At 40.9% G+C, this 537,852-nt stretch overlaps 3 protein-coding genes and 1 pseudogene across 8 annotated transcripts; 3 read left to right on the top strand and 1 right to left on the bottom strand.

The window, feature by feature from the left end:
- The first annotated feature begins 8,597 nt into the window (after positions 1 to 8,597).
- TTPA (alpha tocopherol transfer protein) lies at positions 8,598 to 26,646 on the top strand. 3 transcript variants are annotated; one of them, XM_074354879.1, is made up of 5 exons: positions 8,598 to 8,651; positions 16,632 to 16,785; positions 20,162 to 20,355; positions 22,019 to 22,129; positions 24,590 to 26,646. In XM_074354879.1, exons 1-5 carry the CDS (start codon positions 8,613 to 8,615, stop codon positions 24,773 to 24,775), a joined length of 684 nt encoding a protein of 227 aa, XP_074210980.1. In that variant the 5' UTR covers positions 8,598 to 8,612; the 3' UTR covers positions 24,776 to 26,646. The 3 variants fall into 3 exon arrangements, with proteins under 3 accessions (XP_074210980.1, XP_074210981.1, XP_074210979.1); XM_074354878.1 differs by lacking the exon at positions 8,598 to 8,651 and adding an exon at positions 9,240 to 9,478; XM_074354880.1 differs by lacking the exons at positions 8,598 to 8,651; positions 20,162 to 20,355; positions 22,019 to 22,129 and adding an exon at positions 9,220 to 9,478.
- Positions 9,485 to 16,624, top strand: LOC123613034 (small ribosomal subunit protein uS5 pseudogene; annotated as a pseudogene).
- An 8,724-nt stretch (positions 26,647 to 35,370) lies between the features above and the next one.
- On the top strand, positions 35,371 to 53,103 carry GGH (gamma-glutamyl hydrolase). Its single transcript, XM_074355106.1, has 9 exons — positions 35,371 to 35,582; positions 38,397 to 38,511; positions 42,222 to 42,272; positions 44,612 to 44,696; positions 46,098 to 46,236; positions 48,338 to 48,444; positions 48,537 to 48,627; positions 51,103 to 51,240; positions 52,734 to 53,103. The coding sequence occupies exons 1-9, from the start codon at positions 35,474 to 35,476 to the stop codon at positions 52,853 to 52,855; spliced, it is 957 nt and encodes a 318-aa protein (XP_074211207.1). The 5' UTR covers positions 35,371 to 35,473; the 3' UTR covers positions 52,856 to 53,103.
- Positions 53,104 to 74,672: 21,569 nt separating this feature from the next.
- On the bottom strand, positions 74,673 to 483,823 carry NKAIN3 (sodium/potassium transporting ATPase interacting 3). Of its 4 annotated transcripts, XM_074355103.1 has the most exons (7): positions 483,267 to 483,810; positions 278,800 to 278,937; positions 268,355 to 268,435; positions 177,091 to 177,288; positions 101,536 to 101,596; positions 84,604 to 84,673; positions 74,673 to 75,645 (listed from the first exon to the last, which is right to left on the bottom strand). In XM_074355103.1, exons 1-7 carry the CDS (start codon positions 483,318 to 483,320, stop codon positions 75,636 to 75,638), a joined length of 612 nt encoding a protein of 203 aa, XP_074211204.1. In that variant the 5' UTR covers positions 483,321 to 483,810; the 3' UTR covers positions 74,673 to 75,635. The 4 variants fall into 4 exon arrangements, with proteins under 4 accessions (XP_074211204.1, XP_074211206.1, XP_074211205.1 ...); XM_074355105.1 differs by lacking the exon at positions 84,604 to 84,673 and having other exon boundaries at positions 483,267 to 483,807; XM_074355104.1 differs by lacking the exons at positions 74,673 to 75,645; positions 84,604 to 84,673 and adding an exon at positions 89,388 to 90,738 and having other exon boundaries at positions 483,267 to 483,813.
- Between the last annotated feature and the right edge of the window lie 54,029 nt (positions 483,824 to 537,852).

Below are 537,852 nucleotides of genomic sequence, written 5' to 3'. Positions count from 1 at the left end.
GGGTAGTGTACAAAAGGCCACCATTAAGTAAACAAACTGCGGGTGCCTGATTGCCTTGTTCCTTCTAAAAACTTCACATACAGTCATTTATTCCTATTCCCAGAAGGAGACAGTCTATGTAAATAATTTTCATAGGCTTATGAAGTAACATTTACCTATGAAACAAAACAAACTGGCATTTTTCCAATTCTTAATCTGATGTGAAATAATAACTGTAGCAAAGGAAATGTCATCCTTCATATGAAGCTCCTTTCTCAGCAGTCACTCTGCTGTGACGCTGCTTGTTGGGATGGGAGACCACTTGGGGAAGCAGCTTCTCGCCGTGTGAATTACACACCACGCGCTGTGTAGATACGGGTGCTTATGTTCATTTTACTTTTCTATTATATAGAAGCACTTTGTAACAAAGATTTTTACGTTTCCTAATGGAGATAAGGTTAGCCATACAGCTGCTGCTGTTTAAAATATTACAGGAGGGAAAGCCAATTTTAGGTGGATAAAGTTTATACCTAAGTTACTTTCTAGTCCAATCCTTTCATTTTTTTCAGATAAGGAAAATAGATTGAGTGGTTCTGTCACTTAAGTTTTGAAATAAGCTGCTTTACTTTAGTGATTCCAAAACAGAGTTTCGTGAGCTTGCACAGTGTCCAGCACACAGCAGGCACTTTACAATTATTTGTAAAATGAATTAGTGCTGCTGGAAGATGTTTAAATGGTTTCTCTCAAAAAGACTGCCAATATGAAGAGCTTGGTATGATCCCTGCACGGAGTTGGTGTGTACATACATACACAGAACTTCCATACAGAAGGTCCACTCCCAGGTATGCATCCAGAGGACCTGAAGGTAGGGACTCAAAAACAGATACCTGCACACCAATGCTCATGGCTGCATCAGTCACGGTAGCCAAAAGGTGGAAGCAACCCAAGTGTCCATCGAGAGAAGAAGGAAAAGAAAATGTAGTCTATACATACAATGAAATATTATTCAGCCATGAAAAGAAATGCAATTTTGATATTTGCTATAACATGAATGGATCTTGAAAACATGTTAAGTAAAATAAGTCAAACACAGAAGGATAAATACTGTATGATTTCATTTATATGAGATACTGTAATAGGCAAGTTAACAGAAGCAGAGAGTAGAAAAGAAGTTACATCACGCTGGGGCTGGGGGTAGAAGAGTTGTTTCATGGGTGCAGAGTTTTGGCTGAGGGTCATGAAGACGTTTTTGGACTAGGTAGTGGTGAATACCTTGTGAATGTACTTAATTCCGCCTAACTGTACACTGATGATTAAACTGATATTTTCTCATGTATATTTTTCAACACACAAAAAGTTTGCACTACTATTTTATCTCCAGATGGCTTCCACGTCACTCACACTCCCTCTGCACATCTTCATGCTGCCCTTTTATGTTCCCAAGCAACAGCTACTCTGTCATAGCAATAGCAATTGTAGGAAGCCACTCAGATACCTCCCAACTTCAGAGATGTAAAATGGGGAGAAATGTGTACCTTAGAAGAAATGAAGTGAGGGTCAAGGACGTGGGCTAGAATTAGGCGTCACTGTTTAAGGTCAGACAAGGACAGTAATCGGAAGAGACTATACGTGATCCTGAGATAAAGTCATCCTGGGATGTGGGTAGTGAATTAGCAGACACAAAACTAGCTGATTTAAACTGGTAAGTCTGCTAATTTAGAGCTCAATGCCAGAGTCATAAAACGAAGAATGTGTGTGAGAATTTTGGCAGGTTGTAGCAAAGATCAAAATAGTAATACATAAAAGTATACAAACATTAAATAGATAAATAAAATGAATCTATCCGACAATGAACAGATGTTCAACAAACATAAGGGTGCTTTATGTTTATTTGATACCCTGCGTTTGCATTTACTACAACACACGTTCACATGTATTACCTCATGTGAGAGTGACTTGTCCCTTGCGACATCCCTGTGAGGTAATCGAAGGAACCGCATTCAGAGAGGAGCTAGGCACTTCCTTAGAGTCACATCTGATGAGAAACAGAATCAGAGTCCAGCTCAGGCTTTCTGATTCCAAAGCCCAGGGCCTTTTCTCTTCACCACAGGAATGATGATTTCATCTGTTATCACTGAATATGAGCAGCACATAATTTGGTTCTGTGAGTCCAGATAAATCAAATATGTGCCCTTGAGTAAGTGAATGTGTTCCAGGGTTCATTCCTGGCTGCTGGATTTTAAATGTAATCAGGGTCAAACACCTTACCCCAGAAGGAGTAGGCGTAACCATCCCACCTTCCTGACATGTCAGCAGCCCAGGTAGGCAGATCGGTAATGCCCAGAACTGGGTTTAGTCATCTTGCCCAGCACTCAAGAGCTCTGTGGCACTAGATTTCACAGCAATGAACTCTTGAGACCCAATTTCCTCAATTCTAAATAGGGATGCTACCAACATATTGACTCTCTAGCAGAATCCCCATATAGGGCGTAACCCATGGAGTAAGGGCTATTTTAGTAGAAAGAGCCAAAAAGATGCTCTTGAAATGGACTGCCTGGCTCTCACTCCCCCTGCTCCCCCTCCTTGTAGATAATACACTACAAGATAGTAACCCAGAAGCAGTACCACATCCCCCAGTAACAGCAGAGGCTGGAGCTATTGAACTTGCTCCTTCAGTCAGCAAAAGCCAAACGGGTCCTAGAAGATGACCGTGGATTATTACAGACTTGACCAGGTGGTGATGCCAGCTGTAGCTAAGGTTCCAAGATATGGTTTCTTACTGGAGCAAATAAACATTGTGCTATTGACCTAAAACAAAACAAAACAACAGAAACCACTCTCCAGTTTCTATCAGTGAAGATAATCAGAAGCAGATTGCCTTTATGCCGCGGGGGCCCTGCTCTTACCTCAGGGTCGTGCAAACTCTCCTACTTTCTTACATAATGTCTTCCAGAGAACTTGATCATCTTAATATGCCACACAGATTGGTCAGACAGGGTTCAGGTTTCTGACCGGATGCAGATGGCCCCCTCAAATTAGATAATTTAGAACAGTTCAAGAAAGGGACAGCAAAGGTATGGGAAACATGAAGTCATTACATCCTCATATTTTGTACTGGGCTGGTGCCCACCCAAATTCATGTCCTTCCCAGAACCTCAGAATTTGACCTTATTTGGAAATATAGGAGAAGGGGGGCAAATAAACTTATGGATAAAATTGGTTGCATTAACCCCACAGAGAAAACATTTCTTCAAGTGAATTTAAAACACAAATATTTGACCATATGCCCCTCATAGGATAGACTTGGGTTTTTAATATTCATCATTATTCATTTTATCCTGAATGTGCACACACAGCTTTTTGGGTCAGAGACAGAGTTCTTACCGAAAGTTTACAGTAAATAGTAAGTGAGTTAGTTCCCCTGTCCTGGTCTTTAACCCCAGGGCAACTCGATTAAAAACTAAAGGATAGTTTGACTACATGAGTGGTCCAGTACCCCCACTGGAGAGAGTTAAGGGAGAATGACTTATTCTGGATAAAGAGGGGGAAAGGCAGCTGTTCTCTCTTCTATAAGGGTCTCCTCCTTACCTACTTCCAGATCTTTGGTATGTAAATAAAATCTCCCCAGGAGCCAAACAGATGTACTAGTCTCTCTTCAACTGTCAGCTCCTACTATTTAGGGATGTTGCCTAGTTCCCAGGGCAGCCCTTCCAGACCCTCCGGCACCATCAGGACTTAACCTAGGAACGGAGATGTGGTCATCTGGCTTTCTCCAGGAGATTAGAGAAGTTTTCCCATCCTTTCAGGTCAGAGCAATTTACTAGACCCACAGATACATACTTAATTCTCTTCGTATGTGAAGATGTTTCTGTGGATCTAAGGCTTTTTGTAGGAACATTAGGCAGAAAATTTTCATTTCCCCACAAACAGACCCTAAGGACAGAAAGTACCACAAGGAAATTTTTACCAGCATTCAGTAATCTTATTTTTAGTAGTATTGTTGATACTGCCAATTTTTAATTGTTTTAATTACATGGATATTTTATATGTATACTAGCAAATAAAGTAATATTTTAAAATAAAGGCATATTTGATATCACATATACATGAATTAAGCCATGATAAATTTGGGAAAATTCAATTTCAGTTTCTTTAAATTATTTGATGCCAGTTATTGTCACTCTTTGTCAAATTTATCTGGAGAAAATGCACTTGAGGCATAGAAATCTATGAGATTTCCATAGAAGGTAGTCTTGCCTAACTGGGAAAACATCAAGGTCAGAGCAGTTTAGGGAATGCGGAAACCCGTGTTACTGACAACCTGAACTCCAGAATGTCCCACAAAACAGCAGAACATACCTCTGTGAAGACAGAAGGCAATGATACTAGCCCTGTGAATTGTCTCTTCTCCTCGTGCAAATCCTAATAATCCTGCCAATTCAAAACCTTTACAATTTAAATTATATGATTAAAACATAAAACTAACTATGTACGTATCAATTAGTGGTAAGATTTCCAGTGGGAGAAAACAGGGACACAAACCTACAACCCAAGACAATCAGTAACAACACGGCAAGCTTCTGTTTGGTTGGGAAGAATTAGTATGATTTTGACGATGATGTCTTTTCTGCTTAAAACAATGCGTTTTCTAGTTCTCGCCACTAAGAGCGCCTAGAAACCAAGACAACCCAGTAGAAATGAGCAAAAATGGCATCTTTTCCCTCGTCCAGTCACCCCGCACAGAGCCCCCATGGGGACCCACTCTGCAGATTTTTAACACACACTGGTTCTGCCAGAATTTATGCTTGTGATCGAGGGAGCAGTCTAGCATGAACTCTTCCATGCCTGTCTTCTTTAACTCAACTCTGTGTTTGTGTGGTTTTAGTTTGTTCATTCTCATTACACACAGTGCTTGAGTGCCTGAATATACCACAATTTATTTATCCCCCCTACTGTTGATGGACAGTGTCATTGTTTCCAACTTGGGATACCACAAATAGAGCGCCTAAGAACATTTTTTTACTTGTCTTTTGTTGAACATATAGGTTTTTATTGAACATATGTGTTATATATATAGAGAGACACATATTTTGTTGTATGCATGTTTTACATATGAACATATGTGTATATACACGTAGGACTGAAATTGCTGGTCATTAGGCATAAATAATTTCAGCCTTAGGGAATACTGCCAACCAGTTAATGAGAACATCAAACATTGATCTTACCTTCCCCATAAAAACTGCATTTCAAGTTAACAAAATAATTGATAAGGGAACGTTCTTATTCATAGAAAAAGTCCTTCTAATAGATGAGAAGAGAATGATAAGTTGGAAAATGACCATTCTGCAATCCCTAATAAAGTAATGGGCCCAAGCAAAGAGTGTCGTCAGGAGATGCTAAAGCCACTAGGTGAAAGGGAAATGGAAAGCTTTCAAACAGATGGATCAGGGCGACAGCATCAAAACCAACAAATCAGTATTAGTAAACTAAAAAGAGGACAACACAGACATTATGCAAAGAAGATGCAAAGATCCAAAGGAGAGTCCCCTCATGAAATATTCTTGCCAAAGTAAGATTGGATCTAAATCTAATCAGACATCTAGATCTACTTATCATTTATAGAAACTACAGGGGAAAGGGGGACAATTCAATGAGGTCACAAAGGAGCAATCAGCCAAACCTAGCATGTGGTAGATCCTAAGGAAGACTGACCTGGCTACTCCAATAATTTAATGGTATTTAAATTTAAAAGAAAAAGGGAGAGCTATTTTTAACACTTAGGCTTACCAACCAAATGCAGTGTGTGGATTTACATGGGTCCTAATTTGGAAAACTTAAGTGAGATATTTTTGAGACAATAAGGGAAATTTGAATATAGACTGAGTATGAGAGGATATTGGGGAATTGTGAATTTTTTGTGAAAAAATGGTTTTTTGGCAATATATAGAAAAAGAAAAAAGGCACATATAAGTGTTTACCGGGAAAATGATTCTTTAAAATGTAGGCAATCTTTAAAATGCTACAGCTTCTTTAAAAAGCAGGAGAGGCAGATAGGCAAAATATCATTGGTTTTTGAAGCAGGTGGTTCATTAATATTCATTACTCTTCTCACTACATATGTTGACAATTTTCCACGGTAAATATTACTTTAAAAAATTGTAAATAAAGTTTCCCACATAATGTAGGGGGAAAATGTGCTTCGGGGGAAAATTCTGCATTGTATAGACTTAAGAGCTTACCCTCTGCACTATCTGATTCTGATTCGATCTAAGTTATTTCTCAACAAGGTAAACTGCGGTCACGGCAAATAATTTCCTTTTAAGAGCATGCAGATTCTGCCCTTACCTAGTAGAATTTCAATTGGCCTCTCTCCCTCACTGGGGAAGAAGTTAGTTTTGTATCCATTAGCACATTCATTTCAACACCCTTTCCTCCATATAAACATGTGTTGTTTTGATTTCTCCTCTGAGCCTCGTATAACATCTGCCTGGGTCCCAGATTACAAGTTAAATAAAATCTTTAACACATGTTCATTCTTCTGTCTATATGAGTCATAATTTCCCTCTTTGGGGGAAGTTATCTCTTAATAGTGATAATAATTAGTATTTATGTCTTTCTTGTGAAGCTGAAAGTAAAATAAACTAATTGGTATGCTTATGAATTAGTACATGTTAATGAGTAATCGTTAAATAATTTCAGAGTAAATCGTAAGATGGTTGTACAAATATTAACCAACTCTTCCATTGTTTCTTGTTTTGGTTTGTTCTTTAGCCTTTTTTTTTTTTTTTTTTTTTTTTTTTGGATGGAGGTACTGGGGATTGAATTCAGGATGTCATGCATGCTAAGCATGTGCTCTACCACTGAACTATACTCAACCCCTCCTCCATCGGGGTTTATATACGACTAGTTTCAGAAACCCCTTTGGAATCTTTGTACCAGAGATCTGGATGCACCTGCAGTAAGCAGGTGAGCTCACCAAGTTAACATAGGAATGACGAGAAATTGAAAACACTTCAAAACAAAAAGTAACATCTCTGGAAAACTTGTGCCAAGAAGTCTTAACATTTCTGTACAGATATAATATACGTTGTTGAAAAACCCAAACATGGTCTGCGTTAGTTAGCAAAAAGTTATCATGTTTTAGTTCAGGAGTCATGCCAACACTTCTCCATCTTTGTTTCTTTCTCTGCCTTTTTCTTCCGTGGCACTAACTGCAGACACTCGGATTGCTTCACATTTTGGCTACAAATATCCACTGCTACCACTGCTACCTCTGGGCTATTAGGAGCAGTCTCTCACGGCCATCTGGGCTCCACGTTTGTTCCATATTCACTAAGTTTAATGGCAATCGATCAAAATCAACCAGCAAACGTTCTTTTGTGTTTATCTTGTCAGAGTTTCACAAATGAAGACCTAACCAAATTGAACTCTATACCCACACTCCATACTCACTTCCAAAAAAGGATGCTATAGTGCTGATAGTCTAGCTACCTCCGTGATCTCTCACTGAACTTTCTGCCCAATTTCAAAAAAGCATTGCTAATTACTAAGAAGAATGTGCTGGAAAAAGTTGAAAAAGAAGAAAATATGCTATATACACTCTTTCTCATTAATTTACTTTTAAACATTTTAAACTGCTAAAGACTGCTTTTCCTTGTATTTTCAATTATTTGAGCTCGAAGTAAGGCTTTGCAGTCTACCCCTTTTGATTAGTACCTTCTTCCTAATGTGATTTTCAGCATTTACCTGTCACATAGTATTGTTGCAAAAAAATATGTTACAGCTCAGTGTTATAGCTCAGTATTACAGCTTGGTATTACAGCTCAGCTGTGACAGCAACCTGGATCTGGGCGAGAGACCAAGCAGCACTCCTAGAGTTGGAGAACTCAGGTTTACTAGGCCAGCGGGCCTAAAGAAGTTAACACTCCCAGCTCTGGACCCCATCTGTAGGTTTACACTGGCTTTTATAGGCTGCCAGTTTCCAGTTTGCAACATCATATGCAAATGAGGTATAATGAAAGTTGACTAATTAGGAACAAGCTTTGTAGAGATGGACCAATCAGGAGGGAGAGAAATAACCAATCAGGAGTGAGCTCAGGGAACCAATAGAATTTTAGGTGTAAGTAAGCTGTTTCAGAGGCAAAAAGTGAGATAGAGCTTCTGGGCCAGAGAACCGCATGGTGCTGGCAGGAGAGTAGTGGCCCTGCTTGGGGGTCCTGCCAGTCTTTTTATGGGGCTTCCCGCCTCAGTATATATTCAGTAAGAATTAGTCTGTCTCACAGAGTTCCCCTTGGGAAGACAGGTCAATTCTCAGGTAGTTATAATGGGCAGAGATCAAGAAAAGACCAGTTTAACAATATTTCTGGCTTCACATAATTTTCCTCTTTCATCTTCCTCATCTGGATCACTTAGATGATGTCATATGAGGACTCTGGACTATCTGCTGAGGGACTAGACATGGTGGCGGAGCGTAACAGAGGAAGTATAGAGTGTTCAAAACTTTTTTTGGTAATTGCTAGTCGTTTATTTGTACAGGTCACTGGTAGAGCAAAGTGCCAAGAAGTGAGAAGACTTTGCCTGGACTGGGAGGAAAGGGAAGACTCATGAGTCAGTGAAGGTAGCGTGTGGGGATGTGCATTTTGGAAGCCACTTTGATAACACAGTTTGAGGTGAGGAGTCAGTTTGAAGCCTTAATGGAAGGGGTCAGGAGAAGGGCTCAGGAGCGAGTCTGCAACGAGCCGTCCTTTAAATGGTTGTTCTAAGGTTCCTTCCAGCTCCAGGGGACAGAGAGAGAGAGGGAGAGAGAAGGAGAGGGAGAGAAAAACAGAGAGAGAGGAACAGAGGAACATAGGAAGGAAGGAAGGAAAAAGAAAAGAAAAGGAGGGACGGAGGAGAGACATGGAGGAAGGAAAGAAAGAAAAAGAGAAAGGAAGAAAGAAGGGAGGGAGAGAAGGAAAGAAAGAAAGACGGAAGAAAGGAAGGAAAAACAAAAGTTCAATAGATTATTGTCAAAACATCCCGATCGCAACCAGTGCAGGCAAAGTTTCTGACATCTTCCCCTCGGCGTTGAACACCAGTGACTCCCTTTACTGGGAAAGGCTGGGGTTACTACCCTGCGCTTCCAGGACGGTGAGCACGGTGGGGACACCACGTGGTCCCAGGGAAGCGGCGGCCCCCCGCAGGGGCGGAGCGGAGCGTGGGTGTCGGCGGCCCGGGCCAGCGGAGGCGGGCCGGGAGGGCGGCCCCGCGCCTTTTCCGGGCCCCGGGCAGCGGCGGGAGCGCGGCGGCGGGCATGGCGGAGGCGCGGCCGGGGCCCGCGGCGGGGGCGCAGCTCAGCGCGCTGCCCGACCACTCGCCGCTGCTGCAGCCCAGCCTGGCCGAGCTGCGGCGCCGGGTCCGCGCGGCCGGCGCGCTGCGGGCGCCGCGGCCGCTCAGCGACGCCTTCCTGCTGCGGTTCCTGCGCGCCCGGGACTTCGATCTGGACCTGGCCTGGCGGGTAAGGGGGCCTCCGTGCCGCGCCCGCCCCGGAGGACGGGGCCGGGAAGCCGCGGCCGAGCCCGGAACCTCGGAGACGCCCGCTCGCCGGCGGGACCTCGGCGGGGACGCGCCCCGAGCGCACCGGGCGGCGGGCGCGGGTGTTCTGAGGAATCCCGCGCTGGTCCTCCCAGTTTCTCCGGGTCGTGGAAACGGGAAACCTCGGGAAAAGCTGGAGCCCTCTGGGGTGAGGGCCCGTTTGACCTCAAACACGGAGACCTTGCCCTCGATGAGTCTCCTGAAGCTATAAAGTTTGGGGGAAACGTCTTACTTTGTGGCAGAGGCGGTGAGATGAAACAAAATTGAAGCTGAAAAGTAGGGAACCTAGACTGAGTCCATTTTAGCAGGTAACTCCACGTGCAGTTGGGAAAATGAAATTGCCTGTAAAACTGAAGGTCTAAAGCCGAATTTTAGCCCCCAAAAGTATTATTACTAGTAATACTTAAGTGTCAAGACAGTAAAGCGGTCCAGTACATCTTTTGAGTGGAAGGATGGGGTTGAGGACATTGCTATGTGTTTTCAGGTATCTTGCAGCTGGTTGAGAGCAGGGCGGTGGGAAGACAGGAATCAGGGAGAAGGATGCGACCTTGAATTCTGTCCCTTTGGGCTCAGCATCCTCACCTGTGAAATAACGGTAGGAACGCCTCCCTCAGTGACTGGTGCCCAGGACTGAACATTAACCAATTTAACAAAAAACGACGTACCCAGCACAGAGCCTGGCATGTAGTAAGCACTCAGCAGTCGAACCTGACCTAGCCCTTCCTCCAGGTGGCTCCCTCAGTGTCACACAGCCGGCAGCGAGGCAGAGGAAGTATTATAGTTCGAGTCCCGGCGTGTCTCAGTATGAGGATTCTTGTTGTTGATAAGTAATTCTTAACTGAAAAAGTAAAAAATATAGGTGGTAAAAAATAATCCATAAGTAGTAAGGAATGCAAAGTAAGTTCCTAAAAGTAACTTTATAAAGGAAAACATTTCCCACCCCAAACCTTAGTTGGCCAACTGCCTGCCCAGCAGTGGTTACTGTTACCTGACCCTTACCTTTCCAGCTATAAGCTCCGTTCACACAAGCTAATGTATATGTGAGCACATTTTGCCTTTTTTTTGCCCAATTTATCATAGAGATCAACCTATTTCAGCATGTGTATTATTGTTATTCTTTTGGGGTGTGTGCTATTCCACTGTATCAATTTCATATATTAAAATGTATTAACATATATTACAACATATTGTAACACTAATACATGTATTAAATGTATTAATCGCAATGGTGCCATGCGTGCTGTTCATTCCTTCATTCAATGACTATATTTTTAATTCCTACAGTTTGCTTGGCAGTTCACAAAATACAATAACCATGACAAATGGGAGCTCTTCCATCACCAGCTGGGTGTTTTAGTATGTCTCTGTACGTCTGTCATTGTGCAAAAATAGGAAAATCCTTACAGGAGAAGTTCGACTTGTGTAACTGCTGGATGAAGTGAGATGTGGGTCTTCAGTGTTGGTGAATATATCAACTGTCCTCCAGAGTATCTGCACTTATTTTATTGCTTCTATATTACTTAATGGTACCTTCTTCCCACATTATCACCCACACTGTTTCATCCCATGTTTGTGATCTGTGTGTCAACCTGCTAGATGAGGAACTGGTTCTCATTATTATTATCATATGCATTTATTTAATTTCAAGTGAGGTTAATCATCTTTCATATATTTAACATTTTAAAATTCCTTTCTAGTTAACTGCTTGTCTTGGCTATTTATTTATTTTCTTCTACTTTATTTACATAAAATATAAAAAAAATTTATTCATAAAACATCCTTAAATGTTAAAGAAAATAGGCTGTTGTCCTAGTTCATTGTTTGTCTCTTGACACGTTAATGCTATTTTCTTTCTGTGAAGCATTTTAATTGGGATCTTTGGTTTTCTGTTATTGAGCTGTATGAGCTGTTTGTATGTTCTGGGGGTTAATCCCTTGTCAGTCACATAATTTGCAAATATTTTCTCCCATTCTGTACGTTGTTATTCTGTTTTGCTTATAGTTTCCTTTGCTGAGAGAAAGCTTGTAAGTTTAATTAGGCCCCATTTGTTCATTTTTGCTCTGTACAGAATTTTAAAGTTTTTATGTAATTAAATGTATTGATTTGATTGTTCTCTGATTGCTTCTGGGTTTCATAAGCTCTCAGGTTTTGCAAAATTTTCTCTAGTAATATATGACTTCTCTTTTTCATGTTGGAGTTGTTGACCTACTGGACTTTATTTTGACTTTTAAGAATGAAATACGAACCTATTTATTTTTGTTCTGTCAGATGGCTACCCAGGGATCCTGATATCTACTCAGCAGCTACTAACTATGAAGACACAGTCTCAGGTCCTATGAAGAGTGCAGTTTAAATGTGGCGTTAAACATATATATGTGTAGGAGTAACTAACAATTAGAAGTGTTTAATTACAAGTTTCACTTAGTTGCTTTTTAAAAGTAATATCTAAGTCGAAAATGAAATAAAATTTACCTCCAGCCTCTCAGATATACATTTTTTCTGTGTTATTTATCTTCCTGAATTGCTTTCATTGCATCATGTCCTTGGAGAATTGGCTAGCAGGATGCTGTCTGAATACACTGGACAGGAATCAAGTTTCCGACTGTGAACTCTTTGCCCTATTTTTCTGCCAACTGGGAAGGAGAAAGAGGGTTAGAGGATGAAGCTATTTTTTCATTTTCCTCCACAAAGGCAGTTAATTCAACTCTAACTCCCTTGTTAAGCTTGTAAAAGACCTATGATCTTAGTGTATGAAGGAAACTTAGTAAGGCCCTCAGTTATAATGAAATTTCTCATTATTCTAGTTTTTGTATTTGAAGTTATAACAAATTAGCGACTTTTTAGAATTCTACTAGTTTCTGGGGTGCCAGGTCCTTTGGTAAGTCGTGTTCATGTGGATTATCTCAGTATTTTCTCACTTTAGAAGAAACTGAGATGTAAAGAGTAAGTAACTTGTTCGAAGTCACAGTTATTAAGTGGTAGAGCGAGGTTTTGAACTTGGGTTGAACTCAGGGGAGCCTGTGCTCTCAAGTACGCCTTCCCCTTCTGTTTAAAAACACTGAACATAAAACAACCAGCTGTTAACCCCTGTCTGTTCTATACATTCTTAAGAATTCCTATCTTGTACAAGTGAATATTCCAGTTCCTTATATTTTTGCTCCATGTAATACATTTTAAATTCATTAATTATTTTTATGGTTTTCCCAAAGACTTAAAAGTTTTCAAAATTCCATTGACTCTCCCTGCTCATTTCCCACTAAATGCAGCTTCTTTTGTAAAACTTACCATACCAGCTTGTCAGGTTCAGTCTCTGCTCTGCCCCTGATGGTAGTATCTTTGAGGTTTCGTTTTCTTACCAATAAAATGGGTAACCTCTCAGAATGGTTGTGAGGGGGAATTGAAATTATGCCTTTAAACCCTATAAAACTGGCACACTTCTTTTCCGAGAGAACGCCAAATGGCGGGTGACGCCGGTGCTGCGGGGGGCCCCGGGGGCCCCGGGGGCCCTGGGATGGGAGGCCGCAGTGGCTTCCACGGAGGCTTCGGCAGCGGCGTCCGGGGCCGGGGGCACAGTCGAGGCCAGGCTGAGGCCGTGACTGCGGAGCTCGCGGAGGCAAGGCAGAGGACAAGGAGTGGCTCCTGGTCACCAAGCTGGGCCGGTTGGTGAAGGACATGAAGATCAAGTCTCTGGAGGATATCTGTCTCTTCTCCCTACCCATCAAGGAATCTGAGATCACTGACTTTTTCTTGGGGGCATCCCTGAAGGACGAGGTTTTGAAGAGTATGCCTGTGCAAAAGCAGACCCGTGCTGGCCAGCGGACCAGGTTCAAGGCACCTGTCGCCACTGGGGATGACAATGGACTTGTTGGTTTGGGTGTTAAGTGCTCCAGGGAGGTGGCCACAGCCACCCGGCGGCCGTCATCCTGGCCAGGCTCTCCACTGTCCCTGTGTGGCGAGGCTATTGGGGGAACAAGGTGGGCGAGCCCCACACCGTTCCTTGCAAGGTGACTGGGCGCTGTGGTTCTGTGCTGACGCGCCTCATCCCTGCACCCAGAGGCACTGGCATTGTTTCAGCCCCGGTGCCCAAGAAGCTACTGATGATGGCTGGTATTGATGACTGTCACACTTCTGCCAGGGGCTGCGCTGCCACGCTGGGCCACTTCGCCAAGGCCACCTTCCATGCCATCTCTAAGACCTACCGCTATCTCACCCCTGATCTTTGGAAAGAGCCTGTGTTCACCAAGTCTCCCTGTCAGGAATTCACTGATCGTCTCGTAAAGACCCACACCAGAGTTTCTGTGCAGAGGACCCAGGCTCCAGCTGTGGCCACCACATAGTTTTATATGCAAAAAACAAAGTGAACAAAGCCTGGAAAAAAATAAACTGTCACAAAATGGTTGTAATTCTGTTTGAAAGTATATGAAAAGTGTAAGAAGAAACATACTCTATTGCAAAGCATAGTTAAAATAAGCCATAACTTTTTCTATTTATTTATTCCTAATTGTGGTACAAAACAGGTGCCTTTCAGTAATGAGTATTCATTTGCAGGCAGGTTTTTTGTTGTTGCTGCTATGAACTTGTAGGGTTTTGTTTGAGAATTACTAAGTAGCGGCTTTTACGTCATTTACGTCATGTATTCAAGTCACCTGGACTCATGTATCAGTGGAAGAGTAGTAATCAAAACATCCAAATTTAGAGCTTTCAGTCTGCAAAAGTTAAGTGTCCAAAGTATGAGGGTGATTTGTGCATCTTTACAAAAGTCATTTTTTCAACTGTGTGACTCTAGCTGGTTTAATGATATATTACTTTATTCTTTCCTGTAACACGTGTGCCTGCTTCCCGAGTGCCAGCACTCTGTAGAGATCAGTAAGCTGAGGAACCTGCCTCTAGTACCTGAAAGACCCCTTTTACTGAAGCTACAACTTTGATTATTCCATGGGGAAAGAAAACCACTGTTTCTGTATTGGAGCTCACACACTGCTTCTAGTGTTTTGCTTGAATCAGAATTAAAATGACTATTTTTACATGTGCTGGAACTATCAAAAAGGAATGAGCGTTAAAAATGCTGTTAACACTTATTCTGATGCCTCTTAAGACAGAGGGAGGAGGAGAAATTCACCTTATAGAATAGAATGAATGTATCACGATCTACAATGTGTCTTTTGTTCTTACCGCTTTTGGAAACTGAGATTTAGGTCACCAGTTATTTCTTGGTTGGCAACTTGACTTTTTTTCTTTCTTACCTCTCTGTTGCATTTAACTGTTAGTAACAGTCTCCTTTTTTTTTTTTTTTTTTTTTTAGAGTTAGGAAAAGTTTATTAAATGCAGAAGTGACAGAGAGGGAGAAAGAAAGAGAGAAAGAGAGGGAAACAACACCAGAGAGAGAGGAGAGAGGAACAGAGCAACCCAGATGCCTTTTCCCTCCCTCCTGTACACCATGGTGCCGCTTCTCTTATGAGCCAACCAGATTCTCTCTTCCTCAAGCCATTCCCAGCCATTGACATTTCCCAAGGCTTGGAATTCAGCCTTTACTTGGTTTTTAAATTTTGAATTTGCAGTTTCTCCCGCAGATCTTTACTACCTTGTGGTTACAGTCATCATGTTTATTCCAATAACTCTCAAATACAAAATTGGGGGGTGGGGAGGGTAGAGCTCAGCGGTGGAGTGTGTGTTTAGCAGGCACGAGGTCCTGGGTTCAATCACTGGTACCTCCATTAAAAATAAATAAAAATAAATAAACCTAGTTACCTCTTCTGCCCCCCAAAGAAACAAAAAACTAAATACAAAATGTGTCCTCTCCTTTCCTCTGAACTGCAGTTCCGTGTAGCTAATAGATCCCTTTAAACTCAAAACAAGTATATTGCCATTTTAGAAAAAAAAAAATTGAGAATGCCAAAAATCATGACAAGGAAAATGGAAATATAATAAAGTTTAAATGCGTAACTTGATGTCAGTATTCTCCACAATACACTGACAATGTCTATATTATTTGTAAATATAATGTAACCATTTTTGGTGGCTCATTTGCGAAAAAAAAGAAAACAGGTTTTTTTTTTCCTTCTCTTCTTTCCTTTTCTTCTTTTTTAATTATGCCCACGTATGCTTTACTCATAACCCTGCAAGGCAGACACTGAGGAACAGGACTCAGAGGAGTTAAATACGTGCCCAAGATCACACAGATAATAAGGGGTGGAGCCGAGGTTCTGAAGCAGCAGCCTGGGAATTTCATTACATCACACTTGTCTGTATGGCCCAGTTGGTCACCCACAGGTCAGATCCCAGGAGAGCAGGGACTTATTCTGTCCACGGCTGTAGCTCAAGTGCCTAACACAGTGTGTGGAACATTGTAGATGCTCAAAAACATTTGTAGAGTTAATTCAATTGATTTCTGTCTTCCTTGTTTCAAGAAAGACTAAAGGTGGATGCTTCAGTTATCAATGGCTGAGTAACAAAAGGCCCTCAAATCAAGGGACTTAAACCGCAGCTATTAATTTGTGACTCTTCACTTTGGGCAGTGCTCAGTGGGGATGGCTTATGTCTGGTCCACGTTGCATGAGATGGGAATGTGGCTGATGTCAGACTGGCTGAGATGGCCTCTCGTCATCCAGGGCCTCGCTCTGCATAGATTCATTGTTTAGTCATCATCTTGCATGATCTGGATCACAGAAAGCAAAAAGCGAAGACCCCAGGCTTCTTAACCTAGCACAGTGTCACTCCTGTCAAAGCAAGGCAGGAGGCCAGCTCAGCTGCGAGAGGAAGGAGTCAAACGGATTCTACCCCTTGGGGGAGGGAATGACATGTGTACACCAGGAGGGGAGGCACTGTTGACAGCTGTCTTTGGGAGTCTAGCTGCCACAGGAGACAAGTAAAAATTGCTCATCTTGGAATCTGTGGCTAACTCCTATCACCTGAGACCCTTGAAGAGGACACTTTTCGTTTTCACTAACGATAACCCCAGACTAAAACCGTGGCTGAAGAGACGGCAGAGGCCTTCTGTCATGCCAAGGCTTTCATTTTTACAAAATGCTTACCAGGTATGCTATCTGCAGACTTTTTATTTCTATTTTATTTTTCAGTTACTAAAAAACTACTGTAAGTGGAGAGCAGAGTGTCCGGAAATAAGCGCAGATCTCCATCCTAGAAGTGTCCTTGGCCTGCTGAAGGCCGGCTACCTCGGCGTCCTGAGAGCCAGGGACCCCGCCGGCAGCAAAGTCCTCATTTACAGAATCGGTACGTCGCACGCAGCGCCTCCACTTTTTTATTTTTCTTGACTGCCGTGTTGAAAGCCTCCATGAGTTCATGCATAAGAATTTCGCTTTTTAGGTTTTAACTTAGGTTCGTGCAGTTTTTTTTAATGTCCTCCAAATAGAACAAAACTGGCAGTTGTGAGAAAATTATCCCAAACCAATGAAAACCCTGCTTCCGTCCTCCCACACAGCCAACCACATCACCTGAGAGAAAAAGAAAATGGAAGGGAGAAATAGGGGGCGGAAGGTGACAAGATAAAAAATAAAGTAAATAAAACTCTTATCCGCCATCCAACATAAAACAAGTCCAAATACGATTTCTGAGCTGCCATAATACAAGCTCCATGAGAGTGTGGATTTCATCTGGCCACTGATGCTTCCCAAGCACCGAAACCAGGGCCTGGCACATGGTGGATATTTATGAGATACTTATGGAGCGAGTGAGTGAGCAGGGGTGGGGTACAGCCCCAGGCTGAGGAGCAGGAGTTCCTTTCCCAGGACGATGGAAGACTCAGTGGAGAGCGGCACCCGGGGAAATGCTGAGGAATCCGTGTTCCCTGTGCCCCTCTTTCTTTTCACTGCTTCCCCTTCTCGCCATTAGGTCTCCCTAGTGTTTCCTGGAGGTTGGGGGCCTCTGACTTCTGCCTCCCCCTTAGACCTGTGTGTCATTAAGGACGGCGGGTAACCAAGGGCCCACACGGCCCCAGCATCCTGTCATGGCCCAGTGGAAATGACAAGGATAGCCAACATTTCCTGAGCAGAATCTTACGAATTTATTATTAATCTCATGGAAGCTTTTACATCTGTAAATATTCTGGGGAACTTAAAGAGATTTATAGATTTGCTTCTTCTGCCTGCTCTTAGGTAAGATGCCTGCCTAGAACTCAGCAGTTTGCTAATCTTGCAAGAAGACACTGCATTTAATTCTTGAATGGGCAGCAGAAGACAGGAAAATGAGTCTTTCGTTTGTTTGTTTGTTTCTTTGCTTCAGCTTCTGGGTCATATACAACTGGGTTAATCCTGTCTATGAACCAGACATCACAATGTCCTTTCCATCCTTTCCTTGCCCCTCGTGTGTTATAGGAGGCTGAATGAAGTATATTTGAGCTGGGTTAACCATGGATTGATTATTCAGATTCTTACCAGGAATTAGAGGCTTTTAAAAACAAAGCGCTATTCTACTGTGGTGCTTTCGTAAGAACATTCCTGATTATTCCTTATCTTTCTCTATCTTCAAGTTTTTCCTTGCTGTTAGACACTACCATTAACATTTAAATCTCTTAAGGATCAGCCATCCAAAATGAAAAAAATCCTCCTCCTCAATCACATTAAGACCTTCCAGCCTCCATCCCAGCCATCTCCCCACACCCCTGTTTCTCAGCAAACCTTTTTAAATTAGTGATGGTCTCCGTCCACGCTCTCTCACAGTTCCTCTCAATGCCCCCTGATGTGGTTTCACTCCCACCTCTCTGCTGAAATGACCTGGGCGAATCATCAGTGACTTTCTTTTCACTGAATCCAAGGGATACGTTTAGTGCCATTTCACTTGACCGATCGATACAGCAAACCTCCTCCTCTTTTTTGGGATATCCTCTTCCCTTCTCTGATGCCACGTTCTCCTGCTGTTTCCCTCCAACTTAACTGTCTGTTTCGTCTTAGTCTCCTTTGCTGGCACTGCCTGTTCTGTCCTCCCTTTAAATTCTGAAATTCATTAAGACATTGGCCTTGGCCTCCTCCTCTTAACGCTACTTTCTCTTTGTACTATAACGGTGATAGACAAGAGTCTAAGACCGTTCTTGCCATAGACCTGTAAGCACAAATAACTCCCATATTTGTATCCCCACCGCAGCATCCCTTTGTCCCCAAAGCTCCATGCAACCAGTGCCCTATTCCAGTTGCCTCCATCTGGACATCCTGCAGTCACCATTTTCACATCTTCAAAACTGCTTTTGATCTTTCCTTCCCCAAACACTTCTCTTCCAGTCTTTCCAATCTCAGTAAATGGTACCACCATTCTACCCAGCTGTCCAAGTCAGAAACTTTGGGTAGTTTTAGAAGTTTACCATTCCTTAGTCATGAATCTTTTTTTTCGCCCGTTGATCTTGTTAAGCGCTTCACGAAACGTTCAGTCTGAAGATTTGCATCTTTTTCCAGCTTTGAAATATTTTTCTCCACTGCTACTATTCTTTCCTCCTCTGTTCCCTGTTCTCTGTCTTATTGTCCTCCAGAACTCTAATTAGCTGGCTTTGGAAACTTCCGGATCTAGCTGCATGTCTCTTAACTTTTTATTCATATGTATTGACTCTTGGCTCTTTTGTGCTGAGATTGAGAGAATTCCTCAGCTTGAGGAATTATTCACTCGTTGTATGTGTCTTTTCTGACGTCAGTCCCAACAACTGAGATTTGCTTAAATTGTCACCTTTCTGTTTCCAAGACCTCAATGGATTCTTTTTCATAATAGCCTATTCTTATGATAATAGCCTACAGTAGCTTTTGTTCCCCCAGTGAAACTAGTTTGCTTCTTTTAATGTTTGTCACTTTATTAGCTGTCTCCTTGAGTTTTAGTGCCTTTGTCTATGGAGTTTGGGTCCTCTCTTCGTTGTGTGGCTGTGTTTTTAAAAATATTTCAGTTCTCTGTGGATACATACCTTGTTTCAAGATGGCCTGCTTGCTTATCCATTGTCATTTTGGCATGCCATGGCCTGCCCCGGGGCTGGGAGGGGAGGGGAGGACAAGAATGTCAGTAACTCCTCGGCTGAGCAAGGTATTCCTTGTTTGTCCTGGGTGTGGGCAGTTCCCTGGGCGCATCCCTGTCTCAGCTTTCCAAAGCCCACACATACTGTTCTAGCTTGTGTGAACTTGACTCTGCCACACGCTGCTTGCTTGTCGCGGAAGGGTGTCAGAGAGATCAGCCTGCCTGTCTGCTCCCCACCCATTTCCCCTAGCAACCTCTGTGGTTACTCTAAGCCCTGCATCACTCTTCATAATCCCAAGCCTTGCTCTTTCCATTTTCAATACCTTTGAGCTCCGAGCCCCCGCCAGAGGCATTCCCACCTAGAGCTGCAGCCCCTCCTACGTATTTTGGGCTGTAGTTTTATCTGGCAATCAAATCCAGCCTGCATTCATTCTTTCATCTTCCCCACGCTCTTAAAAATCTGCTCTTTGCTAGGGCTCTGAGGAAGGAGGAAGAAGCAGGCACCTGTTCTTGGACCACCAGTTTGATCTATTATTCAATTCACGATTTTGTACATGATTTATTTCTCTGGATCCTTTAAATGGAATTTGTTTCCTTTTGTAAATCTTTCTGATTCTTTACACAGTGCTGAGATATGACTTAATTTATTTGTTTACTTTTTAAGCACAATGGGACCCAAAAGTTTTCACGGCTTATGATGTGTTTCGTGTGAGTCTAATCACATCTGAGCTTATTGTCCAGGAGGTGGACACACAACGGAATGGAATCAAGGCTGTCTTTGATTTGGAAGGCTGGCAGTTTTCTCACGCTTTCCAAATTACCCCATCCGTAGCCAAGAACATTGCTGCTGTTCTTACAGTAAGTGTGTGTTTTTTAACTGTTCGGGATAATACTTCCAAATAGTAGATATAAATTTAGTTATATGTTGGACAAAGAGAAGGGATAGTACATATATTAGAAAATCAAATAAAATTTTAGAAATGTTACATAGAATTCAGTAATTCTAAGAGGAAGAAGTAGAGTGTTATTAATTCAAAAAGAGAGAATGTTGCAACAAACTAAAAATAAGTTCAAAATTTGGAACCACAGAATTTATACATTTAAACAATAATGTGGTAACTTTATCTTTTTGTCATTTAAATTTTCTTCCTAAATTAAAAACTGACTCAAAAAATAGTATTTATGGCAATGATACAACAAAATGTCACATAGATTTTTTGTTAGTATAAATTGGTACAGTTGTTTCAGAAAAAAAAAGTGAAAAAAATGGCCATCATCTTTGACACAATAATCCTGCTTTGGGACACCTGGCTAAGGAATAATCTTAAATGTAGCAAAGACTTTGTATATAGTGACAGGAGCTTCCTGTGTGCCGGGACTTTGCTAAGTGTTTCAGACGCATTGCTGTTTAATGGCTACAAGCAGCCCATAGCATGCTACTACCATTTTTCCCACGTTACAGATTATTTCACTATGTCAGAGAGGTGACATAGTGATGCCCCCAGTCACACACATTGTCAGCAGTGAAGCAAGGATTCCAGTCCAGGGCATCTGAACATAAAGGCTGTACTTACAACCCCCATGGCCTTCTGTACAGAAGGATAGTTACTAGAGCATCAATTTTTGTAGAAGAAAATTAGAAAGAGCTTATTTGTCCAGAAATAGGAAAATGGTTACTTATATGATGGTACATCCATTGGATAGATTATTGCAACAATATTAAAACTCACAATGTTTACAAAAATTGTATTATATCAATGAAACAAAACAGGGTGCAAATTACTTAGAGAGCATACTAGCAATTCTGTTTAAAGTAAAATTACTCCTAGAAAGAACCTGAAAGGAAAAGCTCCAAATTGATAACATAGCTGTAAAAGCTATGTGTGGGGGGACAAAAAAGAGTTTTGCACGAAAGAAACTTGGCAGGAAATATCTCTATATTAATAACACATCTTTGGGTAGGGAAACTATTGATGAGGTTTTTCCTTCAATTCTTAACTTTTTAAACCTTCAAAAAAAAAAAAAAAAAAGCCTATATTACGTTGATGTGAAAGACCGATACCCGTGTCAAAAATTTAAAGGTGCGTGTTTATAGTACTATTCTTTCAACTTTTATGGAAGTTTGATTTTTTTTTTCCTCAAAATAAAACGGGGGTGGTGGGGGGAAGGTTAAATATGAATATCCAAATGACTCATTGGTTTAAAACAAAACTCACTGGTGTTTTAAAAAGCACCTTTATATGTGATTGGGGAAGACGTTTTTCTGTGTCTTATTTATGAAAGATGCAGGTATCAAAATTCTCTGCCTAAGGTACAAGGTGAGACCTTTTTAGAGACCTTTTCTTAATCTAGTGACAGTGAACTATAAAGCAGGTTACTGTATTGATAGAATAATTTTGAAAATAAAGTCACACTTTAGGGACTGCTGTAAGTTTAGCAAGTATCCAAAGAAAGTGCTTGTCTATAGAATTACATATTGATTTATGCTTTGTTGTTAATAAGACTTTTTTATTTTCCAAAGGATTCCTTCCCATTAAAAGTTCGTGGTATCCACTTGATAAATGAGCCAATCATTTTCCATGCTGTCTTTTCTATGATTAAGCCATTCCTGACTGAAAAAATTAAGGGACGGGTAAGTAAAACATAATTCAAGTCACTATTCATCTCTACCAAATGTTCCACTCCTTTTTTATTTAAAAATTGCTTTATAATCTCCAACTCCCAACACATACCCAGAATTAGTCCAATGTTTTGAATACGTATCTAAGAAGCCAACTACTTTTATACATTAAAATCTGAATTTTGAAAAATCAAGTTAGTGAGGCTGTGGAAAAACCGGACCTCTCATACATGGCTGGTGTGACTGCAAAATGGTATATTCCCTACAGGGGGCAGTGTGGTCATTGTTATCAAAACTACAGCCTCCACGTCTCTGGGATTTTATCCCACAGCTATACCTGCACACAGACAGAATTACATACACAAGAGGATTCACTGTAGCAAAAGACTGGAAACTACAAAGAATTCATCATCAGGGAACTTTTCAAATAAACTATGATACAGCTACACAATGGAACACAGTAAGATTTGCAGGATACACTGTAAAGTGAAGTAACATGCAGAATAGTGTTTATGATATACTACCTTTTGTATAAAAGCAGAAGAAATCAGAATCCATAGTTATATTTGCATAAAAGTTATCCTTAAAAGGCTATACAACCAAAGTGGTTACCCATGTTGAACAGAATAGAGATATGGATGGGATGGATGAGGATATGGTCGGGAGCAAGACATCTCACTGTGTATCTTTTATCTTGCTTGGACTTCTAGCCACGTGAATGTATTATCTATGTAAATAAAAAATAAATATACTTAAATCAGACATGTGTAACTGAAAACCACAGTACCCAAGGTATGTGACTTAATGTCATGTTAGTTAAAGCAAAGAGAGTTGATATTTTTTTACCTATCTTGTGGAGTCTTATCTCAGGTAAATATCTAATATCACTTGAGATTCTTCCAATGTTGAAAAGAGAATCTGAGGTCCCCAAAATGGCAACCACTCTTCTACATTAATCTGTAAAGGATAATTCTTAGAGCATTCATTTAGACAAATATTGACAACATCCAATGCTTGAACACAAAACAGGTTTTAAAGGCTTTGACAATATAAGTATCAAAATTATATAAATGTAGAGGTAATATGAGTTGTAATGTAGCATATTTGGAATTTTAGGAACTATATATTCCTTCGTATTACGAAAATGTAACATCTTGCATCTGGGCAGACAATTATGACCCTAGAGCTTCTTTTGAAATTTTCCAGCAGGCATTTCCATCTGTCTTCAAGAAGAACCACCCTTACGAGGATGAGTCCTTTCATTCTATTATTTTTATAAAAGTCAATTTTTTTGTTCATGTTTTTTTTCTCTTCAGTATAGCTTAATAATAGCTGGCCATCCTCTTTTGAACCCTGAGAGATGCAAAAATAAATATTTTTATTTGGGGTTATATTCTGGATCAAAAAACCCCAAATACAACAATAAGCCAAACCTCATAAAGAGGAGAAAATGAGCAAAAAAAGGAAGAAAAATTAAAAACTGAGAAGTTAAATGAAGCATTTCAATGAAAGTTAATTGACATGAAACAGACTTACCAAAATGGGGAGGGGAGGAGGACCAAATCCAGCCACTTCCCTCTTTAAACAATTTGGCAATACCCTGTGACTGTTCTTATTTTCCCCTTCCTGAGGAGATAGCTGGATTTCTTTTCAGTTCGCTGATAATATTTTGAATATTTCAGAAAAAAATCAAGGATTAGGCCTGTGAGGTTCCTGAGTACAAGACACTTGTTTCATTCATCTTTTAATCTTAATATCCTAGCACACAGTAGGTTCTTATTAAATGGTTGTTGAATGTATGGATGAATCCTAGCAGATGAACAAAGGTTATTTATGTATTTATTTTTAACAAGATGTGCTTTCAATCGAAGGTTCCAAGTCCTTATTTTAACTTTAGGACATTATATGGTCAATTTTTATAGCTGAAAAATTTGAAAATTTAAAGTTTTCAACCATCACAATTGTCTCTTACTGTGTTACTAGCCAAGAGTATCTATCAACTGTGCCACACAATTATTCCCACATACCTGGTGTGATCAGGTAAATGCTTTCATTTAACATAAATAAAAGGAAGTACATTTTTACCACCTAAAGAACAGTCTCAGGATATGAGATATTTTGCTAATAATCACCTATAAATTAGGGAATAGAATGTATAAAACGACTTTATTTAGAGTTTTAAAAATCTACTTTTGAAAAAAAAAGAGTATCTTTTTCACTAATCTTGAATAGTTGTAAGAGTGCAAATACAAGAAAACAGTAAGATGATCAGATTCACAAACAGCACAATCTAAGCATAAGCAAATTCATTAGCTTCCTAAGCGGAGGAAGAAAGGATGCAGTATCAGCACAGGCTCTCGCATCCTAGGAGGTACCAGAGTGTCTCCCTATTTTACGGTGTTGATTCTCCACTGACGTCTACTGCTCCGAGAGGCAGAGGGCATAGGTTCTAAAACATTTTGGCTGTTTCAGATTCACATGCACGGGACCAATTACAAACAAAGCTTACTGCAGCATTTCCCAAACATTCTTCCACTGGAATACGGTGGTGAAGAATTCTCCATGGAGGACATTTGTCAGGAGTGGACAAATTTTATCATGAAGTCTGAAAATTATCTCAGCAGCATTTCACAGACCATTAAAGGAGAAGTTATCTAACGTGAATGGCTTCCTAATTAAAAATACATGAGTGAGATCTGACCTGGTTATATGAGTGAAAGAAAAAGAATTTTTAAAACTAATTAATGCTTTTCTGATTGACTGTTTTAATGTAAAAAATCTAACTTGAGCAGCATGGGTATTTGGGAAACTTCTTTACTTGTTAAATGCATTTTCTTTACCTTTGAAGTAATTAAATGTTAGTATATCCTGAAAGCTTATAAAAGAGATTCCTGATTTTTGCACTTGCAAGAAAGTTCTCTCTCAAGTACCTACTCATGTGCACCTCCGTGTGTTTCTGAAGAGTTTTATTTTAAACAAGTTCTCTGGTTACACTGGCTTAGCTATAAATGTATGACTAGTCCACTGAACAGAAATATTAGCATAAATCAACTGATTCTAAAAAGTCTATTCACACTCATTTTGGGTGTGTCAGATTAGACTATAAATCAGATTAAAATCTGAATACAGTTCTACGTAGTTATTTCTGTGGGCCAGCAAGGTAGTTCATCTCAGGGAAATTCTATTTTAGCATATTTGCACAATAAACTTTTGATTGAAGAGTCTACACGCGATAAACTATCGTACGTAGCATCTGTAGGTCTCTGTGAAATGACTCATGTTGATACAATTGACCACATAGAGATTTAGAGATGGAATAATGCCTAGTTGTCGTGTGCATGAACTCTTATTTTTAATTGAACAATAACGCAGCTACCCAAGGGAAATGAAATGTTTACATTTTTTAAATCAGTGTTAATTACACCTGGACCTTTTCAGATTACTCATGAAATAATCTGAGTTTTACTATATTATCAGAATTTCTAGCCAAATTCAACAATTTATATTTACTTAACCTAACCAGTAGTTAAAATGTGCTGTTTGTACTATAGCTGTGTCAAAGCATATTTCATTTATTGAGAAAGATATGTCAATATTGCTTTCAGTTGATGACAATTTTAATGGTATTTTATAATTTTTCAGTTTTATTTTAAACATGAAAATGAAAGGACACAGCGTACAAAATTTGTTAAACATTTGTTAGCTTAGTTGGGTTTCAACATTAATCATACAATAGTATCTTTGTGAAAGAACATGTAAAGGGCGTTTTTCTTCATAAGAAAATCATTGTAATCAGGTGAGCCGGTAGTTAGGATTCTCTGTACATGTATCTGTGAAAAATTGAGAGTGACTGGGAATGTTCTTTAGAGAACGTGTTTGATTTAGCATCAGGAAGCAAAGTTTATGTTATAACTTTTATTTAAAAAATTAGATCGTGCCTGTTTTCTATAAAAACGTTAAAGTCTTCTTTACCAAATCACACAGTTTAAAATTGTGTAATTAAAAATAACGGCAGAATAAAACCATTTAAAAAGTATAAACGATAACCACAAAAAGCCCTGGTTTACCCCAATTTTATTCCTAGAAGAAGGTTTACATCACCAAGTTCCACTTAATTTACATTTGGGTGCTTAAAACACTTTTTTACGACACTGTGAAGGAATGATTACTTTAGCACAAGAATAAAAGGTACTATTTTTAAATGTCTTTTAAATATGATTCATTAGTGATGTTAACAGTAAAGAGAATTAAAATAAGCCAACCAATAGAAGTACATTTCATGATAGGACTTTGAATTTTTTATAAAATGCAAAAGTTCACTGAAGGACATCAAAAGAACAATGTGAAATAAGCAGATAATTGTATAAGGTGGCAAGATAAACAGCTGTTGAACTGTCTCTATTACTTTACTGTGATTGCACCATATGTGCCTTTTAAAAGATTAACACGTGCTCATTGTGTTACTGAACTGCATGATAATTTATTTGTTTTAATATTGTTCAAAAGAAAATAAAGATCTTTCACACAAACTGCAGCTGTTTGTTTTTCATTTTTCAATATGAGTATTAGGTATTCTTTTTCAAAAACTACTTTTCCTTACAGAAAAGTTTAAGAAAAAATTACTGCGTCTAGTTGTCCATTACACAAACGTTGCAGCTTGATTTTTCCCTGCTGCTCAGTTCAACACCATCTTCTCCCATCTTGCTGTGCTTAAAGGGACCATATGTTAATTTCATAAAACTAAGCTATGCATACTTCAGAAGCTAGAGTGTGTCACTTCATGAGATAATTTGATTTTAAAACTGCTATTAGCCAAAATCATGATTTCAATTGTCAAACTATTTTTCTTACAGAAATAACACTGAAGCCCTAGAGCAGGTAACATCTTTGCCACCTACCTGAATTAAGCCAGGAGCTCACAAAACAGGTCAAACATACAAACAAACCCCAAACTCAGCAAACTAGTAACATAGGGTTGTCTGAAACAATCCTTACTGGCCTTATATACTGAATTTCGCCCCACTTAAATGCCGTGGGGGAATTATGAGTTACAAAGATGGAACCAGACATGATGGCAGTAACATTAGGATTGGCAGCAGTACCTCCCCACTAATTCCCTGGTTAGCAAGGGCACACCCTCCTCCCTCCCCGAAGGCTAGCACTTGACTGACTGCTCTCCTCTTCTCTCTCCGAGTCCATCATCTGCATCTGGCTATTAAATATCTACTTCTAATAACACTGTAATTAATAATAATTCAATAACATTGAATTAAGTCCTATAGTGAATGGAAAAATTAACTCGATGCTACCTGGAAGAGAGGAAATATTTATCCAAAATAGCAAGATAAAGTACAGTACATGTTTCCCCTGGTATCTGAAAGTAGACCTTTCCTACTAAAACTTTCTTAAGCCAGGATGGAGTAAAGCTAATGGATATACAAAATTAATCAAGATAAAGCACAGATGCTCACAGACACGGTTCAGAGCTATGGCTGCTGAGATGCTGAGTGTGGTTCCCAGGGAAGGAGCATGGCCGGGCCCCTTCTTGCTGCACTGTCTCTATAATGGCTTGCCGCGAAACGAACACTGAGCACTATTAAGACTTCACTTTTTTTTTTTTGTAAAAGCAAAAACTCTCATTGGATTTCTTTTGGTTAGTGAAAATGGAAACAAATGTGGCTTGCAAAAGTGGCATAAAGCAAACTTTCCAAAAGCAGGGATACCTGTGTGGTGGAAGAGCCTTTAGAGTGGTTCCAATGAAGTGCTTTGGGGGTTTAACAGAAGGGTCATTCCCACCTGGGCTAACTCAGGATGTGTTCTTACAGAAGGCGCTATTTGAAGCTGAGCTTTTCAGGAGAACTGACTTCCCCATCACTGGCAGTCAGACTGGAAGAGGGAAGCTATTCAAGAAACAGCCGGAGCAAAGACTTAGAGATGAGAAAGAGTGGGTCACATCTGAGAAGGCATTCATTGGCCTGTATTTTTGGAGGGAGGGGAATGGCGCAGGAGGGTGGGCCTTCTGCCTAGAAAGATGCTTGGCAAACAAAATACAGGAGGCCTTGAATGCCAGCTGAAGGGCACTCGAATGTATGAATTGCTTATTTTGTGCCAGGCACTATATTCGAGTCACATACATGTGCTGTTCTATCTTTGCTGAAAAAAAAGAGGCGAGTGGCATTATGCCTATTTTTACAGAAGACAACTGAGCTCTGAAAGTGTCCATTCCTTGCTCAGAATCACAGGTTTAGTAAGTGCCAGAGTCAGACTGAACTCGTCTGGCCGGGCTGTAAATCCACGCTCTGCGCAGCAAAACCGCGCTCCTAACGGACCCAATTCCCCGGGCCGCACGGACCCGCGGCCACCAGGTTCTATCAGTCCCGCCTGGAACTGTCCGGCCCCGGCCCGGCTCTAAGGCTGATCACCGCTCACCGCGCTGCCTGGGGCCGCCGGTTGCTCGCTGCTCCTGCCTTTGGGTCCTCCTTCCACCGCTGCAGCGCTCCTTCTGCAAGATTGTGTCCCCTGACCTTCCGCCGGAGCAGCACCGCGTGAGTGGGGGGTGAGTTGCTCATTGGCCCCTGAGGCCCTTCACAACCAGGCTCGACCAGTTTTTCCATCCTCACCCTGCAGGACTCCGCACCCCTCCTATACTCTCGGCACATCAACCTTTTCCAAAAATACCACCCCCTCCACACAAGACATCTCAGGATGGGAGGGGTGATGGGGAAGGGAGGTGAAGTGTATTTTGTATTCTGACCCAAATTCCTCAGAAATTACTCTAATCGTTAAGACTGTCCTGAGGCGAACTATGTTTGTTGGACGAGACCAACACACACAGACCCTTGTCTTTCCGCCCAAACCTGCTGGCAAGGTCTCTAATTTCCCACTCTTTGCCTCCTTATTAATTAGCTGTGATTAGAACTATTTGTCATGATTGATTAGCTAAGGTTAAACATCTTCGTCCTCCTGACACTTGCTAACTGCAGAGAAAAACAGCTCCTGTTCAGATATCTGAGACTTCTCTTGCAGAACGACCTCTACTGCAAATTCTCCAGGAAGCCACGTGCCCACTCCTTCCCGTGAAGGTCTAAGGCAAAACCACCCTCCTGAGTGAGGCACCCTGATACACATCTGGGCCACTCTCCTTGTTGCTCTAGCCAAAGTTACATCCACCTCTTTGCTTGGCTAGTTTTTGTCACTGATAGAAGCCACCCAACATTCCCTGACAGTTAGGCAGGTGGTCCTGAAGTCCACAGGCGCTACCACTTCCCCTCAGCCTCACTCAGCCCCTTGCTACGTGAACGTCTGTACAGATGCCCACGTAACCGGGCCTCCTTCACCTGCCTCTGCCCTCACCCAGTCGCTGTGTTGAGACAAGCTTCACTCCTACGCAGACCCAATACCCAAACACACAATAAAACATCAGTAATGTAGACTTCTTGTAAAGCTTTCCTGTAGAAACGGAAAAGGGGGCTAAATTGTAGATCACGCAACAAAACCTCAGTGTACCTTTCAACAGTCTTTCTCTTTTGCCTAAGCTTGTTCCTCCCGTTTCTTTCTGTCTCCCTCCTCCTTTATTATGTCTCACCCCAGGGTTCCTCTACATCCATAACCCACCCTCCCTTAGCAAAACAAAAGCTCTCTTCCTGGACCCACCCTCCTTTAAAAGTAGGGGAGTGAGGTGCGATGGATTGATGATCATTCTTTACCTTATTTTTGGAGTTTTAATTCTAGTGTTATGCTTTTTTTTTTTTAATTGGGTTTTTCAAAGCTCATTTTAATCTTTATTGTCTTCTAATTTGAGCTAAACATTGTATCATTTCAAATTAAAGTTTTGTTTTGCTTTCTCAACCACTTTTAAAACTTGTGTTCCCTTATATATATTTCCACTGGATTCTAGGCAAGCAACGTTAATTTCTTTCCATCTAGGTGAGGCCATAAAGAGTGAAGGACTTGCCAAGAAGTGCCCCTTCGGGACTTTTTAGTGAGGAAACACTCGGTTTCAAACACTCCAGTACAAGTTCACAGGAAGGGACAGAGCAGAGATTTGCTCAGCCCAGCTTCCCTCTGCCCTCTGTGAACCAGGGGGAACTAGCTAGAGCGGGGTTTAGCTAAAGAAGCCTGCGGCTGTCATTCTGCATGGTCCCTTGGGTTCTGTTTTTAGCAAGTGTTCTGCCTGGAAAGATGCTAGAGAGGAAGATTTTTGGGGGGCATGTGATTTATGAGCCACTGTCCACCCCTGAAATGTCCTGCTTTATTAAACTTACTGGCTTCACCAAATGGGAATGGATGGCTAAATGTGACACGATGGAGCTTCTGGGTGTAAGTCACGTTAGGTAGGTTCCCTGACTTCATTCAGTTATCTCCGCCGCCCCCTCCCCGTCCTCCAGCGGCCTGCCGAGTTCCTTAGTGGGGCCTCACTGAATGCGTTGCCCTCTCCCTTTGAGGAGACAACTCTTTTGCGATCTCCTCAAACCCGCTTCAGGCTGGAGCAGTTGTGATGAGTGCTTTTTTGCCCAGAGACCAACGCTGGAGCATTCCTTCCCTCACCACCACGACGGTTCTGGATGTCAAGGCTTATGAAGAGCAAGGCAGAGGAGGGGAAGCAAATGTCTGAACAGGGTAGTTCAGAGGAAATTAGGCAAATTCTAGGTGGCCCCCCTGGCCACGCAGACAGCCATGCGGGAGCGGCGGGCGGCCATCCCCTGAGGCAAGGCAGTGTAGCCAAGCAGGCCAGGGACAATCCTGCCTCTCAGCGCAGCCACAAAGCAGGCCCCCCACCACATAAGGGCACATCCCTAGACATACAGCTCTGGTGACCAGAGGGGAGCTTGCTCCTGGGCCCCATAGAACATCTCCTATGTAAGACTGCTTCTCGGAGATCGAGAAACGTAACTGACCAACCGCACACGTAGAAATAAGCAGGGAGAATGCGACAAGAGGAGGAGACAGAGGAAAAGTTTCCAAACGAAAAACACACAACAAAACCTCAGAAAAAATTTCTCTCTTCCCCAGTAGTCTCTCTGTCTGGGCCAAGACACAGCTCTATATTTAGCTCTCTTGTATCTGTATATGTATAGATATTTGCACCTTTTATCAGGTCCTTTATTTTTCTTTGCTTAACTTTTTCTATCTGGTTGGTCAGTTTTTTCCTCCTGTTTTATTTAGCTATAATTGACAGCACTGTATAAATTAAAGGTGTACAGCATGATTTGACTTACATATATTGTGAAATGATTGCAAGTGTCAGGATATGGATGTACACAAAATAAAGAAAAAAAAGGGTGTTTTTCCCCTTGTGATGAGAACTCTTAGGATTAACTCTCTTAATAATATTCAAATATACCACACACCACATAGTGTCAACTATGATCATTATACGGTACATTACATACTTTGCACTCATATATCTTATAACTGGAAGTTTGTGCCTTTTGTGGTTGGTCAGTTTTCAGTGGCACCTCTGACTCCCACCTGTTACTGATACACAATTAACGATATTATTTTACTTTTCCCTGTCTCTTTCCCTTTTCCTCTCATTTTTTTAGCTGTACTCTTCCTACTTGGCAGAACATAATGTTTACATTCTATTCTTTGACCTATATCCCATCCTCATTTTAGTCTTACCTCATTAAATGCTCATTGACAGTTATTTTGCTAAAATTTTCTAGTCATCTTTTGTTCAGATGAAGTTCATCTCCTGGTTGGTTTTTCAGGAAGGGCATGTGAGAGCAGTGTTCCCTTGTTACAGCATGTTAAAGCTGTGTTTCTATAGCCCTCATACTTGAAAATAGTTCAGCTGCGTAGAGAACCTTTGACTAAGAATTTATTTGACTTTTTCTTGAAATGATGTATCACTGTTGCCTTGAGAAATGTGAGGTCACACTAATATTCTCACCTTCACAAGTAAATCGATTATTTTGCCTAGTGGACTTCATGATTTTTTTATTTTTCCTTAACACCCAATAATTTTACTAGAATTGGTTTCAGAGTTGACCATCCCAGGTCTATTTTTACCATTTTTCTCTTATTTACAGAAAGTTCTTTCGGATTATAGTTATAAATACTAATTCTCCTGAATTGCTTTGCTCTCTTCTTCAGGCAGGATTCCAATAATATGTACGTTGAATTGTCTTTTCTCATCTTCCATTTCAAGTACTTACTCTCTGACCTGTTTTACTTCATATAATTTTCATTCTCTTGGTTGTTTCCTTCATTTTTTTTCACTGATCTTTATTAAAATTCCACTTGAATCTTTTCTGCCTTAGATAGATGGTGGTAATTTATTCTTCATTTCTGAAATGGTTTTGTCTTTTCCGTCAAGTTTTGTCCTGATTTGATCAGCTCTTGTGGCATTCTTTCCTATTTTTGTCCATTTCTGTTCTTAGGTTGTAAACTTCAGATCTAGATTTGATATGTACCCACATTATTATCTAATGCTTGTTTAAAAATGTTTAATTTTAGTTTGGAGCTTGTTCTTACGGTTTTGTTTGTTCTGTTTGTTTTCTTGAGGGGTAATATTCATTAGGTGAAATGTTACCATTCAGCTTTTCTGTTTTCTTCTCAAAGTAGTTTTGTGTCGTGTTGGTTTGATTCTTTGAAAAGACACCTTCCCAGTTGAAAAGTGTTTCAATGTGCCAGTATAATGAAGTGCAAGTCCTTTAACAGATAGCGTTTTTCAGTGGTGGCAGTTGTGTGTATGCGGGGGTCAGGTCAGGTGACTCATTTCTCTTTTGTTTCTACAGGTGCCTTCATTTCCCCCGTCACTTCCTTCTTTCCCTTCACTGTCATGTCTTTAAGGGACACTGTCCTCTCATCAGCTTAGCTGCTTCCCTCTCAGAAACAATGCTTACCTGGAGCTGCCAGCCCTGGCTCCTTCCTGATAGCCAGTGCTGCAACCTTCCCAGACCCAGGCTATGTTCAGAATTTTGGCACTTTTTCTGTTAGGGTTTAATTTTGCCCATGCTTTGTCTAGATCATCCATGAGTCTTTCCTCTTTTTCAAAGATTCTCTGACGCCTTGCATCTTCAACAGTGGAGTCTGCTACCTATCAATTTTCTAGTAAATTGATGTTTGTGGTACGCTCTGTCTCCTAGTATGTCCATAAAGGCATGGATCGTGTGCAGTTTTATACACACTCCTTGTACATCTCATGGTTTTTTAAAGATGTGTGGACAGTCTGGTTCAGGCAGTTGACATAATCCTCTGGACTCCAGCATAAAACTTATCTGTTATCTCTTATTCATAGAGATTTATCTCTGTTTATAAGTAGCTCCAATTCATTAATTTTCATGCATCCTAATTATCTATTAATTATACAATGTATTGATTCATCCTTTTACCGATGATTTACATTGCATTACTATTTCACTATTAAAAATGCTATAAAGTACTTGTATACTGTTTTGTTTAGCATTTCCCTAGGGTACAGACCTATATGTCTAAAAAGTGCTGTAACATAATGTGTGCATCTTCACCTTGACCAGATATTGCCTAATTGCTCTCAAAAACAGTTGTAATAATTTACAAGTCTACCAGCAGTGTTAAGAGAATTCTAATTTTTCTATACCCATCTTACTCTTGAGGTTTACATTTTTGTCATTTTGATGGATGTGATGTGTTACTCCCTGATGATTAGTGAAGGTTTGAGCTGTCTTTTCATTTCCTTACCCATTTTTCTGTTAGGTTGTCTTCCTTGTTGATTTTAGTTCTTTGTACGTGCTAGAAATGAACACTTTTGAAATTCTGTATTTTGTAAATACACCTTCCAAGTTTGCACCTTTTTAACTTAGTTACACAGAAGTGTTAAAATTATAACATCATTAAACGATCGATTGTGTCCACTAACACGTCTGTTTAATGTTTTATGCAATCCTTCTGACTACCTAAGTCATGAGTGTACAACCTCATATTTTCACATAGAACTATATAATTCCTTGTCTTTCATGTTTACATCTTACCTGTTTATTTTTGTGTATAATGCCAGGTAATACTTTAATGTTTTCCTACGTGGACAGTCAACTGCTCCAGCACCAAGTTCATATTTACAACGGCTCCTCATCTCTTCAGTCACCTGAGTCCACAGGGCCTTTCACAATCTCTTTAACCACATCCTTTGAGCTTCTCTCTCACCACGCCCTTCTATCATGGCATTACTTTCCTGCCAAACCAGACTACATATTGCATTTACTCTCCTTAAAATCTGCCAAATCTATGCTATTGTCCTCTCCACAAGTCATGTTCTCTTTTCCTTACGAAATCGTAGACGTCTTATGAAAAAAAAATTGTCCAATTCATCTTGCATCCTCAATACTTAGCACTGATTGAGTAGATTTTCAAACGCTTTTCGATTTTATCCTGAATTTGACCCTTACAGGTGGGAACTCCCATCTAGCATGAGCCACACCTATGTATTTAGGTTTTCACACAGAAAGCAAAAGCTTCTTGTCTTTTACTTACTTTCCCACCAAAATGTGCCTCGTGTTTCTAAATCGCCTTACAATGTTTAAACAGAATCCTCCAACAGCTTCTAATGACTAGGAACCGAAGTCACCCTTTCTGCTCCGTCTGTAGGGCAGGCGGTCGGCCTGTGCTTGCAGTCAACCGTGAAGTTAGGAGGCATCGTCTGCGGGCGCGGCCTGGCCCTGCCCCTTGGCAGGCGATGCCAGGAGTCGGCCCCTCCTTGACCCAGTTCTAAGGGGAGGCGATGCGCCCGTGGACGAGTTCACATCCCTCGTCTTCCCTTCGTTTATGTCCAGATGCCCGGACCCTGCAAACACGCAGCAGGGCGCGGAAGTCACCGCCGAAGTCACCGTCCTGCCTTACACCGAACGGCGGGGGTCAACCCGCTGCCAGCATTCCTAAAGGCAGCTTTAGGCAGGAGCTACAGTTGGCTCAGAGTTCTCGGGCGGGTTCTAGAACCTGCCGCCAGCCTCCCTTGCTGCCTGGTTACCCACTGGGTCAGGCGGGGACCCAGCGGCTCCTCTCCGACGGCCTGGGAGCCCAGTCAGCTACGGGTGACTTAAGGTCACGTCGAGGGAACAGCTGAAAGGGCAGGCTCGAGGACGCGGAAGGCACCCCGTGCCCCTCAGCACTCGCCGGGGCGCTTGCAGGGCCCGCCCGCGGGCGCGGGGTCGCGGGGGTCGCAGCGATGCGGCGGGCGAGGCCGTGGAGCCCTCGCAGCCGCTCGGCCCCGCCCCCCGGCCGCCGCGCGCACGCGCCGGGCCGGCCCTTCCCATAGGTCCCCGCGGCGGAGCACCGCCCCCGCCCGACGCCCCGGAGCGGCCCCGAGGCCGCGGCTGCCGCACTCGGCGGCGCGCCCGCAGTGCCTTTGAAAGGAGGCGGGAGGCGGCGAGCGCGATGGCGAGCCTGGGCCACCTGCTGTGCGTGCTGGGCCTCGTGCTGTGCGGGGCGGCGAGCCTCGGGCTGTCCGCGCCTCACGGCCGCGCCTCTAAGAAGCCCATCATCGGTAAGGAGGCGGCGAGGGGCGGGGGGCGCCGGGGGCCGCGCCCGGCACTTCCAGCTGCTGCGCCCCGGCAGGTGCGCCCCGCCTGGGAAACACCCAAGTTCGGGGTTAGGCTTGGCGCGGGGGCCGGGGCAAAACATCATTTGGACCATGCTGAAATAGAGCTAATTAATGCCTCGGTGATCTCAAATCCGTGGCTCTAAAAATTGGGAGGAGGAAGCCCTGTCAAGAATCCTGCTGATGGTTTTTGTACCTAGCTAGGAATTTCCACTAATTAAACAGATTCTGTGCATGCATCATGTTTATTAAAATTCCACTGGCTGAGGGCGTATTTCAGGAAACAATGCATTATAATGTATAAACATCGAATTGACTAGATAATCAAGAAATTATGGTATGCCTTGGTCTTTGTCACCTTCAGCAGCGGAGGGCAGCAGTGGCTGGTGTGATCCTAATGTCAGTGCTATTCGGTGCTGCAGTGAAGCATGCCATTTTTCGTTTTCAACAAATGCATGTAGAGTGAAATTAGTTTGATCTATTTGCATTGCCAGAACAGACGTTTGAGACTGGGTAGGAGAAAGCAACCCAGGAGAAATCAGCCCAATTTTAAATTTGCCAAGTTAACCCATGTGTGGGAAGTTAAGATTCATTTCACTTTAGACGTAGTGTTACGCCATTCATACTATTTCCCCCCACGAAGATGGGCACTTTATTTCGTAACTAAATAGAAAGTAGGTGAGCATGTTTCATGTATATTGGTGGTGCCCAAATGTATTGTGTGTCAATGTTTGGAACTTGAAATGTCTTATTTTATAAGCTATTTCAAATAGTGGTTAGAGTCTTCAAGGGGAATTAAATCAAAATTCCAATGCAGTGTGCTGGAAAGTGTGGGTACAGGGGGGAGGAAAAGAAGAAAGAAGAGGGGTGATTTTTTCCCCCCTCTGCTAGAAATAGTGGATTCTAGGAAAAGTCTGGGTCAAATATAGAGAAGGTGAGTATGCTTTTGGTTACCCTGATCAACTGAGACAAAAGTAGTTGACTGAACGCCTGTGTACAAGGCGTTGAGTTAGGAGTGCAAAGGGTTCAAAGACAAGGAAGCCACAAAAGTCGTGAGATGGCCTTAAAGTTCGGGGGAATATGGTCACATTTTGAGGGGCGGGGAATACAGCCTGAGCTCTTGTCCCAGGAGGGAAAAGTGAGTACGAGTAGGGAAGGTTGGAGAGAAGTTGGTGGAACTTACCTCGTCTAAAGCTCTTTTCTTCTTTCTGGTACCTTGTGTCCTCATGTCCCAAGCCCTTCTTTGTGGCATTTCATCCTTGCCTGCCCTGTGACCTCTCCATTTCTTGTGACGCTCCCTAATTCGTCCTCTACCCAATTTCATTTTCCTCAATAAATACAATCTTACCTCTCCAAGAGGAGAAAAGCAGTCTTACTGAACAGAGTTTGGCATTTGGCTTATGTTAACTGAGTGCGTGATAAATGCCAGTTATTCTAAGAAGCTGGGAATACGGCTGATTGATGTACACAGACAGACAGCTGTCCCGGTCAGGCGGCTGCAGACGTTGAAAGTGTTCCAACGGTGAAGTAGTGAGTGATCCAGGCGCAGGTGTACCTTCCAGGCAGACATGTTTTCGTGTGTCCTGGATGCCAGCACTGTGCTGGGGCTGAGCTTTCAGCGGTAAGAGGCAGCCAGAGAGGTACGTGAGACAGAGCGCCTGGCTCTGCGGAGTCTGAAAGTTTGGAAGCCCGTTGAAGTGCTCAAGCAAGGAGGCGCCCCGCTGACTTGTTCTCCTCTCCTACTGCTCTAGTCAGACACTCCTGTGGTGTGACAGGCACAGACCTGAGTCAGGGCCTTTGCACTGGCTGTTCCTTCGCACTGGAACCTTCTTCCTGCAGATATCTGCAGGTGGCTTGACTCCCTCATCTCTCTGAAGTCCTGGCTCCACTGTCATGTTCTACCTTCTCAGGAGCACTTGGCTGGCCGCCTTCTTCCCCGCTGTAGATTGGACCCTCCTCCTTCCTTCCCCAGACACACACCTTCTTCCTTTGCTTTACTTTTTCTCCTTGGCACTTAAACCGCCAGTCATCACACTATTGTTTGACCTTTTGATCTTATTTATTGTGTGTCCTCTCTCTTCTCCTTTAAGCATACTAGAATTAAAGCCCACAGGGCAGGGTTTTTGTTTGTTGTGTTCACTCACATGTCCCCAGCACCTAGTTCATGGCTGGTATGTGGCATGATTCAGCAGTATATGCTGAGTGGATGAATGGTGGTATGATCCAGTTTTTTTCCTTGTGGAGAACTGGTTGGAGTTGGTGGCAGCTGTTTAAGAAACAGTGTAGAGAGACCTTTTATAATAGTCTGGGTTGGGGGAGGCAAGGTGTTAGTTGCTTGGATGAAGGTGGTGGTGATAACCTTGGAGAGATACGGTTAGAAGATGCTTTCACTCTTCTGCTTTGTTGTCAAGGAAGCAGTGTGCCTTTGACCGTGTGGGAAGGGAGAGGCGTCCTTCTAGGTTTAAGGACCTGTACTCTGAGGTTGAGTCCAGGTTGTGTGAAACAGCTGGTGCTATTGAAAACCTGCTTTGGGGGTTTATTTGGCCTCCCCGATGAGGCAAGAGAGCAGACTGCTTAAAACTCAGATCAGCCTCCACTACATCCATTCCCAAAGTCTGTAGATGTACTCTCAGGAGAAGCTTCAAGTTTAATTCTGCAAATTAAGCAAGCAGAGATATTTTTAAGATGATGTTTATTAGTTTCTGAGCAAGAAAAAAAGGAAATGTCTTGAAACTGAAACTTTTTTTTTTTGTCCTTTAGGAATATTAATGCAAAAGTGCCACAGTAAGGACATGAAAATCCTGGGGAAATACTATATTGCTGCATCCTATGTAAAGTATCTGGAGTCTGCAGGCGCAAGAGTTGTACCAATAAGGTATGATGCCACATTTTTTTTTTTACATTGAATAATAAAAACTGCAACTGCTATTTTGACTCTAAAATGATCTTTTATCTCTAAAACGGATGCTTTCTCTCCGGTGATTGCCTCCTTTAAATGTGGTAACGTTACACCTGGTTTTGGTCACCAATCTAATGCTTAGAGTCTCTCATCGGGTGGTTTAAAGTGTAAAGCTCTGTGTATCTGTGATACCATTAGAGGCGGTTACAGGTGGTGGATCTCTGTCTAATGTCTCTGTGAAGTGGTGCGTTCCTTTACACCCCGGAAAAGGTAACCCCCATCAGGCATCAGGAAAGTGGCGGAGTACATGCATCTGCGGCGTCACCAGCTTCACTCCGTAGTAGTACTAGTGTAAGGAGACAGTCAGAGAATCGAGGCGCTTTTTTCTGCAAGAGGACTTTCAAAAAAGCTTCGCAGGCTGGAAGCTTGGAAGTGGCTAACACAGCGGCGCCACCTCAGTATAAAGTGTACGTATTGCAGTTTTAAAGGAGCTGCGCTATGTCTGTGATGCAGTGACCTAGGAAGAATAAAATGATTGATGTCGTGTTCATGATGTGATATGACAGTAAGCGAGTCATGTCATTTTGATTTGGAAAGAGTTGAATTTTTCAACAAACAAAACCTTGTGGGTACTGATATTACCTTCTCATCTGAAACTGGTGTATTTTCGGATCTTCCAGCACCCTCGCCTATTCCATTATAAGGAATGTCACTCACAAAACACAACTGTTTGCTCTGGCAACCTGTTTGTGTAACTAATTTCACACCAAAAAGCTGTAACCATGGAAAGTATTGTTCAAATAGAACGTTAATACTCAAAGTGCAAGTATTACAATTTAAAGACTTGTACCACAAAATAGTTTCATGTTTAGATTCATAAGGATTGTCTTTTTGCTTAATCTTTTACAAATTGTCTCTGCTCCAGGGTGAACATTTGCTTTTGACATGAGTCTTTAATTTTATAGTAGCAGATCTAATTTTTCAAAAGAAATCTTATTTGGAACCCAGATAACAGCAGGGTTTTAGAGCTGAGGCAGAGGCTCTGGGCAGTCTTTAGGACCAAGTTTCAAAGTTTCGGTCCTAGAAGCTTCTTCTGCAAGCTTTCTTTTAGGACCTAGTGCTGATGACATGGCTGGAAGGTAGGAGAGACAAAGGCAGGTAGACCTGTTCAGAAACTGCTGCGAGGTGTGAGTGGGCTGGGTGTGAGGTGATGTGGGCTTGGCCTAGTGCAGTGTTTGTAGGACCCATAAGTAAATGTCCTTAAAAAAATTAACAAGACTTGATGACTAATAGAATGAAAGGGCACAGGGAGGAATAGACGAGAATGACAGAAGTTTTGAAACTGGGGAAGTTTTGAAACCAGGGAAATTTTGAAATGGGTGGCTCTTAGAATGCTGGGATTTATGGCTGAGACACTGAAAATGTGACTGTCAGCACCCAGGTTTATTTCCAGCTTGGGTTCCCAGATTTCAATTTAAGGTGTATTGCTCAGAATTAGAATCATATGATCCTATAAAAGCAATGTAAGACATAACAGCTAAATTCCCAGAAGAACCCACAAAGGGTTACCTAATGTGGAATGAGACAGGTGGCTGCCCCAATAACGTTGGGTTCATTTCTGAATTTGGATGCTGGGGGCCAACTTCTGCAGTTCGGAAGGGAAAAGGAGGCGGGTGGGAGACCGAGGCAAAGTTCTAGAACAGGTGAGGAGGCTTGTCTTTGGTCTCCTTCCACCTTTTCTCTGCCGCCTTCTCCCTCGGGTGCCTGGTGCACTCAACTTACTATAAACTCCGGCCATAGGACTAGTGGAACCCCCAGAGTGTCCTCCTCCTGAGACCTTTTAATATGTGTTTCATTCACACTGTGTTTTAAAACACTTCAGTATTTACAAATCAGAAGACTTCATGAAAGTCTGAATTTCTGGTTCTTTTTTTTTGAAGACAATTCAGACTGGAGCCAGTTTTTGGTGGAGCGAGTGCTTTCCATTGGCAACAGTGCCTGCCGCTCCTCTTGCTACTGAAGCTGTGTCACTTGCCATCAGTACCAGACCGAAGCCATTTTCTTCAGTTAAAGAGAACCTGTTGAGAGGGTCTTATGTTTCTAGAAAGTCTGACAACATGCAAATAACATCTCTGTTCAAAGAATGTGACCTGGCCTGTTTTCCCTGTCAGGCCTCTGAGGCTCTTGAGTTTGTGACACGAGGCTGCCTCACTCCCCCGACTCATCAAGCCCTTTAACATCGATAAGCAGGACCCCAAAATTCAGTCGTGGACAATACAGGAGCCATTTACTTTAGAATTAATGGAATGACTGGAACTGGCCTGCATGGCTAGCTGGTAGCAGGCCCTGGAGTGCAGCTGAGTGACCTAAGTCCGTTCTGGTTCCTCATGGTGGTGGTTGCCCCTCTGGGTTTAAATATCTATGGGGAAGATTCTGGGTCCCGACTGGTTTCCTCTTTGTGGTACAATCTGGGGAGACTGAACTGGCAGAATACTGGGGCCCACGTTTCATCTCCCTGTTGCTTCCTGAGTCGGGGCCACCTGCCCAATTTCCCATGAAAGATGGTGGTCAGACCATTGCAGTGTCACCCACTGCTTTGTGGCTCTCTCCCAGGAGGAGGATTATCGTGAACTTCTGAACAGCAAAGCTTGTGTGGACTTAGGGGAGAGCGCAGAGGGCTTTGCTGGCAAAGCACAGCTGCGTACTGAGCATCAGGCATCTACTTAGTAAGGGGAGAAGTGTCCTGACGTCCTCTAAAGCTTTCCTCGGGGGCAGGAATGGTGATATTTGATCTTCAACCTAACTTCTTTTATGGCAAGTTGAGAAGAATTGTGCCTTCTTACTCTCTTGCAGAACCAGAAGACTGCTAAGTGTAGAAAAGCTCTTGCAGGAGTTCATACACATGATGCTCTCTTCCCTTGCTTTTGTATTTTGCTGAACTTTTAGAAGAGTGAACCCATCTTACTGTGACATAAAGTTGTAGCCAGTTGTCGCAGATTAATCTCTTGGGTTTTCTCTGGCGAGGGGGGTAAAATCATCCATAACTTGGTGATTGTCAGGAAGCCCTTACGAGATGTTTGATGAAGGATGTTTCAGAATGATTACCTGGGCAAATTAGGCCCGTCTGCAGGGATCTGCATGTAGTCTGTACCTACATCTCAACTCTTCTGACTCTGGAATACACAGGGGTTCTGAGGCCTTTGCAGTTGGCGATAGGGGTGGGGTGAAGCAGAGACTTGGCGTTTGTATGTATCCGCCATAGCTACCTGTGGTTAAGACAGGCGGGTTAATGAATCTCTTCATTTAGTCCTTACATTAAACTGCTGAATATCCTTACCTTTTTGGGATGGTTCTTCGCTTGCAGGAAATCACTGGCACCCAAATCTCATGGTCTTTAATGTTTTGCATATTAACATGTCTCTCACAATATTAAATTATATTAGACCACAGAAAAACACATTTGCTTGTCTTATTAGCAAAACAAGGATATAATTATGTGGCTTTCTTGCAGTTTGGGAAAATGCCTCTAGGAATGCAGAGAGGTGATGTTGTCCAGTATTTAAGAATTATTTCCCATCTGGCTTTTAAAAATTAATTATGATGACTTTATCTAGAGGCTCATTTTTTATTTTAAGTTTTGGAAATGGATGTTTTGTAACTGTTTTTTTTTTTTTAATTGTTTTCAGGCTTGATCTTAAAGTTGAAGAATATCAAAAACTTTTCCAGTCTATTAATGGGTAAGTTGCCAGCGTTGGTTTAGTACAGTGTGTGAGGCCTAAGAGATCTGCTTTTGTGAAAATGTACACATAAATATTATACATGTTTCTGCATAACTACCTTACAGTGGTGTAACGTTAGTTTTCTGAGTTCTTTTATAGGAATTATTTTTTTTTTTTAGGGATGCAAAAGTCCTGCAGAGAGGAGAAGGCAGGTTAAGGAATAAATATTACACAGCAGACACGTATATTTCTTTAAACATGTGACATAATCTTTATGCTTTTAATGCTTGTCTTAAATGTTTCAGAGCAACTTTGGATAGCATGGCAGGCATACTGCTTGCTTAGGGGGTTTATAAGTCCTAAGACTGAGGATATTAATGGGTCATCTTGCAGAAGGTAATTTGAATAGCACTTGGGAAAAAGTAGCACAAACCCTGAGGGGAGATCTCTCTCTTTTTATATTATGCGCAGGTTAAAAACGAGGGTTTCTATAGATGCTTCTCTGAATCACTATTGTTACCTGAACAGTGTGATTTTGGGGGGGAGGGGAGGTAATTAGATTTATTATGTATTTTTAAATTATTATTATTATTATTATTTTTAGTGGAGGCGCTGGGGATTGAACCCAGGACCTTGTGCATGCTAAACACGCGCTCTACCACTGAGCTATGCCCTCCCCCAACAGTGTGATATTATCATATGAAACAAGCAAGGCATATAGTGGGGTGTGTAGTATACTCCCATTTGCTGGTTTTTAAAGTTGGGGTAAGAAGATATGCGTAACATATGTCTATCAGGTCAACACAACAGATTTTAATGGTGATTGTTTCTGATTGGGCGTAGGGTTGAAGAAGTCCATTTTACTGTAAAGCTTTTATTAAAGGAGCTTTTTTTTTCTTTTAAACAGTGTTCATTTATTACTTTTTTTTTTAAAAAAATCTATGTTCAGAATAGTCATTGCATTCAGTTCAGTTTGGATCAGTAAATATTTACTGTGAAACTAGTTCAATTTAGTAAAACATTTACAGTGCCTGTTCTGTGCAGTGTGCTTTGTCATGGACAAAGGTAAATGAGTCCAGAATAGAATATAAGGTAGAACCTCAGAAATACGCGAAAATATAACCAGACAGTGACCAGTGCTCTAGTGGTACCTCAGAAGCACCTGTCCTGAGCCCTGTCGTGCAGGAGCCCCCGTGCAGGGTTGTGGGGGTGCACAGATGAAGAGGTGCACAGGGAGGGCCTTGCTTCGAAGGCGTTTGTCCACCAGGAGGGACAGTCAAGTTTACTTTATGAAAGGATTTTGATCTCTTTAAATACTGAGTCAGTGAAAGGGAAAAACTGCTAATGAGTCTTCCTTAAGCCGCTTTGAGCTGTGGGGTTTTCTGCATGGTTTTGTGGCATGTGTTCTACTTTATAGTTTGTATGTTCTCTACTAGACCGTGATCTTACCAACAGCAAAACTCACACGCCTTTGCCCCTTCAGAATAATACCTATCGTTGAATGAACAACAGTCTCAAAAGTGATATTTTACATGTCTCAAATTTATATATAAATATCGTCACAATTTTGAATATACTTAATCAACCTCTGTAATCTCTTTTGAATATCTTTAGTTGCTTTAAGATCTGTTGCAATTTTTAAAATTTAAAGTTAATTTTTAAAAATGTTAATTTAAGACGTTGATATAGAAACAGAAATATTTTTCTATATCCCTCCTCTATGGGATAAAGTCAAATCAAATGTTTCCATCCCTACTCTTTTTTTTCCCTAGTTTTTTTTTTTTCTTTTTAGAATTATAATTGTGTTCTTTTTCAAAATTTTCTAATACCATGCTTATTTCTGAAGAGATCTCAGGATAATAATAACCCATTAAATTTTCATGGATATTTAATTATAGCCTACTATATTTTCGTGACTAGTTTGTTCTTTATGGTGAAGAAATTTTTTTGTGTGAGCCAAGACTGAGTCATGATTATGGACCTGCAGTTAATTTCAGCATCTCTGATCACCTTAATTTAAACATAGTTATACCTGGAATTTTATTTCTACTTGATTTCTAGCTCTGTGTAACATCCTCCCCTTTCCTTTATTTACCTTTAATTTATCCATCCTCTATTTCAAAAACAAACCTGTTTATCCAAGCAGTTTGAAAGAATATGCACAAATGCATTGTTAACTGCAGTAATTTTCAAACGGGTGGGATTATAAATATTGTATATGTTCTTTTTGCCTTTTCTCATTTTCTATAATGATCTTGCTGCTTATGTTATAAGGAAAAGTTGTTTTAAAATAAAGAGATGGTTTATTTCCTGCCGGGGGCAGGGGTTGAAATGCACCCTATTTGACGCTGTTTCAGGGTCCTTTTCCCAGGAGGAAGCGTTAACCTCAAGAAGTCAGGTTACGCCCAGGTGGCCAGAATATTTTACAAGTTGGCCATACAGGTAAATATCAGTTATTTCCTGTTATTCCAGGTGAGTTTTTGTAATTTTCTGTGAGGATAATCCTTCCCCTAAGCACACAGTAGTGCTTCCTTCACAGTTCCTGCAGCCCGTCACCCTATCACTTTCGGGGTGGCTCTCGCCCATCTTCTGTGTGGCTCTCTTACTCCTGGGCTTCCAGGACCTTCCAGGGCCCTGCTGCCTGGCCCTCTGTGCTCGTTACTGTGCACCAGGCCCTCCTGGTGGCTTAGTGAGCTGTTTTTATTATGTACTGGGCATTGTTCATGTGTTACTAACTCTCATCTCCCCTTGAAAGCTGCTCTTCGTTCCAGCTCACTCAGCCCTCTGACCTTTCTTAACAATTTCCTAAGACTGTCAGACTCCACGTGCGGTGGCTTGCAGGGCCTCTCAGCTCCCTGGGGGTCTCACACCAGGCCTGCCTTTGCACCACGGCTCAGACCCTGTCTCTCCCCTGAACTATCACCAGCAATTTTCCAGTAAATCTTGCTGGCTCTATTCCCCTCCCGCCTTTAAATAGTTCTCTGAGGAATTGCTCTTAGCATATGAGATGCCTGTTTGAAAACTTAATGGCTGACTAGATAACCTGTAGGTTTTTATACTCTTTGAGTCAAGACGTCCAGTATGTCCACAACCCACTTTTTCTAGACTTCCCTTTTGCGGGTAATTGAAGCCAGGCTGGTGTTGCCAGCACATACTCTGCCCTCCCGCTTTCCATCTGTTGCTTTCTGCCCCGTCCCTGACTTGTGCCTTAGCCACCTTTCAGGGCCAGGGGGCAGCTCCTCTTCTGTGGAGGTTTCCCTGCCGACCCCAGCTAGAGTGGCATCCTTCCCCCTCCTAACTTTTAGAGTATTTTGTTGTAGAATTGTTCAGACACTCCAGCTCTGTGACATGACAGGGTCTGTGACCTTAAGGGGCTTATATTCTCAGAGACAGATTATCTTGACATTAGCTGTTCGTGTCTCATCGGACGTTGTGGTCCTGACGCTTTTTGAGGTCTTCCTCATTTCCTAACGTTTGGAGCACCTGGTACATGCTCAGTGGATAATTCTGGAAAAACTAGTGAAGAAAATTGAAATTTGATAATGTGAGTGATTTAAAAGGCATTCAGGAAACATATACACGAACATTAATAAAGTCTCTTCCTTTTGCTTACAAAGACTTGTGTAACTGGCTTTTTCAGTTAAAAAACAAAAAAATAAGGAGCTACCTCACCCATAAGACTCAAAGATCTATGTTTAAAATGTGATTAGCTACTGGAAGATTTCAAAGCAAAGGAAAATGCTTAGCAACCTTGAACTTCCCTGTCTTGTAATCACAAACCAAGTGTATAATTTTTATTTTGAGAAGTTTGAATGAGCTTTTTTTTCTCGTTACTCTGCTAAGAGTTTTGATGATGGAGACTATTTTCCCGTGTGGGGCACGTGCCTTGGATTTGAAGAGCTCGCCTATCTGATCAGTGGAGAGTGCTTGTTAACACTCACGGATACTGTTGGAGTTAAAATGGCGCTGAACTTCACCGCAGGTAAGAATTCTCTTTTTGACCCTTTTCGAAATATTAACTGGGCAGGATTACTAAGTAGCAAATATTGAAGTAAAAAATGTCAATAACATTGATTAATTTAAAAATTGTTTATACAGGCTGAAGATGTGAATGATCACTTTTTGTACTGAGTAATGAGGATGTTTTAAGGAATTTTGATTGTTGATAACTCATTGCTTTAATCAATTTCAGGACCATATGTGATTAAAAACTCTAAAATTGGACCTGGTTTTGAGTCCTACCTTTTGTTACTTCTGCCTTGGGGAATCATTTAACCTCTGTCACCTTTAATTACCTGATTAGTAAAAGCGTTTACCTCTTAGAGTTTTTTATGAGGATTAAATAAGATATAATGTTTTCTAGGTACAGTGCTAAGCACTTTAACTATAACGCTCATAAATGTTAGCTATTTTATTGTTGTCAGCATTTTTCCCTTGGCTGTGTGCTGTGTTTCAACCCCAGCTGGTGTGGACTGCAGTTCCATTCTGGACTAACCACCTGGAGTTAGCACAGGCTCCAGTTAGAGGTCATCTTCCTGACTAGACTGCCCTTGGGTCAGATACCAGCCACAGGGCACGTCCCTGAGCCACCCACACTTCTGACCAACTCGCCACAAACTTGGGGATTCCCGTACTCCCTCTCAGGTTTAATAATTCATTGGAATGACTGACAAGACTCAGGAAAGTACTGTGTTTGCAATAACAGTTTTGCTGGGAAGACGCACATGGGATGGGGTCTGGGAGAGGATGCAGAACTTGCATGCCCTCTCCCTGTTGCGTCAGGGTGCCTCGCTGTCCTCACTGTCCTGGTACATCAGTGTGTACACCAGCCAGGAAGCCCCAGTGAGCCTTGGTGTTCAGAATTTTTACTGGGGCTTCATGATTAACTCTTTGACTGTGTTATTGAACTCAGTCTGCTGTCTCCCTCCCATCCCTGGAGGTCAGGCTGACTCGAAGTCAGACCTCCTCTAACCATGGTTAATCTTTCTAATGACCAGCCTCATCCTGAAGCTGTCCAGGGGCCACCCAGTGTCACCTCATTAGGTTACAGAGACACATCTGTCACTCTTGAACTTCCAAGGGTTTTGCAAGCTCCCTGTCGGGAACCCAAGACAAAGACCAGACAAATTCTTCATTATTCCACTCTGGGTAAATAATGATTCTTGTAAGTTGCTTGATCTCTGAATCCTCAGATTTGAATGCTACCAAACATTCCTGTTCTCATAAGGATTTCGGATGGAAAGTAGTGCTTGTCACACACAGAACATTTAAAATGCTCTGTACTTTTCAAAGCTCTTTCTCACAGTATCTCACTTAATTATTGCAAGAACTCTCTGGGAAGTATATGTATTAGGTTAATCTGTTTGGGCCATGTGTGGTGAAAACCCAGTTTATACAAAAAAGGAACAGAATTTGCTGAAGATGTCACTGGGTTTTCACTATCTGGGGCACTGGGATTCTCGTGGAAGCCGTAAGCATCATGAGTGAGGCTCCTTTAGGGACAGCTGGCACCAGGGCCTGCAACACCATTGGGATTTTTTAAATCCCTTTGCTGGTGTGTGAGTCTAGGTGTCAATCTCCAGAGCCTTCAGTGAGGTAAATTGCTTTTTTAAAAAAAAATCTATACCAAGTAGAAATTTCTTGGCTTCATTAATGTTTTCTCTACATTGTCGGTATTTTTAATCTTTTAAGTCCCAGATACCTTTGAAAATATGTTGAAAGTTCTGGATCCTTTCCTGGGAAGACAACTATATATACATGTGGAAAATTTTACCTATTTTTCAGCCCTGTCTAGAGATCTCAAATTTAAAATTCTCTGCTTACTCTGTGGCTAGCCTGCTAAATATCATGTCCAAAGAATTTTAGTTATTCATGTTCCAGTTCTAGAGGAAAAGTACTCAAGTGTGGAACATGTTTGGATTTATGTGTTAAACTTACTCTGTGCTTGGCTGGAGTATTTTTGTGGAAATGATGTGTTTCCTTGTCATTTAGTCATATTGATTATGTCTTAGTAATGGCCTCTCTCTGGCTGTAGATCAGTGACTTCAGTGGATTTTACTTTCTCTGTGTTTAAATTATTTCAGGTATATTGCACAGCAGAATGTTCCAGAATTTTCCTGCCAACTTGCTGCTGTCATTAGCAAAAGAACCTCTGACTGCAAACTTCCACAAGTGGAGCCTCTCCATGAAGGTATCCCATTAATCATACAATGAAATTAATGCATTTAGATTTAATAGAAGTAATCGTTTTGTTTTCATTTTTGTTTTATTTCTGTACTTTAGAATTTTACGATGAATGAAAAGTTAAAGAAGTTTTTCAACGTATTAACTACAAATACAGATGGCAAGATTGAGTTTGTTTCAACAATGGAAGGTATGTTCACTGCACATGTATGCTTTATTTCACTTATTATGTCTGTATTTATTAATTTTGACTTTATAATTCTCTTAAGAATAAAATCATTTTACTTTGGAGACTGAAGTTGGAAGTTAGGGCATTTGTGGAGACAGGAGACCTGCTTTGTCCCTGTTCCAAATCCTTCTTCCTCGCCCCAGTCTGGAAGATGAGCCAGGTCCGCCTCCTCCATCCCACTTCAGCATCAGCCATCTCCCACCTGGGCTGCAGCAGGAGCCTCCTAACCTGTCCACAAGCCTGCCTCCCAGCCGGCCGCCGCCTATACCCTGCATGGCCCTTCAGCATGTGGAGGGTGGAGCCTAGATTTACCGGATTGTGTTCTCTGCTGACTCTCCCGCCATCATCACTAGCCTGTGTTCCCATGCGTCCCCTGGCGCACACAGCCCTCCTCCGCAGAGCAGCCTTTTTCAGCCCTGTGCTTTTTCCTATGTTCTTTCTTCTCTGAAAAGCGTCCCTTCCCCCATCCCCTCTGCTGATGAGCTCTCAGCTGGCTCTGAGGACCCAGGCCGGTGGTCACCTCCCGGGGGGCTGTGCCTGCCCGTTATGCTCCCCCCCCCCCCCGCCACCGCGTCTGCAGTGCTCCTGAGCCACCTGGGATGGCTCTCTGCCTTATCTGCTCCTGCTCTGGCTGTCCCCTTAGGCCTAGAGCTCATTGGGAGCTGGAGCTGTGGTGTTGTCGTCTTTATGTTTCCAGGACTTATGTAAATCTCAATAGAGGTTGAATGGATGACTCATTATTTAAATGAAAGACTATTGGGTTGGAACTTAGGAAATCAGGTTCCATGTTTTTTCTCTTCCTGGCTATGTCATCATACTAGGCTCGTTTGGAAATTGTATCCTCTGAAAATGTTCTGACACCTGCTAGCTGGGAACACGTGCGATGCTCTTACTCGCTTATTTCCTTTCTTTTCTTGATACTTTTGTTCTGAATTAGTGAGGCAGGGCGTGCTTCCTACAGTTGTTGGGAGCCTGCGTTGATCTCTTAGTAAAGCAGTTTACAAAAGAAGAGTAAATCTCACTTGTTTCTGGTTGTCAGTGTGTTTCTGTGTATCCTTCCATCCATCTATCTGAAAAGTCTTTGTTACAATTTATCACTTAAGGCATTTCTTATCCTAAATAATACTTTTCTTATCTCAAAGAAGTACATTAGAAGATCTGCCTTTCAGTTGCCTCTGTGTAGCAGTTCATTTCCTAGTCATCCAGGCTGGGGGTCGCCTGCTGGTAGCTTCACGTGTGGTCCCAGATGAGAGAGAGGGAGAGAGAGAAGGAGGTCACGAGGAAGCAGGGAGAGGGGCTGTGGGGAGCGGCGGAGCCGTATGACCAGGGCTGCTTGCTGGTGGATTTTTTTCCTTGTGTGAACCCCAAGAAGCTGGGATAAAATATGTTTCCTTCTTGTGACGCGATCTCTAGCAGCAGGGTTTCATGGGCTGTGAGAGGACAGTGCCCTTTCCCCAGCTGCCGCTGCTTTCAGGACAGGTCCTTTCTCCAGGAGTTCCCCCACGGTCGACAAGGTTAGAATATACAAGCAAAAATAATAACAGGAAGGAGTTTTTTCCAATTAAAATGAGGCGAGGCATATGTGAAGAAGAAAAGAGATGAGTTTATAAATTTTTCAGAAGGTAAATATTACACTCATTCACATTTTTTAAAAATTGTGGAATTTTAAAAACAGACTTAGAAGTAGAGTAATCTAGTGACCCCCAGGACCTTTCTGTAAGCGTCAACAACTGTCACATTTGTTTGGCCGTTCTTGTTTCGTAGCTACTTTCGCCCCATGCCAGGTTATTTTTGAAGTAAATGCTAGGGATCATGTCATTTTAAGTATAAAGGTATTTAAGAAGTCTGAAAATAATTGAACTATGTTACCAAAAATCTTTCACACCAAATTTAAACTTTTAAAGACTATTTAAAAATTGTCACAGTGAGGTCACAAGCCATTCCGCAGACTGAGAGAGAGACATAGTTTGGTTGAGACAAACTGGCTTACATAAAAGGACACCAAAAATACTGGCATAGTTCATATTCATTTGCGTAAGTCGTTACAGGAGAGGATGAAAATGCGGTATGAAGTGGGGGAAGAGAGACCCTTGTGGAAGGTGTTTGTTTGCAATCAGACGTGCACTTGACTGTGGAGCTGGGAGCTACTCAATTATTTCACTCTGCTCTGATTACCTAGTAAAGCAAATCATGTTTCAAATTGTAAAAGGTTGAAAGTCAGTGAAGTATTGTATTATGAACTTTCGTATCGACTGAACTGAAATTATTTTGTCTGAGAAAACGTGCACATTGTACTTTCATACTGTGAGTTATAAAGTAATGTTTCACATCGGATGTAAAACATAATTTAATATAGGATGGAAAGCGTAATTTAATACGTAACATCCTAGACCATTCTTACTGCTTAATACTTAGCAGTTCGTGTTCTTCCTGCAGGATACCTGTATCCAGTATATGGCGTCCAGTGGCATCCAGAGAAATCTCCTTACGAGTGGGGAAAATTTAGAGGCATTTCTCATACATCTAATGCTGTGAAGGCTGCATTTTACTTAGCAGAGTTCTTCGTGGCTGAAGGTAATATGTGGGGGTATGATTTTATCACTCTGGTGTGGTTTTGAAGGAAATTGCCCTTGTCTGAACTTTTGCGTACTCTCTTGCTCTATAGCTGTTCCCTAGATTTAACTTTTAAAAACATTAATTCATGTGAAAACCCTGAGATTGAGATATTAGTCATTTAAATCAAATGGACAGTCATTTCAGTTAACAGTATTATACACTCTAGAGTGGGCTGAATTCTTGAACAACAGCATAAGGACTGGTTTTTTTTTCCTTTCTTTCTTGAATACTTTATTTTTTTTAGATTCTCCCCATTACTCTTTTCAGGAATAATGCTTGTATTTTAACATTCTCTGAGAATGGGATCTTATTTTTTAAGACAGTTACATAAATCGAATCTATACTCATCAGTCTGTGATTTTAAGGCTGCCTGTCTGTGAGCATTGGTACACTGGAGAAAGTTAATACACTTTGCCTGCTTTTTCATGATGGAAACACAGACGCATTCACACTTTGTTATCTTCATGGGTTAGCTGAGAATTTGGTCATAGGTGCTTAAGTTTTAGTTGAGCGGCACGGGTGTAGGAGCTGCAGACCCAGCCCGCAAGGAACAGGGCATCACTCAGGCGAGGGGCGGCTGAGAGGGAACTTCAACGAGCCTTGTTTGCATCCTTTCTCCAAGCTGGCCCCAAGTTTTTATCAACCCTCCTATCTACCCTCACAGGTAAAGTGCCTCCTTCTAAGGTCTCTGTGCTTTAAAATCATGCTCAGGTGATAATAGTCCCAGGAAACATTTTCATGTCCCGTGTGTAGGAGTAAATGAGGAGAACAGTGGGCAGAGAAAAGCTTTTTGCAGTATTATCACCGAGCAAGGCCATTTGTGGTTTGCATTTTCCAATATCCCTCTTTCTCAAGATGCCGTAAAAGCCTGTGTTTGCTTTATTTTGCCTTGAGGGTAAAGTCTGAGTGCTCACACCCTCACACCCAAAGTGTAGCCACGCCAGCTTCTCTGTGCCTCCTTGTTCTTCACATTTCTGCCTTCTCTTTGGGGAGTGCCTCACTTCTCCACCTGCCTCAGCTTTGCCAGTTTCTCCATCCTCTTTACTCTGAAGCATCTCCATGCAGTTAGTCTATAAAAACATTCCAGTATCCGATTCTGTGTGGTTGCTGGACCAGACTTCTTGAGTGTTAGGACCTCGCCCCGTGTGTGTTTCTGTCCACAGACCCTGCATCGGGCCTTGCACACAGTAGGCACCTTGTAGGCATCTGAATGAAAGAGGGGGCTGTGGGTACCACTTGGGGTCCGGTGCAGGGCTGGCGTGGCTGCTGTCAGTCGGTAACTACTCCAGGTCAGGTGCTGCTTTACTTGGGGGAAATTTGGGAAGACATGTCTCCTTTTTGCTGGTATTGTCCCACTCAATAATGCTGATTATAAGAAGAAATGTTATAAAGTAGCCTTTTGAAAATTCTATTCTGTCTTTGTAAAAATTAACGCTTTCTTTTTCTTGCAGCTCGGAAAAACAATCATCATTTTGAATCTGATGTTGAAGAAGGCAAAGCACTAATTTATCAGTTCAGTCCAGTTTATACTGGAAATATTTCTTCATTTCAGCAAACTTATATATTTGATTGAAAGCCTTTGATGTGTTAACAGAGGAATTTTGATTAATTCCATGATTAAATTGTTAAAATAATTTGCTATACATGGCAAAAATAGAAAGTCACAGAGATTCCTTTTCTGTGTGTTACTGGCTCTGATCCTTCATTCGGTTTATATGACTATTTATATCACATTTGATAGTCAGTGAGACAAATGATCATAGTGTATTTCACAGAAAAACTTTTATGTGAGGTTTTGACAAAATAAATATTGAAATTACAGATATTTTTTCTAACTGATTGATTCTGGAAATATAAAACCACTCCCTACCCGTCCACTTCATTCTTGCTGAAGATTGTTTTTTAATTTTTTATTGAGTTATAGTTAACATACAACATTATATGAGTGTCAGTTATGCAAGAGTGATTAGATATTTTTATACATTTCAAAATGATCGCCACAATACGTCCAGTTACTGTCACCACATGATGTTGTTACGATATTACTGTGTTGTCTATGTGTGTGTTATATCCCCATAATTCATTAATTTTATAACTGAAAGTTTATATCTTTTAATTCCCTTCACCTGCTTTGCCCAACCCCCTACCTCCCTCTCCTCTGGTGACCACCTATTTGTTCTCTGCATCTATGACTATTTCTGTTTAGATATGTTTGTTCATTTGTTTTGTTTTTTAGATCCCACATGTAACTGAAGTTATACAGTATTTGTCTTTCTCTGTCTGACTTATTTCATTTAGCATAAGACCCTCCAGATCCATCTATATTGTCATAAATGGCAAGATTTCATTCTTTTTTATGGCTGAATAATATTTCATTGTGTATATGTATATGCACAGTGGAATATATATGCGAATATATAGGTGTAGATGCATATATGTGTATATACATACACGTGTATGTGTGTATATACGTATCTGTACATATGTGTATGTATATGTGTGTGTATGTGTATTTATACCACATCTTCTATCCATGGACACCTAGGTTGCTTCTGTATCTTGGCTGTTGTAAGTAATGCTGCAGTGAACATGGGTGCACCTGTCTTTTTGAATTAGTGGCCTTTGCTTTCTTCAGATAAATACCCAGGAGTGGAATTGCTAGATCGTATGGTAGTTGCAAGTTCAGTTTTTTGAGGAAACTCTCCATCCTGTTTTCCATAGAGGCTGCACCGGTTTACATTCCTACCAGCAGTGCATGAGGGTTCTCTCTTCTCCGCATCCTCACCAACACTTGCTCTCGCTTGTCTTTTTGATGATAGCCGTTCTGACAGATGTGTGATGGTGTCTCATTGTGGGTCTGATTTGCATTTCCCTGACGATTGGCTGTGTGTCTGAAGACTCTTTTTAAACCTGCCTCTAGTTCACTGTGATGTCTCCCTCCTTTGAGTCTCTGGAGTATTTAGTGTGTTTGTGTGTGTGTGTGTGTGTGTGTGTGTGTGCGTGCGCGTGTGCACGCACCTCCTGAAAGCAGTTTGTGTTTTGAACTTTTTATCTCCCGCAACGTTTAACACAGTAGGGCCTCAGTAAACAGCTGTGACTATTTATAAATGAACTGTTTTCCATGGGAAAAATTACTTGAGTGCTGTCATAAATCTACTTGGGCATATTTTAATATATTTCTCAGTCTAGACTTCCCTCTTCCACCCTCCCCATCCCATGTACCCTCAAAAACACTGAATTGCAGGCAGTACAACCAAGCAGGTAAAAGAGAGGATATTTTGTGCTGTTTCTGACAGCATGTGTATGGCTGCGTGTCTGTCTTACCTATCAGAATAGCAAGAAAATCTATCACTTTCTCGTATGAGAATAATTAGGAGAAAAAGGCCTTTTGCTCATTAGAGACAGAAACTTTATTATTAAGCTTATAATTTTCTGGCATTTAAAATTTTTCTCTCTAAAAATGAATGAAGTTTGTAGTCCATAAAACACTTTCATTCTCATGGTTTAAAATTAATGGAAGGATTTTGCAGAGATGAGTCAGGAACACTAGGTGTCAGGAGAGAACCAGCTAACCTGATGTTTAACAGGTTGTGTTTCAACCTGTTGAACCAGTTGGAAGAGTAGATATTTTTTAAAAAACACCTTTATTGTGTTTGGTTCCTGTAAGAATACGCAATGGAGAAAAGACAGTTTCTTCAGTAAGTGGTGCTGGAAAAACTGGACAGCTGCCTGTCAAAGACTGAAATTGGAACATTCTCTAACACCGTATACAAAAATAAACTCAAAATGGATTAAAGACTTAAATGTAAGACCAGATACTATAAAACCCCTAGAGGAAAACCTAGGCAGAACACTCTTGGACATAAAGCACAGCAGTTAATTTTTTGAATCAGCTCCTGGAGTAATAGAAATAAAAGGAAAAATAAATCAGATCTAATTAAACTTAAAAGCTTTTGCACAGCTAGGGATGCCAACAACAAAATAAAAAGACAACCTACAGAATGGGAGAAAATATTTGCAAATGATGCCACCAACAAAGAACTAATTTCTAAAATACACAAACATACATCTCATACACCTTAATACCAAAAAAACAGGTAACCCAGTCAAAAAATAGGCAGAAGACCTAAACAGACATCTCTCCAAAGAAGACATCCCGACGGCCAACAAGCACATGAAAAGATGCTGAACATCACTAATTGTCAGAGAATTGCAAATCAAAACTACAGTGAAGTATCACCTCACACCAGTCAGAATGGCCATCATTCAAAAGTCTACAAACGATAAATGCTGAAGAGGGTGTGGAGAAAAAGGAACCCTCCTACACCGTTGGTGGGAAGGTAAATTGTTGTAGCCACTATGAAGGACAGTATGGAGATCCCTTAAAAAACTAAAAACAGACTTACCATATGATCCAGCAATCCCACTCCTGGGCATATATCTGGAGAAAACTGAAAAAAGACACATTGCACCCCAATGTTCATAAGCACACTATTTGCAATAGCCGAGACATGGAAACAACCCAAATGGCCATTAACAGAAGACTGGATAAAGAAGGTATGGTATATATATATGCAATGGAATACTACTCAGCCATAAAATAGAAGAGTAGATTTTATTTAGCTCATGATTCTGTGGGTCTGCTGGGCAGTCCTTTGGCCTGGGAGGGTAGTGAGTTAGCACGCACGTGCCCTGCCTGAGACCCAGGTCCTTCCCAAGTAGGCCTAGGAGGTGCTGAATGCATTGAGAGGGGGTTAATTCACTTCTTCAGCTGTGAACTGTGTCTTTTGTCCAAGCGCTGGGCCGGTTGTCCACTGTGGCCCTTTCAAAACATAGAAGTAGAACTGCTAAAATTTTCAGCCTCAAGGCCGACAACCTGCTACTGCCACTGAGCTATACCCAGCCCCCCTTGTAATATATTTCAATGTATGACTAATGCTTTCTTACTGGATTCTTTTTAAAGAATTTGTTTTGATATCATTTCCTTTTTATATGTTAAATGAGTGTGAGAATTATTTTGTTGAGTCCTCAAAACCCTCCCCCTCCTCAACATGGATTTTTATTGCCAGTACAATAAGCCCATATGTTTATTAAGAAAAACTCACACCTTCACAATGTTTAGGTTTTTTCACACAGAGGTATACAAAGCATCTTTTATTCCTCTTAATTTAGTTAGGTAGTTTCATATACATTTCTTACTAAAAATTTTCATAGGTGTTTTGTTGTCTATTATTATTTCTCAATGGGATTTATTAATTTCCTTTCTGAATGGAAAACTTTAAACATACATCCCTTGGACTCATCAGAATAAGATGTCCTTTAATATTTTTAACAGATTTTTGTGTGTGGGGGCTGTGGTGGGGTCTTGGTGTACTGACCTTCCACTGATACTTGTCTGTAAATCTTGTGCCTGTTCTTTGTTGAGCCATTTAGTAATTCTAGTAACGTTTAAGCTGATTCCTAAGGGCTTATGATATTTTACTTATTATATATAATATATGTGTCCATAAATGTCTATAACTGTATATTACACATAAATATATCAGGATTATTAATTGACATTTTCTTTTTATACGTGTATGCCTTTTCCACCTTCTACATGATGATTCTTTCCTGGAAATAAGAAATTGAACGTGCAAGTTAAATTAAGGAGGGCCGAATCACTTGGATATTTAAATGGTGCAATTAACATAGAATGGTTGAGGTGTACAGATGTGTACTTTACACGAGTAAAAGCATTCCAGGAGGCGAAGGAGTATTCACAGCATGTAATTGTCCGGATGGCATTAGCCCAAGCCAGCTGTTTACAGGCAGGATCGGGTGTGTGTGTGGATTGCTGCTGCTCTGGTACTTCCAATTAAGCTTTCACCTATTCTTTACTTTCAAACAGAAAGGTCTGACAAACTGTGCAGTGCCTCCAGGTCCTCCTGGAAGCCACACAAGTGATGCCCTCGTGTTGAACTGCAAAGAGCTGATGCTGTGCTAATGAATGTGTCAGGAGACTGCAGTTCCGGCCTCATCGCTTCTAATTAAGGCCTCAGGAACTCTGAGAACCTTGCCAGGTCTCTGCCTTGGGCCATTTTAATGTGTTACCATTCTAAAGTCTGGCTGATAATTTTGATTTTTTTCCCCTTCTGTAGGATTTTCTCAATTGTTGTGATAGAAAAGTCATTTACTTTCTCTTTCATAATAGAAACTTTCTTTTTTAGAAACTTTTAATTTTGAAATAATTTGTTCTTACAGAAAACTTGCAATCCCTATGCAAATAATTCCCATCTGTCTTTGACACAGATTACCCAGTTGTTAACATTTTATATGTTTGCACTATCGTGCTCTCTGTCTCTGCTTTGTGTATGTGTGTCTATGTGCACTATGTATGCATACGCACACACGCACACACACACACACTTTTTTTTTAACTACCTGAGATTAAATTGCTGGTGTGTTATTACCTCTTACCCCGAAATACTTCAATGTATATTTTCTAAGAACAGGAATATTTTCTTACATGATACTGTGTAATTATCAACAGCAACAAATTATTAAAACCTTGGCAGTTGTCCTGCTATTGGTCTTTAGAGCAAATGAAACAAAAAAGGGTTGGGGGAAGGGGTCAGGGATCTAATCCAGAACCACGTGCTGCATTTAGTTGTCATGTCTTCTCAGTCTCCCTTAATCTTTTCCTCAGTCTTTATCTTTCATAACCTTGAATTCCTAAAGACTATAGGAGAGTTATTTTGTGGAAGCTTTCTCTTAATCCTAAAAATCCTCAATCTTCAACTAATTCCAGAGGCATGACCTTTAACTTGCATTTGAGGCTTTCTTGCTTCCCACTCAAATCCCTTGTCAAACCAGCACACACAGAAAGGAACATAAATCTGACTCCAAAAAGCAATGAGGAGTGATAGGTCTTTAGTGGAAGTTTTCATTTTATTTTTTTATGAGGCTGTGGAGGAGGTGGGCGAGTGCATGGTCACAAGTACACTGGGATTTCTTGCCACACTCTGTGGACCTCGCGCAGTAAGTTCCGTGGTCCCTCCAACCTCCTGCCCTCTCTGCTCCTGCAGGCTCTCCCAGACCTTGCCCTCTTCCTGCTCCTCGGTCACCTGTCCCCAGTCTTCCTTCTTTCATGTATCTCCTGACGCTTGTAGGTCCGGGTAGCTTTCCTTGGGTTTTGTTTGGCCACAACCTGACTCCACACTTAGCACAACAGAGGGTGAGAGGTGAGAGCGAGGGTCTTCCTTCCCCCCCATCCCGGAGCACAGTGAACGCTCCGAGTTTCTTTGGCACTCTGGTCACTCAGAGTGTGAAAGTGAATGGGCGGGACGGCCGCTGGAGGGGGAGGCGTTTGGGGTGTGTTCCCTGATTCTCAGCCCAGCTGCACCCTCACGAGGGGAAGGGGAGACTTTCAGCCCCCTTACTTAGTCTGGATGGGAAGTGTCATGGCGTCGGTGCACGATGGGCACTTCTAATCGGCAAGGCTAATTTTACTGTAAGGAGGGCATGATGAGCAAAAGGTTACATTCGGACATTGGCGATTCCTGCTTTTTCCCATCATTTTTTGTTGTCCTCCAGTACACTTGTCACCCAAAATGTGTGATTTTTTTTTACCAGTCCAGAGGTTCCTGCTTTCCTCTTTCTGCCCAAAGACCCCCATTGTTCACAAGATGTATGATTTCCTGCCATTTGGCCCATGCTCCCCTTTCTCTGCTCATATCTAGCTATCTGCCTGCTCTAACAAAAGAATAAGAAAATGAATGAGAGAAGACTAATGTTCTAGGGGACTCACTCATACGTCAGAGCCTGTGTTACCTGCTCTCCGTGTATCTTCTCACTTAACGACCAGATGGGATCGGGGTCAGCCTCCTTTTGTGGGTAAGAAACCTCAGGCTCAAAGACGCGGAGTGAGGGAGTGATGGAACTGGAGTGGATGGAAACATCAGAAATGCAGAAAGATTAGAGATGGGAGGGAGGGAGGGAGGCCAGGGAAGACAGGAGAGGGGACGGGGCCAGTGCAGAGCGTGGGATGTGGTGGTACCCTAAGCAGCACTTCCTCTCTGACTGCCCGCTCCTCCGTCCTCCTAAAATGTTTGCTCTGTAACCGTGCCCGCAACTCAGGGAAACTGCTTCAGCTGGCTTTATTCCCCAGGACACATTATCCCTGAAGGAATTGTTCAATGAAGAGCTCTAAAAGGACAGCATTAACTGAAGTTAACTGAAGATATCTGGTCTTCTTTTATTCCTCGTCACCAAAACAACGAAGACAGAACAAGGCACCATTAGTGCTGATGCTCCAATCCATGCGGGTCTTCATCGGAGCCTGTTCACACAGCCGTTTAAGGAGGCATCAGCTTTTGGGGAAAATACTTTTTGAAAGCAAACCTAATGAAGTCATTTCTACACAGTCTGGAAGCAGCAATGTCTCTTATGATTGAATCTCCATGTCCAAAGTATTGACTAACGTCAGGGATCATTTATTGTGTGTCACGGCGATCTGAATAAGCATCTACTTTGCTCTGCGTGGGCATCAGTGTATTTTCAAAGGAGAAAATGAAATCAAATCTCTGTTGAAGTAAGAGGCATAGTGCAGCGCCCTTGTTCTTTGCCAACATTTTGGTTTTTAAAGAAGCATGCAGTTCCTAGTATTTGGGGGTATGTGGTACTCAGAGAGGTAGGTTTGGATGTGACTCGACTTCCGCGGTGCCAGTGGGGCCAAATACCCTCCAGTGGTTTCTCACGGAATGAAACCGCCACTTGCACTGACCTACAAGGCTGTGAGTCTGGCCGCTACCCTCTGCCCTCCACCTCCCAGTCTTTTCCCACATCTCTCCTCCACACTCACTGTACTCCAGCCACGAGGGCTCTGTCCAGTTCCTTGCTTGTGTCCTCTTCTTTCTGGACTCAGAGTGTTTGCACTTGCAGTGAAATAAGAGGTGTCACCTGACCACTGTGTCCAAGATAGGGCCCCATTCCACGTCCCTTCGCTCTCCATCACATCAGTCTGTTTCTGTTTTCACAGCATGATCTCCATCTGAATTTATTTTTCATTTGTTCATTGGTTTGCTCCAAGTTTACAAACCCTGGGATTATTGGATTTGTCTTTGCTCATCAAGATGTGAGCTTCTTGACGGCTGCTAGAGACCAAGTCCCTAGAAATTTTCTTTAGTCTTTAGGAGATTTTATAAATGCAAATGACTAACGGTCAGCATTTCTTCACTTTCTCTGATAGAAAGAATAACGTCCCACACAAACATTGGTAAATGTCAGTTGAAGTCCCACATAGTTGAAACAAAGATCTAGCTGGATTCCCAGACTGTAACCATTCAAGACACAGAGAATCACCATGTGAATCTCTTAACTGGAGAAATTGTATCTGTTTGGCTCATGGCTAACACCCGTGTCCAGCACAGAGTCTGGCACATTATAGACATTCAATGGCTACTTGCTGAAAAGTTAAATAAATAACACTGCAGGTAAGATCATTGCTCTCGGTGAACTGGGAGGCTCTCAGAGGATGAAAGAGATGCTAGAAGGCTGAAAATGGACAACCAACGCAAGAATGTTTAGAAAGTGGAAGAAAGCAGATTTTACAAATCATAAACTGATGAATTTAGTGAAAATCCTAAGTAAGACGCTAAGATATTATAAAATCTTGTAAAAACCAGTTGTGGTGGTTAAGAACTAATATGAATTCAGGTCAGATACATCATTTCTTCTTCATAAAGTTAAGATATTAGACTGCACTAGAGAGATTAGGAAAATGATGAATCTGGGGTTCAGGACAATGCTCTAAAGGAGAGCATTGCCTCAGATTCAAAGGAAGCATTCGAGGTCTGACAGATGGGACTATGTGGTAATTCAGCAGTAATCTCTGTCTAACTTACCCTATTCAACAATCTGTAGCCTCTGTATAAAAAAAAACATCTTTTTACATGTGTAAGTCACGTGAATTTGAGAAGAATAACCAATAGTTTGATCTAAAAAGTTGGAAGTTACAATAACATGATCCTATTGAAATGATTGGCTGAATCTAAGGAAATTAAGTTTGCTAGGAGACAATATGAGTACCTGAAATTGAGTCGAATAAACCTATCGGGCAGATACGCAGGGTGGGGAGTTTCTACTTGACAGTAGTAGCGTGTGGGAGGGAAAACCCCCAAGCTTTTGGCTCGAGGTGATGACAAAATTAATAAGTATGAGCAGAGTAATATGACTGCCAAAAAGCTAATGTGATTCACATTCGTAAAGCACTCAGGAGACTCAGAATGTAGTCAGTGCAGTTAGAGTTCAACATGGAACTATGGAAGCAGAACGGAAATTCTCGGAGTAGAAGGAGACCCATTCTGTCCACTAAATTCAGAATCTTCCACGAGTGAGAGCCCCATAATTACATGTGGGTTTTCAGTGGGATAACATTTGACTTGGGTCTTGAAGATTGAGTGAAACATATCTAGCCTTCGAGACAATATGAGCGTTCTACGTACAGAAAAGGGCTTCCATGTAACAGAAGCGTGAAAAAGCAGGAGAAATGTTTGGACACGAATGTGAAAGAGACACAGAGGATGTGACAAAGGGAGCAGTAAGAGGCAAGGCTGACACTGTACGTAGGGTCAGATGATAGGAGATCTTATATTTCAAGCAAAGGAGTTTGAATCTGATTCTTTATTCTGAGATTTTACACAGGGTGATAAAACAACGCTCAGACTTGCTGGTGTGCTGACCCCAGAGCTTTTAGGGAAAAGTGGAGGGTCTAAGCTCCATTAGCAGGATGTTAAATAAGAGATGCTGAGGGTTAGAATGAAGGTGGTGGTGTTAGGTAGTTTAGATAGAAATGAGCATTGGGCAGGGAGAGAGGAAGAGGAAGGAACAATCCAGAACACAAGGAACCTGAGCTGTCAATCAACAAATCAATCAAACATTCAATCAGTCAATCACGAAACCATGATATAAAAACAGGAAAAAGGAGGGAAGGGCGCCATTTCTCCTCTCTTGGATGGGCCCGCTCCCGATTCTCAGGAGTGCACTATCCTTCGCTATTTTTTTACTTCACTAAAAAAATCTTGCTTATATCATGCTTTTTGTCTCACGTCAGAAATGCTTTTTTTTCAGGGGACTAAGCACCGAGGTAATTCTTATTTCCCTTTTCCTGGTACCAGTGGCAGTGGGATTGGAGAGGACAGGCTAAGAGATGATATTTAAGTCATTGTCACACAAGTGAAAAATGGAGGAAAAATAAAATTCAACATAAGCTTAGTGTAGGGAAGGAATATATGCTAGTCCGTTGTTTAAATTCATAGCTGTGATTAGATTATAGGAGTGGCTGATATGATTTCTCTGTGTCCAGCTAGGCTTAGAAATTCAAACTCCCATTTGAGGGAAAAGGCAGTAAGAATAGCAATTTAAATGTTTCTTTATTTTGCTTGAAAGCACATGGGAACCTGGAGACTAGACTACGTTTCAATTTTTTTGATACATGGAAAAGGAAAATGTGTTGTCTTTTATGTTGTACTTGCATCTCTGAGGGCAGAATCTGGACTACACCACTGAAACACCCCCCGCCCCCATCTTGTAAATAAACTTAGTTTTAGAATTATAGAAAAATTGCAAAACTCGAGTTCCCATGCATCCCAATACCCCTCCCCCCTCTTTTCTGGGATGAGCCCACTGTGAGTTGCTAGTCAGTTGGTTCAAGACAAATTCATTCACTGTTCTTGGGGAAGCCCAATTTGGGGACAGAATCCTAGTGCACACACCTCAGGCCAGATGTTTAGTACTCTGGCAAATAATGTAAGTAACAGTACTCTCTTCAGTAATCTCTGGAGATAACGCTGATGTTAAGGAGATTTTACTCCCTTATTGGGGTGAGGTGAGGGTGTTTTGACAACCCAACCGGAAACAGTGCAGAAATCAACAGGTCTCCTGGGAGGAGGGACCAGGTGGGAGTTTAAGTGGTGAGGGGCTGCAGAGACGGCCCCAAAGGTGAATTCAGAATAACCCCAGGCCCACTGGTACCTGAGATGTACTTTTAAGCTTTTCTTTCTGGGATGTAAACCCCTTATTTCTTGTCAGACCTTAGTAAGATTTATCAATTACAAAGGCTGGTTTCAGCTTTGTTTGGGAAATAAAGCCCTGGAGTTCCTGCTTCGGGGATAAGTTGCCTGGGGTGAACCGTGAGGACAGGAGGACATTACGAGGAAGTCAGAGTCATTGGCAGAGCGGCCGTGAGTGGCTGTCTGCAGGGAGCCCATCCAAGCAGCACCTGGGTGGATTTATGGAGCACTTGAACTCTCCCCAGGGATGCCTGGAAATTCGTGGGGGAAGGGACTGGGCTTCCTAGAGCCTGAGATGTAACTTTCATTTGTTTATGAAATACAGGGCTAACTCCTTGAAATCTGAAGAATGGAAGAACATTCACGATGCATGCCTTTTCTAATTTCACTGTAATAAATACATACTAGAATGGGGAGAAAACTTATTAAAAACAATAGTCATCTTTTACTTCAATGTGCATTTTTATTCATCATTGAAAAGAATAATCTATTATACTGCTAATTTATTGTAAATGTACCCAGAAAGGGTCCATAGAGACATAAAAAAATGTATGCAGTTTCTATTAAATAACACTTTCTGGTCACTTTGGAATATGAGTATAATACACAAGTGTTATATGCACAAAAAATGTAAAAAGGAATTATGAAAACAAGTTTTACTACCAGTTTATAAAAGAAAAAAAGGCATTCATTTTCCACAGGCTACCAAAATCATATAGGAGGGTTCCTAACAGAATTCGACCTTTTCAGTTAATTCATCTGGTAGCTCAATTATCTGTAGAAAAGAAGTTAATATACAGTGAAGTCACTACACAGTGTTAAGGGGCAGTAGAAAGTCATATCGGTACAAAATATTATTGGAGATTTTTACATTAAGTTGCAATGTCAAGATGGGGACGCACCTTGGCTGGCAAGTAATCTAAGAATTGTTCAAGATTGAAAGTTTTTCCTTTTTTTAAATGACATCTGTTGGTAAAAATGGTAAAGGTTAAAAACTTGTAGAAACAGACAGCAGGTGCAATGTCCTTGTCTTCTTACCAGCAGATCCTTGCCTTTGAAACATGGTGCGAAGCCTTCTATGCTTCCCAAATTTTCCATAAGATGGCAGAGTTGATATTACAAACGGGAGCGCAAACTCATTCCTTTGATCACAGCAACAAAGAGACTTAGAGGCATACTAACTCTTTCAATACTGCCGTCCTCTTTCAGTAAAAAATAATAAAAGCAATAATACTGAGTTTGTTAGAAACAATATCAAAGAAGCAATCACATGTGTAACCTCGGCAACTGCGGCATTACGTGGGGACTGAAAGCAGTCTGAAAGTCTGAAAAGACTGCTTTTGCCCCTTGACTGAGTGCCCTTACCCATCTGCTCGGGGTTTTATTTAAACACTGACCCATCAAACTAGGCCCTGGGGAACCACCCGCGGACCACCGGATGGAACAAAAAAAAAATCTGTTGATATGACTGAGGGCGTGGTGGCCCTGACTGCCTTTGTTTGCGAGTCGCTGTAGACTTGGTATCTTTGCTGTGAAGGCAGAGATCCTTCACACCTGCTTAGGTCCCTCTGAAACATGTGACTGCAGTTCTGGAATTGTTATCCCGGTCCCGGGCAGTAGAGGGCTCACTTTGTCCATTTGCTCTACCATCCAGAGTCACAACAGAGCATCAGGCACAGGTCTGCCCAGGCGAACCTGGTAGCCTGTGGCTGAGTGAGACCTCAGTCTGATAGAGTGAACAGGTGTCACTTATGGGGGCCGAACCCAAAGGAAGCAGCTTATGACCACCTGAAAGCTACTAGGATTTCTTGTGTAAACGTCTCAAGGATGTGCGTTTGATTTGTTTTTGTCACTCCCGCAGCTTCCTGTGCAAGGTAGATGCTCACTGAGTGTTGGCTGAATCACAGGGAGAGATGGAGGGAGGCTGTGGAGGGGGTCTCCTTCCTGCTGGGGAGGCTGGGACCCAGCATCTGGAGGAAGGAGAGCCCCGGGCTTCCCCGCCAGGCCCGGCTTGTGCAGAGCAGAAGCTGGCATTGACCCGGGGCGTGGCATTAATACGCCTCTTCCCCCCCGGACTGGGAGCTGCTGGTGGGCAAACTCTTCTGGGGTTTGCCTGTGCATCTCTGGTGCCTGCACAGCCCCTCGCGGTCAGGAGGCGCGCAGCGGGGTGTTCTGAGAGGAAGAGGCAGCAGCCTTTGGTCGCCACCAGGGGATTCTGCCGCGTGGTGTAGCTTCCAAGAGGCCAATCTCCACCACGGAGACGGTGGACCAGAGGCTAGAAGGGTACCTATCTGCAGAGAAGCTTCGAGACCAGGAGTACCTTCTGCATATGGTCAGTTTGACACACCAAAGTGCAAATCAGACTCGTCTATGAATGAAGGCGTCCCAGTGTGTGAGAAGCTGCCATTATCAAGAGAGAAGAGATTTCCTTCCACAGACGGCTGACAGGCCAAGAACGCCCCCAGGAGGAGTGCTTTGGGGAATGGAGAAGGAGGGTAAACACTTCCCGTGGAGAAGGCAGGCGCCCCTCCAGCTTTTTGCAAAGGCTTTCCTTGTCCGTGAAACATCCCAGGACTTGAATATTTTTGCAACTGAAAAAAATCAGGGCAGTCTACTAGAAGAGGTACTTTTGCAACTACAAGAGTGAGAGAGAATTTACTGGAGGGGAAAGTTGCGGAGAGCTAATTCCAAGGCCCACAATCTTGAGAATCTGTTCATTTTTTTCTCTCCGGAGAGAGTGGCTCACAAGAGCACGGCTCCTATACAGAATATTTGGGGAATGTCTTTGGTACTACTGATACTTTAACCTTTTAAATACCTAAGCATCTTTATTTTAACCATTTTGAACAGTGAGTTTTCCAAAATCAAATGTATGCACCTATTTAGGAAGACTGTACCCGCAGCAGGGCCAACGTATAAAGCTGTGCGGTTATACAGGCCCTGTGACGCCACATTTAAAGGGTTTCCACTCAAATTACAGGCTTTGAAGATCTGTATGGTTATTTGAGAAATTTTCCAGTTGATGATGAAGTGTCTAATTTAAATAAAAATCAGTAATATATTTTAGGACAAATGAAAGTATCTTGATTAAGGGGTTCCTGTTCCCAATTTACAAAAAACCTTTTTACTGATAATCTGGATTGATCATTATAGGAATAAAATGCTATTGTTGGAAGCAGCACAATGTTGCCCACAGACTCTACCAAGTGTATTCATTCTCACCTTATATCTTTCCAGACAGCTGTGCTGTAGATTTTTGTTTTTTATTTTTTGAAGTTCACTTTTTTTTATTGAATTATAATCAGTTTACAATGTTGAGTCAATTTCCAGTGTAGAGCACAATTTTTCAGTTATACATGAACATACTTATATTCATTGTCGCATTATTTTTCGCTGTAGGTGTTTATATTAATTTTCTATCTCTGTTCGTTTAGTTAGGGAGAGTATGTTAAATTATTGTACGTATTTCTGCTTATTTTATACAATACCCATCTTTCTGATTTTCTGCTTGAAATCTGTCATGTGATAGAAAACAGCATCATTAAGATAATTAGAATTGTATGTAAATTAAGAGTAAACAGGATTTAAACAAAGGGTTGGGAAACTTTTCTATGGAAAAAACTCAGGAGTTCAGAGCTGGATTTGATAACATGCTTGGGATGGTCAGAGACCTTTCCTGTTTTTGCCTCGGTTCTCGGTTCTGCTGTGGGCAGAGGCTGCCCGGAAGCAAAGGTCTTGTCATATGTCAAGGAGTCTCAGAAAAACTTGAAAAGTAAGCACAACTGAGAAGATCACGTTTCCTCGTCTTTTCATCGACAACGGCAGAAATCCCTTCGTGTTTTCAGATCGGGAACGTCTCAGGGGAAGTTCTCACCTACGCACTTCTACCGCGGGATGAGAAATAACTTTTGTTATTCTGAAAAGAGACTAAAACAGGCATTTTGCTTTAGGAAATTACTACTCTTCGCTTCAGATTTTCCCCTAAAGACTTAGAAGTATTTTGAAATGTTAATAGCCCAATTCCCTTTGAGTTAGACTGGAGGAAACTGGGATATCCATGTCTTTGCAAGAAAACAAGACTTTTCGCAGTTACCACTGATGCTCGTGGTACCCTGGGCTGCGAGCATCTTAGGTTTGCAGGGAAAGTCTACTTTCTTAAGAGGTTTTAATTTTCATGCTTCCCCATATTTATAGATATGGAAATGTGAAGATCAGGCAGAATAAAATCAAGGAGGGTTGATGGCCAAGGGGCCCTGAAACAAAAGAGGAAAGAAGAAAACGGGATCAGAAGCCCTCCTTCCTGACCCTCCTCTATACTTCATTCTTGACAGAGATGAATCGGGCCGACATGACCCAAGCTCGGAGACTTTAGAACAAAGTGTTCACCGGCCCGGAGCACAACCAGAACTTTACAGAGGGCCAGGCGGTTTCGATTTCTGGGTGAACTTTGGATATTTGAGTTCCGTAATTGATGGCTTTTCTCTGTGCAGTTACAAAATCTAAAGATCAATCGATTTTTTTTTCTTAATTCACCACACTAAACAAATGGTTTGAAAATAACAAATAAGATGGAATTCATGAGCTTTGCTTGCCCTATAAAAACAACTTAAGCATGCTGCATGAATCGCCCCTATTTCCATCCTCTAAGATTATTTAACGTTGTGCTCTGTATACTCTATTTTGCTTTAAAATGTTTTGCACAGGAAACTAATTTTCTTATGTAGAGTGATGGCAAAAATAAGGAGCCATGGAAGGACCTAGATAGATATTTATAGGTATTGGTTGAATAAGTGGGTTAAGTGTGACAATTTATAATACTGAAACCCCTGGATGGTGCAAAGAGAGGCCTGCACAACACAGTGCAAGTTATGATGAAGGAGCGGGAAGGCCAATCGCCCTTCACGTGTAGAACGTTCTGTTTGTACCGTCATGATCTGAATGCAGCAGGAATGCATACCATGATGAGGCTCTTGGCTTCATACTACACAGGGGACCCGAGTAAACTATTCTATAAAACTGCATTCAGTGACCGCTATTTTAGGTTTAAAAAAGATTTAAGATGCCAAGAGTGGAAGAGAGTTAATTCCATTTAAAAATAAAGAGGTTTAAAGAAGTGAAACCATGGGAGGCAGTTAAAAAGTGACTCCAAGCAACTATTTACAAACTCACTTCTCAGGAACAAAAGTCTTTAGAAGAGATTGATATTTGGTAGTTAAAAGTCAACTACCTTCTGGCTGACAACAAAGCACGAGAAGGCTGGACCAGGGCAGGCAGAATTATGTTGAAACCATGAGTGAAAAAAGAAGGCAGGCAGGACTGAGCTGTTCTTGTCTTGAGGAAGCAAAGAGCAGTGGCTTGAGGCCTGGGATTTTTTGTTCGTCCTGAGAAGACAAAGTGCTAAGATGTGAGCCCACTGAATGGGGGGGCTCTCTGGTGCTGAGATCCAGGCAGAGGGGAAGTGAAGGGGGAGCAAGTGTCTTTCTTAGCTGCCCGAACAGTGACCACCAGGGCCTGGAGCACATGTGAAAAACATCATCAGACTGCAGTCAACAGCCAAGGCCCGGTTCCGTCTGCCCTTGTGACATCCAATGGCCACCAAATGTAGAGGAAAGAAGGCTAGACAAAGCTTGCCTAGCAGACCGGATGGGACCGGGGACAATCCCTGGCACATACCAGCCTCCATCTTCTCTCTGAATCAAACAAACCAATAGCTGAGGTCCTTTCAACACTACAGGCTGATCTTAGAAAGAACATGTGGTCCCAGGCATCTTACTTCTTTCAAACTCTCGCTCCCTATAATAATCCTACACATTTATCCTTCAGGGAACTGGGTCACATGGTGCATTCTAACAATGTGATTGTCAGAAAGGGATGTACTGAGTGAAGTTTGTGTGTGGATGTGTGTGTACTGCATGGATAAGGCAGCCAGTCTGATCTCAGTTATCAGTGTCAGCTGCCAGATTTGCAGGCACAAGGTGTGGGGACAGTAGAACCAGCTATTGTCACTGATGGAAATCACTTCATGGGAGATTGTTTAATGAGTAGTACCTGGAAGGTTTCTGCCTCTGTTTCTCTCTCTTTCACACACACACAAACACACACACTGAGCCTAGGAGAAATAGATGATGAAATCTAACTGCAAAACGTTTGATGATTTCCCTCAATTGTATTGTTTTCTTAGAGAAACAGATTATCAAGTAGTTTAAGATGCAGTCGGCCCCTCCGTATCCGTGGGCTGCCACATCCGTGGACACGGGGTGTGTTGGGTGGGAGGTGACTGTGTTCACATTTGTGCCGTTTTATTGAAGGGATCTGAGCATGGAGGATTTGGGGATCCGTGGGGGCTCCTGGATCCAACTTCCCATGGACACAGGGGGAGGACTGTACACACTCCGTTCTAGTCAATATGATGTTCTTAGAGAAAGACAGATGAAAGGAAACACAAGGCTAACTTGTGCTGAGAGAAGATAGCAGAAAAGGAAAAATTATATACTTTTCACTTGAACGTCCTTTCTCACCTGCTTAAGCATCGATGTCCATTACATATTTGCTGAATTGAATGAAAAGGAGATACTGACACTACTAATCAATTCAGAAGAAGAAGTGCTGCCAAAATAAGAGTCAAAGAGTTATGACCAGAGAAGAATTCCTGTATTTTTGAGGCAGAACAGTGAGAACCAAGGCAAGAATTAGATTGGTTCTTGAATTTTAAGTTCACTTTCCAGAGAAGGAAAGTGAAAATAAGCTCTGCAGAATTATGGGAAACACAGAAGGGTCTTGTGTCCTAGATTTATTTTTTCTTTCTGAGAAGAAAGGCAGGAAGATGAGGTAGAAATTCTCACTTCACAGAGCTGATGATTAATTCCTCACAGTATTGAAGAATTTATGTATTTTTTGTAATGTATTATAATTAAAGTAAATGAAAACATGATTCCAAAAAATCATGTCAACTAGTTTGAACTGTGTGGCAGAGACTGTCAAGCATCCTTTAATGTGCATTTCCTTTTCTTACTATGACATGAAGCCCTTAAACTCTAGATGGGTGCGAGGCCCCCAAGAACAAAGGCTACAATTGCCAACTCTTCTTGCAGCTGGATTTGATGTGCAACTTGTGAGACACACTTTGAAATGAAAGAAGCACCTTTCTCCCATTTTCCTCCTTTTTGGCTGGAATACAAATGCAATGGCTGGAACTTTGGCAGCCATTTTGAGCCTCCTTAGGACCTTGAGAATGGCAAGACACATAATGAAGCAGCAAGAGAGAAGGAGCCTGGGTCCCTGTCCCTAGGAAACCTACATCCAACTCTTTGCCATCTCCAGAATTTTGAAATATGAAGAGACACAGACCTGTATCTTGTTTAAGCCATGTTCATTTTTCTTTTCCTGTCACGTGTAGATAACCCTAGTCCTAACTAATGTAGATTGACAAGGTTGTCTGCCAAAGCAATTCCATGAGAATAACTAGAGAGATTATTGGTTTCTTCAATTGTTTTCAAAAGCTTAACTCTGGAGAGCAAAGAAAAACATGCCCTGGATGGAAAATGGTCCAGTGTTTGTTTTATCAAAGAAACAAGAACAGCAACCCTGAGTTAAAGATTGTTGTGTCCAAATCCAAAGTAGGTAGACTTTCAAATTTGAATTTTTCCTTCCTTCCTGCCCCTCTCCTCCCTTCCTCTTTCTTTTCTCCTTTCTTTCTTTCCTATCTTATTTCTTCTTCTTTTTACCTAATTTAGTTCTCAAGTTCAAGTGAGAGCATATTTTGGATTCTTTGAATATTTTATTTTAAAAAGTTTTGTCTTTAACCCAATTCTTGCCCTTTATATGCTAGCAAGTCTAAGGAAGATGATTCATTTTTAACCTGACACCAAATTTTTCTACAAATATCAATATTTAAGAAGTTTACCGACCTTCTAGAAACAGCATTTTTTTTGTAGCCCTCAATAAAGAAATTAAGCTTTTTCAGGATGAAAAGAGAGATGCTGCCTACAGATTGTGACTTTTTTGAGAATTCTCTTTTTTTGAAGAATTCTTTATTAATTCATTCTTATATAAAATACATCGGCTTCCTTTCTGCATTACACACTCTGTGGTTACGTGAGAAGTAATTCCCTCTATGAGTTCTACTTTTGGGCATAACATCCTTGAGCGGGGGGCCTATTTATCATGGATTTTTGAGCAGGGTTCATAAACCTTATCCAGCAAAGGTTACAGATGACTCTTATATGGGAAGAAAACGAAAACAGACATTTAAGATTTCTAAGTTTAAAAAGATCAATTATTGCTATTGTTTCCTACTTAACTGAGTTATCCACTGGAAACAGCCACCACCTTGGGCTGCAAGGTCGAGTTAGAACATCTGTGTTCTAGTTCACTGTCAAAGTTCTCCTGGTTACATACTAAAGTAACTCAGAAGTGACAAGCGAGTGTTTCCTTTGAGAAATAATTAGCCAGAATGTTTACTCCAGAGTGAATCCACATTTTGGGATACTATACATTTTTAAATTAGGTATGAAATGAAGATCTGTTTATTCTTGGCAAGATTCCTTTCTAATTTGCAAAGATTGAAAAGAGCAATTTTGGTTTTTACTTGCTTCTCAATTAGCAGAGTCATGATGGCTCTCCCCGGATTGGCAATGTATATTTTAGCTGATGGTGATGAAGACAGATTCCTCTCCATCACGAGTGTCCCATTCATTAAGTGAGACAGATGGCAGCCTTGCTTTGTTTTGTTAGATGCAGCCTCCTGAAGCTGGCTTGTCCCTTTTTTTAGGTCTAGAGGAGATAGCAGGGCTTATTTTTCTGAAGGAAAAAAGAAAGAAGTCAATATTTTGCTAGGCAAGATGTCAAGTTATCCTCAAAACAAGGATGCCAACAGCCTCGCAGAGGGGAGTGATGTGGACATAAGTTTTGTTTCAGGGACACGTACCCTCACGTTGTTTGGCAGATGGAAGGCTAAGATACTTGTGGACCTACTAGCTGGGAGCTTCTCCCACGGGGTGTTTGAGATTTCTCTGACGTAGGCTGCTCCACACCCCAAAAATGTATTCTGTCCCTTGGGACTTCTCTAAGTAACCCCCTCTGCCCCCCGCCACTCCCCTGCTTAATTTTTGCTGCTTTGAAACATGGCTGGAAGCTGAAATAAAAGGTAAATGGAAAGCATCCCAGTGGCCTATGACTCCACACATATAAGGGTAAGTCACTGACAGAAGATAGAAGGCACGGCCAGGGCAGGTTTGACCAAGGTTCCCAAGACACCATCCCAGGTTTGTTCAGAGAGGAAAATAAACCTTGATTTTAACTTTCCCCTTCTCCATTCCTGTCAGCACTGGGGATGATGGGTAATGGGTGTCCTATCTCCAGCTTTACCAGGACCACTTCTGAGGAGAGTGCTTGAACCTGGCGCTGGACCATCTCTTAGGATGCGGAGATCCTAGCAAATGAATACAGGCTGAATATACACCTTCATCTTCCCTCGCCCTGAGCAGACACACACTTGCATAGAGAAGTCAAGATTTGGCAAGATCGTAGATACAGTGAACACGTCCTTGTCGAAACCCTGCTTCCTGACGCAGGGTGCAGTGTGGGCGGGGAGGGGCAAAAGCTGCAGAACCCGGCCATGGTCGCGTGTAAGAGGCAGCCCGCTCGAGGGTACCGCGTCGGAATCACCCCGGTCACAGGGCGGCGGCCGAGTGTTACTGCACAACCTTACACTTCTTTTCATCCTTTGGTCTTAAGTAAGCAGAACCTCTAACGACTGACCAGGAAGAGGAGAGGCAGGGAGGGAGGAGGAGGGGTGGGAGATCCGACTTGTTTCTGATGATTGGCACATTTTCTGGAACTTTAGAATTATTCTGGATTGCTGTGATTGGGGGTTGAAAACAGTTACAACTTAATTACATAAATGAAGAAAGATTAAAAACTAAAAACACACATACCATATTAAGTAGTTACCTCTATTGAATAGCCATAGAAAAACCACCAGTGTAAGGCTTTCCTCCTCAGATCTGTCACCTGCAGGGAGACAAGCTCCAGGACCCTGCAGTGCACCAGAGACGTATGTACACTTACGTGGGGGTGAAACAGCAGCACAGGTTAGCGTGGTTCTAGTCTGTGAAGTGTTCACTGTGTTTTGTTTATGTGTGTGTGGGGGGTGATGAAATGATAGTTTACAATATTTAACTGTTAATTTTATTCTTCTGTCTTACTGATTTTGATAGTCTATTAGCTTTCTCCATAATAATAACTCATATTAGTCCTGACATTGGAATGCAAAAGTTATTTTTTAATTGAGAAATGCAATGTTTAGTGTATCTTATTTCTAATCTCTTAAATCTGGGCAACTTTTTCAAGCTACTTTTTACAAAACTTGGAAGAGTCTGGCGTTTGCATGGGCTTTGCACCTCACTTGAGTGGGTGGATCGCAAGAGCTCTAGACAGGATCCAACGTGCTGTCTGACATTACAGAAATAACTGCCCTTTTCAACTGTGGCGTGCTGCACAGTTTACGGAATGATTTTTCATTTGTATCTACTCCTCACCACACCCTTGGGAGGTGGAGATTAGAGTCCTGCTCTATGGATGAGGACATTTCCAGGGCTGAGGTGTCCAGCCCTGTCTGAGACCTCAGCGGTGGGCTGGGGCTTCAAGGGCCCCCTTTCGCCCTCCAGCTTCTCCTTCCTTCGGCTGTAACTTGTGTCCTCTGAACACAGCAGGACTCCAGGCCCCACACCAAATTTATGAGGCTTCAGGCTCCCTCAACTGTACAAAGGTAGCTTGGATCGGGCCTTCTCCCCAGTCCCTGCTAGCTCCTCTTCTTTCTGAATTTGGATTTATTCAGGGGAATGAAAAGTGCTGGGGTTCAGTGGGTGTCAGCTGACTGACCAGGCACAGTCCAGAGGCTCTGAGCAAAACAGGCCTCCAGGAAGCCCGCAGGGTTTGTCATGAACTGGGAGCAACCAGAGCAGGATTTATTGTATAAATTCTGACTCTTAAGCATCTCATAAAATATATGGGCTTCAAGGAAGAAGAAGAAGGAAAAAAAAAAACCCCTCTACACACATACAAAAATTTGCACACGATTTTGGATGGTTTTAGGCTGGCTTCTTAGAGCTGTATGGACCAAGTTAACAACTTCTGGATAATTAGTGCCCATGGATGCAATTTCATGGCCTATAGAAGGCCTCATCTTGGTTGTTACACAACATGAGCAAAGCTTATTTTGAGTTGGGAAATAGTCATGGAAAGACAGGAATGGAAAAAACTGTGATGTGTTTTCAGGACAATTTTTTTTCATGGAAAATTCTGTTTCCCATGTGACTTTCTTGGTTATTGGGAGGGGGAAGGAGAAAGAAAAGTTGATGTAGGACAAATATAAATATCTTCTTTAGAAGTGTTTATGGAGAATTCCACATCATTTGAATACTTTTTTGGAACATCTTAAGAGCAATATTCCTGGTGGCAGGTTTATGGTTGCGATTTCTGTCCCAAAGAGCCACAAGCTGTATATTTAGGTCCGATGCCAGTGTCAGGAGTGGCATAAAGAGTAGAAAATCTGAACCTCAGAGAGACCCAGAGACCCTTTGGAGGGAACGATACTCTACTAGTCCTTTCACTCTTTCGTACTCCCATGACATATATTTTTCAGAACATAGGAAGAACAAGATGTCATGTGTGAATCTGAACATTCAGATGCCATAAAATTATTCTGCATTTGGGAAAATCGAGAACAAATTAGGACTCCTCCTTTGGTCTTGCGATGCTGAAAAATGGTCCCTGCTGAGTCTGAAAGCCTGATCCACTATCTGTATCCATTTCTCAGCTGTCAACCACAGCATCTAACTCCCTGCTGAGGAGCCCCAGGTACTGTCCGCAAATGCAAACTCCGTCCAGCCTGGGATCACCCCAGCAGTCAGCGGTAGGGACTTCACAGCTCAACAACACAAACCAGCATTTCTCTTAGAATTGGCGGTAGAAGATTTTCAGAGAATGGTTTTCATTTTGCATGCCTCACATTAAATATTGTTAAAAAATTAAAAACCCATTTTTTTTTTACAATTTACAAGTATTCCTATAAGAAGGAAATGACTAAAAAAATACCCACCCAAGCACCCACCACTCATCTAGCGAATAATGCTAAGAATACATAGGCTGTGACCGAAGAAGGCTGTGACTCGTGGGGAAGCGGGGAGGTGCAGCCCATCCTCGGGAAGAAGGTGAGACATGTGGATGCAGAGAGGTGTGGTCCACGGCGCTTTGCTTCCTAAGTCAAATTCAGCAGCCACGTTTCAGAGCCAAGGCCATTACTTATTTCGACCTAAAACAGAAGATAGGAATTGCTTTAAAAGACTTCAAAATTGAAAGCTAAATTTCCTTTCTGTTCATCCAGGCTTTTCAAAGATGAACTGTAGCCAGAAGAAGGATAAACCCCTGGGCTCCCTGATTTTCAGGTCAGGGCAGGGCCAGCAGGTGTCAACACCAGAGTATCAGACTTGTGGTTTCCTGGGGAGGAAGTGCCAGCCACATGGCAGTCAGGAAGTGACGTCCAGGTGTGGCCTTTGGCTGCCTTGGGGTAAAGATGACAGGGCAGCATTATGTCCCCCAGTTGCCAGCTACACCCCTAGCCTAATCTCGCTACAGCTTTCTGTGGGTTGCCTGCTCAAGAACCACCCTCGCTTTCCTACAGCCTGACCATCCACCCACGTCCCTTACATACATCCCGCCCTGTGATGGTCAGTTTTATGTGTCAGTTTTGCTAGACCATAGCACTCGGATACTGGGTTGAACACCGGTCTCAATGTCATCGTGAAGGTATTTTTTAAAGACGAGATTAACATTTAAATCAATAGACTTTGAGTAAAGTAGATTTGCTCCGTGATGTGGGTGGGTCTTGTTCCATCAGTTGAAGGCATTAACAGCAAAGACTGAGGTCCCTGGAGGAAGAAGGAATTCTGTCTCTACACTGTTCTTAGATTCAAGCCTTCCCTGGGTCTCTAGTTGGCCAGCCTACCCTGCAGATCTTGGACTTGCCAGTCTCTGCAACCCCATGAGCCAATTTCTTAAAATTCTCTCTCTCTCTCTCCACACACATACACAGCCTAATGGTTCTGTTTCTCTGGAATTCACACTCATCTCCAGTCACTCTTGTTGCCATACATCTGACAAACACTCTGAGCGTCTTTCTGACTCTCCACTAGGCAGTGAGCCTTTGGAAGGTGAGGGTCCCGGCTCACACATCTTCCCACAGCATCAACCTCAGCACAGAGTCTGCCACGTAGTTGGCACCTAGTAAATATTTGTTGGGTACTTTTTGCTCTCATTGTTTCTCTCATGTGGAAAAAGTCTTAGCTGATCCAAATCTAGTCATCTTTGAGGTTCAACTGAAACTGGTTCTCCTCTGTGAAGACTCCACCGCGACCTCAGCCGCGTTGCTTTCTCAGCCTGCTAACGGCAGCTCCGTGCTATCCGCCAGGCCCCACGTGGAGCCCACGGTGCTCGGCGCCACGACTAACTGTGCTCTGATCGTCCCACTCAGCTACGGAAGTTCTCTCCCTCCAGCTAAATGACGAGCAGCTTGCCAGTGGAGACTGTGTTTCGCACTTATTTTTATGTCCCCATCAAGCAGTGCTCTCCCATTAACTCAGTTCAATGACTTTCTCTTTGACTTTTTAGTCATAATGTGAAATAGCTGAAAAAAATCCCCAGTTTCCCTGTTTCATGTTTTGGCAGCGGCTCTTCTCCCTGGAAGCTCGGTTCCCTCCCCACCGCTTGGGAGTGGGGGCTCTTCAGTTCTCTCCTCATCTTCCCACACGTTTTCTCTGCCCTGTATTCCTCTACATTCTGGAAAACATAGCCCAGATGCTTGCCCTTTTACCCCGCTGTTGTTTAACAAGGATTTAAACTGAAAGCTAAAGGCATGAGATTAAAATGCTGGGCTATTTACAGTTTTATACAACCTTCTGGAGTGTTAGCTTTGGGCATTGGGAATAACGTCTGCAAGGAGTTTTCAAGAAGAACATAAAGCAACTTTGAGAAGAGGCATTGAGAGGGAAGCCTAATGGCAACCCTGCCTTAGGTTTTATTAACAGGCTGATTTTGAAAAACCATACATAACCAGAAGTAGAGAGAATGGCATTATGAATACTTACAGTACCCACCGTCCTGCTTCAAGTAAAATAAAAATGATCTAATCAAGTCTCATGTATTCACTATGGCTTTTTTTTTTTTTTGTGGCTAGAGTATTTAATTAATTAATTAATTTATTTTCTCTTTGGTGCAGAGTTAGTTTATTGAAGTATCTTTCCCCCTCCTTTTTATTGAAATGTAGTTGATTTACAATGCATTCATTTCTGATGTACAGCATAGTGATTGAGTTATACATGTATACATACAAATATTCTTTTTCATATTCTTTTCCATTGCAGGTTACTGCAAGCCATTGACTACAGTTCCCTGTGCTCTACAGTAGGACCTTGTTGTCTGTCTATTCTGTACATAGTCTGTATCTGGGCTGGAATGTTTAAAAGCACATCCTAGACATGTCATGTCCTCGTCAGCACATCTTCATGATGCTCTGACTCAGAGATTCCTGGTCAGGGACGTGAACCAATTGGTTGCCATGGTTTGGCAAGGGGTGTGCGTGTCTGTGCTCTTGGCAGCTAGTGGGTGAAGGGCGAGAATGGTGCCAAATGTCCCCAGATGCACAGGGGAGCCCCCACTGCAAAGAATGATCTGGTCTAGAGTTAACAGAGGTTGAGAAACTCTGCTCAACTGATAAGAATTTATTTTTCTTCTTTTTTTTTTAACCTATTCATTAGCATATCCATCAAAATAAACAATAACTTCTTAATATTATTTACATCCAATCCATAGTCACATTTCCCCCATTGTCTAAAAGCATCTCGTTACCGTTGGTTTGTTGAAATCAGAATCCAAACAAGGTATACACATTGTATTTGACTAGCATGTCTCTTAAATCTCTTTTAATTAGTAAGAGTTTGCTCACCCCCTCCTCCCTTTCATTCATTTGTCTTATACTATTTCCCACATTCTAGACTGGCTGATCGTTTCCTTGTGGTGAGATTTAACTTACTCTGTTATTCTTGTATTTTCTACACTCAGGCCAAGATCAATCAGTCCAAGCTGTTCCCATAGAGGGTGCTGTCTCTTCTTAGCATCACCTCAGGAGACACATAACGTCTAGCTGTCACTCTTTTAATGACGGATCAATGAGTCTGGGCAGAGAGTTTGAGTTTTGGGAGCCCTAAGATCATTGCTTTTTGCAGATGTTTGTAGATATGGTAGCAGTTACCTAGGGGTACCTATCCTCAAGGCAGAATGAAATCAAATAATAAGATAATGATGTTATTTCAAAGTGCATCTCCTGAGAGCTTGTCATTGTCTCTTTTTCTCTTGCTCTTTTAAGTCTCTCTGTGTCACTTCTGGGTGTGCGTGCGTGTGTGTGTGTGTGTGCGTGTGTGTGCTTGTGTGTGCTTTACTCTGTGTTTTGTTATGTTCTTTCTTATGTCTTGTTTCTCCCCAGAATCTATCATAACATTGAGATTATGCATATTTTTAATGTGAATATAAAATGAAAAAAATATACTTAACATAAGATTTGGTTTATGTTCATACCTTTAATTTTAAAATCAGTGGCTACTTTCTGTTGGAAAACAGGGCCAAGTGAAGTTACTTTTACTTATGCTGGTTAAGCCATCAAAAAGAATGAAATAATGCCATTTGCAGCAACATGGATGGACCTAGAGATTATCATATTAAGTGAAGTAAGTCAGAGGCAAATATCTTATGATATCACTTACATATGGAATCTAAAAATGATACAAATTCTATTTACAAACCAAAAACAGACTCACAGACATAGAAAACAAATTATGTTTACCAAAGGGGAAAGGGCGGGGGAAGGATAAATTAGGAGTTAGGGATTAACAGATGTACATTATTATATATAACACAGATAAACAACAAAGACCCACTGTACAGCACAGGGAACTATACTCAATTTCTTGTAATAACATCTAATGGAAAAGAATCTGCAAAGAAAAATATACATGCATGTATATGCATAACTGAATTGCTTTGCCGTACACCTGAAACTAACATTGTAACTCAACTGTACTTCAATGAAAAATAAAATGTAAAAAATACTTATGCTGATTAATTTTGGGGGAGGGTGCTCCGTATCTCCACATCACTGCATAAATTTGTTTTCTTGCTATTCACATCAATGACAAATACTGAGAAGAATCCTGGGACTTCACACAAATTGACAGCTTCCTTGGAGGGCACCACGCCGATATGAGTTTCTCATTTTGGAAAAGGCTTCATGCGCTAAGGGCCACCTCCTTTGTGCTAAGGCAAGCAGGCAGGGAAGCCCGCCTCTCCTTTGGGACGGCCAAGAGTGCACCCAGGGCATCACCACTGGAGCACTCTGCACTCTTGAGGCAGCTCTCGGGAGAGTTCATGGCTCTGTAAGTGCCCACCATTGCCAGGGGCTGCTGGGAGCCCTCGGGCAACAGAACTCTATGCTGAGTAACGGGAAACATGAGCCAGCCATGGCTGTGAGCAGAGTACAGACACCTTGCTCTGTGTGTCCTGGGGGACCAACACGATGGACGAGCGTGAGCGTGTGAAAGCCAATCAAGGACAAATGAAAACAGTATCAAGCCAGAGGGCTGTCACTTCATGTCTTCAGATGCTTGGTCCAGAAATGAGGAGTGATGAGGTAGATGAAGGTTCCCCAAATGCAGCTCATTAATACATTGCTAGGGTTTTTCAATCAGGGTTTGAAAGCACATCATTGTCACCTCTCTAACCCCTACACACACACACACACACACACACACACACACACACACCCCCTAGGTGTTGTCCTCCTAAGTGTTTTTTTTTGGGGGGGAGGTAATTAGCTTTATTTATTTATTATTATTTTTAAAGGCAGGTACTGGGGATTGAACCCAGGACCTTGTGCATGCTAAGCACGTGCTCTACCACTGAGCTATCCCCTCCACCCCTCCTCGCTGGTATTTAATCTCATGTTGGAAATGCATAATGGCCTGGCAGCGACTTGCAAGGATACTGAAACAAAACAGCTGCTCCCAGGAAAGAGCAGATGGACATCGCCACCCCTGGCTCCATCCAGCAGTCTGATCGTTGGAGGTGAATATCCTCTGAGTCTGGACCGTCAGAGGCGGAGGACAGGCAGGAAGGGACGGGTGGGAGCTGACTGCCGGGCCAGAGCATTTGTCTTTCAGAACTTAGTTGCGGCAGCAGACACTTGATCAGCAGCGGTCACATAGCATGTAACAATCTTTGTGAAGAAAAATTAGCCTCCAGCAAAGGCAATCAGGCAAGCCAAGACACCAGAGAAAAAGTCAAGTTCTCATTTGGAAACCTTAGAAAAAGATCAGCTAAAAGCAGTGGGAAAAGCTTTTTTCATCAAGTCGTTCTTAACTGCAGTCACGGGGCGTCTTCCTCATGGAAATGTCTATCATCATCAGATCTCCCTCTGCTTCTGTTGCGAAACTCAGTTCTGAGATTCCACTGCTGTCTTTCTTGGATAAACTGCCTCAGCCTAATTATTTTTATGCAAAGAATTACCTCTACATGGAGCTTAATTTTCCCACTACCCAGTCACTAACAATTATGGTAATTTTGACAAACCTCAAAGTAATTCAGCTGCTCACAGTGACGTTCTCTGATATTCTGTATCTCTTTCATGGCTGCATGGGTCTATGCCAAGCCATTTTTCTTCCTGAGAGGTGAATCTGCTTCTGTGAGCCCTCTCCCCTTGGTGACTGCTGCTTCTACCATCAGCTGCCACGTTAGGTGTCCCTTCAAAGCCACCGCTGACCACATGAGTAACCCTTGCCCTTCCCCTGTCGTGAAAGGTGGTCTAGTAGCAGCAAGGAGAAGATCCAGGTTGTACTTGCGTTGAGAATTACAGCCCCGTCATGTGGGGCCATGAAAGATAATGGACCCAAGCACAGGCTACCCTTGACCTGGGTACCACATATCCCCAAGTCAGACCTAGATGACATCACTGGAAGCATCTCTTTAGCCTCCAGTATAAAGAGTCATGTCATTTAGATGGCGAAGCAATGGCGGCTGAGGGTCTCAGAGCATCCCCACTAGAAGCTGTCAAGATTCCTCTTCTGCGTAATCATCTGCTTCCTTATGGATTTGCTGACTTTATGGGAGAACTACGGCAAAGGCAGGCCAGACTCAATAGGCACAAATTTCAGCTTCATCCTCTGTAGGATGGCCAAGCAAATTAGCCTCTATGCAGGGGACCCCTGTTTTCTTCTGCTGCTTTTGATCAGCTCCTCATCATCCTTCCAAAGTCAGCCCAGGCATCATCTCCCAGAGGAGGCTTCCCCCTCCAAGTGAGAAGTAAACGTTCTCTCTTCTGCCAAAAATTGCCTCGGGGACATCGTTTCATATCTACTTATTTCTACGTAGGTCCCCTCTCCTAGATCATTAGCTGCCGGAGGTCAAAGCTTAGGTATTACTCATCCTTGTGTCTCCAGCATGGGGCCCGGTACACACATTGTAAGTGATCAGGAAGCAGTTGAAAATGCAAGTAAACCAATTCATTTGACCAGTGGGCCTTGATAGCTTGATGCCATCACTTTAAAGAGAGCCAAAGCATGAAAGACCAAATCTATACGTAAACTGCCTCATCCCATCCCATCACCCCAGTACATTCACAGGCATTTGGACTGTGGGCCCTAGAAAAATACATTAATGATTATGAGCAATGATATGATCAAATGCAAGAATGAAGGCTCCCTGTACAAGTCTGCAGCACCGCCACGAACGGAGTGTCTGCTTGTAACCACCCGTCTAGAATTGAAAGTTATCCGTCTACATCGGAGTGCCTGGGGATATGATAAGGATTTTCCCAATCCCCTTAACAAAGTGGTGTCTTAAAACCTGACTTTGGACGCCATGGAGATTAGAGCCTCCATGAAAGTTAAGAGCCACGGTTCACTCCCTCCTCTAACATCTTAGTCCAGAAATTTGGAGTTTTCTCCAAGTCTGTTGCTGGTACAATGGATAGGGCACCACTGAGCGGGTACAACGAAATCCAGTATAAAGGACTTACGGAAAGAAATCAAGCAGGCTGAGTGATGCTGACTGGATAAACTGCAATATTTGCACACCTGAAGGGGGCACACACACTGACCTCTTAAACCGTTTCACGCACAATGGTTTTAATTCAGGTTTAGTTTGATCTTGCCAATTCCCACTCCCTCCACGGTTGAAAGGCATTCTGTATTCATCTGACATAATAATACGCATAATCTATCAAAGCAGAAACTTGTTCTCTTGCTTTCTGCAGCCTGTGTTGATGCCACATTCAGCTGAAAAGGTGTGGCGTTCAGCACTGAACAGGGTAGTTGAGAAACCCCTTTGAGGAGGGAGTGGAGTTGATCAAAGCCGTTTAGGTAATCTTGCGAAGATGTCTCTTGTGTTCTTGATTCACAGAGATGGAAGGGACTTGAGGGAACAGAGATGGAAGTCCCTTGGCTCTGGGCTGTGCCACCGGACACCCTTTCCAGGTTCACGGGTACACGAGTGTCATTCAAGAAAGGAGATTGGATTACCAACGTTAATCAGTTGCTGTTTTTAATAACCTTCCCTCGTAGAAAGACCTTTCTCACATCTGACCAATATCTTGCCTAGTGCAGTTTCTCTGCCAAGTTATTTTTTTCACAGTGTAGACGAAAGAAATCATTCATCATCCTCTTCTCACATAACAAATACTTAGAAGACTTTCCAAGTCACCACCAGGCATTGTTTTAGCTCTTTTCTCACTTTCAATGGACCGATCATCCTTGTCATTGTCACAGTCCCTGCCAAGTTCCCCAGACCCACAAATATCAGCTTTTGGAGTAGATCCCTGACAGGCACTCAGCAGTGTGAGTAATGAGGTGGTGGCTGCTTGGTTCCAGAGTGTTACATAAGGTGAAAGTCTTTTCCAAGTTGGATTTGCTTTAAGAAAACAATATGTATTTAAACATCTCTCATGTGACAGGCACAGTGCTGATTTTTGTAGCTTCCGAGCTATGTTTCCTTTAGCTCATTCTGCCGGTATAAAACTAATTTCACCTGGGGAGATGCAGGTGCCTGGGCAGGCTTCTCAGGGTGTCAGTCCCCAAAGAAGCTGGGGGAGGGGCTGCAGACTTGGGCAGGAGCCACTGTGGCAAAGAGGCTGCCGATGAAGCCTTCTCAGACGTGTTTCTTACACCAGTGACTGTTTTTACAAATTTCCTCTGCCACCATGAAATTACAGGGCAATGGGCTGAAAGAATCAGAATCTGAGCAAGTCCACAATGTCATGGTGAGAGTTGACCATCCAGGACAGATCCCAGCTCCACCACTTGCTACTTGAGAGACTAGGAAAGTTGCTCCTCCTCTGAGAACTTCATGTCCCTTGTTTATAAAGTAGATTATTAACTAGTACATTACAGCGTCTTCATGGGGACTAAGTGAGATGAACTGTGCAGAGTGGTTAGCACATGAGCGCTATCATTTTATGCAGCCGTCTGTTTGCTACTTAGAGCTTTCGAAGAGTGGAGTCACTGTATCTATTGTCTTGTTTTCTAGTATTTTATCAATCAACTGACCATAATTCCTTCCTTATACGCAACTGAAATCTGTCCAGTTTGAGGTGTTTTTGTTGTAGCTGTTGACTTCCTTCCATGTTCTCTAGGGACGGTTGGTCAAATATTTGAGTACTGGACATATTCACGGACCGCTTTACAGATGCTCTACGTACCTTCTCCCATTTAATTCATCCTCCTCCTTCTCCGCCTATGAAGCCATATTACAGATGACAGAAGCAAGACTCAGAGACATCAAAGAAGGCCCTTGAAACCACACAGGCAGAGCCTGGATCCCAACTTGGGTTTTCTTCCCTTTTCCCTCTCCTAGGCTGCCCGCAAGACACATATTTAGTCTCTCTTCTGCAGACTGAATCATTTGTTTTTCCAACTCAGCAGTCAACAACTGATAAGAAAAATGAAATAAAACTATCATTTTAGAAACATACACCACGTCACCAACTTCAAATCCTTTTGGGGATGAGCAAGAACAATGATAAAGTTGGGTTACATGTGAAAGGTGTGTTTTAAATATGAGTGGAAAATTAAACCAGTAATTAGTAGCAGCAGGTCCAAATTATGTCAGGTTTGGTTAGTTGTGGCCAAGTTAGAAGGATTAATATTTTCCATCTCATCACACCTTTACTTACAGACGAACAGGCTTTAATTCAACATGATCCTGGTAGTAGGGGTGTGCAGTAAGTCCACCTATGAAATCAACTGAGAACACAACATAGCCCAGTATGAATACATGTGTAAATAAAAACGCACATAACAGCAGGTGCTTAAAAGAACACATACAAGTAATAGCGACAAAACATCTGCCTACCACAAAATGGAAAAATGTGTCTTTCATATAAAAGACTTAAAAATATTACCAATAGTCAAAAAAGGGAAAATTAAAAAAAAACACACACACATAGAACTTGGGATCTTAGGGACTGAAAAATCACAGTTGTTGTTGGCCTTAGTGAAAAATGAAGTAACATTAAATAACATTAGATTTTAAATAATGTGTTTGTCCTTAGGCAAACAGATATGCCCTTTCCCCCAATACATCAAAAGGTATACCATTTCTTCTTGTTGCCAGAATCCATTTTTTTTTCCTTAAGAATATTTATTGCATCATTAGAAAGACCTTTGAGAAGTCACAAGATCTATGTCCTTGCCTTCTGTCCTCAAGCCATCCCTGACAAATAAGCACCTGCCTTTTGAGAGAAGGTTTCATCTCCTCTCCGGTGGTATGGTGCTTGGTTCACAGGCTGTATGGATTCACTATTTTTGGTAATATTCTTCCTAATTTCTTCCTGTTTTGATCAAAGCCTCAACCTTTCTTTTTCAATCCTAATGTCTATGGATAATCTTAGTTCTCTTCTCCTGTTCTGTAATTTTTTTGTCACAGCCCATTAAAAATATTAATGAGTTTATACCAAGCTCTGGTTACATTTGAGGACTCAAACATTAACAGGTCCACGGGCACGGAGGGACACAGCTCTCAGTGCGCACGCACGTGTGTGTGTGTGTGTGTGTGTGTGTGTTTAGGTACACAGAATATGAATATTACATCACATCCTCAGTTCAGGACAGGCATGCTAGTGAACTGTGATTTAGGGAGAGGTGAACTAGCCTAGAAGGTGATCTGCTTTGACCTGCTCTCTTGTTTTGTCTCCATTGGAGGAGGTGAGGTAAGGCTTCACAGGTCACTGTGTAGACATGAGCTTTGGAATCCTGCGGGGTTCACAATGACCAGGGGACAAGGGACCCTCTCCAGGTAATCCCCCTGGACACCAGACAAGCATGAAGCCCATCCTTTTCCTATTAAGTCCTGTGAGTTACCTGGATACAACCTTAACAGAGAGAAATAGCGAGAGGGAAGTCAATCTGAGACACTAAAAAGATTTTCCCAGAGAGAACAAGCAGTGCCTTAGGGGCCATGTAGTCAGATTGGATTATGTTTTATAGATCAGATATTTAATCAAATATCCACTGTCTCACCTTGTTGACCAATGGGTGGGAATTTAGAAGGAAGATCATTTGATCGATTAAGATCATTGATTAAAAGTTGAATGACCATATAATTTACAGGACAATTTTAGACATTAAAAGGTGTATTAAAGTAAACAAATTATAAATATATACATTTGTGAGTCAAATAATTCAATGGAAAGATTATATTAACAATAAAATCTATTTATAAAAATAAAAAATCAAAAACGAATATCTGTATTCATTAAAGCAAAAAAAGAAAGAAAACTTCCTTATATTTATCATTTGAATATTAAAATATAACATTAACAGGGTGATTATTTTTGGTGTAAATTCATGTACTGCTGTGAATCCACTCCTTGGCCCACCTCTGTCTCTAATACACCACATCACTGGTATTCTGGGGAAAAACACACACATAATAAATAGTTTTTCAATATGGTCTTATTATTTTGTAAATTTACTTATAATCTTATTCAAAATTTCTTTTTATGATTAATAAATTTGAAAATTTTGATACCTTAATTGACTCTGTAAATCAAAGTATTTTTAACTATGAAAACATTTTCTGTACAAGTTCTGGTAAATCCCAAGCAAGTTAGCTAAAGGGAGGATCTGTGTGACATAGTTTAGCCCAAATGCTTTCCCAGGAACTGTTATTTTACTTCCACTTAGCACATCTGTCTTTGCCAAAAATTTTACAAGATACAAAACTTAAATTGTATCTATTTATGATTCTTTTTAGGTCTTCTTGTGAATTAACTTCAATTCATTTTGATGCAGAATATAAATTTGTAGAATCAAACACAGGGACTCTGTTAAAAGAGTCTTTTTTTCAAGTTGAGATATTTCAATAGGAAATTATAAAACTGAAAATTAAATCCTGTATAACATTTGAACTCTCATTATTTCATTCATCCAGTTCTCTTGCTTTTGTGAGCATATATTTCAGTGTTCTCCTTTTTTTATGCGCTTTCACTTATTGCCATTTACTAAAAGCTTCAAAAGATAATTTTGGGAATGCTTCATTTGTTGAATTCTATTTAAATTCTTCAACTGATCCTGAATGCAGTGTAACTAAAACGTTGAAGACATTTATACAAATACTCACAAGCATTATAGGAAACGTAGATTAATTTACAAAGTAGTTCTTCAAAGGCTGGAATAACCCTCTCTCTGATGGATGGAGAGAAGCAAAGAGAGATAATGTATTGTGTCATCCTGAAATGTTTTCATTTGTTTGTTTTCAACATCAACTTCTTTACAAAAATATTCTCAGGGAAATGCAAACCATGCTGAGACACTACTTTATATCCACTAAAATAGCTATAATAAATAAAATGAGATAATCACAAATGTTGGTAAAGATGTGGAGAACCTGGAACCCTCATGCACTGCTGGGAGGAATGTAAAATGGTGCAACCACTTTGGAGAACAGTTAGGCAGTTCTTAAAATGGTTAAATATAGAGTCACCATATGACCCAATAATTCTACTCCTAGGCATGTACCCAAGAGAAATGAAAACATATGTCTACACAAAAACATGCACACAAGTATTTATAATAAGCAAAAGGTGGAAAAAATATTGTAGTTCACTTACCCTACTGCGTGTGAGTGTGTATGTATACATACAAATTTTGAGAACTTGACAAGACTGTCAAAAAAGCAACTATTAAGGAGGAATCATTGAAAAGTAGGTGATTATAAAACTGAAAACATCAAGAATCCTTTATGGAGGAAGCACAACAACAGAAGCCAGATGTTTCCATATTAAAAAAATAATGTTTTATGCACACACCAACACTTCCTATTTGCCAGAGTAGAAAGAGAGTTTAAGTCAAGAGAAACACTGACGTGTAAATGGAGGGCAGGAATATACATCTTGAAAGCTTTTTAAAATAATGTTTTAAAAAATCAAGAATTTTATTTTTTTTTAAAGATGATTTGAAATACTTGAAAACAACTCAGCAGGAAAGATCTTTGGCTTTTGAGTGTGCAGAATGGTGATAACAGCACACTGTCAGGAACATAAAGCAACTGTGCATCCTAAAAGTCACTGTCATGAGAAAGATGTGAGAAGATGCTGAATTAAGCAGTTTCTCCAGTAGAAATAAGGAGATGAATTTCAATGAAACATGGGAAGCAACAGAAGAGTCATGGAAATGCTTTTGGAGGTATTAAAAAAGGAAATATCCAGAAATCTGCAGTCATTCCGGCGAGAACACCATCTAAGTGTCTCTGGCAGAAGAGTGCCCTTGGAAGAGACCGGGAAGACAGAAGGAAGGAGGCAGGGGGATGGGGCACAGCTTGCCGGGTGACCTGCAGGATACTTCTGTTGAATTCCATATACTCTGGTTATCAATGTCTTAAAACGTAAAACGAAGAATTAGCACAATTAAGACCTGGCATCCACAGTGCAGAACAACCAGTAACACAAAGCCCTGACCTCTTCCTCGTTCTCGGAAGCCGAGGTGTTACTATACCAGATCCCTCAGGGGGAGCCCATGGCAGCCAGGAACACCACGGGTTGTTGTCCTTTCCAATTTATTTCCTGTGCCAACTTCAAAAGCACAGCCAAGCGACTTCTTGGAAGAAATTAAGTTACTTGCAACGGAATATCTTTGTGGTGACTCACTGTAACCACTGCAAATCCCTGACAGGGATTCTCACTGACCTGGAGGAATTGCAAAGCTACTTTGGATTGAAAGCATCATCTTACTGTACGAATACTGACTGGTTTTCCACTTGTAATAGAGTCATAGCCAACTGCAGCTTTTCTGTTTGACTACAGGAAACATTCAGTCATAAATGAAGTTTCCAACAGATGGCTGAGGGCGACTGACTCAGTGCCTCCCTCAGACATCGCAAACCTGATGGACACCTAAAGCAACACAGACCATTTCCAGTGCGCACTCAAGCTATCATTCTGTCCCCAGTTTAATATACTCACCAAATAATTGACCAGAGTGGAGGTATTTTCTTTCTGATCCAGCTCTGTTGCACGCTGCCTGGTCCCTGAACTGGGAAACACCAAGACACCACTGTACCACTGCGTTTAGCTCAGAGAAATGAAAAGACTCGGCAGATGAGGACCGATTCACATATGCATTCTGAATGCTTCCTTGTCTATCACTGTTCCTGCTGTGTGGTTATGAGACTGTTCTAATAAGCATTTATTTTATAAGTTGCCGGCAATAATGTCTTTTTTAAAAAAAAATTCTTTTTTTATTGCCGTATAGGCAATTTACAATGTTAGTTTCAGATGTACAGCAAAGCGATTCAGTTATACATATACATATATATATATATATATATATATATATATTTGTTTCTTTTCCATTACAGCTCATTACGAGAAATTGAATATAGTTCCCTTTTATATATAGTAATGTGTATCTGTTAATCCCAGACTCCTAAGTTACCCCTCTCCTCCCCATTTCCCCTCTGGTAACCACAGTTTGTCTTCTATGTCCCTGAGTCTATTTCTGGTTTATAAATAAAATTTGTATCTTTTTTAAGATTCCACATATACGCGATAGCATATGAAGAATACTCTCATTTGACATCAGTAATGTCTTAAGGAAGCATTACTTCGGCCCTTTAAAGAATTCAAATATGGAGGTCGTCAGATGGTGATTGACTTGTTCCGTGATATGAATTCATAAGAGACAAGCCGGGGAAGAGGCTCGACATCAGCTGAGTTCATGCAGAGAGGCCCTTAAAGACCACTGGGAGGCCTCTGCAGCTTCCCACAGGTAATGAAAGCTTTTAGGAGAGACCAGCTATTTCAGAGGCAGTCAGCCACTGAACTCTGCCCGCGTTACTAGGGAACCAGCCAGTTCGCAGCATTACTGGTCTCCTGCCATCTCCCGCCTGAAGAATCAGAGCTTTCAGAGGGCACGGCCCGCTGTGCCAAACCGCAGGCCACGGTCGGGCTGCTCACAGCACATGAAGTGGCCGCAGGGGTGCCCGGATGGGCTGCTAAACCCAGCGCACTTCACAGTGTCCTGAAACGCTGCTGACGCCCAGCGCGGAGAAACTTCATGAACCTTGAGAGCTGTTCAAGCAGGCAGATGACACCCCGAGGGCAAGCTTTGTGGCTCTTCTTTACTGTGCTCTTTATGATGCAAGAAGTTTCAAATCTCTTCCGCCTTTCAGAAAGCATGTGAAGCGGAAGAAGGGGAGCAGTGGCACCAGTGAGATGCTCCAGGCGGAGTCGGCCCCACCTGGAAGAGCAGAGCCCACAGCCCCAGAGGCTGTGTCATCCAGATCAGAGTTTTCCAACACTTCTATCTCTTCCTGCCTGGTAACAGGCAAATGGACTCCTCTCACCTCAGTCTAGTTCCCCTCTGTCTTAGGCAGAGAACTGATACAGCTCAATTGACCTGGCTGGCAATTTGGCCTGGAAAACACTTGACAGTTGTCACCGGGGAAAGTCTGGAGGGTCTAGAAGCAACCCCAGGTCTGTCTGGGAGTCCCAGCCCCTCCTCATCCGAGAGAGCAGGAGCGGAGGCAATTCGAGGCCAGAAGTCTTCAACGGGGGGCTGCGTGCGCTGGGCAGAGGGGAGGACTGCCCACGTGGTGTGTGGGCAGGCACAGCTCAAGATGGTTAATTCCGAGAGCCTTATTCCAAAATGCATGTGTCCTGAGAAGGTACCTGTGACCATTCTGGTGGTTGACTCACTCCTCCTCTTCCACAGTTGTCTTCTTTTCGCTGTGCTGAAGGGCGTCTGCCCCCCGCCACCAGGACGGGCTCACATCTTAGCGCGCCGCCCAGGGCGCGACAGCCTCCAGGGCACTAAACAGAACGGCATCTTTAATTTCTTGTGATGGATGATCACAAAGTGACAGCTACTAACCACGAGGCAGGTGGTTTCCAATTTTTGCTTCCAAAATAATTGAAGGAGAACCTAACCGATTTGTCAGTTGTAACACTTAAAAAGTAATTTTTGATAATGGATCACTGTATACTTTCGGATATATATTTCAGCTACTTTATCTAGAATTCCATTCGTTCCCATTTGTCCTGTCCCCTTTCCCCCTTTATTGCTTCTCTTTTGTATTTATCACCATTTACCATGCTGTACTATACATCTTACTTTAAAAAAATCTTATGTGATGTCTCACCCCTTCACTACAATTTAAGCTTTATAAGATAAGAAGTTTTGTCTGATCTTGTCTGATTTTGTTCCTTGTTATATTTCCAGCACCTAGAACAGTGCTTGGGACAAGGTAAGCCCTCAAAAATATCTGGGGAAAGAAGGAGTTGAAACAAGCAAGGGACATTGTTGTAAACAGTTTCCTCTCATTCTCATATTTCTTTTTTTCTGTGAACAGAAAATATCTATAAAAAAATTAAACAGAAAATTTCTATAAATACAACACTAGCACCAAACATTGAAAGTCCCTGAGGGTAGTCTATTGGATTCTAGGAATAACTAATATTCATCCATGAATACATAAACTAATTGAAACAAAACCACTCTGTCCAATTTATTAAGAGTTACCCTTCCAATAACTATTTCATTTGATGTGTAAGACTTATTCATCCATATCTGTTAATATATTTATGTTTGCTCAGTCATGTTAGTAACCAATAATTGCAATTATAACCCCATCTAAAGAAGAATTTTAACACTAAAAGTCTGGTCACAGGAAAAAAATTAAATTCTTATTCATAGGAATAAATCTAAAAAATTGCATATCCTCACACTGAATACAACAAAATATATTAAGAGAAATTAAAGATGCCTTAAACAAATGGAAGAATCTAGAACAGTCACAGATTGTGAAATTCAATATTATAGCTGCCAGTTAATTTGTGGATCAGTTAATCTATGGATTCAAAGCAATCTCAGTAAAGATCTTCGGCAGTTTAATCAAGATGCTGATTCTAAAACGTATGTAAAAAGGCAGAAGAATAACTAAAGACTAGTTAAGACTAAGTCTCGAATAAACCATAAAACTTCCTAATTTAAGATTTAAGAATGATAACTGGATTATACAGATTAAGAACTTTTATACACTGAAAGATAACACGGAGAATGACATGTAATCTATAAGCAATTTTTCATTGCAGACGTGTGGAAGACTAAGAAAAAACTTTCAGGAATAAATATGTTACATTAAAACGGAATTTTACGACTGAAAAGGAACGGAGGTCTAAGTTCAAAAGAAAATGGAGCAATTTAAAATTTCCACTGTTAATTAAAGTTTGTTTAGGTACTTTTAAGTGGGTAATTATGAACATTAAATTGCTATGACACTGAGACCACATGGGATACATTGGAAAGAGTAATGCCTCAGATTTATTACTAAATACTGTAGTGATTTTGTAATGGGTCAACCTCTCTAAGCTGGAATTGTGTCTCCTGAACTCCCTGCGTCTATGGTTCTAAGTTAGTGTTGGCTACACGAGATGTTTGTGTGGGACGTGAAAGACAGACGTGAAGCTCAGGAAGCTGGTATAGGGTCCAGGTCCCACTGTAGCTTGTACTTGGAGGACTGACAGCCAAGATCAAGACGTGTTTGACAACGGAGACCACCCTGGACCCTTGCACAGCTCCGTAGATGCCAGCAGGAAAGATGGGAAAGGACGGGGCTGCACAGTCCTGCCCCGCACAGCTCGCACCGCATCAGCCCTGAGCTCAGAATCAGTCCTGGGAGGAGCCCAGCCCTCCCCACGCTGACACCTGATGTGGCCGAGAAATCCCTGAAATGGCTGAGTTCTCCTGGCAGTGATCACCAAGGGGAGGACATGCTGAATCTGGTTTCGTGAAAAGAAGGGAAGGTATGTTTTTGCTTTTTAAAGATCATACCCACAGCATTTATCATATCATATTCTGTTACATTTTACTGAGCCAGACTTGAATACTGACAGTCTTCTAATTTCATTGTATAGCCATACGGAATTTCACAGTGATTAAAAGTGAACAGTGTTTTGGGGGGAGAGGAGACGGAGAGTTCTGTTTTCACAATTTTGTAGTATTTGAATTGCATCCTAAAATTCTGTTATTCTAATGATAAGCCTCACATGGTGAATGTTCTTGCTAACAAGACAATTGATTTGGAGCAAGGTCACTGGGCGTGTTACATCACATATGCCTCTCCATGTCCAATTAAATTCTAGTGGGCTAGCTCGTTATTTTTCTCTACATTGTGCAAATAATTTACATTCTCACTCACTATTTAAATATGAATGTCCTAGTTTTAATCTAGTGAGTCACCAATATATCTTTCTTTATCTACGTATAAAGAATTTTGTTTTTATCCTTGTTGGAAAGAAAGGCACAACTGGATGTTTGAAAGCCTATGGACTTTAGTCCTGGAAGCTTCTGGATCAAATATTAGTTCCATTTCTTCGAGGCTGTGAGTTGGGAAAATTCTCAGTGTACTCGTCTGTAAAATGGGCATAATGACAGCCCCCTGGGATGTGGTGGCCCTAGATGAGATAGGGGCCATGGAGTGCTGGTGCACAGAAGGCACGCAGCTGACACTGACATAATTCACCATTTATCTTACTCTGCTGACACAGTCCTATTGATTGTTGATTTCCAAAATGTCAAAAGGTTCATTTAGCTTAGGATAACAATAGTTTGTGAGAATTCCAACATCCTGTTTCCTCTGTGCTCACAAAGAGCGTCTGTCCTTGGGGAATTTGTACTGAGCTTGTGTCTGGCTTGATGTTCTCATTTTAGAAAGAGTAGCCAGTCTGGAGGAAGGGAAACTGATTACTCTCCCTCGTTCTGAAGCCTGAGATTTCATCTCCTATGAGCGTTTTCTCTTCTGGAAAAGTAAGCCTCCTGGTATAAAGATGTAGCAAGACAGAAAGTAAAGCTCCCTGGAGGCAGAATTTTCAGAGTTGTGTCACGTGGGATCCCGGCTCTTCCTCTGTCCAGGGCTGGTGTTGAGTATTCCCTGAGCACGTGTCTGGCCCAGGAGACCCGCCCCGTGTACCCGGGACACTCCTAATGACCATATTTAAAGCTTTTGACTGGCTTTGCCTTTATTCTCTACTTCTTCCCCACAGCAGCACAAACCCTGAGGGGAGATCTCTCTCTCTCTTTTTTTATTGGTATTTCAAGTCACTCCGTGGGATTCTTTGTAGATAATATATCTTTTTTCTGTGCCAAGTGCACAGAGTGACTTTTTCCTAATGCTTTCAGCATTACACGTATTTTAGTTACTCTGTAAGGATCCCAGGAACTGCCTTTAGCATTTTGTCTGTGATTCCCGCGCAGGGGAACCTGTATAGTGGCCCTACAGGGTGCTTTGATAATAAGCCCCTGCTACCGTGGCTCCTCTCCTGGCTCTGGTTTACGGGAGCTGTGTCACCTTTATGCAGATGCTGTAACACACCAGCTCCCACCGACCTACTTCCTCCACGCACATATGCTTTTTACTTCTGATTTTTCTTGTGTTCGAAAGAAAGGCACTAGGTTCTTTTCTAGCCCCCTTTTCTTACTTCAGTTTTCATCTATAATCATATACTTTATTCCCTTTACAGTTACTCAGCTCTTTTAAAGCCACACGGACTGTGCTATACTTACCCCTTTGGTTAATCTGCATCAGTAGCTCAGTACTTGGGGGGACTGGCTACTTAACTCTTGTAACTATAGTTTGGCTTTACTGAAGACCCTTTCAAAGTTTCTCTAATTTTTCAATTACTATCTGCTCAAAATCACTGGTGGCTGAAGGCCTTTGTGTCACTACTGCTGAACTCATTCAGAAGAATACTGTATTCTAGAGAAAATAAGATTTTAAAAACATTCTGAGAAGACCTCCCTTTTCTATTCTTGGAGCTCCCTTTTCGTTTATATTCGGCTGCATTCCCAGCCTTTGTTTCTCTCGTGGGTCCAGATCTCTGGAATCAGATGTTCCCATAATCAGTGCTGACAATTTCTTCCCATTCAAAAATTTTCTAAGAGTAGACAATATTAAATAGTGGAATGATGATATTTAAATAATGGCATGGATTTTAAAAATCTCTTTGGGGTCAATAAAGCAGAAGAAATCTCTGAGAAGAAAAATATTGCTTAAAAAAGGTAGGGGCTAAAAGCAGTTCTAAGAATTTGTCGAAACAGTTATAACCTTTTCCTTATTTTTTTCTCAGTTATCCAATTTTTCTCCCAATGTAAATATTTTTATCATTCTCATTTAAATCTACACAATATTTTACTTTGCTCTATAAATCAAGTGACAAACACTTGTTGACTCTGAAGTCTCTTTATAATTAATTGCTCTGCCTGCTTCTATGGTTTTTAACATTTCCCCTTTCAATATTATTTTCTTTTTAAAAAATAGCCTCTATTTTTATTTTGGATTACTCTTGATATTTTTGATTCTGGGACAGTCTCCATCCCCAAAATGCCATTTCTTCAGAGATCATCTTTATAAATTCTTCTCTCTTTCTGTGAATGACTGTTCAAAGAAAATTGAATCTGATCATATTCTTCCCGAGATGAAGTCCATTCACTGACTCCACATTATCTACCAGAGCATCTCAGCTGGTGTGACCTGAGCAGGTACAGATGTCACCAGACAATTCCCTCATTCCCTGGTGTGTGTGTGTGTGTGTGTGTGTGTGTGCTGAGTACGGCTTGGGGTAGCTAGCCCTCTGGGTGGTCATTTCTTACCGAGTGCCTTATAAATATTAGCCTTCTCTGTAAGTGTCGAGATATAAAATAGGTGGGGAATCACTGGGGTAAGACAGAATCCAAGGTCCCTCAAAGACCAACCCTGCCACTCACTTAGTGGACTGAATATACCCAACTGCTCATCACTTCCTGTGTCATCCAGGCTTTCCCCAGGCCTTGCTGAGTATCTCATGGGTTTTTTTTGCTGAGTATCTCATGACATATTTTTGCCAGTATTTTAAATGTGTTTTCTTTGCTCCTTTCCTGGTGATGTAACATTCTTCATACAAGACCATGTTCTCATGCTCTGAGCAGCTGTGCTGGATGCTCTGACTCACAATTAGCCTCTGCTTAACTTTTCCGTGCATCTGATTCACTTTATACAGACCATTATCTGCACTTCACTCTTTCATCATTATTTACATGCCTGGCTCACTTATTAGAATGTAAAATCTCTTAGGAAAGGGACCAAGTCTCATTCATCTCTGTATCCTTATGGTTTAATACAGAGAAGTCTTTCAATAACTGTTTCTTGAAGAAATGAATCAATACATCAACAAAAGATTAGCTATTTAAGCTTGTTTAAAGCCCTAAAATTAAACAATAACATGCTGGATCTGGACGGGTTAATGGAACTCAGAACAAAAAGAGATACGAAAGAAATGCAGAATCCAGTCAAATATTTAAATCTTTCTGAGAATTGGCAACCTATGTGGACTATAGGAAGAATGCAGAATTCCATCACGAGATATGGTTGAAAGAAGTAAATGGAATGTCAACAAAGCATCTGAGTCACATGAGAGGACATTAAGATGTTTTGAAGAGTTAGCAAGTATAAAACCAACCAAAAAGAGACTCTTAAGAGGAGTAAAGTCTTCTCTCTACTCATCTAATCAGCTTAGTCCTGGTGTTGTGTTGCTGTTGAATTAATCACATTTGAAGGGTATGGAATGAGCTCTCCTCTTCTTCCACCAACTATTTAAAAAAGCTCTGAAAATCCATTAGTGGGAAGTTATAATCCTCTTGGAATTTACAGCCTGCTTCCCAGCTGAAAATCCCCTAACTTGCAACAAACTCCAGTTGTTTGAGATGCTTATTTATTGGAGAAAGCGTTTCCAACACGAGGGATTGACTATAGAGAGAACAAAGAAAGCCAATTCCACAATTTTAAAACACTAAAGTAAAAATTTAAGATTTTGTGGTCATTGGGATAATCTGTGTTTACTTTGTACGTAAAATCTTTGTGTTTCTTAACATAATCAGATCGATGACGTTAGACCTGGCAGGTTGATCATGCAAAATCAATTCAAAATTTGAATTTGGTAATTAATTTTATGCTTGTGATTTTTAGATTGAAAGACATAGGAACATTTTGCTAAATTTGTGTATATTTAAGAGAATTTAAGATTTAATATATGGATACATTTATTTTATTAGATTTATTGGATTTGCTGGAATAGTTTAAAAACTAGGGAGTGTTTTGTTTATTAGGAGGACTGTTTGAAGGGCTTCTACAGAATTCATGAGTGCAGGTTAAGTGTTTAAAGGACTTTAAATCGTAAATGGAATAGATTATTTAAAGGAATTTAGATTATTGAATTTAAGTATGTCAAATAATAATTAAAAGTTTAATGGAATATTATTCATTAGAAAACCTTAGAAAGGAGTGAAATTCTGACATGATACAATATGGATAAACCTTGAAAACATTATGGTAAGTAAAGTAAATCAGACACAAAAGAACAAATACTGTATAATTCCAATTATGTGAGGCACCTAGCACAGGTAAATACACAGAGATGGAGAATAGGACAGAGGTTCCCCTATGCACCCCCCTAAATATTCCCCTTATAACTGCTAACCCCCCCTCCCTTCCCTGCTCTCCCCACAATCCCACAGCAAATACCGCCTCAGTGCCCTCCCACCGCCTGCTGTTCTGATGCCCACAGGGGGGTGTTTGCTTTGGACGTGTAAGATCCCCCGTCCATTAAACTGTGGATGTGTCTGTTGCTGACTCTGGGCTCCTCCTTCCAACAGGGCTTGCAGGCTTATGGGGTGCAGATCAACAATCCTCAAACATCCATGTCTGCAAGACTCACAAAACAATGAGCGAGTTTCTATTTTGAGGATCATCCAGGCCTCTTCTGTTTTCTCTCCTTCCCCTGGTGCCCGACCTTTGGGTCATTCTACTTCTCTAGGGCTTCTCTAGACATTACAGTGAGGACGGGAGACTTAGAAATTAACACTCAGACTAGTCAATTTCTCTCCTTTTGTTTCTCTATTAAATTCTTAGGGGTTAGGGGTGATTCTTATTTCCAATTCACATCATTGCTATGGGGATACTACCTTATTCTATTAAAAGGAATTCCTGGGAAGACAGGCGAATACATGAATGCTAGCCTGCAGGAAGCCTCAAGGACAGCAGAGACATGGAATGTTCTTCCAAGAGTCAGGCATCCTTCCAATGAAAAGTTCCCCAAAAGTATATTACCAGGGGTCAGATGGTTGCATAAAGAGCTATCTTGAGATGTTCAGTGGAAAATATTGAACCTATATCTGGGGAGTTCATTTCCTTTACAAAAGCTATCACTTAGGGTTTTCAATGTACATTGCTCCTGCCATTCATATACAACTCAGAGTGGCCTTTGTGAGCTCAAACAGATGTCCCAGTTGCAATTTGCAACCTAATATCAGAAGTAATGCTAGCAACAGATCCTCTGAAAAAGCCTGGCAATGTTTATACAAGTTAATAAACAATGTTTATACATCTTTCGCCTCCTCTCCACACTTCCTTGAATTAAAACCATTCTTTTTAGTAAGTCTAACAAGGTAGTAACAAGCCCACAAGTACATTTTCACCAGTGGATGGTTCACAAACAAGATGTTGACATATTTTTATGACTACAGGTTCCAGATATCCTGGTGTCACCGAAATGTTCATAGAGATGGAGAGATATTAAAAAAAGAAATAAAAAAAATGAAACAGATATAAATAGGGTTATTCATTAGAATGAATGATGGAAAGTATTGATCCTGCCCAGCAGGACCCTTCCTTTTGTGAGCTTTTTATTTCATTGTCTTTGACCTGCAATCATAGTCTTTATAGGAAATAGTGAAAGAAGCTGAGAGGTAACTAAGAAGCTGAGTGGCTGGAAATAAATGTTTCCTCAAGCATTTATTACCCTTCAGAAATGTCCGTCAGCTGAAATGTTAGTCCCAGAGAACCACTTAAGCAGTGCAGAGGAGAAGCGGGTAGTTATTAATTTTTAAGGCTGGCTGACAGCTTTCAGTCCAAGAACAAGGCTTAACTTTGCATTTTGAATAATGCAGAGATTTTCATTAGTCAGAATAGAAATCGAAATGATGAATGACACATTGTCTGCCAGAATGCTGTGACATTACATTATCTGTTTGCAGTTACCTTTCAGAAGAAGCTTTCCAGAAGTATACTTAGGTAAATTGGAAGGCTACCGGTATTGTTTGCTTATTTTATGTTTAAAGTTTGTAAAAACAATACGAAGGATGCGTCTTCTGATTGTGGGTTGGTAATGCCATATCCGAAGGCCCGTCCGTTATTGCACCTGAAAGCTAAGTGCTGGCACAAATTGTACTGGTCCACGAGATCATTGCAATTGGTTTCAGGCATTTATTTTTGCTCACATCTGCCTTCTGAAGATTCTGGGACAATGTAATTACCAACTGCACTTTGAGTCTTACTTCTTTCAATAAAAAATGTAAAATTACCCTCCCTTGAGAACTATCAGACTAAAAGGTTTGTGATTGCTTTTCTCTGTCATCTCTCTTCCAGCAGATTATCATGTCAGGTTGGTCTAGGGCATAGTAACTTCTTTTGAGCACCCAAGACCCTTTGGCTCTAAGTATTATTTGAATTGATGGCAACACAGCTACTATATTCAGATGTCTCTTGGTAACTTAATGTATGGCCCTAATAACAAACACTAGAATTAAACCAGTAATAGAATAGGCTGCCAGCAGCCGCTTCAATGCCGGTTTGATGGGCATTGAAATAGCTGATTCAGAGATTTCTATGGAGAAACTTAAGCTACTTAAAGACTGTAAAGTCAATGAAACTGCAGTATCTGCCAGTAACAAGACAATCCACATACACTGACATTATTACTCTGAAGATAGGCTGATAGAAGGTCAAAAACCTTCTACCCAATTTAGATGAGCCTTTTATTCTGCATGTCATTTTGTATTTCCAAGTTTTGTTTAAAATCACAAACCTCAAGGAAAGTCCTTTATATATTTATTCTACTAGAGAAAAATAAGACTATTGATGAATCCGTCTGCCCTCTCACTATAAGGTAGGACGAAGCATTAGCATCGTTTGAGAGCCTCCAACCAGTTCAGTGAGGAGGAGGAGAAAGAGGACCCTTTAGGTACCTACTCGAAAGTGCCTGATAAGGTATTCAGTGGGGATTTATCCATCCGTGTGTCATTTTGGTGGAAGTATTTATTTAGCCCCAATTCTAGTCCTTTTCTTTAGGTCCCAATTCCAGTTGAAATTGCTCAGGCTCACCCTCAGCTGGTTGGTTTTTGGCTGCTCAGGCTGTCTTAGCCGTGCGTTGGAAGCACATTGCTGATTTTCTGTACATTAACTTTGTCAGATTGTGGAACTACGAATGGAATACCTGAAAACACACTTTCCGAAGTCAACTTCATAGTCACAAGGGTTGTCATTACAATCGCACTTTTGAAATGCCAGAAAATTTCCAGCTCATTTAGCATTAAAAAAAAATACCGCCAAGCAAACACAAAGGAGATGATGGGGTATGTTTGCCTGATGAGTTTCATCTAAAGGTTTACTATTTCTTTCAGTTGCTTAAATAAATCCTCATTGTCAGCTGGATTCCAGGTCATATACCAGACACTGTTCCTATTTGGTAGCAAGCACTCACCAGACCCTTTGGGAGTTGTGTTCTAGAAAGAAGTTGTGATGGCTGGCTAGACACTTACCTTCATTCTGTAAAAAAGAGTCAACTTTACAACCCAGACCGTAATCACAGCGATAGAACCAAACCCCTGGGATGGTTGGGTGTGCTTTGCTTATCTAATAATAACTTACTTTTAAAAAGCAAATTAAACATTTTCTGTAGTATCACACTAGCCCAGAATGGAGTTGTGCCAGGAAGTGCCTTATGCATTACCAGATGCACAGTAAACCCCAGCCGTTAACCTGTGCTGCTAAATCTCCACCATATCACTTCAGGTAATTTGTCTGTTTTTTTTTTTTTTTTGAGTGTTCTGCTAAAATGTGACTACTTAGCTTTTTATCATTCCATTAATTCTTTTTCAGCATCTCTTTTTTTGGGGGGTGGGAGTTAATTAGGTTTATTTATTTATTCTTTTTTAGAGGAGATCCTAGGATTGAATCCACGAGCTCATGCGTGCTGAGCACGTGCTCTGCCACTGAGCCATACCCTCCCCGACCAGCAACTGTTGTTTTTTTTGTTTATTTTTTTTTAACATCTTTCATTGAAGGCTGTCATTTTCATTTTCTCGGGGCATTTTATGTCATTTACAGACATGTAGCCATTGGCATAATATATTGTTGTACTGATGTTATCGTTATTAGTCAGATTTCAAAATTCTGCAGCCAGCATGCTTACAACTGGTGATGGATAAAACAACTCTCATTTTTCTACCTGGAAGAAAGTTTAGTCTCTGATGAAAAGTTACTGAGATGATACAACAGCAGGTTTTCAGCGTCTGTGTCTCTGGGCATCCTCCCACACCCCTTGGACTGAGAACTTTCATACTTAGTGCCACCTTACTTGTGAGCAGTGTACCTTACGAGTGTCTGGTTGTAACTTTACTACGCTGATTTCAATCATTTAAAATGCCAAAGAGAAACGATTTCATCGCCCTGTAACGGTTAGTTGTGGAAGCAGTATCTCATCTAAAATAACCCCACAGGTAGACACAGGAGTACTTACAGGTGTCCTCTTCTTCCATGAAAATACTGATCACATAACAGGCATACACAAAACCAACCAACTGCAAAGGAGAAAAAAAACACCTTAAAAATCTAGGACAGGTGTCCATGATTAGAGAGCCTATGTAACCAACAGATGAAGAACACACAGCAGTATCACCCATCAATTTGTAACAGAAAAAAAAAAACCTTTAAAATTTTTTATGCTACTTAAATGTTTTAAAAGAACAGCTGTGGTTTTAAAGAAACTTTTCATTTCTACTTGGCTTTAATAGCTTTCTAAAACAGTACAGAGAAATGGGAAAAACTGTAGATGTTTCACTTAGGTTTTGATTTGGGGTTTACAGTTTTTATATTTTAAAATCACCACAGATTATTCAGAACATATATTTTAAAGTTTTGACTATTTATAGAGCAATTTGTAGCAACCCTCATTATTATTACAACTGCTTTAATGTTTAATAACCACAAAGGGAGTCAAAATATGTTCATTGCAAATTAAATACCAATCATTTACTTAATTATTTAAAATGCTCTGAGAATATACACTCTTTTTAAATGCTAAATTGTTTTGTTAATTATATCATAAAGAAAGGCATTATCTTTCAGGTCATTCCTCATAACGTGAGAGAGAAGAGATAATTTACACTTCTGGTACTAAAGGTTAAAAGAATAAATTCAAGGGCTAGGCTGGAGACTTTCTGGTTTTTCCCACTGTTTTCTGCACTTATTCTGCTGAGAAGATGACTTTCATTCTATGGAGCCAGAGACACTGCAATTTCTGGAGGACAAACTTGTCCATGAATCTAGTCTAGTCTAAAATTACTCCAAGTACTTTGATGAAAAATAGATACTTCAAAATAAGGTATAAAGTCTGTCCTCTTGCCCTTCTTCCCTGCACATCTGCAAGTTGAAATCAGACCCAAGCTGAGGAGGAGAGTTTTTAAGTGGATGAGAGTTTGCACTGGCCTGGGCTGGACTTTTAAACATCTACGAGGGACCAAAAGACCTACAGGTTCTGCCTGAAATGTGACCCAAAGGGTGAGACAAACTATGACTATGGAACTGAAGGGCTGGTAGGAGAAGGAATAAAAATTGCCTTTTGATGATATTCTACTAAGTCCAGTTCATTCCATAAACCAGTTGCATAGAGAAGAAAGAGATGGCCCATGAGCCTATAACTAAGAACTTTCTAAGGGATTTTTTCCCCAGTCCTTTATATTATAGTTGGTGAATATCCCAGTTACGTTCTTATGACCCAAGTCAATACTTATCAGAAGCTTATTAATAGCTACCCAAATTTGCACAATTTAAAGTTACTATAATGCATTTAAGCAATCTCCTACTATTGAAAGTTGTTCTCCAAGTTTCTATATTATAAATACTATTATAATGAATAATAATGCCTTTCCTATAGTTTGGATTTTCTGATTTCCTGAGATGCCATCAATATTTTATGCCTTTTTTACACATTCTTAAATTGCTTTTCAAAAGGTTTGTTTTATCTTTTATCCTACGATAGCACAGAATGACAGTGCTTGCTTTGTCATGGCCTTAGTAGCATAAGATTTTTCATTTAAAAAGTATATGCCAGCATAATAGACAAAATGACAGCTCTTCATTTATTTCATTTGCAATAGTTATATTTCACATGGAATATTTTCATATTTTGTTACCCACTTATATTTTTTCTATTCTGAATTATCTGAAGAAGTCCCTTTTCTATTTATTAACTTCATGCTATTTTCGTTAATTTGTATGAATCCTTGTGGGGTTTGTATACTGAGCCTTTGTTATATTTGCTGTAATTTTTTTTTCCTCTTTATCTCAGCAAGTGATAGTAATGGCTTCATAACTGAGGGGTGTTTTCTTAGTAAACTGTATATTGGAAGGCATCTGCCAACAAATAACTTTCTGGTTTCTTAGCAGACTCTATCTTAGGGGGGTGTGTGTGTGTGTGTGTAACTCAAGAACTTTCTTGTATTAACTCTGATGCTGCTGTAATAAATGACCACAAATGCAGTAGACTAAAATAACCCAGATTTATTATCTATAGTTCTGGAGGTCAGAAGTCTGATAACGGTTCTCATTGGGCTACAACCCAGGTGTTAGCAGGACAGCACTCCTTCTGGAGTCTTTTTGTCTTTTTCAGCTTCTAGAGGACGCCTGTGCTCCTTGGCTTATGATCCCATTTTTCCATCTTCAAGGTCAGCAACCTTGAACTGAGTCCTTCTTATGCTGCCATGTCCCTGGTTCTCCCTCTTCTGCTCCTTGTTCCACTTTTAAAAACCCTTGCAATTACATTGGACCCACCTGGATAATCCAGGATAATTTCCTCATTTTTAAGGTCACCTGATTAGCAACCTTAATTCCCTCTGCAACCTTAATTCATTCCCTTTTGGAGCTTAAGACATGGACATCTTTGAGGGGCCATTACTCTGCCTACCACATCCGTGAACTTGTATTTTAGGTTCTCTGTAAACCTCTGCACAATTTAAAACACAGTGAAGAAGGAGAAGTGATACTGAAGAAATTATTTACGTTTTAATGTATGAAGTAAAATTATAGCATCCTGATTAAAAAAAAAAGAAAGAACTACAGAGACATGAATGTGGAACCAAGTATTATCAACACAGATCCTGTTTCAATCACAGTACAAATGCAATAAAAAGTTCTTGGAATTGAAAGAACATTTATAATAGCTAATATGCATATTTGCTTATCATGTGCTGAATAGTGTTCTAAGCTCTTCTCATAATAATCCACATAACCCTCAAAAGAAACCTAGCAAGTAGCTGCTGTGATGATCTCATTTTAGAGATGGGGGAACAAAGGCAGCAGAAGTTCAGTGACTTACCCAGTGATGGGCACCCAATTTAATTAGCTAGTGAGAGGCAGAACTGGGGCTCAAACCCAGCCTGTCATTGGTAGTGTTTGCCTGTGAAACTTTCCCTCTTAAAAAAATAAAATAAACAGTCCATCAAAACAAACAAAAAAAGTAATTTCAAAATAAAGTTTCAGGCTAACTTCTGAGTATGAGTAAGGTTGTGACAAGGCTTAGTGTTGTATTTGCCGTCCCCTCCCTCCCAGCGAGGGTCTGCAGACCCACAAGGTTGCTGAATCGTATACCATATCAGAAATGATTATCTGACATTAATTAATAAAGGGAAATGCAGGTCATAAAAAAACCAACTTGAAAGGAAACTTTGAGAAGTCACTTTGCACATTAATCCGTTCCTCTCAGGAAATGCCATCTTCTAATATTGGGGAGAAAACTACTCTCAGAAATCCGGTGTCTGCACCTCTAGTCTGTGTTTTCACACCTTTGCCATAAATGTGTATCGACAAGCAGAACATAATTATTTCAAGCAGTTCTGATCTCAAATACATAGTTTCCTGGACAATTTAAATTTTGAAGATATTGTCTCTTTAATTTCATTAGATCATCATCGTTTCCACTTTGTACTGTAGCCGACAGTTTTATACGAGGAGGAGGGTACATGTCAGCTCTGCCATTAAAAAAAATTTTTTTTCCATGCCTGTGTCCATAATTTGTTTTATTTTCCACCCATTGATTCTTGGAGGAAAAGTTCTAAGCTACACGATCATTTTCTGAGCATTAGTCTTCTGAAAACTAGGCTATATAATCTGTAAACCTACTTACCTAGCACATAAGTTAAATCTCGCAAATCATTATTTTTTCATCTAAGTAGGTGAAAGATAAGCCGAATGTTATTGATTGATTGATCGATTGATTGATTTATAATCATTGTACAATGTTGTGTCAAATTCCAGTGTAGAGCACAATTTTTCAGTTATGCATGAACATATATAAGCCGAATGTTTTGACTGAGTGCCGCAGGACTTTTTAGAAAAAAGCTAAGGCCTTCACGATAGCTCAGTACTACAATGAATATTATTTTTCTACTTTCCTAATAGACTACAAATCTTTAGAAAAACATATAGTACTTCTACCTACACCTTTATGTTGATCTGAAGTAAGATAAATCATTCTTTTGTCTTCATTGTTATCTTTTAAGGTGGCAATGGTGTCTAAAGTGTGGATTAGCATATTATTAGCCTCTTTGACAGGGAACGTACTTTGGTGTCTTCTAATATTAGCTCATTCCACTTGGCACGCTGGGTCCATCAGCATTTACTGGTTGGCTCATTGGCATTTACTGGAAGAAAGGCCAGAGGATTGATGAGAAGGACCCTTGAGAGCAAACTCAGTCAACTCAATGTTGAAGCACTGTTTTCAAACATCAATATGTAGAGTTAATTTGATAGGGTTGAAAAAATCCCATCCTGAGAGAGAAGTTTTCACTGAAAACTAAGTCTGCCTCACTCTCCTCTGGATAAGATGTCTGGAAAATAGTCATTGTTAATGGCTGTCCCGTAAATTGCTTTGTGACTTACTTATACATTTAAAGATACAAATCTAAGCAACCCATATAAGATAAAATTTTTGTGTGCGTGGCAAACTTTTTAATGATTCTAATACAAGTTTCCTTCTAGGTTAAACAGAAAGGGGTTGACCAGATGGCTAACACTAAAGAACAAATGCGAGTTAGGTAGCCCTGATCTCATCATTTGAGTAAGTGCAGTGGAAATTCAGGGAGAGGTTTGGGGTTAGGATGAGACACTGAGCAAGTTAGAACTGCGTAAGAAGATGATCACGGATGTACGTTTATAAAGGCAAAAGGGCCCAGCTCATTTGAATAATCTTTTTAAAGTATGTTTTTACTCAAGTTTCATTTATCTTGTATTTCTTCCCTGTGTCTTAGGACCATGGATTATTTTGAAATTATTGTTAACTCTGAAAAGATTAATTGTCTATGTACTGAAGATAGTTGGTCAATATGTTTATTTTTCTTTTTCCAAATGAGTCTTTTGACTAATGGAAAGTAAGATCAGCTTCTTAATTATAGTGACACCAGGTTTCCCTTCCCTGTTCAGTGAATTTTTTGTTGTTAATGAAATGTGGGACCAACCAGTTTTAAAATGACAGCGCAATGCACAGCAACAGAAAAGTTGTCAGGTCCAATTGTTTACTAATGGACTTTAATAATATCTTGATAGATGAAAAGAAAGGAATTTTGGCCAAGTAACTGAAATGTACAATGCCATTAGCTGGAAACAGTCAGATAAAGACATGCCATCCTAGAAATATTAGATCATTGTCCAGGCTTTCAAACAGAATTTGCCAGCCATAATCTCAATATTATAACAAATGAATTAATTAAAATATATCCTTTTACTTTTGCTTTATTGATTGGTATTCTAATAAAATATTTATGGCCAAAATTACTTTTGCTATCATGATTAAACAAACTGGCTGTTTAATTAATAATGTTATTCTCATGAGAACGTGTCTAGACATCATGTTAATCACTAATTTGTAGATGGCTGACTGTTGAGTAGTTCTTGGTTTCCCAGAATATGAGTTGAAATAGTCCCTGTGGCTTTCTGCTTATCTCCAAGAAATGGAATAAAATGCGTTCTTGCCAATAGCAAAGACACACAAAATAAATAACAGCAGGGTAATAGTCCTGATTACATCTGCTTTAAATAAGGGTTTGAAAGAGTCATTCATTTTAAAGACACCCTTTTTCTCTTCCATTAAAGCCGTCCATCTCTACAGTGATAATGTTTACACAATTTTCTCCTCCGTACTGTAAATTCTGAGGGCATAGATTCCATCTTTTTCAATATGTTAAATAGATGCAAATGGCAAAAATTAGATTCCAACACCCTTTTATGTGAAGGGATGGATTCGTTTTTATAAGTAGGATTCGTTTTTTTTTTAATTGAAGTATAGTCGGTTTACAACGTTGTGCTAATTTCTGGTATACTCCAGTGATTCAGTTTTATGTATATATGTATATATGTATAATATAAAGACCCACATATATATATATACATATATTTACATATTTTCATTATAGGCTATTACATGGTGTTGACTATAGCTCCCTGCGCTACATACAGTGGGACCTTGTTGTTTATCTATTTTATATATAATAGTGTGTATCTGCAGATCCCGAACTTAAGGCTGATTTGTCTTGGCCGCAGGCCTTGTGTAACGATTGATGGGAATCAGGTTTCACACATGCAGATGCTAGGATGACACACGCCTGTGTGTCCTGCTAATTGTGGGTCTTAGTAAGGATGAATCCAAAAAATGAGTCATCCCTAAGAGCATGAGTGTCTCAAGGGACCAGTTTGGGGTGACGTGCATGGGTAAGAAGAGCCCATTTAGGGATTTCAGAGAGAGGAGCTCATTCCGGCGTAAACTTAGGTGAGAGAGTTTGTAGGTCTGAGGGAAGCCAAAAGGATTCTTGAACAGAAAGAACTCTCCAACTGCTCTCGCAAACCTCCCGGCATTCACACCAACAGCGAAGCCCTAAAGCTGAAGAGAATCCGTAAGGAATGACAGAAGTTTCTCTAGTTGACCCACAGGTTCTAAACTGCTTTCTGTTGGTTAATTTTTTCTCAAGTCCAAAATGACTTTGTACAAGTCCCGGCCAAAGCTGTCTCCTGGAGGCAGGCAGAGGCTGACACGCCGGGCTCTGTGCAGGGTCAGGTCCCTAGGAAAGTCATTAAGCGGAACGTCTGTGAGTAGAAAGCTTCCGTATGTAATTTATTTGGGTTAAGGTGTTACGTTGCTTATAAAAAAGGAAGGGCTGCCTCACGTCCAGAGCTGTGCAGCATCTGGGATTTCACTCCGCTTGTAAGCTAACAGGTCAGCCTGCTGGCCTTTCATGGACGCTGGCCGGAGACAAGGATGTCACCACTCACAGCGCAGAAACCAGAACGAGCCTCACGCCTCTTTGCTGTGTCCCCGCGGCCCTTGGGCCACGATGGAGCCCTGCGCATGCGGTGGGCTGTGTTCTGCGAGAGAAACGTTGGGTCATTTTAGGCATTTCTCTAAGTCAAGAAAAAGTCAAACAATAGAGAAATGAGCAAGGAACACAAGTATCTAGCCACAGAGAGAGAAAGAAAACTGACAAACTGTGGAAGGTTGTCAGACATCAGTCATACATTAAATGCACACTAAGACTACAAGAAAGTCATTTTGTCACCCAATTTTGCATCTTTTTTTTATTTTTGTGGGTGTGTGTTAGAGTGTCAGATATTCTCATATACTACGTTTGGAAGAACAATTTGGCAAAAACCGTTATACTCTTTCGCCTTGTAATTTTACCTGTAAAAACCCGTTATGCTGAAATATTTTTTAAATCTCTATAATGATTTTTTTTTGAGCTACTTTTATAGCAAGAGGAAGCAAGCCTCCTGTTTGTCAGGGGTGGGGTGGGGGAGCAGTTACCTCATCCCTAAAGGTTGCTTGCTGAAAACACAACTCTGAGAAATTGCTCAGGTAAAGAGCAATGATAAATTTGGAGGTCATCCGTGTGTCTGTAGATGGCACTCACAGCCACGTGACTGGACTAGATCCCTAAGTCAGTGAGTGAAGGCAGAGAAGGGATCCAGGGATGAAGCTCTGGAACAAGATGACACTTGGGGGTTGGAGAGAAGCCCCGCCTCCTGCAAAAGAGACTGAAAAGGACTGACTCAAGACCTATACAAGAAAGAGATACAAGACAGGGAGAGCGATCAGCCTCCCTAAAGGACTGTGCAAGGCCGAGGGCAAGGAGCACCGTGTTACTGACCACTGGGTTGAGCAAAGCGGAGGAAATGGGTGACCCTGATGGGAGTTGTTTTGATGCAGGGTGGGGCAAAAATCTGATCGGAGTGGGTTCAAGAGAAAAATAGGAGGTGAATAACTGTTTCAGGGAAGGGCATAGCTCAGTGGCAGAGCACGTGCTCAGCCTGCACGAAGTCCTGGGTTCAATCCCCAGGGCCTCCATTTAAAAAAATAATTACATAAATAAACCTAATTACCTCCTCCGCATCCTCCTCCCCTAAAAAAAGACAAAACAAAAACCCCACAACTGTTTCCAGGAGTTTTGCCTAAACGGGGCATAGGGAAAGAAACAGAATCTGGAGAAAGATGAGGTTTTTTGTGTATTTGGTTTCTTTTTTAAAACTGGGCATGACTACAACACGTTTGTTTTCTGATGTGAATAAACTCTTTCTTAAAACATGATTTGCATTCACATTCTGGGGCAATGGAGAACAGACGTCATCCTCCCCTCCCCAGCACACAGACGCGTTTTGTCTGCTTCCAAGCCCTCAATTATCCTGCCTCAGCCTGGCTTTCAAGACTTTTCTCACTCCTGTCTGCTGTGAGCCTGTGTTCCAGCTCCCTGGGCACACCCCATTCTCTGCCTGCCCACGACCCCCTAACCTGTTCTCACATCTCTGTTTGCACAAACCCTCGCATCCTTTCAGCCCTGTTGTTGAGGTCACTTGCTCCGACCTCCCCCATGGCTGCGACTCTTGTCTGAACTGTCTCCACACCGTGTTGCTCTCTCTCTAATGGCAGTTCCCAGGACTGCCTGTATGTGCGCTGGTTATCTTTCCAGTAGATCCTGGAGAGCAGGACCCTCCTGAGAGAGCTGACGGAGTGGCCACATCCTCTGAGATCCTGCCCGGGTCCCTGCGCCTTCCCTGACTTTGGTCCAGCCTTGCATTCCACGAGGAAGACACGGCTCCCATGACTGCACACATCCCTCTGCCTGCCTGTCTCCACTGCCAGGCTCCTTCAAGGTGAGAACTCTTTCTCAGTGCCACTTTGCATTCCTGCCACAGCACCTGGTACAAAGAAGGTACTCATTAGATGCTTTTGGGTGAATAAATGATGAGAAGCAAGGTATTCCAAAGCAAAGCGAGGCAGGGAAACCAGTCTGGCTGAAACACAGTGGGTGAATATCAGAATTCCAACACGGTGGCAATGCAGAAACTCCCACACGGTCCCTGTGCCCCTCAGCCAGCTCTGCTCACGTGCTGCAGTAGCCCTTGACTCGGTAAGTTCCATAGATTTTTGCTGCTTTGCTTTGACACCTCCTGGATCACATAACAAACATGAGAACAAGACAATGACTGTCCCATCTTAGACGGATGGATGAAACAAACATGCAGAAAGAAAGGGATACTGGGACACGAGGCTCTTGTCACTTATGAGTTAACTGTTGGCTGATTCTGTATGAAATCAAACTTTTGAAGTACGTTAAAAATAGCTACAGGAGTTCCTGAATACTTGCTGCTGCCTTTTCTGAGGAGAGGAGAATCAATGTGATGGGATAATCATTTTCCAGCCACTTGATTGAAGAGATACAGTGGTTTTTTAAGGAACGGTAGTGCTCCAGCCCTCGCAGCAAGTCCAAATGCAGCCTGCCCTCTCAGACATCAGGATGACAGACAGCAGACTGTCCAGATGTGCGACACATGGTTGCTAATTTGGGAATCTTCTGGTTCCCTCTACTAGGAGGGGTGAGGGGTCAGCTCTGTGCAGTGGCTCACCCCCAGTTTTGGGCTGGGCGGCGGGCAGATCCTTCCTTTGCAGGGAGTCATTAAAACAACTCCGAGACTGAAGAACAGGCAGCAGGTGGACGGTCTCATCGCACAGTGCTGTGTGGACACATTGCTTTCTCTGTGGCTCCCAGGAGGGCCTTTTCATGCAACTGTCACCCACATCCATCTGTTTTCTCCTGTGTGCCTGGCAGAACAGAAGCCTAGGGTCTCAGGATCCTTGGGGGAGGAGGTCCGAGGAGACACTGGCTTCTCATGTATTTGGATCACTCTGGGGACAGTGTCCTCGTAACCCGAGTAATTCCTCACCTATTTGTTTTTTAATCAAGCTGCTCCTGCTTCTTCAGGAATCCAGAATTAGAGTTATGTCTGTTTATGGAAGGTGTCCTTCGCCAAGTGAAGCCTGAAATTATCTGAAGGCATTTGGTTCCCTGTTCTAAGAGTCCCACTGGCACCCTGGGCTCCAAATGAATCAATGAATATGGAAATAAGTTGCTTTCTCCGCGATGACCATAAAAATGCACAGCAGCAACAGCACCGCGTTTGTTTGGGCTTCGGGGATTTATTACCCTGATGTGTATGAGAAGCACTTGTGTGGATAGTCAAAATGGAAAACAAATGGCTTGCTGGCTTCTACCAAGGAAGATAAGCTTTTTAACGACAGGGTTTTGTGATGCAGACGCTGCACAAGCCAGCTCAGAGGACACAAACGTTACTCTGACTTGCAAAGAGCGGTGCTCTCCGCGCGTTTCCCGCATGGAGTCACGGAGGACTAAGAGCAAACCAACCAACCAGTCACCCGACCTCTTGAGGTTGATCATTTCATCTGCGACCTTTCCAAGTGTCCACTGCCAAGCTCAATAACTCTGCAATGCTACCGTGTAAAACCTGGTAGGGTCATAGTACCTGTGCTACAAGGTAATTTGAAGAAAGATGTTTCTATGAAGGAAAATGTCTTCTAGTTCTTACCCACGTTACAATCCTCACTGTAAAGCTGAAAATGAATAGTGTAACTGTGAGATGAACATAAGTGTAGTTTGAAGATACGGACTTCTTTTTGTGATGGTGCCGGAAGGTGGTGGGTAAGTTCGTGGGTGAGCATACCCGTCTTTGTGGAGATGGGGACTTATTCCAAGTTACCCCAAGCTCTGTCTCCTCCATCCCTGACCCTCTGAAGGAGTCAGGTCCAGGTAACTGTAGTAGAAGCTGGGCTTCGGCAGGAGCCCTCCGCCTGTGTCCACTCGGACTGGCCTCCGACTTGCTTGTTCCATCTCTGGCCCTGTTCCCATCTTGAGCTGTTTATTCCACTCTCTAGCAACTCAGACCTCTTGTTCTGATGACTCATTTTCAATCTGCTCCCTGGCTTACTAGAGAATATTGACTCTTTTTGTGCCTTCAGGGTCAAGGGTGAGCACCCTCTGGTCTCAGGAGAGACAGTCTTGCCAATATGCACTCAAAGCCACCTGGCCGCTGGACCACGCAGCCCAACAGTGGGATGTGTGTCTCCAAACATTATGTGTTGAGAACTGCAATCCCCAGAGCACCCACTGGGAGGCAGTAGACGGCAGAGCAGCCGTGCTCCGAGCCCCAGGCTGAGGCCGCCAGGCACTGCCCCGCATACAGATCTGCATGTCTCTCCACTGCCCCCTGCTCTCACCGAGGACCTGGCTCAGTCAGAAATGGGGTTATTCAGGGGCCATTAACAAACGGCAATGTCTGGAGCCCTGTCTGTTGTGGACACTGCTTCTGCCATCCAGACAGTCATGTAACCTCAGTAGATGTCTCAGCCCCTTGCAGCAGATGGAGTTGTACACGGACATACAGGGTTTATGGCTCTCAGGAGAACCCAAACGAAAGACAGGCGTTCTTTTGCTCGGGAGTATCTACTGAATTTGAGGGGAGACATCTTGCAATAGAAGTCTGCTTGTCTGTGATCAAATGGGGTTTCACAGTCTTCTTTTAATATCTTTAAAAAATACCTTAATGACTTAAAAAATTTTTTTAATGAATGTACCGGGGATTGAACCCAGGACCTCATGCATGCTAAGTGCTCTAACACTGAGCTATTACCCTCCCCCAATTTTCACAGGCTTCTTAATTTGTTTGAGGGATATTTTGAGAGTCCCACCTAGTGACATGTGGCAGATGCTATGATCCATTTGGCTGAATTAGCATATGGAGTCAATTCCACCTAATTTCACCTTCTTGAACAAGAGTCAGAAGGAGACTGATGATGCTGTGGTCTCATTCTGGGAAGGCCCCAGGGAGTTCTGTGTGAGAAACCAGCCATGGTGCCCAGATGCACCAGCCTTTGTAACTAATGAAGCTTTGAGTGAAGCAGATGTGCAGCCTGGGACCTACTTCACAGTCGTGCAGCAGGTCACCCACCCTCCCCTCAGGGTCCAGGGTGGGGAGGATCTCGTGTCATGGACCATCTGACCTCCCTGGATGGTCTCAGTGAAGTAAGTGCTGTCTACTCTACACATTGCTCACCGCATGCCCTGTGCTTTTCAAATGATGATTTAAACAGTCAAAAGCATTTTTTAAAAGCATAAGTACCAGGTTTGAGTCAAAAGCATAAAATAATTCTAAGATGCTTGTGTCTAATTATCTGGAGTTTTAAAACTGGATATTTTTCCAATCCAATGGACAACAGTCATCATTATTCCTTATAATATGCTGAAATCATGAGAAGGGAGACATTTTTCCACTAATGTTACCCACTTTCTTATCACCCTGAGAGTTCCTTTTCTAAGATGGCTTTGGAATGATCTCAGAACTATATGACTATGATGTTTCCCTTCAAATTCTGGTGCCTGTTAGGGTCAAGACAAATTCATTGTTACTGGAGTTTAATTGATTACTGAATGCTTTGTTGAAATTCAGGTGCACCTTGTATTTGGATCCAAGCACAGTCCAGTAATGACTGAAAATGCAACAAGGTTAATTCAGTATGACCTACTGTGAGAAAGTGTACGTTGACCTCTAGGGATCCTAACATCTTTGTTACTAAGAATCCTTAAATAGTGTGTTTAAGACTCTATTCCATTGCAGGATGGTAGAGGGATGGAGTTAAGTTTTCTGCTCTACAATTTGTGGAACTTCATCTTTCAGAAAAATCAAAGAGTTGCCAGGTCCACGAAGGAAAACTTAGAGAACCATTCTGGTAGCAATCTTGGTTTCCTGCCTTGATGAAAGCCAGTCGTGTGATTTATGGAAGTTGGGGATGGGCTCTGAGTTGTAAGAGCCACACCCAAACTGTTACAATCTAAATGTCTCACACAAAGCCGTGTTCTACTGGTGTGGGTCAGTGCGATCCTCATGGGAGCAGCTGCTCCCGGGGTGCCAGAGCTGGCTCTCAGTCACCCTGGCTGTCCCAGGTTGGCCCCTTCAAGGCAGACATCTCAGGTCCAATTGTCAACCTCCATCAAAGAGTAACCACATTCCAGAAAGGAATTCCAGAAGGTATTTGGCAGCTGGCGTGTTAATCAGAAAGGATATTTGGGCTGGGTAGGAGGGGTCAGATTGAAAGACAGTAGTTTAAAAACGATTTTTTCAACTAACTTCTTTTTGGATTAAAATATTATACTCCAGGAACTGGTGAAATTTCTAGATGCTTTAAAAACCTAAGTTATACTTTGCATGAGTCTTTGCAGACATAGTGTACCCACAAAAGTCATAAATAAGAAAATGACATTCTTTGCAGCTTTCTTTGTGAGTGAGAATAAATGGCACCTCTGCTTCTACTTCAGGTGTTTAAAAACGAGAAGAGCCAACAATAGCTCAGACTGTTGGTTTCCTGTTTCCGTTCTGCTTTTTCAGTTATCAGACTGAAACTGTTTCAGTCTATGGACATCCCAGGAGGAAGGTTTTAAGGGCTGGTTCAGTGGTCATTAAAGCTGGGTCTCCCTACTCTGCCCCGAAAGGTAGAAACTGGGTGGCAAGGAGCTTTGATGTCACATAATCTCAGCGGGAGAGAATGGTGTTCAGTGAGCTTTAAAAATACACTTCTTAAAATGGCGCTTGAGGTCCCTCAAGGCTTTCTTCCACAGAATCACTGATGGAAAGCATGTGTTCCCTACGTTTGATAGTTTTCTGCTTTTCTACATGATGGGCGCTGAGCTGAGAGAATGAGCTTATTCCTTACAGAGAATTCTCGAGAATATCTCAATGGGCATATGACATTTCATTAGAAAAAGAGACCAAGGTAACCATTTGTAGCAACATTTTGAGTAGTTAGTAGGTACTCAGTGCTAAGTTCTTCAGAATTTAACTTTCACAACATGTTTGTGAGGTGAATATTACCATCTCTCTTTTGTGGATGAAGAAATGAAGGATCAGAACATCTAGGATCAGGTTACACAGCTCGTGAAATCAAACACAAGGCAACAGTCTGCAAAGGTCGATGCCTTTGACCTAGTTCGCACTGTCTCTGCATTCACCGGGCAAGACCTGAGAAGATGAAGTTGGCTTCGTTAGAGCTTCTCCACTGATGGAGGCACCGTGGCAAGTGGCTTCCTGCTGCCCTCCCGACAGCCCTGGGCTCCCGTCCATTTCTGCTCATTGATGGACCAAACCAAGCCCAATCCTGAATCACTTCTGCTCTTCTATTTTTTGCCCCTGCTCTTGGGTCACACAGTAGAGCAGAACCACAGTGCTCAGGCCGTATAAATAAGAGAAAATGATTTCTAACGTCCTCAGCGTCAACTGTGGTCCTCACCTCCCTCCTCAGGTTCACCCCCAGCCTTGCCTTGACCTCAGCTTCACTTCCCGTGCTCGGCAATTTCTGGCTTCGCACCTTGCTCCTGACCTTCAGGGATTCTTCTACTGGGCATCAAATCCAGTGGCCACCAGATCCTGTTAAACCCATCTTGGCAAATCAGTTTATCTTTTCATTCACAGTTTCCCATCTCTTCAAGCGAGAATACATTAAGAGATTGCTTCCATTGACTTTTCCTGCACTAAACATTTTTGATCCTGCAGAACTCTGAAGTCTAACTCCACACTGTCTTTATCCCTACCTCTTACTTTGTTGAGTGTAAGACTGTTAAAGTGAACCAATTAATATATACACAGACACACCATATTGCATTTCTTTCTCCATGTATGCCTTCGTTCATTCGTAATGCGCCTCAGGATAAGGAATCTTTCCTCTTTAAAGATCACCCCCGTCCCTCTAATGTCTTTTCTTATCTTGATTTGCAAAGATCTTTCTTTTGCTCTTTTGAGTTTGTCTCCAGTATCTCCTTTTCACAGACTCTCTTCCTCCTGCCTTCCAAAATGTTTAGTTTTCCCTTATCTCACAAAAATGTCACTTGATTCTGCGATGTCTCACAGCTCCTTCCTTCCGCCCACAAATGTCTGAAATGAATGTTGTTATCAGCTGCCTCCTTTCCTCTGCTTTTCATTCCTTCCTTAATTCACTGTGATTTGGCTTCAGGCCCCATTTTTCTGCTGAGATTGCTCTTTTAAAGGTTAGCAGTCTACATTTTGTCAAATCTAATGGACTTTTTATCCATCCGACCTCGCAGAGAGTCGACATTATGCTCCAACTAGGCTGTGAGTGTTAAGCTCTGCGGGCTCCCCCATCTCCATCCATTCCTCCAGTGCCACTTAGCTGCCTCTGGACTTCAGCAGCCCCAGTGCCTAGAAGCAGCGCGTGCTATGGTGACAGCGGACCGAAAGGCTAGGTCAAGGGTGGGGCTCGGCCATGAGCGACCCTTTGACATTAGCAGCACGGTCTTGTGCAAGTGTTATGTCGACTTGCCCTTGGGTAAAAGACAATGAGCTAGGACAATCCAGGCTTGGCACAGACTGAGGGTGGGAAAGATCTGCCTGGGACCTGAGGGGGCAGGGCTGACTCCAAGACAAACTTCAGGAAAGAGTCAACATCAGCTCTGATCCTGCCTCCAGTCACTAGTCTAGGTTGTTCTGACTCAAGAGAGCAAAGGGGCCAGGATCTGGCTTCAGGGAGATGATACAGTCTCAGAAATGTACTGAGATTAGAGCAAAAGAACCAAGAACGCTGACTGACGGTACAAGAAGGAGTCAATGTGTCAGGACGGTAACCCCTCCGTGTCCGTGGTTTCTCTTTCTGCAGTTTCAGTTACCCTCGGTCAACTACAGCCCGAAAATATTAGATGGAAAATTCCAGAAATAAACAATCTGTAAGTTATAAGTTTTGAGTAGCGAGGTGAAATCTCGCGCCGCCCCACTTCGACTCGCCCAGGACGTGACTCCTCCCTTGTCCAGCGGGTGTCCTGCCCGTTAGTCGCTTAGAAGCCAACTCCTTGTCAGATCGACTGTCCCCTGACTGCAGTGTTTGTGTTCAAGTAACCCTTATTTTATTAGTAATGGCCCTAAAATGTAAGAGTCGTGACGTTGGCGATACGGACATGCCCAAGGGAAGCAGTGAAATGCTCCCTTTAAGTGAAAAGGTGAAATTTCTTGACTTAAGGGAAAAAAAAAAAAAGCCATGCTGAGGTTGCTGGGGTCCGGGGTGAGACACGTCTACACGTCTACCTGTGAGACTGTGAAGAAGGAGAAGGGAGTTCGTGCTGGTTTCACTGTTGCGCCTCAAACTGCAAAAGTTACAGCCACAGTGTGCGGTGAGGGTTTAGTTCAGGTGGAAAAGGCGTAATTTTATACAATAAGATATTTTGATAGAGAGAGACTACAGTCACATAACTTTTATTAAAATATATTGTTTTAATTGCTTTATTTTATTATTGTGGTTGTTAATCTGTTACTGTGCCTAATTTATAAAATGAACATTATCACAGGCACGTATGTACAGGAGAAAACACGGTACCACGTATACAGGGTTTTGTCTATCTGCAGTTTCAGGCATCCACCAGGGGTCCTGGAACTTATACCCCAGGATTAGGGGGAAGTACTACATGTGGAACTTTCTGGAAAGCTCTTTAAAGAGAGCTGACTGCTGGGAAGCACATCTTTTTGTTCTTCTTTCTTGGCTGGAATGCTGATGTGATAGATTTCACTCTAGCTACCATTTTGTGATCATGAGGTGACTTTCAGGATGAAAACTGCATCCCAAGAAGGATGAGGAAGAAATATTAAAAGAGATTCTCTAATGACCATGGAGCTACCATTATATGTCTGCTGTGCCTGCTTCCAGATCCTTCTTAGGTGACAGTAAAACAAATCTCTACCTTCTAGATAATTATTATTTGGGCTTTCTATTACTGGTAGCTAAATTCGATTATGAGCTGGTACTGTGTACACGCAATATCTCTGGATAATTATCCACAGAACTGATATTGGCTGTTGCCTCTTGGGAGGAGAACTGACACACCCAGATTTATCAGGGGCTAGGAGGAAAATTTAAATTTTATAGTATTCCCTTCTGTCCTTTTTAGAGTTCCCATTTCAAGAAGATAATAACAATAAAAAGTGCAAATAAATAATAACAAAAAACATAAACAAAACAAAAAAGTGAAACAGAAACAATAGAAATGTGAGAGACTTGACTTCTTGAGTGTTCAAGAAAAACATACTGCAAATTTTCCATCCCTGTTTTCACACCCTTTGAATGGTATTTTCTTTTCATTAAAGGTGAAGGTGGATCCAGCTGCATTTTATGAATTTAATCAGATTTTTGTACATGAGTGGAAATTAGCATGCATAACTGACACTCAGCTCTGATTTTCTATCTTGCCTTCTGTAGAATTTTGTGTCAGCATCACTACCCAAATAATTAAAAGCTCCAGCATTTTTGCCACTAAAATCATATCTCCAAGACTTTGAATTCATATTTATGACTGATAACAAGTGAGTAAAGGGCTAAGGAAGAAGTGATTCTTAATGTGTCTTTGTTTGTTGGATGTTGATACAATTTAATCTATCTAACGCAGTGCTGGATTATCCGTGGGAGCGTCATTTTATGGAAATATCCTAGAAGGCACAGATCTTTATGTACGATCAAAATGCAATTAATCAAGATCATTAAAAAATCTTCTGCTTACACAAACACCTCCACTTACTTTTCAGGGCTTTGTTTTTATGACAAAGTCAACCTTCTTTCTCCTCTAGTTAGAGAAAAGTTCTCTCTTTGTCCAGACATTCCTTATTTTCTCTTCCTTCCAACACTTTAATCACAGATCTTTCCAGTGTCTGGATGGCTGTCTCCATTTTTACTTTCCCCAGTTGTGTATATCTTTGTGTACACACATACACACTCACACACACACACACTCATTCAGGGAGTAACTCATACTGCACAGTAAATGTCACAGGCTCTCCCTGACTCCTCCCGGCTGCAATGAATCCCCAGAGGAAATCCCATGAACCAGTGTCCTTTATCTACATCCAGCCCACAGGTATGCTTCTTTAAGATGTTAAGATGGTTGCCAAAAAGATTATTTTGGAAGATGTCACAAAAAATTTAAAATTTTTAGTTTTTCCTTAAAACAATTGGTCCTGAAGTCCTGCGTGTCTACAATCAGCTCCACCTGAACAGCTGCTGCTCTTCCAAACAGAGCAGCCTCAGATATCTGGGGGTCCCCACACCCTGCTGCCTGGCCTCTGAGCTATGTGAGTGAGTCTTGCCCCTGATCCTCTGGGCATGCGGGAGCCTGAAAACGCGGCCCGAGAGCAGGAGTGGGGAGGGGGCGTGAGCGAGCTGACCTGAGCACAGAAGTCGGTGCAGACCTTTGCAAGTGTCTGCGTTTGTCTGGAGAGAGTCACGCCTCAGGCACACCTAGAACTATGTCCCGCCTGTACAAGAGCCCAGCGCGGATTGCCCGCTCCTGCCTGAAATAGTCACACAATTTATCTTCTTACTAAGCCAACTGTTTACACCAATGTACATTTTAAAGCTGGACTGGCATCTACTGGGTGTTAGAGGTTCCCCCCTATATTTTGTAAGTCGGGTAACTGGCCTGCAGAACTAGGTATCACTGCCCAATACACCTTATTACCATTTCTCTCCTGTTTTATGCCTGTGTGTCTCAGCTTCCCAAATTAACGACAGACTCCTGGAGGGAGCGGTACCATTTTTTATGTATTTCTGGAAGCTAATAGAAGACTCTCTATATATGAATATATACATATATTATATATATATGTATATGAATAAGTTGGTACCTAAATGTTCTTTTTACCAAATGAAACCAGGATTTTGCCATGAGAGCATCTTTCCCTCCTAATCTTTAAGATCTCCTTCCTTCATGTTTAAATTTATTTTCACTTGAATTAAGAGTGACAAACCTGGCTTTGTTTATTTTCTTTGACAGTGTATTTGTATCTATATTTTCAAGCATATAATCTGAACATCTCAACAAGGGGCAAATAACCACAGCCTGGAAAGTGAAAGATAAATCTTACTCACACTTCATTAGTTCAAGAAACAGCTTCTCCCATCAGTTAATATGATGATAGTTTTTAAAATGCCTGCCAGCCTCCCCCATGGTGCTGATGTGAAGGGAAGTTAATCTAGGGCCGGAAAGGAAGCGGATTTGGAAAGAGATTTTACAGATGTCGTCTGAAATGTTAACCTTTCTATGCAAGGCTCTGACCGTGAAATAATGTTATCTTGAGTACAGTGCTGCTTTTTCTCCCCCCCGTTTTTTAAAAAAAAATTCTGAAAAGTTTTACCTTACATGATACCTAGAGATGTCTCTTCTCAGAAAAGTAATTAAATGATTGTGTCACAAAGAACCACTAAAATATATTAAATCCTTGTTAAAATGGATAAAAGCCACTTATGGAATCTGCTGTAGCCTTTTCCCCACACGTGTTTGTCTGTCCTAGTCTTGTTATTTTTGCTTTCACTATAGTTTTAATCCTGCGAATAGAAGGATTTTAAGCCTTATTCCACTTACAGATAGATTCTCAAACTGTTTTCAGCCTGCACTTTGCTGACATCCTTTCTCTGCTAATTCATTCAGTTAAGAATATTTCTGTGTGAAGATGGAAGGAGGAAGGGAGAGGAAGGGAAGAGGAAGAGGGAGAAGAGGAGGAAGAAGGAGCAGAAAGATGAGATGGAGAGAAAGAGAAAGAGAAGGAGGAAGAGAGGGGGTGGTGTGCCTGAGGCTGAAACCATGGCTTTTATAGAAATTTTATTTGCATTTTAGAAAAAGCTAAGTCACCATGCAAACTGCCAAATAAGGAAGGAATTTTGTCTTTTTCAAAGACTTAACAGGGGTAGTATTTCAATAGTTAACAGTGAAGTCAAACTGGCTCAATTTGTCCCCCACCTCCCCTCTCTCCTCTGCTCGTTGGCCTCCGGAAGGGTCCAGTGTCACCGTGTTCTTCCACATTGCTCCCTTTCAGATAGTCTCAGATGCCTCATTGGCATTAAAAAGTAATATCACAGCCATCTGGTGGTCTTCAAAGGATAAACTATTGAAGGGATAAAGCCATCCAACGATCTTAAAGGGACAGAGGATGTAAGATGGCACGTTAACTAGCAGCAGAGAAGGGCTTCGTCTAGTGATGAGAGTGGCGACGTGATGGACAGACCACACAGCCCAGAACAGTGGCATGCACTTCCACTCTGGGTGAGCAGGTCAGCCCTGCCGGGAAGGGAACCTCAAATCCTGTCTCACTCCGTGGTGAGTGTGCAAACACGGATGTGCGGGAAGCAGGGACAGCTTCAGGGAGCTCCAGGCAGAGTGGAAGGAAACCCAACTGGAATGATAACTGCCTTGAATACATTTCAGACCTGCTTGTTTCTTCTACACTATCGTCCAAGAGGCACAGGCAGAAATGAAACACTTTACTTGTGGGCAGAGAAATTACCTTCCAATGAATCAGAAAACAGCTAGTGGAACACACATTGGCTGAAAGGAAGAAACGGTCTGAATGGCCAGTTTTCACCTGCATCCTGCGTGTAGGCGGAGGACTTGAGTGAGGAAACACCTGCAGGACCTCTCTCTTCATTGTTGTGCAAGTTAGATAACAAAGGGAAAATCAGAGACATACAACTATCGATGCTCATTGGCTAAAGATCTGTTCGGTGGTCAGTACACTTACTTGCTGTCAGAACTTAAACATGTTTCAATAATCCCCTTCGAAGGGCAGTGTTTTTACAACTTTAGTAACACTGGCCTGCTATCCCTCTGGGAGGGGTTATTAAAACACTTTAATGCTGCTTCAGATCAATGGATTCAAGAAGGATAATGTGGATTCCGACAGAACTGTCAGCTAAGCTGAAGATGTATTCAACTGAAGAACACGTTTGAAATAAATATTCTTACAGCCACCAAAACATATCATACTTAAATTGGGAAGGCGAATATACAGTGCATATTAATTTCAACCAAAATCTTACTGAAGGAAACAAAATTATTTTAGCTTTCATTATGCCACTCCATTGTGGTTTCTCAAGATGAAACTGGAAATATTAATAAGATGCATTTTCTCTCTTTTCAAGCCCAGGCCTGATTCAATGTCACCCCACACTCACACCAGTGTCCGACTTTGCTCCCCAAGTGCTCCTCTTTGACCCTTGGCCATGTCTCAGGGTCGATCCCAAGCTCTTTGCCATGAAAGCTTCCCGAGCACAACTTGGATGTCCCTGAAATTTCATGTCATGTCTATTCTGAGTCTCCAAGAATTCTGGTACCAATTCCATGACTGGGTTTTCCCCCACACCACTAAGCAATTCTCCAACATCAGCTGGGTGTCCTTCAAATGAACTCAGTTCTGATGTATCTACCTGGAGATAACATCAGAGCCCACAAGAACCCCCCTTCCCCCCGCCTTCAGATGCCAGTTGCAAGTCCAAGTCATTACTTGGGCTTCTGACCAACTAGCTCTACACTGGACGTTCCAATGACCCCTTCCTGGGGTTTGTTTATTTGGCTGGTGTGGCTCACAGAATTCAGAGAAATACTTTACTCACTAGATTATTGGTTTATTAGAAAAGGCTACAACTCCGATGTGGCCAGATGGAAGAGACGTAGGTGGTAAGGTATGGGGAAAGGGCATGGAACTTCCATGCTGCTTCCGGTATCCACTCTCCCTAAATCACAACGTGTAAAAAAACCTGGAAGCGTTCTGAATCCCACTTTTGGGGGGTTATGTGGAAGCCTCATCATATAGGCAAGATTGATGAAAACATTGCTATTGGTGATTTTTTTTCAAACTCCAACCTCCCCCAATCTTGGAGGTCTGGGGTTGGGACTGAAAGTTCCAGTTCTCAAATCACATGGCTGGCTCTCCTCGCAAGCAACCCTTCCTCAGGTGCAGTCTAAAAGTCGCCTCATAACATAATAAAAGACACTTTTATCACTCTCATCACTTAGGAAATTCTGAGAGTTTTAGGAGCTCTGTGCCCAAAATGGGGATGACCAAATACATATTTCTTATCAATCACAATATCAGAGTTTCTTAATGACATACCACGTTAGCTGTTTTGCTTAATTTCCAAGAACCGGAACAAATTCTCCCTCTTTACTTTTTAATCATTAAAAAAATATTTATACAAAAGTGCATATCAGAGCTCAATCATGGTTAGATTTTACCAGTAGGAAGTGATAGCTATCTCCTAGATAGAATCACAGGATTTACTCTCTGCAGCCCTAGTTCATCACCTTCATATACTGCATTATCTTGGTAGTCCTTTGAAGGACCTCTTCTAATGTTTAAGAGGATTTAAAATTTTTATCTCATAGTCACTTTATTTTATTTTTCTGTGCAGCTTTGTCCTAGTTCATTGCTAGCACACCACACTTGTCTGATAAATTCATGCTAAAATATTGAATATAGTTTGGATGAGTGCAAAAAAAGGTAAGAAGGATTCTTCAAAACTAGCTTGGCAAAATCCAGCAACACATAAAAAAGATTATACATCATGACCAAGTGGGGTTCATCCCAGGGACACAAGAGTGGTTCAACATATGCAAATCAGTCAATGTAATAACATCACATCAACAAGAGAAAGGACAAAAACCACATGATCATCTCAATAGATGCAGAAAAAGCATTTGATAAAAGTTTGTATTTATGATAAAAACTCTCACCAAAGTGGGTATAGAGGGAACATATCTCAACATCATAAAAGCTATATATGACAAACCTACAGCCAGCATAGTACTCAACGGTGAAAAACTCAAAAGCTTCCCACTAAAATCTGGGACAAGACAAGGCTGCCCACTATCACCACTCCTATTCAACATAGTCTTGGAAGTCCTAGCCACAGCAATCAGACAAGAGAGAGAAATAAAAGGGATCCAAATTGGAAAAGAAGAGGTAAAAGTGTCACTATATGCTGACGACATGTTACTATATATAGAAAACCCTAAAAGGCCCACACAAAAGCTACTAGAGCTGAACAAAGAATTCTGCAAGGTAGCAGGTTACAAGATTAACGTTCAAAAATCAGTTGCATTTATTTACACTAACGATGAATCAACAGAAAAAAAAAAGTAAAGAAACAATCCCCTTTAAAATAGCACCCAAAGTAATAAAATACCCAGGAATAAATCTAACCAAGGAGGTGAAAGAATTATACACAGAGAACAAAAAACCATTGATGAAGGAAATAAAGAAAACTTAAAAAAATAGAAAGATATCCCATGCTCTTGGATTGGAAGAGTCAATGTTGTTAAAATGGTCACACGGCCCAAGGCAATCTACAGATTTAATGCAATCCCTATCAAATTACCCAGGACATATTTCACAGAACTAGAACAAATCATAATAAAATTTATATGGAACCATCAAAGACCTAGAATTGCCAAAGCATTACCAAAGAGAAAGAAAGAGGCTGGAGGAATAACTCTCCCAGACTTCAGACAATACTATAGAGCTACAGTCATCAAGACAGCATGGTATTGGTACCAAAACAGACATATAGACCAATGCAGAATAGAGAGCCCAGAAACAAACCCACAAACTTTTGGGCAACTAATCTTCTACAAAGGAGGCAAGAATATACAATGGAATACAGTCTCTTCAGCAAATGGTGTTGGGAAAACTGGACGGCAGCATGTAAAGCAATGAAGCTAGAACACTCCCTTACACCATACACAAAAATAAACTCAAAATGGATCAAAGACTTAAACATAAGACAAGATACAATAAACCTCTTAGAAGGAAATATAGGCAAAACATTATCTGACATACATCTCAAAAATGTTCTCCTAGAACAGTCTACTCAAGCAATAGAAATAAAAGCAAGAATAAACAAATGGGACCTAATGAAACTTACAAGCTTCTGCACAGCAAAGGAAACCATAAGTAAAACAAAAAGACAACCTACAGAATGGGAGAAAATTTTTGCAAATGAAACTGACAGAGGCTTGATCTCCAGAATATATAAGCAGCTCATATGACTTAATAAGAAACAACCAAATAGCCCAATCCAAAAATGGGCAAAAGACCTAAACAAGCAATTCTCCAAGGAAGACATACAAATGATCAATGGGCACATGAAAAATGCTCAGTATCACTAATTATCAGAGAAATGCAAATCGAAACTATAATGAGGTATCACCTCACACCAGTCAGAATGGCCGTCATTCAAAAATCCACAAACAACAAATGCTGAAGAGGCTGTGGAGAAAGGGGAACCCTCCTACACTGCTGGTGGGAATGCAGTTTGGTGCAGCCACTGTGGAAAACAGTATGGAGATTCTTCAAAAGACTAGGAATAGACTTACCATATGACTCAAGAATCCCACTCCTGGGCATATATCCAGAAGGAACCCTACTTCAGGATGAAACCTGCACCCCATTGTTCATAGCAGCACTATTTACAATAGCCAAGACATGGAAACAGCCTAAATTTCCATCAACAGATGACTGGATAAAGAAGAGGTAGTATATTTATACAGTGGAATACTACTCAGCCATAAAACCCGACAATATAACGCCATTTGCAGCAACATGGATGCTCCTGAAGAATGTCATTCTCAGTGAAGCAAGCCAGAAAGAAAAAGAAAAATATCATATGAGATCGCTCACATGTGGAATCTAAAAAAAAAAACAAAACAAAAAAACCCCCACAAACAAAGCATAAATACAAAACAGAAACAGACTCACAGACATAGAATACAAACTTGTGGTTGCCAAGGGGGTGGAGGGTGGGAAGGGATAGACTGGGATTTCAAAACTGTAGAATAGATAAACAAGATTATACTGTATAGCACAGGGAAATATACACAAGATCTTATGGTAGCTCACAGAGAAAAAAATGTGACAGTGAATATATATATGTTCATGTATAACTGAAAAATTGTGCTCTACACTGGAATTTGATACAATATTGTGAAATGATTATAAATCAATAAAAAATGTTAAAAAATAAATAAATAAAACAGAAAGGAAAAAAAAAAAAAACCTAGCTTGGCAAAACAACAGACAAATAGATCCAATGGAACAGAATGGAGAGCCCAGAAATAGATTCACATAATACGGTCAACTGATCTTTGACAAAGGAGCAAAGGTAACACAATGGAGCAAAGACAGTGTTTTCAACAGTTGGTTTTGGAACAACTGGACATCCACATGTAAAAAAAATATATGTGTGTGTGTGTGTGTATATATATACTCTACACAAAAATTAACTCAAAATAGGTCATGGACTTAAGTGTAAAACACAAAACTATAAAACTCCTAGATGATACTATAGAAGAAAATCTAGGTGACCTCGGATATAGTAATGTCTTGGTAGATAGAATCTCCAAGGCACAGTCCATTAGAGAAATAATAAGATGAGTTTCATTAAGATTAAAATGTTCTCTTCTGTAAAAGACACTGTCAAGAGAATGAGTAGACAAATTATAGACTTGTAAAGAAAATATTTCTTCAGACCTGTTGATAAAAATTTGCCAAAGACAGATCTGATAAAGAACCATTATCCAATGTATACAAAGAACCCTTAAAACTCAGCGATATAAAAATGAGCAGTCTTATTGAAAAATGGGCCAAAGACCTGAACAGACATCTCACAAAAGAAGAAACATGATTGGCAAATAAGCACATAAAAAGATAGTCAGCAGTGTATGTCATCAGGGAATTTAAAATTAGAACTACAGTGAGCTCCCACCACACATCTCTCAAAACGGCCAAAATCCAGAACTCTGACAACCGAGTAATGAGAAGGACACGAAGCAACAGGAATTCTCCTTCATCGCTGGTGGGAATGCAAAGTGGAGCACTTTGGAAACAGTTTGGCAGTTTCCTACAAAATGAAACATATTCTTAACATTTGATCCAGCAATCACATTCCTACTTTGGGTACTTGCCAAAAGGAGCTGAAAACCTACATCCACACAAAAACCTGTGCATGGATTTTTGTATCAGTTATATTCGTAACTGCCCAAACTTGGAAGCAACCAAGATGTCCTTCGGAGGGGAACGTCTGTTTCCTCCTCTAAAAATGAGGGTGGTAATACTATATCTAGCCCATGAGTGGAACATCTGCTTGGATTAACTGAATTATTATAAAGAAAGTGATTAGGTTGTGTCTGGATGGGGTAAGCCTTACATATGCATCTTAGCAAGGACTGGAGATCCAGAATTGTGAGAAGGCTCTGGAGTTTAAGGAGCTTTTATGACCCTTGTGAATAGGATGACAGGTCCCTGGGGGACGGATTGGACCTGAAACCAAACTGCACTCTCAGGAGAGGCTGCTGACCTCCTGGCAACAGCCGTCTCTGTTCAGAGGTGGGCGGTGGGCAGCGTGGGCTCTTCGCAGGGACACGCCCGGCTCTGAGCCCCCTCATCTGGACCCTCGGTTGACAGCTCCTTCAGTCAGTGCCACCTACTGAATGACAGCAAAGCCGGAAGTGAAGCTCTCACAGGGCACAAGCACTAAGTGAAGGCTGGGCAGGTTGAGAGGTTTCAACGGTTAACGCATCCGCCACCAGCAAGACCCTCCTGTCGGACGAGGGAAATCGCACAGTTAGGTTTTGCTTTTTCCGAGAGGATGTATGAACTGATAAGAAAAGGATTATTTGATTAATCAAGGCATTGTCTCCGCTGGGATTTTATAGGTTGAATTCACTCACAGAAGGAAATGTAAACCAAACAAAGCAATATATTTCTTCCTTCAAACATTGAATCTATTTATTGCCTTGCTGAAAAAACCCTCCCAGCATTCTAAAACACCAGAAAAAACAAATCCGGAAGGCTGCTATGAAGCAGATTATTGCGCAGAGCTGATCCCCGGCGGAAACGCGAAGTGTCCTGTGAGACCTCTTTGTATCTTTCTATATGTTGACACCATTGTTTCACCGAAAAATGAGCCTCCTTCCATTTGTTCACGGGGAAAATGGATATTGTGTTGTGAATATAAAAGTATTCGTTTTTGATAGGACTAAATAATGGATCGTTTTTGGCATAAAAAAGGTTAAGCAGGGGTGAGGAGTCTGGCTCTAGGCCACAACCCTTTGTGCGCTCCTTCAGGCCCGACCACAAGCGACGGTAGAGCCCGTGCCGGGTGGGCCTCTCCCCGCACCAGCTCGGTGCCGGCCAGGGCACGCGGTCCACTCAAGGGCCCAGCCCTCCCCCTCCCCCAGCCCTGCTCGTCTAGGGGCCTCCATTTGGAGGCCTAATTATGAAGCAGCTCCCTGCAGAGGCCCTTCGCAGGTGCTTCTGCTGAGACCACCTTACGGGGAGAGGGGCTTGAAGACATGGTCTCCATCTGATTCAGATGCAACACTTTTCCCTCCTGGTCCTTCCCGCCTCACTCCCCTGGCCCCCAGGTCTACAGAACAGCAGGGGCCCTTGGTGTGGGGCTCCCTTCTAAGTGACATGACCCCCCACGCCCCATGCACACCAACACACCTGACCCCCACACTGACCCGGTTCCGTGGGGAAAACAGAACCTGGGGAGCCAGCACATCCTGTCTCCTGCTCACACGGTCACAGGGAGTGAATACGGGCTTGACTGGTTCCTTCGGTTTGGCTCCTTGTCTAACTGACCGCTTGGACCCATGGCCGCTGGGCCCTCTGTCCCCGCAGGGAGCACGGATGGACTCACGGCATTCACTCCTTCCCCTCTGAGAAATATGTCTTCCATCCACAGGGCCATTCGGCTGAGTCATCCCTTTCTTACGCATTCAAAAAGCAGAAGCACACAGTGTGGTACCTCAAGGCTCGAACACAGCCGGCAGCTCTACTGCCTGATGCTTGGGTGGGAGGGCACCTAATGTGAGTGTCAGCTTGGACATTTCTGGGTTTTCATCTTCAGCTGTGCTGCTGTGAGGGGGCCCCTCTGCTGGGCAGGAACCTGATGGACCCCAGATGTATACGCCTGGGGTCTCCTTGCCTCTTAGAGGTTTGAAATACGTAGCTCAGAACCGAGGCCAGCCCTAAGTCCTCTGGGGTCTCTCAGCAAGTTCCTTGTCCTCCCTCTCAGCCTCAGAGTTCTCTGTCCTGTGTCTGCAGGCACACACTTTGCTCTATCTCAAACCCCCAAAGGGTTCTGTTTCTGAAGTTAGATATTTCACTCTCCCTTGTAAATTACTTTTCCCCCTGCAGAGAGCTCGGCCGAGGTATCCCAGATGGGGCACAGATCTCTGTTTCCCCATCATTTTCCACAAGAGAACTGGTGAAAATGGTAATTCTATAGAAGGCATGAAGGGCTCCAGGGAGGGGGCCCCCTCCTGTGTCTCCTGCCGTCTCCACCATCCCAAGCCCTGCTCCCGTCCAAAAGCCCAGCTCCCTTCTGCAGCACGGCCCCTGGGGCTCTGTTCTGGGAAGGACCGCCCAGCCCGGGCTCCACCCGCTGGTGCGGGGCAGTGGCCTGAGCGCCGGGCTTCCCCTGATCTGTGAAGTCTGGGGAATAACACTGTCTTCATCTCATGAGGGATACTGGCTGACCTCTACTTGGCCACTGCCTGGAAGAAGGAAAGTAAATATTCTGTCATTAGGATCGAGTCTTCTGCTGCCTCTAGCACACAGAATCACTCCAAAGCAGAGCGCTATTCCAGACAACTTCCCTCCCAGGAAACGTGTTAAAAACAAAAGCCAGTCTTTGCCTGCAGGGTTCCCAGTCTGAGTTCTGTTGTGAAAGAACACAAACCCCCAAATAGACCTTTTTCTGCCACTTTTCTAAAGCTAAACAGTCACACCAGATGGCTTCTGTTCATGGTTTCCAGCCTTTCTAACCTCAAGTGAATATCTATTTCTTTTTAAAATCTGATTTAAATTCTGCATCGTTTTCTTACCTTGTTATCTTAAAATAAGTTTCTACTCTTCCTTTTATCCCTTTTAATTTCAAAGAATTCTGCTTGGTTTCAGTTCCCTAGATGAATCCTACTTAGTTTATTCCTCAGAAGTTGTCTTCCTTCTAAATTAATCTTCCCACTGGAAAACCACCACCAAAAAATCAATCATTTTATTTTCCTTTCTTAAAAATATTTTTCTAAAAAGTTAAAAACATCTTATCTTTAGACTAGACGTGCCTTTTCCACATTCTTTGCCAAGGACACCCAGACCAGGGCACACCATCCTCCTGCTCTGTCCTTTCCGCGGCCACGTTACACTTCGCTCGTCCTCACCCATGTTTTTCTCATGCTCCGTTCCCATCAATAGTCTGTTGTCAGAAAGCCACAGGGGCAAGGAGAAAAGGTCTTTTAGCTCGTTTTACGTTTTGCTTCAATCTTTTAATTTTCCCCCCTGCCTCCACTGTGGGCAGCAGGGGCAAAGGTCTGAATAATAATTCAGGAGATGTATTTGTGTAGCTTGTAGGTCCATCTATCGGCAGGTTATGGAAATGCTACACGTGTTGTTATAAAGCAGAGCATCTGAAGACAGCCCTCCCGGTCAACACTCACTCGGCTACTTAGAACCTGAGCCTCTCTGGGTTTATAGATGCAGTTTCCCCTTACTAAGTTTTTCAGAATATGAGACCTGAGTAATGATGCTCAGCAGGACACCCTCACAGAAATGATAACACTCCGTGTTCATAAGAGTCCCAGAGAGCAGGCAGGACTCAGTGCACAGGATGAATCAAAGTCACAGCATCGTGGTATCATCAGTACATGAATTTTATGTCTGAAGCCAAACCAGGTCTGGGGTTAATCCAAGCCCAAATCCTCTTTTGTCTCAAACATCTTGCTACTTCGATATAAATTGTTTCTACCTGAATTATTGAGATAAATACCTTCTCGGCCCATTTCCCTTTTGCTAGTAAAGTCCTAGCTTGTAATGGAAGCAAATACCAGGTCATGAGGAGCAAAAATGAAAACGAACCAAGACTGAATGAAAAAGAAACATGAAAAGGAAAAAAAAAAAAAAAAACTCTACCATCAGGATGATACAATGACTTTTGCTTTCATTAAAGTTTCAGGTCCGTATGCTACACCACGGCAGGTTATTTAAAATTGTCGTGAGCCTCCACTGTTCATAATGTGGCTTTTTATTCTAGTGAGAGCATCTGTTTCCTTTTCTAATCATCACATTTCTCTTCTTTTCCCTTTAAAGGTGCTTTTCAATCTCCAGACACCCTGGTCCTTTAATGCATTCTAGTCAGAGCCAGTATATTCTTTGCAGAACGACAAGAGGAGAGAGTACAAGGTTTCCTGTCAGTTGAGTGATGTGGTCGCTGATTTGCTGATATGTCTTAAAGCCGTTTTATTTTTTTCACAGCTGGATGTACTGCATTTCTCTGTGCATGTGTTTGTGAATTTACGTAGGTATTTTCAGTGTAAACACTCTTGTGCACGTACTGCCCGGTGATCGATTTCATTTGGGGAGATGGCCCAAGGAAAAGCTTTCTATTCTCTGCTTTTAGACCGCTAGCAAAGAGAGGTTATTAAAAGTACGTAATTTGCTGCTTTAAATATCTAAATTCAACACCAGGCTATTAGATTTGTCATCATCAACTAATATGCTTGCTCCTGGGCAGTGCACATTAGTATGAAATTTCTTACGGCAACTCATTATTCCTGGCCTCCAAGAGTTTCCTTCTTAAGTTGCCTGCGGGGTCACAGGCTACTCAGAAAACAGTGTCAGGGATGTGGGGTCTGTATGAGCAGAGGCTGCAGATTCCCATCTGAGTAACAGGGAGCCACCGGCCAGTCAGTTCTCAGTTCTCTCCTGCTATCTCTTATTTTCTTGCTGGACTTTCTCATGTGTCTCATTTTGGTTTAGTACTTAGTATGTTTATGAGTGAAAATAATGATTATAGTGATTTTCACATATTGATCATTGATGCTGGGCTCGATGTTGAGGGCTTTATATGTGATCTCACCCAATCTTTAAAATAATCTTATGAAGAAATTACTACCATTCTAATTTTGTAAATAAGAAACGGAACCGTGGGAAGACTAATTTCATTGCCCGTTGTGATGCAGTGCAGAGTGGCATGTCAGAATCTGAACCTAGTGTGTGTGGCTAAAGATCATGCTTTTAACCATGAGATACTCTGCCTCCCTTAGTGAATGAAAATAAGAACGAGGTCCTGTAATGACTGTTTCTTTGATTGGCCTCTTCCTCAATTTCAGAGATGTATGGTGGGAAGGATGAAAGTGCCTGGATCCTCTGATACAGCTATACACACACACGTGCACACACACGCACAGACATGTACTCACATGCACACATGTGGGTACACACACAGCTACACAAAACACGTGTACATGCATGCACACACATACAAATGCACAGACATAGACACTTACACCTGAAATTGTTCACTCCTGTACTGTCAGGTGGGAAAGTAAACCACTTGTAAACTCTTTTCAGAGTTTATGGGAAAAACAACTTGGGTCACCTTTCCCCCTGATCTGAGACCCCCAAACTTCACTTGTATAATCTAAAGTCTTCGTGGAATATTCTTATTCTTCTCAGCCTCTGTGTTATTTTTGTGTGTGTCTTTATTCTTTCCATTTTTTCAAGTCATTGACTTGTGTTCTACCTTGCCTAAAATCTAAACGTTAATATTATCTTCTCCAATTCCAAAATGATCTTCCATGACCTTTAAAAACTCTTGAGTGTATTTTATTTAGAGCTAAGACTTTTTCATGATTTTCAAAACCCTTTGGCATGCAGGAAGGGAAACTCAGATATTATCATACAAGCTAAATCTTTTTTTCCATGGAAATGTTTTAAATTCTTTTTCAATTGAACTCTTCTTTTCAGGTTTTTAATATCTGATTCTCTTTACCAGAAACCAGTTTTCTTCAATCTCTTTAACTTTCAACATAAAAATATTTTAATTTTTACTTTGTCTTAACTGCAAGGAATCACGATTTCCTATGTGACTTTGTTATGATCTCACTCATTGGTTCCATAGCAGATTTTTTTTTTTTTTTTTGGCAAATTACTCACTACCTTCTTTCTGGAACTGCTTTATACCAGCATCTACACAGAAAGGTTCTTCTTCCTTCTCTTTGACTATATTTTACGTGATGCATTGGATCGGTCCTATAAATAAGAAGTCAAATAATTTTGTTTTTGCCTTAACATACAGAGGGGCGGATGTCTAGCTTTATTAGTATTAATTTTATAATTGGATTCCTGGTAGTATAGTCACCTTTTTGCAAACAGTATCAATAGCCAGACTGAACTACAGATCAAACAGATTGCAGTCAATGCAACACGGTAAACGTAGAAGCGTGGTTAGGACAAGCAGAGCTTTATCATGCCAGGAAACAACTGGAGCCCTAAATGCACCATATGGGTAACAAGAGAGTTAATTTGTTTCACAAGTGACATCAAAGACTAAATGAAAAAAGGTATCATGTCAGCTGCTTCATAGCACATTGAGATAAATCTACCTACTTTATTCCTTCACTCATTTAAAGTTATTTTAGGATATGAAGTTAAGGCTTCTGCTTCAAACCTCTTCGTGGTCTAAACCTAAAATCATTCACAATATCAAATACTGATCAAATGCCAACTAATGAAAAGGTGCAAAATAGTTTCTCGGTAACAAATGCTAATATCCTAGTATAATCTGAAATTACAAAATAGCATTAAAGTTATACTATTTGGAAAGAATAAAGGTGCTGTTTCTTTTATGTCACTAAGTTGACTCCTTTCAAGTAACACAATGAATTCTCACAATATTTTTAAAGTGAACTGAAAACTTGTATGAGGTTGATCTCGTGCTGGTCTAAAGGACCCCATGAATCCCCGTGGGATGAATAACCAAGGGAAGTGTCCCTTTCTGCCATGTCTCTGTTGGCTCATCCGGGCAGATGAGGTGTGAGGAGAGTAGAAGGCCAAGGGATTTGAGGCCATAGCGAGGCACAGGGAACTGGATTCCCAGCACGTCGTTATATTTTTTTAAATATCTTATTTATTTAGTTTTTTGCAGAGGAAGGTAATTAGATTTATTTATTTACTTAATGGAGGTACTGGGGATTGAACCCAGGACCTCATGCATGCTAAGCATGCACTCTACCACTTAAGCTATACCCTTCCCCTCTGTGAAAGGGGCAATTTGACAGAGCCAATAAGATACGGTGGGGTGGGGGTGGGCGTATCATGGTTCCCGTGAGGCTGAGGAGAAAGGTACCATCTCCGCTGTCAGGGCCACAGCGGAGCCCTAAGCTTCAGCAAAGAAGAAGCCGGGATTATGCTGTATGCCAAAAATCGACACATTGTAATTGACTATAATTCAATTAAAAAAGAAGAAAAAAAAAGAAGCTGGGATATTGGCTTTGGCGCAGAGAAGGAGGGAGGATCAAGTCGTAAGAGGGCTGAGCCCTGAGAAGCACCCAGAGAGCTCTGAGGGAAAGAGAAGCTCCGAACAAGATCTGAAGCAGGTTTCTTCTCCCTGGACGCAGTGCAGAGATTGACCCAACCCACCCTGCCCTGGCATCTGACATCGTTGACCCGGTTCCTCACCACCAGGGACAAACTCTCATCTTCCCAGGAGGCCTCTGTGTCTGTCTCTGCTTTTGGGTCATGTCCTAACAAATCTGGGTCTCCCATGGTGTGTGTGTGGGGGGTGCATCACACTAGATAACACAACAATCTTTGCTGTGCTCCCAAATAACTGTATTTTTTGGTATTATTATGTGAATTAAAATGTTGAGTGGGAAGCTCTGCGTGCAGTTCAGCACCATGAAAGAAAAAAGTGGGGAGCCTGAGTTGACCCGTGATGTTACTTGGGACCTGGACTTTGTATTCCTGCAACAGATAATTTTGGAAAGCCCCCCAAAAGTTTGATGAAGTTGGTTTCCTACCAGCTTTGTAGTTGGCTAGTCCAATATAGGCATGAAATGGGCAGCTGAATCTCGTTTTCTATCTCAAGGACTTTCATGGAATTTACTGTTAGTCAATTCACATCACTGATGTGTCTACTCCCTGGCCTTGGAATGGTCTGGTGGCAGAGGGCAGCTGGTGCTTAAAAGTAACAAGGATGAAACTGGTGATTAATACGGCCAGGGATGTTCTGCAGGTAGAGGATGAGTGTGCTTGGAGAAGCTGGCATGGCCTTCTCTGACAGAGGGTATAAATTGAAGTCTAGGCAGTTCTGCTATAATGCTCGCTTTGGAGATGTGTGATTGATGTATTAGGGAACAAATTCAACGTAATGCAAGTTTTACATTTGCTCATGTGTGAGTCTGTCCATGAGAAAAATAAGCAAACACAGACAGCTTCACACAGCGGAACCAAATTGTGTAGAAAAACACAAAATGCAGGTGCGAACACACCTCATACACCCCCAGCTACCTTGGTTTACCACATGTGTTATGAGCTGAGTTACAACTTTCCATCAAATTTCAGGTATTTTTTTCTTCCACCGCCTCACAATGACTCACAAGCTGTAACCCTCTGTCATCCACTTTCACGAGTGAAAAAGTGCAGACCTTTCTCTTTCTAGGTAAAACACCATATTTATTATAATATTCACCCATTTCTTAATCATTTAATATATGCAGAACTATGCTACCATTTTTAATAGCTTCACATTTTTTTATATGCCACTGATTAAATTTTTGAGTGTTGTCCCCCTGGCCCCACTTCCCCCATAAGCCCTGTGGTTTTTATTGTGCAGTTTTTTTTAGGGACACATCTATTCTTTCAGAGCAGAACTGGTGTCATACTTGGTTTATCCACTAATATGATCAGGATGGATTAAAAAAGGTTTGGGAACGATATCTGTGATTGCATTCTGGGATTCTGGGGGAAGAGTCCTTCCAGTCCATCATTCTTGATGGTATGAATACGGCTTTCACAGAATAAGGGTGTTGTCCTAACACTGCCATGAAGAATTTAATAGAAACCAAAGTGCCTGAGAAGCAATGCGGACACAAGGTGGAGGAGATGGAAGGTGATGAGTGCTCTCCTGGGGCCAGCAGGTGCTTCTCCCTGCTTTTTGCTGCTCCAAGGTGACCAACAGTCAGTCTGGCCAGGGCTGCAAGGACAACTCTGCATGTATTGTAAACAATTGGGCAGCTGGGGACCTTCAGAAATTAAATTGTAGTGGGTTGAAAGTGGTCTTCCCGGCTCTGTGATTTGGGAAGGTGCTGGATCTGGCAGTGAGAGGAACGAAGAGGGCCAGCAAATAAACCAGACCTTGGCTGCTTGCGTGTGTCACTGAGATTCTGTTGGTCTGTGTTAATGGGTCATTTGGCTCCCATCAGAAAGTGCTGCCAGCATTTTGTGAATGGATGGTTAGGGTTTGGTGGGAAACAGCTCACCCTCCCACGTGAGCCAGCTGGGCGCCACAGAGCTGGTCTTCAGATGGAGACGGTTGCGTTACCAGCCCTCCTCCCTGTGGGCTTCGCAGCCTTCCCACGCTCCCTCCCGGGGCTGCTGTCCACAGTGACGTGTCACATGTCTGGGTTGTTTAATATTGACTTAATGTTAAATCAGTATATGCAGGTCCTAACTTTTTAATTTTCAATTTAAATGTTAATCTCCCCCTGAGCTTTATTGAGATCTAGTTGACATAGAACATTGTGTAAGTGTAGGGTGTACAATGTGACGACTGTGAGGCATAACTCTTGCTAGACCTCTGACAACTACTGAAACAGCTGGTGGCCTCATACCTGTTTTGTGGGAGCAGTGATCTTTCTTTTCTTTTCTTTTAATTTCTTTTTTTTTAGGGGGGGAAATAATTAAGTTTATTTATTTACTTATTTATTTATGTACTTATTTATTTATTAATGGAGGTACCAGGGATTGAATCCAGGACCTCCTGCATATACGCACACTAATGCTGAGCTATTCCCTCCCCCAGAGCAGTGATTTTTTAAAAGTGTTTTGTGCAGCTCAGGGTGCTTTGAAGGAATGTCAAGAGAGAGGAAGGGGGAAAAGAGAAAGGAAGGGAAAGGCATTGGGCAGAGAGGCCCCTCCCCCACTTCAATGTAAGCAGATCTACCTTTATGTTTTATAACTGGGATTTGTTATTGGCTGAAGTGTGTCCCTTCAAAAGATTTTGAAGTCCTAACCCCCAGTGCCTGTGAATGTAACCTTATTTGGAAATAGGGTCTTTGCAGATAATTAAGGTGAGGTCGTTAGAATGGGCCCTAATCCAACATGACTGGCATCCTTATAAAAAGGGGAAATTCAGACCCAGAGACAGGTGCACACAGGAAGAACGGCCTCTGGAGATGAAGGCAGAGCTGAAGTGATGCTTCTACAAGCCCAAAATGCCAGCGATACCAGAACCCAGGAGAGACGCATGGAACAGACTCTCCCTCACAGCCCTCAGAAGGAACCAACCCTGCCGACAGCTTGGTTTTGGACTTTCAGCCTCCGGAAACTTGAGATAGTAAATTTCTGTTGCTTAAGCCACTTACTTGGTGTGGTACTTTGTTATAGTAGCCCTAGGAAACTAGCACAGAGTTCTGGGTGGAATTCCATTTGACCAAAAAAAAAAAAAAAAAAAAAAAAAGCATAAAGCATTCTGAGGTTTAAATCATGTGAAAATTACTGGGTTAGAGAGAGGTGGGCCAGGTGGAGAACTGTGGATGCTTCCAGTACAGAACTGTGCCAGTCAAAGGACACAAGACCTCCTTGTGCCAAGAGTCTACGAAAGCAAAGTCAAATGCACGCTTCCTGACATGGGCATCCAGTGGGTGCTTTCACAGTGGGGCTGGTACTGTATAGTTTGAATGAGTCATAAGAAGAAAGACAGATGCTCCTCAGCAACTAGATTACTCAATAACCCAATGTAACCAGGAACAGAAAAGGCTGAGAGGCCTCCATGTACCCCCAGCCCTCCGTATCCATGGGTTCCCCATTTGCAGATTTGAAATATTTGAGGAAATGTCCAGAAAGTTTCAAAAAGCAAAACTTGAATTTGCTGCACACTGGCAACTATTTACATAGCATTTACATTGTATGAGGTACCATAAGTAATTTGAAGATGATTTAAAGTAACAGGAGGATGTGCACGGGTTAGATGCAAATCCTACTCCGTTTTATATCAGGGACTTGAGCATCCGTGGATTTTGGTATCCTTGGAGGGTCTGGGAACCAATACCGCACTGATACGGAGGGACAACTGCATATTCAAAGTGGCCTTGGTAAGTTCAAAATAGGGTCTTCATCTGTTTTTCATGACTATGACTACATGTTCTCAGGAATCCCTGTTCACTATGAACTGTGGGTCACCTGTGCTGGTACACAAGCCAGGAGTCAATGGGAAGGTACGGATTCTGGATTATGAATTTACTTAACAGCTGGTGCTCGTTGCACCAGATGTGCATCCCTGCTTCTTCTCTTGACGAGGAGGAGAGACAGTAGGTGGGCACATGGGTCCCTTCTGTAGATTTCTTTCATTAAATCCCCCACGGATGCCGTGTTTGACTGGTCATGAGCACAAGTGCCTGGCAGATCAATAGCTCAGGCAGAGGGGTGGGAGTCAGGCAGGGTTTGGCTTGAAAAGTCTAAATACATTTCAGAGACCTGGGGTTTCTGGGTTAGGGATGGTGCACTGTGTTTTCTTTGGTACTCCAGGATGTGCGCTGGCAGAGGGGGGATGCGGGGGGATGCTAGAAGTGACGGGGAAAGCACCAGAAGTTAGCCTTGGCTTTCAGAGATTTCAAATGGCACTGAACCAGCCCCTGCATCCTTGGAATTAAAAGGCTGTGAAGGACCAGGTGGTGTCCAGGAATATATATCCGTGGTGATACTCAAAATCACGAGTGGGTCCAGTAGGTCTTGTAGCACTGACCACAGACTGGAATTGTCTTTGGACATTGGGTTCGTGGTGTTGTCACCCAGTTGAAGGAGTTACTCCATCATCACACAGGGTCCTGTGTGTGTGTGGATGTGGCCATCTGTTGAATAGCAGTCTATGTCCCTGCTGGACTAAAGCAGCGCTTGAAGGATCCCCGGGGAATGAGGTTTCCAGCTCGGTCATGCAGCCCCAGCAGCCCTCCCCAGGCCCCCCAGCAGACGTCATCACTGATCAAGGCCTACGTTTATGTTTGTGCTGAACCCAGATGAGGCCTCAGAATTCTTAATCACACGGCTCTCTAGGGAGCTGCTCCCCACAGATGAGCTGTCCTGCAGGATGAACCCTGTCTGTCCTGCCTGCACTAGGCTTGGAGTAGGCATCTGGCATAATGCGAACTGCCTGTCCCGAAATGGGGCCAGCCTGGTGACCCAGTTCCCAGAAAGCTCCAGCATCTCCACTGGAGGAGCTCATCCGGCTGGAAGTATCCAGGTTCTCGTCTCAGATGTATGGGTTGAGGGTCGTCTGGCTGTTGGTGTGAGCCGTCTGCAAGAACACAGGTCACCTCGGCCAGCTGCTCCTAGTCACCACTTGCAACCCAAGGTCAAGTGGTCCGTCCGAGACCACTGGGCATCAGAGTTCACCTGACATTGTTACACTGTAGATGAGGAGACCCCCGACCTCAAAGCCACAAGCAAGCAAGCATGGGCAAGCACCAAGGACCATCCGCAGGGCCTGATCACACACCTCCAGGGTCTGACCCGGACCTTGTTCAGCAGGAAGATGCAGGAGTGAACCACCCCCACCCGCCGCCCAGTGACTGAGAGACTCCCTCTGCTGGGTCTCTTAGCTCTGCGGGGCTGGGCCAGGTTCTCACAAGGGGCCATGGGCCAAGTTCTCAGTCACCTGTGAGTATAAATTGTTTGCAATATTAATATAAAGCAGAAGCAAGGGAGGAAAAGGCAAACGGGCACTGACAGAACCTGGCACCGCGAACACCATCTTATTCATCTTCTAACAGCCCCACGAGGTGGGTGGTGTGGTTTCATTTCACAGATCGGAAGAGCGAAGCTCAGGGACTGTGTACCCTGCCTGCAGTCACAGGTAGGAAGGGGCAGAAGGGAGGGCAGATTTAGGCGTGCCCAGGGTGCCTCATTCCTCCGGCATCTGCTCCACCACACCACGTTCCCGTGCTGGGAAGGGAGCCGCATCTTTCCTATCACGTGTTTTGCTGCTTGAGAAATTCAAACAGCTCCGTATTGTTTCTGGTTTCTACCCCGTAGCCAGAGTCTAAACAGACCTATGAAATACTGTCATCTCCCTACCCAAACTTCTAGTCCGCCGTTCGTAATATTTCTGACATTTCTGAGGTCATCCCTCTTCCTGCCCTCGACACAGACGAATCCGGCTCCGTGATTCAAAATGAAAAAGCAAAATGGCAACAAATGTCAAGTGCAACAGTGATTCTTTCAGACAAAGCACCAAGAGAGCAAAGCTATTAAAAACTTCATTCTCCTCTGCCCTTCCATTTACTGGGCTGCATCCTCTGTGCTGCTGAAATCAGCACCATCCGAAGCGAAATCTCTACGAGTGCAACCCGGGACGCAGCACCTTCTCTGTAAGTGTGAATCTAACCAGAGCAAGACCACGAATAGCTTGCTTTGTTTTGGGGGTTGGTGGGAAAGAGCCAGTAAATTCCATATTTTTATTGATAAAGAAAGAGAGCAGGGATATGAACATAAAAGCTCATTATCTTTAAAACAACTTAGATTTACCTGTATATTTATTTGATTTTGGTTAAATATAACTAAACTCCTCCCAGTGAGCATTATTTTACTTGAAGTAAGGGAATAGACAAAGTTAATGGGAATAAGAAAACTTGCTCTTTACAAGGGAACTATACTTCCATTTAAGTTAGAAAACAAATAGCAAGAAAGTTATGCTTTGTTATGTACATTTGACACATCATCACTGGCATCATTTCATAAACTACGCACACTGACACACGATTAAATCATGCCATCAAGTCCTGAAAAAGTAGTGTAAGACTGATACTGTGTTTTTAACTTTGAATTTAAACATGTGATTCAAATCAACCCTTCATTTAGAAAAACAGAAAACGCTGAACCACTTGTCACATTTCTTACACTCTTGATAAATCTTGCCCTGGTTGTCTAGTCATTGATTTCTCAGAAAATTCATCTGTCAAAGCTCTTTTAGTTCATGCCTCTCTGATAGACATTCATCACTCACTGGACTGAAAACACACAGGCTTTCTCTCCTCACCCTTTACACATCACTTTAGTGGTTTTCATTGCTCTTCTTCTTTGATAGCATGGATTTTGTGTGATCATACACAGATTTAAAACAAAAAAAACTCAAGTACCGAGTGACGTTTTTCTGTCTTCTGGGTTTCAATTCAGTCTTGGAAATTTGACTTTCTGAATTCACTCTTTATCTTCTAAAAGGACTGGAGGCCTGGTTAGCTGTGTGTTGACAAGAATCACAAAGCAGGTCTATTTTTTCTTAAGTAAAATGAGAGAGCACAGAAAAACGGGGTGATGTTTAGGTCATGTTTAGTAAAATTAATGTGAATTTGGTAGCATGTTGGGTTTGTAGTGAACAAAACCTGTCTTTTCCCTGGGTGATTTTTTCTTTTCTTTTCTTTTTAACAGAAAAAATTCTCCCTGCCAGAATTCGATGCCTGATCAGCACACCTGTCTGTGAGGCTTATTATGTGAATGTCTGCTTAAAACTTCCTTTTCTCTCATTTCATTTCACATCTTCTGGGATAACTGTGATGAGCAAAGGTAATAAATACAAATGCTACATCATTTACTTAGGAAGTTTTCAATCTTGACCCGATGCTCTTTCGTCATTCATCTTGGGTCCTATATTCACTCTGTGTCCAGAACTTCTCCCCGGCAGGACTCAGCTTCAGGTCCCATGGGATGTGGACCTTCTTGTTTAGGGGAGGAGCGATGGGGAGTTAATAAGGGCAAGAAGGCAGCTCTGTTAGGTACAGGGTTGTTTTATCACTTCAGCAGCTGGTCAATGAATTTATATTACGAAGGGGAAGATTTATAAAACATGGAACGGGGTGGGAAAAAGAGAATTAAAACTATGTAAGCACTGAAGGCATCCCCTTTATAGCAACTAAAAAATCCAGCACATGGCAAAACATTCCTGTTTTGCTTCTAGTTACATCCAAGTATGTTCTAAGTCTGGAGAGCCGTTCTTCAATGATTTATGGTTGTGTACAATGTACGTGGTGGGTAGAACAGGCATTATTTCATCCAAGTCTCCTTTTGGATGTGGTACATGAAGATGGTGGTCCTGGTGGGCATTGAGCAGCGTAAGACCTTCTTAGATAGAGTTCCTTGTTGGGTGGTGGTAGTGTAATTCATGGAAATTCATCAATTATCCAGGCCCAGTGCCTCGGTCTCCTGGCAGACCAGGGAGTGACCAATAGCCATGGGAAAGTCAAATGGGGACAGTTGCCACAGAAAAACAAGGTCCTTTCACCAGTCAGTCTTTCTCATTCTTGTCTTTGTCTTGTCAGTCTTCCTCTTCCATAAACTTCAAGAAGACCCCATCAATTCTAATACATCAGCATCCAGATTGACAAAATTAATACAGAACAAGGAAAGAAAGTGTCCCTAGCCCTTATCTTTCCAGGCTGCCCAGCCTTTTAACTAACATCTTTGGGCTACAATATAAATTTAAGTGTTTGCAAAAAAAAGTTAAACCCTGGCTATGGACATCTGAAAATATTGAAATTAGAATCAAAACAGCATCCGGGGAGGGCAGTGGAATGAGGATCTTCTTACGATGCAAAAAGTTCCTTTTAATCCATCCTTCGATTAAAAACAAAAATTTTCTTGTGCCTTGATTTCCCACTTTGTTGCCAGTGAGAGCCTAAAACTTAAGTAAGTCTCTTAATCGTAAGTAGTTAATCTGTGGTTTTCTGAGAGGAATCTGAAATCCCTACTGTCCCCAGAAATAAATCCTCCTTCTTGGACGTGAGAACAGACCGTTTCTAAGGAGTTGTTTTATTCTGTGGATACAGTCACTTTCTATCCAGCCTTATGTTCAGTAACCCTGGAGAGCTCCCCCATTATGCCTTCTATAAATAATGGAATCATGTCTTTTCAAAGCTCAAGGCAGAAATGCAAATACGTTGAATCGCAAAAAACAAAAACAAAAAACAAACCAAAAAAACAACTTTCAGGCCAGGGATGTCCTGTCCTATCAGCTAGTGATCTGCGTGTTTGAGGCATTTAAGTTCATATTTCAGCTTTTGCCCCACTGGCAGTTCCTGTTACTACGCTATTAATTTGGCATATCAATAGCTTTTTATTGTGAAGTTGCAAAGTGCCTCAAATCACTTCTTAGTTATAGGTTTTAGGATGTTTCCCATAAAGTTTAGGGCCTTAAACGACTAATGAGACAGTCCTGAAGCTCACTTCTCACGTGGCATTTCACGGGGCAAAGAGGGAAGGTCACGCATAGCGTGAACACCAGCAAAGGGCGGGAGGGATGGGGCGGTGCCCCGGGCTCCCTCCTGTAGCAGCCGTTCATTTCAGAAAGAGATACAGGTCGGAAACAGGTCCTGAAACACACTCTACGAGTCTCCTAGCGCTGCTCGAGCCAATTACCAGAAACTTAGTCCCTTAAAGCAACATAAATTTATCATCTTACACGACAAAGTCAAAACTCCGAGATGAGTTGCCCCTGGCCAACACCCGGGAAGGGCTGCGGCGCCCCCCGGAGGCTCTAGAAGAGACTCCCTTCCTTGCCTTTTCCAGCTTCTAAGCTGCTAGACCCCTCCCGTCTTCCTCGGCTCAGGGCCCCCTTCCCTCTGCATCTTGAATGCGCACGTCTCATTTCTCTGACTCTCTCTTCCGTTCCCCTCTTCCACCTTTAAAGATTTTAGTGATTATATTGGGCTTATTTGCGTAATCTCCTTACCCTGAAGCCCTTACTCTTACGCACATTTGCAAAGTCCCATGTGCCACGGAACGCAACATTTTAATAGGTTCTGCGATCAGGACGCACACATTTTCAGGGGGGCATTATGCTGCCTACTGAACCCCCTGGACACAGCAGACGTGAGAACTCTCTACCTTGCCTACTCAGTTTGAAAGTCCCTGTGGGAAATGCAAGATGTAACCCACGAAAGTGGGCCCTGAGGGGCCAAGATGGTGAGATGCTGTGCTCAGCTGCTCAGGTGGTTCTTCTTTCTCAAACGTCCTCACTAGGTCACATACTCAGTACAGACTTGTTCTCGTTCCTTCTTTTGTCATCGTTGCATTTTTCCTTTCTGTGGGTTGAGTTACCAGCTTTTCAACAAAGTTAGTAGACACTGAGGACTGAGAAGGTATATAATACTGTTAAAATGACTGGAGAAATCACAGCGTAGCATTTGCCTTGCTGAGAATTATGACATTTGTTTGTGGAATGTCTCTGATCCCAGAAAGTCAATCAGCACTGGGACAGCAAAGCTTCTATCAGTCTGACACTCAGGCAGTCAGGCCCTCTGGAGCTCTCCTCCTAGAAACAAGTTCTTAAAAACTAAGGAATGTAGAAAGTAGGGAGAACAGACAGGAAGCAGAGGAAAGAAAATCACACATTCCTTTTCATTGCTTTTTTCTGATCCTCCAGATTTAAATAAAGCAAGCACTAGAGAAAAGAATCACGTTTTCATTGGAAAGTTACTTACTTAGAGAAAGCCTGGTCGTTGCCTGTGGTGGAACTGAGCAGATTACGTTCAACAATGGCATATGCGTTATAAACTCTGAGTTCATAACCAGGTCACTAAATAAGTCACCACCCCCTTGAGATCTTTCTTTTTCGTGTGGAACTAACAACTGAAGAATGATGTGGGTTAGGGAAGATGTATGCGGGAAATATTTTCCCCCTGGTGATAACAGAAAAGCTTGGCTCATGTTGACAAAAGCCACTCATTCATTCAAAAAGTACTTCTTAAATGTCTATTAGGACCGATGCTGTGGGGGAGTGTGTCGCTGCGAATGTGTAAATGTGAAAATAAAACCCATTTCTACCCTCTATCTAGTTTATAATCTAGAAGGAAAATCCTATAATTTATGTGTGATTTGGGGGTTCAGTGAAGACATTTTATAAATGTCTCTGATTTTCTGCAGTCTGAAAGCCACTTCTGATTTCATTTATCTGATCCATTCCAAGTCATCAAAAGAAGTTCTCTAGATCTAAAAAAGATTTATTTCCTTTTATTTATAATTTTAAAAGCCTGAAACACCACTACTTTGGATAGGAATATCTTTTGTTGTTTTGTTTGATTTTCTATTAGTTCGTAAGAGACCTTTTTGGAAGTCCAACTCCATTTGATGGAACCTCCCATCTTTCACTCTGTGGTGGGGGGAAAGTGTGTTTTTTCAGTATTGGCCAAAAAACTCCTAAAATCTTTAACTAGAAGAGTCTGTCAGGCTTGGCATATTTTAGGTTGGTTAAAAAAAGACACCTGAGAGTGTGTATACATAAGGGAGTTAAGGAGGGATGAAGAATTCTCGTCATTAAGGCTTTAGAAGGAGGAAAGAAGTACCGTCAGAAAGAGTGTGACACAGAACCAGCTGTCAGCTGCCGCCCGGGAGGGAGCTGGGAGCGGATATATTCCAGAAGAGCGGTGAGCTTATGCCAGAAACATCTACATGCCGCGGCGCTCAGGTGTGGAGCCGTGAACCCAGGAGCAAGGAGGAGCCCCCCAGGCATATAGGAACGTCCCACCTAGCATCTGAAGCTAAGAAGGTTAATGACCAGTCACTCATCTTCCTGCCTTGGAGGAGTACAAGTTATCCTCAGGAAGACCAGTATCATTGTCTGGCTCAGGCGGAAGGATTTCGATGTATATTCACCTTTTACTCGGATGATTGGAAATTGGTGTCTCGAATGCAAAGGAGTTTATTCCGTTGGATGTGATCATCGATTACTTTGTGCAAATTCAAGCAAATACATGATTTTTTTCTAGCTCTTCTCTCTAATAATTGTATCTTATAAATGCAAAGTCTTTCATATATTTAGTTAATCACTCCCCCACCAACCAATATTCCCATCTGCTTGATCTAAAGGATGGGTTCTCTCTGGCTAAAACTTATGTAGGCCACACCTGGGGGGGCAGGATAACATTTATACATCTAATAAGACAATTGTGGAATACCTTGAGTGTGACCCTAGCTACAGAATTTTACTTGTTTGCATCTTCCATTTCTTATCAGGTTTCCACCAAATCTACAGGTCTTTCTAAATGTCCCAGCTTTCTCCTCCGGTGTTCAGAGAAACACTCTGAATAGTGCCTTTACACACATTCTGATACCATCACCTACTTGTCAATCCTAGGATTTAACCACTTCCTCCATATAGTTTTATTTTCCTAACAAGTTTGCAAGACCCAAGAGGGCTTGTTTACTCTTATCTCTCATTAGCTTTTAGGCTGTAATTTACCAATAGTAGACGTTTAATAAACACTTGCCAACTATCCAGCCAAACCAATTTAAAAAATGTAAGTTCAAGGTCTCTCTCTTGATATCAACCCCCCCACCCTGAGCATTCTACAGCTCCCAAAACAATATCCCCTTTGTGGGGAGGGGTGCATATTGGATCGTGTTTATGGTAAATTGCTTTTGTGATTTCGAATCATTTTTGGCACAAGAGACCAAGTGAATTAGCTCAGTGTCTTGTTTGTCATTAACCACAAAGCATACTGAATTTAGAAAAATTGTGTGAATGTTATTTGATAGTACATTACATTTTGTCAAACCTAGCTGGGCCAAAAGTTATTCTGTCACAAATCAGTAAACAGATGGAAAATGCAACATTCTGAGCTACAGAGTTGGAACAGAAATTGCATGCTCTGGTCACCGAAATACCACCATGATTGAGTACGAAGATACAATGCCATACACGCTGTTTTCACATTCAGACAAAGATTTCCATTAAACAATAAAAAAATCACTTTACGATAACTCTAAAATCTTACTGGAGTTTTCAGGGTACCTTAAATTGCCTGATACTGATTGTGGGGGTCTTTCCTAAGCATCTAAATTACTGAATACCCACGGCTGATCATTATTAAACCATGAATCGCTGATTTAAATATATCATGAAGTAATGTCTTAACCTTAAATAGAGCCGGTGTTACCTTCCCTATCTCATGAAGATGCACAGAATCAATCAACTTCAAACATCTTAAACAGACTGCAAGTTTGTGAAGATGGAAAGAAGATAACATTCATTAAAAATAAATGCCAGCTCATTATACACAATGTCACTCACAAGGTCCTGCCACTGGGGAAGCAGGTTACTCCTTGCTCATGTTTTCTTAGAAAACAAGTAGTGAGGTCCTGCAGGAACGTCAGACGGAGGCAGCGCTGTGAATCTAGGCTTTTCTGTGAGTGAATCTGACAGAAATTGTGTTTACTCCCTTTAGTGATAAACGTACCTGTCACACATCAACGCTCCAGGCAAACCCACTTTTTGTTTATTAAAAGGTTTAGATTTCACTCTCTGCTTAGTTCTTCATTCAGATATTAGTGCCTTGAATGCCTTGAATTGACTAAACTATGCTTAAGTTCCTAGGCAGGGTCCCGAGTTCAGCTTCTTACTTATCTCTGGACAGTTGCTTCATGCCAGAGTCTTCTTTCTCTCTACCACTGACCTCACCACGGAGATCTGGAAGCCCTTAGAGCCAGAGCTTTGGAGGTAGCCCCGGGAGGGGCCCCGCCCAAATCCATCCATGAGCCGGGTCTGCGCACAGCTGACCCCTGGTCCATGCTGCTGACTTTGTTCTCTGCCCTCACTGCTGTCAGACGTGTCCGTGCAATCCTCGGTGGTTGAGAAGAGCAGCTGCTGCTTTGCCTTCTGATTTTTCTTTTTTTCTTTTTCTTTGTTGCATTTTCTTTATTGAGTTATAATAAAGACAGATTCTGACTAGAAGATTTAAAGAATTGGTCATGACTCTTGAAACATTCATTCTTGTTGGTACTAGATCCAACTCCTGAGCCGCAGCCAAATGTGATTGCCATCTGGAGTGGATGAACAGTGGTTTGAGCCTTCTGATTTTACTAAAAGGGAATCTACTTTTTTTCCCCAAAGAAATTTTTTTCCCAGTTTTTACTGAGAAATAATTCACATACATCACTGTATACGTTCAAGGTATACACAGTGTGATGGTTTGAGTTACATATATTGTGAAATGATTGCCACAGTAGATGCAGTTAACATCCTCCGTCTCCTATAGACACAATAAAAAGAAAAGAAAACAATTTCTCCTTGTGATGAGGCCTCTTGGGATCTTAATAGCTTTCCTACATATCGTGTTGTAGTATTAACTAGAGTCATCATGTTGGCCACGACATCTCCAGTACTTACTTATCTTAAACTGGGAGCTTATACCTTTCAGCCGCCTTCCTCCAATTCCCACTCCTCCCACCTAGAAGGGAATCTCGAAGTTGGTCAGAGAGGCCCGACTGACTTTGTGAAACTCAGAGTGCTCGAACTTGGGGGTGAAAGATAGGATTGTACTTAATAAATTTGCTAAACCTTTCTTATGTGTTACTGTTACAGATCTTCATGCATTATATTAGAATCCAAAACAAACGGGTGTGCTATATTAAAACATTTATTTTAGATATGGGAGTTGAGTGGGAATTTCATGTTTTATTTTCTCGCCCAGGATTTTCAGCAGTACAACTACTTCTATAGCCGGATATAGAGCTATTTTAATGGCAGACTTTGGCTAGGAGGGTGAACATACATTCAAAAAAATCAGAAAAAAAATCAATAACAGAGACTCTAAGGAGGAAAGGAATTAATTTACCTTTAGAAGAATTTATGGCAAATGATATCAATCAAGCCCTTGTTATGTGCAGGGATCTATACTGTGTTCACATTTATTATTTGATTTTTCATCCCCTTAGTCAATGTTATTTACTGTTTATACCCCCCCTTGAGTTTAATATTAAAACTCAGATTTAATTCTAGTACATACACTTCAGTTTATTGAAGACAGTAGGAGAAATGGATTTGTTTATTTCTTGGTGGGAAAAATTAGTAATAATCAAACATGACTCTGAGATTCCTGACAAGCTGTCACCAAAAAATCATTCGAAGCACGTTCAAAAATGCCGTGCTACATGATGTACGGCCATGGCCCATCATCCAGAAGTAAAAGCAAAAAACAAGAAAAATACTGGTTTGTGAAGTGTATCTAGAAATTTTCTATGTTCTTCCATGAATCTGGGATCTTTTCTGTTTCTGGCTTCTGGAGCCCACTCTGCGCACCCTGAAGTTCAAATATACATCCAATCACAGAATCCCGGCTCCCCCTTCGATAGATGCTCTTGCTTTTCGTGATTGAAACACAATGATGGTTTCTTCAGTTTGTTCATTTCCCACTTCACTTCAAAGCCAATTTGAAGCACATGCAGAAATTTAAAAATAAATCTCTCTCTCATTTCGTGATGGAAGCTGGGAAGCACATCTTCCGGGAGTCTACCTTAGGCACAAAGAGCTTTAAGGAACAAAAATTTTGTATTTATAAGAGAAAGATAGGTGGTTATGTTTTAAAGTGGTTTTTCTTTTAAATATATATGTACATGTGTATGGAATCACCAAACTATAGAAAAAGGAGCAAAAACAAATTAGCCTTGTGACTTTGCCTCCATATGGTCATTCTTCTTCTTATTTTTGTTATTACTCATTTGTCAAAAATTATAAAGTCACAGGACTTAAACACCCTGTCAATATGATGTGGCTATTTAATAAATGTCAGGGTTCCTCTGAAATACACCTGGTCTTACTATCTTTTATTTTCATGTCCATTCAGGATCAACATTGTTGTGCTTTCTTTCGTCTTTAGAACAAAGTTACTTCAGGAACCTCTCTCCCTGGTTTGCCTGTAGCAATTCTGTTCTCATTGAATTTCTTTATCTTTTTTGGCAATGACATGGGACATCACACTCCTGGTCCACCTAGTCCCAACTGATTTTCCGTGTGTCTGAACTGCTGGGGGATGAGACACTAGGATGCACAAGAGTCTCATGGGCTGCTTGTTAAAGATGTAGGTTTCTGCATCTCCAAGAGACTCTTTTTCAGTAGGTTTGGTGAGGGGTGGGGATTTGCTTTTCTCATAAAACTTCAGACCATTGTGGTGCAGGTTTTCGAGGCTGGCACACTAACAAACTCTGCCGTAAGTCAGTGACTCATGAGTCTGAGGCCCACTTTTTCCCGAGGAGCTCTCCTGGCGATCCATCATTGTATGACAAACCTCCCCGACACTTAGTAGCTTAAAGCAACCACAGTAATTTATTTTGCGCACAGATTTGCAATGTGGGCAGAGCGTGGTGGGAATGTCTTATCTCTGTCCCCGTGATGTCAGCTGAGGTGGTCAGCTCACAGCTGGAAGTCCACTTCCAGCACAGCTCACTCAGGGTTTGGCAACTTGGCGCTGGCCGCTGGCTGTCAGCCAGGAGCCTTGGTTTCTTTCTACATGGGATTATCCATGGAGCCACCTGGGCTTCCTCACAGCGTGGAGATTGGATTCCAAGAGTGAATGTTCCAGGAGAAGGGAAGTGGAAGCTCCCAGTCTGTTAAAACCTAGCCCAAGAAACGAAATGTTTTGGGGATACGAAATTATTTCCTCTGCATTCCATTTGCCAAAGCTGAAAGAGAGCTCTTGCAGGTTCAAGAGGAGGGGACAAAGACCCTACCTCTCAATGGGAAAGTGTCAAAGGATTTTTGACTATTTTCAATCTGTTACAGTAACTTGATTATTTCAGACTGTGATCACTAAAAGGGAATTTAGAGGGAATCTAGTCGATTGGCTTCCAAATTAAGGTGGATGATGAACGACTGGGGTGCAAATAGAAAATATTGAAATTTCTTTATTTTTTTCATCCTTTTGGGGGGTATATCATCATGCAATAAAGTAGATGATTTTGCTTTTGGTCTCCAGCTATATAAATTTTAATACATGAATAGATTTGCATAGCCACCGCTGTAATCAAGATACAGAACATAACTTTTAACATCTCAAGAAACTGTCTTATACTATCTTTATAGTTACACCTTTACCTCACCCCGGCAAACACTGATTAATTTTCTATGATGACAGTTTCCTCTTTTCAAGAACATCAGAATAGCAGAGTAATTTACCTTTAGAGACTGGCTTCTCACAAGGTATTTGAGAATCACCTATGTTGTTGTACAGGTCACTAGTTTGTTCCTTTATATTATTGATACATTGCATTGTACGAATATACCAGACAGCTTATCTGTTCACCTGCTACAGGACATCTGGGCTGTTTCCAGCTTTCAGCTTTCACAAATAAATCTGCTATGGACACTCGTATATAGAACTTCCTTATATTTTAACTCATCCATTAAGAATATTTACCTGTGAGGGAAGTTTAAAAATGCAAAATAATACATTGGTACAGTAATACATAGTTATAATTTACATATAAGTTGCGTGTAAGTTCTCATTAACTTACTGGCAAGGGTGTGTGATCAAAAAGTTTGAAGATTGTGTTGATCATGGTTGAAGCTGGGTGACAGATACATGGGGCTTCCTTATAATGTACTTTCTATTCTTTTATTTGTTTCAAAAATTTAAAAAGGTTTGCAGACCTCTCTCTGGTCCACTGTACTCGGGTGATGGGTGGACAGCTGAGCCTTGAGAGTATCACGGACTCAGGAGGAGACGGCAGAGACACACCCAGGTCTTCTGCCTCTTTCCAGAGTGTTATCCTGCTAACCAGCCGATTTCGGTGAAATAACAAATTGCATAAGGATTTTAAGTTAACTACATGTCACATTTTAGCATTTGGTAACCACCTATGTGGAAGAATTGATGGATACTTAAAAAAAAATCACACTGGAGAGCAAATTGCAGTCAGTGACACTGCTCTTTTCCATCCTTTTTTTTCTATTCCTCCCTTCCCCTGGGACACGAGACATATGCACTGTGGACAGAACAAATCAGCAGGCTTCTGAGAACTGAAAGTCCTCACTCTCTTTGCCTAGCGTGCGACGAGATCCTATTTTTTCTTGGCCTTTTACTAATGCCAGCAAACAGCATAAAAACGATGGATGAAGCCTTTAGCCTGGGTACGATTCTGCCACACTGAGGCCAAGGGGCTTCGCTGGTCAGAAGCCAGCACATGCCATGCTGCACTTCTTTATTGCTAGGGGTTTGGCTTGGGAAATGGTTTGTTTACTTTTAATTGCTATTTATTTATCTACTATTTCCTGCTCTAAAGGGAAAATTAAACCACCCAGATGTGCTTAGCTTGGCTAAAACCTACCAAAGACAGTTCTTCCCCTTCCACACTTAGACCTCGATGATCCATCAATGACAAAGGGGAAAGACTGAAACTAGGGGGTACAGAGTTGTCTCTGATCCACCAAGGAAACCAAGTTTGAAACACATGCCCATAGTTCCTTACAATTCAGCAAGTCTCAGCTTTTCAAGTTCTCGCTTACTTCCTCTGTTTTCCCAGCTACAGGACAAGGAGAGCATTGTATTTCCGATAAATAATGCATAATTAATTAGCATTTCCAAAAGCATAGTACCCTTCACATATAGTTGTGTTCTCTGTACCAAAACAGCAGGTACGAATGAGATCAGATTTTTGTCCTGCAGCAATCAGTTCCTGTTGATTGGCAATTCTGAAGTGCTTAGGGGTGGAACCCAATTTCTCTGGGTTCATCTGTTTAAAATCCACCTTGTTCCTATGGAACGGAGAGAATTCTTCTACGTGGGAAATCTTATTTAACAAAGTTAGAGAAAAAAAGGACACTTGCTCTAAGGAAATTTGAATACGTACTGCCTTAGAGAACTTCATAGTTCTGAATTAAATAGAATATGGAGGTCAGGAGGCAGGCTGCCCACATTTTTGAGTATGGCTACTCAAATATTGAGTAGCCTACTCAAGCAAGTTTAAATACATAGAAGTTTGTTCTTTTTATTCCTGAGACGAGATTTTTAAGTTTATACATGCACACATTTTAGAGATAAATAAACTCTTATTGTAATACCTATTTTATTTATGCCTTCTGGCCTCAAATAACTTCTAAGGACTTTTCAATGATCTGCTGTTCTCCTAACTTAAGAAACAAGGCTAATGTTGAACTTCGGTCACTGAAGTGCAGTATCCATTTATGTATGCAGTTTCACCCTGACGACTGGAGGTGCGAGAGGAAGGGGTCTGAGTTGATGGCGCGGTGGTGATGACTGGGGCTGGGAGGTCTGAACCAGGAGCACGTATTTTGATCTAGGGTGAAGCATTCGTTCTAACTCACCCTCAAGGTTGTTACTGATGTGCCTGTACAAGATCTGTTCTTTGTTGTTTCCCGAGGTGTGACTTCTTCCCTGTCCTTCGTTCCCTTGCTCCAGGCTCTCTGGGACTGACGGGGCTGCATGAAACCAACCAGCAGTCAGGGGCTGCGGGTCCGACGACTTGACCCTTGGGGGTAGTACCAGGGAGTGACTGAACTCTGTCATCTCACACGTCACAGCAACGCGATTTCCAAATCTGGCTGCACAGAAGGATTACCTGGGGAGCTTTGCACACCTCGGTCTCTGGACCTCGTTTCATACCCAGTCATGAAGATCTCCAGAGAGCAGGACTCAAGAAGCTTTTAAAACACCCCTGGGTAATTCTGCTGGTCAGCCCTCTGTTGACCATTGTTTCAACTGGTTTGCTTGACTGGTTCAAATAGAGGTATAAAGGTAACTCACACACCTACACACTCACCCACACGCTGTCATAACTAGTCAACCCAGCGGGACACTTCATCTGCTGGCTTCTATCGCATGATAGCACCTGGGCACTTGGGGAGGCAGCCTATGGAGATTAGAGAGACAAAAATACCCCCATTTTCTCCATAGTAACTCAGCTGTATATACACACTGCATGAGGGACTTGCCCCAGAATGCTGAACTGATAATAGAAGACACTTAATGATCTTTTTATATATATATATACTGAAAAATTTCACAGGAATTATAAGTAAGATCACCAAGTTTGATAAAGCTTGCCCACTATTTTTGGGGAAAAATCTACTTCCTAATGTGTACTTCAAAATGTCCTTAAATTTGCTCAGACTGTGACTCGTGAACTGTTTCATTCACTGCAGGAGACAGAGTGAGGAGTGGGTGGGAGGCCCGGGGCTTTGCTCTAATCTCTGAAATCTTTGTGACGCAATATGGCAAACTTGGAGAAAGTCACAATCTCCTTTCCGGCTTTTTTTTGAAGGGGAGGGGAGTGCCGTGTTCAGTCACCTCTCAGGTCTCTGCGCTCTGTATTCTCTGGCGGTCGTCATCTATTAAGCAGCTGTCAGAACTGTGCTGGCCACCGTCCCCCTGGTGTTCACCACTTAGGGAGGGTGACACAACACCTCCTTGAAGTGACAGTGACATGTAGCATCAGGAACAACTGCTTAGGGCAGAGCAGACCCTCCCCAGGGGCCGGGTCCTTCCTCCTCCAGCTCTGGAGTGTTGGTGGTTGATGGCTCTTTACCCAATCACTTTTGGAAAACTGCTCTCAGCTGCAGAAAGCTGTCCCATCCCAGGTCAGGGAGGGTCCCCATCCAATGGCTTGTACATGTAGGAATAAAAAACCGCAGTCTCCTTCCATCCGAGGGAAGAACCTGGAAGGGCTCTGGCAGCTCAGTGCTCCCTGGGGACTGGCTGATGTCCCTGCCGGGATTTCACTGCAGCTCAGCTCTCCCCTCTGTTCAGTTCACTGCTTCGCTTCACCCCGGGCTTCACCCTGAGGACACACTCCATTAAACTTCTGGTGGGCAAATTTCCATCTCAGAGCCTGTTTCTCAGGGAATCCAATCTAAGACAGCTGGTGTGGGAGTTTAATTTTGGTACTACAGAGTTTGAGATCGGAACAACCCTGCCTTGAGCCCAAATGACACTTTTATGGGAATTCGAAGGAGTTGTCATTACTCATCTATCAGAGAATTATTGCCCTGAATACACAAACATAACGATGAAGGCGGAAGGCGCTCCCGCAGGTGAGCTTCACGTCGGAAGGTGGACCCTTGAAGTGGAAAGGTAGACTTGTGCCAGATCGTGAAGGGCTTTACTAACCAGTTTGTGGATTTTTGTCTTCTCAATGCTACACTGTCATTTATCCTGAAGTTCAAGGGCGGTCATATGATGCTCACTTTTAAACCAAATTTAAGTAATGATTCTTTTCACAGATGCTGTATTTGAATTTGCTATATGGCTTCAATTCCATAACATTCCTGAAATATATCCTTGTGAGTTTTCTGTTCATGTGATATGCAGTTTATTTCTACTTAGCATTACAATGTCACGGGGGAAAGGATCTGCGATTTCTGGTGTATTTGTGTGTTTGTTCACTGAGGAACATCTTTAGGAGAAGGGCGAGTCTCTTAAATCTGGTCTCCGGGACTTCTCAGGCTACACATGACACCGTAAATAACTGGAACACTTAGCCCCATGATGGCAAACATAATGTGATGTAGCGCCCTCCCATGTCTGTACAGAACACGAGAGTTGAGAACCGTTTCCCAAATTTGGTTCCAACACAAGTCTTTCTTAGATTCCCCTAGATTAGTTAATTTTATTCTGTGATATTTTCTTATAATACTAAACCACACATAACTAGCCTGTGTATTACACACATGCAAGTCAGATTATGAAGGTCAAATGCTTTCAAGATTGATCAACCTATAATTTAACCCATATTAATGCTTTTACTGAAACAATCTTGTCATGCTAACAAGTCAATGGCTTTCTATTTCTGCATTTTTATCAATAGATTTTTTTTTGATGTCTTATACTCAAAATCCTTCAAATATTCTCTCCCATTCCAGAGAGAGGAAATAAATTATGCGCCACCATCAAGAAGATACAATCAGCAATAGAACCACCACTATAGATCAGTGGGTGCCTTTTTCTTTTGACAATATGCTTCATTTTGATAACAGAAGGATGTGGTCACCTTGCTCAACCCAATTTAAACTTCGCAGAGGGTCATAAACTAATCATGAGAAACTAGATTTTCACAGTTGCATCCTGGAGGGGATTTTTTTCCCCAGTCCTAAACTGTAGCTTTGGTCATCAGCCTCTGTGCACTGGCTTTTCAGTAGCAAGGCTTCGGACACGTTGCGCCCAAAAGTAGAGCTTCTGTGGCTTTCTTTTTCCAGTGTGCAGTGAATCCAGCTTTATTATTACCTCATTTCCCTCAATGACAGCGTGTTACTCAGTAAGACCCATTAATGGGCACATGAATGCCAGGACCTGGCACTTTGGGTTTCTCAGGAATCTCCCACCTACTCTGTCCTTCAAATGCGACGAATGTGGGAGCTCAGGAAGGGCATTTTTAGCAACCAAATATGTTACCTTTTATAATCTCAACTAACATTTAAGTTTATATGGATCAGGAAGATGCGGATCGGGCACACAGGCCTGTGTCCTTCACTTTGATGTATAATTTAGAACTTCATGGCCACTCCAAAAATAATGACATGCTTCAAAATGAGACAGGAGGCAGTATTATCTCTCTGATTCTGTTTCTTGCTCAAAAAGTCCTCCTCATTCCACAGGAGATTGCCGATGACACTGATGGAAGGTACCAGCCCGGAATCAACTGCTTTTTCTCCTTCTAAGGTGACAGTCTTTACAGACAGAAACTTTTTCTAGTGGCAAGAAAGACATTTAAGTGTTTGAGTATTAAAGCTGATGGTTGGTATGGAGACAAGGCTTCCACTTCAAAAGAGTGAAAGAGGAAATAAAAACATAAACAAAAGAGAAAATAAAATTTGCCACTGCCCTGTCTCCATGCTAATGGCTTGTGATGCATAAAACGTGGCCACAGATTATCACCTGCTTGGGAGGTAGATACTGGAGAGTTGACTTTGGCAGTTATAAAAGAAAACATTTACGATCAATAGAGATGGGGAAGACATTCTACGAGGCAACAATCGGTATCATTCTTACTTCAACTGTCACTTTATAGAAACCAAAAGCTCAAACTCTGTAGCTCATTATTACAAAACATAACTTAGGCTTGAATTTTGCAGGTGCATCAAGGTAAACTGCAATCAGCATTATTTAAAACACTCCTGCTTATAACTACGCCCATGCTAGGTTCAGGAGAATAAAAATAACCACAAAACACATATGGCAAAGATAATTAAACAAACAAAATAAAGCCTTTGTAGACTTAGATTGCTTCAAATTATTTAGCTAAATATGCACATTTGTGTTTATGTTTGTTTACTTAGAATTTCTTCTTGGTGAATTGTTACAGCTCCCTGATATAATATGCTTGCCTCATCAAACACTTCCTCAGCCCTCACCTACTCCATGGAGTTCCAAACCTGACATCAATTTCCCGTGGTTCTCTTCCTTACCTCCTCCCATCGCTCTTCCACCTGCACCTCCTGCAATCACGCCTTAGTTTGTGGGCTCACCAGAGTTCTGCCTTTGATCTTGCCTTCCTGCTCTACATGTCCCCCCCGGGTGTGGCATACCTTACACCCCAACAGAGGACAACTTACCTCCTATTCTCAGCGCTGCCTGGATGGCTGTAGACCTTCAAAGCGAGCGTGCCTAACACCTCCCTCCTAACGTCCTCCCTCCCCAGCCTGTTCTAAGTTCTGTGTTCTCCACTTAGCTTAATGTTGCTACTATCAACTGGTTATTCGGCTTCCTCCCTTTTCTTCTGCTGGGCCTCCAAATCTTAAATAAATCTGTCTCAGCCAAAGCATTTCCTTCCATTCCTGATGTCACAGTGTGGTTCAGCCTTTCATCGCCTCTTGTCTAGACCATTTCAAAATCTCCCTCTTTTTTATGTTGCCGTTACCAGATCGTTCCCCTTTTATCCCACACTGCGTCACGGTCTGATACCTACAGAACAAATACGACTCTGTTATTCCTCCATCTCAAACCTGCATGGCTCTCTTTTGCCTATAGGATTAAAAACAGATTTGTAAGTCTGGAAAAATTTGTTAGTTAGGAAGGGCTTAGCCATATAGTTGCTGTCTTTCAGGTTCATAATCTCACCAGCTGACATGGTTTCCCGTCTACGCTTGGCTCCAGCCAATCGTTTCCTAAGATAAACTTTTTTCTTTTAAATCAGTGCTGTTTTCCCTGCCTGGGATTACTTTCTTTCATCTAGCAGGTCCACCCTCAAACTTTAAATATTTTTCTTTATTTTTTAAAAAATAAAATTTATTTACTAAGGCTATTTGAAGTTTGTTTTCTAAATTTATTAAATTTTCTGTAAGCTTTTGGGTAAAAGTTTTCAAATCCTAACAGCTTATTCTCAGAGTCAAAAGTGTGGGTTTACAATTTCAGAACTGATAAAAATCATTCATAAATCCAATAGTGATGGAGATAAAGAGATCTTTTCCCCAGTAGTTCCTCTGAAAAAAAATTCCATCTTCATCCAGTCCACAGAGAAGGCAAAAATTGCTCCAATAAATTCTCCTTTCCCCCAATGGTACCTAATTGGAATACAGAAGATTTTGACCCTGAAGAAAATATTACTAGTGTGACTGAAAAATGAATCAATGCTGCCTGTGATTCAGAATAAATTAAAATGAAGATTAGGCGTGAAATGTTCTGTTATGTAAGAGGTGATGATTAAGGAACCTATTTTACTTACTATTATGGAAATTTCCAAACATAGAATTAGCTTCGGGAGAATAGTGTAAATGAATCCCCATTTACCCATCAACCAACTTCAACAGTTAGTAACTTTTTGTCAATTGTGAGTCATCTATAATCCACAATTATATTTTTTTGGAGTATTTTACGGCAAAGCCCAGTCATCATACTATTTTATTTGTAAATAATTTGGTTTGTAATTCAAACATAAAAGAGTTTTAAAAACAAAAACATTATATAACAAAATTGTTATTAACAATATTATACCCTATTCATATTATTACTATTTAATCATTATTAACAATAATTTCTTTTACTATTCCATCCAACCTGTTTTCAAATTTCTTCAGTTTTCCCATAAATATCTTTTTCACAGTTGTTTCATTCAAGCGAGGACTACATATTACATTTGGTTGATGTGTTTAAGTGTCTTTTTACCGAAAATCACCTTTTTCATTTATATCATTTATTTGTTGAAGAAATTAGACAATTTATCCCATAGAATTTTTCACATTCTGAAAAATGTCTACTTAACCCTTTATGACTAAACTCATATGTTCACTCTAGGATGCTGTCACTGATTCCCGGAGACAGGTTTTGCCATCTCTGTGATTCTGCAGCACTTGGCTCATGGAATCATCAGGTTATTTTGAGGCCGTTTACAATGTTTTACTTTCCCAGTAGATTAGGAGGATTTTGAAGACCAGAATCTTATCTTATTCAATTTTGTATCCCCAGGGCTTAATGTCATGCTTGATATGTGATTGGTGCGTCATAAATTTTTGCTAAGTGGCTGAGTAAATGAACAACTAAGATAGAAGACAGTCATACTGGGAAAGGGAAGCTGACATCGGGATTTCATCATTAGGAAAGGAGATAAAGAAAAATCTGATTGATGCTTTGCACGCATCATTCACAGGGCTGAATTCCTTTATAGGGGCTATAACTTGTTTCTCCCCCAAACTGCTTAATTCTTGCATGAAAATGATAAAAAAAAAAAAATCCTGCTATATGTATGACTTTATAACTCTATAAGGAATGGGAAACAAACACAAAAACGATGAATGAAGATGAAGCCTGAGACCTGCTAGTCGCTGGTCTGGGAGCAGGCCGTGGCTCCAGAGTTTTGATCTATTGACAGGAATGTGGTTGAGGGTTTTCCACAAAACACCAGCACAGGCTCACTGAAGCCTGGGGCTGAGGTGAACTCCTTTGACGTGTGAAAGGAGATTATGGCTGAGGACTTGCTGCCTGAAGCTGCGGCTCTGCAAGAAGCTCCCAGAGGCTCAAGGAGCTGTAAAAGCAAACACTCATCTAATCTCCACAAAAAGAACTGGACCAAGCTGCCTGTTGGCTCTGTGATGTTCTCAATATCAGAGGGAGAGCTCTGCAGAACCACTCTAAGACCTGGTCCTCAACTGAAAGCCTGGGGTCAGTGACAGGGGCAGGGAGGGGGGAGGTGACAAATAGACCTGGAGAGGGTGAATTTAGGAAAAGAAAGAGAGAAAAAAGCCCTTCTACTTAAAAAGAATTCATCAACTAAAATTCTAGAATACATGGAAATTTTCATCTAAGAAGCATAGTAAATAAAATCAACAATTGGAACATGAATTTATCTCAGATTTTTAAAAAACCTATGAGTATAACAAAAGCTTTAAGTCATGATTATTTAATATACTCAAAAAGACAATTTTAAAACATCCATCAAAAATGAAAAATAATTATGAAAAATAACCATGCAGTGATAAAACAAGAATAGCTAGATATAATATGAGAAAACCTTTAGAGATCTTTATAATTTAAATAGATACAAAAAACCTTTAGAGATTTTCATAATTAAAAAAAAAAACCCATAGCCATTGAAATAAACACTGATCTTTACATTGAGGAGAGAGTTAAGACACATATAAAACAAAATAAAAGGCTCCAAAATACAGCTGATAGTGGTTCTAGAAAACAGATTGGAATAAATGAGAAAAAAAAGGACTATTTAGAGAGATAGGAAATATTTACAGAATTGAAGAAAAATGATTAATCACATCAAGATTCTATTCCAAGCATTGAACGAAGTGTATAAAAATAAATCCAGATCTGAACACGTTGAAGATAAGGAGAGAATCTTAAAAGCTATCACCCACAGGTAATTAGACTGACAGCAGATGTATACTGCCCATCATTGATACCAGAGGCTGTGGAATAATAGCTTAACACTGCTGAGGAAAAATTTTCTAAACAGCATCGTTCAAACTTTATGATGAAATATTTCAAACCTATCCAAAACTAGAGTCAACCAGAGTGAGCACAAAGAAAAATGGTTTTGAACACAGGATTGAGGAAATCTGACACCCAAAGCATCACTTAATTAACAAAATAATTATTAAAGGCAGTATTTCAGCAAGAGGAAAAATGGACTTTGAGAGAATATGTAAGTCACAAGAAGAGGTGATGAACATAGAAACTAGTTAATGATTTTAATAAACTATTGATTATAAGAAAAATGTCAACCAAAACTTGTGTGTATGTTTAGAACAAGTAGAACAAAAACTCCAGGAAATAAAAACAAGATGGAGGGGTACTCATTGTACTGCTGAAGTGTGACATGGTCTTACCATTCAAGGAGGAGAATAGATATATTAACTAAATTTAGACTGTTAAAATGCATATATACATATATACACACACACATATATATAAATACTAAAGATTAAGAGTAATAAAAGGCATACAGATTGGAAAGGAAGAAATAAAACTGTCCCCATTGCAGATGACATAATTGTCCATATAGAAAAAAATCTTGAAGAATATACCAAACAAAAACCCACCCTAGAACTAATAAGAGTATTATGTAGAAAATCAATCATATTTCTATATGCCAATAATGAATATGTGGAAACCAAAATTTGAAAATACATTTACAATCACTCCAAAGAAAATGAAACACTTAGGCATACATTAACAAAATATGTACAGGGATCTGTATGCTGCAAATTACAAAATGCCAAGTAAAGAAATCAAAGAAGCTCTAAACAGTGAAGAGACACACCATATTCTTTCAGTCTCAATAAAGTCAAAGGTATCATTTTCCCCCAAATTGATCTATAGATTTAATGTGATTCCTAACAAGATCCTAGCAATGATTCTGTAGCCATAGACAAGCTTAATTTTTTTTTTGGGGGGGGTGTAATTAGGTTTATTTGTTTGTTTAATGGAGGTACTGTGTATTGAACCCAGGACCACATGCATGCTAAGCATGTGCTCTACCACTGAGCTATACCCTCCCTTCTATTATTTTAAAATTTATGCAGAATTACACAGGCCCTGGGATACGTGAAGCAATCCTGAAAAAGAATAAAGTGGGAAGAACCATTCTAATCACTATTTGGTCCTCCTGTGTATATAGATTCTAACCTCCTATTTAGTCCTCCATAAAATGGAGTCAGCCATAAAAAAGAAAAAAATAATGCCATTTACAGCAACGTGGATGGACCTGGAGATTGTCATACTAAGTGAAGTTAGCCAGAAAGAGAAATACCATATGGTATCACTTATAGGTGGAATCTAAAAAGATGACGCAAATGAACTTATTTACAGAACAGAAACAAACTCATATAGAAAACAAACTTACGGTTACTTGGGGGAAAGAGGAGTGGAAGGGATAAATTGGGAGTTCGGGATTTGCAGATACACACTACTATAGATAAACAACAAGGTCCTACTGTAGAGCACAGGGAACTGTATTTGATATTGTGTAATAACCTATAATGAAAAAGAATATGAAAAGGAATGTATAAATGTATAACTGAAACACTCTGCTGTATACCATAAATTAACACAACATTGTAAACCAACTATACTTAAATAAATTTAAAAAAAAACTATATATTATGCAACTACCACACAACCCAGCAACGGCATTCTTGAGCATTTATCCCAGAGAAATGAGAACTATGTTCACAGCAAAAGCTGTACACAAGTGTTTACAGCAGCTTTATGTGTAACAGACAAAAGCTGCAGACCATCTTGAACAGGCACGTGGTTAAACAAAGTATGATGTATCTTCATCAAGGAATACTACCAGGACAGCAATGGAAGGGGGTGATTGATACATGCAGCTACTTGGATACGTCTACAGGGAATTATGCTGAGTGAGAAAAAGCAGTCCCAAACCTTTACATCCTTTATAAACCCATTTATATAACATTTTTGAAATGACAACATTGTAGAAATAGAGGATGGATTAGTGATTGCCAGAGATCAGGTATTGAGGTGGGGAAGGTGGGTAGGGGCGTAGGAGAGAGGGAAGTGGGTGTAGGTTACAAAATAGCAATAGGAAGGGTGTTTGCCATGAGGAAAATGTTCTGTATCTTGACTGTAACAATGTCAATATCCTGTCTGTGATAATATTGTTTTGCAAGATACAGTTCTCATTGGGGGAAACGAGCTAAAAATGTACAGGCACACTGTTTATAATTTCTTACAACTACATGGAAATCTATACTTATCTTAAAATAAAAAAGTTCAATTAAAAATGTAAAGAAGAAACTAAATGTCATCTTTAATGGGAGAAAATATATACACAGTTTGCAAGTGAGGAGCAAATAAATACAGAGGTAACATATATAAGTAAGAGCAAGAGTAACTAAAACTATCAAGTTAGCAGAAGTCAGGAAAAGAGAGACAAGAAAGCAAAAGTAAATACTTACCTACCTACCTACCTACCTACCTACCTACATACATACGCTCACAGTACGGTAAATAAAAACATAATAAAAGATGGAAGTTTGTCCAACAAACAGAAATGTATTCAGCTCACATGTTAGAAGACAGCTGTCCCCTTAAGATTTTACATTTCCTAAATGAGAAAACCGAAGTCCATGGAACTTGAATGACTTGTGGGTATTCTCAAAGAAAACTGCATTCAGGGTCCAGACTGAAGCCCAGTCCCCCTAATTCCCATGCTCACAGGCCATAAATAAAAAACAAAAAACCAAAAATCTTTTACTCCAGGAATGACTTACTCCACCAAATATCTCCCGTCAGGCTTGCTGGCCTGCCTTGCGATGCCCTCAAGTAGTAAAAGAAGGGAAATGTGCCTGAAAACTGAATTATGTTTTTCTCCGGAGGAAAGGCTCTTCTGTATTTCAAAGGTCATTTATTTTTCAATTTTGCCATTTTTCAATTTCTCATCACGTGGCTGAGGGAACCTACCCTGAATCTAACACTTGTGAACACGATCACTCAAACCAGTGACTGAGTTCCTAACTTCCCACCTCCTGAAGTAAGTTGCTTCCCCGACCCTCAGGGGCAGGTGGAGGGTCTGATCCCTGCACTTAGGGGCTAACTCCCACCTTGGACTTCCTGAGGGAGATGCCATGAATGATGTGCTCGCTAAATGAGAGCAACCAAGGGCTCTGGATTTTGATTACTATTAGTCTATTTGCTTTCACTATCATGAAAATGAGTGAATGGAAAAAAATATGTACAAATTAACAAAAAGAAAATCTATCCTTCATTGTAAAAAAGTTTTGTAAACTAAGTGCTAGATTTATAAAAGAGTGAACGAGTAATGTGCGCTTTGGGGAACCCATTATGAGTTTGGATATCGTCATCGGTGCATCCCCTCTGATGCTACCCTTCAGAGGCTGGGCTTGGCCCCCATCTGATGTGTGCTTGGTTAACGTAGATGGCTGGAAATAAGCAAGATACTGTTCTGGTGATTTTTGAATGCTAGGACAGCTTTCCTAAAATTCTCCAGAGTTCACTGATGCTGGAGAAAATCCCAGGACGGCCCAGCTCCGCATGTCTTCTGATTTGTGTCACGATTTTCTGTTTATTGCAAATTGTTTTAGGCTTTATAATAGAATTCAATACTGAAATGGAATTCCGTTGCAATAGGTAAGTGGCAGCCTGGTAGGCCTGGTCTCTGTTGAGCAAAGTTTGCTCTCAGTCCATGGTCCTGGTGACTTTAACCACCAGACCGGGCTACTTCGTACCACAAACAGCGCCGAGCAGAGCGCCTCCCTCCCTAGACTCCCTCCTCTATGCAGATGTGTAACGGCCAGAATCAATCACTGGCATATACCGATGAATAACCTAGTTGTGTGTACCGGGGAGCAATTCAACATTAAGTAGGAAACGAGCTCCAGACAGACTGGCGCTCTTCAGGATCCGCCGGTTCTAGGTTTTGCATTCCCTCTCCTTACCACACCCCATCCCCGAGAGCCCCACATCCAGTTAAATTTGAGGAAAGCGACAGTGAACCAGCCCAAATTCTGACCTTGAAGCCGTCTGCCAGGCCCTCACGTGCTCCTGCATCCCTGGCTCCTCGGGCAGCCACCTTGGACTTCAGGAGAGCCCAGGTCTGCACCCCACTCAGTGGCGGGGCCACTCCCTCCAGCGGATATATTTTCTCCATGTCTCCTTTCTACATTTTTCGGGACTCTTCCTGCTTCTAAATTCTCAGTTGCTATGTGTATCAGCATCCTGGGGCTGCTTCACAAAGTACCACCAACCGAACGGTTGAAACAGCAGAAACTCACTGTCTCACAGTCCTGGAGGCTGGAAGTCTGAGATCGAGGTGTGCGCAGGGCCGTGCTCGCTCGGAAGGCACCAGAGAAGGATCCGTTCCAGGCCCTCTCCTACCTTCTGAGAGGTCCACGGCTGGTGGCCGCATATTATCCATTCTTCTCATACCTGTGTCTCCAAATTTCCCCCTTTGTGTAATGATACCAGTCATAGGGTATCAGGGTTCCTGCTACTCCAGCTTGACTTCACTTTAACTGTATCTGCAAGACCCCATTTATAAACACGGTCACATTCTGAAGCACCAGAGGTCAGGATTTCAATGCGTGAAGTCTTTGAGGACAATTTTCAACACATAACAACACCACAGTTTCTTTAACTTGTGGAAACACTGTTCCTCATTTAAAATTTTTTTCTTTATTCCTTTGTTCACTTATTCATTCAACCCATATTTACTGAAAGCTCATCACACGTCAGACACTCTGCCAGGCATTAGAAGAAACAAACAAGAGTGAAAGGACTTAAGGACACACAGGTGAGCAAAGACGGACATTCCTTTTAGACTCCTCAGTACAAATTTAAAGAGGATGACTCAGGTTTTTCCCAAGACTGCTTTAACTGGTCAAGATCTGCCCGATTTTGCGAGAATCATTCATCTAACTCACACATCTACAGATTTCCTAAAAGTGCCTGTTGCTAAATTTACCTATAATCGAGGAGTCTTTTGTACTGATTTCATCATTTGTTATTTGTAAACTGTATTTTCGTGAACTTTGAGTCGACCAGAGGACTCATTTATTTAAGTTTTAGAATCCATTTACCATGTTACTGCTTAGCTGTGAAACTGATTTTTGATAAAGAAAGGCACTGTAAGAAAAAGAGTTTTAAGCCCCCTGAGGAGGAATCCTTCTTGGAACTAAAACATTCCGCCTTTTCCAGAGAATGAAGAGTGAGCCAAATGAAAAATACAGAAGAAACAGCAGGAGGAAGATGTTTTCACCCAACTCCTGTTACAGCAGAGTGGAGCTTTCCGTCTCTGAATAAAGTGCACTGGAGAGGTCTCTGTTCTCTCTGTGAATGACCCCGAGTGACCTCATGAGATAGACTCTTTCTTTGCTGGGGGGAAGTCACATTGAAGGTTCTAATGGTTTGTTTTCAGAATGACAGCCTGTCCAGTGATGCCTTGAAATTCCCGTTAGGTTTAGTGTGTGTGTACACGTGTGTACGTGTGTGTGCACGTGCAAAGTAAGAGCTAATGTTCTCTCACCTTAAAAATTCTGCCTCCTTTCTACTGAACTAAACGACACAGCACTCAACGTCCTTGTCCTCTGCACAGCACAAGTCAGGCTAGGACTGGGGCTCCTGGCTCAACTCAGACTCTGAGGTTTAAGTGGTAAAAGAAAGTGTTCTCCGCAAACCCAGCTGTCTGCGTACATGCAGACTTCACAGGCCTCAGTGTGAGGAATTCAGACCGGCTGTCTCCTATCGGGTCGTGCTGTGCACCACGTGTGTACTTGTTCAGTATAGTCATCTGGTTGGATCCAGCAGCTCTGTCCCCTAGGCAGAGACTGGGGGCAGTGTCTGCCATCTGCCGATGACTTCAAAATCACCAGTGACATCTAACTTGGTGAGCCTCAAGCCAAAGATGGAGAACGGAAGGCAGTCATGTTGCACGCTGTTGCCCAAACCAACACACTTTTTGAAATGGTCTTTGAAAGAGCTGGAGTCTTGGTTGGGATCTGGAGATGTGGTGGATGTCTGAGGAGTCATAAATTTCAAGGTTAGGATCACTTACATACACACACACACACACACACGCACACGCACACATGCACACACAGATGTATACATATGTGTGTATTTAAACACGAAAAATAAATATTAATTTCAACCCCAAATAAGACTTGCTGATGTAGTTAAAGTGAGTTCATGTAATATTGATTTCAGGGGCCTAATGATATTTTAGGTGACTAATATTAGCATACTTTTGAACATTCACAACGCTCCAGGCTACCTTCTGTGTTATCTAATTAAATTAAAAAGCTGTGAAGCACTATTAAGTTTTCAATCGCCTTTTAATTGCATTCTAGAGCTGAGAAAACAAAGACTTGGAGAAATTCAGGCACTTCTAGCTGAAGGTTCTACAGCTAGTCATTCTGGAGCTGAGACTCAAACTTCAGACCACCTGATTCTGAAATGGGTGGGGCTTTCCCCACTACATAACTCGGCTTTAAAATCTCTTTTAAACATGAGGTCCACAGACATCCAAGGGGTTTGTGGATGGAGTTCAGGGGGTCCGTGAACATGGCGGGGAAAAGTGCATCTTTCTTTTCACCCACCTCCAACTGAATGCCAGCCCTTATTTCAGTTATAAATGTTCGCAACAAACCTTAGCAGTATTAGCTCTTGTTTTTGTTTGGATTTATGCTTATGTGGGACGGAAGAAGAGGGGTGAGATTTGAATAGTGGACAGAGAAAGCAGAAAGGTTACACAGAATCCAGGTGATGGGAATCCAGGTTATACATATTTGTAGCCTTTAAATAAGTGGTACTAACACATGTCAGAGAATCAGAATTACCTTTAGAATTTGTTAAATATACAAATTCCTGGACCTCACTGTCCTGAAATTTTGATGCAGAGGCAATTTCTGATCATCTGCACCATGATATGCACACAGAAGGTACACAATGGGGGTTGAAGGGGATGGATGGATGGATGGATGGATGGATAGAGGATGGATGAATACTTGAATGAATGAAGGAAAAAGACAGTAAAAAAAGAAGCAGGAGCCAAGAGCGAGTGAGGCTGCTGACTGCAGCTAAGGGCTGTGTTCTTGAGGCCACACTGCCTGTCACTGCCTCTCTCCCCACCGCCCCTGCATTCCCACAGAGTTAGACTCTGCTTAATGCTGGAAAGACAAATTATTACAGCGTCTCAGGAGTGCAGGCAACTGTCAGGAAGCCTCGCATTACTGGCAACTCTCCCCCAGACGAATAGAAACTGCAGAAGATGAAGAAGAAAGAAAACGAGGGTAAGGCGGGGGTTGAGACTGAACAGACCTCCAAGACTCCTGCTCACCACCTTTCCATTTCCTTTGCCAACTCCTCACTCACCTCCAGAAACACTTTAATGGGTTGAAGGACAGTGTTTTAAGTGTATTTGTTGGGGGAGGGAGCGATAGGTTTTCCCGAGAGTAGCTTCAGGCTTGAGCACTACTTTCTAAGCTCTGTTACTGAGTACCGTTTCTGCCCGATGACATTTTATTTATTAAGCACATTTGTTAGTGACAGTTGAATGGATTTTTCTTGTACTTACACACCACATCGGAAGTAAAAAAGGAATGTTCTCTGACATTCGTCTCATGCTCTATTTGATATTTATTGGAGCCAGACTAGAATCTACACATGTTAAAAATAATCACCTCATTATGAAGCCATTTATTGCCAGTCAAGCCACCTTACTTCCTGTAGAGAAATAACATGCCGTGTGTGCAAAGGCTACTAATAGTGGCCAAAAAAAGGAAATAAAACCCCAAAGAGATGATAAGAGAAAGCAAAGCCACCACCAGCCCTGAAGCTCACAGGTTCTCCTAGTGACTACTGGAGTTACAAGAGACGTTTTGTATTTTAAAAACCAAAAAGCAAATACTCATGTATGTCTAAAATGGTAGGTAAAAGGAATGACCCTCCACCATCACTTATATACTTAAAGGATTTAGTTAATAAAACAGGGCACCATGCTGTTGCTTCTTAATTAGTGATATTTTCCTTCCCTCTGGCTCAAACTCCAGCAAAGATAGGGATTATTTAATCCCAAAATGTCAGGTTTGATGTGGATTATGGATATTCTGGGTAATGATATTAAGGACACATTTCTTGGATATTCTTAGAGCTGAAAAAGAAATGTAATGGGGTCCGAGACACACGCCCAACTTTAGGGGGGAAAAGAGCAGTGCCTGCCTGTCACATGCGCTTCCTGGGGAAGCGGCCCCACCCGCACCTCCCGCCACTAACTGCCATGCTATTCCCAGAGTCACAGATAACTGACCTGCAGGTGGGGAGTGAATCCAAAGGCAGACAGACAGACAGCTTATAAACTGGCCTGTGACCTGTAGCCTAGCATCAAACAAGGGGCTGAGCCAATGAGAGTCATCCTCTCAGAATTCCAAAACGTGCACCGTCTCAGTCACCAGAGAGAGCTGAGCCCAAAGGGTTACGACTTGGAGAAGGACGGTGGGGGGGGGGTGTATCACGTGTATTGTAAACTGACAGCATGAAGGAGCGGAAACTGAGCAAGACAAGGGAGCCGATGGCTAGAGAAGAAAAAGTGGGATGAGCCATCAGGAAGAACAGCAAGCCACGGCAAGGGCAGTGGAGGCTCACTGTCATCCTAACACAGCAAGAGAAGCCAATGTATGTTGATGTGCAGTGTTGAGAAAGTACCAGAACTTTTAAAAATAAGCGGCTATTTCCTTATTGAGTTTTCCTCTTTGCTCTGGTTGCCAAGGACATTCATAATGATCATGTTTAGTCACTGCAGATTTTCTCAGGCAACAGATTTTGCTCTCTCTCTCTCTCTGACTTTTGATTATGACTTTGTTTTACTAATAGCTGTTTTTGGTCTTTTTATTTCTGGTGCCTTATTATTAGCAGCCTACATCTTTTTGAGGAGTAGACAGGATCTGAAAATATCTGCAAAATCAGAAGTGATAGATTTTGGGGTTTTGTTCGTTCAACATATATAGCACATAGACTTGGAAATGGGATGTATTTATTGCTTAAGCGATGCCATGCCTTTCAAAATAAAAAAAAAAGAATCTGTTTATTTCCTCCAAGCCACGTGGGAGGATTAACATTATGTAGTGTACAGAGATACAGAATCATTTTAAGGAAAGTGCTTTTTTCCCCCTTCTTCTTTCTCCTTTTGTTCTTATGTTCAGTCTGTTCACAAGGGATTGATCCTTATTCCCAGCCAACAAAGGTAAATCTGCTAGCCCGTGGACTCCACATTGTCCTGCTCCAGGTTGGGGTAGAGAGCAGCTGTGGGTCTGATCGCTCCCCAACGGCAGCATATGCTCACAATTGCCCTCCAGGAGTGCGCCTCCGACAGCTGCATTCAGAGTGTTCACAGGAGCCAAACGCGGTCCAGCCTTTAACATATTAAGAAGTAACCAAATCATCAGGGTTTCATACTTCCCTGGCACCGTGCAGGTTACAGACCTTTCTCAAAGGGTAAAAGCTTATGCTGCTTTCTTTAGTTCAGCAATAAATATTTATGGGATTACCAGCCCATTGTAAATGGGATAACCAAACGCATTCTAATGCAAAACTGCTGGCTGCTTATCTAGCCGTTTGACAGAATGCAATTACACGACCAATTCTCTTTTTTGTGCCCTTCTGTCACTGCTCCCTGAATCACTCATGATGGACCCCTGGTAGGTGTTTTTCCCCCAACTTTTCCCAGCATCCATTGTAAACAAGGTTAGACACATCCACTATCGTATGTTATCCCATAAGTTACTCTGTTAATGTCCTGATATGAAAATATTTTTTTTCTACTGCCACAGAGACAATTTCTATTGACTGTTTTCCCCCACCTACAATATAGGTCACACTTCCCTATATACTGTTTCTTTGTACACTTCATGTCTCTCTTTTTGTTTTGAAAACTGGACATTTTAGATAATATAGAAACTCTTGATTCTTCTTTTTTCCCCCAAAGGGTTGTTGTTTTCTTTTGCTTTACATTAACTTGCCTGAGCTTAATCTTGGTATGTAGCTTCTCAGGCCTCTGTTCAGTTTTTTTTTTAAACCTATTTTTATTTTAGGATCCTAGAGGTCACCACTATGTCTGCATAGCTTAGGAGTTGGTCAGTGATTGGTTAGACATTTGCCCAAACACCTAAAGCTACTAAATCTCCTACCATCTGCTGATGCGTCTATGTGTAGCTTGTGGGGTACATCCGACATTCAAGCAAGGTGACCCCCAATAATTCTCTCCTTCTAGTATTTTTGCCCTTATGTAATCTACTCCTCCTGAGAGTGGGCAGCACCTGAGACTTGCTCTGAACAATAGAATATGGCAAAGATGTATGAGGTGATGAGATGATGAGATGAGATGATGAGACGTCCTTCTCATGACACATTTCACTACATGGCAAAGTGATGAGATGTAACGCTCATGATTATTTTGTTACATAAAACTGGGAAGCTGCACATGTGCAGGAGAGGATCTAGGGGGTACAAGCTCTCCAAACACCCCTGGATGACTGGGTGACTGCACACATATGGAGGACATAGGAAAAAGAAAAATCCAGGAAAGATTTGAAAATTGGTTGAATCCTCTTCTCAGCACAAAGTCCATGTCCATTTCCATGACAGAACTCAGGGCAAGGGCAAGCATCCCATGACCGTAGCTACTTCTTCTTTCCAGATTACACCTCATGGGGGCAGAGAGTGTCCTAGGTCTCGGGCAGAACTCTAAACCTCACCTACAGCTTCACAAGGAGGAGACAGAGCCAGGCTTTTTGCCTTAGGGACAAAGGGATCACGGCTAATAAACCCGCAACTGCTGCCAATTCAAATACAGAATCTTGTCAGCAAAGCACTAATCAAAAATGTCGGTGATGTCCTATGAGACAAGACTGCAAGATGGGTTGGAAGGTAATCTTCCGGTGACAAGCCAGAAGAGTGGGATGTGAACGAAGACTAGATACTCTTTGATACTCAGGAGGCAGAACTATAGATGGAAGTTCCAACGTGATGGATTTTGGATCTACAGACAAAAAGTCATCCTGAAACCTTGGAGCAGTCCAATGAGTGGGACTGCCTGGAGGGGTAATGAGCTGCATGTTCAAGCAGAGGCCGCATCACCATTTGTCAGGGATGCCACAGATTCGCACTGGCCAATAGAAACATACGGTGACATGCATGTGACTTTAAATTGTCTAGTAGCCAACAGCCAACCAAGGTGGGGCTGGTTTGGGTACGGCTTGATCTGCCTGTCTCCCTCTGTCTCTGTATGTCCTTCTTCACAGCTGGTTTTGCCTCAGGTAGTCCCTCTCCACACGGTGGCTGCCTGTATCTGCAAACGCAAGCCCTCCTAATTCAGCACGCTTGCAGGAAAGAAGTGGTATTTCCTAAAAGTTGAGAATTGTTGAACTGAGTCCCAAGGACCAGCTTACCTCACATGACTCTCCCTGAACCAACCCCTGGGTCCAGAGGAAGCAACATGCTGATGACACTTTCTGGGCCTCGCGTCTAGCCCTGGAGCTGGAGGGTGGTGGGGGCAGCCCCGCCCGGCCGGAGCCCACCTTCACCGTGTAGAGGGCAGGAGTGGGCGTGTGGCTCTCTAACTGTGAGGCAGTGGATGTGCTGTTATCAGAGGCTGGGGGTGTGGAAGCTGGCCAGCAAAGACAATAGATGTCTGCTCTTTCCCGCTGTGTCCCGTACGTGCAGGACACAGAAGTCCCACAAGTTGAAGACGTTGACTTCTACGAAATCGTGAGATAGTTGAGCAAAATCTGCAGATTGACTCTTTAGAACCCTAATATCTTTCCAAAACATATACTAAGTGAAACATTTATATCTATTCTGCCTTTTGCTTTATGGATTAACAAAGTATCCTTAATAAGCACAGTCATTTTGGGATATATCTGAACCAAGTTTGATGCCCCCTCCCCAATGGCTGACCACAGGAAAATGGATAAGATGTTTATGTTGTGTCCCAATTTACTCCTACGTAAATTAGACAAAATAAGGTCTACTCTGCATTACTCTTGAAAAGATTATGCAAGGTGATATTTCAAAGGAAGAAGCCAAGCACATAGTATACACCCAGGAAATGATAGCTATGCTTTTGTTTGTTTGTTTGTTTGTTTTGTGGGGGAGACAATTAGGTTTGTTTATTTATTTTTATTTTTTTTTAAATGGAGGTCCTGGGGATTGAACCCAGGAGCTCATGCATACTAAGCATGAACTCTACCACTGAGATACATCCTACCCCCCTGATTTTTTTTTTTAATTATTATCATTGGTTTTAAAATCCTTTGCAGCCAAGCCTTACAACACGGTTTTCTATTTATTTAGATTAATTTAACTGCCTAATTAAAAGCTGTTGTGTATCCTGAAGATTTTAATTGTTCATGTTTCATTGTCTGCATGGCTTCCCGATTATCTTTGCTACTAAGTAATAATTATGCATTGCAAATATTTGCTTGAATTTTATATAAACCAGTTTTAAATGAAAGAGCTATTTACATAATCAATTTAAATAAAGAGCACCACTTCCTCGCAGCTTTCTTGCTACCAACTTTACTTTTAGTCAAATGTGAACGGCTAATACTGCACTAATTTCTTTAAACCATTATGAAATGACAATCAATTTAAGTGCCATTAGAATGGCAAGACTTTTCCATCTGGGAAGGCACACTTTCCACTTCCAGATGGTGCTCCTTTTAGGCTAACTATATCAGCCTTGTGATATTTCTGGAAGTATTTCTCTAATAATTAAAACTATTTAAAAAAATCTATGTTTCATTCCCATTATTTCTTATGTCAAGAAGAGATGGAAGCTGCCAGTGAAGCAAAGTTCCTGGACTCTCCCATTTTGGTAACTAGCAGCATCCCCTACCCCACTGCTCAAACCCAAGCCCGAAGCTTCGTCTTTCTTCCCTTTCCTCACGTGCCACGTCCTCTCTTCAGCAAGAACTGCTGTGTAGACATTTCTAGTTCTGTTGCTACCACCCGAGTCCAAGCCACCATCTCCTCTCATGTGGTCTATTGGAATAGCCTACAAATTAGTTTTTCTTATTCTGTTCTTATTCTCCTCAGATCCACTCTCCAAGCAGCTACAGACTTGCTTTCCTAAATACAGAGCACGCCCCTCTCCTGGCTGAAACACAGTAACAGTTCCCAGCGTTTTGTAATCCAACTCAAATTCTGTACCATGTCTTCTTTAACCTCTACCACTTCTCTGACTTCACCTTTCATCACTCTCTCCCGTATTTTCCAAGTTCCAGCCATGTGAATCTTTCTGTCTCCTCTGGAATATTCCTAGACCCACACTTGAAATGACTTCTTTTGTGTCTCAGCTCAAATGCTACTTCCCAGGATATGTCTTCTCCGGCTACTCTGATAAGTAGTGACTAAACCAATTTGATCATTTACAGTCTTTAAGTCCTTTTGTGTGTGTGGGGGGGATAGATATTTAGAGGAAGTCAAGGGCCAAAGTTTTTCTCTCTCTCAAACTGGCTACCAGCAAGCAAGCAAAAACCCGTCTAGACTCTGCCACATGTGCACCAATACTGCAGTCAGCACCCCTTTTCTCAGGATTAAGACTGACGTCTCAGCACATGCTAAGCAACTGATACTGGAAGCACTCTCATAGCACTGGATTTAAAAAAAAATCACAATTCTAATCATTGTAAACGTATCAAATGAGATAAGTGGAAAATACCAGAAAGCCATACGCCATCAACCACAACAATCATAACATAATTTGATGATTGTGAAGTGACTTCAGGGTAGATTTCATTTTAATATAAAAAGAAAATCTATTGGGAATCTTGTCTCGCTGGTGTGTTACACGAGGAAAGTCAGAAATCAGCAACTAGTATTTTTGCTGCTGGAAGGCTGAACAGTCTAATCAGGACAATGTGTGCAGGGGCTGAGCTTTGAATGTTCACTTAGCTGAGATGCCAAGGAGTTCATCTATAAGTGATAAGTATTTTAGGTGTGTATACTTTATTCACTACTTCCCTTTAGTGTAAGTTTTTACGTGTCAGTTCAGCTCCATATCCAATAAATACTTTCACGTTGCTATTCATTTGAATTGGAGTTACTATGGAGAAATGACTTTTTGATTCTGACAGCTTTCTGCTGCATTATAAGAGCCTGCACATCATACCATCATTCCACAAAAATGGCTTGGCAATTTTCTATGAATTTTTTTTTTTAAAGTAAAGGAATCTGTTCACAGAGGAAGGGTTCTAGAAAAAATGTTTCAATATTAAAAAAATTAATAAGAACCTTTAGGACCTAGGATATGACAATAGAGTACTGTTTCACATTAAAATAGACTGAACAATTTTAAAAGAAAATTTGCCACATTTTTAAAAAATTCAAAGATTTAAACATATATATTTTGCCACAGTTTCATATGTAACTGCCAGGAGAGTTAAAAACAAACAACAACAACAACAACAACAAAACCCCCAAACAAGACCAGAGAACAGGGAAAGGAAAATCTCTGAAGAAAAATTCCTCAGCATTGAGGTACAACCTCTTTGAATTCAGGGTAGAATTTTCCTTTCATTGAACTAGAGCACGGAAAGATCTTTGGAGTTTTTTATTCTAGTCTTTAGTCTTCCTTGAAAATTTTAATTCAAATACGTTCTAAAACCCTATTTTAAACCATGCATATTTATACGCAGGTTAAAGAACAATAATGAATGAACTACGTAAGTGAGGGTGAGACCACTGCATCGCTGCATCGCGCCTCCCACAGTGGCTCTGGGCTCGGCCACATGAGTTGCTGCCAGGGGGACGATCGCAGGAAGGACTCTCAAGTAGAGGCTTGGTGATGCTTGCACATTGGGCTCCTCTGCTTGGAACCCGGCTGCCTTGCTCTAAGAAAGCCTGTCAAGTTTTCTTCGAAGAGAGAAGCCATGTGGAGGAGAAAGTGGGGCAACAGCCGGCCGCAGACATCTGAGGGAGGGCTCCCTGGGTGTCCTAAGGCCATCAGAGCTCCTGGCTGAGAGGTTCGTGTGAGACACCCTGGCCAGTGTCACGTGGAGCAGAACTACCCAGCTGAGCCCTTCTCGAAGCCCTGACCCACCGAACTCTAAGCAACACATTGATGTTACGTAGTCACAGTTTGGGGTGGTTTGTTACAGAGCAGCAGGTAACGGATACAGTAAGTGACAGCAAGGACTCCTAAAGTCTCTCTGGAAATAATTGCAAGGTACATTCTCCACTGCCAAACGCCTCCTAGACATCTGTCATCTGTTTATTTATTATTAAGCCTGTATCTCTTATTCTGACTCTAACCAGTTGGCTAGAAGAACTGAGATGGCTGACGTATGTGAAAAGGATTGTGAGAACGGCTTTATTGCTCATTGACTCAAAAAAAATGCCACATCTTTGTTGGATTTCAAGGAAAGAGCATTATTGATGATGGATATATATTAAATGAATTGCACTCTGCAATGTGATCAAATTGTGGGTGGGACAACCAGGTACAGAGTAAATATCATTAAGGAACTCCCAGCACATGAGTCTTCTGTAGTTCAATCAAGCCACGTCCCCTCTGTTTCTCTATATGGAATTGTACCCTCACAACAAATTTTAGGCACTAAAACGTGTAAGACTCTCTGGAGGAATTTATTTTCTCAAGGAATCATAAATATGAGGTTTATTAGATTGAGAAAGCCAGCGGGTATGTTTGATCCTTCTTTCTCTAAGTGTTCATTCACATAAGGAGCTAACGCACCTTAGGAAAAGAATGCACTGGAACTAGAAGCAGTAGCAGAAGCGTGTTAGAAGGGAGGAGCCAATGGACAACGCTTCTGGGGAAAAGTGACACAATCCCACTGAATTTTGTGTGTTCTATCTCAAGTTAGAAGCCATAGCGACTAACTGGTTCTAAAAACAAAGTGTCTGGATGCCAAGAGGAAAAAGATGCAATCTGTCATTAAACATAACGAATGCTGGGATAATAGCGGTTACTATCATTGTTCCATGTTCTTACCTGTGGCGTTATCTACCAGGGGACTGTGGACGGAAGGGTTAGATGTAAAATGCCATTACAGAGAGTCCTGATCAGACAAAGACACGAAAGAGGTACTTACAGAGAGGAGAATCTGAACAGCACTGTGGATGACCTCCAGGTACTGGAAGTCGACGATGCAGCCCGTGACGGAGACGTACGTGTAATCGTCCATCATGCCGTGTGCTGACGGGGGCAGCACCCTTCGGACACAGCCGGGCCCGTGTTCCCGCCACCACGACCGGTGTACAGAGATGTTGAATGTCATTAGATCTGTATCCTAGTGGGTAGGAGACAAGAGAGAGAAAGGAGACCATCATATCACATCACATCTTTGCTCTTCACGTTAAGACGAATTCAGGAGAGATGAAATTGCTGAAATGGTTTAAATTTCAAGTAAAAAGTGACGAAAGACAAAGCGAGCAATGGCCACATGTATCGTATGGCTAAGTGGCTCATTTTTCACTGGGGTTATAATTATTCAACGTGGAGATAGAATTCTTCCAATAATAACATTTTAAGGTTAGCACACATCAAAAATCCAGAGATGATACGTTTATTTAAAAAATTCATATGCTTATTTTAAAATTATTTTGTCTATACTGAAATTTTCTTCTGTGTTTTCTTCTTGCTTCATTGTCATTAGAATTATCCTCATGGGCTAACATTTATTGCCCTTAGTGTTTGTGGAGGGTCAGCTATGAAGGACTAAGGTTATAATGCTTTTGTCCTAAACAATGGTTTGAAAAGAATACATGAGGAACCAAGACTCTTGACTCTCAGATAAATTAGAGATTATGGCCGCCCCTGTGGACACCTGAGGAGGTGTGGTGATGGAGAGAGAGCAAGGGTGCCCACAGACCACAGGCCAGGATGTGGATCTGCAGGGAGCCGTGGATATAGGAGCAGCTGGTCGATTTCCCAGCCTCCACTCCCATCAAGCTCACTGTCGCTAGTGCCAGGGGGACATGCGGAGTGGGCACCACTTTTGCTTAGCCGCCCAGGGGCTGCCTGCTGATTGTCCAGGACAAATGATGCTCATCTGTGCATTCCAGTGCCGCTCGGAGGACCATCCCCACCTCAGTGGCATGGAACACTCCTAAGTGTCAGAAATTGAATTTGGAACTCTGAAAACTTAGGGGAAGCTGGTGCAAAGTGGAAAGCCCTTGAACTTCTAGCTGACCAGTGTGAGACCTGCCTGGACAAGGTCAGTGGAAACCCCTCCCTTGTTATCCTCTGCTCTATGTGGTACCTGCATCTTCAGATGAGAAACATTTCCAGTTCACATTAGTAGGCAGCTTTTCCATGGTTTTAGATTTACCTCAACACAAATGATTCCAAGAATCATTATAAGAATGCCTTTGATTAGATCAATAATAAAACATTTTATATCTTTTTTTTTTGGGTTGTTGGTTTGCTACATATATTCTGTTACCATCACAGCTACAGCATTTTATGGATAATAAGACATTTTCCATCATCTTTTTTTTTCTTTTTTGGTTATTAGTTTGCTACATGTATCATTTATACTTACCCTCTGGAGAGAAAATATTACAGAAAAATAATTGCTCTTGTGAGTGAATTCAGTTTAACACAAGGCAATTTACCTGCAGGCAAACTGCACACTGCTCCCTTTCCTGGCCATTAGATTTAATCTCTGGAAGTTAGTCTTGGTCACTACAGAAGAACTATGATTTCCCATCTTAATAGAATTCATCAGGTTCAGGATGAACTAGCATGATCTCAAAATTCATAGCAATTTCTGTTCTGGAAGTGTCCTTACCCAGTGGCCTCTTCTATTGCAGGGCTGTAAGTTCCTTTCAATATGACTTTGACTAAAATTTATATTACCCAAATAAAACAAAAGTGAATTTAAGAACTAATGGTACATGTTTGTTACACTCATAAAAATCTCTCAGTGTGGTTCTCACTTAATTTGCTGGCACTATAACATATTTATAAACTGTATTATTTTTTGCAATGGCTGTATTAAAATTTGAATGAGAACATCAACAGCATCAAACTATATTTAAAATTCTAAACTCTTAATTAAATTTGGAATAAAGTTTTATCGTAAGTTTGTGTCTGATTTCTATCTCCTTCGACAGTTAGATATCAAACATTAAAAAAAAACTCAACACATAATCAACTCAGTTTTGCATGAGGCACATCAGAGGGAATGCAACTCAGAAAACCACAATTTTTTTTTAAATAAAAAGAACTAAATAAATGAATACAGAAGATCACTTATTTTCTTGACTCTTCCGGTTATCATAGCAAAGCCTATAGTTTTGAAATACATGGTTTAGTGTTAAACCATAGATCAACAAAGTGACCTTAAAAATAATTATGAGTAGCTCAAATGTCATTTCTTTTCCATTTCTTGGCATTAAATATTATCTGATAATTTAAGCACACTATGGTTAAAAAAATTGACAAGCAATGTCTTTGCCATCAGAATTTAAAAGATGTAAATAATGGTGTTTGTATTTATGCAAGTGTGTGTGATTACCAAAGGACAGTTGGTAAAACAAAGAAAGCAAGGAGAGAGAGGAGAAACATGGGAGGTGTGGGGACTGCCTGGGAAGAGACAGTGTCAAGGCCAACAGGAGGAAGAATTTCAGGGCAGTTGGTCACACCACGGTCAAAAAGCCTCCTAAAACAAAACATACACACAAACCAACAACAGTGAATTTGCAGATCCGTGGGGCAATACCAGGAGAGTGCTGGGAGTGAAAAAAACGGATTTCAAGGAATTGAGGGGATTGAGACAGATGATTTGATGTTTTTTCACGAAGTGTGGAAGTCAAGGTGGTAAGAACATGGGATGATGGCTTCAAGGGTGCACAGGAGAACACGAGTGAACATGTGGAGAATAAGATACTGGCTGTATCTCCTCACACTCCCAACCTTATGACTTAAAATTACTCCAGAATGTCTGCCCTTCTCTAAATAATCTACTCAGGTAAATATTAAATGTTTACAAGCCCCTTCGTCTCATTAGTGTGAATCCCAAACTTGTTCCCATTTTCTTCGAATACTTGAATTTTTTAAAAAAGAGACATTTCCAGAATGATTTGAAATGTTCATTAACTTGGGTATGCGGACATGCCTGCCCACATTATTTGCAGTAAGTGTAGCCACCGTATTGGAATTAGCTCACGTCCTGAAGAATTCAGTGTTCACTTTCTATTATAGTAGACCACTCTATAAATCTTCATTAATCAAGGAGTTACTCACTCTTATTCTTCTTTGTTCTTTTAATCGTCTGCTTTTTTGTATGTGTCTAATTTAACTTTAGCTAATCCTCTCTATTGCTAGAAATGGACTCCCAACCTCTGATAATATTCATTTTTCTCCCCTTTCTCCTTAGTTGTGGCTCAAAGGGTCACTGAATCCAATCTTACATGGCGATCCGCTTTTTGTCTTTTCACTTTCTTTGATCATAAGCCAGCCCAGCTGGAAGTGAAAATGTGACCCTGAGGAGAAGTCCACATGTATTTAAGGAAATAGATTTCAATTTTAGAGTCGGCTTTGAGTTTACATTTATATAATAGAATTCATGTCAATTGAAACTTCTTCTGAAGGACTGTTCATCTCAGAATAGGAACTGGGAAAGTTGAAACAACTTTCTTACATTTCCAATTATTTTCTTTTCACCCAAGCATCAAACATTTCAGAGCGTACTGTAGATCCATGTAACAAGGGACAAACACAGTGCTTGCTAGTGAGGCTTAAGTGTTTGGAGCCCATAATACAAAGACTTAGTGTCAGTTCAAATATCTCAACCAGTGTATATTATTTTCCTACATCAAAAGCAGCTCTTAGAGACAGGCTTAAAAGGCATCCAAGCTTCCATTGGAAAGTGATTGCCATCTGCCGTTGCTCTCTTACAGAATTCTTCCTGCAAGCCACCCGCACATCATGACGGTGTCGGCCTGTGCCGCTGGTGCCGAAACTGAGGAAGGTTTGCAGAGGGGGCAGTGGCCATTGATTTTGATTTTCTATTTCTTACCCTTACAACTAGGCATCGCTGGGGCTTTTCAATTGTCTACTATTGATCAGGGGCCAGAGGCAGAGCTAAAAGTAATCAAGCCTTCTGTCTTCATTCTTGGGCTTTAATTCCCTAGATTGAGCCATTTTGGGAAGCCCTGAAGTCTCATCCATCTATTCAGCAGGTACTTATGGAGTTTCTAAAACGAGTTATGCACTGGGATTTAAGAGTGAATGTAAGATCTTATTCTTGCCCTCACGGAACGTATATTCTAGTGGAGAACACAGGCAATAAAGTAGACAGAAATACTTATACGTCTTAAAAACTAACATAAAGGCAATAACGTGGTGGAGAGTGACTGGGATGAGGAGTGGAGTTATCTTATAAGAGATGGTCAGAGAAGGCGTCTCTCATGGTGGGTATTTGGGCCAAGACCTGTTGGATGAGAAAGAACCAGACACGTGAAGATGTGGGGAAAGTGTCGCGTGCAAACAGAACTAACAGGAGACGTAGGAAGCAAGCCCTGATGAGGAGTCGGGATTTTACATAAAGTCCAGCTGGGAAGTCAAATCCTCGTCTCACCTGCTTTGCATTTTTCAAAAGATCATTCTAAGAACTGTGTAGAGAATGGATTTGACTGGGGCAGAGGTGGAAGCCAGTTAGGGGGGTATTGTAGCAGGTAAGGAAAGGGGGCAGCCGTAGAAGGGGCAGGACAGGGGTGTGATGTATTTTGGAGGCAGAATAGCATGTGGAGATGAGAGGAGATAAATGAAGGCGACTCCAGCGTCTGATTGAGCAGGAGGGCGCCCATCTGCTGAAGGCAGTTCTCTGACAGAGGGGGCAGAGCCAGCCAGTTACTCAACAGCCAATAAGTCAACTGCTGGGGAGTGTGCACACCAGCCCCATAAAGGGGGAACACATGGGGCACGGAAGCAGTATTTATCTGTGTATTTATATGAATTTACCATTTTAAAACCATTTTCCTTATACGTGGGTTAAAACAAGGCATCACGCTAAAGAGTGTTAGAAAAGAGGATTTTCAGTGTAAGAGAAAAGAGTCAGTTATGAGATCAAAGAAAATAAATGTAAATACTGTGACCTGCAAAACAGTCTACTGTTCCTGTTGGTAACATAAATTTTAGTAATATATTTTAATCTGTTTTTTTACTTTAGAAACGAAAACGAAAATATTGCCTGTTATCAATTAGTCCTCAGAATGATGACATCAGTTCACTTAAACTTCCTCCGGATGTTATCTAAACAACTTTTAACATCATGCCCTGAGTTGTGGCTCTAGTGCATTCAGTCACGCTGTTAAGTATACAGTTTTTACTAAAATGTATCATGTTTGTGTTCATTTATTTTGTTCTGATCTTTTAATCCAATCAGTTGAATACCTTAGCCCCACAGTAAAAAGCACTAGAAAAAGTAACTATTGCTGAGTCATATATTTGTATTCATATCTGGGTTAGCTGAATTTTAGGATTAGTACAGTTTTAGTCTGGAAGTGTACATATTCATTGTTTCATTTACAGGATTAGTATACGCTCCTGCCTGTCAGTCTTCGAAGGTTTGGTACTGTGGGCACTTTCTACATGTAAGTACTGCTGGGAAAAAAAGTATGTGATGCTAACACTGAATGGAAAATATCAAAATGCACTCATGATTTAAAATTATTATATAAAATGTGTGTGAGTGTGTGTGTGTGTGTGTGAGAGTGGGTATGTGTATCTGTGCATGTGAGTGTGTGTGTGTGTGTGAGATCTCTGTCCACTGAAATGGCTTGGAAACAATGTCATCCCAGCAGCAGTGAGCGTCTCCGGTTCGTGCTCTCTGACACGCTCCCTCACTAAAAAGAACCAAGGTTATTCCCTGGAGAAATGCCAGATCCAGGTGTGGTGAAGGAAGCAACAAGGAAAGTGTGCAATATATCTTTGTGCTAGAAATTAAGAAAACTTTCACAAATTGATGAGTCATGTTAAAAGGACCTGGGGCCAGTGTGAAGGGTCTCCCACTGGTTAATGTTATGATCATCTGAGCATTAAAGAACAATGAGGCAGACCAAACGCATTGAATCAGTGAAGATCTGTGACTCCATAATGCTCAGAAAAGAAAGGCAGATATTAACATTTAAAGGAGTTTTTTAAACAATACCATCTCTGTGCTTTTCATTCAGTTTTGCTATGAACTGCTCTAAAAAAGGAAGTTTATTAATTATAAAAATCAACTTTACTTGAAAAATGAGTGATAAAAGGAAAGGAATTAGGCATTTATTGTGCCTTTCCAGCAGGAATTATATATCAAGATAACCCAATTGATGAGGTAAAGTCTACCTAACTGGTGAACGCCAGGCGATAAATGTAGAAGGAATGAAAGGATTTTTTTTTAATTACAAATTATAATGAAATTATTTGATTCTTATAAGGATTAGCAATTGGTTATTAAAAATTAAATAGTTAATTCAGGTAGTATCAAAGTACATAATACAGATTTCTTTTTTAGTGTCAAACAGCACTTACAGAATAATAATAATAAAAATAATAATAAATTTCAGAACTTGTGAAATATACATAAAATGATATTCAGGGAAAAATTTATGGCATTAAATATTCATAGCAGAAAAGAATAAAGGCTGAGAATTAATGAGCTAAGCAGGTAGTTCAAAGATTTAAGAATAACAAGTTAAGACTATATGAGAAGAAAAGATGTAGATACAGATTTGATTAACAAATGTATATTATGTGCCTACCCTGTGCTGGGATCAGGGATTAATCCATGAACAAATGAGACAAAATCCCTGCTTTAGTGAAGCTAACATTCTAGTATGAGAAGATAGACAACAAATAGAAGAAAACATGTAGTCTCTTTTGTGTTAGAAGATGAGTATTATTTCAAAGAATGTAAAGTAAGGGCATCAGAAACATATAAAAGCAGAAATGGAGGGAGAAGCAAGATGGTGGAGTAGAAGGATGCTCGTGGCTCACCCTCTCCCACAAGTACACCAAGACTCACATCTACGGACCCACTCAGCCAACCAGAGCACCTGCCGAACTCCGACAGAACATCGCCCTCTTTGAAAGACAAAGAACCATATAAAAGCAGAAATGAATTAAAGATACAGTAGAAAGGATCAACAAAGCACAAATTTGTGTCTTTTAAATGCTAATAGAACTGACAGCATCCTGGTACCAGTGATCAAAGTTGCTACGCTTGTCACTGTCCAGGTGGCGTGGTTTCCCCTCATCCACAGGACAATGATCAGCCTTAAACAGAATAAAGTGGTAACATCCAGAAGTTTAAAATGGGCACGCCGTATGACTCTGCAGTTTTACCCTTCTGAATTTACCGAGCTCACGTACACACCTGTTGTGTTTTACGTTGGTTTGTCTACTGAGGTGCGTCGGGTTCATAGGGAAGAACCAGGGATGTCCCTGCAGAAACAGCCTTCCAAAAGCTGAGCATTTGTGCATGGAATGTCACAACATTTTTCAATGCAATGAAAAAAACATTTCTTACCAGTGATGCCTCAAACATTATTTGTAAAAGTATAATGTACATTCACAGATATTGACATTCATGGTATGTAACTGCTGTGGCTGATGGCACTAAGATTTGCCTACAGGTGATTTTTTCACAATAAGTACACATTTTGTTTGCAATCTATGAATTTTAAACACCTGTAGTTTACTTAGTTAATTGCCAAGCCCATTCAAGACATCTGGCTTCTCTGTCTTTGTGTTAATCAATAATTATTTGATTACAGTGTTATGCCATTTATGCTAATTAGGATTTTGAGACCATAAAATTGTGCTACCTTTGTGCTTCGTGCAGGTACTAATGTGTTGTATTTATAGTTTGCTGTAGTCATAATTCATGCATGCATATGCATGTATGCTCACATTTTCATTTGCACAACAGAAATTTTTCTATTCAGTCTGGTTTTTTTGGGGTTTTTTTGCTAAGTTTACCATCTGAAAAGAATACCCTTACTCATTTTTCAATTTTGGGAGGAAAATTCCTTGTTTGAGAGAAAAAAAATAGATACTTGTTTTAACAGGATAGAATCCTTTTAAAAAAATAAAGAGGAAAAGTCATATGGTCCTTTTAGTTGCTCCCTTGTTGAAAGGAAGCTGATAAAGAGGGCAGAATTGGTATTTTGACCCATGGATGTGGCTCCTGGTGTGGTTTAAAACCCTTTGCAAAGGAAGATTGTTTTTCTTAATTGCTTCCTTTGCTAAAATAATTGTGAAGCCTGGAAAGAGGTCTGATTAATTGCCAACCTGGATGTGGTAAAACCTCTCTGGAAGGTTCGCATCTATCACCATCCATCTCAAGTTGCAGAGTAACCACCTTGGACGGCTTGCAGGAGGCAGCCTCTAGGGATCCGGAAGTCTCTGAGACAATGACTCAAATACAGCTCTGGCTGGAGTTCCACTGTGGCAGTGGGATGGGTGTCAGCCCGTTCTTAACTGCGTTGGGGTTTCTCGTGTTCCATACAAGTCTTGGTGTGTGTACATATGTTCAGGGGGAAGGGGCTAAACTGAGAATAAAAGCTTACATCTACCCACAGTACTCATTTTGAGAATCTTGTCTCTTTTCATGTCTTCATAGAGCTCTTGCTATGACTGTGAGTAATCACGCCACGTTTGACAATGCTTCATGCCAACATTAGCTCTCTGTCCTCCATCTAAACAAGATTAGGTGTCACTAGCCACATAGTCCACAAATATTTAAGGCCCAGGGCCTCAAAGGAGCTACCTAAATAGTGAACACTGCTTATTTTATCACTGTTTAATTCTTTGAATGGGGCGGGGGATGCTATTTAAGGCTATAGTTTAACCCCAAGCTGAGTCATGGAAGGATCTTTCCTAATGTCCTGAGGAGCTCAGGGTGCGTCCAAACTACTAATTAAATCATATTAGAAAGTGAATTCTTACTAGTAATGATTAATCCCAATAATTGTAATTCCCCCAAATGAAGTAAAGACCACATTTAGCTCTTCCTTAATTAAAGATGAATCTGAAGTTTTCCAAAGAATATTTGAATCTTTTTCAATTTTCACACCATGGGGAGGCATATCAATGTCTGACTGGCCTTACAGAGAGCAGCTACTTTTAAAACATCCAAACTCGTCCAAAAGCATGCTTAGCTACACTTTCCGTAAGTACCTGAACGAGTTCACACACAACTGAGAAAGCCTCTCCCCTTTGATGGTTCTGCTGCTAGCCGCCAAACAGCCCTCTCGCCACGAGCTGGGATTATTTCCAGGGGGAATCTTGCCAGATGGAATCTTCAAGAGATGTGGGTAGTTATAGTGGCTACATCTTCTGCAGTGTCTGGAGTGGCAGTGGTGCCTGGCTATGCTCTGCCCTATTTCCCCTTTGTCTGAACACAAGGAGACTTCAAACAGTGTAGGTTTCCTCCTTGTAAATATATACATCTAGGTCATTATACACTTAAAAATCTCATTAGGTCACAAGATCTTCTCTGAGAGTGAGTGCACACATTTTTTTTTCTTGCTCATCTCTTTAACAGAAATGCTATCTGTATAGTCTTTGTTCTCTATTCGTCATTGTACCAAGAAATATTTTCATATTTTCTTCATGAGCACTTTATAATCCAAAGATACATAATCGATATTAATTATAATATATTGGTGAGTGCAGAACAGAGGTATTTAGAACGACTTTAATTCAGAGCCATTGCTGTAGGAAGTGACTCACGCAGTCTGATAGAGTTTATCTTTAAGAACGATGCTTCGAGCAGTTTGCCCATCAGTGACAAGGCATGGTGGCTTCTTATTCGTTATCTGAGGATAAATATTGCACATCAGGAGCTCTGTGCAGACTGAAAGGCACGGTGTGGGGGCTGTGGTTTGGGGATGTGGAGGGTGGTCCAATCAGTAATCAGAAGATTCCCACATGGCCCCTGCGGCTGGAAGATCTGATCAACCAAGGGTCCAGCTCTTTTGTCTCTGAGTCTGGGAGTGAGATACACAGTTTTTGAGGAAGTCTAGCATTTCCAAAGTTAGTTTGGAGACTTTCCAGAAATAGATCAAACAGGAGAAGATTTTTTTTCTTTTTACTGTCAGAACTATTCTTTCTTTAAAGGTCTGTTTCCTCGGTGAAGGGCAGTGCTTCTAAGGGCCCCGTTTGGCTGGGGAAGAAGGCCCCGTAGCCCTCAAGGGCAGCAGCTGGCCCCCAGACGTGGCAAATGAGACTGAAAAGGCACTTTGCCTGCCTCCTCATCATAGCCTCACTGTCAAAAATAAAAAATCTCAATTTGGGTTGCAGGCTATTGGCTGACTTAAAAATTTTTTTTTAAACTTTTAATCAAAGGAGAATTAAAATAGAAGGACAGGCACTCGCACTCACTCTCCAGCCTTGGTCATGCCATTTTCCTTCACCGCTAACATTCTGTCCTTCCAGGCCACACGCCAAAGAGCAGTACTGTAATACTCCAGGCAAGTTCCATAAAATTGCAATTTAAAAGTCCAGGTAGCTCCCTTACATTTTAAAATTGAGGTGGTCTTCAGTAGAAGATTATGCTATTTGGCACATCTGCCTCTATTTGGGGAAAGTTATGTATTTAAAATTCAGCTTCTAGATGTGAGTCTGGTGAGGGCTATCGGACCCCAAGGCAGACTAGGTCATGAGAAAGGCACTGGAATTGGCGAACACGTGTGACATAAATTCTGTAAGGGCAGAAATTTCCCAATTATCCCCTCCCCACGATCTCACCCTTTATTAGAAACCAGCATGTTCTCTGTTATGTGGTCCTCAGTAGAGACTGGTGAGGAAGGAAGGGCAGGGGTACATGTGTACTGCGTACTGATGCATTCTGGGTAAGGATGGACTGACATCACATGTCTCAGAGTTACAGCTTGCTAACAAGATACAGCAGCTGCCTTTTCTAGTGGGCAGGCTAACGTGGGGAAGAACAATTTCCCTCCTCTTCTCACCCCTTTCCCCTTGTCCAGAATCTAAACAGTAGTTTCTCTCTGAGTCATCCAACAAATGCGAGAATTTTGCAGTAGAAAGCCAGGTAACTTGATGGCTTGGGCCATCATTGGCTTTGGGAAATAGTGCATGGAAAAGAGAGCTAGAAGGAAATAAAGGAGAGGAAATAAATGCTGCCATTGTCAAAGAAAGAGCAATTGTCTGGGCCAAGGAGCAAAGGGAATTTTATGGGGACAGTGAACTTGGAATCCATGGGTCAGAGAGCCACGCACTACATACAATTAATGAAAGACAGAATTTGAATTACAAGATAATAATTCCATTGAGAATTTCTGTAGCTATTTAATGATTCATAATATACTTTGGTCATTTATACTAACTCATGACCATGAATCCTGCTCTCAAATTCAAATAGCTTGTAATAGAATGCACTACACGATGCATATTTCTTTATTAACATTTAGAAATAAAGATGTTCCTATAATTTACTGTGAATGTTTAAACATGTTAGGGCCATCATCTCATCATAAAATACCAAGAATTGTTATTGAAAACATTTGGGGACCATCTATATAATTATTCTCAGTATTGAAAAAAAAAATCCCATTTTGGGGATGTATAAATTACAGCTTCTTAGTTCTATAAATATCCAATTTGGCCATAATTACACATAAAATGAGGGCTTTGGTTTATGTTTGTGTGTGAATTGTGGTAACTTTTTGCTAGGTCAATTCCTACATCTGATAGAAATGTATTCAGAAGATTTGAAAGCATGTCAATCAGCCCGTGGCATCAGTGTTGGTAATGGCTGAAACTCACCTGTCAGGCAAAGCATAAGACAAATGGATTATCTGTGGACATTTTGCTGAGACTCAATTGAGAACAAAGCCAGATGCTTAGAGTAAAAATAACAGACAAGATCTCAGCTGATTGTTGGACAGTGATTCATAGGACTAGCTCATCCCTGAACTTCTCATTGTGACCTAAAATGCCAAAGGCTAGTTCCCAAGAGAATGTAACCAGGTTCCCAGTCAATGCAGAGTTGCCAGTGAACAGAAGGAAGAACTTCAGTAACAAGAATATGGTCCATTTTCAGAAGGCTAGTTACTTCTGACGGCTCTTAGATTTTTCATGGAGTGATGGCAGGTCTTCCCCACCTTTCTGCCTCACCCCTGCACCCGCTGCCACACATGCCTCTTGTCCCACAACTGGGAAAAGCAGAATAATGTGGAGAAGACTCCAAGGAGCTCAACTTGCATAGGAAAGAAGAGGGAACGACAGATTCCAAACTAGCCTTCTCTGATCTAAGTTTCCACATCACACACAGGTTAAACATTGCATTGGAAGAATTCTGAGGACCACCCTGTGCCTAATATTTAATGGAAGGCAATCAATGTTCTGATCTTTCTGGACTCATGAGGTGGGAGTAGCAGCAGCAGTGCCTCCCCAGTGACATTTTTCTACTGTCTTTGTCCAGACTTGGACACAGCCAGTTCATATCCAAAAGGACACCTATTTTTTTTCCTACTGTGAGTCCAGCTTTGTAACGAAAGCACCCCATGAACTCAGCATTCTACTGGCAACAAGAAGCAAATCCCAGTCAATTGAGAAACTACCACTATTGGCAAATCTATGTGTCTTCCTGCCCTTTGACCCTTTTCACATTAGTGTAATTTATCTTTTTATGGCTTGTCTTACCCTCCAATTTTATGTTCCTCAGGAGTTGGCATGGATTCATTTTTGTGTCATTAGTGCCAAACATAGAGTGGATGTGTAATAAATGCTTATTGAAGGAATTAGTGATTCTCAAATAAAATAAATAATATACGCACTTTAAAATCAAAAGGTCAATTCCAAATGTATTGTAGAGTTAAACATAAAATGTAAACCATAAAAGAATTAGAAGAAAAGCATGAATATTTATCTTAGGGTGAGGAAGTACTACATAAACACAAATAGCAAAGGAAGAAAACAAGAACATGACAGAGAACAGACAGGATAAGTTTGCTTTAAAAAGTGGCTAATGAGAAGGAGAAGTGGCTGGAATCAAGAACTGACTGCCTGGTGCCTGTGTTACACTTGGCTGCTTTTAGAAGTGGTTTCACTATAACTGAGTATTTTCAACTACATGTTAAAAGGAACAATATTCATGTAAATAACACTGTGTTTACATAGATAAATTGGTTTAATACTTTAGGGGAAAATGCTACGTGAGTTAAACAAGATGCATTAAAATGTCTTTTAAAAACCTAACGAATAATTGTTTTGACTATATTTTTCAGAATTGAGTCAACTATCCTGATATCCCTTTGGTGTGATCTCAGAATTAAAGTACTAGGGAATTACTTATTTGTAAAATATGTACAGTTTGACAAATCCTCAAGGTTGTAACAAGAAAAAGTCCTTCTATCTATCACAGCCTTTTTTTTTTTTTTTTTTTTGCTGGACTTGTTTTACTGGTCGTATGCCACACTAAGCCAAAAAACCCCACCATCGCAGATTAAGGAGCCTAAGAGATAATCAAGAAAAAATCATGTTTTGGAAGATTCATAAATTTGATTCTTATACCAGTAATTTTTGCCATCTGATTCATTATCACAAAGATTTTGGAGAGTAAATTATTGTTTGTCTAGTAAATTTAAAAGGTTTGAAGTTCTGTTTACAAATCCTATTTTCTATACTCATGCAGAAACACATATTTATAAGGAAGAACCAAAACTAAATATTGCTTTAATAAGAATCTTAATCTGTGTACATAAATAATGACACTTCCAAAATTAACTTAATCAACGTAGAATCCAAAATTAGCGCTTGATCAAATTAGCTGGATAATGGTTATTCATTATTTGGTACTGAAAAAAACACAACTTTAATTACAATAAATTATGGAACACATAGCAAAACATACAGCTTTAGTTTTTCTTAAAAGACTCTTGTATCAAAATGTCAGTCTCATTAGGCAGAAATCACTAAACCGACGAAGCCAAGAGTAAAGGGCAGGCAGGACCTAAAAATCACCTTTCAAACTTGAGAAGCATAATGTGTTATAGAAAATACACTATTTCTAGGGAAATGACTCAGTGAAGACTTTCCAAAATATCATAAAATACTTTAGCTGGAAAACGAATATTCTTTCTCTAGATTAAGTGTGAGCATTTAACAATTCAAGCCACAGAGGCTGAGTTGCGCCCGCCTCCCATTTCACAGTCTGGGTGTGACAGTATTTTGACTACTGCAGTCCAACCCTCATTTGCAGGAAAACTCAGTGCTGTCTCCTGATTGAATGTTACTTTGCTGCAGCAATTTTAAAGGAGAACTGAAACTGTACAAAAGTGACTGTGGATATAGCCTCCTTGCTAATTTTGCATCTAAGACATGACTTCAGTAGCAGGTGTTAATTTCTAGGTAAATCCGGGCTGGTCTTCTTGAAAGATAATTCCTACCAGCTGCTGTTCTCTAGGTTTCTGAGAATCCCAGCTTCCAGGACAAAGGGAGCAACTCCCCACGTGTCTGCAGCGTTCTGATGCCCGCTCTTTAGAACGATATTAATCTCGATGCCACGGATTCATGTATTTTTTAATCTACTTCAAGAACAAAAAGGACATAATGGCCCATTAGGAAACATTAAATCCCGATCATTCCGTTAATGTTCGCGCTAATACGTGTTCTATAAAGTTGCTCACTTCTGTAACTAAGACTCTGGTGTCACGGGTTAATGAGCCACACGGTGCCTAATGTTGTACATCGGCTGTTAATCCATTATCAGGAAAGGACTGATCTATCGCCCTAGCAGACAGATCAGAAGTCCTGTAGGGGGAAATGAACCCCCACCCTTTATTGCTACGTCTTACAGATGTGCAGAGCATTTGCACAAGCTATCATATTTGATTCTAAAATCCATTCTCTAAACTCAGGAGGCTGTGTGTTACTATTTGTTGGGAGCGCCTGGCAGGGAAGCACAGCATCCTCGTGGGATGGGGTCTCTTCTTATTGGGAAGGTTACTGGCTGACTGTGCAGCTTCTGGAGGGAGGCACTGGGGACACAGATGTGCAGATACTCACTCAGAACAACCTGGGTGACCTAGTTCTGATTTTTGGGTGAGTAGGCACTGTTTCAACCAAGTTAGCAGTTACAGGGCAGAGGAGGGAGGCATATACAGCTGCTGACTCATTCCTCCTCTCTTCCATTATGCCTTATGTCAAGTTCTCTGGATGCACCAATGCCAGCAGCCTTTTCATCATATTCACAGTAGATGGGGAAAGGGTGCTGAATCTGTTCCTTTATGCTCCATCCCCGCATGTCCTGATCTCAGCAAAGTGACTACCCTCAGCTCTGGGATGTCCTGATAGTTGCCAAAGGTGAGTCTGTTATCCTATCAGGTAATTGTTCAAGGGAAAGGCTTGATACCCAACTCCTGTAAGGCAGATGTGTGAGAAAATCTGTTGCAAGGACTGGAAACTTTTTTTCATATCTGGAGAGCACCATAATTGCTTTTTCTGGACATTGTCACAACAGCACAACAAGAAAAGCAGCCACCATAATAGAGAACACCTATGTAGCACCTACAATGTGCCAGCCACCGTTTGTAGCACGACATGTGTTTTAACTGACTTAATCCTCACGACAGCACCTGGGGTAGGTGATGCCGTTCTGCTGACCTTGTCGATGAGGAAGGAACCAGCTACCAAGTTCTGAAGCCTAGAACGGTTGCCACCTCCCTGTTTCCTAATGCAACGTTGTCATTCTCAGTCAAAGTTGAGTATACTTGGGCTCATTCTCCGTACAAGTGATTTGCTTGAATTGATAGCCAACAAGGAGCAGATCTAATGTGGGAAGCCAGGCTGAGGTGGCAAAACAGATGTGGAAATAATCAGGACTCTTGATGACATCACCCCATCAATCAATCTTGAAACCTGCTCTACTTCCGGGGCTTTGGGATGTGAGATGCTAAATGCCCTTAATGTATACGGCACTTTGAATCAGAGTTTCTGTTACTTCCAGCATGAAGTTCCCAACTATCCAAGAGTCATCTTTTAGCACTAACTAAGGATGCAGCTACTTGTGTTTGGATTTGGCCTTGTGATTTTGGGTCAGTTATTTTTTTTTTTTTTCCTTCTGAGGGAATGTATCTTTTCCCTTTTTCATTTATAAAATGGGAATGATAATGGCTCCCACTAACATGTGTGATAAGGATCAGATGATACAACACAGTCAAAGCACTTAAAACAGTGCAGGTGGAGGTCCTATTTGTGAATATTTAGTGAATATTAGTGATTTCAAAATTTATTATATTTATTATCATTACTTTGTTATATTTTATTTTTAAGCCTTGGTATTTTTCTAACCTGTAAAATGTGAATACCAATAAATTTGGAGGGTTGTTATGAGGATTAAATGAAATAATCCATATAAAGTGTTTAGCAGAGTATTTGGCATATGCAAAACGTTCAATAGAGATTCATTTTTTCTTTCCAATTAATTTTTTATTTTAATCAAAACATAAGATGTAAAAGGTTAAAAAATGCTGAAGACTTATAAAGAAGAAAAGCAGTCCTTTCTATTTTATGAGTTAAAGCTATCCTAGCATGTTATTTTCCTTTAAAAAATTATATACACTAAAAAATAATACTGTCATCACTTAGGTAAAGATTTACTCCTCCAATAAACCAGTCTGAATATGAACTTCATTTTTTTTTTATAAATGAAAACCAATTACAGTGTGTGCAAACTGTTGTATAAGAAATGCCATACTACTATACAAGCAGTTGGTCTGTTTCTAAAATGAAGAATGGAGACATGTCTGGCAAATTCCACTGCTTGCTCATCCATAAACTTGTATAGATCAAATATCCAAGCACAACAATTAAATACCTGACACTACACCCCCTAAGGAAATATTATACTATCTGGATCAACTGAAACCGTGATCTATCAAGAGCTAGTGGTGTAAGTATAATTCTGGCTGAAATAAATGTTAATAATAACCACCTGATTTGAAAAAAATTCCAAATACATTCCAATTAGTTTTCTAGCTCACTCGGAAACTGATGACATTTTACACAGAAGCAATAAATTAAAATTCCATTTGCATTGTTGAATTTAGTCATAGAATGAGGGCTTCTGTATATCAAAGTCACATTTAATAACATATAAACCATAGAACTCTACTTCAATCTGTTCTTGATTTGGGAGCTAACAAGTTTTAACCTATAAAAATTCACTTAGCAGCAATTCCTAGTAATTGAATAATATCCACTTCATGATAGACATGCCGTGTAACCAAACGCAAACAGTAATCTCGGTAATTCTTAGTGACTGACATTGTGCTTTCTCAATAACTATTTGCTGGATAGACAGGAACACAGGAGTAGATAAAATACCCATTCAAAGTATTGTTAACTTTTTCCAGTGTAGATTCTTAACTTATGGAGCTACCAATATGTTGAGTTATTAGGGAAAAAAAGAGATATTTAATTTTATTAATTTCTCAAATGTATAAATCTCTACTATGTGAAAATGCTGTCATACTATGTTTTGGCTGTACTTAAGGTATTCATCTATTCAGTTCTACAAATACCAGCTCAGTGTCTATTAAGTGCAAAACACTGTCATACGCCACGAGGGAGTCAAAATGAAAACTTGGTCTCTTATTGAGCTGGGGTACTGAAAAACCCTTACAAAAACTATAGTAAATGGATACATTTTAAAGACATAATCTACAAGGGTGTGGGAAACATGAGAGGAGGTAAAGGGCACACAGTTTTGAAAGACAGAAGCAAATGGAGAGAAAGACAGGGAGAGACCCGAGTCACCCATGCAGAGCCATAAAAAGCCTCAGTTACTTCTGGGGTGGTGGTGAAGAGGGCGGCTCTGAAATCAGGCAGCCTGGGCAGAATCTAAGAACCAGTTAGACCTCTGATGTCTTCTGCTCCTTACTGCTGCGTGTGCCTCCTTCGCCTAGAGTCTGGAGATGTATTCACTAGCAAGGGAAAACCAGATATCTTTAGCTGGCCAATGCTACCCACAGTTGAGGGTGTATGTACCATGCTGACAATGTGGGATTAAGGATCAGATGCATGCCAAATGAGGGATACAAAGACCCCCAGCCTCTGTCCCTAATTGGTTCTCAGGATGTTGGCTCTCAGATCCCTCCCCACGAGATAGAAATTGGAAGGTTCTTTCTCGGGGAACTTGATCTGTTCCAAAGCAATAAAGACAAAGATACTAACACCTGGAATTCCTGAACAAATGGTCCACACAGGCCAATTCACAGTGTAACTCAGAACTGAGAAGCCCCATGATGTGCTCAGCAGGGCCAGTCAGGTTTTAAAATCCTCACTCATGATCATGCACCAAAAGCCAAGGATGAGGAGAATCCGAGGAAAGGCTCTCAAAGATAAAGACTCAAACAAACAGACAAACAAAAAAAGGAAAGCAACTTTGAGAAAACAGATTATGCAGGGAGGAAAAACATGAGAAACAAAACAATTCGGAACATGTACACACCAAAAATAGGATGCTATAAATGCAGAACATTCAAACTGAAAAAAAAAAAAAGGAACATCTGAATTAGAAACACAGTAACACACATGGAAATTCAGTAAGATTGGAAGGTAAAGTTTTAAGAAATCTTTCTGCAAATAGAATAAAAAGACAATGAATGGAAAATAGAGAAAAGGCGAGAAACTAGATGAGTGCAGACTACCCGATATTTGAGTGATAGAATTGCCCATTAGAAATGGAGGACGCAGAACACGGAGGGGAGAACATTAGCAACAAATGATTTAAGAACATTTCCCCAAAATACAGGTGCTAAGTTTCCAGAAAGAGAGGGTCCACTAAAACGTCCAGCATGAGACGCCTTATTAGTGAAGAGCCTCACATTTCCCAGAACTCACCCATTAGCAGGTCTGGTGATGCTCAAGGGCTCTCAGAATCCCTCAAGCCAGACCATGATTTAACTCTCTCAAGTGCCTTGAAATATGAAAGACTAAATCCTGGAACTCTGTCTGGGTGATAATTTAATTGAAAATAATAAAGCAGGATAAGGAAAATCCCTGGACAGTATCATATTATTTAATAAACATCTTAAAGATAAACACGAGGGAGGATTTTTCCATAATGTCATTATTTATGCAACTTTTAAGAACATTCATCATCCACATCAAAATGTGATGTACCTTTTGGCCTGTTAACTTCTACACAAATGGTGTGTCATGGTTCCAAATTGTGCCAGGTAGTGCCAGTGAAAAAAAATGAATGATTCTTTAGCAGCACTATGTACAATAGCCAAAACATGGAAACAACCTAAATGTCCATTGACAGATGACTGGATAAAGAAGTTGTGGTTTATTTATACAATGGAATACTACTCAGCCATAAAAAGAATAAAACAATTCCATTTGCTGCAACATGGATGGACCTGGAGAATGTCATTCTAAGTGAAGTAAGCCAGAAAGAGAAAGAAAAATACCATATGAGACCCCTTACATGTGGAATCTAAAAAAGGAGACAGAAATGAACTTATTTACAAAACAGAAACAGACTCACAGACATAGAAAGCAAATTTACAGTTACCGAGGAAAAGGGGAAAGGGAGTGGGAAGGGATAAATTGGGAGTTTGGGATTTGCAGATACTAACTACTAGATATAAAATAGATAAACAACAAGGTTCTGCTGTATAGCACAGGGAACTGTATTCAATATCTTGTAGTAACTATAATGAAAAAGAATATGAAAATGAATATATGTACGTATATGTATGACTGAAACATTACGCTGTACATCAGAAATCGACACAACATTGTAAACTGACTATACTTCAATTTAAAAAAAAGAATGATTCTTAAGCCTTTCATTCCATTTGACTGAATCATTGTTCTCAGCCACAAATGAGCCATTCAATGTCGGGCATGCAAGGATGAAACCAGGCTTTATCTTGTAGGAAGGAGGCTAGGAGACTCTCTTCTGGGATATCTGACAGCTGGAGAGCAAGGCCAAATTACCCCAATATGAAGGAGATGGCCAAGAAGACACAGCATTTGTCAAGCATTTTTGAGCAATCTTTCCCCTAAGATGGGGGACAGAGCCCACAGCAAATGGGGAAAAACAAATGAAGTACTGGGAAGAAACAGACACTCTAATGGCAAAGATAGCTCTCTTCAGAAAAAAGAGCACAGAAGGCAGAGAGAAATGTTCTAACTATGAAGATGAAGATTTTATTAAAAGGGAAAATTTAGGGGAAAAACAATCTTTAGGGTATTGAAAATATTATGGTGTAAATGAAAAGCTCACTTAGAAATGTTAGAAAATAAAGTTAAAGACATCTTTCAGAGAAGTTCCAAAGAAGCTTAAAAAGTCGTCAAGAAAGGAAAAGTATTTGTATTTTACCATATGTCTCATCTGCAAATACCATTTTTATAGTCATAGTCAAATAAATAATGAATAATAAAAATAATAAGATATAGCAAAACAAAATTCACCTTGCTAATTTGCAAGAGTAGATGTAACAGCCTATATTTAATGATTATCTTGCTGAAATGGTCTGCTGATCTTAAAAATCCCAATTAGAAAATGATGTTGTTAAAAAGAAAAAGAATTTGCTTCAGAGGATACCTAGTGAAAGATGACCAAAACGGTGGCTATTATGAGATTAAGCAAATTGTATGACTTAGTTAACTGTGGTTTTAGGTAATATATTTTTAATAAATTCAGGTAATGAATGCGTGTACTGCTTGCAAGGTAGAGGAAATTAAATTTAGTAGCTCTGTCATGGAACAATACCCCTGTCCCCCCAGTCCCAAGAATAATGAGCTCCTTTGGAATATATTATCCTAATGGAGCTCATTCCATGATGCTATGGAATGAAAGGATGAAATATTGGTGCAAATGGAGGCAATCATTAATGCTGACAATGTGATTCAGTGCAGCACAGCTCCCCATGGTTTTTATTTTTAATTCTTCTGTTATTACATGGCTTGAAGTTTACATTGATGTGTGGCGGGATATTAACAGTCCTTAAATTTGACTTAGGAATCAAAATAAAACAACCAGCCCAAATTTCCCAGAATGAAATTCTGGAGACACAACTTGACATGTTGCTAAGTGGGTTCTACAACAACAGAACTATTTCAGAGACAAAAGTTCAAGTCAAATCATCTAGAATTTTCAAAAATGGACCTATGACTAATGATACAACATTGGTGACAATTTATAAGAATCTTTAAAATAAAGTGCTGGCCCCTGACTCTAAATTGCAAAATGTAAACCATCTAGAAAAATCCCCAAACCGTGTCTGGCTCAGGCATCAGTGTTCATCCCTGGTAATACAAATAAAGTAATTATTAGTTTGATGGGGAAATGAACTGTCCACAGGCTCTTTGTCTTTTTATATACGTGATCTGCATAAGAATCTAACTTTCAAGATCAAAATAAACAAACATTTGCTTCTAAAATGTCCACAATTTCCATATTAAAATATTTTCCCAGTGCTTTTGACACCCCTTCTCCATTTTTCTCAAACACTGTAATTGTGTGCTCTTCTGTCTTAAACGGATGAGTTCTGAGTGGAACGATACCAACAATATTGGTTTAGAAGATGTATTTTTTTTGTCAAATATAATACACACATGATATATTCAAATTTTAAAGTGAGCCCAGGCGGCCATGGCAGAACTGAAAATTGCATCATTTGATTCGAGGTCCAACATTCATTCTACTTTTTCAGCATCCTTTGGTTGCAGGCCTTCAAGTGCAAAGACATCGTGGGGATGACCCAAAGGGGTGCGGTGCAGCCACTGACCTGACGATGCTTATCATCTAGATATGAAGACAAGCATGTAAAGAACTAGATCACCAAACACAGAAGCATGGAGCAAGGTCCATAACAGGCACAGAAGCACACATGGCAACCGTCCACCCATCAGATGCATGCGTGGAATTGGAAGCAAAAGATGCCACTCTCGTGCATTCTGTGCACCTGGGGGCAAGTGGACGCTGTTGCCTTCAGCCCTGCAAGTTAGAGCTTTGGAAACATTGGTTCCAAATGGGCACACACAGGGGGACTTCCAGGAGAAGGTGGCATTTGGACTTGGAAGAATGGGTAGCATCTCAATCAGTAGAGGTGATTGTACCCTTCACATTACTTTTTTTTTTCCACATAGGACCCTGCTGCATAGCACTCTGCAGGTTTTGTGTCCCATTTCTTTCCTCAGTACTGAAAATAGGGTTGTACTTTTATTTCCACACAGACAAGCACAGGAGTGGGAGCAAATTGCGGATCTGCCGGGAGCTGCGCTACCCGCACTGAACTGCCCGCCAAGGGTTTCAGCTGTCTGTCCATCTGAGGGACCCCCTGTGTTTCCACAACCCATAAAACATGCAAGGATTAAATCTGAGATTTTTCTAATTGAGAGTTAGAAAGCATGACGATAACATACGTGACCATGGTAAAGTGTTGGGTACAGGCTGGGCATGGGGACAAATGGCTGGTTACGTCGTGAAGAAATGAGCATCAGATGCAGCATCAAACGTAGACTCCACTGGCCTGATGCCATGTCTGAAAGCACCCAGATGGCCAAGTCCTCACATCTAGTGCATTCGAGCAGCGTTATGCATCAAAATGAGAGAAAAGGTTCTGGGGTCTGCACGTGGTTATAGTCTAGTGATAAAAAGCTTACAACCTAAGCCACACACGGGGATTAATACAAGGTAAATCTGGCTGGATTTAATGCTGACCTTCACGGAACAAGTTACTTTTCAGCAACTACAGATGGGTTTATAGGGGAAAAGGCTAGCTGTGTATAATTTTACAGCTAAGATAAAGGATTAAAATGCAAACATAATATTTAGAATTAATTTGTTTCTGGCCAAGAGTACCACGGAGCTATTAGGGTCCATAAAATAAATGGATGGAAGACAATGCTATAAAAATATAATATGTTCCGTTTGGAAAACACAGTCTGATGATGATGTGTTCTGTTTTGCCTGTGACAGAGGAAGTCCATTGGCTTCAAACTATGTTTGTGGACGACTCAGTCAACAATACACAGAACAACAACGAAACAGTTAATTGATTGTTTTAAAAATGTGGTGAAATAATTTTTTTAAATGCTGGGTAAACACATGTGCTTCAGACTATGTATTTGAGCTTTTTATACAGAACTTGTTATTTCTGCATCTCCATCTTCCTTGCCAGGGGTGAAGATTAATAGGTGATTCAAGGTTTAAATAATGCATGTCTACCAAATTGACCATTCTGATTGAATTAGGAGGTGAATGGGAAAAGAGATTATATTTCTGGGAGTCTGCACGGTATTTCATAGTTCATCAAACACTTCCACATTTGGGTGAAATTATCCTGGGGCAATTTTGGAAAAATATCATTTCTCCATTTTTTAGCTCAGGAAATGGCAAATGCAGGTTGCAACAATCTGACTCAAAGTGCCAGCATCAAAGCCACGGGCCTGTGCAGCTTCTCTGAATTATCAAGTAAGTTCACACTCCCAAAACTGCTTCAGACATTTCTTCTCCCCTCCTTTCACCCCCACACTTCCTCCAGTCGATGGTTTAGCACAGGAGAAAAGTGAGTGGCCTAAACTACCTGCTCATCCTGAATTTCAAAATCACCAGCAAGCAATTAAGTAACCAAGGAATTTTTACTAATCTGCTCTAAAAATGTCAACATACTAAGTAATAATTCATAGATCACTCATCTTTCCATTCTGCATAGTGGATAATTTTGAGTAGCATAAAATCTGTGAACTTACCTTTCTGTGGTATCAGACCGCGAGGACCACAGTTCCTGACTAACTGATCATAATTTCGGGAATGCTAATAAGAGCCAAGCAAATTTAAAGCTCTTCCTTTGACAACACCAAATGACAGGACAAGGATGAATAAACCATGGAAAAAGGAGGTTAGGCTTTTGAAGATCTTAAGTTCAACTAACAGACCCCCTCCTCCTCCACCCTCCCTGTCTCCCCTCCCCCAACAAAAGTAGGGAAGTGATGGAAGAGAAGCAGGGATTTAGAAGCACTGGATACGCAGGGCTTCCTGGTGAGTGACAGCAGCAACCACTTCATCAGAAGGTCTACAATATCGAAAGCAGTTTATTTCAGTAGCACTCATTCCACGCTGCAGGGCAATGCCAATTAAAGACATTTTTAATTGATCATCACTCATGGTTTAATATAGATTCTCAATGTAAGTGACTTAGAAATGAGCACAATTATGGAGAAATCTAGCAATGTGCTTCCTAGTAATGCAGTGTATCACACTCATTTCCTTGAACTTGTCTGACCTTTGTTCAACAGCTTTTGCGGGGCTACACCACATTCCGAATTTCCAAAAAGTAGGAAGCAATATTGTGAAAATGATTTTAGGATAAATTATTAAGGAATGGCGTGTAAATACCCTGAGGAAGGTCACAAGGAATCCGGCACGTGTCTCAAAACAAGAACATCAGTGTTTATTTCCGTGACTGGGTTGGCAAACGGAGAATGTAGAGAGCTAGTCATTCAGGACTAGGTCTTAAACTGGCAAAATCTGAGACAATACTCTTATTCTGAATGTAGCAAGAAATGCAAATGACATAAGTGGCTTAGAAATTATCTACATCATAGTCCTTCAATGGTGCTCATTAATAAGTTGATGTCAGAATATATATGTTTATATATATGTATAAATGAATCACTATGCTGTACACCAGAAATTAACACAACATTATAAATCAACTAAACTTCAATTTAAAAAAAGAGAAAAATAAAGCACAGGGCAAGTAAAAGATTAAATAAATAAATACAGTGATATCAGTCACAGGGGAAGTTTCAGGAGGAAAGCTGCAGGCTCCCATCTTTTCAACTGTCCTCTTCAGCATTTTTCCAGTTACTTGCATTTCTTACCTAAAGAGACAGAGGCATACTCCCCTCCCCTCAATCTGTAGTTGAAGTTAAATTCATGATTAGTAAATATGCTGAATCAAAACTGTCTTCACATGATGTAGCCATGGACTGAAGTCTAGGAAGTTCCTGTTTAATTGGAAAAAATAAGGTCCTACAGCTGGCTGTACACAGTGGGGAACAGCAGCCTAATAGTCTTAGGAATTCAATTCGATAGGAATTGCATACGAGTCAGTATAGCCCCCCCAAAAGCAAACATGATTGTAGGCTGAATTAATAACAGGAAAATATCTAGAAGTGACAGGGTGGTGATGCTCTGCCCTGTGCCGAAGGGTGCACTCAATTCTGGGTGTGGCTTTGCAGGAGATGGAAGGAGGGCTCAGATGACAGATGAACGTGACCTGAGGTCAGTCATGAAACGCGTCAGTGTTTTTACCTGGATCAGCACAGACTAAGTATTTGAGTGGAGTATGAGAATTCTCATCAAATATTTGAAGGTCTAATATTTAGAAGTGAGGTTTGAGAAGAGTACTTAACCTTTCCCCTTCTGATGGGCATAATCACATTAGTCTATTGACTCTGTGAAAAATGGGAACACATTTTCACTTTGTTCTATTTTCTTTCCACTTCCCAGTTTATACTGATTTAATGTGTTATTTTAGATCCAATATATGGTTATTACATTACTTGTAATAGATAAAGATGTAAAAGATAAAGCAGTGAACAAAATAGACAGAGATCCCCACTCTTAAGGACTTTGTGTTCTAGCATTTGGGAGGTGCCAGAGGTTGGGAGGAGGAGAGAGACAAACAACAAAAAATAAACATAATAAATAAGGGCATTATTAAGTATGTTAGAAAGTGAAGAATGCTATAAAAAAAAAAGAGGAAAAATAGAGTTTCTTGGGGGTGGAGGAAGTTGGCAATTTTAAAGAGGGAGTGATGAGGATATTCTCATCAAGAAAGTGATATCTGAGAGTCTTAAGGAAGAGGAGGCAGAGAGCCATGAGAATAATTCATGGAAGAAAATACCAGGTAGAGGAAACAGCATGTGCAAAGGCCCTGAGGCAGGCAGATTCCCAGCATAGGGAAACAAAGAGGTTAGTGTGGCTGGAGCAGAGTGAACAAGTAGCAGGAGAGAGGATGAGGATGGAGAGGTAATGGGGAGGTCAGGAGGGATGTTCCTATAGATCATGTCGGGCCCTGTAGGCTGCTGTAAGGACCTGGCTTTTGCTTCGAGTGCAGTAAGGAGCCATGCAGAGCACTGAGCAGAGGGCTGCCACGTTCTGACCTATGTTTTAAAAGAACTGCTCTGGCTACAGTCTTGAAAATAGGCTGCCGAGGAGCAGGTGTGAAGAGATGCAGACCAAATCTCTTCTGTTTATTCCCCAGTAAAGTACGAAGGAAGCATTTTAACAGTGCCATTTTCCATTTATTATATACTTTTAAAATTTTTTACTAGGAAAAAAATGTCACAGAGCATCTCACAGAGAAATCACTGAACTATATGACTGGAAGAAACCTTGAGAAACAATCTATTCTACCTTGCCTCAGTCAGATAGTGCCCCAGTAAATGATTTCAGATATATATGAATCTGTTTTTACCCTAGAATACTTCTCGTAAAAGAAATTTCACAGCTTCTTATAATCCATACTCCAAAGTTTCTAAGATGTCTCTTTTAGAAATGCCTTCTTATGTCAAATAAGAATTCTTCATTCTATAAATTACAATTTAAGTCACAGTTTATTCTCTCCTCTCTCTCTCTCTCTCTGAGAATGGGAACTTAAAGAGCGCTAAAATGTAGAATCAAAAACCCAGATTTCGAATACCACAGGATTCTAACCTCACTGGCATACTGTGTAACCTCTGTGATATCACTCTGTCTCCATGTATAAATTAAGTAGCAGATGTAGACCTTCCTTTAGCTCCTAGGGAGAAATGAGCTCTGTAAGTCTCAGATATAATTAGAATCATTGTTGGTATTCTCTTCTCATTAGAAATGGAGAATTAATCCAGTCCCTTACTAGGATTTTAACTCAGCAAGATGGTGTATGTTGCCTGCAGATATGAAATCTTCAGGGAGCATTAAGTCATTCATTCTGAGTCAGGGGGTAAAAAACACTCTGAATTCACCAAAAGCATTTAATCCAGATTTAGAGTCATTCTTACTCTATTACAATGAGTGACCTTTAAGGAAAAAATCCTGACAGTAATTTAAAAGAACTTTAACAGAACCTTCAATACAGCTAACATAGACTCTCTTAAAAATATACTTTAGGTATTACAGGGATGAAAATTGGGTAGATAACTGAGTGAAAACTTACTTGAAGGCCATTAAAATTTAAAACTCAACAGCTCAGTTTCCCAATTTAAAATATATACATATATATGATTTAATATATGTATATAATTATATATAATTATTTATATATTAATATTATATGATACATAATTATATGATGTATAATTTAATATATTATATATGTATATTAATATATTGATATATATACATATATATGATTTTAAAATATTCCCTTCATTTGTAACCATTTTTCTTAAGGTGCCAGCAATAACTAACCTTGTGCACAGCATAGCGTCTGTGTTGACCATATCTTAAATGGACCTCTTCAGCTTTCTTCCTGCTTTCCCAAGGCTTGTTATTAAAATTATTCATCCTTAGCTCCAGGCTCAGTTTTGGACTTACTGTCAATTATTCCATCTGCCCTTCTGAGCCCTCACAGAGCACTGTGGATTCCACTCTCAGAGACGCTCAATATTCTTTGCCCTACGTCCACGGACAATTTCCCACTCCACCTCATTATCCAGCAGCCTGGATTATCTCACTGCCTCCTCGCTGGTCCCTCGCATATGGCTTCCTCTCTAATTCACTCTCCAGGCTATTTCCGAACTTACTTTCTTAAAGCTTGGCTCTTGTTTTTCATTCAAGTATCACTGAACCATCACCAGATGGCATGTACTGTAGTAGGTGCTGGTGATGTGAAGGTGAATAAGACTTGGTCCTTCCACTTGTGGAAACTGCAACTAAGTTTGGCAGAGAGACATGTAATTAAGTCATTTTGATCCAGTACGATTAGTGAAACATGAGCACATACAAAGTGCTGTGGCAACAGGAGGAAGGGATCCAGGTTTCTAAGGGGCAAGGCATCAGGGAGGATGTCCAGTTTTGCTTTCGAGGGTTGGTTAGATGTAACCCCAGTCATTGTCTATTTCCATGTAAATGACATTTGCTCTTTTCCTAGAGCACACTGGCCTTTGTTTCCCCTAGGCCCATGCTTTTTAAATCGGATTCTTCAGGGCCTTAAGATTAGTTAGAGGTGCTTTGGGAGCCTTGCAAGAGGTGCTTAAGATGGGATGGGTGAGAAACCAAGGGGCAGTGTTCTTGTATCTCTACCCTATATTTGAAAAGAGTCAGCTCTGCTTTTATTTGTTTTATGTGTGAGGTTCCATGTAAGACTGTGTTTGAGAAAGCTATTTAAACAATTTTGCTCAAGATAGTGGGGAGGACTCATGCGGTTTTAGTATTCACTTAGTACTGGCATCAGACTTGGAGGAATAACCATTTTGTGCCACAATGTAGAGAAAGACTGGGCTGAGCCGTGGCTGTGACCCTGGACAAATGACTGTAAGTCTCATGACTATGAGATTCTGGGGCCAAGAGTATATAAAGGTAGCAAATCATATCAGAAAGCTTGTTCCTTCCAGTCTTTCCAGATGAGACATCTGCCTTTTGTCATGGGGTGCAAATTCTAATGTTGTAGGGAGCAGATTACAGAATGCTTCAAAGAGAGAGAAGGTGTTTTATACTTAAATATCATTTGATCAAGATACCATTATGACTTCAATATAATCATCTTCCAATTAAAACTAGGTGAGCTGAATTATCTCTGTCCTTCCTACATAACTTGGAGAACCCAAGGAACCACAGCCAGAGCTAACTGGAATGTTATAATACTGATAACATTTAGGAAATATAATTGATGGGACCTAAGACTAAATGTGAGACATGAGAGAGAGAAAGAATGGTCACGTCTTTACTGAGCTTCTGGCTTGTGCTTTGGAATGGATAATAGTGGTCCTTATCTAAAAGAATACACAAGAAAGTGAGAAGCATAGAAGGAAAGACACTAAGATTCACTTGGAGACAGGCTGAGGTGGGCATGCATGAGAAGCACCCAGAATGTAGTTTGATAAATGAGTCCAGAGCTCAAGACAGAGTCTGGGAGGGGTATAGATCTGGGAGTCATAGGTATGGCATTAGTGAAAATCAATGAAGTGGATGAAATTGCTGAGGGGCAATTTTTGAATGAGAAGAGAAGGCTGGGGATGAACTGTTGGGTGGCCCCAAATTAAGGGAGGACATGGAAGAAGAGAGCTTATAATGAAAACTGAGGAATAAATATTAGATAAATAAGAAATAAACCAGGAAAGAGTGGTTATCATTAAACCCACAGGAAAAGAGAATTTTAGGAACAAATAAATGGCAATCAGTGCTAATGTCTGCAAACAAGCACCCTCTGCTATAACTCATTGTGCCTTCAACTGATCATAGAACAAACCTCTACTTCTTAGTGTGGAATGGAAATCCCTCCCAAATCTCATTTCTGATCCTCTTTCCCACGAACCCCCAGCATCCGCCTGTGCTTCTGTTCTAACCGCAGGGCTCTTGGGCCTTTAAGGAATAGGTTTTCTGCTTTTCGCACATTGCTCTTCACACCTGGAAGCTTCTTACATGTTATCTTTGCCAGTTGGGCTCCTACTTATCCTTGAAGTTCGAGGTGATTTGACTGAAAAAATGGTCCCTGTACCTAAGCTTCCTGCAATATAACTTTGAGGAGCCTTCTATCAAGAGGTGGAGTCTATCTTTCCAGCTCTTGAATCTGCGCTGGCTTCTGGACCTGCTCCGGCCAATGGAATGAATCACGTGATGTATTCCAGTTCTGAGTGTAGGTTTCAAGTGGCCTTGAGAATTTTCATTTTCTCTCTTGGAACCCTGCCGTGACTCAAGAAAAAGCCTAGGATGATCTGCTGGAAGATATCAGACCATGCAAAGAAGAGTCAAGTCCATCCCAGGCCAGCGACCAACAGTGCAGTCCAGGAACATGTGAGAGAACTCAGCCAAGATGAGTGGAGCTGCCTGCCTGACCCGAGCTGATCACAGATGCATGAATATTTCCAACTGAGCCAGAGGCCCTCAGGCTGACCTTTAGACTCATGAGCAATAACAAATGTTTATTACTTTATGCCACTGTTTTACTGTGATTTGTTACACAGCAACAGCTAACTGATAGTGATCTAGCTCAGGTCTCATCAGTTCCATGAACCCTACCTTGATGAATCTTGCTAAGAAAACAAAATAAAAACCAAAAGCAAAGTATATTTGACCCTTGAGTAACACAAGTTTGAACTGTAGGGGTCCACTTACACATGATTTTTTTTTAAATAAATATACTAGGAAAGTTTTTGGAGATTTGTGACAATTTGAAAAATCTTGCAGATGAACTGTGTGGCTTAAAAATATGGAAAAATTAAGAAAGAGATATATCATAAATGCACAAAATACATGCAGATAGTAGTCTATCCTTACACAGGCACACTATGAGTGATATTTAACATAAAATTGATAATGTGTTAGTTTTCTTACTGCTTTTTAATTTTGCTTTCCGAGAATTACATTACTATACAGTGCGCCTCTCTCCCTCTTGTAACTGGAGAAACGGAGAATCAGCCTATCATCACAGGTAAATGGTTTTTTAAAAAAGTAATAATGTTTCCAATCCTGTGTCATGAAGATGACTGTGATACCGTGTGCTGTACAAATTTTATAACGATACACTCATTCGTGTACAGGCTGGGCTACCATGAAGCAATCATACTGCTGCTTCTTCATATCAATGCATGGATTGTTATAACCGTAAATACATGAATTTCTTTTTCACATTATCTTTTTATTTCTGATGCCTAGTGTTAGTAATATGTATAACATCTCCAGTGCTCTGTATCATATAAGACGATAGTATGTAGGCACTGAACTTATGTATAAATACAGTACAACGCTGTAAGTGTATTTTCTCCTCCTTACGATTTTCTTAGTAACCTTTCCTTTTCTCTAGCTTACTTTGTTACAAGGGTACAGCATGTAATACATATGTACATACAAAGCATGTATTAATAAGCCGCTCAGGTTATAGGTAAGGCTTCTGGTCAACAGCAGGCTAGTAGTAGTTAGCTTTGGGGGAGTTAAAAGTTACACAGGAGGGTTTTCATCTGCACTGGGGTCGGCAGTCTCAGCCCTCACCTAGTTCAAGAACCAGCTGCAGTCGCTCCCCTTTCATAGACGCGAGTGGCCTGAAAGGAGGAGATACAGGAAGATAGGACCCAGAACCCCCAGGGCCCGACGGGCTTGTTAAGAATGCCAGAACATTCTCAAAGACATCGAATGTTTTTTTGCTCCCTCCTTTGGCTAAAACACAAAAACCAACCAACAACAAAGTCTTAAAATTATGTTTAGAGTTAAAAAAGGTTTGGAATCTGGAGGCAATTGGAAGTCTATGTGAACGCATCCAAGAGCGCTCTGTTCCCCTTCCCTCCGTGGCCCCAGTGAGAGCCCCGCACTGTTGTACTCAGCCTCGGCTCCCCGCTCTGCTTGGTTTTGAAGCCGTGCATTTGGACCAGGCTTAGAGTCAGAGACAATGGAGTGAGCGCGTCTCACCCTCTTTCTGAGGCTGCATTCCGCAGCGGAGGCACTTAAACCCCTCCGAGGCTCACTCGAGTCGCCTCTACAGGGACACCTGCTTCGGTGCGCAAGGCCCTTCCGCGGAGCAGGAGATCTCGCGAAAAGCGAGGCAGAGAAGCTACTTGGCTTCAAGCACTTGGTATTTAAAAAAAAAAACAAAAACAAAAAACCAACAACACTGAACAATACACTTGAAACCGTGGAACGCTAAGATATGGGAATGTTTTTGAAGGCTTCTGGGAGTCGGACGACTTGATCCTGTGCTGTCGACGATAGAGATTGTGCGTGATGCCCTCCCGCATCGGAGCGGGAACAAACCGTTATCTTCATAATTTATTCCATGGTTTCCAGCGAGGCCCCCAAGTCTCAGGGAACCGGCTGAGGCATTGGGCAAGCGGAGAGTCGCCCTCCACCGGGGCCGCCCACGCCGCGCCCGGAGGCGCCCGCATCGCCTTGCACCTTTCCCGGGGTGCCGCTTACTCAGACGGTCTCAGGCAGCTGCTCCATCAGTGGGACGTTCTGCTTGCGTGAAGGGCGCGCAGCTGCCAGGGAGAGCCTTCTGCGCGCTGCAGTGGGAGAAGCTAACCGGCTGGGAGAGCCTCTGTCCCAGCGCCTGGGTCCCTCCGCACCCAGCTTCTGGACGCCTGTCTCCACGTCAGCGCTGCCAGCCCGGCCGGCGGAGACGGAAACTTTCGCAGAGGCGTCCATGCTGAATACCTCCTGCTTCGCAGTGATGGGTTTGGAAAACGTCCCAGCCGGTGCATCTGCCTTGGCATAATCGCTTGTACTTCAGAGAATGAGGCTTTTCAAGGGAGGCAGTGAGAACATCCACATCTCCTCACAGAGGGAGGCTGACATCGCTTCCCTCTTTCAGGGACAAGTGCGCCTGCCTTGTCGGGCTCTGCCCCCGGCGTTGTAGCTGCCGGAGAATGCGTGTAGCCAGGACGGGGCCACTTGGCGCAGGAGACCCGCTGGGGCGGGCCGGGTAGGGGGTGGGGAGAGGGGCTGTGATGGGTGGAGTGGATGGGAGGGGGGACCAGGGCCAAGGAGCCTTTATCTTCCTCGTCACCTTGTAGTATCCGTTTTCCCTTTTTTTGTTTTTTTGCTTGTTTGATTGTTTCTCAGTGTGGAGGCCAGGTGACCCGACACCAAGGAGCTTCCTTTGATACCACTGGAGGAACCTGAGATTTATGTTTCCTGTCTTCCACGAATGTACAGACCCAGCCAGTGCTTTGTAAATCTCTTTCCTGGCTTAGCCTTCCTGCTCTGTGATTAAATCTCACACTTATACTCAAATTCATATAATTTCAGGGTCAAAGAGACAAAGACACAGAAGAGGAAATTCTGTTATGGGTGTAGGAATTCTGGGCATCTGGGTGGAGTTAGCAGGAATATCTGAACATTCCTTAATATAATGTTCTTCTGATATAAATGTAGAGTGAGCGCCTCTGAGGTCCATTTTATGAAGAATGAGAAAGAACCTTTTAAGAACAAGCATATAATCTACTGAGGTTTTAAACCCAGGTTTATTAGTATGACATTGGTTGTTGAATGGACATTCATGGGGTAAATGGACTAAATTAATTGGGAACTTCTGATGAGGTCAAATCCATGTCTGCCTAAAACCCAAAATGTACAATGTCCTAGTGTAAACTCTTCTTAAAAGCAGAAGAAAATGAACAATGCGAGATGAAATCAGACTGATGGCTTAAATACTGGCATGTGTGGGAGGAGGGGCCTGCCCCTGGGTGCTGTGTTCCCTGATGAGGAACACACGGCCAGCTAGACAGAACACCTGCAAGACTAGAGGCATTTATTTCAAGCATCTACTCAGATGGGTGAGCACTTTGGTCCCTTCACAACGGCAGCAAGTCTAGTGATGAGGAGAGACTTAGAAATCTTAACTAGATATCTTAGAAATAACTGCCAAATAAGTTCTCACAAGGAAATAGATGATAGTTTGTGTTAAAATGTATTTCCCTCCTCCACAGAGAAGCAAACAGAATAGCAAATAAAAATTGGTGCAAACTATAAAAGGAATGCACGTTTGCCATTGTCATTTGGCACGTTTAAAGGGATTTAAAAACATGGAAAAGGATTTTAAATGATATACATTCTTTATTACCAGGCTTTAAGTTAACTCAAGGAAGGATCTTTCAATATTCCATATTTTAATAGGAAAAACTAAGCCATCTCATGCCCATTTTATCTAAAGAATGGATGACAGCATGGAAATGTTTGTTCTTGAGATAAGAAGACTTTGTAGGGGAAGATAAGACATTAGGCGTGTGTGTGTGTGTTTGTGTGAGTGTAACAGAAAGCAGGCTTGTTCTTCATGATTTCCTTTACATGTGCTGTCTCAGTGCCCTTGTGTTTTCTTTCACAGCACTTCTAACATTTGTAATTCTCTGTTTATTCTGGATACACTATGTCTCCTTAAGACAAGGTATACACTTATTTCATTCTCTGATGTATCGCAGGGTCTATTCCATGGTTTGTAATAAGGTAAATGCTGAATCAATGTTTCACAAGTGAATGAAGAATGAATTTTGACCATTAATGGATGGAAATAATATTCAGCAAACATCTACCATGACAAACACGATACCAGGCAATTAGGTATATTTACCTCATATAATCTTCCCTATGATTCTGGCAGACAGGTATTGTCAGCTCCATTTTACAGATGAATAAGTGGACACTTACAGAGGTTAGCTGAACATTTTTGTCCATTTATGTCCAAGGCCACTATTGCTTGGACAATGATGGCCATTGTCTGCTGCCCGTAATGAAAACAGATGCCAATTCAATGTAGGGATGGACTGTCGAAGAAATCTCACAATTCTGGAGTGCACGCTTTTATGAGGAACCGAATGATCTGTCACTGGAATTATGGAGTCCGCCTGACCATCTGTCAGGAACATATAATAGAGAAGACGGGAACGGAGGTTGAATGGGAAACCCTCTAATGTTCCTCTCAATGCTAAAACTTTAATTTACTGTCTGGCCATATGCTGAAGTGGCAGAATAATACGGTCCTTTCCCCCTTTTGGCATTTCCCTCTTTTTCTTTTCCTTTTAAAGCAGATGGTTGCTATTGTGCTTGTTGCCCCAGGAGAAGGATGTACAGACAACAGTCAAAGTCGGCTCTCTTTTGGCTTTTCCATTACAAAAGCCTGAGCCTTCAGGGGAAGTGGGAAGCTTCAGGGCACAGATGAAATATTTGAGAGAAAGACTGAAAAGAAAAATAAAATAAAAGAGCATGGCTCTCCCACCTTTTGAAAAAAGATAACCTGGATTGATGAGTTAGAATGAGATGAACAAAGTGCAGAGGAGTTAATGATCAGTGAGGTTCTTGATGCTTCAGAGACAGAGATTCCCTTGAGCTTCCTGCATGGGTAGAGACGTGTCGAAGCAGAACTGCCCCAGAAAGGCTTTGAGGTACTAGAGGATGCTAGAGACCACACCTGTTTCCAAAAACCCTGGGGAGATAGAAGAACCCAGAAAAACATTGCCTGGAAGGGGTACCCAGGCATCCTAGCTGGAGAGGCACCAGGTGACCCCAGGATGAAAGGGACACACCTTGATCCAGGGCTTGGCTTTTCAGGAGCTCCGCCTCCCACCCAGCTAAGCCCAGACGCAACGCTGGGGAAGGGAAGGAACCCTGCCGGGATCAGAAGAGTGGAACAGGGAGCTTGATGATTTGTTCTGAAACCTCAAGGCTCATCAAACCGAAGCTTGAATGTTTCTTCTTAACCCCTTACTTGTCATTCCTGCGGTTTTCTGGTGCTTTTAGCCAGATGAAACGAAAACACACCCGTTCCTCCAGTGAGAACAGTGTGTGTTCTGAGTCGTTCAAATGTGACCTTATGATGGAACTCACGTGTTAATGGGGTTAAATCATTTATTTTGAGAGACTATCTTCATCCATTCATTTCTGTTAGTTCTCCTAGTCTTTAAGCCTAGGTTTGGAGCCTCACATAAAATCACACCTGTCTCCCCGAGGTAATGGTTGGTGGAGCAGGAGAAGGGGTGGACAGCCTCTCTCTAGTCCTTTCTCTAATAACATGCTTTCTCTGTACGTTGTACAGTTTGCCATGTCAGGGTCTTTTGTGAAGCAAACCCCGAAAGCACAAGAGACTGAACGGGGGAAATGCCCGTGAGAGAGAAGGTGCAGAGGGAGCAGGACTGGCCGGGGGAGCTCGCAGTCCCCGGTGCGGGCCTGACACCTCTGAAAGGAGAAAGGGGAGGAGGAGGGTTGCGTAGAGAGGACTCGGGTTTGAGTGCCGCTCTGAACAAAGGCGCCTACGGTTGTAAAGACGGCGTGTTAAAGCAGGGCTTCATCTGGCAGGAATGGCCCAGCTCCTGTGCCTCCACTGTGCTTACAGATGAGCCGGGAACAGCCTGGGAGAGTGGCCGAAAGGCAGTGGGACTGTAATATGGCCAAGAAGTGCCTGGTTTAAATGACCAGGCAATCATCTGAGAACATCTCCTCCCTAACGACTTCACAGTCACACTGTTGCAATGAGTCATTTTCCCCTCACCTCACTAGACAGAGACCTTAACTGTTCATATACAGATGTTCCCTGCTTTGCAAAATTTCATCTTACGCCATTTCGCTTCTGTGGAAGACCTACTTTGGTACCTGTTTTCGCTAACCAGAAGATACTTGAAGAGGATTTTTACTTTTATTGGAAAAAAAGCAAAAATAGCATTCAGTGTTTGTGCTGCAGTGAGCCCAGCCGTTACAGAGGCAGCAGGCACCCTGAGCAGTGGAAGTGGCATCTCCAAGATCCCTACCTGGGACCCACACTCAGCATCCCAGCATCCAGCCACCAAGGCTTTGAACCATGTCTGTGAGCATCTGTATTTTATCTTGATTTATTCTGTGCATCTGTCCTAAGGTCATTGCTTCTTCACTTCACACCATTTCGGCTTAAAAAAGGCTTCGTAGGAAACCTCTACTTTCGGGTAGCGAGGAAACCTGTATACAGTTTTGCAGACATCCTTTATATAGATTCCATCAACAGCCCAATTAAACCTCTTGGGGCATGTGTTTGGGTGCCACCGTGACTGTAAATAGTGACGAAGCTTAGAAAAAATAGAATTCCCCACTTAACTAAAAGGATAAGCAAAGAGAAATTAATGTTGTTGAACTTGCTTTGTTAAAAGGAAAGAATGAGGGAAATCCTAGTGATTTATTAAAAGTGATTGTTATTGATCAATTTTCTAAAGTGAGTGAACCAAAGAAGTGCTTCAGAAGCAAAGAACGAAAGTTTATGAAATTCAGTTTCTTCAAGGTGTGAGTTAATGAAAATGAAAGTTAATGAATCTGAATAAAAAGGAAGGTACTTTGCGAGTCAGTGACTAAAAATGAGGGCTGAAGACTTTTTAATATGCTTTTTTTCCTAAACCAAATGGCATAATAATAGAGGCTGACTAGAAGATCTCACCTGAGTCCCAGTCTTCACGGGACCACTTTGCTGTCTTGAGCTACAGCGAGTTTAAGCTCTATATGCCCCAGATGGATGGGATATTAAGAACCCTTCCCACCTGTTGTCATAAACCTCACTAAGGACGGACCTCGGCTTGCTTGGAAGGAAAGCGTCACTGGAGGTAAGAGCCTTTACGGCAGCCTGACACGCTGGCGCCAGTCTTCCCAGCACACGGGGACGTGAGGCTGTTACGTGCAGAGCAGGATGCTGTCTTCCTGATCCACACCTGAGAACAAAGCTGTGTACAGGTAGTCCTCCATCCTTCTCTCACAGAACTGCCACCTGTGGGACCAGCTGTCCCCCACCTGGTTTTGCTGGGAGGTGCTGGATCCACAGAACTCACTTTGCATCTCTCCCATCATGAACTCCCGCCCCAACACACCCCAATAAACAAGATGACACAAAATGATCCCTTTTTCAGGACAGCAGAGTTTGGAAAGGATGGGGAAAGGTGTACTTTGCTTCCCTCAAACTGAAGAAGGAATGTTTCAAGGAACTAGCTCTTTAAAGAGGGCTGTGCCTATAAGAATTGAAGATTGACAGTTCTCTCCTTGTAGGGGGAGGAGAACATGGGGGAGAGAGAGCACAGGGGGTCCTGTCAGCAGGGATGAGCCCTAGACCACTGTCCTCCTCTTTCCCCTTGACCACCCTTGAGTTCCCAGTTCTTGAAAGGCCAGATGGATCCCGAACATGCCTGTGGGCCTCAGGTTGGTAACGAGTGATGGATGAGATTGGGATGACAGACCGCACATATTTCACAGGGATCAAGGGAAGACGCCAGCGGGGGCTGGTCAGGAGATGTGGCCACATCTGACCCATCCCATCCCTGGGGGAGCTGCTGAGGAGTGAGGCCCACTGGTGACACACCATCTATCCTTGTCAAAAGCTATGCACAAGCCACATCAGCAGTGTGAGCATCCAAAACAGAAACACAACGTCACCCCGGGCAGTCCACTAAGAGCCCTCTCGTCTCTGCCTCTTCTCCCTACCCCGACCTCTGTGTGATACAAGTCGGGGAGAGTCTTGTGAGAGCCGGGCAGGGCAGAAGGAAGAAAAGAGTTATAAAATGTTTATGAGACTCTGCATGTGACGAACTCTAAGTGGCTGATTTAAAAACCGAATAAAACTAAGTTAAGGATTGTAGCTCTGGTTTTATTATGGGCTCACTGAACAAGCAGAAAAGGCAGGAAGCAGCAGCAGATCTGGAACAGTTATGGACAAATAAGAGTTCTGTTTTCACACCCCCAACACATTATTTCTTAGTAAACCAGCTACTTGTTGCAGATAAAAGGTTAATAATACCCATTCTCATGCTGCGTGAGAGTCTGACCTTGGGCAACTCTCTCTGTGTCCTGGTGACTTGGGAAAGATCATATGTACCAACTACATAGGATACGTATGATAAAAAGTGACCCATGATTGGCAAATTACATCTGGACGGGGAATATCTACGAGAGATGCTGCAGAGAAGCCATAATTTGGGGCTTTCCTGAGTAAATGCCATGTCCCTACCTGGGAATCCATGGGGGTGCTTCAAAAGACACGGAATTCCCTGATGGAAGACGCTTTTAAGGAAATGCACCCCCTGGACCTGGCTGGTGTAAAATTCCTCTTAGACTTGACATGCTGGGAGGGCTGTTTCAAGAACGCTCAAGGAGGAGAGTGCCTCACCGCCCAGTCAGCAAGCTCTGGCTCCTGCCTCAGGCCTTCTCAGTGCTGGGGCCAAGTGTGGTCTGTGACGGTCCTGAGTCTCCACCCTGGCTGTCGAGGGCTCTGGGCTGTCATGAACCCATGGTCCTCCCATGTCTCTGTCCAGTTGTCTGCAGTCTTTCTCCGCCAGCCCGTTTGGAACTCTTGTTCTGCGTGGCCTTCCTACTCTGCTCACACTCTTCCCTATTGGGGGTGCCTTTCCTCACTGTTTCTTCTTACCCTTCCTGCATGTGGAACCTCGCCCATCCTTGAAGGCTCACCTTTTGAGCTCCTAGAAAGCTCCATATCAGACACACTGTAACCTTTTCTGCACTTTCCCTATGTCACATCTCATACTGTCCCACAGTACAGTTAAAGCTAGTCTCCAAGCTCCTTGGGGAAAGAGAATGTGATTTTTTTTTAAATTTTATGTTCTCATGATGGTTTATTAACAAATCATAAGTAATGCTTTACTGAATGGCTAGCTGTCATCTGGTCCCTTACCGTCTGATCATCTCTAGTTGGTTGGCTGGCTAATGGATCTCTAACACCAGACAGTAGGCTTTATCTGAGAGATCTCATTAAGTCTTTTTCAGCACTGAAACTTCATTGTCCTGGATAGTGTCCAGTATGTTCCAGGCACCTCACCCATCAAGTGTTGGATAAATGAATGAAGGCATAAAACTGAAAATTTAGGAAGTAATTTTGGTGTCTTCATACACAAAATAGAATTATTTAGTGATTCACAGTTACTTTTATACACCAGAAGGACACCCTCAAAGTATCTGTAGACTCAGTATTCTTGTATTTCCAGGCAATTTGTCATACTCACCATGGACAATTAACTATTATAAAACATGGACATTTTAAGAGTTTCTAGAGGATGCTGAAGTTTGAGAGATACGAGAGTTAATTACCTACTGTTTCCTACTGCCTGGAATATTCTAATAGGATAACTGCTAACATGCTCCTTTATTATTCTCAAGAATAAGACATTCCTCTGTGGTAGAGAGACCACTTGGAGATCTCCTATATGGTAGAGCCTGCATTTAGAATCTATACTGAGACTACAAAGTCTAAAATGATAAAAGTTATCTTCCACTGGCAGGTGGAAATGGAATTTCCTGGCTTTAATCTCAGACAGACTTGGACTTGAATCCCAGCCCAAACACAAGCTGTGTGCACTTGAACAATTTATTCCAACTCTTGTCTATAACCTGGGGGTGACAGTAATCCAGTTTCAGAGGGCTGTGATGAGGACAAAGTGAGGTACTGAACAGAGGTACTAGTGACAACTCCAGTTTCCTTTACGCCCTGCAGCCAGCTCAACATTTAATGTGAATTGTCTTCACAACAGCCCTTCAAAGTCAATACTATTATCCTTATTTTTCAGATAAAGAAACAAGCACAGTGAGTTGCCTGAGACCTAGTAAGTGCGTAATAAATATATGTTGCTAACATAACTACCTGTATTGATGGATATATACTGTTGCATATATTTTAATCAAGTTATATATTTTTGGTATATACAATTTGATGAAAATATATGCTAATAGTAATAGCTTAAGGAACATTACAATGCATCTGATGCTTTAACACTTCATGTGGGCATCTAATTTAATCATCATAGTATGCCTATGTGATGTGATTATTACTCCCATTTAGCAGATGAGGAAACTGAGGCTTAAATAGTCTAAGCCATGTGTCTGAAGTCACACAGCTAAAAAGCCAGTAGTTAAAGCCTGCCTGCCTAAGTCCAGAGCTGGCATGAGTAAGCCTACCTTGCACAGTGACTGAGTCTAAGCTTCTGTAAAGTGGGGGTCAAAGCTACTTAGCTACCTCACAAGACTGCTGTGAATGTGAGGTTACGTATCCTCTGGGCAAAGACCTGGCACTCTGCCTGGCATGGAAGAGGCCAGTTATGGAGGGGATCTCCTCTCCCAGTCCCCATAAGGGTTTCTGAGAACCTCCTCTCATGCTTGCAGTCTTCTTCAGAGAATTATTGCAACAGAATTACAGGAAATGGATTCTCTGTGGGTGGGTACTTTAAATAAATAAAGCTAAGGTACAAAGTAACAGGAAGACCAATGTCAAATAAATCCTCTCTTTTCTAATTTAAAACAATTTCAAAATCAGAGTCCATGTGTTATGACTAGAAGGCACGGTGGGCCTGACTGTGTCAACAGATTGAGGATGGAGACGGAGATGGCAGGTCCCCCTGCTTCCATGGGAACCTCCCACCAGGCCGGCGTCACCTCGTCACCTCCTGCCCCACCAGCAAGCCTGGTCCTGCCTCAGAAGCACGCCTTTGCCTGGTGGTCCTGATGTGCCTCTGGCTAGGGAGCTGGGGAACAACAGCTGCCGGCTCCCGTTCACTTCCTCTGTGGTCCACATTGACATATTAGCACCCCTGACCCTCAGGGTCCAGCCAGAACTTCCACAGGTGTCTGCACAGCACTGGTGATGGTGGTATCAACGTGACTGCTCTTCCAGGAAGGAAAGGGGACCCTGCTCTTGGTATTTCCCATTTCCTGCATAAATCAGGTCACCATGAGTTTTGGATGGACTTCCTGGCCCTCAGTCAGAAGCAAAATGCATATACTTGTCCAGGATAGAGCAGTTGTAAGAAAAAATATTCACTCTGATTTGTAATTAATACATAAATTATTTCTGTGAATATCTATTAAGGTGATTTGGAAACATAGGCATTTTGATCATGAAAAAGCTGAATTCAGTGATCTTTGATAATGCATGAGGCATCTGAAACTTTTAAAGGAATTGGCACAAGAAAAAAATCTTGCTAGAGACAGAGAAAAATTGCTTTTCATTTTTACATAACGCTATGAGGGTTACAGAGCTTATTTGCATATATTAATGTGCACAATAATCTTTTCAGATAGGTAGGTTATGTATTCTTAACCTCATTTCACAAATGTACAAATTGAAACTCAGAAACATTAGCATGAAAAATCAATTAACTTCTTCACTCTCAGATGAAAGCTGAACAAAGACCACACTGCCTCCTGAAATTTCCAGGAAGCTTGTGCAGAAACCGTGTGTGGAAGCCTGTGTGTCTACAGCTTAGTCTAAGATACAGGGAGGAGAGTGCGGTGGGGGGGGGGAGACCTGATGCTGGAACTGCTTTCCCCCTCTTTTAAATCCCCTTCTCTGGAGGTCTGGTAACTGGCCCTACTCTCACGAAAGACTCAGCAAGAACATTTGGTCTACTCTGTGACGTGAGCATCAGTGTTAAAGGATTCTAACAATCTTATTGCCTCTTCCCTTCACATGTTCTCCTCTTGGAGTATCACCCATAGCTAAATTCACTTCCCACCTACAGCTGCCTCGTTGGGCATCTCCACCTGGATGCCCGGCTGGTACTTAAAACTGATCATGTCCAAATGGAATTAGTCACCATCCCCATCAAAATCTATCCGTCTACATGTTAAGCAAATGAATAGCAACACACCAGTCTAATTGCCATTAAGTAGTTAATTATTTGCTTCCTGCCATCTTTTATCTTTTGTGCTTCTGATGACAGTGACACCACTGTAGTGCCCCAACTGCGAGCACAATACTTGGAGATATTTGCTTAATTAACACGAAGTGGGGCAGTGCTAGGCACAAGGAGCTTCATTAACAGAGAGAGGCAGACACAAGGACAAATAGGAACAGGAGGTAGACACCCACAGAAAGGGCACTGAAGCTATAACCAAGGCAGCAGTCGTGCCTGCTTCTGCCGAAGTAAGCGGTGACTTCCCAGAGGAGGGACACCTGGCTGGTTCTTGCATCTGCGTTCACCAGGCAGACGGTCACGGGAGGCAGTTTCAGGGGAAGCGTCGGCACGAGCCGAGGCACAGGCGTGAAAGAGCCTGGACGTCTGGGGAGCTCTGAGTTCTTCCAGACCGTCTAGATGAAGTCAGAGGGACAGGGAGGGATCACCAGATCATGGGAATCTGCACGTGTTTCCTAGGTAGGGAGGAAGTTTTCTGCAGCCCAGTGATCAGCCCTGGCTGCACGACACAGTGGAATCACATGGAACACTCTGTATGCACAACAAAGCCTCTCTGAAGCCTTGGAATCGTTTATGATGCCAGAGGTGATTTACAGCTGATTTCTAGGTTTTAAGCAAGAGAATCTTAATTATATTGATGCCATGATTCTGATTCTTATACATACATTTTTAAAAGCAGATAAGCAGAAGCCGAGCGAGGTACGTGTTTGTCCCCGTCCTCCAATGCTGAACACTTACAATTGTTTGTGTGGAGGAAGACGGATGTGATAGATGCTTTCAGGTAAAAAGGGAGCTATATCTAGTGGTTTTCAAGAAATTCATGTTGTTTTCTTCTAGGCTCTCATCTTTTGAAAAATGTTTTAGTATGCTGCCTCCATTCTCACACACTTAAAACTTTAAAGTTTACATGGGAGACAGGTCACCCAGGAGGAGACCAGGTAACAATGTGTCTTACTTCTCTTCATGAGCTGAGATCTTTGAGAGCCTGTCTGACATTTTTTCACTTAAAAAAAAAAAAAAATCTTCTCATGCCTAAGAACTTTCTGTTATATCTTTTCAGGTGCTCTTGAAAATAGTTTTAAGACTTAGATGCTTAAAACTGAAAATTTAGTGCCAAGATTTTAATGACTTTAGAATACAGATAAGTAAGCATCATTAAAAATCTCTTCCTGAAAACATCAGAGAGTTGCTTAAGTGGGGGTAGAATCATGTTGGAAGAATAAAAATATCATTTTTTCTGTGAAAGTTTAATACCAGGAAGCTATGTGGTTTATTATTGCATTCTTATCAGGGTTTTTATTTTAAAAATTAACAAAATAAAAATTATTAAGATTCTTTGATAGAAGCAAAAGAAAGCAAATCTAGCTACTTGAGTACGAAAATGTTTATTTGGGAAGATATCAGTGTGCGTATGTGCCGGAGCAGATGTGGGTCTCACAGAAATGGCAGGAGAATAGGGACCAGTCTTAGAAACAGGTGGAAACCAAGAAAACTACAGAGGGACAAAAATCAGGGAGCAGGAACCATGGTTTCCATATTTTAACTTGTCAGGACCCCACTACTGGGATTTAAAAATCTGCAGCCATTCTCTCCCAGCAGGACCACACGTAACAGCAGAAAGATCCATTTCCAAAAGAAAATCGGGGCCCTTTTAGGAAGGAGCCACCTCCTGGCTAGCCACAGCAGCACTCATTCTCACGACAGCACCTGTAGATCCAGGGATCCCGAGACCAGGTCCTCCCTCCTCGGAAAGCCACAGAATGGTGAAAGGGTTAGCAGCGCTGTGACCGACTGCGCTTCATGTCAAGAGGCCTAAAGCACTGGGTCCAGTGGTATACATCTCAAGGATAAAACGCCAAAGCTTCAAGATACTGAGACTGAGTCAAAGGGGTGCTTATGGTTATTCTTTATATTGTAGATGGAAGAAAATGCTGCGGGTGCCAGTCCTGTTGTTCTGTCATTCATAGAGATTGAGCCCCTTAAATCACACACACTTAATAAAGAACAGTTGTCCTAAAAGAGAAGGGACAAGAAACCCTTGAGCAAGAAACGAGGTCATCTTTATCCAAGTCTTCATTCTCTGTATCCCTTCTTAGCAAAGGTGAGCTTTGCTTTTAAATTTTAACTTCGATTTTTAGTATTGTTAGGTAGTTAGATAAGTGGGAGAACCGGGCAGACGGGGGGGGGGGAGGAGAGGGGGAGGGGGAGAAGAAGGAGGTATGGTCCAGAAGATGGCAGTGTGCCCGCCTTCAGCATAAAGGGGCTTTGCTTCCTCTAAATGAGTGCCGGCAAGAAACTGGTTAGAACCCAGAATTAGGTTCTTTACTTTTCTGAGAAAGGGGACTAAAACGAGGTCTAGTTTTTAAGTATATAATTTGCCTGGGGACACCTCCTCACTATCCACACACTTAATCGTACATTATAAAACCAGTGGTGTGTTCTGGGATGTTTCCTTCTGAATCTGCTCCAGATAGTCTCTGTTAATCTTCACTACGTCTCTGTGAGGTGTGGCCATAAGATCAACTATTTCCCTTTAAGAGAAAGAAGAGAAGGAAAGTGGTTTGCCCAAGATCACTCACCAAATTAGACCCGGCATAAAGCCCGGGTCCCACGTCTCCTGTTCCTGTGCTCAGTCAGGAACCCTTGCCGCCCCTAGCCGACGGCGTGGCTCCAGGCCAGCCAAGCAGGCAGACCTCCCCCTGGGATGCTCGGCCAGCCGGAGAGGATGCAGCCCACTGCACGGCCAGTCCAGTCTTACCCTCAGGCCAGAAAGCTGCACACACTAAATAGATCACAGCCTCCCATCTCATCCAGCACAGTGGATGGTACTGGAAAATCTCAGTCTCATAAACCCTTTGTTGTCACAACAAGAGCAAAAGCAGAGTACTTGTGAGTCACATTCATCTATTAAAAAACTGAAAGTTTAATACATGTACAACCCTGAGGTGTTTGCCAGCTATCACCCCACTTCACCCTTCCAGAGCACCGCGAGGTACGTGCAATGACCCTAACGCAGAGCTGGTGCGCCACAGCCAGGACCTGGGCTCAGATCTAACTTCGTCCTCCTTGTGAGAACTGGAGGCCCCTGAAGGCGAGTCCTTCCCGGCGGGTTACTGACCTCATGGGGACAGGAGAGACAAACCCAGGGAGTCATCTCAGAGGCTGGCTCGGCAGGGGCTGGGAGACGGAGTGGAATGTGTGTCCCCCTGTTACCTCTGGGCTGTGGTAGGAATTTAATGTCGTGACCTTGGCATAGTCAAGCCCAGGGTCAAAGTGATCCCATGGAGATAGGAATGGTTTCTGATTGAATGGAATCTTGGATGGAGAACAGGATGAATTCCACGTGGGGAGGGGTTCCCGGGATGTTCCTCTCAGGGGGCTGGACCGCCCACTGTTTACCACTCCTTTCTCCCCATCACTGCCCCATTTCAAGAGCCTCGAAGAACTCCTGAATTCCAGATATGCACTCCAGTGTAAATATGCAGAACATTCTGACACTTAAAAATATGTCCCTAGCAAAGTAGGACAGGTTAGAATTACAGTGTAGCCTGTAGGCAGAAGGGAGAGAAATGACTGGGTAATACTTCACTTCCTGAAGTTCCAAGGAGTAGATTACCAGCCAGTTGCTGCAGAGGGAGGCTAAAATTACTAACCAAATCAACAAACGCACAGGCTAGAAAACAAATAAATTACTTCAACACTATTTCAAAAATCCACGTTTCATCAATGATAAATCACTGAGAGGAAGGAAAGCTATGACTACTGTACTTATTTAAAGGGCTCAATATATGACTCAATATCTTCCTGGTGTGATACATTCATTTATTCAAAAGTGCACCATCAAATTATCTGAGTGGGTCAGCCTCGTTTCCATATAATATGCCGAGCAGTGATAAATTAGAACCCTGAGCTTCTGCTGCCTCAGTTCCCCAATGAGAAGCTCAATTTGTTTCTTTCCAGATAAAGCAAACAAATAAACTAAATGACTCTTTCCAAAGTTTACTGAAGAATCTTGCACTACATCCTCAAGACCAAATTAAATTTTGCCAAAGGATGGTGTGTCGTGTTTCTGAGGCTCACCGCACAACTGTCACAGGGCTGGTCATCTAAAAAGAATCCTTTAATGCAGGGGAAGGTTGAGAGACTGTCACGAGAACAGTGCCATAGGGTTGGAACTTTGCAGTGATCTCATGATTTTGTGAAAACACACTCTCAGAATGTTACGCAGAGCGCATTCAAATTTTAATTCCAAAGCCAAACACGAGTGCTTGGGATTATCCATGCCCTGGCTGCTCTTCATTAGTGCAAATAATTAAAAGCCGACGATAAACAGAAAGGCACATGGACTGCCGAAATAAACCGCGAGATCTACATTCTCTGTAGCCATTCTGTTTCCTGCTGTCTGCTGGGTTATTTGCACGTTCCCGGAGTTTTCCCTGTTTGTTCCACTTGATGACTGCTGAGGGACGGGATCAGCAGTTTTATCTTGATCCCTCAAATGAGGAACTTCAGACTGAGACGCAGTCTTGGCCAAGGTCACCCCAGAAGGGGCAGAACAGATAATAGACTGCAGCCTGTTTCCCTGGGCAGGGCTCTTCCTACTGTACCATTTCCACGGTCTGTTTTACAGAAAGCACCAACAGCTGGCACCCTGCACTCACTGAAGTGTATTTACTGATTGCCGATCGCATGCAGGGAACTATTTTATATTTCTGGTACTGTGGACAGAATGCTGAACAGCCTAAAGCTCCTGCCTCCGTGATACGAAGGGGTTGATAAGACAACATGTAAACCATGAAGGTCCCTTCTTTTACTTCCTTCAGCTTTTTGCTCACAGGAGAAATGAACAGTTGGGGGACGGGCTGTGAACACAAAAGATGCTAAGAGGATGAGCTGCTTATTTGTGGGAGCCCCAGTTTCCTTTTACCAAGAACTGGCTGTGGGCACACGGCAAGGTGCACTTTGCTTCTTACCCAGTGCATATGTAAAATGGATCCAAATGAATATAATGAAATGTAGAGTATTGACCAACCAGTCTATTAAAGTAAATATTATTGAATATATGCTACACTATATTATTTCAGTTTCTAAAATGGATTCTGACATCTTAAGAGGTTCCATTGTATACCTATGAAATATTTACAAAACTGTTCTGAGCCGCTGATAAATAATAGCAAATTTCAGACATGCTTAGATAGCTATTTTGAAAAATAGAATTCCATAGATAGGCAGACCTTTTAAACAATGAGAGAGTTGAAAGGTTTTAGATACTGTTTCTAGCCTGAACAAAAGAGCTGAAACAATGAAAGTTATAAACAGAATTAAACTGCAGTATAGCATCACATACTGGAACTTGACCTTTCTGATGCCTGAGTTTAGAAAACATAGAGAATACCGTTTAAAAAAAAAAAAGACTCATTTACACAAAAGGACTCTTAATAAAATCATCAGGTATTTGGTAATACACTAATTTTACTAGCCACGTCCATTGTCTTTCCTTACTTGTGGGTTTCTCTATCTGCCCTGAATGGTCTTAGCTGCAGGCAAACTCAGAAATACAGAACTCTATTTCAGGCTTGTCTTTATAAAATAAGAAAAAACTGACTAGGGCCATGGTTACAAAAGAGCTGACAGGAAAAATGAGAAGCATATTTAATTTGGGGAGTGGTTGGACTAGGTATTTAATTTTATTTTTGGGGGGAAGAAGGTAATTAGGTTTATTTATTTTTTAATTGACGTACTGGGGGTTGAACCCAGGACCTAAGCACGCACTCTGCCACTGAGCTGTACATATCCCCTTGGACATTTAGACTAACCATGAAAAACACTCTTATTCCAATTCACAAATTCAAAGCCCAAAATCACATTCTTTGGGGAAGTACAATTTCTGAGTGTAAGTGCAGTTTATAAAGTGACATTCTAATTTATGAGGCTGAGTCACAGAAGAACCTAAAACACAGGATTCCATCAGTCTCTGCTCCTTGCTTATTTGTTTCTTTCGTTTGCTATGTTTCTCAATGTATGAGATAACAGCTGCTGAAACTCTGCAAGCCTCTAAAATATTCTCACACTTAAAAATCTGTGTCCTGATTTTCAAGGCTGAGATCAGAACAAGTTCCTGAATAAGATTTTCTAAATTGGAAAACAGGGAGCGTCATGGAGAATTAACTGTAGCCTGCATTCAGAATGGCAGCAAATTCCGCTCCGGACAGGTCCCCGCTGCTCTGCACGGTGGCGAGGCCACTGCTCACAGAAGGCAGCCTCTGTCAGGTGGGTTCTCGGCTGCCAGCCTTTCCCTGAGGTCCTTCTGCCGGAGACATCCCTCTGGTCCCTCAGGGAGACAGGGCCATGAGGTCTGGCCTGAGCAGATGATTTTTGTTCAATTGTATTTGAAGATTCAAAGGAAAAGAGGCATATTTTATTTCCAGTACAATCTTCCCAAGATAGCAATTACTTCAGCGTCCACCATTTCCCATACCCGCTATTTGCTCATGATTCACCACAATTCCATGTCCCTCTTACTTTTTCTACTCCTCACGAGGGATCTCCTCATACCGTGTTGACAATCACCTGTTGTTTATCTATCTCCTGTTGCCAAAATATAACATCCTAGCTCCCTCCTGAACTCCAAACCCATTTATCCTGCTGCCTACTAGCCATCTCCAAGTGGATGCTTCATGCTCGAAATTGACCATCTTTGTCTTCCTCTACCAATCTGCTCCGTCTCTCCAATTTTTTTTTTTTTTTTTTTTTTTTTTTTGGATTTTGGCAGATAGATTACCATCCAAACAGTTGCCTAAACCAGAGATCTGGGACTCACCATCATTCTGCCTCACTTTGCCTTACCAAGTTCTATGTTGAGTCCACCCATTTTTTACATGGATATATCCTGTCCTTTCCTCTCTGTCCAACCTTATAGTCACTTGAAAAAAATATTCTGCAGTATCACTGCAGCCTCCTGAATGGTCTCCTTTCTTCTAGCCTTGCTTCCTTGTAATGTATTCTCTCTTCTGGAGCCAGAGTTAAGAGTTCTAAAATTCAAATCCTAAAATCTGTCAACAACCACCTGTGATACAGAGAAGTGACTTGGGACATTTTTCTGAGTGAAAGTTCACTCTTTTTTATTGAAAGTCTCTCCCGGAGGTGGAAGTACACTTGTTGGACTGAAGCAATGAAGGTGAAACCCAGACCCTTTTCAGCTCAGATTCACCTCCACCCCATCTCTGTCCCCCTGATAGTCTGAAAACAGGTGACTTGTAATCATCGCTTCATGACCCTCAGTTTACCTCCTCATACTGATTCTTACCATCTCTCTTACCACCCACACCTGCATCTCCAAGTCTTTTTGCGCCGTATCTGGACTTTGGAGGGAAGATTGACTGACCTGGGCTGTCGGTGGCCACAGGCTTTCTTCTGTGCCTCGGTCTGGACCACGCCTGTGAGCAGTGATGGTCTGGGATCTCCCTGCCTGACCAGGATGCCCATTACTCTCTCCTGTTTGAGATCTCTTGTTCCTTACTTCTTATGAGTTCTTCTCACTTGTGTGTTGTTTTCTGTTCATTCTCATGTTTGCCAGAACAAAGCCTCCATTGTTGCATGAGGAAAACTGAGTGTGTGTGTGTGAGTGTGAGTGAGAGTACACAGAAGTGAATGAATGAATGTGTATGTGTGTGTGTGAGTGGAAGTGAGTGAGTGTGTGTATGTGTGTGTATATGAGCTAAATTTTCAGAGATCCTGTTTGTCTGAAAATGTCCTTACTATGTCCTCACTTCATTAATAATTGGGCTTGGTCTATATTTATAACAGGAAATAATTTTTCCTCCAATTTTCAAGTTCAGGAGTTTTTCTCCATTGTCCTTTACCTTCCACTATGTCTAAAGAAATAAAAAGTCACTCTAGAGGGAGGGCATAGCTCAACTGGTTGAGCGCATGCTTAGCATGCACAGAGTCCTGGGTTCAATCCCCAGTACCTCCATTAAAGAAATAAATAAATAAACCTAATTTCCTTCCCCCTCAAAATAAAAAGTCATTCTAATTTGATCTTTCTGTATTTGACCTGTTTTTGTTTCTTTCCTCTAGACATTTGTAGCATCTTCTAATTGTCCCAATTGCTCTGAAATTTCACAGTGATGTGCCTGACTGTGGATTTATCTTGGCCATTGGAGCTTCTCAGTCTGACAACTCATGTCCTACTGTCCTAGGGAGTGTTCCTGAGTTGCTTCATTGATTCCACACCCCCACCACCTTTTTCCAGAACTCCTACTACATGGATGCTGGATTTAGACTTTCATACCTATTCTTCTAACTTTCTTTTATTTTTAATTTTGGCTTCCATTCTTTTTACAGGAAAGGAATTTTATCAGCTCTTACTGGGTTCTTTATTTCTGCTATCATGTTTTTAATTTCCAAGAGCTCAGTTTAGTTTTCAGTGTTCCTTAAAGCACCTTGTCTGGTATTGCAAAATCTTTTCTTATTTCATTTAGAATGTTACAATAGAGGGTTTTTTTTTCTCCACTGTGTTTACTTTTTTTTTTTTTTAGCACAGTCTATGTTTCTCAAAGTTTATTTTATTTCTGCCCTGCATTGCTTTATCCTTCACTTTAAAGGCTCTCTTTAGGTATGTCAGCCTTTGGGTGTCTGTTCATGATTAAGAGTGAGGGATTAAGACAATGATTAGAATCTTGGAATCCATAGGAAGGCTTGTCGATTTCGAGCTTCTTTGTGGTGATTTTGTGTGTGTTCTCAACCCGTAACATCATAATGTTTCTTTTCTCGTAAAAGAACTGAACTAAGTGTATGTCCTGATCATACAGGCAACAAATCAAACTCCATCCTACACCAGTGGAACAGTAGGGCCGCTGCAGCCCTGTGTATGACTAGCCAAACACTTACACAGATCACAGATTCAGTGCAAAGTCTCTTCCTCTGTTAAACCTGCTTTAGTTTCATCCTGCCCCCGGCCCCCCGACCCAGACAAAATTAACTGCATCCTCCTTTGTGCTGTCAGACACCTTGTATATTTCTTTATTTTAGGCCCTGCAATTTTCATAATAACTTGCTTATGTATCACCTTAAATTCATATTCCCTTGAAGGGAAAGCTAGGTCTTTTTCAGCTTTTCAGCTCCAATACATGGACTGGTACCTGCTATGGACTGAATTGTACCCTCTTCTAAAATTCATACATGGAATTAGTGCCCTTGTAAGAACAGACACCAGAGAGATTGCTATCTCCCTCTCTCTCTCTCTCTCTCTCTCTCTCTCTCTCTCTCTCTCTCTCTCTCTCTCTGTGATCTGAGGACATAGCATCGACGTGGCCTTCTACAAGCCGGGAAGAGGCACCCATCAGAACACAACCACGCTGACACCCTGGTCTTGAACCTCTAGCCTCCAGAATGTGCAAAAGTAAATTTCTACTGTTTAAGGCACCCAGTCTATGGTATTTTGTTAAGGCAGCCTAAGCTGACTGACACAGTGTCTGACCCGGAAAAAAAACCCTGTAACAATCCTGACTAAATCAAGGGGGGGTCTGTTGCTCTGGACACAAATTCTAAAGAGCTTGGACCAATGCACCAAAATGAAGAATATCACATTCCTGTTTTCCTGAGCTCTGGTCTCTCCGTCTCCTTTCATAAACGGACAGTTATTCGGAGCGTAGTTTCCATATCAGACCTGAGTGTGTCCCTGGCTCTGACACCTGACCAGCGGTAGGACCACAATTTATCTGCAGCTGTTTCCTTTTCTGTTAAAGGGAGCCATGTGTGCATCTACCTCAAAGGGGTGTTTGGAGAATTGAAGGTATAGTGCTTAGAAGAGCTTTTTATGCTAACATTCTAAGAATGAGACGTTTCTCTTATTCTTCTAAAACATGTTATCTTTCTTCTGAGAATGAGTTCAGCCCACCTGACTGGCAGGGCTTTAGTGCAGCTGCAGGGGGGCCGGCGTGAGCAAAGCCTTCGGCAGTGTGTTCACCAGCCAGTCTGAATTCTCACTTCTCTTAAGAGACTGGATGATTAGTTCGATTTGAAGGGCAGAAGTTCTAGATGGAGGTAATTCCATACAAAGTATTGAAAGACTCTGCTGAGCTGCCATGAAAATTGCCAAGTAATATTCCTCTCAAACCTTCCACAAGGGGGACCATCACCTGGCAAGGACACCTAATGAGGTGAATATTAGAGAGTTATGCAAATCGCTCCAATATGAGCCTTGAAAATTGTTAGTCCTCTTTCATTCCTTGGGTGTTTCTCTTTAGCAATTCAACGCATTAAAGGACTTTAAAAAAAAAAAGCTGTAACACCTTTTTTATCATGCAAATATGAATATAAAATGTGAATAAAAATTAAATTATAAATTATAAGTTGAGGAAAAGGGACATGAATCAGTGTCATTCTGAAAATAAATCTACTTTTCCCAGGGGGGATAATCTCGCAAATGCATGCTCTTTTCTTTCAAAAAAAGATGTTTTTCTTTTCGCAGGCACTGGTGGGAAATCAGAATTAATTCAAATGAAGGTTCATTAAAAAAATACACATCTTTTTGGCATTCTCTGGACTTTTAAAACAGTTTGAAAGGTTTAATTAAGATCCTGCAGGAGATAAAACAAAAGCACTCCTGTTACAAATACTGTTGGACTGGAAGTGGCAACGAACATCGTTCAGATGCAGAAAACACTGTTTCGGTTGGTATAAAGCCGCTAAGTATAATTGTTCTGTAGCATCTTTAGTGGTGCCCATACCAATCTTGCATTTTCTGTTTGTCTAAAAGTGTGTTTAAAATGTGGCGTCAGGACTGACTGAGTTCCATGAAATAATGAGAAGAACAAGCAGACCCATGGCAGGCATCTGACCATATACGGGCAATGTGCACCCCCCCCACCCCGTATTTTGGTCCTTAATTGGTGACAATTGAAATCATTGAACTCAGTACCCACACACTGTAAATGGGTGTGTAACCAGAGAAAATACTTGTTCATTGCATTTGTCTTACTCATGAGATGAGACCTGCTGAAAACCATCCCAACCTCAAAGAATTCATCATCAAGTCAGGGAGAATGAGAGGTAAAAAGGCAGAAACACAGACAACCAAAAGTGATAAATGCACATTACATGCTCTAAAAATAATTAAAATTCCCCATAGATATTTAAGAATGTGGTCTCTCACTGTGTAATGTAACTGACGCTGAGCTGTTTAACTCACTTTGGGATCATTTGCCTGGAGGTAGGTCATCTGATGATGGATTAGAACAAACAGTGGCTGGAGGCACAAAGATCACCTTGGGTGTTGTTATTTTAGTCTAAGCCAGAGGTAGTGAGCATGTGAATTTTGCACTATATTTTGAACAGGAAGGAAGAATGGATAAGAGAAGCACTGGGAAAAGAAGTTGAGACTACAGTGAGAGATTTGCTACAAATTCATGTAAAGATAAGAGTTGTGATGCAGTGAAGAATCATATACAATTGATACAACCACTTCTACCTCCATAGTAACTAGAAAGACCAGACATCAGAATCAAAATGTAATTTAACTCAGCCATCAGAAGGACAGGACACTGTGTTCTGTAAAACTCCAGACTGGGTGACTACTGTGGGCTTCTCCTTGCTCAGGTAGGTCAGGCATCTTAAAAGGATCTATATTTAATTAAAGTCCACTGTCTACCTGGCACAGGGTTAAGTAATTGGGGAGAATAGAAGATTAAGATCAAATTGACTTATTATCATGGAAACATTACAACTGTTTAAAGTGGATGGGGGTCTATCTGGGCTCTGGCAACTCTGAAGAGCCCCAGGTGATGCAGCACACCTGTCCCCTAGATGAGGTCCAGGGCAGCAGGGCTCCAAGACCCCAAGATTGTTTGCAGGGGTCATCTCTGCTTGATCCCGTGGGTTCTCTAAACATTTTGTTTGCCTTTCTCCATCCTTTCCCAAGTAGATGAAACTGTGTTTTAAGGGATGAGGAAAGAGGATGAAGAGGCAATAAGAATGTCCTGACTTCAGCTAGCACTGCTCCACTGAAACCATCCTCACTGAAGTTACCAACAATCTTTGTCATTAAAGCCATCAAATCTAATGGACCCTTTTCTGCTTCTGTAAGTAATCAGGTGTCTTTGGTTACAAATGACAGAAAACAACTCAAGCTGACTTCAGAAAAACAAAAGGGCATTTATCGCTCACAAAATGTAAAAGTCCCAGCCTTCTGACTCTTTACCCGTTGTTCTAGCGAAATTCCTGGCATGGAGTCCCACTGGTCTGGTCGGTTCACATGCCATCCGTGTGCTCACAGAGGTCACACACTGATTGTTTGCAACTGGACCACGTACTAACCCTGGAAACCACTGGATGGGGTTCACTCAACCCAAACCAAGGGAACCAGGAGTAAAGGAGGCATGGTTCCCACAGGAAAATGAACGCACACAACCAGAAGCACAGGGAACCCACACACGCGCACTGCTGTGTTCACTGTATTTGACTTGACAGGACATCTGACACTGATGACCCGTTCTAGTGACATGGCCTCTCTTGCTACCTTTGACATTATTCACTTTTCCCAGTTCTCCTGCTCCTCCTTCTCAGGCTCCTCCACGGGGCTTCCCTGCTCCCGTTTATGCACTGTCCCAAACTGCCCAGGACGCCAGCTGCTTGCTCTGACCCCTAGCTGAAGGGAATCCATGGAGACTCACCCTGTTTCATCATTTATGAAATTTCAGCTTCGGATGCCGTTACTTCACCTCCTGACACCTCCCGTGTCTCAGCCTTTCCCAGGGACACTGACTGAGCTGTGGCAAAGCCCCCATCACGTCCAGTGCTTGGAAAGCAGTGGGGACTGGAAGCTCCCTCATGGAGCCTTGACTGGACTCTTGGATGCTCTGGCTTCCCCAGGGCTGCCCGGGAGGACTGAGGGAATGAACACCGTAAGAGGCAAATTTTGATCAATGAGAGACAAGACAGGGAAGGAGGTGGGTGACCAATTGCCCTTTCTTACAGACTTTCAGACTCACAGCAAGTCCCACAGGGCCTCTCGGGAGATGTGTCCCCTGACTCAGCACCAGGCTGCGCTCCCTGCAACGCTAACTGGGTGATGCATCATTGTGCGTTTGCTTCCCTGATTTTCCTGCTTCACTCCTGCTTTCTCTCAGTCTTAGTCTTGCTGAGCTAAGCTTAGCATTAGCTTCACTTTGGGCTTTGCTTCATAGGAAAGCTGGGCTAGGACACTAGACTGTCTTTCTCTGATTAATGCACATTCATGGTGCTCCACAGGGTACCTCCCGGGCCACTTCTCATCTTACAACCCACATCCTTCTGGGGAGACATCACTCTCTCCCACGACTTCCATCACCAGCTGTAATCTGATGACTCCCAGGTCTCCGTTTCCACTCTGGCTCCTCTCTGGAGCTCCAGCTCCACCGACCAGCTGTTACTGGACATTACTCCTTGGAAAGCTTGCAGGGATTTCCAACTCAACATGCCCCAGATCCATCCACATGCCAAACCCAAACTGCTCTTCCCTTGGGATTTCCTTTCCTAGTGGATGGCACCGCCACACGTCCAGTTGCCTAAATCAGAAACCTGGAATCACCTTGATCCCTCACTGTCTCTTACTCCTCACTGCTCACATCCAACCTCCCACCAGGACTTGACATTTCTGTCTTCTAAATAAAACTGAGCCACAACAACGTCATTCCATCTCCACGGCATCTTCCTACCTTGCCTACGTGCGTGCCTCCAGCTCACTGTCTGTGGAGCAGTACACCTTTATTTATTTTTACTATTTTCCCCAACTTTAATGATGTACAGTTGACTTAGAGCATTGTGTAAGTTTCCTAGGTACAATGTGTCAATTTTATACACTTAAATATTCCAAAATGATTACCGGGTGGGTGCTGTGTGGTGGAGGAAGTGGGGGTTACAGGTCAAAGAGCACAGGCTTCCAGTTAGAAGGGTAAGAGCAGATTTAAGATCCTTTAAAACATCAATCTCAAAGGCTGTTATTTCAGATAAAACTTCCTTAAACACGCTTGATGCCCCCTGCCCTACCTTCATCTCCAGGTTCATTTCTTGCCTCTCGGAAATCTAGGAGATTTAGGCTTCACATCCACTGTTTTCACTGCTTCTTCATCTAACTAACTTCTGCTCATGCTTCAGATCTCAGCCCGAGCCTCACTTCCTCCTGGAAGCCCTCCTTTATCTCCACCCTCTCCCCAGTCCAGGTCAGCGGCTACCGCACCTGTGTATCCGCTCTCCCAGCACTTATGGTGCTGAATCTGACATCCGCTTTAATTCTTTTCTTTCTGGAGAGTGGTAGGTCCTCTGTCTGCCTTGTGCATGATTGCTTTCCCCAGAGCCTGACACAGGGACTGGTTTAAAGATACTCCTAGTGCATAAGCACCTTTACAAGTAATTTTCGCACCTGGCGTTTGGTGTCAAGTCCCAGAACATCCAGTGTTTTCTCCTCGGAATTTCAGACAACTGTTGTGTGCAGTCTCACCTATGCACCCTTCCAACACCTCTCCTTACAGATCACAAGTGATGGTATAAAAATGATTTTAAATACATGTGCTCCAAAGCAGAATATATATTGACTAGCTCTACAAAATAACATCACATAGAAATGCGTGCAGGCTTCATCAATTGTAATAAATGTACCCCACTGGTCGGGGAATGCTTATAATGGGGGAGATTATGCATGCGTGGAGGTGAGGAGTCGGTGAAAGATCTCTGTACCTTCTGCTCAGTTTTGTTGTGAACCTAAAGCTGCTCTAAAAATAAAGTCTATTAAAAAAAATTAAAGCAGTATGGGCATAGAACTTGACATGCTAAAAAATATCAAACAAACACAATACTCAAAACAGAGACATAAAACCCAGCTCATATAGAAGGACTTCAATTTGCTGTCTAATTATTTTGAAAATGCTTTAAATTAAGCTGCACAGGAATTAACAAAAGTAAAAATGGTTTCCTTGATCATTTCACCACTGTCAAAGGCACGGGCAACCGCTGTTTTCAACTTTGACCTAGTTACATCTGCCTAAAAAAGAAATGTGAATAAATCTCGATACCTAAAAAAGACATGCATGCAACTGTTATTATATATTGCGAAGCTTGCTTCCATTCTGTCTTCCAGAGTAAAAAACCCAGTGTTAAAGAACTGATTTCACAGCAAATGAGTTAATTAAGCACTTGGCATTGCTTGCCGGGGACTACGGACCAGGAGCTGGGGCTACAAGTCATCTTTTTATTCTTTTATGCCTCTTTGAGCTGATATTCATGGCTGTTTTTACCCCCATGGCTCTCAGTCCTAGAGCTTTGACTCTGTGGCTGATCTAACCTATTGTACCTTTAAAAATATTTTTTGATTATTATAATTTTTGCTTGTGTTTTTATTTTATTCCCTGCTACTTTATGTGATCACATGCATTACATTTTTGCTCTGTTTCTAGCTTATCATCTGTTGGATAGAAGTTGCTGATGGCAATTTTTAGGTTATAAAACATAATCTGGGCTCATATCATGAATGGGCATTTTTAAATGTAATAGATTTCCAAAGAAATCAACTTTATGTAAAAGCTAAGCCTGTTCAAAATGGATAAATACAATGGCTTATTATAAACATTAGGAACATTTAAATTAACCTCCACATTTTATGGTCAGAACAAGCAATTATAGGCTGGGCAAGGATATTTTTATGTCTAAGCATATTATCTTTGACATTAGTTTTCTTTAGTATGTTGCATGACTTTTTTGGAGTTGGGTGAATAAATGAGAAGACTCCACAGGCATGGATTCAAAACCAAGCACTGTGCGCTGTTCTGCAGTTTCATATATAAATAAAAATAAATATATTATTAGTAGGAGTGAATTAGGTCCCTAAAAAATCACTTTCTAAGCCTTATTTAAACCTTTTACTTGAGTTGAGTACGTGGGTTGAGAGGATAAAGTTGACCAGTAGACATGTGACCAGCAATCTCCAGTCAGTCAACATACCTGCACCCATAGTTCCTAAGCGGATGAGAAAAATACGTTTGGATTTTTAGATCATTGCAACCGATATCCCTATCTATCTATCTACAATCTCATATGCTTCATCCCAAAAGTATTTGGTATGCACTTCAAAGTAATCAATTTCAAGATGTAATTATAAAGCTGAAAATCGCTTTTGAGAACAGTTGTTACGGAAACGACAGGCCAGCCAAGAAACAAGCACCACTCGGAGGGTTGGAGTATTCAGATGTATTACGCTGGTGGGCTCAGAGGGGCTTCTGCTCCGAAGCGCTGAGCACCTCCAAGACGTGCGCATGAGGTTTTATAGGGTAAAGTACAAGCTTGGGGTATTCGGCCAATAGGCATGGAACAGCTTTAGCAGCATCATTATCACAAAAGTGGAGGCAGGGAGGCAGCAAACCAACATTCCAAAGCCAGATATATATCTTTGAAAATTCAGCTGGCTAGCAAAAAAACATGACCAGCAAACCAACACTAATTAACTTAGATTTACAAGTTAGTCCAGCAGAACTCAGATCAGTATTCCGATACTTAGATTTGTGAGTTATCTTGTTAGCCCAGCCCAGCCTCTCCTTCACATTCCTAGACTTGTGAGTTATCTTGTTAGAACAGCCTGGCTTTTCCTTCACATGGTTCTATTTTGGCAAGTAGAATATTAATTTCATGTAAATTAATTACACAAAATGGGTCCTCAGATTAACTAGGAAATAATTCTGGAAACTGTTTTCCAGGCTAAACAACTGAGAGAACTTGAGCCCCAGATGATCTGCATCATAAAGTTGCGCTAATGGCAAGAGCACTCGTCAAGAATGCAAACCGCAGAGTATCTTCAATTGTCTAAGGCAAATCTGGCGCTCAGCAGTAACCATGTCCTTTACTTAATAACCCAGCAAAATGCTCTTTAGAAATGTGGAGCCTCGAGCTTTCAGAGAACCCATCTCTTCATATAAATTTGGTGAATTCTTTTATCTTCAATCCAGTGTGATTTTCAATTTAAAAGGGCGGGGGGTTTTAAAAATTGTGTTTGTGTAGACGATCTCGTTACACCCTGATTATTTGAAAGACATTCATCTTCATTCATATTTAAATAAAACCTCAGAAAAACCAAAGGCTGTCCCTCCTGCTACTCTTTTCCAAACACAGCATGACTTCATCGTATTTATTCAGAGGATAAGCAGTGTCGTTCATGTATCACCTGGTAAGACTTTTCACTCCTTGAAAACTGAAAAGAGTAAATTTTTAAGGGAAAGGGAAGATTTTTGGTTAAACCTGTCCAAAGTATGAACACGCAATGTCTCCAAAGAATTGCAGATTCAGCTTCACCCCCGAAATGTCCTTATTTTTGTGCTATCCAACTCTGTGACCTGAAACCCCTAGGGGATCGCTCGCAGATCAGTCGTCATCCAAGCTCTGTTCTTTTTAAACCCCTTGGCTTCTGCTGCCCAGTGGTTCTTAATTAGTATTGGAATCAGACCATCAAGAGACTGCTCTGATTTGCCTTAGGCAAATAAGCTAATCAAGCAAAGTTAGAGCCATTTCCTGCAAGTAAAGTTTGCTGTGTAATCCCCTCTGGGTGTTCCTTCAACCTACCCAGTGAGAAAAGGCAACAAAACTCAGGTTTTCCAGACATAACACAGCTCTGGCTGGTCTGCCTGCCTACGAAGCTACAGAGCTGAGTGGAGATAACAGCATAAACAATTAATTATGCAAACAAATTAATCAGGAACCAGTTATTATTCATCTGTCTGGTGCTTGACACTGTGCTACGTGCTGCAGGTAATAAAGAATAAAAACCTTCCAAATGCATATTAATTTCTGAAGAACCATTACAAAAACCAAAAGGTAGTCAGAGGGAAAATGCTAAAATCAATACGTATAATCAATATGCAGCCATTACTGAGCTTTTTAGTCATAACCAAAAATAACTGATCTACAGTCATCCTCTCCAAAGACTTCATTATGTGAACATCTGATTCAGTTCATCTTAAAAAGATTCCTAAAAGTCACTATTCTGAATTTCTAGGAAATCTGGGATATGGTATATAGAAAGATAAAAGGCTAAATAAATTAAATAGGGATTTATTCTTCCAAAAACCTAAAAATGTCATTTTGAAAGATGTTTATTTCTCCTGGTTTTCTTTAAAAAATATTAGCTGTACTCCTTAATTAAAATGGTGCACCTGGTGTGCGTGAAGATTTCTTATTAAAGATAAGAATATAAAAGCTTCACATTTCAGCCATCAGGGTCCCAAAAGGAAGGGGTTGGTACAATCAATTCAGGATATTTTGAGGAGGTCTAGTTTGCAAAGGGAGTAGTTACGAAGACTGTGACAGGGTCTCGAAGAATGACAGAGGACAGTGCAGGAGAACTTAAAATGGAGTAAGCTGAATGAGACACTCCAGGAAATGTTTCCAGCACTTTCCCTTTGTCCTGTGCCTTGTCAACGTAAACGTTTAACACTGGTTGATGCCACATATCACATCCTGCCTCTAGCTTTGTCTGCATCTCCACGCCTCTCATTTCCAGGGACTGCTCCCTGCCACCGCCCCTGATTTGTAGTATGTAACTTCCTGATGTGGAAGACCTGGTCCGCGGCCAAGGAGTCAGAGGAGGAATGGGGAAAAGTGTTTTTTCAAAAATATGAAAAATGTGGGGAAAGTACTGGAGGTGGGTCTTTATTCAAAACGAATCTTTCTCCTACCATGACTGTTTTTTAAAAAAATGTTTCGGAGGAGATTCCATCGCTATAAGGATGGGTCAACCATGCACTTTCTGTAGGGGGTCACTCTATGAACTTTCATATTTTGATGAAGCCACATTTTCAGATTTTTACATATTTCCACAAAGGAGAACATGTTCTTAGAATACTGTCCCGTGAGCTGTCCTAGCTTTAGAAAATTAACTGAAGCCCCCAAAGTTAGCGAGTCTACCAGCTGTTCCTTTTGGGCTGGATAAGGAACTGCTGTAACCACATTTTTGTGCCTTTCCAGGATGCTGTTTGTCATGTGTGATGGGCAGAGGGGTCGACATAAAATAGGCTGTGTATTTCACCTCATGGAAACCCGACCCTCACAGTCTCCCATGTGCCCTTAACCTTGGTCTCTCCTGGTGCAGGACAGACAGACCTCGCCCCCAGACCCGGACACTGGTGGCCTCTTTCTGCAGTACTATTTGCACCACTGTTATGCATCCTGATTCTCTAGAATGAATGACAAAAGCCCAAGACTTAGAGTACTTCCCCTTTGCAGGACAAAGTCATCCATTTAGGCTCATTTATAAGTGGTTCCGAAGGGCTGAGGATTCCTCGTGATGGAACACTAACTGCAGATGAGAACGTCCTCTGGAGAAGCCTCCTAATGGCTTCGTTCCATTATTTTGTTCCTGTGCAGGAAACTCCAGGCTGAGAGAGCTTCTCATTTCTCAGCAGTCATCTGATTAGTGTCTTTGTCCTGGAGTTCTCCCAGAGGGGTGGGCAGAAAAAGAGCAGAAATCACCTGCTCCAGCAGGACTGGCAGATGGGGCAGCTCATCTCCATGCACATGCTCTCGCGCAGGTGCTGTGTTTCTTCCACACGTGGATTGGTCCATATAATAAAGGAATATTGCAGTGAACTCTCTGAGCAGCCTCAAGGGTGCTCTTCAAAGACTCCAGGTGATGAAACGGAAGAAAAGGTTAAACACTGAAAACTTTACTGATTAGAGGAAAACAGTTGCTTCATGCCTCGTTACGTCTGGTATTAGCTTTTGTTATTTAAAAATTTTTTTTGAAACCACGCTTTCCCAAAACACACTGAATTCATATTTTTTTAGAGGAAACTGATAGATACTATGTGTACAAAATGAAAAAGGGAGTTAATTCACTACAAAGGAGCAAAAAATTCAACTTTAAACCATTATAAGTAGGCGGGTGTAGTACAGACTTCATCACGATGGAATGAGCATTTCTAACTATTGTGTATTTTTCAAATATCAATTTATCATCACTAATTACTATCATTATAGAATATGAACATAAGATTAATGGGAATTTCTGAGTTCACTAATGAGGTCCTTTGTAGCAAAATTTTTACCAGGGACATGATTTCCTTTTGTTAGGGCAGCAGTATAATTAATTCAGCTCTCTAATTATGAGGAACATCTTAAACAGAGATAAAAGTTTCGTCAATGGAAGCATGCCCACTTAAAATGCTATCTTAGACGTAGCCGCAATTCACAAATGAATGATTAGTCTCCAAGTAGAGAACAAACACTATATGATACCACTTATATGTGGAATCTAAAAAATAATACAAATGCACTTATTTACAAAGCAGAAACAGTACGGTTACCAAAAGGGAAGGGGCGAGGGGAGGGATAAATTAGGAGTGCGGGGTTAACAGATACACACCACTATATATAAAATAGAACAACAACAAGGATTTACTGTATAACTCAGGACACTGTATTCAATTTCTTATAAGAACCTATAATGAAAAAGACTCTGAAAAGGATATGTATATATGAATATATATGTGTATGCATATATATAACGAAATCACTTTGCTGTACACCTGAAACTAACACAATATTGTAAATCAACTCTAGTTCAATAAAAAATCATGCTAGCATATTATATTTAAAATACATAAGTTTTGTGTTAAAATATATACATGTGAGAAACTGCTAAACCAATATAAATCATTGCTCTTCTTACGTGATCACCTACATGTAAGGAAAAAGGGTGTCATAGCTGAGGGAAGGGGGTAGCCATCGAAAAACCACCGTGAAGTCAAGCACCAGGGTTCCCTGGTGTCACACATCGGCAGCATCTCAGCATCTACAAATGGTGCTGCGCTTGTCTGTACAGTGTTCACCTGGCCATGGACACTGTATTACAGTTTCCATGTCTGACAGCATCCAATGCCTGATCTGTGCCGGATACGGAGACAGCCTCATGATTAAAACACCAATATGACCTTGTACCCACCATGATGTGACTTAAAACCTAGTCACAGAGACTTCCAAACCAACCATGAGCGTTTAAGGCACAGATGTTAAGACAGAAGAAAGGGAAAAGGGCCCTGGGAGCTCACAGGAGAGGAGAGAGCTTTGGCAGGAAGGTTTTCAGGGGAGGTGGTGCTGGAGCTGGATTTTGAGGGTAAGGGGTTAGCGATGCAACAGAGGGGGTTCTAGACACATGAGTGCAGAGAAGTCTCTGAGAACAAAAACAAGCTGGGAACAGATGGAATGAAAGCCACCTGTGGGGGACAGTGAAGAGAAGAAAGTGAAAAATCTGGCCAAGGCTAGTTCGTGAGGGACTCTGAGCATCTTGTTAAGTATTTTGGCCTTTCTTCTGAAAGCTGTGAGCAACTACTGAGGGGTCACAAATATTGGAGTGACATGACCAAGTTTTCATTTTTGGAATATTATTCTGGTATCAGGACGCTGTGGGCAGGAGAGAATGGGGAGGGTATAGAGCCGTTTTTCGTGTTTTGGGAGTAGGTTTGGGTGAAGGGTGGCCTCCCTCACCACGGCACAGGCTATGGGAGAAGGAGCAGGGTGGGGGAGGGGAACGCAAGGTCAGGACATCACAGAGCAGCGCAGAGGACGAAACGCCCAGACACATTCAGAGGCACCCGTGCGGAGGTCAGGAGTGACGTCCATCTAGGGACACGGATTTTAGAGGAAGTTGGAGAGAGTGGTCGAAAGCGTCCAGTGCTTCAGAAAATTCTAGCAAAAGGGGACCAACAGGAACTGACTTGAATTGGCAAGGAGTGGTCATTAATGACCACTGGGAGAGCGACGCCATTGGAAATGGGAGGGCCCCTCCTTCTGGGGAGAAAGTGGGAGGTTTGAAGTAGAGACTGAAAATGGATTTGTCCTTCTAGAAACTTGGCTGTGAAAAGAGAGATACAAGATTAGATGTAAAAGAAAGGTGCCTTTCTCTTAATGTGGGAGACAAGGCTTGAGGCTTGTTTATATGATAAAAAGAAAAATCCAGCAGTGCAGAGAGAATAACAACATTTGAAGGAAAGATGCAATTTCTAGAGGAAGCAGGTGCCAGGCGGAAGTGCGTCTCTTTGTCTCTTTCTCTGAGCCAGAGAGAAAAAGTGATTACAGAGAGAGAGAAGGTAAGCTGAGGCAAGTCACAACTGACTGTCTTTGTTTCCACTTTGAAATAAGAAGCATTGTCCCCTGCAGAGCTGGGTGGGGATGAGGGTCGGGCTTGTGACTTGAGTGACGTATCGGAGACGGAGGTGCTGCGACGGAGGAGGTCCCACGTTCTGCACACATCTCATCTCAGGGTTGGTGACTTGCTGAATATATTTGGAAAATCTAAGAAATACTTCTTTTCTAGGGGCAGATGGTCCATCAGCCTTCGAGAACTAAAGCTTCATTATTATCTGATTATGAAGTGCTACTTTTAATGAAGAGTCCCAGCTCTCCAACACTAATTAGGTGAAATCCCATTAGAATTGTCTGCTGAATGGCTTACCCCTCATTTTCCTGCAGAACATCATTTATATTCAGATGGAAGAAAGGTCATCCTACAGTATGTTTTTACAGTTCAGACTCTACCTCTTGCTTAAACAATTATCTAATGCAATTACATTAGAGTTACTAGTATGCACCTTTAAAGAATCCAAAATGAATCCAACTCTTGGGTACAGATCCAAACGTAAACCTCATAAACTCATATGTCTAATGAAAAGGAGTGAATTTGAAATACGTTAATTAGCATTTTCCCATCTAAAAGAACATGTTTCTCCCAAATTCCATCATAGTCCAATGCTTGGAATTTTTTTTCCTGAGTGATAATGAATTGATATTGAACCATTTGTTCTCCCTCAAGTCCCTCCTTCCTAATCAATGGAAAACATATATTAACTCCTTAATCTATGTATGTTGTTGCAAAATAAGGATGTCTAATATTTATTGAGTGCCTACTATGCATCAGGATTGTTCCAGATGATTTTACTGGTGTCATCTCTCTACTCCGAGCAATCTTAGGAGGTAGGTGCTATTATCGTGAGGACGAGGTTATTTTTCCATTCTGTTTGCTGCTATATCTCTACCACTTACAGCAGTGTCTGGCACACAGTAGGGCTGCAAAACATATTTACTCAATAAGTGAAATTCCATTTGACAGATGGAGAAACTGAGCCTCAGAGATGCTAACTAGCCACCTAAGGTTGGAGCAAATTAAGTGAGCAAATATAAGCAAAGGATAGCGGTGAGGATGGAATGCATTCATATGTATGAGTTAGGACAGGACCTAGCAAACCAGTCACACTGCCCAGGTGACTAGCCAACATTTCTAGGGTTGACGGTTTCCTCTGCATCTTGCCGTCAGGACCAGGCAAGCCTTCTTCTCTCTGTGCTTCCAGCCTCTGAGCCAGTGTCTTACATACATGAGGTTCTACCCAAACGTGCTGGGGGGAAAAAATGTTTTCAAATAGGCGTTTTTGAGAGATCAATGAATTTTTGTTTTAGTACAAGGAAAATGAATTTAAGGCATACATTCAATAATCATTTAACAAATAGTATCAAGGACTATTACATTCCAAGTCCTCTGCTGGGTGTTTGGAATAAAATGTTGAAGAAAAACCAAAACGGGAGGCCCTGACCTCATAGAAGTTGAGAGATAACATAGATATACCTTCCTTTTTTTTCAGTCTTGACTAGGAAGTCACCTAAAACCATGACTTACGCATGAGAAAACCATAAAAACTTCTTAATAACTGGAACACAAATTAAAGTGCTAACAGTGATTAAAAGCATGACCTCAGCAAAAGCATTAAGAACAGAGCACATGTAAAGATTAGAGGTAAACAACACAGACAGGAAAGGATGACTACTTATTAATATTTGGAAGAGGACGACAGAACAGCCTGGAAGAACGACTTTAAATGACTGAGCATTGCCTAATAAGAAGTAACATTCTACAATCCGAAAATGAAATATTTAGATTGGAAATGAAAACAAAAAAAGCTGGTCATGATGAAATTGTTTAGGTAATGGGATAATTTATCCAAAAGCATCCTATTTTCAAGTACTGGGGATGACAAAATATGCAAGATTTGCTATGCAAGCCACGCACAAGCCCAGTGGGGAAAACAGAAGCACATCAATGATGGGTTTTGTCGTGCAGCAACGTGGAAGGGCACCTCACTCTGCGCTGAGGTGAGACATGCCAGCCTCTCACTGACACCAGCTTGGATTTAGCCCCAGCCTCCTCTCCAGGCCCCGAGACTCATGAGCTGTTCCCCAGAGTTGAGATATGAGATCGCTTTCTAGTCTCCATTAAGTTCTTTGACCTTTGCGACCTTCAGCAACCCCACCTGCGAAGTAGAATGATGCTCTCACTCACAATGCAAGCACGGTAACCATATTTATTGGGAGCCCTTGGGGTTTCAGAGGGCAGGATGCCTTAACAGACGCGTGAAGTTGTGGTCACAACGGATCCTGCGTGTTGAGCGTGGAGGGACTTTGTTCTCAAGATCTTATTTCACCTTTTCACGGCCTGGGAAGTGGGCCCTCTTCTTCTCCAGGAGGAGGAACCCATGTCCCTTTGGGATTCAGGGGTTTGTCTGAGTGCATGTGGCTACTCAGGGTGGAAACTGGAATGACCTTTCTGGTTCCAAAGTCCACTTTCAGTCCTCTGGGCCCTGCCACTTCCCAGAAAATGGGTCTTTCCTTCAAATCTCCACAAAACTAGCATCCTAAAGATGACAAGAGACAAGAGAAACATCCTTCCCCATCCTCTATTTTTACCAGAGTGGTGACTTTTTCACAGGCCAAGGAGATTTTAAATGTGACAAGCGTTGTGAAAAGGCTAGTGGTTAAAATGGCTGCAGTCACTACCACGTCGTCATCTTGACCAGCTGTGGTACCCGGGCCGGCATCAGCTTCGCTTCAAAGCATGTAACACCAGCCGAACTCTACACTCTCTCTCTCTGGTCCTCTTCCCATCCCAGCTCCTGAGTTCTCCAGGCTTCAAGAAACACACTCCTCTCATCACCCTTCCCGCAGCGCAGCATAGCTTCTCATCATCCAGCATCCCCTGTCCCAGCCACGTCTAAGGGGAAGGCAGCCCGATCGCTCTCACAGTAACTCACAGTAACCTCCCCACAACTGCTGACCAACCCCAGCCTCCTAGGACACGGGCATTTTAATCACTGACGCACTGGAGTAACAATAGCTGGCACTTGCACGGCACCCTATTGCTCACAAATACACCTGAGGCAGATTTAATTCTCTGAGCTGCTGTATCCGTATTTCTCAAACACAGAAGCTAGATTTTAGAGAGAGTGATTGGCTCAGAGTCATACTGCTGCTAAGTGACAGAGCCACACCTTGAATGCAGACCCTCTCATTCGTGATTGTATATTCCGTCTAGTATCTCTCACAGCTGCCCTTGGGCACTGTTTTTTATTTTATTTTATTTTATTTTTTATTGACATGTAGTTGATTTATGATGTTAGTTTCAGGTGTACAGCAAAGCAATTCAGTTATACATATACACACATATATACATATTTTCAGATTCTTTTCCATTATATGTTATTACAAGAAATTGAATATAGTTCCCTGTGCTCTACAGTAAGTCCTTGTTGTTTATCTATTTTATATATAGTGTTTTATCTGCTAATCCCAAACTCCTAATTTATCCCTCCCCTCGCCCTTTCCCTTTTGGTAACCATAGTTCATTTTCTCTGTCCGTGAGTCTATTTTGGGTTTGTAAATAAGATTTGTATCCCTCCCCCCCTTTTTTTTTTAGATTCCTGGTTTTTGAGGAGGATAACCTTCTTCCTTGGCTCCTTCCTAGTTCTGGCCACCAGCACATCCTTCCTTTGAGCCATAGCATGGATAAAGCATTCAGTTGGCCATCCTTCAAAGCATTCAGTTGGCCATCCTTCAAAAACTTGCTAACTATTCCTCTGTAGTTCACTGACACATGGAACAGAGTTAATTGTTAATTTGGCAACACAGAGGCAAGGGCAGATGACTTACTGTCTGAAGTTAGTACTTACGGAAAAATGCTTTCAGCCAAAGTGCACCGTTTTTCTCACTGATTCACTGCATGTGTGGTGGATACTCCTTTCAGCACCTTCCATCTCATTTAACTCTTAGTTCACCCTGCGAGGAACCAGCTGTCATTACGTGCATTTTGTAGATGGGAACTCTGAGGTCCAGCGAGGTAACCTGCCAGAGAGCTGGCATGTGGAGGGGAGAGGCCAACCTCTGGAGTGCGTCCACAGAGCCCCAGCTTTAGACCTGATGCCCCAGTCACTGTGTCGCATGGACGTCCTGGGGACGCCTGCAGAGGCTGGTGGTAGATGAGAGTGCCATCAGCTACGTCCAGGCAGGACATACGACTTTCTACCATGACTTCGTGCTCCTGAGGCTTTCTCAGTGTTTGCGCCTCAGAGGCCACTTGATGTATTTGCTCTAAGAACAGCCCCTGAAATCTCCATTTGATCTGAACTCACCTTCCCCATTTGTGGGATTTATTGGGCCCAGCGTAAAATATGCATTTCTATCAGGAACAAAGAAATCCATTTCTACATTTCCGCCTAAATGTGGCTTTTCTCCAAGGAAATCAATGGAGGTTGAGTGGCTCTGGAGGGCTTGTCTGAGACGTACTAATAGAATCACTGCGTGTCCCTATCCCGTCTACTTGCTGTGTTGGGAGACAAGAAACTCCAGCTGGTGCCTACACCCCAACGGGGAGGGTGGGGGTGAGAGCTAATGAGCACAGAAATATCTCAAGGGCTAGTGAGCTAGAAATTGAGCCTTCCCCCAAAGTAAGCATCTCACAAGTACAGGATTCATGAGCTGTTGTCCTTGTGCAAATTATTTAAACTCTCAGTGCCTCGGTTTCCTCATCACAGGGTTGCTGTCTGGATTATGTCACATTAACACATGCAAAATGTTTGTAACAATGTCTGACATTTAGGTAATAAATGTTCAATACCTGTGATTTGTCTTTGCTGTGAGTAGATACATAATGCTGATAAAATAGTGGTCAGGGCTCAAAAGACCCATAAGAGAAGGGGGGGTGAACCAGGCAAATTCCAATTCTTTCTCACCCTTCAACTCTCCTGTCACATGTCACCTTTTCTTCTCCATTCCTTAGGCAAACCGAAGTGCTCCTTCTCCTTCATTTCTCATGCTTTATTACTCTGTCAGAGTAACTGCCAGGCTTATCACAACCTGTTAGGCAGGAACTATTCCACTATTCCTGTCCCCTTTTTTCAGATGAGGAAGTTGAGGTGTGATGTGAAGCCATCTGCCTGAGTCACAGAGTTGGTAAGTGGTGGAGGCAGGACTCAAATGGAGCAGAAATCTAGTGATCGGTGTCACATAACTCACTGTAGCACAGCACTTAATTAGCTCTGAGTCAGAAAAATCGGAAGGGGAGTCCAGATTCCACCATTATATCAGCCCTAGGACCTCAAGCAAACTCTAGTTTCTTGATCTGTTAAATGTGAATCATGGTATTTACCCCTTGGACTCTTGTGAGAATTAAATGAGATAGTACTTGCTGGGAACCAGTAGGAACTAATTAATCAAAGCTTTTATTAAAACCGTCTACCACTTCTAGACCTCCATCCCAGCTTCATGTCTCTAAGACAAGGTCCAGCATGTCATGGGTACTGATGAATGAATGGGTGGATGGATGGGTGGAAGAATGAGATGTGAAGGATTAAGTCAAGCTGAGAATATTATGCTCTGAAATATCACATCAAGGTTATGCTATAGATCAGTTGTTCAGACCATAATTAGCATTGTTATTTTAATATAAATATATGCTTTGCTGGACATTTTCTGCATACAGTATTGACGGTAGGAGAAATCATACAAATATAAAAGTTAGGCATAGCCATAAACTTTATAAATGGCTGTGTTGATTGGTTAACATTTCTAGGTACTTAAACAATGTCTATACAAATGTATGATTTTTTTTCTAATTGTAATATCCCTTGGCACTTACATGACAATATCTAGAAGCATCTATCAGTAACGTTACTGAAAAATTTACCATCCACTATTTGTACTCCAGAACACTTTTGTTATGACTATTATGACTAGTGTTCCTCAGACTAGTACCCTGTCCTTTGCACGTGTTGATCATCAACGTAAGTTTCTGGCATTTTTTCTGCCATCGCTGATCTCACAGGAGAACAAGCACGTCCTGAATCGTCTGCCAGGCCTGTGACAGAGGGGCCCCTTATGACCTCACTGTGGGTGGTTTTGAGAAACATCCCATTGCTATTATCCAGACAGAAACATGGAGATTTTCCTTTCCTAAAGCTAATGGTCTCAGATACTGGACGTTCTCTTAGTTTCCGTGTCTCTGTCTCCAGAGAGACACCTTTTTTCTTTTTATTTTCTTCTCTTCTGGAGCCTTTGGACGCTTTGCATGGCTTATGGTCAACCAAAGTTTCCTACATTTTCATCATTCTGTCATATATTTTCCACTTCAGAAAAGAAATATTGACTCTGAGGCATGTCCATTGGCCCCAGAGCACCTTGATTAATGACAATTACAAGGCTGATAAGGAAAGAGAGGAAAGAAGAAATGTGTTTACAAATCCTGAGACCCCAGATCCATGAATTTGCCCTGTTTCTCTCCTGCAGGATGTGCTCCATCTGACATCTTTCCATCTTCTCTTGAGCCGTTTGATCCTGGTTCAGAGCCTGCTCCCCTAAATCGCATTCTTAGAGATTATGATCAGCTTCCATATCCAAACAGCTACGTTAGAGCTGTCTGGGTTATAAGCAAATACACGGGTAGTGCTTTAGTTCAGACTTTTTTATATTTCCTTAGAGAAGGAAAGGCCAGAGTGGTTATATGCACTCATTTTATTTCCAGGGAACAGTTGCTTGATTTTAGCTTATTTGACAGTATTTGAATGCAGTGGTCAATATTAGCACTAAGTTGACATTCTTTTTTTCTTTCCTTTTTTTTCCCCAGCATTATGTTTGCATTTATTTTTTATTGAATGAAAGATGTTTTAAATTCTACAGTGTTTTGCAATTTTCATAAGTCTAGGCCGATATTCTTCATAAATAGAAAGAGAAATAACAAGAGGAATGAAAGAAGAGGAAGACAGGTGGATTTAGGAGATCAAAGACCTCAATAGTTCAGCAGTAGCAACAAAGGGAGAGGAGGAAAGTGATGTGTGTGCGTTCTGGACTAGACCTTTGGAGAACTGCTGAGAGCAGACTGCCGGGAAGAGGACGCAGCTGAGATCCCTCGTCTCAGCTGGTTGAAATGGACTGTAGTTTATCCTCAGTTAATATCCAATTATGTCTTTTTTCTCCCAGCCTCACTTCATCCATGGATTTCTAGATTTAACACACAAAAAAAGCTCTCTCATTCTGAACATGTTAATTCAGTCTTACACAAGGAATAAAATTACAGCTAAATTAATGAACTCAAAATGGGCCACCAGGTTAAATATAAAACATAAAACTGTGAAACTTATTCGAAAAATAAGAAAATCTTCAGGGTCTAGGGCTAGCAAAGAGTTCTTAGACTTGAAACCAAAAGTATTATCCATAAAGAAGGAAAGTTGATAAGCTGCATCGCATCAAATTTAAAAACATTTGCTCTAGTATAGAGCCTGTTAAGAGGATGACAAGACAGTCTACAGACTGGGAGAAAATATTTGTAAACCACATCTCTGACAAAGGACCAGTATCTAGAATATATAAAGAAATCTCAAAGCTTAACATTAAAAAACCCCCAACAAATCCAATTAGAAAATGGGGCAAAAGACATGGAGAGACATTTCACCAATGGCAAATAAACACATGAAAAGATATTCTACACCATCAGCCATTAAGGAAATACAAATTAAAACCACACTGAGATATCTCTATGCACCCATCAGATTGGCTACACTATGTAATAGTGACAACACCAAATGCTGACGAATATGCGGAGAAACTAGATATTCATACATTGATAGTGGGCAGGCAAATGGTCCAGTCACTCTAGAAGACAGTTCAGCAGTTTTCCATGAAACTAAGCATGCAACTACCAAACGATCCAGCAATTACACACCTAGGCAACTATCCCAGAAAAATGAAAACTTCACATTCACACAAAACCTGCACTCAAACGTTCACATAAGTTTCACTTGTGATAGCCAAGAGCTGGAAACCACCTGGACGTCCACCCAGATGTGCAGATGGTTAAATAAGCCAGCACATCCATATCACGGAATAAAAACTCGGCAATAAAAAGGAATCAACGATTGATGCATGTAACAACTTGGGTGAATCTCTAGAGAATTATGCTGAATAAAAAGGGGTTATCCCTAAAAGCTATATACTGTATGATTCCATTTATATAACATTCTGAAATAACAAAATTATAGAAACGGAGAACAGATGAGTGGTTTCCAGACTTTAACAATGGGAGGAAAGTATGTGTCTATAAAAGGGTAACATAAGGGAGCCTGTGGGGATGGAAATAGTCTATTTCTTGAGTGTACCCATGGGAACATCTTGGCTGTGACACTGAACAACAGTTTGGCAAGACGCTACCACTGGAGACAATTGCACAAAGGATACACAGGCTCTGTCTGCATCAATTCTTATAATTCTGTTGAATCTACAATTGTCTGACAATAAAAATTTAATTAAGTGCTGAGCTATGTATATACTAGGTACTCATGCATACGCATACACACAAAATGTATACATATGCCGAGCTTAACAAATGGGAATACTAAAATACAATGAGTGGTGGAATTGGGGAAAGATAGATTTTTTTTCTTCATTATAAGTCAATACATTTTTCAGTTTTTAAAAAATGTTTATATAATAACATTTATAATTGGCAACAACAAAACATAAGAGCTTGGGCCATGGTCACCCACTCAATTCATAGTTGAAGACTTCAGACTTTTTCTAGGAGAGTGTCATAAAAAATGGCAACTTATTGAAAACCTGGATCTGATATTAAATAAATTATCCTTTCCTTCTCTCCAAACTGATGACTTTTATAATTAATGGGCTAATTTCACTGCAAATCTTCAAGTCAGTAATATTAATTAAAGAGAAGACTTGTAAATGACCTTCTGGAAAGGACTTATCTCTTAATTTGCCCACAAATGAGCACTTGCCATTACTTCTTAATCAATACCAGGAAGCTGGCCAGAATTAATACCAAGCCTCTTGGTTTCAGCCACTTTTAAGAGCACTCAGGATCACCATATGCAGACTGTTCAGGGCCAGCCCTGCATTACCCTTCAATTTACCTGACCTTTCAGGCAGTGAGTGCATTTAAGGCATTTATAGGCTTGGCCTGAGTAACTGGCAACTTTCATTACTTTAATCATTGACCAAAAGCTTTTGGAAATGTCAGCCTTTTCTATGCCATTGTTTAATATGCTAATAAGATCATTAATACCTTCCTTGACTAAGAAAAGGGTCTGATACATAAAGAAAGTGGTAGGAGGCTGGAGGGGGAGGGGGAAGAATAAAACTTTATTTTTATTTCTAGGAAAAAAATTGGAGCAACTTCCCCACTTCCTTTCTTCTTGGATTCGTGGTAGCATAAATGGTGGCTAGCAGGTTTCCAAGAATTGATACTTAGAGGCAAAATGCACTTGCCTCTTACGGGAGATCTTGGTCTAAAGTCATCACAGAAGGTGAAAATCAAATATAACATATTCCAAATGCCCCCAGTATCCCTTAAACTGTCCAGAAAGACTTGCTAACACACCTCTGCATCTAGCACATTCCTGTAGCTCCTCCTGTCAGCACTAGCCCGTGGTTAGTTCATTTTCTTTCTCAAGGATGTTGATGACTGCGATTTTTTGGGAACATCTTGACAAGCATTTCACTAATGTGTCAACAGTTAGAAAGACCCTGAAAACCACTGGCACGTTCTTTCAGTACATTTTGCCCACGTGCATCGGCTGTTTCAGGCTTGAGTGTTTCCATCCCCTTGATAATATGAGTGACTCAGCATGGGAATGGCCAGCTTGAATTCAGTTAAGCTCACTTGCATCCCTCTGACTGCACTGTAACATCCACCCACTGCAGCAGCATCCTCACATGAGACCCCTGGTTACATTCTCCTGCTTAAATGAAATAGAGTTTCTCCAAGTTGGAGCCTGAGGTCTAACAACAAACATGCATTGAATCCAAATGCTTGTTCCACTGTAGCAAAAAGTGTAGAGTACCTATTTCAAATTGCTTCTCTCCTTTTTTTTTTCCCTAATGAAGGAAAAAGCCATGCCAAATAAACAAATGAAAAAAAAAATTTAAAAGGCAAGCCACACAAGTAATCGTCCACTGCAAGGGCAGCATTACAACCTGTTTTCACACAGCTGGATGGAACAGTATCTTTGGACCAGCTCCGCTTTAAGATTCACCCTTCTTGCCTTGTTCTCGGCTAGGTTGACTGCTAGGCAGTTACTGGATTCTAGTAAGTCACTGAGATGCTTTCATCCCCAAATCTGCATCCCATCCCCGACGACATCCATGGGTGTGGGTCTGATATTCGAAGTCTGACTCTCCCTTTAAGCACTTATTCAATGTGTGTTCACCAGAGATTTAACATCTCAGAAACATGATTTCCTCGTCTGCAGAGCAGGGTGAACGAAGGGCACAGTGCAGTACTAAATGGGGCGACGTGGCTGGAGCTGCTGTGAATTGCAAGTTTCCGCTGCTGCTCTAACCACGAGGATAACCAACGAAGCAGCAAGCGGGGGGTGGCCAGCCACTGTTTCAGATCCTAATTACAGAGCTGAGAGAAGATAATTTTTCAGATAATTTAGGGCCAAAGCCCTCCTGAAATCTGCAAACACAAATGTTGATTTGCAGCCTTTGATGACTGAATGCACGAGATTACTACGCTAAGTCTCCTTATCACTTTAGGTAGGGTAGCCTGGGTGTCAGCCACGCGGGCAGAGTTCCATTTATTCATAAATCTCCCATGTCTCAGGCTTTCTGGCTGCTTAGATAGGTCAGAAGGCTCTCAGTGGCTGGGGAGGAAGGTATGAATACAGTAATATGTTTGCCCTGGGTTTTTTCTTTTTTTTCCCTTCCATTTTGTGATTCTTTTATATACCAGAGGCAACTGTCAATAACGGATGCAATCTTAGTCTTGGAGACAGCAGCCCAGGATTAAAAACCACATTTGCCAGACATCAGTTGTCTGACCAGGAGTAAATTATTTACTTTTTCTGAACCTTCCATTTTCTTATCTGTGTCAGGGGCAAGGCCACCTTCTTTGGGAGTTTGATGTCAGAGTGAAATAAGTTCCCTGTGCGAACTTGCCAGCTACCCAGCTGGCCTTCAGGTCCTTGTGTCTCCTGGGTTTCTTTTCGCCTTTTCCAATCTCCGCACTCAGTGTCTTTCTCATTCTGGGTGAACCACAGCATCTCGTGTCTGGGTGTTTTGAAAGTTCTTTTCTCACTGGGATGGTCATTAAAGAGGCCATGACTAGGGTGACATAATAAAATATATAATGTCTTTTGTAATTATTCACAAGGAGCCCCTTTTGACCTTACCTGAGTTTATGCTGACAAGGTGAATCTGAGGGAATGAGAGCCTTAGACAGATCAGGGAGAGAGCTGGTTGCTAGCAGGAGCAACCACAGAATGAGAAGGTTGGAACTTTCAGCCCCACCCCTTCTGGGGAGGAGAGAGGGGCTTGTAATTGAGCTCGAACACCAATGGCCAATGGATTTTATCAATTATGCCTCCATAATGAAACTTCCTTGAAAAACTCTGGAACAACCTGGTTCCAGTAGCTTCTGGGTTGGTGAACAGAGCAACATGTCGAGATGCTGGGAGGGTGGCACACCTGCAGAGGGTGCAGAAGCCCCTCCCCGACTCCCTGCCCGCTCTTCCCTGCCCATTTGGCTGTTCCTGAGGTGTATCCTTTATAACGAACCAATGCTCGTAAGTAGAGTGCCTTCGTGAATCCAAGTAAGGGTTTGTAAGAACTCCTGAATTTGTAGTTGTCTGGGCAGAAGTTTGAGTAGCCCAGGGGTCCGATTCGCAGCTGGCACGTGACATGGGCCGGTCTTCGTGGGACTGAGCCCCTGAGCTGTGGAGTCTGAGCCCCTGAGCTGTGGAGTCTGAGCTACCTCTGGGCAGTTAGCGTCAGAACTGAATTGAATAGTTAGACACTCAGCTGGTGTTTGAGATCAGAGAATGGATCAGCGTCAGAATTGAATCACACAGTTAAGACTTTCTCAAAAAATAAAAATATGGATTTAAGCATAACTGGTTCTCTTTGAAATTAGAAGAATTTCACGGTAAACTTACACAAGTTGGTAGAAAAAAGGACTTTCTAACCAACTCTCAGTTTCAAAAGCCTTTTGTTCCTCTCTCTCTCTCTCAATGTTAAAGCCTGCCTTTGCTTGAAAATACCTCACATCTTGGTTTCCTTTTCCCATGGAAGTTTCCTATATATGTATGTGTGTGTATGTGTGTATATATATATATATATGATACGTATATGTACACATATATATATTTATGAAGTACATCAACTATTGAGGCAAAGATTTTGATTAGTCTAAAAATGCAGAGTGGATTTATCACAAAATGAAGAAAGTTAGGCTCAGGAAGAAAAGTGAGGCAGGTGAAGTTAAAGAGAGTAGGAAGGAAGGAAGGAAGAAAAGGGCTAGTCGGGAAGGTGGAAGGAGTGGACGCCTCAAAGCATGGAGAGGCTGCTCTGCGTCACAAGAGGCCTTGTCTTCTCACTGCACTCTGATGTCATTACTGTCAACCCTCTGTACTCACAGGTTCAGTATTTGCTGACTCAAACAACTGCAGGTAGAAAATCTTCGAAGAAGTATGATTCCAGAACGCTGCAAAATGCAAAACTCGAATTTGCCTTGAACTCGACAACTATTTACTCAGCATTTACATTCTATTTACAGCTATTTACATAGCATTTACATTGTATTAGGTATTATAAGTAATCTAGAGAAAATTTACAGTGTACAGGAGGACACGCCTACACTATACACAAATACTGTGCTGTGTTATAGAAGCGATTTGAGCATCTGAGGATTTGGGTCTTGGCAAGGGTCCCGGAACCACTTCCCTGTGGGTACCTGGGGATGACTGTACTGTTGCTCTCTTATAAGTGAGAAAACTACGGCACCAAGACCGTAGCACAATGGGCAGAGACAGAATTTAAAGCTCTCCCATACACCACCTCTGGTCCTTTAGCAACTTCTGTCCGTTCCGGTTTCCAACTGCAAGTCAGTTCAGATTCCTCTCCCCTCTGCCACTGCCACCACCCTGCCACCACCTTAGTCCAGGCCACCCTGACTTCTTCCCGGGACCACCACAGTCATCTCTCCGTGGGTCCTCTTGCTTCTACGCTTGTTTCCTATATGACAGTCACACGGATTTTTTATCTTGTCATTCCCCTATGCTCAACCTTCCATTGGGTTCTCATTAGATTTGGCCAAATCCAAATCCTCACCATGAACTACCAGGTTCCTACAGGACCTTGTCACTCCCCAGCTCTTCATCCTCATGGCTTGCCCTCCTCACCTGGTTCACGGCACGTTAGCCACACCACACAGCATCCCTGCTGTTAGCGCGCATAGCAGGCACCCTCCTACCTTGGGAACTGGCATCCCCTGTATCTGTGCGTGGCTTGCTTCTGTCTGTCCCTTGGGCCTCTTAACTCTGTCTTTCCATGAGGTCACCCTCCCTCCCCTATCCTGCCTTTTTTTCTCTTGATAGCACTAAACACAGGATATTATATCGTGTACTTATTTGCTGATGCATTATGTCTCTTCTACTTCAGTAAAATCTCTGTGAGAAGATTCTTTTCAACCCCCCAATATATTCTAGCATCTACAATAATACCGGCACAGACAAGATGCTCAGTGAATTTGTTGTCCTCCAGTGTCTGATTCCAAGGCCAAGGAAAGAAAATACTTAAGACAGTTGGAATTTATTTTAAAGAAAATTTCTGTCTTGAAAAATATGTAGAAAATGAACGTTTTCTGGTAAGCACTATGCCTCTGGCACATTTATAGCAGCATTTCTTCCTGCCTTACAGACCTGACAAAGTGTTTTGATGACTACTGTCAAGTTCGGTAAAGCCCCTTGAGCTACGTGAAGAAAAACACAATATAAATGCAAAGAAATAATAAACCACCCCTCTGTTTGGTGCTCATAACAGAATACATGAGGCTTCTGATGATTTAGTGAAGAATAAAGCAGGGAGTTTCTACAGGTCAAGAAATAGATCAAGTGAAAAATCATTATAGTCTGACCCAAGCAGCAAGGGCCTTTAGTGGGTAAACCTGTCACGATTGAGACCTTGGGCATTCATTTCCTGATGTTTTCAACAATGGGGAAAGCCTCTCCATTCAAGGCATTCTGTTAGCTGTCACCATTATTACACGAATCTTCAAACAGATAAACCTTGATTTTATTGCCTACAACATAGCTATTTTTAATTAAGCCAACATTTTTCCCGTCTGTAAATATATATATTTACATTAAAAATACATATGCAAAGAATGAACAATGAAACTGTATGATTTCATTGGATAGATCCATCCAAAGCCAAAATTGTAGAAGTAGTTTAAAACTTAACACGTGGTTGCTAAGAGAATTTTTCTACTGCCTTAAATGGCAAAACAGTAAGTCTGCTGAGCCACTGTAGAGCTGTGCCAGTCTTCAATGTAATGCTTTAAAAGTAGTCCATTCATGTGAGTTTTAATTTTATTGATTTTTTTACATTAAAAAAAAAAAACCTCTGGGTAAAGCCAGAGTTATGTCTAATACGAATTTCTAGCTATTAAAAATTGATTCTTGGCTTTTATGATAAATGTCTAGCATTTTATATTTTGCTTTTAATATCTGACATAGAGGATAAAAAATTAATTTATCAAAGGGTTATCTTGTTTTCTCCTTTTGGGAAAAGCATGTAGGAAAAAATGCTTAAACAAAACACAGGACATGCCATCCGTCTGTAACAGAGTTTATAGACCCAGCCAGATGGGCAAATAGACAAAGAGCAGAAAGCAGAAGAAAGAAGGCATTTGTCTTAGTTTCTGGATTGATTTTATTGCTAACAACTAGACACAAAGGAACTCTGGACTTATTTCTTGTCTGGAAAACTAAACTCATTAAAAAGTATTATTACTATTGTGATCTGTGATTTCAGAAAAGGAATTTCAGTTACAACTCTGATTTGCGATATGTAAGCTTGTTAGGAATCCTTGGAGGAGTTGATAATGTAAACATTGGGAATAAATTTTAAAATATACCAGAAGTCCAATTCTTAGTAGAGCTCCAAAAATAATCAGTCGTAGGTCATACTTAGTCATATTTAAATTATGAGATGCTGTATTGATGTATGTTCTTCCTATAGAAGTCCTCCTTCGAGATACCCCTTCAAGATACCTTAGAGTATCAGATTCCACCAGGGGCTAAGACCATCTTCATTTCACTTTTTACACATTCAAATACGATGAAATTATTGTTACTGACTTAATCCCAATAGGGAAAGACATGGAAAGAAATTACACTAATAAAAATGGGATTTTCCTTTGATCAGCTTCTTATGAAGAAGCACAAAGTAAACTTCTGGTTCAGGATTAAAGTGATCACACCCCCTAGACAGCACAGGACTCAGGAAATACGTGGACAGTGATTTCTTCTCCAAGAAACAAAGCCCATCACATGCTTTTCTCATGGGCAAGTGCAGTAGAGCACTGAGTGATGCAAAGGTGCTCAGCGGCCCAGGAGCAGGTGCATCGCCCTTCTCCGACAGTGCTCATTTGCATATGCACGTTTAATCCCAGCAGGAGGTGTGCGTTCAGGGGTCTCCCAGGGCAGAAATATAGACATTCTCAGGTAAAAGTAGTTCTTCATAAACTTTATAACCTCATTCCAAACTCCAGTTGTCAGTGAACAGCTTTCCAGATTGACATCTTAAATCAAGAAAATGTCACACGTGTACAGTAACTGGCCTAATCTTTTCTGTAAATTGCTGCCTGTGGTTTTCAAAAACGTAGTAAATTGCCGGCAATTGACAATGTGTCTCCCTGCACGGCTACCTTCACTGCTGCACAGTTAACAAATCAGTCTTAAATTATTCATCAGATCACCCAATGTCTAGGCTCTTCTGACTGTCATTGATTCAGGGACCAGTAGCCAGCCTGCCTATTATACTAAAGCGAAATTCATACCATGCTCTCGGCATGTAAGATTAATTGTATGTAGGAAATAATAACTACACACTTTGTCTCAGGATCTCAGTTAAGGGAAAGCACAACTCACTGCTTCTGCTCAATGCTTCTGCTGTTCTCTGCTGCCCTGAAGCAGGACAGAGTATCTTCTCACACTAACACTTAAAATAGTCTTACTGCCCCCTGATACTTCAAATACACAGAGGAAGTGCTTTTTTTGTTAATTCTATTCTTAAGGACAAGCACAAATGATGAATTTTATGTACAAGTTAAAACATCAGATGGCCCATGTAGAAATGATGCCATCAGACCATTGCATATTGTTCTGGAAATAGGGTCGATGACTCCAGACAGCTTAACCAAATTGAATTTTTGTGGTTAAAATAAGTGTGGGGATAGAGTGCTTGTTCTGAAAGGACTTCTTAAGTCAATGCCATTTTTCTTTCAGCAGCACACAGAGGGCTTTGCAGGAAGCATGTCTGCCTTTCCACTTTGCGAATCAGTTACTGGCTCTCAGCTAAATAGTGCAGTTGTGCAATGAAACAGTCTTACATTTGAGGAGCACATTTGTCTATTATGCTCAGGGAAATGAACATCAGATTATTTTGAGAGGACCACCAGCATTCTGGCATCTTCCTCCAACTGTGCCTAAACAGATATGTCCAGGCCACTGGCAGTCATGACCTGTATACCCAGAAAGCTCCCTTGTTTAGAGCATGTCCTTACATGTCCACCTCCCATGTGACCTTGGCTCTGATGCATGTAACCCCATAGAGTTCTCTCTCCAATATATTCTGGCCAGAAGAGAGTCTGGGAAGAGTGTGGGATGGAGGCGGGTGGACTGATGAAAATTCACTACCGGGAGTTAAAAAAAGTAGCATCTCAAAGCGCTTCTCTCGTGGGTGGCAGGCCAATAAGAGCGTTTGTGTTTGGAAGGTCAGCAGGTCAGCGTGGTGCTCATAATGCTGTTCTTTACTGAGTGTGTACAGTCCTCACTCACCCCATCTTCGTTCGGAAGCCTTCCCTGATCCTGGCGATACTATGGAATCAGAGTCCTTTTGAGACAAGAGGGAAGGGGGCAGAGCACAACCACTGAAGGACTGACACAGCAATTGAGGACAGGACAAAGTGGTCGCGACCAAGCTGGCAGAAGATTCGACTTCCAGTAGATCTTGAGCCTCATGGCGCACCCACAGACGCCACGACAGTTCCTACGCTGACCATGAGAGATCAAAAAATGGGCAGGGACCCAATTCCGGGAAATCCCTGCACCTTCCCCAGCATAGTTGGAATAACCCTCCTACTGGTTAGCATATAAAATTACCGAGCCCATGAAAACAAACAAGTCCGCACCTCGTGGTCACTCTCTCTCTTGTCTTCTGAGAAGGCCCGCACTCTGTCTACGGAGTGTGTATCTGCTTCTGCTTTAAACTAAACACCCCACACCTCTCAGTCTCTCTCCCCTCACCTGTCTGAGATGGCCTGCATTCTGCCTGTGGAGTGTGTGTCTCCTAAGCCATTTTCCCTCCTGAGTGAGACAGACCGCACTCTGTCTGTGGAGTGTGTATCTCTCTATGTAAACTTGCTTTCATTTTTACCAGGCCTTGCTCTTGAATTCTTTACTGTGTGAGGCAAGAACCTATCCTCTGGAAACATCTTTGACCAATTTTGACCTTCTTATGTTCAACCTAGGAACTGTCATGGCACCTGTGGGTGTGCCCTGAGGCTCAAGGACTATTGGAAGTCGAATTTATCCCTTCCCAACTACTTCCCTCACTGGCAACCAATAGTTTGTTCTCTATGTCTGTGAGTCTGTTTCTGTTTTGTAAATAAATTCATTTGTGTCTTTTTTAATAGATTCCACATGTGAGTGATAAATGGTATTTTTCTTCCTCTTTCTGGCTTACTTTGCTTAGACTGACGATCTCCAGGTCCATCCATGTTGCTGCAAATGGCATTATTTTATTCTTTCTTATGGCTGAGTAGTATAACTCTTAGTTGTGTAACTATACCACAACCTCTTCATCCAGTCTTCTGTCGACGGACATTTAGGTGTTACAAAGATTTTTGTGATGAGAACTTTTAAGATCTACTCTCCTAGCATATTCTAAGAATATAGTACAATATTGTTAACTATAGTCGCCAGGCTGTACATTACATCCCCAGGACTTATTCTTCTTATAACTGGAAGTTTGTACCTTTGGGCAACCTTCACCCATTTTTCAAACCCCTCACCCTCTGTCCCTGGAATTCACCAATCTATTCTCTGTATCTGTGAGGTGTTTTTTTTTAGGTTCTACATATTAGTGTATTGTACAGTATTAGTCTTTCTCTGTCTGACTTACTTCACCTTGTATAATGCCCTCAAGTTCCATCCATGTTCCTGCAAATGGCAGGATTTCCTTCTTCATCATGACTGAATAATATTCCTATAATATATCACATTTCTTTATCCATTCATCTGGTGATGGACACTTAGGTTGTTTCCATGTCTTGGCTGTTGTAAATAATACTGCAAAGAACATGGGAATACTTTGGGTGGAATTGTTGGATCATACGGTTGTTCTATTTTTAATTTTCAAGGACCTTCCATACAGTTTTCCATAGTGACTGTCTCACACCTTGGTTTTAGTCCATTGAGACTCATGTCTGATTTCTAAACCTATAGAAGAAGGGTGAGTAAGGTTTGTGTTCTTCTAAGTGTAAGATTTGTGTTCTGTAAGTCACTAAGCTTAAGCTTGCCTCTAAACTGAGTTAGCTCTTGAGTAGCTTCCTCAGAAGTCCTTCACAAGTCTTCTACTTACAGCTCAATGGCCAGAACTTGGATAATTCCACCTACTCATATAAAGGCACAGGAAATAGTTCTTTAGCATTTCCATCTAAAACAGGCCGATTTTCCCTGACTCTTGACCAGAAGGAGGGGCAAGAGATAATGCAAGATAACTAGAAACGTCTGCCCCATTTAAGGAGAGAGTGATTAGATGGAAGTAGCTGAATACCTAGAAAATGAGGAAAGCAATGTGATTTTTCACAGAAAGTTACATTTCCCTTTTGTAAATTAATTCAGCAAATAGTCTTCCTTTTTCTTTTCATTTAGCTAAAGTACATTCAGTTTTGTTCCTCTCCATCTAATTTTAATCTTAGACATATATATATATTTAAAGTTTCTATACTTTTGGGTGATTAAGAATTACTGATGTTCAGATTTCACAAATAAGTTCTCACAGACCTTGAACCATACCAGCTTCTACAAGAATAAAGCAGAATTACTTCTTTTGAATGACTTCATTTATTTTCACAGCTTCATTTGTTATCTGACTGTGAGATATTCCATCTGGTGCCTGAAGTAGGCTCAGAGTTCCCAGAAAAAAAGCCAACTTCTCAGGGAATCTGGACCACTGGATGCTTCGAGGTGCTGATTTTAACAGGCGAGCACAGTGACAATTCCTGCTTTTCTCCTGTTATTCCTAAGTCAGAAAACAGGCAAAGGGCGGTAAATGCTGTGGGCTTCCCAGGGGTGGAGTAGATACATGCTCATCCTGGGTCCTGGACACTCAGATTCTTCCTGTGTCCTTCTCCCCTTTAATTCTGTCACTCAGATTCTTCCCGTGTCCTTCTCCCCTTTAATTCTGTCACTCAGATTCTTCCTGTGTCCTTCTCCCCTTTAATTCTGTCACCCTGTGCCTCTGTTCAGTGGTCTGTGCTGGGAGCAGCCAGCTCTGCCTCATCTTCTGGGTGAGTCTTTGCTCCAGGCACTTTTTCTTTCTGTTTTCCTCTCTGTTGGCAGACAGGACAGGAGGAGCTGGAATGACTCACGTTTCCAGACGCTCGTCCCCGGAGCAGGTCCGTGCTGTGGCCACCGCCCTGGTCAGCCCTGCTGCTGGGCCGACATGATATGAACGGAGCTTCACAGCAAAGGACATCTCCTTACAAGGATTTCTGAATTGTCTTTCCCGTAGCACCTCCTTGTGTCAAAAGCGAGCAAAACGTATCTCCCTTCCCACTTCTTGTCTTTGGCACTAAACTTCTGGCCAATTATTTTTATTTTTCACATCTTTCCCTATAAGTCTGATTGATTTTCTCATCATTCAGCTCCCATTGTATTTTCAAGCTTATCTTTTCTGAGCCGGGCGGGGGGCGGGGGCAGGTGGGGGACACACAGCATTAGGGTTCCAGCTGCTGCCGTAAACAGCCAAACTGCAAATTGGATGCAGAGGTACATTTACTACCATCTATGTTCAAGACTTGAACTCAGATTAGTCTGAAACCTCACGCCATCACAGGACAACGGCTCAGAGAGAAACTTTCTCTGGGCAAAGAGAATGTTTTAGATATGATTACTGTTAGCTGTGATTTCCCTCCCACAGGCTACGTAGGAAAATCTGATTCAAAGCATTGAAATGACGTGTTTGTCTCTATCTGAGAGTAAAGTCAGGCTCCTCTTTTCCTGCAGGGCTTTTCAGCTTCATGTTCATCACTTATAATCTGACCGTGCGGTGCTATTTTATTTTATAAGGCTACTCGGTGGTATATGCTGCTGTTCTGGTTTAAAAAAGTAAATAAATGCAGCAAACTCAATGTTACCAGTCTCTCTTTTATAATCTTATGAACCGTTGCAAATGTCACCTGAAATTCTTCACCAGCAGGCTTGTACTCTTAACTGGCATTTCCACAACAAAGAGAGTGTATCTTCAGAACAAACTAATCAGCATCACAAGAAAATCCCAAATCTTAACGGCCTTTACTCATGTTTTATTTGTTCCACATACTGTTGTTCTGAAATGATCTTATGTTCAACTGACTGCATCAAAAAATTGGCAGTAGCCTCTTCACGTTGCCTTTAAAAACACAGCAAAGCATTTGAATGTAAGCTATAAAAGTGTGGTTTCTCTGCAGAATCCAGTTTTTTTTTTTTAAATAATCATGACATGGAAATTCAGCAGCCACATTCCACTCAGAATGGCTTAACATTATATAACCTGTGGCTCTTATCAAACTTACATCTATTGGAATAATTATGGACATGTTAAAATAAATACTGTTTTATCAAATTTAGTGGCAGAATTAGCCAATTTGCAGACTGTCACATGAGCAGCGGCCATTGGTAGCAGCTGGAAAAGCCTAAGGGGAGGACCCTTGCAGCCTGCGTCATCAGCGCAGGGCTAAAGCTGGACGAGCAGACTACTTCCTGTGTCCTCTCCCAGAGGAGTGGAGTCAAGGGAAGGGAGGAGAGAGACGTGTGTAAAGGCCTCAGGCATGGTCAGCCCAGGTGAGGGGAGAACGGGTCTGAATCAGACAGGAGACCAATTTCTAATGACCAAAGTCATCACAGAATCTGTTGCCCGGTGTAATGAGGAATGGGAATACGGTTTGAAACAAAATAGTTGGGAGACAGTTTATTCAGAGAAATAAAACCGTTTCATAATGATGATCCAATGAGCTGAGACAATAAACTAGTTATTCAGTTACCTTTGCCTGGGCCCTGTTCAACACGGTGACTCTAATTCTACAGCAACAAGCAGCACTCCTCTTGATAGAATAATAGATCCGTCTGCTTTTTTGAAAAAACTACATAAACCTCTACAGAAGGGCCTACGCTCATCACATGAACTTCTGGTTAAAAATCCCTAGCACCACCCAGGCTGCAGCAGCTACTTAGTTTATCGTGGTTTCTATATGTCGTCGGACTATCATGTGGAGGCAAACTGCATTTTCTGAGCAAAGGTTTTCAAAATACTTGTGTGAGATGAAATCTATGAAAAACATAACATCGAGTTTATACGTGCATTTTCTCTAAGGCGGAAAATAAACTATTATTTTACAAGGACCCTGAAGATGTTCTTTTCAGAAGCTATGTTCACCTAGACATAGGCCAAAGGAAAAAGGTAGAGTTTAAGTCCTTTGAAATATGAAATGTCTAACCATATTTTTGCTGCCATGTTATTATTATTTTTTTAAAGAACATAATTGCATCACTTTGGAAAAGGACTGTGCAGGAAACAAACATAAAAATAAACATTTGCAAGGTTTGGGGTCTCATTTTGATTTAATGCCTAAAAGCAGACTGTGATGGTCCTTCCTTTATAGGTCCTGAATGACTGGAAAGATATTCACCACCACCTCCAGGCCCCCTCAACTCCCCAGTCATTATTTCAGACAGAAACATTCTTTCGAGACAGCAGGATAAGTGTATGCTAATGTATTAGTTCAGAACCTGAAATATTTTGTTATTCTAGTGAACTGAAAGCTTATGCATTTTTCCAAAGGGTTTCATTGATACAGATATGTTATAAATAAACCTCATGGTACAGTAAATAGAGTATCATTTTTGTAGTTTCAAAAGTAGGCATAGTTTTGCCGGATTTCTTGGCTGCTATTCCTATATTGTTTGCTGATACATTATTTTCAAATGAAGATATTTCATATCCTAGCTTCAGCCCTGCATAAACAGCACATTTCAAGATTCCTTTTGAAAAATATCTGAGGAGGAAGAAATCAGCAGGAGGAAAGAATAAAGGCAAGTTTAATACTCCCTACTAAATTCAGTTAACTTGTATTCATTTAAATAAGGAAACACACTGTACATTACTGATTTAGTGTGAAACTGCCAACAGAGAAAGAATTCTTTGAGATGTAAAAATATTTAGAATGTTTATTAAAAATAATGGATGGACTGTAAGCAGCTCAAGGGAACTGAGAGTGCTATCTGCTATGCAATTGCTCCTACACAGAGCTCTGTTGATTGTCTACAAGTCTTCTACTTGAAAGTGCCCGCCCAAGGACAAGGGTAGTGGGAAAAGCCAACCTTGAAGGAAAATGAATCTTGATCCACAAGGAGAACTTTCCCAATGAGTACAGAGGGACAATTCAGGCTAGGTAATAAGAATGAGCCTTGAGAAAGAAGAATGATCTCACTGACCCTGCCAGGCTGCTCAGGAGGAAAATTCAACTGAAGAATCTCACGAGAGAAGAGGACCCTCATGAACGTGTGGTGACAATTTAAGTCAAAAGAGGACAAGAAAGTGCTATTATTGCCATTTGGGAAAACAGTTTAAATTCTTGCAAGAATCAAAATACCCACATATCAGGTCACTATAGAAAAAGTACAATCATTAAAACATGATATAGAGAAACAAATGAAGGTAGCTTTCCTTTTGTGTGAAGCCATGTGAAACACCTGTATTGAGGACCAGTCAGTGAGGGCCAGCCCATCTCCCTCCTCAGCTTCTTGCCTAAATTTTTAGAAGACAAATCTTTAGAGAATTTCTTTGCATTCATTTTCATGCCTAAATTATGCTCATGCAGTCATACAAAGTCTGAATTCTATGAAAATGTGTCACACTGAGAATTCTCTAGGATTACTGATGTGTAAGTTCCATGCTTTCAGGAAAAGTCAATTAGAAGAAATATTAGCCTAAAGTTCTACAGTTTGGAGTAATCAAAACAGATGTCATGAGACATCCGCTTAATTCATTCAGAATTAAAAGCAAGAAAGACTCGAGTTCTCAACATAACTTATCTTTCAGTATCCTCAAATGTAGCAAATGAGTTGGGTTTTCATAATTACATTCTGAATGTATTCCTAGGAAGAAGAAAATGATTTCAAGTCTTGCAACTTCCAAAGCAGCAGCAATAACTTATTAATTGTACCCTTGGTGATCGTAAAGTGAGGCAGGAAAAACAGCCTTAGAGACTCCAAAGATGCATAAAATTCTCCCAGGGGGAGCAGTAGGGACACCAGGAGAATCTTGCTGCAGAAGCATTTCAAAAAAGCTATTTACATGTTGAAGGAAAGGGTTTAATTAATAGTGTTACAGCCGTGAAGTTCATATGCAGATCCGAGGTCCTGTCACAAGGGACTGTTATATACTTTTTAAACAAGTCACTCAGTCCTGCATTTTGCCCCTTTTACAGCTCTTGCATAGTAATGAATGTATGTCCCCAAGGTTTTTCAGAATGAGGATCATGATGTCTGTTAATTTCTTAATAATAATAAAGATGATGATGCAGACGGCAATGAGGAGAATCACTTTTTACTGAAACCTCATGATACGCCAGGATCCTTCTAAGTCCTCTGTATGAATGAGCTTTTTTAATTCTTTCAACAAGCCAGTAAACTCAGTGCTGTGGTTTTCCTCATTTTGCAGAAAAGGAAACCGAGGCTCTAGTTAATTATATAAGCACAGATGCTGTTGGTTATCTACCCACAGTCATCCCCAACCTGCCCATAATGCACACATTCCTTAAAACTGCATATCCGTTTCCTTCAGGTTCTGGAAGGTCTGGGGAGAATCGGGACCCTCAAGACCACAGTAACAATGTATATGCAGAGCTATGGGCAGAATCTGAAGGTTATGATCAAGAATTCCCATAGCAGGCTAGACGTATGACTGCTCAGGGCCAGGAGAATGTGCACTATTAGTTAATCAGAATGGTTAAGTAATGCCCATCATTGGAGGAACACCCAAAGCCATAGAGATGTTATGGAAATTCATCTGGATCCAGTTTTTAGAGAAATATTCACTCTTTTAGAATGGATATTTTGGGTAAAACTCAAGATGGAGATAATCTTTTAATCTATCCAAGTGGGTAATTCCAAGAAATGCCTTCATGAACGAGCAGGGGATGGAGAGCTCTAGACAGTTAGTATATAAACTAGCACACGTGGACAAGAAATACTTTATGAAATGGAGGGCAACCTGGAAAAGTGGTAGAGGTGCTTGGGTTTATCAAGGGTCCTTAACTCTGCTCTAGTTTCCAGAATAGATTTCCTACAGATTGGAACTGAGGCTTAACTGGGGCTAGAGAGGGAGATGTTACCAGCAACTGAAACAGTAAATATAAGGAGAACAACAGAAAATCTTTAGGATGGATGTTCCTTCTGGAGTCATCTATCCTTTTAATGATCTAGAACACTTGGTTGACTGCTTAATGGCATTTGAATGGGTAATAAAATGAGTAACTGGGACTACTATACCATTTTTTTTTAACCCTGAGCCTAAAGCAATGAGGAAAAAAAAAAAAAACCTTGACATGTACATTGATACCAGAAAAACAGTTACAAGAAGCAGTACATAAAGGCCACCTTGGGCAGCGGAGGGAAATCAGCCTTGCGTGGAACAAATCACTGCTATTATTGTTTTATTTTTGAAGAATTAAAAAAAATTATCACAGAATTGTTTTGAAGCTTACCTGAGTTATCATATTTGATGTGCTTAAAAAAATGCTAAACACGAAACAAGCACTGGTTATTGTCACCATTGGAAAATGGTCCTGTTTTTATATTCACAGAGACTTTTGGGGTTCAATGATTTGCCTAAGGGCCCATAGTTTATAAGTGTTAAAGACAGTATTTGAATGAAAGGCTTTTGATTTGAAACTCAACCTTCTTTCAACACACTATGATGACAGTCCCATAGAACACATCTCCTCTGGTCTAATTTATTCCAAATCAATTAATAGGGAGGGAAATAAAAGATAATTTTCACCCAGTGAAATAAAAATATGATTGAAAATGACCATTCAAATCACAAGATACAAAATGCTATGGGTTGAAAAAATGCTATGCTTAACTTATTATTCACAATTATTTTATTCATAAAGTTTGCATTTTAAAATTACTTAATAATCTGCATGTTACAGACAACAACTGGGCATTGATTTAGGTTTTTTTTTTCTGTCTTAGAAATTAGTGGTGAAATGAGATTAATAGCACAAATATTAAAGGGAGGTACTGGTGCATTTGTATGGAACTCAGTATTAGAAATGTCATTTCTGGTTCCTGAATACATTTGCCAATGTGAGAAAATGATGACAAGTTCTAATTATTAAGTTATTATAGTGTAGAACAAGCAGTAACTACCTCCGGAGGCTCTGGAGAAAATCGTTCAGGGATTTTTACTGCTTGGCTGAATCAAAAATTCTTTGTTACAAGTGGAATTCAACAGAGCCTGACAATTCTAAAAGTCCCTATGCTGGCCAAGGCAACTTTTCTAAGACCTAAACCACAAATGCTAGCAGAAGACCATTATGTCACTTAAAGAAATTGGAGACCATCACACAACAATATAATAAGTTTGCACACATAGAATTGATAACAAGGAATCTGAACATTAGATTATAGCTTTCTTATACTTTTTGTAATTATACTGTTAAGTTCCTTCTCTACAATTTCAAGTGAGAACTATGCTGGTTTATGAGAAAAATATTTAAGAAACACAACTAGAAACTTAACCCAAGATGCTCTTCCGTTTGGGTGGTAATCAAAAGATGGTTCTGTGACAGTCGTAATAAAAATTATGTGCGTTGCCGACATGAGTGCTAGACAGACAGAAATAACATTTGTGTCATGCTGCATCAACACAACTGTTTTCTGATCAGAATTTCACAACAGGTATCACCACGCCGATGTACTTAGTTGTTACAAAGCGTATGTTCCACTTACACACAGTGAGGATTTCATTCTCTGTCAAACATTTTTCTTCAGCGTTACTATTCACACAAAGATAGCAACTCAGTATTCATAATTGCTACATTTACATCTTAGTCAATCCCTCTTCCCACTTTAAAAACAAGAATGTTCAAAACCATTTTTCACTTAATATCTGGGGCTGTGGTCACGGGGACATGAGGCCTTTTTAAACTGAACATGAGGACACACTGGAAGCTAAGTTCCACTACACGTTAACAATCATAAAGCCATGGTTTTGGAGTTCCACTGTATTAAATGCTCCCAAGATCATTCTTTCCTGAATGGTATCCAAATTCTTTTTTTTTAAATTAGTGTTCCATTTGTAATGTTACCTGCCTTATTTCTTGGTGTTCTCTTCTTAAAATGTACTTCAAAAGCATGATAATAACTTACCTTAGAGAGCCCACCTACTTCCAAATAGAAGCAGATAATGAACACATTCCAGGTGACCCAGAGGGCAGTCCATACTGTATACTGGAGAGAAAGGGTAGGGGGAGAAAGAGAATAAAAATGTGCAGATGAAAGACATGTAAGCTAAATAAATCAATAATAAAACTGCCAATAAGTCTGTCTTCTGGGAAGAAACAGGGTGCACTCAGAAAAGAGTGCTCCTTACGAGGTCCCCTAAGATCTCTAGAAATTAAATATCCAATAGTTTCTACTGCTTTCAGTAGATGCCAATAAAACTAGATTTATTTTTAAAGTGCTTTGCTGGCTTGCAGTTGCACGTTACATCCAAGTGCTGATTTGATTTTGCTTTTCTGAGTACTAGCTTTTCCGAGGAACACCATTATGCAAATTTCCTGTGGGCTATCTATCTATCTATCTATCCATCTTTTAGTTATAATATCAAACCATCAAGTTTTTAGGAATGTTAGTCAAAACTCTTCACTTCCATATCACTGAATGAGGATCATGTTTGAAAATGGATATGTGGAATAACATTAATAAACTTTCAACTGTTAAACTAATTTATTAAGAGTGAAGTGTGTGCCTCTAATATTATTACAGAATATAATATGAGCACGTAAAATATTTTTTCAAAAGCATAGAAATTAATAAAAAGGATTAAGAATGAGCATGTAAACAACAGATTTCCATAATGGGAAAATACTTTCCAATCACATCCAACACACTCTCCACAGGCTAGCCTTACTGATGAATTGGTTTTATTAATGTATTATGTATTAGCAAATGCCTTCCTCAAGAGTACTAGTCAGACTGAATTAAGATAGCCTTAGATCAAAACTCATCAATGGAGAGGGTCTCAGGGCTCAATTCATCCCGTCACTTTCTTCTGCAGACAAAGGCATGGAGGTCTGGAAACTGACATACAGAACAGCTTGGATGACTGGGGATGGAATTTTCCATGGCAACACAATGAACAGATCACATACAATGGTTTGCTCATCCACTTTCTTTTACTACAAAAATCTATGAATTCTTAACTTCTTAAATAGGCATACTAATTACATTATTGTTTTCTGTTGTTAACTAAGATAAATGTTGAAATAACATACTAGCTATTGCTAAATTAAGATAAATACTGAAATAATTTATTAGCTTATTCTATGCTGTGCCAAATAATAGACTTACGGATTTCAAACACTGTATAAAACAGCCATGTTCTTATTAGAAACCTTATCAGAAGCTCTTTAACTTTTTCTGAAATTCAATTTACATTTTGGATCTTTGTCATTTATGATTTTTAAAAAAGGAATAATACACTTGTAATAATGAGTTAAGGCTCTGAAATGACTGGAGATTTAGAGGAGTTGGAAAATACGTTGAAAAGTTAATGTAAGTTAAAATACATATTGAGGCTTTTGCTGTTTGGGGATATTGTTGACCTGCTGATACATCCTGTTAGCAAAGTCTTCTAGTGTGAATGGACCTGGATGTTTTCTTAACAATGGGCCAAATGCATTGAAATGTATTTTTCTGAACCACAAAATGTTCCCATGAACTTTGAAAATAGCTAACCTACATTCTCAACGTATACTTTTTGCAAACAGATAAAGTCACAATAACCACAACAAATTTTAAAGATGTTGCTAATAAGACGGCACCCAGTATCTGATATTTTTCATTCTAAATAAATCTAATTATGGGTATATGTGAATGAAGCAGCAGTGCAGACCGCTAAGTCATGAGAAAAAACCCAGTGGTAAAGGTTAAGGAAAGGACATCAAATAAAGCAAGACTCAAAGAAGGAAATGAACTGAATTAACTGCAAAACCACATGATTATTAATTATTAGGACCGCGAACCTAAACCTGTAAGTATTCTTTTAGAAATATAAATCAACCCATAGTCATAAAAATACGTAATAAAATGTATCCCTTCAAAATAAAAGCACAGACCTAGTGATTGGACTGTATTCTGATCCCTCCCATTGTACCTTTGGTGTTACTTCCAAACATTCAAAGATAAAATTGTCAGGCTGAGTAGACTCCAGCCATCAGCTCCTAGATTCCTAACAATAACACGAGTCACTACTCTGCGGCTTTCCACACTCCAGGTCCTGTGTTAAGCACTTTACAAGGATCACGTCCCTCAGTCATCACGCTAAAGCCGAGGTAGAGAGTTAGTCACTTGATCACCCAGTTAGTGTCAGAGTTGGGACAGGAACTCTGACAGTTTGACTCCAGAGCTGGGGTCCTTGGAGTCACATGATAGGCTTCACTTCCAAAGATCTTACGAAAAGGACTACAGATTAATTTGCAACTTGGCACTTCACCGAATTTTCCAACTTATCAAATGACCAATTCACCAAATTACCAGTTGACCCAAAATTTATGTCACTCATATGTATTCTATAACTGGCAGTGCTTTTGGAATGATGAAGTCTTTTGTATTTGCTATTAATGTGCCATGCATTCTATAAATGTCATGGTTTTAAAGCAATACTGTAAGTTTCTTTATCCTAACACATTGGTTCGTTGAGAACAAAGAATATAGCAAATAGCAAATATCACTGAAATTTGGATTGTTATGAGATGTAAACTATACACCTCAGTGTGTACCTGAGACTCAAGTCTCTGCATAGAGATAAAAGGAAAGGATTTCTAGCAACACAAATAACACATCCATAGGAATTTACCTAGACAGAAAGTATTAGAACAGCATATGTTATGAGATGGGCTCTCCTCCCTGCCTTCTTTCTGATGTGAGTTAATTTATAGTTCAATTGAAACTAGACTATAAAGAAAAGGAGATAACACTCCATTTTTAAGAAATACCTTTTGGTCATCATAGAGCACTCCCACCAGCTCAGATAACCACATAGACTTACTCGCAGTATAGAAGACTTACCCTCCCAATGCAAAATAAAAAAATCACTTTGTATAATTATCTATCCATCTATTTACCTCTCATCTATCCGTCTATAAGCTATCAATCTATTTATCTATCCTACTTTGCTTATGTTCAGTACACACATTTTAAATCCTAATTTACTGAGACAATGGGTCTAAAGATGAGCAAACATTTGTGTGTTCTATGTGGCTTCCTGAACAGTTCATAGCTTTGTGAGGCTATTTGAGCAGTTTTTAATTGAAATGAACTTTAGAACTCTTACAGTCTATTTCTTTCTCATTCAGCAATTAGTCCATGACATGAATTATTTTTACTTTCTGAGCTTGTCTGTTTTTCAATTGCCAGGAAGGCCATTCAATCATTCATTCATTCACATGTGAATCGATCAGATACAATATTATGCACAATATGTTAGACATAAAAAAGGGTAGACTCCTCGCTCACTCATGGTTCTAATATTTTCTGGAGTTTTGTATTCACATCCAGGGGGATTTAAATCTGGGACCACTGAATGGAAGCCTCACACTCTTAATAGCCACGTTGCGCATTGGCTCAGGGGGGAGACGTATGATGACACAGCGGAAAATGTTCCTGTGAAACAATTCAAACGAAAGCAAGTTGCTGCTCTTTGCATGTGAACATTCGTATGAAAGTCCGAATAACTAACCTGTGCACTTAGCATACTTACTTGGCTTTAAAAAAATTTTTAAAGGAGGTTTTGAGTTAATTTTTATTTCAAAGTTAATCTTTACTCCAAAAAATGTCAAGTTAGCTAATGCTTCTGCATTTAAATTAATGTAAAACTGCTTGATTAAATTAACTTACTACCCATGAAATAATAAATATTTAAATAATTCTAGGACAGAATCTTACTCTGGACTTCATAAGTAAGATTGTAAAATATTTGACATAGGAGTAAAATGTATGGGAGTAACCAGCTGATTCCAGAGCAGTACTTTATGACTGTTCAATATGATTTCCAGCCCACACTCTGCTTCATTTTGTCTACAGCCAAAGAAACACAAAAGGTGCATTCAAACGCTATGATTAAACTTGGTGTTCCCTAATGAATGTATCCCGCCTTGTATCTTAGTTAAAATAAATTTAAACAGTGAAAGAGTTCCATATAACAAGGTTGTTTTTGTGTTCTAAAAATAAATGTAGAAATAGCAAATCTGTACTTTATCAGCTGAGACAGTGTCCAAAGGGGAATTACTGCTCTTTCGTTTTGTGATTTGGGTGAATTTTTCTAACAGTCTTTGCAGTGGGTCCTCCTCAATTACAGAGGCAGGAGCTCATGACGTTATGTTAATTAGAAAAAAAAAATCAGTTGAGGAGTAAGTCAGCTAAGGGTAGGTGTAGGCAGAGCAGGCGTACTAAAATCCACGATGCATTTCATCCTGTAAATCCCAGAGTTCAGATGGAGATAAGCAAGGCTGGAAGGCCAGTTTACTTTGCTGAACTGTTGTTGACAAGTTCTGAGATAAGAAATCACTGTCCAGTCCATTCTGTAAGATCGTTTCATCTACGAACCTTCAATTCATTTATTATTTGTTCAATCAAGTATTACGCACCTTTAAAGGCCCGTGCATATCAGGATAACTTAGAATCCAGCCCTGGCTGTGCAGCATCTGCCTTCCAGGAGGACACTGTTGAGTGAAGCCAGGCGGACCTGGAGGCCACGATGGCAGCTGTGGGGAGAGGCAGGATGGAGTCTCCAAGAACCAAGGGAGCAGAGAGGAAGAGGCACTGCGCCCGGAGCGGGCTGGTCAGGGAAGGCTCTGAAAGGTGACCGACTCCGTTGAAGAATTATTAAGGGTTTTCCAAGCGGGTAAGGAGACTAGGGTGTTGCAGGTAGAAGGTGCAGTGTGTGCAAACCAAGGTGGCAAGAAGCAGCATGTGGTCTTCGGAAAACACAAATCACTCAGCACGGCTGGCTGGCGTGAGTCAGGAAGGTGGGGAGGGCGGGAGGTGCAGGAGAGGTAAGTACAGGAGCAGGTCTGTAAGCTTTGATTTCCACTCTGAGGAGATGGACGTTTGCCTGTGGACGTTGGAGAGCTTGTTCTGTGTGGTCCTCTACCTGAACCGTTCTCATAAGGGTGATTGGTTCTTCAAAGTCAGCTGTGATAAACCCTGTTTGTCCTAAGAATTGGCGGTAACTTACCATCTGTGTTTTGATGCTCCAAAATATCTGTTAGCTTGAAATGGATTACATTTAATTGGCATTATTGGTGACTTTCAGTCAATAATGGAAGCCAAGACTAAGAACACCAACCAGGCCAGTTGGGGACAAAAATCTGCAATCAAAAAGCCCTCTCCCTGCTCAGTGAAAAGTCAGTATGGATTTCTGACCCGGTCTTCTCTCACTGCCATAGAAAAGCTGCTGCCTTGGAGGTATCCCTTGATTAATGTCATCCACGCCATATTCATTTGCAGGCATTTTCATATCAGAATTAATTCCAGGCCATCAACTGTGGCTTTAAACCAAAACATTCATGAAAACAACTCAGGGATGGGCCATTTGTGGTGTGATAAAGATAATATCCAACAGCAATACCAAAAGTTCCGATATCATAATTTATACAGACAAAGGAACCACATCATCGGGAATCTGATGGTGGAAGCAAAGCCGAGCTGGTGGTAAAGCAACTCCACAAACCTAACAGTATCATCCACTTCTGCCACTTACTGTCTAGGTTCCCTGGGCAAGTCACTTAACCTCTCCTTAACTCTTACCTTGCCTATAAAATGAGAGACGCTAACACACATCCACAGGACATTTGTGAAGATTAAACCAAAGGATGTGTTTGGCATGGATAATTCATTGCTTCCCTTCTCTCCCTTTCCTCGGAGACGGTCTTGAATGAGATAGCAAATAAAATGATGGCGATTTGGTTGGTATACGCATCAAGAGACAGTCAAGATGAGCAAACACGTGGATTGTTTGTCTTGTAGACATCTTTCTTTGAAGATTCTGAAAGACCTAAATCTGCCTCCCTCGATACACAGGAGGGAGAGGGGAGAGGAGGATGTGAGGAAAAGATACCAGAGAAAGAATGACACTGGTCCTATCGTAAGCAGTCCAGGGACCGGCAGGGAACTAGACAAGAAAGACAATGAGTATTTATTGAGGACCTATTACATTCCATGTGCTCAAAGAACACTTTGTCTAGTAGAAGAGACATAAATGTGAACAAATTATAAAGCATGCCCAGGACACAGAGGCAAAGGAGCAGGCAGTGATTAACTGCTAAAGCACATGGGATGGGGTGAGTATGAGGGACTGAGGGCACGTAGCTAGAGGATGGGACAACGCCAGCTGAGGCTGCGAGAGCCACAGGCTGGAGAAGCAGGTGGAGGGGAGGGTCCTCGATGCTGAAGTGCACAAACCTTCTTCCCAAACCTCTTTCCCTGTCGTTTCATCACCTCCGGAGAGCCCAGCAACCTGCACCTCCTCACTCCTTACATGGTGAGTTCCCGGAAAGCAGGCAATATACCTTCTTTGCTGTTTATCCAGCCCTGGCACAGAAGAGCAGGTCCTCAGTGAGTGCTCAGCGAGGGAATGCCAACTACTACATCCCACTGGGGGCTCGCTGTGCTTCCTGCCCGGACCCCCCTTCGGTCCCCTGTACCCTGGGGGGCTCACACTCATGCTGCAGGTCTCAGCCCCCCAATCACTCCTGCAGGGTCAGATTACACATCTCGTGGCACAATGTGCTCTTTTTTGACACTTGCTACAGGTGCAGTGTAACGTCTGTGCGGATGATTATATGATAAAACATGCTTGTCCTCACCAGACTGTAAGGCAAGGACTGAGAAGGGCAGGAAATAACATGTCTGTATTTGCTCAGCAGTGTGCCCCACGTGGAACACGATGCCAGGTACAGAGTAGAAACCCAATAAATAAGGCTTGAATAAATAAGTTTAAAAAATGGAAGAAAGGAGGTGGAGAAAAAAAGAAATAAGGGAAGAAAGGAGAAAGGAAGAGAAGAAAGGAAGGAAGGAAAGCAGGAAGGAGGGACTGTGAGACTCAAGTTTGGTCAGGGGTTCAACCAAGAATATTCTTAGATTTTCATCCTGCTAAGAGTTAGTGAAGGTTTTAAGCCAGTGATTTAGAAAATGTACAAAGGACACGCTGGACGGGAGGAAGCTGAAATCAAGCCAGCAGTCCATGCACAGGAAGGAGACTGTGGAGGGCAGGAGATGAGTGAAGAGGGTCCAGAGCTAACATGCAGAGGGAAGAAACATCAGGACTGAATACGTCCCAACAGCATCATCCCATGGACGCCATCGGTGTCCTAGCCTTCTGGCATTTTGTGTTTCAGTACAACAGCAACATCATAAAATAAAAGGCTGCAGGAAGTAAAAGTGCTCTGTGTTCATAGCAACAAACGGGAACATAAAACCCGGTAATAGTTTGCTATTATGCACATTAAAGTCTCTTACGCTGCAAGCCCGCCGCTGTGAAACCCCCTTCTCCTGGACGCGCAGTGGCTCAGCAGGGGCTGCTTTCAGAGAAGGTGCAGCACGAGCTGTTCAGCCCTGCAACCAGCCGAGTGACACAAACGCCCTCCTGTGCCTAGGGCAGCAAGCCTGAGTTCAGTCATGTGCTGTGGGCCGGTTACCTCCACTTCCGTGTGATATATTGAAAGATACCAAAAAGCCAATTTTGAGATTCAAAAAGAGAATTGATGCATTTACAGAAAAATGTATAACCTTTTTCATTTTGATGGTGTGATTGGATTAAACCAAAATGGAAAGATGGCGTATGTTTTAAGTCTCCATTTTTCCTCCTAGTGAGGCAGTCATTGCTTTTTTTTTTTTTTAACATTTTTTATTTATAATTGATTTATAAACATTTTTATTGATTTAATTGATTTATATTGATTTTACAATGTTGTGTCAAATTCCAGTGTAGAGCACAATTTTTTGGTTATACATGAACATATATATATATTGTCACATTTTTTTCTCCGTGGGCTACCATAAGATCTCACGTATATTTCTCTGTGCTATACAGTATAATCTTGTTTAACAATTCTACAATTTTGAAATCCTGTCTATCCTTTCCCACCCCCTTGGCAACCACAAGTTTGTATTCTATGTCTGTGAGTCTGTTTCTGTTTTGTATTTATGCTTTTTTTTTTTTTTTAGATTCCACATATGAGTGATCTCATATGGTATTTTTCTTTCTCTTTCTGGCTTACTTCACTTAGAATGACATTCTCCAGGAGCATCCATGTTGCTGCAAATGGTGTTATGTTGTCAGTTTTTATGGCTGAGTAGTATTCCATTGTATAAATATACCACCTTTATCCAGTCATCCGTTGATGGACATTTAGGCTGTTTCCATGTCTTGGCTATTGTAAATAGTGCTGCTATGAACATTGGGGTGCAGGTTTCATCCTGAAGTAGGGTTCTTTCTGTGTATATGCCCAGGAGCGGGATTCCTGGGTCATATGGTAAGTCTATTCCTAGTCTTTTGAGGAATCTCCATACTGTTTTCCACAGTGGCTGCACCAAACTGCATTCCCACCAGCAGTGTAGGAGGGTTCCCCTTTCTCCACAGCCTCTCCAGCATTTGTCGTTTGTGGATTTTTGAATGATGGCCATTCTGACTGGTGTGAGGTGATACCTCATTGTAGTTTTGATTTGCATTTCTCTGATAATTAGTGATATTGAGCATTTTTTCATGTGCCTATTGATCATTTGTATTTCTTCCTTGGAGAATTACTTGTTTAGGTCTTTTGCCCATTTTTGGATTGGGATGTTTGGTTGTTTCTTATTAAGTCGTATGAGCTGCTTATATATTCTGGAGATCAAGCCTTTGTCAGTTTCATCTGCAAAAATTTTCTCCCATTCCGTAGGTTGTCTTTTTGTTTTACTTCTGGTTTCCTTTGCTGTGCAGAAGCTTGTAAGTTTCATTAGGTCCCATTTGTTTATTCTTGCTTTTATTTCTATTGCTTGAGTAGACTGTTCTAGGAGAACATTTTTGAGATGTATGTCAGATAATGTTTTGCCTATATTATCTTCTAGGAGGTTTATTGTATCTAGCCTTATGTTTAAGTCTTTGATCCATTTTGAATTTATTTTTGTGTATGGTGTAAGGGAGTGTTCTAGCTTCATTGCTTTACATGCTGCTGTCCAGTTTTCCCAACACCATTTGCTGAAGAGACTGTCTTTATTCCACTGTATATTCTTGCCTCCTTTGTTGAAGATTAGTTGCCCAAAAGTTTGTGGGTTCATTTCTGGGCTCTCTATTCTGCATTGGTCTATATGTCTGTTTTGGTACCAATACCATGCTGTCTTGATGACTGTAGCTCTATAGTATTGTCTGAAGTCTGGGAGAGTTATTCCTCCAGCCTCTTTCTTTCTCTTCAGTAATGCTTTGGCAATTCTAGGTCTTTGATGGTTCCATATAAATTTTATTATGATTTGTTCTAGTTCTGTGAAATATGTCCTGGGTAATTTGATAGGGATTGCATTAATCTGTAGATTGCCCTGGGCCATGTGACCATTTTAACAATATTGGTTCTTCCAATCCAAGAGCATGGGATATCTTTCCATTTTTTAAAGTCTTCTTTATTTCCTTAATCAATGGTTTATCGTTTTCTGTGTATAATTCTTTCACCTCCTTGGTAAGATTTATTCCTAGGTATTTTATTACTTTGGGTGCTGAGGCAGTCATTGCTTTGCAAGAAAATATTCACTAATTCTACTGAACATTTTATTTTTTTCAGGCTCAATAAGCATTTTAGAGTGTGTTACTCCTAATTACAATTACTTACGCATGCGTGGTATTTCTCACAATGTTTTTGTACATGTGGCCTAAAATAGCTCCCTCTTTTTATGGCAAACAAAACTAATAACTGGAAATAACTCTCAGTCAGTTGTGGAGCACAGCATATGCCTTATTCAATTTTCCCGCAACGGAGGCTGTGCTGACCATGTCTGTCACAGTTTAGAGTATGGGCTTAATGTTTTAAATTTATCTTAACAAAATGTTAAAATGTTTAGTGATATACAGTACATAATACATCAGTGGGGAGCACTAAATAACCTTCAGCACATGCATTTGTAATGTCCTAAATCAATTAAAATTAAATTATATTATTTCCATCAGTTATTAAGCAGTTATGGCTAGGTAGGGTTGCTTTTTAGGGTTAATGGAATACAACATTAAAATGACAGTTAATGCACATTTATATCTCATCTGACATCAAGACCACAACCAGTCCCCCTGCTCTATCCACATCCCATTTTAAATTTCCTCGTGAAACTTGATTTCAGGTACAGTGCGAGCTGCACTACGCGTCTCACGCTTAGAGTCAGGATGCTTTGCTTCCATTTTAAGCATCACTGAGTCTTTCCCACAGATAATCATCTCTCAACAGAGTTCAGTAATGAAGGCAGAGCAGCAACAGCACATGATACCAGAGGGAGCAGCTTAAATTATTTTATTCTTCTCACCACAGATTGGTAGTGTTTATATGAAAAGATACAGTAAAAGTAAGACTTACCACCACAATATATCGAGGTCTGTACTGAATGGTTCCAAACAAACCCAAAATGACGACTATTATATGTAGAAAATTTCCAAGAATGGGCGCCCACTGGAAGCCAAGGAAGTCAAAGATCTGCCTCTCTAAAGCTGAGAGCTACAACAAAGCAAAGAGAGTCCATGAGCATCTTACCTACGCACATCAGACCACTTTAATCTTGGTTTCACAGCTGGAGGAGGCTGGGTAGTCAATTTCAGCCCCACTTATGGACACCATTGTCGTTGAGACTGAGACACCCATTTCATGTACTCTTTTATGCAACTTCTCTGAGCAAATATACTAAGATAAATTTGAGCATCATGACTTCAAGTATATACAGATTTGAAGCCTATCAGGGGAGCTAGACATATAGTTCTGAAACCATTTTCTGTAGCAGCAAATCCAGGAGGTTGCCTTAGGGTATCACACTTTACAATATTAACTCATCATTCTTGGTACACTTTTTCAAAATGAAGCGTACTTATTTACTTACTTTGAGCTCACATCCCTGATCTAAAACTAAGTTAAACAGACCCTTTGAATCCTATTTTACTGAGATCGTATACCTACATGAAAATTCATGTTAGATCAGGTTCAGTCCTTTTTAAATACCCAAATAAAAATTATGTGGCAATAACAATTTTAGACATGTTTCAGTTTATTATATTTGCATTACATTTTTAAGTAATTCTAAAATATATTAAAATACACACTTAAACCATTTATGAGGAAACAGATGAATTTCACAAAGTCCAGTGACTGCCAACAGTGTCATTATCATGTACAAATGATATTTATTGCATTTTATATCTCAAAATTTTTATAATTCCACCTGCTGTATTTGGACACGAATCTTATATATTTCAAGCATTTTTCTAGCTTTACTCTGATAAAATAGTAATTCTAAGAAAATGATCCAACGATTAACTACACTGACGAAACTACAGATTTGAAATGAAAATGGTACCCTAGGTATTTTCCTAGTTACATGGCAGGTGTATGACTGAACAGCTTTAATTTCCTTGGACAGAAAGAAATGTCCTCTCTCCAGTGAGCTGAGTTGACCCTGGTGAAGATTCCCCTTCAACCAGCTGTGGAGGAGAAGGGAAATGAGCAATACCCGAAGACAACCACACCAGAACCACCTTCGTTTCGTGGTTATTTCCTGATCATCAAGTGATTTGCACCATTCCCGGCACTCACCCCTGGGAGGATGCACAGAAATGGCTTAAACACAAAATAATCAGAGCAAGGTGAGAAGCAGCACTGTGTTCTCAATCCCCTGTTTGTCTCTGCTTGGGACTCTGGTTAGTTCCCAGGAACCTTCCCCTAAAAATGCAGCATTTTATTTATTGGCCCATCAGTGATGTAAATATGCAGGTTTTCTTTAAGTGTCCAAACAGGATGGATGTGTTGAGGAAAAAAACCAAAAAATCCTGAAGAGCAGCTGCAGGCAATTCATTCTGAAAAGCAATCCTGTTTTGAAGCTGTGGCGCATCACAAAAACCTTTAAAGTGAACTTTTCAAACAGGGAAAAACCGTCTTCTTTTCTGTCAGAAGACGCACGGATAGCACTCTCTTTTATGGTATCAAAGAAAATGCAAGGAAAGAGAAGCCGAGGTAACACCACTTATTAGCAAATCTGCCTTTCTTATTGAGGGCGCCCTGTATCCCTACTTATTAATATTTATTCTCTGATAACTTAAAATGGATTTATAGTGGCTTGATAAGAGCACAAAGAAACAGTCATAAAAACAAACAAACTGAGGGGAGACGGTGTCAAGGATGAGGGCAGAGGCAGCTAAAGCAACTATATAAACCATGAAAACTACTTTTGAGTATTGGATTTTAAAAAGTCAGCTGACAACGACAAAAAGCCCTTCAAAAGTAAACAAAATACTGTTGCATTTTGTATTAATTATTTTATCTAGTTTCCACGTTAAGCTGCTAAGTCGTTTAGTTTAGAGGCAAAAATAGTCTCTCTAAATGTCATCATCTCTAGAGATACCACTTTCTGCCTTACAGCTTGACATTCATAAGAATAAAGACCTAGGGCCCCCAAATGAAATGAAATGATATCCAGGTTGCTTTGTTAACTCAAGAAAAGCATGAATATATATTATGAATATATTTTAGAAACGTCTCTGTCAAACTGGTCTCACAATGATGTGGTCCAGCCACTGGAGCAGACCAGGGAGGGCAGATCAGGTGCATCTCTTCCCAGCCCCACAGTCAGGAGTGACTTCAAGCTGGGAACTTGATATTGGCCATTGTATTTACCACATGGACATCGGGAAATGCTAAAAAAAAAAAAAAAAAAAAAAAAAAAAAAAAAAAATCCAAAGCCTTGTTTATTTGTTATGAGAGCCTACGGTTATATATTTACCTGTGATCCAAGTGAATATATGGCCCCTAGAGAACAGGGGCTCTGACTCAGGAAAGCAGTGAAGGGAAGTGATCACATGTTCAACGTAGCATCCAGAGGAAGGAAGCATCCAGCTCAGCTGAGAGCAGGGGATGGAGGGACAGCGGCCAAAGGAAATGAGAACGGGGACGGCATGAAGTATTCAGGAACTAGACTCTAAAGGCAAAGTGCATGTGAGCGGTGAAGGATGAATCAGGTCAGCCGAGCTTACATCTTCACTGTGACCAAGGAAAACTTGCTGGTTGGATGCTGTTACAAGTATTAAAAATGAGAAGGAAAATGACAATTTTGAAGTTAATGTGTTGGAATCCCTTATTGGAAGACCTCACTCGGCATCAAATTACATATTCCAGTTGTGGCTTTTCCTTCTCTCTCTTTTTTTTAAGGCAAATTAAAACCTGGTGTGAACGGTCCACCTGGATAATCCCTCAAAGGAAGGAGCTGTGACCTTTCCCCTTGAGCTCCATACAGGTGTGGAGGTGTGGAGGCCCTCCCCTCTCTATCCGTTGATATGTGCACAAAAAGTGAAGTGCTTTTCAGTTTAGGTTAAACCAAATATAATTAGGATAACTGAAACCATAGGTAAGGACTGGGCAAAACATTTCCTGGAAGGAAACTAAAAATAACTTTCGGGTTACTCACTGTTACGGATTATTTTAATAACTACGCTTCTCATATCAACCCAGTTGGCTTGACTAAATACACAAAGTTTCAAACTGTGCGGTTTAATTATGGGAAATGAGGATCTTATAATTGTGGGAATGCTTAAAATATTTCCTTCAGCATCATACATGTTTTGAAAAAATTCTTACACTTTACCAACAGGTTGTTGTCAAGAGAGGGGTCTTCAGACGTGTGTTCCAGCCCCGCAGACACCGAGGGAGACATGAGACAGACCAGGCCATAAAGAAATGAGGCAGGGAATGCTTTGCTTCCTCTTTTCCTACCAAGTCAGTAATGCGCTGAGTGAGAGCTCCACAAAAATTAGGTGGAAGGGAATAATCTGTTAGTGTTTGTTTGAGGATGTCCTTTGATCACTCAACAGGGTGGTTACGTCATTTGATTCAGTGTCTAAGCACCCTCCCCCGCCAGAAGTTACCCCACAGCCTCACTCCTCCCACTGTGCCAAGCAGACACCCACCTTAAAAAAGGCAGTTCCAGTCCATGAAGAGCTCAAGCCAGGAAGAAGGCAACTGTTGCAGCAAAAGCCCAAAGAGCCAATTTGTTACAGAACAGTGACTGAAGATAAAATTCCAGCCCTCCAGTGGAGCCGTAATAGATCCAGGAGCACTAATGCTGAACCCCGACAAACAGCTGGTGGGAGCACACCTGCTGTGGCCTTTCTGACGCCCACGGAGGTGTTACTTAAATGGCAGCTCAGCATGAGGAGATAGAAGAGAGGGTTGTGGGCCAAACGTTTCTCTGAGGGCCCTTTCGTGTTTTTATTTGTAGTAGAGGCCACCTGCAAAATTCCTTCTCTAAAGATTTGCCTTTAAGTGTGCATTTCAGCAAGAACTAGATCTTTCATTTGGGAATGAAATTAAATGTTTCTTCTTTAGAAAACAATATTGAAAAAAATCTTGTCAAAGTATTTATGCTATAGGAAACCATTCTCACTTGAAAATTAGAATGTACAGTAGATACTAAGTAATAGTTAATGGTGTTAAAGTAGGTTAACACCTCCCACTGTCATTATTATTATTATTATTAATTTGAGGGTTCACTTTGTCTTTCTCTTGCTACCCTAGTTTCACGACATAGCAGTGGCTTGAGTGTCCCATTGCTGTCATGTCCTGGGAAGGACGCTGCTGATGCAGCAAACCACTGAACATGGAGGATGTCTTCGACTGCAGAACTGCTGAAACCCTTAGACAATGATTGAGGTGTTTCGGGTATAAACTTGCATTTTACTTTCTTCCTCACAATTATCACTAACCAAGAGCTATGATCTAATGTGGGGACATGGTCTTCATTAACTTGATATGGTGTCTTTAATCTTCACTGTCAGGGTGAGGCAGGAAGGAAGAGGGCAGGGCACAGCCATTCAAGGAAAGACACAGCAATTAACACCAAGGTGGCAGAAAATTCAACCCCCAGTAGGCTTTGAGGCCCAAGATGGCAGGAGATCTGACTCCCAGTAGGCCTCGAGCTTCATTATACGCTCATTGTAATACATTAGCATGGTGAATGACACAGCCACAGGCACCATGACAGTTCCAAGGCTGATCATAAAAGGTCAAAAAGTGGGCGACCCCAATTCTGAGAGTCCCCACCCCGTCTCCAAAGTAGTTAGAAAGTCCTCCCACTTGTAAGCATATGGAATAACCCAGCTCATTAAACACTAACAACCCCACACCTTGTGGCCTTTCTCTTGCCTTCTTAAATGGCCTGTGCTCTGTCTATGGAGTATGTGTCCCTCTGAATAAATCCACTTTTACTCAACTGTGGTTTGCTCTTGAATTCTTACCTGTCTGAAGCCAAGGACCCACACTTGGCAGGGCCCGTCCCAGGAACACAACTGAGACCAGCACGGGGCCATCCTCTCACCCCACAAACTGAATTAACCACTTTTCAATCGTGCTCATGCTTTTTGGACATTAAAATGTTTCTCAGAAGACCAGAAAGCTGGATCAGCCTCTTGGTTTCCAGGCATTTTTATTTTGTAAGTGTACAAATTGACTCAATAGATTAGGACCTATCATGTGTTCTGTTTTCTGGTCCCTCTTCTAGTGGTAGGGGTTAAATAAGTCAGTTTACGCAGCTACACTGATCATACAGAAATATACTGACGACCTCCTAAGCTTTTATCTCAGACATGCTCACTTCCTCGCTTCTAGTGAATATGCATATTTGTAAATTTTGTTATAAGGATAATGCATTTGCTATAATTTTACGTGTAGTAAGTATAATTACTGTTCCGTACAACTACTTAAAGTGATAATAATAATATAGAAGAACACATTTATGGTGCTTTCATCTATTAAATAGGTTCTGGCACCAGTTCCAGTCTGTGTGGAGGTGCTTTGTCCACACCAATAAACAATTCTTGGGAGCCCAGCTATGTGTTCTAGAATTCAACTCAGTTCTGACATGACCTACCAGGAGACAGCATCAGACTCCACATGCTAAGGGTTCAGCCTAAGAAGACTGCTCTCTGCACCCCGCCAACTTCAGATGTTAGTCTTAAGTCCAGGGTGCTATCTGTCCTTCTGACCGACTGGTTAATAAATCAGAGGTTCCCAAGACCCCTTCCTCGGGTTTGATTAATTTGCTAGGGTCACTCCCAGAACTCAGAGAAACATTTTACTTAGTAGATTGCTGGTTTATTACAAAAGGATATAATTCAGGAACAGCCGAATGGATGAGAAGCACAGGGCAAGGTGTGGGGAAAGGGAAGGGGGCTTCCACACCCTCTCCCAGCATGCCACCCTCGGGCACTTCCACATGTCCCCGACTGGAAATCTCTCTGGACCCTCCTCTCCTTTTGGTTTTTCATGGTGGCTTCATTGCATAGGCATGATTGATTAAGTCCTTGACCACTGATGATTGAACTTGATCTCCAGCCTCTCTCCTCTCTTCTCCCAGAGGCTGGGACTGAAAGTTCCAGTCCTCTAATCAACTGGTTAGTTCTCCTGACAATCAACCTCCCTCCTTAGGAGCTTTCCAAAAGTCACCTTGTTAACATGACAGAAGAAACCTTTGTCTCTCTCGTCGCTTAGGAAATTCCAAGGGATTTTGGAGCTGTGAGCCAGAAAGGAGGTATGAAGACCAACTATATATTTCTTACTATAGATGACAATATCATCCCTATGTCTCAGAGTGCATATCTACTCTAAAGTAAAAGAAGAACGCATGTTTTTACAAATCTATTTTCATTTCTGAGAAAGTTGGGGGAAAAGAGCAAGCTAATATTTGCCCACCATCTACTTCATGGTAAGCATTACATATAATTTTTCTTTAACTGCTAATAAAAAAACTTCATGAAGTACATATTTTACCCTATTTTTACAGAGATTTAAGGGGTATCTACACACTCAAGAAACTCAACTAGTGGATATTAGAATCAGTATGAGAATCGACCTCAGTCAGGCTCCAGATTCCAAATTTTTTATACTACAGTATGACCTTTCCCTGAAGGTTTAGATTAATTCCTACATTGCTTAAATGCTTTATTAAAAATGTATGTACAGTTTAGAAAGTGCTTTCACAGACTTCTTCATTTGTACAAGGTTTCAATCAAAATCACTTGTCAAGCCAAGAACCAGGAAGATCTCAAACTGAATGAAAGTAAGACAAGCAACAGATGGCAACACCAAGAGGAGAGAGATATGAAAATTATCTAAGATGTTAAAGCAGCCATAATAAAAATTATTCAATAGGCAATTACAAGCATATTTGCAACAAAAAATTAGGAAGCCTCAAACAACAAAAAGTGAAATTCCCAGCAAAGAAAAAGGACATATAAAGAATTAAATGTTAATTTTAGGACTCAAAATACAGTAACTGAAATAAAAAGCTCAGTGGGCTTAACAACAGAAAGAAAAGGACAGAGGAAAGAATCAGTGAACTAGATAAAACAATAAAGATGAGATGTGTGTGGTTCCAGCTTTATGAGAAGGGTCCTACACTGCCGGCTTGGGTAGTCCTTTGGAATTTATTTCTTCTACCCCATTCTAGGGTTAGGGTAAGGATTACGGTCAGGTTTACAGCAAAATGATTCAGTTATATATATATATATACACACACACATACATACATACATTTTTTTCAATTTCTTTTCAATTACAGCTTATTACAAGAAATTGAATATAGTCCCCTGTGCTGTACAGTAGGTTCTCGCTGCTTATCCACCTCACATGTAGTAATGTATATCTGTCAATCCCAAATTCCCAAGCTATCTCTGCCCCCCCCATAACCATAGTTTGTTTTCTATAAAACATTTTTTAAATCAGACATTTACAGTTGTTTTTAACAGCAGTGATGTTCAGGGAAAACTATTCTACCATTCTGTCAGAAATACGTCTTCCAAAATGTTTCTGATCTCAAGTAGTATATTGCCTTTACTACATGTTCTCCTTAAGGAATTTAAAAATTCTGCTAATTTTTTTAATTAGGAAACTACTGACATAGTTCATGCCTGGATTTTGAGGCAAAGTGGGAGCTTGCGCTCATTCAGTTCCCCATCAAGCAATATCACTGTTTAATGTAAACACTGGAACAAATACAAGAAGAAATCCTCTTTGATAACAGTGATTAAAATTTGATTTTTCATAATTAGGTTATGCATTTTTAGAAACTCATGATTCAGCCTGTGTTCAGTGGAAAAAATACTGCATGCTCATTCTCATCATGTGAACATTAGAGGACCAGTCTGTGGCATAAGATACAAGGTTTTAATAATCCAGGGCCTGGGTCAGCTTATGTTTGTATCAGACATCAAACAGCCACACAAAGAGCATAGCAGTGTTTTGCATCCTGTATCTGTACAGTAAATATTCGTCAAGTAACATTCTCTTCTCTTCAGAGAAAGAAGACACTTTTTTTGAGAGAGAGAGAGAGAAATTGCAGTGAAAATATTTGGTGGGTAGTTTTGCTTTAATTCATGATGGATTGAGTAAATAAAATGGGCATCTCCATGAGTTGGGTGAAGTAAAGGAAATGGTTTGACAAGTGAAGAAGTAACTCCTGAATGGAGAAATAAGGAGATGAATAATGTGATGATTTATTTATGGTATGTTTCTACATTAAGCTGATAAAAATGGTCATACTAGCCTCATTACCCTTCCCTAAATTACTGAATCCTACATAACTTTTACATGGAAGGAGATTGGGAGCTTTTGTTTCTTTGTCTCCAGCACATCCAGCACCATCTGCTTTTCCTCTCCTAGCCTTCTCGCCATGGCAACACGTATTGATTCGCCAGCGAGATCGCGATTGTATGGTCAACTTTATGTAACACTCTATTGCCAACCATGAATCCAGCGATCTCCTTTTCCTAACTTTGTTTTCAGAGTCACCTTCCAGCGACTGCGTCGCTGCATTCTAGGGCACGCCACCCAGAGCGGAGAGGTGGTGTTTTTAGTAAAAGGTGCTTTTATCCCAGCAGCTGTCTCAGAGCCAGACCTTCTCCAGCAGTTCTTTTGTGAAAGTTAAGACCTGGCTGGCAACTAAAAGTGTGCACACTTGTCAACAGCATTAACTGAGATTTCAACATCTCAAACCAGACAAAAGAGAAGCAGGGGACCTGGCACCAGTTTCAGAAATAGCACGTTTCTTGCTCCTTTGTTCCACATAGCGCCATTCAGGGGACAGTTTAATAAGAACTGGACGCTTCTTTAGTCATTGAATGGAGACATCCATGACACCAGAAATGTGAGTGAATTGCTCATCAAGATTGGACTTTCTTTCATCTTTACGGTTTAACTAAGAAGAGCTTGCAGGCACGGCATTAGGACAGGTCACCAGTACAAAGAAATCATTAAACTCTCCATCAAGGGATTATCAGATTCACGTTGTGAACAGCTTGGCAAACTTATAGACTGGTAAGTTTCCAGTGAAACTCTGGAATCAGAATGCTATTTTTCATCTAATAACTACTAAATGAATCAGAATAAATCTTCAAATAAGTGAGAAAAGGAACACATATTTAGAAAGTAAAACACAGAGAACACTAGAACTGATTGTGATAGGTAAATGTTGCTCAAACAACGGTCAACAAGGTCCTCACTCTGTATTTCCTCAACAATTACATTTCTGTGGCTCTACAATATTTAGAATATGTTGAATTCAATAGTTGTATGTTGGGTAAATGATTGTATGTTGGGTAAATGACTGTATGTTGGGTAAATGAATTATGATCAAGGCATAGGGAACTTAACGGAAAGACACACGTCCACGACTACTTGGATATTTTGCAGCTAGTAAGACTGATTGAAAATATTTGCCAAGAAATATCATCAAAAAGACAGTTTTTCCATCCAGATATAGTAAAGGTACAGCAAGTCTTTCCAAGAGAGATGTTACTTAAGCCAAAGATGCAGGATCAAATAAAAGTACATGGCAAGCAATATCTCTGATATCAAAGTTTATCTACCAATATTTCAAGAGTAAGTATATTTCGCACATTTCCCACCTGACATCCGCACCTAAAAGTCTTCTTGCTGAAACTACTGGAAAAGTGATGGATTGGTTTTTACAATGATACACCTCTGGTGTCTCTGAATGCAACTCAAATTACCAACTTATTTCCAAAGGTCTCAAAACACCTGCTCAAAGGTAATAGCCTTCTGTCCTCTCTGACCTTTGTAGGTTGAGTTAAAAGTTGATAAGTCAGAAGCAAGCCCTATTCCAGCATCAAACATTCAAACAATGCAATACTAATTTCTCTCGGTTTTTAATACTCTTATTTTCTCTTTTATGGTAATTATGAAGGCACAGATAGGCATCCTTCCCCCCAGCTCCTTTGATTTTCCTCTTCATTATGGTTCAATTGCACTGATACTTCAAACCAAACTAGTCCATGGTTGAAACAACAACAAAACAACAGAACAAAAACTCTATGGATGTATATAACTCTCTGTTCGAATTACATTAGTCCAAACCAAACAGATACTGAACTTGAAGTGAAATTAGACACCTTAGAGAGTCAGACTTTGCCTTTCCTTCCTCCATCCTAGCCCATCTCCCCTTATCTACTAGGAAGGAGCAGCATTCAAAAAACGCTAAAGCTGATGATGGAGTTACATTCACACATTCCAGAATAGCCACCAACAGAAGTTTTCTCTTCTTCAAATCATCATTCACTATGGGACTTTGCATAAACAGCCCAATATAAGAATGTTTGTCCTCTACTCTCGAGGACTTAGTATGGGGTCAAGAGTCTACCCAAAACCCACAGTCAAGCTGAGGAGATGGGCAAATAAATCAGTCACACGAATACCATGGAGCAGTGATGGGGAGGAGGAAGAGAGCGGCAGAGATGACACTGGAAACCCCCAGCAGATCATCGGTAGCTTCAAGGGGCTTCTGGGACAACAGAGTCAGGGTTTGTAAATAAGATGACTCTCCATTGTTTCCCTTATTTCAGTCAAAGACACATTTCATGTGTTCTTGCTGTTCGTGCTCACTCCCTTCCCCAGCTTCTATACAAAGGAGATCCTATTCTAAGAATCTGTAAGAATTTCTTACACCGTACAGCCCATCTAATTTTATAGGAACACATTAAATGCACCAAAGTATTTTTATTTGTATAAAATGCAATGCTCATTTTCGCTTCAGAGAACTTTAATAAATACGAGTTTTTCCTTGTGAACCCTACTCTTTTAAAATCATTTCTACTCTCCATCTCTGGATAAACATTGCTTAAAGTAACTGTGTCTCATTGTTTGTACAGAATGTCTCAGACTGTAAGTTCAATTCAGCCAATGTCAGTGATGTTCTATCAATCTAGGCAATGCCAGAGATTTTAAAAAAAAGAAGAGAGATCACTGTTTTCTTAAAAGGGCTTTAGAACCTAGTAGGAATGATAAGTCAAGTTCTTAAATGATGAAGCAGAATGAGATAAATGATAGAAAAGAGGTAAAGACCAGGTACTGCCCTAGTTCAGGGAGGGGATGGAATTATAGCTTCTTGAGTGTTCATATTTTTCAAAGGAAAAGAGGGAGCTGGTAAGAAACAGAAGGATAAACTCCCTTTAAAGGCCATGGTATGATAGTGAAGCCAAGGAGAAAGAGAAATATTTACCAACAAAAGTGACGTGACTGGAGATTCTAGCAAAAGGGAAATCGATATGGACATGCAAACTACAATCCTAAGAGCTTACAGTAACTTGTTGGTCCTCCACACTGGTTCTTACATCACTAGCAACAGCATTTGCTCATGCTTTTAATTCACGTGCCCATTCTTTCAAGGAACATATACTGAGTGGTCTGCTAGGCTCTCCAGGTAGCAGGTGAGCAAAAGGAAACTTCTTTTCTCAGGAATGTTGCACCTCTAGACACACGAGGATGCCACGAGATGTATGTGCAGATGTGAGTGTATGTGTGCATTTGCACCTGTAAGTACAATCTCTCAAATATTCTTATAAATATTAATCCAAAGACATTTATCTAGAAGTACAGATCACTTAAGGGAGAAAAAGAGTCAGAGATAAAAAGAGAGAGGAAGAAGCAAGTTGGGGGGGAGACTGGTGGGGACAGACAAGAAAAGTGTCCATCTGGATAAGAGAAAAGAATCAATAGGTCAAAGTAAAAGAGACTTTGTTTGTCGTCAGTCAAACGATTTCAACATGGACTTACGTCGTCAAATTGCTAAACAGAATTTTTCCTTCTCTGGTGAAAATGCAAAAAGTTAAAGTGACAACATCAGTGGCTAGCTGGTTTTACCTAATAACATTATTTTCAAATGGAAAGGTTGTAGGCAGGAAGATGAAGGGCCATACTTGTTATGGAGGATAGATTTTACACAAGATGAAAACCAAGACATGATTTTAAATTAGGAAAAAAAGTAATGCAATAACACTGATGAACACAGAGGCTATTCCGCTAAGTGAAATAAGCCAGAACAAATATTGTATAATTCTGCTCATATGAGATATCTACAGTAGTCAAGCTCACAGAAGAACAGAGTACAGTAGTGGCTGCTGAGGGCTATGGAGAGAGAAATGGGGAACTGATATTCAGCAGATATAGAGTGTCAGTTAAGCTAGATGGAAAGATCTGGAGATCTGCTTTACAACGTGGTGCCTACAGTTCACAATACCAGATTTTGCACTTAAACATCTGTTAAGAGGGTAGATCTCATGTTAAGTGCTACTAATATAATAAAAATTTAAATTAAAAAATTAGAAAAAAATGTAACTTAGAACAAAAGAGGCCAAAAGAAAAGAGGTGTGGGGGAGAGGGGGGGACATGCTACCCAGTTGGATTTAAAGATGAGGGAGTTTTGCAGCACCTTGTTTGATACCGGGAATTCCTAACGGTCTATAATTCATTTTACTGAACGTCTGGATGAGGACAGTTAAAATGAAGAGGGCAAGAGCTCTTCCTTAATGGCCTTGTAAGTTTTGTCCAATTTTAGGGAATACTAAAGAATTTACAAGAAAAATGAGAACATTAACATAATCTATAAAAATTCATTCACTCTTACAGTTAATGAAATGTTTTCAAAATCTGCTTAGTTTCTCTAAAGGGAGTGTGGACTTCTGCAATGAAATATGTGGCGGGAAGCATGAATGATGTCTAATAATAGTAAAATATTACTACTGTAGTTTCTTTATTGCATAATTTACTGAAAACTGTTATTATAAAAAAGGAACAATTTTAAAAGGAATTAAATCATCCATAATCTATACATCTTAACTAGCTTACACTTCTCTTTTTCCCATCTTCCTGTTATTTATTACTTATGCATATTAAAAACTATGAACACACAAAAACGCACTGTTACAACCATTTTTTTTCCCTTAAGATAATATAAATTTTCATGTTGTTAGAGTTCTGGCAACTATTATTTCTTGAGGTACATTTTATTCTACCAGGTTGACATGTTATAATTTACTTTATATTTTTATTCCAATGGGGATTTTTTTCACTAACGTTCATTGAACATTCACAGGTGCCAGGTGCCCTGTGTGGCATGTGGACCCAGGGATGAATGAGTGGCAGAGCTAGCCGGTCCTGGAGCAGCACGAGCAACCCTCGCACCCCGACTCCCCAACCCCCACCCCCTCATCATCCTCCTGCCCAAGAAGGGAGCCATGGTGCTAGGATGGGGCTGGAGGGAAGGTGAAACTGAGTCCTGACAGGCAAGTAACTGATTTGAAACTGTCAAACCCTTTCTTCAGCATCACCGTTCTTTAACAAATGCTCCCAAGTTTAGTATTTACAGTTAGGCAAAATGTGAAATATGTTTCAAACAGTAAAATACTGAGCCTATTTTCAGTTCATTTATTAAAGGTCAACTTTAACTCTAGCAAGTTTACTCTGCAAATGCATAGGGGACAAAGGGATTATCAGAAAAAATATCAATCACCTTTTTGTCACTGCAGAAATTGAATTTCTGTTCTCTTCTGTCCAGGGAAGAGCATGGGAGTGGACAGGTCTTACAAGATGAACAAACTCGAGAGATCTTAAATCAACAGAGGTTGTGCTTTTATCTTCAGCTATAATTAAAAGATTTAGAACGTAAGACTTCGTAGTGTCAAAGCGTGGGTGTGGACAGAGGCATCAGAAACACCTGGGAGGTCGTCCGCAGAATCCTGGGCCCCACCAAGAACTACAGAATCTAAACCAACATTTGAGCATGATTTCCAGGGGACTGTCACGCACTTCCAAATCTGAGAAACTGCCTGAGAGAACACCTTCATCGTGACTGCACGCCACACCGTGTGCCAGTCCACGTGGCCAGGGAAGCCGTCAGCCCTGGACTCTCCCCGCAGCCTGAAGCCCAGTAACAGCTGACCCTTCAGGCCGTCTTTGCTTGCAGGTGATTGGAGAACCGATGCCATCATCCGTTTAGACCATCACTGAGCTGGTGGCCAGGGGCCATCTTAAGGAATGGCCTCGAAATTCTGTAAGCATTTGACAGGTGATTCAAACAATAGAAATGTAATCACTAAAGTCATGGAATACAGACTTCTGTTTCTCCTCACCGCCAGTCTGGTGGCCTCGGAGTTGACCTTTCCGATGAGAAATGAATACACAAGAAAAAGCCCCTGATAGTCAGCTGAAGCTGCCATAAGTCAGCACCTTATTTTTAGTAATTACGAATGCTATTCCTCTTCAAACAATGCTCTTTTAGTTACCTTTGCTTTTGGCAAACCCATATGAGAGAAAATTGAACCTCTGAGGGCTGGAGAGAAGGAGGTATGGTCCTGTGTTAATCGCCGGCCAGGAGCTTCGAGAGGAAGATGGACCAACCAAGACCTCTCTAAGGACAACAGTGAACGCATCATGTCCCAGTGCCAGAAAAGTCAGGCAGCTCCCATCGAGGGCAGATCACTAGGGACAATGGCAACTCATTCAAAGTGTATCTGGTTGTAGCAACTGCTGATGCCACCATGGGGCCCAACTGTGACTCATGAACAGCCTCAACCTTGTCTGACTTCAGATGAGTCCCTCAATCCGTCTTGAGACCTTAGACACCAATGATGTAGGCTCAGCTGTACCAGGTCTTCACAAATCCACTCTCCCCGCTGGCATCACACACCAGATAATAGAATATTCACTGTTCATTTAAAACCATATGCTGCATTGGCACAAACCCCATCCTTCAATATTTACAGCTGTGCTGGCTCCCCTGATGCCCTCCGTCAGAATAGTGGGGATGGCGTGCTGAGGGTAATGGCAAGACTTAAACGTCCACTATTGCATTTCCTTTTGTTATCTGTTCCAACATTTTATAAGCTTATGCTTAAATAGAATAAAATTATATGAATTATTTCAACCAGAGGCAATCCAGAGACTTCTGATTTGAAATAGTGTCTGGTTAATATTCACAACACAGCCTTTCCGAACTCACACAGTGATAATGATGGAGACACCAAAACTGGAAATTCAGAGACGTGCAACACAAACAAAGGGCCAGTTGCAGAACTGGGGAGAAATGATCACTGTTTTCAGTGTTGTTGAACTAGTTGGTTATTAAACTATATGAATGTATAGTTTGATAAAAATTTAAAATAATAAGTCACCAAGGGTGTTACAGTTCTTCTTGATTGAAAGCTGACACATTTATTAATGCAAAGAGGATGCAATGCTTAGACCATTTGTCGCGTTTTGTTTTGAATGTGACTGATTGACATAAACAACACACATTAGAATGTTTACTTCAGAAAGAAGTGGGAAAAAAATGCACCCAGGTTGTTTAATGTCTTCATGGGATCGATCAAAAGAAACCCTTTGAATCTTTTTCAAGGATCTGCACACAATATAGCTCTAATCTTGGTGATTTGTAGGAAGAGTCTATGACAATTGGCCAATTTCCTACTGCAGTAAAGCTGAAATCAGTGCTTATACTTGTTTTCTGGCAGTTTGACAACTGACTCTTCAGATGTTTCAGGTAAAGCCCTCAGTTTTCCTTCAGTTTGGGATGTTTATACTTCGCTGCTCCCATAACTTCATCTTTGATGATTCAGTTATTCTTATTGAGTCATCATGCAAGAAATTAATGCTTCAGGATGTCACATTTGTAAAGTTATGCTGCTAAGTTTGCACTCAAGTTCAAAAGGAACTGATGATCGGTTTGAATAGTCCTGGAGCCAATGTAAGAATGACATGCACGTTTCAGGGCAGAGACACAGGAATCAGCAGGTAGAATAAGGCGCCCCACCAGTCGTGTTTATTCATTTGTGGAACATCCACTGACTGCCTCTCGGGAGCCTCGCACTGTTCTAGGTGCTCGGAGGGTAGTGGGAGTAGATAAACAAGTTTTCTATATGCACGACAGTATAGCGGGCGATGACAGAGGGCCCGGGGATGGAGTGGGAAGGGAGATGCTGTGGTATATTTCACTATCTGCTTAAATAAATGTGTATCAGTTCATCTGCTCAAAATTAGTATAAGCAGAGATGCACTAAGAGTCAAGGTGGCAGGAAAAACTCCTTGTAGAAACTGTGCCGTGTACTGCAGAGGAACATACCGATGGCACAAGGACCCAGAAATAACACTAATTTTAACGGAGACCACAGAGGCTGAAGTTGCATTCAGTGCTGATGTAATACCTGAGATTTGTCACTAGTGGAAGAATCCTCCTATTACATGAAATCCCAACAGAATCAGGTTTGTGGCTGAAACTAAGCAATGTGAATTTTATGGCAACACACACGCTGAACCCACTTTCTTTTGGAACTCTGTTTAAGATTTATTTTGTAGGGAAAAAAAGACCACTCGCCATAAAGCGACTTTGTGACAAGAACTCTCTTTCCCAATGACATGTTTAGAGATCAAGCCAGACCTACGATTTCCCGAAGCTCCTCGAGGCTCTGTTTTCCTGCTCCTTCTCCCTGTGCTCTGACACCTGCTTTCTGTCAGGGGAAGTGGCTTCTAGCAGATGTTGGACTCGGGGACGCTGGGCCGTAATCACAGTTGCCATCACTACGAGGTGCGGTACAAAGACCACATAGCTCTGTCCTTGAACTCGGCTTCTCTGAGGTTGCGTCAAAAAGTGAACATCCTCCTGCTTCTGCAAATGCTGTGTTGAGCAGGAGTATCTTTCAAAAGCAACCTGATCAAAGTGCCCCCGAAAGCAGAAGTCAACTCTCAAAGTCACCAGCTCCACTTCGTAGTGACTAGGCGATTTATCTTCTAAGATTCCTAAAAATGTGGCAACTACAGTCTTCCCTCAGTATCCAAGGGAGACTGATTCCAGGACCCCCACCTGCAGGATCACATAGTACTGCAGTGTTTATTGAAAAAAAAAATCTACGAATAAGTGGACCCGCACAGTTCAAACCCACGTCGTTCAAGGGCCATCTGTAGTCTCTATGAAACTACACGCTACAGCTCAAAGGCATTGCTGATTGAGAGCTGTTGGATGAAAAATATAAAAGCGGGAAATTGACTAGAGCATCGCCAGATATAACAAGATGCAATTAGGGGAAAGTGGCCAGAGGTAATGAAGTCTAACTAAGAAAAGCAGAATCTTCCTGGGAAGTGAGGCTGGAGAAGAATGTGTTTCTTATCGAAGCCATTGTACCACTTATGCCACCTTAAAAGGATGTAGAGGTCTCTGCCAACAGGGGCAGCACCAAGGATGAGGTGCTGTAGAACCCCAAGGACATCTATGTAAGTGGGAAAAATCATATAAAAAATAAAGACATCTTTAAAAAAAAAAACATGGCCAGTACACCCTAAGAAAAACCAGTGCATTTACTCAACAAACACAACTTCAAAACAAATTCCTTATCTCTTCCTTCCAACTAGAGTGTTGCTCCTGTGCCCCATCTATACAAAAATTCTGGAGCTTGGTTAGACAACAACCAGTGACAGCATGACTGGGACATTATGCTGCACACTAGAAACTGACAGATTGTAACTGACTATCGTTCAAAAAAATAATAAAAATGTCAACCGCCACAAAAAAAACCCCCCAACCAATTACATAATGAGTTCCTTTGGTGTCTGGCTGTCAGGACATACTAGCTTTTTGTCTTCATTGGAAATGTGCCTTAACCAGAATTTACTCTACAGTAGAAGTGTAGGGTAACAATTCATGGCTTCGTTCTCTTTCCTAAACTGATGTAGTGCTTCCTGCCAAAGCCAGCCCTTGAGTACATGGTGCCATGTGTGCAGGTGCTTGCTCCCTGATGAGATGGGCCTCCCTTCTGAGGATCACTGCTGACTTTGGGATCTCCTCTCTCCTGGTGGGAAGGCAGAACTCAGCAATACTGGACTGAGTCGACAAATCATGATTCCTCCTCCATGTGCATTGGGAAGATGATTGGAATGTAGCTGAGAATGGTTTGGATTGTATATAAAATGCATTTCAGTTTGGGAGAAATGAATGGAGGTTTACTGCCAGCATTACAATATCACTTAAGAGAATCTGAGCACGTTGCCTCTCTAGACACTGTTTCACTTGTCAGAAGAATTTAATTCAGGAGGTAAGAAAAAGGAGCAGCTATTTCAAGAAGGCTTTATAGGTCCTTCCAGAGACAGTTTTGTGGCCACAGAATCCCTTCCTGTCTAGTTTCTCCAGATCTTCCTGGAGGTGTCCAGGGATCCACCACTTAGACCATCCAGGAAACGCCCACTGCTGTTCTACTGGCCCCTTATCCAATTTCTGTATAGAAGATGCTAAAAGCAAATGCAATTCAGTAAATCCAATTGCTTAGAGTCTATAAAAGGACATATATTAACATCATTGTTAAATTAACACTTGACATACATATAATAGGTGTTTAATAACTGCTCTGTAGGTTTATGCCTAAAATATATAAATATATATTTTCAGATCTAGTAGAGAAAGCAACCAGATCATGCCACCCTTCTCTTCTTCAGCTAGAGACTTGGCATCATGGGTGTTTGCAGTCTTGCTTTCTGAAGGCATTATGATGATAAATTTATGTTTAAGTGAATTTTATTCTTAAAAATGTTATAAACACTTTTTTTTTAAATCATGTTCCAAATGGCTCCACTTATAGTAATGCTTCAAAAATACTGAGGAACATTTTCTTGAAAATTTTAATGCATGGTCCAAGAGAACTTAAAGATAGATAGATAGATCTATGTCTATACATAGAGAGATACAGATTTACCAATTCACACATGTGTGCATCTATTTATACAATATATGTATATACACATATGATGTGCATCACCTGACACATCTATGACTGAGGCAGCACATACACTGTGACATATGCTACCAGTACTTCAATAAGATGAGCAGTATATGGATTCAACTCGGTGCTCATCTGCCAGGTCTATCACTTTTGGATGCAAAGAGGAATCACTTAGTGTTAACTGAATGGTGGTAATGACTCCATCAAGACAGTCCAATTCCAAGTTTTATAAATAATGCTACTCATAAACAAAACATGCACACAAATCAATTTGAATTTCAATATACATCTGCAATGAGCAGAATGTTATTTGTCGAGCTGTGTTTCACAAGAAGCTGCTTATGAATACTTCCTTTGGGACCATTCGGTGGTACTTTCAGAAAATCAGAAAACATACAAAGAGAGAAACAACAAATGGAAGGTTCTGCTGCAAAGAAAGAAGCATTTCCCTGACAGGGAGTGGTAGCCACATAGAAGGTACCTGTTAGACCAGTGGCTCTCAAAGTGTGGTCCAGGAGCCGCAGAGTCAACAGATGCAAATGTTTCTAATTCCTGCTAGAAATAGAAATGCCTGGGCCCCACCCCGGATTTACAGAACAGTCTGGGCAGATCCCAGCACTCTGGTTTAGCAGGCCCTCCAGGCCATTCTGACCCGTCCTGAAGTATGAAAACCATGCATTAGGCTATCAGATAGTGACAAGGAAGAGCTGGCTTTTCAGTTCACATGTGAGACTCACCTTATGTTGGTGTTGGGGGGGTGAAAAAATACACTTAATTATGGTCAAAGTGACGTAATTCCCAACCACCAAATGAAGTGTGGGCTGTGGTAATTTCATAATTCAGCAGTATCTACACTGCAAAAGAGAAGCTGCACTACAGAGTCAAGCCAGAGGGGGCGCTGTTCTATTTACTAGCATCTCTGTTGGCTGGTCTTTTCTTCAGACTCGCCAGGTGTTCCATCCTATCTAGCCTGGTTCTCACTACCTTTAAAGGGAGCAACTCTTGCCACTTACAGCTGCTGTTTAGCTGGGAGCCAGGCTTCCCGAGCACAGCCATTTGAACGCACATTGGATTCAGCCTACTAAGGGGAAGCGCTTCCATTTCATGACCATGGTGCTTCATAGAGTCCCAGATCCAAGGCAAGAAATTCATCAGAGAATAAAGCAAGCCCCAGGCAAAGCTCAATAGCTGGACAAAGCTCCGCCCACCTTTCCTCATTATCATGAATTTGCCGTGGTGATGACGATGACCTGAAGGCAGAGCATCGCTGCTGGGGGACGAGCTCCGCCCTCGGCGGACCCCTCACTCTCCAGTGTGCTCCAGTTCTCCATTTCAATCTGCCGCCTTTCCTTCATGTCTAAAACCTTGTAAATTTGGACGATTTTACAGAATAACTATTATCATAACTTTGTTTTCCATAATTCCATGGTGGAGGAGTTCTGTTTACTCAGAGTCTGGAGAGAAAAGACTTTAAAAATCCAGGCATAATTATCATTTCTGTGAATATAATATGAACTATCAATTTATACATGTGAGCTTATTCTCTCTGTGTAAGTAATGATCAAAGACTCAGAGAAAAGGGAGAACCATTTTAAAAGTTTAAGAAGCTCCAAAAACCCAGCTACACGGGGGTGGAGGGTATAGCTCAGTGGTAGCGCATATACTTAGCATATGCAAGGTCCTGGGTTCAATTCCCTGTACCTCTATTAAGAAAGCAAATAAAAAATCTCTTCAGCTTCAATACACACACACACACACACATGCACACACACACACAATCTACAAATTTAAGAAACAGTGTCAGGAAGGAGAAGAATTTACAAAATGAAGGTTTCACCTGAAGAAACTCTGCCTCCCAAATGCAATTATGTTCCTCAGAGGATGATTCTCCCCATCCAAGCATCCTGAAACCCTGGTTTGGGAGGTAGAATCTGAAGATGACCACATAAAGGTCCCCAGTCCTGGTCCTGAGGTGGCTAGAAGCCAAATGATAAAATAGAAGAATTTTTTGGTGTCACCATATGGAATCCCAATCTAATTTCTCTAGCTGTTCCACTGTAGTGGGGCTGTGCTGTAAGCTGCTCTCCCAAAGGGAACAGCTGTTAACAGTTTTAGTTATTACTTGTGAAAATTCCATCTTTTCACATTTTTTTTTCCCTTGGGATAATCACACTTCAAAAGTGTTTACTTAAAGTCACATTTTCAGTGGAGCCTCTCCTGATCAAAGTATACATTACAGCTCCTGGCCCAACTCCCTTTTTATTTCCTGTTTTCTTTTCCTCAGTGGAACATTTCATCATCTCCAAATTACATATTTTATGTATTTATTTGATTTATTTTCTGTCTCCCCCACTAGAATGTCAGAGAGTTTTGTTTGGCCAGTGGTTGTATACACAGTGCCCGGAAGAGCGAGTGACACTGGGTGGACACCAAAAGATTTATGGAAAGAATGAGTAAATGTATATTCTAGGGGACGATATTTCCTCCGTCCAAAATGCCGACTCACCTGTGCTGGAATGTAAAGCACCAAACCCAACAGTGATATGGGAAGTGGAGCAGAATTTTTCATGCACAGTCCCTCAAATCTCACTACCTCTCAGTGTGGACACTTGACCTAGAAGGAGTCGGAGATGCAGGTGCTGGGGAGGGCTGCCACAGTCTTAGGCTACTTCAATAAACTTTCTCACAGAGTGGAATTGAAAGGCGGAGCCGATCACCAAGTGATCACAACACACTGACTTCTAAGCGAACTTATACACCGAAATATTTCCAGTATGGTGTTCACCCAGAGACGCCGAAATGCTGACACGCACACACTACAAAGCTATGCATCATCCCCAAACCAATGCGAAACGCTGAGCCTGTCTGCCAAGGACACTAATTCTTAAAGAGATTAGCTTCCTAGCTCTATCAAAACACGGATAATTATAGCATCATGTTCATTACGCTGCAGCCAGCAAAGCACACATTCATCCTAATGCAGCTTCTCCCCCTTGGGGCTTCAGCACAAATATAGACGTTATCCTTTGGACCGGATCGTGAAGGCACAGAGCCTCAGTCTAGGGTATTAAACAGGGTATGCTTGGCAGAACCAGACTGCAGCCTTGGCACGGGTGAGTGGCTCTGTCTCTCTGCCAGGCCTTGACGTCACCTCCTGGTGCCACGAGGCTGACCTTCACCTTCAGCGAACAGTCCTGATCAGTGTGATGACAAGGTACATGCTAGGTGATCATCTCATTTCTCATGGATGTCACTGACAGAGGAGAGTTTAATAGAGCCCCTGGCCAAACTGAGCTGTGCTCATCAAAGAAAGCACCAGACCAGGAGCTCTAACCAAAGCACAGATGCCAAAGACAGTCAAAGAGCGTGTCCATGGGGGCTCCCAAGTAAAATTCTAAATGACAATATGTTTCCCCAGACGTGCTGTACTGTATTAAGTCCCTGCTTCATACTGTCATCTGAGGGAACAGGCAGTCGTGAGAACACCTGGCAGGAAGCGCAGTGCGGGGGACTGATCCAGATTTCCAGCGGGGAGCAGGATTCTGTGCAGCTGAGAGCCACGCTCACACCACGGGGGCAGGCAGTGCAGATGCCCAGCAGCTCGGTCTGGCTGCTTCCCTTCCATCTGTCTGTTCCTCCCCAGTCAGACCAGGCACCATCAGAGCAGGGCGTTGGGAGAAGAAAATCCACCAGCCAGTTCTTTACTTCAGACCATCTCTATGTCAATGCATCTTAAACTTAAACAATTATGTTCTCCGTGTCAAACGGGCCTAGTAAAACCTGCTCACTCACACCGTCTCCGGACTTTTCTCTTCTACACGGTCTATTTGAGGGTCTTCGTCATCACTACTATCGGCAGTTGACTCTTCATTTGATATACAGTCAGCTTCTTCCTCAAGTACCTGCAGGTCTCCTGCATCAATAATCCCTAGAGATCCATTCTCATCTACATCTCTTGTACTTCTTATTTCATCATCAGAAGCTTTATCTCCAGTTCCATCTATTTGAATTATCTCATTCACATCATCATCAGTTACCTGAATGCTTAAATCCATTTGAGAATTAGCATCTGTATAGCACAGGGAATCTTAAACTACATGGTGGGTCCTCGTATTTCTTCATTCCTTTACTCAGAAAAAAATTATAAGCCCTCTACTCTGCAGTGACAGTGGGCTGGGGACACGGGAGATCACGATCCCCGTCCTTGAAGAGCCCAGTATAGTTGGGAGAACTGACTCAAGATTAGAGCTGTACACAGAGACTGCTGCCACAGTGGTTAGAAATATATAAAAAATAATAGACCCAGTGGGCCAGGAATTCAAGGAGGGAGCAACTAAGATTGTCTAAATATGGAAGGAAATAACTTATGAAACAAACGAAATTCATATGCTGCTTTAAGGGGAGATAAGTCCTTGTAAGGCATGTTTGGCAGATTTAGTAGAGTACAGTGTGCTGAACACAGACAGAAAGAAGTGAAAAGACAAGAGGTGCCTAATGTTCACAGTCACCTACTGTTCCTGTCTTACTAAGAGGACACGAGGAACCGGCAGGTCTCTGGTGAGCTGTGGGTGTGGGCGGGGGTGTTTGTTACTGCATCTCACAGACAGACACATGTGTTCTAGGTTCAGGAACTGTCTATCTCTGGCCCCCCGAGTCTGGTCCTCATAACCACCATCAGTGAAGAAGGCTGATGTGAAAGAGAGAGACAGGAGATACGAATGGGATGGGACATAAACCAAGATTCTTGAAGTGTCGTTCCTTATTAAAGTGAAAAGCCCACTCTTAGATTGAATGTAAACAAAATTTAAAACCAGAAAACGTAGGGTTGAGAAAAAAGCAGAATGCAATACTGTTTGCATTTCCCTACATCTGAAGGGAGTTTATACGCAGAGGAAAACAATTTTCTAAGTTGTTTTAATAATTAGTGCTTTTAATCCAAAAGCCAACAGCAGGAGAATCAGTGAACAACATGATGTTCTGGTCTGAATTCACACAGGTCTCCAGCCAGCTGCCGAGGTATCAGTTCTCAGGGCCATAGGACAAAGACCTAGCTTTAAGAAGTTCCTTGGGTTTGGCTTGTAGTTGCGCTTAGGTTCTCCAGCCTATTTAATGGAAGCTGTGCGTGAAGTATGTTTACCACAGAGACTTGTTAAAGAGTTTGGGACTGTGGGATGGAAACAGAAAATGGTTCCAGGGTTTGTTTCATGTTTCAGAGGCACTTCCTGTCTGGCAGTAACCAATTCTCAAATGCCTAATCACTCCCCACCCCCATTTCACTGCTCAGTTCTTTTGACTATTGTTCCATTTGTTGACAATGACAAGTTCCATGACGTTATTGCAAGCCATCCCCAACCTCTTGGAATGTGGTGAGTAAATGCATTAAGTAAAAGCAAACTAGCCAATGCAAGGTCAACAGACCTGCTGCAGCCAGATCAGGTGGAATCCGGACTCGCCGACATGCGAGCTCATAGAGGAAGTGTCCAGCACCACGACTGAGATACTGTGGGCTTTACAACACAGAGACAGACCCACAGACATAGAAAACAAGCTTACGGTTACCAGGGGAGAAAGGGGGTAGGGAGGGATAAACTGGGAGTTCGGGATTTGTAGATACACACTACTATATATAAAATAGATAAACAACAAAGTCCTACTGTAGAGCATAGGGAACTGTACTCAATACTTGTAATGGCTTGTGATGAAAAAGAATATGAAAAGGAATACACATATTATATATATATATGAGTGAGTCCATATGCTGTGCACCAGAAATTAACACAACATTGCAAACCAACTATACTTCAATAAAAAAGAACGCAATCATGGTGAATGATAGTAAATACGAAAAAAAAAAACCCTATCAAACTGAAAAAAAACACAAAAACAAAACAAAAAGATACTGTGGGATTGCTTTGCTTCCTGTGGAAACATCAGAGCTCGGCTTGGCATGTCTGTGCTCCAGGGCTCGCTCTGCACACGCGCTGTAAGTCTCATGGGCCCTCCCGCGTGTCCTGAAAGTGTAAGAGGGCGTGTCTACCTTATTCTCGTAGGAGGAGGCAGAAAGGAGCAATGTGTTAGTAAGATTTGCCTGAAATAATTCGAAGCTCAACTACAGAAGGCCTTAGTTAGGGTTCGGGTAATTTTTTTTCCTTTTAAATTAAAGAAATTTCAAGGTTATCATGTAAGAATGCCACTCTAACTTGCATCCTGATTAGCTTTCTTGAATAGCAGAGAAAAAGGCTGAATTACAGGAAGAGGCCAGGAACTGCACTCAACCCCAGGTGCGCCCAGGGGAGTGTGCTGAGTATGTGGACGCATCTGCTCCGTGAGATACAGGAGAAGGAGGTGGAGAACTGCTGGTCTAGCAGAATGAAAGCGGGCTTTGCTGTCCCTGATGATAATTCTGCCTCGGCCACTGTGACTTCGGTCAAGTGAGTTAACTTCTAGGCACCTTGGCTTTCTTACCTGTAAAAATTGGCAAAATGGTACCTACCATTTAGTGGGATAAAATGGTATGAAGTGTAGGCTCTCAGTATGTGACTTACGCCCTCTTCCCTCCTGAAGTGTTCTGAATAATTACTACGCAAACTAGGAAGCTTTTGGTTGCAAATAACAGAAAAGCCAACTCAAACTGGCATAGACCACGTGGAATGTGCTGGCCCCGAAAGGGACAAATGTCAACCAGGCTTCATGGGTGTGGTTATCTACTGGCTGAGGCGGTCACCGGGAACCTGTTACTTGGTACCCCTCAAGTCCTCTTCCCACAGAGCCCAAGTATTAGGAGAGCCCCCCTAATGCAGGTGGCTGTCTACCGCTCTCAGGAGGGAGGGCTTCCAGGGGCGAGGGGGAGACAGAGATTGATCACCATGTCAACATTACTGGAACAACATGGCGGCTACACAGAGGAGACGATGGTATGGATCAGATGCGGGGGAGGCAACCACGAAGTCCACTGCAGTAGCAGTAACACTGGCAGTGCAAAGTCCTCATGGAAACCTTTTATGTTACATTTATTCTACAAAAATACACAAAATAAATGTGCTACATTTATTCATATATATACATATGCATATATGTAGGTACCATATTGAGAGAAGGTTTTACTCTAAGGAGCATGGACAGGAGCAGAAGACCAGGGCCCACACTCTCTGACACCGCCCCATCACCTCTCGGACGGGAAGTGTGGGAATTAAAGGGAGGGTTTATCTACCCTTTAGAATTCACTCGGTTTCACCCAATTGTTTTCTTTTTTTATATAAAATCACACAGATAGATACATTTTCCTCACTAAAATACACACACCAGCAAAATCAAAAATCCTTTTATTAAATCCTTCATCAACAACCACGTTCATCTTGATACCGTCAAGTCACAGCTCAGAGCTGGCAAGCATCCCGAGGCTTCGTTATACTCTTGACATTTCTGAAGCAATTTTATACATAAAGCGTGAACACTTCTGATTAATGTTTATTACCGAGTCCTGACTGGGCTGGAGAGGTACACATACTAATATATTTTCTGAAGCATGTGTTCTCAACCTGTCCATAGCATTTACTACAGAGCAAATATCCTTCCCGTCTGAAATATAGGGAAGAAAACTGAGGGCCAGTGAGCTGACTCCCAAATATATAGTAAATGATCTGCTCATCATAAAGGCATTGTGTGTCCTGAAACTTCCAGAACAGTCACAAGTTCAGAAACCTTACCTTGCTGTTTCAACTGGGGTGCTCTAACCCCATTATTGTAAAGATATGTAAAGATATTGTAAAGATATGGTTCCCGGTTTGCTGTTGTTATGGAGGGGGAAGGTTTGATTGGCCCTGAACTGCAGTTAACGGTGAGTTAACATATGTCAGCCCTTTGACTGTAAGTAAGATAACTTACTTTTTCATTTTCAATAATAGAAGAACCAGTAAACCTCATGGCTATGCTCAGTAAAGTGGATCTGACCACTCCATTCCATTAACTCCTATCTATGGTCCAGTCATTTGACCTCTGAGTCATTTGGCTAAAACATGGGAGGTTTTGGCCTTCACCTTAGCCCAGGATGGGAGGCTGACTGGACAGAACTATCATGTACCCAGTCGTGAGTTTCTGTCTCTCTGGTTTGGAGACCATACTGGGATTCCAGACTGGGGACCAGAAGAAAGATAGAGGTTTATCTCTTAGAGACACTGGTATAAACATACGTGGAGAAGCTGCAGTGTGGGTGGAGGGACAACTGGGGACTGATGCTGGATGCAGAAGCAGGACCCCTGACACGGAGCCATCTAACATGTGCGTGGCGGGGATGGCACGGGTGGTGGGTGGATGCAGGAGGGTGGCTTCATCACTGCTGCTGTTGTTAAACTGCAGATTCCCGTGGGCTAAGCCTGAACCAAGTGCATGCAGAGAACCATGGAGTGGTCACCAGGGGATACTGCTTTGCCCACTCCTAACCATAAAGCCTTGGGAAGGGCTGAAAACTCTCTGAGCCCTTCCTTCTCCTTTCTAAAATGACATTCATTTCAAATCCAGCATTCCCCGGTTTTAAATTTAACGGGATCATGGCATTTTTGTTTGCTCCATCAAATAAGGTTTGGAGATTTCTTATAATGCCAAACACTCCTACTTAAATATCCTAAAAACGGACCTGGTTTCTTAGGAAGCATATTTCAAGTATAAGAAGCAATCAAGCAACCTATTATTTAAAATATTGCCCTCTATGTAAATAGGTATATAATATTCAGAGGTAATTCAGTTCATCCTCTACTCCACGATAGAATTCTACTCCAAAATACTCGTGATTAAGGAAAAGCCCGCGTCTTGCTATGACTGGAAATTTGCCATAGGGGCCCATTCTAATTTGAGAATTTGAGTTGAACTCTGGTTCTGCAGTTGAACCCAAGGATCTTGCCCTCATTCTGTCCTTGGGAGCGATCTGTCTCATGTTTAAATTTGCATTGTACGTTGCATTATCTTATTGTTGCTTGTGTCCCTCTTAGTCCTCCCCTATCCCACTCACTCTTACTCCTTCAGTCTTCCTCTCACCCCATCCATCCTTCACAGGCCTTTCATCCTGCAGGTTGCCCCTTCTGATCCCGCTAAACGATCGACGTCTCTCACCACACATGCTAGACGTAGTCCTCCAGCTGAGGCATGGCCCCAGAAACCACCACTAAACTGGGGTATGTTATGTCCTTTAAGACCCTCTTTGTAACTTGTGATCTGCTAGAATCCCCGGTTATGTAATGTGAACTGCTGTTTGCTTCCCCTCCCAAAGTTTAACACGAGACACATACATTTCACTCATTACCGTAACCAGCTGGCCTTTGCCCAGTGTCAGGCAAGAGTCAGATTTCCTTGCTATCCCCGAATTCACAGACAGGACCATAAAACTGTGGTTCTATCAAATACTTAACTCAGATTTTTGAAACTTTAGATCAATAGCAACAATCTTGGATTAACCACCTACAAAGGTTTTACCGTAGATTTTAATTCCTTCAGAAGCTTTATATAGATGAGCGAATCTTCATGAGACTATCTGATAACAACCGAATCTAAATGTTTGGAGAAAAGTTATCAACCTCTCAGTGATCTCACCTTGTTTTCTCTATTTTTACTTAAATTCTGAATTATTTCCAATATATACATATAATTTACTCACTGCTGTATTTGTACCAGAATTCCTTTTTTTTTTCCTGAAGCACAAGCATAATGGTTGCAGGCATCTTTGTGCAACTCTCCTTTTAAACTGGAAGACAGATTAAATATAACTTTCAATTATTTATAGGGTCAAAGACAGAGGAACTCTTCCAATGAAACTTTTGCTATAAATCCCTCTGATTAGCACCAAATCCTACCCCATTCCAAAGAGGCACAAGAGGCAGGTGTATGAAATGGAAGAGAAAAAGGCCATCACCCCGCGGGATGCCTGCGCAGGTTTACCGGGAGCAAGGGCTCCTTCTGACGTCATCCTCTCCTCTAGCTGGGAAATCATCTCTTCTCCCCCCGCCACCTCCTCCCACTACTCAAAATTTTTTCTCTTGAAATGTCACTTTTGAAAAGGTTACAATTCACTCTTAAGTATGCATCCCTGAGTAAGTATTTGAAAAAATGTAATCAGTTCTCCTTAGGGGGTTCTGTGGCAGGATTCTTGGTACCCAGCTCCCCATTAAAGCTAATCTCAGCATAGCTGATGGCACGCAGCAGGAATTAAACAGCTGTCATGAATCGAAGACATTCATACGAAGTCATTTGTTCTTTGAGGGTCTCTCCACACCCTCCCCGCCCCCCCACCACAGTAGGATGAGGTGACAGAGCAGTAGATGTTTCCATACGGGCTCTTTCTGATGGACCCTTCAGTAACATCAATGCTTATTTGCAATGAACACATCTTTAACACAACCCTTTACATCAACAAACAAAGGTAGCTATTAAACCGGAGAGTCCCAACAATTCTCTGAAGGCCTGTATTCATTTTATAAAACCTCAAGATAACGCTCGTAATGAGAGTAAACAAGTAGCCTGCACCTCGGGTGGACAGAGCACTCTTTAGAATAGTGAGGAACACAGCACAACTGTTCAGTTTAAAACCTTTGCCAAGAAAGCAAAACAAATTTGAAAAGTTCTGGATAGTGACCTTAAAAGGATGGGGCGTGCCTGGAGATTTCAAATAATTGAAGAATGCCACGTGGGTTAATTGATGTCAGCAGAGCAAGGCTGAGGAAGTCACTCACTGTGGATGGAAGATGAATAATTCGTTCCATTCAGGGCTGTTTTCTGAATGACCTGTGCAGATTCCCATCAGCAGACAGAATTAGTTATCTCTGCCAATGTGTCCCTTTAGGGCCTGCTCATTTTTCAACCCACTGCCATTTGGTTGAGTTATTCCCTAAATGAATCAATCACTAATTCATAATTAGATCCAACACCAGCATAAATCTCTGCAGTGGAAAACTTTGGAAATGACAACGTGGGTCTTAAGGCAAACCAGAGATGAAGCACATTTGTCATTCTTGAAACCAACTGAGTCTTGGCTTAAACTCTTGGTCAAGACATACTAGCTAGATTTTTGAGTAGTTCTGTGTGATGATCTTAATACTTCACCTGTTCATCTATTCTTGTTTTTTTTTATATACTACATGGCAATCTTTCTAGAATAGTGGATTTATCAATGTCATTGACATAAAAAGTCTTATCACCAGCTCTGTGTTACAGGAAGTATTATGTGAAAGCAACTATTGTTACTTTAAGGCCAGATTGTCATCCTAGAGGACCAAAGCCGTACAGGAGAAACTCCTGTGGCTATGCTAAAGCTCTATAAAATAATGGACTGTAAAACGATAAAGCTGGCTCACCAGCTGGATCTCTAACTCATCCCCCTCTCTGTGAGGCTTGAAGTCCTGGCATGCCAGGACTGGCATCTTGTGAGAACTCACTGCTTCTCTGTGTCCTTGTCCCACTGACGCCCCAAAGTGCAGCTGACCCTACCTGCACGCGTGGGAGACAAAGGACTAGTGCTTCCTTACCCTCTGCTGATGTTCAGAACCCTGGTGCCTTTGTCAGAACCAAGAGACCTCACCAGAATGCTGTGCACACCTAGAGTGTGGACCTTCACATGTTCCTTTCCTGTATCAGGAAAGTATCTCCCAGTCCTAAACATTTTGATTTCTGGTATACAACAGTCAGTACCAGTGGGTTATTTAATTATGCTCTCTCCCCAGTTCGCCTAGCTGTTCCCTTCTCACTGAACTAACTTAACACTTGGTATCTGTTTCAGTGTCTAACGGATGTGGAGGAATGTGGTCGGTACTGAGAAACGTGGTCACTGTGCTGTTGTGGTCCGAGGACCAGCATTCCCTGGCCCTCTCTCACCAGATAGGGTCTTAGATGAGTGCATGTTTCATGTACAAATATGATGAGACCTGAGCTCAGAAAAAATCCTAGCTTGCTGCCCTTTTAAGCTCTTTGCTTCCTATTCACTCTCAGCCCCATGAAAGGATGAGGGTAGCCATGCAACGTGAATGTCATTGCCACCACTGCCTCCTACCAACTGTCCAGTCCAGGGAACACAAGCCTAATCTCAATCAAAACATTGAGAACGTCTACATCATACATTCAAAATGTTTTAACAGCAATGATAGCATTTAAGAATTCAGACTTCCCCAGACCAGGAAATAAAGTGATTTAGGGAAAACCTTAACTAACTCTTATTTAGGAATAAAGATTTTGATGACATCAGCTGGAGATGCTTTCCAGTTTCTTGAATCATTCTTTCTTGAATTGACAACCCCTGAGTACTCTGCATGATGAGTCTCTTGAACTAAATTGGAACTGATGTTGTGGAGAATCACATGCTGCAATCCGGGTCCACATCCAGGATGCTCTTTTTGTCCATCATTCAGCTGCCCTGCCCTCAGTGAAAGCAACTCAAGATGTTTGCAAGTGGGGTCAAAGGCCTGGCTCTGTGCATTTAATTCAGCATGGTCATGTCGTCGGCCTCAGCAGTCTTCTGCAGGCCACTTTTTAGTAGGATGTACGTGTGCCCCTCAGAGACACACACAGGATTTACTGCCCACTCACCATGCTCACACTCATGCCCGTACAAGGATTCCTCCACTGCTTCCACAGCTAAGCACTTGCTCAATTATCAACACACTCCCAGGCAAGAAAAAATGTTAGAAAACTCTATAGAACCAGTCATGTAATCACAAAGATTCATTGTTCTTCCAAAATCAACATTTAAAAACAGCTGGCGTGTGGCCTCTCCACCCATGGGCTATCTCACCACTGCAGAATCAGAGCAGGGTGAGACCTTGAGCGAACAGTCCCTCGGTCCTTCAGGAAGCCTGCAACTAAATCATCGCAGACAGGAGAACATCTGTCCTAATTTTCTTGAGCTCCAGGGACAGAGCTCTCACGGCGTCCTAGTCTGAAAAGAGAGAACACCTTTCTTACTGTCAAACAGCCTCTCCCTTTAAAGCTGAAGTCTATTCATCGTGCCTGGCTCTCGTGTGAGATGGAGAACCACCTCTCTAACGATTTTTATGTCACCCACTCTTTCCTCACAGATGGAAATCAGCTCCTGCCTTGAGGGCTGTATTTCCGCAAAACTTTTAAAAGATTAAAATAGTTTGGTGACATTCACTTGTTTCTCAAAGTTATCTCTATTTCTTCTGAGCTCATAAGTCCAGACTTAAATATTATTTACCAGTAAAATCTAACCAGATCCGAATAAAATAATAAGTCTCTGTGTTGCCCAAAATGGTAGCCGCTAGCCACATGTGTACTGGAAACATGGCCAGTGTGACTGAGAGGTTGAATTTTCAATTGTATTTAATTTTACTTGATTTAACTTTAGATTTAAAGACGTACTTGCTACAATGTTTGGAAGACTTTTAAGTATGTTTGGAACAACTTGGGTTTGTGAATCTACTTTTGCAAATGTAAATTTTATGACATACAAATAATGTTCAAATATTGCTGATGAAAATTTAGCACCTGCTTTGAGATCTCTTTTAGTCTATAATACAGAGAGGACTCTGAAATTTTTAAATAAAAAAAATTTTAAGCATTTCATTAATATTTTTATATTGATTGCATGTTGGAATTAGAATATTTTGGATATACTGGATACTGTGGACTAAGTATTTGTGTCCCCACCAAAAAATTATTATGATTATTATGATTATGATTATGATTACTTTATTGTTGAAGTCCTAATCCCCAATGTGACAGTATTTGGGGCCTTTCAGAGGCTGATAGGTGATGGGGGTGGAGTTCCCGCCAGCACCCAACCCAGCTGGCACCTTGATCTCGGACTTCTGGCCTCCAGAACTATAAGAAATAAATGTCTGCTGTTTAAGCCCCAAGCAGGTGGTATTTTGTCATGGTAGCCCGAGCTGACTAAGAATGTGGGTTAAAAAATATGTATTATCAAAATCCATTTTACTTTTTTTTGAACTGTTTTTTATGTAACCGATCACAATCCTGGAAAGAATCCCTTGATGGGAGTTCTATCTCTTACTGTATTTCCTCTCATAAGCATCATAAATCTGACACAGGATTAAAAGATTGAAAGAGGAAAGGAAGGAAGTCGGAACAGCGGGATTTTAAATGCTGTGGGACAAAGTCACGAGGAGAAGCAGCCAAAGGGGGAGGATTTACGGTCGTCTATGTGGCCTCAGCATCCCAGCCAGGTGCCAGGCTAAGGCACCGGGACATGTAAGGAACACAAACAAGTTCACTGTAAGGTTTTTTGTTTCTGTTCATTTTGTTTCCGATTTTGCACATGATAGATGTGAAGTGGGAGTCCATACAAAAAGGGCAAAGGCTGAAAAAGGGGGGTTATGCGTCCTCAGTCATCGGCTGCCCTGGGATGGCCTCGGACAGCCCAGCGCAGGGGCGGTGCTGCGTCACACGTGGTGTGAGGTGTGTGTGCAAGGACGGGGCTGGAGGCTTGTACTCGAAGGCCAAATTCATAGACTAAGAGGTCTTGGCAATTTGAAAATTTAGGAAGCTATTTTGAATGCAACCAGTTCTGAAAATATTGGCAGCTCTGTAACTTGGAAATGATTTTTTGAAGTGTTCCTGCCTGGATTCGAGCTGAGAAGGGGCCCGTCACCAGACCTAGCTCTGTCCAGGAGGAGAGATGACCGTGCAGAGGTGCCCACAGAGGGTGGGTTTGGAGGAAATGGTGTTCACTTCTAGCATCTTAAGTTAAAAGCTGCCTTTTATTTCCTCTTGGAACCCCTTTCCAGTGTCTCCTAATGATAGCAAAAGAATATGCTGTGTGTGCTCCATGGGCATGAATATTGCATACGTTCTCATGGATACTGATCTCCTAATAAAGCAAATGTGTAGTGACCAGCAGCTTTCCTTTGATGTGATGTGTATTCATGACAGCACCATTTGAAGGGGCAGGAAAGTGAATCTGGCCTGTTCTGACAGAGAAACTCTCAGGAGGTTAAAAGCAGAAGACATGAGATTTCTGCTTCCAGATTTTTTAATGAATCATCATGAGAATTTTAGCAAGTCAACTTTCCCCTTCAACTTTTCCTTGACGTTTTGAAATACCAACTTTTGTTACTTTACCTACTTTCAATATGCTAACACTGCCCGGAATTCAATCATACTAATATTCGAGACCACCTGAAGGCAGGGACCATCCCCAACTTCTCTTGTGTGTCCTGAGTCTTGGCACAAAGGTCTACATGAAACGTTGTGGGGTGTTTCTTTTTACTTTTAGGAAAAACCTGTCCACCTTCCCCATTGCTGAAGCTGTTCAGTATTAGGATTGGAATGCTAAAAGGAGTCTGAGAGATTGCCTGGTAAATCCCTCCATGGCAGAACTGACAAAGCTGGGACCCATGCATTGATGTCACATCTAAATCCTGTAGCTCCGTAGCAGAAAACTGCACTAGAATCCAGGTCACAAGAAGATTTGCTTCTTCGTGCTGCATTTTAGCAACAGCTGTGGTAATGCAGGCGGACATCTAGGGGCGACTCAGGTACACAGACAATGTATTGTAAAGTCTCTTAAGTTGAAAGAGTCATGTTTAAAAGAGTGATTTTTACTGTGTTTTTAAAAAAACAATTGTTAATCTTTTGATGCCTGATGTTCTTGATGCCAAAAGTTAAAACCAAATGTTTCATACACGATGAAATTGTGTATCTTTAGTGCCCAGCATCACTTAGGGAGCATTAACTGTGTGCCAGAAACTGTGCCCAACACGTCACACGCACTCTCTCATTGAATGCGCCAACATCGGGGGAGGTAGGCACTAATGCTGCTGATGCTTTGCGACGAGGAAACTGATACAAGGAGAGGTTACCTAAACAGTGCAAAGTCAAACATCAATCTGTTCCAGTGATGAAATCAACTGGGCAGCAGCAGGTGCGGAGCTGTACCTGAGTCTTCCCTGTCTGCTCGCACAGTCAGCTCATTTGGCTAAATATGACCAGGCAGGTGAGCTCCTGCGGTGATTTCCATGCCATCTGAAGTGGAAGATACAGATATTGATGTAGACAGAGGTATAGTTTCAGATGTAGATGTGGATATGTTTCTCCTAGCTAGTTCTCCTTTGTAATGAAATTCTTAAAAGCAAATATTAAAAATAGACCCACTGTAAACAAACTGTTGACCACAGCATCTCAGGAAAACTTAAAATCCATGATCCGGAGAGAACAAGGCCTTATACATCCCAAGCTGCTAATGCTGGAGTATTTGTTTTTACTTTTCTGGTCATACGCCCTGTGTGGTGGAAACTCTGAGTGCCTGCCCACACCCCATTCTTAAACTTTCTGCCTCTTTGCAGGTAGGTGCTTGTTCTGGACAATGGTTGATGAGTGCATCTTGACAAAAGAGGATATGCTGTGGATGCTCACTACAGTGCTGTTGGTGACATGAAAGAAACAGAAGAAATTTAGGAGAGGGAAGTAAAATGTGCAAGGTTATGTTACGGAACTTAGAGATACATTAGAGGTACATCCGGTGCTTGCACAGATGTTAAAAAGTGTTGAACCGAAAGAAAATGTTGAGTCAGAACGACCCTTTGGCACAGTTGCATTTTCTTTAAATGTAGCATAATGTTGTTTTATTGAGAACAAGCACAGACAAAAACAATATTGTAGTGGCATATTCCCAGTCAAGGATCCAATTTAAGGGCACTGTATGTAAAAAGAAACTAAGCTGCTATGATTAGTAAATCTGTGAACTGGCGTGTAATCTACGCTACTCTTAACCCAACGGAGCAGACCCAACTCTACGCATCCTCACTAATTGGCAAACACCAATTTCAGATGAAACAGAGGGAAACCTAGGTGCAGCATTCGTTGTATTCCAATAGGGATATTTGCTTTAGGAAAGCAATACTTGAAAATTCAGAATCCAGAAATACAAATGGATGTGCAGTGTTGTTTCAGGGTCACAACTATGCCCGTGCCTTGCCTCTAGAAAACCTGAGTGAAGAGCTGGATGCTGAACAAGAGCTGATGAGACAGGACGCAGCTTTGCAAATGCGTTGCCAGAACCCGCATTACATTTCATTGGAGTAAATGGCTTTAGTAATTTTTTTCCTAGCAAGGTATGAAGCAGCCATTTACCATAATGCATTACTACTATTTATACACATGAAACTACACAGGGCTTCTGTCTTCTAGGAACGTAAATGCTTTGATAAGAGAAGATTATTTATTTTTCCCAGTAATGTACTTGATGCTGAGTTGTCCAATTCAGTTTCTTTTGACATTTTATATTATTATTTTTTTCAAAAATGGACTTAACGACGCCAGTAGGAAAGCAAATAGTGTGATAAACTCATTTACTTAGTGAGTTTCCCATATATCCTGCCGCCATATTTTTTTTGTGTGGTTAAAATTTATTTGTTTCTAAATACTTGTTGTGAAGCTAGTTATTTGTCACTTGCTGGTAATGTACCATCTGTTCAGAGAAAATGAGAAACATGATAAATAAAAGTTTTCTTGATCAGGAAGGAAAGCCAAGATGAGGCTGAAACGCAGGATTTACCTGCGCTTAAACACGAGGTTATGTAAATAGACAGCCCAGCTGAGAGGCACGGTTTCATCTGCAGCAGCAGCAGCTCAGATGCAAACAGTGTGACTAACACTCAGTTTGTTCCCTGCACATGAAGAAGATTTCCAGCATCAGTAACTGCGCTGTGGACACTGCCCTTTGGGACCTGTGTCTGTGGGAGTCCCGCAAGGTGTCTCTTCCCCTAAAGTAGCTTCCAGATGAAAAGATTAGTAAGTATTAAGACTGGAATTTGAGATCAAGGGAGGCAGTTTGGAGGATTAAAAAACAGAAATGAGTATCAACCTGAAACAGGACCAACTATAAACCTGGGAAAGAAGTCAGGGGGATCTAAAGCTCCAAGTCCCTTAAAACCAGAGAAAACATGGTCACATATCGGGAAGGTCCTGTTTCCTTGGCCTGAACCTAGGAGGCAGAAATGAGAACACGTTTCCAGGTTTTCATTAAATATTTAAAAGAGAAAACTGAGGTAAAAGAAATGAGTTCAGAGCATTAGAGAGAGGAGCTAGTTGGGGGTACCAGGGACTGGCTGGCAGTACACGCCTTACCCACCTAAACTCTCCCATCGATGGCTACAGATTCATTAGCTGGACAGTCACCACAATAGTTCATTTAATAAATCAAACATCCATCAATTATTTTAGTAGCTTCCATAGACAAGAACTTTTCAAAGTCCTGGGAACATCATATCAAGTCAGCATTATCTCAGTTCTCCAGAACTTCATGGTATGAAATGAAAGTCATTCACTCATTCATTTTGGCTGAGAGAATTCTGTCTGTTGAGCATCCACTCCATGCCAGGCACCATGCAAGACACTGGGCTCCAACCATGAGCAAGGGAGATGACCATTTAGACGACGAAAGGGATATTAATGAAAGAACCACAAAAACAACCCCATGGTCATAAATAAAGACAAGCACCACGCATGAGTGGGGCAAGGCTCTCTGAGGACACAGACCTGAACACTGAGAAAGGCTGCCCCAGGGAAGAGGGTCTTGAGCCGTGATCACTTAGAGATTCTGTGCAGGAAAAGGATGGGCTGGACCTTCTGAATAAGTGAAAGACCAGTGGGATTTGGGTGGAGGAAACAAGAGGGAGGTAAATGTGCATCAGAGATGAAGAGAGAGTCGCTCTGCAGGGCTTTGGATGAAGTGCAAGGCCCTTTGTCCGTCTCCTGAGAATAACAGGAAATCCTTGAAAAGTTTTAAAGCAGAGAACAGTCATCACACTGTTTTTGTCTGGAAAAGATCCTTCCACTGCAGCGCAAAGTGCAGCTTGGAGAACAGTCAGCAGGACACCAGGAGATTAAAAAGAAGACTTTTTCAGTGATCTGGGTGGGGCTCACCTGGGGGGTGGCTACAGTGGGCTTGGGGAGATTTAGAGAGCCATTGGTCACTGAATCAATGACTAAATATAGTGAAATAGGCACTATAAACAGTGGGTTAAGGGACCAGAATCCCCAGAGGCGAGTCACAGGAACTAGACTGCAGGAAAGCGCCCTGAAAGAAATGCCTCTTGAATGAAGCTATGAATGAGGGATTGTTTATTGACTAAAACCAAGAAGAGGAAGTGATATTTCAGGGCCTGCGGAGAGCAAGAGGGGAGACACAGAGGCTGCGATGCATGCGGGAAGCCAGACCAAAGGCAGAAAGGACACTCAAAAGTTTGTGCTGGAGGTTTCTGAACAGCAAGTATACACCTGGCAAGTTCTGCGTGTCCCATCAGGAGAGGTGAGACAAGGACAGAAACTGGACAGAGACCTTGAAGCCCTGCCATTTATACGGCAAACAAGGCAGGGGGAATCCCAGCGAAGGACATTGAGAAGGAGCAGCTGGTGTTGCAGAAGGAAAACACACGGAGAAGGAGGGTGGGTCAAAGGGTCAAACACCAAGAAGATGTCAAGCGAGAAGACTGAAAACCGACTATGGCATCTGGCCGTATGAGGTCCATCCGTAACATGGCCCCCGCATGTTATCCGCACTTACCTCCCACCACGCTGCTGAGACTCAATGTCCAGGCCGTTCCCTCTCTCCTCCGCTTCCTTCCCCTTCTTGCTAACAGACCTTGTTTCCATATGGGACTCAATCATAAACGGTCCAAGACAAGCACAGCAAGTCCTGTTTTTGCAGTGATTGACCTAGTGACGGCCACGAGTCTCAGGACAGAGGTGAGCTGCCAGGGCCAAGTGGCAGCAAGAGCCCAAGTGCTAAGGATGGTGGGGAGAAGGAAGAGAAGCCTGGGTCGCTGAGGACTCAGCAAGACCCGGGACCAGCTACCTCCAGGCTCTCGTAGAATAAACCGTGAATGCCCCTTCACTTAAAGCTAGTTTAGGAGTTGTTGCTCCTTCATCTGAAAGCATTTCCAACAGATGTAACACCTAACTCTTCACCATTTTGTGTCCATTCTCCCCTTTATTCATTTTGATTCCTCTCCCAAGAGACCCTTTACCAAAATCTTCATGTATCCCAAGTCAACCCAACTTCCAAGGCCCTTTTAAGTGTCACTTTCCATCATGTGGTTTTTCTCTCTGCTTCCCAGTCCTAGGGAACTACTCCCCCTTCCCACCCCCCAACCATCTATTTCCCTTTCTGTAAATCTCTCTGACCATGTAAAGTATAGGTGTCCTCACGCTTGCCTGTGCCCCTTGCTGGACCTTAATTCACTCCAGGGAAAGATTCGTCCAAATTATCTTAATTTCCCGGCACCTGATGCAGTGTTCTGTCCATCGGAGCTCCTTAACCAATTGAGTGACTTAATGAAAGGACTACATGTTTCAACACGTATGAAGCTAGTAATAGAGATATTGGAGAGTGATGATAAGAAAGAAAATTTCTAGTAAAATAGTCAAGGTCAGAGGGAAGAGTTGATAGCAGTTTCAGGCGCAGCTTCAAGGAGAACGGCACATCGCTGGAATCACGGACCCGTGTCTCACGGCAGCGTGGTGGTGACTGTGCACGCTGGCACCAGGCTGCTTATGGTGCTTCAAGGTAAGATTGCAACGGCCCCTGCATTTCATTAATAGCCCAGAGATCAACACAAGGCCGTTTTTGTTAACCCGGCGGCAGGCAGCACTGGCAACAAAAGAAGCGAGCATATGGAGCCCAGACCTACGTGAAAGCAACAGACAAAGGGTGTAAAGAACAAGGGCCACAAGTCTCCCCGGCTGGGACCCTGCACCTGGACAGATGGCCCGGTGGGTGGTCAAGGTGGTTCTGAGACAGCAGACCAGGATTGGCGGGACCAACGAGAAAGTGAGGTGAAGGATAAGAAGACATGTGTCTCTAAATGCTTTTCTCAGCCTTTGACAAAGCTTTTCTAGATGAAACCCCGCTGCACACCCCTCCCCTACTCCCCGTGATCAGGGCTCTGTAGTTTACGCTGGTCTGGCACTCATTTCAGTGCAGGTCCTTCAGCTGTCTGTCCCTTGTGCTGGGTATTTTTGCTCTCCCCATAAGGCGATAAGATAGACCCCACAAAGAAAGCCAGCTCCCCCCTAAAGATAGTACCGAGCGGTGCACATTCAGAGGGGACCATGTATGATTGATGATTATGGAGAGAAGTGACGAATTCCAAAAAGACTTTCCTTTAAAAAGCTCTACTGTGTAACACAGGGAACCATATTCCAAATCTTATAATAACCTACAATGAAAAGAACCTGAAAAAGAATATGTCTATATATCTATATATAACTGAGTCACTTTGCTGTGCACCAGAAACTAACAGAACATTGTAAATCAACTATACTCCAATAAAAATAAAATTAAATTAAAAAAAGAGGCAAAAGAAACCCTACTGAATTGTGCAGAGGCATGAGGGCACACTGGGGTTACTGAAAATGATAATCTTTCTTTTTCTGGGTGTTTGTTACATTGGGGTAATTACTATATGTACCGTTATACACTTAAAATTGGTATACATTTCTGTATGTATGTTATTCTTCAATAAAATGTTAAAAAAAAACTTATTGAAAAGTTCATGCTGAAATATCTCTATACTGAAAGAAAACCCATAATAAAACTCATATGAATATGGGGGCCAGGCTGAGAGCTGAGGACAGGGAGGGACTGAATCTCCCTCACTGTGAACTACTGACCATGCCATCTTGGAAGAATGCTTTGAGCATTTGAGACATGCTCAAAGATTTTGGAGGTCCTCCCAACAGACTCAGGCAGGAGGCACGGCTAACTGGTCCCCAGCAGATGAGGGGCTGGGTGTGTGGGTCCCACTCTAGTTGCAGGAGCCACAGCCTAGCGTGACCGTGTATGGGACATTTATGATGGGAAGCACAGGGAACCTGGTGGTTGTGCCTTGGTTTGAGTGGGCTGGAAAGTAAAGAAAGATTCAAAAAGTGAGGTCCACGGTGGAGGGAGAAGTGGCAAAAGTGAGTCTGAAGCAAAGAACTGAAAACTAAGCCAAAAAAGGTCTTCAGTTGGGAAGCCTGGCCTGGAGTGACCGCGGTTCTCCTCTGAACAGATCAGCTTCCTCTTTCTTGTGCTGCTTCTCTGCATTTGTGGGAAAGTCTCACTGCTCTCCAATCAAAATCTCTCCGGGTTTTCGAGACCTGTCGTCTCCCTGGCCCAGTGCACCAGTTTCAGTGACTATCTAGAGAAAGAGGAGTCAGCTGAGCCTGAAGAACCACACCCCAGGATGTTTTCCAGCACTTTTTATCCTGTGGAACGGAAATGTGGTTCTTTCAGGCACCCCGATGAGCTGGCAGAGTCTTTCTGAAGGTCACCCGATACCATCTCAGCCCCCATCCCTTTCTTCATGTCCTTTCTGCAAGCCTGCACTCCATCAGTGGCCGGGGCAGTGGGCGGCCCAGTACAGGCATGGTGACTTTTACAGATCCCATATGGAACAGCTTTGAATGTGCTGAATAATTTGTTACAACCGTGGGAAGTGGGAGCAGGTTTGTAACAGAAAGGAAAAGAGAGTCATATTAATAATGTCTCCTCCATCCGGCCTGGGACACTGCTTTTAAAAAAGAGACCAAGAAAGAAATGATGCACAGCTTTGCAGCTTCAACCAGTGGTGTATGCTTTTAACATTTCGGGGAAGGTGAAGGCATTGAGCAGAAAGCCCTGTAAGGAACTGGGAGGGGCCGTCAGCCAGAGCTACGTGGGGACAGCTGTGGCCTGAGGCACCGGTCTGCCCCATAGGTCAGTCATTCCTACAGGATTCAAATTAGGTTGCCTGGGAAGAATACAATCAAACACTATTGGCTAGAGGGGAAAAGTGAAACAAGATTCTCTTATTCACAGTAAGTATTTACTGAGTGTGTGCTGTGTGCGGACCCAGGCAGCTGCTGAGGTACTGATGACGCTGGTTTTCAATAAATCCCAGCGAGTAACTAACTCATAATCCACGAGCAGCATTTTATGCTTTGTTCACATTCGAGGCTCAAATCAGAAATCCTCGTCCATCTGGTTGTATCCACAATATTCAAGATTGTCTCAATTTGGTACAGCGAAGCTGACAAACACATAATAGAAATTTTTTTTTTCCTAACCAGTCACACACTTTGGAAAACAATGGGAAATTATTCACACGGTGCAGAATTATCTTTATTCAGAAGATCACATAAGCCGCATGTTCACAATCAAAAACATTTTATGTTCGCAGTAAACACCAGTCATTTATGCAGGAGTTTCCTAGGGTTGGGAGATATTTTTATTGCCTCATTTTGCTTCTGTCAAAGAAATGGAAGAGATGCTTTTAACCTATTATCAATTCTACATCAGGTGTAGAGTCGGGCAAAGCATTAAAAAGAGATAGGGGAGGAGAGGAGGGATCTCCACCGATCCCTGTAAAGGAAGCAGATTTGGACGTGGTCACCCAGACACCCTCTTTAATTCTAACCTTATAAAGCAGGAAAAATGTATATGTCCTAATTCACAGAGGCACACACATCCCCACACACAGTTACTCATGGATTCTAAGGAAATGTAACTTTAGTTACTGTTTCAGGGAAAGGGTCCACGTGTAACTCTCTCCTTTGAGCAGGGAGTTGGAAAGTCACACTCTCCACTGTAAATTAGCAAGTCAGTAAGGCAGTTCGGCAGACAGAATAAAGGCCCCCCGCAAACATCGTCACACTCATCTCCAGATTATTGGATATATTCCTTTGAATGACAAAAAAGCCTTGCCAAGGTGATTAAATTAAAGACCTTACAATGAGACCAGTCTGGGTTTTCTAGGTGTGCCCAGTCTCATCACATGGGTCCTGAAAGCAGAGGCTCTGCCCTAGCCGTAGTCAGAGGCAGGTGTGGCCAGAGAGATGCAATGTTGCTGGCTTTAAAGAGGGGGTGCACCAGCCAGGGGACAGGGTGGTGGAAAAGGCCACAGATTCTGCCTTAGTGTCTCCATGAAGGAACCAAGTCCTGCCAGCACCTGGATTTGAGCCCAGTGGGAACTGTATGAGGGCTTCCAACCTGCAGAGCTGTAAGATAATAAATGTGGTTATTCTGAGCCACTGCTTTGTGGTAACTCTTTATAGCAGCAACAAAAGACCGACACAGGTGGGCTGGCAAATAAGGCTTCCTTAGTGCTAATATCTCAAAAAAATACACAAAACTGTTTTGACTAAAATGTCAACGATTACTATTCGAGGTAGGTCTGGTTACATTCGGTAACAGCATGGACAAAATCAGGCAACAGTGCTTGATGTCAACAACCATATAGCAAGTCCCTTCTACAGAGTAGGGAATATTAATTGCTTTTCAATATTCATTAAGTCATATAAAGTTATGCTTCTGTTTTGATTATGAAAGCATTGTTGAGGGCCTTACCCTTTATTTCACTCAGTATATTCTATGTAATGTACCAAATGGGAAGTTTCTCTCAAAGTTTAGAACCAGGAGAAATTTTCCTCTTCATATGCATAGTGAACGGTTGTAGACAGTCCCCTAAGATTGTTTCAAGTATGTGACTTAGTCCCACAATTGTGTGTGTGTGTGTGAGTAGGAGCCAGATCTGTCTTGTTCTTAGTTACTTTCAACACCTAGTGCTAAACACAAGGGATTCACCCCCAAATTATTTGTGAACTGAATGAATTAATGACTAAATCTTAACTGAGGAATGGCTCAGGGCGGGGTTTTGTGCAAAGCCAGTCCTTGCCGATTGTCGTGTTGACTTCATCATCAGCAGAACTGCTTTTCTTGGTTCTTCCTTTACTGTTTCTTCTTTCTTTTTTCTAGCTTCATTACATTTGTGTCGTCTGCTCTCAAAGGACTTAGCTTGTGGGGAAAAAAAGAATACTTGCATACTATGATAGGATGAAACAGCACTAAAAAAGATATTTAAGTGACACAGGAACCAAAAGAAAGAAGCGGCTAAAAGTCACTGGCACTTTGTTCTGGGAAGAAGGGCTTCTAAAGTGAAGGAGTGTCACTGACACCGATGGCTGTCTGGGGGACACTGAATAACCTAGTGTTGCTAGCGCATAAACTAGTGGGAGAAGAATCTGGAGAAGATGGTAGGGTAATACAGTAAAGGACAAGGACACTGAGCTGAGGAAGTGCGGTGTCCACCCTAGGCAGCAGCGAGCTCCCCAAGGGTTCTGAGAAGCCTGACGTGCTTATTTCTGTGTTTCAAGCAAACAAAGTAGAACAAAAGTCTGATGACAACATAATGGTTAGTTTCGAGAAATCAGAATGTTGTTGTTACAACACTCCAGGGAGCAAACAGCCAGCACTAAGACCTAGACGGCCTGGGATGGACTTCGAGGGAAGCTGAAGAAGTAGAATGGACACAACCCGGCCAGTGACTGGAAGTGAGGACTGGGAGGGAGGGGAAGAGAAAATGGCTCTGGGATGATGACGTTTTGATTAGAGCAACAGGAATACAAGAGAGAGGCATTGAAGAGACGGATCTCCTCTGTGTAGAATGACAACCCCTTGCCAGGTTTAGTTCCAGACACTTTATATTCACAGTCACTCTACAGAGTAGGTCCCCTCGCCTTCTTTCTCCAGCTGCACGAGGAGTTTCAGTGTCTTCTCCATGGTCCTGCAGCAATTTAGAGGCAGAAATCTCCCCCTGGTCCATCAGAGGACAAGGTCGTGCCCTTCATGGTCTCCTTCACAGTCCAGTTTCATTCTGGACACGGTGAGCTTGAAACCCAGAAGAACAGTCACTCCCAGAAAGCCGTTACAGATGTGCATGTGGTGCCCCTGAGAATACCTGGGGCGTGCGATTTCAAGTCACCTGAGAGTCGATGACGGCTGGGGAAGCATCTGAGGGAATTTGGGAAGGACACATGGGAACAGAGAAGACCAGGAATGTTACTCCTGAAGGGTTGGTGGAGAAGGAGTCAGAAGGGGAAGCTGAGAAGTAGCAGGAGGAGTGAGAAATGAAGGGGAGAGCGGCACAGGAGTCTAGCGGGGCGTGTCCAGAAGGAGCGGGTGGTCACCTGGAATAACCTAGAAACATTACAGGAGGGTGAGAAACAGGAAGGGGTCACTGAATTTTGCAAAGGGAAACCCATTATGGACCCGGCAAGGGCAGCATCGTGTGAACCGTCAGGTTATTGGGAGAGCCCAGAAGCAAGACTGGAGGGCTGGGTGGTGAGGACGAACGAAGAAATAAAGCCTGTTCTTTATGACATTTAGCGTGACAGGAAGAATAAAGACAGGGCAGAGGATGCAGGAACAAGGGGAAGAAAGAGAAGGTACTTTTTTCTGTATATTTGAATGCATATAGGCAAGTTTCATTAGGTACAACCAGCGGTGGAGAGGGAAGAGTATGCATATATGAGAAAGCGACAGATTTTCCTCACTGTCTCGGGAGGTCAGATGTGAATGCTGACGCTCAGCGCTGGGCTCCATCCCCCTGATGGCCACCTGCTGTGGTGGCAGGGGTCGCTGCAGGACAGACTGCAGACAGAGCTCTGGGCAGCTCTACGGCACATCTAGAAAACGGGGACCATTCAAACCCTCTTTAACTTAAATATAATATCCAATGAGGTTATATTGGTATTTAAAATGCATCCACTTAGGACAAATGCTGCCTGAGACATGACTCATGGCTTAGCACAGTTGTATGGTTGGTAAATACCGAGGACAGTCACTCGAGTGGATGATTTTACTTTGCACACATCCTGGAGCACCAATTTGAATATTCACACACAGTGAGTGGAAGTCCAGTGGCTTACGTTTGCTACAGTGATTGATTTCAGCTTTTAAGTGAGCGATCATAAAACAATACTTAGAGGAGGAAGAATATCGGGGAAGGTCTGGCCCCGTCGTACAGATTACACAACAGCGAGGACGCACATTTTGCAGAAAGCTCAGACATCAGTGGTGGAGAGACTAGAATCGAGTCTGAGTCCAGAAGGGGAGCCTCAAGAGCAGGAAAAACTTAGAATCAGCAACAGCCCTGAGAGATGAGGTGACCTGGAAAAGACATGTGTGAAGAGACAGCTATGTAAGGCAGAGGGAGTTGAGAAAGCCAAGGAAGGTTGGCAAGAGAAGCATGTCAGCCCTGAGCAGAAAGTCTGAAAGGAGCACAATCCAGGTTGCATCCGAGATTATTCTGCCCCTGGAAGAGCAATTTTCAAAAGAGAGAAGAGAAAGACTTAGGATTTAGTAGGCTTACGGGGGTGAGGGCTGGGGGTGGGACCTCCCACAGCCCTCATGGAGAGTCATGGTGTGATTTCTTCCTCTACATCCTGTTCTTTCCTAGAGTCACTATATTTTCAACAAAACTGGGGGATTTGGGAACAATACAATTATGTTATCAATGATCTTTGCCTTCCCCAAATTCTCGGCTCAGTCTAGTTGGAAACAGCCAAAAAACAACATAAATGGGACCACTAGAAAAAGGAACATGTGTACACATCTGTTGATGGGCATGCAGTTAGCATAACAGAGGAACAACTGATATATTCTCAAATTTCCTGAAAACCTGAAATGCTTTTCTTTTGGTTAGCGGTCACATTTGGCCGAGTGAACCCCACTTCCTCCCTCATGACAGCCGAGGCACCATCCCCGCTGCTCCCAGGATGAGCGCTGATTGGGCCGCACTCCCTCCCCAGTGCCTTTGGGTCTCCTTCCCTCCCGGGGTCTCTCTGATGACTCCCTCTCCCTCCCTGTCCAAACCCCTCTGCCTCCACCCTGACGTCAAATACAGCTTGTTCTTCCAGGTCCAACAACAGTGTCCTTTCCTGGACCAGATCCTCCCCACCGCGGGGTCCTTCTCTCTCGCCCTTCTCACTGGTACGTGGTGTCACAGAGGTAACATCTAATCGTCTTCTGATCGTTTCTTACATTTTAGAACAAAGTCTGACATTTTTCTCCTGGGCTTTAAGCCCATGTTGCATTTGTCGTCGGTGGAGGAAGACATGATAAATGCTCTTATCTAAAGCTTTCAACTGCTCAAATAAATCTCCAAGAAAGCAGACAAGATTCAAAGAGCATAGGATTACAAAAAAGAACATTTGTGTTCAAATCCAGACTCTGACACCGACTCACCATGTGGGGTTGAGGACGATAGAATTCTCTGGCACACTGAAATCCCCAGGCCCTGCGACATTGCTCAGTGACCAGCCGTCCACACATTCAGACCCTTCCAAACACACTTCCGTGAAGTGTTCACTGAAGTTAGTGTCAACCTTAAAACATTAGGTCTGATCTTCCTCTTGAAATAAATCATCAGTTCTCCCCTTGTGTTATCAGTTCTTAGAAGATGCTTCAAACATGTCAAGACAGAATAAAAAGGAAGATTAATTGATGAACTGAAAAATCCTTGCAGTGACAAGGACATAAAAAGAAAAAGAGAGAGAGAGGGGAAGAAAAAAAAAGACCAGAGCTAGGGCACTGCCTTCTTTTGTAGTCCTTGTTTATCTCAGGTTTCAAGGTTTTATCAGTGGGATGGCCAGCTTACAGCCTTAAAAACATGCTGCCAAAATTGTTAATAAAGGGGAACATGTAAGTCCTCCTCTTGTCATTAACTAACCTTGATTAAAGCTCCTATTTATAGTGACTTTCAACCCCTTGGAAGATACGATGCTATAACCTTTGCCGTTTTATTTCCCTTCCCAATGAGACGCAAAACAGCCTTTTCTTCTAAGTTAACATAAATAAAGTTTAATTTTGCTTGAAGACGTTAAATGAAACACCTCTCAAATAAATGGAAGATACCATGAATAGTGCAAAGTTGAATTTGGGACTCATTCAGTGGCATTCTGTCCTAAACAAGCAGCAAAAAGAACAGAAAATCCAGCTTCTATCTTCAAAAAGTGTGATCCTGGCAGCTTCTACCAAGTTCCCATCATGGGCCAGGAAACACCTTTTCATCCTTACAGCAGTCTTTCGTCTCGGTGTCCCATTACTTCTATCTTAGTTATGTTTAGGACAGTCACACGGCACAATCTGACACCTGCTACAGAACCAGGTATCAACAAGGAACCCCTTCCTGGGGTCCAGTGGAGAATCTGAACTGGTAAAAGTGGGAGAACATGGAATAAAAAGGATTACAGGTAGAAAGCTACAAAAGGAGACACTTGAGTCAGTCTTGAAACTATAATGAGATGCAAATAAATGGTATTACGTAGGAAGAACATTCCAAAAGCTAAAATGAAATAAAAGAATAGTGTCTGGCAAGGAAGGTCCACCTGTGCTTTGCTTGCTCCATGTCGGGTGTCCCCACTACGCTGTAAGATTCATCACCTCCGAGGCTCTGCCTTGCTCCCAGCTACAATTCCAAGTCCTAGTCTACAGTAACACAAGCTGAATGAAGGGAAATGCATGTGTAATCACTTAGTAGACTGAGTCATTGACCCAATTCTTTATTCATCATGTATCTGGGATCTTTGCCTTGTAACTTTTCAGCTCCTCCCTAAAATGTGACTTTTCAGCTCCTCCCTAAAATGGCCATTCTGTTATGGACTGAATGTGTTTTTCCAAAATTCATATATTGACACCCTAATCTGCAATATGATGGTATTTGGAGGTGGGGCTTTGGGGAGGTAACTAAATTAAGATCAGGTCCTGAGGGGGGGGCCCTCATGATGTGATTAGTGACCTTGTAAGAAGAGACCTCCCTCTCCAGGCACAGGCATGGGGGAGAGGCCCTGTGAGCCCACAGCGAGCGGAGGCTGCGTACAAGCCAGGAGGAGAGCTCTGACCAAGAACTGGACCTGCTTGTGCCTTGACCTTGGACGTCCCAGCCTCCAGACCCATGAGAAATGTATGTCTATTGTATAAGCCACCTACTGTATGGTATTTTGCTATTGCAGCGTGAGTTGACTAAGACACACTCACTGACTTAGGACTTAGCCATGTAATTTGCTTTGACCAATGAGACTGTATCAGATGTAATCCACGCAGAGGCTTGAAATGCACTTGCTTTGTCTGTTGGGCTTCTGCCGATACCACAAGGCGCACACAGTGGAGTGCATAGGATAGTAGAATGCAAGAGACAACTGAACACTCATATAACAAAGTTGAAGCATTAAGACGCCATTTGGGTTTGAGAGTGGAGCTGGAGGTAGGAATGCGATCAGCAGAAGGCAGCTGAAGGACAGTCTTCATAATCCAATTTAAAAGTTGCCATTTCAGAAGGAAGTCCGAGGAGGAAAGCAATGACATTATAGAATCTTAACAATGGAGTTGAATAAGATAAACCCAAAACTAGAGACTACAGAAATAAGCATTCTTCAGACCAGTTCTGTCCTGCTCAGCGACAGCGGTTGCCATCTGCTATCTTTATGGCCCATTTTTTTTTTTTGACAAAGCAAACAGGGATCTTGTTTTACACTGTGTTAAATATTATTCTCAATCCATCCCAAAGTCTTGATGATTAAAACCTTCCTCACGTGTGATGGTAAAGTACAGTCATAATCAATGTGCATCTGCTAAACACACACACACCTTGCAATGTTCTAAAAACCAAATAAAAAACTAAGCAACAAGAGAGGGTGTGAATGCATGAATGCCAAGTGAAGAGGCTTACCCACCTTCCCCTTTCCCACTCAGCCACTTCAACGGTAGGTGCCAATAGGCTGACTAACGCTAATCCTAAGATTTTTGTAGTTAATAAGCCCAGGCTGACAATGCCAGAAACTCAGTCTGCAGCAATCAGTAAACGAAATCCCCAAATGCTAGGAACTCAGAGAAACATAAATATCCAAGGGCATGGGAATCAAAGCCCCAGCTGCACAGCACCAGACTGGCTCTCAACATCAAGTTCAAATTCGGCTCTCGGTGCATTTTATCAGGGGTATTCTGGGTCTCTCCTAGATGCTTAAGGGGCTTCTCCTAATTGGAATTGCCCTCTGTGAAATAGGATGAAGGCCTTTGGTATGTCTCTACTGAAAATAGGCCTGGAACCAAGCAGGAACTGGTGGGTTGGAAGTGAATTATAGGATTAGCAGGCCATTTTCTGCTCCTATTGTAAGAGTTTATTCTAAACTAAATTGCCTGCAAGGCAACAGACACCTTTACAACTTGTGCCAGGAGCTTGAAAAGAAAATTCAGGTTATATCTAGAAGTCCCTACCCACGTATCTTGTATTCCACTGAACTTTGCTTCAATTATCATCACTGGTTTTTGTTGCTAAAAAAGAATGTACATCCCATCTTCCACTATTCATCTTCAAGTCTACAATGGAGACAAGCATTTTATGTTCAGTAGTTCATTTTGCTATAATTTGTCATTCTCTTTCTTTCCCTCAAATTCTACATTTTCATGACTAAAAGCTATTGAATGACATAGTTTAGAAGTTTCCTCTTTCTGTAATAGCTATCAAAAAGCACTTCAAACACTTTGAATTTTGTCAAGGTAAGACATACAGAATTTACTTTAGCCTAGAGCAGAAGAAACAACTTCTTTTCCAGATTATCAACTCCTTAGTTGGCAGCTGTATCATTAAGGAAATGTCTTTTTTTTTTTTTAAGACCTTGAACTTCAATGCCTTCTTAATTGTGAAACTCATTAAGTGTTCAGAAATGACATTATTCTCTAAAGCTCACACCCATTAAGCAGAGCATACCCATTATAGTTACAGAGATACTGGGGAATCACGGCTCCGGTGAGGAGGCAGGAAAATTGGAGACCACAGACTGAAATTAAAGCATTCCCACCAAGAAACTAATTGCATAAACAATACAGAGCAAATGAAACTTCTGCTCCCCCAAAGAGGCGCTAAAATTAGTTTAAGCTAATCACATAGCACAACCCATGTTAGCTCTGCCTTTTTGAAGGAGGGTCTGGAGTAGCTCTTTTCGAAGAGGCAGAAGGGTCTCTCTTCCCAAATTCCCTGACACCATTGAAACCTACTCTTCATATTCATTTTAACTCTACCATGAGGTCTGTTGAATAGATGCATGTGTGAGTAAATGAACGAATGGATGCACGTGAGCTTGGGACAAGCAACGCAAGTGGATGTCCTACTAAACTTGTTTCAGCAGTTCCGCGTGTCAGCCAGAATCAGAGGGGGAGATATTGCTGCATGGAATTCCTTTCTCTGTGGTTCTGCTCCTTCCACGGGAGCTCTCTCCATCTCTGATCGCCATCCAGGAGGCTCTGGACAAGCCCTGACACCTAGCACTTTCAACATCAATTAGGCAGGACTGCGGTAAAGACCAGAAACTCACTGGAGTTATTAAAACATGTGACTTTTCCCCATGTACAGAGCTCTGGTCAGAAGGCTGGCTATATCAGTTTTTATGCCCCTTGGGAGGCAATATAAGATGAGCATTATTAGCAGTCTAGTTTAAAACCGCTTATTTCTTCTTGTGTGTATTTATAGTTTTCTGCCTTTTTTTAATGTTTACAAAATTTCAGCAGTAAGCATATCATTAAAAGCTATTAAATTAAAAGGGCATGATGATTTTAATAAAAGCATGTAACTACAAATGACACTTACAAATATAAGGTGTCCCCAAACTCAATGTTCAGTTACTAGACTGAAAATTCCTTGCTTAGACTGATCGAATGGGGGGCAAGCTCTGGTTCAACTGTGCAGTGAGTGAGCCCTGGGCTGGAGTCAGCACAGCCGGGCCCCATTGCTAAAGGGTTTTCCAGTGGGAAGGAGCAGGCTTGGGACTCAGCCCTTGGGTTAACTTATTAGCTGTGTGACCTTGAGCAAACTACCTCACCCTTATGAATCACAATTCTCTTATCTGTAAGTTAGTATCTTAGTTCACAGAGCTGTTGAGATATTAAGTAATGTGGATAAACAGCTTAGCTCAGTACAAGATAAATCAATGAATGATAGTAAAAATATCTATACTTTGGGTGCTTCAGTTAACTCTCTATAGTTCCGTTTTCTTTCTTTTTTATGTATTTAAAAAAAATTCTAAAGTCCTTCCTGTCCCACAAGAGTTCATTTGTAATCAATTTTATATATTCTCTGTTTAACTAACCCCCAAGAGCTGACAGCAGGTCTGCTTTTGTATCCCCCATTACACTTGCATCATTGATCAAATGAATTTATTGAAAATAGCCAGTTTAGCACTAAAGAGATATACCTACTACGTAATTCTCAAAGTGCTGATTTTAACATTTAATTAATACTCTCTGCTCATTTATTTCTTTCTAGTTCTTAGCTATATAGATCTCCTTTCCTCTGGCTGGCATAGTGTCTATTTTTCTGCCTACATAACAACTCTCTTTTCTTACTAGTGTCAATCCCTCATTCAAATCTATTCTTAATTATTGAATTATTATTACCAAATATGATCGAATCTTATTATCAAGTCTATTCAAAATTATTTAACAAGGATTTACATAACTTATACATAATCGGGCATGAAACAGTCACAGAAGAACTGCACTGCAGCAGGCAAACAATTTTAACTACAGCTGCTGTAGCAAAGTGTGATAATGGATAGTGAGAGGCAGGAAGTAACCACAGAATAAAGGGCTTCTGATAATGGAGGCAGAGATTTCCAAGTAGACCTCAGACCAGACGTTGCTCTTTCCCTCCAAAATTGCTACCAATTAAATTACTGATAGCATTTTCTGTTATTCACATGCAGCTGCAAAAGGCATAATTGCAAAATTGGTAGAAAATCGTACTTCCGACATTTTCACAGATTTGTAAAGTAACAAGTCAGAACATTTGAACTAACTGCTGCAACAAACAATAGCTGGAAGTTCTGTGTTCAGACTGAAATGTGAACAACTGCAGAGAGAGTTGAGTAACATCTTGAGATTATTACGTTAGCTCTGATATAAAGAAGAAAACAATTCAATATGGCAGAGCATGGGCCAAATACACAGCACCTGGTAAGACAAGAAGAAAACCAGGATCAAAGGAGACTCCACTTCCCCTGGCCCTCTTTCTCACCCAACCTTCTGGAGAAGGTTTCTATTAGTCATTCTGCATCCCTGAAATACATAATGTGATTGCTTCATCTCTTATTGTCTCCTGTATTTCTTATCATTCCTTCCTCTCAAAGAGGATGGTCATAAAAATTGCTACTGCATCAACTAGAGAAGTAGAACCAGGAAGAGATAATATATTAGGAGATTTAGTGCAAGGAGCTGGCTTATAATATGGCTGTGAGGCCCAGATATACAAATCTGAAATCATTAGGACAGGCCACCATGAAGGGCAGATTAGAATCCAAGGCCAGGCAGGGGTACAAGTGGAATTTCTTCTCTTAGGGAAGCCAAGCTCTATTTTTGAGGGCTTTCAACTAATCAAATAAGGCTCACTCAGGTTATCTAAAGTAATCTCTCTTGCGTAAAGTCAACTGATTATGAACTTTAATCACATCTACAAAACACCAGCACAGGAACACCAAGATTAGTGATTGAATTACTAGGGACTGGACCTTGCCAGACTGACACCTGGAAAAGACTATCACAGCTGTTATTACCACTTTCAATATGAGTAAATAATATTTACTAAACTACGATACATGTTTTCAACTTGCTTAACATCTGATCCTCAAAATAACACTGAGAAATTGGATTAGGGATTATTGTGCCCAATTCATAAGAGAGAAATCTGAGGCTCAGATAACTTGAATTTATCTAGGGTCATACAAGGAAATGATGGACTTGGACCTGAAGCCAGACTGTTGGTGCCGTGGGCTACTCTTGGCAGCACATCCTGATGTAGATCACTGCTCCAGGTATTCGCCAAAGGCATCAGGCAATATTAATGAAGTGGTCATGTGAGAATTTCAATTTGCAAGGTAGGAAAGTTCTGTCTCAGACGATAATTATAAATTATTTTAAATTCAATGTAGCATGTACTTGGCTTATTGACTGCCTAATTGATATTTGTTATGAGCAAAGAACATGATTAAAATAAAATGCAAACTCACAGCTCTTTTGAACACACTAAATGTTTTGTCTTCATTTTCCAAACTTGTTATACCTAGAACCTACCTCTCATAGCGTTTGATTTAAAGAAAAGAAAAAACCTCCATTATTCAGATATTAAAAGCAAGGCACAGGGGAACCTACAGAGACCTTTCACAGACCCTTCAAGTATTAATTCACTCTCAAACAACTGCCTGCCTAACAGGTAACAGATAAGTGATTAGGCTAATATGTTTCTATAATTAAAAGGTTTACATAATTTTAAAGATTACAGGGTGCATATATTAAATTTAATGCTATGAATGCATAATTCAAAACTTAGACAAATGTATGTTTAGCATTGAAATTTTCAAATCCAATAAATTGATGTTTAAGTCATATAATAAATGATACTAGTAAAAATAATAATAATTTAAAAAGTAGTGATAATGTATCGAACTCTTAGCCTGTCTGCCATTCTGCTAGAATATTTTAACATAAAATATCATTAACATTCCGAGGAAACTTCTGTGGCAGGGACAGTTTGAGGGAAAGTAAGGAGACACAGCTGCTGAGCAGCAGATGCACAGTTTGAACGAAGGTCTAACTCACTCCAGGCTCTCAGTTCTCAGCCCCACCAACTACTCAAATGAATGCAGCCTTACACATAGATATTCCTCAAAATCTCAAACTTTACAATGATTTTGTCTTGCTCACAGTAGTCTGTTATTCTTTTTCTTCTATCAGTAGCAGCCCCTTCAGGTATTCAGCTCCCTCTACCAATCCAATTATTCCAGGCTAACAAGAAGCCTACACACAGATAACTTTCACCCCAAGCCTTCCATGGGACGGAAAGGAAATCAGATTCCCAGGAAACAGCAACATGTATTAGTCATCACCTCACTTATTCATTCATTCATAGTAAATATTGACTGGTGGGCTACCCTTTCAGATCAGCAATAGTAGAGATGAAAAAGAAAAAAGTCTGCTCTCAAGGAATTTGTTGTCTTTTGTGGTGGGGCAATGGGACACGTATACAAAACAATAAGTCAAACATCACGATAAAGGAGGGTACAGGTGCTCTGCAATCCCAGGGAAGTTGACAGTTAGCTCACCCATGAAGGATGGATCAGAATCAGGAGAGAGAAGAAACGCCTTCAAGGCACGGAGAACAGGATGAATAGTGGCACCAAGATAAGTCAGAGTCTGAAATGTTTCCAGAACACTCAGACGTTCTTTGTGGGTGAGCGACCAAAAGCAGGTGAGGAGGTGGTGTTCCTGGGATATGAGGAGGTTGGGCTCAAACTTGGTGGGGCTGTTGCCAAATTTACTGCAGCACTGGATTCCATTCAGCCAAAGGGAGCTAAATTTATAAATCTGAGTTTACAGGTACAATGCTGAAGCTCATAAAAATGAAAATTAGATTTTAAGGTAAAACTTTGCCAACAATGAAATGGACCAGTCCATCTCCCCAGTGGTCCAGCTGCCTGCCTGAAAATGTCATAAGCTGCAACAGTGAAGTTCTCACATTTGAAGGACCACATCAAGTTTCTGTAACAGATTTGCACGTTTGTCATTCTTCTGGTATATGCCCCCAAACTCTATTCCCACATGCAATCTGTAGCTGGCAATGGAACCAGCCTAAACACAGCAAATAAAGAATGACAATGGGCATGTTTCAAAAGATTGTAATAGGCTTACAAGATGTGTGGTGATAATGGGGTTGCATGACATTAGTATTAAGAGCTTCAGAATAATCCTCCCTTTATCGAGTCATAATTTGTTAAATTGTCATGTGTATTTTGTGATCTTATTTGACAATGCAGATATTCAAAACTCTTGAAAAAAAAATTTGAAAGGAGTGCATCACTCAAACATTAGGCAGTTGAGTAGTCACTGAGCCCACCTGGGATTTCAACTGTCTCTTCACAGTAACAGCATTCTTTGAATTACAACACGAAATGCTGCCTTTGACTCTACAACTGTACCACCTCCTTGACATTCATATAAAAAAAGGAGAGTGAACTTTCATTTTAGAAACCAGTGCCTCCCTCCCAGCAGACGTCCACGTCCACATTGCCTTTATCTCTTTGCCTCAGCGTGAGGCACTTCCTCAAGACTCTCCCAAACTCTGCCATCCGTGAGCCCTGCACAGCTGGCCTTTTTCCACCGAGCAACCCCCAGAATTCTGGGTTTTTGATGATTACCAAGGCAGCACAGATTGTCTCGGTGTCTTAGCACAACCAGTGCCATTTTGGACACCAAACACAGCATGTCAGTAACCCGCTCTGCCCTCTCCAGCTCATCAGTGCCCCACGGCCAGTGACCTCCTGAGCTGTGTGCGAAGTGCAGTGAGGCTAATTAGGACCTTTGGTGATATTTTCAGTGCTTCAGCCTTTATTCTGACAACGGTGAATTCTCTGATCGAGCCTGGTCTAGGGACTGGGTGTTCCAGTTATTGGTCAATTGAAAGAAAGAAAGTACAGGTGTCAGAGGTGTCTGTGCTTGTGAGAGTCGGGCTGGGCTGAAATGACAAGATTGATTGTGTCAACCTGCTGCCTCCATTCTGTGGAGTCACCAGATGCCTACACAGCGGCGAGGCAACTTCCAAAACTCATCTACCCTACTGTACAGGGCCCCCCTCCCCATCCTGGTCCGTCCAGCCTCTCCTCAGAAAGAGGATGCGGAGTGAAGTCGTCGCCAGTCACCGTTTACTGAGCCTTGAGACAATCATAAACAGCAATAAGAGCAGGAAAACTGCGCCGGGAAGATTAATAATGTCCTTCCCACTTTTCCAATCCACGGTGTGTGTCCAAAGTTTTCTCTATGAGTGTTTGTGAAGCTGTAATAAAGGATATTACTTTTTCACATAGCCTGGGGTCAAAGATACCACGTCCAAAATCAAATGCAGGTGAGCAAGACAGCCTGCTCAGCTTCGGGTGAGTGGTACCGGAGATGAATCCTGCTTCCAAGTTTCATTTGAGCAATATTTCAAATTACCATGAGGGGATGGTCTGGATATTTAATACATTAACTGTCTGAGTGCCAAATATTCAGATGAAAGAATTTACACAAAGAAAAATTTAAAAGAAGGAGGAGGAGGAGAAGAGTGGGAATAAGAAGAAGAAAGAAAGAAGGAAACCATATGACCCTGAGCCAAGGATGTGATGAATTAACTCCTTATATGACTGTTCATCTTTGAAGAAGCAGATTCTCACCTATCCAGGTTCCCTTTCTTCTTTTTTAAAAAAATTTTTACTGAAGTGTAGTTGATTTACAACATTTGTTTTAAGTGTACAGCAACGTGACTCAGTTACACATTTACATACATATATAGTTTTCTTTTCAGATTCGTTTCCATTATATGTTATTACAAGAAATTGAATATAGTTCCCTGTGCTCTACAGTAGGTCCTGTTGATCTATTTTATATATAGTAATGTGTATCTGTTGATCCCTAACCCCTAATTTATCCCTCCCCACCCTTTCCCCTTTGGTAACTGTTGTTTGTTTTCTATGTCTGTGAGTTTGTTTTTGGTTTGTAAATAGAATCTGTACCATTTTTTTTTTAGATTCCATATATAAGTGATATATGATATATGTCTTTCTCTATCTGACTTACATCACTCAATATGATAATCTCCAAGTCCATTCATGTTGCTACAAATGGCAATATTTCATTCTTTTTTATGGCTGAGTAGTATTCCACTATATATATATATACACACTATACACACACACACACCCCACATTTTCTCTGTCCAGTCATCTGGACATCAACTTCACATTTAGGTTGTGAGGTTCCCTTTCTTCTTGACTCCAGTGTCTACCTCCCTTCCTGGAACTCTCTTCTCTCATAGCATCACTTTATCCTTCTCAGCTGGGTCTTGACTTCTCCAACTTTCTCAATCTCCTTTGCTGGCTCATTTTATTTTGCCTCTTAAATGATGGTGTCCCTATGTCCTCAGCATTTTTTCTTTCTGTTTTGCTGTGTGATTTAATTCTGTCTCCTAGTGTTAACCACATACCAACAATTTCCCAAATTTCCTTTTGTCTCCATTCCTGATCTCACTCTTAAGCTGACACTCTCATCTGCACTGCACATTTTCAGCTAAAAAGCCTACAACTCTTTCCTAATTAACATTGACTTATTGTCATCATTCAGCCCTGCCCCCTACCCATATTTCATAAATCAGTTAATGCATTATCAATCCCCTGCTCACTCAAGCTAAAACACTTCCCTTCAGGCTTCATGTCTGATCTGTCATTAAATCTTGAAAGTCAACCTCCAGAATCACTCTCTAATCCATCGACTCTTCTCTTTCCCCAGGGCCATTGCCTTGTTTAGATTTTAGTCTCTTCTCCCCAAATAAATGCTACAGACCCCTCAGTGACCTCTCCAGCTCTGCACTCTCGTCCCTTCAGCCCATCCTCAGTCCTGCAGCTCCGTAGGACACAGTTCTTTCCTCCACATCTACTCTGGGGATTCTCTGATTAACATAGGATTTTATCACACTCAGTGTTTACATGTATCCCAAAGCCTATGATGATTTCTCTAGTTGGTGGACCTAGTGTCTTGTATTCTATCAAGTCATAAGAAGGCAATGCATTCAACTTGCAGCTTTGGTTATTTCTATGAATTTCTAGACAAACTGTAGCAAAGCTATCCTACCTGCTTTCATTCTTTTTTTAACTGCATCAATTATTAAATCAATGGACATTTAGCAAATGCTACCATGAAACCGCCTCTGTGCTAGTTAGTGGGAATTTAGAGGTGGGCTCTCAAACAGCTCAGAGTTCAAGTTGGGGCGGCAGAAATAAATGGATAGTTAATATATAATGGGTTATAAGTCCAACGACAGAGCCTTGCACAGGAATTCTTGTGTCTATAAGGGATGAACACATTACCCAACTTGGGGCCTTCTTAGAGAAAGTGCCACCTGAGAAGAGTCTTAATGGATGAGTAAGAGATGGCTAGCAAAAGGGCAGAGGGAAAGGGAGGTGCAGGGAGGTCAGCAGTCGTACGTCTGTGCAAGGACTTCCAAGACCTTAGGTGCTGCTGGAGCATCACGTATGAGAAGAGGGTGGAAAGGGGAGGAGATTTTGCACAGTTAATAATATCCTTGGTTACAAGAAATCAGAAGTGAATATGAATATCTCAATCAAGGAAAAATTTAGCATCAACCTGTCAAAAAAATCAATCAGTATGAAATGGCAATGAGATCATGATTATAAATATGAGCAGCATGAGAGATGCTGGGTTTTTAAATGACTACGCCCAGGCATCCAGCTCTTCCAGTAACAGTCAGTCCAGGAAGGCTGGGCTGTTTGGGTTTTCTTGGGATTAGTGACTCCTCTGTCTGAGTCCCCTTTTCTGCGGATCCCTGGGGAATTACTTCATTCTGATCATTCCTCAATTTTGTCTCTGTCAATTCTGCATTTGACAGACACCGAGAAGAAGCACCCCCTGCCTTCATTGCTGCCCACCCCCAACCCAGTCTACGACCCATCACTATTCAGCAGACTCCAGAAGTCCAGGACTTTTGTGTCTGGCTTCAAAGAAAGCACCAAAGTTACTCAAGGAATGGTTTTTCTGGATACAGTCCAGAGCTGTCCTTTAAATAGAAACGCAGGGCTTTGCTTAACAAGCCCTGAGGCACCCTTCCTCTGGGACCGTTTTGAAAGTGTCTTAGGCTGACTTTTCCTGGAGGACTTCAGGAAATCCCAAGTCGGTCCTCTAATTTCTGTGTCCAAACAGGAATGAGAATTTAATGACTTCTTCCCTAACTTCATCTTGAAAAAAAAAATGATCACATGGAGAACAAAGAATGATTTGAATTCCCATTTAAATTCCTGTGAAGAGAGATGTTCTATGAAAACCAAGTGATGTTTAAAAAAAAAACTTTGACTCAAAAGAAAATCAAGCTAAATTCTAGAATATTCTGCGAAGATACAAGGGCTTTTCTCATTGTCTTCTGTCATTCCTTTGTCTTTGCCTTTCTCCCTTGTTTCTTTGTTATTGAGAATTCCACTGAGGGTGACTGGGACAGAAATACTCTGACCAACACGGCACCAAATGAAGCTTGCAAAATAACATTAAATAACTAAGGCTGATTTGCTTCTGAAAGTTTACTCTGGACCCCTGGGGGATAGTATACTCCTAGCTCTTCTCCTAGAGTCACTGCTCTAGGATCAGAGACAACAGACACATTCTGTCCCCTTCCTTCCTCACTTTGAATAAGGTTCCTGTCGAGTGTATCCAGTTTTTCCAGAACCGTCTTAGCCCCTATTCGGCACTCCCTTCTCCTCAATGCCCCCAACTGATGTGTTATTCTCAAGACTGAGAACAATGTGCGGCAAGTCCCAAAGGTGACAAACAATGTCCCATCCACGAAAATGCAAACACGGAGGACAGGGTGGGGTCTTTGCAGCTAGGACCCGGGTTCAAATCCAGACCTCACCACGTGGAAGCCGTGTGAGTCCAGGCAATGTGATTTCTCTCTGCACCAGTTTCCTCACTTACACAATTGGATGGCAACATCTACCTCACAGTGATGCTTTGAGGATTAAATGAGACCGTATATGTAGAACCTGGGATGGTAAGTGGTTAATAAATTATAGTTCTAGTAAGAGCAATAATGAAATGAATCCATAAATATTTAGGTCGGTTCCTGTGGAAACACTCACATCTAGGGATTAATTATTAGACTGCTCAGATTCAGAGCAATCAGCTAAGTAACATGTCAAGTCCAACACATCTTAGGTCCCCTAGAGCCCCGAGGCCAGCACCTGCAGACTACACTGGATGCACGGGGAGAAAAGGGAAACGGAGGATTGGAAAAGGAGACGGGGTGGGGGGGCAGGGGAGGCCGCCCCTGAGCCAGACCTGCCTGACCCGAGTCCGTGCAGTCGGTCTCCATGCTGTGTGCTGTACACGGCAGGGTGTTCCGTCCTCTGAGAACCTTCTGGGTGCCCAGCACTGTGCCCCCACACACTGCCACATCCAACACCCTGCTCTGCAATCGTAAGAGCATCAGCTGAGCAACACCGTTCTCAGTCCTGGCTGTGCCTCAGAATTATTCAGGGAGCTCTTCAAAAAACCCGACGTGCAGCCCCCATTCCATCTCTCCACCTTTGATGTCCTGGCTTATTTCATACAGTGCATGGCTCAGGAAATAAGTATTTTTAAAACCTTACCCGTGGATTTTAGAGGACTACCAGGTTGAGAAGCACTATGGAAAAGTGCTACTTATATTAACAGTAAAGATGATTAATAGTAAAGATGATCATACTAAAACTAGCCTGGATTGGAAGTTTACTTCATTAAAAAGGTGGGTGAGGGTAGAGCTCAGCGGTAGAGCCTGCGCTTAGCGCGCGTGAGGTCCTGGGTTCCGTCCCCAGTACTTCCACTTAAAAAAAAAGTACTTCATGCTGCTCCCTATGCTCAGTGCAGGTTACACAGCTTGCCAGTGGTGGATTCAGGATTGGAAATTAGGTCTGAATGATTTCAATGTTTGTATTTTTAACCAGTATCACGTATGTGTCTTAGGTTAATTTTTAATTTGATGGGCCATCCATATAATATAACTCAATATTAGCATACTGCATGACTTTACTTCCTCCCAAGGTAACGTACAGTCATTTCAGCCATGGTCACGGGAGCCTACGACCCTGGCATCGCAGGGTGGCAGTTAAAAGCATGCATAGACTCTGGGCCTGGATAACCTTGGTTCAAATACTGGCCCTACCACTAACCAGCTGAATACCTGGCTCTACTAGTTGCCATTTGCATAACTTCTGTGTTCTTCAGTTTCCTCATCAGTAAAATGGGAATAATAATTCTAGTTATTATTATTATAATAAAAAACCTTACAGAGTTCATTGTAGAGGATTAAAGTACTGCGTGGTGAATAGTGTCTGGCATATGGTAAGAGCTATACAAGTTTTGTTGTTTTTCTTCACCATTATGTACCTAATTGAGCCAGCGCCCAAAGGTGGGAATTTCAGGAATCATGGAAGTCTGTTGGGGAGACACTTTGGAAGGTTAGCTCTTTGCCACATTTCTAGGATCACACGACATTTGTGGCCATTCGGTTCTGAATCTTGAGCACGCACGGGGAGTAATGTGTGTCACGTTTTTCTTTCCCCAAAGCACACGGTATATGGATTCATTTTATGAGCTATCTTTTTTCCTACGGAACAATTTCTGTTTCAGGCCTCAGAAGCATCTTAGGTATAAGATAGGTACAAAAGCCTGGTTATTTCCCATCCTTTCTCTTATTAAATTATCCACAAGGTACAATAAAACATAGAACAGTCCTCTGTTTATCCTTTCTGCTTATCAATTTTCAGACTTTGTCAGTGCAATAAACAGTATGTTGTTGAGGGGTTTTATTTGAGTTTTCTATTTTAGAAATGTCTCTATTGTAAAAAATCTCCTGTTATGTATGTGTTAGTTTTAGTTCACAGAAGCTAGTATGCTTCCTCAGTACCAACTAGGTTCTGGAAACTATTTAATATACATATTTTTTCTAATATTTCCTTAATCTCCTGTATTTTATAGGTGAGCCTGTTTCTCTGCCCTTGTTCCCAGAATGTCATTCCTTTTTTTCTCAACTTCCAGCCTGCATTATGTTTCGATGGGAGTCACGACTACCGTTTCTTCTCTATTGCTGACTCTCTCTTTCCCATTTTGTCTCTCCGTGGGACTCTTGAGGTCCTACACCTCCCAGAAGCCGCCTCTCAGAATGAAGCAAACACCCCTACCTCCTAGAAATACGGTTTCTCTCCCCCAAGGAAGCTCACTGCATAGACATATGAAAGAGAGAGCCATAAGCATGGTCCTGTTGGGAGAATTGTTTCTGGGGCTCTGTGGCCGCGATGAGGGAGCCACAGTGCCCCGTGAGAGCCGTGAAGTAGAGATGAGTAACAGCCAGTGTCGCTCCCTCCCCAGTGGCCTCTGCAGTGGCCCCGCACAGAGACGGCCCACGGTGCACACTCATCCCATCACCAGGGGAAACACTTCTCACTGCCGCTGGGAAAAGGATGCGCTGTTGTCCCTGTCCTTGGCAAAGGACTCCAGAAGATGCCGGTGTGTGTGTGTGTGTGTGTGTGTGTGTGTGTGACAACAGGGATGTAACTCTAAGCCCATCCCTGCCCTCATTCCTGTCCTGGCAAGGAGCCTGTGCCCACGCTGCTCACCTCCACGTACATTTCCCCACGTGATTGATGCTCTGACATTTGTAACCAGCTGTTTCCTCCCCACATGAGCACTTCCTGCACCGCCTTTTCCCCTCTGCCCAGGGGATCCTAATCGTTTCCTCTGATTGCTCTTGTACCTGTCCTATGTTTTCCCCAATCAAAGCTGCCTCTGTATTTGCAGTCAAAACACACATCTTTCCATCCTAAAGTCACAGTGTGCTCCCTCCCGTCTCGTTTCCCTTTGTCTTGGTTTGTGGTGATTCATTTTAGAATTCCTGTGATCGCTTTATAGAGAAAAGCAGGATATTATTTATGGAACAAGAGATAGGGACAAACAGATAGAGGTAAAAAAAATAAATTACCCAAAATGTTGTATGTGGGGGAGTGTACAATGGCTTCTGAATGACTACAGAAACAAACAGATGGAAACGCTACAACAGGTCCTTGCGCCTAACAGTCCTTCAGCAGCACAGAGATACATGGTTGTATTCTCTGCTCCCACAGTAATTGTTTCAAACATTGCGCACACTCAACTTTTCTAAATTCCATCTGCATAGCACAGACAATTTACTACCCTGCCACCTCTCTCTGTGTTTTCATACGTCTCTTTCTCAGTGACAACATTTCTATAAAATAAGAGCCATGGGTATAAAATTCCAAGCCTCTTAACTTGATCGTGGCAGAGAGCAGCAAAATCCTTCAGACTGGTCTTGGTACAAAGCTAACGTGAAACTGTCAGCCGTAAACTATAATGACGGTAGCCGTGAACATCTAGTGAGCGCTCGCCATGTCCCAGGTGTTCTTCCAGATAACTGACTTCTTTGGTTTCATTTTATTCTCATCACAACTTCAGGAAGAATGTGTTATTATGTACATCTGGAATGTGTGTAGTTTACTGTACAGAAATCATACCCCAATAAAGGTGATAATAATAATAATAATAATTATAATAATAATAAAAATAAAAATAATAATAATAATAATAGAAGAAGAATGTGTTATTACTGAGAAGGACTTGAGTCTGAGTGATTTGCTCAAGTTCACGAGTACAGACCACTTTGGTCTGACCTCATCACACCCTACGCTCTTGCTCTTACTGACTGCGCTCTACTATGATTTACATTGATTGGTTAAAATGTTTGTTCACATTCTTTATCAATAATTTTTTTTTCACTTTACATCTATGTGAGTTTTCACAGGGCCCTCAGATCGCACCATCCCGGGAGCCCATCACAAACTATGTTCTGGAAGGTCTGCCTCTGGGGTTGGGCAGCGCCAGAGCCCGGGCTTTGCGCTCCTGCTCGTCAAGAATGATGCGATCTTTGTGAACTTCCAGGATTTAATGAGGTGGCAACGTGAAATGGGTCTGGAGAGAAAAGGACATGATTACCAACGTGGTTGTCAAACTTTAGTGTTCCCTGAAATCACCTGTGGGAGCTTGTGAGACACGCAGACGTCCCAGTCTACCCATAAGCATTTGGTTTCAGTTTAAGGTGGATCCTGGGATTCCAAAATTCAAAAGCAGAGTGGCTAGAAGAAAGGATGAGTACAGGGTTTCTTGGGGGGGACGATGGAATATTTTTAAGTTAGGTTATGATGATGGCTGCAACACTCTGCAAATACACTAAAAAATACTGCATCAGATCCTTTAGATAGATGAACTCTAGGGCATATAAATTGTATCTCAGTAAAGCTGTTGGAAAAAAAAATCACGAGCATCACTCACCACATCAGGACAGCCTTCCAGGCAAGTCCTGCTGACCGCAGCTCCTAGAGGCCCGCGAAGAGCAGGGCTGGGATGGGCTGGGCCTCTGAGCTAGAAGGGCTGTGGTTTTTTCATTCACTTCAGAAAACTAAAGTACTTTATGACAAAGGTAGAGAGGAAAACATGGTCTCTTTTCGGTCCTCGAAAGTCTTTGTTCCTTTTTTCCATTTTTTTTTCCCCCAGAGAGGAGTGCTGTAAATGAGTATGTTTCAGTATCTCGTCTACTGGCTTTTTTAGTTAAGCCTCTTTTTATTATTTTTATAATCATCACTCTAGGAATGACAATACACATTCATAATTTATCATGATCAACCCTGAATTCGTATTACATGTTTTCACCTATAATGTAAGGTATTTTAATTGACTTTTTAAAAATTTAAGAGAGAAAATAATCTTTTATATTTACCCTTATCAAACTTCTTTATTGCTTACTGTAGATATGAATTTCCACCTGGCACCACTTCCCTTCAGCCTGAAAAACTCTCTAGCCATTTTGATAGTACAAATCTGCTGCCAGCCATGTTTCTCACCTTCTATCTGAAAATATTTCTATTTAACCATAATTTTTGAAAGTTTTTTTTACCATTCTATAGAATTCTAGGTTGCCATTACCGTTTAGCTTTTGCCTTTTAGCACTGCAGAGGTTTTGCACCATTTTCTTTTGGCTCTTGTTGTTTCTGACAATGTCAAATTATTATTATTCCCTGTAGGTATTGATTTTTTTTTCTTTTTCTTGGTTGCAGGATCGTGAGGTCTTTTTCCGCTTTCTATCCCAGCTCCTTGCCTCTCTTACTCAGCAAAGTTCCCCAAGATGGAATTGTTAGGCAGAGAGGATTACTTTGTGCTTGGGGTGGCATCAGATTAAAAAATGACACGCCAGCCCAAAGATCCACCCAGTATTTACTGGTTGGAGCAAAGACAGTCCTTCTCTGGCTGGTGGCCTCCTCCGTGCTCCCTGACCACAGCCTCAGAACCTGGTCTCACCTCTGTCGGCCACTCCCTCTGGTGTTAGGCCTTTAATATTTCTTTGTGCTCATGATTCCTCCATGTCTTTTAAAAAATTTTGATCATTTCTGTTTGTATGTTGGCCTGGTGATTTCTGTTTTTTTTTCACATAAACAAAGATCTTGCACCTCCTTCTGGATCCAAACTGAAAGTGGAACTCCTCTCTGTTTCCAAGGAGCTTAAAATCTGACTGAAGACACATAGCAGGACTGGGTTGGAAATGCCAGCTGCTAAGTGAATAAGAATCAATCTCCTGAGAGACCAGAGGAGGAAGCAGGGCTGCCAGATCTGATACAGGACATCCAGCTAAACTTGAATTTCATGTAGACAAGAACACAAGATTTTATGCAAAACTGAAAAATTGTGCTCTACACTGGAATTTAACACAACATTGTAAATTGATTATAACTCAATAAAAAAAGTTAAAAAAAAGAATGCAATATTTTAATAAGAGCATATCCCAAATATTGCATGGGCTATAATGATGTTGAAAAATATTCCTTGTTTATCTGAAATTCAAATTTAACTGGACATCCTGCATTTTTTCTAAATTTGTCCCTAATAAGGAAGAGCCATGAGTAGGAGAAAAATGGCTCTAGAAGCAACTAAAAACTGAGCCAGGCTGTTAAAGAAGGACTGAAATGTTCAAATTTGCCACATCACATGTATACAGATGAGTAGTGGTAGGAGAAATGATCAGAGAAATGTGTCAGGTTCAGAATGCCTGAGGATTCTGAATGCCATTCTGAGAAGAATGGACTCTATTTTGCTGGCAAAGATGAATAAGACAGATCCTCAGCAAGTCCCTCATTTTTGACCTCTTTAAAGGTAACGGAAGCAATAAGAGTCAATTTTTATGGTAGAGGGCTTCCTGAAGAACACCCTTTTCCGATTTTATAGGGCTTTTTGCTTCAGTAAGACGCCATTTTCCTTTTTATGCTTTTCCTTAGGATTTTTTTTTTTTACAGTCTTCATTTGTTCAGGTATGAGAAATGATGATGTCTCTACCTTCAGAAACGTGAAACAAATAAGATTTTCTATTTCTGCCAAAGAAATATAAACCTAGAGCATGTAGGAATTGACAAATGCCAAACAATAGGCTTTCAACCGTGCTTATTTGAAGCAACTTGCTGTCCTTCAGCGCACAATTACAAATCATCCTCTCAAGCTCTTCACAATCTCAGACCTGCCAAGAGCTAATTAACTGCTCTGATGGTGGAAAGACATCAGGCACAGCTTCTGAATGACTGTAAGGTATTTAATTTGAATCAAAGGAGAATTAAAAAGCAGTGGTGAGCGACTGTTGTAGCAGACTGAGAATGCCTATATCAAAGATTCTTATTTGATTTCAAAACCGTCTCCTGGAAATTTATATTGGAGTGAATGGTTTAAAGTGTGGGCCAGCGTTCCAGAGCAGTGAGCAGGGACGGAAACGGTGATCATGAGTGTGTGATGGAGCACCCTCCCAGCAGGGACTGTTTCGTCCTTGAGCATCTTTCCTGCTTCTGATCAGTGGTCAGAACATGAGCGAGGATGCCTGGTGCTTCACTTCATGGTCAGAACAGCTAAGCTTCCCCTAATGTGTGTAACTGAATCCAGTGACCTCTGCATCCGAACTAATTTGAGGAACACATGCATAATCTAATAAATGCCCTCGTCATTAACGTGCAGCTGTTTGCAGTCACCGTGCAGCCTCGCCCTTCACCCCGATCCTAGCCCCAGGTCTGAGAAGTGGCAGCAGGGATGGGATTTGTCCTTAGGTCCCTTCTGAGAGAGCTGTGCAGATAGATGACTTCAGCTGAAGTCTTCTGGCTGCTTCTGTCTCCTCCCCATTTCACCCCCAACTACACTTACGTTAACAAGAGGAGAGGAAAATTAGTTTTTGAGGTGCCTAGAACTTTCATGTGTTATTCTATTTAATTCTTACAAGAGTATCTCCAGGGTAGCATTATTCCTATTTTCAAGATTAAAAAAGCCTCAGAGCTTTGCTGTCGTGCACATCATTTAGACTCAGGTGGGCTGACTCCAACCACATCTGCTTCCTCCCTGACCACACAGCCTAGCTTTCCTTCTAGAATCTTCAGCTCCAGTTTTCTGTGTAGCCAATCCCTGATTGAATGCTGATTTCACGTGACATTTCCCTAAAACTTCCCTCCCACCCAAAGGTGGAGTCCTACCTATAACTGAGTTCAGCTCCTTCCAGGGATGGGGTTGAGTTGTCCTTCTCAGGCCATGTGTGACTCAGCTCCCTAAATGGCTCAGATTTCCAGGTCCTTCACCATCCCAGCCCCCACCTCCACCTCCTGTGTTAAAGCAGAAAGTGCCATTTACGTTCATAGCCATCAGAGTCCTTCTGCCTCGTGGGGATTTGATCATTTTTTCCTAGCTAGTTTTCCAAGTCTCAAGTACCTCCTTCCACAGAAGGCAGCTAAGTGTATGCATATACAATTTTTTACCAGTAACTCTAATGTTTTTACAAGACACAAGAGATTTTCCTCTTTTAAATAATATCCTGCAACTTTTCACGGAACTTAATTTTAACAGAACCTATAAAACGTTCCAAGCATATTTAAAAGTAAAAGAAAAATACAGCATCTACATAATTATCACCAAGACTGAACAGATGTTAACATATTGTAGTTTGTTTCAGATCATTTTTTTAAAGAAATACGTTTACAGACATTGTTAAAATGTTACCTCCAGCCCATACTCCTTCCTCCCTAGAAGTATCCACTCTCCTGACACTGGCATGGTTCATTCCCAGGCATGTTTCTGAACTTCTATAATAGAAATAAATTCATCAATAAATAATATGTGTGTGTATTTTAAAGATTTATATAGTTGAAATCTAACTGCACATATTTTTTTTACTTTTCTCCCACTTTTTTGTGGATGTCTATCCAAGTAAAACTAAATGAGCTCAAGGAGGTTTTTCATTTAATCACAGTACACCAGAAAAACAAACAAACAAACAAAAATGAAAATCTAATTGCTCCTCTCTTGTGCAGTGTTTACATAAATGTGATTTATGGAATGGAATGCTATCAAAGCTCTCTAGCAGTTAAAATGGATCAACAAGATCTACACATCTTTGTAACACTTAAGTTCTTTTTTTTTTTTTTTCAAAATGCATTTAGGCCAAGGAAAGCAATGAATATAAAGTGAGTTTTTACAATAGTAGGTTTCTGTTTGCGTCTTTTTAAGATTGATCCCTTGGTAATATAAAATATTGAATGATTTAGTACATAAAAATTCTTAGTGTTATCCCTGGTGGAGAAGAAAAGAAAAAAAAAAAACAAAAAACAGTGCTTCGGATTGTCTTTATCTAAATCTCTGCTTTACCTTCAGCTCATGTGTTCAATCCTGCAATGCAGATAGCACAGAGGGGCAGGATTCTGACACTAAATTAAGTCAACGTGTGAGCAAACTCTGACTCTCATTCCGATCTGTCACTGACTCCACTAAAAAGTCAGGATAAAGGAAGTCTACCTTCTGTTCTTAATAAATGATTCCCATTTACTGAACTTGTGTATGGCAGGCAGATCAGTGATTCTGTTCAGAGGCAGGGTCTTTTTGGCTATCTGGTCTTATCAAGTTAGTTCTGAAAAGACTTCAGATAGCTCATTTGTATGCAGACCACAATGTCCACATCAGCAGGTCTAACTACCACAGCATCCCACCTGCCATATATAGCTGACAGTAAATTACTTTCAATATTACCTCCAGACCGTTACAGCTACAGTGGTGTGCGAATAATGCATGTGTGCACGTTGCTAGCGTCAGTAGGTACTCAATCAATAAAACAATATTGCTCAGTATTTCAGCAGAGCAGAGGTCTGATAAGGTAATGGTGGCCTGAAATATGTTAATAAGTATATTTCGTAAAAGCTCTGTTAGCGGAGACAGGGCCACTATGAAGTGGGAGAGCCTCAAAGCCTGCTGGGACCTGGGCAGCTCAGAGCTGGAATTCTGCTGAGAAACTTTGCCGCGGTTGGACCTGGGAGCGAAGCGATGTGTGAGGCAGGCAGGAAGCACTGAGCCATCACCTGAGTTGGTGAGGCAAAACAGCGATTCTCTGACCTGCCGGAATAGGTCAGGTTGTCCTGCCATAAGCTTTCATTGCGCACTGCAATCTTGTGTAGTGAGCTTATCACAAAAGGTATGCAATTCTTTGTAAAACTGTGTGATTAAGGTTTCTTTCCCCTGCCAGATGCTTCACTGGCTGGAATATGCTACACCTGTCTCGTCTGTTACCTGTCCCCAGTGCCAAGCAAAGCTCCTGGAACACAGTTAATGAGAAAGTTATTAAAATAGTTAAAGGGATATTAAGGGGAGGGTCCCAATGTAGAAGTCCTATTGGGCACCAGTCATGATAAGGCAGGTCTTCTCTGTGTCTCCTCCCCACATCTGACCAATCCAGCGGGAGCAGCAGGTCAGTAATTCCAGACGAGCAATAGAGTGGAGCTCAGATCACAGGTCTGAATTCAGGCCCCTTGGTTGCATTATTCACCTGCGTTATTCACCTGCTATGTGACTTTGAGCAAGTTACTTAACTTTCCTAAGCCTCCACTCTCCTATCTGTAAAATGGATAACGGTTTCATACATTGTTATTAAGGATGAGCAAATCCTAATTTGTTTAGCTAAATGAATAAGCCTGAATGGCTTACTGAGCGAGGAAATGAATACTCAGCAGGAACTGTCAATGCGGATAGAGTTCAAATGCATGCTGAAACAATTCTGGCCACATCTAAGTCTGAGTGGACAGGAAAACACTTTGAAATAGTATGCATTTATGGTTTATTGTTGAAGATGTAATTAGTCCCTGCATTTCTTTCCTTCTTCAAAAGTTTGTTTATTCTGTAGTTATTATGTTAACATTCTTGTTTTATTTAAGTGTTTTCTTGTTGATTAGCACGCATTTATGTAGCCAGGATAATTAGGTTGAATTACATCAATTTGGAGAGGTTAAATTCTAGTAATTATACATTTGCAACTTATAATTAGAGTATAAATTTGATGATGGTATATTACTCGCAATGCATACAATAATGCAATTTAAGAAAGATGTTAACTTAGAGTCCAGGATACTGTTGACTTAAGCAATCTATTTAGTCTGTAAAAATGTTTGAGTTTGAATATTCTAAAAAAAGAAACTGTAAGTTGATACCTTCCCATTTTATAGTTGAAAATGTTATGTTGTATCTGTTTTTAAAATGTTTTCCAAATCGGTAGAAAGCCATTTAGGAGATGACGTGAGAAAACAGAAATGTCTTCTACGTGCTTAACTTGGTACATTGAAATGTACATTCCATCTTCACGTTTGAGTTACAGTTCCAGGTATTTTTTACAAACAAATTGTAAGCTGTACTATTAAATAGCTCTGTGATAGATAATTTGTAGGTATATCTCTATTTCAAGCATACTTAGGCAGGTGCAATGTCATTGATATCAAGAAAAGAGTTGACTACTAACATTTCTCAGAGTCAGCACTGAATAACTAGAAAGCTTAGTTGACCATAAACTATTTTGCTTTTCCAAAACAGTTATACCTGAAGCCGCCCCCAACCCATCATGGGGGACTTCTCTTAACATTAGAAGGTTAGAGGCTCTATCTGTCAACATCTTTAAATAGAACATTCTAACTAGCATTTCAGATATACCCTCTAGCATTACAATTCTAACAAGCTTTCAAATGTTTTGAAACAAAAACAAGAAAAAAGGAAGGCGCGCATAGTGGATTTTTTTACAATGTTTTTTATGAATCAAATAATAGTAATTATTCCTTTTAACTTTCTAAATACTGCATCTTTCACTTATTTATTTTTGAATACATTTTATTTGGGAGTAATTGAAGATTTACAGAATGATTGCAAAAACAGTACAGAGAGTTCCACGTACCCTTTACTTTTTGGTTTTTTTGTTGCAGGATATGGAGACAAAGATACATAGATAGATCTCTATAGGCAGATCTTGAGAGAGAGAGAGAGAGAGATTCAAATATACACAAAGCAAGGGAAAGATCACATATAAAATGAAAGCATTTAGGGACAAAGCGTCAGCTTTAGGGCCAAGGAGAATCAGCAAATTACCGAGTTAATACAGTTTTCCATATTGTGACACAGTTTTTAGGTATCACAAAATTCAGTTCAAGGACCTGAGTTTTAATAACAAATGTTTGTTCAACAGACCCTTGGCCCATTCTAAGATATGTCTGCTAGCTTCCATGGCAGGACTTAAAAAGCACCGAGTTACAATATTACAACGTCAACCATAATAGGAATGTTGTGTTTCTGCTAAGTAGCTCTGTGTTGCAAGGTGGATTGCATTGATTTTCAACATTTTCCAAGGTAGCATCAATGCTAATTGCTAATAAGCCTTATACTATGCCTGAAATAGATTTTAAATTTGCTGGATTCTATTAAACTGAACTTTAATGGGTCAAACTTACTTTCATTGCACATTTTGTTGTTCTTACTTAAACAGAAACATTTATTAGCTCTGAGCAGAATTACAAAAATGAATAAAAAGGTCAGCCTTCCCTTTAAGGAAAAATCTAAAAGGAGAAATAGAAATGAAGAACATACAAGATTCTGTAGAAGACCTAATATGAGATGTGGTGTAAGATTTGAGCCCACAAAAAGCTGTGGGAGCTTTGAGAACATATGTGGCTGAAAGAAGCAGCCTTTAGTCTCTGGGAATGACTGGAATGTTCTGGGCACTCAGTAATAAGGGGGAAGCTCGTTCTATGAAAAGAAAACGGTATGACCCAAGGTTTGCAAAACCAGCCCACGGAGTGCACATGCCCTGTGAAGTGGCTAGTTGTCAAATGGATGGACAACGTTTCAGAGGCATCAGAAAGACCTTCATCTGACAAATGAACGTTGTTCTACAAAGGCAAAGACTTGGAAAGCCGTCTGCCTCAGCTGCTTTTCCAGATCAAGATGAGCAACAGGACATACTTTCTTCTCGTCCTTCATTCACAGCGACAGCTGCTTCAGGGTCTGGAGTGAAATTACCAACAGCCATCATTCACACCACAGAAGGGTTGGGTCAATGACCGCCAAACCCAACCACACATCACGCTGCAGTCTCGCTTCCGTGGACAGGTAACGTTTTGACATGTTGTATTTTTAAAAAGCCTTATTCCTTTTTTCACAAACATGCATCCACTTAACATGATCAGGTACACACACTTTCTCTCTATAATTTTTCTGACTCCTTAGGTGTGGCAAATAAGTTTTTGCAGAGAGAGCACCAGGAGGAAGCAATCAAGTCAAAGGCTGAATACAAGACACAGACACACACTCTCTCAGAAACGGCAGCCTCAACTAAGCAGTGGAGGAACACAGATTAACCTCAACAGAGTCAGACTTGCAGATACTCAAGACAGGAAAACAGCGATGTGCTGTGAATTATCTACTGTAGCGCTATCATTTCTGTTTCCTGTAAAACCAGAACATTTGAAGACCAGATAACACTGGACTAATACACTAACCATTCCCCTCTGGGACCTGCCTATAGACACAATCCAAGCCAAAGAGACAGAAAATCTGCAGGTAATCAATAGTGAGCTATGGCAGTGTGGTGGCTTAGGTAATTTTGGCCATGTGCCTATTTCATCCACCTGAGACAGACTTAAGTAAATCCTCCTTGAATAAAAACTCATTGGATATTATAAGAAGGTGCTAATGACCATGGTAAGAAAAAGTAATCTATAAGGTATGACAGACTCAAATTGTTTCTGATTATACCTACATATGCCTAATTTAATATACTAGGAGCTATTGTTGTAAATTTGAATCAATGGTAAACTGTGCTTAAATCATGATTTACTCAATATTTTTTATCAATTGTTACCTACCAAGAAAAAAGAGCTCCCAGCCAGAAAAGTAAGAAAATAGATTTTTCAAATGAAATTAGGAAGTGTCTTGCAAAGAAGAAAAATAAGAATTACAAACCACAAGTGGAAATCATTGTGTGCTCAATTACATTAAAATCACACACTCATATACTTCAAGAAGGCTGAAATTTGAAGGAACACTAGAGAAACATCCTCCCCAAAAGTCGCAGATCACAGTTGAAGACGTCAAAGTCAGCATGCCTATTCTCCCACAGGTGGAAGGAATCTGCTTTTTCATCCATCACTGCAAGTGGACTGTCTCATCTCTGAACCCCACCAGTGCCAGAGAAGCTTGATGCTTTACGAGGCAGTTTGCTGTGCTCGTGTGTGCACATTCTGATTTGATTTTAAGTCCTGCTGCCCAGATACAGATCTCATCTTCTGTGTGTTTTTGCTGTATTTTCCTGAGCACAATGAGTGAGTTGTGTTATTCTTCTGAGTGGACCGTGTGGGTGTTCAAACATTCTTAATTAGGAATTGAGGCACCCTGGAAAATAAAGTAAGCGTGTGTATGTGTTCGTGTAAGCAGTATGTGTAACAGGTAGTGTTCTACTAAACAGCAGTGTAATCTTCATGCCCCTTTGGTTTTTCTGACCTCAGATATTTTGCCCAATGAGAGGTAATTTCTGAAGATTCCCAGGTTTGCTTCTAGCTGTAATGTCCTAGGAATCTGAGTACTGGTTTAATTAAATTTAAAATACTTTCCTGTCATCATCTCCATTAGGTATGGAAAAGAACCCCTTTAGTAATTAGGAGACTAACTGAAATATAAAAATAACAGATTTTTTAAAGTCTCAAATATTATTGACTGTGAATGATGTTAAGTAATCTATTTCCACTGTGAAACATTCAGTATTTAGGATTCTACAAAATGTTTTTATGGCAGATTTTAGAGTAGATCTTCCCATCAAACATCCACCAGAGAGCATGAGTCTAGAAACAGATAGCTCACATGGTGCTTATCACCACTTTGCATTTTCTAGGTGAGTTGCTGTCCGACTAGCTAAGTTAACTGCTGTTTGAAATGCTCGGGAATACTGATCAATGCAGGAAAATGGCAGATGATACGGATATTGGGGTTTCATCACGCATCACTCTGACATTTGTTTGAACCTGATTTTTGTTTTGCAAACTCAGTAATTTCTACCTTAACTTCCTGCCTAGCTTCAAGTGTTTTCACCTGTCTTGTAAATTATCAGATATGAAGCAGTGACCTAACAGCTAAGGATGAGCCGGAACACCTACCAGTCGGAGAAAGAGGGAACTGCTAGTGTCATGCTGGGTCTGGAAATGTACATGAGAAAGAGAGAGACAGAGAGACAGAGGCAGAGTGTAAAATGCACTCAGGATGCGACTGGCGAGGGAAATACACAGAACTTAACGTCTTTTTCAAACACTATTTAGAAATATTTATTTCCTTCACTAGTAGCCACATATATGTTATTTAGAACATGTATAGCACATTCTGGTTTGCTTCTCTTCTGAGAAACTCATAAAAAATGTACTTCTGAGAATTCCAGCCTAATCTCTGTGTAAGTTATCTATCTAATCTATAAACCCATAATCATACATTACGCAAGCTTTGGATAATCATCTAATAATCACAGACTGATTTGGGGAATCCTTTGAGGCTTATCACACTGCTGTCTTTGCTGTCCGTGTTGGAATGGCCACTGGATTTTTAAACCAAGCAGACTTTTTAGCACCTAGGATTGTTTTCAAGGGAAGATGATCCAATGGTGAACGACTGGGTTTTTAGTCAATTGTATTTTATGATAAGTGGAGCTGCTTTAAAAATTACTGTAAGCTAAGTCATGAATGACAGCTGCCTCTTCTCCAAACTAATTTGAAAAAAATATAATCATAATTCGATTTAATATTTCCAAAAACTGATGTCAAAACATAATTTTGCATGAATATCACCCATATGACCTTTGGAGAAAAGTCACAACATCTCACTGTTCACTGTATGTATTTCCTCATCGACAAAGTGGCCAATCACCTCTGTCTGCTGTTCTGCAAGGTTGCAGCGATATGCTTTCAGAGTACATAACACCAAAACAATATAAGACATTCTTCCAAACTATTTTAATTATTTAGGAATTGGATCAAAATTTCTTTTGCAGGGATTCAAGGTTCTAGGTTTGGATTCTGAATTATGTGGTAGATCTCTAAGAAGACACCAGAGCAGCAATCAGTGGCCAGGACCCTGGAGCCACACTGATGGGGCTCCATTTCCTAGCCCTGCAGTTAACGCTCTGCGTGACCTGGACCACCTCCTCAGCCTTTCTGAGCCTTAGTTCTTTACCTGCGCAGTGTGGGTAACAACAGCTTGTCCTCAAGGGTTATTCTAAAGGTTAAATGAGTCATTATTTGAAGTGCTTAATGCAGTGCCTGGCAAATAGCTAGCCCCTATATACCTAATAATTATTACCATTAAATTGATTAAGTGGAATTTGCTTTGCAGAAGCAACCCTAAGGCAACTACTGGCCTGTTGTAGAATATGTTAAGAGGTTTGAGATGTAACCCACTTTCTTTTCTATCTTACCCGTACCCTGACACCAAATCTTATCCTCAGTCCACATGAACGAATATTTCTGAAATAATGTGGATGTTAAGACCAAATGATGAATAAGTAGCCATCTGCTCTGAAAGTTGGAGGTTAGGACCCGGGATAATTCAAACATCAGTCCCTTCAAACATCATGCAGGTGATTTTAATAAATCTGGGGGATGTCCTTTTCTTCCTGTGCTCTTGCCAGTCCTTACGTGACGTTCTAGCAAACAGCGAAGGCAAGCCAGAATTTCATCAGCTCACTCAATCATAGCAGCAGTAAAAAGCTCTTTGTTCAAACTAAGATTGCAATGCTATTGATAATAACAACATACTTTGGCCATCTGATTTATGACGATGGTGGCTCTGCAGATGTAGTGGAGTTTTTCAAGTACAATTTGATAAACTAAAGTAAGATTTAGCCTCAGTTTTTCATTTGTACGGTCACAACATTCCTCATGAATTAGCCAAGGATGGCAAAGTGGAAGGAGAGAAATGACTGAAATAAAGACTGAGAGCCACCAATCAGTCACCGAAAGCACAATGGAACTATCCCCTCCCCACCAGCAAGGGTAGAGGGAACAATAAACAAGCATTAAAACTCACTAATAACCTGAATACAAAGAATACTGGAATTAAAAATACATAATTTTGCTTTTGCTGGAGGCTCTGGTCTTAGATATTGTGGATACACATTCATCTTCTTGCTAAGACTTACTTCAGTCAAAGCCATTTATATCCACTACTGACAGATGGCAAACCCAGTAGGGAAGGACCACACATGGTCTACGCCACGTGGTGGCTTAACGAGACCTTACTGTATTTTACTAAAGACGAGTTGTTCCGACACTTTAGTAAGGTGTGAACTCATCCGGAAGTAAAGGGAGGAGGTGGGGGACCCCTGACACTTGTTCTCTTTCTAAACCATAAGCAAACCTTACTTAAAAACTCACTCATTCTGAAGACAGACTCTAACCTCCTTCAATCACATATACATGACCCAAAGGCCGGAAAAGAAAGAAAAAAGAAACAGAACTCAAGTGCATGTCCAAGTTTATTGTTAGTTTTATGACAGAACTCACTGAAATCTGAGAGAGCGGAGACCAGGGCTATATTCCACATAAATGGACAAATCTGCCCTAACAGCCCCATCACAGGGCCACGTATGGGCAACAGATCACTCTGACAGTCCTGAGTGCTCCGTGGGCTCTAAATATTTTATGCCCTCCCCATTTGTGAAGGCTTCCCGTCAAATACAAATATACAGCGGGATAGAGCAGGCTGGCGTTCTGGAAGTCGGGCACAGATTTAACGGACGACAGAGTTAAGCCTGGCTCCTAGCCTGAGGTTTGTGTTCATTCACTTAGAATCTCACGAAGTATTTGTCAACACGGCCCTGTGCAACTTGGAAAAGTATGCAGAAAAGTGGATCCCATAACTCTGTAAGCCCTGCTCCTAAAGACCAGTTGTTTTTCACTTAAATGAAGCTGTCCAACCCCAGATGAAAAAGCATTTTGAGATTTCTGGTGCGCGTTAAACATTCGGAGTTCCTTTACAAATATCACGTTACAGCTTCATGTGGTTAAACCTTTGAGTTAGTGAGTGTAAACTCTATAAAAGAAGAGAAACAAATGGCACAGTTTGAAAATCCTCAGGTAACATCTGCTCCTTCCACTGACATGGGGTAAGACAAGTTTAAAGCCAAACTAGAACTGTGTTCTCATTGCCAATAGCACCAAAGAAGAAAGCAAGCTGGAAAGACCAATTAAGCGGACCATGGGGATTTTTCTGTGCATTTAAAAAAATCCTACTACATCATAACCCTTATAATAAAGGTTTCCTTAATTTTAAGTCTCTTGAATTTGGCAGCATAACCTGAACTGACCCAGAAAGAAACTACATATCTCCTTTGTCCTCTTTGTGAGAATTCTGATGCATTCCCCTGCGGAAATACTAATGTGTTTGGTTAGGGAGCTCTGTCTCCAACTCTACTGAGGGTTTTTTTTGTTTGTTTGTTTTTCACAAACTTTATACTGTATGTGTCATACCACATTTCTGAAAGCTGGAAAGTTCTGAATTCTGAAACACATCTCACCCTATGCATTTTGGATGAGGAACTGTGGATCTCTGATAAAGTAAAAAAAAATTAATATGACCTTACAGGAAGCTTAAAGACTATATATGAGATGCTCATGACAGGTGCTGTTGAGAGTTCTGATGTGACCTAACAGGCATTTCACTCCAGGATTAAACAGGCCAGAGTGAAGACAATACCACCAACCATTTTTTTGCAGAGTATTGTAGGAAGTACCGTTCGCAATAAGATCCACTAACTCCTTACCGTGAAATCCCTTAGAGTTTTGAAAATGCTATAGCTGGACACCGTCTTCTCTGATTTTATTTATATGAGATTAACCAAAGCAAACTGGGCAAGCACGACTATTTCTAAGTGCTAATGCTCAGAGAGGTAGAGCTGTCCGGCTAATAACTGGTGAAATTCAGACAAGCTCTTCTGATTCCTATGATACTGTGTTTTGTTTTATACCCAGTATATACCATCCAGCCTCAAGATCCTGCACAAAAACTTTAAAAAAATTTTTGTTTTTTAAAAACTTTCCCCATCCCTGCATTTGTCTTATTGAAATTAAAGTGCATCAATGATCACATCTATAGGAAACATACATTAATAAAAGATTGTGACTGATATTCTTAAGATGACGTTTTCAGAAACTAATAACATTAAAGAACTGCTGAGTACTATGACTCAATGTTTAGATTAATAGATAGATACATAGTTTTTATACGAACAGAATAAACATTTTAAGTACACATGGAACATACATAAAAGTCAATGATGAATTAACTCTTAAAGGAAACCTCAATAAATGTCAAAGAATCCATATCGGATACATGAAAAATTATTACAAACCAATAAAAACAGTAACTAAAATTGCATGTATCTGTAAACCAAAAGACTCAGGACCAAACTTGGGTTAAAATGGTAATAATATGGGAAATTAGGAACAGTTCAGAGCTAAATGACAATTTAAAAACTACACATTGACAAGGGCTAGACACAACTAACAAGAAATTTATAGGAAAAATTAAAACTTTAAATGGATTTACCAGAAAACAAGAACTGAAAAAAAAAATTAAGAAATAAGAAAAGGAAAAGATAATAAAGCCAAAAAAATAGAAAGGAAGTAACAAAATTAATCTCAGCAATCACTGAAATAAAAAGTAAACACTAACAATTCAAAAAGATGAACAAAGCAAAATTGATCATTTGAAAATACTAAAAGACAAACTTCTGTTAATACTTATATATTTTTAATGAATATGGGAGATGAAAGATCCATATAAACAAATTATAGAATGTAAGAAAAGAAGTATGTCCAGATATGAAAACTTAAAATATTTTCTTTATCATATGCCACTAAATTTGGAAATCTTAAAAAGGATACATTTCTGGAAAAATATAAAATGCCATAACTGGTAATATTGGTTTAATGAATATGATGATGGCCATTAAAAAATTAAAATATGAATTAAACATTTTCATTTTCATCAAAAAATGTACTCAAGGCCCAGACAGTTTTACAAAAAACTCTATCAAACTTTCAGGGGTAGATAATACAAACTGGATAATGAAATAAAAAAAAAGACATTTGTATGGGGATTTCTCAGGTATGAAAGAAAATCCAAATTAATTAAATTGGCTCCTCAAAATAAAACATTTAACAAAAACAGCACTTTATTTTCAAGAGTGCTTGTTAGGATAAAATATTTTAATACTAGAACACGAAACAATACAATTCATCAAATTAATGAATTAATGGGAAAGTATAGGATTTTCTCAGATGAAAAAAAGTATTTGATGGAATTCAACATCATAATAAAAATTCTGAGAAAAGTAAAACTAAAGGAAAATTCCTTAACTTGATAATGGCAAGGTATCAAAACCCCACAAAAACATAATGGGGTGACTTTGGCGCATATCCCCCCAGTTTTATTGAGCTGTAACTGACATTAAGCACTGTATAAGTTTAGGGTGTGCTGTATAATGATTTGACTTACATATATTGTGAAATAATTACACAATAAGCTTAGTTAACATCCATTATCTCACAGAGATTAAAAAAAGAAAGAAAGAAAGAAAAAGAAAAGATATTTTTCCCTTGGGACGAGAACGCTTGGATCTACTCTCAACAAATTTCATATGTATAGAGCAGTGGTGAATATTTTTAAAAAGAGGAAATGAGGCAAAGATGTTCCTTATCAATATTTTTTGCTTTATTGTTCTATATAGTACTGAAGGTCCTAGAAAATGCAATAAGAAAAGATAAAATGAAAAGAGGTATAAGAATTGAAAAAGAAAGTGATAAAGAGTCATTACTTACCAATATATGTTCATCTACAAAGAAATGCCAATAGAATTAACACATAAATTCTTAAAAATAAGATAGTTCTGGAAAGTTGTCAGATTATGAAATCAATGTTCAAAAATTCTTCTACGCAAGGAATAACCAAATAGGAAATAAAATAAAGTGGAAAATAAGATATTATTCAAACTAGCAAAAAGATAATAAAATATCTTGGAATTATTTATGGATGAATACATAAGACAGTGTAGAGAAAAATTTTTTTTATTTTAAAACTTTATTAACTACTGACAGATATAAAAGACCTGAATAAATGGAAAGTTACACTCTGTTCCCTGACAGACAACCTCATATTGTAAAGATGTTAAATTTTATCATATATCTACAATGAAGACTTGGGGAAGTGACTCATCCAATATATCAAGACATATGAAAAAGAAAAAAAAAGATAAAACAAAGCAAAGTACCATAGCTACCACAGTAAAAAGAATATGGAGCTTAATTATCTCTTAAAATCAGTAACATTATGTGCTAAAAAAAATCCCTTAGCCCTTTGCTTGAACCCATGAGACCCAAAGTGTATTCAAAACTGTACACGAAGTGACAAGCAAGAGGTAAACACAAATAAACAGTGTAGAAAACAGACAAACCAAGCTGAGCGTGTGGACCACTCATCACCAGAAGAAGCCTTAGCAACAGGGGAGGATACATGGCAACGGGAGACAGGCTTGGCATCCAGGACGATTTTGAGAGCAAAGTTTGCACAAGTCACGGGAGTTTTGAAATAGGTCAGGATATTTAGAGCAGAAGTTTTGTGCAAGTATTTATCGCCTCATACTCAGTCAACTCTTGTAATAGCCACACACTGATCTGCCTGCCTCCAGCACCCACGGCCAGGTTAATCTTCCTGGAATGCTGCATGTCAGGAGAATAAGAAGGTCTGAGGAAAAAAATGTTTCATTGCCATCTTTATTTCACAGTCCTTAGCTCTGTCTTGATGAAAAAAGAGAGTGTAGCCACTACAGACTTACTGAGGAACAAGGGAGACTTACATGCATACATGTACATATTATATACAGCTAAGTTATACAGTTATATACCATTAAATGTGTAAATATAATCTTACATATGTATACCTAGTTATATATATGTATAGTTGTATATATAGTTTTATATATATACACAGAAAATTTATATATTTATATATTTGAGCATGAACATGTATGTAGGTTGCAGGGTAACTAGCAGTGGAAGTCAGATGAGCGGGACATGTTGACAATGGAAGAAGATGGAACAGACTGGATGAAGAGCAATTTGACACCACGGTCTGGGACGGGAGGCAGGGATCTTATTTCCCAAGACTGAGTGGAAGTGACTGTCTTGTCAATATATTGGCTCCACTGATTCCTCCCACAGCTACTGACCAAAATGCTGCATTGCCAGCTGCAAATTTTGTCTGAATCTTGACCAGCTTCTCTTCTTCAGTGAAGGTTGGACAAGGACCCTTTGGTTGACATTAGTTTCTGAATGAGACCAAAGAAGTCATAAAATTCACACCTGAAGGGCACCCTTAGTTGGGGTTGGGTGTTGTTCGAGGTTTTCCCTTCTGGGTCCTTTCGGTGTTCCATGTGGAAGGTAACTAAGAAGAATAACAAATCAATATTGGAGACAATGATGTTTTCTGAATTCAAGAACTGCCCTGACCTTGGACTTGTGTGAAGGGGTAAATAAAATGCACATTTCATGAAAGGCAGAGTATCCAATCCCGGTTACAAAGAGGAAGGCAGAATTCAATGAAAAAAGTGGGTCCTGAATGTCTTTCCATTAAAATCAACATCCAGGTGTAAGCAAAAAGAAAAAAAAAAAAAAAAGCCTTTCTGCTCATGTTAATATCTTCTTCCCAACAGAGTAAGTAAAACAATAAAAACAGCAATAAACCAAGACTGGGATAAAGGTTGATCCCGTGCAGTAAAGTGAACAATGCTTCCGCTGTATGAGCACATGTTCATAATTCAACAGCAAACAAACAAACGAAGATGCTTCTCCGCTGACTGCACCTCATGTCTGGTGGCAGTGGCTGTTCTATGCAAATGAACTGAGGAAGCTGTGAAAGGAGAACATCTTTGATAGCATCTGCCTGAAAACATTCAGAACGCTCAGCATTTGAATCCGTGCAGCTAAGTACAAACGTTAATGGCTCTGCCTTAGACTGGGCGGGGTACCGAGACTGCCGCGTCTGACACGGAACGCCTCGTGAGGTGAGCCTATCAGTGTGCTGCATGCCTAATTTTCTTTTTACCCTGGATGGATGCTGAGGTGCGGAGACACTTGATGGAAACCTATTCCTTAGCCATAATGATGCTGGTATTTTTAATTTGCTTTCTTGCTTCCAGGCTCAAACACCTGCTAAGTCTGATCTTCTTAAGAACTGAAAAGCCTGGGCCAGAGGGAAGCAATATTACACTAACAGAGAAGCAGGAGCTGCACGGTAACTGTCTTAACACTATCCTAAGATGCTGCACATCCCTTACAATTTGTGAACTGCAAGTGTACTTAACAGGGTCTTCTCTGCAGTGTGGAAGGGTCCACGCTTCACAATCCAGCGGACCTGGGCTCTCATTCTGGGACATCACCCACCGGCTGTGCCAGTGTGGACCACAGCCGGAATCATCATTTACTTTTCACATCACTTCCCCTGCTTGACATCTCTTAAGAGCTCCCTAGTGATCCTTGGATAAAGCCTAATATCCTTAATTAACTTGGCCTAGAAGGTCCTGCATGCCAGGCTTTGCCCACCCTTCTGGTCTAATCTTGTGCTCCACCTCTGCTTACTGTCCATCCCCCAGCTACGCCGGCCTCTTTCATTGCCCAGGACACTGCTCTGGCACCCGGGGATCAGCAACTGTGGGGGTATCAGCAGTCCTGAGCGCAGATGTTGGCACTGTCATGGCGGCTGCTCCTGACACTGGCCTTGAGGACATCTTTGATAAATGGGAGCCAAGGAGAGAGATAATATAGTAGGTGACTGGAGGTGATTCTGGGTGACAGACTGATCTGTCAGCTACGAGGCTCACTGATGTACCCGTAAGTCACAGATCGGGGAAGAAGTGGGGCTTCACAGCAGTGGTAACTGGGTGCAAACGTAACTGTCCTTCTATTTGAGCACACAGCTCACTTCTGACTTTGGCACACTGACTCCCCATACTCAAGAAAGAGTGAACAAAAATTGATTTTACGTATTGCTTTCAATAAGGATTGGACCATTACCTATGGAAGGACAGACAAGAAAAGTGTGAAACTTGCACAGAGAAGCACAGAGACAGGGCTGAAAGGAAAGGAGGAGAGAGGAGCGGGGAAGACAGAGGGGTGCAGAAAGGGGGGCACGGAGCCAGGGGCAGCCACTTCTCCTGCAAGATGCTCCGTGTTCCCTCCACCAGGCACCCGCTCCTGGGATCCACGATGTATTTTCAAATTAGGGAGCATTACATATAACAACAATCAGTATATGATTATTAGAGAAAATTTGGAAAATTAGAAACGCAAGAAGGTTAAAAAGTAATGACCCAAGGTCCTCGCATAGAAAACCAAATCAAGTTAAACCTCTGCTGTGTTCTCTCCTGGTCATTTGTTTGTTTGTTTGTTTGTTTACTTTATTGAGTTATAGTCAGTTTACAATGTTGTGTCAATTTCCAGTGTAGAGCACAATGCTTCAGTCATACACGAATATACACATATACTCATTTTCACATCCTCCTCATCGTGTCTTGACACAGTTTCCAGACTTATTTTTAGTTTTTAACATAGTTGACAACTTATTCCTTTCACAGCAGTTTCTCAAGCTATCCTAAATTCTTCCTAAACTTCGATTTAGAGAACTGTATTGATTCCACCAGGAAGACAGAACATCATATATTTACCCACATTCCCTACTTGGATGCTGAAGTCCCCTCCAGCATTTTACATATAGAAATAGTCCTCATACATTTCCAAGTTCACAGGCCCTACGAGGAACATGAGGACTTCCAAAATGTTGTCTTTACTGCTTCCAGTGGCCATCATAACTTAGAATTTCATGGACCCCTCCCTGCACAGGAAGACAAGAAGACAAAGCCTGTAGCATCTATGAGTCATTTTAAGTCATTGCTAGAAGTGACAGAAAAACACTGCCCAGTCATCAGTCAACTCTGCAGGATGTCCACGCTCACAGCTAAAATGGAGCCTGGGCATAAATAAAACATCTCAATCTTCTGCTGTCTGTGTGTATCTGTAGGCCTGGGGAAATTCACATTAGAAAGAAAACTTTTCTTTCTTTAAGAGTGTTAAAGCTTCATTTCTACTCAGGAGAAATTTTAGGATGATTCCTTGAGGGGACTTCAAATAAGTCAGTGATACCTGTTTTCCTGTTTTAGTGTCTGTCCTGTGTGATATTATATGTCATTAATGATCTAATGGTTCTTCAAATGCTTTTCGTCTCTTCCACCAAAAGAAAGCCATTTTACTTCTGCCCACGCTAATACTATTGATAATTTCACATCTAATAACAGCAATTTCTAATCATACGTCTCTCCTTTCTAACTTACCTGCCTCTATTTTTTATTGAAGTTTTATTGAAGTCAGTTTACAATGTTGTGTCAATATCTATTTTAATCTCATGAAATGAAACCTAAAGTGATAAGAAAAAACAATATATTGAAGAATCTAAAACAACCTTAACCTTTCATTTACTTTGGCACACTTTACTTAGATTTAAATATAATTATTAATTCATTTTCACATGCATCCCTCTTTTTTGCTATGTCCTACACATTAAAATTACACTTTTCTTTTAACTTTGCAGGATCTTAATTTCTTAATTCTGATTGTGCAAAGTCTGGTACCTTTGACAAATGTGAAAAATGCTGGCTGCCAAGTCACATGGCAACTGTTCTGTAGCCTATGACATCATCATTCATGCTACAACAAGGTAGATTTCTGATTCCCTGCTATTTGCATGAAAAGCTCTTTGACATTTAGATCATTGTTATTTTAGGAAATTGGTCAACGTGTGAGAACTCCTAATTAAGTGACCAAACTAAAATTTCTGAAAAAAGGAGACTGTCTCTAATTTCTATGTGTTAATATAATCGCTTTATTGTGTATTTAACAACTACTCACAAAAAAAGATGAAGACTGGAATCTACTGGCGCTTAAGTAAAATTTCTACATTCATTAAGCTGGTGCTCACAGCTGTTTTATAACCACTTAATCTGACAAGGAGGAATGTAATGGCTGTATTCTGCACCACTCAAAATCTCCATATTAAATACTATTTAAACAAATAAAAGATGTCTGTATAGTTTAGACTCTTCTCAGAAAGTACCCTTACATAAAATTCACAGCCCTGAATTCAGCTGTACCCAAAAGCAAGAAAAACTACCGGACTGCCTTCACTAGAATGCAGCTAGTAGGATTTGGGGTAAATTATGAGAGAAAGAAGACTTTTAAAGAACTTTGATTTTTGCACTTTAAAATCTCCATTTATTAGTGAAGATGAGATACTGGCTCTTCCACATACCCTCTGGTGGACCTGTGAGATCCAAAATATCTGAAGGACAATTTGATGATCTGTTACATCAGAGTTTTAAAATGTCCATGTGCTCTGACTCAACAACTTCCCTTTAGGGATTTGTCTTGAAGGGAAAAAAAAAAAAAAAACAACAAAGGCAAGCAAAAAGATTTATATCTAAAAATATTTATCCCAGCGTTTCTTTATGATATTAAAATACTGGGAATAAAATAGAGGACAATTACATATGTTAAAAAATTATAGCATATTCATATAAAAGCATATTGTGTAGAATGCTTAATGAGTAGGGAAAATATTACCATCACGTTTTTGAGTAAAGAAGGCCTAAAAGTAGTTTTTGCAGTATGATACAAAGTTTAAAAAACTTATACTGACTTAGATGTATATCACAGGATAAGTTTCTTAAATGATACAGATCAGAATCACCAGAGAGGTGATTTTTATATTTTAACTATTTAAAAATATTTTCTACATTTATAATAAGCATATATTACTTTGCAATCTTTGAATCTCTGATAACAATACATATTAATTTCTAAGCACGTTAAGGGGTTAAAAGAGTGAACTTTATCTTTGGGTCACTTATATGTACTTATATGCATTGGCACAACTCACTGAAATTTAGCGTAGTTACTTTTAGCAACAGCTCCCTTTGTAAGGAGTTTGTAAGGAGTTTGTAAGGAGTTTGACTTCATACATCCACTTAAGTTGATGATTTTTACTTTTCATATGATCCATTTGTTTAGCAGTTCCGTCCTCTCATATTATAACTCTGTCAGCGTGTGGTTTGGGTCAAGGGAGAAATACAAGGAGCTGGAGAGATTTTATTGTGTCTACCACCTTTAGTTGTCAGAATCAGAAGTTGCTGTGATTCAGAAACTGGTTATTCGGTCCCCAGGAAGAATGCTTTTAACCATCAGAAAGCCAGCCCTGCCAGCCAGTACAGTTCCCATACTTCCAGCAGCTGAAGATGACTGGAAAAGACAGCAAACCCTAGGGAAGAATTTCAAAGCCCGAACTGTGTGCTTCAGCAGCCAGAGGTGTTAGGGAGGACTAACGATTGTCAATTTATCAGAAATTTCCACTTGATTTTCACCTCCTTTTCTTCTCCTCCTTTTTTCCTCCCCATCCTCACCCCTCTAGTCCTTCCACTTATGCCCTCAGAGCTCACTGACCTTTAGCACTCTCCTGGGTAACGTCCACTATTGGGAAAGAGAGCATATCTTGATGTGTAAGAATAATTTATGTACATCAAACCTCCTTCAGTGTTAATAGATGTTCTATGAAAACTCGAGGAAAAGAAAGGTATTCAATGGTTAGCTCATTTATCTTTTAACCACAGGATTTCTAAGCTCCTTAATACACATGTGTATAGTTAATTCTCAAGAAAGGTCTATAGACTGAATGCTTCCCAAATTTAATCTTCATGTAACCTTTTTCATCATGAGACATATCCAGCACTCATGCTTTCCAAAAGATATTTTTGAAATTCTCAGCCTAAGTCCAGTGGTATTTCCCTTTAGGTAGAGTCTGAAGCCTTTATGGAAAGGAGTGACCTGATCATGATGTAATTTCTTGCTCTGCCTGTTCCAGGTGCAGGGACACAGACTTGGAGGAGAAGTGGACCCTTCCTGAAATCTTCCTCAAATATGCATCGCTGGGTCTTTATCTTAAGACAAACCCTGGTTCTGAGAAAGCTGAACAGTCCTACCACCCAGCAGGGTCTACTCAGGGCTGAAAAGCTCAAGGCTGCATTTTCAGCTACTTCTAATGTCACAGAATCCAGGAATTGTTCCCTGGCTGCTCCCCACGGGAGCCCCCATCTTTGGCATTCTCGTCCCACATTTTTCCTGTCACCTTCTTCCCTGTTTCTTTGTTCTCTGTCTCTCACCTGGTGAAATCTGAGGGCAGAGACCTTGACTGACTCACCTCCAGAGCACTCTCGGCACCCCGCAAAATGCCTTTCACACCTTGGATTCCTCTTAACTATCGTTGAACAAATAAGAAATGAGAAGAAATACAGTTGAGGCTTTCATGCCTCAACCATAGCAACAGGGCCTAAATCCTGCTCAATTTTGAGGGTCAGTTCCAGTGTCAGCTCCCAAAAGACACCGTTTCTGACTTTCTTTAGAAGAATAGAGCTCTTTTGTAATGTCAATACAGCTCATACCACTCAACAACAAAGAAACACAAGCAACCAATCAAAAAACAGGCAGAAAATCTAAATAGACATTTCTCCAATGAAGACATACAGATGGCCAACAGACACATGAAAATATGCTCAATGTCACTAATTATCAGAGAAATGCAAATGGAAACTACAATGAGGAATCACCTCACATCAGTCAGAATGACCATCATTCAAAAGTTCACGAATGATAAACACTGGAGAGGGTGTGGAGAAAAGGGAACCCTCCTACATTGCTGGTGGGAATGCACTTTGGTGCAACCACTATGGAAAACACTATGGAGACTCCTTAAACTAAAAATGATCCAGCAATCCCTCTCCTGGGCATATATCCAGAGAAAACTCTAATTCAAAAAGATACATGCACCCCAATGTTCATAGCAGTACTGTTTAAAACAGCCAAGACATGGAAGCAACCTAAATGTCCATCAACAGATGGCTGGATAAAGAAGTTGTGGGGGGTGTGTGTGTGTGTGTATTCATGAATATATATATATGAATATATTATATATATATGAATATTGCTCAGTCATAAAAAAGAATGAAATAATGCCATTTGCAACATGGATGGACCCAGAGATTATCATATTAAGTGAGGTTAAGTCAGAGAAGACAAAAATCACATTACATCACTTATAGGTGAATCTTAAAAATATGATACAATAAACTTATCTACAAAACAGAAACAGACTTACAGACATAGAAAACAAACTTATGGCTACTAAGGGGGAAAGGGGGGAAAGGGATAAATTAGGAGTTTGGGATTAGCAGATACAAACTACTATATATAAAATAAACAACAATGTCCTACTGTATAGCATATGGAACTACATTCAATATCTTGTAATAACCTATAATGAAAAAGTATATATATATACATACACATATATAACTAGGTCAACATGCTGTATAACAGAAACTAACACAACATTGTAAATCAGCTATACTTCAATTAAGAAAAGAAAGATGAATGTCAATACAGACCTCTCTCAGAGTACTTATCCCAGAGTGTAACTGAGTATTTTTGCTGCATTTCCTTCACTAGATCTTGCCCTGTTCACCTTGGTGTTGGTGTGGCCAGTGTTGAGCTCACGGAGACTACAGTGTTTGGAGCGAATATGAAATCTGTATTCAAAATTCATTCACATGGTCCAGGCTAAGGAGTTTAAACTGAGATGTACTCTCTCTTCGATAATGCATTACACTTTGGATAGGCTATTTCCCTTGACACAGCCCTCAAGGAAGATCAAAGGCAGCATGAAAAAATGTATGTGTGATATTATGACAGACATCAAATCTCATGCTAACGTACAGTTTCTGTCACAGATTAATTTGATGCATAAGCCCTTAAGTCACATCAGTATCATAGAAGGTTTTCTGGGTCACGAATCTAAACCATTCCACAGTTCTCTCTTCTAACATAGAAGTAGTTCATTAAAATGATTGTCTAGTTGCAAGGAAATAATTTCCCTATATCTTGAAGTTCCTCCAAGTGGTAAAAGAGCTCTCAGGCTGTTTTCCCTTTGACTGAAAATGCAGGACTCGGCTGGGAAATTAAACAAAACCACTTCTGCGGGGATTTCTAGTATCTGGTAATTTCTGACTTCCATGGAACCATCATAATGACCCCATTTTCCTGTAGTAGTTTTACAACATTAGAGAACTTCTTTGTGCATTTTTATGGATTATTTTCAGTGATTTGGCCATCTTTTGGGGACCAACAGATTGAAGAGACTATAAAGAGAAATGATCAATTTAGAAGTTACTTTCAGACAAAACAGGAATCAACTGGTTCTCCATGACTTTTCTATGACTTATTTTATTACTTTTGCTAAAAATGATTCTCTCTCAGATAAATGTCTAAAGGGCCTTGACATGGGGTAACTACGTGTCACTTATAGTTTAATTAGGTGGATATAGTTCTTAGAGCAAGTTCATTAACTTTTCCCTTTTTACATGCCTTTCTTTTGATTGTTCTTAGAGCATCTCCAGCAGATAATTAAGCATTCTTCAAGGCACTTTTACAGTCCTTGTTACCATCGATTGCTAACAAGACTTAGCAGAAAATAAATCACCTTTTTTTTTTTAGGTTCCCCGAAAACATCAAAAAAAAAAAACCCTTTGTTATTTTAGAATACAAGAAAATCAATTGCTTCAGCAATAATGCTTTGCAGATACAAGCCTTGAGTAAGTATAAACACAAAGATGTTATTTGTTTCATTTTGTGATGGTTTAATCTATTTGTTAAAAGACACTTTTACTTGAAATTATGATTGTTTCCTCAATCTTCACCTCTCTGAATTTACAATTTCAAGTACGATATTGGTTTACTGTTGGTCACATATCTTAGTCAATTTAACATAAATTAGTTCGGTCAGAGTTCTGGGCAAGTAACAGAGTATGGCTGACAGAAATAAAATGCTATTACTGTGTTTATTTTGAATATAAGCTGTACTTAACTTAAAGAGTGGAGATACAAGTGAAAAAACCATGAGGTGCACCTTAATTCGTTCTGCTCTTTGTTAGATACATTTAGAGAATGAGTTTTCATGTTTTCAGAACATCCGCTTTCAAAGAACACGGCCTGATTAATGACTAGAATTAAAGCAACCCAACCCAGCTCTGACTCAGACTGTGTTTGGCTATGACATAAGAAGACTCACCCAATGAAAGAAAGAATGTTTCCTAAGGAACATTAATATAAACTGCAAAGACATAAACATGTTTGTAAAATGTTGAGTGCTTTATCTACCCATCGTCCTAACTTCTTCCTAAATCATACTTCTGTGCCAATTCTCAGTAAACCAGGTTCCTGCCATGGGTACCAACTTTGTGCCCTATGCCTAAGCTGCCTGCCTGCCTCTCCAGGGTCTACAAGAACCCTACTAATTACTCAGTAGCCACGTGGACTTCCATCCTCTCCATGATTCTTGCCCAGCTGCCCCTCTCCAAGCACATATAGCTGTATCTCTATATATCTAAATTGAGACAGTTCCTTTAATCTACCCTCTTCAGAGGAATACCTGCTCTCAAATGCAAAGTTTCTCTTTTGACTTCTTTTGAGGAGGTGGTTAAGAATAGCTCCATTAGCAGTGCAGCCACAGCAGACACGCTAGGCTGTGCTGGATGCGATGGCCATGCCCATGTGCAACACCGATGCCCCTGGCTCTGCAGGAGTGTGTTAATAACCAGAGGTGGCAGAAGGCACACCCTCAACAACCAATCGGCTCTTCTGAGAAAACACACAGAAAATTATCTCTTGGAGGCAGAACCAAAGGCAGCTAGCTCTGCACACAGAGACATTCTCTGTGCGTAGAAAAATGTACTGATAGACCAACTCTGTATTAGTGACATTATTAGCAATGATTGTTTTGTGACTAATAATTGTCAGCATCAGGATACACATTACCTCAATTCTTCTTCAGAAAACTCTTTATTATTATCTACACTTCAGATAAGGAAATTGAAGCTACCGGATGATTAGGGACTTGTTCCAGCCAGCAAGCGATGGAGTGAGGATGGGAGCCCACATTAGAGTCTCAGAATATTTAAAGATGGACACCTCCAAATTTAGACACTATATACACATAAAGGTGCCCATGCGTGTGTATATACATACATATATATGCATTGTATGTATATCTATAACATGAATGCTGTATTATATAAATACATAAAGATCTTAGATTTTTAAAAGGACATACGTGCTAGAGGTGAAGAACTTGAGGCTGAGCACAGATGGAGAATAAAGCTCACATCAGTGGGTGAATTCCATGAGGAGGGTTCCATGCCTATTTTTTGCAGTTAACTAGCTGCCCACTCAAATATCCAGGCTGCCTTCTACAATTTCCTTTAGAAAGAGGAAGTCCAGCCAGTGACAACACTTTCTAATTGCTTTAAGGCCATATGACTTTTTCTCACTAAAGTATAAGTGAGTTATGTCACTCCTTGCCTGATGTAGGTAAATATCCTCTATGTCCTCATATTCTCATCTCGGCCAGCTTAGACATGTCAGGGCCGTGGCGAAAAGAAGCCAGGGTTCTTGCATCGTTCCTTGGGTGATAGCTCCTCTATGGAACTACCCAATAAGTAACATCTATTTTGCACAAGCGACAAATTTTTATTGGGTGAAGTCACTGAGATTTAGGGATTGTTTCTTATGGTAGTTTGCCTATGCTGAGAAGAAAATAATTTTTTAATTGTTCTATTTCCATTGTTTAGGATGGTATATAAAAAAATAATCAGTAAGTACTTCCTTTCTGCCATATGCATAGCTGTGGTAGAGATGGTGGTGTACACGTCAGAGATGGAGAATAAATTGAACACCTGGAGTGACTTCAGTCAACTGTGTTGCCTCAAGACCTGAGTTGAAAAACTTCTGGGGTAACATTCATTTACAGTGAGAAAGAGTGTGTAATTGATCACTAATGTCTCACGTGAGTGCAAGATGGGAGAGATGGGACATGTGCCGAGTGTTAGCAATTTGTGATTTTTTAAAGGCCACCCTCCATCCCGTGGTAGGGACTGCCCTTGTGGGTGCCTGCTGCTCTGGTTTACAGTCCTCAGCCCTGTGTGGTGTTCTCCCAGCCACAGAGGCTGAGTTGGATGCCCGAACACGTGAAGGAGATAATTTGCCATGTCTTAAGACCTGACATAGTCATCTGACGAAGTGATGAGGAATTCTGCCTGCTGGTGTTTATGCTATTTTGGTGTAGCACAGCTGTTTAATCCCTGAGCTCTGTTGAATAAAAATTGGACATTACAGAAAATCACATCTTTGCAAAATTTTGCAAAGGATTACACCGTCATTAAATTCACTTAAGTGTTTTTTTAAATTAATTTATGGTTATATATTTAAACTGAACTGAAAGATGGTCTAATTCCTATTTCAGTCTTATTTTTATAAACTCTACAGACATTTTTCTTTCTTCCTGAAATGTGGTTTACTGCTCATGTAAACATTGGGTTAATCTTCACTGATGCAAATCTTCAAACTTATTAATCCAAAAGATGCCCATTTGAATGGCTATTTGGGTAGTTTCTGATAATCTCATGAAGCCTAAACTTGTAAAACGTGACACGTCTATTTTAAAAGGCTAAATAAGCCCCCAATTTTATGCCATTTCTCTATCTCTTGTATTATTGATATGCTTAAGGTCAATAGCTTCAAAAGGAAATAAGATTATTTTCACAAAAAAAATAATTTTTCAAGCCTAGGCTGTATTGCTCTGATACTTAAATACTAAAATGTGCAACATGGAAATACCAATTACATTTTAAAAATGAATGTCTGGATTTGGAATACAAATTGCTTAGTTATTGTAACCACCCTATTGAGTTGGATGTAATCAGATCTGAGGCATAAGTTTCAGGTGGGAGTGTGTGTGTGTGTGTGTGTGTGTGTGTGCGCACCTGCGAGAGAGAGAGATCAGATAAGTCTGGATCATGATACACTAAACAAATGATATTTCTTCATCATTGTCATCATCATGATCAACTGTATACAGAGTCATAAAAGAGCCTGAACAACTCAGCCAGGCATATTTTCATTTTGTAAGGCAGAGAGTAACAATAAATAAAAAGCTAATACCGTATTTTAATATTAACTATTTCTAGAGTCTACACTTGCAGCACCCTTCACCTTTATCACAGGTTCTATCACAGATTAACTCCAAACTCAGATTTGCAGGTGGTAATGTGTCAATGTTTATGGATATTCCTCAAGGACATCTTGACTCTAAGCCATAAACTAGGAAAACTCCCCGCATCCTTTTGCTGAAACAGATGGCCTAATACAATCATTTTACTAAGAATGATGCTTTTTTCATACCCTTGATGAGTCCACCTTCCTTTATCTCTTGTTGCCACATCGCAGGTCTTTGATCTCAGGGTGGGTCTCTCTCTTTTGCACACATGCATGTGCGCGCGCGCGCACACACACACACACCCATCTATCATCTCAAGTCTCAAAAGCTTAAGATGCTGAAATGGATAATATTTTTAAGTAAGTCCTAATTCACAGATAAGTAATCTGGGATCTAGAGAGGTTACATACTTGCCTGAGATTCAACCCAAAATCTATGAGATCCCAAACACCCAATCCTAACTACCCTGCATATAAACACTCTACACCACATCACTGACGTGAAAGTATTCTGGGTGAACACCCTTGCAAGTCTCCAAATTTCCACTCTGGTAATACTGACAATTAGTCATTAATGCTAAAATATGACAAGTCTGTATCTTGCTTGCTCACATTCCCTGCTTTTCACGTTATCTCTAGTGGAAAGCAGGTAACACTTCATACATCGTAGCCTAATATCAGCTGGGGACTAAGGTCCTCAGCCAAAAGGAACAAACAGAGATGTCATGGAACACAGTTCTTTTCAGCCATGTTAATATCCTGTGAAGACTTTGTAAGACCAGTTGAAGGAGTATTTATTGTGCTGAACTGAATCCAGTTTGCTGAGGGGGAAAAAAAAGGGTTGAATCATTGTTCCTGTTTCTTTGACTGCTCTTATCAAATCTTCAGCAGAATTGCTAAGAATAGTTGTACCAACACACATTTTGTTAAGAAGTGATTACACCCTAGGACCAAGCAGTGTTTAAGAATAGTACCACTGAGTAATTTTTCTTCACCGTCCCTATTCCTCAACGTGAATGTAAAATATCTGAAAACTAAATCAAAGCTTTGGAATTAAGAGGTACACACTTCCAGTTATAAAACAAGTCATAGGAATGCATTGTACAGCACTGAGAATATGATCAGTGGTACTGTAATAGCTTTGGATGGGGACAGAGGGTTACTAGACTTATGGTGAAGGTCACTATGTAATGTATTAAAATGTTGAATCACTGTGTTGTACACCTGAAATGAACATACAATTGTACATCAACTATACTTCAATAATAAGATAAAGTGTCTTGACAAGGATGTACTGTGTCTGCTTCATTGACAATGAAGCTCTCTATATACAGTACACAGAAAAGTTCACTGAAATAGAACTAACATATTTAAAAGTAAAATCTTGCTGTAGTTTAAAACAAAGCAATATATTCCAAACATGGTCTGTGCTGAAGTCAGGAGTTGCAGTGGTGGGGAGAATTGGGAAAGTTGGGAAAATGGAAAGTGCCTTTTTTTTTTTTTTTTTGGAAAGTGCCTTTATTTAAGTATTTAAGTGGCTTGATTTTTTTATAAATTTTTAATTTATTTTTTAAATCATTTTTTATAAAATCTCAAATCAGACCTATCTATATGCAAATACAAAAATATATTCCCAAAGTTTATCAATATTTATTTCAGATTTTTGTCTTTGTTGATTCACTCAGTGGCTAATCAATAATGTATTATCTATACACCATGACATATGTTAAGTTCCAATTATATCTAATATTGATGAAGTAAATAATAATAAGGAGAAAAATCACGTAAGAGTTTTGTATCTGCAGTAAAATTAGTGATTTCTAAGTTTATTTGAATTAAAAGTTATAACATTAATAATTCATGTTATTTTTCTATCTCCTATTTTAGTATTTAAAGTATGTTAAGGTATAGAAAGTCATTCCTCTACTCCAGCATATTTTCATTTAATATAATGTACACTTATTCCAGGGTAATGACATATTTTATTTCATTGAGAAAACAAGCATAACCAAAACTTCTTGAACAGTCTTGATTTAAATTTCATACTTTAGATATTTCCTTCAGTGTGTTTAGGGATTTTAAAAACGAAGTTTCAGCATTGGTTTCAGCTTAGTTAGCTGTCATTGACTAAAATTCAATTGGAGGAACAAAGTTTTAAAATGATGCTTTGGAATTTGTTGCTCTGCGAAGTCTCTATACATGAACAACACTCATACATTTAAGACTGAGAGCTGCATCCTCATTCATAGCTGAATGACGGAAATATCTCAGAGCTCATTTAAATCTCAGTATAAGGAGAAAAGATGGCAATGGGCATTTTAATTTTTATATTTAAAAATAACTGAATGAATAACTTTAAGAGTAAGAATAAAAAGATAATTCAAATCAATTTTATTAAAACATATACTAATTCAAGAATAGAAACTTTTTTCATAACATATGTTCCTGGCTTTGAAGATTATGACATGCATAAGAAATGCACAGCATCCTTTGAAGGAAACTGACTGCTCATCAACTTCCATGAACTAGGAACATAGTCATCTTGTAAATTCTAATTCCAAATGTTAAACACATCTTTTATCTTTAATACACCTTAACAAAACTTCTCATTTTTCTTGTCTTTGAATTGTCAAAATGCAATTCTTTAAACAACTGTCAAGGTTTATAATTTTGTTTTTGATCAATCTAATAGAGTTTTCATTTCTACATTATGTAGTTCCTTTTTACCACCTTTGTAAATGCACTGCTGAATCAGAACTCCGAAGATGGTACCCAGCAATCTGTGAAATATCAGAGGGACTCCTGTTAAAACTAAGAACACAAATTGGAGGATGGCTATTGGTCATAACTATTTATCACTTTTTTGGAAATTCTGGCCAGTGGTTTAAGGCATATAACAGAAATAAGAGATCAAGTTTCTTTCAAGGAAAAGATAAAATGTGTCATCAAGACAATTAACTGAGAAACTACTCCAATTAATGTCATAGTTCAGTAAAATGTCATGTAAAAGATAGAGCCACAGTATTTCCAGCTAGAGTTCTACTGGAAGAAAATTTTGACTCACAATAGTAATGCAAGTGTAAAACATTAAAAAATACTATAAAAGAAATATCCTTGATTTACATTTTTAAAACTACAAGTCTTTAATAAGACACTAAAGAAGATTTGAACAGAACTTAGACTGATGCTTGTATATAAAAAGAGACTATTACAAATCAACGAATTCTTCCAAAGTTAGCTTAATATTTTAATACAATCCCAATCAAAAGTAAATTAGTTGTTTAAAAATTAACCCCCTAAATCTAAGAGAACAAATAAATAAGAGTATCTAGGGAAATATTTGAAGTGCTAATTATTAAATATTTATTATTCCATTAAGGTAGAAAACCTACAAAGTGTGAGACTCAAGCAAAAACTAAAAAACAAACCCGAGAGTGATGGTCATATTGCTGAACTAACCATCTGGCAGTCACTAAACATTCAGAATGTGTCTTGCTAGAATACTCCATACTCATGTACCCTAGCCAAACATCAGTTCTGGAGTGCAACAAAATAGAACAGATCAACCTTAAAGTCATGCTAGATTGCAGAAGAATATAACAAAAATTTAAATATAATATCAAACAAATTACTTTAAAATACTAAAAAAAAAAAAGCTACTAATTTATAAAAATAAGTATCAAGTTGAATATTTCTCTTCTTAGCATTTTCAAAAAACAAAACCCAAAAAAGCCTTCTGTAGATAAAAACAGAATTACAAGTGATAAGAACAGATAAACAGAAAGATACTACATGTTCATGGATTGAAAGGATTAATATTATTAAAATGTCCAAACAACCCAAAGGAATCTACAGATTCAATGAAATTCTTATCAAGAGACCAACAGCATATGTCATAGAACTAGAACAAATAATCCCCAAACCTGTACAGAACCACAAATGACCACCCTGAGTAGCCAAAGCAATCCTGAGAAGGAAGAAGGAAGGTGGAGTTAAAAGCCTTTGGAGATGTAATAGCTCCTTTATTCTGGACTCCCAGCCTCCAGGACTGTGCAATTTCTGCTGTTTAGAAGCCACCCAGTTTGTGGTATTTTTGCATGGTAGCCTGAATGGACTAGGGCTTGACTGCATCAGCAATGTGGTCAGCTACATTACGATAAAGAAAATGCATCTTACTAAACCAGTGAAGTGTCACCTGAAACTTATTATATATGAATTTTTTTCTTTAAGTTTTCCCAGATATAAAGAATAAAGTTGTCTACTTTAATTTATTTGCATAACCACATATGAATCTGAGAAGCATACGACTACCCTTTTTAAATGTAGAATTAGACACAGGAATACATAATAGGAAGAAGAAAATTCTTAAATACTTATTGCACTAAAAGATCATTGTTTAAATCAGTGGAAATTCATTAAAACTACTTTTAGATCTTAAAAAAATGGTATAAGTGGTATCTCAATGTGTGTAAATATGCTGTTTTCAATGTAATACTTTAAAGTTAAAATCACAGATTCTATCACAGGGTCTGTGTTTGAGCCAATTTTATAGCCCAGAAATTAGTACACAACAGCTTTATAATGTAAATTTAAAATTACTTTAAAGTAAGAGTGACTAGTCTTCTACATTTTTTTTTAAATGGGAAAGGAAGTTTTTGCTTTATATCTTATATCTTGAGTAACTTACAATCTTATTTTCCTGTGTTTGGAAAATAAATCTTGGGTCTTCATATAAATTTTATGTATTTCTTAAATTTATGTAGATTCTTAAATGTATGTAAATTTATGTGCACCATCTTAAATGCTCACACACAGTTCATAAACTATAGCAGATGCTAATTCTTGTGAGGTGCAGCCTTTCCCACTCTAAGATGTTGAAAATACACTCAATGAAATTATTTACATGCCTTAAACATTTAATAGTTGCCCATATCAGGTCAACAAGCATTTATTGAATACATTGTACATGCTCAGCCATGTATTAGGCATTGAGGAGAGAGACTAAATATAAGCCTGACTTCCCTAAGTAAGGTGTTGGAACAATATTTCATTAAACATTTGTGGTGACTAAGATAAATTGCCCTTGGTTATACTGGAGTGAGCAATATTGATCGAAGAATGTATTGGAGAAAGGAGACTCATAAATTTCACACAATTGGATACTGGTTCAAAATAATTTACAGTCAAGTGATAAATTGCATAGTGTAAATTATTAATACTTTGTTAGTTAAGAGAAGGGAGAAATTAGTGAGCTTAGAAAGGGAGAAAGTCTCATCAAGAATGCTTGGGGAAAAAAGAAAAACGCTTGAGTTTAGACTTGAAACAGGAGCAAGATACAGGCAGGGAGAAAGGGCGAGGTTACAGCTGGGAAGAGCAGAAGAGAAATGCATTGAGAAGGGGGAGAGCAGGGTATGCGAAAGGAAAACTTGGGTGCTCCACAACTCAGAGTAACAGACAAAAGAGTTGCAGTAAGAGTGAAATACATAATTTTATCAGCGAGTTTTAGCCAAATATATATTAGTGATCTGATCTATATTATTACTTTGGAACCATGAGGAAGTGTGCAAATGTGGCCTAGGAACAGCCATGAGGTAATTCACCTAGGGGTGCGAAAAACCAGTAGACAGCCTGCCAGAGAAACAAAACGGACTGAGGGAAGTAACTGAGCAGGCTAGGACCGTAAACCAGGATCCGTGCGTGCCCATTGTATACCGTAGGTAACCGAGAGTTAGCTTTATAAAAAATTTATCATCTATTTTCCAAAGACTGCAGGGGCAGAGAGTGTGATCTAGTGCAGAGAGGACTAATTGGGAGTCAAGAGACCCCAGTTCCACTCCAAGTTCCAACATAGCTGTGCTCTGCGACTTGGAGCAATTCGCCACATCATTGTATTTCAATTGTCTCCCCGTAAACAAGATATACTGCTTATCGCCCACCACCCTCCGCAAAACTTGAAGATCTAAATGAGTTATTGCTTGGAGAGGAGTTTGTGCTCCTGAGGAAAAAGAAGTACATCCTTCAAGATAGCAATGCTTTAATTTAAACAAAATAACTCCAACACAATCATATTCTCACTCTGCATAACAACACAGTGGATTTTAGAAGATTTATGTGGGTTTTTTTTTAAGGAAATAGGTCATTAAAGGCATAGGTGGGATGCTAAATTTTATCTTCTACTCTAATTAAACGTCAGAATGGTAGCAGGCATCAGTGTCTTTGGCACAGCAAGGGCAACGGCATCCTTATGAAACTCTAAAATCTTAAATATGGTGAAGGACACCGCTGATTAACAGAAATGCCATTCCTGAGCTGGGAGGTTTAAGATGATTCCTCTAGACACCCCAAAGAACACCCCAAATGTCCCAATACGCAGAATAATACTTAGTGGACACCTGTTGTGAACTCCATCAGATTGCTAATATATATATATATATAATAAAATTTTATAAAATTGCCTTTTCAAAGGCTCCATCCTCTCTCCCTGAACAATAAACTGAGGTTAAAATAAAGGAGATTAATCATCACACTCAGTATAGAAAATGTTGAAGGAAGTCACTCTAACCTGGTACCCAGGAAACAAAGACACATCAAGAGGATTCTCTGAAGTGGTAGATGGGGACGTTTTCCTAATGGCAATTAACACAAGAAATGTCGTGGGGCAAAACAAATGGAGGACTTGTTCTAGGAGTAAAGTGTAAGCTAATTTAGCGTACTTTCTTGCAGAACAGATTAAGTACAACTAAACATGGAGGACTTAATATAAAGTAGGTTCTCAATAAATTGTTGCTAATATCATATCTCAAAATACAATTTATACCCTTAAGAGACTAAAACAAAAGGTGAGATTTCTATTTTTAAAGAATAGTTTATATCCAGGACAAATAAAATGATGCTAAAGTTCTAACTTTGAGTCTACTCCAGTACCATTCAACAGAAATATAATAGGAACTATATATGTAATATTACATGTCCTTGTAGGAATAAAAAAGTACAAAGGAACAGATAAAATTAACTACATTAATATATTCTGTTTAACTTACTATATCTAAAACATTATCATTTCAACATATAATCAACATAAAAGTTTTTAATAAGATAGTTTCCATTCTTTCTCACACTAAGTCTTTGAAATATGATATGTATTTTATCTCCAGTTGGATACCAAATTTTTACTCATTAAAGTGAAATACAGCCCTACCAAAATAGTAAAGTTACATGTAATGGAAAAATATTTTATGCAGATTATTTTTACATTTTAATTTAAGATAATTAAGATCAACTAAAATGAAAAATTCAGTCCCTCAGTCTTAACAGATAATTCATTAAAATGTATTTATAAAATTTGTCCCCTCCCACTCTCATGGCCCTTCCACTATTCAAAGTAGACCGTGAAGCTGAGGTTTAGTTCCTCAGAGGAGGAGAGAATGCAAATAGAATCAAATGTTAACTTTTGACCTAAAATAAACCTCAAGACCCATAGCAAATAATATTCAGAGCTAATGCATTACATTGTAATAATTAGGCCTTTCTGAATCTCCAAAATATTAAGAACATGAAGGACTTGGAGGGGGTGAGAATTCATGTTGACAGAGAACCTCTTTCCCTGCTCAGAGGAGATGCAGTGGGACAGACAGTCTGTGTCAATCTTCCCATCCCTGTAAGTTCACTTCCCTCTCCCATCCAGAGGTGGGTGCTATTTTCCCTTCTCCTGAATCTAAGCTAGTTTGATGGCTTGCTTTGACCAAGGGACTGCTACAAGGTGCTGGTAAACAGGCCTGGCAGCTTCAGCTTTCACTTCTGGATACCTGAGTGATCATATTAAACAGCTGAGCTACACTGATGGAGCATCTACATGAGAAAGAGGTCCAGCCAGGCCTCAGGTGTCCCAGCCATCCCAGCTGAGGTAGCAGCAATGGGAAGAAGATTTTCAACCTGACTTAAGGCTCCAGATGGCCACAGTCACTTAAATGACCTCAGATAAGACTGACAGAAAATCAGCCCAGATTGCCTATTCATGGGCAAATAAATGGTTGTTGTTTTAAACCACAAATTTGGGATGTTTGTTACACAGCACTAGATAACTGATACAAACAGTTGAATGTAGGCAGGCAAGAGATTCAGCTAACGGCAGAGGTTTCTGAGACAGCACCTCTTAACCTACTATCCCTCCAAACAGTCTCAGTGTGTGGTGGGCATGAGAATTAAAGAAGGTCTATATAGATTTTCCCTTTGGAGAAGAGGTGTCTGTCTGATTGGTGATGAGACCTACGTTGGATTTCTAGGTGAAGACTAAAACAGTACACTTCCTAGGAAAGACTCCAAAAGCAGAATAGTGAAGCATCAGCCTAAAAGAAAAGATGGCCAGACATGTCTGGACAGAGGATTTAAAACAGTCTTCTGAACTTTCTCAAAGTAGTAGTCTCAAAGGAGGTAGGGAAATGCTCGTGACTCTGACAGGTGTGCAGACATGGTCTGGGTCGCGCGAGCTGTCTCCAGCAGTGGATGCAATAAAGATAAGGAGAGGTTAGTGAAGATCAGCAGCTTCAAAACACCATTCTGAATGTCAGAAGAGGATGGAGGATGCCCACAGACCAGGTGGCCCTCTCCCCGAAGACCATAAACCCAGTCCAAGCCTCCCAACTCCACACTGGAATTTAGATGCCACCGGAGGGAGAAGTGGGGTCGTGGGGGAGGTAGGAGTGGGGTGGGGAGAGGATAAGAATGCAGAACTGGCTGAGTTTAAACCCTGAATTGAAACTCTGATTAATAATTGCTGAATTTGCCAGTCTTACTCCCAGAAATGATACCAAAGGGAACAGGAACTTGGATTCTGAAGTTTAACATTTATCAAAAAATAATGTTGCATTCCTTGGCCACTTGAGTCTGCGACTACTGCATACATATTGTCTTTATCTTTAGTTTGTGAATTCCTCACCCCTGCCCTGTAACATATCTGTCTATGACTTTTACAAGATCTGGGAAATAGCACCTTTCCATCCATGGTAAACAAGGAGTAAATTTTTGCAGCTTTAGTAGAGTATTACCAATTACATTTTGTTGGTATTTTCCCACCCTTCTGGAGTAATATTCCCTAACTTCTATATACTTTAAATGGTTTTACATTATAGTATAAAAGTTGTAAGAAATTAAAGACTATTCTGATCTGTTATGTTGTTAGGGTGTGTGTGCAGGTGTGTGTGTTGGCATATGTGTGCTCTCCCACACACACTAAAGCCTTGTTTTGGTGTTGCATGTCCAGTTGTGACTGTGACACATATGCATAAGTGAGGTAACTATTAGTGTTTTTATGACCTTACATAATTAGTAACTTTCATATCATCTTTTTTACGAGCCTCTATGATACTAGTAAAGTTTGAATCCTTGAATTCCTTATCATTATTAACAAATGGAAAGACAGTTGCCAATAATAATAAAACCAAATTTACAAGGATGTTTTCTTACCCAAAAAGCATTTATAAGACCAAGTGATACCATATTGAAAGAATTCCCAGTGAGGCAAGAATTTCCTCAAACACGAACAACGGAATATCATGTGATGTTCCAAAAGAAAACACATTGGCTCCTTCAAGCAACTGAGCATGCATTTCTCTGGTGTCACTTCCCAGCTAATAATGATTAATTTACATTTTCTATGAACTAGGAACACACATTCCACTGAAACAGAATATAGGGTTCTGCACTGTCATAACCTTCCTTAACCTTTTACTTCACCTTTTATGCCAATAAATCAACACCTCTGCACACTGTCAACATGGAGATGTGTGCTGCTGTTACGGTGGAGGAGACTGATAGTGTTGAATATGAAATAGAGTTTTCTCAACTCCAAATCATATATTTTATTTCCAGTATTTTTGAAGAGTGTAGTTAGGATATTTTTATTTAAATCCACTCTGCAGCTTTTAAATAACAACACGTATGAATTCTGATTTTAAAAATGGAAAGACAATCACCAAAAATAGTTGCTTCTCTGTTCATCTTACCAAATAGATGCAACACTTTGACAGTTAATCAACATAAGTTTTATTTTTTTTTTCTGCTCTATCTGTCCTGTTCCGGGATGACCTATTCATTTTAATGGTTTGCTAGACTCCCATTTAATGGTTCAATGAATGTAATACATTTGTGCTTTTCTTTGCATAATGAAGTGGCCAAATAAGCAAGATAATTTTTTGAAGCTTATGAAGCTAAAGGCTCTCAAAACAATTCAAATGTTTCAACTTCCCATTATAATTGTAAAACTTGTCTAAATGCTAGCCTTACACGTGAAAACTAGCTCCAAATGTGAGCTTTACTTGACTACAAAATCATCCATCAAATTATACACATGTTTAGAAAGTTGCACTTAAAGAAATGCTCTTCATGTTGGTGCAATAAACTTACTTCTCTGTGTCACATGTGTATTCAGTTTTGAATTACTCTGGAATCAGGTAATTGCCAATAAACTTAACTACTGTTCAGAGTGAAAATATTCTGTAGTAACAATTTTCAAACTGTCCCACTCCTCATAGAATATTGAACTATTTGGCAGCTTTGATAATTTATCAGTCTTAATTTTCTTCTACTAAATATTGGTTTAGTGTTTTAATTAGCATTTTGTCAAGTTGTCTAGTGAACTTTTGGTGGTGGTGGTTTTTACTAAGAGAAAATCAGAGATTAATGTGCCAAAAAGATAGCTCTCAAGTCAGGACAGAATGAGTCAGACAGTGTCACTCCATGAACCACAAGAAAATGTTTGTGACATTTTTTGATACTAAATATTTTTCCCAAATGAATATAATATTTTTCACATATACACACAAACTCGTCTTCATACTACACTAAACAACTGTGGTGTTAAAAACCCACCTATATTCATATTTCCCATTGTAATCTGCAAACTAAACCTCAAAGATTGGCACGTGCCTTTATTTTTATCGTTGCTTTATTTTCACTAAAACTTATTTTTAAGTCACATGTTTATACATTTTACTTCTGATCCATAGGGTTTCCTAATTTTCCTATTTTGTCTGATACGTTTCAGTGTATCTTTTCCCCCTTCATTGTAACCAAATTACCTTTCTGTGTATTACAGGCTGACTCCCCTTTCTTTCGTTTTCATCTTCCATCAGTTCAACCCCAGGTGTAATCTTAATGCTCATCCTTTTTATTTAATGTTGTCTCTTGGTTTTTACCGTATTCTACACCCTGAATTTGGCCATTATTTCCATCAACCAAATTAGTGCCATTTCATTTAAGTCTCATCTAAATAAATGTTTTAATTAAAGCCACCTCTTTGACCACTAAGGCTGTGATAGAGACATGGCCTCCCCACGGAGCAGCCAAGGAAAGTTCCCATGGGTACCAAGACAAAAAGCTGTGTGCGTCCACACAGACAACCACTATTCTGGACCATCTATTCCTGCAGAGGCCAGAAAGGCACATCAGGTTCTCCTTAGACTGAACCGAATTCCATTATTCTCAAAAAAAAAAAAAAAAAAAAAACCCAAAACTAGACAAAGTAACATTGTCTAAGATAAGTCATTACTGCTACTGTGCAATAAATGATACTCAATCGGCCTAGAGGCGTAATTGCATTCCCCTCAAGTACAGAGCTACATCAGGAAGCTATTTAATAAAGTTATTCTACTTTCTTGGCATCTCTTTTCCTTGAGATCCACCTGTGCATATTCCTGCATCCAGATATGCTAAACAAATTTGCTCAGAGTTTCTCTTTTCTGCAAATATGTTTATTGCAAGATGTCGGGAAGAGGAATGAGACAATTATGCAGTGATCCTAAACCCTTTCTACACCCTAGAAAGAGGGCAGCCCAGAGAAACCCTCAGCTCGGTGCAGCCATGGCTGCCTGGGGTGGCTGGACAGGGCCCCCATGGCCAGGCCCCCGCATGCCCACCTCAGCCTGGCCTGGGAAGCACCTCTGCCAGCACCTCCTTTCCTCACTGAAGTGCCAGGGAAGGGCATTTCTACCCTTATTTCTCCCTGTGGCTCTTCTGCACGGGAAAAGGTACCCAACACCAGGAGAGACCTTGCGTTCCTGGGGCCGTGTTTCCCCCCTGGGGGGAGTTAAGGTGTAAAAGGTTGGGACTCACAACTGGTTGTGCGACTGGGGAGCTTTTTCTTATGTGGATGAGACTGTGTTCTGGTTGAGGGGTTTTGTGTTGCCAGTTTCCACGGAGCAACCTCCCTCCCCGCTGCCAGAACCTTTTCAGGCAGAGAATCTGCCCTTGGCAGTCTCTCAACCTGCACCTCAGCAGGTGAGGCCAATATGGGCTGTACCTGCAGGGCCCGCTCTAAGTTTTTTTTGTTTTGTTCTGTTTTTTCCCAGTTTTACCAGAGGAGTCCCTGTTTTGGAGGTGTAAGGCACTAGCCTGGCGCATTAATGAAGTTGATGACCCAGCTGCTCCCTTAACCACAGAGTGTTTGGTCAGCTAGAGATTTCCTAACACCTGGAGGGCCCAGACTGTGGACCAGAAGGCAAGCCTCGTGCCCATCCACACTCTCAGTACAACGGACAGCAGTCGGATCTGGCCTGAATCCCAATTTGGAAACAAGATAATTGGGAAAGTTACGCAAACTCATTGAGCTCTGGTGTCTTTATTTTAAAATTAGGATAATACAACCTTGATGGCTGTTTTAAAAATTAATTTGGATGACTGTAAAATGCCTGAAGTAGAACTTGGCGTGCAATATAATGGCTGGGATTTGATAAAAGTAGCCACTTAGGTGTGAACTGCAATTAGTCAACTTACGCCTGAAGATTTTCCTCAAACACTTGGTGGTGTTTTTTGTTGTTGTCACCACATATTACTTTTGTTGGGCCTAAATGACTATGACCAATCATTATAAACAAGTTTTGCTTAGATATTATTTGCTAAAATCATGAAATAAATCTGTGCCCCACATACAATGTTCACCTGTTAAATTAGAGATGGCTATATTTATAATTGAACAAAGAAAATCTAATAGGTTTTATATCTTAGGAATTATCTATATAAATTACTAATCTAAAAAAACACTTTGGGGACCTTAAAATACATTTATAAAACTCAAGCATTTTATTCAACATGTAAAACCTTCACAATAACATTTATGTTGTAAATGCTGATGCACAGAAGCTGATACGGCATATCAGCTTTAGTCCAATATTAGTAAATTAAGGTCTATAACAATTTAAAAGCAAGTATTTTGGAAAACCACAGATTTTTGAAAGTTAGTGTTCTATGACAAGAGGTAATAATTTATTCTGATACTCCAGAATGTCATTAAATAGCAAGGCACATGAGTTAAATTTACCCAGGCTAAATACGCCAGACCTCATGGAAGAATATTTGGAGAGTAATTTTTTAATTTATATAAAAGAGAAATCTTTTTGTTGCCAGATATTTACCCAGGCAACAAGAAGCCATAAGCAGAGTTGTTGCTCCTCCTTCCTCAAGATAAGACAGAAAAGCATTTGGAACTGTATGCTCAAAATTATAATTACTACCAATCTTACTACAGACACGTGGAATTTTAGAATTGACAATCGCTGTGCATTTAATCTAGCACAACGTCTTCATTTTATAGACGAGGAAAGTGGGTAAGTGACCTTCCCAACGTGTCAGCAGCACCAAGACATGTGCCCAACTGGAGGAATATGATCACAACAGACAGGTTTTTGCCTTTTTCTCCTCAAATTGGGGGTAGGATCACATGTAAGAGGAACAAAGCTGATGATAGCCAATGTGATCTATTTATTGACCTGTGTCCCCCATAAAATAATGGGTCCTTTCTGAACATAAGCACCAGTGCTGGAGGTAAGATGAACCACTTCACTTAGCGCAGAAGTCAGTTGACAGTGACTTACTCAGAGGTCAAAAATGGCAGCCTGCGTGTGAATCTGCCATGTGGTGCGTGGTGAATCTGCCATGAGCTCATTTTAATTTCATCCACTCTACGTCTGGGACATAAACTTCATCAAGGGAAAAAAAAAATCTAACATTCTGGCTTTATTGAAATCGCATAGGCCCTTATACCACGTGGCCCACAGTTCCATGTGGCAGCATTTGTCTAGAACTAAGTAGTGGTCGATGATTATCTGCTACTGATGGGACAAGAACTCCCCCATTCACTACAGAATCCACCTTTCCCTGCTGTGTGACACCCAGGTCAATTATGCTACCTGCCCGGCCTGGATGGGTACTCGCGATCATCTGTGAAGATGATCCTATAAATCAATAAAATCCTTTACTACAAGCAGTATGACCTTTCATGTACATCCCAAATCTTAGAGACACGTCATCTGTTACCATGTAGCTGGGATGTCTGATTCATTATTGCGTCTCTTCCACCCCTTCACGTATTGATTTGGAGTTTTCAAGCTCACTATTTCACTTGGTCCTCACAACAACCTGGGAGTTGAATTGCAGGAGTTTTAGAAGTCACGCTTTGCAGATGAGAGAAATGAGACTTAGAAAGGTTAAGTCACTCTCCCGAGGCCGCTCAGTAAATGGCAGAATTGGTGCTCAAACTCTGGGCTTCTAAGGCCAGCAGGCTTTTCCACTGTATCATGCTGCCTTACCAAGTCAGTCATTCTAATAACCCTGGACACTTCAATCGTGCTGTAACTTCTTCCCCTGATAACCATGTTAGGTCAAAAAGCAAGTTATCATATTATAAATTCATTCGTTTATTTATTTTTATCATTTATTTAAAAATCAGACTTAACTAAAATCATGCATTGAGGTGACAGAGCAATCAGAAGCCAGCATTCCTCTTTAAGAGAGACATGTCCTTTATAGTCTAGTGTTTTTTGTTTTTTGTTTTTGCCTAGCAGTAACCTTTCCAGACTCGCCAGGGGTAACTGTAGCTACCGCTTACCAGTGATAGTGCTTTATTAGGAGCTTTCCATTTTCCAAAATTCTTAATTTTCAAAACAATCCTATGGGGTGGGTATTATTATAACTACTTTTACACGTGAGCAAACTGAGATTTGGAGCAAGTAAGAAGCAAGTTACCTGACTTATGAAATTGGCAATGTGACTTTGCCACGTCCTTTCAAAAAGTGGAGTCTCTTTCTCTACACTGCAACTCTGGGGCTTGGCCAAGTGACTTTCTTTGGTTCAGAGAATAGCAAATTAGATGTCAGCAGAGGATGAAAAAAAATGCTTATGCAAGCAAGAGAAGTCCCAGTGCACAAGCACTATTCCAACCACTGCACTTGGTACACTGGGACCTCTGTGTGAGTGAGCCCCACCTACCCTGGGAGATGTCACCTGGAGGAGACCTGAGGCTCCCTGGCCAATAGCCTGGTGACCACCAGTCCTAGGATGAGGCCATCCTGCACTGTTCAATGGATAAAGAAATGATGGCATATATATACAATCCATCTCACCCATGCTGATACACACAGAGACCTGAAGCAACCTCAAGTGCATTATGCTAAGGAAAAGGACCAGGCCAAAAAGCATGCACACTGCAGATCTCACTTTTACACCTTTCTGGAAACGATGAAGGTATAGAGACAGAAGACATATCAGTTGTTGCCCAAGGTGAGGGGCAGGAGAGGGTTTAACTACAAAGGGACAACACAAGGGAATTGGGGGTTAATGGAACTGTTCTGTATATTGATTGTGTTTGTGGTTATATGATGCTATGTATTTGTCAAAACTCATAGGATGGTCATCAAAAAGACTGAATTTTACTGCACGTAAACTAAAACAAAATTTTAAAAATACTCTCTCTTCTGGTTAACTGTGGAATTGTGCAGAGCCGGCAGAGCTGAAGTCAGAAGAACCTGCCTGGATTATTTATATTCTGTATCCACATGTTACTATCTGAGTGATTTAAATAAATAACATAATGTCTCTGAGCCTCAGTTAATAATATGTAAATGGAAATAACAATACCCACCTGGGGCTTTCATGCTTCATTTGTGAAATGAGGCAAGTAATACTCTCCAGAGTTACGGCTTGGAGTTAAATGAGAGCATGTCTGTAGAAGGTCTGGCACAAAGTAAGTGCTCAATAAAGGGACATGATGATGGTACGGATGCTTATGATGGTGGTAATGACAGAGAGGAAGGAAATGACAGTCTCCATGAGGGGAACACCATTTGGGGAGAATTTCTGCTGCTACGGAACTAGGAGGATTCTCAGAGTTCTGATTCTAAATACAGATTGTGTCAGTATGTCCTCCTGAAGGATCCTGCACCGCACCGGTAGTGAGACTTTCAACAAAGGGAGGCTTCCAAGGTGAGCGAACTCAGCAGCCCTATATTAGGTACTTAGTACATGCGACACACTGTCAAACACATGTTCCATGTCGTCTTTGCATTTATCGTTTCTGAAAGGTCTCCTTCAACAAACTACAATGACGTAAGACACCTACAGATCTTCAGCTTACCCTTGATTAAGGAAGCCCCCCTGTAACCCTAGCTGTCACCTCTGAGGTCATCCTCTGGGATCCTTCATTCCTTTATGGAATTCTGGAGTCTCTGCACCTATGACTGACTTTTCAGCGAAAGCTATTTTTGTTATTCTGGTTCCTTTGCCTGCAGTAAGTCCTTAGAGTCAAGAAAATCATCTAAGTCACTGAATCTTTGGATGATCAATGCTCAAAATATAAACATGGCTCTCGTTCACACCTGAACGCAGCACAGGGAGATCCTTCACCACTGGGGACAAGGAGGGGTTCCAGCTCCCATGTCCTCCTGAACAGGGGGACTTCTCAGCTTAATATTGATGGAGTTTAGCCAGAAGTTAGAAGAGGGAATGATCAACCTGCACATGCAGATTGGTAAAAATATTATTAAGAAATTCATGTCCAGGGGACAACTCATGAATATGTATGTGTTCACTGATACTAACCCCCTATCATTACTTGGAAAGAACCTAAGCTAGGAGTCAGGACACTGGGCCCTAGTCCTGGCTGTAGATAAAATTCTGTCTATTCCATAGAGACCTAGGCTGGAGTAAGTCCATTTGGTTTAACTATTCATATAACCGGCCATGTTACCTAGTTTGGGACAGACGTGGAGAAATGACATACCTTAATATTGCTAAACGACACCTCATTTCCTTGTTCTATGTAATTTGTAAAGTATTTTCCCTTAATATAAATAAAGCACCATCCTAATCAAACAATATTTTATAAACCTAAAGGATTAGATGTTTGACTCCTGGGGGTTGTGGAGGAAACAGTAAAAGGGCACCCTTGTATTAAGTGGCTCCAAGCATGCTTGAAGCTTTAGGCAAAGAGCAAAATTTCAGCTTGAATTTGATTAGTAAGATAAGAATGTCTTGGTGAATGGGGAGAAGACTGATTTCAGCCTTCTTACAGGTTCTCATACAAAGAAAAAGTAAGTAAAAATTTTAGCTCCGGGAAAGACTGTCAGTGCCAAGGGGAAGAAAAAGCAAACTAATTAAAGTTCCAAACATTCAGAAATGATAAAGGGTCTTGTAAAGTATGCAAATAGTACTTTATTCACCTTTATGATTCTAGAAAATGTAATATGGAGTAAAGCAGAGTTAATTTATGTTTTAATTGCAAAACCAAGTAATTGATATTTTTAAGAACAGGGATACTCAAGAGTAGATCACAATGGGTTTTTTCAACAGGCCCCGTAAGAAGTAAATTATAAAGTCCCCATTTGTGCCTCACAGGAAAAAAAGAACCCATTACCATTCGCTCTTTATTGGCTTAATAGCTCTTCCGAACGGCTTACAGCCGGGCTTGTAAGTCACACGTGAACGTCTAATTGAGCTCACCTGTTGTGATCTGCTTTAAGTGCCCGTGTTTTCCATGGCAGCTGCAGATTGCTGAGACCAAGGCTCTTACCATAAATGCTTTAAAATAATTGAGGGAGCTCTTTCCTTTGTCTTGCTCTCACTTTACATCACTTGAATGTTAAACAGAAACTACTCAAGTTCGGAAACTCAGGGGTTGATCATGGACGCTTGCCTATCTCACAGGGCTGAGACAGCCTCTCCTGCCCATCCCTGGAGACAGGGCTCTCCTGGACCAGCACCCGCACTCCTCAGCCCTGTTTACCTCTGTTGAAGCCCAGACACAGGCCTGTGCTCACCAGCTGGCGTTGTGAGGGCCTTGGGTGCTGCTGACCAGTGCTGGCAAGCGGGGCGTCCACCTCCCGGACAGTCGATCAGTCAGAGGTGTGGAAATCCCTAGAATTCTCTAGCCCATATTCTCACTGTCGCCTGACGGGGGAAAGAGGTGGAAAGCTTGTTATAGGAATGTGGCAACCAAGGGAACAACCACACTTACGGCCAAAGTGACAGTCCAAGTGGTGGCCTCGGTTATCCTTTGGAGGCCTGCGAATGAGTTCACTTAGCTTTTGAAAGCGGAAAATATTTATTAAGTCAAAATCTTTTTCATGACATCCTAGCTCATATTAAAGGCTACGTTGTCTTTCATTCTTCAGCCAGACGTCTACCTAAGCCATTTCAAACCAGAATATTTTGTCATGTTTTCAAACCATGTTAACATTCTGGTTACCAAACTCCTTTGCCAAACAATTTTACTATTTAACAACCCTCACTGCCAAGACAATTTTCTCTAAATATAATAGTCAGCTCCCTCAGGTAGTGAGATACAATGGCAGGAGATGTGCAAGGGAAATGCAGGTTACTCTATTCACTACACCGATTACTTTATATTTTCTACTCCATCAAGGCCATAGCATACGCAGAACAGCGTGTTAACACCTCCATGCACTTGAAAATGGCCACCACTTCCCGCATTCTCTTTCCTGACCACTAATGTTGCACATGTCCCTGCAGAGCCCACTGGAAACTGAAACTACAAATGTCCTTAATAATAGAACAAAATTCTTAAAAGAAACAGGTGTTAGATTGAAAACACTTCTGAAAAACAAAGCACTGAAAAGAAAAATAAGTCTTTAATTATTTTTAAAAGACTAAATGAGAGAATTTGGAAGGTCTATTTTCAAGGAAGAATAGAGATAGAAGTTGTGTTCATATATATGAAACTATGCTTTCCTGTGTGTGTGTGTGTGTGTGTGTGTGTGTACAAAAGACAGAGAAAGAGACAAACGGAGAATTTTTTAAAAAGAGGAGTGCACGTGTTCTCAGCAATCAACATTTTTTCATAGTAGAAAATTCCATCCTAATTAAATGCTAATTAGGTAGTAAAATGTGTTTTTATTCTACTGTTAATTTTCCATTACATTAACCTTCTCATCAAAACTTATGTTTACATATTAAAGTTTTCTAACGATAGAATTTCATTAAAAAAAGTTTAGAATGCTTGATCTGCATAAAATGTAGGTCTTCCTAAAGGGTTATCATTTTGTACTTTATAGAGAAATACATAGATGTATATATAATTAAGTGTAAAAGTAGCTATTGTGGTATTAAAGGAGTGCTTTCCACAAAGAAACCATTCTAGATAAGAGAAGAGGATTAGATATTAATTTACCAATATCTAGAGGAAAATGTATTATATTTTCTATTGAAATTATCCTGGAACTGCATGAAAAATGCTCTTTAACTTAAAGAATAATGCCTAAACATATTAGCATTTGAAAACACCGTAATATCATCTGTCTCGTCCTTCCAATGTGTAACTCTTGACTTCCCTGTCAGCTTCTGAGGAATAAAGAATCTGAGTCATTCTGTACGTCTGCCCTCTCCCGGGGGCTTGGAACACATAGGTGCTCAGTAAGTGTCTGCAACCAGATGGGTCTCTCGCTAGGTTTACTCTTCTCCAGTGCAACCTGTGTATTTTCCCCTGGACGTTCATGATCTCATGATTTTTGTCAACCAGAAAAGACTGTTTTCCTTTTTCTCAACCTATTTCAACTCAATCTGCTTTTAAGCATGGACTCAAACATCACACCCTCATAAAGCTGACCATCTGGACCTCTTCTAAATATCCACCGACTTTTCAGGAAGGAACTGTCACCACAACCAGGTCCAGGTTAGGAGTACAACTCGACAGTGCAGGACCCTTCTAAGAAGCCCACCCAGGGGGACCCCAGGCTGGACGTGCGAGTGCAGGAGCGAGACCGAGAGGCAGTTATCACCGCTTCTCACCTGAAAACACAGGTCTGCCTGCAGATCAGCCCACAGGACAGAGATCGCGGAAGCATCACAGACGGGCCTGGATGCAGGGCGGTCTCAGACAATGGCAGGCACTGAAGGTCTGCAGGCATCGCTTGGGAGTGTCTGTCACAGAAAAGCTAGCTTTTGAGGCTGGGAATGACGTTCCTGGGCACACTGGCGCACTGGAGATGGCACACACATGTGACCAGCCAGGAAGAGAGTGGCTGGAGATGCGAGCTGGGCCTGGGCCCTTTGGGAGCCACCATGAAAAGGAGGCATTCAGGGTCAAGGTGATAAAAGGGCCCAAAGAATTTAGGTTGTCCGGGAAGGCCCTTCTGCACAGATGCACATTTCTAAATTCCATGCAGGAGCTTAGTTGCTAAACTCCCGCCGATACCTCGGCATTTAACGTGCGCCGAGGGCCCCAGGATGGGGAGCCTTAGCGACAAGAATGCAGTCAGAGAAGTGTCCTGCTTCTGGGGTGACCTTCTCTTTGACAGGAAGGTTCCCCCAGCCCAGGGAACTGCCCCCTCACAGCTCTCAACCCAGTTGCAGCTCTATATTTTAAATATGATTTGAGTGATTTTCATTAATGGCAGAATGGAGGCGCCTTTAGGGCAGAGATCGGCCCGGGCGTTGACGGGTTCCCCGCACCCGCCGCAGCGCCCAGCGTGAAGCAGGAGCTCCGCGCAGGGACTTAAGCAAACACGGTGATGGGGAAAAGGTGGGTCAAAGCCGCAGGAAACAAAACTGACACAGAAAGGCAGCACCGAGATACATGGACAGAAGTTTTGTGCAGAACAAATCCTGAAAATGTATCATTTTTAAGTTTTTTTTTCCAATAAGAGTTTTAAGAGTGCATGTGAGTTAAGTGTTCTAATATTATTAAAGACTCTTCCTGGAAGCGCTTGGCCATCATCCCGAGCAGGCTGTCAGGCAGCAGGATATATTCTGAATACACTTTGCTTATGAAATACTGAATCTACTTTGAAACACACTATAAAATACTGAATATACTTGGCTTGGTCTCTCTAATCAGTAAATTAGGCGGTAGGACTGGCACTCCCTAGTCCTAAAAACATCATCTATGCTTATGAACTAAAATCTAGCAGAGTGTGCTGGGAAGTGGGGTATATAGCTCAAGTGGTAGAGTGCATGCTTAGCATGTACGTGGTCCTGGGTGAAAAGGCTGAGCTGGTTCATTCAAAACCTATTAGGTTAACTTTAAATTCAACATTGAGAATCATTCATTTGTTTCAAATAATGCATCTCAATTGAGGAGCCTGGATTGTCTAAATCAGGGTGGGGAGAACAGAATATTTACACATTAAGAAATATTGAAAATGGACTATTCAAAAGAGTAACAAACCCACAAAGAAAGGAAGCAAAAACTGTGCAAATACTGCCAATAAATCATGCAGCTCTCTTTATAAGTGCACAGGTTTTACTTGTGATTATTTTTACTAAAGTTCAATGAATCCTGTATTCAAAAAATACACTTTATTGCAATAAATGGAGATCATATGCTGTGACTGTTAACCCAGGTTAAAACTTCTCCTTTTAACGCACCTCTGCTTAAAGTTCCACTGACTTGGGCCTGGTCAGGTTCCCTTCAAACCTCCAAACCTACTCCCCACTCCCACCCCTAAGATCTCCTTTACTACCTGCACCGGTAAAGCTATAGAGGGAAAACCATAAAAACTGACTGCATCAGTGTGCAGTTTGCTACTAAGAGGCCCTCATTTCATGGTTCAAACTCACAGTTGAAAACTAGCAGTAACCTGCCCCAGGGGAAGGGGTGTAAACACTCCTTATTTGGTCAGAGCTGCGCAGCAACCCTTCATGGCTGGATCCCTGAAATCTCAGACCTCTGAGGTGTGTCATTGCTCCTGGGGAAACCACAGCGTAATTTTAGCTTTGCAAATTTCGGCTAACTACAGGTAGGCTGCGATTGCCAATACTGATGAGCTACACTCAGACGCTGCAGAAGCTCTGTGGTCTAGTAAGAAAATATCTTACATGGACTTTTTAAGTGAGTAGCACTAGTCAGAAGTGATTTTATTCCAAAGACGGCCACTAATACCACTCTGATTTTGAGTATTGTATTTTAAGGGTGGCCTTCTGAGCTCAAGAAGTATCGTTTCTACAAAGGGGACTGGGAGTCAAGTCTACAACTTACTGAGGTGACAACACCTTTGTGATAAGGAAGTGCCTTTGTAGATGGACTGCTGTAACTAATGACACCTCATTTCCTCAGTGCAATAAAATGTAACCCAAGTCTTCATTTAAGAAAGTTTTTGATTGGCTTTGCTTTCCTTACACCAATCTTACATCAAATGATTCATTGTTTCAACTGTCAAGGTGTTTCATGGGAATGAAACCCTAAGTCTCAAATGACTTATCCAAAAGCCTTGCTTTAAGCACTATATACAACAGCCAAGACATGGAAACAACTTAAATGTCCATAGACAGATGGCTGGGTAAGAAAGCTGTGGTATATTTATACAATGGAATACTACTCAGCCATAAAAAGAATAAAATAATGTCATTTGCAGCAACATGGATGGACCTGGAGATCGTCATTCTAAGTGAAGTAAGACAGAAAGAGAAAGACAAATACCATAGAGTATCACTTATATGTGGAATCTAAAAAAAAAAAAAAAAAAAAAAGACAATAGAACTTAAATACAAAACAGAAACAGACTCACAGACATAGAAGACAAACTTACAGTTACCAGGAAGGGAAGGAGTGGGAAGGGATAAATTGGGAGTTCAACATTTGCAGATACTAACTACTATACATAAAATAGTTAAAGAAATTTACACTGTAGAGCACAGGGAACTATATTCAATATCTTGTAGTAACCTATAATGAAAAAGAATATGAAAACGAATATATGTATGTGTATGTATGACTGAAATATTATGCTGTGCACCAGAAATTGACACATTGTAACTGAGTATACTTCAATTAAAAAAAAAAAAGCCTTGCTTCAGAAGGATTCTAAACTTCCAAACTGAATACAGTAAGACAGCAAGCAAAACAGATGAGTATGATCTCTCCTCTCTCAGTGGGAGTAAGGGCACCTCAAAATATTGGCAGGTAGGCAAGATTTTTGACATTCACGCCAAGAATTCTACTAGCTTATGAAACCATATTTATTTTTATAATAAAGTTAGGAGAATTTCAGTGTAAAAATCTTAAAAGTAAATCTGGCCAGGAAAATTTCCTAACCCATACTTTATTTATTTAGTGATAGAACACTCAACAGGAGACATTTTCATTTTTCAAAGTTCATCTAAAATTCGACAGTCTTTTAGGGTAACCTCTATTTATCTGGAACAAAAAGGGATCATAGTTGGGAGAAAACGTAATACCTCACACAGATCTTGGCACTTAACTCTCATAAACAGCAACGTATGACTCTCTTTCTAGTGATACTTTCAAACAATCCACAGTAATTTTCTTTCAATTTTCTAGAAACCGAATTTCTGAGTCAAAAGAGATGCATGAATTCTACAGTTTTTTTAGAAAAAATGTTTTGCTAAACTGCTTTCCAGAATTTGCTTATCCTAAATGTCAGGTTTAGGGACATTTATTTTCCTAAACAAAGACCAACAACAGAAAATATAGTTTTTAAAAACCCCTTCAAAAAGAGAAAAAGGGAACCGTGAAACTGTTTGCCTTAAGATCAAAAGGTGAAGGACAATAAAAGGCAGAGATCAAACAAGAGGTGCTGGTTATCATTTTATCCTTTGGCTTCAGAATGTCTGCTATTTTGACTTCCTCTCAAGTGTAAAGAAAGTGAAGGGAAGTCATCTAAGTAAAGATAAAAAGTTCAATGAACTGTTCTTCCATATTCTGGCCACTCTCCATAATTACTCAATGGACTCATATCTAACAGGACTTTAAGGTCACACACCAGTCATACACATGTTTAAGTCCTTAGAAACCCAGAAATCAGTTGAAAGTTACCTGACAATACTTTTTCAAGTAATAGATGAATTATGTCTGCTTATTGAAAGATCTGTGAGAAAAAACTTTACATGCACAAATACATGGAGGCGGGGAGAATGTAATAGATATTGTGGTTAAATTTTACCTTTGCTTTACTTTTGGCAAGTTTAGAAGCAGCATTGCCTTTTCGGGTGCTAAGAACAGCAGCAGTAATTTTTTAGGTCTGACAGGTACCGAAAGTCCAGTGGGAGTAAACAGACAGCGACACCACACAGTACAGGATCATGAGTTTTCTGTATTTTAATTACATTAGCAAAAATGTGTTTGATCATCTAAAATAACTTATTTGATTCAAACCAAGTGGTAACTAAACCACCTTGGACGGACAAGTGGCTTTGGAGACGGATCTCAGGGGGCCAAGCAGCACAGCAGAGACAACGTTAGCTGTTTCTGAGATTGACAGCCTTCATTTTCACTTGGCAGAATTTCCACCAGACAGTCCTGACGGGGTCATGTCAGAACCAGCTCCTATCAATGTCTAGTCAACTGGCCTTCACTGCAGCCTCATGCCAGCAAAACGTACTCCTAGTTTTTAGCATTGGAACATCTCTTTCTCACAATAACTCATTAGACTCTGTAGATTTATCCTTCTAGGGTTTAGAAGGAAACTTGAGTTTCAGAATATACTAAATGTGACTCAATTTGACCTATCAGGAATGACTTGTGAAATGGTTATACACACACACACACACACACACACACACACAAATGCAAGAAGCTCAACATTTATTTTATACCCAGACTACAAAGTTTACAAAGATAAACTCTTTCATTTTTCTATTGGTCTTTTTGTTAAGTTGAATTCCTTTTGAAGCCACAACCTTTCCATTTTAAACGTTTAAGGCATAACTACATGTAGCAAAATTCAGCCACTTCAGTGGACAGTTCTGCAAGGTGAGATAAATACATAGAGTCAAATACCCTCCACCACCACCTAGATATAGTACATTTCCATTACCCTGCAAAATTCTCTTTTGCTCCCTTGTAATCAGCCCCTCTGACAGCCACCCATTTCTCCTACAGTCTTCCAGAGCATCATATAAATGGAATCATTTCAAATCTAGCTTCTTTTACTTCACATGTTGTTTTTGAGATTCAGCCATGTTGAGATTCATCAGGCGTTCACCCCTTTATATTGCGCAACAGTATTCCATTGTGCGGACATACCACAATTTATTTATCCATTCCAAAATTGAAGGATATTTGGGTTGTGAAATCACAGCTTCTTTATTTTAATTTTATTTTATTTGGGGGGAAGGTAATTAGGTTTATTTAATTTTTTTTTAATGGAGGTACTGGGGATTGAATCCAGGACATTGTGCATGCTAGGCATGTTTTCTACCACTGATCTATACCCTCCCTCTCACAGCTTCTTGTATCTCATTTTTTCTTCATTAATAGAATTTAAGGTTTATGGTCAAAATTTCCATTTTTATATCTTTGAATTACTCTTAAGCTATGTTCCATTTTAAAGCTTCTGGCCTTGAGATTATACTTATCCATATTATGAATTTTTAAAAATATTTTGTTTATCACTTTTATTTCATTCTCTTGTTATTGTAAGCTTGAAGGTAGATAACTTCTTTCAAAGGTTACCATCACTTCCACATTCAGAGCCTATTTCTCTTCATATAAATACACACATTTTCAATAATAGAGTCTGCTTTAACCTACTGTTGCATCAGTACAAAATCAGCCATCGGTAAATGGAAATACATTTGATTTTACCTTTACATCTAGCCAAACAAGTGCAAATTGTTTCTGGAAACAAGACAAGAGTTTTTTTGTTTTGTTTTGTTTGTTTGTTTGCTTTTTTGGTCTCCTCTTACCATTGAAAATTTTGTTATTGTGCCATGATGGAAATAAATGCTAGCTATTGTTTTAAAAATAAACATCTTCAAGATTGACTGCTTGACAATACCAGGGTCCAGGTGGACTTCCAAATGCAAAGAGACATCCAGACAGACAGATAAATCAAGGTCTTTTTCCTTATCCCTTTCTAATATCTTGTGATGGAAAGAAGAAAATTTGTCAACAGTTAGATGGCCATATGAATTCATACTCTCAGCCCAAACTGCAAATTGCTTATTAATGGTCTCATGTCTCATACCAAGCATAGTTTCTCAAGGGCTTATGAAATTGTTTGATATGAAAAAAGAATTGGCTCTAAACTATGAAAAGAAAATGCTCTCTTTTGCTAGAGCTCTTGAGTATGCAGCAAGATTGCTAAGATGTCATGTCCAATGATAAATAAATTATGCAAAGACAAACAATTTCAAAAAATAAAAAATAAAAATAAACATCTTCAGGGAGGGTGGATATAGCTCAGTGGTAGAGCACATGCTTAGCATGCATGAGATCCTGGGTTCAGTCCCCAGTCCCTCCATTAAAATAAACAAACAAACAACCATCTTCATGGAAATTGGATTTAATAAAATATTACAGCTCACACTTGAGAGACAATGTTACAAAAAGTGATCTATCTCTGCCTTTTTGTGTGTTCTGCTCTTTTGTAAATACTTCATAATGTTGTGGTTTTATGAGCATATAATTGGCTGCCATCTTCATTTAGATAACTTGGAATCACAAAATAAAAACGGATCAAAAAACAATACCATTTTAAGATGAGGCCAGCATACAAACAAGCATGTAAAACTCAAATTTACCTTTCAAAACTGCAAGAAAGCACATCCCTGTTTAAATAACACCTATTGCTCCAGCCACTTAATTCTGACACAAAATGTGTGATGTGAATATCCACCACCAGATAAAGGTCTAAAGATATTCATTCAGCTGACAGCCTTCTCCTCCTTCAAGCAGAAAACCATATATTTTGTTAGAAACATGAAAAGGCAGTATATTAGTACCAAAGTTCAGAGAAAGTAACGAACTAACTCTCTACCTGCTTAAAAAAGAATAATATTAAGAGACAACAAGCCGCATTTGTTCGTGACGTTTTTGTCTTTTTAGAGAAATTATAGTAAAAATTAACAATGTGCCTTCTGTATATAACTAAATATTATATAAAGTTTATATGTGTGTGTAATATAAAATACAGTTTTTCTTTTTCTTTTTAAGCAGCTGTTTAAATACATAAAGGGCAAAGACTCACACATGTATCCCATTAAGTTCTGATCTACAAGGTCACACAGCTATTTAATATGGATTTTCTTCAATCCCAGAAAATCTAATCAGAATTGAAAGCCATTTTATGTTGACTGGATAAAGCCAGAACTAAGTTATATCTTTGATACATGTTCCTATTGTCAAATATTAAACAAAAGGAAAAAAGAAAAACAGAAAAGCAAAGACATTTTGACAAATCCTTGTCAAAGAGGCAAAGGGGATACCAGTCTACAAGAAATAAAGGAGGCGTAAATAAATCACCAAAAATAATTTACCATAGGAATCAGAAGGAAAGTTTAGAAACTCCCTTAGCATTCTCATTAGTGCCCCGAAAGAACAGGCAAAAATTTGAAACAACAGCATGCAATACAATATAGGTATGTGAAATAAGGAATGAATTTGAGTATATTAAAATTACTACAAAGTGTACAAGCTGAATTAAAACCCACATTGGAGAGCAGAAATTTACATTTCAGAATTTACACTGCAGAAAATAAAATCAAGGACCTGGAGACAGGGAAATCGCTCCGAGAACTCAGAAGTCAAGCCGAAGATATAAAACACGAAAACCATGATGAGCATGGAGGGCAAACAACAGTGATCTAAGCTACAGATCGCATTAGTTGTCCCCCAGGAAGAAGCAATAACTGAAGTACAAAGAAAATGGAGCTAAGTCTTATTTTAGAAATCAACAAAAATGTTCTTACTATGCATGTAAGCACTAATTTCATTCCAGCCAAAAAACAGCAGAAAGTGACCTATATGTAGATGGATCTTGAAAGGACAAGGGAAGGAAAAATAAAATTAAAATAAAACCAAATAAAAAAAGACAAGAAGAAAAGGAGGGATGAAAGCAGAAAGAGAAAAAGACAGAAAAAGAGAGAGAATTAGGGAAACTGACTTCAAATAATGACAATAACAACAACACAAACAAAAGTATGTTGTCTGGATTTGGCTTTCCTGGGGCATTAAATTCGGAAAGACAGAAGCATAATGTTGACAGAGCCTGTGAATGAGTTAGCGGGGTGAGGTGTCAGCCGTATTATTACAGGTGCATTAAAGCAGCAGCAGGGTAATAGACCAAGTTACGCTATGACTCAGGACGTATCACATTTATGTGCTCATCTTTACAAATGTTCTTTAAGATTTAAGATTGCTACAGCCAACCTTGAAAAGAAACAATTCTGCAACTCAGGCCTCAGATAAGACTAGATTGGTGAGTCTACCTCCTGGGTTTAAATCTCAAAGGAAGTAATTCCAGGTGTCTTGTGCAGCCTGGGGCAGCTGGACTCTGCAAAATTCCAGCAGCTTTTCTTCTGCATCTGTCACTCCCAGTCACAAAAGATGAGTTTCTTAAACCACATTCTTGGCCGTGGCTCAAAGAAAATGTTTAGTAATTGTAACAGTTATTTATTACAAAAAGTAGTGTTGGCTCCATTCTTGGTAATATTCCTTATCTACCAATATTGAACATGGTGCTAGAATTATCAAAAAGGCTCTACTTTCCCGTCACAAAAGCCAAGTTGTTACAGAAATCAACACTGTCACAGTGCTTACAGAATATATTTATATTTTGCAAATCTTAAGCCTGTTGAAAGGCATATATCAATTTTTTTCTTTTACACTGAAGACTAATAATTCATCCAATCACAAATATTTTTGCAGCCTCAGCCTAGAACATGTGAATGTTCCTGAGTTAATTCTGTTTAAAATCAATATATGATGTATAGTCATAACCATGAATAATGATATTCAGACGAAAACAAGATAGTAAGGAAATGCATTAAAATGCAAAATGCTAATAGAAGTCCTCCACAAATAATAAAGCTATATGCAATCTCTTTCTTCCCCAGTTCTTTTTTTCCTATGTTTTAATGAGTACACTTGTATTGAATATTTTTGAAAAATATGGAAAGAACATAGGCAGATGCTCAAGCTCACACTGCTCAGATGAATGCACATTAAATCACCAGTGAGATGGCATGTCCTGCTCAAAAGATAAACCGAAATGTACAGTCAGAAAGTCCTGAGTGATGGTGTAGTGGGCAGTACCCGCTCTGGGATCCTGCGGGGAGGCGTGCAAACTGTGACAGCAGGACGCAGCAAAGTCAAAGTCTTGTGTTTTGGTAATTTACTCATTTCACTTCTATAGGCTTGGAGAAATTCTTGTGGTGTGTGTACAAGGAGATGTACATCCAATGGTTTATTTCAACAGAGTCTGTGAGAATAAAACTTAGAAACAACATGGATGTCCATTCGTCCACATAGAATACTGGACAGAAATTAAAGTAAGCAAACTGGAGCTTCACGTGTCAACACGAATAAATCTCAAAAACATTAGGTTCAGCAGAAAAAGCAACAGTAGTGCTACAGGGCACATATTTAAATGTTATGTACTAGCACTTAAATAAAGCTTAAATGTGCAAAAGAATAGCATACTGTTTATGGGTCCCTAAATACAGAGGGAAGTATGGAAAGATTATTGGGAAAAATAAACACCACATGCTGCCATGGGGAGGATGGGAGGGAATGGGTTTAGCAAGAAATACACAGGTGTTGTTTTTTCTCTGTACTTTTCTGTGTGCTTGAAAAAAAAATCAAAATAATAATACCGAATTATAATAAGATCAAATCTTTTTTTATTTAAACAATCCTCACAAGTATAAAATGAAGAGAAATGATTTGAAAAACAAGGGATCTAGATTTTGGCTGATTTTTAGATGCCATCTATTTCAATGCCTCACCCTCCAATATATTTGAGGAGTTACAATCAGTTCCCTGTTACATCTGAGCTTTGAACAAATCACCTTTAAGCACTGCTGGTTTGTCTTGAAGAGCAGTTTGGACAGTGAGTCTGCAAATAAAAATTTTGAACACACGTATATTTTAATTAATTGAAGCAAGAAAAACTTAAGTGAACTATGGGACTGAAATGCCCCACAGGTAAAAAAACTGATTAGAATGGGAAGAAGAGAAGAGTAAAATTTCCTGTAATCATTCTGAAACTCCAAAGAGGAGAGGAACCACTGTATGAAAATGTTGGCATCTATCAAACAAGCTGCTTGTTTATTTAAAAATAAATAAAGTCCAGACTCTAGATTCCAATCAGTGTTTAAAATTACAAGGGGCTAGATGCAGGTCAACAAGTATAGTAAAAAAGACCACTGGGTTTGCTAAATCCTTCGTGATCATATTCTGTAATTTTACAAACTATCTCTTATTATGTAAGTTTCAGGCGAACAGCATTATCATTTCACATCTGTATGTGCTATAAATTGGTCACCATCACTGTCTAGTTACCATAGTTACCATCCATCACCATATAATTGACCTCATTTACTCATTTTGCCCATTTCCCAACCTCCTTTCCCTCTGGTAACCATCAAGCCGATCTCTGTTTAGTTTATGAGTTTGTTTTTGTTTTATTTTGTTTGTTCATTTGTTTGGGCTTTTTAGATTCCACATACAAGTGAAATCATACGGTATTTGTTTTTCTCTGTCTGACTCACTTCATTCAGCATGATGCCTTCCAGGTCCATCCATGTTGTCACAAGGGCAGGATTTCGCTTCATTCTTTTCAGCAGCTGAGTCGTATTCCACTTGATCACGGTGTTGTACCTTTTAAAGCATCGCTGGACTCAGCCTGCTGACAATCTGCTGAGGATCTTTGCTTCTTTGTCAAGTACACTGGCCTAGAAATTTCTTTTCTCATGGTGTTCTTGTCTGCTTCTGGTTATTAGGGTAACGCTGAATTTGTACAATGTGTTTTGAAGTTTCCCCTATTCAGTTTTTTTGAAGAGCTTAAGAAGCATAGGTATTAAATTTTCTTTGCATGATTTGTAGAATTCACTAGTGAAGACATCTGGTCATTGGCTTTTATTTGGGGGGAGATTTTTGGTTACTATTTCAACTTCTTTACTAGTAACCTCTCTGTTCAGATTTTCGATTTCTTCATGATTCAGTCTTGGAAGATTGTATGTTTCTAGGAATCTATCCATTTCACGTAGGCTGTCCAATTTGTTGATGTCTAAGTGTGGCAGTCTCTCAGGATCCTTCGTATTTCTGTGGTATCACTTGCAACTTCTCTTTCATTTCTGATTTTATTTGAGTTCTCTTTTTTCTTGGCTAGTCTAGCTAGTTTGGTTTGGTTTTGTTTTGTTTTTTCCCTGAGGTTTTGTCTTGTTCTTTTGATTGGAACATATTCCTCTGTCTCCACCTTTTGCCCAGTTCTCTGGGTTTGTTCCTGTGTATTAGGGAAATCAGCCACCTCCCCCAGCGTGGAGAGAGTGGCCTTACTGAGGAGATGTCCGCAAGGTTCAGAGGTACCATCCCAACGGCTACCTGGGACAGGTGCTCCAGGGATGCCCCTGTGTGGGCGCCTGTGCCCGCCTGATGTGATGGGGCCACTGATGCCGCTGCAGGCGCTGGTGGGCAGGGCTGGCCCCTGAGCTGGCTGTGGGACTGCCCCAGACCATTGCATGTGTCGGTGGGGCTAGTGCCTATCTCGCTGCGAGGCTCAGCCAAAGCCCGGGGAGGGCAGGGCTCTCAGCCGGGTGCACAACTGTCAGTAACAGGTTAGAGGGAGAATTTGAAAATGGCTCCCACCAGTGTCTCCATCCCAAATGGTTCTGCGTCTCTCTTCAAGATGAGTATAAGTGGGTCCCCTTCACCTGTTGTCCGTGTGCTTTTCCAACTGGTATTTTTGTGCTGGTTTTGAGGTCAAGGCCAGTGTTGGGTGTGGGCCTTTTAAGAGTTGAGTTTTCCATTCCCTGCAATCCTAGATTTTCCTGAATGTATGCCTTGTTGGTTTTCAAGGCCAGTGTTTGGGGGGGCTCGTGTCCCCTGTGCAGGACTCAGGGGTGGGAGTGCCTGATGGAGCTGGAATCCCTCACTCTTCAGGGAAAAGATCTGAATCTTCATGATCCGTCCCGCTTGTGGGTGTTGCTGTGGCTGGGGTGTGTGTTTTCCTTGGTGAGACGGTCTCTCCACCCTTCCTATCTATCTTAATGCTATCCTTTCATCCTTTGTCATGGAGGTTCTGCTCATCCAATTTCCAAATTCTTTTCTGGAATTATTCCCTGTGTAGCTACAGATTTGTTGTGTTCATGGCAAGAGGAAAGTTCCAGATCTTCCTACACTGTCATCTTGAACCCCTCCTACGAACTTTCTAAGTTAGAGGAGTTAAATGATTTGAGAAAAAAAAATTTTTTACAGAAGTTTTATAATTACCTTTAAGGCATTGCTCAAAGTCTGGATTTGCTAGTTGACTTTTTGTATGTTAATAGGCCTGCATCTATTAATATACTCATGAAGTAATGTCCTAATTTGCTTTAGTGCTTTCACTTAATGGAACAACAGAGGACATATAGAAAACTATTCATTTACTCATTAACATGCCCAATAAACATTCCCATTTCCTTATACTCCAATGGGATTTAAAGAAAGAGAGATGTGAAAATTTTTAAACTCACATTAACCTCTAGAGAAGGAAAATCAAATGAGAAATATCCTCTGGGTAACCATTCCCCATTATTAGGGTACACTGCATCATTCTACATAAGAATTTTTTTTTTATTTCTGATCTGTATAGAAAAATAGAAAGAAAATAAGAACGAATTAAACACCTTTCCAATTTCAGACTAGCTCCATTCATTTCTTCTGCTTGAAAAAGAAACTCTCTCTTTCCTCATCAAGTGTTGTCTGTGGGTTTTTCCCGGTGCCGTGCCCCATTCTCCCTCCTTCTGGAGTTGACATGGAAACCCTGGGTACTACCTGGCGTGAGGTGACAGATACACGCCCAGCTCTTTAAAAGCCAGAAACCATTATGACCACTTGGGTTATGCTGAACCCTCTGAATTTGTCCCTTTAATTCCTGCCTCCTGCTCCTATACTGTTTCCTAAATTATGTCCTATTACTGAGAGTGATTCTTACAGCACACCCCCTTGCTTACCCTTGGTGCCCATTCACTCATTCAACATTTATTGGAATTCTCTGCTGGAGCATAGCTGGCACTAGGTGCCAGAGAGAATCTCCGTCGTCCAGAACTGGATGGTCCGGGGTGGGGGGGAACAGACTAAAAGACAAATCAGTTACAGTGACTATGAAAGGCGCCTGAGCAGGTAGCACAGAATGTGTATTCCACCCATTTTGGAGGGGCCTGGGCATGCCTCCTGGAGGAAGAGACACGGAAGCTAAGACCTAAAGTGACAACCGGAGTTAACACGGTGAAAGGGGAGGAAGTAAACATTACAGGCAGAGGAAACCGCAAGTACAAAGCCTAGAGGTAGAAAGAAACTTGCTCGAGACTGCTCACTACTGCAGCCACGGGGCACGGCAGAGGAAGCCTTATTTTTAAACACGTAAGTCTTCACTGCTCACTTGACATTACATCAATTAAAAATAAATAAGGACTTACTAATGTTAAGCATATGAATCATTGAGCACATACTTGTATTAAGACTATGGGTCATTAGGTACAACATTTAAAACCACCACGGACCTGCACGGATTTTCAATAATTCATTTGTCTCAACTCCCTAGAAATTCTGAGTTAGTAACAGTTATTCTCTGTTTAAAACTGGAATGAGAAAGAAAATGGGCTGCTAGCAACTAAATAAATAACTTTTTAACTTCATTCCTTCATTTAATCGTTGTACAAATATTTAATGAGTTCCTCCTTTCGCTGAGCACTTTTCTCAAGATGCTTACTATGCAAGTGGAAGGAAGGAAAGAACAACACTCACAAAGGAAACAACTAAACACATCATGTCACACTTCAAATACAAACATTCGAGGCAGAGCTGAGCAAATGATCCAGAAACCTAAGATCGAGTCACATAAAAATTTTCATTTACTAAAAACGCTGCTAAAATTCTGTCTAATAAGTGGCATTGGTTAGACTTCCTTTGCAGCTTTCGAAATAACCACGAGTCAAGGGTTCACTTCGTAGAGTTGGACTCCGTTGATCAGGGACAGTGAGCAATCCTAGCAGACAGTGCCAAACGGCGCCTTGGGGAGCTTAAGTGCTCTGGCTTTAGAGACTGGCTGTCATCCTGACTCTGGCATTTTCTAACTCGATGAAATTCAATAGGTTATTTAACCTGATACAAATCTCATTCTTTTTTTTTTTTAATAATATAAAGATACAAATGATAATAATGTTAGTACAAACTTGGGTATTTGCGGTGGAATAGGAGTCAATCCATGTTCAATGAGTTCATTCCTGTTAAGTTCTTAGAGCAGCGCCTGGCCTGCCCTAAGCACGCTAGTACCTGAATTCTGATCCATGAAGAGCACAGTGAGGCCCTCGCTTTTTGGAGCCCCGCCGTGAGGTTTATGAACGACTCTGGCTTCCTATGCTCTCAGCAGCCATCACAAAAGGACTATTCACTGCTCCAAACGGTAAAGAAGCTGGTTTCCTTTTAAACAAGCCTACCCGGTTATGTCCTGATAGCAGTTTTCTATGAGATTAAATAATCAGGCGTTAAGCACAATCTGCTTGGGAACCTCCAACCGTAACCAGCCCACCCACATGCTGATCCCACAGGCAGACGCTCAGCCATTCACACACCGAACCACAGCTGCTCAGTGCAACAGTTACCCTGTGGCTGCATCATCCAGACACACACCGCCTCCCCTCCTCCCTGGCTGCATCCCCTGCCCCCCACCCCCCCGGAAAGGGCTTCAGCACAAGTGCCTCTGCTGTGAGACTAGACTCGGGGGAATCTCGCATGCGGGTGGCCCTGAAGAGCTGCAGGGCGCACGGATGTCACAGAGGTGCTCCCAGGCATAGAGGAGCTTGACACTAGAATTGCTTCTCCTTGTCATTTATGTCATAGTAACTTTGGAATCAACCTCCATCCCCTCAACTGGGAATGTTACCACCAAGCTCCACTTAGCTTTTACACAGGGACCAGAATGGAGGCTTACGTGGGTTTCCCACTGCTTTCCTTAAGACAACACAGGGAAGTGGTGCCTTCAGAGGAAAGGCGCAGTGATGTACTCCTCCCACAGACTGCGTGTGCTGCCCACATCAGAGAACCAGTGCTGGCTGCCTTGCTGGTTCTCATAGAGGACTTGTTCTGGCCTCATCCTGCTCCCCTCCAGGTTGTGGAGGTGTGGAGCGACTATGAGGTGGATGACAGCCACTGGTCCTCGTGATTGGGTGGAGCCTGGAGAGTAGGGTCTCTCTCTGACTTGCCTCCCTTGAACCAGAGAGGCAGCAATCCTGGGTAAGCATCTCTGCGCTGCAGATCCAAACCTGCCCTCTGATGCAGCGGTCCACGCACTAGCCTGGGGATCAGGAAGTGTTTGTACGTCCACTTCACTCGCTGACAGAAACCACGCAGTCTAATGGCTCTTATCAGGTGAAAACCAAAAAGTCATATTTTGATCTCTGTCAGTGTCTATGTCTCAACTGTTTCTAAACCAGATACACAGAAAGGATAGAAATGATATTCACTGATCTCCTCTAATACCAACCCTTAGTTCTTTAAGAAAAAGAATGTTTAAATATAAGAATCTTATCTCAGGTACATGGGAATTTGTGAAAGACTTTAAAAGCAGAGCTAAGAAGATGGAGACTCCTCTAGGAATTGTCCTTGCACTTTTAATTCTTTCTGTTTGTTTGCTTGGTTTCTGTACTTGTATAAACCGATGAACTCTGTTAACATTTAAGTTGATATTTTATATTTATTAATAAATCTGAGAAAATAAGTGGAATAAGCTAGTTACACAAGCAATTGACTATAACTTAAAGCATGATTTTTTAGCAACACAAATGCTGAAGACATCTTTTAATTCACTGTTAAAGGGCAATTTGTGTCCGACGATCCCGAGGTGCACCGTGTGAAGAGGCACTGGCTTCAGCAGGGCTCACCTTTCAGAAATTACATATTCTATGACTCATATCTAAGAGAACATGTTTAATTTTTTTGAACTAATGCATAAAAATGCAAATATGAGCTCATGTATATCTATGCTTACATATCGTGGAACAAAACTTCTTTTTTAGGCTTACGTGGCATTTTGTACCTTATCAACCACCATTAAAATGCATTAAATGGCTCCAATAATGATGCACAATTGACCTGCCCAGCACTTCAGGGCTCCTAATCATGTTGAATTTCTGCCTGAAAATGAAGAACAGCCTAATTATCAAACTACCAACTTCAGGTACTTTTGAGTTTTTGGTTTTTTTTTTTTAAGTCTAAGAACATTAATTAGCTTCAACTCTCAATCTTATAAACTTATGTACTTCTGGGTGAAACTATCAATGACAGAATTCCAGCATTTTCTCCATGTGTGCCTGCAATATTAACAACAATTAGGCTTGATAAATTGGACAGACTTTCCCATTTGCTGACTTCCCCATTTGCTCTCTCCACAGCATGAATCTGTAATGTATTCCAATATTTAGTCTTTAAAAAAATTTTTTTACTTTGTTTTAGGGGGGAGGTAATTAGATATTTATTTATTCATTTATTTATTTAGTTATATGGAGGTACCGGGAATTGAACCCAGGACCCCGTGCATGCTAACCACGCACTCTTCCACTGAGCTATATCCTCCACCTCCAATACTTACTTCTAAAATATCAACCAAGATCAGAAACCTAATGTTTAATTAGTCCATGTGCTACTTACAAAGAACAATCATCTAAGAACAATTTTAAATATAGAGTAGAACTAGCGAATAGTACAACTTATTAGCATTTCAAGAGTGTAGACTATACTCTCTGTGGCAATCAAAGCCCTCTTTTCTAATTTTAAACTCCTCTGACAGTTACTGGAGTTTGGGGGCAGTGACCACGAGAGGTGAGAGGTGAGGATGGAGGGAGTAAGGGGGGCCCTGGACCACATTTAGGAGTTGGGGCATTATTGTTCAGGCTTGCCTTTCTTAGAGCAGTAACAGATGTTTTGCCAAACAGAAGAATTTTATTACCAAATAATTTAGGAATATAATGCTACTTGGGAAAACAAAGAGATGCTTTGATTCTAGGACTTCTAAGAGCCTTTTATATGCAAATGAGCATTTTTCAGCAGTAAGAATTTTGAATATACTCCATAGAATTTCCAATTGCCTTTTTACTTGTCATATGCTTTTTTAAGAGAACATCTCTTTACAGAACTTGGGATCACAAAATGCACTTTAGGTATGACTTTAGGCAAAAAGGAGACATTTAGAGATTTCAATCTTAGGAGTGACATGGTTTGGCTTGTATTTAGGATAGATGTTAACCACTATATGTAAAAATAGATAAAAAAAGAAATTCTGTAGGGCACAGGGAACTATATTCAATACCTTGTAATAACCTTTAATGAAAAAGAAAATGAAAATGAATATATGTATATACATGCATGACTGGGACATTGTGCTGTACACCAGAAATGGACACATTGTAACTGACAGTATTTCAATGAAAAAAAAAATATATATAGACTGCTCTGAGGGCTGTGTGAAAAGAGGCTGCATGGTGCTCATGGAGCCAGTCAAGACAGGATGATCAAGGTCAGAACGAAAACAGCAGTGGTCAGGAATACAGAGGCATAATGACTAGAATCTAAGAGGAAAAATAACTGGCAGAACTTGGCAATTAGGTTGATAAGGAAGTACATCAAAGATGCCTCCCAAATTTGAAGTTTAGGTGACTGGGTAAATATGGGTGGCAACCATCCAGGTAGAGAATAATGGAGAAGCATCATGAACAAATACACAAACACATGGAAATAACAGTTTATCAAGTTCTTTCACACTCATTATTTTGTCCAACGCTCATAACAACTCTAAGACGTAAGGAGTGTCCATGGTTTTCTCCATTTTAATGAGGAGAAAAATGGGATTGGAATTTCAAATTACTCAACTGAAGTAAGCTAAAACACATGTAATAAGGTGAGGGCTCCCCTCCACCACCTAAATCACGTCTCAGTAAAGAGAAAATGTCTCTCCATTTAAGCTCTTAGAAGATCTCTCATGGATCAGAGCTCTATGTAATTGTGTTTTTAAGTAACTGCATTAGCCTAAAATATTCTCCACCAATTCTAGTTGAGATGCTTCTAGAGCTCAGCTGAATAAACTGATAGAAAGAGGGAGCCAAGAACCGTAACCTGGATTTAGGATTAACGCTTAGGATTCTGTCCTCACACCTGCCACTGTTGGCGGTTATTGAATTAAAATGTTGCTTGAAAATCCATATGGTGGTGTTCCATTTTAAAGATCACGACACACCTACAACGTAGATGTAGAAAGAACTTTGCTGATATATTTATGGTTTGAGATCAAATTTGTAGTAGCAACATCATATGCAGAAACAAAACCTACCGAATTTTTAAAAACTTCTGTGAATGCAGAAATGATGGTCAAAAACACTGCATTAAATGACCCCAGAGTGACTCCAGATGTGGAAGATATGTGAGAAGTTGAATGACATTGCTTCAGGAAATGAGAGAAAAAGCAGTTTTACAAATATATCATAAAATGACATATGTGATTTTAAGTATGTATGAGTAATTCCAATTATAAATTAAGAATTATAAATAAGTCGTAGACTTTCATCTACATCTCTAAGAGCCATACATTTAGATTGGTCAAAAATATTAGTTTCTCTCGTTGAGAAAGTGGGAGAATCGTCTTTTATGCAGAGTTGCCTTTTACTCAGGCTTCCGTGATGTTTAAATCCTGTCCCACTTTTCAAGACCACCACTGTTCCATTCACTCAAGAGATGCTTGATTAAATTCTATTAAAGCTGAAATTGGGAAGCCAAAGCTGACCTTGGAAGCAAGAGAGGCAGTAATGTGAATTAGGGATAACATATATGGTACTGACTCTCTAAACTGTGTTGGAGATTTCAAAGTTTGCTTCTGAAATTGGAAGAACACAAGGCTTCCAGAAAATGAAACACTATATGTGCTGTGACTCAGGGTGTTTATCGGGAAACAATATGGTGGCGTGAACAGAGCTCTAAGCTTGAAAACAATCTTGTGACCCTTCTTCAAATGACTCATTTCTGTTGGAAGACAAATCTCCTTGGGTCTTTTGCGTTTCTGCACATCTTGACTGTGAGACACTGACTGCCCTTTATTCTGGACTATATTTTCAAAGATGTTTGGCTAGCAAACAGCCTCAGAAGACAAAGACAGTATCTCCCCCAGAGAAAAGGGCAGACATATGTATTCCCCAGTATAATAAAGATCAATCTCCTTGCAGAGGGAGGGGCAGACACACTTTCTGCCCACAGGGAAAGGTTCAGAGTCCTTAAGCTCAGAGCTCTTCTGAATACAGCCCACCACGAGTCCGTGTGTCAGATGGACTTGGCTATTCCCTCTGCGGGACCTGGGGCTCAGGGGTCAGGCGCACGGATGCTGCCTCCAGTCTCCCGTGTGTAATAACCTGTCTTCCACGTCTGACCCTGGAGCCCTAGGTCTTCTCCCCTGAAACTGTGACCAGCCAACTTGCTCGTGTGCAAGGATGGTGAAATCTCAGCCCCTTCACAGGTCTCAAAATTCCAAGCATTCCTCCCTTTACTTGTCTAGAATAAAAACGGCTTGAGCTAGACCATCTTGAGTTTCCTCTCAAGCTCAATGAGTGTATACGGTTTATATCAAGAATATAAGTAGCCTGGACAAAAGTGGTGCTTCTGCTTTATGTTCTGATTGTTCAACAATTCTTAAAGCTGTTTTTCCAAAAGAATTTCACATCAAATGCTTTGAGCTTTATATTTCCTCTTTCCTAAAACAAAACATAACAAAAACAAAACAAAGAACCCTACAGTGACCTGCATGCTTTCCATTTACTTTTAAGAACAAAACCTGCTCTATTCAGTTAAAACTTCAGCCCTTAAACATCTCAGGCTGATTTGTAATCAGTCTCTTCTCAGATCCCTCATGTGCCCTCACTTCCTTTAACAAGCCATTCAAATACAGCTTTAGTTTTTTGTGCTTGGGGGAGAGGTAATTACGTTTTTATTTATGTATTTTTAACGGAGGTACTGGGGATTGAATCCAGGACCTCATGCCTGCCAAGCTCATACTTTACCACTGAGCTAAACCCTCCCCTCAATAGCTGTAGCTCTGAAGGTTCTCCTGAAAATGTCTATTAACATCATACCTCTGAAATCTTAAACCAGTTCGTCTATTTTATATCTAAAGTTTGTGTTTGCAGCTGTTTCAATTCCAGCGACGTTAGCCACACACACACAGAAAATGTTACTCTTCATGTTTGGTAAGAAAAAGTATCCATTCATATTGGACAAAAATTTCTCTGTAAGAGCAGGAAATTTATTCATGCATTAATAAGTATTTATTGAGTCCCTACTATGTGCCAGGAACTGAAACAGATGTTATAAAAATTAACAAAATATGATCATTGCCGTCACCAAGTGTCCAATAAAATAGAGCAATCTATAATCTAGTGCTATCTTGTAAAGCCTCATTTTCCTTAGCAAACAGATACTACACCATTCATACATTAACAAGAAGTTCTGAATAATAGCTGAATGAATAAATATATTGATAATGAATGAAGAAATACAATTGTGCAAACTGAGGCGAATCCAGGCTATGTATCAAATACACGCTTTGGCAGCCTGGGGATTTCTGAAATCATTTCAGATCAGGAATGTTAATAAAAACTCATTTCCTTGCAGAAAGCAGAATTTAAATTCTAATTGCGTGAAAATCCCTGGGCTAATATTTCTTAATAAGAACGCACATAGAAACAATTAAACTACACTTAAACCAACCCTGTCTTAGGATCGACCTTTTTTTTTTTTTTTTTAACTTTTGGAAAGCAGACAAAGGTTCACCTGCTGCAGTTTACCCTTGTCAGAGATTTCTCATACTGACCCTCAGGCATATTTGGGGGGCTGGACTGCACCCTGAGGCTTTGTAGGTTTTAATCTTAAAGACACAGATGACACTACATCTGGGGATTAGACTGTAGATCTGATCTGATTGCTGATCTAGCAAGAAGGCAGATGGACTGGTGCTTCCCATGGGTCAGACCTCCACATCATCAATCTGCCTGACTGTACCGAGGGGTAGGTCTGGGTCCCTGAAGCTAGAGCAGAGTTATTACGATGCAATGGGTGTTTGTAAAGGCTGACTCCTTGAGATTTTTATCCTTAATTCATTCACTCCACAGTTACTAATCTGGTGCCTATATTATGGGAGCCTCTAACTAGGAAAAAAGTAGTGGGAGTGCTGCAGAGACAAACGGTGTGTTGGTGGCCCTGAGGGACCCGCAGTGCAGAAGGAGAAAGGTGGGGATCACCAGGAACGTGACCAGTGATGCCCTCGTGGTGGTCGGGCGTTCAGGTGAGGTTCGGAGAGTGTGTGATAAAGTTGTCTCAGGAGATAAAAAGCAACTGTTTCCCATCTGCTTCTTTAAGATCAAGTTTCAGTCTCTGCTTCTCCAATCACACTTTTCCTAAGTCTCATCTCTTCCCCAACGTTACCTAAGACTTATGTTTAGAACCAGCTTTATCGACTAAGTCTATCCCGATTTCTACCAGTTGAACAAATTATAGTCAGTCTCTTCTCTAACATCCATGTCCAGTGCTACTCTTTTCTGTCTGGTTAGGGTTTTGCCCCAAACCTAGGCTTTAGCTTTCCTAAATTCACTTCCTGCTCCAAATTCAGCCCATTCTCCACTCCCTGCCTCTCTAAAGCTCCAACACACCCCAGTGGGATAAACTATTTAAAAATCCCATTGCTACACCCCCATACTGAGACACTGGGACCCTCTAGGCAACTGGGAGACTACCACCCTGGGCACACAGCTTCAGCTGCTCCAAAAAGTATGACAAAAAAACACAATGATGTTGTATTATAAGAAATAAAACAAGAAATACTGAGAAACAGTATGAGGCTCAGGGAATAGTCAGACTCTTTCTTTGTCCATATGGAGTTAGGCACAAAGCAACTACTACCAGCATGACATGCTCCAGTTCAGGTGTGTTTCAGCCATAGCCTGCTCAAGGATTACGCAGCGGCTTAAGTGGAAGAGATCATCGCTTCTGCTAGACTGAAATGGGAAAATCTGAAATCGGAAGGGACTTACCTACAAACCAGCTGTAACAGGGAATCTTCTCGTCCCTGCTGAATGGGACATATGGGCTTTGGCTCATATTCGACTGTAACTCTAATCTTCCAGACTAATACCCCCAACTACTTCAAAAGCTTGTCATACAACATGTTTTCATGCATCCTCTAGTTTGTCAGGGTTTATTTTAAAATCTGGGTCCTCCAGGTGAGTGCTGCCCAGTGGAGAGTTTTGTTAATCTCAGCACTGCACACCTGTAGGGCAACCCAAGATTGAGTTACTACCTTTTAGAGGCCAGACACTCTCTTCCCTAATATCCACGTCCAGTTCTAATCTTTTCTGTCTGGTTAGGGTTTTGCCCAAACCTAGGCTTTAACTTTCCTGAATTCATTTCAGGAAAATGAACTGTATGAATTGAGTTTGTATGGTTCCCATACAAACTGTGAACAACTGAAATCTCTGGCTATTTGTACATTAATATTATTAAATATATATTCCCCCATTTTGTGCTTGGGGGGTTGATTTATATATATAATATATCATCTTATCTGTTTCTTTTCATCATGCATGCCAACAGAAATATTTTTCAACTTTAATAATGTCACTAAATTTATCTACAATGACTAAAAGACCATGTCATCTTCAAACATGATAAGTGTGCTTCCTGGAATTAGCAGCCTTACAAAAGAAGGAAAAAGAGTTTAACTTAGATGACTTGGTTTTAGTGAACCAGGAGGTGTCCTAGTGATGACTACATTCTTCTAAAAGTAGTCATCTTCTGTTCCCTGTTTATTAGCCCTGTGCTGGAGATTAACAGTATAATAACCTACAGTTGCTTGAATTTATCTTTTCTTCAGCTTTGGAAATTAAAATCAAGATCGTCTATTTCTGACAGCCTAGTATGTTTGTAGACAAAGATTTTTTAAAAAAAATTTAAAAAAAAAAAAAAAAATTCTGACAGTGACTCTAAAATTGTACACTCAGACTCTTTTGAGACCTTACAATTCTTCCGCTTGAGATCTCACCTAAATAACCAAATGCTTTCTCACCACCTGATCCCCTATGCGAACGACAAAGAGTCTCTTCCAATTTAAAGTTCATTCTCTTACTTGGACAATATGGAAGAAATAAAAGTAAGTGGTTCTTGCTTTCTCATTCATTCTATAGCCTCATATTCATCGACCCAGACACAGACCTGTCACACCTTTCCTGTTATTCTTGTTCCAAACAGCTTTGCAAGAATACTTCTTCAATTCTTGAACATTTTTCAAAACATCCACCACTGTAGGATTTGATTGTCTGGCATTACATTAACATGTTTATTCCTCTTTTTCTCCCCAGAATCCTTATTTAGTTTTAAGCACCTTTCCTTTGATCTTTTTACGTGCATCTCCTTTCAAAAGGTTGATTTAATAGGGGTCTAGTTATAGTCGCACAGAGAGTTTTAGTTTTCGATCTTCATTAGAATCACTTGTAACTGTAGAGTCAGGATTTGCATTTTGAAAGTCTCTTACCATTCCCAGATAATCTCTCTCTTTGAACATTGGAATGAATCTCTTTTTCTAAACTTCTCTGACATCTTTTTTTTTTTTTTTTTTTTTAAGAAAAAGTAATGTTTGTATCTGGAGGTACCCAACATTCCTTTTTCTCTGCATCATGACTCCTTAGTTAATAGCATGATGGGCTCCTGAGGTTCCCACAAGATTTTAAAGCACCAAACATTTTCCTCTTTGGAGAGAATTAATTCAACAAAAGCTCCTATCTTCTTCCATAGAAATGCAATTTTAAGTTATGACAAGTAGTCTGCTTTTAGTGAACTGAATTTACAGTCGAAGTCTTCACATCAAAATCCTTCATTACTACTCTGCTCTCCAGAACTAACTTAGAACTTGTCCTGGGGAGCATCACTTGTAACTGTATCTGTTCATGGCAGACATTTGTGCTAGTTCTTCAGGATTGGATGCTGTCATCCACTCATTCACTTCTCTAAATATCCTCAGTTCTCCTGACTATCACTCATCATTGGCTTTTTTAGGGTGACCGTAATAAATGAAAGGTAAGCTGAGGATGTGGTGTCAGTCATTTGTTCCTGCAATAAGGCTACTATGCAGTCATTGTGCCCATTACAAATACTATGCAAAGGGGCACTGAGTCATTATACCCTGATGTTTCTCTGGTTCGTGGAGAACTCAGTCTAAGTCTTACAGTCCACCGTGGCCCGGATGATTCTGCAGTGATCTGCTAAGGTAGCAGAACATGACTTGGATGTACCCTTCTGGTGGCATGAAGACCGAGCTCCAGGAACATCAAAGTAGAAGCCTCCAGCTGACTCAGCAGTAGCCAGGTCTAGCCATTTCCTGACCTTTTAAAGCTACGAGGATCAACTTTAGATCTTCAAAATAGCAGAACTGAATTATCCACTCACACGGCTCACTCACTTATTCTGTATGTATCTACTGTTAACGCCTTTGGAATGTACATGTGATTACTTACATCCAAGATCATTTGAATGTATGTTACTTTAAGAGTCAGTTTCAGAGCTGAATAAGGCTTAAAAATCATTGAAACTTCATATTATACTGCCTAATATGGTACACTACACAGTTCCAACCTTTTTAGTTTTAACAGTGGCTTACTACCTGTTTAGCAAACCAGTAAACTGACTTCAGTCAACACATAAAAGCATACTGAGTGGCAGGATTAAAAAATATATATATAGCAATTAAAACTGTGTCCTTATTAGATCCTACAGTTCACCCCTTCCCACTGCCAACTCAGAAGAAAAGCAAAGTACAGAGAAGAGAAAAATATAATGCACCATTCTCTATTAAAGTAGGATGGTGGTTACTAGGGGCTGAAAGGGTGGGAAAATTGAGACATTAGTCAAAGGGTACAAACTTGCTGTTGGAAAATGAGTAAGTTCTGTGAATCTAATGTGCAGCATTGTGACTAGAGTTACCCACACTGTACTATATACTTGAAGGTTGCTAAGACACTAAGCCTTAAATGTTCTCACCACAAAAGAGAAATGATAATTACTTGACATGATGTAGTTGTTAGGTAATGCTATGGTGGGAACCACACTGCAATATACACGTGTATCACATCAAGAATGATAAAGGAAATACAATATGCAACAGCTAGAAATTGAAAATAACATTCTATGCTTATATTTTCCACTGAGTTTTTCTTCACAGATTTGCTTCCTATAAGTATACTCTCAGTTTTTCCTCCAAACGTCTGTTATTGGAACATCAGTAGTTACATCAAAATATGCCTTGCTCCATCTTTCTAAGATCTACCGTGACTCCCACCGGATCCTAAGAAAGCAAATTTTAACCTCTCAAGGGCAGCTCTGTCTGTGACTGATGGCCTAGCCCAACTTTTCACATTATTAATATATTCTTTTCAGAATGCAGTATAGAGAGCACAGGCAGCTGTACCGTGCTGGCTGTGGTGGCTGTGATAACCCTCTTATATTCAACACATCAGTGAAAGAGCAGCCCTGTCATTCAGTGTCACCAGAAGAGAGACATCAAGAGCTCTAGGAGTTCCTTTATGTCCAAGTCTCAGGCTTCCCCACACAGGAGGCAACCTGATGGCCGGCAGTGTGTGACCAGGTGAGAGTCAAAACGCATTAATGGATTCAGGCAGCAAAAAACCCAGCACTTTTGTTAAAGGAAAAGCTTGATTTAAAAGGTTTCTACTGCATTGGTCTTTGTTGATATAATCTGTATTCAAAAGAAAACCTAAATATGTCCCAAACTTTATTATGAATATATGGACATTTATATAAGATGCTGAATAGTTCTAAGTACCAATAAAATATTTCCAATTTTCCAAAGCAAACAAAAAGAAAATGTTTTTATTTTCTTCCTTTCTTTCTTTTCTTTTTCTTTCTTTTTGCTTGAGAGTTGAGAGGTTGTAAAGAGTGATTATTTATTGTTTTGAAATTTTAGAATTCCAGCCACAGCTTTGGAGGGAGGGAGAGAGGCAGACACCTCTTTGGCTTTGTATCCTCCTTTTGCCCAAATATTGAAACAACTATTTTTTCTCTACTGGGAAAAAAAAAGCCAGAGATACGAATGGTTTCCCAATACTGACAGAATGGATTCAACTTTGGATTGACAGTTGAAAGACCTACATCGTCGTCTTGACTTTGTCTCTAAACATTTATTTCTAAATAATGTATAGTTTAATAGCTTTTAAAAGGGATTTGTGGAGTGACTTGCAATAAAAACGTGCATACAAAAGAAAGAAAAAAAACATAAAAGGGTTAAATAGGAAATCAGTGAACAAGACAGAGTAAAAAGGGAGAACTTTTTCCTAACCTGGGGTCCTGGGCACCAAGTGGAAAAGGAAACATGACGGACCTCACGGGTCACTTCTGCGGAAGGGAGGCCCACCAATCCTTGACAGCAGAAGTCGTTTCTGGTTTTTGTTGTGTTTTGTTCCCCAGTTCTAAACTTCAGAAAGAATTTTTTCGTGTAGATCTTTATATAAAAAGGCATCAAGTTAGACTCTTCTTTAGAAAATGTAAAAAGCTCTGGGTAAAGGTTAAAGGTATTTTATTGAACTGTACTTGAGCAGAGGTAATTTTTTGAGAGTTAATACACTGTAGTCAAGTAAATTGTCTTTGAGGCTCTGCCTCGCTGGAAGGAGGGCCTGGATGGCTCCATGACCTCTTTTGCTTCTTAGTCAATAAAGCAGAGATTTGATTAGATTAACATACAAAGCTCTATTATTTGTAGAGCTAATCTCATTTAGACTTTCCATTACTGTTAACATGCCATCCAAACCCAGAAACCCACAGAACAGGGTTTCATATCACCTTTTTGTCATAAAATTAAAATCACAGACATATTTGGAAACAAATTACATACTTTAAGTAAGAGACAAGGTCTGTCATAGTACCTGAAAAACAATGCCTGTTGAATTAACAGAGGAACACAAGCATTTCAAAGTTCCAAATGCCTTTTATATTTTGTCTTTAAAAGTTTCAGATTAACAGATAACAAGTGAACTGCCTGTATGTCCTGTGAATTCTAAATTAAACAACACAGAAACCTTGCTGTAGCCAACGGCAGTTCCAAGGGTAACGGAATAGCACTAAAATGCATGCTGCAATGTGTAGATAAATTAAAATGTAATTACTTTAATGGGTAGTAAAGGTGAGCAAAATATGCCACCCCAAAATATGCCTCTTTGGTTTATTGATTATTTTGAGCTGGTTATTTTTAAGAAATCGACACAGGAGAAGTTCTGAACAGTGAGCAGAAATTACCCTTTTGCAAGAGACATTTTCATTTATAAGGGAAATCTCCATTTGATGTCTCCTCTGTATCAGGAAGAGAAGGAAATTTCTGTCAACTCTTACCAATGGAGAAGGCAATGACTTAAATCTGTGTAACAATCTTACTATTATGCACTGTGTGTTTCTGGGTAACCTCCTGTAGCTGGAATCCTCCCTTTCCCCAACTAACATCTTCTTTTGTCTTCAGTGCAGATGTTACTTAAGGAGGTGGCTCAGGTCCTTTCTGGGAGGAAGGTTAAAAGTTTCACCTTGTCTCTTTCTTTCCAAATTAGATTAGCAGGAAAAAATATTTATGAGAATTAGTACCTAGGGTAAAGTGACTTTGGTAAAGATGTTTGTTGTAAGTATTCTGGTTTCTATTGATTCTCTTTTTCCCAGAGATGGTCATTATTTCCTTTTGTCTCTGTCTTTTGTGTCATCTATAAGAAGGAGAACTGCAGGTCTCACAAGGGTTTCCTTTTGTCTTGCTCTGTCTTGAGAGCTTAGCTTTGTGACAGGGAGAACATTCATTCTGATCTCTCCCAGCTGAAGGATGCAAGGGCTGGCATGCATCCGGCAGACAGCTGAGCAGGCTGTGAATCCATGAGCAGCATTTCCTTTGTCCTGCCATACCAGCTCTCAAGGCAGTGTGTCATAAAGAGTCCTGGTCCAAAAAGGGCTTTAGTCATCTCAACCTTCATTGCCTCATTAGTGCTGGAATGGTCCCATTCCAGGACTGCCTGGCTGGTGACACAGATGAGCAGGTCTGTGACTGGAGGCATCTCGCGTTCTTGTGGGATACCAGAACACCGTGTCCACTACACCATTCTCACCCTCCGTGGCAAAGAAGGTTTCGTCTCTTAGGCTAACTTTGGAGTGAACTTTCTGGATCTTGTGAGGACATTTTCTTCTGCACTCTTTTTTGGAATGCCTTTGCATTCATAGTTAAGCTATAAAAAGGATTACTGATTTGAGTCGTTACTGAAATAACAATCCTAGTTGTCAATGGTCAGATGGATCCTCTGAACTGGAAACACTTTTATATATGAAAGACCAAACTTTAGAGAGCTCTCAACCTAAACAACCGTCTTATGAATACCAAGAGAATGATCAAATTGAAAAGAAGACATGAGGAGTGTGTCGGTCAGCCTTAGGAGCTCCTGTAACAAGACAAAATTACAAAGCCTTTTTTTCCTTCCACTTTCAGAAGAGCCTATTAAGCTTAGAGAAGAGTTAGAAAGACCAGTGGCCATTCAGTCCCTGCTCACAGGGACCTAGGCTGGCTATTAAGGAGTGTTCTTCCCACTCACGATTATATTGATTATATCGTAGTTATCAGACAAGCCAGAGGGCTCCCTGCAGAAAACCTCCTTCACAGGGAAAGCAAATGACCAGAATTTCTCTCAGGTCTTCCTAAAAATGAGCAGAAAGTGGATTAACTGAAGGCTAATGTTCAGTGGCTGATAGAAACAATAGCACAGGTTTTTTCCCATAAGGAAATTTGTTTCAAGGTTGAATTATAAACTCAGAAAAAAAGGAAAGCATTTGAAGGCTTTTGTTAAATACTTTATACAGAACCTTTAAAGCATAATGCATTAAACCCTGAAGCTCTGGAACACAGGACTCTTTATTTCCATTTTAGTTGGAAATCTCCCTGATACAAAGAAGCAAATTGAAAATGTAGTTGGATGGGTAGGTAAGCATCTTGATCATTCAGGCTGCTATCCTGTTCTTTGGGGAACTGGAAACTACTGTCTTTGTCTTGTGAATCTCTCCAAAACTAGAAATGCAGCTAGAAGCAATTCAAAGTCCACGTATCCTCACCAATCTCAAACCTCTCCTACTCATCTCAGAATGCTTGTAAAAGATCAGGGCAGTGGAAACAGAATTGTCCTATATGTAAGAAAAAGAAAGAAAAATTTAATAATTACCCTAGACCTCTGATAATAGGCAAATACACCTCACTTCTTGGAGAAAGACTGGATATTTCTTTTGTGCCTTTGAAATGGAAATGTTCTACCTTGTCTTCTCTAGGACTTAAGAGCCTTTTTTGAAATGCAAAATGTAGGGAAATGATTCTCATCAGAAGGGAAATAAAGGAGCTATTTGGAAATTGGACGAATAAAGAATCTTAAAAGTCTTCTCCACAAATGTTAATAAAAAAAAGCTCTAAGTATCTGAGTAGGTAAACTTAACCTTTTCCAACTTCAGAAACATACTTTGGATCCCCAGCCATTCTTTTATAAACTAGTGAATTTTGTATTATTGTACCTGACTCATGTCTAAAATTTTAGAATGGAAGTTATAAGGTCTCTGTTTACGTCTATATGTTTGTTTTTGTGTTTGTATATACATACGTTGTAAATGTGCGATACTTTTCTACCTCTGGATGGTATTGCCAAACTTAATTTGTAAAACAGCTCAATTTGACTAGTTTAAAGGACACACACTTATATAGACTGGTTATTTCAAAACTCTCAGAAGTATAGAAACTAACCTAAATGTTTTTCAAGTTAAATAATCTGAGATTAATTTTAATAAATAAAGGCTAGTTTAAGTTTGTTGTTTTAATTAACACAGTCATGTCTACAGAGTAAAACTTAATTAGATATACAATTTTTTATGGTACCTCGGTTTACTAGTCATAAGTTCATGTTATCTCTGGTACAAAATTTGTCAGCAAGAAAAATAGCATGGTATAATATCTCACTTTGTCTAATGACTCATAAAATTTTGTGAGTAGTCTAGACATAGTTGTTGGGAGCAAGTGATTCAGACAGATGTAAATGGGATAAGATTTTGGGGGTAAATTTTTCAGCAATAATTATATACTTTAGAGTATGATCACTCAAAAATAGGTTTCTCAAATCTCTTCAGTCACTTGAAACTTTAGAGTTTTGCTAAGTTAAGTTAAATAATGGGAAATTCATTGAATAAATAGATCACTTCCAAATAAAATAAATTATTCGGCATTAATTACTGAACATAGGTTTATCTATTTTGGCTTCTTATTACAGAGGAACTTAAAGTATTTGGGTCTACTGGTAAACATAATTTATGCCACATTGAAAAAATTATACAGTGAGGAAACATATGCTTTGAGAAATTATGAAATATATTCATACCTTAGCCAATCTAAATAAATTTGCTAGTGTAATAGACAGTTCACACTTGCTTGCTTCTTCATTTTTCATTAGAAAGTAAAGTTTTTAGGGGTTAAGAATTCTAATTAATATATGCAAGTAAAACAACTCTGTATGCAAGGAAAGCAGAATGTGTTTTTGGCTAAGAATACGTATGAGATATGAGGATGCATGTTTGTTAAGGGAAGAGAAAGTAAATTTGTCCTAAAGTAAAACTGGTTGTTTCAGAATGGGAAGGAGAATAAAGAACAAAATGAAATAGAAAGTTAGGAAGAGAGAGAGGAGAAGAAGAAAGAAAGAGAAGAGAGTTTTACCCTGTGTAATCAAGACAGCTAAAACTGAATTGTTGTTATAAGGATTTTTTAGATAAACCTTAACAGCAATAGGGTACTTATGTAAAACTAGAACTTATTTTCTTCCATCTGCTAAAAGGGAAAAGTTTTATGGACTATTAGTCAACTCCTGATAAGCAAATATGAAGGGCTTTCTTCATCTTTTAAGTAATCCACCTCGGAAGCATGGATTTTATGTCTTACCAAAATAATTTCCTGTGCTTCATGTTGTCTTTATCAGGTCTTTGATTACTTTAAAAAAAAAAAAACTGTCTTCTCAATATTAAAAGAGCAAATTTTTGCTCACAACTATGTAACCTCCTGTATTTACCTTTAAAATCCCTTACCACTTTGGTTAAATAGGTAAGTATTGCTTCATAATCACCTAAGATCCTATTTAGGCAAGTGTCCAAACCCTTTGATATTTTTTATAAACTTCCCCAAATCAAATTCTAAAGGAAGAATTACCTTTTTAACCTTGAAATAACTTTGGATTTTTTCCAGAAGGTGCCTGGAATATGTCAAAAGATTTGTTCTCTCTCCTGATAAAAGAGAGATGCTAAACTAATGAGACTTATTTGATACATTAAACTACGTGGGAAGAATTGTCAAATAAGAGATAATAAGGCGCCTTCTTTATGGTGTATTTGTGTAGCTGCATGTTAATGCTCCAGAAATTGTGAAACAGTCCCACAAATATGATATTTCCTGGTATAATGCTATCACTGGTAATTTTAGTCATTATCTTAAAATGTCACGTTACAGAAATACCCAGATTTCCTCATCAATAGCATTATAATGAACTCTCATCAGACCTTTAACCATGGCCATTTTTAAATCTTTTTGTCATTTGTAGAAGTTACTGTTTTACTTGGCTTCCCAGCTTCAAGGTTTTTAAAAATGCAATCTAAGATTCTGTATGAAAAGTTCCAGCAAAGGAGATTTAAAAGAGCCTATATGATCAATCACTATTCTTGCTACATTTGTGTAAATAATCAGGCCAAGTTTATTGAAACTAGACTTAGTTTGCAAACAAATTAGTGTTTACTGTAATTATCTGTGGTAGAAATGGGGGGTGACTGTAGAGAGAAAAATTATGTATCAGTAGAAACTATAATAAACCTCCGTGGATGTCAGATTCTACTGGTTGAGGGGGGAACTAATATAGCCTCATTCAGCAGGTGGCATAGAGTAGAACTTACTATTACAAATACCACTGAGAATGTACAAGATACCTTTTGGAATATTATCAGCACTGGGTGACCATCTTCACATGGCCTGGTACATATAAATTCCAAATATTTGGGCTAGTTCTCCATATTCTACCAATGCTCTTTTTTACACCGATTCTTGAAGTCACAGGGCCGGAAGATTCATTTTAAATCCACTTAATGGCTCATAGACCTTACACCTAAGGAAGGGCTAGAGTCATAAAACAGGATACAAATCCACTGAGGCAATGCTTTTACTTGCCAACAGTTTGGTGATGGATAACTGTAATTATTCTCTAAAGCGGGATTTGGAAATTTTCTATGGCTTTTAGTTACTCATTCTAAACGCTTTCAAATAATGATACTTGAGCCCAAAGCCATATGTAAAGCATTTAATGATGTCCATTTATGTCTCTATTAATACTTCAGAATGCCTATCACTCTAAAAACGGGAGAAACATTCATGTTGTTTATTTTCACTGTTGATGATAATATGCATAGCTAAGAAAAATAATACATCAGGTTAATGCTTAGTAAGTCCTCTTCCAAAGTGGCTGTTTACACCTGCCTCCAGGAAAAGACCAGATAAATGTGACTGTCACACGATTTCCATAAGGGCATCGCGGTATTTCTTAAATGGTATTAAACCTCACTTAAGTGGCCCCTGGGACACCTATGCAGCATGCAGAATTACTGCCTTAGTATTATTTAAAATGTGTGTCATATTTCCAGATTGCATTCATTTGGCCAGTGGGACATGCACTGTAATGAGCTAGTACCAGATTCACCTGAGCTATAAAAATAAATAATAACTACATGATAATCTTTTGATGTACAGCCAAGAATCATTTAATTTCTAGAGTCATAAAAAGGTGAAACGAACCACGAATTCAAAAATGCCGATGAGTACTTGAAGGGAATATCCTTTAGAGATGGATAACTTTAGCCTTTTTGTACAATAAAAAAACTAATTTCTTAGGGGAAAAGTTGCCAGTAAAATGACACATTTTTAAACTAGTGTAATGGGAAACCTGAAAATATTTTTAAGAGTATTAGCCTGTGCTTTTTCATAATCCATCTTGTAAACTGTGCCAGAAAATCTTTTCATAAAGAAATGAATAATCAAAAACAAAAATAGAAACACCGTATCATACCGAATCGCCGGACCAGAGGTTGCTGATCGCAGACCTAGGTCCATAGCGCAGCTCATTCATAGTTTAGCAGGTTCCTTAAGTCATCTAACCTTGTAAGCCTTCGGACTCCTTATGTACAGAAGGAAAGGATATTACTACCTACATCACTGAATCATTATGATGAGAAATGAGGAAATCTCATGGAAATTTTCCTTGTAAATTGCAAGCCATTATGCAGATGTTACGTTATTCATTAGTCTAGTTGAGAAAGTCACCCCAAATTACAAACATTCACGTACAGTCTCTTTAACTTGAGGTTTTAACATTTCGGTTTCAATATACTTTGTGCTTAATTCTTTCTGAAGGTGAGGTTTTGTTTTTACTCAAAATATAAACTCAGAAAATACCAAACCAGTCACTTACTAACAATGGATATATAGGACAGAAATAAGACATTCTCCTGGAAGTCTAAAGCATCTAATGCTAAAACACTCTTACTGAACTTTCACAAATTCTGTGAGGCAGAAACTAGGGGTTAAGAATGTAATGGACTGAGAAACATTTTCTTATTTCGGGAGCATTTATGATTTCACACGTTCCCTTTCAAAGTCCTTTTAACAGCTCTGACATGAGGCACCACTGCAGCTTCAGAAGAAATGGAGACAGGTTGAAAGGCATACAAATAAAAAGGCTTCCTATTAGAATCAAAATGGAAATAACTCCTTAATTGTTCCCTTCAAATTCATATCATGATCAGTCAGAGCATGTTTCTGCCCAGGTCACCCAGCTGGGGAGTTCCTCACGACTTCAAAGACATCTCCGCTGAGAGGAGACGTCAGCTGAACCATATCTGAAGACAGAGTTAAACATGAAAAAAAAAAAAAAAAGGATTTTTTTTTATTTTTCTGAAAGAGCCCTTATAAAGCACTATTTAATTGGTCTTTCACAAACAAAGACAAAGACACACAATAACCTACGGATCCTGGAGCTGTGAACTAGTTGTTCAAAGTCTAGTTGGGAGATATTTGCCCCTAACGCTCATTAACTCACTTTCCAGATCAACCAGGATGAAAACCAAACTCTTTCCTAGAGCAGATAAGAAAGAATTATTCAAGCTTTCCCAACTCTTACAGCAGAACAAAGGCTTCCTCCGCTCAGAGCTTTCTTCTTTGGGTGGGAGTTTTCAGAAAAAGAAGTGGAACGTTCGGATGCAGTGCTCCCAGCCCTTCGGCCACGTCACACGCATTTACCATCTATTCTTTGCCAGATGCTGTGCTGATGGGACCAGGCATGTGAGGGATGGTCGCTGCCTTCAAGGAGTTCACTACCCAGCAGGAGAGACTATCACATGGTTCACAAATTAGTATATGGTGGGATGAGACCTGGCAGGGTTGGGAATCAGAGATAGCAGTTTGGTTGTCCAAGAAGGGGCAAGACGCAGGCTGAATCTTCTTGGACACGTGGGCGTTAGCTGGGGAAAGGAGGTGGGGAGCAGTCAGAGGACAGAGCAGGAGTGATGGGGCAGAAATGACCCCCAGAGCTTAATACGGCTGTGCAGAGGGCTTAGTGGGGAGAGAGAGCTGGACGAGGGGAGGCAAGAGGAGTGAGCCAAGGGATTTGTGTCCAACCAGAGTTTGGACCAGGACCTTGGTGACACAGGAAGCACTGGGTCATCAATGGTGTCCATCACCCGAGACAACTGGACCAGAGGAGGAGCACGTAGGAGTTAGGCTTCCTGGGTCCTTCGTGTAGAAAGTGGAAGGCAAATATGCCTAATTATATACGGCAGCATCACCTTCTGCCAATTCTAACTTCTTAATATGCCTCGGATCCAACCTCCTCCCGTCCTCCAGCACTGCCCTCTATCCAGCCCCCACCTGCACTTCCTCACTGTGTCAGCTCCCCCTTGTCTCCAGGCTTACCCTGCCTTGGACTCTGAACTGAACCCATGTTCCTGCCCAGAGATCTTCAGTGGCTGTCCTAGAACTTCAGGACAAAAATCAAACTTCTTCCTTCTCCACTGTTACCCACTCACCTCTCCTCCCTCATTCTTCATCCCTCCCATTTGCCCACATGAACCCTATCCCGTGAACTGCTCTGCCTGCTTCTGCCCTGGGCCTTTGTTTGATCACCTTCCTCCTTCTGTCTGGAATACTGTGTCTCTCCTGTCCACACTTTGCTCTGGAAACCTCCCCATCCTCATCCTTGGAGCCTCAGATTAAGGATCACTTCTTCAGCTGTTCCTGGTCTCCGGGACTGAGAGAGGCTGCTTCCATGGGCTCTAATCCCACCTACCTCTGGCTTAGCAGTAAATTAGTGCATCATTAGTTTTCCTGGACTAGAAGCTTCTTGAAGCCTGGGACAGTGTCTTATCCATCTACGTGCCTCTGTATTAGTCTACCTAGTATTGTATAAAAACCGTCCTCTGTGTATTAGGGTAAAAGAACAAACACTCATTATCTCACAAAGAGTTGGGAATTCCAGAGCAGTTTTTCCAGGTGGTCCTGGCACAGGGCCTCTCCTGAGGCTGCAACCAAGGTGTCAGCTGGGGCTGCCATCACGTGACACTGGACTGGGTTTGAGAGCATCCCCTGGGCAGCTCACTCGTATGACTGCTGGTAGGAGGCTACAGTTCCTCACTACAAGGGCCACTCCCTAGCACCACCAAGGACACAGTTTCCCCAAGAGAGTGATTAAAGAGATGTAATGTCCAAGATGGAAGCCACAGTCTTTTATGACCTCATCTCAGAAGTGACATACCATAATTTATGCAGTATTTTACTGGTCACACAGCCAACCTTCGTACAACGAGGGAGTGGAGGGGGCCATATAAGGGCGTGAGTATCAGGAGGCAGGAATCACTGGGGACGAGCTTGAGGCTGGATCTGCCTCCCATGTACAGCCTAAGATTAGCCCGTAAGAGGTTCTAACAGATATCTGAGAATTAATTAATAAATGAATAAATAAAAAAGTAATGAGTTTAAGCAAAGTTTTAGGCTAATTACTCTGGATTTTTATCTTTTCAATATATTTTTCTATTAAAAAAAAAGTATGCCATAATCTCTGGGAAGTTAAAGTCTTCTTTTGCATAAGATACTTGGCACGATGAGGACTGGTTTAATGGTACACGGTTATTTATTCCCAGAAGGCTGAGTAGACAGAAAAGCTCTGTGAGATAATATTCACATCATTTTTTTATATCTTGAAAAGGGGGTGGGGGAGAAATAATGCTACCCATAGATTCTCATGCTTTGCTTGTAATAGGACTCATCTTACTATGAGCATTTTGATATATTTAAGCTGATTGAAAGGTAAAGGAAAACAACATCTGAAATAGTAGGTTCATTAAGCAAGAAAATGAGAACCATAAACAATTCAAAGGATATTAAACTATTTTACTTTTCATTAAACTTGTGAATTCTGTAGAAGGCAATGCTGAGCTTTGTGAGAAGTAATTCAAAAACTAAATTATTTTAATCATAGACTGGTCTACTGACACTGTTTTCCAGCTGAATTGCACTAAATGCCATTCAACTGTTCTAGTAAATTTTTTAGCCCAAAGGTACAATTGATAAGCATTTCTCCATCTGCCCTTAAATAAAGTAAGCTGGCATAATCGATGAATCAATGCACAATGCAACATTGTAATATGATGGTAACGTGCTGAAGACTGAACCAGTAAGAAAAAACTTATTATTAAGGTAGTTGTTTTAAAATAATACACATTTTTTAAAAAGCTGTAGAAGGAAAACTATAAAGCCTTGCTGAAAGAAATCAAAGAAGACATAAATAAATGGAAGGACATCCCATGTTCATAGATTGGAAGAGTTAACACTGCTAGAATGTCTATACTACCCAAAGCAATCTACAGATTCAATGCAATCCCAATAAAAATCTCAATAACATTTTTTTGCAGAAGTAGAAAAATCCATACTAAAATTTACATGAAGTTTGAAGTAATCTTGAACAGCCAAACAATCTTGCAAATGAACAGAGTTAGAGGACTCACATTTCCTGATTTCAAAGCTTACTACAAAGCTATAGTAATCAAAACAAAGTTGTACTGGATATACAAACCAATACAATAGGACAGAATAAACAGTCCAGAAATAAACCCTCACATCAATGGTCAAATGATTTTCAGCAAGGGTACCATGCCCACTCAGTGAGGGGAAAGAGTCTTTTCAACAAATGGTGCTGGGAAAACTGAATATCCACATGTAAAAGAATGAAATTGGACCCCCACCTAACACCATATACAAAAATTAACTCAAAATGGATCAAAAACATAATATCAGAGCTAAAACTACAAAATTCTTAGAAGAAAACATACAGCAAAAGCTTTATGATATTGGATTTGGCAATGATTTCTTTGATATGACACCAGAGGCACTGGCAACTAAAATAAAAACAGACAAATAGGCTTCATGAAAAGTTAAAACTTCTTGCATCAAAGGACACTATCACTATCAACAGAATAGGAGATAATATTTGCAAATCAAATATCTGATAAAGGATTAGTATCTGGAATACATACTTAGAAGTCCTAAAATTCAACAACAAGAAATCAAACAACCAATTCAAAAATGAGCAAAGGATTAGAACAGACACATTTATCCTAAGAAGACATACAAAGGCCAATAAGAACATGAAAAGCTGCTCAACGTCACTAATCATTAGGGAAATGCACATCAAAACCACAGCAAGACATTACCTCACACCTAATAGGATAGCTACTATAAGAAAAGAAAAGTAAAGAAAAGAAAAGAAAAGAAAAAAGAAGAGAAAAAAGAAAAGAAAAGAAAAGAAAGGGTGTCAGCCAGGATGTGGAGAAACTGGAACACTTGTGGACTGTTGAGAATTTAACACGATGTGGAAAATAACATGGCAGTTTCTCAAAAAATCAAAAATAGATTTATCATGGGATCCAGCAATTCCATTTCTAGATATATATCCAAAAAAATTGTAAGCCAGGTCTCAATGAGATCTCTGTGCACCTATCTTCACAGCAGCACTATTCACAAAAGCTAAAACATGGAAGCAACCCAAGTGTCCATCAGCAGATAAATGGATGAGCAAAATGTGGCATATACATACACTGGAATATTAATCAGCCTTAAAAAGGAAGGAAGTTCTGACATATGCCACTCGGATGAACCTTGAGGACATTTTACTAAGTGAAATAAGCCAGTCACAAAAAGGCAAATACTATATTATTCCACTTACAAGAGATATCTAGAATTGTCAAAATTATAGAGACAAAAAGTATAATGGTGGTTGCCAGGTAATGGTTTTGGGGCAGAAATGGGGAGTTTTGCTTAATGCATAGAGTTTCCATTTAGCAAGATGGAAAGAGTTCTGGGGATGGATGGTGGTGATGGCTACATAACAATATAAATGTATCTAATACCACTGAATGATACACACAGAAATGGTTAAGATGACAGATTTTATGTTATGTGTATTTTACAACAATAAAACCAATAAAAAATTTGGGGGGGGATCTAGAAAGAAGTGGAAGAAAGGAACAGGTGGGAACTGTGTGGTAATGGAAATGTTTATTTTATATATAGTAATATGTATCTGTAATGAGTTTTTAATATAATCTTATTACTGATTTATTTTTTAGATTGTAAACACTTTAATAATAAAGGTTTTTATTTAGAAATCCAGCTGAGCCAGTTTAATAAAGGTTTGTGGTCCTCTTTTTTAAAAATGGATTTTATTTTTTGGAGCCATTGGAGGTTTACAGGCACATGAGTAGAAGTTAGAGTTCCCATATACACCCACTACGCACCCCCTCTCAGGTTTCCCTATTATTAACGTCTTGCCTTAGTATGGTACCCTTGTTATAACTGATGTATCTATAGTGATCATTTGTTGTTAACTAAAGTCCATAGTTTACATTAGGGTTCACCCTTGGTGTTGTGCATCCTAGGAGTTTTGACAAATGTACAATGGCATTATAGTATCATGCAGAGTATCTCACTGCCTTAAAAATCCCCTTGTGCCACTTACCTAGCCCCCAGACTCTGGTACCCAGTGATCTTTTTGCTGGGTCCATAGTTCTGCCTTGTCCAGAAAGTTGTATAGTTGGAATCACATAGTTTGTGCCCTTTCAAAGCCTACTAAAGGACACCTTGGTTACGTCCAAGTTTGGGTAATTATGAATAAAGCTGCTACACACATTCACATGCAGGTTTTTGTGTGAGCATAAGTTTTAAACTCATTTGGTTAAGTACCAAGGGGCGTGACTGCTAAATCATACAATAAGAGCATGCTTAGTTTTGTAAAAAATCACCAAATTGTCTTCCAAAGTGGCTGCACTATTTTGCATTCCCACCAGCAGAGACACTGCTTGTTTCACAGCCTCGCCAGCATTCCATGTTGTCCGTGATTTGAGTACTAACCACTCCAAAAGGCATACAGTTTTCAGTTACAATTCCCTGGTGACTTATGACGCTGAGCATCTTTTCATACGTTCACTGGCCATCGGTATAACATCTTTGGTGAGGTATCTGTTCAGATTTTTCGCCCATTCTTTAAATTGGGTTGTTTGTTTCCTTATTGTTGAGTTTTAGGTGTTCTTTGTATATTTTGGACACCAATCCTTTATCGGTTATATCTTTTGCAAATATTTTCTCCCCGTCTATGGTGTCACGTTCTTAGTTTGACTAACTTGCTCACTCATCTTTATATGACCTTCAAAACTTAGAATAGGCTCCTCACATGGTATTTATTCAGCGAGTGTTTGTAGATGCCCATTTAAAGCGCTTTTCCACTATAGCCTGGGTTTGCAAGAAAACGTTTGTTTTGTGTGGGCACGTTTTCAAATATTCCACAGTAATCATCCTGAGAACAAATGCTGATCTATTTCTACCCACCCTCCAGAAACAAAATTTGAGTTTGCATGAAACAGAGAGAAGCTTGATGAAGATATATCAGTCTGCTTTCAGGACTGCCACTCGTTCACAGAGTTACTTGCATTTTGAGTAAGAAGACTCGTATTTTTTCCTAACTTGGACAACAGCCGCCAGTGCAAAGACTGACACCGTCACACCGCCGCACTGGGCCACGTGGCTGACGTCCGCCCTTTCTGAAGCTAACCACGCCTGCATCTTTCAGATACACTTACATTTCAGGCAATGGAAGCAGCAATTCCAATTGTCCAAGATAAATGATCTTTAAAAAATATTTTTCTCGCTAAATCAACCCCAACTGAAGCATTACGGACAATGGGGGGATTCCAACTAAGGTAAAGATCACTCATCTCCTGACATTTGCAACAAACCCTGAAGGATCCCTGAGGCTACCCTGGAAATTGAGGTCAAGACATTGAATAGATGGGTCCTGGGCAGAAAGTCCTCTAAATAAGTGAACAGAAATCTGTGAAATAACACTACTCAGGCCATTATGTTTACATTACAATTTGTGTTTGGAGTTGCACTCTGGAAAATTGACTGTGTAGGAGCTTTCTATGAATTCCATTTTCAATCCTATTTTCCTTCCTCATTTCTTTTTAAACAACTCTAACACACAGTGAGGTGGGGGTTCTTACTTAGAGAACACGTGCTAAAACCTATCTGCTGTCCTTGTCAGAAAAGAGAAATGTGTCCTGTATGATGACGGTGTCTCAAAAACCTGTTCAGTCTTCCTGATCTATTTCCGCCAAACACCAGGCTCTTCTGTCCCCAGGAAGGTCTTGCCAGCAGAGCACGGCTACAGAAAACAAGCAAGCTGGGAGAGTCATCTCATCTGCCACTCAGGGTTACAGCTCCCGAGATTCAACCTCCTGAAACAACAAGTTTTTCTTCACAAGAGAATTTTGGGTTCCGTGTTCATGACTACAGATCCTGGTCACATGAGAGTTTGCTAGCATTAAAAACAGGATGAAATGCCTACTCAAAGGAAGCAGTGTTTGGATTATTGGCAAGTATGTTATTTGGCAAGACAGAATCATCATTGGAGCATCTCGAATGGATAGAGTTCCTTTTAACTAAAGACCACCTATCTGAGGAAGTTCCAAATTCTAATTAACACCCGTTGGGGGTCGGGGGTAGGGGCTGACGCTTAGGTCCTGCTTCTGCCGAGGAAAATGTGTGTGCTGCAGGCCAGCACTGCAGCCGGGGCCGGGCAATGACCGTGGAAGGGAATCCCTTCCACAAGGAAACAGTGGCTTCCTAGCAACAGAGTCAAGGCTGTCTACTGGGGACTCACTAATCTAAGGTCAAGGACAGGAGTCTGGTTTCTTCACCAGTCTTGGGGCTCTCGTGATAGCCAGAAGGAGGCCTTTTCACTTGCTCAACACGATGGGAACAGTAAGACCCAACGGAAGGGCTGGGAAAATGTCACACCTGAGCAGCACTGACCGCCACTACAGCCAGACTGTGACTCTAGATTATGTCCACAGAATGACACTTTAACATTGTAGGAACATTTTTCGAGGTGCAGTTAAACAGTGAGACTTCTAAAATGTGCCTAGTAATTTAGAAATTTATAATTTTTCACCCAATTGTGCTTTATATACTTAACTCAATATTGTATTAAAAATGCAGCATATTTTAAAACTTCCCTTAATTCACAGCCTTATTCTGAGTGCCTGCATAGGAAACTAAGAGATAGATAGTTTTTCAGAAGGTGGATTTACCCACTAAAGGATGCTTATAAATCAGTCTTCCATAGAGAAAATTAGCAGAAGCAATTCTGATAAAAATGCAAGCAGACATTTTTCTGCAGAGCTCCTTAACTGAAAACACTGCTGAGTCTCCCCTCCCTGCCACAGACAGGCTTTATCTCATTGACAGCAGTATCTCCGGGGCTTTGTACACAGTATCCCCAATCAACGTTTTGTGAATGAATAAAATAAGTGAACAAAAGAGTACGGAGATCCAGAACCGTAAGAAGCTTGGTATCTGGTCTGCATGTGGGCTTAGAGCACTGGGAACAGCTGTGTTCATATCTCTATCCTTTTTCAAAAGGTGCTAGAATTCTTATAACACAGTTTCTGAAAGGACAGATTTTTATGCTTTTTGGAACCTGTGAGTGAAAGATGTAGAAATTTCCCCGAACAGAAAAGCCTTTTCATGCCTTCAGCGCATGTGTCTATTACTCCTATCAGTAACATCTACTCTTCCCCTTGGGTCCCTTATAATTGATACCGGCTTTTTCAGAATTGCTGACATTTATGCCCTGAGCACTTGCTCATCCGAAGCAACGTTCTGACTTACATCACAGGGAGGTTTGTATGCCAGGTGTGTATCAACACCTGCACTGCCATTTTCCTTCAGCCTTCAGAATAAAGGGAGGAAAAATCAAAATGAATGCCAAATAAAACTCTGCAAAAAAACAGTATTGTTATTTCAAAGATGCAACTTTCATTATTTAAATGACCTACAGCAATGAGTTAACGTCATTCAGTCCGTAGAACTGATTTCCTGAAAGAAAGTCTCGATTATCCATTTAAGCAATAATCGGAAAACCTCGAGAGAGTTTACACAAATTAGTGTTCTGCAACAACTTCATGGATTAAAGCCACACGTCGATAATCAGCTTGGAAGAGAGACAGAGAAGAAGTAAATGGTTCTTGTTTCTTTGCTTGAAATCATAGTTGGTAACAGGATGGAGGGTAGTAGTAGCTAATTTAAACTTAAACGGGAGGGCGTGTGAGCTCACCACTCACCTGAGACTTCATTTCATTACCCTCCCTTACACCAACTATCAAGCATTCTCTCCTCCTGAAAATTGGAGGCACAAAAATATGACAACTCATTAAGAAGAAGACTTGAATACTCAGCTTTGAATCTGCAGATTCCTTCTAGCAGTTTCTTGAGAACACAGTCTTTGCAACTATAAACCCAGAACATGTCCCACCTCCTAGCATGCCTTTTAAAGCGCATGTGCAAAAGTAATGTGGGGGAGGGGATGCGGAAGGTGGGATCCTGTATATTTACCCCACTTTCTTCCCTAAAGTAGATCCTATATAGCTGGATGATAAAGAAGATTCCAGCAGGACAGTTCATTCAATCCATGGACACCCAGAATCTATTGTGATCAGCAACATTTTTTGCTTATATAAACCTAACATTTTTCTTCCTTCAAGCCCTCACATATTTCTACGTATCTGACATCTAAAAAGATTAAGCAGTTGCAAAAGATGCACTTTTCACTGTACTAAGTTACATTTTCAAATAAAATTACTACATTACTCTTTTAATTATATCCTTCAAGTCTAAATATTAGAGTGAATCCAAAACCATCTACTTCGAAGGACACATCATGTTTTTAAGAGTCAGAAATCTTACACAGCTTCTCTGTCTCCTTGAATTCATACTGACATTTTGCATCCCCCGAAGAATTTCATTCTCATGGTTAACTTTTTTCCTTAAAACTTTCATTCAAACTACCTTATTTCTTTGCAAAAATATGTCTACAATTCAGATTTTATTTTCTGTCACTACACATCATTCCTTCTGTCAACCCTAACATCAGTGTTTTGACTGCTCTTCCTTTGGTCCTCCACTGGCTTTTACTCCTTTCATGACAGTGAAATTAGGGATGGGTTAGAGTATGGAGTCCCTTGCGGGCAGTCAGTGTGTCCCCAGGAGAAGCAGCTGCTCAGCACCCCCCTCCACCCAGGTCTCATGGGGGCAGCAGACTGACAAGGACGGGACCCCCAGATGCACAGGCTCAGCATGGCAAGCCCGCTACAGCAGAGTGACATACATCTCAGGAGGGCATTCAGATTACCAAGCTCACAAAAATCAAAGAATGCAACTTGACTCTTCCAGCGCATACTGAGAAAGAAAACCGGTGTAGAACTGACGAGGTCACGACGAGTACATGCCTGCATTTGGTGTCAAATGTTCAGGTTAATATTTCTTGGTGAGTGCTGAGATTGGAAACAGGCAAGTTTGTCATATGATTTGAAAGGATAATAGCATTAGTGTACGATGGTTTGCAGTGTCTGTCTGCTTGGTGGTCAGTCACTCTGAACGTGGAATTCTTTGACCTGGCTCTTTGGCCAAACCTATCACTCCACTAAAACTCTCAGTTACTGAATGATCAATGTCAAAATTTTGACACTCTAACTTTTCTTGTTCTGTGTTCTATTGCTGATCAATACCTCTCTCCTCTCCATCTCCCTCGCCTCCCCGACACACTGCCTTCCAATGATTGACAGATACACCCCTTGTTATGAATATATTCAGTCAGGTATTTCTCTGGCTGGGAAAAACTACCTCATTAAGAATTTCCACAGTTTGGCTCTTTCTTATTGCATTCTGCATTCATAGTTCAACTTTCTGAGCTGGTTTATCGCTCTTAACTCTAAATTCTTGGGAGATACCTAATTATTACCCACTGCCATGTACAACAAAAGGTAAAAAAGTCCTCATTTCAAAAACTCCTTCAAGAAGTTTGAAGGTGGTCAAAAGGTACAAACTTCCAGTTGTAAAATAAGTAAGTCCTGCAGATATAATATATACAGCATGGTGACTGCAGTTAATAATAATGCACTGCATATTTGAAAGTTGCTAAGAGATTAGATCCTAAAAGTTCTCATGACAAGAAAAACTGGTACCTGTGTGGTGATGGAGGTTAACTAGACTTATTGTGGTGACCTTTTCACATTATGTTCATATATTGAATCATGACATTGTCCACTGGATACTGAAATATTATATGTCAATTGTATCTCATTTAGAGAAAGAACTTCTTGACAAAAAATATATATATACTATTTAGTTCTGTCCCCAAATACTCAAATTCAGTAATGCAAATAATAAAAAAAAATCCCCAGCACTTAAAATAGTAAGACATTTAATAAATATGAAGGAAAAGCACAAGCAGAACTGAATCAGTGGCAGATAAAAACTAAATTTTTTAACAATGCAAGTTTAAAATTAATACATGAAAAGAAAGCTCAATCAAAATATTTGACTACAGACTAAAACTCCAAGAGCAATATTAATAGTCCAAGGAAGGTGACTACACTGAGAGTGCTCGGTTAGGAGGCGGCCGCTTCCCTGGCTAGGTTCTGGCGTGTTTCTCCGAGTGCTGTCCAGCGCCTGTCACTAGAACCCAGGGAAATGGCTGGGACATGAGTCAGGAGAGAGTACAGAGAGCCAGCGCTTGGAGGCCAAAGTCCCCATTTGCCAAGGCAGTGATGAGAGTGAATCAAAGTCCTTAAACCTAATAATATATCCAAGGACCACAAATTTCGGGAACCCAGATGGAGAAGGTGGGTGGAGACCAGCCTATGTTTCCCTGACCACAAGTTTGTGCCCACGAGCCCAAGAAGGAGGGCCTGGCGACACCATGAAGCTTAGACCTTGGGGAGATTTACAGGATGCTCAGCAGGATTGAGCAGACGTGCAGAGAAAGAGAATGGGCTTCCACTGTCTCTAGAAAGGAAGTCCAATCTTGCCCTTTAAAAACGAGTGGTTGCCAGGGGAAAGGGTCTGGGAAGGGATAAATCTGGGAGTTTGAGATCTGCAAATGTTAGCCACTATATATAAAAACAGATAAAAACCAGATTTCTTCTGTATAGCCCAGGGAATTATATTCAATGCCTTGTAATAACCTTTAATGAAAATGAATATGAAAATGAATATATGTATGTATATGCATGGCTGGGACACTGTGCTGTACACCAGAAATTGACACACTGTAACTGACTGTACTTCAATTAAAAAAAAAAAAAGAGTGGCATCTAGGAGTGCATTTGTCAATAAGAAACAAGGAAGTCAGTGGGCACTCTCTCAACTGTATTAGCACATGTTTATCCTAATTAATAACTGTATTCTTCAATGAGATGAGTTTTTAAGGTAGTTGCAGTTTTTGCAATACCCTCTTGTCAAAATTACATCTGCATGCATTATAGAATTCCCTAACTCAAATTTTATTTTCTCCTAAAACCCTGTTTCTGCTGAATGATCTGTAACCAGTGAAACTTTAAAGTCATATTTAATAGAAAATATCTGTTTTCAAACAGTTATCAACCCTTAAAATAGCAATAAAAATGGATTTGTAACTCTGAGGGTTGAAAGATTAAAAAATACTTTAAATTTTGTATAATCAAGGGTAAATGATGTGTTATGGTAAATATGATGCAAAGAATAGTCTGTTAATGGAGAAACTATTCTGTACCCGGCAATGTGCTATTTCCTTTATGTACCCTCCTTCTGGTCCTTGAAACAGTTCATAACTTTTTCACATTACTGACCTGAAGTCACACAGCAAATGAGGCTTAGAACTGGAGATTTAACCATGCTTCCCTCCCATATTTCGCTCTTTTCCACTAAAATGGAGATCTCCCACAGCAAGGTTTGGTCCATCTAAAAATGGATTTTCTTGTGATTTATAAGTAGCTTCTACTGTCCCATGAACTTTACCTTGGACATGCCTACACCAAGGACACAATCACAGCAGGATGCTGTGACTCTAGGCAAGTTAGAACAGAAGCAGATGCTTTTCTATGGCATCCAGTGGTGCTTAAACTCCTGATATGTGAAACAATTATATCCAGACTATTAGTCTCAGAATGAATCAGCCCGGGGTGCAGGTCAGTTAGCAACAGGGAGGCTCATCTCTTACACCTGCTGGCTCTCGATTCCTTATTCTTTCTTCATTCTACTCGCATACTTACATTTCAGAAAGTATGTGTAGAGTGTCTACCTGTGCTGGGTAAATCGTCTTGGAAGACTCAATTATGCATAAGAAAACTGCTTCTCCAGCATGGTATTTGCACAAAGTGAACTGGACCTCCAAGCTGCACTACCTCCTCTGTCCCCCAATGGGGACTGGCAGAGCACTGATAACTTCTTGCACTGGCTCCCTTCCTGCTGGATTACACACGTAAACAGGTGGATTTGAACAGATACACAACTCCTCAGCAATGCGTTTTCACACCATCCCCTGGGATGTATTCCTGTAGCTGACTCTGCTTGTCCTCTTCCAGTTTCAACAGAAAAAGTCACTTGCCCAGGATCCCGCGGCTGGTTAGGGACAGGAGGAAATCTGTTCCATTTTCTACTTCCCTGCTCCTGGCAACTTCTTAAAAAGACAGCTCTAACCACATTTTCTTTCAAAATATGAAATTAGAAAGAGAAAATTATTAGATACTCCCTTGGAAATTAAACCTATAAAACTGTGACAACTCTTGCAATTCTGCATTGGTTATTTTTATTCTACACATTCATAATCCTATAAAACTAAAATTAAGACATTAAGTTTTGAGCTTTAGATGCTGTATTTCTTTTATTAATCAGGCAATATTTTCAATACATATATTTAAAGATTCGGCAATCCCAACAACTTGGAATTTGAAGTTGCCTTATTTTTCAAGGTAAAATTTTGAAAACTAAGTTGATTCCTACCTAAGATGTGTTATATCCAATTTGAGAGAAAGCAACAAAGGAGAGTGCCTGTCAGTGCTATGTTTTGGTAAGTCAACTATATTTTCTGTAGCTTCCAAATTATGTATGCAAACCCCTTTATCAAATTAAGCTACAAATTCCAAAAGGGTCCTCATTTTAAGGCAATCTATTCTGCAATTAGCATTATCTGGTCCCGATAAGGCTCACTTAGGGAACTTGAAGTGTAGTTAGGTATTAGCAAACACCTTTTGGGGGGAAATCTTATCAAAAATGAGTGGACTAAAAATTGGATTCTCAGTCATTGGCGGTTTTTCAAGAGTCCCATGACCACTTCAGCAAATGAGAAGAGGGAGCCGCATTCACAGCAGAGCGTTTCCAAGGTTATTAGTCTCATCCAGGGCTCATCCCACATTTTCACATATTTCATTTTAATTGTCACAGAATCCATGACCAAAGAGCACAGCTGTTTTCAAAGGAAACAGTAAATCAACCACCAGAGAATGCATTTCCCCAACTGTCCTTGCTCTGGTTGAATTCTATGCCCTGTTTGTAATAGTCCCAAGGAGTCCAAAACCATGATCAGGAAACAAAACTTCTTCATTGCCTGCTCATTCGACCCACGAGAGTTCAGGCTTGCAGCTCGGGTGACTTGCAACATGCACCTGTCACGATGCCACTGCTTCTTAAAAGACCCAAGTGGGAGGGGTCTACAGCCTAAACTTCTACGTAATATCATTGCGGTAAAAAGAAACCCCGAGGATGGTGAGCAACACAAACCATGAATCATTTGACAGAGATGCCCTCAATGACATTTTGTTATGATCGGATCAACCATGACTATCATGACATTTCCTTTCTGCATTTCTTTACCAAGAAGAAAACAAGCCATGGGATATGCTCTCTGGAGATCTACTGTTGGCTTTTCTCACCTCTGAAACAATGTAGAGGATAAGATTCACATCTTTGGATGTGAGGCTATAGCTCAAGAGGTAGAGCACCTGCCTAGCATGCACAAGGTCCTGGGTTCAATCCCCAGCACCTCCTCCAAAGGTAAATAAACAAATGAACCTAATTACCAGCCCCAACTTCAAAAAAATAATTAATTAATTCAGATTCACATCTTTAGGGCAGCGAACATTCACTGAGTGCTTTCTGTGCGCCTGACACTAAGACAAAAGCCAGGAAATCACTATCAAAGTTCTAATGGACATACTGACGTCCCTGATGGTCTCAAAGTTGGGCCACTCTGTGACTCTAATGAAGCACACAGTCGGTTAAAACAATATCTTAAAATTCATGTTTATTTTCTCCTTATCACTGATACAGCTTCTGTGTAATGCACTTTAATTACTTTTCTGTGCAGCACCTAGAGAGGATGCCTGCTCTTTGAAATCCTGACCTGTAGATCTCCCTTTGATAAAAGGGCTGTGAAGCAGTTGGGCAGCCAGCCGAGGTAAGAAGGAGGGCTTTTATTCCTGTGGTTTAGGGCAGTGGAAGAGACTAATGAGAAGGACAGAAAGGCTTTCTTCCTGATGAATAGGTGACCCACATGAATGCCCTCGGTTTACCCACTTGGCGACCCTGACGCAGAGGACGCTGCTAAGCCCACGCCTCGATGAATAGCTTCGCGTGAGAATTCTGAACGTGTCAAGGGGGCAGTTCTAGATGAATGTGTTTTTACTCATCTTGGAAGCCTTGTGGGGTAATTAGGCAGGGGAGAACACTTGGACTGAGTCAGGAGCGGTATTCAGGCTGCTTTTAGGATAGTCTGTGGCAGCAGCTGTTGAAAACCAAGAATTTTCCAAAAGGTACCAGGGTAAGGTAGCTCTCGGTAGGGCTTTTCCAGATGAAATCCACAGCTGAAGGCCCTACCGACATCTCTGGTTTGAGTTCAACTTTGGTTGTGTGCAAGGCAGTGCTCACATTCACTTCAAGGGCTCTTGTATGTGTTACCCTAAAAGGTTGACTCAAACTGAAAGACTAATTTTGGAGTTTTGCTTTTGCCATATTAAAGCCAATAGCAACCACAGAACTTGTGTGAGTGTGTGTGTGTGTGTGTGTGTGTGAGAGAGAGAGAGAGAGATGGAGTGGGGAGGGGAGAGAAACAGAAGGACAGAGAGAAAGAGAAAGAGGGGTGGAATTGTTCTGCAATAGAAAAATCTGGATATGTTCCCATTTCTCTGCCCAAGACGAACAGCTTTACTTCTACTCAAGTGTAGCTGAGGCTTGGTAAACTCTAATAAGGTGACTCAACCCTGGTTCTGCTTTTCCCCAGAGAACTCACTGAGTGGTTATAAATTACATGCAGCCCCAGATCTCCTAGGAAAGGTCATCAGACAGCTTGCAGGTGGTGGCAGTGTGTTCCTGTCATGAGGGCAGCATTCATGCCATGCCCAGCTGGGTTCTGGTTGGTGGACATGTTCCCAAATTCTAGGGAGAAGACAGAGACAGAGAGTGCCAGCAGTGTGTGCACTTTACGGGCTGGAGGAGTCCTTTCAAGCTAAATGCTGGCCTCTCTGCTCATCGTCCAGTGGGGGAAGCTGGAGTCACAGGTCCACACAGTGAAGCTGTAACAGCCATCATCACTGCAGGCCAGGCTACATCACACTGAAGCCATCGCCTTTTTGTGTGACAGGTCCAGCGGAGCACTCCCGCACACTGAGGTCCTGGACCAGCGATGGTGACTCTACCTACCTACCAAGTGCCTCCTGACCCACGAAGAACCCCTCCTCACCCCTCATGTTACATTTCACCCTGTGCATGCCTCTAGCATAGTCTTTGTCTCCTTAAATGGTAATGACATGTTTATTGGCTTCTCTTCCCTATCACCTGTGAGTTCACTGAAAATGGGGGCTGTGTGACATCATCTTTGTACGACCTCCATACAGGGGGCAGGACACACGGCGCACACAGCCATGCCTGACACATGAAAAATTTTATAGAATGAATGAATGAAGCATTAAATTGGGTTTAGCTCCTCTTCAACGCTTCAGCCTCCCAAAGCACAAACAAAATCTTAGAGAGCCAGGTTAAGATCACTGCAGAGGAAAGAACAGTGCAGGGTTTGAAAAGAGATGTGTATTGATCAGAACCAGAGACATACTGACTCAAATTTCCCACCACCGCTTGCCAGGTGATCGAGTACTACACACTTAACTTCTGTGTGTCTCATGTTACTAATCTCTAAAATGCCTCTCGTATAGAATTACTTGAGGTCTTAGAACAGATGACAGCAATGACACCTGCCGCACCATGTCTGGCAAAGCGAAGGCACATGGCATGTAAAGGATCTTGTTTATAAGATGCTTGAGGACAATGGAGGAGAAATTCGTCATGGGAAAGACGTTTTGTGTCGGAGTCTCCATGGTCCAGTGGCAGGAGGTTATTCCTTTAGGGCTATTACTGGCCTAGATCAAATGGCTTTTTAGAGCCAAAGGCCAGTGACCTACTAAATCACGTTTACACGGGGAAGATGAAACCCAAGCACTGTGTAGAAAAGATTGCACTGGACCTCACTATAAAAATCAGAGGGTGATGTTTATGAGTATTTGCAGCTTTCAAGGCCTGGGTGGCTTCAAAAGGACTTTGCAGATACTGCAGGTCATCCAGAATCTCACATAGCTCAGGATTACGGAGGCAAGCATTATATATATCTGGTATGTTTCAATATCAGCTCACATATACATTCATTTGGTTATTCACTGATTTGTTACTCTTATACAATTAGTGAACCACAGCACCAGGCATGAGCAAGACAACGAGGAATAAGCCAGTCTATCTTCAGTGAGCTCCCGCTGCGAGAGAGGAAACTCTGTGGTCTTCTAAAATGTGGTGGGTTGCAGCCTCTCTGTCCTGCCTTCAGGTCTCAGCATAGACATCACTTCCTCGAAAAGCTCTCCTCCTCCCCTATGACCTTCCAGACCAGTCTGGGTCCTTCTGATCCCCACAGAGCCCTGATATTTCTCCTCTGCATACTGAACCACATTCCACTTCTCCGGGGTCAATCATCACCACTTGACCAGACAGTCCAGGAGGTTAAGTTCCCTGTGTCTGAAGCACAAGAGCTGTTCAACAGATGCTGAGCGAACATAAGGTGGGAGTCAGAAGAGAGACGGGAACAAACAAGAGTGTCAAGTAGCCTGAGATGTCAGCAGTGTGAAATGCCCCCGGGGAAAACCAAATCAGACCAAAAGAAAGAAGAAAATGAACAGCATCTGTGGTATTTGTCAGTAAGAAAGCCTTTATCAAGGCCAGCGTTAGAAGAATGAGGCGGAAAAAAGACTGCATTTATTTGAGAAGTAAATTACAGTGGAGGAAGTAGAGATGGCAGGTAGAAACGGGTTTTGAGAAAACAGATTAACAGCTAGAAGGAATGAGGTGAATGAGGGAAAAGGAAGAGGTTGAAAATACAAGAGAGAGAAAGCATTACGGAGTGAAGATACAATTCCTTGAAAGCAACTGAAAGATCTATTTACAATAATGTATATAAATGTGCACATTCTTGTACACTGGACATTATCAGAAAATAATGGTAATTATATAAAGTATATAGAGTCTCAACATGTAGCTCCCAAAGCACTAAATATCTAGATGATTATTTACGTAAAAAAAAAAAAAATCTTTCGCATTCCTGAAGCCACATATATTTTCAGTGCTGTTTTAACTTTTCTAGAAAGGGAAAGCCAATGACCGCACACGTATGACCACAAGTGCACATCACATCTAAAGTAGATCATTTAACTGCTTGTCCAATGAAAGTACAAACCCTTTTCAGGCTCTCACAATCTGTCACCCTAGGACCATTACTCTATCCCCAGGCCTGTCCCGGGTTTGCCCAGAGTGAAATCAGCAAATACTCGTGAATAAAAACATGAATAAAATTTCTTCACTCTTTACTTTGCTTCTTGACTTGAAGCGAATTGAGCCCTGTCCTCTCCTATTTGATCAGAACCTGGTTTTACATCATCTCATCTCTGAGCTTGCCAATCTGAATTCAGTCTTCCTCCCTGCCACCCAGGTTCCCTCCTGGATTTCGCGTCTCCCCGACTTGCCACTCTGGAAATTAGACCTAGGCTCTCTTACGTAGTTTCTGGATTTATCTGTATTCCAAAAAGCTCAGCCCAACTCCTTGACCATGCAGACACCACTTCCCCCAGTGCCCAACACCCAGAGGGATCACATGACCTGTGGGAAACAGGAAGAGGAGGAAAGAGACATATAGGAGGTGGAGCCAGCATTCATTTCTACCGTTTCCCCATTTTCTTCTATTGAGCCAAGGACACTGAAGCTCTAGGACAGCTGACAAAAAAGTGAAAGTGAATCGTGGGGTGGGTCCTCACACCGGAGCATAATGAGATAGGTTTACACAAGGAGATGACACTGAGAAGAGGATGCTACGTATATAAAAAGAAAGAATAATAGAGACACTATAATATAATAATAATGAGATTATACACGAGGGCACTCTACAAGAGAATCCTAAATAAAATAATCCATATAATATCATAATTAGTTCAAATTAAAATCAAATACTTATCTTCAGTGCTAAAAACATATTTAATGACTTAAGATCACCCATTCCTAAAGATATTGCTTGTATTTTCTTGCATAATAAAATATCTATTTCAAATTGACTATCTTGATATTCCAATGGGAAGTGTTAGATTTATGTGGACAGTAAAATCTTTTAGAATAAATAAAAATAATTTTTTAAACTTTCTGATTTTTTTCTTATGATTTTTGGAATACAGGAACATCTTCAAATTCTTATTTTTAAACTTTCTAAGCTTATTCCCAATTTGAGAAACTATAAAATGACAACAAAAAAGATTTTCTAATAGAGCACAAATAAAACATCCTACTGTGGTCTTTACACAATTTTCATAACGTGTGTATATTCCTTTCTTGTGTTTTTAGACATCTTTTTACCTCATTATAATAATAGTGCATGCAATTTGTGTCTCGCTTTGCATTTATCACTGTGCATCAAGCATTTTTCTTTCTGGCTACTTAATTTTCTTTATTGTTATTTTAAAAGACTGCCTGTTTTTCTACAACGAAGATATTCTATATTTGAGTGTCCTCTTATGGTTGATTGTTGTTTTACTTCCAGTTTTTAAGGAATGCCACAATGAACAGTTTTGAGCACTAATTTACTGGGTTTTAATCATTCCACTCTTAATTTTATGAACGCTTATAAAAAGACCTTCGTTATGCTATTGCAAATATTTCCTTACTATTTTGCTTCCTTTTTAGTTTCTGTCACACATTTTTAGCCTTCACAGAATCACAGATCCTTTCTTTTGTGATTTCCCAACATTAAAAAATACAGAATTATACTCCTGCAGAAACTGATAGTTTATGGTGAGGTTTTATGCTCAGCCTTCCCCAAATTTCTAATCAGTTCTTGCAATACCCCTAACTACATAATCCTCCTCATCTTCATTGTTTTGTAATTCTTTCTTCAATCATCACGAAATTCTAAAATATGAAGAATATTTCTGGGAAGACTGTTCTGTTTCATAGGTCTATTTCTTTTGTGCCCAAATCATAAAACTCTGTTTGTAAATTAATTTGCCTTTAATATGCCTATACTAGCTATAGAGGTGTTCCCCTTAAATAACATTTAAATAAAAAAAAATTTACTACTGTTTTCTTCAAGTGAGCTATGGAATAATTCCTTTAAATTTACAAGAATGTCCTCTTTAGATTTTTATTTAATTTTATTAAACAAATGAATTACATTGCAGAGAATTCATATTTGTATACACTGAACATTTTTAAAATACAGCAATGACCAGTCTCTTCGTGTACCAAAATCTTTCTTCTTTATGAAGTTTGATGGTCTTCCATTTGTAGGCCTGCACAAGATCTACTAAGTTTACTACTATTGTAATGTTTATTTTATTTGCTTATAGTGCATTCTCTTTCTCATTATAATTTTTACTTCATAATGGTTAGTATATTAAAGGAACTTCAAAATCCAAGGAGAAGCAAAAGTACACATTCAAGAAACATGTCATGATTCAATGGACCAAAAACACCCAGAGAGGTTTCTGACCCCATCACACCTTCTCTGCTCCACCAAAAATGTTCCTTGCTAGCTGACTATGAATCCTCTAAACCTTTTAAATTATGTATAGGAAAAATGTGTTCAGCCATTTTCCCATTTGGTGGTAAAAATTAAAATTTAAGATGAACTCTGAAAGTCACAGTAAACATGATTTTAGCTGAAAAAGATTTTTAAGTGCTTTGTATTTATCCCATCTGTAATATTTTTGTTTCAGGACTTTGATTTATTTTTAATTATTAGAACTATATATTTTAAAGTAGGTAATAATGAGTCAAAATTGACCGTGGTTTGTATGTCTGTCTGTCTGTATGGATGGATGGATTTATTTATTTATTTATTTGGATTTTTTAATTTAAAAAATTAGTTGTTTTTTGGAAAGACAAGCTATAGTATATGGCTTTTTTTTTTTTTTTTGGAGTGGGGGAGATAATTAGGTTGGTTTGTTTGTTCGTTTGTTTTTATTTTTTAATGGAGGTGCTGGGGACTGAACCCAGGACATTGTGCATGCTAAGCATGTGCTCTACCCCTGAGCTATACCCTCCCCCCACAGATTTTTATTTTTTATAATTAGAAATTAAACTTGTTACTGAAGTCTGTCTTTGCTTTTCCATCTGAGTGGATAATCTCATTGGGATCCATACCTACCTTTTATCTAATCATGTTCCCCAGACAGAGATAAGGGACATATCAGCAGGACTATAATTTCATTTGTTGCTTCTCCTTTAATTTAATTTTGTTAATACATCTGTTCCAGAAAGAGTTCTTCTTATCTATTGTGAATTAAAATAATACAATTATGTTTCATGTTATTATAAACATTTTTTTTTCATGTTTATTGCAGGGCCTCCTCTCAGGAGGGATTCCCTCCACCCCTGCCAACTCACCTACACACAAACACCACCGCCACCACCACACAAGCAAACTCGGGTCCAACTGGATGATACAAATGAAGCTTCCAGTCATCAGCAACAATGTGTCACAAACGCTACAAGATGTGAAAATCATTTAGCCCCTCAGATCCTACAAATGATTCTTCTTCTGATTATGATTTCGAACAAAGCACTGCCTTTCCTCAAATTTCCAATTTAGAATTTCTTGATCAACACTCAAGTTCGAAGTCACACATTTTTAGACCAAAAATATAGCACAAAATTGATAACAAAATACAGTGTTTCTTTCTAAATAAGGAGAAATGTGGCAAAGGCAGTAAAATAAAGCCTTTCGATATCTACATATCATTATACTTCTGTCATATTTCTAAAACTAACTAAAAAACTTCTTTTAATATATCAAATATGAACATCACTGTAAGTCTGTTAAATGAACAAGAAGACTTGGGGTAAGACACAGGAGACTTCCCTTTTTTGAATGACCATCAAGTTCTAAACTCACAAAATGTTTGTTTCTCTCAAATTACCTTGAATATAGATACTATCCATACATGAAAAAGTGTAATGATAGAACAAAATTCATTTACACTGAAACTTTCCATGAAGGGGGAAAATGTTCTTCAACCCTGAGCTCGCCAGCTGAGGAGCTTTGATTCCAGCAAGATGACCGGACTCCAGTCTGCCTGGAAAGTGGAACTGTGAGCCGTGGGAGAGTGAAGCCTGCAGTTGGGGCTGCCTTTCTGGCACGAGCCACTGGACCACTCCATCCAGGCTCCATTTACCGTAAAACTGGCCCCTGACAGTACTTTGTCTGAGCACCCATCACCCCAAAACCTCTGATCCACAGAATCATGGAGGCTCTGAAGGCAATGGTGGAAGAGAATAGAGGTTTTCTCTTTACACAGAGTTTTCTCACTAATTCTAAAAACAAGCAACAAACAAGCAAACAAAAAACTCTAATGTATAAAAAGCTGAAAAATGATGGACTATCCAGGTATTTTTCACCATGTAAAAACAGCTTATTAACAAGAGAGAAATGACCAAACCAAAACATATATTCAACCTTGTTAGCAAGTTCATGTCAATACAGACACTGGCTGCTTAATTACACCAGACAGCATGGGTTCCTGAGCTCCTCAACACGGAGAAGCTGTGTCTCAGAAATATGGGAAAAACGTTATCTTTCTGTCTCTAAACTTCTTCCCATTCATTCAACCCCTTGACAAAAAATCCACTGAGTACCTACTCCATCTCAGAGACTCTGAGTGATAGGATAGAGCAGTGAGGAAGCAGAGACGGTCCCCCATGCACACTCATTTCTCAAAGTCTTGGAGGTACACACAATACACTAAATAAACACATGGCTACAAGTCGTGATAAATATCATGAAGGGGAAAAAAATAATGGTGATAACTGGAGGAACAGATTGAGGTTATAAAGTAAGAGAAGGCATCTTTAGAAAGAGTGGTATTACACTGACCCCTACAAGAAAAGCCAGCGGGCACACAGTAAACTAGGAGCAGTGGCACATGGGAAGGCTGTGGGTAGGAAGAGCGCGGGGCTTTGGAGGACAGACCAAAGGCCAGTGTGGCTGCAGCCAAGCAGGAGATCAGGCTAGAGAGGCAGGCAGGGGGCAGACAGTCCAGGTTGTGGACTGAGGATTATCATCTTAACTGCGGTGGGAAGTTGTTGACAGAATTCATACTGTGGTGGGTCCGAATCAGATCTGAGCTATTCCTAGAAAGATCACCAGGGCTGCCAAGTGCAGGATGAGGGGAGGCAGAGCAGCTGACCGAGCAGGTGCCCACGGTGGTCTAGCAAGAGGTGCTGCCATATTCCTGGCCGGCGGTAGCCGCAATGGAGAAAAGCAAATACAGTCAAGAGCTACCCGGGGATAGAACCTGGAAGACTCAGAAATGGATCAGGTAGGAGAAGGGAGGGAGGGAGGGAGGTTCTCAGGTCTCTGTAATGAGCTGCGGATGGAAACGGGTGCCAGAGGTGGAAAACTGGCCAAGTGGGTGAGAAAAAGGAGGCAATCGAGGGCTTTGGCATCTTCCACGAGGGTGGCCAGTGAGGAAGAGAGCAATGGGCTGGGGCCACGTGGGCTGGGAGTGCAAAGGGAGATCTGGGCTGTACCTGAAACGGGACGTCAATTACATCACTTCCCAGGGGGATTGCTTATCAACCCTGGGAATGGAAGAGGGTACCCTTCTCCAGATCAAGGTGTAAGTTAGTGTTTGGTTAGACAGAGAAAAAGGCAGAAGGAGGAATGGCTATTGGGTAAGCAACCAAAAAGTCCACCGCCAAAATCCATTATATCTACAAAATCAAGGAGGGAAACTCAGACGTCACGTTTTTCCAATGCCAAAAAGCATTTGAAAAAAAAATCAAATTAACATTTAATCTTAATGAAACTACTAAGTAAAATAGGAAGAGAAGAAAATTAACAGAAACTAACAGACAATATTATCCTCAACATTAACTCAATATTATCCTTTGTCTCATTTGAAATGAGAGATTCAACAATGACCACTATTCCATTGTTACTTCCCACTGTCTTAGAGGTTTTAGTGAAGGCGATAAAACAAAAAAATTGAAGTAATCTATACAAAAAGAAAATAAATCACTATCTCTTCTGCTGATATGATTAGAAGATATACGATGTCCTGGTATGAAGTAACTGATCTAATTAATACACAGTTTTAGTAAGGTAGTGCAGCACCAAGTAAATGCACTAAAATCAGTCATTTTTCTATATTTTAGCAATATACCCTTGTAAACCAGAATATATCCCATTCTCAACTGTTAAAAAATAGAAAAGCAATATAAAATATTAAGGAATATATATTCACAAGGAAGATAGCAATTCTATGAGAAACGAAAATCTCAGGGACCAAAGGAAAAATGTAATCCTTTTCTTCAATGGGAAGATTTTATATCACACACACAGTCTTCTAATACATAAATTTAATCCAATTTTTATTAGAATCTCACAGTCAGTTTTTTAATGGACAAAGTGATCTTGAATTTTATATAGAAGCACCATTCAAAAATGTCTAAAAGCAGTTGTGAAACAGGAACATATGTACTATGCGTATATAAATAATCTTCAAAGACATGTGTTAATATTCTTGTCTTTATAGAGCATAAAAATGAAACTCGTAAATAACTGTGTTGTCCTCAGTAACAAGGCTAGTCAGTGGATCAGGATTCAAACCCAAGTCAGCTTACCTCCAAGGCACATGTTAGTGCTTTGAAACCACACAGAGTCCACGATCAACAGGATGATGGCCTGACACCCCATCAGCTTTGCTAATGCACTTTTGTCTGGATATTAGAGCTTAAACCTTATAAAAATGAGTCAGAGACTAATCTTACTCTCACATCTGCACATCCTGTGAAGCAGGGGTCTGTTATACCCCATGCCCAGACAAGGGGGCATTCCTCTAAATCCATGTCCTGGTTGTGTCTGCCCCGGGGATACTGAGATGGGGCAAATCAAACACAAATTCAAGGAAAGAAACCATTCTGTTTGATTTTTTGCTCCTTGTCTCTTCAGACCAGCCTTGCCAGACCCCCTAAAGGAAGGGCAGACGGGGGCCACGTGGATTTCCAGAAGAGGAAAGTGATCCAAGGATCCATTTAAAAGTTACTCCCAACAACAGGACACCAACATTGAAAGGTGACACAAAGAGAAAAAAGGACCTATGAAGTATGCTGTATGCCTTGGGAAGGGCAGAAGCTTTGGGTCCTCTCTAGAGTCTAAACTGCAATTAACAGGTTACTTTAACTCACAGGCTCTAGGAGAACTGCAGAATAGAAAGGACGTATCCATTAACAAACTCCTCCTGATCAGGATGCCTAAAGTCCCTAGTATTTTATTTTAATAATATCTTTTCTGTAATTCAATTAGAAATACTGCCTATGAAGGAAAGATACTTTCTGACAAAGCTCTTCAAATAAATTCACCTCAAGAAATATTTTCTACTATGAGCAAGGACTATGGATGATGAAAGCTGATTGAAATGCTGTTCTCAGGGAGCCGACAGTCCAGTGTGCAGGACACGAATAGTCACCTCAAGGCAGAATACGATGCCACCAGAGGCACTGTGGAAGCAGGAAGGAAGGGGAAAGGTATTTTCCTAGGAGGATTTGAGCAGGTTCACTGAGGAACAGCTATATAAACTGGGACCAGAGTCTTGACAGGGCAGTGATGGGTGAGGACGGGAAGAGAAGGGAGTCATCAGGTGAGGAAACACGCGGAAACTAGAGTTTACAGCTTATGCTGAAGCCGAGCGATCCAGCGTGACTGGCAGAGCACAGACAGCAGGTGTGTAAAGGTGAGTGTGCTTCTCGGTGGGAAGTGGGTGAGAGACAGCGGGGGAGGATGGCTCAAGGGCAGTAGAGAACAGCAAGCAGTTAGAATCAGACTATGGAAAGATGCTAAGAATTGGTACCTGGTTTTTTTGGGCAATGGAAACCCACCAAAAGACTTTTAACAGATGGGTCATGGAATAACCAGTAATGTCTGTGTCCCACTGGAAATACACTGAGGCTTTCGTGTAAGCTGTTTTCTGAAAAAAAATCTGCAAGGAATTTAGAAATGTTCCACGGTAAATTTTCTAAAAGGAAACCAAACATAGGTCCAAGTAACTATAGCCTGAGTGTGGATAAAAGCCATTGACTTGTTCCCATTAGCTCCCCCATAAAAGCTCCCAAGCAGCTCAGTCTTGTACTGAAATGAACTGGTTGCTGTCCAGTTAAGAATACAAATCAGGCTCCTAGCCCAGCCACCACTGAATGCCATCTCTACCCCTTCAGGTCAGGACTGTTCCTTTAATCAGAAACAACAACTCACTGGGCTACAGGTACTTGCTGGGGAATCACTCACTGACTGATGCTGGGAACTGGCCAAGAATACTAATATTTGAAAGTGATAGTTTAATGGGAATCCATTCATTTAAATTACACAACTTCTATCATATTAAATTATAATATAAATAGAGGATTCCTAGACAGCATTATCTCTGGCTCAAGGAGAAGCCCTTTTTCGAAATATGGGACAGTATTGTGTCTTCCACCTTTGAGAGCGAGTATATGAGAAATGTTCACTTAGAGATATTTCTGTATCTTCTTTCACCCAAATAGAAAAAAAAACATAGTCAAGGACATTGACCATTATATTTTACCACTTCTTTACATGAAGCTTGCTTAGATACATTTTGCATTCTTTTTACTTGCAAGGTAGGGTTGATAACGCTGTTTTAGTTTCTGATAACGCTGTCAGAAACTAAATCCTGAACAATGTATTACAAAGGGAATAGAGCACTGAATTTAGAAGCTCAGAGTCAAATTAATGGTCCAATGATGATACTCAGCTGCAGACATCTGATATAATAACTTCCTTTCTTTAAACCATCTTTGCTCTATATTAAATTCAGTTTGATTGAATAAACATTTATTGAGTATCTACAAGACACCAAGCACTTGGCCAGACATTTGGGATGCAGATATAAATAAGTATCTTATCTTACACTTAAAAAAATATGTAAGCTACCACAAGTCCAGTAAATGGAAGAATGTGCATATAAATAAATATGCCCAGATGGATAATACATTTTCAATTTTCTAGGAGAAAAGTTGTGTCTAATTTAGCCTTTTTTTTTTCTCAGTATAGAAGTATGGAAAATTGAGTTGATAAATCACGTAAAATCCTAAGGGAAGAAAAACTTCAGTTGCTTTCGGGCTTCCTGGTCCAGATATTTCTGTAGGACTGTCTGTTACCTTCCTCTGTCAACTCCAGAGGAAAGGGGACTGAACAGGGATGGGATCTGAAGGCCCTTGGGTGTCAAGTTTCGTCCACAACTCAGGAGGTGGCCTCACAAGGGGCAGTGGGGCCAATAACAGTGGTGCCACAAGGATAGCTCTAAAAGCCACCCTGAGGGGACCCCAAATCCTACTGCCAAGCCTGGCCAGGGACAGGAGAGGAGAGACCAGGATGGAATCCCTGAAAAAATGCCCCCCACAATCTGCTTCAGCCCTGGCTGGTTTTAGTTGCAGCCTCTTAACTCTAATTCTCATTCCAGGGACACCTTAAAAGAACTCATAGCTCCTAATACTGAGATACACCAAAGCTAGCGTTTCCAAAAAGATGCACATGCTGTCTTTGTAAGTGAGCACAGCACACATTTGTGTATTCTTTCAACTTGTCTCCATATCATAAAATACACAACTCAGCAGAAGCATTATTTGGCCAAGGCTCTGTAGTTGGCAACCTCAGATCAATGGCTTAGGAAGGACACATTCTCAGTTTTACAGGGACTTGTTCTTCTCCAGTGAGTGTCTCTATTTCAGGGGCTTTAGCATTTGTAAAGTCTGGGACGTATAAGGGGAAAGATGAAAGGAGAAGTTTTATGATGCCTGTTGAAGGGTCCGAGGTCAATCTGTCTTTATTTTCCAGAAATACGCACATAGTGGAAATTACAGTCATTCTAGGGCATTCCTGGACTAACACTTTAATTGACTGTGTTGCTACTTTTCACGAAAAAGAATCTGAAAATTCAAAGGTCAGTTTCTCCACCAGCTTGCCCACAGATATGTGTCTAAACCACTGAACTCAGGTGCCAAGAAGCCATTTGTACCAAACTTATCTAGGATTCTTATTGGCTTCTGTGTAAATAATTACATATGGGGGATTCTCCAGTTTCAGGTTTACTTGTGCATCTCATGCACACCACGTTCATGCTTTACCATTTCCTCTTGCTGAAATTCTGCCCACTGTGCTTGCTCCTGCTGGGTCTTAAAGGGGCTGTGAAACTAGAACAGCAAGGACAGCGCCAAAGAAAGTAGAAAAAGACTGAATGGCCATCGCTGCCACCACCGTCTTCCCCTAAGTCCTACTCATGGGGGCTACAATGAGCAAAAAACAGACAACGTCCCAGAGTCCCACAGACAGTTTTCTGAGCCATCAGCACTGACGCCATGTTGCTTCACCCCCAGCCCAGCTGAGACTCCCTTCTTCTACCCTCTCAGGGACGACCCTTCCCGTCTAAAACATAGCCAGAAACAGAGGAGGGAGGCCCTGTGGACTATGTGGTCTAAAGGTCTAAGAAAGGAAAAGTGGAAGAAGGACTTGCTCGTGGGCAGGCAGGGGGGCATTTCAGATTTTCCATGTATCTGAATAATATTTTCAAACTTTAATTTACACATATTGTCTTCATAATTCATACTCCTTTTGTGTCGTTTTTTGCATGATGTCTCTTGAATCTACACATGATTTAAAAAAATAGATAAATGTATCACCAAAGGAGTCAAAGCGGTTCATGAGCCTGTCATATTTATTTCCAAAGTACATAAAATACAAATTTTTTAAAATAGAATGTCCACATCGCCGAAAATGTAGACTGTTATCAGTCAGGGCTTGAAATCAATCCCTTTCAGTCTTTAACTAAGCTTGCAAGTGGAAGCATAAATATCGTCAGTTTATTTGAAAGTTCAGGAAACAAAAGCACTCCAGATCATTGGCTTTAGGGGTTTAATGAGTGCAGCTTCTATTCGGCGTGGTTTCAGCAGCTCCGGCTCACGCTCCATCAGCAGTTCTTCCTTCCTTACCATCTGCAGAGCCATTAGGGCACCCTAGGCATCTTCCTTAAGCAGGTCTGTGTCCAATGAATATTCTGTCAAACCACCTGCCTAGTAAACAAGGTATCTGGAACTCTAAGGGGGGTTCGGTGTGTGTTCCCTAATGCCAGAAATCCTCAGAACAGAAGAAGAGGAAAGTCAGACCTTACCAGGAAAATGGCCTAATTACGTGTTTTTCAGGAGTCCATGAGAAATTTATTAGCAATCAATTGGCCGTTACAGAGAATGGACATTATGGTTAACAAGATGGAAGAAATGGTCTTTGCACTAACTTGCCTTCTAATGAAAGGACAAAATGGAGAACTGACTTAAGGGTACTGTCAGTACGATGTCTACAGTCATCAAAGCAAGGCACTAGGAAAGCTAATTAGCAGGTAACTGCAACCCGTAAAAATAATTTTTATTAAATGAGAAACACCAAAGAATTCAGACCCTTAAAGTATTAAGAAACATTGCGGGGTGGGAATAGCTCTGTGGTAGAGCACGTGCTTAGCATGCATTCAATCCCCAGCACTTCCATTAAAAAAGTAAATAAATAAAATAAGAAAAGAAAAATTTTAACTATTAAGAAACATTTACACCCAATGAAATGCAAAGATCTTACTTATACAATTCAGTAAGTTTTGACAAGTGTATACACCCTTTAGCCAACAACCCAGTGGAGATACAGAAATTTCTGCCATTCCAGAAAGTTTCCACTTGCCACCTTCCAATCCACTCTTCTTCCTCCTCCCTCCATCCATAATGACTTCTATCATAATAAAGGTTCTCCAACTCAAAATAAATACACAGTAAGAACTTCATGTTTTCTTCTAGAGGATCATGTCTCTCCTCTTTCTCTCATTATAACATTTTTGACACTCACTCACTCATGTACTTGAGTGCCTCAGTAGTCCATTCAGAAGCTTTGGGATATTTGGGTTGTTTGCAGTTTGGGGGTATTATGAATAAAGCTACTATGAAACTTGTGTACAAGTCTTCTTTGTTTTGACTATCACTTTCTTATGAAATAATAGGAGAGGGATTCTGGAGTGGAGTAAACCTGTGTTCACATTTCTGAGAAGCTGCCGGTTTTCCCATTTTGCTTTGTGCCAAACATGCACGAGGACTGTGCTCGCTCCACATGCTCACGGCCATTCGTGTTGTTAGTCCTTTAATGGGCAAGAAACAGGACTTCCTTGTGATTTTAACTTGCATTTTCCTGATGAACAATAACTAAGAATATTTTTCATATGCTGACTGTCATTTGTATAGTCCTCGTGTGGATGTCTCAACTCCTGTGTCCATTTTTAAATTGGGCTTTTAGTCTTTTAATCATTGGTTTGTACTGATCTTCTTAAAAATATTCTAAACCCAAGTCTCTTGTCAGGAGGGTGTAGTGCAAATATTATCTATGGTGTGTGTCTTATCTTTTCATTTGTTATGTTGGTCTTTGGATGAACAGAAGGTTTTCATTTGATGAAGTAGTTTCTCATTTCTTTTTCCTTTAAGGGTATTGCTTTTGTACAATGCCTTTGTGTGTTCCAAGGTTGCAATGCTATTCTTTTGTGTTTTCTTCTAGAAAGTTAGTTCAGCTTCTGTGTCTGAACTATGTTTATATCTAAAGTCCATCTCAAATTAATTTTTGTGAATGGAATTAAATAGGGGTCAAAATTCATTTTTTTCCATATGTCTATCCTGAGTTCTAGCACCACCCACTGAAAAGATTTTCTTTACTCCTTTGTATTGTCTTGGAGCCTTTGTCAAAAATTAATAGACCAAATACATGTAGGACTATTCAGACCTCCTTATGTTCCTTTACTCTACGTGTGTACCTTTATGCCACGCCACGCCGTCTTGATTGTTGGAGGGTTTACAGTAAATCTTGAAACAGGGCAGAAGTCCTTCAACCTCGTTCTTCATCATGATTGTTTTGGATACCTGGGTGCTTTACATTCCATTTACATTTTAGAATCAGCTGGTCTATTTCTTTAAAAAACATTAAGATTTTTGATTGGGTTTATGTTGAATCTATTATTCTGCAGCTTTCAGGTGCACTGTTTTATAAATATCAGTTTTGTCAGTTTGGCTTAAAGTGCGGTTTAAATCTTTCACATCCTTGCTGATTTTCCTGTCTGATTTTCCTGTTGATTTCTGAGAGATGCTGAAATTGTCAGTTGTGAGTTTATCTATTTATTTTCCCCTATAGTTCTGTTGGTTTTACTTAATATATTTTGAAATTCTCTTAATAGTTGAATACACATTAGCATCTTTTAATTGACCCTTTTATCTTTATTTTAAAAATGTTCCCCTTTGTAAGTGGCCATACTCTTTTTCTGATTTCCATTTTGCTTAGGGTTCATAAAGCCCACTAGCTTTTTGATGCTTGTTGTTGGCATAGCACATCTATCTCCATCTCAGATTTTTAATTGCATACATTGTAATTTCGATTTTTTTGAATCCAGTCTGGCAACTCACATATTTTAATGGGAGTGTTTAATTAATTTATATTTGATGCAATTATTGATTTGGTTGGGATTTTCTATTGATAGCATCATAGAACGTTTGCTCATTTATCAGCTATGATTTTTATATCATTGTTCCTCCTCTCTTGCTTTTTCTAGGGTTATTATCATTATTATTTTAAATTTTATTTTCTCTGCTGGCTTCAAAGATGTACCTCTTTGAGCGACCTTTTCTGTTTTGGGTAGGGATCATTACATGATCCTTTACTTTTTGCAGTCTACTTAGAAATTAACATTGTAATACTTCTTATAAAATAAAACAATCTTTCAGCAATATAATTCCATTTATTTGTCCCATCTCTTTTTCATAGGTTTTACATCTACTTGTGATATAACATCCATAATACCATGCCATTATTTTTATTGCTTTTTAAAGAATAAAAATTATTTATCCAGATATTTATAATTTCTGATGCTATTCTTTGCAACTTGTGGCTCAGCCCACAGCCAACGTCCTGAGACCTAACTTCATCGGCTCCTTATCCCCCGCTGTGCAGTCCCCTCTCTCTGTCCTCTGCTCCACAAACTTCAGTCGTGACCTCCAATTCCTGCCTCCTCCTGTCAGCAACAGCTCTGCTCTCTGGGTGGCTCAGTCCCTGCTTCACATTCAGAAAGCACTGTTCAGAGTCTCCCTCTTCTCAAGGTCATAGTCCTGAACGGTCTGGTGTCCAACGCCTGAAAATCACCACCTCATCTATTCCGTCCAGCATTACAGTTGTTTACGTCAAAAGAGTAAATTCAGTGCCAGTTACTTCATCTGCCAGAAGCAGAAGTCTACAGATAATTAAAGGAGGATTCTAAAAATAAATAAAGTGAACTTTATTCAAAGCTATATCCAAAATCCATGTTAATTTACTTTAATCCTTCCTTTAAAACAACAAAAAAAAGTTAATCTCTTTGTTTTGGATTTCAGATTGGAAAAATAGCTCTATATAGTACATTTCATCATAACTTTAAAGATGACTCTTTATTAAACAGTTCCAGGGAAGGTGATAAAGTTTCATACCACACAAGCTACATCACGTAAGCAATAATGAGTCATCTTCCTTTCCAATGAGAGGTCAGTCACCACCCACAGCCCACAGCCTGCAGAGGGAGAGTCTGCAACACTGGGCAGCCCAGAAGGGTCACCAGGGTGAGAGACAGACATTAGTGGTCACCAATAACACCTGCCCACTCACACACATACACATCGCCACAAACCCACCCAGGTCTAAGTTTAACTTCGGAGTAGACCAGATGCTCAAACATACAACTCTCCTTCTGCTCAATTAGAAATCAGAAATTATGTCACAGATTCAGAAAATACCCTAAAAAGGGGTATCTTGTTTATACAATATTCTATTCAATAACTGTTGAAAAGTTCATTAAAAACTTAGCTGAAACACACTTGTTTCTTAAATAAATTTATATTGAAATTCAAGAGTATGTATCCTTGAATTCAAAAGTAGTTTGTTTTTGGACATTTTCTGAAAAGGGCATTTTATACATCATTATTAAAATTGAAATTCAGTGATCAATACAATTTAACTATTATTAGCAAATAATTAAATTATACAGATCAAAAGAAAAAATAAACAGTTCAAAGATCAATTGAACAGAATCTTTTGTGGTAAAAGTAAGGAGTAGTAGGAAAATTCAGAAAAGTAATGAGAAAATTAACATTTTATTCACCATTGCACAGAAACATTCATTGAATTCTAAAGCACAGAAATATTACCTGAATTCTAAAAAGAGAGTCAAAATAATTATTTTATTCTGACGACCAACTTGAACAAATTGAAACTATTCCTAATGGAAAAAGCATTGAAAATTACTATTCTCATTAATTTAAGCATGACTGCTAGTAATTATAAATTCCTGGCCTTTTCATTTTAACCTTTCACAGCTCTCTATTGAACACTGCCTGAAAGAAATTGATGAACAAATAACTTGGGAAATTTGCCGACCTAATACAGAAAAGTGATTTTAAAAGACAAAACTGAATATGCCAGTAAATACAAAATTAATACGAAGCATATACATCCTTTATAGTGTGTCATCTCTCATTTTTATAACTGATCGCTAGGATTGAGCTTGAGGTAATTAGAAGTTCAATAATTGCTTCATTTCTAGTTTTTCTTAAGCCCGCTGACATTGCCTAGCAATGTGGAACCTTGTCGCCACTCAAAAATACTTCTCTTTAATTACTAATTTAAAAAATAAAAACCAAAACTGACATTACAGACCTATACTAGTAACCTACCATGCTCTCAAATCTGAATTTTTTTCCTACATTTCCAACAGATCGTGTCTTCTTTAAACCCAAGAAAAAGACACCCTGATTCTCTCCACAGCTAAGTTAGAGCCTCAAATAGTTATTTTTCCTTAACATCTAAAAAGTCACAGGAATTTCCAAGAAGAAAATGAATGGTAACCTTCAAATTCAGAAGAGTGAATATTGTTCAATATGTGTTCTCCACTTCAACACTAAAATAATTAAAAGGCTCACATCATGGTAATATTCATAGAAATAGTTTTCTGATAATAGCATTACATTAGAAAAACTATAATACTATAAAAATTGTACATTGTGAGTCACTAAACTATACTAAATAATACTTTAAATAAAAATTATAAATGGTTCTCCTACTCCTTTAACATAAATAATATTTGGCTACTTTTACAGCACTTAGATTAACTCTATTTTTCATCAAAACTGGACTTCAAACTGGAAAAGGCAGGATTTATACAATAAAAAAAAGGAAATTGAAATGTCTCTGACTATGGAAGTAACAGTCTTACAACTTGAGAAAAACGGCAGAAAAAAATCTCAGAATTACATACTCTCTTACTTTCACTTTTTTTGAATCAAGATGGAACATGAAATAATACACCAAATGCCTAAAAAGAAAGTTACACTCAAGAAATACATAAAGTAACCAGACTCCCTGCCAAACACACACACACACACACACAAACACACACACACACACACACACACACAAACACACACACACACACACACACAGCCTCAGAGAATTCAAGTCTCAGGTCCAACTGAGTGTTACCACAGCGCAGAATCCCAGTGTTGTGTTATCACAGCCGATCGCAGGAACCACGGATCACGACAGCACCCAACCTCACAATGACTAGTGAAGGATACCGACACAGGTTCTCTTTGAAGACTCCAGCCAAGCTCCTCGGAGCTTGCTTCTTGAGTGGGACTGCCACCCTTGGCCTCTGAAGACTGGAGCAAACACTAACACAGCTCCTAACAGCTAAAGGCTGCACGCCAAAGAGGACCCTAACCCTCCTTAAAGTGCCTGCCCGAGAACACTCAAGGCTGCCAGGAGGTTAGTTTGTTCCAGCCGACACCTGAAAGGAAGGTCCCCATCTCCCAGTGTCCGTGGGTGGGTAGCTGAATCCAAATCATAAGTACCAGTTTGCAAACCTTTCCCATGGACCCTCTCCCCCCACTTTGTAATCTTCCACTTCCCCAGCTCCACAGAGCCCCCGCCACCTCTCCCCCCCCTTTAAAATGCCCATCACCTCTGTACAAATCCAAGTTGAGCTCAGCCCCCCTGGACTCCTTTCCCTACTGCAGCAGCGTATTACTAATTAAAATCTGTCCTTACTGCTTCAGCTGAGTGGGGCTCGTGCCTCTCTGACAGCACGAGTGACAGCAGGCGCACCTGCAGTGATGGAGAACCCTGAACCACCACGGCCTCAAAAAGGGCTTCTTCCCAGACTGGGTGCAATTTGGTTTCAGAGTGACAAATGAGTGCTAAGTATGTGTATAGCACAAATGTTCTCCAAAAAAAAAATAGGTTTAGGGCTTCTTAGTTTTTATATTTCAGTCCTCATCCAAATAAAAAACTCATATGACTAACTTCCACTCTCCTGCCACCTGCGTCACATGAACTCCAGGTTTATTTATTCACAACAGGTAATCAAGACAGAAAAAGAATATGAAAGATATTCTTAGATATGAGCTTCTTAGATAATCTTTCTGTTACTAACTCTCCTTGGAATGTTTGCAGGATGTCTGATGGAAGTCAGCAGTGGCCCAGGGTGTCCTTAAGAAGGAGGAAGGGAGTGAAGGCCACTGTTAACTCTTTCCTTCCCACAGAGGGTCCTAATGGACCCATAACTGACCTCAGAACTACAGTCAGAAGTCTGTGCAGTCATGTTACAAGACATGAAAACCCCATTTGGGCAAATATCTCAAAGGAGCAGGTGCAGGGGTGGGACCAGTAAGTTTTCATCTCTTCTTAGCAAACTGCAGAAATATACAAGTAAGCAGATGATTCACTAAAAGCCAGCTTTATGTGAGAAATAGTAGGCTAAATATAAGGAAATCTTTTTCTGAATGTTATATGTCCAACAAGATACTTGATTCGTCAAGAAAGTGATGGCTTCTGCATCCTACCCTTCCCATCAGAGAACCCAGACAGAGAGTTGCATCTCAGTGGGATGTCATTTACTGTTTTAGGCAAGAATTCCTCATTGTGCAGGACTTCCTGTTCACTGAAGGGTCAGCTCTGCCCTTTGGGCACCTAAGTGCCAGGAGCACCTCATCCACTCCCCACTCCCATCACTGTGACAACCAAAATGTCCCCACACAGTCCAAACAAATGCCCCACGTGAGTGGAAGGATGCTGTACCGCCCTGGATGAAGGCCACATGAGAGAAGGTGCTGTGGGAATTCCAAAGGCAAATTGTGGAATCACCTGAATCCAAGATCCACTTCCACTCCAAAAGTCTATCCGTTCATTCCCTCATTCATTCGCTTGTAGAACAAACTTTCACCCAACACCTCTTACATCAAAACACTACGATCCTGCCGTCTCTTCTGAGGCTGGCTGCAGGGCAGGCTTTTTTCTATAGCTTAACCACCAGTTACTGCCTCTACTATTAGCCACACCTTTTTATGAATTGCTCAGCTGGGCTGTGTCAGCAGAGGACTCCTGCCTCTAACAAACGGCAGCCAGGCCAGCGGCGTCCGGCTCCCCATGGGCCCTCGCGGCCGTCCCCTAAGTGTGGCGGGGCAGGGGGCTGGAGAACCGCCGTATTTCAGCATCCTTCTTCGTACGGCCCTGGGAGAGGTGAGAGAGAGGAAATCAACCCTCTCTCTTCTCAGAAGAGAGGGACTGTGGTAGCTGATCTCTAAAACATAACTGAATTCTTTTTTTTTTTAAAAAAGGAGAAAGATCCTAAATCCTTTCTAGTGCTACCACACCACTGGACCAACGGAACCCTTTGTATCATGAAAGGATTAAAATACAACCCTTGGTAATTGCTTACTGCATGGAAAATACAGCGTTAGGAAAGCATTACATTATCACCTGGATAAAGTGTAACTGAAATTCTTAGCTCATACTACCCTGAACACTTCCTAATACCACCAGGTCAGAGCTGGGGTTTATTTTTCAGCTCTGAGGCACCCCCTGCTACTTTACCACAGACGACAAAACCAGGCTATTCTCCATTCTCTCCCTGGATCTGTCCCATGCAAAGCTCCCTTTTTAAAATCCCCACTGTCTGGGTCTGCCACAAGTCTTGGGCTTAAAGATAATAGTAAGAACAAACAAGTCAAAGAGTTGATTGCAATAACAAAGCTCCTTTGTGGCCCTATCTTGCTGGCATGAGCTATTCTGTTGAAAGTTTAGGTCACGGTAAATCTTACTCATGCTGCATTCCAACCCAGCAAAAACATCGCCACTGAGATTTATAATTTAAGATTTTGATTCTGTGTCATTCCTACCTAGAACTAAAACAGCCTGTAAACACTTTGAAAAAAATTTCAGAGAGAATACTCTGTTTCCTGTTTGATGCTGAGAAATATGTCTGTTCTTATGAGTGACATCTAAAAGTATTAGTTAGGTTTTTAGTATCAATTTTTAAGCTTTTCACAAATTTTCAAAAGAACAGTAAGAATAAAATTTCACCAGGCACCCTAAACTTCCATGTAGCTAGCTCTTCTATACTGCAGTATCAATATCTCATCATGCTCTCAAAATAAAAATCTGATATTTGGGTTAGCAAAGAATGGAGAAAAGCATGAAGACCTCCACATGAACTCAAGTAAAATTAATTAATTAAGCTGGTTTGCATTATTTGTACTGCATCATCAATTATTATTACTATTTTACTTAAACTAAATAGATATTTTTAGAAGATAGAGGGGCTAATTTTGCTCCACGGTTTCTTTTGATGACTTCTCGTGAAATGCTGGATCTGATGAGAAAGTTTAATTATGCATTATGTACATACTAGGGTTTTCCATCCAAAGACAGAGTCAGCAACATTAATGAGATTATCAAAAGCCACACAGGTCAGAGCTGCTGACCTGAAGTAACTTACAACTGACTACAATTGACAATATATGGCTGTGATAGGAAAAATAAATCTTAGGGTAGAGCCACATAGTTTGATAAATGCTAAAATCTTCAGAAATGTGATACAAAAATGTACATATCTGGGCATTAAAGATGAATGTTCCAAAGTTTGCTTTCAGAGCCCTATACACTTGCTACGTGATGCATGCATTGACTAGAACAGAATATCACCTGCAAAAAGGAAGATCGTCAAAGATAATTAGGATTGTATGCCCAGCTCAGCAGTAGAAAGAAAAAAAATGGACTGCTCCAAAGATACACTGTCTGACTTTTCTCAAAGCAATTTTCTAGGGAATTGGAATATGAGAAGCTATAAGATCAAGAGAGAATTCCATAAACTGGGCAATTTTCAGTTTACCAGAGGGCTTCGTTACAAAGAAGTGTTTGAATGTTGGCTGTCTGGCACTCTCTGGGGTTGAAAATGGTTTCTGAAAGCCCACGAAAGCCCAGGGAAGCCAGAGTGCTGCTGATACATAGTGTTGCCACATTAGTGACGTTTCCAGCTAAATTTATGCACCACGCACAGGGGTTTTATCAAGCAATGGCCTTCTACATTGCAGAATTACAGAGAATAATCTGCCTACATATTACATCTAACCCCATGACAAGAGAGGGGGACAGTGACCCGTGGGGCAGAAATCACATTAACTGCACGTAGAACACATCACCTATTCACGAGAGGGCATCACGCAAGTCATTCTCCCTGGGTTGGACTTTCCCAGGATTCTGATAGCAGGTACCCAGTGAGCATCAAACAAAAAGAGCCTTTGTAACATAGCAGAAAGGACCTGGGTCTATACATTCATGACGCACAGCTCGATTCCCAGCTCTGCTTTGCCTCCCAGTGATGTGACCTTGGGCAAAACACTCAGCCTCTCTACATCTCATTCTCCCTATCAGTAAAATAGGAGTAACACTGGCTATGTGCAGGGTTTGGATGAAAAATAGAATTACATAAAATTCCTAGCATAACAGATACTCTATAAGGTTGAGCTATGACCACACCTCCTGATTGCAACATTGTCAGTGGTTATGCCATTTTCTGCTAATTTTAGGTCTTCAGAGAAACACACAGAAGAGCCACTCTCATGTCCTCCTCACCCGTAGGATGCTGGATCTGTTCATACTGTGAGGAGTCCTGCCCGGCGGCTGGGTCACACTAAACTAGGCCTGGACAGTTCTGCACAGACTGGTCCAGAGAGGGCAGGTGACCCAATACTGGTCAATTAAAGATGCAGAGAAACCTGGAAAAAACTTTCTTTCCCAATGAAAAGAGAGCTGTGAAAGAAGAAAGGCTCTTTTCCATCTGCCCACTTCCTTCCCAAGTTGAGTATTTTCATGTGAAAGCATGCGGCTTGGAACTGCAGAAGGCATAGCGTCACCAGAGCAGCAAAGACCCAGAGAATCCCAGAAACATCACGTACAGCCTGAACATCGTTGAACTGGTAATCCAACCCCAGCAACGACTTCCCTCTCAATTTCTTATCACGTGAGGTTTATTAACAAGCACTCAGAGCTTCTCTGAAAATTAAAAAAAGGAAAACAGACATTTTTCCAAGGAATATATACAAAAGGCCAGTGGGTACATGAAAAGATGCTCAGTATTATCAGTCATTAGGAAATGCAAATTAAAGCCACACTGAAGTATCACTTCATACCTGTTAACATGGTCACCATCAAAAAAAAAAAAAAAAAAAAAAAACAAGAGCTAACAAACGCTGGTGTGGATGTCCAGAAAAGACAGTCCTTGTGCACTGTTGGTGGGATTGTAAACTGGTACAGCCAGTATGGAAAGCAATATGGAGGTTCCCCCCAAAATGCATAACAGAACTACCATATGATCCAGCAACTCCACCTCTGGGAATAGACCCACAGGAAACAAAAACACTAATTCAGATGGATATCTTCACCCCCATGTTCACAGCAGCATTATTAACAATAGCTAAGACATGGAAACACCCTAAGTGTCCACTGATGGATGAATGGATAAAGAAGTTATTATATGATATATACATAGTAACTGGAATATATATTTCAGCCATAGAAAATAAGAAAATCCTACCTTTTGTAACAACATGGAATGACCATGAAGGCATCATGCTAAGTGAAATAAGGCAAAGAAAGACCAGTTCTTTATGCCCTGACTTACACATGGAATCTAAAAAAAGCAACAAACTGACAGAAAAAGAGATCAGATACAGGCTACCAGAAGTGGAGGAGGGTTGAGGGTGGCTGGAGGAAGGCAGTCACCAAGTACAACTGTCCAGTTATAAGATAAGTAAGTACTAGGGATGTAGCATACAGAACGATGACTGTAGCTAACACTGCTGTATGGTGTACAGGAAAGTTGTTAAGAGAGTAGATTCTACTGGTTCTCATCATGAGCCAAGTACGTTTTTTTCTTTTCTATCTCTTTGTTTTGTATTGTGTCTATGTGGCATGATGAGTATTAGCTGAACTTACTGCTATAATCATTTTCACAATGTATGTAAATTAAACCTTCATGCTGTACACTTTAAACTTATGCAGTAGCATATGTCAACTATTCCTCAGTAAAAGTAGAAAAAAAGCATCACTTCTAGATACGCCGGTCAGGGTGCCTCTGACAAGAGCTTAGCATCTGGACCAGCAGACCAACTAAAGCAGACCACGCTCAGGAATGCTGGTGGGCACTATCTGCTGATAACCTGAAGAGAACAAGAGGGCAGAGGAAGGGAGAATTTGCTCTCTCTGTCTGAGCTGGAACATCTGTCTTCTCCTGCCCTTGGACGTCAGCCCTCCTGGTCCTCAGACTTGGACTGGACTTCCTAGTTCTCCAGTTTGTAGACAACAGGTGGGGATGTCCAGCCTCCATTATCACATAAACCAGCTCCTCTAAGAAATCTCCTCATATATGCATATAATGGGATATATGTCTGCACATCATCATGGTTCTGTCTCTCTGGAGAACACCGACTTAGGCAGCCTGGATCCATCCTCTTAGACAGAAGCAGCCCCAGTCCATTCTATTCTCTTTAAAGCGTCATAGAAGTAATTTCCAAAATCTTCTTCCAGGAAACTTCACAACACATCTTGTGCAGACAAAAGTGTTTACAGAGCTGGAGCACGCCTGCCATTTTGCAGAAGAGAGTAATTATAGAGCAGTCACCGCTGTGCCTTCACTGTGGTGGGAAAAGCAAACGGACTGGTAAAAAGAAACACACATCTACCCTCAAGCTCCACGTAGTCATTTTAAACAAGGACTCGGGATGGAGACAGTTAAGAATTGATCACTTGCACACCTAAATTAACGTCAAACTCGCCATCTGTAATGGCACCTTTTATGCACCTGTTTCATCCACCCTGTGCTGCAGTAAGGCGCAAGCTTCTGATACCACTTTTCTCTGATGTCAAGGAAGTGGCTGTTCTGGAAATTTCACATGGCTCCTGTCTCAGCTATACGAGTGAGAAAGGCCAGCTCATAAAACACTGCGCCAGGTGGCCTCTGAGGGCCTCCAGAAGAGTGCCACGCTCACAAAAATACAGCCCAGGAGAGGATTCATGGCATGACACAGGCAGATGGTGGTCACAGGAGCAGCGCCACAGGCACTGTTCCGTTGTAATTTTACCATCACAATGGGCAGCTGAACAGATCGAGCTGCAGCTGGGGTTTGCGGAAGGAGGGTGCTCCGTGATGGAAGTCGGTATGTAAACCTCAGTGCCCGCATCTTTCTCTGCAGTAAGAGATGGATGCACGAAGCACAAGTAACAGATGGAGCTAAATGTGGTGCTAAGTTAACAACAATTGCACCTTCCTAGACCGATAGGCCCAGTGCAGTAACACAGGTTAGAAACACAGGTGAGCAGGTGTCAGACCTCGGGAACCACCAAGAAAGCTTGGGAACCAAGTGGGTAAGAGGGAACAAGGGACCACTCTTGTAAGGTGTCCAAGTCTCCCTGGTAAGTCATCTTGCTGTATTGTTATCATTCATTCTTTCTGCTTCTGAGAAAAAAAAAGTTTGAAGTATATGATTTAAAGTCTTAACGGCAACCAGTTGAAGACTGATGATACACATGCCATTGTGATTGTCAATACTGGTTCAGTAACGGGGCTGGATCAGAATACACAGAGGGGGACAGTGGTTCCAGGGATGAAGGAAACACAGACGGAAGCAGGAGGAGGTGGCGGGGGCTGGGGGAGTGCATTTTCCTTACAACATTCTGAGACAGTTCCTTGTGATGCTGAACACCGTCAGGCTGAACAATCTGAATTCCTCCATTTTTCCATCTGAACTATTTCCAAATTAGCATCCGCTTTAAGTTTGACTGTACATTTCTCAAAATATTTCACTATGAGAAATATGAAATCATCACATCCTTTTGTTTAACCATACCTGATCGGCGCTGACAAGACAGGATTGCTGTGTATCATGCGTACACATATGCCTTTCAATAGTCTCTGCCGTGAGGGTCTCAGGCTGCTGAGTCTTCTTTGTCTGCAGTTATTACTCTTCTGATCTTTATCTCCAGGACTTTCCCGCAGATGGTTATTATTGCACATAATGGAGCTTACACACGAATGGGTAGTTTAATGCTGTCAAAAACACCCTTTCCCCTATATCTGAATATGTTAGAAAAAAGTAAGTCCAAATATCAGGAACTCCCAGAAATGTCCAAGGATTTTTTTCCCTTAGGCTTATAGATGAAGCTTGTAAAACGTGCCGTGACTTACTGCACTATCTTCTCCCTCACATTTACTTCAATCCGGACAACCTACTTCTAAGGTCTGCGAACTTTCCGCTGCCATCCTGGGTCAAGCTGGATCACGTTAAACGCTGTCCTTTGAGCGCTAATCCTGCAGTCTGGTTGCGGTTCCCCTGTAAGGTCAGCCTTCGGTACTCACTTAAGCACGTTGGAGAAAACTGAGTACACCGCAGCGAGCCACCCTCAGTGCAACCCCGAGGCCTGTGGGATGATGGTTCTCCATTGCCTTTCCTTTCCCTGGGGGTCATGGAAAGCACATTGGCGTTGCAGGTCAAGTTTGACCCAAATCTCAATTTCAGATTACCACTTAGTTAAATATAATGCTGTACACCAGAAATTGATACAAGCTGTCAACTGACTATACTTCAATAAAATACATATATAAATAATAAATACATAAATATAATGCAAGATACAAATCAACAAAAGAAGTGTATCTCTATTAGTAAAAAAGGGCTTTAACCACCATTCCCCTAAGGGCATTTTAAACCTTTCATTGGTAGAATGGCAACTCACTGACCTTTCAAAATCAAATTAAATTTTTTGATGACTAAAAACATAAGAAATACAAAGTTTGGATGTCTGAAAATATATTTAAATTATCTCTCCAGCTTTGGTATGGTCCCCTAAAATATGCAAATAATATTATTTCTTCAGTATAATGGAACAAAAGTAAAGCATCTTGAATTGGAATCTGTGCATTTTTTTTCCAACTACCAAACTAATTTGTCATAAATAAAGAAAAATACACTAAAAAAAAAAAAATCAACACTCTGTACTTGTGTTGTCTGGAATGAAAAGCGAGCCATTATTTATACCCTAAACTCCCCCAAACCTCTGCCTTCCATCAGGAGTATCGGGAGTGAAGGAGTTAAAAAGTACTTACAAAGACACTCAGGACTAGTCCAACTAACATATTAATAATAGATGACCAGCGCTCCTCTGTATGACGCTGTGAAATGTTACAAAACGTTAAGTCTCCGACTTGTGAAACGCTTCAACACAGCCACGCGTGAGAAGGACAGATCCCCGGGGACAACTGCATCCGTACCTCCAACCACGACTCCTTTTAGATGAAAAGGCTGGGAGGGAAACTTTGCAGGCTTCCTAAAGGTTCAACGGCTTCTTCTAATCTTTTCCCTAATTGGGCCTGCGTTTAAGACACTCAGTCAATGATGTGGCTGCCATATTTAGATCTCTGACAACCATACACTCCCGGGTCAAGGGAGAGTTTCCCATCAGAGAGCAAAAAGGATTCGTGGCTTCAAGTCTTACAGAGAGAGAGGATACTTACAAGTAGAGGCCCTGATGGTATTAGAAGATTGTATCTGGACAGTGAGAGCACTGTCAGAAGTGGTTTATCTGTAGAAAAAAGTAGAGCATGCTAAAATTGCAGAGTATTTGGTCTGCAGAAAGCTTGCATTTCATTCTTTTGTTGTGGGATAAATGGGGGTGCCTCCTGAGGGAATCTAAAAATAGATAACCATCACGAGGAAAGCTACCTTCTACTAACAGAAATGCGAGAAAAAGAAGGCTGTGCCAAAGAGTTACATGCCTCTTCTTACTACTTAAGTTACTCGGATCGTCTTTTAAAAATCACATTCTATATAAAGAAATTGCTTGCTTAAAGAACTATGCTTTCACTCAAAAAGTTTGGCCTGAGCCCAGAGAAACAATTCTTCTAATCCAGTCTTCCGGTAACACACGCAAAATTTTGTTACCCTCAGTTTCACATTTCTGATGCCTTAGCCTGTATCATAGCATCTGCTTTCTGTATACTGCCTAATTTTTCTAAGCTGTAAGTGGGAATAATATTAACATCTGCCTCATGGAGATGTTACAGGGACAAAACAAGGGAACTGAGATGCAATAGGATTTGTAACTGATTATTTTTTAAAATTCAGAAAATAGATTTTATGAGCCAAATAATCTCTTAGGGTGTTCTCAAATAAATCATCTCTCTCAGACTCCTGCAAGACTGAATATTTAGCATTTCAATGTAGGCGACAATGGAAAGTCGAAGCTCACCCCAAGTCTGAAAGAACCGAATGTGGTGTAAGAGGGTAATTTGGTCTTTTTGCCACCGATCACTGGACATCCCTGTGGAAGGAGCTAACGAGGACCAACAGGTAGGCAGGTGGAGCAGCTGGGCACGGAGTGTCCCCCTTCCTCATCCCACTGATGGGAACCAATCAACACCCACTAGCAGAAATGACTTTCCCTCTCAGGGAGGGATTCTAGAGTCTAGTCAGTCACCTGGGAGTGACACTTATGAACCACTGTCAATCCTGGATCACTAGTCACAAGTCAGCTATCAAATACAATGTTTAGGGTGATTCGAAAGCTATCATATAAAAGGAGTTAATATTGGAATTTTTGAAAATAAAAACTTCTCCATTATGTTTAGACAACTTTGCAGATGCACTCAAAGCAACACATGAAACATTTAGGTTAGGAAATATACTTTCTATTCATGCATTAATTAGTTGCCTTAGGGGCTTATAAATCAGTTCCTATATGTACCAGGAAGAAATGGGCTTTCTTCTGACGAAAGCCCCACCCCAGGGTGGCTGGTAAATGATCAGTAACTGGCTCTGAGCAGTGAGAGGAGGGCCTAATTGGAGTCTGTGGACCTTCATGATGTGAATACTTCCACCATAATAGATTTTTAGCTACCAATGTGACGTCACTGGATGCAGAGTTGGAGAACAATGCTAAATAGCAGGCTGTTACACAGAATTTCTACCATAGAGACACCATAGATATAAGCTTGTCCCTGGAGCACATGTAACAGTGCAATGTGGTAAAATAATTAGGAAGGGTTGAGTTTGGGTAAAAGTTTATTTATTTATTTATTTATTATTTATTTATTTATTATGTTTGCCTTTAATACAATTTAAAATGTATACAATGAATGTTCAATAAAGGCTGTGTTTAACAACTGGCCCACAGAATTTCTGGGAACATAAGGGGAAACTCTCCCCAGTTGGTATGAGCTGGTCCCAGCACATCATCGCTTCCATCTGCTACTTATCCTCCAGATAAAAGGCAAATGTACAGAAGATAGCATGGAAATCACAGTGCAAGAAATTCATTTTAACTGTAAGGAGGGTTTTGCTACCAGGAAAAATTTCCATTCTGAGAGATATTTAAGAATCAACAGGAGGGTCTATGGTATCAAAGATCTTCGCACTGTCTTGCTGAAGTGCTAAGGATGGGTCTAGACAATTTCTTAAGGACCCCTGAAGTCTAAAATATGGTACCTTACATAACTATAATTTGAAAGAGCACTCTCATCAAGAATTTACATTTTAAATACAGATTGATAATGAGGTGCCATTAACGAGAATTTTATATTTCCCATTATCTTAATTATGATCAGTCACACCTAGTTATCAGTACGAGTGCAGAGCATTCCACTCTGTACCTTAATTAACCAATTTGACCAGTCAACCTCTATAGACTGGGCTTTCCACACGTAAGCACTTACTACACTACGTATTAATCAACACCAAAGCACACCAGGTCTCCGATGACTGGAAGAGAGAGAAACCGTCAGAAATGTATTTACGCCTTATCATCACATCCATTGAGCCCATAATCGCTTACGAGAATCTGATTGCTAAGATGTTATTCCAGTACCTCTCGTTAATAAAGGAACGGGGCCTCTGTATGAAACCATTCTCAGTGCAAGTACCTATAGACGGGGTGGAGAGAAGAAACCCAAACATTTAATTTTACTTAATGACTCAGGAATATTAATCGGGAAAACCATTCTAAAGAGTGGTCCTCTATACAGAAAAGAAAAAAAAAAAGAAAAGAAAAAAAATCCCTAGAAAGACAGAACAAGACCATTAACATTGCCATGATCTTACCCCAGCTTCGCTTAACAAAGGACCATCTAATTCTTGCCATCAGAGCCCTTGCCCCCACCCCAACTCCTGTTGCCCCCTGGTCTTCACCCTCATTTTCCTTTCCCAATAGACAGATGCTTCTCATCCAAATCAAGGAACTGGGGACCCTCTTACAAGAGTCAAAGAACAATCTGCTAGTTCAACAGTTTCACCTTCCCTAACTTTGTTTTTTACTATGCTCATCCTAAATTGTCTGTTCTCCAGTACTCTACCTAGACAATGTAAAGAATGTTCCATCAAAGGACATTTAGAGCCTATCTCCTATTTTATTTTAGTATCTCTGCCAAATAGATCAAATTAAAAATGTAAATTGGATAGTTTGTGCTCTGTGTCATTGCTTGTTCTACCATATAACTGGCATTCAGAATACAAATCATTGATGAAGTGTAATCTTTTAGCATAATGTTATATTCTGTCATAAATGCTTGAAGGTTCACACACATTAACATCAATTAGTGTTAACGGGGATTAAAAGCATACATTTTTGATGCACCTAAGAAAGGTCCACTTTAACGATATCAAGTATTTACCAAATAGTCCATCTAAAATTGACACTCAAAACGTCTTCAAAGTTGTTTGAAACATCTCTCTTTTTCAAAATTAATGTTAACATTACTTTAAAGCACAAATAAAAAGTATTTCAAGAAAATCAAAATAAACAATTAAAAAGATAATCATTTGTGGTTTTCTTTTTCATCTTCTCGGTTCTAAGTTACTACAAATCCTCACTTACCGATGAATCAGCTTTACTTTCAGAATGATTATATGTATTTATTCTCTGATTCCATATCAGCTCAGAATATTAGGCAGCTAAGTTTCAAAATGCGAAACTGAAAGACACCCCATTCTCCAGCCCTGTGTCAGGGCGCCCCTCCTGGCAAGCAGATTAAGTGCTGGGTTTCTACCTAACACAGAGCAGCTCTGGGCCCGCACGCACACAGCCTTCCGTTAGGGCTCTGAGCGCACACGCTCTGCTCCTGATCTCCCTGCATCCCTCAGTCTTGCTGGTCGTCTGTCTTCTTCCCAGCCCTAGTGGTATTGCTCCATTCACCGGGGCTTTGGAAAGAAGGGAAAGAAGATGGCTTGCCGTTTCGTTCCAAAAGCTCCCCAATTTTGTGTTTTCCATTCTGATTTTTATTTTTACCTTCAACGAGTAATTTTTATTTAGCATTTGAAATCCTGGTTTTTAAAGCAAGATGCACTTCACCTGATGAAAACAAATGCTTAAGAAAATTGTCAAAATATTCATAAATAGACCCAGGGGTTTTTATTCTACTCACATATCCAAACTTTTTCAAATAAATGGCAAAGTTTATATTAATATGTATTTTGTCTCTAATGCCAAAATCTTAAATAATATTGGTTCAACATTGTTGACTTACTACATTGTGTTAGTTTCCAGTGTATAGCATAGTGATTCAGTTATACATTTATTTATATATTTTTTTCATATTCTTTTTCATTATAGATTATTACAAGATATTGAATATAATTCCCTGTGCTGTACAGTAGGACCTTGTTGTTTATCGGTTTTATACATAGTAGTTTGTATCTGCTAATTGCAAACCCCTAATTTATCCCTCTCCTACCCCTTTTCCCTTTTGGTAACCATAAGTTTGTTTCCTAAGTCTCTGTTGACTCAGAATTTCTTACTCTTAAATCTGAAATTCTTCCTTTATATTTAATCTAGATAATTGCTCAAATCTTTCCTGGAGATCTATTCATTGTAAAATCTGAGAGAAAGGTGAACAAATATGGACAAAGCAGCTAATTTTTTTTAAAAATAGAAAATACTATTGCACTTCTGGGGATAGAAAGCAATTTGTTTTTCAACATCTTATGATAAAGATTATCCTCTCAGGGGGGCAAAAAACTAGGCAAAACAAAAATGCACATGGAAGTGACCAGAATGAAAATGATTTTATTAAAACTGGGGACAATTTTTTTAAAAAATTAATAGTGCCTGATAGTTTATGAAAAATAAAACAAGTCTATATAAATATTTCCATGTCCGCAAACTTTGTTCATTTCCCTTCTCTCAGTTTTACTGCTCTGAGTCCTCGTCTCCATGCTGTGCTCATCTGTCTTGATACCTTCGCTCTTCTGTGATCTCCTCCGGGGCTTTAAATGCCAGGATTGCTCATGGAGCCAAGTTCTGAACCTTCAGTCCAAAGTTGTCCTCTGAGCTCCAAGCTCATATACCTGGCCTCAGTGGTCAGACTCCTACAGTATCTCAGAAAGAACCCTCCCGTCTCCAGACAAACACTCCTGGCCCCACCTCCACACCCACAACACCCAATTTTCCCACTTTCAGTGAAAGCACCACAGTTAAATCCTGTTACGCACAACGTGTAGGTCAACCCCTTAGCAAGCCCTAGTCTTTTCCTCCTAAGTCACGTCTCAAGTCCATCCTTCCCCATCTGTTCCGTTGTGACATGTGTCTGACTCAAATGATCTCTGGCTCAGAATAGCAGGCCAGCCCGTCTCCCGTTTCTTCTCTTGTTTCTCTCTAATCTCCTCTCTACTCAGCAATGAGAGTGTTTTGAAACACAAGTCATTTGACACCATGACTCCGTGTAAAATGCGGATTCACACTGCTCCTTGAATGAAACCCGGGGCCACCACAGAGGTCCAATGCCATCTCCCCGCCTGCACTCCGCCCCATGCTCCGCCCTGGCCACACCCGGCCCCGGTCACAGCCAGGAAGGCACCAGGCTCTTTCAAACCTGGAGGCTCCGCACCTTTGGCTTCCTCTGCTGAGAATGATTCCCCCCTCTTGACATGACTGAGAGGTTTTCCTGACTGTCCACAGCTAAGACCCCCCCGCCCACTTCTCTACGTGTAATACACGTCTCATCTCCTTGATGGCACTTAGTATTTGTAATTAGGTAATCTTTGTTTACACATTTATTGACAGCCCTTCTGCCCTCAGACATAAACTCCATCAGAGCAGGTCTACCTCTGAAGCGTTTGCACCTGTACACCCAGTGCTTGGGACTATATGAATATTTGTTGAATGTTGTTTATTATTCCAAGTAAAAGAAGCAGAGAACACAGTAAAGAGAGTGCAGATTCAAATGTGAACCTGACTCCATCGCTGGGCAATCTTGGGCATGTTATGTAAACTCCTGACCTCAATTTCTGAATCTCTAAAATGAGTGGTTGTGAGAATTACATGATTTCATAGATATAAAGTATCTAGAACAATGCCTGGCACATCAGAAAACACTCGGTCAAGTTTAGCTCTTTATTTGTGCATTAATTTATTCTCCAAAGACTTAGAGAGGGCTTACCCTTTGCAGGGTGTAGTGGAAGATTCTGTGAGTAAATCAAAGTCTTTGCCATTTGTGGACTTGAAATCCAGCAAAAAAAAAAAAAAAAAAAAAAAGCACACAAAGAGATAAACACAAAGAAACATGTGATTAGTGTTCTTTGAAAATAAAAAATAAAAGACCCGTATTAGTTTGCTGGAGCTGTCATCAACAAGTTCCACAAACTGAGTGGCTGAAAGCACAATAATTTATTGTGTTGCAGTTCTGGAGGCTGGAGGTTTAATACCAAGGTGTTGGCAGGGTTGTGTCCCCCTGAGTGCTGTGGGGAGAACTTGACCCCCGCCTCTCTGGCAGCTCCAGTGGTTTGCTGGCCCTCTTTGTCTTTCTTTGCCTAGTGGACTATTACCCTGTTCTCTGTCTTAATTGTCACCTGGCGTTCCTGCATGTGTGCCCGCCTGTGTCCCGACTTCCCCTTTAGATAATGATACTCATCTTAACTAACCAATTACATCTGCAATTATCCCTTTTCCAAATAAGGTCAGATTCTGAGTTACTGGGGACTAGGACATCAACATTAAGAATTTGGGGAGGGCACAGTTCAACCGACAGGACGATCAGAACACTTTTCCTAAGCAAATGCAACACCCTGGAGGTACATTTAAAGAACAAGAGAGTTACAAATGGATTTGGATTTGTAGAAACCTGGCTAACGCAGATTACTGAAATGATTTCAACACCAACCACGTTATAACTAAAGTCTCGTTGTTAGCCAAAAATTTAATTTCCCTAAACTTTTCAAGTTTCATAAGATGAACCAGAGTATTTAAAAACAGGAAAAGAATAGAAACTAAATGATTACAAATAACATTTCTCAGAAGAGAAAAAAAAGCCATTAAAATAAAAAACATGTTCAAACAAAAGTATCAGTATATCTACATAGAAAAATAAATGCACCTCGGCACCCACGTCCAGGTGTCTGTGATAAGTGAGTGGCACACTTCATAAAACTTAGTTTAAAAACAAGTTACTGCCACTGACACCGCCATCATTCAGGCACTTTTCGGTGCGTTTTATCTCAGCATCATAGTGTCACAGGTGGTCATGAGACAGTCTGAATGTGGAGGGGAGGGAAAGTTAACTCAACTGACTTTCACTTGAAAACAGGAAAGGAAGATTACTAATTTTATTTCGTTTTACAGGACGTTCTCTAAAATAAAAACATAGAGCCCATCGATGTGTTAAGAGCTGCTCGTTTTCTAGAAATCTTCTAAAGACTCCTGTTACTGTGGATATGCAAAGTAAGAGTCTGGAACGTTGTTCCCCTGAACGTGAGGCCTCACTGGAATAGGGTGGTCCCCTGTCCATAAAGCGATGCAAGGAGCAATAAACCTCTAGTCACGACCACATCCGGGGACAAAACTGCCCCCTGTGACGTCGAGAAGACATCGAAAGCTCTGTGGGAGCAAATCCCTGCCAAGCTAAGCTCAGCACTTCACTGTGTGGCCTCTGACAAGATGGCTTGGAGGTACACGTGGAGGAAATTCAGACTTAAAAACAGGCCCTTAAGATTCATTTAAATATGGCGGCTACAGTTTACTAAAAGCATATGATAAAGTGTTTTACACATTTATAATAGTGGAATACACATCATTTTAAAACAAGCAAAATCTAAAGTATCCTCACGAAAACATGTTTCAGGTTCTGGGATGACTTGCTGAATCTGTTACCCGGGGATGCACTGCTTTTTCAGAAGAGATTTACTTTGCAGTTTCCTCTGGCCAGGGACGCATGCGAGTCACGTGCTCTTTAAGTTCACTAGCAGAATTAAGAACGGGAATGTGAAATTGGAGGCCAACACACAAATGTGCTCGAGGGCAAAAGCCTGGAGGAGGAGTAGTGATGGGAGGTGGTCAGAGCAGCTCAATGAAGGAAGGAGAAAGAAGCCTGAGATTTTGCAAACCAAAGCTCACCCAAACACACACGCCTCAAAACGGTACATTCTCCCCAGTGACATTCCCCAATCTGGGGAGAGGGGAGGTCAGATAAAATGGGAATAAGATAGTAAAAACCTTTTGTTTGTGTCTTTTAACTTTTAGCAGGAGCTAACGGACCATCTTTCAATGGCCCACATAGTTACCTTAGCCATTAGCATGTAGATTCTCTCCAGCAAACGCATCTTCCGAATGCCATTTCCCCTCAACCCCCACACTTACTGACTGCCTCATCACCTCCATCTTCCAACAGTTGGTGGGAGCAGGAAAAAACATGAAAGGGAAAAAAAAGACAGCTGGTTCTGGTGGAAAGAACTCTACACGTGGGAGTCCTACCTGGTGGTATGCTGGAGCAGGTGTGCACCGGCTCAGAGGGCTGGTTCAGCTTTTAGGATGGAGTGAGCCAGCTGTTAAACACGACCATCATTAGTAAATAAGTAATAAAAACTTTAAGGAAATCATGGAAAACAGAGGTACTAAATATTTAAAGCACATCCTTTTCTAATTATTTTACTGTGTTTTACTTTACACTTTGAGGTTATTTGTGCCTGTTTTATCTGTATGATGGAAATACCATGTAATGGCGTACTTGAAATTGACCAGGGTAGGAGTATTTACACCAAAGAAATGGGTAAATGTGAAAAATCAGGGTGTAACGCTGTTTTGTTGATTGTCTAGACTTAAGAAAGCACTGGAGAATTTTTTTCTAATACTGTATATTAAACCTAAAAGGTGTCATGTCATTACATTACCAATAGCACAAAAGAACCAAGACAACCCAATAAAAAAAATGGGCAGAAGCCCTAAACAGACATTTGCTCAAAGAAGACAGACAGATGGGCAACAGGCACGTGAAAGTGGCTCACATCGCAGATTATCAGAGAAACGCAAATTAAAACTACAATGAGGTATCACCCCACACCGTCAAGACGGCTGTCATCAAAAAGCCTACAAACAATAAATGCTGGAGAGGACGTGGGGAAAAAGGATCCCTCCTACACTGCTGGTGCGAATGTAAACTGGTGCAGCCACAATGGAAAATAGTGTGAAGTTTCCTTAAAAAGCTAAAAAACAGACTTACCATATGATCCCACAATCCCACTCCTGGGCATGTATCCAGAAAAGAAGAAAACTCTTAATTCGAAAAGATACATGCATCCCAATGCTCCTGGCAGCACTATTCACAATAACCAAGGCATGGAAGCAACCTGAGTGTCCATCAACAGATGAATGGATAAAGAGGGTGTGGTATTATACACAACGGAATATCACTCAGCTATAAAAAAGAACAAAATATTTTCATTTGCAGCAACATGGATGGACCTAGAGATCATCATACTTAGTGAAGTAAGTCAGACAGAGGAAGATAAATATTATATGATATCACTTACATGTGGAATCTAAAAAAAAAATACAAATCAACTTATTTACAAAACAGAAATAGACTCACAAACTTATGGTTACCAAAAGGGAAAGGGGAGGAAGAGGGATAAATTAGGATTACGGGATTAACAAATACACACCACTATATATAAAAATAGACAGGCAACAAGGACCCACTGTAGAGCACAAGGAACTATATGCAATATCTTATAATAACCTATAATGAAAAAGACTCTGAAGCTATACACCTGAAATGAACACAGTATTGTAAATCAACTACCGTTAACTTTTCTAAAAAAAGAATTGAGGAAATAATTTTCCAGTACTTGAAAACTGTAACCCAATTCAGCAGAGAATCTGCTCTGTGTTGGAGGAGGTCACGGGGAGGACTTGACCTCCAGCTGACCCTCGAGCCGGAGCAGGGCAGTGGGAGGCTCCTCACCCGCCCAGTCCTTGGGACGTGCGTCCTGCCCACCATGCCCACAGTAGGCGCCGTTTCAAGGATGCAGCCTGGACAGAAGAATGTGTCCTTGAGACCATCCAGACAGTGGACATGACTGAACCCAGTGAAGGCTTCTAAAACTTTAAAGGTTCTGACCACTGGAGGTGGAGATCCACTCATCCAGCAGCGCCCCAGACAGACCATAGTAAGTCCCCTCATTTATTAAACCTGCCACCTAGCAACCAGGAGTGGCCTGCCTCTTCTGTCCTTCCTTGTCCTCCGTCTACAGGGGCCAGTTTAGAACTCCCCCTGGGAAAGTTCCCGAGGTTTCAAACCAAAATCACGTGATTGATGGAGTCAAGCTCCAATACTGACTTCCTTGTTTCACTTTCCTATTCCTGCTCAAAGGAAGTAAAAAATGTTAACCAACTTTTATGTCAGAACTACAGAACCAAGAGTTCATCAAGTGCAAAAAAAGAGATTTCTGCCAGAATTAATCGGCTGTGTAGAATTTACAATAAAGAGCACTGCATATTTTATTATTGTTTGTCAAAGTGAGTGCTGTACATCCTCTATATGCACAACACTTAGAATGTATTATGTAAGAATGTAACATAGATATACGTTTTGTTTTGTCCAAGATCCAATCATTAAGTGTTTACCATCACTCTGATGTCTCTACCCACCAAAAACTATTGATTTGAAGAAACTGTTTAACTCTGTGAGGTTAAGGGTGATCTTCCTCACCTGCAAACTAGTAACATGGGTGCCTTCCTCAGAGGATAATTTTAGAAGTAAAATAGTGCTTATGCAAAAGCCCTGTATGGATTGCAAATATTCATTACCATCATCAGTTCAGCAGTATGGTTTGGCTTCTAATATGAGCGCTCCTAAGGACTTGAAAGTTGAATCATGTTTCATCCTTTACTTTCAGGCTGCTTGCAGTCTAGTAATGTGTGAATCATTTAAGAAAAGTAATATAAGAGGATGAACGTGTTCTAACAGAGGAAAAAGCAAAGTACTATGCAATTAAATGAAAAGAAGTGATTGATTTTTCACCTGGAGCACCAGGGAAGACTTCATGGAGAAGGCAGAATTTTGAGATAAGCTTTGAAGAGTAAGTTGCATTTCTATCAACTGAGAAGGTGTATGTAGAAAGGCATTCCAGGCTGATACATGAAACTACAAAACCCATTGTCATCACAACTATTACAACATCAACTAAGGAAGTCATAATTGTGTTGATAAATCTGCTGCATCAAAAACCCTTACATGTTATGTCCATGTAAAACAGAAAGAATTATGCCATAATAGATTACACAATGCAGTGTGCCTGTCTGCAACGTTGCATCTTCAAAGTTTGACTAAATATTTATTTAGTTTTCCCAGCTATGTCCACTTCTAATAACCAAAGTGTAAATTATTCTCTGGCCTTCCTTCCTTAATGAAAGAAAACATTCATGGTCAAGTAAATTTTTAAATTATTTTTTCAAGAAAACTCCATAAAAATACATGCTATTTCACAAGACAGAAGGGGCTATTCCACAGGTTTAAAGGAAAGTAGCCCTGATTTCAGATCCATAAATACATAAATTATGCACACATCATGTAAACACTGAAGAGCACGTCTAAAGTGAGGGTTTAATGGGAGAGTAAAACACCGAGGCAAGAGAAAAGTGAAACCTTTTAAAGCGTTCATGGGTACAAGGACTAACTATTAAAGAAACAGCATTATTTTATCCCTTGCAAGATTGACATTACTCAGTCAAGTTCACTGAAAAGCTTTTTCCTCTTGGGAGTCAAAATATACTAGCTAATATTTGTGGCTTTAACAAACAACACTTGGAAGAAAGGCTGGCAGAGCAGCTACAGAATCTGTCTTAAGTGTAGTAAAAGGGTCTGTTAATCCCTCACACACGAAAGCTGACACAGGTCTGTGGCCTTGACCTCACGCGACTACGGAACAGACCAGGGGGCGGTCTAGGTCCCTACAGGACATGTGTTAAGCAAAGCATTCGCTCCACGCTGAGAGCCCTTTCATTCCCCACTCTGCTCTCCAACTTCCCAGCCCATGCCCTCCCTGGCGAGCCAGCGCGCCTTCTCTCCCTGATGACAGCAGTCAGTCTGTCGCTGTCTGAACACGCGACATGTCACCAAAATTTAAACAGAAATTGGAAGGGCAGGGGCTGCAATACTCTGTTTAAAAACCCAAAGCGACCTCCTTCCCGGAGCGCCGCGACTCCTCAGCCACCCCCTTTCAACCTGCTGAGGGGAAGAACCACCTCTCTCTTAACTGAGACTGGAAGCTGGTCCCGTCTCCTCGGAACCTGGGCTTTCCCACGCCCCTTCGGATTGCGCCGAGTTCCTGAAAACCATCCCGAGAAGAAAGAGCCCGCAAGCCCCAGCGAAACTTGAGCGGGGATGCGGCGGTGCTAAAGCCAGCTGTCCAACCCGGCGGCGGGAAACGCTCCCTCCCCCGGCGCCGGGCAGCGGCCTCGGGACCTCGTGGCGACGCACGGCGGGGTCGCGTGAACCCCCGCGCCCGGCACCTCGAGGAGACCGCGCCCTCCCGCAGGTCAGGGGCGACGCGGTGAGTGCTCGCGGCGGGAGCGCAGCGAGAGTCGCCGCGGTGGGGAGGGCGCGGGCCGGCGGGAGCGCGGGGCTGGGCCGCCCGCCCCGTGCCCGGAGCTGCGGGTCCGCAGAGGGAGCAGGGGAGGCCGTGCCCGGGCAGGGGCCGGCCGGCGGGGGACGCGCGGGGAACTCACCAGCTGCAGCGCGCAGAGGCAGATGAGGGAGCAGCGCCCGGTGCAGCAGCCCATGGTGCCCGCGGCGTCCGAGCGGCGCGCGCCGCGAGAGTCGCGTAGTCCGGCGCCGCTGCCTCCCGACTCCGGAGCAGCCCCCGCGCGGCGCTCGCCCGGCCTGGCCCAGGCTCGCCCGCCCCGCGGCCGCCGCTCGCCGCTCTCGGGGCTGGGCTCGCGCGCCGCCTTTGTTAGTTTCCCGGGCGGGCAGAGGTCAGAACGGCACGCACGACCCGAGCGTCTGGCGGGGGTCCCTGCCTCCCACCGTGCGGGGCTGCTGCTTCGGGGCGGGGGGCGGAAGGGAGGCTACAGATGGTGAGTGGGTGGAAGTCTGTTTAGGGGAGGGGAGTATGTAGGAGGTGGGCGTCTGAAAAGTGGAGTGGGCTGTGGGGGTGGGGGGGCGGCGATGAATGAGAGGGAGCGCCACGGAGGAGGATCGGCCTGTCTTGTTAGGAGTCTTGGGAGAGAGAGGACGAGGGACAGAATGAGAATGAGAAGGAATATGAATGAGCGCGAATGAGGGCGGCTGCGGGTGCTGGAGTCCCCCCTGTGGCGGGTGGAGCTGCGAAGACCCGGGCCGGCCTTCCTCGCTGGGGGCTGTGCTGGGTGTTGGGAGGGTGGTCGGAGGCGCGTGAGGAGGGGACAGGGCTTGGCCGAGGTGCCCCGGGGTGGAGAGGGTGGAGTTGAGACGGCTTGGCGTCCACGGGAAGAAGGGCCCGGAGGACAGAAGCCAAGAGCAGAAAGCGGAGCGCCTGGCCGAGCCCCGGACGGCGGGGTGCGAGCGCGGGCGCGTCCGCTCGGCCGGCGCCGGGCGCGCAGCTCCGGGGTCTCCCCTGCAGCTGCAGTCGGCTGCCCGGAGGGCGCCTCTGCCGGAGTCTCGGAGGGAAAGTTGACCGAGTGGGTTCGGCGAGAGGCGACGCGGCCGAGACGCGGCGGCCCGGAGCGCAGGGCTTGAGCCGGACGCCGCCGGGAGACCTGGCTTAGGTTGCTCAGCTACGCGGCTGTTAGAAATTGTCGCCAGGCGTGAAAGAAGAGAAGGCGAGACAGAAGGGGCTGCGTGGCCTTTTCTAGGAATGGTAAATGTGTCCGGGATGAGGGTAAATATGCTTTCTTCCTCGAATTACATTGTTGGAGAGTTGCTTGGAAATAAGACCTGGTCCCGGCTAGTCAAGACCCCGGACTAACTCTCCGTGAACCACAAGGAGACTCTTGCTCCCTGTCACCTGCTAGCTTGGAGCGGAGGAGATCCGCGGACGATTACATTGCTTCAGGCTCAATGTCACACCTCACGGGCACGTTTGCTATACCTGGTGCAGCTACGCAGGGAGCTCGCGAACCTAGAAGAGCAGGGACAAGCCTCCTGGCCCGTTGTCTTAAAAAGGGCTTTCTGCAGAACTTGGCACAGAAACCCCATTCTAACCCGCTGCTGCCCTCCTGGGTCCTTAGTGGTAGGCTAGTGAGAAAAGGAAAGAGATCTTCGCTTTTTTAAAGATTCACTCTGTGCCTGGAAACTCTGCTCAAGCCATTCCTTGGCATTAACTGGCTGTCTAGGAACAGTTCCTTCAGGACTTATGTTTATAATTTAAAACGGTTGTAATTTCCAGGAAAATCGTCGTATATCTTTGAAATGCTAGTAGGGAGGTAGGGATGCACAAGTGACTTCAGGATTCGGGTCACTGAAGGATCAAGAATATTCATCTGTTCCACCTCTGTCCATTGTCTTGGAGAAGGGGAATAATAGAGTCAGAAGCCTTTTTTTTTTTAACTCAACCTTTAAGACATCAGAGATCAAGGATTATGAGAAGCACGCTTCTTTTATGCACAATAAACACAACCATCACCACTCATGATGAATGGAAAGCATAAGAAACCACAGACCCTGACGAAAAGGTAATTTAGCATATAGAAAACAACTGCAGAAAGTTCCGGGCCACAGAGCCCTCTGAAGAGGGAGAGGACATGAACTAGTCTACCTACAACTTCCAGAAACTACCACAGCCTCTTCACCTGCAGTGATTGTGATGAATGATGATCATAAACCTAGCGGCCCTTCCTTCCCTCCGCATTACATATGTTTACTCCAATATCCTTTTTTTTTTCATCATTTATTCATTTAGGAAGTACCATATTTGCAGCTAAGATGTACTGGGTCCTTGCCAGGCACCAGGCACCAGTCTAAGTGATTTCTGTATGTTCATTTATTTAATCCTCACAACAGCCTATGAAATGGGTGCTGTGAGCATACACTGTGAAAAGATGCGGAAAAGGGAACCAGCATCCCATGGCTACTGAATGGATGATGAAGAAGAACACAAAGCTAGGTCATCTGACTCAAGAGCTTCTTGATTTACACATTCACCATGCTGCCTATGAAGCTTCAGACACGCGTGACACCTGCCCAGGTGCTAACTGCTCGCTGGGAAGTAGGCAGAGTAATCTGCATTGATCCTTCCCCCTCCAGACTCAGTGCCACCCACGTGATGTGATTCCAGGGGACCAGGAGTGTCCTCCTGTACCTTTCCCTTTCCCACTGCACCCTCTACTGACAGATCCAGGCTGGAGTTTCTTCCTTATATGATAAAGACAGTTGAAAATGCATTTGGCTTTGAGAGAGAGGAAGAAGGAAGATGCAGAGATAGCACAATGCTAGTAATAAGAAATTGTGTGAAACTACCTGCAGTTTTCTCTGCGGTCTCTTATTCTCATTTTCTAAACTGAACTGCATCATGAACTAAAAATCCTCCTCCCTTCCTTGTTTCCTTCTGTCCTCAATGCCACCCTCAAATATTTCTTTCTTGCTTCTTTTCTTAATTCCTCATTCTGTCAAGGGCTATGCTAGCTGCCAAGTTTGCAGAGGTAAGTGACACACACACACCCCCCTTTCCCCTCAGGGGCTTGGAGGTGGGAAGGGAGGGCAGAGGGGTCAGTGAAGCAGAGCGCACTTGGCGCCCACTGCTTCCTGGAGTTCCCTCCCTGGGAGGAACAGCCAATCTGATGTGTGGTTGGTTATGCCACTTCCTCACTGTAGAACCTCAGACAAGTCACTTTGCTCTCCTGTGAGTCCTCGTTTTCCTGTATAAAGTGGGTGTGATGGATGGCTCGCCCCAGAGGACTAAGTCTGCCATTTGTTCTGTCTTCCACCTCTGTGTGTCTTGTACCCTCGCCTGATGTAGGTCTCAGCCTCATGTCATGTCCCAGAGAAGCTTCGTTGACCACGCCATCTGATGTAACGCCCCAGTCAGTCTATTGTATTTTCAAGCAAACCACTGATTTGTTTGCTTTATAATTTCCCATCTCCCCCACTCCAAAACAATGCACTTTCTCCAGTGCTTATAACAATAGTTAAACTCAATATTTGTGCATGAAAAGAGACAATGTATGCACACTTTTAGTATAATGCTTCACACACAGTGTTGAATATATACATGTACACACATATATCGCATATAGTACATCTTAAACATATACATATATACATGCACACATACCCTAATGAAATCTGAGTCTGTCTTTTTCTCTTTCTTCCACCTCTTTTAGTTCTCACTTTCTTGGAAAAATTCCTTTTGAGAAACTCCAGTTCGGTCTCCCTTAAACTTGAGAGAGAAGTACATTGTCTCTGCACAGAAGAGTGGGTAGAAAAGAGAGCCCCTAGAGGCCAGACCTGGAAGTGCAGATTTCTAGCTTCCACAGGACTTTCGAATACTAGGATTTTGAGACACCAGCTTGAAGGAATTTAAGTTCTGCCTTAATTATGGCACTGTTTGGGGGGGTTTGTTTTGAAGCCTTCCAGTTGGGCATTTTTGTATACATGAAATAGTGTGCAGTCTGATCAAACATTCCTCTGTCTCTACTGAGGAAAGTTCATAAAGGTGCCACTAAATATGTGTTTTTTCTCTGGTACCTGCTTGAAGGTGGGCCCCTCCTTGGAGCAAGCAAATTGAAATCCTCTGCAACGGGCTTATCTTCATGAATATCTGACAGACACTGTAATGACAGTGTGGCTGCTCGGATGGAGCAAAGATAAGGTTTACACTGGAGCAAAATTTCGAGACGCACCTGTGGAGGGTTTAAAGCTTGGCGGTGAAGGCTGAGGTACATTGCTGGGCTGTCCAATGCTTGTTGAGACCGCAATCAATTCTAGTTAGAATTGATTAACGTAGTAATAAATGTCCCAGAATATTGGGGACATGGGAGAGACAGCAGTTCTAATTTCAGTGTTTCCTTACTCGCTAAGAAGAGAGATACATCTTGCTATTAAAAGCACTTTAGATCATAACGTTTAAAACTGAGCCCCCCTACCAATCCCAGAGGGCTGTTTTATTAAAAGGTAGGATGAGAAAGAAGTGGCAGATGGACAGGTGGTGTGGGAGTGTTTTTAAAGACACCGGAAAGCCCAGAGGATGCAAAAATTACAAAAGGAGAAAGAACAAAAGACATTTCTTTGGTACATTTTGCTTCAAGAATTAGTGATAACTAGTTTTAAAATTTGAAAGAGATAGCCAAGTATCATCTTTTTTAAATTTCCGTTTGGGTTAAAAACTAAGCCTTAATCATATTTCCCTGTCATGACCATGCTGTAGTGGTGCAATGACGCTGATCTGGTGGGTGCTATGACCATGATTGGGATTGCTATGACATGCCTGTAGAGTTTACCAAGCACTGTAGTGGGTGTCGGAAGTGAAACCTGGCCCCTGCAACTGTCTGGAAGGAGAAATAAGATTACAAAGAAATAACTGCAAGCCTCATAACAAGTAGTAGTAGTTACAGTAGTAGACGACTAGGAGTAAGAGAGAATTAGACACTAGGTTAGTAAATTTCTGGAATGCCTGCCTGCGTAGCTGAAGCTTTAATTTCTAGGTCACTTCTATCTAAACTTATTTTATCAGGTACCATTGTCAGTAAAAAAAAAAAAAAAAAATTGAAAATACACCAGAGAAAACACACACACACACACACACACACACACACACATACACACACACACACACACACACACACCAGTCAATTCTCATTATTCACAGAACCTTTATTTGCAAAGTCTGCTACTAGTGAACATGTGTTTTTAACCCCTAATCACTACCCACAGCACCTCTGCAGGCATTTGCAGGGGAAAATTTGAGTCCGTGAAGGCAGGTTCCCAAGTGAAGACAAATTAGGTTATACTTTGCCCTCTTGTTTCACTTCTCATACTGTAAACATGTGTCCTTTTCCCAGTCTACTTAGTGCCATACTTTCCACATTTTTGTGCCTTTTGCTGGGGATTTTGTTGTTCAGGTGGCCCCCAGTCTTAGTGCTGAAGTGTTCCTGAGTTCTGGAAGTCCAGTGTTCCCAAGCCCAAGGTGGCTGTGGAGGGCCTGGTGGAGGAAATACGTGTGTTAGGTAAGCTGTGTTCAGGCCCAAGTATGGTGCTGCAGTCTGTGAGTCAAAGGTCAATGAATTAACAAAATATATTAAATAAGTCTTTTAGAAGAGAAATAGACATAAAACAAAATCTTGTTTTAACTTTTTTCAGCTGGGCACACAAGGACAGATTATAATGAGTTGATGTAGACAATTCAGGTATTTTTTTTCTGTTTGATTAACTATTAAGCCAAAATAAACATGTCTTTGAATAAAATTTTTAATACAGGCTAATCAGAGCAGGACCCTGGAATTTTACCAGTTGTTCCTTCCATAATACAAGCTTTCCAAAGTCACTGTCCTAAGCCATTTTTCTTATTGAAAATTTTATTAGGCACTTATCCTCTGTTGTGCAGTTTCTATTAGGGATTGCATTATGAAACCCATCACTGTCTGCTGGAGTCCATATAGTAAATGAGACACTACTGTCTTCTACAAATGGAGTCACAGAGACCACAGGAGGAGACTCTCAGAAAACGGGGACATGGTGGCAGCATAAAATGAGACAAAAAGGCCAGTATTTAAGTCTGAAGAAGACTAGAGCATCCCAAATAGGATCTAAATCTATTGAGGGCTAGATTTAGAAAATGGCCTGTAGGAGTTCGGGATTTCAAAGATGAAGGAATGCTGGCTGATACAGAGGTCCAGATCATCATCATGGGAGGGACTGGGAAAAACAGTTAATTGGAAGTGAAAATAGGCACCCAGTCGTCAAAGAACACTGCCTCCCTGAACATGGCAGGAATTGGGATGGAAAGAAGAATCCATGAACCAAGCACTACAGTTCTCCCTAAACAAAGTGTTTTTAAACGGGTACAGCAAATGAGAGTATGTTCGGACAGTACATTTAGATTAGCATGAAGCTCCACTTCTTTGTCTTACAGGGCTGTATGTTCTTTTACACAAAACTTCCTTCCTTGCACTTCTTATTAGAACCATGTGGGCATGGAAATACTGGTAGCTTTTCAGATAAAAGTGCAAAGTGAAATGTATTCTGTGTTTTAGTGGAGCTTTACTCCACTCCTAAAATAAACTACCAAGTGGAAGATTCAAGACTTGAGGTCTATTTATTAACAGGCTGCTAAGGACAGCATTTGTACTGTCCTTTCCTGGAAATCTTACTAACTCGACACTAGTCAATCCATCACAGCTTCACAAAGGAGGCCATGAAAAGCATGCCTGTCTCCTGCACTTGAAATTGAAATTAGCCTGATTGGATTGCACAAACAGTCCTCTGCAGTCAGCCCTCGTTGAATTCAAAGGATTCATATGCATGGAAGAAAAAAAATTCAAAGCTACAAAGAGTTGAGAATGTGGAGCCAATAATGTCCTTTTTTCACTTAAGGTTTAAAATAACAAGCAAAAAACCAAAAACAAAAGCACAAACCAAAAATAAATCCCTGCCGTTTCGAAACAATCAATTTTAAAACTGTACTTAGATGATTAATCTGTTTATTTGTCATTTTATAGCTACAGGTGGCTCTAAATATTACTACTGAAGTTTAAGTCAATTGTCTTTATGTACCTTTTGAAATACATCTTGCTTTGATAAGTGAAAAAAAAAGATATTCCTGAAATTCTGCTACGTTCATTTTAACATTTACAGTAGGTGTGCAAATATCAGTGTGCGCAGGGCCAGGCAGGAGGCGTGGTCATGGAAGCAGTCTGGATGGGAAATGTGGTGAACTTGTTTAAAGGGGCAGCCATGACTCGGCCTCAGCCAACTGCTGCCCTGCAGGGAGCTGAAACAGCACTGCCTGGTCTACAGATTGTCAAGAAAAGGCTGAAAATTGGATTTTTGTGTGGCCTCTCCCAATTTCTCCACAATTGCAATTAATTAAGAAATTAAAACACTGTGTGGGCTAACAAGACAAATGAGTCCCATTTATCATATTTCATAGAGAAATCAGTTGCTAGGGTGTGTGGAGCAAAACATGAAAAGGTAGGGTTGTTTGAAAATTAGTAACTACAAGAAACCTCTGCTTCTTCTAAGTTGGAGGAGGATGGTGGCAGTTACCTCAAGGCTTCAGATGTCCAAGTTGAGCTTCCTGAGCAGGAGCCTAGGAAGCTGCCCTTCTGGGGCTGGGCCGGTACTGCTGGTTCTGAAGCTGCCACCATGAGGACTCCCGTATCAGCGGCTACAGCTGCAGCTGTATTGTCATTACTTCCTGAATTATCCCCATTGCTTCCCCTGGAGCCTCCAGCACAAGGATCCCTCAGTGCTGCTACTGCCGCCGAAACCAGCGTTGTTACTACTTGCAGAACTGTGGCCACTGCAGCAATTACTACCAGTGCAGCCCCCACAGGGGCCAGCTGTAGAGGAAGCAGAAAGAGTCACTCCCCTCCTCCAGCTGCGTAACTTTCAGCCACTTCCTCCCACAGGCAGATGGCATAGAAATGATATGCCGATTTAAGAGCACAGATGCAAAATTCTCCTGAAAATATTAGACAAATATGTTGACCATATATATACAAAAAGTAATCTATCAGTAATACAGAATAATGGCACTGGTTTTATCTAGCAATGCAGGAATGCATGAACAATAGAAAGTCTTTTAATGTCATTTACCACATTAACAGATTGAAGGAGGAAAACTATAGGATTACCTCAGAAGATGCAAGAAAAAAACATAAGATAAAATCCAATACCCATTTATATTAGGGGGTTTTTACCACCCTAAGAATAGAAGACAACTTGCTTAACCTGGTATGTTTATCTATAACAAAACCATCAACATTATCATATTTCATGTTGAAACATAATCCATATTTTCTATAAAAGCCAAGGGAAGGAAAGAAGTGTCTGCTGACACTGCTTGTATTTATGATAGTCTAGAGTTCTTGGCCAGTGCAGTAAGACAGAACAAAGAAATGTTAAGAAATTAGAAACAGAAAAAGACACAAACTGTCATTGTTTGAAGATGTTTAAATTACCTATTTAAAAAACCAGAAAATCTGTAGTTAACACTATTCAAATCAGTAAGGGTTTTAGACATAAAGTCAAAGTAAAAAAATCAACAAAAGTATTATAACACTGAAGCAACAAATTAGAAAGTATTATTTAAAAAATATAACACTTATAACAGCATTAAACATTAACGTACCTAAGACTTAATCCAGAAAACATGTATAAGACTTTGCACTTAATTTTATTGAGTGACATAAATACATGCATATACCTACATAAAAACACAGGTATACCAGTTCATGGATGGGAAGGTATAGCATCATAAAGATGGCAATCTATAAATTTATAGTTATTCCAATAAATACTTCACTAGTATTTTTCTTACACCTTGATCATTAAAGTCATACTGGAAATCAATGGAAAGGATGAGCCATGATTATTTTGAAGTATAATACTCTTTCAAATATTAAAACTTATTAAAATTATGATTAAAATTTCTTGCTTTGACTTAGTGATATACTAATAAACCAATGGGGAAAAATATATAGCATCAAAAATTAGATCCATGGACTCACTGACTATTTTGGACTGGTAATGAGACATTAGGTGTGACAAATCAGTGGGAAAATTATACTATTTAATACATAATGCTGGAATAATTGACTATCCATATATAAATAAAATCTGTATGTTGTATCATATGACAAAAATCCATTTGGGTTATAGACTTAAGTAAGAAAAGTGAATTTTTAAAATATTTAAATGACTTTGGTGTTAGAAAGGGTTTATTAAACAAATACCAGAAAACAGGAAGAACAAAAGAAAAGATTGATAAATTAGAGTATATGAAAATTTATGACTTTAGGCATCCTAAATTAAGGTTAAATGCCAGTTAGAAAAGCTGAATAAAATAATTACTATGAAACCACAAAATATAATATCCACTATATATAGAGGATCCCTACAAATCAATGAGATAAGTAATTCAATAGGAAAAAAAATGGTTAAAGATTCTGATACAATATTCACAAAAGATGATAAAAATGAATGGTGAATTATTGTGGAAATACAATTTAAAACAGCAAGGTACAATTTAACAACCACAAGACTGTGATCATTGCCTGAATGAAAATATAAAACTATGGCAGGAACTCACATATTGCTAAGAGGAGTTTAAATCACAGTTTTGGAGAGTAATTTGACAATATATGGTAAAACTGAAAAAAAAAGTATATGTAAATAATATATATATTATAGGTTGTTATATGTAAGTATAAATATAAATATATGCTACCAGACTGTACATTTTATATATGTGTACACTATATATATGTAATTCCACAAGGTAAATCTTCTTCCTAGAGAAGGTTTCTTCCTTCTTCCTTTGGTACATGGTACACACGTACCAAAAAAAGACATGTCCAAGGATGTTTGTTGGATCTCTATTGGTAATAGGTAAAAACTGGAAAAAAAAATATAAAAGCCCATTATTAGGGGAATTGAAAAGTAAATTGCAATATGTGAATAGAATGTAAAACTATACATCAATTAAAATTAATTATTTGAATGTATATGGATCAGTATGGATAAATATTGAAAACAATGTTGAGTGAAAAAATAGCAGATACCAAAAATATGCTAAAAATGGTGTAATTTATCTGAAATGTAAAAAGCACATATGGTAACACAGGTTGTTTATGGCCACACACACACACGTGGACACACACAAATGTTGGGATATTTGGGGAATAAGATGGGGACAAAAGCTTCCATTATGTTTATAAAATTTATTTCTTTTAAAGAAAAAAATGATCTGAAGCAATATGGTAGATATTTACTTTGTATGTTCTAATAAAAAAAAACTAGAAGGAAAAAAGAATGATTTTAACAAATTTAAAGACAGGTGTTTTTTTGAATTTTTATATTATCTTCTATGCTCTATTTGCTTGTCCTACATCAGTATATATTATTTTTATCTAATTTGCACTATATGGAAGCTAATACCATTAGAATTATACCCTAAAATAAATCCTCTTTTATTTATATTGGTCCTAAAGGCTTAAATATTTTTCATACACAGACCCAGGCTTTGCCTTCCAGAAACAGTGCATGCCAAACAGACCAGTAGTCAGGAAAAATATTGAATTTGGATACTCTGTAGGTATTTCTTTTCATTATTCTGCATATCTTTTATTGGCACCCATTCTTCATCCTAGAAGAATATAAAGAAGACAGATACAAGATTTTGGGGTGTCTTAGTCTCTTTGAGCTGCTATAACAAAATACCATGGACTGGGTGGCTTATACACAACAGAAATTTATTTCTCACTGTTCTGGAGGCTGTAAGTCCAAAATCAAGGTGTCACGAGATTCAGTGTGGTAGCTGGTGAGGGCCTGTTTCCTGGTTCATAGACTGCTGACTTCTCTCTGAGTCCTCACATGGTGCAAGGGGCAAGAGATCTCTGTGCTTAACCTTCTCAGATTGTACAAAGTCTTGGACAGGTGAGGATGCCTCATTTGGCATTTTGATGGAATTCTTCACCCCTGCCCGTCAATCAAAACTATCAAAGTAGAATATGAGCCCTGGGTAAAAGGCACTCCACCAGCACTGGGACAGTATTTGCTGAAATAGATGAATAAGGGCGAAGTTGCATGAAGGATGAAGACATGTTTATCCTTATTCCATAGATTAGAAAGCTGAAGCCTGGGCAGGCTAAGGATTGTGCCCAGGGTACCACTGTGAGTTTAAGGCAGTGGCTCCTCAATCTTGCACGACTTGTGACAGTGTACTGTATCTGAATACTGACCAAAATCCACAACCCTAGCTCTATCTCAGGACCCTCTTTTCAAACAAAGCTATCATGTAGATGGTTAGGAAAGGGGCAGTTGTGTGGATCCCAGGAAATGCTGCCGCCGTAGTACATCACTGTCTTTTATAAACGACCATAACCCACCTTAGAGAGGCTGTAAACACTGAGAAGTTGGGAGTGTTTCTTTCCATAAAACTGATCACTCCAAATACTTGTAACGAAATAAAGGAATGTCATTTCAATTATGAAGTCACAAATATTTTAAAAGAGGGGAGAAAAGATCACTTTTTAAAGCAATCTCAAGATTCCCTCCAGATTCATTTGGCATTTTGTACTTCCAACTGTTCTACAACATCAACTTGTGTTATTCAGCGTTGATACCATAACCCACTTAGAAATACCAAATGTCTTCATGACCACATATTAATTAGCCAAAGAAAAGGAAATACATACGAGCCAATTATTCCAGGACATAATCTTATCCTCAGAAGGAAATTTGATAATAGAAGGGTTTGGCGCACTTTTTTTTATTTTAAGAGTATCAAACTAATTCCTGAATAAAATATAATGCACTAAGATAATCTGGTTCAATAAAAGATACAGCAGCCTTATGCCCTCTCTAATGAAGAAAATTAATTTCCTGGCCTATATGAAATGTCAGGATTCACATCTAAGATTTCCATGAACTAAAACCAATCAACTAATAACAGTTACAGTTAAGGGAAAAAACTGAAATAGTAATGCTATCAAAGAGGTTATGTGATGATGATTTCCATTTAATAAATAAAGATTTTTGTACATTTTCCTAAATATAAATTCTTCAAGGAAAATAGAATGTTCTATTAACACAGGAGAAACACACAAATGGAATAAATGAATATCCTTTCTTCTTTTGAATAAAATAAATGTCAATTACTTGGCCCATGATATACTGAGTTGGATACACAGAAAAAAAGAACGTGATTAAATAGCTTCTCATTTGGTGCATTGTTTATGGATTCAGTCTTGATGATAATGCACTGAAATACAATCAATCACTGATTTTAATTTCCTTTATTGTGTTATAGACAGATGAAAAGGAAAGAGAACTGAATGAAGGATGGTTTAGCCAGGCTGTGCACCGTCTCGGGCTCCAGACGGCATACACTTCCTGTGTTCTTTGCAACATCACTAAGCATGGCTACGCTGCACTGCCCACCTCACACAGTCTGTGCGGTTCACAGAGCACTCCCCTAAGAGGTGGAGTTAAAAAAGGAGCCGCCACCTTACTCTCTATCTGTGAGGGAATCCATACAGCAATGAACTTACTTTTCATGAATCACATAATAAAAAAAGCCCTTTATTCTATATGTTATTACATGTTCTAAAAACTACAAGATCAAGAACAGTTGCCTTTCACATTACCAAGCACTCAATGATCAAGAGTGTATTTGCTAATACTGTTCATTATAATACGGTTGGCAGTTCCTGGTTTTTTTCTCCCTCTTTCTCACTCTCTTTTTTAACCAGACAAATGTTAATCAGAATTTATAATATAAAGTGAATGAAATTACTGTGTAGAGATGAGGATAATAATTAATTTTTCTTCATTAAGTTGAATATTTTCTAAGGAGTAGAGTGAAACCTAAAGAAATAATCTGTAATTAAAAATCTGAAATATCTTAAGCTTTATTTCCAGGGAGAATATAGTTGATTCTTGAAAAACATCGGGCTTAGGGGCCTCAACCCTCTGCAGAGTCAAAAACCCACTTATAACTCGTAGTCAGCCTCTGCATCCCGTGCCTCCCCTTACCCCGAGGTTCCTCTGTATCCTCGATTCCACATCCGTGGGTTTGACCAAAGGTGGATCGTGTAGTACTGCAGGAATTACCAGTGAAAAAAAATTCATGTATAAGTGGACCTGTGAAGTTCAAACCCATGTTGTTCAAGGGTCAACTGTAGGGGATTTTTAAGCCTTTTATTCAGCACCCAGGTTTACTACCCGAGCACCATCAGTTCTGAAATCCTTCAGCTGGGGAAGTTGTTTCTTCAAGAAACTTCTTCAAAATGCCTGACTTTTCCTGGAAATCCATACATAGAGCCTCTTATCTTGGATCTCCATCAATACAATGTCAGTACAACTGGTTAAAAAATGTGAAGTATTTGGTGACTAAATAAGGATTCCTCCTTCCAGACCGTCCTCTCTGCTCAAGGGGATGCAAACCTCCCCCACACCACTGACTGCCCCCAAGGCACCCAGTACCCAAAAGGCATTTATTTGCTTCTGTGTATCTTATCCTGGTGACTCTGTGCTCCTTGAGGGACAGAGTCATGATTTCTCCATCCCTGTATCTCCCAGGGCCAAGGACAATGTCTGGTATCTGAGTTTAATAAAATGAAAAGGACAATTGAAGAATCCTCATATTGAAATAAAATCCACTCTTGTATCCCTTGCCATTGAATCTTTGGATATTTATGAATAATCCAAAGCACACTTAAGTCATTCCATATTGTTCTGTGTGTGTGTGTATGTGTGTTTTAATCAAAGGTGTGACTTGGGCTGTGCCCTTTAGGTCCAGGAGGGAGCTAAACCTCTCCCCAGCCAGAAAGGTTTTTAAGATGCCAAAAGGTCATATACAGAAAAATATAAATACATATATATATAAATGACACTCATATCCTTATGAAAGTCTCATGCAAGTCAGGAAGCAGGCAACACGGTGGTCCATGGTTACATTCAGGGTCACGGCCGCTTCTCTGCACCGCCCCATTGCTCCTTTCCTTTCTCAGTATGAAGCCTCCTGGCCGCCTTGCACTTACCCTCCATCACCATATAAGCTGGTGCACAGATGAATGAGACCAGCAGGGGGCAGGGCCCTGCAGTCATGGAGGTAGGGAAGGTGACTTACCAGTAAGGCTGAGAGTCATCACAGGCACGTTATACGGAAGAGAGAGGAGGGACTGGAGCTGCGAGGCTCTCTCTTCATCTGATTGATTTCACAGCTCCTTTCTGCCCCAGTACCACCTGCATAAGAAATCATTCTATATCAAACTGGAAAGAAGACTAAAGAATAAATGCCATAAATAAATCCTTATTATTTACTATCTTCTAGAATATTTCAATAAAAGCCATCAGCCTGAAAATTCTGTCCTGAAGCTCTATGTCTAAGCCAGTATCTGTGATGTCAGAATTTGGTGTGCTCCATTCAAACTGGTTCCCAGTTTAAACTCTAGTGTGGTGAGAATATAAGCTAAAGATTAATCCTGAAAATTACAACTTTTAGGAAGTAAAACCACATAAAAATTAAAATCCACTTCAGTGTATATAAAATAGTTAGGACAAACTGCCCACAGCTCATACTTCAAGGACAAATGGTGGGAAAACAAATAGCCAAGTCCAAGGTCGCAGGTAACTTCCCCATCCTCGCGTGGACCCTCAGTACCAGGATTAGAATGGGATTGAAACCTACTGCAATCAATAATAATAATAAAAAAGTGCGTCCCTATAACTCCATGGAACTACTTTCCATAAATTTTCACTTAATGGAATTGAACTGAAAGTGGTTCCAAGGCATTCAAAGCAGTCTTATTGTCACGTGGGGACACAGCACAAGAAGCCCCCTTAAACATCAGACCTCAAGGTCAGGGAGAGGAGAGAGACTGCCTCTGTGTTTCTTTCCGCCCTGAAACTCGGCCGTGTGCTAAGTGGCCACGCTGATGGAAGGCAAGAAACAAAGATGTAAACCAGCAGACGTTGTCCCCAGGAAAAGCAGGCAGAGCAGGCAACAGAACAGATAATAAATGTAGCCAAAGGAAAAGGAGAAAAGCTCTTCTCTCTTGCCATAAATAAATGGAATAAAATAGCCAGCAGAAGAAAAGTGTACACACAAGGGGAGATGCTCTGGGATGTGTGGCTTATTACCCATGTATTTTTGTCAGGGATACACTTCTCTTTGACTCCGTAACGCCAGAAAATTGGTACACAGTTAAAAACAACAGAAAGGTGAAAACAAATATTAAGTAGAACGCTCAAACTGCTTTTGGTGGAAGTAGAAGGGCACTGATGATTGCTTTAAATCACCACGTCAGACCTTATAGAGATTTGGACTTTAAGCTCTCATTTCCTCTCCTGCCTCGCAAATTGATTTGAGATATAATGAAGTGCTGTTTGTGAAGCACTTGTATCTTTAAATAATGACTGTGAAAGGAAGGCAGATGATGGTCAAAGGAGGAAGTATTCTTTCCAGAGCTGAGCAGGTTTTATCCAGAGACACCGACTCTGTGAGACTTCGGCCGCTGCAGCTGGGACGCACTTCTGATACCTGGACTTCACCTCTTGGCAAGCAGCGACGAGTTGTCCCTATCAACTGTCAGACACTGCTTCCTTGATCTCCCAATCAGATCAAAGCTGCCACTCACCTCTCTTTTATCTCTTTTACTCTTGAGATAAAATCAAGAGTCATTTGTGCATCCTCACACCAAAAATTGAAAACTATCTAACTATGTCACTCCCCCTGGGAAAGAGACTCACGGTATTCAATTTGTAGCCATGGTATAGGATGTTGAAAAGCTAAAACCTGTCTGGCTTCTTGGTTATCAAAAGGAAAAACCAGATACATTGCAACCGACTACTACAGGAGTATCAGAAATCTCAGAACTGCCATGTTGTTTACATTTTCTGCAATGCTGGTAACATTAAGTTAGGAAAGATACTATGTGGTGTTAGAACAGAGTCCAGAAAGTGATATCAACAAAACTGCTCAGAAATAGAAGGAAGTCTTAGCTTTAAACGTCAAGTCCAAATTGATCTGTAGACAGAAAGAGACTCCCTCCTGGAAAAAAAAAAATGCAGCCAAATGCTCAACAATAGAGACAAAAGATGAGCTAGGCAAACTCATTACAGTGACGCGGAAGCTGATAAACCGCAGGACAGACACAAAGCTCTCTGTTAAAAGAGCAATCTGAGGCTCTCCACTCAACCTGCCAGCTGCAGCTAACATGAACATCTCTTAACAAGAAATGTGCAGGGGATGGAAAAAATGAAGGAGCGATTCACTGAATGAGACAGAAAGCTCCAGATCAGTCAAAGGCACCACCTGAAATGCCTGGAGCTGGTTCTGTGCCAATGCCCAATGACGCAGCAAAAAAAAATCCGCTATCAGCTGCTCAGAAGGGGTCAACATTCAGCATACCTAAAACTTAGCTAACTATTTGTCGAACATCCTCCACATCTGGAGCAGGGAAAGCCTGACCCAGCTGAGCCAAATGTCATTTATGGGAGAGAGAATGAGTGCGGAAGAGCAGATCAACCACCTCCTCCTGCCAGATTCCAAACGTCCTTGCGGATTAAGCCTTGTTCAGAGCATCTGGGATTTTGCATGGGATCTAGATGTGTTGGCTTACACACATCTTGGCTCTAAATGAGTCCAAGTCTGCCGGTCTGGACAAATGTTACTCCAAGCTATGGAGACAATTCGGGCCAGAAATCATATATGCTCAAAGATTCAAAATAGGATTGTGCAGCTTGAAAAGAAAGAGGTTTGCAAGAACCAGGGAGATGCTTTGCTAACGCCTCCCGGAGGGTCAGGGGAGCTTCCTATAGAGGAGTCACAGCTTCCAGCTCCTGCTTCTGAGTCCCCTCAAGCGCACACGCCCAGGCCCTGCTTCCCTCCCACCCCATCAGTGTCAGAGGACGTCAGGGCCCTAGAGCCAGCCACGCGTGCCAACTGCGGGGCTCTGCCAGCAGGCCATCCCTGCTTGGGGACTCCCTATCAGCTCGGTGAGACCTTCCCAGACCCACACAGTGGTCTGAGGCCTTTCCTCCCCAGTGGTTCCCTTCCCTTCTCCTCGCACAGGAGCCACCCCTGCAGGACAGTCTAAAGGCTCCTTTCTCCTGCTCCCTGCCTCCCTCTTTATCCTTCATAGCACGTCCTCAATAAACTGCCTGCATGCCTTCCCCTGCCTACCCCTGCCTGGGTAACTGCTGCTTTGAGGGCATAAGCTTGTATCTACAAACTGTAGTCTTTGCTTCTACAAACTAGATTCCACCTATGGAGGAGACGAGAGTGATTCATCAAGATGTTTGTTTAGAATCAGGGAAAAGCACAGCATGGATTTCTTAACTGCAAGTCATGTAAGATTTAAATGCTTTCCTTTCTCAACAGGGTTACTGGAATGACACGTGGGGGGAAATGCAGAAGACATTTGTATTTTCACAAGGCATCTGGTGATGTCTCGCATATGACTGCATTTGGCCTATGAGCAACGAGCAGTGACTAACACAGACTGAGCTCACCAAGGACACTTCAGAGGGAAGGCTGCGAGGGATGTTTGAGAGAGGTGCACTCAGGGAAAATGGAGAAGACTGGGCAAAGACCCAGCAGGCTAACAGCTGCCATCCACTGGGATGTTTTCAGGCCATTTACAGTGCACCAGGCGGTGTATGAAACACGTTGCATGTTGCATACTACATGTATATAAACACACAAAACCATACTGCCGTCCTTTAGATGAGCCCATGAAACATGATTTCCTCCTGTTAAGGATGAGGAAGCCAAAGCAGGGGCAGCTGCTTTAACTTAACAAAGAATGTGCACCGTTGGTTAAGAGCCAGGAAATAACCCCCTCCAGGCACTAACACAGATGCCTCATTGATGGGGTGGTACCTGGGCAGAGTCGCTGGTAGGACAAGGGGGCGGCTGGGGAGGGTGGGGGTTAGGTCAGGGGATGAGATTACTCCCTCTTAATGCCACATCGTAGCAGACATGTCACATGCTCCCCTCACAGCAACGTGGCCCACTTCCGATTTTACTTTTAATTGCGGTGGACAGTTCCACTGAAGCTCAGCCTGCTTGTGCTCTCAGCATCCCAACTAATCAAACACCTGCATCTTTTGCTGTTTTCTCACAAGATCTTATCCAACTTAATGAGATCTCATTTCAGCCTGTGTTCATATGCAGCCTAGAATGACAGAAACTTAGCAGCTCCGTTAGGGAAAGGGAGCCACTGGGTAAATCTGGGGGCATTCCCTCTGCTCTGAACAGCCACAGCAAACTGGAGCTCCCATCAATTATAGTAGCATCCTAGAAAATTCACCGCTGTGTTGGCTTTTCGTCTTTCCATGTCTCAATTTCCTTACTTCCTCATTCCCTTAAGATCACCTCAAAAATAAAGGCACTCTCATCCTTGTCACAGGCTGTCCTGTTAGGGGACCGTAAACCAAGACAGTATAAGAAGTGATTCCGGAAAGTACTCAGAGTGCGGTTCTGGAGCTGGGTCTGTCACAGAGCACCAGCCCACCTCCGATGCCTGGAGGAGGCGGTAATCCCTGGAGCTCTCAGCATCCCAATTACCAAACCATACGTGAGGTGACTGGGGCGAGGGACAGGAGAGAAGGGTAAGCACTGGGTCCCGCAGTCCTAGCACAGGGACATTATGAGGCAATGGTAAATGCGAAGGTTATGGAGTTGGCTGACTTTTTATAACTGCCTTAAAAGGCTAGAACAAAAAAAGAGAATCAGGCTCAGGTTGGTCTGGAGCAGGCTGTGACAGCCAGGACTCATGGCTACACTTACGTGCCTCCGGCAGACGTATGGGAAAATGTGTTAAACACGCAGCCCAGATTTAAGCGATAAGGATGAGAGCTCAGTGGAAACTGACTGTACCATCTGGAGAGGAATATTCTGCTAAAGGAAGGGCCCTCTTTGGAAATAATGGCCCCTAGAGGCCTGAGCTGGGGACTATTAGACGTTGCATCAAACAGAGGTACAAGCAGAATTGCCTCCCTTCCCCTCACTTCCAGCAACGCACCTGCAGAACATGTGCTGTGCGGGTCTCACGTCCCACACAACACACGGGAGATGAACAACAGAAAACAGTCCACCGGGGACAGTAAGGGACAGCTTGCCCTGAAACTTACTGGATATTTTAGACTCCTTGTTTCACCATAGGAAGGATTATATTTTATAGTGCAATCAATTCTGATCACCGTCAGGAGCTAAAGCGGGAGTGTGGTTGCAATGCGGGGATCCCCTGGGGTGCTTTGGTGCGTCTACGCCTGATGATTACTGAACAGACAATTGCAACAACCACTGCTCCAAACAGGGCAAGGCAATCAGGAATGCAGATCCCTCTGGGATGAAGGTCCGCGGCTCTCTACCAGGTGAGCGGCTTAGTGCTGCCACAGTAAGGGATGAGGGTGAGGGACATCTGGAAGCTGGGGCTGCAGAGGGAGGTGATAAATGCCACTTGCAGTCTCGATACCCGTTGCAGCAGAGAGGACATAGCCTTCTCTACTAAGCCTGCCTATATAAAACTACCTGATAGAAACTGCAGCCAGTCCCACCTTGAAAATGTGGTGACAGAGTGGACTTAGCGAGGGACACAACACGGTCTGAAAAGTGCAGCAGGCTGGACTGCAGCGGATGCCGCTTGGCTCATCTCCTGTTAGCATCACCTGCAGTGCACAGTGGCACGAGCTCTGACTCACCTTGCTGTACCTCAAACAGGCACGACCCGAGTCAGTGCTCCCGGCTCCAGGGCTTTCTAAGATGCCAACAGAACCCTTGCCAGTTGTAGGCACAGCCTAAAGGCATATCCTTGGCAGTGACCTTCAACCAACAGGAGATGAGTGTCAGCAGATAAAGGCTGCAGCCTCCTGCCTTTGGTGAGGACATTTCTGGGAAACATCCTGTTCATTTCTCGGAGGTTCTGAACGAACTGCCCAGTCGCCTTTAGCGGTGGAAACAGCAATGCACACATACTGGCCTTCCTCCCTCTGCATCCTTCTGTCTCCCTCCCTTCCTCACTCTGCTTCCTGAGCTCATCTCTCAGACAAATTACCTGCCCAGAATCCCCTTTTCAAGCTCTACTTTTAGAGGAAACTGAACTAAAACACACAAAATGTCTCCAAAATCTTCCTGTTCTCTGCTTTATGACAAAGGTGCTCACTCCTGCTGGAGGTGGAGCTGGACTGAATATTGGAGAAGGAACATTTATGATTCAGAGCCCAGGAGCAGTGTGAGTCTGGGGTATGTGCCAGATTTTAGATTTCCACTGCTTTGCAGAATCTTCACCTTAAAACTTAGAGATGCTGAAAACCCACTATCACACACAGCCAGATGAGTTATTGCTACTGGAATTTTTAAGTCACTCAGATAACATATTTTTAGAGAAAATCTACCCTAGAGCAAAATTGGAAGCATTGGCGGGAATATTCCTTAGGCCTATAATTTTTCACCTTTCAGACTCTCTTACATACCCAGTTCAAGCTATCATTAATACTGCTTTGGGGCATTCCAAGTTGTCCCCAGTGAGCAGTCTGCTACCAGCTCTAAACACTCTCGAAGACACGTGAAGTTCAAGCAGTGTCTAAGAGCTTAGATCAATGAGTCATGAAGAAGCTAAATGGGATGGCTAGCTTCACAGGACCCCCTGACCCCATGTGCAACACCGAGGAATGCTGACAGATGGCCTCTGAGGCAGAGCAGCTAAAATAACACTCAGCATTCTGTGGTTTCCAGTCCCGAATTATTCACTGGTATTCCACTGCCATGCCTTTGAAATACGTGACATTACCCTCATTATTCTGAATAGAGGAAAATAGATTAAAAGTGACTTATTTAATAATGTAGTGGTCAAAAATTTAAAAACTGGAACTCAGTAGTTCCTGAGTTCAGAATTATCTCCTTTGGCTGTTTAAGCTGGAAGAGTTCAAAGTGAACTGATGTTTCATCCAAGAAATTATTGTTCTATGTGCTATTTCTTGCTGCGTTCCAGAAACAAGTAATGTCAAAAATCCTTTAAATGAAAGGCTTGGGCTTCAAGCTCTTGGGAGCGAAAGATGTTTTGTTGCAATCAACAGGCCAGGGAGGTACCAGAGAATTCAAAAACCACTGCTGAAGACAGTAAAAGAATATTTGCTAGTCTTTACTTATCTCAAATAGATAAAAGAGGAGGTGCAGACCAGGAGTGGATTGACAGTCAGGAGCAGGGAGTGGAACTGACAACTGACTGTGTGTCCACAAGTCATCCAAGACTAAGGCACCGTTCCTTTATTATGCTGCTGAGCTGAATAGCCTTCCATCTAGAGTGCTCATTGCAGAATGTGAGCACAAGGAATTCATTTTTTCTGTACTACAAATTTCCTTCAAAATCTGGTTAAGTTGTAAGGCTGTCAGCATAGCTGACACCTTCTTGGGTTTGTACAGTTCCTCTTGTCCTTTTGCTGACCCTACCCAGGACTGTACTGTGAGGTAAGTCACTTCTCTGTCATCAGGGGCTTTGTGGTTAATAGGTATTTTTTAATAATCATTAGGACAGGTGGCTTCTATGTTCTGTTGGTCCCCAAACAATAATGAAGAGTTTCGCTGCCATATTCCCAGTGCCCATAAGACTAGTTACCCGTTCATAAATCTTGACTTAGGAATATATATCCTGTTTGCAAGCGCAGACCACCCCCTATACCCTAAGTTAACTATAAAATTGTTCCAGTGGCCCCTTAGTGGTGCCGAGTGCAGCTGCGTATGCTTCCGGATGGTCATCCGCCACATCGGATCCTGGTCCCACCCTGTGAGTGACCCTAAAATAAACTGATCCATTGATTACATGGAGCCGCCAGCCTCATTTTTCAGCCTCAAGATACCTTCTCTGTCAGGTAGGCACTTTTCATTTACCTCCATCCTCCAACAAAAATGAATACATTATTTAAATTACTTTATCTTTTTATATAGACATCATTTCTGAAATTCCACAAAGCTATATCCCAGAAAAAGTAACAGTCTTCTCAACGTAGATGAATCTAGTGAAAGCTAATGAGTTTAGGAGACAAGAATTACACTAACATAAAGTAAATTATCATAACATTTGAAAGTAAACACTGAAACCTATATGTCGCTTTCCTAAAAAAAAAAAAACTCTGGAATGCATATTAAAAATACAGGTTTCTGGACCTTGTCCAGGACCAATGAATCAGAATGTCCTCGGACAGAGTCCAGGTATGTAAACTTTTAAACAAATTCCACTCCCACCTTCCCCTCCATTAGCACACGACTTACTGAGTCCCGGGAAGTTTGGAGAAACAGAACCCCGCATGTCGTGCTTCTGATCTCTGTGTTTGGAAAGCAGCAAGTTGCATGAAGTCTGGTTGATAAAAGCATACTCGAGTTGGGATTTATTTTTCTCACATACCAAGAAGTCTGCATGTAAGCGCCTGCTGGCTTTGTTCCGACCGTGCCGTGAGGCCAGGGCCAGTGTCTGCAGACCCTCTGGGCCTCTTCCTTGAAACTGTCACCCAACACCAGACTCCTGCTCAGCTCACTTTTAAAAACCCCTGTTGTCGCTCCCCAGAGGCTGCAGCCTGGGGCGTGCACACAGTCATCTGCATTACCAGGGTTCTCTTCAGCTGTCTCTCTTTCATCAATCTGCTAAGCGGTCTACCTCTGATTGTATCATCTGTAGCTTTTAGGTTACACTAAATAGTCGACTAATCGCTCTATTGTTTGCAATAATGGCTCGGGGCATAAATTTTTGAAGTCCCTATTTGAGGTTCGTTCTGACTCCTGGCAGACTCTTTTTTTTTTTCCCCCTTTCTCTGCTAAAGTAGCTGGCCTTCAATTTAACCTGCTGATTTCAAGGAGGTACCAAACCTCCACTGTTTTTGAAAGCAACCTCAGGCTTGAACATACGCACATTCAGTTCCAAATAAAGTCAGAGTTGGGGGGAAAAGCTTCAGAGCTCTAACCTGCCTTTCTCTGTGAGCAAAATCTCTGAGCCACTGTTCTTGAGCTGGGAATGGGGATGTGGTCCCCTTCTTTCAGAATGGCGCTCGTGATTTATGAGGAGGATGCTGGCAAGGCAGCAGACTCGAGTCGCCTCAGGTCGTGTCTCTCAGTTTGAGCCCCCAGGAATAAGAGATCTAGGGGGGAAGGTGATTAGGACCTGCCAGGCCTCGAGGAGAGGCTCTGGCCTGTAAGTGGGGCCGGGTGGAGGAAGAGCCCCAACATCTTAGGCTCACTTGGAATTTAGCCTCTGCAACAAGAAACTGGGAGACAATTAGAAATCCTGGCAGCCTGTTCCTCTGGGAAAGATGTCACAGCCCTGGACCAAGTCCTGCGAGGAGGGAGAGCCTATTTCCCGACTACATCCACCTGAGGAGTGGTTCCTGGAGAGTTGAGTGTGGACAGAGGGAGCAGGTCACGGTCGAGAGATGCCGACTCTGTTCGGACCAAGATTTAGGAGATTTTTTTGAGAGGAAAAAAAAAAGTTTCTTCATTTTTTGGTATAATCTTAGCACAATTTCCAGAGACTTTGCATTTTTAAAAAAACTAATATTCACCAGTTCCGACTGTCGCTGGGGAACCGGTCAGTGGAGCTCCTTCTCACTGTTCTGGAAGTCACTCCTTTCCTTGATTTTTCAGGCCTGTTAACACGTGACAGAACTGACATCTCCATCCATGATATTAGTTGTAAGTTATTTTCTCCCAGTTTGTCATCTGTCTTTCTACATCACTTGCGGTGTCTTGCTTTGGCATGACATTTAAAAATAAAATTGTATGTAGCTTATGTAATCATTTTCCTCTTACTGGATTTTGACTCTTAGTTGGAAAAACATTCTCCCCTTCATGTGATAAAGTAAGATGCTCATTTTCCCTTCGTACTTGTACGGTTTAATTTTTACATTTACACCTCCAACCATTTTCAGTTTGTTGAAGTGGGTTGTGCGAGGTATAATTTTTAAGTCACCTTGTTCTAAACGGCTAATTAGATGTTTCAAACTAATGATTAAAAATTCCATCTTCTTCTGAGGCACCTGAGATCACACCTTTATCATTTAAAAGTTTTCCACATATATTTTATTTGCTTTCAGACTCCATTCTGTTTTATTGGTGTATCAGTCTATTTATGAGTTCTTTTAATTACAGAGACATTCTATTTTTAAATTTTAAATTTTTAAATGGCTAGCCTCTTGCAACTCAATTACTAGTTTTCAGGGTTTTCAGACAGTTATGATTTATTTATTGTTTAATTTTATTAATTTTAGAATTAGCTTGTACAGCTCCAGACCAAGAAAATAAAATTAAGCCTTTTGGATTCTGTTATCACATTAAATTTATACATTAACTTTGGAAGCACTGACACCTTTTGATTGAGTTGTTCTATTCAAAACCATAGAAGTTCTGTCCATCCATTTGAGCCTAACTTTCTCTGCTTTTTAGTGGTATTTTAGTTTTTTCCTCAATTAGATTTTGCACGTGACTTGTTAACAATATTTCTGGGTATTTGTTGCTGTGGTTTTGTCTTCCAACATATTTTATGCATTGTTGCTTTTGGTCGATAAAAGGGCTGTTGATTTTGTGTTTGTGTGTTTTTATAACCTGCTAAATTACTAATTCTTATTGTTTACATTAATTTTTTTACCGATTGCCTTTGGTTTTCTAGGTATGCTATCATAAAGTCTACAAATAAAAATAATTTTCTTCCTTTCTTTTAATTGTTACATCTCAAATTATTATTGTTACATCTCTGAGGAATTGGCTAATTCCCTCAACATAATAAATTAATAGTAAGTAGTAGTGGATAGTAAAGTAATTCTTGCCTTGTTAATGGTCTTAGTGAGAATAAAAAAGATGTTTCCTTGTCAATTAAGATGCGGGTGTTGATTTGCCTCCATTTTCCTGGAATAAACTCTACTTACTTTGATGCATCTTTTTTATGATATTGTTGGATTCTATTTACTAATGATTTATTTGTAACATTTTATTAATATCTGTGATTCACAAAAAAACCTGTATATGAAACTTTACAGCCACTTACTCATAATCATTCCGCACTGGAAGTTCCCCTCATGTCTTTCAACTGGTGAATGGATTCTTTAACAAGGTGGTACATTAATACAATGAAATACTTCTCAGCAATTTAAAACAAAAGAACTATTGATATACACAACACCACGCATGAATCTCAAAAAGGCTTTGATAAGTAAAAGAAGGCAGATTGAAAAGGCTATCTATTGTAGGATTCCATTTATATGATACTCTGGAAGAGATAAAACTGCAGGAAAGGAGACTGTATCATTGGTGGCAGGTTAGGAGACCAGGAGAAGGGCTGACTACAGAGGGACTGCAGGAGGAGTTTTGGGGGAGCAACGGAAGGGTCTGTAACTCGATTGTGGTAGGAGTTGCACAACTCTATGTATGCACTTGTCAAAACTCATAAAACCATACACCAATAAGAGTGTACTCATTATATGTAAGTATAAAAAATAAAAATGAAGTAGGCAGGAAACAGGAAAGTACAAAGGCAAAAACAAGTACAAGGAAAATAAACATGCTGGATATCTTCCATTTCTGTTACCAAGTTACTCTTACCCCTCCTTCACACCCCTCTGTGTGCTGCCCTTTTTAGGCAACATCAACATGTTCCTTTACCATCAGTGCTTGGCGGGCTTGGCCACGTGGAGCCTCCATCATGAGATCAGAAGGGAGGAAGGTGATGCTAGGCTGTGGATTCTCCTGGCTCCTTCCCTGTGGGGCAGGCTCAGGCCGGCTATGATCCTCCACCAACCCCCGGACCCCTCTAGTCATTCCACCAACATGAATTTTCCCTTGAACTTTCCAGTATTTACTTCTCTCATCCCTTTTGATCTAGAAATAATAATGCCTACTCATACTGGCCCTAGGGAATTGCACTATCTTTGATGATTTCCTTACCTCTCTGTTCATACTTCTGTTAAGTATTCCTGTATTAAAATCTCTCAAATCATCCAGTTTTAATTTGCCACCCATTTCATGCAGAGACCCTAACTATTACAGTGACTGAAGACTCATGAGAATGATTTCAGCATGTTCTTGGGAGAGTGAGGCCAGCTTGCCTGAAATAAGAAGTTCTAGTTTGAATAAGTAAGAAATAAGATGGAAACACAGAGTGAGGCCATGATCAGCAAGGTCACAGTATCTAAAACTTGGTTCATCTTAATTATTTCAGGAAAAATGAAACCACTGGAAACTTCTGAACAGAAAATGGGTATTATTAAAGTAACATTTAATAAAGACTGGCTTTAACATGCTGGATGGATTGGAGCTGGAAATAATTGAACAATTAAAAGAATGATACAGTGAGGGAAGCTACATAATAATTATACACGGGAAATGACAAGCTTAGAAAATTAGATTTTGGAAATGAAGCAGATACAAGACAGGAAAGAATAAGATGAGCCAAAGATGACTGTGAAGTTTGAAGTCTAGGTGACTGGAGGAAGGACGATGTTATTAAAGGTGGCATTCTGGAGGAGAGAAGACTGATCTATGGACAAAGATGACGTCTGAAAAAGCCACAAGTAGTGAGATGCAGGGACCCCAAAGAGATGTTTAAGTTCTGAAAAACCCAACATGCTTTAGAGAGTGTGAACTGGGATCCTCAAATATGTAAAGGCAAATAAACGTCTTTTAGATGAGGGTGGCTGGCAGGACAGGGCAATATACACGGTGCAGCAACTTCTGAAGGGATAAGAAGGGGTAGGCAAACTGAAGTTACTACTCTGTATTTTTCAAAGAAATTCCAGTGGTGATGAAGATTAGAGTTAAGAAAAGACTTATCAGAGAAGGCTCAGCAAATCAGCAATTGCTCTAACAAGTTCAGCGCAGTGGATTTCTTCATGCACATACCTCACACGTTTCTTTCATCTCAAAAGATTAAGGCTAAATATTAAGGAGGCATTTCAGCGACTTAACTTCCATCACCTCCAGATGAGTGAAAAAGCACTGCAACAAAGACGACAGCCCAGCTTCTGAGGTTCTGAGTTCTCCCTGGATCAGCTTCTCCAGCAGTGTTTCCCAGTGGTCAGAACTTCATGACTCAAGGTTGACAGTGAAATTTCGAGTTCACATTTTTATCTATGAATCAGAAGGCTCAGAGGAATTGGTAACAGACACTAAAGGGAACCTTACCAAAAAACGTACCTGATTTCCAGAGTCACTTTTTAGTTTCTTAGAAAAAAAAATACATCTGTGATGGTGGATTTTTCAGTTGTGAAAGGTATCACTGCTGTGATATTTGCCCTTAGGTTTTCTTCATTGTCTTCGTCTTGGAGGGTTAAAGTAATAGTACATAGGCAGTTTATGGGTGTAAGCCCCAGAAAAATTAATAAAAGGATACTCTACTCTTTAAAACATATTTATTAACATATCATAAATGAATGCAGAATCCTAACAGTAGGCTTTATTATTAATATTTTATTGTGGTGGAAAAACATTAATTTTCCCAGAATATATGTTGTACACCTTGAGGGTGGATTTCACTCTTATTTGTTCTTAATTTTACTGATATAAAAACTGATGCTTGTATGTGAAGAGAAATGCCCAAAGTCACAGAACAAGCTGGCTTCTATAACACTGCAAGCAATAAACTCACCCCATCATCTAATATGCAACTCATTTTTGACAAAATATACATCAAGAAAAAGTTCATTTTAACATCATGAATAATAGTAAATAACTTAGCTAATTAATGCATTTATCAGACTCACTATAAAATGTAATGGAGCAACACCTCTCAATATCAATATATTATAGCAGATAATAAGGGACATTTTAAGTGGACACATAGACAGGGATTTACTCAGTTCTTGGTATTTCACTGAATTACTCAAGTCACAAAAGCTCTAACAAGTACTTCCCAGCAGGGACGGAATAAATAAAGAAACCTAATTGAGGGAATGTTTCATTTAAAAAACAATAGGCATTGTATTATTTAAAAGTTTATTGATACAAATCTGAATTGGTTCTCTCCTTCAGGCTTAGAGAAGAGTAGACATTCCCTTGGGAAATTTTCTGAGCTTTCCTCAAGGCCGAAAAACTTGGTTTTATATAGATTAATAACCTTAAAATTGTATCCTCTAAGAAACGTTTAATAGCCTGATGGATTGTGGTATAGTGCAAGTGGTCTCGATGAAATGTTATCTTTTACTTGTTTTCAGCACAGCAAAAAGGGACTTCATATAATTGTAGTCTCCCCTCTGCAATGTATTTTCCATTACTCTCTGAGTTTATCATGAAGAGTAACGGAGCTTTGATTAAAAAAGGAACATCGCCGCTCCTCCAGTCAGGCCTCACCAAGGGCAGGCCTGCACATCTTTCTCTAACTCTCCTCCCCATAAACATGACAGACAGCAACGGTAAAATACATCAGATCATGACAATTGTGCAAGGACAGCTATATGTCTCCAGTTCCTCATGAAACATTCACAGAACGTTTCTAACCATTGCCCTGCGTATGCTCATTCATCTTCAGTTTCCCTTCTTCAGAACAAGGCAGAAACGTACTAAAAGGGCCAAAGTCTATCAGCCTTTAGCCCATCAGCGCAGTTGTTAACCCATTGGCATGATTCTAAAGATCTAAGTAGAAAGAGCGACATAAAAAAATCAATGTATTCTGTTTCCTTCTCGTACTTTTCACTTCTCTCATTCGGTTTCTTACCACGCCTACCCAGACTTACTGCTATGGTCTTCCAGCTGATCTGCCTGGCTCTTCGGTTTTGCGTTTCAATCCATCCTTCATGTATTCCAGACAGAACCTCAGGTCTGCAATCTGCATTCTCACTGCCCAGGGTTCCTTCTCTACCCCACTCCCACTCCCCATCCATTCATCCCTCTGCCCCCCATTCTGCTTGCAATCTCTCTTCAGATGTTAAGGCCATCTGGGTTTGCCCCTGTTTGCCTTTCCCATCGTTCCATTGTTCTGGGCTTTATGCTGTTTCCTGTCCAAGTCATGTGATTGTGATTTGATGACGACCTCTCACTGATAAAACCTGATGAGTTTCCAGTGGGCTCAACCTAATACATCTTGCAGAAATATTTGTGTGAATCTGTTTTAGCACACTGGGATTTCTCATCTCTCTTTCTTTAATCTGTGATGATGTTTCTTTCATACTATTCCAATAAGACAATTCCTGGTACTTTTAAAGGCTAACATTTTATGTGTCTGTAATCACTTTAAGCATACAAAAGGCAATTTGACTGTCCACAACGTACTGTCAGAGTATTTTTGAACACTGGAAGCACCTCTGGGCAAAGTGAAGTGCATTGTTCCCTAAATTGATATTGATCTTCCATTTAAGGTTATTACTACAGGACTGAGTATCTTCTACATGTGCGGTTTTACATATGACCACGAGAAATTACGTAAATGCTCACTTAGTCATATGGGCCTATTGTTTAGGATCTACTTTTTTTTTTTTTAATTTTAGGTTGTTTTATTCTTTTCAAAAAAATTTTTGTTGTTTTTTTTTCCCCTGGGGGTGGGAGGTAATTAGGTTTGTTTGTTTGTTTTCTTGTTTGTTTGTGAATGGTGGTCCTGGGGAGTCAACCCAGGACTTTGTGCATGCTAAACACACTCTACCACTGAGCTATACCCTCCCCCCAGGATTTACATTTGTAAATTGCTCATATGGGAGAGATTGGTCCTGCCCTTTGTGGAGATAACAAGGGGGTGATATAAATCCAATGATATACCTCTTGTTCTGATTTTAGGTATACAGAATTAAGTATAAGCAGAAACTGGTTTTTTGGGGTTTTTTTGTTTTTTTTTTTACTCTCTTTACCCCTTTTTCTCATCAAAGCAAAATTCTGAAAGCCACATAGGCGCATTCATTCGACAATGTAGAATTTGCTGTTGAAAGACACTCTGTCCCAGAGCATGTATCATGTTAGATGGTATCTGCACAAAGCCTTTTATTCAAACTCTTAGGAGCAGATGTGCTTCTGAATGCAGAATTTTTCAAGTTTCAGGAAAGTAAAACAGTGCATGCATCTTCTGTTACAAAATTCTCCCAGGGGAGCCCTAAACAGTATCCTATAATCAAACACAGAAATGTGTCAGCAGTGAAAATCACGACGATTCACTCAGGAATAATGAAGTTTATAAATGGTCTCACATCAAGACAGACAAGGTTTTGCAGCCAAATGAGTTATAGAGACAGTTTTCACTTTTTATAGCTTTTTGGATTTCAGTATGGTAAAGGCTTGTGAACCTGTGGTGTTTAATAAAACCTGGAACATAATTTTTGCCCTCAAGGAACCCAACAAGGGTTAATATTTAATTAGTCCATACTGGTAGGGTCATACTGGTGTTAAAATACCGAAATTTTTTTCCAGTAATTAAGTGGCCACTGTCGCAAGCCATTCAAGGAGTCTTCCCTCCAACCCATTCATTCCCTGGATCTCTGGGACCCTCCCTGCACCCACCATGACCCAACAAGTGACGGAGCAACTCCTGGCTCCACAACCAACCTCTGTGTAGTTGGTGGGGGCCTGAGTCGTACCACTTGTTCACAATTTTGAGTATCAGTCCTGAAGTCACAGGATAGTGAATTTCTTCTAGTAAAGCCAGAGGATTTTGACAGAAAGAGGAGCGGTTGGGAGAACTAAGGAGCCCTACTTCCTTTTATTTTTACTTTTATAGATCAAAGGTTTAGGTAAGCAGAAAGCCAATGAAATAATCTGTGATGCCATGTCTCTACTACTCCAAGAAGGACAACTGTCCCCAAGTGGACAACCAGGGCGAGTGACCCCAGGAAAGAGAGTCTTCCATGATCCCTTCTCAGTGGCTTTCATAGTTAAACTCATTTTATTTACCTCAAATGTAGAAAATTCCATATATACTTGTTAATTTTTTTTCAACTGGTGTTAATTTTTAACATGGCATAATTGAACGAGAACATGATTTGATGAAAGACCTGTTGTTGAGAATGTCTCCTTTTTAGAAATGATAACCCTGAGCACATTCTAACGTCACTGAAAATTGTTTTTTTTTTATTTTTCACCTTTAAAACAAGTATAATAATTCCTATTTGATGCCAGCACGTTTGTGAAAACTGAATGAGATGACGTATATTGCTAAACAAACCCAAGGCATTTATTTTTATGAGGTGAAAAATGCCTCTTAGGTTTCTTTTTGGTTTTTTTTTCCCATTGAATTTGATCAGCACTGATGGCTGTACCTATAAATGAGATGCACTGATGTGTCCCCACCCTGCCCAGCTGCCCAGAGGGCAGTGAATTGAGTGGATACTAATTAGGGCTTTCATTTACAAACTGCTCCGTATTCTAATTTAGCACGAGAGGCAGTACAGCACAGTAGTAAGAGAGCGGGCTCTGGAACATGGCTGCCTTGTCTTAAAGCCCAGCTCTGGCACTTCCTAGCTTGAGCAAGTTTACTTGGCCTCTTTGTTATTCTCATTAGTAAAATAAGGGTAATAATTGTACCTATCTCATCGTATTATTATAACTATCAGTTTCTGCTGCGGTGTTAATGGTGCGAGTCAGTCTGCTGCCTTCGAGGCCACTATGTATTCAGTTTCTCCAGGGCCCTGCAATCAAGGAACTCAGCTTATCAGACCTTTCTTGTTGTCACTGCCACTGCTGCTGCTCTTCATCTCTTTCCTCTTCTCTCTCCTTTTTTCCTCTTCCTCAATGTCCTATCCTCCTCCTCCTTCTAAAATTCATCTGCAGTGCATTATCTGTTAGTACAAAACTCTAAGTAACCTATTATTTTTCGCTCTTCCAACTCTAAAGTCCCCATGCCTGTATTCCCCAGTTCGTCTTGACAACACTGCAAGAGCTCATCTCACAAAAAAAAGAAAGGTCCCCATTCTCTTGTTATCATCCCTTCAGATTTTGACTCCTTCTCCTTTGCAGACATCTCTGTTCTTACCCCATCACATACCTAACATTGTGACTCAGACGTCCTATCATAATCTTTTTTCTGTAGTGTGTGGTATTTATTGAAATAAAATACATGAATGACAGTAAGAGCACAAATAAGGGAAAAGGACATGGATCTACATTCCTCTAGTTTTCTTTTTTTTTCTTTTTTTTAACTTTTTTTATTGAGTTGTAGTCATTTTACAATGTTGTGTCAAATTCCAGTGTAGAGCACAATTTTTCAGTTATACATGAACATACATAGTCACATTTTTTTTTGCTGTGAGCTACTATTATAATCTTCATTACAATGAAGTGCACTCCACCAAATCAATGTCTCCCCTCCCCCAATCTCTCTGCCACCCACAAATTTAGCCATGTTTCTTAGTCTACGTCACAGCTTGCTGACAAGCAATGTTCAATTTTCTCTCCTATTTTTAATGCCTATTCCTAATACACCATTTCAAAGAAATACTGTTAAGGCCACAACATTTAAATGGCCAAGCATGAGCCATCTAAGTCCATGGAGTAAGGATTTTGATACTGTAAGTTTTTACACATTAAAGTTGGTTATGCTTATAAGACATTCCCTATAGAGGTTTTCCTATATCTTCATTTTAAGTCAAAATCTTAGATGACTAACTGCATTTCAGGGTAACACAGACTCAGTAGCAAAGTTCATTACCCTTGCTAACTTGGCATTGCCTTAGAAACCTGGTCTTTTTAACACCATTTCTTCAATAACCTGAACGTTGAGAGAATAACTATGAAACATACAAAGAAGAGTAATTCAAGGTTTTTTTTCCCTTCTTTTCTTATTTCTCCAGTGGCTTTCAAGTAACAATGGTTGCTTTTGTTCAGGTTTCTCAGCAAAGACAGATCAAGATAAAAGCATATATGCTAACATCTGACTGACTTAGCAACTATAAGGTGATGTGATGATGGAAGCAGAAACTAGGCAAATCATCCAGCAGCCCAGGAATGCCACGGCTGCTGGAAGCTGGAAGAAGCAAGGAGCCGATACTCCCCTAGAACCTGCGGAAGGACCTAGCTCTGATGGTTCCTTGAGTTTAGCCTGGTAAAACTGATTTTGACCCTCTGACTTCCAGAAGTGTAAACAAATGAATATGTGTTGTCTTAAGACATTAAGTATGTGGTAATCTGTTATGGTAGCAATAGGAAACTGATACATATTTTGGTACCAGAAATGGGATGTTTCTATAACAAATACCTAAAACATTGTAAGCAGAATTTTAGTAGAAATACGAACATTAAAGTTTGCAGGCAAGAACTCAGAGGTAATGAGCAACATACTGTTGGAAGCTATACAAAAGGAGATCGTTGTTATATACTAGCAGAAATCTTAGCTGAATTGTGTCACATACTTATATGGAAAGCAGGCTGTGTAATTGGTGACCTTGAATTTTTATCTGAGCAAAGTTTTGAAACTATAGCTTGGTTTCTTCATGTTGATTACAGTCAAATTTGAGAGGAAAGAGATAAATTGAGAGAACTATTAAGCAAAAAGGAACCAGGATTTGATGATTTGGGAGATTCCCAGCCTACCCGGATTGCAAAAGATGCTAAAATTAGGAGATTCTCTATCAGGAAAGAATACTCTGGAGAGAAAGCCAAGGGTGTGTCTGGACAACCTTTTTCCAGTTCCTGGGAAGAATCAAAAGATCAAAGTATTCAGTCACACAAAGGACTCTTTTAAGGGATGAGGCACGCAAGTCATAAATGCTCACGACCATATCAGCAGAAGCCAAAAACAGAGGTGAGATTATCCAGAAAAGACCTCTGAATGGGCCTTTGTCTAGTGGATTGAATACCTGCGACATATGTGGGAAACCTACAGGGATTCTGCAAATGTTGTATCAGCAGAAACACTGCCAGATTGCACTGAAAGGGATTGAGAGGATAAAATTAAAGAAGGCTATTGGATTTTACATACAGGAAACAGGCTGATAAAACCACTCAGCTACAAACATAAATTACTCTTCATTAAAAGAAAGAATAACTCAGAGGGCACATGAGGGGCCCAGAGAGCAAAACCTCAGTCCTAGAGGGTGGAGCCTTGAGCCAAGTAGATGGCGCCAAGAACCACAGAGAATTATTCTCTGGCCTGGAAACTGATAGAGGTTTCTATCTCAAAACTGGATTTCAAAATTACTTGGGAATTCTTTACTCCTACCATTTTATCCCTTTTGGGATGAGAATTGGAATAATTTCTTCCTTAAATATTTGAAAGAATTCACAAGCGAACTCATCTGGCCCTAGTGCTTTCTATTTTGGAAAGTAATTATTGATTTGATTATTTATTCAATTTCTTGTATAGATATAGATCTATTAAGATTTTTTTTCTCATGTGAGCTTTGGAAGATTGTGTTTTTCAAGGAATCAGTCCATTTCATGTAGGATATCAATTTGCCCTGTGATTTCACTTTTCTTCTGGATTTAAGAAGAGATGCTCAGCTTTCTCCTTGTTCTTAGGATAGAGTAGTAACTTCCAAGCTCCTTACATACTGGACCAAATCCAGGAATCTCAGAGTTATTTTGTTAAGCACCATAGTTGAGGAGTGAAAGAATGTAATAAAGATGAAGGATTAAGGGACTTTATTCATTGAGTGCTAGAGACTTGAGCTGCATAGAACGAGTCAACAGAGGGATGAGGTTGCAAGTAGAGAAGAGGGAGAACCAGATGGAGAACCAGATAGGAGAGAACACAGTATTGAACATGGGTGAGAAGAGAATACTTGAATAGAAGAGTGAAACCCTCCTCATTAGAGATTGATGATTCTATTGCTCACCAGGGGGATGTTTAAACACAGTACAGAGTAAGGCTTGATGTCATTCTCCACCCGTCTTCAAGTGGACAGGTGAACCAGCAAAATAAGATACTGAGAAATGCTAATAATGTGTAGTGTTCAGAAGACAAATGAGGTAAGTAACACTTGTGCCAGTCCAAAAACCACATGGACTTTCAATATGCCCTTTATCATACCTTCCTGATCTTCGTATCTGGAAATCTTCTATTCTCTCCTTCTCCTCCCAAACTATGTGACCCTTTATCTCTACTTTTCTCAGTACTAATCTCTCTGTGTGTTGCATTATAGTGACTTCTTAATTTTTTTGAGATGAATATTGATTGGAAAATATTTATTGAGTACTTACACTGTACTCAACAGGCCTCACATCTCTTAATAAAAGGACTGAAATTGGGAACTTTCTGTAATTCATTCCTGATTCCACCAAAGGGTCTGAACCAGGGTTTTGTATTCATGTAGATGACAGGCAGATATTCCGATAAATTAAAAATAAGTGAAGCTATTTTCATGTCAGCATGCTCATGCATGCATTTATTAAATGACAAATGACAGCTGAAAGTACTAAGCTTTTCTCCTGAATTATGTCACTTAATCCTCATACAAATTTGTGATGTAGATATGGTTAGTTCTATTAACTTAGTTTTGAGACTGCTAAATGATTTACTCAAAGTCTCACAACTAATAAGCACTCTGATCCATGCTTAACTAATGCCAGTAGCATATTTTTAAACCACTGTCTTCTTCAGCCTATAAAGTACACTGCCTGTACACATACACTTGACCTTCCACCATCAGAATGCATCAGAAATGCCAAGGTCAAAATTAAGCAAAGGAATGTTGAGGACAAGCAGAAAGGAAGAACTTCACCCAGGAATACTCAAGCTGTGTAATCACAGATAATACAGTGGTACTATGATTTAAAAACCAGCCAACACACACACACCTCCTGAAAAGAGAGTCTCTGTTGGTGACATCCGCCCTTGCTCACAGGACACCAACAAGCGCAGGAACTCAGGCTCAGCCTGTCATCATCTGCTCAGACGTAGTGTGTCTGCCTGTCTGTGCACATAACCTATCACCACACAGCTCGACCACAATTTACCCGACTCCTTGTCATGGTTCATCTTTTGCTTTCAGTCTTGGCCTTGGTGCTTAGACTGCTAAAAAGTGTCCTAAGGGTTTGCCAAGACTATCTGGTGACAATCACCCAGCTTACTGCAGCACAAGCACTCTGTGGAGTTGGGGGCACTTGATTGAAAATCACTTACTCCATCCCCGAGAAGTAATATTTCCAGTTTATTTCACACAGACAACACTTTTTCAAATTCAGAGAGAATGTCTGTTTCCATAGCACAGGTAATTTATTCCAGTTACTTAAGATTAATCTCTAAATCCATGTGCCATTGGTAATTTAGGATGGATATAAGGAAGAATTTCCTGAGAGCCTCATGGGCTATTAAACACTGAAATGTGCTACAGAAGAAAATTGAAGGACCCTCTTTCTTCAAAAGTCTTTAGAAGTGGAATCAATGAACATTATCCAGCGTGGGCTAGGGTGCACCCATGTGAAGGCAGGGATATGGAATAGATGACTTCTCAAGGGCTGGCTTTCTATGATTCATGCTTGAAAATCAATGATCCATGTTGAGAAAAATTCTATCTTATCAGTATGTGAAGAAAGCAAACATAAAATATTCTTGAGGCAATGATAAGCATTGATAGAATTAAACCAATACTGCTGCCTTCGAAGACCTTTACCAAGTTTCACTGATTGCAAACATGGCAGTGATACTACAATCTGGGGGGGAGGGGGGGACCACAGTTTTTAGTGTAATACTTAAAACTCATGCAGTGAGAATGGAGAAAATCTTTCAAAAACACTCACATTTATTTACTGTCTACATTTAGTAAACATGAGGGGTTAGAAATCTTCCAAAATGCTGGCCCTGTATCCATATTATAAACAAAACTAAAGATATAAATGGCTCTCAAAGATAGTACCATGCTATTTTTAAATGGAATATAATCTATTTTTCTATACTCATAGGTTTTTTTTTTAGGTAACTAGTCTTTTTTTTAATATATAAACTTTTTTATTGAGTTATAGTCATTTTACAATGTTGTCTTTTTTTTAAGTTTTTTGTTTGTTTGTTTGAGGGGGGAGGTTTATTTACTTACTTATTTTAGAGCAGGTACCTGGGATTGAACACAGGACCTCATGCATGCTAAACATGTGCTCTACCACTTGAGCTATACCCTCCCCCCGATACTCTTAGATTATTAAGGCAGTTCTCTACTGAACTTGGGATCTTTTAGGACCAGGAAGATAGTAGAGCCTGCATTTGGGAGGAACTTCAAGGGAGTGCCAGATTACTCCAACTAAGAAAAGCAGAAGCCTACTTGGGATTAGAACGCTAATGGTCAATGAGGTGTCAACAACCCCATGGAAATGTCGCTGCCTGAAGTTCCAATAAAGATCCCTGTTGGAAAGGAAACTGACTAATGAGTTGGACAGAACTTGTCTCGGACCTTCTGCTGGATGCTGCTGACTAAACCCCAGAGCTAGTGCTCCTCCTGCCATCGCGTCTTCATCCAGTCCTCCTCCCCCAAATTGACTGCACCTCATATCACTCAATTCATCCACCTGCCCTCCCACCTTTCCCAACTCCAGCCATGTATGGTTGTTCAGGTTGTTTAATAATATACAAAGTTAAAAAGTTTTATTATTTTTTTATGAGTCCCTTCTTGATACTTTTCCAGCCTCTCTTGCAGCTATGGTTGACCGTATCAAACAGTTTAATTCACCTCTATTTGAGTAGTAACAAGTAACTCTCAGATCTGATATTAAGAAATCCCAATTGATCAATAACAACTTTGAATCCGTAATCACACTTCTGGGTGCCAGGCATTCTGTGACAGCCCTATACTCCTGAAAGTATCGGCAACAGCTACACTCCAGCCCAACCCTCCACAGCCAGAGATCAATGGATCCCTAAGTGGTCTTGCTTCTGGACATCATCAGTCCTGAAGTCTGTGCTTCTCCAAGCCCTAAGTAAGATCAGCAATTGCTATATTCAGAGATACTGCAACCTCTAAGCTCAATTTTTCTTTGTCTAATAAACAACAAATTCACCTTTCTGTTTTAGATTTTGAGTGATGACTTTTTTCTTTGACATCACTACTTAAACTCAATGGTTCTCTTTGATCAGGTGTGCTTCCTCTGGAGTCACAAGCTATCACAAAATGTGCAGCCCAAGGAAACAGCCTTCCAAGTCTAGACTGACTAATCCTAAGTCTTTAATAATGCCATTACCAAGTGTGGTGCTCTGATCTTGGGAAATAATTATGCCAATTGTATAGATGACACCACAGACAGAGCTGTCTTTGTAAAAGCAAGATACTAGACAATTTTGGCAGGAGGGCTGTACATGGTAGGGCATGCTGTCTCTCATGATGGAATGTCAGAATCAAAATGGGGAAAATATAAAATGTTTACCTGAGCCCCCTCCACCTGCCATTAATTAAGATCAAGATGGCCTGACCTCTTATCTCTACTGTATTTTTTTTCCTGCATAGCCAGACAGGAAAGAGCCAAAATCCCAAAAAATGGGGATTTATGCTTTTTAAAATCTAGGCATCTAAGGAAGTAAAAACGTTAAATAGGAAAGTTAAAAGATGTGAACTATTTTAATTATAACGTTAGCCACTGGGAAGTATAGTCTGAGAGTCTTTCTAGTATAAAAATAACCTCCTTTGCTTTAGAGATATTTGGAAAGTGAAAGTATGTAACTTTGATAAACATCACTGCTCACTGGATTATAGCCAGCCTAAAAAACAAACAAACAAAAAAGTCAAAACTGTAAACTGCTGAAATTCCCTTCAATTCTGTAATAAGTAAATAAGTTGTAGTATATTCAAATAATAGAATATTAAATGTCAATGAGAATAAAAATCCTACAACTACCAGTAAGTAACAAAGTGGATACTTACCACAAACACAATGCACAGCAAAGGCAGTCAGACACAAAAGGGAAACCAGCACTGTGGTGTCAGACGTAAGCATAAGGGTCGCCAGTCTGGGGATAATTAGTGAGTGCGTGGAGCACTGGGGGCTTCTGGAAAGGTGGTAATAGCCAATTCTTTGATCTGCAAGCTGCTGAGTTTCTGAAAACTCATCAAAAGGTGCATTTAAGACATGGGCACTTTTTGTTTAAGTATATGCTTAAATTAAAAGTTAAAAAAACTGCTTGACCCCACATGTCCCTCAACTACCACACATACACATGATTTAGAATGGGCTTTCCGCAGTAAGTGTTCTATCCTTGCTAAATTTCCTGTGTCCACTTTCTCACACTGATTTCTCTGTAAAACCCAGTCCAGCTGGTCTTTTTTTTTTTTTCACCCACTGCTCAGCAACAGGGCTCCTTTGAAGGCCACAAATGACCCTAAACCAGTGGCTAGTTTTCTGTCTTCATCTTACTTGACTTCCCAGCAGCACTTGCTGCATTGATCATTGTTCTTGAAAAAATTTTATCCTTTGGCTTTGTGACACTACGTTCTCCATGTTGGCCACTTCTCTGTAGTATCCCTTGCTCAGTATAACAAATAAAACCAGGAAAATGACATAACTAGAATTCACATAACACTACAAACTTCAAATTACCCGTAAGTATAGACGTAGACACCTATTTTCAGCAGGGCCATCTCTCAACTTTGCAGACAGATGGATGGTGAAGGTGGGGAGGAGGGCTTGGAAAAACTGCTGAGGAAGAGGGAAGAGGAGAAGAAATGGCCATGACTGATCGAAAATGTCCCAGAAAGAGAAAGTGCACTGTAAGTGTGAAAATACAGAAAAACATTTCCGATAAATAAGAGCACTGACAGGAGAGAAGGGGCGTAACAGTGTGTGGGGTTCCCAGTGACAAGACTGAGAGGCATTATTTCTGAAGGATGAGAATAGGAGAAAGAGAGTGGCGTTTTTTTGGTGACTGGAAAGTAAACAGAAAAAAGAAGCAGGAAGGGAAAAATGTGATCAAGCTGGACGAAAAGAAAATAAAACAAAACCAAGGGCATACAATCTCTGTCCACACTAACCAAATAATCCAAACAAATCAAGAATTTTCCACTCTTGAAAATTCAAGTGAAATTTGAAAGGTTCAAGTGAAACAGGGAACTTATAACCCATCCCACTGGCATCTTGTCCACACGCTGCGTAGACGTAAGCTGTCTGTATCTACACACTCAACTATTAAGGAGGGAGACAGTGCTTCTCTCCCAGGTGAAAATTCTCTCTCAGGAGAGAACCACAAAGCAGAAGAAAACACTAACACAATATTTCAAACTGAATTAAATATCCCCAGACAAGTGTTTGTGGACATACAGCCAGAAGAAGAAGAAACGTGCATATTAAGGAAAGGATGAAATGAAAGTTGATTGAACTCAGTGAAGAAGGAGGAGGAGGACGAGGGTGAGGACAAGGGAAAAATTACAGCAGCAACAACGTCTAAATTAGGAGGTTCCCCAGGAGAATAGGCTTAAACAAAAATGTAATACGGGACTTTGGAGAAAATAGGAAAACAACCAAGAGAATGAAAATGAGTTAAAATTAGACATAAAAAGGATAAGAAGAAAATTGGTTAAAATGAAAAATAGGTAAATGTAAAAACATGACATAATAAAAAAATAATAAAACAGAGCCAGTATTTATTTATTTAATATAAAAATTCCTGGAAATAAAATAAGAACTCTTTTTTTTAAATATGGAAGATACCCAGAAGCTACCTGAGAACTTTTCTTGAAACAACCACAGAGAAAAGGTTGGAAGCAGTAAGTCACTCACAGCAACACGACACTTGGCTAGATGGCTAACCTACTGGCCCGAGCAGCAGACACTCAGCCAGACTCCCCAGGGCTCTACTTCCTTCTGTGCCTTCCCCCAGCGTGGGAACACTGCTAGAAATCTGTCTGCTCTTGGCATTATCCAAAAGTCCTGGTGGGCTCCTGTCATAGACATACGACGAGGACCTCTGGTCTATTTCCCTGGACCCAGAGACCACAGCCCAGGGACTCACCTTACTTTGCGTTCACTTGAGCGAGTAATGACTCCTGAATTACCAGCACCCACTTTCTGTGGTTAGGCTGATGCATGCTTTTCCATTGAAAATGCTGCTCTGTTGTTGTTTAGCTTTTTATGTTGCTTTTAAGAAACCTAGTGTCAGTCAATTCTCTTGCCCTTTTAAGTTATTGATCTTTTTTGTCTGTAAGTTGAAAGGATTAGCCTGTAAGTCCTAAAGATTTTTTTAAAGTCTCATACATTTATTAACATACATCTTGGAGTTGACCACGGTTAAGGTCCAGCCCAGCCAGCTCTCTCTTCTGTAAGGTTTCACATGTCAAAGCACATCACACGAGTTGTCATTTTAGTCATATCAATAAATGTGGGTAGGATTAACTCAACTATTGTAAGAAGACTTTTAATTTTACCAAAGAAGTAATGTGAAACCATAATCCTGTACATAAGTAATATACCTAAAATAATGTGATCCAAAACTCTAAAATAAAGTTTAGGGACATATTGGTCAAATGGTCAAATGGAAACATTAAGAAAGTAGGTTTAGAGGGATGGTATAGCTCAGTGGTAGAGCACATGCTTAGCATGCACAAGGTCCTGGGTTCAATCACCAGAACCTCCATTAAAAAAAAAAATAAAATAAAATAAATTCCAAAAAGAAAGAAAGTAGGATTTGTGATCCTGATAGGCACAGTTAAGCAAGTGAAAAAAAATTAGGTGTGACAGAGGACACTTTTAATAATAAAAGCCATGATTTCCAATAAAGATGTAACAGTTACAAACATGGATATACCAAATAAATAATAACTACCCTTAGACTAAAAAAATACAGCTGTTGAAAGTTTTTGGTGACTGTCTGCCTTTCTCCTTACCCCAATTATTATATATTAGCCTGTTCTGCTTTTCCAATTGGAAAAAAAAATCAAAAGTACCCTTGTCGTCCCTTTATGTTGTCCATAGGCAGTTTACCTCCTTTTTTAATCATTAGGATAAATATGTGCACCTAGGATGGCAAGGGAAGCGAGGGGTGAGTCTTGACGTAGCTATCAGCGTTCTGAAAAGCCCTCTTCAAAGGACAGAGGAGCCGTGGTTCTGAGGCACGGGCTTGGGGAGTCACATGCAAACAGTTTGAGCCCCAGCTCTGCCGAGTCCTCAGTATGTGGCTGTGAGCCAGTGATTTAACCTCTCCAACCTTCAGTTCCACTACCTATGTAGTGAGGATCATAAAAGAGCCTTCTTTTTGCTTTGTTGTGGAAAGGTACCGAGGTGATATGCTTGACACGGTGCTGGTGCATGACAGCCGTGGGTAAATTGTACCTTTATTTTTTTTTTTAATTCATCTCTCTTATTAACACTAAATACTCTATGTTATTTATGGAACTCCTTTTGTGTAAATGTATCAAAACCCACATAGTGATACAAATACACAATAAATAATTAAGAAAGGATTATTCACCTCACTGAACAGATCACAGCAAGACCTTCTCAAATTATAAGCCACTGTAATGTATTTACTTTTTGTTAACAAGTAATTCCCAAAACACTTTTCATAAACACATAAATATGTATATAAAGAGAACCAAGCAATTAAGATTTATATACTTGAAGAATATACACATCATATTTATATGTCAGGCATCCTTAATGATGCCACAGCAGTTGAACATGTCATTACCCGTATCAGTGCCTTCATTCTAGATTATCATCAGTTAGTGAACAGGCAATGGCTATATTTAACTTGCCTTCTTCCTTGCTTCCTATTTGTACATACTACTAAAAAATATTAATGTCGACAAGATAACGTGTTTTCCAAAGTTTCTCAAAACTAATCCTGTTACGCAAGTATGCAGTAAAGAAAAAAAAAAAAAAAGTCTTTTTGTGTTAGAATTTGCTTCTCCCTCCAGGTGACTCTACATGTCAGGGCACGATGAAATTGTCCTCCCTCAGGGTTGGATGGACCAGGCTGCTCAGATCTAGAGAGAAGAGCGTAACCGTCTCTGGGTGCAGAAAGCCTGGGTGGAGGAGCTCTCAGGATCAAGAGGACAAAAATGAGAGTTATGTGATCGACCGGTTATCGTGGGGTTGATGAATGAAAGTGAAAATGGTTCCCAGAAATGTACTCATGATTTAAAAAAAATAATAATTCTGGTAGTATTGTAACCTTGCGATTAGGAGACAAGGCAGTTTTTCTGCTAAAAAAATTCAAGCGAATGTAGAGGTTTTCCCTGTTATCTCAGCAGCATTAGAAGGTGGGAGGGAGTTTGCTTTGTTCTCAGCCCTTCCCCGCCAAGCTCCATCTGTGCAGAGTCATCATTTTCTGTACACGAAAAGGCATCCTACCTATCTAGGTCTGAAAAGATGCCCAGGAGAAAGCAAAACACTGATGCGGAATTTAAAGGGCACCGGAAACAATAAAAAACACAACAGGTCGATTGAACCAAGAGTCTGCTGGCCTCTCCGTGTTGGGGGGTTGTGGAGAACTTCACAAAGCGCACTAGGTCAGGGCTCCCCGGAAATGATCGGCAGGAATACAGTCCTTCCTTGAGCACAAAGATTTGTCTCAACCAAGGACCCTCACTGAGGAAAATATTCTCTGTCCTCTGCACAGCTTTTTCACTATTTGACCAAATCATTCTTCAGGTAAAAACTGTCGCGTGGAGACGGTTGATTACATTAGTTCTTTGAAGAAAAAATAGTTTCTTAGAAGCACACCCTCTATCAGGAGACACAAATGTCTTCCAGTTTCACAGGCACCATCTTATACTGGCTAAAATAAAAGGCTACTTTCGAGGCACATATGAGCTAAGTGAACAAGTGTGATACACACACGACGCTTTTTTCTTTCTTTCTTCAGAGTAGAGGTTCTTCCATGAAATGCAATTTATCTGTTTATACTTTCTTGGAGACCAGCTCTACTTTCACAGCCCAGAAAGGCCTCGCTTAACGTCTGCCAACCTTCTCTTTTGAGCTCTGGTCACTCCATCCCCTTCCTTGCTCTACTTTGGATTACCGAGGTGAGGTGAAATACTTCACTGATTTTATGTAAAATCACACTGCACCTACTTCTGTGTGCACCTGTGTGTGACACTGGTTGTGTTTAAGGTGCTCCTTTACTCTTAGTAAGTTAACAAACAAACATAAATACCTAGAGTCTTAAAGGTGTCAAAATGATGTTAAAATCCATTAAAAGAAGCTTAAACTGGACGCAGTTAGTTTCCCATCTCTATGATTGCCTTTGTTTGATTTCCAGGGTCATTTTGAGTCTGTGGCAAACTGTTGCTTTTGTTAGAGTACTTGTAATTCCACAGGGGAGAACAAAGAAAAAGAGAAAGAAATAAGGAAGATCAGAAAAATGTACATAACAACGGTATATTCAGGAAAACATAATACAGATTGCTAACCGTTATGAAAGTAAGATTTACTTTCAAAGCATGTTAGACTTTCACTTGTAATATTGGCATCAGAAACAGAAGTATATTTTTATTTACTTAATTTTTTTAGTTTGTAAGGAAAATCTCTAACTTAACATACCGTTTTTATTGTTGAAAAAGTGTGAATACGTAACCTAACAATTACAAAATGGAAATTCAGAAGACATAACTAACCTAATTATCTTAGGTATCTATCATATCTGACATGGCTCATAATAGTATTGAAAACAGGACTATTCTTAGCCTGACCCCTAGTGTTAACAGCAAATATGTGTGTATTCTGATAGTATTAGGCCAAAAAAATTGTTTCAAAAGAAATACACACCCATAATTTTTTTCACTATAGAGTAATTCATCCTTTGTGAGTAAAGACCAAAGCTCAGAAGCGTCGAACCAGAAGCGGCTCAGAGATTAACACCTTCAACTGATAGATGAGAAACCTGAGCCTGGCAATTTTTAGGATCATAGAATTACTCTGAGTTAGTGAGCAGAGCTGGGTTTCAGTCTTTGCACCCACACCACTGGCCATAAACCAGTTTTACAACCACAGGAAAACAATCTTTGGCTTTAGATCCCTGTCATCACCACTGCCTGAGCCCTGCCACGGCTAAGATGCAGGTACACTCCTTGCGTGCCTGTAGGCGAGTTCAAGTCTCTCAAAAGGGCCAGAGAAAGAATTTATTCTTTATTAATCCAGCTCTGAGTTTAGAGCTGTCTGACTTTACTCTAGTCAACCGACAATCTTAGTAATTATCCACCCATGTACAAGACATTCCCAAGCGCAGCTCCTTAATTCAACCAACTCATGTTTCCTTCCTTTCTCTGGTGGGAGGAAATCTCTTACGGCAGAAGCCCTCTGACGCTTTCCTTTACAACTTCAGGTGATATATACTTAACAGATAAAGGAGAACTGTGGATTGTTTGCTTATTTTTCTTAAGATCTGGTACATCCAGCTCTTCTGATATCCTTTGTACTACATAAACTTATTTCTTTCACATTCCCATTGAGTTATGTTATGCAAAAGTAAACAAGCCTACAGTAGCAGACATTTCTGAGTTTCGTTAACCTGGAAAAAGTGCTCATTTTACCTGATGCTTAAGAGGTCATTTCTCTGGACATTAAATTCAAGGTTAGCAATCAGTTTCTTTTAGCACATCAGATATTCATCTCTCTTCTGCTTGTCATTTATGCTTCAGAAAAGTCACTTGTCCATCAGAAAGCTTCTGCTTCAACTTTTTTAAAATTTGGTTTTCTACAGTTTCACTGTGATGACTCTTGGTATGTGTTTCCTTTTGTGTAACTTGGGACTCATTAGGACTTCAAAAGTGAGGATTAAGATCTTTCATCTGTTCTGAAACATTATCAGTCAGTATCTTTTGAAACATTTCTTCTGTCCCATTTATTCTTTTGTCTCCTTTAGGAATCCATGCTTAGAGCGTCTCATGTTCTTCTGTTAGTGTCTTAACCTCTTTTCCACCTCCTATCTCCATTTCCTTATCCTTTATTCTGGATCCTATCTTCTCATCTATCTTGGTTTTCTCTTCATTTACATCAAATCTGTTACTAGCATGGTCATTGAATTTTTAATTTAGTTAATCTATTTTAGTTAATTTTAGTTTATTTTTATTAGAATATATTTTTACAACAGTTTTAGATAGAAAAATTAAGAAGCTAGTACAGAGAATTCCTATATACTCTCTACCCAGTTTCTCCTATTATTAACATTTTACATTATTATGACACACTTGTTACAGTTAATGATCTAATATTGATATACTATTACTAACTAAAGACCGTAGTTTATTTAAATGTCCTTAGACTTTACCCAATGTTCTTTTTCTGTCCCAGGATCTTGTCTAGGATACCACATTGAATTCAGTTGTTTTTTCAGGCTCCTCTTGGCTGTGACAGTTTCTCTGACTTTCCTGGTTTGGAGCAGTTTTGAGGATTATTGGTCAGGTATTTCGCAGAATGCTCTTCTACTGGAATCTGTATGATGTTTTCTCATGATTAGACAGGGAATGAAATAGCAAATGTTGCTGTAAGGATCTGTTAAGAAAAATTTGAATAGTAACACTGGAATTTCATTTCCTTGAAATTTGAAATGATTTAGCTTCTAGTGTTTTTTTTCCTTGTCTAGGGTAGATCAGATGCCTCTAGGAATTTCTGATCAGTTATGTTTTAATTTTCTGTGTGGTGACCCTGTTTACTCATGTATTTTAAGCATGGATTAGGAGTCAGATTTCAGATGATTTCTTCTCTGTAATTACTGTGATATCACTGAAAATATGTTGATCTCTTGGACTAAGAAACTCAATGTATCAATGACAATGATTTTTACAGGACAATAGTGTTTTACTGAGCTGTCAAAAAAACAATATGTCACACGACATTTTCTTTTGAACAAGATAAAAGATTTTAGATGACAGATCCCAATGAAACATTAATTCCATCAGTATTTGAAATATTAACCAGGGTATCTCTATAGATTAAAAGGTGTGTTCAGAATGTAAAGAAAATATTGGCAGTTGATATGTAAGTTGTTTATCTTTATCTTTTCCCCTACTTAAACGTACAGAGAATTGACAATATAACGGCCAAAGAGGAAGAACACAGAAAAGGGGATTTTTTAATCATTCCTAATTGATCAGCTAAATATTGATTTGAAATTATCAAGTAACTGATTCATAACAGTATCAACAATTTCTAAAAACTGATTTTCTAGAAGTTGAAATTCTTTACAGAAAATTAATAATACACAAAATTTATATTTTAATACTGAAGTTTACAATGTAATAACCTAGTGAATCAGATTTCTTAAATTTTCTTTTTGTATTGATAGCTTGACTTTTAACTGCCTAAAAATCACTTAAGTCCAGGAGGCCTTGTAACATCAGAAATTGGTATATTCATGCTTTAAATCATCTATAAAATTAAGTTGGATTAAATTTGCACCCTACTGTATCTTGAAAGCTGTGTATTTGAGGATAAAATTCAACCTAAATGGTTCCTTCTGTTTTTCATTATAGAAAAACTAAAAATCACAGGTCATTAGTGGAATATACATAAATTATTCCACCTAATTCATAATTTTTTATTCTATTCCCAAATACTCAATTTACTCTCTATTTGAATTTTACCAGCAAAAATAAAAAGACCAGTGTAAAATATAATATTTTAAGCAATATATCCTATCAAAGAAAAAAATGGAATTTCTGCAAGAAGAAAACCACAATGAGTTTTTAATATTAGCAATGCAATTACCTTGATTTCTCAGGTATGTAATAATATACCAGTCAGAGCTTTATGTGTGTTATTTTAAACATATGGATTAGGGTCCAATGTCACCCTGAAAAAATCCCTCATAAAGGAAGTTCAAAACCTACGGACTAAAGAGGAGCAATCGCCAATGCAAGAGTGCTGATTCTCTAACGTGCTCCTTAGCGCCAGCGATGTTGAAAGAGAAATCCAAAGACTTTCTTCTTCAAGCACAGTTCCTATAGCAACCCCCAAATGGTGGCTGTGTTTTCTCCCAACTTGGATGCTGTGCTGGAAAGCGAGGCAGGTGGTTGGCCTGCTCTTCTTACTGTTGTTTTTCAAATTATTCTCCTTCACTTCTGTCCAAAGACCCTCAAGCTCTGAATTTCACACAGCAGATAATTCTTCTTACAACTAACATTTTTGGTTTCATTTCTTATTTCCGCTCATTTCTATTGATTCTAGACCTAGCTCCTATCACTCCTTTTATGACACGTGGGACTTTCTCTTGCTTTAATTCTTGGCAGTTTTGTTATACACGTACTAATCCTTGCCACGCTCTGGCCTCTCAGTTGCTTGATCTCCTTTTCACAGTGACTTTCTCGATCCACTTTTCTCAGACACTCACTCTCACGGCCATATCTAAGATCTTGTCATTGCCAATCTCTGTACAACAAAACAGCAGCCTCTGTGCAGATCCTAATCTCTGACACTAAATATAAGGACAATCAGCTGCCCCCGTCACCAACAGAAACCTGTTCAACAACAGACAGGGCTAAGTGTCCTGAGACGTTGAGAATTCACACTAGCCCCAACTACTTCCCCAGTTGAAACAGAAAAGATGGAGCTGCTGAACATCTTTTGTCCTTCATAGATAGAACCAAACTGAGATGTGCATTAAGACTCTTTGTGCTGCTTACACCTGTGGTGTTTCAACATTAATCTACAGAAGCCATAAATGTTCTAACACATTCTGCAAGCACTGAAAAAAAAAAAGAAAAGAAAAAGAAGGGTGATGGAAGAAGTAGATTACGATGTTACTAAAAATAATTTTTGTAAACACACAAAATAATAGCTCCAAGTAAAATCCACTCAAGGAAATGGTGATTTGAATTTACCCTTTGAAATCAACTTAAATGAGATTGACCGGGTTAGTGTGTTCAAATTAGGGCTATGATTATCTAGGTTATTTAAATTTAAATTTTGAATGCAAGTTATTGTCAAAATGCAAGGGATTTAGTTTACCCTAGCAAAGAGCTCTATTTGCTAATTATAGGCTTAATGTTAAATTAGGTCCTATTTCTCGGTAGCAGCAATGTAATCAGAGGAGAATCCCGTGCCTCTATTAAACATTTACATTAGAACGGCCTAATTATGTCAGGATTTGTTTGGGTAGCACTGGCAGATGTTCTGAAAGACTGTGGAAAATGCAGTCACTGATTCATAAGAGATGAGCATTCACTTATGACCATCTCGACATCAGAGCAGGATATGTGATTGCATGAAATTAAGAAATGTACTGGAGCTTCTCAGTATAATTCATTACAATAGATCATCTGAGCCCCTGTAACGAAGGAACTTGTTCTCCATTTGCCTCGGGAAAATATTGCTAGAATTCATAAAAGAAGCCTAGGAAACTTTAAGCATTTTAAAATTCAGTGTTGTAGAACAAAAAGCTATTTAAATTATTGTAATCATAGTTTTAATGCTGGGGGAAAACAATCACATAAGCTACTTTTGTTCCAACTGAACACACATTTCCTAAGCCCTCTCTAGCTTCACAAAGACACAATAATGCTGTGAGATTTTACTGGTGTAAGTCCTGGTGGCTCACAGTTGAGTAGATGGTACCAGGTCAGTCAATGCCACTCAAAGAGAAGTGCAGCTGGCTCTGTTTCCTCTACTTCATTTCGTGATATGATGCTTGAAGGGCTAATCACAGGTCAGATAAGCCAAAGAAGGAAGAATCAAGGCTGCTGCAGGTGACACAGTTCTTGCCCAAAGACAGAAGCTCCGGGTCCAGACTTACTTCCTGTCTTCTCCTGCACTCCTGCCTAAGGCCCAAGAGTCCGCTATGCTAAGCTCATTTCACAGCGTCAGGACATCCTCCAGGCTCTCTGAAAGTCTTCTGCTCATAATACGCTTGTTTTCACCCATTTTCCCTAGATTCTGCCTCATATCTACATCTTCCCTGTCTGCCTGGCTCGCTCTCTGACAAATAAATTGGTTGGACAGTCTGCCTGATTTTCTTTTGAAATTCTTTTCCATGAACCTACTCCTTGGGTGACCCCCTGGATTCCACATAGTGTAGCTCATAGAGGACAGACCCCCTGACATGCATGCACTTCCCATGGAATCTGACCAAATTCCTGGGACACACAGTGCATGGAGCCCCTGCATTCTCAGGAAGGGGGTTCAGAGAAAGTACGGTCCTGCTGACAATGTGACCTCCAGCTTCTAGCCTCCAGAACCATGAGACAATTTCCTTGTTTTAAATGAACCGGTTTGAGGCACTTGCTATGGCAGCACTGGGGAACTAACATACTTTCCTTCCCCCTCGTCCCACAGCTGAGCCGGACCAAGTGTTGCAATGATCTGTGGTCACTGATGCAGCCTCCCTGAACTCATCTCGGGAAGGCGGCGCTGGGGGACAGGGCGCTACAGAAACTGCGGGAAACAGTCGTGAGTGTGCCTGCCACACCGGCGCTCCCATCCAAGTACGGTGTTTCGGATTCACAGGAAGCCCAAGGTCAGGGGAGAACAAAAAGAGCACACTCTTAAGAGTCAGACAGACCTGGGTTCTAATCTGATCTCCGCTGATTTCTGGCTTCTGATTTTGAGAAACGTTCCCTAATCATTTTGGTTTTCTGTGTCTTAATGTTTGAAATGTAGTTAATAATATTTGCCTTACTATGTTGCTACAGGATGTGGGAAGAAATGTATATAAATTACCCCAAAACTGCTATTATAGTAACCATAGAGAGTTCAAATTATCTATAATGCACAAAACAAAACGCATCAATTGACAATGGTCTACATCTCTGTTTAAATGACTTTCTCTAATCCTCTTCTGGTGGGACCTGGTTTCACGGCCAGGGATCTACTCTGCATTAATTTGATAATGGGAAAATGTTTGCATAAGAACTTCATTAATGCAAAACAAATTTCTTAGTTTCATATTACTTTAATATTAACAACGATATGTCTTAAAGTGTCCACATTTCATTAAATTTCAGTAAACTGTATAGTTTGAACAAGATGTGAATATAAATTATTCATGTACAAACAAAGCATTCATGTTTCTACCAAAACTAACCTTTGGGGAATCACAGGTACCATGTGATAAAAATGACTGAAAAGCATACAGATGCCAGGGGAAAATGGCATTAAGCTTGATTTTGTAAGTACCCAGTGTTGCCAACTGAAGTGAGGACATAATTAATGTGGAATCAGTTTTCAATATGAGATTTTATAGACAATTATAAAAATTACCCCCAGGTCAGATTTAATAGTTAAATGATTTTCAGGAAAAAAGAGATAATTATTCCTACTCTGTTGCATTCAACAACAAAAAAAAGTTTTTGTGTCTACCGTGTGCTAGATACAGAGATTATAAAGGTAAGATTCAGTTTCTGATTACAAAGCAATTACAGCTACAGGAACTCATGGACTACAAACCACTTTTTAAAACTCATGTAATTTTTCATAAATTTTGGTCTTCAAGTTAAAAAATGAGAATAAAATTATGTATTAATATTTTTGTGAAAGTGGTTCGTACCTGATTAGACATTCACCCCAAAATTCACATTGGGCCCTCAATTATCGGGACTGTTTTTTCATAGACATCTAAATCACTGTTTAGCTTTGTATTTCATAAAAAATCATGATGGTCTTTCTACTTGATGTGTCTACAGCAACAGCACAGCACCTGGCAATAAAGTAGAATTTATATAAATATTGCTAAACAAATGAAATAAACAATTAATGTATACTGAATATTGATATTTTAAAATATGCCTCCTGAGTCCTTGGTGGAATGATACAAAATAATTTCATTATGTAAATGCAAAACAAATTAAAATTATCTCAAATAAAACTAATTACTGAGAGCCCTGGCTGGTGTGAATGAATGGTCTGATTAAATCTGACCACTTACTTTTTGTGAAACATAATTTAGCAGATCTGCACATGAATAGAAGAGGAAAATTAAATTAGTTTACTTAAAATGGAAAATTCTGGAAGAGTTCACAAATGAAATAGTCTCATTGATCAAAAACCAAGTCTTCTGCAATTTGTGAACTATTTAAATATCACAGGAATAACTGTCATTTGAGCCAGGATCTGACTGGCACTGAGACATTTTGTCATTCACCCAGTGTGAGTCCTGAGTTTGGATTATAAACATTAGCAGGAACTCTCTATTCACCACCAACTCTTCAATTCAGCCAAATTCTGATGTCAGTTTATGCAAATGTGGCTCAGTTGCAGCCTTGATTAACTCAGGTTCCATACTCTGACTACTACATAATGTGATGGTATTACCTGCTGATTTAAAACCTTTCTGGAGCCCTCCAGTCCCCCAAGATAAAGTCCACACTCACAAAGTCTAGACGGCTCTCAAGATCTGCCTTTCCACCCTCTGGCCCCAAGTCTGCTCCAGAACAGCCATCCCACTCCTCTCTCAGCACCTACGGAGGCTCAGCTCCCTCTTAACTCCGAGCCTCAGGGTTTGCAGTCCCTTTACGAGGAAAGCTCTTCTCACTCTCCACCTGGATAACCCATTCCTGCTCTTTGAGTGTCATTTTACACTTTATTTCCCTGAGGAGAAAATGATCATATCCTAAGATTGGAGGATAGGTATTGTGTTTACCTTGTTGAATCCACAGCATTAAGTAAATCCCTAGCCTTTATAAAGATTTCATTCATCCTTTCAATCCTTCACTCATCCAACCAATATTTATTGATCATCTAATACCTGCCAGTCATTGTTCTAGACATGAGAGACGTAATAACAATGTGGTACCAAGCCCCTTCCTCCTGAGGCTTACACTCCTGTGATTCATACAGGCAAGTGAGACATGAAGACAGATCATTTCAGAAGGTCATGAACACTAGGAGGAAGATCTGTCATGGGTCTGGGGTAGGGTCTTCTTGGAGAAGGTTTCATTTGAGTGGGGTCTAAAAAAATAAAGCCACGAAGCATCATGGTTTTAGGCGACAGACAAATCCTGAGGCATGCTGCAAGTCCTGGTTTGCAGTTTGAATTTGATTTTAAATCATAAAGCCACTGGAGGATACAGAGCAGAGGAGGGCCATGTTCCCGTAAAGCTTTAGAAAAATTACACTATTGCTAATGAAATGTAGGAGGAGCACGAGTGGAAGCAGAAGTGATGATGGCCTAGGGTTTAGAGGGATGACTGGCAAGATTCAGGATCTAATTTGGAAATAGAGTTTTGAAGCCATCTGATAGTTTAAATGTAGAAGATGAAAGAGAGAAATCAGTAAGTACTTACTGAAATTAATTCTCTTATTTCATTTTAAGAATAATGCAAAAAGAAGAGTTTTACAGTACATCATGGTTTCTCAATCTCAGCACTACTGACATTTTGATCTGGATAATTCTGTCGTGAGGAACTGTCCAGTGTTTTGTAGAATGTCTAGCAGCATCCTGACCCCAACACACTAGATGCCAGAAGCAGCCAATTAAGTCTCCAGACATTGCCAGATATCCCCAGGGAATAAAATCTGACCTGGTTGAAAAACACTGGATTAGATACATAAAATGATACTTCATTTGTAATCATATTGTAAATATGATGCTATGCTATACTTATGGGAAGTGATAATATTTTCTATTCTTAGAATTTTCAAGTAAAAGATTATAACCATCTTTTCTAGATGGCTTGTTGGCAGCTGTTTTGTGAGAATCTTTACAGATGCATCAGTCAACAATTAATATTTATTTTAATATTTAGAGCAAGGTATCTGCAGTACAAGCCTGCTGATAAATCCTGCCTATGCCATTCATTGGCTGGGGTTAGATGATAACAACCTTTCTCATGGGGATTGTTTTGCACGGAAAACCTGAAAAACACCTACAACAGTTCCTGGCACACAGTAAGCACTCAATACGTTAGCTGCTGTTGAGAAAACTACCAGCGGCTTATGGGGGACTCCACAAAGAAAAGTAACTTTCTCTTCTCAAAGAACCATATCTGTACCTCCTACCAAATAACAGTAATATAAGAGATGATTGAAGTTGCTGTGACTTATTTCAGAGTCCCTGTCAGGATGAGACGAGTCATGGAATGGGGCTTTATCTAGAGGCTGCTTGACACTTGTCTCAGATGCTTCAGGGACATTTCTGCCTATCCTCAGCCCTCCCTCTTCTCAATGTAGAGGCATTTCCAGGGTAGAGTGATTGGGAAAGCAGTGGGTGGCTCTTTGGAAGTTCTGGAGAATGTGGATTCTCTTCAGAGACTGGAGGTATGAACAAGCTGAAGAGTGACACTGATTAGCCATTTAATTCATGATGTACTTAAGAGATGCAATTTTTTTCTTATACAAAACATCACAGTTATAAACTGATGCCCACTATAACTAATCTGACATCATGAGTTATGTGACTCAGTCTCAGAGCAAAGAATGCACAGACCAAGAATTATAGGCAACTACAAAATAACTCAAGTATTCTGTGTATTTTTCCCATGAAGTGAATAGTACATGTACACAGTCCATGGCTATGTTTAGCTTTTTTTCCTTTTCTTCATATAAATAAATCCCTTAAGCCTCATGGCTTATACCTACCATCCCCCAAACGTCTTCCTCAGTCTGAATCTTACCCATCTCTTTTTTTCTACTGCTCCCTTCTAATTTTCAATCTGCAATACAACATTCAAAAGGTCAAATATGGTAGATAAGAGAGGAAGAAAACTGAGCAGGGGAGGCTAGCCTACTCATTGATGGACAAATGGCAAAAACACAAGGGATGATAATACACTGATATATTTGTCTGATCCCAGCAGTGTATAATTTTGCCACACTGTTTTCTTCTTTCCTAAAGTTTCTCATGTTTTAAATTGACCTCCTGATGGACAAATCATGGATCAAATAGTACATTTGTCCAGTATGATCTCTATACTGTCCCATCTTGTTCGATTTTCCTTGCCAGA

The sequence above is a fragment of the Camelus bactrianus genome, chromosome 29 (assembly GCF_048773025.1).
Source record: "Camelus bactrianus isolate YW-2024 breed Bactrian camel chromosome 29, ASM4877302v1, whole genome shotgun sequence".
Classification (NCBI taxonomy): domain Eukaryota; kingdom Metazoa; phylum Chordata; class Mammalia; order Artiodactyla; family Camelidae; genus Camelus; species Camelus bactrianus.
Note: the sequence above shows the minus strand (reverse complement) of the source record. Positions and strands in the feature narration are given on the sequence as shown.

Coding starts and splice junctions, on each gene's coding strand:
- TTPA (XM_074354878.1), top strand. CDS start 9,275: ATGGCGGAGGCGCGGCCGGGGCCCGCGGCGGGGGCGCAGCTCAGCGCG. Junction 9,479..16,631: donor ATCTGGACCTGGCCTGGCGG/GTAAGGGGGCCT, acceptor TTTATTTTTCAG/TTACTAAAAAACTACTGTAA. Junction 16,786..20,161: donor AGTCCTCATTTACAGAATCG/GTACGTCGCACG, acceptor TTACTTTTTAAG/CACAATGGGACCCAAAAGTT.
- GGH (XM_074355106.1), top strand. CDS start 35,474: ATGGCGAGCCTGGGCCACCTGCTGTGCGTGCTGGGCCTCGTGCTGTGC. Junction 42,273..44,611: donor CTTTTCCAGTCTATTAATGG/GTAAGTTGCCAG, acceptor ACGCTGTTTCAG/GGTCCTTTTCCCAGGAGGAA. Junction 48,628..51,102: donor GTTTGTTTCAACAATGGAAG/GTATGTTCACTG, acceptor TTCTTCCTGCAG/GATACCTGTATCCAGTATAT.
- NKAIN3 (XM_074355102.1), bottom strand. CDS start 483,320: ATGGGCTGCTGCACCGGGCGCTGCTCCCTCATCTGCCTCTGCGCGCTG. Junction 278,938..483,266: donor GCCTCTGCGCGCTGCAGCTG/GTGAGTTCCCCG, acceptor GCTTTGTTGTAG/CTCTCAGCTTTAGAGAGGCA. Junction 170,392..177,090: donor CTGTTCAGATTCTCCTCTCT/GTAAGTACCTCT, acceptor AATATGTTAAAG/GCTGGACCGCGTTTGGCTCC.